This window comes from Patagioenas fasciata, chromosome 5 (genome assembly GCF_037038585.1).
Source record: "Patagioenas fasciata isolate bPatFas1 chromosome 5, bPatFas1.hap1, whole genome shotgun sequence".
NCBI classification, from domain to species: Eukaryota; Metazoa; Chordata; class Aves; order Columbiformes; family Columbidae; genus Patagioenas; species Patagioenas fasciata.
The window spans coordinates 31,220,017-31,785,684 of NC_092524.1; the positions used below are offsets into that span (position 1 = coordinate 31,220,017).

General features: G+C 39.5%; 15 protein-coding genes across 45 annotated transcripts; 7 read left to right on the top strand and 8 right to left on the bottom strand.

The window, feature by feature from the left end:
* Positions 1-6,727: 6,727 nt before the first annotated feature.
* On the bottom strand, positions 6,728-21,039 carry LOC136101745 (cytosolic phospholipase A2 epsilon-like). Its single transcript, XM_065838132.2, has 16 exons — positions 20,893-21,039; positions 20,412-20,454; positions 19,588-19,651; positions 18,842-19,008; positions 18,629-18,721; positions 18,195-18,232; positions 16,944-17,079; positions 15,383-15,519; positions 13,577-13,799; positions 12,302-12,416; positions 12,019-12,156; positions 11,406-11,513; positions 10,781-10,972; positions 10,139-10,305; positions 9,099-9,279; positions 6,728-7,998 (listed from the first exon to the last, which is right to left on the bottom strand). Exons 1-16 carry the CDS (start codon positions 20,955-20,957, stop codon positions 7,760-7,762), a joined length of 2,106 nt encoding a protein of 701 aa, XP_065694204.2. The 5' UTR covers positions 20,958-21,039; the 3' UTR covers positions 6,728-7,759.
* A 26,856-nt stretch (positions 21,040-47,895) lies between these two features.
* On the bottom strand, positions 47,896-77,151 carry PLA2G4F (phospholipase A2 group IVF). Its single transcript, XM_065839720.2, has 21 exons — positions 74,764-77,151; positions 74,494-74,636; positions 70,316-70,388; positions 68,234-68,370; positions 66,778-66,906; positions 65,332-65,372; positions 64,787-64,829; positions 63,511-63,577; positions 63,041-63,210; positions 60,791-60,904; positions 59,415-59,452; positions 58,363-58,498; positions 57,518-57,654; positions 55,509-55,731; positions 54,817-54,931; positions 53,546-53,683; positions 52,945-53,052; positions 51,875-52,069; positions 51,372-51,538; positions 50,579-50,765; positions 47,896-49,416 (listed from the first exon to the last, which is right to left on the bottom strand). The coding sequence occupies exons 1-21, from the start codon at positions 74,879-74,881 to the stop codon at positions 49,187-49,189; spliced, it is 2,709 nt and encodes a 902-aa protein (XP_065695792.2). The 5' UTR covers positions 74,882-77,151; the 3' UTR covers positions 47,896-49,186.
* A 96-nt stretch (positions 77,152-77,247) lies between these two features.
* Positions 77,248-103,427, bottom strand: VPS39 (VPS39 subunit of HOPS complex). 4 transcript variants are annotated; one of them, XM_071809215.1, is made up of 26 exons: positions 103,324-103,427; positions 101,576-101,641; positions 100,713-100,739; positions 100,188-100,252; positions 99,280-99,322; positions 98,187-98,281; positions 96,844-96,939; positions 96,071-96,163; positions 94,306-94,489; positions 93,678-93,798; positions 93,204-93,324; positions 92,260-92,389; positions 90,888-91,030; positions 89,915-90,058; positions 89,109-89,250; positions 88,738-88,824; positions 85,495-85,568; positions 84,798-84,896; positions 84,421-84,538; positions 83,813-83,941; positions 83,241-83,343; positions 82,289-82,334; positions 81,535-81,684; positions 81,261-81,395; positions 80,586-80,677; positions 77,248-79,427 (listed from the first exon to the last, which is right to left on the bottom strand). In XM_071809215.1, exons 1-26 carry the CDS (start codon positions 103,394-103,396, stop codon positions 79,352-79,354), a joined length of 2,652 nt encoding a protein of 883 aa, XP_071665316.1. In that variant the 5' UTR covers positions 103,397-103,427; the 3' UTR covers positions 77,248-79,351. The 4 variants fall into 4 exon arrangements, with proteins under 4 accessions (XP_071665316.1, XP_065695616.1, XP_065695617.1 ...); XM_065839544.2 differs by having other exon boundaries at positions 96,844-96,942; XM_065839545.2 differs by lacking the exon at positions 100,713-100,739 and having other exon boundaries at positions 96,844-96,942.
* Positions 103,428-106,227: 2,800 nt separating this feature from the next.
* TMEM87A (transmembrane protein 87A) lies at positions 106,228-130,530 on the bottom strand. Of its 2 annotated transcripts, none has more exons than XM_065838032.2 (20): positions 130,365-130,530; positions 129,245-129,302; positions 125,359-125,456; positions 124,429-124,545; positions 122,821-122,874; positions 122,677-122,730; positions 121,020-121,167; positions 120,280-120,341; positions 118,121-118,304; positions 117,188-117,287; positions 116,359-116,452; positions 115,711-115,786; positions 114,008-114,112; positions 113,333-113,391; positions 112,976-113,079; positions 112,550-112,623; positions 111,174-111,235; positions 109,888-109,943; positions 108,595-108,625; positions 106,228-108,243 (listed from the first exon to the last, which is right to left on the bottom strand). In XM_065838032.2, exons 1-20 carry the CDS (start codon positions 130,494-130,496, stop codon positions 108,202-108,204), a joined length of 1,710 nt encoding a protein of 569 aa, XP_065694104.1. In that variant the 5' UTR covers positions 130,497-130,530; the 3' UTR covers positions 106,228-108,201. The 2 variants fall into 2 exon arrangements, with proteins under 2 accessions (XP_065694104.1, XP_065694105.1); XM_065838033.2 differs by lacking the exon at positions 115,711-115,786 and adding an exon at positions 115,103-115,175 and having other exon boundaries at positions 130,365-130,529.
* Positions 130,531-130,729: 199 nt separating this feature from the next.
* GANC (glucosidase alpha, neutral C) lies at positions 130,730-159,011 on the top strand. Of its 5 annotated transcripts, none has more exons than XM_065838030.2 (24): positions 130,730-130,882; positions 132,010-132,072; positions 133,572-133,680; positions 135,223-135,350; positions 135,878-136,060; positions 136,919-136,967; positions 138,364-138,430; positions 139,815-139,911; positions 140,476-140,656; positions 141,503-141,656; positions 142,738-142,973; positions 144,626-144,752; positions 145,733-145,812; positions 146,702-146,845; positions 147,244-147,340; positions 147,713-147,814; positions 148,313-148,556; positions 150,251-150,315; positions 151,409-151,485; positions 152,698-152,772; positions 153,200-153,313; positions 153,863-153,975; positions 155,511-155,614; positions 156,505-159,011. In XM_065838030.2, the coding sequence occupies exons 1-24, from the start codon at positions 130,854-130,856 to the stop codon at positions 156,612-156,614; spliced, it is 2,748 nt and encodes a 915-aa protein (XP_065694102.1). In that variant the 5' UTR covers positions 130,730-130,853; the 3' UTR covers positions 156,615-159,011. The 5 variants fall into 5 exon arrangements, 4 of the variants coding, with proteins under 4 accessions (XP_065694102.1, XP_071665318.1, XP_071665319.1 ...); XM_071809217.1 differs by lacking the exon at positions 156,505-159,011 and adding an exon at positions 156,409-156,497; XM_071809218.1 differs by lacking the exons at positions 153,863-153,975; positions 155,511-155,614; positions 156,505-159,011 and having other exon boundaries at positions 151,409-151,517; positions 153,200-153,314.
* A 2,066-nt stretch (positions 159,012-161,077) lies between these two features.
* CAPN3 (calpain 3) lies at positions 161,078-191,301 on the top strand. 4 transcript variants are annotated; one of them, XM_071809224.1, is made up of 24 exons: positions 161,078-161,692; positions 168,607-168,676; positions 170,459-170,577; positions 171,130-171,263; positions 171,577-171,745; positions 172,381-172,521; positions 174,967-175,050; positions 175,439-175,524; positions 176,245-176,322; positions 176,759-176,919; positions 177,465-177,634; positions 178,444-178,455; positions 179,606-179,814; positions 180,521-180,557; positions 181,598-181,615; positions 182,874-182,975; positions 184,295-184,372; positions 185,074-185,131; positions 185,718-185,782; positions 186,813-186,881; positions 187,451-187,529; positions 189,095-189,211; positions 189,556-189,614; positions 190,246-191,301. In XM_071809224.1, the coding sequence occupies exons 1-24, from the start codon at positions 161,399-161,401 to the stop codon at positions 190,270-190,272; spliced, it is 2,436 nt and encodes an 811-aa protein (XP_071665325.1). In that variant the 5' UTR covers positions 161,078-161,398; the 3' UTR covers positions 190,273-191,301. The 4 variants fall into 4 exon arrangements, with proteins under 4 accessions (XP_071665325.1, XP_065694416.1, XP_071665323.1 ...); XM_065838344.2 differs by lacking the exons at positions 161,078-161,692; positions 168,607-168,676; positions 170,459-170,577; ... (6 more) ...; positions 176,759-176,919; positions 177,465-177,634 and having other exon boundaries at positions 178,444-178,526; XM_071809222.1 differs by lacking the exons at positions 161,078-161,692; positions 168,607-168,676; positions 170,459-170,577; ... (8 more) ...; positions 178,444-178,455; positions 182,874-182,975 and having other exon boundaries at positions 178,461-179,814.
* A 1,171-nt stretch (positions 191,302-192,472) lies between these two features.
* Positions 192,473-233,810, bottom strand: ZNF106 (zinc finger protein 106). 5 transcript variants are annotated; one of them, XM_071809220.1, is made up of 23 exons: positions 233,662-233,798; positions 226,471-226,707; positions 225,072-225,157; positions 222,552-222,613; positions 217,404-217,601; positions 213,439-215,514; positions 211,989-212,613; positions 211,556-211,625; positions 209,833-209,987; positions 209,678-209,738; positions 209,023-209,364; positions 206,231-207,014; positions 205,824-205,879; positions 205,222-205,367; positions 204,776-204,910; positions 203,829-203,945; positions 202,809-203,000; positions 201,898-201,960; positions 200,854-200,973; positions 200,316-200,387; positions 198,745-198,816; positions 197,975-198,121; positions 192,473-196,967 (listed from the first exon to the last, which is right to left on the bottom strand). In XM_071809220.1, the coding sequence occupies exons 3-23, from the start codon at positions 225,123-225,125 to the stop codon at positions 196,911-196,913; spliced, it is 5,604 nt and encodes a 1,867-aa protein (XP_071665321.1). In that variant the 5' UTR covers positions 225,126-225,157; positions 226,471-226,707; positions 233,662-233,798; the 3' UTR covers positions 192,473-196,910. The 5 variants fall into 5 exon arrangements, with proteins under 5 accessions (XP_071665321.1, XP_065694413.1, XP_065694411.1 ...); XM_065838341.2 differs by lacking the exon at positions 226,471-226,707 and having other exon boundaries at positions 206,231-207,011; positions 233,662-233,810; XM_065838339.2 differs by lacking the exon at positions 226,471-226,707 and having other exon boundaries at positions 233,662-233,810.
* Positions 233,811-234,869: 1,059 nt separating this feature from the next.
* Positions 234,870-255,733, top strand: SNAP23 (synaptosome associated protein 23). Its single transcript, XM_065839975.2, has 8 exons — positions 234,870-235,024; positions 244,234-244,339; positions 244,898-244,939; positions 245,748-245,796; positions 246,306-246,423; positions 249,790-249,942; positions 250,488-250,632; positions 253,040-255,733. The coding sequence occupies exons 2-8, from the start codon at positions 244,283-244,285 to the stop codon at positions 253,103-253,105; spliced, it is 630 nt and encodes a 209-aa protein (XP_065696047.1). The 5' UTR covers positions 234,870-235,024; positions 244,234-244,282; the 3' UTR covers positions 253,106-255,733.
* A 1,977-nt stretch (positions 255,734-257,710) lies between these two features.
* On the bottom strand, positions 257,711-263,364 carry LRRC57 (leucine rich repeat containing 57). The gene is made up of 6 exons (XM_065839809.2): positions 263,230-263,364; positions 262,326-262,502; positions 260,996-261,131; positions 259,842-260,110; positions 259,208-259,393; positions 257,711-258,625 (listed from the first exon to the last, which is right to left on the bottom strand). Exons 2-6 carry the CDS (start codon positions 262,407-262,409, stop codon positions 258,584-258,586), a joined length of 717 nt encoding a protein of 238 aa, XP_065695881.1. The 5' UTR covers positions 262,410-262,502; positions 263,230-263,364; the 3' UTR covers positions 257,711-258,583.
* HAUS2 (HAUS augmin like complex subunit 2) lies at positions 263,360-268,489 on the top strand. The gene is made up of 6 exons (XM_065839808.2): positions 263,360-263,647; positions 264,321-264,413; positions 266,066-266,135; positions 266,904-267,036; positions 267,703-267,811; positions 267,949-268,489. The coding sequence occupies exons 1-6, from the start codon at positions 263,444-263,446 to the stop codon at positions 268,096-268,098; spliced, it is 759 nt and encodes a 252-aa protein (XP_065695880.1). The 5' UTR covers positions 263,360-263,443; the 3' UTR covers positions 268,099-268,489.
* A 2,625-nt stretch (positions 268,490-271,114) lies between these two features.
* STARD9 (StAR related lipid transfer domain containing 9) lies at positions 271,115-380,992 on the top strand. Of its 3 annotated transcripts, none has more exons than XM_065838068.2 (34): positions 271,115-271,246; positions 286,698-286,767; positions 289,729-289,845; positions 319,908-320,024; positions 322,131-322,163; positions 322,249-322,310; positions 322,789-322,901; positions 328,431-328,500; positions 331,201-331,273; positions 332,179-332,246; positions 333,230-333,327; positions 333,549-333,749; positions 334,150-334,247; positions 336,465-336,542; positions 337,378-337,452; positions 338,138-338,317; positions 342,128-342,179; positions 343,111-343,248; positions 344,202-344,284; positions 345,296-345,399; positions 347,598-347,645; positions 354,636-354,826; positions 359,094-359,562; positions 360,430-371,619; positions 372,429-372,626; positions 373,402-373,585; positions 374,690-374,836; positions 375,383-375,491; positions 376,072-376,214; positions 376,796-376,860; positions 376,949-377,154; positions 377,496-377,575; positions 377,975-378,133; positions 378,534-380,992. In XM_065838068.2, the coding sequence occupies exons 1-34, from the start codon at positions 271,200-271,202 to the stop codon at positions 378,633-378,635; spliced, it is 15,168 nt and encodes a 5,055-aa protein (XP_065694140.1). In that variant the 5' UTR covers positions 271,115-271,199; the 3' UTR covers positions 378,636-380,992. The 3 variants fall into 3 exon arrangements, with proteins under 3 accessions (XP_065694140.1, XP_065694141.1, XP_071665327.1); XM_065838069.2 differs by having other exon boundaries at positions 375,386-375,491; XM_071809226.1 differs by lacking the exons at positions 271,115-271,246; positions 286,698-286,767; positions 289,729-289,845; ... (1 more) ...; positions 322,131-322,163; positions 322,249-322,310 and having other exon boundaries at positions 322,814-322,953.
* A 2,198-nt stretch (positions 380,993-383,190) lies between these two features.
* Positions 383,191-420,096, bottom strand: CDAN1 (codanin 1). 10 transcript variants are annotated; one of them, XM_071809227.1, is made up of 28 exons: positions 419,946-420,095; positions 416,504-417,204; positions 414,547-414,771; positions 412,961-413,154; positions 412,434-412,553; positions 411,454-411,532; positions 410,949-411,069; positions 409,793-409,902; positions 409,016-409,105; positions 407,876-407,951; positions 405,499-405,707; positions 402,727-402,841; positions 401,775-401,918; positions 400,978-401,144; positions 400,265-400,346; positions 399,483-399,572; positions 398,210-398,264; positions 397,150-397,283; positions 396,338-396,441; positions 393,372-393,521; positions 392,858-392,921; positions 392,290-392,368; positions 391,234-391,391; positions 388,657-388,833; positions 388,281-388,344; positions 386,819-387,021; positions 385,965-386,072; positions 383,191-384,943 (listed from the first exon to the last, which is right to left on the bottom strand). In XM_071809227.1, exons 1-28 carry the CDS (start codon positions 420,039-420,041, stop codon positions 384,818-384,820), a joined length of 4,041 nt encoding a protein of 1,346 aa, XP_071665328.1. In that variant the 5' UTR covers positions 420,042-420,095; the 3' UTR covers positions 383,191-384,817. The 10 variants fall into 10 exon arrangements, 4 of the variants coding, with proteins under 4 accessions (XP_071665328.1, XP_065695300.1, XP_071665330.1 ...); XM_065839228.2 differs by having other exon boundaries at positions 388,726-388,833; positions 419,946-420,058; XM_071809229.1 differs by lacking the exon at positions 416,504-417,204 and having other exon boundaries at positions 419,946-420,061.
* A 75-nt stretch (positions 420,097-420,171) lies between these two features.
* Positions 420,172-424,247, top strand: LOC136102265 (uncharacterized). The gene is made up of 2 exons (XM_065839231.2): positions 420,172-420,938; positions 421,738-424,247. Exons 1-2 carry the CDS (start codon positions 420,275-420,277, stop codon positions 422,394-422,396), a joined length of 1,323 nt encoding a protein of 440 aa, XP_065695303.1. The 5' UTR covers positions 420,172-420,274; the 3' UTR covers positions 422,397-424,247.
* Positions 424,248-426,288: 2,041 nt separating this feature from the next.
* TTBK2 (tau tubulin kinase 2) lies at positions 426,289-537,574 on the bottom strand. 5 transcript variants are annotated; one of them, XM_071809231.1, is made up of 18 exons: positions 537,434-537,574; positions 503,672-503,830; positions 499,285-499,432; positions 493,519-493,592; positions 492,335-492,475; positions 489,923-490,027; positions 488,281-488,355; positions 466,124-466,189; positions 465,446-465,538; positions 464,351-464,476; positions 460,906-461,063; positions 459,193-459,409; positions 457,816-458,027; positions 456,023-456,626; positions 450,711-450,959; positions 434,865-436,135; positions 433,382-433,867; positions 426,289-432,045 (listed from the first exon to the last, which is right to left on the bottom strand). In XM_071809231.1, exons 2-17 carry the CDS (start codon positions 503,738-503,740, stop codon positions 433,399-433,401), a joined length of 4,077 nt encoding a protein of 1,358 aa, XP_071665332.1. In that variant the 5' UTR covers positions 503,741-503,830; positions 537,434-537,574; the 3' UTR covers positions 426,289-432,045; positions 433,382-433,398. The 5 variants fall into 5 exon arrangements, with proteins under 5 accessions (XP_071665332.1, XP_071665331.1, XP_071665333.1 ...); XM_071809230.1 differs by having other exon boundaries at positions 426,289-433,867; XM_071809232.1 differs by lacking the exon at positions 450,711-450,959 and having other exon boundaries at positions 426,289-433,867.
* Positions 537,575-537,797: 223 nt separating this feature from the next.
* On the top strand, positions 537,798-560,808 carry LOC136102700 (photoreceptor outer segment membrane glycoprotein 2). Its single transcript, XM_065840002.2, has 4 exons — positions 537,798-538,801; positions 552,674-553,342; positions 557,229-557,475; positions 558,895-560,808. The coding sequence occupies exons 2-4, from the start codon at positions 552,762-552,764 to the stop codon at positions 559,159-559,161; spliced, it is 1,095 nt and encodes a 364-aa protein (XP_065696074.1). The 5' UTR covers positions 537,798-538,801; positions 552,674-552,761; the 3' UTR covers positions 559,162-560,808.
* Positions 560,809-565,668: the final 4,860 nt, after the last annotated feature.

The following is a 565,668-nucleotide window of genomic DNA, read 5'->3' on the forward strand; positions in this document are numbered from 1 at the left end:
TAGAGTTGAGCCTAGCTACTGCTGTAAAAGGTAAAAAAAAAAAGTCTCTAGAAATGCATGAGCAACAAAAGGAGGGCGAAGTAGAATCTCCATCCTCTGACGGATGCTGAGGCAAACACAGTGACAGATGATGAGGGGAAGGCTGAGGTACTAAATGCCTCCTTTGACTCAGTCTTTAACGGTAAGACCAGTTGTCCTCCAGGTTCCCAGCCCTCTGAACCAGAAGACAGGGATGGGGAGCAGAATGAAGCCCCAATAAACCAAGGGTAAATGGTGAGTGAAATGCTACACCACTTAGACATGCACAAGTCTATAGGGCCACATGGGATCAAGCCAGCGATTCTGAGGGAGCTGGCTGATCACCCTGAGTGCCATCATGCAGCACATACAGGACAACAAAGCGATCAGACCTGGTCAGCACTGATATGTGATGGCAGATCCTGCTTAACTAAACTGATCTCCTTCTGTGACAAGGTGACCCACTTAGTGGATGAGGGAAAAGTCCTGGATTTTGTGTATTTAGACTTCAGTAAAGCCTTTGGCACTGTTTCCCACAGCATTCTCCTGGAGAAGCTGGCAGCTCATGGCCTGGATGGGTGTGCTCTGTGATGGATAAAGAACTTGCTGCATGGCCATGCGCCAAGAGTTGTGGTGAATGGAGTCGAATTCAATTGGTGGCTGGTCATGAGTGGTGCTCCCCAGAGCTCAGTATTGGGGCCAGTTCTGTTTAATCAATGGTTTAGACAAGGAGTTTAAGTGCATCCTCAGTAAGTTTGCAGAATACACCAAGTTGGATGGAAACGTTGACCTGCTGCAGGGTTGGAAGGCCACACAGAGGGATCCGGACCAGCTGGATCATTGGGCTGAAGCCAGTTGTACGAGGTTCAACAAGGCAAAGTGCCAGGTCCTGCATTTGGGTCACAACAACCCCAGGCAGTGCTACAGGTTCAGGGAAGAGTGGCTGGAAAGCTGCCTGGTGGAAAAGGACCTGGGGGTGTTGATTGACGGCTAGCTGAACATGAGCCAGCAGTGTGCTCAGGTGGCCAAAAAGGGCAACAGCATCCTGGCTTGTATCAGAAATAGTGTGGCCAGCAGGACCAGGGAAGTGATCGTCCCCCTGTACTCAACACTGGTGAGACTGCACCTCGAATCCTGTATTCAGTTTTGGGCCCCTCACTACAAGAAAGACATTGAGGTGCTGGAGGAAGTTGAGAGAAGGGCAACAAAGCTGATGAAGGGTCTGGAGCACAAGTCCTGTGAGGAGCAGCTGAGGGAAGTGGGGCTGTTTAGCCTGGAGAAAAGGAGGCTGAGGGGAGATCTTATTGCTGTCTACAACCACGTGAAAGGAGGTTGTAGCATGGAGGGTGTTGGTCTCTTCTTTCAGGTTACAAGCGAAAGGACAAGAGGAAATGGCCTCAAGTTGCACCAGGGAAGGTTTAGATTGGATATTAGAAAAAATTTCTTCACTGAAAGGGTTGTCGGGCATTGGAACAGGCTGTCCAGGGAAGTGGCTGAGTCACTGTCCCATAAGGTATTTAAAAGACACATAGATTAGGTTCTTAGGAACATGGTTTAATGCCAGTGTAGGTTAATGGTTGGACTCGACCTTGATTCTATGATTCTTGTCCAAGTCACATAAGAGGGCTTTGGAATATAGTATTTGTAAAAGCTTTGTGCAAGTTGGGAATTACTCTCTCAACAGGTTTCCATTCATGCAGTAAGTTCATTATAAAAATAAGTGCATATCACCCAGAACAGTAAGTCTTTGTCATCACTAAGAAAATATTAGCTGTTGATGACTTTTTCACTGGTGTCTACAACGAGTAGACAATCTGCTTCAAAATAAATCATGATGCTGTAGTTTGTACCAGTGGCATTTTAGAGGTAGAAATACACCCCTAGGATCACTATTTCAAAAAGAGTACTACAATAAAGGTTAAGTATCTTGTTGTTTTCTTTGCAGTTTTCCTTAGTTCTTCCACCATTCAGGAAGAAATTCAAAGATAACTACCAAGCATGCAGTAAGTAAATTCATGGGTGAAGTTATCCAAAGAGCTATATATTAGCTCTTTTCAGCAATCACATTTGCAGAGTAAATATTTTTATACCAGTAGTGTACCTCATATACATGCTACTTATACTCTTTGCTTTTTGAAGACTAGAGAGACTGTTACTGATGAGGGAACACATGATAGCCTCTTTAAAGCTCTGAGCAATAACAAGGAAAGTAAGAGGAAAGACCCAGTTTTCCTCTGCTGTTCACCTACTTTGTAGTGTGCATCTACATGCACATGATTTTCTGTCTGTGTCTTAATTAAAGCAAAGTGGAGCAAATATAAATATCTTGCTGTTCAGAGGCAGCCAAAATTCATTTAAACTACCCCATTGCAAGCACTAGTTTCCCCAACATGATATTCAGATAATTGTATATCTAAGTGCCATACATTGCAGCTAGCAATAATAGCTGTATCTAATATCCCACAATTACCTTATATAGTGCTTTATCATGTTCTGATAATCTAGGACTTGAGAAATATATGACTAATGGGGGATTTCATATTATTGCAAGAGAAGAGTATCCTTGTGCCACCTTTGGGATGACAACAGGAGCTGGTCATCATTTAAACATCTTGAACATAACAAGAATTAAAAATACACAGCTTAAAAAGGGGTTAAAAAACATGCTAAAGGTGTTATAAAATGACAGTCAGACATCCTATTGGGACAGAAATACTCAGAATTAACAAATAAACCAAATTACCAAATAAATATAGTGTCAGATCTAAAGTTGAGGATTTTACCTGGCTATAGCCTTTCAGTTTCTTTGTTTTCCTTTTTCTTTAAAAAAAAAAAAAAAAATTCTATAAGCTACAAAATCTACACAGACCTCATCCTGCTGATCTAACAAGAGACCAAGCAGTCCAAGTCAAATTCCAGTTACACAATGGACCTAAGCTCAATAATCTCTGCACACAAGAAGATTTACCATGGTTGAAAAGTGTCACTTCCTTCCCCGTGGCATCAGATTTCAGTCTCTGAAAAATTCAGCTTTAGCTCAGTACTTTTTGGCCTGCCACTAATTTAAAGCAACTGTCTGGTATTAAACTAACTAACAAAACAAAACACACAACTAACTTTCACATTAACACAATTGCATTTTATTCTCATGTTTATACATACAACGTATTCAATAGACCTGTCCTTTAATACTCTACAAAATCTTTTATGTTTTACGTCACAGAAGGTCCAAAAAAAATCACATAAGATGCAAAAAAGGACTTCTTGAGAAAGCATTCTTGGAGAAGAGTGTGACAGAGCAGGTGAGGGCCACAGAAACTATGCCTTCAGTGTCCATGGTTTCCTCTTCCATCAGGTGGGAAGCCTAGGATCTGTATGCTACACTGTACACAAGTCTACAGAGATGTCTAACTGTAAAGGAGAGATGTGAAGGCTGCCATTTCACTAAAAGGAAATCAGTTGTCAGGATGACTGTGATTTTTCAGTGTCATGGGCTGAAATCTGAGTTAAAAATACATAGAATCACAAGTGTGTCTTAATGGAGGAGAGAGAAAAGCTGCACTAAATGTGTGAAAACCTTATTTTGGGGAGACATTAGCTGAAAAGAGAATTTTGCAAAGGATATAATCTTTGAGACAAACCTATTAAAAATATCAGTGACAAAATAATTTGTTCAATATCATTTCTAAAAAAATCATTTTGCATTAAAAATTGGGGGAAAAAAAATTGCAAATGTTTGACTTTTTTCCAAGTCAAAATATTTAGATCTTCTAGTACTGTGTGGCCTTTTCTTCCATCTCTAACCAAAACAGCCTGCTGAAACAAATTCACAAAAATGTTTCAAATCCTCTAAAGGTGACAAGGGGGAGGTTAGAGAAGAAAATGAAAATTTTTGTATCATCCATTTGTAAGCAGGAAAGACCTTAAGTCTGAATGTGAAATTAAATTCCTAAGAATGAAAGGTACAAAATCAATCACTGGAGAGATCACGTTAGCAGAGTGGGGCACGGTGGATTTTATTTTTGCTTAAGGCACTATTCTGATTATGACACACATGAAAGAGGGCTACTGCCTTCAAAATACTATTAGGAAACTTGATTAAAAATGATCCCACATGCCTCTGACACGTTTTGGATAGATAAAGATCTCATTCCTCCTACTCACTCACTGGAAGAAATTTGGCAGATTTGCCATCCAAAAATAATCGGTAAAATATTGGCCCAGCTGCTCCCTGTATACACAGTTCTGCCTTTGGTTTTGTTGCAACAGAATTTCCAATACTTGTTTCAAAAAAGCAGTAGCACGCAACCTTTATCGCTGACTCTCCTTGTGCTCTGTAGAGCAGAGCACCCAGCAGCATCTCTCTTCATCTTTGCAGGAACAGCCCGGGGTTGTCTGACCTTTCCAGATTCATTCAACACTTCAGAAATTGTTTACGCAGCTTTTTCCCTTTCCTAACCTCATCAGACCACAGGTGTGAGGAATACCAGCACCAGACCATGTCAGCTAATTAGCCAGTAATTCCCTGGCCATAAATGTGGCAATACACAGTCTAGGACCTTTACAGGGAAATGTACAGCCAATTTGAATCTGAACCAATTCCCAGAATATCAGGAAGTCACCTCATGTCACCAGCTAATTAAGTGGGTAACTTCATCTATAGTCAGCCTGAGACATGTTTGAGTCCTAACACAGGCTGTAAAGATTCACAACTAATTGCTTACGGGATCATGCTATTATATTTAGCAGAGCTCATGTGACAGGTCACAAATGGGTATTTCCAAAAAAAGAAATTGTCGTTGACCTACCTGGGTTTTAAATAGAACAATTACACTGATTCTGAATCACTTTGAAAAATTCAGCTGAGACATCACTGAGCATCAGCTCCTTCCTTTAAAGATAGCACCAGTAATTCTGAACTTCTGCTCCTCTTTTTATTTTTGACTCATAGCTGGCAAGCCACTTGAGAAAAAAAAAAAAAAAAAGCAAAACCAAAAACAACACCTCTCTTCTCCAGTCCTTTTACACTGCCTTTCACCATCACATCACAGAGAAGATTCTGAGGTATTGCTGCAATGCAAACAACAACATGAACCAGTTTTAAAAGGACAGGAAAAGAAGCCCTTCCTTCCCCAGACAGAAAGCAAATGAGTCCATCATAGAGAAAACTCAAAAGCCACCAAGGTAAGATCACCGAGCTTGACAAGCCCAGGGACAGCATCAGCCGCAAGGGCAATACTGGATCCTTGGAGCCAGGTTCCAACTCAAACACCAATATTTGTCTGACTTTCCTTCAAATCAAAATATTGAGCTACTTAAGATTTGGGCAGCCTGAAATTGTTCAGTGGCTTGCTCAACAGGCCCAGATTTCTTAAAATTGACTTCCTTTCCTCAGCTCATTGTAAGCCATCCTAATTTTCTGGTTCTACTGCCAAAAGCACACATCATCACCACACCTTGGGTGAGTAAAGCTCAGGGCCCAGTGCCAACTATTGCAACTACCAGAAAACAGTTGGTGAAATACATCAGGCACAAACTACGCTGCCTCTGTTACATTTTCCTGGAGGTGTAAAGATTATTCTTGAAAAAATCTTTGAAATACTTTAAAAAAGATACTTAGCAAAGAAATTTTAATCAAATTTTTAAAACCCTATTTCATTATTGTTTAAATATAAACTTATGAACAAAGTTGTACTGTCAAATTGTCATCTTCTTTCTTTGCCCCCAAAAAACTACCGCCACCTTACTGGTGAGATATAACATCAACTTATGCTAACCAAGGGCAACAAAAGATTAAAAACTGCCTTTCTGGTTAAGAGGACATAGTTGAAAATGCAAGTTTTACAAGTAACTGAGGAAGAAAAGAGTTGTATTTGACCACCTTAGATCCATGAAAAAGAGTTGCAAGTTTACTGCTAACAATTTCCTCTTATGAAGGGAGACTATATTGGTCTGACTCATATTGCAGCAAAGCTTGACAGGAGACATCTCCTAGTGTTACCTCCTGTTAATTGAATTGATGCATAGAAAAAAAAAAGTCTTAGAGGTAACAAAGTATGATGTTATCTCCTGCTTAATAAACAGAGATCTGTAAGACTGGATGACAGAGACCCATTACCTTCTGACCATGGCACATGAGAGGGAGACACAAGGTGCCACACTCCGAGGGCAATGTGGGCATACTGCCAGCATGCAGACGAATGCACTTTCTGATTTTTTTTGTACTCACACCAGTGTAATTAATGGAATGAGTGCAAAGGGGAACAGGAGAAAAAAAAAAACTGATGGAAATATAGATATACTGCTAGCCAGGTGCTGGCCAAATGCTGCGTTCTGTGTTGCTGAATAAATACCTTGGTATTTACAAGTACCAGTATTTGGACTTGTAAACCTCTTATCATCCCAGCCATCCACATCCACACAGAGTTTCCTTCCAATTTTGTTCTTCCAGTGTTGAAGTGGCAGCTTTTCTTTTATCCCTCCTCAAAAGTCATTAGCAAAGGCCACGGATGCCTCCCCTCAATATTTGATTTCTTGGTGTCAGCAGCAAGCAGCATATTTCCCCTGATCAACTTAGTAGCTTAGCTGACCTGAGTCCATACAACTTAAAAAAATAACATACTTCAATGATTGCATCTCTACGACTTTTATTTTTGTTAAGATTATACATACATACTTAATATTTGAATGGTAGCTATTACACTGTATCTATATTGATATATACAAGAGAAAACAAGATCTAAGAATGGCCAGTTCAATGTATTTTCTTGAAAAAGACATTTATCTAAAACAAGTATTAAAATCTCATGAACACTGTATTTTGAATGGCACTAGGAATAAAACTATAGCAGCAGCTACACACTGTCCATCATAATGTTGCAGAAGCCAAAGGAGTTGATGTCACAAGTTTTGTTGCCATCATGAACATCTGTGAGCTCACAGTAGATTAATAAATGAAGACATGGTTATGGCCAAAGGCTAGGCTGTTAAACTGTTTTTCCAAACACACTAAGTGTGGGATTCAAAACCTTAAGCGCTATCTTCAGCTTCAAGGTCTGCTTGGTAGGCAACAGTTCAGAGGGAAGTTCAGCAAAAATGGATGCAACCAGATGATATTTATCAGACAGCTGACAGAAAAATCAGCCTATTATATGGTGATCACTGTGGGGTGATCCATCAACAATGAAAACTCAGTGCAATGACAGCCAAACAGGTAAGTCCACTGAAGGTTAGACTTTGACCTAATAGATGAATACTGAGAAAACGGACGATGTCATGTGCAGTTCTTCAATTATTAGACTTCCTTTTCCAAGTGTAAGAATTTTTGGTGTCTGGTTGACTCCTTACTGTCATGAGCAGAGATCAGCAAACAAGGTGAGGCTTTGCTTAATCTCTGCTTTAAAGACCACATACTACCAAGATTTGCACCCAAATCTGGCATGAACATTTGTGAGGTTGAAATCTCATTCTTATATGGCTGTAAACGCAGATAGGTCCCTATAGTTCTATGACTGCCTTTCCATTCCCTAAAACAGTGGAGAGAATATTTAAAAGTAATCATGATTTGCCAATGACTTTAATGTGATAACCAGCATTAGACTTGAATAAAATACTTTTTTTTTTTTTTTTTAACCAGCTAACGTGTGTTTATTCTGTACGGATTCATGTTCTCTGAGTATCTGTTAATCCATTACCAAAACATTTGTATTTCTCCTTCTGATAAGATTTGTCAAAACATACTTTAAGAAAGTTTTGATGACTGAGGTGCTGAACAGTTTTTAAATCGTTTCCTTCGTTCCACAGCGGTTCGCAAAGCCTGAAGAATTAAATCTTTATTATTCAGGATGTTGTAGTTGCACAGGTTCAGCAACTTGTTGAAATTCTCTTCAGTATATGTAAGCAGACCAGTACCATAGGGAGCAATAGGGTTGGACACATCTACTCTTCCCTGCTTCATCTCTGTGTGACTACGCTCCACATCTGAAGTAAAAACAGCAAAGTTCAACACAGCAATGTTACTGAGGGGGAGGACTTCTACCAGATAATGTAAAATACACAATAACAGTCACAAGAAACTGAATTCCCTCAGGAAAATGGTTCAAGATTTAATTACTGTATAGATAATACACCTGCTGCACTAATAAAATCCAGTACTTTGCTGCTTGACTACAGTCACAGCTGATTCAGAATTGACTGGCAGAACACATTTTCTGTACAAAATGCTTTACCCTCTAAATTCAAGTTTTACACGAGAATATCTCGCTTTTGCAGATCTGGAATTTTGTATTTTTTAACTTTTCCATGGGGTACTGCAATCAGATCTTCTTATCTACCAACTGGTAGCAAATTACACTAAGAAGCTCCTGAATTGGGAATTCTCCCTCTCAGGTGGCTGGGATTTTAAGCACATGCAGTAGGACAGATAGGATGATGATGAACTACATGAGGTCTTTTCCAACAAGCTCATACAGTTCAGTTTTTGAGGAAGGCTTCCTAGATCCAAGAATTCCATATTAATTTAGTATGGACACCATACCAAACTGGCAACAAGAAAATTAAAGTTGGTACATGCAAAAGTATCTGTAAACTGAAACTGAATTTGACAAGTAATTTTTCTGGTGTTCTATTGCTGAACTAGAGTAAATAACCCAGCAACTTTTTGAAAATGACAGATATCAGAGCAGCTTGTTATCCCGGCAAATCCTTTCCTCATTATATGTTTTCAGCACCTTCTATTCTCAGTTTTTTTCATGTGAACGTACAAGAGGATCTGGCTTTATTAACAAAGTAAACACAGTATCTCATTACAAGACCATTAAGTGACAGTGTTAGTTACCAGTGGATGTAATTTATTAGCTGCCTCCTGTCCCAGATGCCAGATAATGGGGTTTGCCTCAAGCTACAGCTATTCATGCATTTGATTTTGACACTCTTAAATTCAATCTCTGATTAGTGGAGAATATGATGACTTAGCCAACTGAGAAGCTTGACAGCCTCTTGTTTCAGAAAAGGGATTGATTCAATATGATAAACTGGATGTGACAGCCTCAAAAAATGATTGGTTAATGCTGTTGACTTACTCGGTGCCTTGTATTTTTTGAAGGTATCACACACCAGTGGGAAATAGACCAAGACTGGTGCCTCTGAGCTGTCCTCAAACACATAGCATTCCTTCAGGTGTTCCCGGTCCTCCTGGCTCATCTCCGTGCTAGGGAATGGGATCCTCTGCTCCAAACAATACTCTGAGAACATGTCCAGTGGCTGGTTCAACAGAGGAGAGTTGCAACACAAAGATAGATTGAAATAAGGTTATCAAGCCCCATAACTGATATTTTGCTCTGCTAGGCAATCTGAGATTGATTTATATGTTTACAAATAAGGCTAACTATGGACTAGAACAAGCATACCCTCTTGATTTTAACCTATCCTGGGTAACAGAAATTTGGCTGATTTGCTGACACTGTACATTTTTAAACCAAGATTATGGTTTTCTGAATTACATGTGAAATTGAGATCATTGTTATGATTTAGTGGAAATAGTAAAGGATTTGTATAAGGAAATTTTGATTACACGTGATATCTCAGATCAATGGTTCTTGTATGTTTGCATTCACTACCTCTAACAATCAATGTCTTCATGTCCTCCTACAAATCAATTACATACATTTCAATCACATACACCCATCAATGATTCTTCAAGCACAGTAAAACGAAAACCTGACTGAAACTTATGCAAACACCAAGAGTCAAACCTAAAAGAAAAACTTCAAATTTTCATTCAAAAATAGTAAAAATATGTTTTAACTAATTACATTGTAAAAGTTAGTTAACTAACTATTGAGGAACTTGATACCACAATGACAAATCTGCACAGATACACAGAATAGGTAATCTTCTATGTGTCTGTGTGTGTCCCCAGAAAGCTACTGAAAACAGCCCTCCTGAAGACAGTGACATTATGGTCACAATGTTGAACAGTATCCATGATATGATCATTTAACTTAAAAAAACACAGACTATTTTGGGGGAGTTAGGGGGGAAGAAGAGGAGAAATGTGGAAAGAGAAGAAATTCAGCTGCTGGAATCATACAGATAAAGAATCAGTATTTCAAAACATCACCAGAGTCTGTGATCCTCCGCTGTAATTTAAATGCAAAATGACATCCACTTTCCTTTCTGGCCTCAGAATGGGTGGGCAGCTGGTATTGATGAAGAAAGCTGTATCTACCAGCTTGAGGTAATCACCTGTTTCATTCAGCTGGTTGGGAGAAGAATCAAGCACAGTGTCTGAAAGTCAAAATCATCTATTATCAATTAATTACTGTAGGAGTAAGTCCATTTTTTTCCAAATTAGCACAACAAGGATAGAAACAAAAGACAGCCCATACTGATACTTGTCTTTGACACAAAGCCCACAGTTAAATATTTGTCTTTGACAAGTATCTCAATTCTGAAATCAGTAAGATCTGCATTTTCAGCTGGTGTAAATTTGTGGCTATTTAGCTTCAGTAGGAGCTGTAAGTCATTCTTGTGTGGCATTCCTAAGAAGAGTATTCAAGCAAGTCTGCTGCGGATTCTCCAAGACAGAAACAAGACCAGCAGTAAATCATCTGGGCATCAGCAAAACCAATTCCACAGACATATTAATCAAATAGTATTAATCAAAATTTGCCTTTATGCTAAAACTTATCAAATATTTGTCCTCAGCAAGTTTCAAAGTTCAAATCACTTTCAAAGGTGCATCTAAAAAATTAACTATTACCTTTCCACATGCAAAATCTCTCATTCTCTAAATACTTGTTATGTAGCTGCAAGCCCTTGAGGAAATTATGGTAAGTTGAAACCACAGGTCGTCCAGTCATCATTTCTCGAAGAGCATTGGAAAGGAAACCTTTGGGAATGGATAAGGAAGTTGTCTGCTCATGAGGCTTCTTGGGCAGAGCAGGGTGTTCCTCTGTAGGAAAAATGAGAAGAGGGTATATGTTCGTGTTTGTTTAGAATGCTTCTCTAATACTAACAAGGAAAGAGGGACTGAGCAGCCAAACCACCATCTGTGATGGAGTACATGCACTGTCTTGCAGATGGTTCTGGGCAGAGTTGGGTTTCAGTGTCACAGCATCACCTTGTTGTTCCACATCTGGCCTCTCCCTCCCCAAAGGACTCATGGTAACCTTGTGACTAACAAAACTCCCCAGGGATATGACACCGTGAGCAGCACAATGTTATTTCTTGTTTTCCAACAAAACTATTTCTCTTCTGTTTTACCTTCATTCACAAAGGCTTGCTGTCCTCTAACCCAGAAACAAGACACAAAACCTTTATCAAATTTCACATTTCAGAGAGGTGTGAAGACGAGATGCAAGTGAAAAATAATTAAAAAAACTAACCAATGTCATTTGCAGTGTCTCGGGTCCATCTGTGCCAGAAGTCTTCTGAATGACCAGAGAGGTAGACAGCATCCATAAAACTCTGGGAAAATATATTACTCCATGTTCCTTGAAAGTTAAAAAAGAAAAAAAAAAAAATAGCATACTTAATGCTACTTTGAATTTCTAGAGCACAGCTAGGTCAACCTATTTGGATTCAATCTCCAGTCATTTAAATTTGTATTGTTTAAGTTATAAAATATTATGAATTTTAGTATGAATATCAAATCCCATGCCATTCGACATAACGTCTTGCTTATGACTAGGCAATTTTAGAAACTTGGCTGTTTAAAAAGGTCAGACTGTGATTTTAGATATTTCAAAAGATCAGTCCTAATGTGTGTGTTCTGGTTTGGTCTCACCTAAGTAGTTCAACAAATCAATTACATTTATCTCAGGAATTTGCTTCCTCTTTTGTAACTTCTGGCTGGTTCATTTGAGATTTAAATTTCATCAGATACATTATCTGTGGTACTAGCATTGCTACTGGCAGACCAGTAGTTATTAGATGTGAATTCTGTGTAGCCAACTATTTGGTTATGAAAGTGAGTTTTTTTCCAAGGTACTAAATCACCTTCCAAGAAGCAGATGCGAGACTCTGGGATCTTCTTCATCAGGTGACCCATGAAGAACTCACTTCCAAAATCCTCTGAATGAACAAAGGCTCCATATTTCAGGAAACCCACCTCATAAGGTGTGAACTCCACCCACTCTGCAAATGAGGCATCAAGAAGGACTTATTGCAGCCACCTGAACACAGCTAAAAGTAACAGCTTAGAGAATCAAAAGCTGGGCAGGAATCTCAACAGCTGAAAGAGACTGTGAGGATTTCTATGATTGTGTATAATAAACATTACCTTTAAAATCCAAAGTGCTAAAGTCATCCTTGACATTGAGGGACAGATATATGGGCAGAGGATTCTGCCCCTGATTTACTGCCAGTTGCTGATCAGAGAGTTTGTGAGTACTTTCCTATTTATAAAGAACAGAAGTCATTGTAAAAGATGAACATGATGCATGGACTAAATACAGTATCTAAGCATGGACTATCAATGAAACATCTCCTAAAGCTCAGAAGATTTTGTTCCGTGTACTTTGGTTGTTCGACCACACAAATATGTTCATGTGTTCTCTGTCATCAATCTTGACAAATTATTATCACTAACGCTTCCAGAAATTTTGGAATAGGGGATAGAACAAAAATGTGAGAAATTTGTTTGTGCAGCCACTAGGATATGACTTGCTTTAAAGAAGGATAAAGATATTCTGTGACTCTGTGACTTAGCTAACTTGAAGGTGCTGTAGATCAAAGTCAACCAAGGCCCATTTTATGCAATACAGTATCACAGAACGGTTGAGGTTGGAAGGGACCTCTGGAGATCATCTAGTCCAACCCACCTGCTTAAAGCAGGTTCACCCAGACCAGATCGCACAGACAGGTTTTGAATGTTTCTAGAGAAGGAGACTCCACAACCTCTCTGGGCAGCCTGTTCCAGTGTTCTGTTACCCTCGAAGTAAAGAAGTTTTTCCTCAAATTCAGTTGGAACCTCCTGTGCTTCAGTTTGTGCCCATTGCCCCTTATCCTATCATTGGGCACCACTGAAAAGAGTCTGGTCCCATCCTCTTGATGTCCACCCTTTAGATATTTATAAGCATTGATAAGGTGCCCTGTCTCAGCCTTCTCTTCTCCAGGCTGAACAGACACAGCTCTCTCAGCCTGTCCTCATAAGAAAGATGCTCCAGATCCCTAATCATCTTCATAGTCTGTTGCTGGACTCCCTCCAGTAGTTCCTTGACTTTCTTAATACAGCTTTTTTTGTTGCTATGGCTATATATTGCTACGCCTGACCTTAGGTCTATCAGAGCCACCTCTCCTCTGTATGTTACTAGAATGCTCATTTGATCTCAAATTAAAGACGGCAAATCAGTTTTATTAACACTTTGACTCTTTAGATGCTCAGACATTTCCCCTAGATGCTTATATTTTAGGTTTATCATGTTATTTTTCTTCTAAAAAGCCAAAACAAAGACAAATATCTCAGAAGTTTTGACAGCCTTTCCTGTATCTGAATCCAGAAATTCAGACATGAAAAGTTAGAAATTCTCTGGAATGGGAGATGGATCTGTAATACCTGTTCATGTAGCATGCTCTCAATGAAGAGTCCCCAGAAATCTGCAAAGGACAGCTTGTGCCCCTCTTCCTTCCTTTCACATAGCTCCTCCTCATAGTATTTCATACGATCCAATGAGAAACACTGCAGCTTGCTCTTGGTCACATTTCTCCTGATATCACAAATTGGGTCTCTGAGATCCTTCTGTGACCAGTTTGCATCTTCATATAACTTTGCCATGGTCCTGGTAAAAAGACACATCGTGTGGTTTGTCACTGGTACATGAAAACTCATGGGATTATATCACATATAAGCATTTTGTTTCAGGTTACACGAGGCTCTCACCCTCCAACTTTTACCTTGGACGACCAGTTCAAAGGTCTGGCAGAATTTAGACTATACAATGATATTTTTTCCTGTAGGGAAACATTCAGAATAATCCTAGTTTGTTTCTGCTCAGAATCAAGAGAGTAATAAAGGAACATCCATAACTAAAGTTTTTACTAGAATTACCCTTTGATTGTCCAGGTTCCAGCCACAGTTTCTGTTTGAGGCCAGTTCCCTCAGCTGTTTTAGAAGCTGTGAGAAGCATTAAGCAGGAGTTTAGCAGCAAACATTGCTCTGGATAAATGCAAGAGCTCCCCTCCTGGGGCATGCAGCAGACAAGTCACCTCAGACCCTTGGCACACACAGGGCCATTCTGCTTGAGATTCCAGTTTCCAGAGTTCAGGTAGATTCGAGTCATCCCTTTTCATCCCCACCCTGCTGGTTCTAGTTCTGCCTCATATCTCTTTTCAGAGCTGCCCTCCAGAAGCAAAACATTGTAAAGCCCTAGCCCCCTGCAAGTCATGCAAGAAAGTCAACATTGTGTGTGTGACACTCTGTGTTTCTCAGGGCTTTTTGTTTAAATTCTCCCTTTCGGAGCTGCATTAAGAGTTAAGTCCAACAAATGTATTACAAGATGATTTCTGAAGTGTTACTCACAATTAGATAACCCAAGAGATATACAAATGAAGAGAAAAAAATATTTCCCTACTTTCATTTCCTCATTGCTCTCAAGCATGCTTGGGAGTCAGGTCTGTGTCCTTTCAGAGATTCAGTTCCCCATGTCTCCAGCTGCATTGTTTCAGGCAGCATCTTCTCTGCCTCATGATTAACATCGGATTTGTCTACACTGGCAATCAAAAGGTTTACTTCTCCCCCCAGAAAGTAATCCCCATTTCTGACATTACCAAGAAAATGCCAGCTTTTTGGCCTATCAGGTCCTGTTTAGTCACTCATTCATAGCCATGAAGGACTTTTCATTCAAAAGGAAACACTGGAGCACCTGCATCCCCTAATTAACATAAAAATCATTTCTGCCAGGTAACTCTGGAAAAGGAAAAATGGAACCAAGTCATACAGATTTTTCATCAAAAAATACATATTTCCCCTCCGTTCTCTGTGTCAGGCACCAAGTTAATGACAGAAACAAGTCCAGCCTCCAGGGGAACTTGAAACTTATGACATGGCAGAAAGGCATATGTCTGAGTCACTGAACAGCTGCGGGTGGGTTTGTCAACTATGCTGAAGTGCAGGGAGATACTGGTAAGCCAGCCTGACTTGTGCTCTTTTCATTTCTGTGCAGTTATAGAATTTGTCTCTTATAGCTAGAGGAGATAAGGGCTACCAGACTGTGTGATGTCATGAAATGGGTGAGCAGCAAAAGGAAGCCCAAGGCTTGAGTCTCAGCACCACGCTGAGTAAAATAAGCTAGCAAGGCAATATACTTCACCAGGTTATCAGTCTGCTAACACAAACATCAAGCACAAGCCCATCTCTCCTTACCATGTTGTGGCAGATAAACCACTGATGTATGAGACACAGTCCAAAACACCTAACTCCTGGAGACCCAGAAGACTGCCAAACAGAGATGTCACAGACCGTATTCCCCCTCCTGTGGTCATGACTGCTACCACTGGCACCTGCTCAACACATAAAGGTACAGAGTTGTTCATTACCAGATGAAATAGGGAAGTGATGGGTATGCAGAAAAAGTGACAGGAACACCCTGATTCATGTAGGTTTGGACTCAATTCACTCTCATCATGGCAGTGCTTAGGTGTGTGTTTGGGTTGGATAAACTCTAGTGGAACTTAACATATGCTGAAAGCATCTTCCAGATTGGTGATGCTTTGGTAAATCAGAAGCTGTAAGCATGGCTCCTGTATGACATGATCTGTCCTCAGATTTACAAAGAGTATTTTCTGGATGTTTTTCATTATTCCTCGCTTCTTTCCCTCAAAACACACTTTAAAATCCTGAGTAAAACTGAGTTCAGAAGAGCAGAGCAAAAGCTGTCTGCATAATTCTATTTTTCTTCTAAATTTAAATACAACAATTACTGTTCTCCAGGCAGATGCTGCCAAGCTTTATAGATTCATTTTAACATTCTCTTTGTCACCTAGATTACCTCCCCCTTCCCTGACATCAACACCATATGCAATTTGGTCTTTTCTCAGGGATACAGCAATTCTGTTAGCCATCCTCCCTTTGGCCCATAGGTAGCCCTTAACAAAAATTGAGACAACATGTTTATTCAGTTTTAGGAACATATCTTGCCATTACCTTTAATCTCGTCTTCATTGCATTTTACCATCTACTTTGGGAGTTTCGTTTTTTAATTAATGGAACGCTTTATTCTCATTTAATAATAACAAGGCATATTCTACTTGTTTTTTAAGTTTATGAGAACTTTGTTGACAAATGCTGTCCTGCACACAGCATCATGAAATGGGTGTGCTGGGAGGCAAACACAGCAGTGGAGGAAATCCCATACAGGCATATTGTCCCAGTTGCAGAGGGGTGTCTCCTTGACTCTTGCTCCAAGCACCACAGCTCCATAGGATATTACTGTCCTCCAGTAACAAAACAGCTGCCTTTGAGTCCAGGGATCCCCAGGAGAGGAGAAAGCAAGAGGTAACACATTTAAAAACACACAAGACAGATGCTGTTGCACCAGTGTGCTCAGGGACAATCACAGCCTTCCCCTCTAAGCCTTGTGCAGCAGAGGAGGAGAGAGTTGTCAACTGAGGAGAAATGGTCTCTGTCCCAGCAACCAAATTTCATCAGCTTGGTTGTACAGACATCCATCTCAACTAATACATCCTTTGGGTGCCCCTGAGTGAGACTGGAGGTTGGCAGAGAATAAAGGAGCTATAAGTGACCTCCTGACAGTTCCTCTTTTATCCTCTTTGCCAAAAGTTCTTGGATATGGTTTTAGGTGCAAGTGACAGTCTGGTCTAGAAGATGTGGAAGAGCTGTATGGGTAGTCATGCAAGTACATCACATCCACTTTGTTCAAAGTGAGATAGAATACCTTAAGTTCTCAAGATGCTGTCCCACATACCTCATCCTCCTCCAGATCTTCATCTAGCTGAAGAACATTTTTCAGAGCAGCTGCAACCACCTTCTTCCTTTTACAGATGAAATCCTGCTCCTCTGCGCATAGATCAAACCCCAACCGCAAATCTAAATTCTTGCAACTAGAGCATAAGAACAGAATGAGATACGTTACCTTCAAGTAATTTCTAGAGCTACAGCTTGAGACATCAAGCGAAAACAGTAACAAGAATAAACCAGTTTAAAGAAAGGTTACTTCCTGGCACAGGAAGGTTCCTCTATGCAAATGAAAGAAGGTATATGGACATTGCAGGTCCTGAATTTCTGCCTTCATGTGGAGATTTTAGACCAGAATCATGTCCTGAACTATTTCATGCAATCATGAGGAAGTTAAAATGAATCAAATTCCCTGCTGATTAAAATCAAGAAACATAAGGGAATTCAAGCTGTTTCACACTGAGCTCTGAGATTTGGACACCTCTTCATGTTCTCTTCCTCCATGTATGTTTCCTGAATAATAGGGTGGGCCTAAGAAGTTACATAAAATTAACACACTTTAGGCAAAATGAAACCCTAACCTGATCCTAATACCTTGTAAGGCTTATCTTTGCTCAGAACTTGTGCTATAAATACTTGAATCAGAAGATGCCTCTTAAGTGGATCCCGTCATATCTGTACATTATTATGAACATCACCATGTGCATCATTAGTTCTATAACTTACATTCTCACAGGGCTACTGTTTCAGGGTTTTTTCAACCGAAAGATTATTTTGTCCCTTTTGTGACTCATATTTACTCTTCAGTAAAACCTCTGATTATCATCTCAGTCTGCAAATTAGTGCTTGCAATGTAGCTTACTATTCAGTGGGGGGTAATGTTGCCCTTTGGAAAATCACTGCAAGCAAGCTAATTACTGTCCACTTGTTTAATTGAAATACAGCCTGCAGAGGACCAATAAAATGGTAATTAACAATATAAGAAACATGTTAGAAATGTGTTACATGTTGAAAACATTGTGAATGGTTATACTTCATGACTACCTACCATTTATTCTCTGCTGAACTCCTACTAACCAGTTCAAAAGCGTGTATCATTTTATTAACTCTTTCCCATATTTTAGTCTTCTTTAACCAGTTACAACCTTTATTTCTGGTTTTGAAATTAGCTGTAACTTCCTTCCATCTTCCATCTAAAGATGATACTATGAAAGGATAAGAGATGGCCTAAATAATAATTTAAAAGAAATAAAAGATTTACCCATTTTCTTCCTTCACAGACACCTCATAAGATTCACCCTGAGAATCAAGAATGAAAATATCATAAATTTTAAATAGAACTGAAAGTTTGCAAAAGCAAGTTTATAGTATTAGCAATTATTCAGATATATAGTCTAGTGATAAATCTTTGGTCTATTCTCCAGCCTTCTGCACACACACACCACTAGATCCTGCTTTTAAAATATTTCTAAAGTAATCAGCAATTCTGCCTATACTACTTTTTCGCTGAATATCTATCTACATCTATCTATCTATCTATCTATCTATCTATCTATCTATCTATCTATCTTTACTTTCAAGCGTATGCAGACCTGAGCATGCATATACTATAACAGTAAATAGTTAATAACAGACCAGATATCACATATATATAGCTTGTTGAAATAATTCCAAATGCTGTCAAAGGTTACTCACTCTCATCACTGTCACTTCCTTTCCCAAGTCCAGAGGAGGCAGAGGCACAGCCAGGGGATTAGTTACATCCATGTTTCTACTAGTTGAGCCATGCTGAATTAAAGTGGGAAAAAAATTGTTATAACGGGTAAAATTTATTAGACAAAGGCTAATTTATCCAGCTTCTCTCAGAAGTTACTTTAGCTGTAATCACCACTCATAAGGAAAACATACACCACAGAAAAAATGCTCCTTTGGCAGACTCATGTGCAGTCTGGGTTGACTGTGCTTGATGTAGTGGAACTTGGTGGTTTTGCTGCCTCCCTGGCTGCAACAAGGATCTATGCAAACATCCTGGGTTTCTTCATAGGATCCTTTCACTGCAAACGTGAAGTCTCTTCCTAAGAACAAGGGGCAAACCACAGAGAAATGTTAACTGCATCTAGTCCTGAAAAATAACAAATAAAAATGTCTCAAATAAAATTTCAGTCTCAGTGCAGTCAACATTAATTTGGGCCACAGTGTTTTTTCTCTCCCATAATCAGTGTGAGCAAGAAACAGATGGAATGAGTAGCAAAACACCAGGGAAGCATTGCAGCTTCTCCCCTGCTGAGTGTTGGAGAGCATGTGTTGGACCAGCATTCACAGCCCCAAGTTACCACCATTGTCTTTCCACTCCTGATAGTTGTGTCTCCCCTCTTTTACTTTCTGTTCTCATCACAGGTATTTCTGTTCCATCACACTGCAGTGATGTTTCTGAGTCTCCCAGCCACCTCCACAGTTTCCCTTAAGCTACATAGTCATGCCATCTCCAGAGGATTCTCACTATTAGTAAGTAGATTATTCAGTAAATGCCTCAATCCTCAAGCAACTCTGATGCAAATGGAGGATGCTAAAATGGATCAAGTCTTTATCTAGATGCAGCTGCACCTTCTATAGCACAAAAAACTGTGACAAACTATTTAAATCAATAGCCTTACTTGTGTAAGGAGTCTTCATTTTTGTACCATCCACCTTTACTTCCAAACAGGAAACTTCACGAGACTGGAAGAGATAAGCAATAAAATACTGGTCATGGAAACAGTTCAGGATCCTCAACAAGCATCTAAGGGTCCTGTAAAGATACAGTCTTGGCCACGATATCCTGTGAATATGAGGAAATTGCAGAGACTGATTCTCAGCTTGTGTAAATCATGCAAACAATACTGTGGTCAATAGAGCTAAGATAGCTGGGCATCTGTCCCATTATATTTAAATATCATTAAATCCTCAACAGTTAACATAATAAATTTTTCTCACCATGTAAACCATGCATTAACTTTTGTCTACAGAAGAGTGAGCTGAAGGGCACCTACAACTCTGCAGAACAACTGAACACATGGGCCTGTACTTTCATACCTTTGGGATGAAGCTGAAACTTCCCAAGAGATTACTTTATAGGAGGAAGTAGCAGCACAGGGGCATCGTACGGTACTTTGGAATGGTGTGAAAAGAGCTTTCAGCTCCAAGGTAGACATTTGGTAAGAAACTCTGCACTGACGTTGGATTCACTCCCTTCCCAAGTTTCCTTGTTACTGACATTTCATTAGTGAGCAGCTCACCACCATTGTGGCAGAGCTCTGGTCCAGGTCTCTCCCAACACAGGATGTACCACAAACATGACTAAATTCAAAAAAGTACAACCACACCAGTACTTTAGCTGAAAAAGAGTAAGGTCTGTGCCTAAAGGCATAGTTCTTCCAACTACATCTCTCAGTTCTTTCCTACTGTAAGAACATAAGTATAAAAAATATAGAACAATTACCACTAGTACGCCATTAGTAATGATGTTTTCAGATACACCTGGACTGAAAAGCAAAAAGAAAAAGGCTTATTTAGGGGTTTATGAACAATAATAATTTAAATGCAAATAGATCTCTGAGCTCAGTTTTTCTAGCTTTCAAGTGCCATTAGCACTTCCATCTTTCACCAGAGTTTCACACTTGCTACCAGGCCACAGTCCCATAGATCCTAGAGATGCTCCCTGTTTCTTACCTCCTCTGATCAGCATCATCTGTCTTTAGGCTGAATTACAAAATAACACCCACCCTCAGCTATGACTAGTGAGACTGTCACTCAAGGAGGCATTTCACCAGATTCAGGAGAGAAAAGCAACCACAGGGAAGATGCTGAGATGGAATGTCTGAGCACAGGTACATGGAGCAACTTCTCCCATTTTGCATTATCACACTCTAAAATGTGAAAGTTTCTGATGAGAAATTCTGTAACATTTAGGCTTTACTCACATGTTTTCCAGTAGAAATTCCACTTCTAGTTCTTCTTGTTTCTGAAAATAAGATTTATTTCTCATTTAAGGAAAATGAACGAATAAATTTTTTACTTTGCTAGAGCTCTGATTGTTTTGTACAACCCTCCCTTGCAAGGTTTTGCTATACCCATACTCTCTGCATCATAATGTAAATGGATAGAGCCTTCTTTGGCCACCCTTTTGTTTCAAATCTCTCCACTGCTCTACTGTTTACACACCAACTGTCCGTGGAACAGGGGGTGAAGGTCCCATTAGTCATTTATTAGCAGGATAAGACATGGGTCAATGAATACTGAGGAAGGGAAGTGAATGATGTAGGAGAACATACTTGAGAATAAATGTAGCCAGGTGGTGAGTATGTCTGGGTTAAAACAAAAGAATCCACAGGGAATAGTTACTAAACATTTAAAAAAAAAAAAAAAAAGTGAGAGAAGACACTAACTTGGGAAATGAAAATTGCCAGAGTGAAGGGAAGAAGAGAGAAAAGGGAAGACTGAAGCCGTGAAGGGGAATAAGGCAAAGAGCTCATGAGGGTCAAACCAAGGTGAAAAGAAGGGGGAAAGTGTAAGAGCATGGAACAGCAATAGAAGACAAGAGTAACACACAAACAACATGAGAGGGAATGAATAACTGCATTACTTTACTGCAGCCATTTGCTGGATCAGTCTGTATGGGACACAGCCAGTCCAGGAAATACCATACAAAAACATATATCTGAGAAATCTCTTATACCACCCACAGGGAGGAAAACACTAATTAGTGGAAGATATAAATCTCTTTCTGCCAAGTGGCAATAATTTTTTGCATTCACATTGAGAAGAACTAACCTTTACTGCCAAACAACCCTTCAGTCTGACTGCACAGCATACCTTAACTTTGTGAAGAGATTGTGAAATCATGCAAACTCTGATAATATAGCTGCTGAGGTAAAATCATCACTACAGTAAAGGTGAAAAGTGTGTATTTTTCTATTTACTAGTTCTTGTCAGTAAATGAGGCATCTCAGGTGGCTTCTCTAATCTGTGGCATGCCACCCAGCAGCAGGTGGTTCTCCTTGCTTGTTTCTCCAGAGTCTCAGTTTCATGAGAATTAAGGTGGTTGCAACAGTTGTTAACAGAAGGCTGATGGATGCATTTTAGAAAGCAGTCACTGTATAGAGATGCAAGACAGACTTTTATCAAGTAGCAGATTGTGACCACGCTGTACTATCCAGACTCACTGATGGTCTGTTCCAACTTTGTCCAAAGAACAGCACAAACAATGTTTAGGAGACCCTAGCTCATAACACCTGTCTAATTGTGCCTGTCTTGAGTTCCCATCTTTCTTATGCTGCTGTACGTACACTCACACAAATTATATTTCTATTAAGTCCCACTCACATTTCTGTGGGTGAAAAACCTGGAGCAAAACAGTGGAAAGGCTTGTTAGACCACACAGTAAGGAAGAGGAACAGCAGGAAGAAACCCTAATGCTCAACATTATCCATCCAGCCTCCTCAGCCCTCTTTTGAGATACCTTGGTAGAAGAAAGAAATCATTATGGGCAGAGGTGGTAACACTGTCTATTATTAAGGTTACACAGCATGTCCCACTACTAAGTCACTTAAAAAAAAAAATAACCCTAAGTGCTGTAAAAATCCATGTGCAGACCATAACCTGTGATGCTTCATTGGTGGCCTGGGTAGGAGTCATTATTCGAATAAATACACCTTGACCAAGACATTCCTGAGACACAGCTCATCATGTCTTATCTCCCCAACTTCCACTTTGCTGAGCCAATGGATTAAGCCAACTCTGCAAATGCCTCAGGGCAAACTTATGGCTCGAATCAGAGCTCAAATGATCACAGTCATATGAGGTTTATTCTAAGGAAGGCTACAGCCATCTCGAGCAAGTATATTGAAATATTTATTAAGGATTTGCTTTCTGGAAGAGTAATTAATAAACACTCTCCAAAATGATATTAATATAAAGAACAGGCAAGAGTGTTTTCCGGACAGCCTGCCTGACACAGCGGTTTAGAAATGAACAGAGCACATGGAGTTCCTAAGAACTGTGAACTCACGCCCTCATCAGAAGTGTGAATAAGTCCTGGAGTCTCCTGCTACACAGCCTCTAAGCAGAGAAGGTGTCATATTTTGGGGGAAATAATCTGAGTACATATTTTGCTCTCTTAAAGATGATGTGATTTCTCCACCTGTTCTCTCAGCAACTTCACCCACCAAACATTTCATAAGAATCTCTTTATCCCCTCTTTAATACAACCAAACACAATATTCTTTGAGACATATGCAGTAAATAAGACTCCTGGGCCATACATGGACCTAGAAGAAAAGAGGAGATTCTCATTCAACAAGCCTTATCCATTCTATGCGGGCTCAGCCCCCCAAAAGAAATTTGTAATCCTGTAACAAAAGATCATAAACAGGCTTCCTGAGAGTTTTTAATTTAAAAAAAAAAAAAAAAAGTTGTTATTTATCAGAAAGAGAAAAAAAAAATTTAGATATTTTCATGAGAATATGTAATCATTTACCAACCATATTGCCATATTGCCTGAAAGCATAGGACAGAATCCCTGGTGAAGCTTACAGGAGGTAGCCCCTGTGAGAGCTAATGGCCAAAGGGTTGGGGCAGCTGCCAAGAAAGGGGATAAGGTTTGTTCCCATCCCAACCCTGTCAGTCCCCTACAACAGTGACAAGATGTCTAACCATCAGCTTCTTCATTTTTGACTCTTGCTCTGTTTTTTTCAAAAAACATTTTAGAGATCTCAAAAAAAAAATTCAGACTAGGAAAGCCATTTTGCAGCTAACTGCAATCACAACAGGGGGTGACTGTTTCTGGTCCCTCCTAAACACCAAGCATTTAACTTTGTGCTTTAATGAGGTCCTTTTAATGAAGTCGTTGTGTGCAAAAGCAACTCTGAAGTTTAATATAGGCAGTAACTTGGGAAAAAAAATCTAATCCAAAGTATTATTTTATGTATTCACCTAATTTCACTCATATTTTCATTTCTCACCTCTGGATTCAACTTAAAATTCAGCTGAACTTTTTCTCCTGGTTGGATTTTAGCTACATCAAAGCGAACAGTCAAAAGCTGGTCATCTGGTGTGAAAGTGTCCTCATCGCAGACTGTCAGCTCCAAGATGTTCTGAGAAGAAATGTGGAGAAGGATAAAAATGCCATATTCTGGGACTACTGAGCCCAAAAGGAAGGTCTAGCAAGAGTCAGGATACAGCCACCACATTCAATGCAGACAGATTCCTGTGATGGCATGGAGCTCAGATGTTTGCAGCAAACCTCTGCTCAGTTGCACAGTCCTTGAGGCTCAGCCTGCAAAGTCATGGACTACCCCTAGCAGAGGTAAATCATCAGATTTGGCAATGAGCAAGAGTTCATAAGAAAGGCAGCGTGACATGCGTGATGCTAATATGCACTGGACAGAGTGGAGGTTACACCTGTTGTTTATCATGAACCTTCATCTGTGGATTCAAAATTACTATCTATAGAAATTTGAGCATATCAGCAGCAAGTAACAGAGGGCAAACCCTTAGCCCTTTACAAAGGGAAGATAAAGCAGTTTAAATCTTGTTAAAAGATTTTAAGTTAAATTGCTGTGATTTCCCTTGCATTTCCTCAGGGGTCAGACCAGCCACAGCTGTGCAAGAACATGCACTACTATTAAGCCAAACAAAACTGACTCCCTGTCTACATCTTGTATCACCTGCACTTGACTTTATGCCAGATGATCCACAATCTTTTCAGTTTACACTAATTCAAACCACGGGATGGGTATGATTCTTTTATAGGTCTATAAATCAGACATGGGTTTGATTTCTTATAGCCTATTAGGCTTTCTGTTTAATGATGTAATGCTTGGTATTAAAGGCTGGGTATTTTTTCTTTCTTAAAAAAAGCATTGAATTATGGTACCTCTCATAATTTAGAATGTCATTGTTACAGTATAAAGCAGATATTACAAGCCCGTGGCAACATACAACAAAAATGCCCTCAAGGTTGCATAAGGAGGGTCTCCAGGAGTTAGGGTTAGGGTTTGTCAGCTATGCTGAAGTGCAGGAAGATACTGGTAAACCATCCTGACTTGTGCTCTTTTCATTTCTGTGCAGTCGTAGAATTTGTCTCTTATAGCTAGAGGAGATAAGGGCTACCAGACCATGTGATGTCATGAAATGGGTGAGTAGCAAAAGGAAGCCCAAGGCTTGAGTCTCAGCACCACACTGAGTAAAATAAGTCAGCAAGACAATATACTTCACCAGGTTATCAGTCTGCTAACACAAACATCAAGCACAAGCCCAACTCTCCTTACCATGTTGTGGCAGATAAACCACTGATGTATGAGACAGTCCAAAACACCTAACTCCTGGAGACCTCCTATCCAGTTCCTGGGGTTATAGTGCTTAAAAGATAACAGAGACCAATCAGGGCACCAGAGAATCTATACCCAGGCTTGTATATTTACTTTCTGGTAGGAAATGGCTCCTCTCATGCTGTCTCTGATGCTTTCTGCACCTTTCCATTGCCATCCTGTTCCTCTGCATAACTGAGTTCAAGCCTCTGTGTGAGCCTCAAGGCTCTCATAAAGAGTCTGCATGCAGCAGGTGAAGACGTCTCCTTTATAACGCATCTGCCCACTATCACAAGTACAGACCCTACCTTTACTTCACTTTGGATCACGAAGTGGAACGTTTCATTCCAGACAGGGTTTGAGCAGTTACGTACAGTTCTTGTCCGGGCTTCCTGACGTGAAGCTGTTGGCAGCCACAGCTTCACGTAGCAGTCAGTTAGGGTCACTGTGTTAAGAAAAAGATGTATGGAATTAGTACAGCTATACTTTTTTTATTATGCCTTTTGCCCAATCAGGGGAAAAAAAAATTAACTTATGAGGTGCCTTAAATATTTCATTAGACACAAAGGAAAACATTCTACATTTAGAGTTATTTAACTTTAAACCACTACTACTCTTTAGTAACAAAACCCAGAATATTCAATTTCAACAGTACTGAACTGAAACATTCTGTCTCTTCTCATTCTTTACATCTGTTTTCAAATATTTGCCAGACTCCAAGTAAATTCATACATGACTTCACTTCCTGAAACTTCCACTTTTTATTTAAAAAAATAATAATAATTTGGCTTGGGGGGATTTTTTTAATCTAGTCCTAGTTCTAATGTACAAGTCATTCACAGTGAAACAGCAATGAAGAGACAAACATAGCAGCACCCAATACAACTACTTATTTTTCCTCTATTTTTCACAAAGATGCCCCTTTCGGAAGGGAAATGGGCAACCTGTGGATAAAGAGACACTGAAGAGTTAAGAAATGAAAAATATCACAGAGCAACTAGGAAAGGGAAGGATAATTTCTTTCCCAACATACAATTTCTATTTTATTTCTTTTCTATTTTTAACTGTTTCCTAACCTATTGTAATTGAGTCTGAACAAAAACAGATACAACTTATTCAGCCAAAATACTGAGACACTACTGTAATCCTAGCAGCAGGTGTACAAGAGGATTAAATTCAGGTGACAGCGACATTTCTTGCTAACCTGTAAACACATCATCATTGATACTTACAGAGATCTGCTTTGCGGAGATTTCTCATGCTTATGATTTTTACAGTAAGCCAGCACAAATGAGGCACTTCTGACTGCAGAACAATGGGAAAAATACTTTAATTATTAGCAAATAACTCAGATAGCACTAAGACAAACTATCATATGGCATAGCAAGGAGAAGGACACCTGGAAAGTAAGTAACCATAGGCCATTCTCATATTAATGCACTGAGTATGTTTTCATTTTAATTATTTGAGACAACTTCTAAGAAGAAATTATTATGATACAATATAATGTCAGATTCCAGATTATTTTTTACTGACCAGTTGTGTTTAACACTAAGGGGTTTTTAATGATTTAGGTTTTGGAGGTTAAGTTTCAATGCAGGGAGTCGTACAAAAATACAACAAGGTATTTTTCACGAAAGAAGTCATTACATAATTTCCCTTGTAAAATCCAGCCACAAATCAAACTACAGAGTTTGCTCCTCAGATTTCAATCAGTGCAACGGCTGACAGCAGAGCACTTCCCACTGTGCCAGCTTGGAGACCACAGGATGCCCTTCCTCCAGCAGGATGGCTGCCCACCTGCCACGTAACATTACTGCAGAACAGGACAGAAGCTCTCCATCTTATAAGGCCCCAATTAAGGTGCCACTGCTAGTGGCTATTGTGGCTGTGGGATACACAACACCGTAACATCCTGCACCATACCAAAATAAATGACCCCTTAAAAAGAATGAAAAAAAAAAAAGACTAAACGAGGGAGAGAATGGTTCTAGAAGTGAAAAGCTCAGTATGAGACCCCAGAGCTATTCAGTCCTACCAGCAGGAGGAAGGCTGAAATCAAAGGCTTGGGGTCAGCATTCTAATATGTCCCCATGAGGCAGATCTAGCATTTCAGTACCAATTTGATATGATGTAAGGCAGAAGAAGCTGTGGTTTCGGGGTTTTTTTGGCTCTGTCTGAGTAAAGATAGCCTGTCATCCATAGATAGGGTCTGCATTATTTGAAATGAAACCACATTAGCACAACATACAGAACTGATGTATGTACACAAACCAGGAGCTGGATGAAGACCGTAACTGAAGAAAGCATGGATCAAAAAACTCTAAACCATGTGAGAAAATGGAAAGTTGTAAATACAAACTGAATTACATTTCTGATAGCATGAGAGTAAAATGGCCAGTGCATTAGATTATGTAGTTAAACCAAAGAAGCCAGAATAAAAGTTGTGATTGCATATGAATGCATACACACACACAAATTTGATTCAGAATACCCTAGCTTATTCAGAAATTTTGCAAGAATAAATTATTTTAATTATTATTTTAAAAATATGTCCACATGGAAGAATACTAGGCTGATCTCCTTGATTTACCAAGGAGAAGCACTGATGTATAGCAATATATTGACATCCCATAGTGTAGGTCTCTGCAGGGGAATGTCTTGAAGGCTAGACAACTCTATTTTTTATTTTCTACCTCCCCCTTCCCATCACAGCTACATCAACCCAATACTTGGTTAGAGGAAAGGCAAGACAATCTTGAAAACATCAGAAGTAAAGTACTACATACAGAAGCAATAGCTCCATTAATTAAATTGAAAGGAGCAATTCAACCTTTAAAGTATCATGATTTATGAGAAACTGCCTCCTTAGTACCTCCTGGTGTACCTCTTATTTTTTTATGCCAGTCTTCTAACAGATCAACCACCTCAAAAGCAGTAAGTCACCAGACCAGATGCTATTTAAAGCCCACTGGAAAATTCCAAACCAAATAGTTTTCTCTCAGAAAGTGTCATTTGAACAAAATCACCAGGTTGGGAAGAAACCCATCAACCTCAGCAAAATTGTTGCCAGTGGTGTTTCTGGAGCTAAAGAGAATGAAGACAGTAGATAATCCAAAGTGCTGAAAGCTCAACTTTTCACCCCAAATACAGAGGATTACATTTTCATCCTCAGCTTTAGTGGCATCCATAACCAAGAGTTCAGAGCTCGATACTCCTGTGACTAACGGTTAAAAAATATCTCCTCTCATAATTACAGTTAAGTTTAGGGAAAGATGGGAAAGGCTGATGGAAGACTGCAGGTAGCACAGCCATTGTTCATGCCCCGCAGCCCTCGCCCTGCAACCCAGAAGCTGCCCTCTAGACAGTACCTTGTCTTCAGCGCTGTGAGGTCTTTCATGATCCTTCCTCCTAATTCCAATCTTCCTGTGTGGGTTTGCTTGGATGAACTGATCCTGGGGACAAGGAGCCAAGAGAGGGACCAGCAATGAAACCTGGCAGTCAACAGCTCCTAGTTTTCAGTTTCTACTCAGAGTCATCATGGCAATAGCAAGGGGCCATACCAGTTCTCCTCTTCTTGATGGGGTGCATCTCCATCTTACCAAGACCATCTGCCTGCTGCTCTTACTAATACATTTGCCCATTACAGACCCGTTTGACATTTAAGGATTAAAATTCCCTGAGAATTTGCTTTTGATGAATCTCAACCAAGGCAGCCAAACAGATCCTCCCACCCACCAAAGATTTTTCCCTTACCAAAGGTGAGCAGGCTGATGATCCCATTAGTATCTTTGTCTCATGAAAAGCAACACTATAATGGTCTAGTCTGTATGTCTCACAGCTGGCAGGTGCTCCTAGACCATGCTGTTTTCCAACCAGCTGAGACAGGGAAGAAAAGCTCTATAGATTGACTCATAGCTCCACCTCCCACTGATTTCCAAAGCACAAATTAGGCACTTGTTCTCTGCCACATGAAGACTTTTTTTTTTTTTTCAACACAACAGTGATTTATGGAAAAGGAGGAAATGGATCAAACATTTTATTGTAGGCTAATCCCAAAACAAAATAGTTATCCACCACCATAAGTTTTGAATAACCACACACAGAGGGATATCCAGGGTTAAGCGCAACCCTCACAATCTAGAGAAGACCTACCAGAACATTGCAACTACTGATACCTACTGATACATTCCCTAGTCCTAAAATTCATGCCTGCACTTCAGCAGCATCAAGTGGAGTGATCTGAACATCTGAACAGCAGTATTCCAGTTCCCACCAGCTCCTCCAGCCAAATGTGCTACTGCAAGTAGCACCAAGTTCACTGCAAATGACAGTCACAGAGTGCAGGCTGGCTCTCATGGGCCGTGGCAAATAGTGAAAGAAAGCAGCTTGTAGCTTTGCTTCTCTCTTATTGCTGTTATATAAGGGATGTTATGGGGTAAGGAAAGCCAGCAGGAGCTTTTGTTATTGAAATGCTTTTCAGTGAAACTGTTGCTTTCAATTAAATTATGTTAGAAATGCATATAAGCTTTAACACAAATAACTCCATATTTTATTTTCCAAAATATTTAAACATCCATGTTAAAATTGTCATGTTTGTTTTATTTTTAATTTTAGAATAATTCCACATTATTTTTCTGTAATAGCACTGAATACACAATAGAAGTACCTAGCACCATTACTAAAATACTAAAGTATGACAGAAGCTAGCTATTGCATTAAACATTTTTAAAATCACTAAAACCAGCTCCTATTCAATAGCAAGAAATTATAGTTAAAATTAGTTTTTGAAAAAAATGTTTGCTTCATTTTTTAGAATACCCATGTTTCTAAGTCAGCCAAAAAAACCATTTTTGAAGCAGCAGGGGACTTCTTATGAAAAAAAAAAAAATCTGACTTTCAATCATTTCTAATGAAAGTATCTGGCTACTCAAACTGTCTTGCAGAGGAGAGCTGCCTTAGATTACGTTTCAAATGATCATTATACTTAGTCTGATCTTTCATAGACTCAGGCACTGAATATGTAATAGTTCCTGCTTTAGGCTGTACTGTCATTTATGAAAAAAAAAAAAAAAAAGAAACAAAAAAGTGATCAATTCCCAGCTACAGGTTTCTCGCTGGGTTGTTTTATTTTGTGGAGCAGTCTTATTACAATAAAGATCTATGACAATGCTCTTGAAGTAACACTTCCTGAATTGAAACAAGAGACTCAACTCATGCTGTTACAAGAGGCTGAACATGACAGCCGTCACATCACTTCGCTCAGGCTATGAAGTCATTTTCTAGCCCAGTTTGATGCTAGTACATTCTCTCCAGCTCTTCAAGAATAAAGGTTACCCATCCAGTTAGATAACATCCCATGCTCCCCACTCAACTCCCACCCTTTCCACAGTCTCCCCAATTGGGCCTTTTGTGAATTTCAAAAATTAAATTAAGCAATATCAACTGCTCAAGCAGCTATGTTGCTATACTATACATGCTTGATCTCTACATCATAAGAAGAAATCCAGCAAAACAGCTCTCCCCTGCAAAAGCAGGCATAGCCCAGCAATAGTAGGAAGTTACCTGATGACATGATAGCGTGCATCATGAACAGTGGTATAGGTGAGCCAGAAGTCAGGAAGCCACAGGCCACAAGACAGAGTAGTATTTTGCCAGTACCATTGTACCAACAGAAGCCTTCAGCATTACTAGTTGCATGCTGATAGGAGGCCTGCAGTCACCCAGCCACTTACATGAGGCCACACAACTCGCAGCACGGGTGCCGGGGCTGGCAGAGGAGCAGACCGCTTGCGGTAGCACCAGCACCGGCTCTGCAGCCTCTTGAGACACAGCCACAGGTGCTGGAGACTCCCGGTTGCCACCCAGATCAATTTTGACACAGACTCAGAGTTGCTTTCCTCTCACATAAATTTGAGACTGATAATCAGTGATATCTCCAAATTCTGACAGGTTTTCTACAGCTATTTAACATCTAAAAGAAGGCAAAGGGGGAAAAGCCCCCAGAGTGTGGCTCACAAGCCTGGCAAGGCTGTTAACTTCTGATAGAAAGGTTCTGTGACAAAGAGCCAAAAAAAGCTCTTGATCTGAGCTCTGGTACACCAGTGCAGCCACAGGGTCCAACTTTATTTCTAAATATACTAACCATTTTGTTCTTCATAACCCCCCAAAGAAAAGCTGCCAGGCACGTTCTCTGAATACCAGACATCATTTACATGACCCAAATAAAACATCACAGAACTGAATCACTCATAATAACTTTTTTACTCAGATTCTGACAAAGTCTGAAGTGATGGTGATTGAAATCTGTAAGAAATCAGGTCTTCAAGCGATTTTCAGATCATCTCTTTAAAGCATTCGGGAAAGACAAAGAACATGAGACTTTAAGCTGCACTTCTCACTTTGATAATGCAGAGACCACAGGAAACAACTTGTGGGACAATAACAAATAACCAGTTTGACTTAATTTTATCTGTTGCACGTAAGTTGCATAATTGTGTTCATATCCTGCTACAATTTAAGTTTTGTTGCAATATATGATTCAATATGACCAGAAAAAAATATTCACACCCACATTGCCTGTTTAGGATTAATTTAAAAATCAGTTGCATGGATTTTCTCAGTTTTTTCATAAGTACTTCAACACAATCTGATGTGAGTTGACACAAGTGACAATGACAACAAGTGCACAAGCTGCTTTGTGTTATTGCTGAGGAAACAGCTCCCAAAGACTGAATTACTCAACAGCACCTTCCTCTCAAACAGCACTACTAGAGTCATTCCCTCTTCTACTGCTGAGAGAATGCTAAGACACAGCACCCAGCATCCACCTGCAACTCCAGCTCAGACCAGGAGATATCATCCATTTATCACTAATGCATGAGAGATAGGGTGGTCCCACACTGGAAGCTCTCAAGTAGGATCTACAACACCAGTCAAGCGTGTGATTGTGCGTGTGGGCTAACAGCATCCAGCAATGGAATTGTCATGCTTCTAAAGCAAAAGAAGACCTCAAGACATCTTCTGTGCTTGTTCTTTATCGACACTCCCTTCCATTGTGTTTTTGATTACAGCTGTGGGCTTTTCCTACGAAGACATGGAAGGACAGAGGTAAGTATTGAGTATGCGTTTGTAGTTGCAACTGAGTCACCATTACTAGCTAATGAAAAGAAATAGGCTAAAATGTTCTCTGGTAGCACTTAAAAACTGAAGTGCTCTTTGGAAGTGCTCAACTCTCTCCACAGACTATGATTATCATTCTGCAGCACTCTGACACTTTAGTTATTTACCTATGGTTAGAAGCTTGCTTCTCTCCCTCATTTTTATTTGGAAAACATTTGTACACAGTACAGCAAAGGAAGGCAGTTGGCAGGTGTGCAGCCAAAGCATAAATGAAGTATTCAAAAAATCCCACTAACAATGACCTAACTCTTCATATACTTTATCTGGACAGTTATTTCTGCATGACTGGCAGTGTGACCAAGTGGCCAACAGCATCCTGGCTTGTATCAGGACCAGGGAAGTGATCGTCCCCCTGTAGTTGGCACTGGTGAGGGCTCACCTCGAATCCTGTGTTCATTTTTGGGCCCCTCACTACAAGAAAGACATTGAGGTGCTTGCAGAGAGTTCAGAGAAGGGCAATGAAGCTGGTGAAGGGTCTAGAGAACAAGTCCTATGAGGAGTGGCTGAGGGATCTGAAGTTGTTTAGTCTGGAGAAAAGGAGGCTGACAGGAGACCTTATTGCTGTTTACAGCTACCTGAGAGGAGGTTGTAGGATGGAGGGTGTTGGTCTCTTCTTTCGGATTACAAGTGACAGAACGAGAGGAAATGGCCTCAAGTTGCACCAGGGGAGGTTTAGATTGAATATTAGGAAAAATTCCTTCACTGAAAGGGTTATCAAGCACTGGAACAGTCTGAGAAGTCCAGTGAACTGGTTGAGTCACCATCCCTGCAGTTGTTTAAAAGATGTATAGATATGGCACTTAGCAACCTGGTTTAGTGGTAGACTTGGCAGGGTTAGGTTAACAGTTGGACTTGATGATCTTAAAGGTCTTTTTCAACCTAAATGATTCTTCGACTCTCTGGAGTAAGACTAGTTGAGATATTCTGTCAGCTGGGCTCGCAAGCAAGACTATAAATCCAGTAGCAATACTTAGGCAGGCTGATACTTAACTCCACCATGGATATAAAGGAAGTGTCAGTTTCTCAAGCAGAGGGAAATAGGGCTTGGAACATTCAGACTGTTATAGAATAACATAAAGCAAAGGATTTGTTGCTCTTATCTGACTTACAAACAAATGAAGTAAAGGGATACATCAATATAACTATAATAAACTGCAGTGGGTTGACTCCAGCCAGCACCTAAGCTGCTCGCTCACTCACTCACTCACAGCAGTAGTACAGGTGAGAGAATACAAAGCAAAATCAAGCAAAGCCTTGCTTTGAAATAAAAACAGTTTAATAAGAGAAGGAAAGAGGAAAAGAAACAACTGATGCAAAGGTAATCACTCACCATCTCCCACAGGCAGAGTGATGCCCAGCCAGCCTCAGAGCAACAGATATCTTGGAACAGTTCTCTCTCAAGCAAAGACAGACCTCAAGACTGGACAGTGCCTTAATTTGACACACTTGAAAAGTCGGATTATCCATTTGACTTCAGAACAGATGCTCCCTCGTACTGAGGATTTCTCCAGGTGACAGCAGCTAGAGTAATCTCACATCAAGTAGATTACATCTCTACATCAAGTAGATCTACATAAGGAAAAGACAACTTCTCTGAAATAATAATCACACAGAATCACAGAATCAACTAGGTTGGAAAAGACCTCAGAGATCATAAAGTCCAACCCTTGGTCCAACTCCAGTCCATTTACTAGATCATGGCACTAAGTGCCATGTCCAATCTCAGTTTAAAAACCTCCAGGGACGGTGAGTCCACCACCTCCCTGGGCAGACCATTCCAATGCCTGACTACTCTCTCTGTAAAGAATTTCTTTCTACTATCCAGCCTAAATTTCCCCTGGCAGAGTTTAAGCCCATGCCCCTTTGTCCTATTGCTAACTGCCTGGGAGAAGAGACCAGTCCCCACCTGGCTATAATTTCCCTTCAGGTAGTTATAGAGAGTGATGCGGTCACCTCTAAGCCTCCTCTTCTCCAGACTGAACAACCCCAGCACCCTCAGCCTCTCCCCATAGGTCTTGTGTTCAAGTCCCTTTACCAGTCTTGTAACTCTTCTCTGGACCTGCTCCAGCACTTCAATGTCTTTCCTGAACTGAGGGACCCAGAACTGAACACAATACTCCAGGTGTGGCCTCACCAATGCAGAGTACAGGGAAAGGATCACTTCCCTTGTCTTGCTGACCACGCTATTTTTGATACAGGACAGGATACCATTGGCCTTCCTGGCCACCTGGGCACACTGTTGGCTCATGTTGAGCTTCCTGTCAATCAGTACCCCCAGGTCCCTTTCTGCCTGACTGCTCTCCAGCCACTCTGTGCCCAACCTGTAGTGCTGCAGTGGGTTGTTGTGGCCAAAGTGCAGGACCCGACACTTGGCCTTGTTGAACTTCATTCCATTGGAATCAGCCAATTTTTCCAGTCTATCCAGATCCCTCTGCAGAGTCCTCCTGCCTCCAGCAGGTCGACACTCCCTCCCGACTTGGTGTCATCAGCAAATTTGTTGATGATGATCTCAATCCCCTCATCTAACTCATCAATAAAGATGTTAAACAGGACTGGACCCAACACTGACCCCTGTGGAACACCACTAGTGACTGGCCGCCAGCTAGATGCAGCCCCATTCACCAGCACTCTCTGGGTCCGGCCCTCCAGCCAATTCTTAACCCAGCAGAGAGTGTACTGTCCAAGCCACGGGCTACCAGCTTTTGCAGGAGTATATTATGGGAGAGAGTGTCAAAGGCTTTGCTGAAGTCTAGATAGATCACATCTACAGCTTTCCCCTCATCCACCAGGTGGGTCACCTGATCATAAAAGCAGATCAGGTTGGTCAGACAGGACCTGCCTCTCCTAAACCCATGCTGGCTGGGTCTGATCCCTTGTCCATCCTGAAGGTGCTGTGTGATCATATTCAGGATGATCTGCTCCATAACCCTGCCAGGCACCGAGGTCAGGCTGACAGGCCTGTAGTTGCCAGGGTCAGTCTTGCAGCCCTTTTTGTGAATTGGGGTAACATTTGCCGATTTTCAATCATATGGGACCTCCCCAGTGAGCCAGGACTGTTGGAAGATGATGGAGAGCAGCTTGGTGAGCTTTTCCGCTAGCTCCCTCATCACCCTAGGATGGATCCCATCAGGCCCCATAGACTTGTGAGGATCCAGATGGCTCAGTAAGTCACCAACTATTTCCTCCGAGAATACAAGGGGGCTATTTGGCTTCCTATCTTTGTCAACCACCTCCAGAGGCCAATTGTCCTGAGGGCCACCTGTCTCACTGGTAAAAACTGAGGCAAAGTAGGTATTAAGTACCTCAGCTTTCTCCTCATCTTTGTTAACTATATTTCCCTCAAAGTCCAACAGAGAATGGAGGTTTTCCTTGCCCCTCCTCTGGTTATTAATGTATTTAAAGAAGGACTTTTTTATTATCCCAAACAGAATTGGCCAAATTAACTTCAAATTGCACTTTTGTTTCCCTGATTTTTTTCCTGCATGATCCAGCTATTTTCAAAAATTCTTCATAAGTAGCCAGCCCTTTTTTCCACAGTTGGTAAACTCTCATTTTATTTCTGATTTCCTTCAGAATCTCCCTGTTTAGCCAAGCTGGTTGTCTTCCCTGCCGGTTAGCCTTTCGGCGCACTGGTATAGCCTGTTCCTGTGCACTCAAAACCTCCTGCTTGAACCATGTCCAACCCTCCTGGTTCCCCTTGTTTTCAAGCGTTGTTTCCCAGGGTATTCTCTGAGCTAGACTTCTGAATAGGCAAAAATCTGCCCTCTGGAAGTCCAGTGTAGAGGTTTTATTGATGGCTCTCCTTGCACCTCTGAGTATTGAAAATTCTACTATTTCATGGTCACTATGGCCCAGGCGGCCTCCAACCACTACACCTCCCACCAGCCCTTCTCTGTTTGTAAACAGTAGGCCTAGCATCAATAATGATTTGGGTTGATACCCAACATTAGATACCCAATGTAAAATAGAGGAGAATACAGTTTTAAATTGGAGAAGGTTTTTATTTGCATCTGAAGTGAAATGATTTATCACATCCCCCAAACCCTTCTGCTTTAGAAAGAAGAAAACACATCACTCACGAAGATTCAGGTCTTCAGTACTGATTTCAGTTGTTGCTACATTTCTTCCGTTCAGAGGTCACGCAAAAAAAAACAACCAACCAACCAAACAACCAAACAAACAAAACCTGCAGAATCTAGTCTGTTATTCTGGATATTGTTTTTACTTAAAAGAAGCAGTTTTTCAAAATCATCCTTACAGTGCATCATATCAATCTACTTATATGAAGAGCAGTAGCCAGTGAGAGGCACCACTCCTGCACACACCTGCACAACTGTGCTCCTCTCCTACAAAAAGGAGAAGAAAATAGTCCTATTAGCAAAGTTACAGACGTTCAAGTGGTTGCATAGCTGGCATCAGTCTTGACAGCTTCTCTGCTTCTGACTGTTATAGAGAGTGCTTTTTAAAAAGGCTGCTTAGTTGAAAGATACTTCAAAAAATATAACCTCAAAAGCTGTGCTCAAGGAGTCATCAAAAGGGCAAGGTGATGCTCGTGCTTCTCTCCTCTTTCAGGAGCCATGGGTGATGGGTGTTGATGAAATACACAGCATCAACAAGCCAGAGTTTGTCATCTGGTGGTGTCAGTTGATCATGGAACAGATCCAGCTGTCAGTCAGGAAAGCAGACAGTCACTTGCACAGTACTGAGAGAGTTGGACTGTACCTATCTTCGCTGTGCAAAGAAATCAAGAGATTTCAAGCTCTCCAGATATGAGGAGCCAAGGATGGTTGTCCCCATCACTGTCCCTTTACACTGTCCTAGAATAATTCCTTAGACTAAAAGAGAGGCTTTGATTTATTGGAGAAATTTAATTTTTTCCTCAGTGGAATAGGTGTCATAAAAGAAGGACTTAAAGGAGAAAAATATGACATTCAGATAAACTCAGGTGGTCCTGCAATTTTCCCTAGCAAAAAAAGCAAACACCATGGAGAATTTCCAAAGTGCCACAGAGTTTTTCCCATTATTCCCTAAGCAAGAATTAGTGTTTAGTATATTCATGAATTCCCATGGGATTATAACAGATAATAACATTTTTCCCATTCTATGTAACTTATAGAGTGGTACATTAAACTAATGAGTTCATCCAATTTCAAAAGCACCTGTTTTCTTCATTTATTAAAGGATTATCACACTTCCGCCCTCACTCAACTCAAATGCGCTCAATGAAGTCACAATGGGACATCTTACTATTTTTTTAAGAATTCTTAAGAGATGCAAACCTCCATTCTTTGATCCTCAAATACTCCAGCTTTACAGAACCAAAGGAGAACAAGAACAGCATTTGTCATCAGAGGAGCACCTGGATTAGATGCTCTGGACAAGCAGAAGTGTCAGACCTCCAGACAGAAAGCAGCATCTCTGAGGTGGTTTTGAGAGTGAAGATCAGCTTTAGAGACACAGTTGTTATCTCCTCTGAACGAGTGCCACCTAAGGGCTGTAGGAAGAGAAAGAACATACAGAAACAACAAGCATTTAGGAAGTCCTCAGGAACCCCACAGAATTACACATAAGATGAATGAAACAATCTCATGATCACTGGGCTGTTTCCTAAGGGAAACAGAGGTGACAAAATAAGGCTTCTTGGGATATTGACACAACACAGCTTGAGGATTTTGCACAGGCCTCTGAGTCAGTGTCAATAGTGCAAAGCAAGGAACAAAAATCAGGTATTAAGGTGAAAGGCAGAGAATAAGTGTACAGCTGACTGAAAAGTGCATTAAGCATGTATACTTTTGTGCCACTCAGAACAGAGCAGGATCCATAAATACTTTTGACTTCCTATGCTCTTTGTGCATATTTTTAGAAACACAGTAATGTAAGAAAGAAAAAGTAGCTATTGTTGTTTCTATTGACAGCCCAATAGTCAGTTCCCCTAGCATTTCCATGTCTTTCCAGCACCATGAAAAGTACCTTAAAAATTGCAGGATTTGCTAATAAATGCACCTTTTAAAGGATAATTGAACTTCCCAATGCTTCTGCTAAATATCAGTACTGACTTAAGCAGATACAAAAATAAAAATACCAAAGCAGTCTTCCTGTCATTGAAAATACACACCATTTGAATTCAACACATCTGTGAAAGCAAAACACAATTATGCCTCTAGAATAATTACATTTCAATCAGCAATAGATACGTGGTTCTCTGACGATTAAGTAGAGAGACAGGGGATATTGTCCCCAACACCTGACCAAACTGTGAGACAAAACCTTTAATTGGCTGCTAATCGAACGGAGCCCACTTCCATTTCCTGATGTGCCCTGTGAGCTCTACAGGACAGCGACCTCTGCATGTAACCCCAGGTACATGCCATCTGGCACAGTTCAACCAGAACACACATTTTTCTGATTTTTGTCCCCCCCTCTCATACTGCTTTAATGTTATTGACACATTTTAAATGAACCTATTGTTTAATATTTTCCTCAGAGCACCATATTCATTGTTATGCAGATTTCAGTAATGTATCCACAATTCGCACATAACGCATGATGAAACTTTCTGTGTTTCACAATAGAATAATTAATGAGGCTGTCCAGATGTTATGTTCTAGAACAGTCCATTACAAAACACAGGTTAGCTTCTGCAGACAAAGCATTCACAAAACACTTGTAAAATGTGGTCCCATCCACTCTGAAGCTACTCACTGGCCCAGCTTCTCATTTCCAGCTCTGCTTTTCAGCTTTCCTGATTTGCTACCAGCAAAAGAAAAAAAAAAAATCCCTGGTGAGTTGGGAAATAATCTTAACAGCAGGGGAGCTCCATTGCTCTACAGTTTTAGTGACTGGCTGTGTGGTGGAATGCTAAAGGAAAAATATCCCCATACCCTACATGTGTAAAACATGGATATGCCTGCAATGAGACAATTAAAACTGATGAGGGCATAACAATGCTATGGTTTACAATGGGTGCATTATAGTTCAGGTTTACATGCATATAGCTGCCTTGCAATGAGAATCCTTAGCACTGGAAGTGGAAAAGTATGTATTGCAAAGATGGGGAGACTGGTTAACCTCACAACAATATTGCAGAAGCCTACTTTAATTTGTACTTATTACAAAACAGAAGGAAATGTTTGTGATGGTCAGGATTGGCATGGCCAGTAACCAAAATTTCCATCTGTAATTTTCTGAGCAGCTTTCATTCTCCTCCGAGTTATCACAGCCAGTTAATCAAGCTCTGCAGCTCTATGTGTTTACGCTTAAGGTAAACTCAGCCTGATAATTACATCAACACCCTTGATTGAAACTACGTAAGGCATGAATCATAGTCCCTCTGGAATTCTCATCACAGTTTCTGGTTTGTAGGACATTAGAGAACTCTTAGCTGAGCTATGATGGTTAGCAACTCAATAACCAGTTGACCAAAAGCACTGCCAAGCTTAACTTCAATTGTGGATAAAAATGCAACAGTCAAAATCATGGGCATGATTGGACACCCGCAAGACTACAGCAGGGAACAGAATCATTTTGGTTGGAAGAGACCCTTAAGATCATCGAGTCCAACCATAACCTGACTCTAGCAGTAAACCACATCCCTAAGAAACTTCATCTATATGTCTTTTAAACACTTTCAGGGATGGTGACTCCACCACTTCCCTGGGCAGCCTGTTCTACTGTTTCACAACCCCAAGATGGGGTATACAACAAAGCTTGTAATTTACAAAGCTTATAGTCAGTAAAAGAATGTTTCCCAGGTCTCTCCTGTATTACTAACCCAAATTCTAACTGACATACTTTTCCCTGAAATTGTAAGATTCTTCTGTCAGATACAGTTCATTACAGAGAGGTTTGCTCAGACATTTGCAAGAAATAGGATAGTAATAGATATCATTTTATGGTATGCCCACTAAAGACAGCAGCCTACTCTTGCAACAGGCTACATGTTCCTGTAGCTCAAGGTCTTGTATTATGGTATTTTAAGATTATAATTACAGCAGATGATTCTTTGTTGAGAAGCGGGTAGAGAGTCATTGCAGTATCACGTAAGAGGGCACCATCTCCCTTTCATGCATTTGGAAAATGTGACAGGTATGAAAGAGCATACAGCTAAACCACAGACTGTACAATTCAGGACACAGTTTCATGCATCACCAACAAAACACCAGTGGTGATGGCCTTAGCGGGGGGAATCTGTGCTGTGAAAATGAAAGCTCAATAGAAGTGAGGTTTGAGAATATTGCTGTGATCTTCCCCCTACTCTTCAGTTTGATATTTGGGAAATCCACAATCAGAACCTAGTCTCATGGAGAAAAGAGTTATCAATATTTGTTCATGCAATAAAGAATGTTTTCATAGATTAGAGAAGCAATCTCACGCTTTTGTGCAAGCTTACTGAGCTCTAGTACTGTTTCACCAGGAGAGTCAGAATTGGAAGAGGAATTTTTATATATATTCTATATAAATATTAGAATATGTAAAGAGACATCTTCAAGTGCACTAATTTGCTCTGTAGGCCACAAGAACAACAATTTCTCACAGTTGTGCTTTAATTATAACATTGTGCTAAGGAGGGAGCAGCACAGGGATATGCATGATCACATTCCTTTGGACAGCAAGCAAGCTTATTAGTATCACCATGAATTACTAAAAATTAGGCCACAAAGTTCCATTCAACAGCACATGGCAGGCTCCTCACCTTTCTCTCAGGAAAGATTCCACATTCAACTGTTATATTTCTTCTCCTTTCCTTTCAGAGACATACATGGGTCACCTGAATACATAATCAACCTCAGAGACCATCCAGAATTGGATTTTCCAAACAGTAATTCCTCAAATACATCTTCACATTGGGTCTGGCCATCTGTTGGTGAAGCCGCACTTCTGACACAGATGTCATTTGATTTTCGTAATATGTCTTCTCTCCCACTATGTCTCAACTTGTTGCCATCGAGAGTATCTTAACTCCAAGAGAAGTAGAAAGGAAAGTGAAAACTATTCCTGGGTGAAAAGGCAGTATTCTGTTTTCTCAGCTTCATTCAGAACACAATATTTTCACCAAAATACACACTCAGCTGATCTGTGAAGACAGCACTTCTAAGGTTACCCTCAACCAATTTTTCACATGCAGCAGGGATTCTCTTAGGGCTCACTGTGCTGCAGGAGGACTATATACACCAAATTATCATGGTTATGATTCATAAATGGGACTAAGCTGGAGGAGACTGGAAGGAGAGCAAGTACTACCCTCAAGCTGTCAGAAAGCTTATTCACCATATCTGCAGGCAGCCAAATGAAGCAGGAGCAACAAGGTTTGTGACTGAATTCCTGTGTTACTGCACATCCAAGGTAGTGAAATAAACATCTACTTGAATTCCTGAAGAAACTCTGCAGCAAGCAAATACTTGCCCTGAAGTAAAATAGCATTATCTCTGTCAGTGTGAGGGATTCGTGTCTGAAGGCCATTATAGCTGCAAATGCCTGAGACAATGTTGAGGCTTCCATTGACTTCATTTCACAGCCCACCCCTCCCAATGGAAGCTAAAAACCCTTATACATACACTGCTGAGAGGGAACGCAACGAAAATTGGTGTGCTTCAATGTTTCATTTCCTAAAAGTACAATATTATATAGGAAGGTTTAAGAGTAGTCTGAGTAAAATCTCATTGTCCGAGTACCTGGACAAGGAGCATGGTGCCTTTTTTTGTTGTTTTGTTTTTTACAACAATAAATGTACTTTTTCCCTGAAAATTCATGTTGGGCAATTTTATGTTGTTTCAGCTACTGCAGGAGTTTTTATTTTAAGGAGAAAACAATACAGGCTCCCTTTGCTTTTATACAGTTTAGAAAGATATCAGCATTTCTCTTCCCACAGGTTGCTGAGCTCTGATCACAAACCCAGAAGATATGTTACAATGGAACACAGGTTAATAATGTTGACATACCTTTTTATAAATAGTTATATTAATTCATCAGCTTCTACCTTATATGTCCCCCAATAAGTCAGCCTAACCATTGTCAAGTCTTTCATAGATGCCACAAAACCCTGAAACACTCTTTTCATGTTCAGCCTAAGTTTATTCCTTAGCATATTTGTTCTCACACCTACGCTGGCCTTCTAGCTCTACCTCCCTTCTCTAGATTGCTTTCAGAAAGAGTAGACAGGTCCATTCTCAAGTGTTGCTGTGACAAGCAAATTAGCCCACAGTCATCTGGTATCCTCTCAAATGGCATGTTTTCCCTTTCCCATACTTCCTCATACACGCATCTGCTACAAGTTTGTGTTCCTGAAACACAGATAACCAGTCAATGCACACTGTTCTACATGAGACCTTACCAGAACTTTGTTCAACAGTATTAGTATTTCCCTCTTTCCACTGGAAATGTTTCAGCTTCCAACACCTCTGGATCTCATCACCTTTTCCAAAGCCATGTCATATCAATATCATGTTCTGATTAGAAATTGCTTCCTATTTTTGTCTTTTTCCCTTTCACAGTGTTGAGTAAAGTGTCTCATCTGGCAACTGAGCACAAATGTGTGACTAAAAGTGTGGTCTGCTGTAATATTTGCCACATCAAAAGCAATACAGATAGTACCACTTCTTAGTTTAATATTTTTCGGTGTGATTCCAGACACATTTTTCATCTACTAGAGTTAATAATACTGTAAAGATTTTGCACAGCACTATAAACAGGTAAAGTCCAATATAAATAACATCATTCGGCTTGTAAATAAATTTATTGGAAAAATGAAAAAAAAAGTCTTCAACTGTCCTGCTCCAAAATACATCATGCTTAAGAGATCGATATCTTCCCTTCCCTGCTCCAGCATTTTCCCAGGCAATGCTTGTCCACGGACACTGAACCCTTTAACACTTCCGCTCCACAGAGCTGGCACAACATCAGGCCACCAGTGGTCTGCCCTCTCTGCTACCACTTATCACCAGATTCTGCTCCCTCCTTAGCCCCAGCTCTGCTGTTTATCTGGTGCTGCCCTGAGCAATCAGATAAAGCAGCATAAATTTTAACTTCATAGTAGCATGGTGCTTGCATTTTAAGTTTCATTCCACTTTGAATCACTGCAGTTACAATAAGACCTGTGTTTGGGACGTGACTGGAGATGCAGTCAGAAGATCTGCTACCACACAGCAGTTTGACCTTGACACTAGAAAACAAACAAGCAGTTCTTTTCATATGAAGCCACTGTTTACTTAATAGCATATGATATCCTGTTAGTCATTTTATACTGTTTCTTCACTACTTCAGGCTTCAAAAATCCACAATAAAATTTGTATTATAAAAATATTTCAAAGCATTTTATTTAAAAAAATCAATTTATTGTTTACTTATACAGTAGCAGCAACACAGAGAGCAATTAATTATAAAATCTTAGTCACTAAGCACTATAGCTGAAAAGAAGGTTCAGTTATAGAAGCTTCTCGCTACTTAGAATATAACTTGGTCATTGTCTGTGGAGGAAAAGAAACCCATATTTTTGTGACTGCAAACTGGTCTTTGTCCATGACAACCCGGCAACACCACACGAGGAAAGCTACCTTATCTGTAACACCTGTTTATACAAACAGGTAGCATTGCAGGTTCAGGTAGTATATCCTTTTTTAAGGGTGATGGTAGTTGAAAGATCAAGTTGCTAGAGCTGGAAGTACCAGGTTAATTCACTAAATTCAAATCAAAACCAAAAGTTGGGGGGTTTTTAACTGTTTTTAAGTGATTCTGGTGTAGGGACAGCAAAGTGAAATTATTGCGATTTAAGTGTAAATCAATTTAATTCACTGGTACAACCTCTAATTCTTACTAAAATAATCAAAACCACGACAGTTCTTCACCTTGACAATTTTGTCACTTTCAATTTCTCATTGGGTTTTCCACATTTTTAAGGCTCTTTAGGAAGTAATTCTGGTATTATCTTGCTCATCCTCCCCTAGTAAACACCAGCTGTGAGGTTTACTTTGTTGCCTTTGTTTCACCCATGAGCTCTCAACCTATTTATCACTATTTTTCAAAGACAGCTTTGTGCAGTTAATCCATTTTTTACATGTCTAAGGACTGCATGAGTAAATTCCATGAACTAGATATACTAACCCACGAAGCTTCCAGATGGATCATCCTTTTGTTTCTTCCTTACCCTTTGGAAACTCATCACCCTGGAAACGGCTGTCCAGCCTTATTTTTCTGCAAATCATCCCACGTCATCTTCTACAGACTAAGTAGTAGTTTAATACTTCGCCCTTCTTTAAGTACTAACTTCCTGCCATATTTTGCTAGGTTTATCATGGCCTTTTACATATATTCACAAAACACTTTATTTTCTTGTTCTTTTCTTGTTCTCTGTATTTTAAAAATTATTTTATGTAGGACTACAAAAATCTATTTTACCTGCAACAGAGGAAAAAGCATTCCTGAAGAGCTGTTACTTCTTGCACATAAATTAAGCTATTTTGGTGTGTAAATCCAGGATCATTTAAATGTTTATCACTGATACCGATAATTTACTCTGAACATTTATGAAGAACTAGAATAAGCCAGGTTATCCTGCCACAGGGTAAATACAATAGTGCCATTAAAAAAAGTTACTTGGGACCCAGTTTCTCCACCTCCTTTGATGTCTTCAGTTGTTCCCAGAGTGCAGTCAGTACCCGCTCGACAACTCCATGATCATGTGAATCTTGTCTCTACCTGCTACTCCAACAACAGACTCTGTCCCACTCACACACACCTTTTGTCTGCAAACATAAGCCGTGCATGGCTCTGACCTTGTCTGCCTTGCTCAGCTGGACCTCAAGCCCACAGCACTAATATCAGCAAGTGTAGTAACCCAGGTAAATTTTAGACCATTGAATTTAGTTAGTTTTCTGTTAGGAATCCCTTGACAGCCTGGAGCTGCCCCAGCAGCTTCCAGGAACCCAAAACCAACAACCAGAAGCATCAGACAGAGCCGGGACTACACACAAAGGCTCAGTGCAAGGACAACTGCCCTGCACTTAGCCTCAAGGTGTACTAGGAGCTAGATGCAACTGAAAGTTGTAGGACTCGGATTTTTCTTGCAGTGTGGCTTAGACAGTGATTTTGAGCAACATATTTGAAAGAAATGAAAGACAGAAACGGTAGCTAAGTGAATAGCTGCTCATAGAAAGAGGGAACAGTCATGATCAGGATCCTGTGCACGTTTCTACAACAGTATTACCGTATGGATTAAAATAAATCAATTAAAATTTTAATACCATTCAGTGTTAGGATTGCTGCAGCATCAACATCAGCTATATATGGCCCTCAAGTGCTACACACCAAATTTGTTCTTTTGGACAATCTGAGACACAGAGAAGGGAAGGAGTAAGAGAAACTGAACTGAAAGTTTCTGTAGCTCTCCTGGGATAACAGTTGGTAACAGCAGTTCCAAGCCTCTGCATACTCTCACTAGAGTAGAATATGAAATATTTTTAATTATTCACTGGATTAACATGAAGATATGGTCCAAGGTCCCTTCATCAAGAACACCGAGTCAGTAAAATATTTGTTGTGGTTTTTTCCCTCCACTATCCAGTAATCTTCCAGTGCCCGTGTACACATATAAACACATTAAATTGTGGAATACATAAATTCTACTATGATAAGCTTTTAATGAAAGCCTTAATTAATAAAAAGTGTTTCAATGGACCCTGCATTATATATTAAAAAAAGACTGAAAGGGATGCATGAGTTATCAAATCCAACAGGTGCAGACAGTGACAGAATAATCAAGAAAAGTTATGTGAACTTCCCTTTCCCTGAACCACCACAAAGCAGGGCCGCAAAACATTTCCCAGAACCTCACGATAAATTTTATCTGTCGGAAAATCAAAAGCCACAATTACAACAGAGCAAAGACTACATCAAGGACACCATTTCACATTCCACTTCCTAGTAAGAGAAGGAAATTTGGCAAGTAGAATTCTGTGCTGCTCTGAAGTAGTTCATGTCCTGCAGGACACCATAGGATAGTGATAAAAAAAACTTAATGTGTTAATAAATTTCCATTTGAACACTCATATGAGTTGTTAAGCATTCTTGGCAAATAAGCAAGTATTTGATACGAGGATACTCATACCACTGTGTGAGTAGCTTGGATTATAAAGGAGAATGAATCTTGAGAAGTATATGATTAGCTGAGTGCACTCTGTTTCAGAATAATCAATTTTCACCAACCAGGCCTCCCTGGGAATAAAGCTAAGACATCAGGAAAACAGGTTATCCTGCAGGCTGGTTTTGTGCACATCTTGTTTCCAGATAAACATGCAGCCCTCATGCACACCTGTTCTTGTAAATCTAAAGAGCAAGACTTGAGCACCCATGCAAGATCTTCCTAAGAACAACAAAAAAAGCTAGCATATTTCTCACATTTTCAGAGCTCCTTTCCCACTATTTCTCCCAAATGCTCCTTTGACTTGGAATGCCAGACTGATTTCTCCTTAAAAACTGGGCTTCAACTTAGATCTCAGGAAAAAAGACACATTCCTGCTACAAGACAAGAATGATTTTAACAAGATTGAAGAACACGTGCTGTATAGTGCAAGCACAGACTTGGACAACTCTCCTGCTGTAATATGGAGTTTCAAATGAGGTGACTACTTACACACCAGTTTAGGAATTTAAAATTAACTATCAGGGTCCCATATATTCTTCCAACAAAGAAGCCCTATGACTGCAGAAGAACTCATGGAGAACCTGTGCCTTAACAGAGTCCAGTATATGCCTGGCAAATGTAAGTAGATACAGCTTTTGGAGAAAAACATTCCACTTTCCCATCTATATGCTGGTATCTGAATACCTGTATCTCCACAGTGTCCAAGCATCTCCAATTAGGAAAGGACCTCAAAAAACAAGAAAGCAGAAGTAAATCAAACCATGCAGTTTAACTCAGACTCAAATCATGGGGGAAAAAAAAATAAAAATTAAAAAAATTACAACTCGGGAGGAACAAAGGAAACTCTCATCCCACTACAAACAAATAGTCAAAGGCATGGCATGGTAACAGGCTGAAAGGCAGCTGAGACAATAATACTTAATCTTATGTGGAAAGATATACAAAAGTCACTCAGCAAATACAACAGATGCCCAGACCCTACAAGACAGATAGCTGTGTGACACCCATGAAAAAGAAAAATGATAACATTATCTTGCTGTCTCTCCTATTTAAGCTCAAATAAATAAATGCTAAGGACATAAAGGCTACATCCTTGCATATATCAAGTAAGTTTAATCACCCAGATGAAGTCAGTGTTTGAAATACATCTAAGAATTTCAGTTTTGAGCCATGCTTCCTCAAAGCAAAGTCTCACAATGAAGAAATTACTTTCTACTGCTGTGTAGCACCAGTCCAGGATGGACTTGGTAAGTCACTTTCCTACTGTCAGATATCCAAATATAACAAAAGACACCATGCAATGTAGTATTACAATGACTTTTTAACTTACTTTTTATTGGAATAAGGAAAAATATATAAAAAGTGTTCATATTGTGAAAAGCACATTAGCAAAACTAACATTTATTAAAACAAACACATTAAAAACATATCAAGAATCATACTAATTTATAAGCATTTACATCATTTCAGAACAGACAAATTTCCTGCCTCCAGCTTTCAAATACAAAATCAGTACATTCAGATCAATGTAAAAGCCACAAAAGTAAACAGTGTTTGCCATCCTTCTGCATTAGGTATTTTCCAACTGTATAATTCAATACTTTTCTTTGAGCTTTCTGCAAAGTCAGGTGACTTCCATGCCACAGCATAGCAGCATCTGACATTATTTTATTCATTCACATTCATAACGTGTGCCTACCTTGAATACTGATGTTTTTAAAAAATATAGACACACAGAAATTCCATGAACAAAGGTCTGGCTGAATTGCAAGCCCAAGTGTAAAGAAAAAAATATCTAACTCGGAGTCTTCAAAGGAGTCTTCCTTCCTCTTACACAGAAAGAGAAAGATGGGATTCATAGCATTTTTAAAGTTTCATCAGCTTGTGATGACTGAACTGTAGGAAGAAGCAACACAATCCCAGCATGTGTCTTTAACTGTTAAATACAAAAAAGGGAACTATTATTTTCTCGAAAACAAATGGTTACCGAAGAAAGGTACTGAACATCTAGGAGATTAAAAACCATTATAATTCCTGAGAAGGATAGGAAGGAAATGTCACAGAGATCTTTGAAACCATGACTGGCAAATATGGAAAACAGATAATGACGTTCAGTCTTGAAAGTACTCAAGCATCAGCCACCAGCAAGTTGAAAGCAAAAGGACACATTTCCTCTTCCAGTGCATAGTTACAACTTACTGAGCCAGATGATGTAAATTGTAAAAGTGCAGGGAGGGAGCTGTGCCCTTCACAAAAAGAGGTGCTCCACTCAGTGGAGTTTGGAAGATTATTCTCCAGATGCTTGAACTGTTTGGACAGACCTCCCTAGTCATCTGGTATCAGCCACCGTAAGATGAGATACTGGGCTAGATAATTCCTTACTCTTCCTCACATGACAAAACAACCACCACGTACTGTACATCCCTTGAGTTTTTGTAAGAGCATCTGTTGTCTGGAATAGATTTTCAGTGTCATGTGTGCTAATCCCTTCCTAAGGCGACAGTTTCCAGCTTTTAGTTTTCAGCATCCCATCTTGAACCACATGGCTTTTGTAGACTGCAGCCTGGCCATACCCTCAGCTATGGAAGCTGCTCATGTATTGGATGTATTGATGATATTCTTCAACTTTCTCCTTTGCAGAGCCAAGTTCAGGGTTTTGAAGAGAGCATCCTTGCTGTTCAGAACATTGTAGCGATTCACCTCCACTAACCTGCTGAAATCGTATGGCTCAAAGGTGAAATTTAGTGTACGGTAAGGAGAATCTTTCCCCTCAATCACAAAGTCACCGAAGGATTTATCCTCTTCTGACTCACGTTTAACTCCTGCAGCAAGGAAGAAAAAAAAAACAAACAACAACAACACCAACACCCCAAAACAAAACAAAAAACAACAAACCAAACAACCAATCAAGCAACCACAACACCAAAAAACCCAAACAAACAAAAAAACCACTACACACGGATATCACAGATAACTGTTGAACCTTAACTTTTTCCCCAAATCTCCTCCTCAGAGATTTCAGCTCTTTCAGGATCCCAAATGGTTGGAAGCTGAAGGTAAAGCATTATTAGTCTTTCTACTTCCACTAGACTCCAAAATGCATGACTAAAACACGTTTTTATTGTGATAATTTTTTAGTGCATCCATGATCATCATGCTCAAAATAGGAAATACAAAGCTCAATTCCTCATGGCAGTGCTGTTCTACACTAAAAGACATTAACACCCTGAGTTCAACTGACCTTAGGAGGTTAGTATATACTCTTCAAAATAACGGTAACTTGTGGTTTTAGCACCTTTCCATTGAATATAAATACCAATCTTGAAAGACTAAAATCAAAGTAACTTGCTAAAACCACTTTTGTTTGTTGCGATTATAAGAAATGGCAGTCCTATTCAAGCTCAATACTTCAAAACTCTTCATCAATGATGAGGAAATGCAGCCAGGGTCTGGCAACCATTATAGTGTTAATAAAGGTAACATGAATGGAATGCCTTAGATCTCCCTTGCCCCCATCAGTCCTGCACATTATTTTCTGTGTATTCCAAAGGTTTTCTTCAGGACCCTGTTTCCTCTCAGCATGGGAGAAATAGGACACTGAATTTTATCTGTCTCTTCTTAAAATATAGCTTTATGTTTCACCCTAGTGCTCTTGCTCAATAGATTTGTAGTGCCTTCTCATATACTCAGAATAATCAGAAGTAACAAAATCAGGTATCAAAGCAGACAGATTCAGAAAGAAGCAAAAATATCATCCAATTATGATTCTTCCAGCCTTCTGATTTTTATAATTTTTTTAATTGTCAGCCTCTTTTCCCACTCTCCCTTCCAAAATACTAGTGGAAGCTGATTCCACCTTAAATGAAAGTAAAAATTTAATAATTACAGGGTAATACTAAGAAGAATGAAAGGACAAACACTAAGCCCACTGAATTTTCCCCATCAACACACCCAAAGGGTTGTAAAAATAGCTCTTTAAGATACCTGGAGCTTTGTATTTCTGGAAGGTGTCATTCACCAATGGGAAATGAAGCACAATTGGAGCCTTTGGATTGTTATCATCCACAAACATGTAACACTCTTTTGGCTTCTTTTCATCTTCCTCACTCAATTTGATTTTTGGAAAAGGAATTTCCCGCTCCTCACAATATGTCTGAGTCAGCTCTAAAACCTGTTGTCAAAGAACAAAAATAATTTCAACAGAATAACAGCAACACCTCTAAGATCATCTAACCACAGTCTTGGAAGCGAGAGAGACTTTCACACACACAAAAAAAAGTGACAGAAATCCAACTTCAAATTGGCAGAAACAATTTCTCTGGTTGGTGATACAGGAGAAGAATGAAGAGCAGAACTGAGAACTGCTGCTAAACATCAATAGTATGCAGCTGAAAATTTTTATGTTTTGTTACTCTAAATATATTCACCTTCACAGTTCTGCACTTTAAAAGAAACACACATATATACAGGAAATAACTTGTTTGCATGAAGAAAGTCACTAATAGCTACCTTTCCATTAGAAGTGTACATCCAAGTAACAAGGATCATATGAGCTAAGCAAATACTCTTATTTTAGGTAATTATCTACTTCAGCTTCTGAAAAGTTTTGAATCTTATTACAGCTATCAATTTCCATGTCCTCATGATATTCACAGTAAAAAACATAGTACAACAATATTCGAAAGAGGTAAGGATTTATTTTAATGCACTCTTTCATTAGTTTGTATCGGCCATCGTGAATATGATTCTGTGCCTTTATCTCAGCCACATCTCTCACCTCAAAGGGAGACTCCCAGGAAAAATTGAATGACAAGATAACATCCACATCCCTCTCTGGCTGAAGGACCAAAGGAAAGGGAGAGTTGATAGAAAAGCCACCATCCACTAAATACAAGCTCTCTTCCATTGGGGTCAGCTGGTTGGGAAATGCATCCAGATGAGTTCCTGGAAGACATTCCAAGTAATACAAGTAACTATAATGATTCATTACACATCTCCTGGTACAAGCAACAAACAAAGCTTATGCTGGGGCTATAAGAAGAAAAAAAAAAAAAAACAAACATTCCTACATGCACATTCATCTGAGACTGACCTGTGAAGTCTGATGCTTGCTTTATATAACAGAACATAAAGAATGGATCAAATTTTTTGCTATGGTGTAAGGTATAAATTCCCTGACTTCAGTGGAATGAAGTCAAGCTCACTTATGTTCTGTAATGTTGACTGTTACAGAATATTAACACACTATTTTATATCCTAGATACATACAGACGCATTTACCTCTCCAAGCCACAAATTTCTTGATGTTAACATAATCTTTGTGAAGATATAATCCCTGCATGAAGTTGAACGTTTCTCCACACGTGACCCGGGACTTGAATATATCCTGGAAAATTTGTAACAAGGGGCCACCAGGTATAACCAAGCGAGTCTTCAGTCGTGTTGGATCTCGGAAATGGAATCTTCGGCAGTCCTCTGGAGAGGCCACAGAAGGATGCAGAACACACAGAAAATGCTTGTCCAGCTCTAACATTTCAGTCAAGCTTTTTTCTACAATACTTAACCAGTTGTCCTAAGGCTGAATTTGTCCTCTTATAAGAAAGTATTGTAATGAAATTTTAACAAGTCGCGTCTTCTATAGTTGGATAATTTACTTGCCCTGTTTATAGGGAATAGCCTTACTTATAAATAAATGTTCATATTCATTTTGAACCCCCACAAAAAAACCCTTGTTACCAAGTAACAACAATTTCTGTCTGATAAGGCAGTCATCCACACACAGTAGCATTTTTAGTTACAACAACAAAAGTGTGTAGGGAAAAACACTAGGGCTGCAAAAGCAGAGAAGGAAAAAAATACCTCCCTCCACTACTTATTATGGCTATAACTATGCACCTGAATCACTATCAGGCTTTAATACACTTCCTTTTCACTGCATAAACATACAACCAGCTTATCCAAGATTATTACAAAAATCAGGTCAAGGAGGGAACTGAAAACCAATTTTTCACCTTCTGCTTAGCAGCCTTCTTCTCACTATTAAGACCCCTGAACTGTAACATCTGCTTAAAACAGCTCCCATAACTAGCCCAAATTTCTAGTCAAAGTCAGATACACAGCATTTAAAAAAAAGGAGGAAGAGAAAATCTATGGAAAATCTGTAATTATTCGCTTCACAATATGTCATAGAAGGGAATAATAGAGTCTAAGAGAGATTTGTCCAAATCTAACCTTTATGCCAATCTTGAAAACTACAGACACACAGCACATTCATGAGTCATAAAATAATATGACTATTCCACAACTCTGAATATTTTGAAAAATCCTACTATTTTAATATATGTTCTTACCTACAACTTTGATAACATCTTTAAAATAATCTAGAAAGCCCAGTCCTATACCAACCACCTTCAGGCAAATATCATCCAAGCTTGCAGCAAAGGCACTGCCCCATATTCCTGGAGGAGAAATATGGAAGAATTTAACACTCAGAAGGTTTTTCACAGTGTAACCAAATTTCACAGTGTATAATTCAGCTGCTATACATCATAGTAGAGGGCTGTCCCTTGACCCACACAATTCTAACAGGTGATGTTTGAGCTTAAACCTTTGAGTTAATCATGTGATGGATCCTGATGTAATAATATAATACAGAAACTTCTGCAAGAAAAAAACCTCTTCTATCAGCAAGGAAAAGATGGCAAGAAAATGGCAAGGTCTAAAGCAGAAGTTTTTGACAGGCAGCTCATAATAGAATCTTCTTGCAGACTCAGGACATCAGACTGTAATACTATGAACCTACACCTAAACCTCTGGAGAAAGATTTGACTTTTTTCCCTTCTTCATATATTTTAGGAAGGGACAAAAAGGCATGGGTTTAAACTTATGAGGCCCAAAAGCAGCACAGCTTATTTCCATCTCTCTATTTAATTCATCACTGTAAGATCATACCTTGTAGAAAACAAATCCTAGGCTCTGGATGTTTCTGGATGAGCCGTCCCATGAAGAACTCACTGTCGAAGTCTTCTGTTCGGACAAACGCACCATATTTGCGAAATCCAACTTCATAGGGAGTGAACTCACACCATTCTAAGAATAAGCCAACAGAATCTTTACTAATCTCAGCATAAACACAGGTGGAAATACTTTTTTTGTTTGTTGTTCACACAAGAGACAGAAGGGAGTCTCCTTCCACTTCTTACACCATCACTATGGAATTTCCGGACACTCTTCTCAGTGAGCCCCTCTCTTACACATGATTAATAAAACTCTTGTACAGGCTTTCATTCACTAAATACAGCTTCCTGGCTTTTGGGGGAGAAGAAAAAAAAAATCCCATCTTTCTCCACATCTTAACTTCATTGCTACAGAAATAACTTGTCTATTTTAATTCTACTTCAAACCATTCTTATGCCTCCATTTTCCATCACAAACAGAAGATACTTGGCTCTTCTCAGCTTTTCTTCCCACTACTTACCCTCTCTCAGCAACTATTACAATGCTGACTTGAAAACTCAGTTGTCAGACTTCATTGCCTGTTTTTCAAAGTGTTCCCTCATGCTTGAAAGCCACAAAGAATTACAAATGAAAATCATTGTCATACACTCCTCCAGAATAAACAAACAATAAAAATGTCTCTCAGTGGTAAACAGCTGGACACAAGCATTTGCGTCCCTGTCTCACTGTATATATCCTCACTTGTTGCATCATATTTAAAGTCTCAAGTGACCTGGAATAGAACTGGCCTTCATTTTTTACTGTAGTTGTATAACCAGCAATATCCTAGGCTACTCAATACCACAGTTTTGATGATGCATGCTATAAGGTTGCCAATCCATTATTTGACATGAATCCTACAGATATTGTTTTTTCTGAGACCATGAAAGTAGGTCACCTAATTACCAAGGACTTCGGTTCTCCAATTCAGACAGACTTGTTTATTATAAGAGTCTTCCCTTTCAGCTCCTGAAAATTTCAGGCATTTTCTAGCAAAACACGGAGAGTGGCAAGGAGAGTTGAACTCATTTATCTGTTACTGTCATTATGAAAACACCTGCAATCAGGATGATAACATTCTGCAAATCAGTATTCTATTGCTTCTTGCACTACCAACTTCTGCTTGAGACACTTCTTTATGTCACCTACTCATTACCCAAAGAACTGCATAGCTGAAAGGAATTAATGGATTCTAGCAAACAAAAATAAATTTGCCATGTTCATACCTGCAAAGTCACCACTGCTAATATTGGGTCTCACATTGACAGCTGCATAGATAGGATAGGGATTCTGGGCCCATTTCACTGCTTCTTGCTGATCAGACAGCTTTGATGAATCTTCCTGGTCACAAGCAAGGAAGGAGAAGCACACTTCAGTCAGGTAAGTTCTATACCCATACTCTGATAATTTGTAGCTGTTGCTTAGCATTTTTTACTAACAATACTAATAATTCAAAGTTCATTTTCCTCCCACTGTCCATGCATATAGTTAGACTTTGACAGAACACTTCTGTAGTTGCATATTTAGAGTGTCTGGTGTTTGTTAATGAACTAGTTACCCTTCTGATTTCAAATAGCATAGCAAGTACTGTCACTTCGCAAGATCAACATCATTCTCCCAGGTTTAACACAGCCAATACAAAAGCTATTTATTTAGTAAGAGTAATTCCAAAAAAACACTCAGTTTTTCTATAGCACTGATCTATACGACTTCAAAATTCTTTACTTAAGAAGGATGCTGGGAAACCCAAAGCAGAAACACATGAGAACTCCATATGCTTATTCCACAACACCATTTGATCCAGAGCAGCTCACACAGGTAGAGTGTAATTGGTTTCTTGACATACAATGCATGGGTGGGCAAGAGCTCCCACCTGGAAGACAAACAGCAGTAGATATCCGAACGTGAACTCTTTTACCTTCTGTTGTAGGAAATATTCCACAATAAGGCCCCACAAGTCTGTAAAGGAAACATTCCGTCCGCTAATCTCCATTGCATTCAGCTCCTGGAAATAGTATTTTAGTCGTTCTGGGGAAAATGCTCCTGCTTTGCTGCTGGACACTGCACCCTGAGCTCTTCTGATTGCCTCTTGAAGGTCTTTCTGAGACCAGTCAGGGTCATGATACAATGTTGATAAACACCTGAAAATGCTTATATTAATGTTATCGGTAATAACGACCCTTGTATATACAATAATTTTAGCTATTTATAATTAGTGCTGCAGCACTGAACCAAAAGGTTGAAAAGTCTAGCTAAAAGATAAAACATTAAGAAAAGAGACCAGAATAATGGATCTCTGAACTCTAAAACATGCTAAAAACCCTGACACCTACAGGACAACTTCATCTTCATGTTTGCCAATGACACCCAGCAATGTGCTCTTGCAGCTGAGAAAGCCAGTTGTATCCTGGGCCACATCAAAAGAAGCATGACCAGCAGGTCGAGGGAGGTGATTCTCCCCCTCTACTCTGCTCTGGTGAGGCCCCACCTAGAGTACTGTGTTCAGCTCTGGGGCCCCCAACATAAGAAGGACATGGACTTGTTAGACAGAGTCCAGAGGAGGGCATGATGGACTTCTGTGAAGACAGGCTGAGAGAGTTGGGGCTGTTCAGCCTGGAGAAGACTCTGGGGAGACCTTATAGCAGCCTTCCAGTACCTGAATGGGGCCTACAGGAAAGCTGGAGAGAGAGTTTTTACAAGGGCATGTACTGGCTTTACAAGGGCATGTACTGGCAGGACAAGGAGTAATGGCCTTGAACTGAAAGAGCGTAGATTTAGATTAGATGTAGGGAAGAAACTCTTCACTATGAGGGTGGTGAGACACAGGTTGCTCAGAAAAGTTGTGGATGCCCCACCCCTGGCAGTGTCCAAGGCCAGGCTGGATGGAGCTTTGAGCAACCTGGTCTAGTGAAAGGTGTCCCTGTCCATGGGTGGTTGGCACAGGATGGTCTTTAAGGTCCCTTCCAACCCAAGTCATTCTATGATTATATGATCTTGATTGCTAACCTACCTTCCAAGGATGTTCCAAGCATCACATGCTATGACACATGAACCAGTTCATGAATCAGAGTTAGCTCCAGGCCATAACAATACTAAGAGACTGGCTCACAGCACAGGTGCTACTGCATACAAGCAATAGAAGTTCTAGCCTTCAACAGAACACTGGTCTGACTAAACAAGAAACTAGTTTGGACTATGGGCTATCCATGTGAACAGGATACCTTTGTGTGAAAGTCTTCCTCTGAATAAAAAGAGGCAGGCCAAATTACAAGTTTAGTGGAAGAATAGTAGGTACACAGGAGTTAATTTAACACGCAAAGGTCTGGAAGGGCAGCTTACACCATCAGGTTGCACAACTCTTCAGTGAAATAATTTCACAAAAACAACATGTACTTATGAGGGATGATTTCACCACAGACTCCAAGAGCTGAGTTACTGAAACATTCTAGGCATGTCTAACATTTCAGCACATTGCTCCAGTCCACCAAAGTGCAAGCCAATGCTATTCCTCTATGCAGCCACAGACACCATTTTGGAAGGCAGTGACATAGTGGTCTATGTGGACATGTTTCCAGTGACTTGTAGTTTTCTTCTTGGCAAGAGTAAGGAAATGGGGAAAGTTTTTGCAGCCAGGACTCTGGGGGAACACACAGCAGTTTTAGTCATGTAATATGCTACCATATTCAACTGCCAGACTGGTAAAAGCAGCAGATTCATAGATTTAGCCAGTAGCTGTACTGGTTAGAAGTGGTAATGGATCTACTAGACTCTCTAGGATCCCCATCAGAACTCACAGGTGAGAACTGATAAAATAATTGACTTCATTGCCTGTCTACAGATGGCACAAAGGCAGGTTTGGCCATATTTTGCTTCAGCGCTACTATATTCACCTATAAGATTCTGGAATAAACACTGCATGTAACTTACCAAGTAGAGCCAGAAATCCCACACAGATATGTTGTAGCATCCAGAAGGCCCAGCTGCTGAAGCCCAGCAAGGCTGCCATAGAACGATGTCAGAGCTCTCATCCCACCACCAGACCCCAGCACTGCTACCACTGGAACCTGCAGGCAGCAAACTCAGGAGTCAACACCAATGACTTTTGAATTGCCCATAAATTACAGAACTAATCCCATTTAAGTCTCATTCTTATGAGAATAAGAGATAATATCTCTATTTCTGTTTACATTTCAAGTAATTTCAGGTCTCATTTCACTCAATTTCTTTCTCTACTTTGTAACTGAAATACATCATTCACTATAAAACATAGCATTGTCATGTTAGGGACAGTCACTTGCTAAAATTGTTACATATATTATCACACATTTACTTGCATGCCACACAACATACACATAAGAACAAAAAAAGGCAATCATTTTTATAAAAGCAACCAGAGATCACAGAGCAAGGTATCTGGCTAAGAGTATCTTCAAATGAGCAACCAGGAAGCTGTTCCTGTGGTCTGAGCTTCAATTTAACCATTCTGAAACAGAATTTCCCATCACAATTCAGAGCTCAAAGCCCAAGATACAAGAGTTCAACTCAAAAAGTACACACATTCTGGAATTCAATTTTTTGTGTTCCAAAACACACACACACCCCTCCCTCAAAATTTTAGAAATATAACAACATGTGAGATTTCAAAACTGAAACTCACACCACGGTGAATGCAAACCATGTTTTCTGTTGATTATAGGAAAAGAATCCTACAATACCTGATCAACCGAGCACAAAGGATTATACAAATCTCACTACAGCATTGTGTTCAATACCTCATCTTTTGGAGGGGAGTCTTTTAAGTGAAGAGTCTTCGTCAGTGCCTCAGAAACTAGTTTCTTCCTTTTGTCCAAAAATTCTCTTTCCTCTTTACAGAGGTCAAAACCCAGACGTATATCAAGATCCCAAGTGCTGAAATAGAAATTAAGACAAATATACCCAAAATTTTGGATGATTTGTAAATACCAAGGAAAAGCAGTTTCTGTGAACATACAATCTAGGTGCTGATGTGAATCACTGGATCAAACACTTAAATGAAGTTTTAGTGTATGTCTATACACCAGCTATTTTGTAACAACAGCTTTGGGAATTAAAAATGAAACTTTTTTACTTTTCCCTTAATGTCTAAATACAAAGCTTGTGTCAAACAGTACTCAGATGAAGCTTCAGGAATTTCAAGAAGGAAGATTCTCAGATAATTGTATGAGGAATGACTGAGATTACTGTATTGACACAGACAGAGAAATGAGGAGGAAAGCAATTTTAAAATGGAAGTTTCTGAACTTAAGAGGCAGAAAGGAACAACTGAATATCAAGAAACTTACTATGAATTTGTAAAAGGAGAGCAGGATCTTCAGTTAATGACATATACCAAATGACTCTCTGAACTTGCTAGCCAACTGCTCCATTTTCTATGTTATTCTCTCATTATCACTCCTTTCTTGCACCCTTCCTCTATTTTATAGTTCAAATTCTTCACGCACCAAGATGTCCTTTCCTATTTGTCAGTACAGCACTGCACATTTTCTGGAAACTATTTGTACCCAACAAAGCTATTTAATATTTACACCATAAGCTATTTTACATTTAAGCACTAGGAACACAAAATTTCTTCATATTTAAGCAGGATTAACATCAATCCAATAGATATTATCTGCTAACTGAAGAGTCGCAGTCTTCAGAAGAAAAATAACATGAGATACTTTAATCTATCCCAAGAGATCAATAGAGACAACAGACCTCCCCAGAACAATGCATCACTCAGCTCCTTCACTATGAGAATAAATGCCTTTCCTCATTTTTAGAGGTCTTTGAAGTTCCCACTCACCTCTCTTCAGTTTTCAAACTCATATTCAAACTTTGTCCCTGTAAAAAGAGAACAAATCTCATAACTGATATTGATAGCAACTACATAGTCATAACCTCTAGTTAGTAGTTCTGCCATCAACAGGGTCACTGGATACTAACGAGAATAGAGAACAGCACCCTCACCCACAAAACTACAGCTCTAAACACCTTTCGCTTGCACCTGTTTCAGACATTTTCAGTAGTCTCCACAGAGAATAAAAACACAGTTACAGAGCAGGGAGAGAAAGTTATTTCTTCTCCAAGCTTCTTGCTTTTCTCTTCCTCTGATATTTTTCTTTCACAATCTAACAGACTTTTTGCTTTAGAAAGTTGTGAACTTTACACTTACTTTGCAAGACCCAACCATGAAATGTTTTTAGAAGAACTGCACTGAGTGGTATCAGTATTTCACTCTAGATATCCAAGAAAACAGCACTCTTAGAAATCATGTGCAGCTTAACTTTCCAAATGTCTATAGGCAATGGAGAAAAAAGTACACACAGAATCACAGATTGTTAGGGATTGGAAGGGACCTCAAAAGATCATCTAGTCCAATCCCCCGCCAGAGCAGGAACACCTAGATGAAGTTACACAGGAAGGCATCCAGGCGGGTTTTGAATGTCTCCAGAGAAGGAGACTCCACAACCTCCCTGGGCAGCCTGTTCCAGTGCTCTGTTACCCTCACTGAGAAGAAGTTTCTTCTCAAATTTAAGTGGAACCTCTTGTGCTCCAGTTTGAACCCATTACCCCTTGTCCTATCATTGGTTGTCACCGAGAAGAGCCTGGCTCCATCTTCGCAACACTCACCCTTAATATATTTGTAAACATTAATGAGGTCGCCCCTCAGTCTCCTCCAAGCTAAAGAGACCCAGCTCCCTCAGCCTTTCCTCATAAGGGAGATGCTCCACTCCCTTCACCATCTTTGTTGCCCTGTGCTGGACTCTCCCCAGCAGTTCCGTGTCCCTCCTGAACTGAGGGGCTCAGAACTGGACATAATATTCCAGATGTGGTCTCACCAGGGCAGAGTAGAGGTGAAGGAGAACCTCTCTCGATCTGCTAACCACCCCCTTTCTAATACACCCCAGGATGCCATTGGCCTTCCTGGCCACAAGGGCACAGTGCTGGCTCATGGTCATCCTGCTGTCCACCAGGACCCCAAGGTCCCTTTCCCCTATGCTGCTCTCTAATAGGTCATTCCCCAACTGGGAACCTGGGGTTGTTCCTACCTAGATGCAATACTCTACACTTTCCCTTGTTATATTTCATTAAATTTTTCCCCCAAAAAAAGTTATCCCAAGTATTATCCCAAAAAGTTATCCCAAATATTTCAAAACAAGTGCAAAATGATGACATTACCTCTCCCAGAGACACGTTTCTATCAACTTCTTGTCCAATAGGAAGGGAATTCACTGGTACAGTCCCCAATCCCAGAACTGTAGTATGCTTTTCAATATCAGGGTTCATACCATCCTAATAAAGAAACTAAAATTTTATTTGAGCCCTCCGAAAAAAAAAAAAAAAGTTAAAGATATTACTTTCATGTGCAAAATAACAAACAAAACTTATGATCATTATAACAAAATCTTTTCCAGAAGTCTAAGGCTTTTCAAGATCATCCTGCTCTCTGCTTGACAGGTTTTTGCTGGGATTATTTCTGTCAATCAAATAGTTTTGGGGTTTTTTGGTTTGGTTTTGCTGGGGGTTTGTTTTGTTGTTTATGTTGGTTTTTGGTTTGTTTTTTAAAGTGGCTATCTGCCACTTCACCTCCAAATATACAATTAAAAAAGAAAAACCCTCTAGCTGTCTTCTGACATATGTCAGAAAGCTCACAAGTGAACTTGCATTCTGTCTTCAAAGCAGGATTATGGAAAAGATATCAACAAGGCAACAGGGTTAGGCATACAGAAAAAATACCACAAAATAGGAAATAAGATAAAAACCTTGAGGACAAACAGGAGCATGTAATTAAAAAACGTAGCCATCTTTACAAGTGCAGTAAATTAAAGTTTGCCAGGAAATCTTTGGCTTTTCTCCTATACTGGATTAGCAAGTAGTAAGCTCTCTTAATACAGAGCTGTGTTCAGGTTCCTAAATTTAAAAAAGTGGTACTTAAAAATCCCTCATGTCACAGGGTCACACTCAAACTTACAAAGTCTACCAGGTGGGCTGGAGCCTTTACACCCACCACAGGCCTCAGCCCCCCAGGGAGGAGGCAGCACCTTAAAGAAACAAGAGGTTATCACCCTTTTCACAACAAGAACTGAGGACAGACAAGGAACTATCCATAGATTTTGCAGATGTCTTCTGACCAAAACCAACTGTCCTGAGTCAAATGCCCTCGAAGCCCACTGCCCTCCTCCTAGCAGGGCTAAATAACATGCATTTAGGTACAGGGTAAGCAACACTTCTACGTTCCTGGCACTCTCCTACCTCTGATAAGAGAGGAAAGGTCAGACAAAACAGCTCTGTGCTCTATGCCAGCTCTTGAAGGAATATGTTCTGCCAGGTACCAGCCATGGTTTGCTTGAGGTTTACCACACAGTCCAGTCTCCATGGTTGACTTCTATAGTGTTTTTGCTTGCCTGGCTCTGACTTTTGGACTACCTAAGTCCAGGTCTCTCTCTTCTGCTCATATTTGCTGCCCATCCAACCCCATTGCAAAGCTATTCTTCCATATTCTTTTTTGTGTTATCTTCTCCATAGCTGCCTCTAGTGTAGCCAAAATCATCATTCTGCATTCATGCTGCCCAACAGCAGGTGGGGATTGATAACATCACAGAAAAAATAGCTTTCTTGCTCCATTTTTGGTGTATGGTCATACAGAATACAGTCATCAGAATTAATATTCAGTCACTCCCATGGGATACACACACTCATTGGTACCTGTAGGAACTGTGAAGTGATAGGCAAAGCAAAATAAATCCTTGCAAGAGGCACGTGCTCTCCAACTTTCTAATAGAAAAGACTTGCCATTGAGTATCTCAACGGCTGAAAGATGCCCTCATGTAGCAAGCATGTGCAGACCCAGATTTTTTTAATCCCCATGTCAGAACAGATTTTCAAGTGTTAAGGACAATTTTAAGACAAGTTCACCTCTTTGCCTAATATCAAAGATCAAATGAAACATCTGCCATTTTTATTCACTTTTTAAAGTAAAAGAACAGCAATGTGTAAAAAGCAATGATAGAGAAAAACTTCTCTCTGGCCATAAAAATCCTAACATAACCACAAAAATATAACATCAATTCAAGACAGGCTTCTAGCCTAGAAAATGGTGATCTGAGCAAGCACAACACTACAGTTAAGTTTGATCAAAAAGATATATCTGGAAGTGATGAAACCTTAACAATAGATGGTCCCTGGTACCGCATGGAATACAAGAAACTTGCTTCCAAGGCAAGTTTTTTTACATCCACATGTACCCAAATAATAGACCCAAACCTGACATTCCTGAACATTTGAAGGAGTCTCTGGACTTCTCATGACCAAATTAAGAACATTCAATTCCTGCTTAAGGACATTTTCACAGACCAAATGTACTGGTTTCAGAGTGGATTTATTCAAAAGTGGGCTGTAAACTTTGGAGCAGTCAGCACAAATGCTTACCTGTAGGACAGATAAGGTTTGCTCCACCTCCACCTTCAGTTCTGGACACATTTCTTTATCCACATGAAAGACAAATGAGGTTCCACAATCCTTGCCATTGTCTTGTCTCCAAGGAATACAAAACTGCTTCTGATATGCACCTGGAACAGACAGCTTGACCTCACAGTTCCCTGTGCATTAGAATAAGGAGACATAAATAAATATTGAAAATCAGATACTTTAAGTGTAGCTGAGACTACGAAAATAAAGAAATTTTTTAAAAAGATTTAAAAAATCAAATCTCTCATGTGGTATCCAGTGGAAGTGACCCAGTATTATTTAGTATTAAAGATAAAAGCAAAATTAACTTAAAAATCTGTAGTCAGTGAATAAAAATGCACTGTATAAGCACAGAATCAAGTCCCCCCTCTCTCCCAAGGAATAAACACGCTGAAAAGTAGATCTGATTTAAACTTTGCAGGCAGCACTACCTCGCTGTTTCTCTTTTGTTTTTTCCTCTCTGTTGACAGTACCTTGCAGAGACAAACAAGGGCGAACCTACGAAAAGAAGATACCAGCTCTGGTTATGAGATTTTAGTTCACCTCTCAGTTGAAGTTTAATCCACCTACTATAGCAGGTAGAGGTTTTCAGCTGCAAGCTGTCAAAAAGCACTAAGGATTATTTTTATTTTTCAAATAAAGAGCAAGTTTTGCTTCAGTAGGACAGGATTATTTGCTTTTGTTGCAAAATCAAAACCACCCTTCCTATTCCAGTTTTGGTTTGTTTGTTTTTTTCTTGCATCCAGTACTTCAGAGTTCCATGTTCTCAACACCTGGGGTTTCTCTGTTGTTTTACCTTTCTTAATGCACATGTGAGTACCTGTTCAGATCCAAACAAGCACTTAATAAATTCTGCCATGATTTTCTGTTCTGGAGTATCCATGTCCTCATTAAATTTAGTCTCTCACACCATTCAATCATCAGCTTCCCTTCTAGGACAGAAGATGAGATACTTAATTGGCCATAACTGATCTAAAAGATAAGAAATTAGTCTGCTGCTTGAATGTAAGACTGATTTTCTAAGGGAAATCGGAACACAAAAGACTTTCTCCTGTGAAACAGTCTGCAGAACTGTGCTGTCACATGTCATCAGTTTTTCCTGAAAAAATATTAAAACTCTGCATCTCCACAATGATGACCTCTTTCCTCATTCTCTTTCTTTACTAAAAAACATCACTCCAGTCCCTTTCCTTTGAGGGGAGAAAAGAGCTAGTAACACCAGTATTTTTATTGTATAATGCACTGCATTTCTTAGACTGATTGCCCCAAGAGAATAGACAAATCCCTCAAGATAAAACTCTCAGACTCAAAAGTTATCACCCACTTATCAATGGCACCGATAAAAAGTTAGAAATAGTAGATGTTGAGATAAGGATACCTGGCCAGCATCTAGGCTAGATAGCTCAGTACAATCTGCAAAACACACTAACTTTCTAGAGACTTTTTTTGTTGTTGTTTAATATCTTTTAAAACAGCCTCACTAGGAAACAAAAATATCCTTTCTGTGGGTTGGTATCAAGTTTTAAAAATTAAGGAAGCTTTTTAAACCAGCAAATTAAAAAGAAAAAAAAAAAAGGCAGATGCTGTAGAGAATAGGAGCTATTTGGATGCAGGAGTTGAGTTCTCAACAATTGTTGTCCTCTCACTACTAAAAACCTACCTGCAGGAGTAAACCTAAACATATGTAATTGACTTCCATGTACTCACCACAAGGACTCTATTGGTCAATACCTCTGTAGGGGCATCTGAGCTGTGAAAGGAAGAAATTTAATGCAAATTAGTTTTGTTTTTAATTTGCTTCATCTTTCTTTAGAAAGCAACTGCCTGGATAAGAGGTGGAGGAGAAAGGTCCTCAGTATGATAGATTTATGCAAACTAGACTGACACCAAATATATTTCCCTTTACAGAAAAACGGGGGAAAAAATACCGAAGAAAATATTCCTCTGCAAATATAAGCATGTGCTATAACATCTCCCCCCCCAAACTCATTCATCCACAAAATGTTCATTTCCTTTGCAGTGCTGCCATTGCCACGAAGTCCAGCAAAATTTTATTTCTTTTTTGCTACCCCAAATATTTTGTTGACTGAGACTTTAAGGATATTTGTGATCAACCACTGGCAAATCAACTGAAACATGAGAGAACTGTAAGGCATGAGCCTTACGGGCAAGACTGTCCCTGCACAGAAAAAGCAACCAAGATAACATATCAACAGAGCTCAAGTTCATTCAGCTCTTCAGGTAGGACTCACCATTTCTCCAAGTAAAACTCTACATCCAGCTCTTCATTAGCCTTTGAAAACAAAAGTTGGACACAGGTGACCCTTGATCTTGAATATAATTACACGAAGTTTTTCCAAGAGATGAAGATTTCTTTCTGCTGCAAACTACAGTAACTACTTTTGTTACTTTTACAAAAGCTCCAGTTCAATTTTCAAAGTTTTAAATTTAAGCCTTTTGTTCTTGTTGTTCCTTGAACATTCCTGTCTTCCCAGGCAAATCCTATATGACCACACACTTCTATGTTCGAGGAGACAACTACACACAAGTGAGAGTTGACTTTCAGATCCATTGTTCTGCTAATGAGGAGAAAAAAAAAAAAAACCACAGTCCTCTGGCTCAAATACCACTGCAGCAACATATCTTCAAACAGCTTCTACATGAGGCTTTGTGCTTCCTCCTGTTAATTATTTCGACAGATTGCAATCTGAGCTCATTGCTGTCTTTGTCTTGTACAGACTTTGACCCAGCAGTCTTTTCCCCTGCCACAGCATACAGTAAATGCTTGACACCAAGCCTAACAAAAATTTTAAAATAACCAAGTAGAAGTCAATTTGGGTCATTCTCTTTTCCACAATTAATTATCACGATGACTTCAGCATTCAGAAAACAGGATAGAGTTGGGAACAAGGGAGTTACCAAGCCTCTTTCCGTGATTACAAATCATTTAGAGTGCCTGAGACACTGACCACACCAACAGCACTGAAGCCTGATTCATCAAGACAAGACATCATTAGCTCATCTTTAATGCAGACCTATTGTGGCAATGTGTTTGAGTCAGTTACATAAAAGATCAGATTGGTGATATGGCTTTAGCTGTGTCAAATAAACTGTCTCATTGCAAGTCCATCAACAGGCGTGCAGGAACCAAGAGCAGCTGATATGCACAAATGTCATGCACATGAAGCATAGGTTAAATGTAACTGACCATCACTCAGGGAAAATAAACTTTTCTCAGGCTTTTGACTTGTTAAATACAGAGGTAACCTTTGCAGCAATAAAATTCTTCACTGGAAACTGATGGTGATCAACTAAATAAGACCGTTTGCCATCTCAAAAATGACTGCTGAATGCAAATGCCTTTCATTTCTAAAGCCTAGTTTATGTTCCTCTATTCTTCTGAAAAATCAACTCCCTTTAAAGGTGTTTTAACATCTTCTGATAAACAGTAGTCACAACAAGTTTCAGTTAACTGGGCATCCCAAAGACTGCGGAACACACACAGCAACAAAAATCACTAGGCATTTTAGAAATATCTCAGATGTCAGTAAAAACATACATGTTGTCATCATCTGCTGATGGATTTTCCCCTTCTAGCTTTTACAAGACAGAGAGATGAACAACCATGTACTGCTGGATTTCTGCAGCAATGAGCTGCAGCTATTCAAAGGTGACCTGGGAAGAAGCCAGGGACTAACCTCAGGGTTCAACCTGAAAGTGCGCAGCAGGGGCTGACCCGGCTTCATGCCCCCTACATCAAAGACGATGGACGTGAGCTCATCACTGATGAGGACATCCTTATCATAGAGTGTCAATTCCAGAATGTTCTAGAAACAAACAGAAACAAACAGCCTCAGTTGAAGGGACAAAAAGCACTTCCACAAATGAGAGTAGCTCTATACAATAGACATTTTATGCATTAATCAATATCCTCCCCCTTTTCCCACTCAGGAAGAGAATTCACTATTTCCAGCAGGACTTACAGCATAGTTAAGCAAATCACCAGATTGACAATGTTCAGCTGCAAGATTTTCTGAGCTTCTCAACCAGAGAGGCCCCATCTGAAAGCACGTGGCAGTTCTCTCCACCAGCTTCAGGCACAGATTTGTCTAAGGAAGCATGAGCAGTTCCATTCTTTCAGCACAACTCAGCCTGAGGTCTCACAGGAACCTATCACTTCCTGCTCCACACTGCCTCAGAGCAGGTGAATCCAGTAGAAACTAATTGAAACAGACACAACTCCATATGGCACTCAAAAAAATGGCCTCGCAGCAACTGGTTTTCAAGGAGATACAACTGAACTTAGAATTGTGCTGGCAAAGCCTCACAGCAGTAACCAGATTGAGGCCTCCTGAGCCGCAGGGGAAGAAAAAGTTCACACATTCTAAATCTAAGCTTGCAATTTTCTTACCATTTAAGTCAATTACCATTCCACCTTTGTCACCAACCAGTGAGGGGGATAGTTTCTTGTTACTAAGCAGTTTATTCCAAAGCCAAAGACATTATCCAAAGCAATAGCGCCACAATAAAACTCATCTGTTAAGGTACATTTTCCTTCCCTCTAGCATTAGTGTCTACTTTGAGAATGAATGCTGACAATTTGAAGACTTTGTTTAATAGCCTACTAGGTCCTGCTCAGACAGCAGACAGATGTACACGTCTCTAAGAGTCTGAATTTCACTTTTCTCGATCATAGGAACTGATGGCAAAGCTTGACAGAATGAAGTGGCAAAGTGATTTGAAATTTAGTTGCCACTATCCTCACTCAGCCACTTGGCTGTGTAAGGCAAGTAAAGCTACATGAAGGCAACAGCTACTCTGTGAAAGCAGCAGCAATCCTCAAATAGAAACTTGCTTTGACAAGGAATTACCCTGAACTCTATCAGGTAGTGCCATAACTTGCCTTTCCTGAGTTGCATCACAAGGTCATTTATGGAAAATTCTAGCTGCAATTTACATGGGAGCGCAGTTGCAAACTGGTGTGGTTATCACTGAAGAAGCATAGTACAGCTTTTTTATCACTGAAGAAGACTGACACTTCACAAGCAACACTGGTTCATAGGGTAATAAAGATCCTGTGGTTTTGAATGAAGTATCAAAAGCCAGTACCTAAATGGAGATAGCCCAACCAGCTCCACAAAACACACTCCTTACCTTGACAGCACTATGGATTCGATACTGGAAAGTTTCATTCCATTCTGGGTTATCAGAGTTGTCAACTACCCGCGTTCGGGAGACTACGGGAGATGCAGTGGGCAGCTTTAGTTCTACGTAGCAGTCTGCCTTGGACACTAGAGCAGAGAGTGTAGAGACAGGCATGAAAACAACTTTAATCAAACATCCAATGAGCTCTTCATTTTCTAGATCTTACTGCATCACAGAAACATGCAAACTTAAGGCTGGACTTGTAAAGCAAAAGCCCTTAGTGAAGTACACATCTTTAACTAGCAGCAAATTGAATATTAGGTACTTAGATATCTTTTTTTTTTTCTGGTTCATCCAAACCATAAAGCTCTTCATGAAAGAGACTACTATTCAAAATGAGCAAGATCAACTTTTCAAAAAATATTTCTGCCAACACTGGGCCCGTTGCCTCTTGTCCTGTCACTGAGAACCACTGAAAGAGTCTGGTTCCACCTTCCATCTCTTGGCAATGTTCCTCCTAATACAGCCCAGGATACCATCAGCCTTCCTTGCAGCAAGGGCACATTGCTGGCTTATGGTCAGCTTTCTGTCCACAAGGACACACAGGTGCTTTGCTGCAAAGCTGTTTTCCAGTCTATGGGCCCCCAGCATACACTGGTGCACAGGGCTGTTCCTCCCCAGCTGCAGGCCTTCCACTTCACATTGTTGAACTCCATGAGGTTCCTGTCAGCCCACTTTTCCAGTTTGTCACTTTCCCTCTGAAGAGCAGTGTGACCCTCTGGTGTACCAGTCACTCCTCACGGTTCTCTAACATCAGCTAACTTGCTGAGGGTACACTCTGCATCATCATCCAGATCATTAATGAAGACATTGAACAATATGGGACCAAGTATTATTCCCTAGGCTACACTGCTAGCTACTGGCTTCCACCTAGACTTCGTACACTGATCACCACCCTCTCAGCTCTGCCATTCAGTCAGTTTTCAATCCAACTCTGACTGCTCATCCAGTTGATTTTTCATCAGGTTCTCTATGAGAATCTTACAGGAGACAGTTTCAAAAGCCTTACTAAAGTCCAAATAGACAATATCCACCCACTGCTATACCCTCATCTAGTTTGTCCAAGAGCTGAGCTTTCTGTGTCCATTCCCTGAAAACAATCAATTGTCTCAGGTCCTTCTTCTTCCAGTTAAGGCCCCTCTAAAAACACAAGTATATGAACCATTCTTCACTCCAGTTGAACAGAATGGCCATAAAAAGAACTTCTCCTCACAGTGTGATTCTAGCCCTCATCCTTTCAGGAGGGTTTTTGTTCCCTGGACAGTCATTTGCCATTCCAGTAGTTTGATATCGGATGCCAGGTATAAACTGTAGGTGGGCAGACAACCTTACTGTATTAAATTTGAAGGAATTAAATCTTAAATGAGATTCAAAGATCCAAATGCCCCAAACAGCCCTGAGAGATTTACTCATCACAGATGCACAAGAGGAAGGGAACATATACCATGCTATAAAAAACAGGAACAGGTAAAATGCAGTTTGTCTTAAAACCAGTCAACCACCGACCTCATTAAAAAACTTCAGTTACATGTACAAAACAGCAGACACATGAAAGAAAGAACCACTACAACTGGGAAGAATAAACATTTAGGAGCTAGAATTGAAGAGTGCTATTTCCAGGTGCAAGACAACTGCTCAGCAGCAACAAGGGTAAAATTTGCCATGACCAGGCTGAATCCAGACAAAGGAACACAAAACAGGCCACAGTAGGATGTATAAAGGAGCAGGGAAGGAAAAGGTTACCAGGCCTTATCTGTTCTTGTTCTGCAAAGTAGCAGGGTTAATCTGCAGCTTGGCCTCACATCAAGCCTTTAAAACATATACAACACTACTTACAAGAGAAGCCTTTGTGCTTGGCCTCACATCAAGCCTTTAAAACATATACAACACTACCTACAAGAGAAGCCTTTGTTCAGACATAAAGGCAATACACCATGTGCAGGTAAGAAGTTCCCATAACAATGCTACCTGTGTTACAGGTATGCACTGAACAAACCATCAGTTTTCATAATACCTTGACTAAATACTTACACAGATCTGTACCCTTGATGTTTCTGGCTCGGAGGACTTTCACTGTTAAGTTGTAGTAAGGGTGCTTCTCCCACTGAAAAGAGAGGAACAAGCTCAGCATGGACCAGCTGCAATGTCTGTTCTGTAACCACACTAGTATCAGTTCAGAGAAATGGATCAGCTTAAAATAAACTATTAATGAGTCAATTTGGGAACACACAGTGCTTTCAGTGTCCTGGAAGACTAAAGGAGTCTAGAAGAAAACTCAATTCCCTTTCAGCACAGGAATGATTGATGTCTTATAGTAACTCCTCACAGACTTCAGAAAATAGGTTCCTTATTTAGGGTTTCCTCTAATCAACCACCAACCAATTAATTGCTTCACTAATTCATTCCTACTGAAGGATAAACAGATACTGGAGCTGCTCAAATAATTTTAATCATGACTTGCCTAGTTTAATAGTACTTGTCAAGGGCACATGCATGCTTGAGCAACAGCAGACATGAATCTTAACAGCATGCTCTGAAAACCATGACTGAAGAAAGCATACACTGTTTACTATGAGGAAAAAAATACACTTTCTTGTAGGAACACATACTTCACAGCAGTTTGAGCAAGAAAAGACAAACCTGTTCATTCTGGCCTGTTACTGATACCAGCACTCTAAACCAGCATGCCACTTTACCAGTATAGATTAAAATGTAATCCTTGCTCTTGAAAGCTTCTGGGAAGCTATTTTTGTAAAGTAATATTAGTATCTAAATGCCTGGATGTGAACTGGAAAGAAAAGCCTGACTGAATCACAGAAGATCATGAAGGAGAAGTGGGGGAGGGTAGGGGAAGACAAGATAAAACAGCTTGAAGAGTATTTAGTGCAAGGACTGGACAGAAGCAGTTGTGTAAGGCTCATGAACAGAATGGCATTGTGCCTCATTTCCATCAGTTATGACAGAATCCTGGCCAGATAAAAACCTTTTCTACTCTTAAATCCCATTTCAAAGTGCTTTTCACAGGTGGTCACTACTTCATAACCATCATTTTCTGTGTGGCTGGCTTGAGACCAGAGTTTAATTTCAGATATGCTTAGTATTCATCTACAAATGAACTCAATAGGATCTTCACTTACAACAAAATGCTGCAGAGTGCCAAATATTATTTAAAATGTAGGCCTTACAATATCACTAATTAGGATCCCAAGGAAACCAATGAACCCTGAACTGTCAAACTGTTGTTGGATATCCCTTATCTGATAAATGAAACTGTGCTGCGTTTGTTAAGCAGTCACATACTTGTGGAGTTTTCCTTATTTCTTATCACTTTCAGATACTTGCCAGTTTTTGCAAAAGAGGGTTTGAACACTACAATAAATCCAAGGCACCTATAGTACACTGAACATCTTTGTACTGAGTGAATGTCATCCACCCTCACCAACAAGTGAAGGATAAAAATTGCATGCACTGTGTAAGATACCTCACATGCAGGTGCCAGATTAAATTTGTGCAAATAAACTCTAATTATACTATTATTACTCTCAATGGGCTCTTATTTACAGCATCAATATTTTGAGGATACTCTTTCTCTCATTTGTTTCTGGGAACAACACATGCCTTCACAGCAAATTTCATCGTGAGTTCTACCCTTCAAATGCTAGGTTTTCTTCCGTTTTAAGCCTTTCCTAATCAACTCTATGTTGTTCCATCACCAACACCACTTTCTCAGGCAAAGCTTGACTTCCTTTCACCTCGTCAAATTGGGGAATGGACTACAGAGAGACATTCAAGGTTGCATAGGTTATTCTCACCAACTTCCTAAATGTGCTGCAACTCTTCAGGTTGTTGAGAAATGAAGCTACATCATCACACCCCCACTGCTGTCAAAGCAATCGTCACTCACGTAGCCTGACTATTGCCTGGGATTCAGACTCGGAGGAAGCACAGAACACCCTAAAGATAGCGTATCCCTCTTTTACTGCACACCATCTGTCAACGTAATAACTACACGTCCAAAAGAAAGTCCTTTCCAAAGGTCTCTAATGACCCATGATCTGCAGTCAGTCATTACTGGGGTGTGGAAAATGTATCCTCAGCTATGTCATAATTTAAGGCCATATAATGCAACAGACATTTCCTTGTGTGCCAAACCCTGTGCTATCAACTATGCCAGAATCTTCCTGTGTGCCTTTTCTACTTACAGTGAAGGCAAAACAAGGTCATAACATGTTAGAAGGTGAGCTTGCAGAGCAATGAAGCATCAGTTTATCAGATATCCTTTATCTGAACACATCAGGGAAAAGTCAGGCAAGAAAACAATATGGGAAATGAACAACAAATAGTGACAGTTCTGCCTAAATCTGTGTATGTGACAACAAACCAATGTACATGACAGATGCAAACAGCCAATTTCTAGTTTTCAGTTTGATGATTTCTCAGAATCATCCCTTTTTCCAGAGCTCAGGAAAGTGCATCTGAAGCAAAAAAACCTTGAAATCCTTAAATGAGGGTACAAGACTGCATTGTCAAACTTTTAACCTTGCTAACAGCTCTCCATCTCTTTCATCTAAACTGAAGGTGCTGATGCAGCAGCAAGCAACTGCAAAACAGGTTATGCCAGCTACAGGACCTGGTAGTCTTTACTCTCATACTGCCCAGAACACACCTGCCTTTACACAGTAAGTGCTGGGACCCACTCCACATCTCACAGTAGACAGGGAGGCCTCACAATAAGTGTGCCAGTTTCATCACAGAAGTGTTGTCAATAGCAAATAAAAATGTAACTTCTAAGCCATATTTTGTGTTCACTGCTACCTGGTAAATCAGGTGGCTCAAAGAAACGTCCAGTTCACCAAAGAAGCACTTTCCCCATCTTGTTCCTGTTCCTGAGTAAACACTGCTGCCCATAACTCTCTTCCTCCTTATTTCAGGCACAGTGCCACAAGTTTGCTTTTAAACCCAAAAGCAAACTCCTGACTTTCCCTTCTCCTTCAGAAGCGTGCACCCACAGTCACAAAAGGAGACTTTACACCCAGCCCCAAGAACCACAGTCTTCTGGAGGGCAAGTTTTATAACCAGTCAGGTGATATGTGTAGTGCAAGCAGTTCAGTATTACAACAGCCATGGCAAACACTGAGCTCACCTCTCAGTTGTTTGTGTTTAGATGCGTGAAACAAAGGCTAAACTTTGGAAAGAGATTTGATCAGGTTGAATTCGCCTATAAAGCCAAAAGGGCGATCTGCTGTCTCTCTCCTTGCTCAATTGCTATTAACTAGTCAAGACAAAAATCTCTCCCCACCAGCCAGCATAAATTCATTAAGTAGTGTCTAATTTATTTATTTATATAGTGAACACATGAGGGGAAACAATACATCCAGTGGTTTACTGGTTAATGAAAATCACAGCATGCTAATACTAGTCCCTTCTACTTCGATTTCCCCAGTTCTAACCAACAACATAAAAAAAGTTAATAAGATAACTTTTATCACACAGCAAACAGGAGTGCAGAGAGGCATACAGGCAGCAAGCCATCTCATGACATTTAACAGCCTCCTCAGTTTTAAGCTGTAGAGTTGGGGGGGAGGGGGAGGGAGGGAAGGGGGTTGACAGGCAATCATATGACAGATCAGACCTCCTATAAAAAGGTTCCTTCAAAAACAGTTTAGTGCAATTCAAAACTGAGGGTATTGGCCAGACCACATTACAGAACGGAATGATTATAAACCATTTAAAGGACAAACACATTGAAATCACTTTATCTAATGTGGTTTTGCTACACTACAAACACCATTAATCTTTGTCTACTTTAGACTAAGTCCTGCAGGATAACGCAGAGAGCAGAAAGGGAGAGGTAAAAATCAAGGATATTTTGCAAGAAAACACACAACCACAATTTTATCTCTACTGATAAGAAGCCCAGTATGCTGGAGTCTCCCCCCAAAAGTACTTGGCACCAGTTTAATTCTGTTCCTTAAAACCTACAGAAACAGAGACATGCTCTGCATTGCCTCACACAGACTCCACATTTAGTGAAAACCTGGACGACAATGCTGATGTAGGTTTCAAAGTTTTCCCCTAACAATTAACTTTTAGTTTAATCCCTGCAGAAGAGCAGGAGTGGTTTTCCACACGTGCAGCATCAGGAGGTCAGTGCTGAACACAGCACCCGAGGAACATCGTCTCACAGACAGCCCTGCCGTTTGTCTTACCCGCCAGTGATAAAACCCCGTCTCTTTCCTCTCCTTCCTCTGGAAAAGCACGGCTGCCAGGAAAGGCAGCGCCCTGCCTGGAAACGGGCCCCGCAACACCTCACGGAACATGGGAAACACGTCCTGTCGTCTCCACAGAAAACCTGGCAGGGAAAGGCAGAAGATGAAGCGAGTCCCAGACGAGAGAGGCAGCTGCGGGATGGCGCTGGAGGTTCACGCAGGGCCGGGCTGCAATCCAGCCGGGAGAGCGGAGGTGGGGCTGGTGCTCACCAAACAACCATGTTAGAACCTCGCCGGCAGGTGTTGCAAATCCTGATAAAGGCAAGGGCAGGAAAGATGCAGCAGCGAACAGGGCAGCCTTGGGTAGGAAGCAGCACCGCTCCATCATTAAGCCACAACCTCAAAAACCCCAGCAGGGATTTTCTTTCAGAGTTCCAGCAACCTGGTCCAGACTTCAGCTGTTCAAACCCTTTCAGCATTTCAGCACGCTCTAAAAGAACATTTTAAAATAGAAAAGAGTTTCTCATCTTACCAGTCTGAAGCAAAGGTGAATTTGTGATCAACTGTTGCGGTTCCAAGAAATTTCAGGGAGGTCTGACTAGAGACATCACAATTAGATCTGCACTAGGATGTCTCAGGTAACATTAATTTACCACATCTAACCTCTAGCTGTGTGAGCAGCCGGCACAAGTCCCCCCCTCTTTATTCATGTTTCTATGTAGCCTAGTCTTGATCCTTCCACCAAAAGTTCTTGAAAAATTGTACAACAGATACAGCAGACTTTTTTGAGTCTATTGTGCTTGAAAAAATATTTAAGTAGTAAAGGAAATTGTTTACTGGAAGTGATTAGTTTGTTAACAGCTGCTGACAATTGGCTTGTCTGGAGCATTTTATTGAAGGGCTTAAACTGAAGCAGGAGACCAGAAAACAAAGTGTTTCCACAATTAGAAAGTAGCCGAGAATGTATGAAAGCCAGTAATGCAGCATGGCACCGGCTCCATACAAACATGAGAACGTGACACACTCTCAGAGAGGTCCCATTCATTAATCATTTCCTGTCATTAGTGTCAGTCACTAGATCAGAATTTAAGGAAATTAATAAAAGCTCAGGCACTGACATCTACAACACAAATAAGTCAGTACTAGTTAGTGAACTGGGGTTGGACTAGACAATCCTCAGAGGTCCCTTCCAACCCCAACCATTCTGTGATTCTGTGAATTCACAGACTTACAGTCAAGGCAGACACAAAAAGCAAACATAGGCCTGTTGCAAAACAGCCAACAACTGCTGTAAAGCCTTCATGTGGAACTAAATGGTATGAAAACAACAGACACCGGGCTTTACATTTCTACATACCATTGAACTGAAAGTGAAGGAGTGTCATATTGGGTTTTATTTATCTTACAAAAAGTGCAGAACCATAAGTGTGATTTATTTAATCTAATATAGCTCATGACCACAAATGACAAGAAAACTGTGGCAGCCTCACACAGCAAGGTAAAATGGAGAAATCACAAGTATTCTCAGCAATTTACTACAGGCAGTATATAAACCCTCTATTTTATCTTGAGAGCTCCCAATTGCATTTAAAATCAGGCTTACCTGTCTTTTCCTGAAGTTCTGTCCTCTTCCAATGAAGTATCAGCATAAACATCTCATGTTTACAGAATTTCTCTTTAATTTTTCTCTCAAGAAAAACCGAGAGTTCTTTAGAACACATGCTTCAGAATTGTTTCACAGTCAACAGATCATCCATTAGCAAAGTGTTTGTGTGCAGCTTTAGCTATCTACAGACACTTAATAGCCAAAGAGCAACTACTCACTTTTGTCATTTCCTAGCAGATTAAGAAAACAAGCAAGCAAAACGACATCAAAACAGGAGGCAACAAAAATAGCCTCACACCTGGTAACTCTACTTCTTCTTGGATCAGCATCCCCACAATCATAAAGGTAAATGTATATCTATGTTTCATTCAGTTATTTGTCAGCAAGCATGAACAAATGATACCATCATCAACTATACTATTTAGTACTTAAAATGTGCATAGATATTGCAAGGCACCCCTTTTGCACTGAGAGCTGAGATGCAGTGACTTGCAGCTGCATAATTAGAAGACGAGATTCCAAAGGACACTGTCAAGGTTTCTGTTTGGGGTTTATTTTGGTGGGTTGGTTTTCTCCAAAAACACCAATATACTCAATTGTCTGGCATGGACACATGGACTTCTTCAGTGCCAATATCTCCTATTTCTATAGAATGAGAGAACTGAAGACCTGTATTTTACTTCCAACACTAGACTAGTCTATGACCCACAATTCAAGCAACTGCAAACCTGTGAACCTAAACATTTCCTGATTTGGTCACACAGAGCTCAGCATCCTTCCCCACCTAGAAATAGCATACCACCACTCAAAAACAGATTGTCAGTAATTTTAGTGTTCTGTAATGAGTACATATTTAACAGCATAAGACTTGAAAAACATTCTTCTAAGAGAGAATACAAAAAGTGGGTTTAGTTGTGTTTTGAGAACATTCACAACCATATGATAAACCTGTAGATCTACAAACTAAAGCTGAAAAGTGATGACAGCTCTCATATGACATAGCCTTATTTGAGTTACACATACTAAAGAAGGGGTGATACTGGGAGCCCCCACATTGGGTCTGACTTCCAGAAGAAAGTGAGGACTAATACGTAAAAACATTTACAGCACCCTAGAGAAGTTTAACTGCACAATGATTGAAACACACACTGGTTCACAATATTTATTACAATCTATTGCTTTAGATAAATCTGCTGTATAGTTAGTAAACCCAAACCACATTATAAGAACCAAAGAAAAAAAAATACATTGCAAACCACGTCTGTAGAAGGTACGCAACGGAGGTGAACAGAGGCACAACCTTAACCGTGAAAGTAAGAGCACAATGAAGATCCTCATGTGTGAGTACAGCTCTCCTGGTAGCAGACAATGAAGGTAAATAAAAATCAGACTAAGAATACTAAACATAAGATAGGTAAAAATCAGAGTAACATTGTTGTATCTGTATACAAAGAATACAAGGGCCTTTTAAAATACCCTTCTTTCATTTTCAATGACCTGTAAACCCAACTCTCCCAAATAATCTTCCCTCTGTACCAGAACTAGTATATAAAGATCTATACAGAATGTGCAAATCCAATATAAGTATTTTTAGGCTTTCTTCTCCAAATAGAAGAAATACAAGGTTAAAAACATTAACACCACAGATTCCCTCTACCCAGCCCCTGCAGAAAGACCTCAGTAGCAATACTGCCCAAGGCATCAAGTACAGAAGCAGCAAAACACTGGATCAAGAAACCCGTTAAGAATGCACAGCATGCAAACAATAAATACAAATGCATGGGAAAATGAAAAAAAAAAACAGTTATCAGGAGAAACTATTAACACTGGCAAACGAAAGTGTATTAGGACTTGTCAGCCTACGGCGGATCTATTCCTAAAAAACACATAACAATGGCTTAAGTAAACCCATGATGTTAATTGGGATCCAATTAGACCTTAGGCAGACAGGCTTTATCCATCTACTTGTCCGTTAGAAGGCGATATCTGGTAGTTACAAGTCATGCTTCACACCATTTAATAATTACGTAAGTATTGCTAGACCGGGATGTTGGGAGTAAGATATCCAGCTATTGGGTTGTTTGCTACTGCTGCCTTTTCATTACCACTGCACTGATTCCTTCTGCACCAATCACACCTTCTAATATCCCTCATACAAATCTGCTATAGATTAAAGTTCGTGGAAAAATAAGTTAGACAAATATATTACAGCCTACAAGGAGTATGGTACAATCCAGTTTTTGTAGTTAAGACTTTTGGCCCAAGAGTGACTTAAGAGCAGTACCAGCCTGAGCAGAACACAGATCTAGAGCATTTAAAATAGAGAGATGCTGAAATATTCTGGATTTTACTTCAATGTTGGAAAGTAAATGAGAAACCAAAGGACTTCATATACACAAATCTAAAATGTAGCCTAGAAACTCAAGCAATAACTATCGTTCAGTCCCTTCGGAAGCTGCTTTACAGACTGTTCTCTGCTTTTTGGTATGAGTGCAGATGTGAACTTCTTAGAATAGTCTCCGAGCTTCCACTCATGCTAAGAGTGAACATATTCAGTGCAAACAATACAGAATTCAATTTACAGCTCAAACTAAAGTAAAAAGAAAAAAAATGCTCACTAGTGGTATTTACTGTTTGTCTGACTCCCTCCTGTGGAACTTCTGCTTATCAGAAGATTAGGTGATAACACTGAACATCAATAAAAAGATTCCTTTGGCCAGCATTTAAACATTCCCATTATATTTGTAGGCATAGAAATAGGCACAGAAGCCTTCTAAATGCCAAAAACCATGAACATGATTTCCATGAAACACTGATGCAGCCACAAAGACTTTAAGGAAATTTTCTCTTTTGAAGGAGCTATTTACATACAAGGCCAAATCACAATGTTGTCATTCTACAGAGGTAAGTTTTATAGTAAAACTTGACTTGTGGTGAAGGCCCAACAGTTGTCTAACAACTCATTCACAAGGTTGGAGTGCAATACAAAACTCACTATAAAAATCAGTTTCTGTTCTTCATCTGAGTACCAAGAGGTACAGTGTAGTTGCCATCTCTGTAGTAACACGGTTAAAGTAATTTTTGAGTAAATCAGTATTGCCAGACAAGTACAGTTAACAGTCCACAGTTACAATTGACTTCTACCCAGTATATGAGAACCTAGCAACAAGCCTCAAAAAAATGAAATCCCAGAGGCATCAGCCTCTTAAGTTGTCAGTTCTGAATTTCATATGAATGTTGACCAAGACAAAGTCAGGTGTCCAATGTGTTGACTTCTTTAGAGCAGAAATAATGCACAACTATTGCATTAGGGTATCGAGCAAATGCACTGTGAAGAAACAGAACATGAAAATCAACTGTCAATACAGTTTTCTCTACTGAAACAAGAACATCCAAATTGTGTCAGAATCAGAAAAAGATGCTTACATGAAAGTGACACTTTGCAGTTTAAATTACAGTTTGCATATATTCTTGAGAAAACCAGACATAAGATTTCTATGGATTTTGTAAGAGTATAATTAAAAAAAATACTAACTATTTCCATTTCTGTAGGCACACTACTTGGAAGTCACTGCTACTAAATTAAAGATGGGGTGACATACTGACATGATTGACTTTCAAAACCTTGTTGAACTTAACAGCACTAGAAAAATCCTTGACAACTAAAACAACACTACAATGCTGCATATGCAAATTTAAGTTCTGATGCTATGTTCTACACGCTAACAGCAAAAAATTGAATATGCACAGTACTAAGTATATTTAGACCAACATTCACTAAAAAGTTTGGAAAAAAGAACCATTCCCTATCATTCTGAATGCTACTGGTATCTCAGAAGGGTTCACATCAACAAGAGAGACAATGAATAAGCTAGTCATGTGGCACTTCACTAGAATTCAAAGAAGAAAAAGTAGAAATAAAATTTGCCTGCTGTACCAACCCAGAATTACCTACTGGGAATGTTAGGAGAAAAGTTACTGTTATCCAAGAATCAAGTGAATTAGTTCTACTTTTAGATGTCCTAAGATAATTAGGCTACAAAATGTATATCAGCCAGGGAACCACAAAGCCATTACACATGTGCCTTCGCTTGATATTCTCTATTTCATCCTTCTTAATTCCAGTTAAGAAGCAAGGAGTAGGTATCGTTCTTAGAAAATTTTCCAAATTCAGTATGAGAAGTTCTTTTCAGCCTTCTAGAGCTGTGAAGTAAGAAGTCTGACAAGTTTCTGAAAGGATTTGATTACTCTCCTCTCTTGAAAGCGGGATTAAATTCTTCCAATAAACTTCACTGACTAACACTTTGATGTTTTCCCAGCTACCCAGGTGAGTGACGTAATTTCCAATTCACTCTCCAAATGTCACCTCATACTGCAGTTCTCCCAAAGTATATACACATTCCAAGTTTTGCGACATTCGTAGTTTAAGTGTACAAGTTTCATGTTCAATTCAGCTTCACAAACTTTAAGGCACATGCTTTCTCACCTGTTACCTATCTTCTTTTTACATACAGTGCACACCTTCTCCTCTGTAATAATGCACTTCACTTGCTGATGCAAGATCCGCTCCTCCTGGACCTAGAGAAGATTAAAGATAAACACAAACTGGCTCAAAAAGCAATGCCACACCACAGCTCCCTCTTAGTCCAGTGAAAATGAAACCTGTAACAACATTTTTCAGTGGCTATATCTATATTAGCAAGTTGTACAACACAAAAGAAGAGGGTCTGTAGAGCAGAGCAGGTAGTATTGAACACCCAACACGCACACTATCTGAATTGCAAGATTTTACTTTCAACTAGTCTGGTCCACAGACTGAGGCACTCAAAGCCCTAATGGTGTTCCGATGAACTACCGAAGTGCATCATCTGGTGTAGTTTATTTGAAAGAAATCCAGTCCATCTCTCTGAGATCATCCTGCAATGCACACCAGAGCTCAGTGAGTCCAGACACTCACTGCAAAAGTACACACCTCATCCAAACTAAACTGCATGTACTTGCCATCTCCTGTAAGGAGACATGCAGTCTACTTGATGCACATATACTAATTCCAGGTGCACTACAGCACCATCTAGAGGACACATATTCCATATAAAAAACAGTTCATTGAACATCGGTTTTAAAACACCATTCCCATAAACGACAGGTGGTGGGTACTCACCCTCAGAAACTCAGCATGGAGAAGATTCTTGAGTACTTGATTAAATCTTTTCTTCTGGGCATTTTCTTCAAGGACTTTCTCTAAGAAGATCCGAATCTCACTAATCTGTGTATTTGCTGGGAGTAGGTTTATTGCCTGGAGCAAAATATACTTAAGTTAGAAAAAAAATTACAATGAATAGAGAACAGAATAGAAATTGACACATTTAGCTTGACACTGTTACAATCTGTTCACTTGGCTACTCCTGTACCCTCTGCCAACAAGTCCTTCTTACCTTCGTAGTATCCAGTTTGCCGTGATGTAGTTCCAAGACCTGCAGAGCAGCCTGCAGGTTGGCTTGAGGCTCCAGAACTTCCATCTTGATTGGTCCCAGGCAATGAACACTCGGTGGGGAGAGGTACATGCGGAGCAGTGACAGATAGACCTGTTGCACAAAAAAGGAAAATTCTGAAACCACTGCACATACCCACAACTGACAGTGCCTGGTGGAACCCAGCAATGGTGTTAACAAGCTGTACCCATGCTATTCAAAATTCTGAAGTGTTCATTTAAACAGCTCCCATCTTAAAACAACAAAAACTGAATAGTATCAATGATGTTCGAGGTCTCAGGACTTGCATTCTACACTAAAGTTTTTCTATAAAAGCAGTTTTAATCGCACTCCCTCATCTTGCCTAACTCATTCATCATCTTTAGAAAGCAACACTTGACTGCTTTTTAATATTAACTTTCCTGTAGAAGTATGTGGAATACACACAGAGTATTTTGTCTTCTGAATTCCATCACAACCTCAGCAACAGCATATATCCTCAACTCTAGTGATACAGTAACATTCTCAAGAACAAAAAAAAAAAAAAAAAAAAAAAAAAAATCATCTAGTAATTCCTAAATTCCAAGAGCTTATACACAGGTTCCTGTCCACATACACAAACCCTGAAAAAGTCTATACAGAGCAAAAACTTTAAAATGCCTGAATGGTATAAATAGTCTAATACATTCTTACTGAAAAGGAAGATGAAACTACTTACATCCTTGTTGCCATCTTTGTTTCTGTCATAATGTTTATGGCAGTAGCTAAAACAGAGAAGAATGAAGTGAAATGCAGGGACAGTTTTGGAACCCAGAGAATCAGTCCACAGAAATTAACATTTAGAAGCTTTGGTTAGTGAAGCCATCCAAGTTAGGTAACTGTACACCCAATTCTGATCAATTAATCAAGCTGAACAAAATTATACCATTTACTCCGCATTATGATGCTGAGAAAGAGGGAGGTTTTATGTAAGTCTCCCACTTTCAAACAAGTTGAAAAGCATTCATGCAGAAACCAAGTTTAATTCAGCTGTGTAAAAAAAGGGGGGGAAAAAATATCTAATCAACAAATCATAGCATAAAAATATGTGTGTAGATATATCTAATTACTGAATCACAAAGAAAAGGTGTTCATTAGTGTATACTGCATACCAGGGTTGAATGTCCTCTAAGAGGCATTTGCTGATACTAGCTTTAAAGGAAGCTATGTCGAACAGGCCACAGTGTTCAGATATACTTATCAGTATCAGTTAACTCTATTTTCACCTAAGTACTGCAGATTTACTCAGAGTGTTCACTGATATGATACATGAGGATCCTGCTAACTGAAGGAGCTCAACTTTCCACCTGGGCTACTGAATGTCTCAAAAGAGAAAGGACAACACAGGGAAGTTCACAAGCTGAGAACAGGTGGAAACAAAGAATGTATTGATGAGAGTCATACTGCTCTAAAGAGCAAGGATAGAAGAGCATGAAAACGCAAGCCTCGAGGGTTTGGTATCATCATTTGTGGATATCTAGAAGAGCCTAAGAGTCAAGAAAACACACAAACCAGGAAGATCCTGAAGGTTTACAGCATTCATGCTCCACATACAGCAACATTTCACAACATTTCCTATCCACAGGGCAGTGAGTAAAAAAAAAAAAATAGAAAAATAAAGAAATTCTTACTTTTCAGCCATGTTGGTGTCCTTCAAAATATGGACATAAATGAACAGAGCTTGCTCATGCTTCCCCATACGACCCAAGAGCAGAGCACGTTCTTCCAGGAGACCTAGAGAGAGCACGAAGGATTAGTCAACAGCTACACAAAGACAATATAAGCTCCATTAGTGGCAAAACTAACAGAAGGGACTGTAGTCTGAGCACAGATTAAAGTTAATCAGAGACTGTAAGTCTGCTTCACACTAGTCTCAGTAACATTTTATGAATACTTATGTAACCTTAAGATACAAAAAACTTCAGACCTGTTGAGCAATACAAGCTCATCGAGAAGTTAGGCTAAATGTTTAAGTGATGGGAGACACCACAAGGTCTTAGGTGAACAGTTATAGGAATCCTGCAGACACTGGTAAACCCAACTGCACCAGCAAAACCACAGTTAACTACACATCAGTGGCCTGCAACTACAGATCCAGCCATCTTTTCTGTTTCTAGTTACCATGATTCCATAATCAGTGAGAAGGCTTTGCGGTACAATGCCATAAGCTAGGGTTTAGTTAACCTATGGAAACTGAACTCACCATCAAAAGGGAAGTCACTAATTAGTCGGCTAGGTTCATACCAGCTAGATTTCTCCAGAAAAAGCAGAAGCTTTTTCCGGTAATCCCCCAAGTCTCCTCCTTCCTCCCCAGCAGGCACAGGAGTTTTATCTACATGGAAGAAAACAACATAGTCTACAGTAAGACAACTCTTTCACTACACTAGTACACAGAAGAAGAGAAACAAATCATTACGAGTAGGAAGCAAATGCTGATGAAACTGTCATATGGGCTGGGATTCTGGTGCACCTATCAAATTACTTCAACTGCCTAAAACACATCAAGTGACTGGTTAAACAATAGACTCAGTTATTCAAGACACTTCCCTACCCTTAATGTGTAGAATTCAGGAAGTAGTAGCTGCCATTACACTTAATCATGAACAAAGTGTCACTTGGTCCCTTAAGATCTCTCGGGAGGCAATAAACTAGACTTCTCTACAAACCCACAACTTTTGTTGTTCCAGTTCGGTCATCACTTGGGATATCACCTTCTGGATATGAACAGGGAAAGCTTAAAGCGACATACTGTGAAAGCTCCCCTGTGCTGTCCATGCCCCTGGTCCTCCCATGAGGAAAGACTAAACATACCTGCAGGGAAAGACTTGAGATATTCTTTCATTAAGCCCTGCACTTTCTCACAGTACAGCTGGATCAGACAGTTGTGAAATTCCGCACCGGTTTCTTCCCAAACATGAATTATGTGTTCCTGTAAATACACATTCAGGTTCAGTTACAGAAACTTCCTCTAGGAAGTAGTTTGTTATAAGCAAGCAACAGTTCCATGCTTGCCTTTACCAAAGCAAGAGTTGAGGATTTCATGTATTTCAATTATTTTTTCTTTGCACAACTTATAGGAAAGCTAGCATGCTCTGAGACAGCATCAGGCTCCAACACCTGGAGAACTAAAGTCTTACACAAAACATTTTGTACTGAATGTAATGCACTAGTACAGACTAAGTTCTTACCAGATAAGGAATAGTCAAGCTTTTAAAATTTTCTATCAAGAAACTGAGCACTTTGTCTCGTGGCAAAGCTTCCACTTCAGGGAGGTCTTCTGTAAATATCTGTTAAACAAAATTTTATTCAGAGAATTTAAGTGCCACAGTGCATTTTCTCTGTGGCACTGATGCCCAGCATATAATCATATATGTCCAAAGGTAAGCATAAGAAATATAAAAAAATCTGAGCATCATATTTAGGCACCCAGAAGCTATCTCACATCTGAAAGGATTAACAAATATCCCCACTTCTGCCTTAGTTAACACTTGATTTACAGCGCCCAACACTTCTGAAACATAGGAAGTCCGTTCTATATCAAAGAGGAAAGGGAAAGTAAGAAAGGCATATTAAGCATTTGACATTAAAATCTTCAATCAGGCTCTTGTGCAGAAAGCATATCAATAACATTAAATGTTCCATCAAAAGTTCCTAGCTACACGTTACAAGATAAGCTATTGCAAGAAGAGAAAAGCATGAGAAAAACTGAAAGGCTATCCTGCTCTATCCACTGCTAAACTTACCACAGTATGGAACACAGAAAATATAAACTCTATATTTAATTCAATTTAGCATTAATACCTGGTTTCTTGCATTGAGTTCTCCCAATTCCATACACTCCACTAAGAATCTCAATGGTAATGTGCCTGTTTCAACCACACTTACCTTCAATCCATCCTCAGGAAAATCTCTTAGCACCCAGACAGAGTAGGAAAATATCAAATGCAAGTTCTCTGTGCCTGGAATAGAAAAATCAGTAGTGTTCAATGTTAAAATCCTAAAGATCTTTCTACTCACAACACAAGCAGATGCTTTCAGAGCCAGCAAAGATTAATTTACAGGAAGAATTTGGTTCATTTTTTTTCCAAGTCAAACAAATCACACATTCCACACTAAAGTCACAATTTCATTACTTTGCAAATACGATTTTTAAAAGGACCAATAATTAACTCAAATATTAAATCCCACCAAATATAAACATCTCAGACCAAAACATTCCAAAAGTCTTCTCTTACTTTTTTTTAATTAGGATAGAAGACTGTAGTTTTACTTGTGTAATTTCCCTCAGTCCACTTCCAGCCTGCCAGTCTAATGACTTCTATAGCAAAGGGTCAAATGCTTCATAACAAGTAGTAAAGCACCACAGTACTGAAGTAACAGGCACAGAAGCTACATGACAGGTAATGACCTCTTAGCTTTTCAGAAAATTTAAGACCTGTCTCTTTAAAAGAATACTTTCATTTGGACAAATTTGTTCACAAAGTTTATAAACATATTAGGAAAACATGACTTTCTCCCCACCCTCTGGATCAGAGCCCACTGATGCATTCACTGCCAAAACAAAGCAACAACAACTACAGAAGAAACAGAAATCTACACCAACCCAATAAAAACGCAGCCATTGTTTGCTCTTTATCCCTTAATATCATCAGGAGTAAGTTACTTTTTAAACTTTTAAAACAAGCAGCAGCTTCACAGTAACGGTATTTTTAAAAACAGAAGATAAGCACTACAAAGTAAAACAATTAAAATAGTCCCCAGAAGAGCCAATTTCAAAGCTTCAGAAATAAAACAGTGACTTGGCAAACGGCACTAGGGTCATGGGTCTGAATTTTGCTGAACCTCAATTAACTTTCTGAATTCACAGAGAATTATATGGGAATGGGCTTGCTAGCCTCCCTAAGAAAATTTAAAGACATGAAAAATCACGGGAGTAAGTTCTCATATAGGAAAAGAGACAAAGAAAATTTAACTCCTTATAAACATGAGTGAGATGAACTACAACAGCTTCTTTCCAAAGCACTGATCAAGCTGCCTTTGCTGAAATCATGACCAAATCAAACATGAAGTTACAACCTACTCAAAATACTCAGCATGTCAGAAGGAGAAGAACAACCTATCAAGTAACTATCAAAGTTTATAGGTCAGAATACTAAAAGGCCAAGAGCGCAACACAACAGAAAACAAACCAATTGGCTCCCTCAACAGATCACAGGCAAGGATATTCTGTGCTGCTGGGATTAACACAGAGACTGAGTTTCCAAACTTTCTTAGCAACCAATCCCTAATATCAGCTATAATAGGAAGAAGTTCTGCATGCCACTACTTTAACAGATAAGGAATACTGTAATACAGAACACCACCTACCACCCAATCAAACACATCATTCTCCTGTGCCTAACTCTGCACAGATAAAGTTTATTTTTGATGGGCATGGACAGTCACAGAATTAACAATTAATATTTGCTTTGATGCAATAAACAATAAGTGCTTACTCTGTTGACGCATAACAAGTCTCAAACCCAAATCTTCAATGACTTTAAAGGCCACAGCTACAAACCTGGACAACATTTTCTATAATTACCTGAGAACCATTTAAGAAAACTTAATCAAATGCCCAAAAACCTATACACAAGAGATGACTAAGAGATAACACAGAATGTAAGTGAAAGTAAATAAAAATACATTCTGCATAATTAATTTTTTTTTTTTTTAAGTCAACCATTACCTAGATTAGAAGCTCATGACTACAGAAGCCTCACCAAAGGGAGAGCAAGGGGGAAAAAAAAATATCCATAGAAACTCCATTGCCTGAAATGCTTTTATCATCTTATTTAAGGGACTCCCAGAAGTGACACGCATCAGTCAACCAAGGCAGAACGGCTACTCCAGTTAAAACACACACACAGAGTATTACATTTCTGTGATTCACCTGGGTGCAAGTGACACTAGCGTAAAACATTCCATCTATTAGCAATAATTAACATTCTAGATTGTTTCCACTGTATTTTGTTACTTCGAAGTGAACAGACCCAAATATTCGTTATCAGTTTTAAAGAACTGAGCAAGAAGCATGCAGGAAAACTGGGTTTTGGGAGGTCCTGAAACACCAGAGAAGCTCCCAAAGACTAAAAGAATTCTAGCAAGCTGCCAACATTCTAGAAAAGTATTCTGGACAACTTGAATACTTATAGGTCTGAAACATCATAAATCTCAGGGGAAAAAGAACAGCTGACATAGGTCAATCAAGATTGATTGTTTTCTAAAGCTGTATGCTGCATATAACATACCTACGCTTCTCTAAGATGGTGAAGTCACCAAATGACGCCAATGAATAAGTATAAGACAGAGATATGGCACGAACAGGAAAGCTCCCAATGTCATTGTAAGTAATGTACTATCATTGAATAAACATGTTGCTAACAGAAGCCAGCAGGAATTCTTTAAAAAGTAATTATAGAATATCAAACTTTGCCAACACTGTAAGACTAGGAGATGAACAAAGTTATTTTTCTCATACACTACTCACTACTAAACTATTAGTGTGATACTAAAGACTTGTGCATTTAGAAAAATAGTATTATTGGATGGGAAGGGACTATTCTGAAAAACAGAAAAACCAAAAAAGGACTTGGGAGTTCACAACAAAGAGTCAACACAGTAAGTTCCTACCATGATGCTGTGACCAGCAACTACAACTCTCAGGTCATAACCTGGGTCTAACCACACACAGAAAAAAAAAACTTCATATAGGATTCTTCATCTCAAGAAAGATACTACAAGACCCAGCAACTGGAAGTTAGCCTTTCAGCTGGAAAGCTTGACACTTCTAAAGGCTAAACTTTCCTTTTGTCAGTGATTGTAAGTCAACACTGGAAGAAAATTCAAAATACTATGCCATATTTTCTACCAATGAAAGTTTTTATTGGAAACAAAGAATATTTTCCAATAAGATAGTCAAGGTTCAACAAGACATTCATGGATTAATCCTTGAAGCTTGAATTACGCAAGAAACTAGATGACAAGGATACCCTTTAATGTGATAGGTCTCTAGCAAGTTGCTGAACAGCAGAATAACCACTAAGCCCAACAAGCATAACACTTCACAAAAGCAATGCTCCCACTCACCCAAATGCTGTAGATATTGTACTGTCCTCTCATGACCCTTCAGAGGCGAGTTGGCTTTCTTTGACTGATCCACCAGTACCTGTAATGCTTTCAGAAAAACAAAGAGGTTCATTCCTTTATAATCACAAGTATCATTCCAGCTTCAAACACAAAAAGGTGCATTTTTCACATTCTGCTACCAGAGACAAAACAAAGCTTTGTTTTAAGCACACAGGGCAAAGGGGTAACAGGAATAAAAACTGATTTACTTATGAGATACACCTAGAAACAAAGTCTCTTCAGAATATTGCCCGCTCACTGAAGTTAAAACTCAACACTAAGAATACGTGCTCCTATCCCTTCTCCTCTCCCCACCTCAACCTCATACCTACCTTTCTCATGTAGACCTTTCTTCTCATACAGTATTATCAGCTCACTATATTTGTGTGCCTTCTTCAGTACATGCTCACTCTCCTCAATATGGCAGTGATTGTTCTCCAGACGTAGCAACGGTGCCACCAGTGCTACATTTGTCTGCAAGCAAAAAGGGAGTGCTTAAACATGAGCATCTCCTAAGTTTACAGCAAAAAAACATGAGTTGGAACAGTGGGGAAAATAAAAGTCTCATAGCGTAAGAAACGAGAGTTTAACACAGGGGCATCAAACTCAGTTTCACTGGGGGACACATCAGCCTTCTGGTTGCCTTGAAAGGGCCGAATGTAATTTTAGGGCTCTATAAATGTAACTGCTTAACACCTTAGATCAAGACCCATCTTCATTTCCCCGATTTGTTGGGATAGAAAAAACTCAATATATCAGACCTATTCCCCCACTTCCAGAATAGAGGTCAGCTTTGAAAGACACCATTGATAGCAAAGATCATAGTCTCCTGCATTTAACAGTACAACGCAACACAAGAAGCATTCATTAGAACTTCAAAATACACACACAAGGCCACGTTCTTTTGACAGAAGCAGAGACCACAAATGGACACATCTGCTTTACTCCACAAAACTACTTCCTGACCAGTGAGCAAACTAGCTAACACTGAAGTTTCAGAGATCATTTTTAGGCCAAAGATAGACAGATGTGTGAGAATTTCTGAAGTAGCACCTTATCCTTCTCAAAATTTTCAACCTGAAATTCCAACTGAGCTTGAATGGTAAAGGAAAGGTCTCTAGGTCAAGCAGAGACTCACATGGAGGTAACACTTTAACAGGGTGGTATCAATGATTTGTAGCAGCTTCTTTTTGGATTTGATTGTGGGTGTTCCTTCCATGAGTGGTGAAGTACTGGACTGATGGTCAGAATCATTTAGCTTCTTCACCAGCTGACTTCTTTTCTGCAGGACATCAAATGAATTTTTAACACTAAAAGGCCACGGATTTCTCTATCTCAGCAAATATAACCCACCAAGTAAAAAGACTAAATTAAATCAATTTAATAACCCATTTTAGTCATTTCCTAAATAATCTTTGTTGTTACTGACTATTCAACACATCAGTTCCTCAGTCAACACTCAGATGTATGCATTTGTTTTGCAATTTATAGCTTTGCAAGGTGTCAAGACTCTGGAGAACATAGAAGGAAACTCAGTTAACCTCAATAAAGACATTTTAGAGAAGTCAGGAGACATTTAAAACATCTGGAGAACAATTTAGGTTTTGAACTAGTAGACACAAAAATTATCTTCCTTCAGACACAAGCTTCTTTTCAGTCTAATAAGAACGGCAACAGAACAATTCAAATAAAGAGGGCAGGAAGTTACAGTACCCACTACCTCCTCTTCCACCTTGTAACACATACTTTTGATGTGTCTCCTGGATAGAGTGCCCTTCACAACAGTCACCAAACAAAAACAGAAGATCAAGATCTCAGGCTCTCTTCAAAAGGCTACTAGAAATAAAATACCAGACCCATGTTCAGATTTGGTCCATTAGTAAGTATTGCCTAGTCATCACAAGTCACACGTGATGTCTCACACACATCTTTGGGGCACCTCACATTCTCCATTTCCCCTGCTTTCTCATAGCTTCCAACCATGAAGACAGGCCATTAACGCTAGCATGACAGAGCTGGAGTAGGCGTACTGCTTCCTGCACATCAAAGTTAACCAAGAAGGTACACTAAAACTGAACAATCCTGCTCTAAAAAGATATAGAAGCACTCACTTGAGTCAGGTAGTCTATCAGAGCTAAATGTGCCTTCTCCAGCTCTGCGCCAGAGAGCCCTGGCAGGGGGTTGGGATACTGTAGCTGTTTCCTGTAATCTGTGGGCAGGAGGTCAGGATACAGACCCATCACATGAGTGGGATCTAAGCAAAAAATAACTAGTATTAGTAACCATTCATAACATTTTTTTTGCAAACCTTAAATATATGTAACCTTTGAGCAAGCTCAGCTTTCCAACAGAGCTGTTTGTAATCAACTTGTATGTCCGTGAGGTTCCAGATAACAGAATTTGCTTATCAGACAAAAGAAACTAAAACAAGGCAAAAGAAACAAGAGAAAGACTGTTTCAAAGTCTAAGCACAAGTTCTAATCTGTGTGCTTGGCACACCTGGAGAACAAGCCATTGTTATAATCCTCTTGGTGCTCTTCTTACAGAATCCCAGCATTAACAACTCTGACAGTAAGATAGGATTTCTAGGAAATATTTACTTTGCTTTTGAAACAAGAATCAAATAGCACTATCTGTAACTAATGAGCACCCATTTTCATGGAGTTTAAGCAAATCCAAAATTATTGCCTTCTAATTTAAGTTCAAAGTATTTTGAGTTCTCAGTCCTTTTCCTTAATTTTAGTTTTCCAAAGTAAATACGATGTCAAGTGTCATCAAAACAAGTAAAAGTTCTATGTTTAAATGCACACGGCATACACTGTCACCAATAAAGAAATCTGTATTATGCACCATTCTATGGTACAGTCCAGCCTCCAGGTATTCTTCCAGTAACCCCAGCATGAACCACAAGAATAGCATCAGAGACTATTTTGACTTCGAAAACCACTGAACAGTTTCCTGGCTTCAGTAGCTTGATCCATGAAACAGGGTCCTCAGTTTGGTCCAAGTCCAAGGATTTAGTAAATCTACAGCTGTCCCTTATTATTCATTTGAAGCTATAAGTAGGCTTTTGAAAGTTGCTGAAACCCTCAAGACATGTACATGCTATGTAAGCTGTAGAACAGCCTACAACACAAACGTATTCTGCACAAAGGGCAAATTCATGATTTGGCTCACCGACTGAAGTTAATTAAGTATCATAACCAGTTTCACCAAAAAAAACCACAACAACCAAAAAAAAAAAAAAAAAACAACCACAAACAACAACACACCTAAATATCCTAAATATCTGCCTGGGCTATTTGCCCTTCACAGGAGACTGGTCTGGACAAGATAACCTCCTGGTTCACATTGTTAAAAACAAACAAACAAAAACAAAGCACAAACACCAGAAACAGAAAACAAAAAACCCCAAACAACAGTCTGTCAGCTTCATTTCATTCCTCCTAACCAAAGCATCTCAATGTGAACCCAAGCATTTACCTGTACCAAGCTTGGCAAAAACTTGCATGGATTCATCAAAGCGCTTCTGGCAGAAGAGGTTGAAGGCAAAGAGGTTCTTTATGTGGTGAATTTGTTGTCGCTTCTCACTATCTGAATCATCTTTCATTTCCTGAATACGTACAAATTAACAAACATTAAGAACTCCTGGGCCTTGTAAATGAGAATGAAACACTCTACAGAAATAACAGGAGTAATATCCTCTAGAAAGAATAAAAAGAAAGTGGATAATCTTCCAAAGTGAACATCTCTGATGGTGACTCTTAGATGCTATGTTTATTGTATTACTGAGATAACCCAGAAGGTTTGAAAGCTGCCTCTTGTTACCTATATACTTGCTCTATTACAGCAACTCTCTCTTCAATCATTTGCCTATTCAAAGGTTTGTTTTGTGGTGTTTTTTTTTTCCAGTTAGCAATACAAAATGCAATGAATTCATTTTAATGTAGTTTCAAGAAAGTTCCCAGAAACCAGAAAATCCTAAAACAGTAACAGCAATATAATTAAGCATACTGCTTCAGGATATCAAAGAAATTATTACATTTCAGCAGTAACATGGAGGGCCATCACAAAAAACCCTGGTCTTTTGACAAAACAAAATACACACTTCCAAGCAACGTAGTTTACAAGTAGTCTGAAGACTATGAAGTCCAACTGACTTCCAAGTCTAAAAGACAGTAACTGATAAAACAGCTAAGAAACACCATTTTTCACATACAAGATGATATCTCAACATCTAAACCACGATAAATCAACAGAGAGAAATGGCAGCACAAAACTAAAACTGAAGTCATGAAAGGCTAGAGTTTACCAGTTTGTGCAAAGTGGACAATACGGAGGTTAAACTCTCCAGACCAGTTAGTCAAGCAGAAAGCAAACATCCTTTTGTGTACTTCTGCACAAATGTATCTGCTGCAAACACTTACTGCCAACTGCAAAGCCAATTCGAACTGCTTGTCCTGCAGAAGCTGCTGGATCTGTGTGGCTATGGACACTGGAATAAGCCGCCAAACAAAGTGATTACTTGCCACATATATAATATTTGTGCTGTAAACAAGACAAAAAAAGTCAGTTACTAAGTTCCAGCATTGAGAAAGGAGCAATACCCTATCTGAAAAAAAACAATTCTGGTTAATACAAACATGGATCAGATACAACGGCAATTTGAGCAATACTGCAAAGCAGGAGAATGGATCTCCAGTGGTCAGAAATTCCCAAACTCAATCCTATCATTCACTCCGCAAAGCAGGATGACCATGACTCTCGCCTGTTCCTGAAAAACAGTTGCAACGCTACTTCTTAAGCCAAGTGAGTTAGAAAAGCTCTTCCTGTCCCAGTTTTTCAAAGTGCTACCATACACCCAGACAGCCCAACAAAAGTAACTCAGTTATACTCGGTACCCTCCAGAGGTGATGAAGCGCGGTCTCTGCAGCTCGATACTCTGTACCAGCAGACGGGGTTCAAAAGTGCGTATCTCCACGTACCTTGGCAGAACAGCAATGATATAGGGAGGCTGGTGTTCTAGTAGTGAAACAAGTAAAAAAATATAAGTTGACTGTTCTCAAACATGCCTTGAAACAAGCTATAACTTCAAGTCTTCTCTTAAACTTATTTTCCCTTGAAAAGTGTCCCTTTTTTGCTTATTGAAAACAAATGACATCAACTTGCTAATAGACTACTATCAGGCTTTTTGCTCATCTTTCAACATACCGAATTTCTGTGGCACTCAGATGCCCAGAAGAACTACACTGCTTTAACATACTACCCTCCATTTCAAATCCTGTCCCTTTATTAAAGACACACAATAGGCCTATTTTCTGAGGAGGAGATAGGCATACAGACTAGAAGCAAAGAAGAGGAAGAAACACAAATAAACACATGAAACCTTGCACAATCAAAGTACAACTTAAAATACTTTAGAAACTGTCACACTCCAAATTCAGTCAGTTTCCAAATACTGGGAACATAATTTTGTCATATATAAAGGAGCAAAGAAGCAAATTTTAGCAAATTACTGCTAATTCTCACCCATGGCTATAGGAATATCTGTCCAATTCAAGGCACATTTCTGAGTACAGATCCCTTCTTCATTGAGCACAACTGTTAGATCATCTTGGCCAACTGCAACTTTTCCATCTGCAACAGGAGCTACCAATGGTTCCAGCTGCTTCCCTGTGGGAAACAGTTCCTTGATGGATCCTTTTCCATCCACCTAGAATAATAAAGACAATTTAAAAAATATTTTTCAAAATAACCTAAATTTCAAAGCTGCATAAGACCACAGCCAAAAACCCCTTGAGGGATTTACAACCCGGACTAATCACTAATACAACAAGTGCCATTTTAAAGAGTAGAAATAACATTTTCTGCATATTATCATTTATCTTGCTTATACATCATTTGGAAATAAAGAATTAATACTTCAGCATCTGAGATGATGTAGTCCTGTTACTATGAGAGTAGCTGAGCACACAGTTCATAGAGGTTTATAAAATGCATAGCACAGTAGCAACATCAGTTAGTGTGTTCAAAAACTTGTTGGTTTAACCAGAGGATTTCATTTAGACCAAAACTTTAACACTGTTTTATTCTGGCATGAGTGAGTGTTGACACAAAAAACAAACTAAAAGCCAAGGAACCTGCCTGGCCTTTTTCCCTGCTCTAGCTACTCACTCTTGAGGTCACGTGCTATCCAAGGAACTGAACCCACCCCGCCCAAAACAAACAAAAAAGTAACAAAAAAACCCCACCAACATACAAACAAAAAACTAATCAAACAAAAAAACCCAACAACAACGAAGAGCTGTTTCATGAGTTGATCTAACTCTCTGCTACCAAAAACGAGAATGCTTCTCCTTCCACTCCAGACACATGCTCCTGCTGCTTCCTGCATTACAGCTCAAGCATTCTTAGAAATCAACAGCTAGTCAGCAAAAAACAATAACATAAAAACATGTATATTTTTTTCTGCCTATTACTGAAATGAAGCCATTCAACAATGGGTCAGTAAATTACTAGAGTCAACCCAAAGCAGACATTTGGACTGCAAGTCCCCACCCTGCTGCTTGAGCAGCTCTACAATTAACACTAGAAGGGCAGGAATCAACATCTAGGAAGGCTATGGAGAAGCATCACTTCTTTTGTGAGCACTGTCAGTTTGAAGTGACTGTAAAAACTACTGTGCAGTTTTCCTGTTGACTACAGATCAATGTTGTCACCCATGTATGTACACAAGCGTGGTGAACCTCATCTTCTTCTCATTTTCCCATAATAAAAGCAGAAGCCAATTGTAAAGGCAGAAAAGGGAATAAAATATAGCTGTTGTATGAAGCATCAGTGGAAACTGTAATACTAAATTAACAACGGTAAGTTTAGAGACTTTCAGACTGAAATCACTACAGATCAGCAAGAGAATCAAAAAAAGATAAAATGTTCAAGTTCTACTATCTGCCAGATAAGATATTCTTGTGTTTTGGGTTTTTTTTTTCCTATTTTAGAGCTATCTCCTTTCTTAATACATTAAATAAAATGTAAACTGAGCTTACACAAACTGCTACCAAAACAAAATATATCTTTTCCAACGCCCTTCTTCTGCAAGAGCTTCAAACTAACAAAACATCAATTTCAAAGAACAGACTTGGATGTTCCTTTCCAAAATCACATACAGCAAGAGTACAAGATGCTATTTTTCATAAACGTCTGTTAGCTAAATCCCTGAGCACAGGAGCAGCCTTCATAGTGGGTACTTCTACCCAAATCATCTTAAACACTGTATTCCATACGCCAGTCTTACCCGTATCAGGTAATAGTCCCTCTTGAAGCCAACACAGATGGAGTTTTCACACCAGGCCATAGACTTGGGTACATCAGGTACACTGAAGTCCCCCTGAGGAAAACAGGTTAAAATAGCTGTTACAAGAGAAAAGCGAAAGTCTAATTTGGCAACACAGAGTGTAACAGGCAGCACTGCTGTTGACACCATATTCCCCACTACACAAGCCTGACTTCTGCTGGTCAAGGAATGGCAGTATACAACTAAACAGCCAGACGTGTGCATAATAAAGAGGCATCTCTGAGCTAGCTGGTCACTTCTTAGAAGAGCAGCCTAGTTCTCTACCCATTTCCATCAGTTTTTTTTATCATCCTAGTATTCACAAGTGCAGTTCTCTGTGCTTGTTGTCAATAACTGCCCTTTGACTTAAATGACATACCTGGAAAACTTTTGGTAGAAGTGCACCCACTTCCATTGTGTTTATTGTTAGGCAGACATTTAGAAAGGCTGCACACTAATGCATTTCACTGACTTAGAAGTGTGCTACAACCAAAATGTTAAAACACAGAAAAAAGCTGTTGATTAAATTTATGAAACCGTATGAATGTCACTAATTGTGAATTCAATCTGTATTTCACTTTCATTTGCTGCTTCGTTGTTAGATCACTGCAGAACCAACGGGAGACAATACTCTGAACATCAGCGGTGCCTCTGAGCAACAGGAACTGTGCAGTGAGCAGTAAAGAGCAACTACGCTCCCTGTTGAGGCATGACGGACTACAGAAACAACTCACCTGTAGTTCATGGAACTCTCTGTCCTTCCAAAAATAAAGTTGCAGCTTCTTCCGCACCGCCACACACATTCTCAGCACCTCTTCTCCTGTATCTGACTGCTGTGAAAACAGAGAGGCCTAACTCATGGGAACTTCTAAACTAAGAGGCAGGTAAGATAACGCAATGCCAAAAGAACCCTCAGCCTGAAGCAACACTGTCAGCTGAAAAGCAGCTTTGTTCATCCATGTCAGAAGGACATTCCCTAAACAAGGAAGCACAGACGGTGGGGGCTGGATACTTAAAAATGAGCTTTGGCAAAGATCATGACAACAAGGAAATAAAAAAAAAATAAAAGAGAAAAAACACACACAGACACAAACAGAAGATAAGGAGAGAACTATCAGCCCAGTCCTGAAGACTAAGATAAATAGCTTGAGCTCTACAGTATAGGAAAGGGGAGGATACACAACAATGCAAAGAATGTGTTATACTGACAAATAAAAACACTAATAGCTGTCTAATATTCTAACCTATTGGAAAAGTTTCCTGACACTAAATACTAGCAGAGCTAAGTGCCTGTACACACATAAAATAAGGCGCTTTGGAATTACCAGATTTAAAGGCACCGTGAAAGACATAACTAGTTTCAACACGTAGAAAGGCCTAAGTACTTATTAGAAGGTATTTAATAACAAAATAATATTTAATAACAAAATATTTAATTTGCCCCATGGGACAAAGAGAGAAAAAGCGATAAAGAGCACTAAGCCATCTCTTCTGTTTATAATTAAGGTTTCTGAATGACATGGGTAGGCTGAGAAACGCACTTGGATAGAAATGAGTCAATAAACAACAGCACAAGAAGAGAGGGTTGCTATACCTTACAGAAACATTATGGACTGAATCTGTCGAAACTGCTGTGGGACTCCTTGGGCCAATACAGTTTGACAGAAACATTGAGACGCTTGGTGAAGGGAACCACTATGAGTTAGTACCCTGGCAATTTAAGGAAAGGGAATAGCTTTTTTATTTAAGAGGACTTCTCAAAAAAGACAGTCAAGGTTACTACAGGATAAAAACGCCCTGAAGTTTTGTATCAGGAGGTTAAAGGCTACAATCACAACAGGCACAGGAAGATACCTTATGAAGCACAAGAGAAAAAAAAAAATAAAGAGACTAGATTAAAAATTGTTGCATTAAGCGAAGCTACAACATCCAGTAAATACTAATTTTAAAAAGCACTAGTACCCAAGCAACTCGCATGTAACACAAAATTAACAAACCTAATCTATACAGCAACATAAAAATGTTGAACTTATTAAAAGCAGTAAGAACACCTGTGCCATTGTGTTCCATCTCTTACCTGAAGATCACAAGTGAAGAGAGATGCACCTTTTGCCTTGGAAACCGTGGTGATTTGTTGAAATGTCAACAGGTCATGGACATAAATGTTATTTTCTGTTTTAACCAAAATTCCAATTATTATGCAATATTTAATAAATACAGAGCTCATTGCTACCTGAAATAAGTTATCATATTTTATGCTTACATAAAAAGAACAAATTGTGAAACTAAGAGCTGCAAAAAAGAAAAAGGAATGTTTTCCCAAAAGCTGAAGAGTGCTAATGCATATACAAACATAAGACAATAAATGCAAAAAAGACGACTAATACCAGTATTGGTAAAATCACATGAAGGAATCGAGAACAGACGCCAACCAAGCAGAGGAAGTGGGAGTGGAAGGGACAGCAAGCAGGCCAGAGCAGAGTGAGTTCACCATGGATGATTGTATAAACAAAGGCCATTTTGAACTGGCTCCTGAAATTAGCAGAAAGGGAACGGTTGCAAAGGGAGGATGCTGTGGTCAAGGTTTTGTACGCACGAGGACGCAGGCAGCAGAAATCTACGCATGCTGGAGTCGGAAGGGCCGGGACTAGGAGATCATAAAGAAGGGAGTAGCAACATGAGCAAAAAAAGACATAGGAAGATCATAAGGTCAAATATAGCCAGAGACAGGCAAGCTTAGATCTTCCACAAGGTGGTAAAAGATCGCAACCTGCACGTAAACTGAATCTGGTTTAATACATCAGATAAGTTTGGACAGACGTTTAAGGCCATGCCATATGGTTCACACACATATGCATGCACATACATATATATGTGTACAAAAACATGCCAATTACAGACAAAATATATACATACTCATATGTATTTTTTCTTTTTCAATCACAAAATTTAGCATTAATATGTTGTTCTCCAAGCTGACTTACAACAAACAAAGCTGTTTCTCAACCTATGCTGCATAATCCTTCCTCCGCAGAGTAAGAGTCTAAGTGCTACCCAATGACTTTTCAACAACTGGACTACTATGCAGGTGTGTGGAAGTGGTGCCACATTCAGCCAAGTAACTGCACCAAGAGGAGCTCATTAAATATTAAAACATTTTCTTCACTTACCTAATAAACTGACCAGGATTTTAAACTGAGAAACAACATGAATCTGAAAGAAAGAATTCCATTAGCGACTTCATTCACAAACTAAACTTCTGAACAAGGCTTGATTATAGCTTGTCTAAGAAAATGCATCTTAGATACTCTCAAAATAATGAAAACAGCAAGGCAGCTCTCTACGCACAACTTTCCTCCAGCTATCGCAACCCCTTTCACTTGCACGCAGTTTTTACAAGCGAGCAAATACAGCTTGCAACCTAAGCTGCTAAAAATGTTACAATAAGCGGTATGTTACTAGTACAGAAGTACTTTTAAAAATATGCAGAGCATTGCTCAAAGAGGCTGCATAACCTTTAAATGCTTATATTGATACTTGGGAAAGCAATGAGCCCAAGTTCTTAAAAAAAAAAAAAAAAAAAAAAAATCACAAAACAAACAACAACCAAAACAAGAAAACCCACACCACACCAAAGAGTATTAAGAGTGGCAGAGTGGCAGTAGATAATTGCTTGAGTTCTAAATTCCAAGCAAGGGGAATTACATTTACATTCCTATAGCATTTTATCTGAGAGTCAAATCATATATTACAGTGTGTTGGCATACTACCGCCTTTTTAAAAAATATTCTAATTCAGAGCAGCTGAAGACTTCCAGCAAACCACGGCATTTCCATAAAAGCCAAAATTAAACCTGTAAGTTCCAATTCCTTGCTTTCTGCTTTAGCAACCAAACCAAGTTTATTCCTGTTATGGGAAGAGCAGGCAAAAGCAGCAGGTTGTACCACCTCTAGAAGAATCTATAGTTTGGGGGAAACTTGTTGAGCTTAGCAGAGATTCCAGAGTACATTCAATATTTCATTTCCTGGCTGAAAACACTGGAAAACTGTTCCCACATCAAAAAGATGGTATTTCCTACCTGCTGAATTTTTTTTGAGAAGTTCTTGTTGGATTTTTCTAGTGTCACTTCAAACCTATTGCAACCTATCGAAAAGATTTGAGAGAGTATGTAAACTGAAGTTCCCCTTAAATTTATGTCTGCATACATCTTACATTAAAAAGATTACAAAGAATTATGAAGGTAAACTTGGCCACTTAACACCAGAAAAATTAGTCTTCTAACATATCTGTGTTATCTTTTACTTGATAGCTAAATGCATCAGAAGGTCTTCTGCATAGTCAGGTGAAAATTTAAATTACACTTCTTGGACCCATCCAAGGACATCATCAACAGTTACATTATTGCCTTGCTGGAATTTTACATTACAAGAACTATATTTAAGTATTATGAAACCCAGAGATACAAAGATACCCATAAAGACTTTCTGCACACCAATCAAATATCAGCAATTTAAATTGCTAGGGAGCACACCACTGCAAAGTAGACAAGGAATAAACACTACGCCACAAGGGTTTAAAAGGAGTTTTAGGGATAAAGACTTACAGACACTTTCTGATGACATAACCTCTCCTGGCATAGATGCAAAAAAGGGGGAGAAATTTACCATGTGAGATAAGACACTAGTAACTCAAGACTAGCATGTTCTGACTGGAATAGACAGCCTACACATTTCAGAAAAAGCAACCTGCATTCAGTCTCTAGAATCCAAGTAGCTACAAATGAACATCCTTCCAAGAGCTGATGAACTTGGAAACAGATGTTTGGGTTTTTCTTTCCTGTCCCACGCTACACTACATTACTGTGTTCAATAACATCAGTTTCTACATAATGGCAGATAATGCGAAATACAAATCTGTTCAATGAAAATCAATTTTAACTAAACCGAAAATAGAACAGTTCTATTTGTGGCATCTCCAAAATAGACTATGAACACTTATGACTGTCAAAGAGGCAGGGAGAAGGGTAAATACATGACAGAACTAGTCAGGAGGGATCCTTCTTCCCCATCCCTTTATGCTCACGCATCCACTGAATAAAGTTGCTTTTTCACTAATCCAGTCCTTCATTATCAGAAGGCAAACATCAAACCTCTGGCAACTAGCACACTGCACTGCTGTGCACACCATATTCACAAAAATTACACTAACTTACTATAAATTCAAACATATGGAGACCCATTATAAAACACACTTTACGGTAGAAAAAAGGCTGATACTACTTGCTATCCTCCTTGCACATCTGATAAACAGTATGTACACTTTCACCCAAGATCCCAGACAAATATTAAAATCTAAGTAGGAAAACTCAGCAGTTAAACACACTTGTGTTAACATCCCTACAACCTCTACAGCACAGAAAATAAAAATAACAATCAACTTTTTGTGTCATTCTTAAAATCAACTTACCTATGTCTTTCTTTATCCTGTAAAGAAGAAGATGCCCTTGTTTGGTACCAACAAGGAGCCATTCCTCTACAAAAAAAAAAAAAGGGAAGAAAAAGTCTAATTAGTTTCAACAAAGACTGCCCTTCACAGCTAAATTACATTTATGACAACACTTGGAAACTTGTTTCAAATTCCAAAAATGACTTTTTGTGGTGACTTTATACATATGTACTACCATCTCTCTGGTGGAAGTGTTCAGAAGTAGCTTTAATTCTCAGAAGAGGATGGCCAGAGATCAAGCAATAAAAGAGAGTACAGCCTAGACATCACATCCTACTTGTTTATACAAAGTAAAGAAGCAAACTACTGCATCTTTTGTGCAATCAAAAGCGGCAATAAACTATTCTTCAAACATTAGTATCTCTCAGAGAGGAACAGAGCTACATAACAGGAAGAAAACACAGAGCTCCGCGTGTTTTGTTGTTGTTATTTTTTTTTAATGGCCAAGTTTTCATAAGAACTCTCTGACATAGTCAGCTATGCCTGGAAGGACAGTGGCAGCTTTGCCTAAACAGCATTTGAATTGTTTGGATGACTCACTGAATATTTACAAGAGAGAATCTTTTTATACACAAACTCTGTGACAGTTTCAGACTCTTCCTATTTACAGCATTTATAGCATTCAAAAGACATAGAACCTTTATTGGGTCATGAAATATGACTGAAATTCTTACTCCTTGCTGAAGATCACATACGAAAGAAGCATACACAAATATTTCTTTCTACATTTAGCACTCCCTCATTACCAAAGATGCTGATATTTTAATAAAATCTTGTTTACTGCAAGATGATTTTTCTACCACCTGGTAGAAAAGGTGTAGAGACAGAATCACATCTCTTTTTCCCTCTTTTAATGCAACCATCCTGTCACATGCCTGTGGGCTTAGCCTTTTTTTTTCTACTTCAGAAAAATAAATGCTTTCAAAGAGATAAAAGACAAAAAGTCTCACTGCAGAAACAGACTACCTTCACATCTTGTCTACAACAGAAATCTGGCATAAACACCCATGGTTAAACGTGGCATTACTACCCAGGTTATAACGCTGTTCTTAAAACAGATTAAATGGGTCACAGTTTCACAGTGTCTGGAGTTTAATTACCAACTTTGTGCTACGGCAGAACATCTGATGAAAATGGATCAAGCAGCAGGAAAAGCTTCATCAAGCCTTAACAATACAACAGCTGGTGTAATCACCTGACCAAAACCTTGACCGTCGAGCATGCCCGAAAACATAACCTACATTTATATACCATTAACACACACATACTCTAATTCCAAGAGTGGAACACACCACTGGCTTTCCAAGATCAATTTTAGCCAAAACACATAGGACTCTTTTTAGCGAGAAACCAGCCGAGCCGCAGTTACAGCCCTGGAATCCGCAGCAGCCTCCAGCACAGCGGGGCAGCCCCCGGACGGGAGCAGGACAGCCCCGCCACCCCGGCGAGGGGCGCTTGGCCCCGGCAGTCCCCGGCTGCAGGCCTCGAAGCCACCACAACGAGCTAAACCCGGAGAAGCACTCCTGCGCTGTCCGCACGCTCAGCTGCCGGCCGTCCCAGGTACAGCGGACGGGGGCCGAGCGACGCGGTCACCCCGGCCCGCCACAGGGAACGGCGCGGTAGGCCCCAAGAACGACTGACAGGGCGTCCCGGCTGCCCGGGAGAGGAGAGCGGCCCGGGCCGGCAGCGCCGTGGTCTCCCCGACTCACCCCAGGCCGCCAGGCAGTCGATCTGCAGCGGCAGCTTCTCCAGGATCGGGACGTGCTCGAAGGCATCGTGCATGGCGACGGCTCCTCCGGGGCTGGCTGTCGCAGCGTCCGCCGACTGAGGAGAGGCAGGCGCCGCGGGAGGCTCCCCCGCGCTGCGGTGGCGGCAGAGGTTGTGGGGGGAACAGCCCCGACCCAAGCGCCGCCACACGCCGCTCCCCGCCCTTCCCGGCAGCCCCCGCGCCCGCCCTGCCGCCGCTTCCGCCAGGAGGCTCCGCCCCCAGGCCCCGGTGCGGCTCCGCCTCCTGCACTGTTCCTGCTCCTCACGCGCCCCGGATGCGGCACCGCGGTCCCCTCAGGGCCAGCGAGTGGGCGCGGCGCGGTCGGCACAGCGCACTCAGCCCCGTAGCGCAGTCCCACAGCCTGCAAAGCAACCGCTCTCGCCACCGTCAGCGAGCAGCCCGCCCCAGCCCTCGGGCACTGACGGGAGGGCGGGTCGGCCCGGGCAGCGCCAGCGGGCAGTGCCGTCCCTGTCCCTGAGGGGACGCTCTTCACCCTGACAGAGCCCTTGCGCATCTTCCAGCCGCCCGGAAAGGGGTTGGGCTGTAAGACGCTAACTTTGTCTTCCCACAGGCGCGTCACTGTCAGAGGCGGCAGGATGGCATTTGATAACAGAAACCGCAGCAGGCAGGAAAGGCACCGTCTGCAATTAGTGACCTATGTGACCGGCGAGAACAGCAAAACACCTCTTGCAAGTAAAGGTCTACTTTCAAAGGTCCTAAATTTTACTTTAATGAACTTACCCTATGAACTTGGCCAGTTAAGTTCAATCTCCAAAAGGAAATCTTTACTTATGACTTTGTCCATTCCAGAGCAGGCTGCAGTTGCATTTACATTGGCCATGGAGAAGCACAACATTCACCCCCGCTGACCTAACTGCTAAACGCCGTAAACAAACACATGGTGCTAAGCTCTCTCAGCATCTTCACCAACAGAGACCACTGGTGTAGAAAACGGGGGCTGAGCGCCCTTTGTGCTGGAAGATGGAAGCACAGGAATGGGAGAACAAGCACTGGTACTCTGGCATCCAACTTCCTTCCTGCTCAGGAATGAAACCTTGGCTGAAGCACAGAACTGTGCTCAGTCACATCCCTCTGCAGATACCAGAACTGCAAGTAGCCAAAGGAGATATGTCTCGGGCATGTATCTGGTCTCCTTAACCTAGGATCCCTACCATAGGAAAGAGGAACATAGCACCAGTTTAGTGAAATGTAAGGTTCAATAACACCAGGTAATAATTACTTCACATGCAAATGGCTGTAATTCATTTCTACCAGAGTGCAAATTAAGTGCAAGGCATTGGTCTCTTCAGGTTATAAAAAGAGAAGTAGCATACTTTTCCTGTAGCATACAACACAAAATACTGTATAAAGTGAACAGAATGATTTTTTAAAAGCTCACAAAGTCACATACCCTTACATCTGTGGAATAATAAGACCTACCCTTCCCCAGGTCTTGTGATCCTGACTCACTCTGTGCCTATCAAGCCTGTTGCATTTCTCTACCATGCCATGTGATCTCTTGCTAATCAGTCCCTCTTTTGCAGTTCTAGCAGAAACATCTTGTTACTCTAATGAAAAGCTGGTCAACAACATCATCTTCACTATTGTTTTCAGTCTTCTGCACAGCATGCACATGCTGTAACAACTGCGTCAGTAATATCACAAGTACTTATCACAAATAAAGAAATCCACACGCACAGAACTAATCAGGCATGAGGACTCTAAAAAATCCCCTCTGTAGTTGTATTCCTGAGAGGCATTTATTTTTTTCCTACAAGAAGAGCATTATCTCAATTAGGAACAGCTTGTTAAAGATATTTGAAGTCAGCAGACAAATTTCCTAAAGAAAATGCAGCTTCTACACACTATTCTAGTCACTAAAATCTTCTGCAGATCTCAAACCCAAGAATAGACATTTTCTCCCTTCTGCTCACCAAGTCTTCAGAGTAGTCTGTACAATTTGTTTTGAAATTACAATACCCATTTTGAAAGAACAGGTATAAATTTGAATTGTCATCCCTGTCTACATAATTAAAGGTAACAATGCTGCAGGATTTCTGGTTTCATGCATTTAAGCAAGCTAGCTTGCAGACAAAGCTTTCCTGACAAATCATGGAGCCCACACATCTTCAGGAGCAAAACCACAAAGCAGGAGAGGCAAAGGTCTGCTTAGCAGAACCAACGCGTTTGACCAAAGGTGCTGTCAGGGGAGGGGCCATGTTGCTGCAACTCCCTCACATGCATACTCTTGGCTCCTCACCCCCATCTCATCCGCTGCTTTTAGCCACCTCTCCCACAGCTCTGCTCGCAGCAGCACCCGTGTGTGCCATAGCCCACAAGACACTGTGGGAATCAGGCTCCAATGCAAGTTCTCCGTGGGACTACAAATGAATAAAGTTACAGCACGTGCCTGCTGCATGCTAGAAAGCTGATGCTGCCTTCCAAGGATACAGAAACTCTGCCAAACAAGTGGAAAAACATGAACATGAATCTAAGGGAGCAACAAGCCACTGCAGAATTCAGGACAACTTCAAATACTGATGGAAGTTACTACAGGGACAGGAGGGCAGAAAGCAAGGAAGACTGCTCAAAGATCACTGTAGTTAGAGGCTGAAAGCACCATACTGCTACCACATTTATTTTAGTCTTTAACTTACTAAACTGTTCAGATCTTTCACTTTTCAAATGACAGATTTCCACTGTATTGTCAAGCTTAACAACAAAAAAAGGGCCATCAGGAATGCAATGAAGTGTTAAAGAACAGTGAGGGAGCTTTGTCAAGATGTTAACACCTTCTCACACGAGAGAACAGGTAGTAAGAAAGTGGAAGGACACAATGTAAGCCTTTCTACTCTTTGCCTAACTTTTATTAAACAGTACATACAAACTTCTTTTGTGCTTCCAGGAGAGAACATTTTTCCCCTGTTTGTCTCAAAAAACCCCGAACAACCCAAAACAATAGGACTTTATTAAAGGCAAACAAACAAACAAAAAAAACCCCCATTAAATAGAGAGCTTTGTGTAGCTTTATTTCACAAAATTTCTTCTCCCCAAAAGGACATGGAGGTAACCTTTGTTTCATCTATTTCAGTTAAGCATAGCAAATTAGGAGTGTTTGCTAATTAACAATTCTACGTGTGGCCTGAAAGAGATGGCAGAAGAGCTTCAGCAACCTTGCAGAGGTAGACTGAGGTGTTACAGCCACATTTTTTTTTTCTCTGCCCATTCTCTGAGGGTTTGCTGTCCCCATAGCACAGCTAAGAGAAGATACTATGCACTTGTGCCTCAGCTACTCTACTGTAAAGTGCCACATTTCAGCATAAATTGCTGGTAAAGATGAACTAGAGCCAAGCTACCAGACCTTACAGTGGAATGAACAAAGTACAGGCACATGTTCACTTCTGCTAACATAGCTACGAGTGACAAACCAGAAAAGCTGACTCCCTGTGCCATTCCAGGAGCAGCCACATCAGCTCCCAGAAGTCCAGCTGTCCTGCTGCTTGCCTGGTAATTATCAGTTGTAAGGTTGTGAACCCGAATTAGAGCTTTTGTCATACATCCACAATGGGTTTCCATGTGTAAGTTATTGCAAGTGAAGCCTCTACAGCCAAGGACAGAATAAAACCAGAACACTGTCCAAAAGCTCTTTTTCATTTGAAAAGGAGAAACAAAAATCAATTATATAGAACAGAAATTGTCAACTTGGAAAGAAACACAGTGATCTCAGAGTACCTCTTGGCCACAGGGACCAAATGGGACAGGAAAGCCTATCATCAAATCACCTACATGGGAGGCAATTCTAAACAGACACTGGGAACAGAATTATCCCAGCATGGTATAGTCCCATTAAAGACTCCTTCAAGTAAGGTAAGCAGTGCTTGCACCCTCAGGAAAGCAATGTCATCTTCTCACAGTTCTCTGTGGAAGATGTTACATGTGCAGGGAGAAAAGTTCTGCTGAAAAGTGTGGTTAATATGTCCTAACATGAGTAGTCAAGCACCTGTGGAGCACTGCAGGAGTGGGTCTGGCAATGGTGGTTGTTAGTTTTGTTGTTTGTTGTTGTTGCTGGTTTTGGTTTTTTTTAATTAAATCATCTAACACATGGAAGGTAGGGGCAAATAATTTTTCCAGGCATCCACCACATTGCCAGCAATGAGATGTGCCACAACAGCACGTGTTAGCTCTATGTAGCTGTTACCTATAGTCAATGGCATTTAAAATAGAAAATCTTTCTTACACAGTGTTATGAATAAAATTGCACTTGATTTTGTTAAAAACTCATATCACTGTAACTTTTCTAAATATTTCCTTTCTGGCATCTTTTAATTTTCTTCATTAACAGGAGCTTCTCTAAAAACCTCTCATTCATGTTGTACACATGACATGGCATAGCCATTATCTACCAGAAAACAGGTCCATTGTTTCTTCAGTGCTTGTTTCTATCTGTCCCCACCCTCACCTCAAAAATGTACAGGCAGTTCACCTCTAATTGTCAATTGTAGCATTGAAATATAAACTCCTCAAGCAGACATTAGGAATTTTAGTTTCACAGATTAAATATTTGAAAAGTTACAGAAGGTGCTGGAATAGTACACATTTAAATTGCTTAAAAATCCAAACTTGCAGCAACTTTGTAAATTCAAATTTCCAAAAGGTTTATAATGTCCTTCTAAGCTTCTTCCACAGCAAGATGCCCTCATGACAATAAAGCATCAAACTTCCAAGGCCGAGATCAAGAAACAAATCAGCAGGATGCACTTGATCCACCAAGCAACTTTAAAAGAGGTGTCTCCACTTCCAGTAACAAAAAGCTTCTCCTTCATTCCATTTTGGACCTTTCAAAGTGTGTAATCATTCTCTCCTGGAAAATAAAATAACCGGTGTTGTCATTTTCCCCCATAGGTTTCAATTTTTGAGAAATAAGGTGGTATGCTTTATCACAACAAATGCACATACATATGCATTTTAAGTTAGGAGTCCAACTTACACGGCAGATATGCCACTTCTTTTAGAATACGTATTTAGAATGTGTTTGTACTCTAAGTAGTTGTATAATGGCTGTCCCCGCTGTCCTTCCCCACCTCACATTATTTTACTGCTGCACTGGCAAGATCAGAGAGCCCAGTTCTAATAAGCCAAGTCCTTAACAGCTGACTCATGACTCCTTTGGCATGTCAGAAGACTAATTTGAGCTGAAGATCTGTTTACTGACCTCATCTGAATCCAGAAGAGCTGGAAGAGCACTGCAGATGGAGGGGAGGAAAAAAAAAAAAGTTAAGAGAAATGGAAAACCTACTGCAAGCATACTACTGACAATCATTTTCAGCCTTATGTTGCACCTCAAGCTTTTTAGGGCACAGGAGAAAAATAATGAAGATCAACCTTTTGATTAAACAGACAAATTAGGGAAAGATACATAAAAGAGGAAGAGCCCAAGGAATATCCTCAATGACCTTCACAGTTTTTTTTTTTTTTCCTAAGCTCCTCATTACCAGCTGAACGATTTCCAAGTCGCCATGAAATAAGCTACATCATTCATAAGCAGCACTGAATGAGACTGAAGACATTTACAATTTGGGACTGTATTGTAAAAAACACATCCCAGAAATTAAACAAGTTATACTGGTACCATAGACTGTGCAGCTACAACAGACCTTCCATTTGCATATTGGGATCTGATCTCTTCACAACCCTGATCATGAGGGCATCTTTCAAGAACAGAAGACTCTGCAACAGACTACCTCAAAGTGCCCTTTCTACCTTGTACCAATCTAGTCCTTGTTTTCTAAAGGAATCCCACCTTTCTTCAAAACATAAATACCAGAACTGGGAAAAATAAATTCAATTGAGAAAAAAGCACTTCTTCATCCTCTTCAAGCTTCCCCTGGTTTCTTGTCTTTAGCTTCAAGCAGAGTTTTGTACTTAAATCCAGAGCCTCTGCCAAAATTATCTGTTCAGATTTGTGAACACAATCTATGAACTTCTGTTTTGCTAGAAAAATTTAGACACGGACACTAACATTTTTAGGATGTAAAACTTATTAAAAGCAGAATAGAGATGGACTGCCTACATAGTTGACTATATTGCCAGAAGCATAAAAATTACTCAGACATTGCAAATACTGTTGAGAAGTAAATGGAATTATTCAGTGGTTCGCATTTTGCAAGATACTCAAAGGAATTTTCAGGGCTCTAAACAGAAGGCAAGGGTTTGCTTGTTCTTTTTTTTTTTCTCTATTTATGTAGTTTTAGCTTCAGTGAAGTGCAAACAAATCAGTCCATGGTTTCACAGTCAGAGACCGTGTTCCTTAAGTCAGAATGTGTTCAAGTGGCATGAACTCTGACACATTGCATAAAGCCAAGCAGAAACACACTAAAAAGTCAGAGACCAGCTCCAGACTGAACTCAGTATCTGCTCATGTAGGTACAGCATATAAGGCATTCTAATCTATTTGTGTTCCCGTGTCCAAGGAACCTGCTTTTATTGTTACCATAGAAATACTCACACATCTGTCACTGATGAAGGAACATTCTCCTCAACCCACTTCAGGTCATCCTCCTGCTACAAGTACAGAAATAAAATGGAAAAACAGTCAGTTTTCCCAAAATGCCATCACATGCAAGCCTTTTTCTTCTCAGCCTACTTGACAAAAACCTATGTATTTATAATGTAAGTTAAAAAAAACCAAACCAAAAAACACACAATCGAACCCACACAACCAACACAAACACATCTTCAACTTGATTTCTGAATTATAGAAAACACATTCCAAGGGAAAAAAACAACAATGACAACCCAAACCACCTGTAACTTACTGTCAACTCTGATAGTCTAATGGTGACTAGGCAAAGCAGGCCCTCAGGACACTTTAGTTATTTACATAATCTAGTTTAGTCTCCCGCAAGAGAACATTATCTTTAGAATATGTTCTAGCTGAAAAATTATTATTAAAAGAGAGATTCTGCAAAGGTAAATTAAACTGTTGTCAGGATCTCTTTTCTATCTAATGAGCACTTTCTAATTCACAACACAAGCGCACTTGTTTTGAAGTTGGAGAACCGATCCTTTCTGATCTCCCATCCCCCAAAACCAAAAGTTTTATTTTCATGTTATCCTCAAATTAGTATACTCGCAACCAACTTTTGAGAAAAAACAATGTTAACAAAAAAAAAATATTACTGCTATTATCAGGAATTTCTACAGGTCCTTTCTACTTTCAAATTTATGCATGAATTCCATGAAAAGATTCCAAGACATTTTCTACCTCCTACCTGAACGTGTGACCACATCTGCTTATAAGCCACATGGAAAAAATGCAAATATATTTAAAATGTTCCACTGAAACTATTTCGGTAGGTACATAATAATATACACATCACTCAATTCAAGTAATGAATCACAAACCTCAAAATTAGAAGGCAACTAATTTATTTAAAATATGGCTCAGCCTCCCTCTCCGCCTGACAAACTTCTTAAAATAATGTATTACTCATTATCAGAGCATAACTTTATACAGTTCTCTCTATACTGGATTGTACAAACATTCCTAAAGAACTGACTGAATTCTAAAGCTTCCATTGCACTTACGGGAAATTTGATGAAAAACCTGTATTTACTTTCTTTTCAGAAGTACTGTAAACATATGATACTTTGATCCACTCCCATTCTGATGCAAACCAGGAAACTCACATTTATAGGCTCAACACTTTGCATATTTGTGAGCTACTACTGAGGAGCAACCAAACAAGAGAGATGGATCTAGATCCTTTGAGGTAGAGAGGGGATACTCACAGCTTTGTTTGCTTTTACATTTCCATTTGGTTCTTGCTTTGTACTTCTCATTTTCATTCCCTCTGAAAAGGAAAAAAAAAGATTGGTATAACTGAATTATAATTGTCCATATACTGTAAGTGAAACTAGTGAGTGTTCAGAATATGTCATCAAATCCAAAGAGACAGACAAGTTAATCATTAAGACAGTGCTTTCCATTTAAAAGGCTTGCAGTATTTTTCATAACAGCTGGAGTACCTAGTTTTTCCTGAATTTTCAGTCTTACCTAGGAAATATCAACTTCTAGTTGTGTTTTTTGGTTTTTGTGTGTTGTTGGTTGTTGTTTGTTTTTTTTTTTTTTTCCCAAGCCAGATGTAAGTGGCACAGAACCCCAAAACAAAGTTGCCCAAAAGAGGCTGTGGAATCTCCATCCTTGGAGATAACTCAGAAGCCATCTGGACACAGTCCTGGGCAGCCTGTTCTAGGTGACCCTGCTTGAGCAGGGGTTTGGACAGCATGACCTCCAGTTGGTTCCTCCAGCCTCAACTATTCTGAGACACATGGAACTCCTGTAATTTATTTTACCTACTGACTGCTGACTAGCTGCTTGGCTGACTTCAAAGCTGAAAGGCAACGTGCATCTCCCAGCCTGGCAGACAGCCAGGTACAGCTGATTTGGCAAATGCACCTAAGCAATGGCACACTCCTCAGCTCCTAACCAAGTCAAACAGCACTGATCTATACCCACAGGACTGATCTGTGGACAGACAGCAGCAGTGGATATGTCACCCAACCTTTTACGCAACAAGGGCAATAGACAGAGTAGGGAGTTAGGAGGCAGGAAAGAGAGGGTTTGATAGTAGGAGGGAAGTGAGAAGAGTGAAAGATGTAACCTAGTGTTACAGAGCAGGACTCTTGCATTCATATGTAATTTCATATTCATCCATTTGTTTACAGTGGACATTCCTGTACTAGACCCAGTATGGAAAATTAAGATGACTGCAGAGTTCAGAGAACAGATAATAAATGAAAATTCTTAAACTGGATTTTAAAAGAGAACTGCAAACTAAGACAGTGTCCAGCAACAATATCCAAGAGATCCTTGTTATCATGACTGGATCCAAACCCATGACTTGACATATCTGACATGGTAAAGCAACCACAACGTTAGGAGTGTGTTCGGAGCCATCGGAAGAGCACAGAATTAAACATGCAAGGTGAACACTAAACATAAAACCTGTGTTTCCTCTACAACTGCATAAATCAATGGCAACAGGGAGGCACCGACTCTGCTTTTACAGCAGTAATGAACTTGTTGCCACAGAACAAGAGAACTCCCTCCACAGAAGTGTCTCTTCAACACCAAAATTAGGTGGTAAGAAAACCCTGTCTCTTACCAAAGCTTTCCTTTAACATTGGCTCTTTCTGCTCATCATCATCCTCCTCTTCAGAGAGTGGTGAGAAAGCAAACCTTCAGGAGGGAAAGAATGAAAGCCATCTTAGAATATCTCTTGCCACCCAAGAGATCTATTACCCTAACATTCACATGACGTGATTATTCTGTGTAGTTCATTGTTTTTAAGACCTAAACTACGTAATCAAAAGTTTAAGTCACTTCTTTTTGAATATGTTCACCACAAAGAACAGATTTAATTTTACTTACGTGACTTCCTACACCTAGTTTTCCTCAAGCCCCTACACACACTGCTTAATATCCTTACAGATTGGTGTACAGCAACTAAAAATCACCTGCCAGTACTTCTTTGGATAAACAAGCAATCCCAAAAACCAGTATTTTTAGAAAGAGGTAAGAAAAGTTGAACCTTTGGTTGTTAGCAGATGGTCTCCACAGAATCATGATGACAAAGAGGATCATTGAAAACAATAAACGCCAGATGGCATCATCCACCCATAGCTCCTGCCAGTCCTGTCAAGGAAAACAGTAGCACAAGTAGAAAAAGTTAAGAAAGATACTCCGTGTCCTCACCTCTTTCCAGGGGTGAACTACAGGCATCCCACAAAGAGCCTCATTGTCCACAAGAATTTTAGCATATGGTATATTACTCTAGACATAATCCGCAGAAAAATCTGTTCCAGAATGCCCAATCTCACCTCTTACACTGCCAAATATAAATTTATCAAGAGACAGCAACTGCAGAAAGCATTCAATACAAACTCACCGACTGACAGTCCACCAGCCTGAACTTCATGGTAGTCCAGATGATAAATACAATAGATGCTGCAATATTAAAACAAACAAGCTGCTTATTACTACAACATATGCTAATCCAAATATACTGCTAACAGGACTGTGTTTCCCAAACAAAGGGCAAAGACCTAAATAGTGAATTCCTGGAATCCAACTTATTAGTTTTAGAAAACAAGTGACTGATTTATTGCACTGACTTTCTACAGTAATTTGGACACAGACAAGTATATTTTGCTCTTAATTCTTTAGAGACACAAGGCATAAATCAAGCATGAGATATTTAGCCAACTCCTCATCCCTACTGACTATTCTTATATTACTTTCAGCTGGCCTCCAAACCATGGTATCATGGTATCAGCTGACAAATACAGCCCACCTTGAAGTAACTGAACCATCTGTCTGCCTGAATGCCTCCTCTGTTAGAGGAGCTGCATTGAACTACCAGTCTTACTAACATCAGGACTAATAATCCACTGCCTCTGAAGTATCAACATAACACTTGGCATAGACCCACTATTAGAAATCGATCAAGTGTTAGAAATACCAGGTATTTTGACTGCATTTACAGAAAAAGCACCAAACTCAAATATCTGCTTTAGTGATCAAATCAAGTGCTCTTATTTGATTAACATAATTTTCTGCTTACCTGCTACTGCCAAGATGAGCGTATTGGTGAAGTGCCGATACAAAGACAGTTTCACAACATTCCTTCGAAGCTTTAGCAGTTTCATTGTTTGAGTTAAGCTGATGAATATGTATGGAAAGTCAAGGAAAGCCTCTGAAAGGACAAGCTGGTCACAGACTTAGGAGGACACAGATCTTATGACCAACAGCTCTCCCACTCACACAGTTAGCCCTCCAAAAACACAAACCAGACTCAGTAGAAGAAAAGTTCATCCTATGGCAAAGATGTCAAAGAGCTGGATCCATTCTTTCCATGTTATTTAGTCATCTAAACCTAGAAGTCTTGGCACACAAAGATGGTATCCAAGCACCTATTTTGGACTATGGCCTGTTCCTCCAGAAAAGTGTCACATGTGTGTCTCATAAATGGAAAATCAAGTCTGAACTAGAAGTTAAAATCCAATTAGACTATGCATACACCTCACAATAGGAGGGAATTGGGGTTGTCATGGCAGGGCAGCAAGCTATTCACATTTTAAATAGTTTTGTGACTGACTTTCACTAAAATCACTTCATAGGGATTTTGTTATACATGGCTTTGAGTTCAGCATTTGACAGCAGTTGCTGAAGTCACACAAGATTATGGTTGTTCAGATGTATTATGTTAAGAAAACAAAAAGTTAACACTGCCCCATTTTGTCACCTAACAACTTCAAGATGAATTTTAGGTTTGATGTTGCTAAGAAAGCTTCTCTCAAAAACAAACTGAGGTTGTTCACCAAATGCTACTAATATGGTATTGTTACAGTGCTGCACTAGAACAAATTAATTTCATACTGCAACAGAGACTGATGACAGATTTAACCAGTCTATGTTCAGGAGCTGCTCTAACACATCTCCTAGTTACCTAGTTTTACTTGCACTGCCTGTAGCAGAAGCTTACCTGAACACTCAATTAGATAGGTTCTATTAACTTCACCAGAAGTAGAAAGAACATACACTTTGAGAAGATTTTAAAAAGAAGTTCAGCCAAAAAGACTCCCCACCCCACCCCCCCCAAAAAAAAAAACAACCTAATTTGAAAGAAAACACACCCCACCAAGTAAAATAGTGAAGGATATCCACCAGCACAGGGCAGTATCTAGGAAAGCCAGGGGAATAAAAGCCAAGGAGGCAAGATCATTCTGGGCCTGGAGACAAAGAGAGAGCCAATAAGAACAAACTGAAAGGTACAGAAAAAGTGAGAAGGGTCAGGCTATTTTATAAGAAACCACAAATACTGCACCACAATGCTTCTGAGTTCTACTACAGAAACAGAGAATTTGAACCAAGAGTTAAAGCCAACACACAGAGGGGAACTGACAATACCATACTATCATTTCTCAGTCCTCCACCAGCATGGTGAAAAATAGTTTTGCAGATTAAGTCAACCTGGCACCATCAAAAGCAGCCTCTGCTGAGGAGAGTGCTCTGATGATGTGCTGTCACCACTTCCATCACAGAAAGCTAGCAGTCACCTTATTACAGATGTACTGATTAAATCTTTTGCACTATGCGCTAGCAACCATAACACTGACTGAAAGTGGCAAAAATTGCCTTTGTGTGTGCATCAAACACTGTCAAAGTCCTAACTGAAACAAGCAAATCACCTTTTATTCCTTCTAAGTATTAGGCAGAAATAATAAGTTGTGAATAAGCATGTAACACACTGTAGTTTATGAAAGGATATCCACAAAATAATACAGGCATCAATCATGGACAGGGCCAAGTTTGCTATCAGAGCCACAGTGTCATAGAAAAACTGAAAAAGTACCAAACAGATGTCATGTTAAATACCTTATCCCAAAATACCAAAAACAGAACAACAAATCTACAACCCAAGATGGACTTCTTAATGAACCAAGTAACAGCACCACCCACATGCATTTCCCCAGGTACAGCCTCCAAAACTGAAGTGGTGGTGGCTGGGTGTTCTTTGTTTTGGATTTGGTTGTGTTGTTGCGGTTTGGGTTTTTTGTTTTGTTTGTTTGTTTGTTTTTTGACTCATGGCCAGGTAACCCAAGCTGTATATTTGTGTCTGCAACTAGCTCCACTTAACCCAAAATACTAGCTAGACACAAGGGTCCAAGCAGAGTATAGTGTCTGAAACCAGACTAATCTGTTAGAATTATTTCAAAGTACACAGAATTACATCCAGATAAATAGAAAAGCCAAAATAATTGTCAATAATCCATATCCACAGTCTCAGAGTTGAACTACTTCACTGTCTATTTCCTTCTTCCAGCACAGTCCTGGAATTTTCCCTTAGCACATAAGTAAATAAAGCCAGGAGTATCTGTGGCATATGGGAGAATTCAAGTAGTTATTACTGACCCCTGTGACTCTAAGAACACCTTCCATGCCAGAAAATAATAGATATAAGGCTCCAGCCATAACTACTTTGTGAAGAGTAACTCCAAGGCGAGGCCTGTAGAAAAACAAAGTGGAATTTAGATTAAGTAGGGAAAAAAAAGTGATGTCACGTCAATTTGAGTCTAGCATGAAGCATGTGAATAAAAGGTGCTCATGACAAGCCACTTCTACATGCAGATATAGTTTGATTATGGTGCTCAAAGCTTACGATTCATTTTGTCTTACGGTATGATGTGACTAAAGGAAAGATGACTAACGGTCCTGTTTTCTAATTAACCTGTTTAGCTTTTTATGACCATTTCAAGAAGTTGCAGCCCACCAGTTCCCCCAGCACACCCACACTCACTAGAAGCTTCCAATACCACACATTGTTTACCATTTAATACAGCTGGGGACAGACAAATGAGAAGCAATCTTGGCAGCAGAAGCCTCCTAAAGCAGATCCCCTCCCCATCAGTGATTCTTGACCTCTTCTATTTCTACAAGCTCCTCCTTACCCAGAAGGCAGGCATATAAAGCACCCATTCTGGTCAATGGAGTATCTCAACAGCCATTAATAAACCTACCCAACAGTGGTACACAAAAGGGGGTGGGAAGAAAAGAAATCACCGTACGGAACTGTATGTCTCTGTTAATTGGTGAAGAAGTCCAGACCTTTATAGCACTCAACTAAAGCACCTACCTTTTAAGTAGCCAAGTACAGGGATATGAATACTGCACTAAGTTATTACAAAACAACAGTGAAAAGCCTTTTGACAGAACACAACAAACCTGTAACAGAATTACTCACTTGACTATGCCATATCCCAGGCTGACTATGATGACCAGAGTTCGAGCCAATGAGCGCTTCACAGCAGATAGTAGTTCTGCCAGTATTACTGCTCCTTGAACTGCCAAAAGCAAAGAGGAGGAAGCTACATTATCAAAATATAATTTTTTAACTACTGCATGCAATTGTAGTATGAGAGCAGACATCATCATTTCAGAAAGCAGGATATAAAGTCTATAATCTTTTTATTACCTACATCTGGAGTAACCTTTCTGAAAAGGTAGGTCACTTCACATAAAAAAGCTACTGAAAAATATTTACATCCCTAGAAAGTGAAGAATAAATTATCCATAAAACATTTATACATAAGATCAGCCTGGATGATCTTCCAAACAAGTCAACCCAAATCTTCTATACTTCTATACCAAAGTCATAACATAAGTTTTACTTGCAGAGTTTCATTTGAATGTATCCATCCTAAAAACTCAAAACCAAAATCCTGAAGTTTTATGTGGAGATAATCACTTAAGATGGACTGTCAGACTATGGGCTGAATACCAAGAGTCATCTGCAATGCTGTCATGTTGAGCAAGGAGTTTCAAAGTCTCTTTCCAAGGCCAATACCAATTGTCAGAAATTAATTACAAGCTACACTTCAGAAGCCCTATTTTAAACTTCAAGCCAGTACTGCAGTGAATACTCTGCAGAATGTATCATTTTATATCCCAAAGACACTACACTCAGGAGTCAGAGAAGCAACGGCATTTTAGCTTTAGGAAAGCACAGATCATCACATTTACAATATATTAAAAAAATGCGGAAATTCTGGTTCCCTGTTCTTTGTTTTCAAACAATCAAGTAATCACATACTTAATATGCATGTCACCCCAATTTAGTATAAGCCATTAGTGCTACATCCCATCAATTAAGCTTCAAGTTGCAACTGCTACCTACCAGATTCCCCTGTGTAGCGGATATTCTGGAACTCTGCATAGAAAACTGCTTTCTCGAGCATTCCCAGGAAGATAACAGCACCAATCCAGAACTGGATCCTCAGGAGATCCCGCCAGTAACATGCAGACCATGCGAGCCACAGAACCCCAAAGAATACGTACACAATACACATCACCATGAAAAACTGTTACACAAAAAGAAGAAATAGGAACCTTAGACCCAAAAAAATAATTGCCTTCTTTCTATTCCATAGCTGTAAGACAGCTCTATTTTCTCCCTGAGTACAGCAGCTTTTCAAGTTTTTATACAGAGCTGAGACTAGAAGCAAGCATTGTTTTATTTGTCTTCTCTAGATTCTTTTACAATGACAGTCTAATTTCTCACTGCCAACAAAAGAAAACAGAGTAATTGAATTTCTGAGCAATTTCTCTCTTGAAGATTCGCCTGCCAATTTAATCACAGGCAATTTTTCTATGGAAGATATCAAGTGTTACTAGCTTTCAAAAACTCAAATAAGAGTTCAAGCAAATCATTGAGTACTAGAAACCCTGCACCTTCTCACATATTATTCTATTACTAACTTCATCATACATCTACAGTACTCTGCAAATAAACTTCCAAGTCATCTTTACACACTATTCCCCAGAAGACCAGAACAGAGATAAACTGATGGTTGTAATACCTCTGTTTAAACAATTTGACAGCTCATTTCAAAAGTTTATTTCCAGCAAACTCAATTTTTGACCAAGATTTAGCTCAACCACAGATCTGGAATTTAAAAGGAAACCCAGATATTCATTTAAATATTATCATTTTGCAGGATTTTTTTTTCCAGTCTCATGTTACTTGCTTCAGAGGAACTTTCAGGGTACACATCTCCTACAGTAAACAATAAGCTTGACAACGCTAGTCAGTGCTGAATTTTCTAAATGACAGCACCATACTAGAGCAAGTTAATTTTCCACAGAGGACACTGAGATTAAGAAGAGGGATAAGGAAAGTAAGACATTAAACGAACAGCAGGAAGTACATAGCTTAAATATAGGACAGTATTAATCAAGTAGTCTCCTCTTGCAGAAGGTGGATTTTTTTTTAAACCCAGCAAGCATTGAAGTTAGCTGCACAATGCATTGAAACTTTTACAAACCGATAAGACCTTCCTTAGGAGAACAGCTTATTGATGCTTACAGATTTTCAGACCTGATTAATCCATTTAGCTCAAAGGGTAAGGACCTAGGCATGCTAGTTCACTTCAGATGCTCCATTACAGAAACATTTAGACAGAGACTTTTTTCTGGACCTGCCACATGGGAATATTCATACCCATGAGCTACATGTCAACAGAGCTGCCGGAGGTTTTTTACTTCTATCAGGCTCTCATATTTACAGGCCACTCTTGCCAATACAGTCAGGCTAGAGACCTTACTGGTTATTGATCCACAGCTGAAGTCTGCCTACACTACATAAATATTTAAGTTATTTTATCTTCTTAGCCTTCTTGACAGAGGCAACTGGCAACCAAGTCGGAAACTCCTTTGAATTAAAAGGGGATTGGCTTTTTGTAGTTCAATTATGCTTTCACTGCTGGGCAGTATTAAGAACCTCCTCATGGGTGTAAGACAGCTGGTAGAGGAGAGAATATTAAGGTGTAAAAGAACAAAGCAAGCAGTGACAAATGAAAGGCTGGCTATAAGCAAAAGCATAGAATAGCAAATTTTCCAAGATACAAGCTAAGCAGAAAAAAAGTGTCAGCAAAACTGCTCAGTTTAGAGCTAATGATAATGATAACTACTGAACTACAAACTGGCAGGCAGCAAGTCAAACAACCCAGAGAATGACAACATTAGTGGCACATGCAAACATCTGAAATCTATGTCTGGTTTCCCTACCCTGTATTTAGTAAAAAAACCCCAAACAAACAAAAAAAAAAAAACAACACACCACACACAAAAATACCCCCCCCACACAAAACAAACCAAAACCAAACACACACACACAAAATCCAACACCAAACAATGACCAAAAAACCCACAAATATCCTGCACTACATTATTTCTTCATAGACGCTGGCTTTGTGTTTCATAAAGTGTGGAAGGAGAATATTTGAGATTAAAATTAACTGACAACTTCACAGGTCAAAGACAAGCTGTTCTACTTACAATCATCAGAGGATAGTCTGCAAGTGAGAGATACTCATATGGCCCCTTCAGTTCCACTGTCACTGTCAAGACAATCCAATAACCAAATTGAGCAAGAACCAAAAGAAAGAAAAGTACTTAACTGATTTTTACTCAAGCACAAGAAATTCCACATCTTCACATAGTTTTTAAATCTCACTTGCACTTTGATTAAAGAAAGTTAAGACTCATAGCACACTCAGCTAGTAGCATGCAATTAAAATTATACGCTCCACTACTAACTCACTCATGGCAATACTTAAAAGTAATTTGTGCTGGAGATTCATGTGTAACCGGAAAGCTCAGAAACAAACACAAGTTAATTTTTAAAGGGGATTTTCAAACTTACAATAATATAATTTCAAGGTGACAATTGTGAACTTTGTATTCTACATGATTTGAACTTCGTAATATTAATTACTGTGCTGGTCTAGACATCTTTGAAACACAACACCAGGCCTCAAAATCGAACTCCCTGGGATTCTTCTTTACTTCCATCAATAAACTGACAGACCAACAGCCTTAGGATCTTCCAAGACACCAACAATCACCTGTTTTCTTATGGTAAGAGTTCTAGTAGGTAATAAATTTATGTGAAGTGAATAGTATCTTACGAAAATAAACCATACATTATGTATTAAAAGGGCCATAGAATACAGTCAGACTGGTATACATAAAAAGTGGCACTTTATTTTAGCTTGCTGCATAAACAGCTATCTTACTTGTAAAAGGCTTGTTTTGATATGAGGAAGTTGTTGTTTTCTCCATTTTTTTAACATTGTTATTAGAATCCTTCACAGTTGCAAATCCAATTTGCACAATAAATATATATGGTCCATCTCGCCAAGTTTTCATAACAGCATTCATTGCCTGAAAATAAAATGTTTACATGTAGACAGTGCATAATCAAGACAACACAGAAAAGGCAGAAGTAGATGCCATACATGAGTGATAACTTCCATGTGAAAACAAAGTTCATCTCTTCCTAAGCCTAAAACTTGTTAATAAATATTTGATAGATAAGTTTAAATCCATTTATTAGACATACTACTTAAAATTTCGTTGAATCCAGAAGAATTCTTACAGATTTGGGAGGTGATCAGGGCCTATGCGCAAATTTAGTGCTGGTTTACTGCAAGAGTAATCTCAAAGGTACTGCAAAAGCTACAAAGAATTCAGCAGAGCATCCTGTTCCTTGCTTCCATTAAGACCATCATGGAGATACTACTTTCCTCCTGAAATCAGCTATTTGGCAACAGCACAACTACATATAGCTCAGCTCCCTGCTGCAGGCTGAATTTTAAAACGTAAAATAGAACTAGCTGAGAAGTAAATTTCCATAGTAGTAAATTGCTGTGGAAACTATTACTGCCCCTGCAACAGTTCTCATGCCTGTAATACCCAAACCCTGCCAGTGAACTAACAGAGGACCTTGCCCAGATAAATATTTGCACCATAAAAGAAAGAGTTTTTTGAGTTCCAGCATGCAGAACTGTTAATTCCATGACTGAAGTAGTTCTAGCCATCTTAGAAACTGCAACATTTACCAAGAGCTTTAAGTTTAGAATTAAGACTGTCTACATGTATGTCACTCACATGACCACTGCAGAACTACCACAAAGACTTTTTTTTTTAACTGCCTCTCCAAGAAAATTTCAGTATTAAGAGCATGCATTTCTTTTAAGAAACCTCCTGACATAAAGACCTAAAGCCTACAGAATTTACTAAACAAAAAAAAAGCTGATATTGACCGAAATTAAAAGACTTAGTTAAAAACACAGTCAATTTACAAGAAAATTGGTATTTTTTTAATTTGCCAATTTTATCTTAAAATCTCTCCATCTCTTGTTGCATTGATACATTATTTCACAATTGCACACACAAGTATTTATGTTGGAGCTTTAAGGTAAATGGCCCTTTATACAGGGAGTTAAGCAGATTTTCTTTGTTGGCATCCACGCCATTCAGTTTGAAGTGGACAATCATTCCTGGTTAAGGCCTGAACATCACATGTAACAAAAATATAAAAAAAATTTGCAAATCAAAAGTGAACACTCAAATTGTTAGGTATAGTATTTTAAGAGACTGAATAGTTAAAGATTAAACCAAATGTAATCTCTAAGTATCAGTCACCACTTAGATCATATCAATGACTTCTTTCCACACAATGCTATCTAGTTTCAAGCTAAAAAAAAAAAAAAACTTGTCAAAAAACCAGAATTGCTCCATCCCCAAAAATGCTGCCAGTAATTTGTTACACAAACAAATTAAAAAAAAAATAAACACACCACACACACAAAAAAAAACCACAACACACACTCAAAAACCCCCAAATTAAGACTGTTGGATTCCAAGCCAGTTTAAATTCAATATACATACAGTTTTATCTGCTACCATTGTGTGATTGCCTCCACTCTCCTTCTCTTTTAAGCCCTTAAGAAAAACAGAAGAATAGACAAATAAGTATGCCAAAACTATCTCTTCCATGCCTACACTCACTCATTGGAAGGAAAAAAATATTACCTCTTGTTTCTCAGGTGAGAGGGGCTCTGGATGAACAAATTCTTTATATAAAATCTGCAACACATAAGAAAAGTACAACACTTCTAGACACTTCATATTAACATGACATTATCAGAGCAGCTTCCTGTAAACCTGATTATAAGGAAGGATTCTCTGAACAGCTGTATTAGAGAGCTTTCATTTTTCCAAATCAAACGACTGTTCATTTGTGGAGGGAGTCTTGAATACTTAATGTTTTGTCATTTGAAACTTGCTTTTCCTCCCTTCAGACAACAGGTGTCTCATTTTCAGAACTGGACCCACAAACACAACCATAGTGAAGTTAATCTTATTTTCCAAATATTAATCTATTGGCTATGTCCATTACAAGACAAAGCCTACAGAGTGAGAAATAGGATTTGGAGATTTCTGCCTTAGTCTATGCAAACAAAGGTCTCTAGATGAGTGGGTGCCTATTAGAGATCCAGATTTTGCAAACTTTTCTGAATTATGGTGACTTGAAATCTAGTGAAACTGCTATGCCACCAGAAAAAAAGCTGAACAATCAAAAGGAGACATTTCTGTGAAACTTCAGAAATTAACACCTGAGAATAATATATTTTGCTAAAATTTCCAAAGCCTTTCAAAGGAATTGGAGGAAAAGTCATTTAAAGACTTTTATAACCCCAGTTTCATCAACCTGAACATTCAGTTCAGAAGCCTGAACAGATTACACAGATAAACCCACAAGATCTCTTCTGTTACATAAAACAACATAAAAGTAGAACTCACACTTCTCATTATTAAACAACGATGCAACCTCAGCATACAGTTAACTTTCTTAAAAACCTTCCAAGCCATCTTTGCATATCAAAGGAATTAGAGGCATGCAGATTATAAAAGCCCTTCTCAAGATGCTACTTGCAACCCTTTGCCTAAATCAGGAATGGCTGAATACAGATGCAAGCTGCACAATTTGCCTTGAATTCTTCAGTATACCACTTAAAAATACAGCATGTTATATGGGTATTGTCATTAGTATGATTGCAGAGCTTCACCTGGTGATATACAGTTGGTGTAGAGCTTATGTTTGCACATTACTTACTTCCCTATGCTGTTTTGCATTGTCTTCTCTCTTCCATTGCACATTTTAGCACTACTTATTTTTCATTTTTAACCTGCTATCAGTGCTTAAGTAACCACTTCTCAACACTCTTATTTCCATTATTAAATAAACATTGTCTGAGCAAAAAATGCCAGTCCTTTATCAACTTAAATTTAGTGGGAGCTTCACTTATCTGCCAGAGACTCACAACCTATTCCACTAACAGTAGCATTTTGTAAGTTAAACAAATTCAGAACACAGAACCACAAACAAAAAGAAGCACTGAAGTTTACAGTGGTTTGGGTTTTTTCTTTCCCCATGGTGGACCAGATGTTGAATAGCAAAACAGAAGTAAGCAAAATTAAGAAACAATTGCTGCAGTTTGGTTGCCATAAACAAATAAAACCAAGAACCTCTCAACCTACAGTGATACTTACATAGGATGCTAACACATCTAACAACTATCACCTTCTCTGTATATTTATATCAGGGAACAGAGCAAACTGTGAAGTTTCTACCCATACCTGAGGCCTGAAGAGCTCAGAGCAATTCTGAAAGATGACAGTAGACATAGCATAGTATCCTGACCAGCCTGGATGCTCCTCAAATGTAGTCCCAAAATAGTAGTCTGCCTGTTCATCCTGCCAAGCATAGAATATAACTTCGGTTAGTATCCAATATATCAAATGATTTATCTCAGTAGACAGCTGCAAGACCTCAAGAACACTATCTGCACACACTCATGAACAGAATTTAGTAGGATAAAGGCCATTGAGACCACACAAGACTGTTCTTCTTCAAACAAACAAAAAGAAACAAAAAAACCCCACACAACCCACAACCACCACCAACATGCAGGTTTTGAGTAAGAATTAATACCCAATCTACACAAACACTACATTATTACATTAAATACCTCAGTACTGCATTAGGTTAGCAGTTACAACTGTCATAACTAATATTTTAAGGAAACATGGAAAGGGTGTTACGGAGGAAAAAGCACAATTGTGTTCTACCACATTTGATGGAAAAACTATACATTTGTATAAATTAGTAACTCTTGCAATGTACATCCACAAAGAACAGAATTTAGACTAAACAGGAAAATATTCAATTTTTTTCCATTTGTCGTCATTAAGCACTGTTGTAAATAATATTTTCATCAACCACGAATTCACATTTCAGTTTAGAGCTGATGCATTTATTTAAGCTTCTGGGTTTAGAAGAATACTGACAAACACTTCCACCTCCCCCAAAACCCAGAAAAGTCAGTAATTCTGGCAAGCTGTGGATCAGTTCCTTTCCATTCCCAATGATCCGGAAATTTGTTATCTTCCAGTGGAGGAAAGGCCCAAAGAGCGATGAGGATGCAAGTGAGACACCTCCAGTACCCTCACTCCCAGATCTGCTTACCCCTAAAAATCATAACCCATGATTTTTCACACAATTCTTACCCCAAAGTTGAAGACTTCATTGTAGCAGTCAGAATATCTTAAGTACCAAGTAACATTGTACCTTTGAGAGGGATCACAAGATTTTTCTTCCCCTTCAACTAAAAAAAAAAAACCAAAACACAACAGAGACAAGAACACGTAAGACACCCTCTACCCGTCATGCTCTTCCTCCCATTCTGTGCCAAACTACCATAATCAAATTTATTTTAAACACAAAAATGAAAGCAAAACAATAGAAAAACATTTTCCTCAAGTTATCCATTACTGTTCAGTGAAACAAACAAGCATGTGGAAAACAGAATTCAATTTTAACATTATATAACTCTATTAAAGAGCTGAAGATCATCTGGAAACTTCTTGTTGTCAAGATAATCAGCGATATTTCAGTAACTGCAAATACCAAACAAGAGGAGAACAGCAGTGACTCCCAGTGATTACAATACACAAAAAGTATTTCCCTTTTCAAGATATGTGGGATGCACAGCAGGTAGAGTTAGGAACAGGTTAATGCTAAGGGCTATTTGCACAGATAATGTAAATATACCAATACCATCACCAATTTTGCAAGTCAACATTCATCCCCACTCCCAAAAGATAAACAAACCATTCATACATTAGCTCACTCTGTCAAAGCTGCACTACTACCTAAAAGAGCAATAAGAACTTTTCGCCTTGATCTATTAAAAAACAACATGCATGAGAAGTGAAACGCAAGACTTCTTCCCCTAGAAAGACACTGTGATTTCTGTGTTTCAAATCTCATTCTGAAACTAAAGCCTGATGAAGAAAATTTGACATTAAGAAGGTAATCTTCACCCGTAAGCAAAATGAGCAGTAGTTATTCAGAGTCTTGGAAGAGCCATTCAGATGATTATGTTTGGGTTTTGCCGGTCAACAGATGGCAAAGCTCTTTTGAGTTGCCAGCATGTTTCTAGTGGTTAAGAAGTCCCCACACCTTCACAGGCAACATTCATCTCAGACCAGACAATCACAAACTTGTTACACATACAGAGCTTTTAATAACCGCAGCAGATAAAAAACGCAACAAGAAAAAGACCCTGCCATGGAGTCTTAACTGACTAATCCCACTTTAAAACACACTACTACAGTAAGTATATGCAGAGCTAAAAATTCAACAACTGAGTCTCTAACACCAAAAATTAATTTTGAAAAGAAAAAAAATATATTGGAATGTAATCACTGAAAGAGTTTCCTTATGACACCTTCTGGTAAGCAGGAAAAAAAGGCATATATTTCTCCACATATCCCTATAAGTTGGAGAAGGCACAACAAAAACTAAAAGGCAACACAAGCACTGAAGTGACATGGGTAGACAGCAAATTCTTAGAAGACAAAGGCTCTTCTGATAAAATTGATCAAATGAGGAACACCTCAAAAAAAACATGCTACCAAAAATAATTTTTAAAAAGGAGGGATTCAAAAATACCTTCTGAATACCTTTTTAGTTATTAAAAAAATAAGATTATTGAAACTACGTTGAGCAGTAACAAAAACTACAGGTAAAAAAGGACATGACTAGAACAATCTGCCAATATCTGCAAACATCAAAATTACAGGAAGAAAGTACTCTAAAAGACAGAAAAGGTATCCATGGCATTTAGTGAATTCAGCAACACGGAAATATAAGTTCCCTAGCCTTCAAACAAAACCATCAAAATTCAACTCAAATGCAGTCTTTGTACTCATTTACAGATAGCAGGATTTCTACCATGATCTTCAACAGGAAACTGGATGCCTTCTAGAATAGCACTTAAGTAATAGACAAAAGATAAATTAATTACTGACAATACTAAACACCAGTGGCAATCTTCCCAATCAGAAGTAGAAAGCATCAGATACCAATATACCATACCAAAAAAAAAAAAAAAATCAAGAAGTAGAAAGAAGAAATAGAGAAGAAGTAGGAGGTGGAAGAGGGGATGCAGGTGCTCACCAAAAACATGAATGACCCACAAGCAAACATGTTTGGCAAAAAGGGTCATATTGTCCAGATAAACACCACAGGCAGACAGAAGAGGCAAGAGACAGGAGATAAGAGAAAACAGTTTCCACAGACAAAAAAGAAACAGTATGTAAAGTTACAGCTTCCCAGTATAAGATGCAGTTCAAGTATCATCTAGGCTGAGAAATTGAAACTAAGTTCCTACCTTTGTTCCTTCCTCTTTCAGTGATTCATTACCAGACTTTATGTAAATCTTTTAATCACCCTGGTATGTAAAACAGGTGTCTTCACTAAAGAATTTTAAGGCTTAATGCCTGTTTAAAGGCTGACTGCACAGTGTAGTTCAAGTCTACATCAGGAGCCAGGAGATCAAATTCTTACTGCCAAATCTGCCACAAACTTTGTAACAAATTTTATTTTCGCCATGCCTTGGTTCCTTCCTTCTCATGCTATTTCAGCTGTGCAGCTCATGATTAGACTTATCACACACTTCACTGAGGGGACCCACAATTTAGATGGCACATTAGTATGACGACATTATTCCTATTAAACTTCAGAAAAGAAAGCCTAACACCTACTAGAGCTCCAAATGCTCTTTCAAACCCCACCTACTTTTCCTCAAGAATCAGATTGCAGACAAGTGCAGACACTTGGAATTGTCTCTCTGCAAGCCACAAAACTCAGCATTTGACCTATGCCTGAGAAGTGGGAAAAACTTAACCCTGATATGATGGACCTTCACTAATAAGTCATTGTAACACTACCCTCCTATTTCAGATTCGTGCTGGATTAATGTAGGCATTTTAAAAAATTTCATTTTAAACACTGTCCCAAGAAGGGCTGGTATCTGAAATTAAACCTGAAAAAAATCAATAAATTGTTGTGCTTTATTATGTTCTTAATATGCAATTTCGTCAAGAAGCATCAGCTAATCCTCATGATACTGTAATTTCCTCACTTAAAAAAAAGAGCACAATCACTGTAGCAATTGTCTTGAAGTGACAAAGGCACTAATCCCATCAATCATCTCTAAAGTGACTTTTATTTCCTTGTTTGACACAAGCCTATAAAGGCATTTACCAACACTGTACCTGTGTAACTATCCAATTAGCAAATGGAGATCAAACAGGTTCCCCCCCACCATAGTAAGAACTGGTGCAAACAATCCCAAAGTACATGGAAAAGATGTCAAGCCTTCTAAATCAGCTTGTCACTTCCACCAGTCACCTACATCATCTCACTTTCATCTAAATGCTGTCCTCATGTTCACAGGTAAGAGGGTATTTTACAGAAACTCTCCTTTGAGCAGTAACCTACATAACCCAGAGTCCCCGCCAGAGCAATAAACAGAAAGAACAAAAGGGAATTCTGCAAACATTTGCTCTGTAGCATATTCACACATTGTGATCAGGAGGAAACAAAAGCTCTCAGGAGAGCTCTGTCATAGCGTGCAATAACGTTCCCTTACTTCTCCCAGAAGCACACAGCTGAAAAGGAACAGGGCCTCAAAAAGCACTGCCTCCTGTCACTCTGCAATACAAATAGCCCTTGACCCAGCACCAGATCTCCCAGCTGGAGGAATTTACCGTATCTTAAACAGGGAAAGCACACCTCACAGTAGGGCTTGGCACATCCCACACCTCATCACCTCCTGTTCGAGATTAAGTGGTGTTCCTTCTGCCCATCTTGCCCTCTCCACAGAGGGCCTGAACAGTACTATTGATTTCTTCTACAGCCTAAACAGATCAAAACTGGGAAGTTTAAGGCTGCTAACACACCCAACCATATCAGAGCTATGGTTTTCATCCAGTGCTAAGAGATTAGCTGTCACTCCAACCAGCACAGTTAACGCTTCTCAGTGTTTTGAGTCCCAGATGGTGTCAAACAGCAGAGAGAACAGGTTAATCTCTTGTAACCACTTACATCTCAGGAAAATGGTGGTGTTGCTGAAAAGAATCTTCCCAAAATTAAACTTCTTCCCCTGCAAAGGTACAAAAAAGGAAAATTTATTAGTGGGCTTAATGTCACAAAGCTTCAGTAAACATAATCTTTCACTCAGACTTTTAAGCTGATACAGTAATGAAAGTGAATGCCAAATCAGGAGCCAGCCTTACTGGATTTTCCAGTCATGCTTCACCACCCCTTCAACCTACTCTTAAAGATGGCTTAAGAGCCTTGGGGATTTTGTTCTGCAAAACTGAATCAATTTCTTTGCCATTTTTTGAAATGATTAGCATTTTCATGTTGATGAGAAGGTCTGCACTACGCAACAACAACAAAAAAATATCTGCTCCAAGAATCAACAGGAATGGTCACTGTGACTCTTTAATTTTGTTCTTGAAGCTCAAGAGCCTCACAGAAAACATACATTACCCCCTTTCACAGCCTGGTAAAGGTGGTTTCATGTCAGGCAGAAGACCTTTTCTCCACACAACTTAAACCACGCACGGCACGACAGCAGTGCCGGAAATCCCTTCACCTTCCCAGAGCCCTACGTCTCTCTCAGTTCAGGGTTTCAGGGGCGCAGCTTTCCCGACGCCAGACCCCGCACGGGGGGCGCGGGACACCTCTCTCCGTACAGGCCCCACGGAGGCCGAGCCCCAGCCGGGGAGGCAGCCGCCCCAACACAGACCTGACAGGACACGCTTCCCCCACCGCTCACCGAGGCCATTTCCCGCAGAAGCCTCCCTGCTCCTGCGGCCACCGCTGACCCGCCGAAGCGGGCTCATGCCTGGCAGAAGGGCAGGCGGCGCCGCGGCCACGTACCAGCCCCGGCCGTGGTCAGGCCCCACACACGGGCGGCCCAGGAGGGGAAGGCCCCGGTCGCACCGCAGAACAGCTCGCAGAAGAGGTCGCAGTTCCCCCGCAGACCCCGCGGGCTTCCCCCGTCCTCCCCCCGTCTAGGAGGACGAGGAGAGCAGCAACAGCCTCTCACCCCCGCCACGCACCCGTTCGCTCCGACCGCCGCCACAGCCCGCTGGCCCGGCGGCTGTGGGGCAGAGAGCCCCCAGCGCGGCGCCCCAGCCACTCTCTCCGCACTCACCATAAGCACTGGGAGCCGCCATTTGGAACGCTGCCCAGCGCCCGCCGCACCCGCCAGCAGCAGCACCGCCAGCAGCCGCAGCAGGACGGCCTCAGGCCGACACCCCCCAGAACGCGGCGGCGCCGCCGCCATCCCGCCGCTTGGAGGCCGCCGCCGCGCTGGCCGCGCCTCTTCCGCTCCCTGTGGGGGGACGCGGCTGCCGTGGGCCGGCGGGAGCGGCGCGGGGGGCGGAGCCGCTCCCCGGCCGAGCCCGGGCTGTCACCGCCCCGGGTGCCAATCGCCGTCCCGGCCGCGCTCAGGGCCCGCCGGCTCCCCCGCTGACAGGGCGCTGCGCCTGGGCCGCCGGCACCTGCCGCGAGCGAGGCGAGGCCGTTACGGGAGGAGCGTCCCCGGCTGCCGCCCGTCCCTCTGGGGAGGCCTCGGGCCCCGCCGCCGCAGCCGGGCGGTCACCCCTGCTCCCCGCCGGCGGCCGCTCGGGACAGCCCCGCCATGGAGGCGGTCACGCCGGGGGAAGTCAGGTAACTGCTGTCCGGTAGCGGCTCCTTATCCGGCCCTCTCCTCGCTGCCGGGCCGGCTCCACAGCTTCCTGCGAGGAACGGCGGGGTGCGGGCCAGGCCCCGGAAAGACCCCAGAGCCCGCCGGGCGTGGCGGGGAGGCGTGTGGGGCCGTGGCGGTGCTGTCCCCGCTGCCCCTGCCCGCGGAGGGGTTGGCGGGAGCGCGGGTGACAACGCGCGGGTCCGTTCGGGCACAGGCTGCAGCGCGGGAGGTGCCGAATGTGCCAACAGTCCCACAGAGCTGGTGTGAAAACCCCGAAGTGCATGGGTGTCTTCAGGCAAAAACGGGAAGGATTAAATTGCCTAAATATATGGTTACTGTGAGGTCTCTAATAGTGATCCAGGTCTATTAATATTTAGTTCACGGAATTTGTGACCAAGTGTTTATGGCTGCTATCTGCAATAAAGATAATTAATAAGTATTTTGTGAGCATCAACTCTTTGTCTGCCAGTGCTAATACTTTATTCTATTCTACCTAACACCTTATTCTCATCTATGTGTGTCAGAACTCAGCATGTTGTGGGAAGTATTTTGATGAGAAACGCTACTGACAGTCCTTTTTTTCAGGCAAGCCAAAAAACTACTGTTATCTAATAGATATAAAAGTTATATCAAGCCTAGAGATAGCACAGAGCTGTCAGGAGAGCCTCCAGAAGCCTCACTTCCTCATCAGTCCCCCTGCAAGTAGAAGGGTGCAGGGTTTCTCCCTTTCTGCCAATCCTGCCTCTTTCTCCATTCTTATTACTGGAATGTAATATGTGACTATCAGGACCGCAGAGAGAGATCTGGCTTCAAAATGCAAAGCCCCAAGAATTTACTCATGCTGAAATTCTACTCTGTCAGTCACAGATTCAATTGTTTGCCCAATTTGTCAAAGTTTAAAAGGAAATGGTTTAGCATGCAACTAAATGTGTAAGAAATCCTTCCCATCTACAAACACAATAGTTCAAAGTCCAACACATTTTATGTTACCACAGTTGTCTGCATTCTCTTTAATCCTTGCCTCTCTTGAGGAGGACCTCCATCATCTGATCATTCAGCAGGTGTTTGGAGAACACATTTAAGCATTTTCTTTATCTGCTCTTTCTAGTGTCCAAGATGAGGCTGTGGACAAAAGCACCTTCAAGGAATGCAACCAGATTGCTTTCTACAGGTAAAGAGAAGAATTGTAGTGTCGGGTTTGGGTTTTTTTAACTAGTAAAATTAAAAGATATGGGAAGTAGTTACACATTGATTTTTAATCACAGCAAGTCTGCTGCTTTCATGATTTATCTTTCAAAGTTAGCCACTCACCTGTGAGAAAGCAATAAACAGCATATTTTAAAAGATGATATCTTACATACAAAACCTCTTCTGATAAAATTCAGAAGAGTCACTCCTCTCATCTGACAAAGCCCCAGCAATATTTTAACTGTATGTACACTCAGGCGCAGGTTGTTTTCTTGATGTGGATATTTCTCGAATATCCGTAGTTCATAACAACAGAATTCTCGATAGAAGCCATTAGTCTGTGACAATAGTATAAATTATTACAGTTCTGTTGAACAAGTACCTTGGCCAGAATTCAGCATCAAATCTAAATGCTAGGTCATTAGTCTCTTAAAGCTAATCTTAAGCTAAATGATCCTTCTCATCCTATATCTAACTGAAGTACCTCTCTAGCTTTTTTCCTCCTATCCTCCATTGTCTTCTATCCAGTGCTCCGTGGCTGAAAGGAATGATTGCCCAGAGTTACACCAATTAGCCACAGATGTACTGAGTTACAGTTCCAGATGTTCATTTCTGTTCTGCAGGAAAATACATTCAAAAAACCCCAAATAACTTATTGCTGATGCGAAAAGGAGTCCTTCCCCTTTTCACGCCAGCCCTTTCTAGCCTGTCACCATTTTAACTTAACACATCTAATTTCTCAGCAGGAGGTTGCCACACATTGGCAAGCATCAGATCCTGTCGTTGCTACGCTTTTAAAAGAAATCCTTTATCTGTTTGCTCGCATTTGTGCAATATCTGTTTGCAAGGAAACAAAGTCAGTTTACTAATGAGGAAGTTTCCCTCTAAGGTAGCCTCCAAGACACTTATCTTCAACTAGTTCCTAAAACCTGAACTCAGCAAGGAGCATTCTGCAAACAGATGAAAGAGCTTCTATTTCAGGTTCTCCATCCTAAAGTCATCATCAGGGCCAAAAGCTGTAGTCAAAACTCTGTATTCAGCAAGCCCATTGAAAAAAATTTCCTTAGTTCATATTCAGGAGGTTACAAATGACAAACATATACTGCTTTATCACCACAGAATGTAACAGCTGTTCACCTGGGGCCTGCAGACCGAGCAGGGTATATGACAGAAAATGAAAAACAGCTTATTCAGCTGAAATTTCTGAGCTCATGAAAAGAAGAACAATGTAACTGGACAACTGAGAATTTAGTTGTATACTTCAATAAAGACTTATATTGTTTAAAAAAACTCTATGGGGTGGGGATGGCTAACCAAACCCCTCTAATGTCTCATTCATAAACATGAATATGGGCTTAGAACTATATTCTTTCTTTTTCAAGACGAAATTATTAAGTAAACATTTCTAACAATATTATGTCCCTTTGTGTCATATAAACCTCAACAATTAGGGATACCAAAAACAACCTTCTCTCTTGACAGGCGTCAGAAGCTTCTACATCCTGGAAAATCCTTGTATCACGCATTGTTGGATTCAGTCACATTAAGTGATGAGAATGTCAAATTCCCAATTATTCATGAGGAGAATAAGGTGAGATCCCACCTAGCATAAGAGTGTTCTTACAGAAGAAGCAATGAATATTATCAGCAAGTCTGATAATATTTGCAGGTTTTGAGATTCTTCAGTGATAGATATGATGCAAAGTATCAGTCCAAAGATGTCGTTACTGGTCCATATTTATTTGACAATTTCAGACTGGGCAAGGACAACAGGTATTTTAAGGAACTTCAAAAAACTTTTAATGACTTTATGAAAAATCTGAACAGAACTCTTTTTATCTGAAAAAAAATGTTTTTATTTCAGAGTTTTCTCCCCTATTCCAAAATAATAAATTATTTTTCTGTAATGGCATAAGAAGACCTATGTTTGATTGCCTCCTAACCATACCTTTGTATTCCTGTGTTTGCTCAAATGCAGTTTTTTTGGGAAAAATTAGCCTTCTTTGCATTTAAGAAGACAAACAGGAAGTGGGGTGTCTTCTGTTTCTCTGATTTAACAGCACAGCAGCTAACACATTCACTCAGGGAACAGGCAACCTAACCCATCCTCAGATTATGGGAGTTTGGGACTACGGCTCTCCTCCATGCTCTAAGCATCACACACTGTAGATGCCATGCATAAATGTATTTTTTTTTGCTTCTCTTGTTGGTCCTGACCTTCTTCGCAGTCAGCACAGAAAAGGGAGTTCATTTTTGTTCAAGATTTTTAGGTAGATGAAAGACTGTGAAGCTCTGTGGCTTCCTGGACTATTTGAGCGTTTATAAAAAGACGACATAATGTCACATATTTCCCAGGAAGCAGGATCTGGAACTCCAAATGAATCTGTTTTCTCTTGTCTTCTCTTCCTCTGGTCTTATGACTCTCTCATTCTTTCATGGCTCTGAAGAGAGCAGGGCTGAGTGGCTTCCAGGCAGAGGGAGAAGATATCAGGCCAAAATTCTTCAGCCAGTTTTGTGTCTCATGGAAGGAAAGATTAAGAAAGTAAAAGAAAAACAAACAAAAAAATCTGTCTTGTGGTGTAGAGATCCTTCACAGAAGAAAAATGAGTCATTTTGTATGAGCTAGAACAGAGTGGCTTCCCAATTCCCTGAACTGTAGAACAGCAAGGTACATTGAGTAGGGCAGTATTATGCGTTTTCTGTAGGTATCTTTCTGACACAGTACATCAGTGTCAGTATCACTGTGAACACAGAGCACTGACATTTTTGCAAAAAGCCCACATCTCAATAGTATCCTGCTCTTACATTGACAGCACAATAGTGAAGTTGTCTAAACTTCAAGATTACTCTTGTTTTCCATGCTGCTTGTGGGGAGAGCTGTAAAATACTAGATATGAGAGACCTGAAGACAAAGAGTCCACTTAAAAGGAGTTGTTCCTTCAAAGGCGAGAAGTAGAGTTAGTTGTTGTAAATTCAGATGGATGATGATTGATGCTCAGCAACACTACAGAACATTAAGTCAGAAAGCAGGCATGTTTTTTTTTTTCCAGAGAGTAAGTGTTTGGTGATGTTGAGTTGAAAAGTAAGTTGCTATTTGTTATCACTACCAGTTTATCTGTTTGTTTGCTCCCAGGTTCTTCTACAAGTAGAAATTTGTGAAATAGAAGGCAGTATTTTCAGGCTTAAAATTGATGAGGCAGATCCTCTCAGAGAAAGATACAAGGTTCCTGATGTTCTTATAAAGGAACCTATCACCCGAAGGTAAGTGATGGGAAGATGATTTAGCACCTTAGTAACATATATAGCTTCACTTGCAAGAGTGTTTTCCCTTCTCCTTCGTTTGTGCTACCCTACAGTTGTCTCTCTACAGTATAAAGTTGTTACAGGAAAATAAAAATGCATGTGGTTAATTTACTTTCAAAAATTCATGTTAAATAGACTGGAGAAAGTTTTGTCATATCCATAAGAAACTTGAGGCTGTTTGACCCAATCAGAAAATAGCCTACCTGTTCTGATGCATCATTTTTACCTAAGGCATTACCTGTTAATGTGAAAGGAATGGAAATTCTGGATAGTTTTCATGGCAGTTGTGTAGCCCCCTGTTGCACTGTGCAGTGAACCGTGAACACAGCATGTATTTCTGGGGTTCTTTGTCTCAACATTAGCATTGAGCTTTTTATAATACATGCAGACGTTCTCAGCCTATCTTTTGTTTCAAATCATTATTTAGCTACAGTGGATTTCACATGCTGACTGATATAAAGCTGTTGTTGCTTTTCATTTGCCAGACTTATTATATCCCAGAAGGAGGCAGGCATTTTGGTGCTGTCAAATGTTAATGAGGACTACAAACTTCAAGTCACAGCAAACCCCTTCCAGATTGAGCTACAGTCCAAGGCCGAGACTGTTCTGAGTATGAATTCCAATGGGTTGTTATATTTTGAGCACCTACAACCACCTCCCAGTGATAGGTACTGTATCTGTCTATCACATTGTAGTATGTAGCTAAACAGTTCTGTGGAACTCCAGTTTCTGTGATAGAAGCTCTTATGTATCAAAATGTCTTCTTGTTTACTTCATACCAGTAAGTACAATGGTGAAGTTAGGAGAGAGAAATTATAGATCAATTAACTGCAGGCTGTTTTAATCCCTTGGAGAAGCCATGTGCAAAATGCTAACCTCGTTTAATGGCCAGTTCTGTAAAACACTAAGGTATCATGGTATCCCTTGTCTTTCTTGGGAATGAGTGATGGTATTGTGATAAGGTTATTAGTTTTGTCTCCTTTTATGACAGAAGTTATGCTTTTGGTAAGTTATATTCACCATATAAACTCTTGAAGTAAGTTTCATTCAACTTAAAATATGCCTGTATAGCCGCAAGATTTTATAAGTCAATCCCACTGCAAAGTGCTGAAAATGTGAGAAATGACAGTGCAGGACATATCATGACTAGGAAAAGAGCCTAGCCAGCGTCTCTCCTAGAGAGCATTATTTCAAAAATTGTAATTAACAGAGATCCCTTAACAGAGAATAACAAAGAAGTGAGAATCTTCTGGGTGTGTAAAACACTGACACAGACAGGAATAAATGTGAAAGGCCAAGGAGTCAACCTGACTCAAATAAGGAGTGGAGATTATTTTAAGACATTGAATATTAAAATTATTTGCCAGTTAAAGCTCTTGACTATGGCATCAATTTTCAGAATAGTCAAGCACCAAAACTCTTATATAATGTATAAGGCAAGGCATAATGCTATATGAATTTTCTGTTTGAAATCCTTCCTTACCTGAACAATAAACTGATTAGTTCTATGTATTTGTTTTCACTAGAAAACATACAGAAGAAAACAAGGATGAGTCATCATGTGATTCCTCTAAGGTAACTCATCCTTGCTCTAATTCCAACATTACTATTTTGTAGAAAAGATAATTAATTACAATCACATGTTCATGATTTCTTCTGGTATTATGTTTGCAAACATAGTCTAACCACTTTTCAGTGAAATTCAAAAAGGACGTGGTCTTTCATATTGAGACATTTTACAAATTCATAGTTAAATAAAAGTTTATGTGTTTTATCAGGGCTGTAAAAGATGTCAGGTAGATCTGGCTCACAATGTTTTTTTACTTGACTTTTTTATTTGGAATTTCTTTCTCTTTTGTTCTCTTGTTTGATTTGGAGTTGATGTGTAAAAGGGAGGTTTGCAGTGATATTTGGTCCTTTTCAAATTCCTTGTTCACTGCAAAGAGAGTTTCAAAAGAAAAAGAGTCTCCACATACATTCATGTTTAATACGAAAGTAAGATTCTCTCTGATAAAAGACCAGGTCCTGGCAGTGCGTAAAGGCACACAGCAGTTTCCTCAGGAGGCTGAGTTGTGTCCATGATATAATTTTAGCCTCCTGTCAAGCAGATGGCTGCTTATTCCATCATACTGTTATAAATGGCAGGAGAAATGCTGCCCTTAGCATACTTGTGTCTGGACTCTGGGTTCTGCCAGGGAGCCTGCTTGCTTTGCAGGAGTCACACAGCTGCAAGAGGCCACATCTGCTTATTTTGGGATCAATGTAGAAAACAAAACCAGGAAAGACGCTGCAAAAGGTGAAAATTCTAGGAAAATAAATATCAGGGCACAAGGCTCAAAATTTGAAGGAGGCTAAAAGTATGAGTTATACACACAGGACTCTGGGGAGTCTGAAGAGTTTTTTTGTTGCCTGACCCTTACTGTTTAGGGGAGTGGGTTGGTTTCTGTTTGTATAGGTTTTCCTGTTTGGTTCCAACTGTGCAATCTTTGCATTTTATAATCGTGTTCAACATCCAGAAGAAAGACATTTTTTACAGTGAGAACAAACATTCACTGGAACAACCTCCTAAGGGATGTGGTAGAGTACTCTTCACTGGGAGGTTTTCACAATGCAATTGGACAGGGTGCTGGATAATCTCATCTAGGCTTCCTTCCCATGAAAGGCTGGACCAAGTGATCTTTTGAGGTCCCTTCCAGCCTGGGCTATTCTGTCATTCTCTGATTCTATCCAAGACCTCAGGTATTACTTTTATGCTGTAGCAGTGCGCGTGTGTGCTCCACTAGCACATTAGTTCTTCAGTGTAAATTCCTGTAGCAGGATCTGAATTGTGTTTTGGCTTTATTTATACTAACCGTATTTGGCAAAAAACAGCGGACAATGTACAAATCTCATGTGAATACGCATATTTTTCTTGGAAATACATTGTGTGAGCAGTTGCATTTGCTAGGCTTAGCTATTTCTTTTCATCCAGGAGAAACAAGAGGATCTAGGTCTCTGGCAAGAGAAATTTGGCAGATTCTTAGACATCAAAGCTCATGGTAAGTCTCAGTCCAGTTCTGAAAACAGCTTTACTGCTTTGTTTATAGCTGCATTTGTTCATACTTCTGTTGGCTTTCTGTTTAGCTGTTTAACGTTCATCAGTGTCTCGCTCCTTCTTCTAACTTGCCTATCAGATATCAGTGATGGGTAACAAATTTGACAGAAGTGCTGGAAATATTTATTAGGTTTCTGTTGAGAAGGGAACACATTAAATGTGACCTATTTTGTCAGCACACTGTGTACCATTTCTGACATAGCACAACTCTATCTGCATTGGCTGACTGGTATGTAATGCATTATTTCCTTTTTATTTTCTTTTTTAGTATCAGCACATAACATTGATTTCATTTATGGTTTATTCTCACAATGTATCAGAAATCTAATGATTACTGATAATGAAATCTAATGATATCTAAGCATTAATAATTGTCACAGAAAAACTCTTTTTAAGTGGGGAACTACAAAAGGAAATATGAGCAGTCTTAATGGATAAGAAGGTTATAGAAACCTGTAGATCAATTTCTCAAATACAATTTAAATTATTAATTACCAAAATCTGTGACCATCTGCTGTCTGTCCAGTTCTGCATTAATTGAGTTGGTTACCTTTGTTCATGACCACTATCATGTGCACTTTTATGCCAACCAGCACTAACCAGCTGCTGCAGCAGGGCGAGAGAAATCTGGAAGAGCTTCTTTGTGGTGACAGGGACTTCTCCAGTTCACAGTCAAGACACAGACAGGATGCTGTTGCCCTTGTTGTCCGTGCTGCATGTGATGTATTAGGCCAGTGTTACGGTTTTTTCTGTTTCTGTGTGTTGGAGGAGTAAAGTCCATATGGTCAGGTCCTGATCCTGAAGCCACTGCTTGTCAGTCTACAGGATCTCTGGTCAGCTGCCAGAAGTTGCTCTGGATTCAGTAACGTGACAAGATGGTGTCACTGGCAGAGGCTCTTGTGCATGCTGCTCCCCTGGCTGAGGCTGAAGAGAAGAGCAGTAGGAAACAGGCAACTCTGACTCTAAAGTCCACTCTGCTGTACCACTGTGCTGCAAAGCTTGGCTTGTAGGTACTGGGATAGAAACAGGAGATAATTTTAAGCAGTTTCACTACAGAATAAAGAAGAGACCCACTATTGGATGTATTTTTTTTTCTGTCGAAGTGATTCATTTTATCTTCTTAAGCAATAAAATCTGTTTAAAACATTACCTGTATAGTTAATAAGTAATAATGAAAGTGAGGTTGAAAGCAAGTGTGAAAGAGCTAATTATTAAAACCTGCTTTTCGATTTTTTATTGCCTTTTAGTTAGGTCACTCTGCCCTGATGCTTTCAGCTAAGCCTGAGAATAGAACTCTGTGGTCTTCTCTTTTAATGTTATTCCCACAGGTCCTAGTTCTGTAGGTGTGGACTTCACTTTACATGGATTTGAGCATGTTTATGGACTACCGCAACATGCAGAAGCACTTCTTCTCAAAAACACCAGGTAAAAGTGGCAGATTGCTAGTAAAAGCAGTATCATTTTTATAGAGGTGAGCTATAACATTGTCTTAATATTTTAATGCAGTCAACAGCTTGAGATACTTATATTAATGTATTTTTTCATTTAATGATACAGCAAGCTGAATCATAGCCCTGTCTACGTGGAGTGAGTCGTTCTGCTTTCACTTTCCACTCAATTTCATGAATGACCTTTTCTGTTCTCTCTCATTTTTCCATGCAGAGTTTTTTTCAGAATTGCAGGATTGGTCATGTTAAACAGAACTCTTAGAAGAGCAATTCTATGGGAGGTTTCAGAATTCCTATTATACTTGAGGACATAGAGCAAATGAGCAGTAGTCTTGCTGGCAGCAAAAATATTGTTTTATTCAAATAGCTAGGACCAAAGCAAAGAAGCAGTAATCTAGGCTGTCCACATTTCAGCTCTGGATGCGAAACAAAAGATGATAGTGCAGAGTGTTCACTGAGTTTAGTGGAATGGCAATAGAGCGAAAATTTGCCTAATGCAGGATGCTCACATGTAACAAACATATCTGTTTGTTTGTCCTAGTGATGGTGATGCCTACCGGCTTTATAATTTGGATATCTTCGGCCACAAGATACATGACAAAATAGGCATTTATGGTTCAGTGCCCCTTCTCTTAGCACACAAGCCCAACAGAAGTTCGGGGATCTTCTGGCTGAACTCTTCAGAAACGCTGGTGGATATTAATACAAAGGCAGTAGCTGAGGTGAGTTGCTCACTTTCCTCAGAATTTAATAATGAAAGAAAACACTCCAGGGCAGGGCCAGCAGGAACATGACAACATTATTGGAAATTTATCTTTTGCTCCCTAATGAGGAATTGTCAGTCTCCTTCTCCTTTCCTCCCTACTGCTAAATTTGTTTTAAACCACTGAAAAGAGCAAGGAGATGACTCCTTGCAAGAGTCAAGTTATAGAACTTTTATCTTAAGAGATCTACAGGAGAAGGCAGAGAGGAAACATGTAATGTTGGAGCTGAAAAGATCTACACAGGTGGATGTAGCAGGCACAAAAAAGAGTGGACAAAAATCTTGACAGTCTCTTGGATTTGGGGAATTTTTCTGAGTTTTTAAATTATTGGAATTGCCATACATTTCTTCTTAGGCTCATTCTTCTGTGGAAGGTAACTGACCTTCAAGAGACGTAAAATGTTCAGGAAATGAACTCGCTCAACTCCTGAAACAGAAACATCAATGTTGCTCTATTCCAGCACTTCGATACATGGTTAAAATTATTGATTTTCTTTATTTCTCATGGCGTAGTTATAGATGTTACTCAAAGATCCTGCAGAAAATGCAGTCTTTAATTACAGAAAGGCTTTAATTACTTTTCCCCTCATTACCCATTTTTCCTCATTAACTATTACTCTGTATTTTTTATAAGCAGTATGCAAGGTAAAGGGTTTGTGAGGGACATATAAGAAGCGTTCATTGTGTATTCCTCATACCTGCTGGGTATGTGTTAGTGAGTTTTGTGGTTTTCCATGCTTTCTCTTTCATTGAAACAAAGTTTGATAGAGAGAGCTATTCAGTTTTACCTCGGTTTCCTTCAAAGCACATCCCATCCGGATCTGCTGCAGAGACCACCAAGCAGAGAGCCGTGCCTGTAACTGATGTGCGCTGGATGTCAGAAAGCGGCATCATTGATGTTTTCCTGCTGACGGGACCCACTGCATTTGATATCTTCAAGCAGTTTGCACATCTGACAGGTACTAACTCATGTAATTGCAGTCAGTATAGCACATTCACCTGGGAGATGCTTTGAAGAGCATGCTGTACCTGAGAGTGGGTTAATATTTACCTAGTCCATTGTGTGCTGGAGGCCAGTCATTCCCAAACTGCAGTTTGTAGAGCAAGGGCTGGTGCTTTGTGAAGCCAGGTCTCCATCCTTGTTTTCCGGGGCATCTGTAGCTGGCCAAACTCGGCCCTGAGTTACTGCTCTCTGAAACTGCTTCCTTAGATGAAGAGAGGAGGCACAGAGGGCTAGAACTACCAGTCGCCATCAAGACAGGCTGCCTTATAATGAGAAAAGACTGAAGTTATGGAATGATATATGCTGGAGAGTAGAGAAGGAAGATAAATAACTGTCCAGTGTGTCTTGTTAGGGAAGAGAGCAGAGGTAGCATGCAAATATGGGAAAGGAAAGCAGCAAGAGGCTCAGGAAGAGACTCAAAAAATGAAGGCAAGAGGACTAATGTTTTATGAAAGCAGAATTCTATATATACTAAAAAGAATTGAAAGCACAGAAACATCCCTGGTAATTCTTTAGTGTGTTAGCAATGATTATTTGCTGCACAGATGTTATGGACAGAATGTGGTTCAGCTGAACAGAAATAGGAAAGTAGCCAGATAGCTAGAGGATCTCGCCAAGTGGAAGTGCACGCTTGGGAAAGTTTCCCAGCTCCCTTTTGCCATATGGATGTATACATACGTGGTTTTTAATTTTAAAAATTCCTAACAATTGGAGTTCCATGGTTCTCTTTGTACTGCAGCAGCTGTGGGCCTGCTTACACTACTCAGGTTCAAGCAGTCACAGGAATTGCATTCTACTGATTAAAATCTATTTAATTGTTTGCATTAATTGTTTGCATTAAAGCTAATCTAGAATATTTTTGCATTAGAAAAAATTAAAGTACAAATTTATATTGGTTACATGCTCTAGACTCAACACAGGCCAGCATTCCCTAGCTCCAGACAGATACATATTAATAATGTTAACTTTTGTAGAGTCTCTAGCTAGAATCCTGAAGGGCATTAACAGTGTTATCTTCATTCATATACTCTTCCTAGGCACTCAAGCCTTGCCCCCACTTTTTTCTCTGGGCTACCATCAGTGCCGCTGGAATTACGAGGATGAGCATGATGTCAAGGCAGTAGACGCTGGTTTTGATCAACATGACATTCCTTATGATGTGATATGGCTGGACATAGAGCACACAGATGGCAAGAGGTATTTTACTTGGGACAAAAAGAAATTCCGGAACCCCAGAAAAATGCAAGAACATCTCAGGAAGAGAAAACGGAAGGTAAATAATAAAGCAGGAAGACAGAAAATATTTCTTTGTAGTGTGAAGCTACCCAATCTAGCTTTAACCAAGTGTCCTGGTCTTGGCTGGGATAGAGTTCATTTTCTTTCTAGTAGCTGGTATAGTGCAGTGGTTTGGATTTAATATGAGAAGAATGTTGATAATACACTGATGTTGTGGTTGTTGCTGGGGAGTCAAGGACTTTTTCAGCTTCCCATCCTCTCCCACATGCACTAGAAAAAGGGAGAGAGCGAAGCCAGGACAGCTGACCCAAGCTGGCCAAAGGGATGTTCCATACTGTATGATGTCATGCCCAGTATAGAACCTGGAGTTGGACAGGGGACAAATGCTGCTGCTCAAAAACAAAATTGCGGGTGGTGATTGCATTGTGCATCGCTTGTTTTGTATATTCTATTATCATTTTCTCTTCCTTTGCTGTCTTATTAAACATTTCTTATCTCAACCCACGAGTCTGGGTTTTTGTTCCCTTTTTGATTCTCTCACCCATCCCACTTGAGTGGCTACATGGTCCTAGTTGCTGGCCAGCCTTAAAGCACAATACCAAGGTACTTCAGATACTGGAAACAGTTTAAGTGCAGTAGAGTAAATTAGACTGTGTTGCAGTCTGGTGATGCTTCCAGTGCACCGGCTATCTTGTTTAATGGAGTTCTTTGTGCCATTTTATTATTTCTTAGTTCTGTACCCTGACCACCAGGCTAAGTTTGACCCATGTCAAGTTCCATCTTACAGAAGCAGCCCAGTGCCGTCCTTGATGGGCACAGTAGAAAATGTTTCTACTTAACAGAAGTTGCTATCCTCACTTCAGCTTTTCTTTGTGTTCGTAATACTTTTTATTTTCTCCTTATCCTAACTGAGATTATTCTTCATGTTGATATGATTGCTTACCATAAACTAAATGTTTTTTCCTTCTTCTGAAGTACTGGTATGATATGCAGTCTATTAGTTTAGTTAGTTGTTATTTCTGCTTTTACAGCTAAAATATTTTTCTTGGAATTATAGAGGTATTAAAATGTACACAGTCAACATGTGAAAGTTGTAGAATTGCTTAATGTTTGATCTTTGCCAAAAGTCAACGAAATAGCCGTTGAGATTTCATTCAAGTTTTCAGTCTCTTATTCAGAGCTATAGTACTTTCTCAGCTCTACAGCAAGGCAGTTAATGGCAGCAGAAAGTAACAGCAAAATACAATATGTGGATGTTTAAAACAATTAGAAACTTCTGTTGCTGTTGTGTGGTATACAAGCTAAGATATATTTACATGTCTTAAGGCAAATGATTTTAAGCAGGGACATGAACATGGAAGTCAGATATTTTCCCATTCACAGAATACAGCAGTGAATTAAACATTGTGTTTTTAGGGGTTGGGGTGCTTGCTTTTATCTGAAACAATATTTTTTTGCACTTATTTCAGAAAGGTAAGCAGAAATTAATGCTTTCTTTGTAAATTCAGATATTATACTAAAGTCTAGAACAGTATATACAAGAACTGGTGATTGCTTTCTAAAATTAGTGACACAGCTACTTTCATTACCTAAAGTGAAATCAATCTGCCTTTTATTAAAAGTAAACTCTTATTGTTTTATTCAGTACAGTTGATGCTAATGGTACATTTTATTTTCTTATCCTGGCAGCTTGTCGTCATTGTAGATCCCCACATTAAGGTTGATCCCACGTACACCCTGTATTCACAGGCAAAGGACAAAGGGTATTTTGTGAAAGACAGAAATGGGCAAGATTTTGAGGGCATCTGTTGGCCAGGTAAAAAACCACTCTGTCTCTAAATTTCAAGCTGTTTATTTTAAAAAAATTGCAGAATAGTTTAATTGGGACTCATGAAAGTGGAATTAAATTCTTAGATTCCATGCATTTTTTGTAAATATTCGCAATTTCAAATACTTTAGTACAGTCATGTTCTAATTGCCTCAGCTGTACAACTTCTGTTATGTCTGTTGGACCTGCAGGTAGTCCCAGGGCCTAGAGCTAAAAAAAGTTTGATTTGTTGGTCAAAACAGCCATCCCTCTTCCAAACTTGTCTTGGGTAACAGAAATGCAGTCTGGTCTGTTGCAGTGAGCACAGCTTTTGTAGGCTGGGTGAAAATGAGTGAAGTCTGATTTGCATTCCTGTCCGATCTCCTCTAGGTAAACCTGCTTTAGCAGGTGGGTTGTACTAGATGATCTTCAGAGGTCATTTCCAACACTGACTGTTCTGTGATTATGTAATTCTGTGCAATTCAATCATAATATAGTGATTTGACATGTTATTTTTGATTTGGACTTCTCAAAGGAGCTTGCCCCCCCATCTTTGCAGATAGAAGGCCCACAGACCTGGCAAAGGAACGAATATGGGAAAAATCAAGGATATATTACAGCTTTTAGTAGCATGGCAGGATATAGTTATTCAGCTTCTCTGCGACACTTTCCTGTTTGAGCTCAAAATACCAGGGTTGCTGTCTATCCCTGGCTTCCTGTTCACATCTGAATGTATTTCAAACTGCTAGCGGTCATCCTTAAATGGTGCTGAGCTTCAGAACTCCAGAATCTATTTTGGTCTGCAGAACATGGCGATGTGTGTACCGAGTTCCAAGTCACTGAGAATATGCTCTTGAGCTTTTGTCTCAGAAACAATAGCAACCACATTGTTGCTGCCCATTTTAGAAGACGTCCCAGCTTTAGGCCGCTGTATTTAAGGGCAAAGACAATGCCTGCATGCTCTTAAAATCAGGTTCCTCCATCCACAGGTTCCTCTTGTTACCTGGATTTCACCAACCCTGAAGTGCGAAAGTGGTATGCAGATCAATTTGCCTTCAAAACATACAAGGTGCGTATTTATTTGCTCTGATCTACATATCCCAAAAAGCCTGAAAATGGGGAAAAGAGAGAAGATAAACTACTGGCTAAGCCACTTGGTGGCTTTTTTAGCTATATGATCATAATGTAGAGGAAAATATCTTGATAATCTGAAGTACCAGGGAAGAGTTTTCTCCATGGACTTGTCTACACTAAGAAAGCTGGCATCCATATTACTCCAGTGAACCTCCTTAGTTGCGTCAGTAGAATGGACAAACTGGAGGCATTTTAGTAACCCATAGTCTAACATGGCTGCTGCAATTCCAGCTTTTACTACCATAATGGCACACAAGGAGTGATGTGGGAGTGCTCTCTCATAGCTCATGGTCACTTCACCTTCACCTTCCTTCCAGCCCTCCTGCCTAGTGCTGAAAGTGTCTGGGCAGACGCTGCTGGACACCTCCAGTTTCATCCCCACCCTGAAGTTCTACTTTGCAGTAGGGTTGTGGAAACTACTCCCCTAGTAGACATGCACAGTAGACATTTCCCAGCCTGCTTTTCCTCTCCAGTTTTTCTCTTCTGTTCTTCTCTGATTTTTTCCTCATGGCTATTTAATATTTCTCTTTTCCCTGCCTCTTTTTCCTCCTGAGAAAGCAGGAATAACAAGTACGTACTGAGTTTTGTAAGAACTGCAAAAATCAAGTGGGCTTGTAGGCTGCCACCATGATCAAAGGGCCACTAAGAGAGATGAGATGAATGACTGGCATCTTTCAAGTGACCACAGGAGTATAATTACCATATCTTGTTTTGCTATTGTGGTTTCTACTCGTACCCCAGACTGGTTTGATACCCTCTAGACATAAACACACTAAGTCACAGTAATGGCTTTGTTATGACCTAACTGCAATCCTGTGTCACAGGGATCCACTAATATCCTCTTTGTGTGGAATGACATGAATGAGCCTTCAGTCTTCAAAGGGGCAGAACTAACAATGCCGAAAGATGCTGTCCACTACAATAACTGGGAGCATCGGGAAGTACACAACCTCTACGGATTCTACCAGGTAGAGTATCTGCAGACACAAACCAATTTTTCTCATGGAGTACATGTAATGTGGTAATTTACACAGTAGTGGGTATTCTGTAAGCTCCATGAAGGACTGAAACTCTGCTGTGCTGGATATTGCTGTATGTTAAATAAACTCTGTGATTGGTCACAAGAAAATGTGACAACATTGGTACCGCTCTACCATAACAATGTAAATAACATTGGCTGTGACTACACAGTATTTTTTGTTGTTGTTCAAGTACATACTAGTAAGACAATATTGCTTTAATAATAGGCATTATTTGTGGCTACAGATTTCTAATTTTTCCTGCCTTCGAAGGGCTAAAGAGGCAGTGTAGCAAATACCCTAATAATAGAGTTTGTCTTCCTGGCTTCCATATTCATGATTTTCAGCAAATGGCAACTGCAGAAGGACTCATCAGACGTTCTTCAGGAAAAGAGAGACCATTTGTCCTCACACGATCTTTCTTTGCTGGTTCACAGAAGTATGGTAAGTAGGGACTAGCTGGATGCCTTCCATGCTGCTTTGTTCTTTTAAATTTGGTGTGTAGTAGTTAAGACTAGAGAGGGCAGAAACTTCATAATACTGACATGGTGAGCACATAAGAGTGCAAATGATTGAAAGAATCAGTAGAACCTGGCAAAGTGTGTACAAGTTAAAGGTAGAATAAGAGCCCATGTCCTGTGACAAACCACTACCTGCTTTTAGTGCATGTTTCAGGAGCATTTGTGTATGAAGAAAGAAGAGAACAGCAGTCCACCAGTAGTTCATGACCATTCTTGTCTTCTTTCCTTAACTGCAAGCATAAGCTGAAGCATACGCCCAACTTCCCTGTGTAATGCTGAAAATGGGTATTTCCAGGGGCAGTGTGGACTGGAGACAACACAGCAGAGTGGCATTACTTGAAAATATCTATTCCAATGCTTCTCACCATCAGCATGGCAGGGATTTCATTCTGTGGAGGTAAGGTGTTTAGCTGGAGTTGCTCACTATGCATAAATCACTGATGCCACCAAGTTTGTACCCCAATATGGACTTCAGCACAGATGGTAGAAAGCACAGTGGTCCAGTGCATTTCCAGTCACTTTTGCAGATGAGTCTGGTTCCAGAAGCCACTCACCTGGCTCTCACCATCCTTTCTCCACTAACTCTTATGTAGTGTTCACATTCTGTCTGGAGCAGCAGTCCTCAGGTGGTGTTCCATAGCACCACTGTGACAGTCGACTGTCACTGGGGAAGGCACTCGGCCTCCAAAAGCTCTCTTCAGATTTTTATTAGAGGATAACTTGTTATACAAGTTTTCCACTCTTATTTGGACAAGAAGCTGCCCAACAGCAGAACTGCAAGCACACTGCGAAATGCATGGATTTATACACTTGGAATGTTTGTTAGAGGAGAACTTCACATTTTTCAGAATAATTTCCAAAAATGTGTATTTTTATTTGTCTGCACAATATCTAGCTGATGTGGGAGGGTTTATTGGAGATCCAGAACCAGAATTACTTGTTCGCTGGTATCAGGCTGGAGCCTACCAGCCCTTCTTCAGAGGTCATTCTAACATGGAGAGCAAACGGCGAGAACCGTGGCTCTTTGGGGAGAAGAACACCCAGATCATCAGGGAAGCCATTAGAGAGCGCTACGTCCTCCTGCCATACTTATACACACTGTTCTATCGGGCACACACAGCGGCTGAACCGGTTATGAGGTAAGAGCGTAAGTCAGGAGGTTTAGTGGTTATCTTCAGGACGTGACATGGAGGAGGGAAGTTAAATTACCATCTCTTACTTTGCGATTACTTATTTAGATATTAAAAGGAAAAGAACCGCACAAAAATTACTGAATTCTGTTTTCATGCATTCTACAAGCTTTGGTAGGGTTCTCAGAGAAAAATTATATGTTTTGCTTTGTTTTTTCCAAATGAAACCTTGAACGCACTAATTATATAAACACTGCACAGTCTTTGAACATATTTTTAAGTACTATGGACTCCAAAATTCTCCTCATGATAAAGAACATTATGTAGTATTCCAACCCATGCTTGGAACAGTGCTTAATGGACTCTGAACTTACTGACCAGAAAACATAAAGGCCATTTTGCCCCCCATGAAAATGTTTGTTACTGCTGAATTTTTACTGTTATAAAAGCTTATTTCATGTTACTAATTTGATCATTTATCTCTGCAGTATTTTTTATAATTTTATTTGTAGTAATAATCTAGAACAGAAATAAAATTAGAAAATAAACTTTTGTTCTGCTGCACTCTGACTTCTAAGAAGGTGTCTCAGTGGAACTGAATGCACCGATCCTTTCAGCAAGAGATGAGTGTCAATCTCCCTGGTATTGTGGTGTCTTTGATGTTGCCCTAGAAGTGTCCTTTTGGACCACATTTACCTTTACTTATTGTTGTGCAAATAGAATACATCTCCTAAGTTTTAAAACCATAAAGGTCTTCTTGAAAAGGGTTGAGTGGTTTGAGTTTTGAAGATGATTTGCATTACAGATGTAGTGTGAGCATCTGTCTGCACATGTATAGGCATAATTGCCCTTGTATGCACTGACATAGGCAGTGGGGTTTTGTCTTTCTTGAAATTGAGCTTATTTTGTCACGTGCACTGCCCATAATATTAAATAAAACTTTGATTATGTTAAATTTGCTGCAGTAGGAACAGAATGAGAGAGGAATCATGGTATATTTGTCACCAAGACAAGCAGAGTGGAAACTGTGTTTCATTAGCAAGGACATGAACAGCAGGGCTGCAGTGAACAAGTGAATGCCTGTGAGTGAGCAGGTGAACCAGGTTTTTTGTGTAAAGAAACCCAGACCCCTCTCTCTGAATGAGCTGTTATTGTCATAATCTCTTAAACTCTAAATATACAACTGTTCCATACCCAGATGGCTGTTGCACTACCCTTTTTTGAGAGAGACTGAAAATGAACTTCTGGTGCAGGTTTTTCAGTTGTGACCAGGAGGAGACATGCTATAAAAGCAGCAGTGAGCTGCTGAGAACAGGAGGGACTGTGCTGCAGGGACCAGCTCATCAGGTGTCAGCATTGCTGGTACACTGGGACAGAGAGGACCATCTATCTCTCCTTTGCTAGAAGGAAGGTATATGTAGTGCAAGTTCATAAGGAAGAAACAGGAGGGAAGAAAGTGGGGCTGCCGGCAGCCAAACCATTGGTATATTGGAGTGTCTTAACCCATGTTGTACTGGAACTCTTATCAGTGATTCAAAAGGGGTATTTTAAGGCACAGAAGCAAACCTGGCCCTATCTTCAGTTCTTGATAGCTGTACCTTGTAAAGAGAGGGAGAAAATGGAGCCTGAAAATGCCAGAAGGCCCTGAACAAGATGGTAGGAGAGGAGGAACTAACTGAATCCCATTATCTCTCTTTCTACAGGCCTCTCTGGATAGAGTTTCCAGGGAAAATAGAAACTTTTGGCGTGGATAATGAGTACATGCTGGGTAAGTAGGTGTCTTCTCATTCTCTGGAATTTGAGTTAAATATTTTCAAGGTGATAGTGTCATGTGGCAAAAAGAAAACATGAAAACTCTGCCCAAGACTTCAAAAAATTATGTTGTAACTGAAAAAAGAACTTGAAACTTCTTTAAGGGAACTGGTTTTAACAACACTTGGAAAATAGGGGCCATACAAGATGCAAAAACTGAGTTCAGTCTCACTGGGCACTTTGAAAAGAAGTGGTCTGTTTTGACCCGAAACATGGAAGTTCACTGTAGCAGTAAAGACAAAAATCTGCTTCAGAAATGACAGTAGCAAACAACTGCCATCCAAAGCTGATTGGTTTTGACTCAGATACAGCTGGCTGCTAAATTATTTTTTCTGAGAAATTAAGTTTAAAAGATAAGTGTGTTTGTGTAAAGCACATTTAGCCTATATGGCAAGAGGGAATGGGAGGGGAATGTTGCATTATTTTTTGGTTACCTCTGGGCTCAGGAGTGCCTAGTAATGGCTTTCAAATGAAAGGATGTTCACTTCTCATGCAGAAATCTGACCAAGGTAGGCAGGACATGGCAGCAAAGCAAGGTGTGGTGAAGCAGAGCATTTCAGAGTACTCTGGGAGTTCAGCTTGCATCACCAGTGGGCAAGGAGGGAAGTTTATCAAGCTGTACAGTTTGTATATGGTAATGTATTTGTTTAGGACTAAAGAAGAACCATACACAGTACAATAAGCTTAAGCAGATTTTTTTATAGAACATTCCCATCTTCTGTTCTTCTGGTTAGAAAAGTGTATTATTTGTTCAACCAAAGAACAAACAGGCAATCAGCTCGTAGACTATGAGGGACCCAGCAGTCTCCAGCCTGGTGGGTATACAGTGCAGCCCAGCTGCATCCCAGTGCCGGAACAGAACCAGACCCCAGCAGCCATCAGCTCCCTACATGTGCCTTTTTCTCCAGTAGAATGTGAACCTGAGCACATGATGTGCCCAAGCAAGCCCCTAAAATGGCTATGGGAGACTGACAACCCCAAAGCATACAGTTGCTGTTTCGATGAGATGCTGCTGTGAGGACCACAGCCATGTTTATGCTTTTCTCCAGGAAATGCTTTGTTGGTGCATCCAGTCACGGAGCCAGAGGCCAAGGCAGTGAATGTTCTGCTTCCAGGGTCAGAGGAGGTGAGCATCATGAAGCTGTTCAGCCCTAGAAGGTATTTTATACAACAATCTTCTGGCTCCCCATCTCCTAACTGCTGAGCACTGCCGCTGTGCCAAGTGCTGCCTGGCCATTCTGTGCCACTCGGAACCTTCCTTCCATCTTGCTACCTCACATGCTTGGCTCACAGTGAATTTACTTTCTTGTTTTTCCAAGAGCTGCTGCACAAATCTCAGGACTCTATAATTTAAATCCCCCCTCGAGGCTTGCTGCTTCTCATGGAATGCTGAAAATGAGCTTCACTAAATTGTCAGTGCCCTTTTTCATGTATTTCTCTTTGGGTTAAACTTCTCTTTTATGTGAAACAGAAGGGATCTTCAAAGAAAGGTCACAAGGAAATCAGGGGAAGCAGTGGGGAGGGAAAATTATGGAAAGGAAATACAAGCCTCAGTAGCCTGGAACATGCACAGCAAAGACTTTGACTTGTACAGAGATCAGTTTCTCTCTTAAGTAAAGTTATTTATCCACAGGACAGCACTGTGATCCACTTCTACACAGAGTGTTTGGCTGCAGCAGCTGAGAGTTGGAGAAAGGGAAGGAATGTGAGGAAAATAGTTCCTAAGGGAAAGCCTGAGGCTCTAGTGAGGAATGGGAGGAAAGACAGCAGCAAAGGGGAGCATGTGAGACCATGCAGAGCCTTGTGACTCCACTAATGCACCTGAGAACACTCAGAATTCTTCTTAATATAAGGAGAAAAACAGACTGGGCTATCCAAACAAGTTAAAAGAAGTATTTTTATCAAGATCTCTGTGGGAATTGACTGCCTGGCACACTTAAAGCAGCTAAAACTGCCGGCAAGTGTGGTGTGTGGGAAGTTTCAGATGTAGCTATTTCTTTGTGACCTTTTGTTAGCAACTTCATTGTTAATTTTCATTTCATTATAAATTTGCTTGTTCTAGAACTAGGCATTTCTAGAAAAACAATAAAAAGCTTTTTCATTGGTTTGCACTTCCAGATGCTTTAAGACATACAAGATGTTATGCAAACTGTAGAAAAGATTGTTGCCCTAGGAATGAGAATTTATTCTGTCTATCCAAAAGGTCATTTAATTTAAAAAGTAAGTGCTATTTCTTGCACAAGAAATAGGTTGTTAGGAATAGTGACAGTAAGGTTAAGCAGAAGAGTAACTGCATCTGGAGACAGAACATGCTCATTCTTTTTTTTATTTCTCCTAGATTTGGTATGATTTCAGAAAATTTAAACGAATGGAAGATCCAGGCACTCTGAAGATCCCAGTAACGCTGGAGAATGTATGTTTGTTTTAATATACTACTTCCAGTGAGCAGAAAAAAAAAAAAAAGAAGGTAGTCTTTTGTCAACATTCAAAATCAGAAAAGTGGTATTTCAGTTTCCTTGTAGGAATGTAATATAAAATAGCTTTTGTAGAGAAGGAAAGTCCCATCTTCTTTGTTGTTAGATGGAACAGTAATATGTCCTGGTGGTAGAGAAAAGTAAGATGATGTAAGGGTGACTGCTCCAAGCAAAGATATTTCACTTGTACACATACAGGAAGATTACCACTATTCCCATTGTTAGTTGAATAGTTTTATTTTTGTACTTGTGTTAAAAGTTTATTTCTGAGTTTTGGTAAGAGCAAGCTTCAGTTATCCCTCTTCCAAGTTAAAATTGTAGTATCAGAATATAAGAACCTTTCTACCCTGGCTTTGTTTTTCACAGATTCCTGTGTTCCAGCGGGGGGGCACTGTGTTACCCCTGAAGACCACAGCTGGAAAATCCACTGAATGGATGACAGATATTTCTTATGAACTCCATGTGGCCCTGGACACAGAGGTACTCTGAGATGACATTCCCTTTACAAAGTTGTCTTTTACTCTGTCTGACCTTTTTAGGTCCTTGCTGCCTGTTCAGTCAACACAGTGGTATCTGCATCTGTATGCCCAACGGCTTTCCTCTACTCCTCCTATCTGGGGGGGGTTCCCACCTTCCTCCTAGTGTCCCCTCAAAGTGAGACTGTCTGGGTATAGTAGAGGCAGAACAGTTTTCTGACCTTTCTCAGCCCTTCTCTAGTCCCTTGGAGGAAGGAGCAGAGGATGAGCACACCACAAACTTCCTCTGGGGCACAGAGAGAGAACTTCCCACAACTGTCCTCATAAATGAGGTGACACCTGGCAGTCACATCAATTTACAGAACCAGGATGTCCAAGTCCTCAAGCACTCTGAGAGCTGGACTCCCTGAGCCTTCTAGGGCTACAAGTCACTAAAGAAAAATAAACACACACCCTTCATTATGAAGCATAACATATAGTGAGACATTTTTAGTTTAATTGCCCAGCACTGGAAGCTGCTGTTAATTTATACTCCATCTGGTGTGTATCACAGGCCTGTGCAATTGGTGAGCTCTACCTAGATGATGGGCATTCCTTTCAATATCTCCACAAGAAGCAGTTCCTGTATCGGAAATTCACTTTCCACAAGAACATTCTCTCTTCCAGGTAATGGCAATTATGGACAAAAGCCATTAACACACTGTCATTGGAAATGTCTTTTCTAGTTCATGAGGCCACCTTACAAATATAGAAATATTAGTCTCATATGTTGCTTGATGAAGTCCCAGAGCATGCAGGATCTGCCATAAAACTGCAGAGGTAAACAATGGTCTGCATAAGTCTAAGGGCAGCAACACATGAAATACTGAGTTGTCTCATATTGTTTCAGTTTACTCAAATCCACCGATTCTACAGATTTACTCAAATGAAAAGAAAGTCATCAGCAAGTGTAAAGCCTATCAGAGAGACAACAGAAGATAGACTGGGAGATTTGCATATAAGCAACACCTAGAGTGTGTATTTTCTAAGATACATTTTTGTAGGGTCTTCTTCACTGAGAGAGTGGTCAGTCACTGTAACAGGCTCCCCAGGGAAGTGGTCATGGCACCAAGACTGTCAGAGTTCAAGGAGTGTCTGAGTGATGCTTTTAATCATATGATTTAGTTTTAGGTAGTCCTGCAAAAAGCTGGGAGTTGAACTCAATGATCCTTAAGGGTGCCTTCCAACTTGAGATATTCTGTGTGGGAACCACAGACAGCATTAGTAGTCTCCAGAAGTCATCAACAAATGCACCATATATATTAGCATGGTAAAATAAACAAGAAAAGCACTTGAAAGGAGGCACAAGGGAACACAACCTGCAGAGGCTGACTGGAACAACCTAAAAGGCAAAACTATCCATAGCTACTTGTAAGGAAAGATATGTTAAATATGTCACTATGACACTTTTACTATTGAGGTATGTTGCCCATGGGGCTGTGCAGTGCATAAAAGGTGATTGTACAGGCATTTCTTTATTCCCTTGGGGTTTAGAACTATGCAGGAGGTGGTCCTGAAGCTACAAAATTTAACACAGAGCAAAACTGTAAACTAGCTTGGATAATGTAGTTAATAGTATGCTTCAAATCTCTTTATCTGGAATACGGAATCTGAAAAGCTTAAAAAAGTCAGGATGGAAAAGAAAAATGTTGCTGATTTGCTAGCAAATCTAGAAGTTGGGAAAAAGACTTTTTGATATGAGTGATATAACATTCTGTTCACTCTGGAAAGGGAAGTTTCCTTTTGATTTAATTTTTTTGAGCTTTTTAATAAAAATTAAATTAGTTACAAAATGAAAGATAATTTTGCCTCAGATTGAAACATCTTACTTGAAAAAATGTTAAAATTAACTTTAGATTTATACTTAGGAGTTTTAACTACCATTTTGCAAAAATCCAGAACCTTTCTGGTTGCCAAAGCCATGCTTTTTGCCATGAAATATCTTCTCAAACTTTTTTCTTCTAACTTTGTGAAATCTGCTATGCAGTGAAAAATTAGCTGATAATAGGAGAAAGTTTTATTTGTTTCAGAAGAAAGGTAAATAGAGGAAAAGAAACCAGTACAGGGAACTTTCAGGAGGAGACTGCAGTAGTACTTTCTCAGTATGATGTTGAACTTCTACTGGTGGATAGCAATGTGTATGAAATAACTTTCTTTTTCAGCTGCACAGATGAAAGCGGACAATACCACACTACGTGTGTGGTTGCACGAGTGATAGTTCTGGGATTTGGACAGCAACCCACTCTTGTGACAGCTTCTTCCAAGGGTAATGAACTGACTTCTGTTTTCCTAAATTTTTTTAAATAGTGTTGCTCTGCTGCAGTTCACTAGAGGTGGCAAACTGACAGCTCTATAAAGTAAGTGTTACAGCATAGGGAGCATCTTTGTTCAGTTTTATTTGCTAATTTTTGATATCAAGGACAGAATATAGTGCAAGGAGCCAGCAGCTGCTCACCACTACTATTACACGCAGAACTAAAGAACACTTGCTTTGTAAAGCAATAGATATATCAGCAAAAGTGGTTCAGAATGAACAAGTTCAGATAACTGTGTCCTGCACAGAACATGACCGGAGATAGAATTTCAAATGAAGGACCATTTGCTCAGATCTGTAAGCTGGCCTAGTCTAGAACAGGAAATTTGCAGACAAAACCAGGATTACTTTTCTCTTGCTCATTCAATATTGTGTGGAGTTTGTGACTATATGGGGATCTCTAGAAGTTGGGGGGATTCCATATGGATAGGCAGTAGCATCTACAGAAAGAGCTTATTGTTTCTGGCTGCTTTCCAAGCACATCCCTTCACTTTGGGAATCGTGTGGACATTCTGCCTCCACCTGTCAATCTCAAGGACTTTTAGGGTGCTTGGGGGAAAACCTATTCTGAAAGTAGGGTTATTTTTTTCAGAAAAATCTTTGAATAGTTCCATAGTTTAATGTACTGTAGTTTGAAAGGTCAACAAAAAAGAAATAGGTTTTCCGATTCTGCTGCATTCTGATTTGTATATTGCGCGGATTTGACTACTATTTTTTTTTTAATCAATTCTTTCCACCATTGACAGGGACAGTCTGAATTAAAAAATGGAGAAAGTCATGTGTAACTGTGTTTCAGAAGGGTTCTTCTTAAATTATGTAGTAAACTCTCTTGTCCTGTTCAGATGGAAAAGAAAAAGAAGTGGTTTTCACATATGATACGAAGACCTCCACGCTGACGCTGGAAAATTTAGCCCTGAGTGTTGATGCTGACTGGAGGATTCACATCAGCTGAAAGAAGACACAACTTCTTCAGAGAATTCATTGAGAGGTTGAAGGCAAATAAGTTGGAATGTCTTACAATGTTCCCTTGGATCCAATCAAATCAAGGAACATATTTCCCACCCACATCTCCAAACTAACTTTTCCTACAATTTTTCTTTTAAAGCACGAATTTAAACCTGGATAGCTCTTCTATTCAGCACAAGTAATGGCACTAGAATTGTATCCTTGGGTAAAAAAGGTAAATACTATCTGCTCCAAGCAAGCTTCAGTTAGGCATTAAGATTGAGTTCTGCCTTCACTTGCACCAAAAAATTATGAATTGATGGGGTGAGATTGTGGCTCACTGGCATAGGGTTTAATGTAAGTATTTGGAAATCCCACTATTCGGAGACTAGAATACTTGAGCAGATGTGGGCCAGTTTGACAAGGAGCATCAGCAGATATGCCAGAGGCAGAGGTTATCATCAGAGCTCTGCCTGCAAGCTGCCTTGTGAAAACAAACCCAAAATGAGCCACCCAGTGTGATGACAGACACTTCCCCTTTCCAGTCCATGTGAGAATGCAAAACCAGGCAGTCTGTATGGGAAACTAAACAACAGGCTGGCTGAACAGGTCAGTCACCAAAGGTGAGGTGTGCGCAGGTTGTGCCAGTCAGTCATATGACAGCAAAAGACAGAAATGTGGGAGTGCAGGAGTCCCTCCAGCAGCTGGCTTTGAAACTGGTATTTAGATTTTGAAAAGGCACGCATCTATGTAAGTGCAGTACTGGCTTAGGGTAGCAGCTAGACTCACACGGCAACATTTTCCATGTTACCCCTCCTGTCTTTCTGCAGGTACTACTTAAAAAAAAAAGTCTTTCATTAGGAAAGAATTAGCATTTTTGGATGATTGAATGTCATTGGTTAAAGTCAGCCCAGTGAAATGATTCTGCTTATGGAGAGCTCTGCTTCTCCACATCTTGCCAGCCTTGCCAAAGCTTAGCTTCCTTCACATTTTAGTAATTTCTTAGTCAGTTTTTAGTATCTCGCTGAGATTTGAGCTTGGTATTTATGAAGTGAATTTTTCATTTTAATGGGATTAATTCTGCATTTGGCCATCCCACTTCATGCTTGTTCCCCCATCCTCTTACAACTCACCCCAACGTTCCTTTGCCTCCTTTTCCCACCATCTCTGCAGATAGAACTGGTGTGTCCTGATGCTTTCAGCCCTTTCAAAACTAAGAGGCATCCTGAGTCCCACATCCCCCACATCCTGCCTCTTCCCACAGCCCTTTCCATATCAGGCATCACTTTTTGCAGCTCAAGTTGTTTGCGCTTTCCATTTGTTACACTTCTCAACTATATTATTTTAAAACCAGTCCGTCTTTGACTCAAACCTGAACATGCCATCAGTTGGGTTTTGTGGATACAAAAGGGTAAAATTTACTGAATTAATTTTAGCAAGATAACAAAATATTTTCTAAACACACCAGTAAAGTAACTCTTAGTAAACGAGAATGATGGTCATGATTTTTGCCAACTAAAGGTAACGTAACAGTCCATTTGTACGGTCCCTCCTCTTCTTACTAAGCCCTCCCTGTGCGTGGTCAGTCATTCCCACCTGCTGCTGCTTGTCCCCTGCAGGGCAGATTTCTGGGAACAGCAAGTGTGAGAGCAAACTGTGACTACTCGGCTCTCGGCTACCAAGCACAATTTGTTCCCCACCAGCCCCTTGGCTTCCTTCCTTGTTATCCTGCAGAGCTGTTTGTCGGCCCCTGCTAGCAGACAGTGTGAGCCTCCGCTCCGGGAACTGGCAGCTGGGGTACTGGTGTGCTTAACGCAGACGAGTCAATCCAGATAGAAGAGTAGAAAATAGATAGTTTACATCTGTGAGAAGAGAGAGAGACCCTATTTTTGAGATAGACCTTATTTTTCTATCAGCTTCTGAGCTTTAACTGATGATTGCTTCTTATGTTTAAGCATAGCGGTGCTTCTGACAGGGTATAAATATTGTCTGGAGCATTTTAATGAAATGTTTTAAGTGATCGGAAAGTGAAATAAAGTAACAATGAAGCAAGTTACATGCCTTATTCCTTCCAACCTTCTTCCTACTGCTGACAATCACTACTAAGTGTTCTTCCAATGGTAACTGGTTAAAGTGAATGATGAGCATTTATACTCTGGCCCTCAGTATATGTGCACTATAGTAACTACTCGTGAGTCAAGTTTTCAGTGGTATGAAGTGTCTAACTTCTATGGGTTTCCATAGGAATTAGTTGCTGAAAATCTTAGAAGTTGTGTCTTTAGATCTGAGAAAATAAAGTTCAAAGAATGTAATTTACATTGATCCTTGTAGCCACTCACATACTTTTCCACATATTTATGCCATAAATTAATAAAGAAATTTACAATATATCTTTACAAAAAAAGTAATTGAATTCAATTAGTGAAAACAACTGGAGATAAAACTTCATAAAAATAAGTAAAAAGGTTATCATCCATGCAGTTCACTTTTGCTCTGTCTAACCAGGTCAGCTATCGGGGTACTTCTGCTTGCAAGAAATTTCCAGCGCAAAAGGTAGTTTAATTCCTAATTGACAAAGGGTTTATTTTGCCCTTTGTAGCAGACAGCACCTCCATTCTTCTCTATGGTAAACTGTGTTTCTTTAAATACACCATTTGTCTTTTACTAGCAACTGCTGTTTCTCACAAAAAAAAAAAAAAAGAAGACCTACATAACTAAACCAGGAAAAAATAAGAAAGAGGAAACTGGGTTTTTTTAAAGAAAAGGTATAACCACAAAATACTCTTGAACATCAGTAAAGAGCAACATTGGGTGAGAAGTGCTGGTCCACCTGTCAGTCCCTGTGCAGGCACTGGCTGAACTGTTAGCTGTAGCAGCAGGTCATACCCTGACACCTGCTGACCTTCCCAAGAAAAAAAATATAAAGCCACTGCTAATCCCTCACTTGATCCTCCCCAGCAGCCCGTAAGGAGTTTGTCAAATATCACACCTGTGCTACTGACATTCCTCCTAGAACGGAGTTCTGTGTATGAGACATAATAGATTAGTTTTTATGTTGGGCATGAAGGCAGAGTATGAAAAAAGGACATATACGCAGGCTCCAAAATGAGTGTGTTTGCTGAAGCGGTGAAGTGAGAGGACCTTCCATCTCACTACTTGCATTGCTCTTGAAATATCCTGGAAAGAGTGACACATGGCTCTGCCAAGCTGTCCTGCAAAGTAATTTCACATGTGAGACCCATAATCCTTGCATCTAAAAGTAATGAGGAAGTCATCAGTTCTGCATCTGGACAGCCCACCCTGAAGCAATTGCATTTCTATTTCCACAAACACTTGAATTTGTCCCTTCTGGTTGCCCTGTTGGTGCAAGATAGGTTGCGTTCTTGATAAAGAAAAAAAAAAAAAGGATTTAGGCCACCATTAGAAGACTGAGGATTAATATTCCTAGAGGTTAGTCAAGCTTGCCAAGTAGATCACCTTCTTTTAAAGTTCCCCTAGTGGAGTTTTTTAAATGAGTTGTAGAGATTGTCCGTTGTACTGTTGATTTGAAATGTGTAAACCAAGCAATGGGCTGAGAAATAAAAAAGGAATCAGTCCTTCAGAAAACACCATAGTACGAGGGCAGAAGGTCAGCCATGAGCCAGAGTCCAGAGACCAGTGTCATTAGGCAAAAATAACACTGATGTCACCATGTCATTTAAGATTTCCCAATCCAAGAAAAATCAAGGTTTTAGGAGGCTTTTCTTGACACATAAATAATGTCATCTTTTAAAGAACTGGGTAATAGAGAAGAGCAACATGTGTTTAGATTTTTCTTTCAGAGAGACTGCAAATTTGTTCCTTATCCCACTGTTGTGAGACAAAATACCCATGAAAAGTCAGATGTCTGATTGGTGTGTCATAACACACACAGGATTGCTCAGTTTCCAAACTGGGGCCTTTATAAACTTTTTCTGCCCCTATATGAGAAGGTGCCTGTTACGTGGGAAGTAGCTGTCACCTGATGAGTCTTAGTGCTGGCAAGCTGCTCTTTAGAGAAGCCAATTCCCCGCTCACAGGTATTGAACTGACCTCAGTTGCATGAAATAATTAATTTTTTGCCATTAGGAGCATGTCTTCAGATAATCATCTTTATAAATACCTCTGTAAGTAAAAATATCTATATATCTTTTCTGCAGCAGAGGGCAGAAACAACAAGTTGAGTATAACAGTTCCTTCATGAGTGTCAGGACTAGTTTAGTAGCTGGCAGTACCTCTAGATACATTCCCAAACCAGCAGGAGTTCAGCTTCCAGTTACACTGAGCTGCTTGCACCAGGAGTCAGCCTGCACACCACACGGAGCGTGTCCCAGGAACATGCCTGGCCTGGGCACGACCTGCACAGCAGATGGACACCATCTCACTAACCCCCTCCCTCTCACTTTCCCTCTCTCTTTGCGTGTAGTTATTTTTAGATTTCACGGGTTAAAGCTTGGCCCTTCCGGACGCTTATACACACAGGGCAGGCACACACACGTGCTGTAGATACTGCCACTGAGGCACGGGAGTTAGCCAAGAGATTACCTTGTTCCACATCAAGGAATAAATTCCAATTTCCTATAATGAATTGCTGCCCTTCAAGATGATGCATGACGTGCTCAACCACGTGGAATTTTGTTGCTTGCAAATTTGACTGGAAGACTTTCAACGGCTAGAAAAAGCGGTTTACACAGCAACTTCCTCTTCTCTCCAATTTCCTTCCAGTTTGCAAGATCTTGCTTTCTTTCGACATTTGCTTTAAGCCTGATTCCCATGCCGTCCGCCATAAATGCAACGGTGGCTCAGCAAACAGCTGCTGGGTCAGCTCCCAGCGCTGCTACCAGCACTACAACTGAGGGTGCAGGTGGGGGCACAGGGGGGATTTATTCTGCCATTATAAGCCGCAACCAGCCCATTATCAAAGTAAAGGAGAAGACCTATGAAGAGCTTCACAAGAAGTGCCTGGAGAAAAACATTCTCTATGAAGATCCTGATTTCCCACCAAATGAGTCCTCCCTCTTCTATAGTCAGAAAATCCCCATCAAGTTTGAATGGAAAAGACCACGTGTAAGTAACGTGTTTGTTGAGTACCTTTTACTTTTTTGTAAATTAAAGTACTCACCCTGAGCTCACATTTTTTACAGAAAGTTTATGTCAAGGAAGGCGGGGGAATAAGCTGAAAGTATATTTCCTTAGAGCTCTCCTGGAAGATAACTAACTAGGGCCGTGGAAGCTCAGAGAGTGTGTATATAATGACTAAAATAAATCAAAATGAAACTAACCAATTTTAAAAAAAAAAAAAAGAGAGAGATGGAATGAAATAGATAGGAAAAGAAATACAGAATTTAATTTTCTTGCATAATTTGCTGGCGATATTCTTGACTGAAATTTCCAAGGAAAAATTCTCCTCATTCTGCAGCAAGTTATTGGGTTTGCTGAGGCTTAGTTTTTAAACACTACCGTATTTCACTTACAACTTTAATATTTAATATTTAATATTCTGCTGTTTTGCTAATCTGTGAAAAGGAAAGGTTATGGTCTGAAACATGCTTTTTTCAGTTGTTTGTTCCCAGCATTGCTTGGTCAACTTGCAAAAGTTGTTTACCATATTATCCACTTAACATGAGCATTGGTGTTTGACTCATTATGAGGACCCACTCCTGCCTACTAATCCCATTTATTTTTCCCATCTTGTGGGCATTCCCCAGCCAGCCTGCCTCTTCTTTCCCACCCTCAGTGTCTCACAGGCAGAGGACTAATTCCTGAATGACCAATTGATTCCCAGTCCCACTGCAGGAGGAGTTCTCCTTTGTCATTCCTGCTGGGTGGCTGCTCTCCTCCAGAGAAGCAGCCCGGGACGCTCCTCGGCCCCTGCCATCTCCTCTCCACAGTGAGGACATCGTTCTGGGGAGATTCTACAGCTCCCCCTCTCTCTGGCAGTCTTTGGCCGCCTTTTCTACATTTGCTGTATCCCCAACACCCAAATCTGTGCTTCAGTGGCAGAGTCAGTGGTGGTAAATAAAACAAACCACAGGAACGTTAACTAAATAGCAAAAGACCTGGAGCTCTTGTGGGAAGCTGTTGTAGACACAGGGGAAGGCCATGTGCCACTGTCACAACAACAACGTGAGCAATGTGGGGGGAGCAACATGACTGCCCCGTCTGCCATGCCCTGTGCGTGTGTGCTCCGTCATTTCTTCATCATCACCGCGGCTGCATCAGCTTTTGGAAATATGTGTGAATGAGTTAAATGCAGCCACAAGTCAATGATCTTAAAGGGATTAGTTTCCCCTATTTCTGCGGAGAAGAAAGTGATAAAGGAGTATAGTGGATGAGTGCCAGCACCCTGGGGCAGACAGACTGCAAATGTGATATGAGAAAGCATCACAATATTTTAAAAAGCACAATGTAACCTCAAACTTGTCTAATATAACAGCATGCACAGATCAAGCCTTTGTTTTTGGAAAGGTTCAGACTTCAGGGTCTCTATCCCAAATATTTTTTTCTAAGCCACTCACTAGAAATAAGTTTGGGAACTATATACTTATTACTCATGTAGGAACAACATGCTGGGGACTGTAGAAAGACTCAAAATACAACCTAAACATCAAAACCAAAGCCATCTGTGTTCTTTTTACACAAGTGTTCAAACACCTGATGTGGTTCCAGTTGCAGGCAGAGCAGAGGCAGGAGATGCAGAGAGCTGCAGTCTGCACCTGCTGAGTACTGGGGTGCCATGGGATCATGGATCCAGTTGGTCCTGAGCCCAGTAGAGATGGCTGTCCTGATGGGAACACACTGGGCCAATTTACAGAGATGGCTGTGCCTTCTGTTGCAAATGTGTTTGTTTCAAACAGGTCATTGCTGTACCCAGGAGGTCCCCAAAGAGGAGACACTCAAGTATAACGCCTTCTCCTTTTATAATGTATCCCCTACATTGTCATCCAGAACCGCAAACCGAGACTTCTCTTGGGTGCTGATGCAAAAGACCTGTATTTATTGGTGCTGATCTCAGACTGACCCAGGACTTTGCTTCGTTGTGCTTAGAGACTGTAGGTTATATGGCACTAGTAGGAGGACTTATCTGATAATATTATATACACGATTAGCCACAATAGACACAACAGAACATCATAAAGTCAAATGAATAGAAACTAGTAATACTGGTCTAAAGAGTGTTTTGCTAAGAGATTAAAGCAATCATTGAAGCACCAAATGTAAAGATCTGACTGCACAGGCCATGTTCTGTAATAGTCTGTAAAGATATGAACAACTCCTGTTCTTATTGAATTGCAATAGCATTTTCTTGGCAAAGAAAGTGACTAGCTTATAAGCTATAGTCTTATAAAGTGGTAATTCTCAATCACTTTGAAATTCAGATCAAACTTGAATTGAATCAGACTTGATAGCGTATTCCAAAAGAAAACAAAATACCAGACAGTTCAGAAGTCCTGAGATAATATCACAACACCAGCTTCACTCTAGATCATTTCCCTGATTTCTATACAATATTGTATATGCCACATACCCCTAGAAATAACAAACAAGTGATCAACGTGCTCCAAAGATCTCCTTTAAAACAGAGAGCTGGAAATAGACAACCTGTTCCTGACTGTCTCTGGCTTGCTGAGTCACCCTAGTCATGCCACCTAACCAATTCATACCCAAGCTCCTCCTACCACAGCAGATCAATGTATGAGACTATAATATACATTACATTTTGATGCTGGCTTTAAGTGAGCCTCATATGCAATGACATTAATCCACCTGGGATTGATGAGTGCAAGTTTTTTCAGAAGCTCCAAGTATAATTTGAGGAATCACAATGTTAATCTAAAGGGCACATGTTTGCCAGTTACCAAGGCTATAACCGAGCACTGATGATGGTGCCATTCCTCAGCTGAATGGTGCTTCTCCGCTGTAGCTCTCAGCACACTGTGCTGACATACAGAAAGGTTATGTGTCTGTTTTTGCACCTGCGTGCTAAAAGGACCCCACAGCAAGTCAGCCAGAGGGATGACACTCCCCTGATGCCCAGCTCTGAGTGGAGGCGTCTGCTGAGCCCAGTGTGGGCAGCTCCTCCTCCTACATGTGGGCTGCTGGAGCCTGGCATCTCCCTGCTTTCCCTGGCAATGGCCCTGCTGTGACTCAATCTTTTCCTCGAGGCCCAGCCCCAGAGCTACTCCTGGATTTCATGTCTCTGGCCCTACAGGCTTTTCTCTTTGTGGTTTGTGCTACCTGGAGGTCAGGTTCTCCCCCACCTCCTCCCAAAATGATTGGCCTCTGCTGCCGTGAGGGCAGCCAGGGCACAAGGATTGGCCTTGTGCTTTACCGTCAGAAGGATGGCTGCTATGCAGGGCAGCTGTGAGCCTTGGCATGGGGGTGGCAAGAAGGCCCCTGTAATTCTACCCAGTCAGTGACTGCCATGCCATGACATGAATGCGCAGACAAGACCTCCTGATATTCAACTTGGGCAAAAGCCAAGTGACAGCCCTGAAAGTTTCCCTGGGGAAACTTTCCCTGTAGGATTCACCTAGTGTTTTTGTTGAGAGTAGGCATGAATGTGGTTAAGGTATGTAGAGGGGAAATAAAAACCCCCTCAGTTAATGCATAATATTAAATCATTCACTCACCCATGGAAGGTAAGAGAAGCACAAAGGGCTGTTCTCACCTGCACCAGGTTATATCCAGCTCAGTAATGAGCTGTGCTCAGGTTCCTTAATGGCCTCAGCCTCCCACACCGGTGCTGCCTGCAGATGCTCCTCTCAGCTGGGAGCAGGAATGAGGTCACTGATCTTCGAGAGTTGAGACAAAAGTCTGTATTATAACACGGTGCAGAGTATTGAGAGGTCCTGCTGCAGTCTTGTTTGGATCTAATGACACTAGGACACTAATAGGAAGGTTCTGCTGTGACACTGTGCTTTCAGATACACCATTGTCATTCTCCTTGCTCACAGCATTAAGTGCCAGATTCAGTGAATTCCCTATGGTGGGCCTTTCCGTAGCCAAGAAGATGAGTAGGAGGGGCTTTCTTTTCATGATAAAAAACAAATCAAGTCAGCAGACTAATGGATTTTGCTTAGAATGAAAATGCATTAGTCAGATCATTTGCTGCACAGGTGTGAAGCTGTTTGAATTTAGTAATCGCAAAATGTGTGCCTCTGCAGGCAGTACCACAAAGACAGTGTTTAGTGCCACCAAGGCAGGACTTTCAGATGGGGATAACTCAACTCTGAAACTCTAAAACCAGCTTGATGTCTGACAATGTCAAGCTCTGCCTCAAAGTCTGCAGCACAGCCATTTAATAGCCTGGTCTAGATCATGAAAGGCCCAAGGGAGGAACACGAGGCTACAAATCATCTTAGGCTGGTCAAAGAAGGTGCTTCCTCTACTTGATAGGGTCATTTCAGGGAATTTACTTAGAATACCATAGTTTATTAACAGCAGTTTTTAAAGGAATGAATGCCTTTTGCTGCAACAGTATAAGCTGACTGAAGGATTTTTCCTGACACAGAAGAAAAGCTAATGAAAAATGTAACAAAGGTCAAGTGCCATTTTTAGTTGCATGCTGCCCTTGCATTTTCCAGTCCTTCCTTCCAACTGACCCAAAAGTAGCCTTTGCCCAGAAAGCAGCACTACTAATGTTTTTTTGCTGATTCTCTGTCTCCCTTGCTGTAACCTTGACTCTTTGTAATGAAATTACAGTCTGAACTGAATCAACCCGGTGGACACAAGGGTCCTTTGGATAGTACCAAGGCAGTCTGAGGCACTTACATCAAAAGAGACTCCTTCTAGATGAGTCGTTGCATCAGTGAAGTGCAACCTATTTGGATTCTCTGTGATAACTTGACCTAAGAGATGAATGGCAATCCCTCCCTCAGCCAGGAAGTCTGGAAGGACAGAGCTGCCACCTGCATCTTGAGCACCAGGTGATCTGACTCTGCTGGTCGAGTACTTCTCATCAGCCTTGGAAGACCTTGAAACCTTTCCCTGTAACTTTGGCTGTTCTCAGCACAACTAGCACAGCCAGAGGAAAACTAGGGTAATACAATATTAAAAGTGTATCCACAGTGTGCTAAATGCTCCTGGCCACCATCAAGAAATGCAAGAAAAGCATTTCTGTCATGGCTAAATCAGTCCATATGGCAACTGTATGATTCTTTCCTTTGCATTCCTTTACCAACCATCCTCCAAAGCAGATGAGCCCAAGATGCAATAAATTGCACTGAGGAACAATCATTGCTGTACATTGAATATTTGGAAACACTTAGGCACCATCTAACTACCTTCATCTAAAACACAGAGAGAGCATGCTGGATTTCAGAGCTTCTAACTTCAACAGGAGCAGGATCAAGCTAAAATGCAGTTAATAGAGGTTGAAAAAACACAATCCAAAACCCTGGCATCCCACAGCTAGATCTCAGGAGAGCACCACAGGAATGTGAGGAAGAATATTTTCAACAAAGCAACTGGGTGGAGAAAAGCATGAAGGCATCTCAAACAGCTGCCTTGACAGAACTGAACCCCAGGACAGCTGACCGAGGCCCAAAATAACAGGACAATCCCTCCATTCTCTCTGTCAAGGAGAGTAAGGAGACTCCTAGGGGGAGCCAGAAGCTTGTCTCTCTGTCTGGCTATATAACCAATCCAAATATTTACATCACAGCAACTCTGCCGATTACTGTGAAGGAGCAAAAAAGTGGGCTCAAGCCAAGTGAAACTACTGGACCTGAAACATGAGCCTGGGAAACTCCAGAGCTACCCTGATGCCACAGGAAAAAAAGCTGTAGATGGCAGAGGTAGCATCAGCTGCTTGTACTGCCACACAAGCAATTGTCACTTGTTTCTTCTTTCCCCTTCCCACTCCAGCCCTGCATCTTCCAGCAGATTGGGAGTTTTGACTACACTTTGTCGTCTTCCCCATTTGCAGCTGCTCAGGAAAGTGGTCCTCGGCTGCAATATCTTTCTTTCCTTACCCTCACAAGAGATGGGTCCAAACGTTAACTGTCTTCTTTCTTCTCCACACCACGTATTTGAGTATGAGAGGTGGGATAAAGGAAGATTTTTTCTTTTTCTTTTTTGTACCTACTTCTTCCCTTGGCTTTCCTATACCCCAAGGTCCTTTGTTCCATACAGAAGAGGTTCTGTGTAATCCTGCAATAGTCCCACCTCATTTGCTGGTAGTTTCTACATAGTCCTTCCCTCTCTACAGCAATTCCTTCATTATTTATGCCTGTACAGCATTTTGTGCCCATTCTGTATTAGTATAAATACTGAAAAACCAAATACATTGTGCTAAGTGCAGGACAAAAGAAGAGCTTCCTGTCCTCAGAGACAGATGATATCTGTATACATTTATGAATGCAGCATTGGCAATTAAATACTGCAACAGGGGGACAAAAATAAAATATCTTAAACAGCAGTTGATTATTCCTGAGAATTAAAATTTGTCTAGGATCAAATATTTAAGGAGGAGTATTACTGGGGTTCATTCCTGACACAACGCATTCTTCAACCCTATTAATGCCCTGACATATTAGTTACTGCAAATCGTACACGTTAAACCTGCAGTCATTTTTAAAGAATTTAATCTGATCCCCTGATGCTTTTTCTACTGACTGGCTCTCCTGCCTCCTCCAGTGTTGTTTGGTTTTTGGTTTTTTTTTTTTCATTATTGTGTAGAAAAATATTTTTCACTATTCTTCTCATTTTAATGTGTTTGACCTCCATACAGAGGGAACCCCCCAGGTTAGCTATTAGACCCCATAGATACATGGAGAAAACTCTGGCTGAAGTCTGGAGCATCCAGATTCCAAAACATTTTTGTAGTGAAACTCTGCAGTCGAAAACTCTGCAAGAGATTTTGATATCCACAAACTATCCTACAAGAAAGCATTGTCCTAAGACAGCCTTTATTTTTGTGGCAAACAGGCATAATGATGCATGTCTTTCCTGCTCATCCATCTGTTTATATTTTGCAGGAAATCTGTGAGAATCCACGGTTTATTATTGGTGGAGCCAACAGAACAGATATCTGCCAAGGAGAATTAGGTATGAAATTCTTACGTCAACTCTGCACTTTGTAAAGTCTGCATCACTTAATTTTCCTTTGCTTCCAAGGTGCTATTTGAAATCCTCTGTCTCAGCATACCACTACATATCTACTGATTCCTTCTCTCTATAGAAAATCATTGATACCTGCCTAGTAGCAATCTAAGGAAGAACTTTAATCAAAAGATGCTTTGCAAAGTGTTTTGCTTCTCATGGACTAGCATAATGAGTGTGTTAGAAAGCACCATTTGGCCTTCCTTTTGGGCTTTTGAGGAGGGACAAAATTAGTTAAGAAAAGTATAAGAGATAAAGAGAAGGAGTTACTTGACTGAGAGAAAAATCTAATCAGCTACTGTTGTCCTATTATTTCCATACAGGAGCTTTTGAAGGCCTCTAACTAAGTGTGCCTTATACTCAAAGACAACCCCTATACTGAAGACCTTAAGCTCAAATGCTCAAATACTTTGATATATAGAGCCTCTACTTAGGTACAAGTGTTGCCTCTGCACATCGTCCAGGTGACACTCACCTGGGCTGCCTTGTAAAGTCATTCCCCACTCAGCTTTCCCATGTTTTTCATGGTTTTATAACTTCTCCTATGACTTTTTTCCTGAGCTATTACATCCTAATACATGTTACTCTTTTCATTTAAGTGTTGTTCTGTACTTTTGACTGTCCTTATCATCTTACCAGTACTTTTAAAAAAATGTATTTAAAACTGCCTTTCTTTTTGAGGTGAGCAGAACTTCACAGGTGCCAAGGTGTGGATGCAAATGAATATATGTGCATAGTATGTTCTCTCTTTTGTCTTCTATTACTTCCCCAATTACTCATAGCACTGTTTACCTTTTTGACTTCTGCTGAACTTTGGATAGTTTAGAAAACTCCTGTTCACAGTGGACCTCACATCCTTCCTAAGGGGAAATAGATAACTTAGAATTTACTGCTACATGCATAGAGTTGGGTTTCAAAAATATATACCTATATGTATTTCTATATGTTTTATCACTCCACCAGTTTAATCAATTTCTTTTACAACTCTCTGCAATCATGTTTAGTTTTCACTGCCTCATATAATTTTCTCACCCCACTAATTCACACTGCTCAGGCAAGCTTACCCTGCAGCCTCTCTTACAATAGCAGATGTACTATGGGAGAAAGTCACTTTCCCAGAGCTCCCACAGAGGCAGCAAACTTGTGCAAGAGTTTGAAGGAGGAACTGAAAAGCACTGAAGGGGACAGTGCTCACAACAATGGAGACACATTTAAAATAGGAAAATGTGTCAGAGCAATGAAGCAGAAAAGAGGCCCCACAGAATGATGGCTGGAACAGTGATCTATCTTGAGAGCAGAAAATGAAAACGAGAGGCTGAACCTCGGCTGTACAGAGCTCCACATGGGAGAGAGTTATGTCTCAGCTGGTCTCTGTCCTGAGCTTGGAAGGAGAACTAATGTGGCAAGTCAGATAGACATTCACATGGGACAGGGAACTCTTAACACAGGTAACAGTGCTCATCAGATTTTAGGCTTTTTCTAAATTACAGAGAACATCATCTATTTAACAGGCATGTATCTAGCCATGAATGATGCCAATGAGCATTTCCAGAGTGCAAATAAATTAGTGCTAAAGTACTGCAGAATACATAGAGTAGGGCCCTCTCTTGAAAGGCGATGGCATGCTCTGCTGAGAATTAACAACTCACTTTGCAGGATCTCAGGTTTTCCCTTTGATTATATCTGCCCTGTCCCTTCATTTTGTCTGCTGCTTCTGCTCATTTCCAGGTGACTGCTGGTTCCTGGCTGCCATTGCTTGCCTGACACTGAATAAAAAACTCCTCTGTAGAGTCATACCTCATGACCAGTCCTTCATACAAAACTATGCCGGCATCTTTCACTTCCAGGTGAGTCCCGTCTGCTAGCAGGAAGCAGATGTAACAGTATTTACCCGTGGGAGGGCTCAGCTCCGTGCATGCTCTTCCCTCCCACATCTCCAACCTTGGAAAACATGAGTGACAGTGGGGAAGGAAGAGGGATTGAATTGCCTCACCCCAAACTCTTCCAACAGTGCAGTCACAGAAGGGCCAGCCCATACAGGCAATGAGGAGTATTAACCCACCAAGGAAGCATTTGCAGATCGCTGTGTCCTGCACGTAAGGGACAGCAACAGATGCCCTGTCCTGCCTTGCTGCTCAGATGCAGTGCTGTAGCTGGCACAGACAGGCGGGTAGCTGGCCAGAGCATCTATTTTTAGTCCCACAAGCAGCTGCTCTGTCAAAAACAAGCTATTGAAGAACCACTTATTCAGAAAATATTGTCTGCTTTCCACATTTCCCTTGGCTCTCCTACGGGACTTCTTGCTCTCCTGCACGTGTTGCCGGGGGGAAGCCCTCACTTTTTGCCACATGACCCTGCACCAAATTAACCCAGGGTTTTGTTCTGTTTGCTTTATTTAGTTCTGGCGCTATGGAGACTGGGTGGACGTTGTCATCGATGACTGCTTGCCCACGTACAACAACCAGCTGGTCTTTACGAAGTCATCCCAGCGCAATGAGTTCTGGAGCGCCCTCCTGGAAAAGGCCTATGCAAAGTAAACCAACCTGCTGGACCGTGCCAGGCTCCCCGACCAGGCTTTGGCTTTGGCTGGGGATTTGCTGCTCATTCAAAGTTCTGCATTTGATTCTCTACGTATCTTCTATTTTTTTTTTTTTTTTTTTTTTTTAGTATGTGCAGGTGCATGTTTTAAAACTTTTAACTTGTGGGATACCGAACAGATGGTTTGTGGGGTACTTTTGGACATGTGTTTACATATCTATATTTATACACACACAAGATAGATATAAATATATAGGTACATATTTTTATCTGTGTGAAAGAGTATCTTTTTCTTCTGGCTTTCCAAGACTCCATGGATCATATGAGGCTTTGAAAGGAGGCAACACCACCGAAGCCATGGAGGACTTCACTGGAGGAGTCACAGAGTTCTACGAGATAAGGGATGCCCCTAGAGATATTTATAAAATCATGAAACATGCCATTGACAGAGGATCCCTCATGGCCAGCTCCATTGATGTGAGTCCATGTGAACTTTGCAGATAAGACATAAAAAATAGCAGAGGAGAGGGACCTCTTCATCTGTAATCAAATATATCGCACCTTTTGGAACTGCTTGGTTTAGTCCACATAGCAAACGTCTAGGAGATGGAATAATCTCCTCTAGGCACCAGCAACTAGCAAATAGCAAGCACCAAAAGGGAAATGAGCAGAAGCAGAACATGGATGTGGAGAGAAGGGGTGCGATCAGGAAAACCAGCACTCCCCACCTTCAGTGTCCTTCCCCAGTGATATGAGATTAGTATGTGGGTGCTGCAACTCTTTTAAGACACAAATCTTCATGTCAAAGATCCTAAGTGTGCAAACACTTAGGAAATTAATCCTTTGATTGCCAACATGGCCTCAGATTTTCTTGATTTATTGTGGTAAATTTAGAAGTTAAAAAAAATAATTTCCATAATGATTGTGGAGCATGAAGTTGCAGTAAAGGAAGGAGAACAAACAGTGCTACCAACCAGTGTAGATAAGTATGGATGTAATGAGGAAGAAGTTATCTAGGTTATCTTTTACCACTCACCTTTATTGTATCATTTCTCTTCCCTATCTGTGCCTCATCTTTCTACATGATATTTTTCTCCCGTTCTCTGTGCCAGGATCACCTTGGCTTTTCCTATGGATCAGCTCCTCGGAGTGACATTGGGGAACTGATTGCTCGAATGGTGAAGAATCTAGAAAACGCACAGATGACTCACCCCACTGTAGATTACCAGGGAACAGATGAGAGGCCAGCCTGGGTTTGTATGTCTCCAGAAGTGGTTGACTTCACAGTGTTTTTATTTACAGACAGTTAGAGAAACATATCATTTATGTTTTTAAATCCTTATTTGGCTTCCCTGAATTATCCCAACACTAAAGACTTGTTCTTATGGATGTTATTTGACATATGTGTTAAAATACTTCAGTGCTTTCAAACACAGTGGCTGATACTTCAGGGCTTCACTGATATTGAGGCAAAGGGCTGTTGGCTTGTAGCACTGGTTTATAATTTCCAGAACAGGAAATGTCTAGTGGATTTTATGAAGTCTCTTGTTTGCAAACGATGGAGAGAACACAAAAATTTCAATACAAGAAGAGAACAAGATCCCCAAGTGTGGGGGCATGTGAAAGAAATAAAAACAAGTTCTACAGGGCTCTCACTCCAGGCACAAAAGCACTTGGTGAACTTATTTTGAGACAGAGTGCTATGAAGCTCTGCCCACTAATGGAGGGGAGATTGCTCTCAGGATGCTTTGTTCAGATTACTGCCATTAATATTCTCATTTAAAACACCTCACAAGAAAGACAAAAAACATGTTGAGTTTTACATGTGTGATGGAACACAAAATAACTCCTGCATATGTAAGTATCTAGCAAAAAAAAAAAAAAAGAGAGGGATGTTAAAACTGTTTAAGAAAAATCCCATACTGGTAAACTTCAAAGCTTTCAAATCTGTAGCGGGACATGTTGCCTTCTCCTTCTCTTCATCAGGCAGCTGTTATACCTTGTCCCTTAGGGAGCTCCATTTCCATGACAATAAAATTATGTCTCTTGCTTTACAGAGAAACAGAAAAAAAAGAAAACCAACAAATGCTCCATAATTACATCGTCTAAAACTTTTGGTTGTGCAAACTGTCTTCAGTATTTGCATCAGAAATAGCTGATTTTTTTCCTCTTTTGACATCCCTATTTAGTCTTCCTGAAAGACTGAAATGATGTAATTCTTCAGGAAAGCTCAGGATTACTATCTTGTTTTGCAAGCATGGCTGCCCAAATCACCCATGTTTTGGGGGAAACTTCCTGCCCAGTGATTATCTACTGAAAGAAGGTTGTGAAACTGTCTGTAGTTGCTGCCCCAGCAGCTGTTATGCTGCTGGTTATGACACATTCCTGAGCCATCACCAGAAAAAGAATCACAACTCTTGATGAAAGAGGCAGATAGTGCAGGCTGCAGAAGCACTTCAGAGAAGTGGCCAAGGGCACCAGCAGAAGCTAATATTCTTAAATAGGAAAGAGAGAAAGGAGTTCTGATAGGTAATTATGGTAACAATGTGGGTAGAAATGACAAAAAAAATGAAATACATATGAGGTTATAGGCATAAAAATTATGGAAACGGGAACAAAGAAAAAAAAAAAAGAAAATAAACAGGAGCAGAAGGGAAATAATGGAAAATAACTGGGACAGCCAGGAAATATTTGGATGAGATCCTCCCTGTGTAAGCTGAGAATGTATCTGTGTGACCTCACTAATTCTCCATTTCCAGCTCTGCCTTTCCCATGCCCTCCAATGTGTTGAGAAGGGATGGCAGAGTTACTGGCAGGGCCTTGCTGTCATTTCTCAGTGACAGACATAATGGAGGAGGAGAACTTTTACAGATAGTCCATGTGCACATAGCAGAGCCTTCCCTTCTCACTGATCTCAGTGATCTCACCTACAAGTACAATGGACTGTGTGTACCTGTTGTCTTGCTCTCAGTTCTTTATCTCCCAGATAAATAGCATTCTGAGACTGGCAAATAAAAATCAATCAGACACACTAACAGTTGGTTACCAAGAGAGCAAATGTATTTACACCTGGGCAACACATTGCTGAAGAAAGCTATGCCCTTCCCAAATGTCAGTTGGAAAAAAATTTCAATCATGAGGATTTTAACAATTATGGAATAAAATGTACAGTTCCACAGGATTTTTTTAAACCTATAAGTTAGTAGAAATAGTGTATTAAATAGGGTGTTTTAATGTCATGGTGATAAGATAGTAGCCATGTGTAAAGATGAAAGTATTCTAGGTCTTGATCTGCTCTGATGTTTCCAGTTAATACATAACAACTTTTTTTGAACATACTATCCCAGAAAGGGCTGAATAGCCCTACTAATAGGAAATCTAATTATTTTTATTAAGCAGGCTATACACTAGCATGTTCAAAGAGTGAAAAGCAGTAACCTACACAAAGCGAAAAAGTAAATCACAAAATGTCCTTTCCAACTGATGTTAACTTTTTCCTTTTTTAGTTCATGCCTCAGTCCTTTCTAACCAACAACATTAATTCTGTGGGCACTAAGCTTGTCCACCTTGGCAAATGCAAAGAAGCAAACAAGACAAAAAAACCTGTCACCCAAAAAGCCCTGGGTGGCAATATCTGCTTTAGAGCAGCCGGCTGAGCTTTGCATAACCCTTACAAGTTTTTACCTTGTGTCTAACAGACCATAGTGCCAATGCAGTATGAAACCCGGATGTCTTGCGGGCTCGTCAAAGGCCATGCCTACTCTGTCACGGCTGTGGAAGAGGTATGTACAGTCCCTTTCCTCCAGCTACAGGGAGCTGTGGTCTACACTGGCCTGGCACCGTGCATGTCAGCAAAGCTGTGAGGGGAAAAAAGCAAAACAAATTATGAGCAAAGCAACAAAATTTGTATTTAAATAAATGAAAGCCTTGTGGAGAAACAAACCTATCCAAGTTTTTGCTTTCTGGGGAAATGGGTATTCCACCGCTTGGGCAAAGGTGCTCACAGCCAGACACCTCCTGCCCTTCTTCACTCACCCCAAGCAAGTCAGGCTGAGCCATGGCCCAGGAAAGCACCATCACTGGAGGAGCTGTTATCAGCAATTTGGCAGACAGAACATTTCCTTTTGAACCTACTCTTAGTCTATTCTTGTTGCATTCTTTTTCAATTAGACAACGTTTAAAGGAGAAAAAATACGTCTGGTAAGGCTGAGAAACCCTTGGGGGCAGGTGGAATGGAATGGACCTTGGAGTGACAAGTGAGTAAACTGGAGCTTCATGGGATTTGAAAAAAACAACTGCAACTTTATTTGCCGTTTTGCAGCTTGTGGATGACCCTAAAATTTGATGATGAGGTATCTGAATTGTCTTTGCTGTCATTTTGACACATGCACTTTGAAGTTCATCATAGCTGAAAGCATAGCTGAAGCTGTAAAAAGGAATACCTAAAAGAGATGTTGAGAGGGGCTTAAGTCAATCGAAATGAAGAGACAGCCCAGTCTAATGGCACAGTCAATCTGATTTTACTGTCTAGCAAGTTCAGCAATGTCCCTTTTCAAAACAAGATGTGACAGTAGAAAAATCTTTTAAGTTACAAAAGAACTGGATGAAGCAAGATGTCAGTTCATGAGTGAGTTTGGATAAAGCTTCTCATTAGGTTTTACTAAAGGAATTTCAATAGTTAATCCAGCAATGAGAGTCTGAAAACACTTTTTTCTTCAAGTTAAATAAAATGAAAACATTTCAGCAGATTGCTGATAAGAGGAAGTCTGAAGAGAAGGCAATTGCTTTTTTATCTGAGCATATGGAGAGCAGGGTAGCATTGAGAACAAATGGTTGCAAGGCTCACAAAAGAAAAAATATCTGGATGTAGCAAGATGACTTTTGACTTTCTACTCTACAAGGCTTAGAGTAGAGAGTAGAAATTTAAATGACAACTGTATTGCAACTCGTAATCTAACTTGTTTATTCCTTTGAAGGTCAGAGGAGTGGAATTTCATTAACGAAGCAGAAAAAATCCGCCTACAGCACAAGATCGTGGAGGATGGGGAGTTCTGGTGAGAATATCCGTCAAAAACCTGTGCTTCTTTGGGAGACATGTAACCGTAGAAAAAAAAAAATCTGCTAAAACAATTGCAGTTATCGCTGTTCCTCTTCATATTCCAAATAAGCCCTGCTCTGCAATTTCCTCATACTCTCACCAGCGTTTACTGAATGCCACTAGCACAGTCCTTCTAATTATGCTACACTTCCACAAGCTCTCCATCATCTTTTCTGTGTGCCATCCTCTCAGCTCAGTTTCCCCCAATTTGGAGCTATACTTGTGTTAACTGACAAACCAGAAGGCCAAATGCATGAGGAAATCATGGTGCTCCCACTGCAAACTTGCCCTAATAGTGGCAGTATCGTTGGTCACCCTCCTCCACCGGGATCTTTCAGAAACTGCCCACTGTGTAATTCCATTTGGGCTCAGTTTCCACTCAATTCCTGCAGGATATCATTTGAAGATTTCATGAGGCACTTCACAAAACTTGAGATCTGTAACCTCACACCTGATACTCTGGAAGCCGATAAACTCCAGACCTGGACCGTGTCAGTCAACGAAGGGCGCTGGGTGAGAGGCTGCTCAGCTGGAGGTTGCCGCAATTATCCAGGTGAGCGATACAGCATCTCTTGAGAGATACGGCATCTTTGATGGGGACTGTATTAGAGACATGCCACAGCCTGATCAGTGGTTGGCCACAGGAAAAGCTTTGCTTCCTCAGTGGATGAGGAACATGATTTTGTAGCTGGAAATCTGTCACTGTGTGTGCCAGCACCTCATAAGCCCCAAAAGCAGGCCTGGCAAAGATAAATCATTGTTCAAATACTTCACAGTGCCCTAAGTAAGATAAAAGAGATTAATTTCACTCTAGCAGTTAGATTTCACTTGGAAAATCTACTTTCTGATAGTTTTAAGTGTTTTGGAAATTTGCCAGATGCCTGTACTTCATTTTAGGTCCTCCTTTGCTGTGCAGTTTTGGTAGACCTATCTAAAACACATAACATGTAAAAAAAAAAAATTAGATGTTTTAGCCCAATTTTACCCTTTCCCTCAGGAGCCACAGACAAGGAAATTAAAAGTTATCTTTGATCATGAGTATGGTTAGAAAAATGAAGCTTCACATGTTTGCTCTGGGTTGTTGCTGGGATTTCACAGATACATTTTGGACCAACCCCCAGTATCGTTTGAAGCTCCTGGAGGAAGATGATGATCCTGAGGATGAAGAGGTTGTCTGCAGCTTCCTTGTTGCACTGATGCAGAAAAACAGGAGGAAAGAACGCAAGCTGGGAGCCAACCTGTACACCATTGGCTTTGCCATCTACGAGGTACCAGCTTTAGACCTTGTCCTTTCACCGTGGTCACAAATCATAGAATCACAGAATCATTTTGGTTGGAAGAGACCCTCAGGATCATGGACTCCAACCATTAACCTAACTCTAGCACTAAACCATGTCCCTAAGAACTTAAGAACCTTGTCTATATGCCTTTTAAACACCTCCAGGGATGGAGACTCCACCACTTCCCTGGGCAGCCTTTTCTAATCCTGACAGTATGCATTTACCAAGAGAGTCACTGAAGCATTCAGCCTAATTACACAAACTGCAATTTTTACTTTGCAGAAACCTGAAAGAGAGGAAAGAAGTTCAAGGCTTTGTAACCGTTCAGGCCTTAGTAACCTCATGGTTTATCCCATCTATAAGTAACACACTTCTTAGGCTTTTATAGTGACTCAATGCCAGATTTTAACATATTCTTTCCCATGTATTCTTCCATCTCCCTTTCATCCTTGCTGAAACTAAATATTTCATTGGCAGAACAGTGTGAAAAAAGAAACCGACATCCAAGACACATACAATTAACCTCTGTCCCTGCTATTGATTTCATGAAGAAGTCAATTTACTCAGTCCCTTGCACAAACATATTTAGCTCAGATATTAGTGGATCTCATGTAGATCCCAAGAAATCTAGAAAGGAAAAGAGAAATTCCTTTGAATATTTATCTAACTTGGGGCAGCTTAATTACTGGCTGTGTCTCCAGAAATCTGTGTGAACACCCTTCTATTAATATATGGCCTATAAACAAGTGGACTCACCTAGCAGCTCTGACTGTTTCTTCTCTTTGTTTCTCCCTAAGGTACCTGAAGAGGTATGAGCAGAATGGAGGCAGATTGACACCTTGCTGTATGCTCACAGCTAGTGTTACTGTTGTGCCTGTCTGTAAGTCAGCAGGAAACTGTCCAGTCAAGTGTGTTTTCAGGAATGTAACAGAAGTGAAACTGCTAACCTTTATGCTTTGAGTGTTTATTAGTAACATTTTGAGAGAAATTTTTAGTTCCTTCTCACCTCCACCCCATTTTCTGTTGCACCTTTTCCTCAGTCCTTCTACTCTGTATGAGGCCTGGCTGTGGCTTGCGTGGTGGGTCCACGAGCCCGGGCTGCAGGAGTGGCATCAGTGAACACTCTGCCTTTGCTCTCCATGCGGAAACACCCTAAACCACTTCCATATCCTCCTGCAAATAATGCCAATGGCCTATATCCTGCAGCCACACCATTTTGTCAATAGCCTTAAAATTTGTTTGGAAAACCAACAATATTTTCAGCCATAGAAGAAAATGTTTTACAAGTACACAGATTACGTTTTCTTGAATCACTGGCATGACAAGTTTTGCAAACAAGCTCGTGTGAAGGCTAGGTTACCGGGAAAACATGCAGATGGCACTCTCAGTGTTGTCTCTGCTGGCTGTTTTATAGGCAGTTATTTCTGCAGAAAACAGCCTGCAAGTGTTTTTAGCCCACAATTCTTGACTTAATGTACGTATTTGAACCCATGCAACGTTTTATTACCATGTTTCTCTAGCAGATACAGAATTCATGTTTTGTGCAGGCCAGGACACATTTCCACTAAAAGTACCTTCACCTTACCACCGTGCCTGTAGACATTTGCATATACCTTTCCTTGCCATGCCACCCTTCAAGGAACGTAGCTGAATTTTGGTTACACACAACTTAGCATCCAACAAAACAGCCAGATAAAAGTGCCCACGCAGCAGTAGTCAGCCAGTGCTCTGCAGGTGGGCCCTGGAGCAGCTCTCAGAAGCCAACTAGACCCAGCTGGTAGCAACTTCAAGGTGACAGACTCTGTGTCTGTTCCCAGCTAGCGTCCCTTGTCAGCTCCCTGCTTGCTGAGCTGCTGCTTCATTTGTGTTTTCTGTCCCAACCATGTACTGCCCGCAGGACAAGCCGCAGGGGAATGGGTAAGACTTCCTTGAAGACAAATTGACTCATTTGTTCTGCAGATGCATGGTACTAAGCACCACTTGCAAAAGGATTTTTTCCTCTACAATGCCTCCAAAGCTAGAAGTAAAACTTATATAAATATGCGAGAAATCTCTGAGCGCTTCCGGTTACCTCCCAGTGAGTACGTCATCATCCCATCAACATACGAACCCCACCAGGAGGGAGAATTCATCCTGAGGGTCTTCTCAGAGAAAAGAAGTCTTTCAGAGTAAGTTTCCGATCCGTTTATCTGGCCATAAAGGTGGAGGTGAGCTTGCTAGTCTGCTATAGTCATATTCCCAGTTTGCAGCCTGGTTCTAGTTTTCTCAACCTCCTTAGTAACTCCAAGGTACAAACTCATTTCGCCGAGCTTCACTTATAGTCTAACAAGAGCCTGCTTTGAACTATCTTTGGAGAAGCTTGCTACTTGCAGGATATCCTTTGTAAACATACCATTAGCCATTTTTAGTGATTAAAATGGACCTGTTTGGTATTCATTGCTATACGCCACTGGCTGAAGTTTTGGGCTGAGAGATCATTGAACCAGATCTAATTTCAGTCATGAATGAAACACAGAAGTAGGTAGTTATTTCTTTTCCATCCTGCTCTTCAACTAGTTTCCCAGAGCTCAGAAAATTTCAGCCAGTGTCACTCTACTTAGGCCAAATAGCTTCTGTTTTGCTCCCACCTATCAAAGTTCAGTGTTATCAAGGCTCTTTAGAGGATTAGACCAGGCAGGAGCCCTCCTGGAAGTGGTACTTGGGATGCCCAGCTCAAACTGGGGAAAACTACCTCTAGAGCCTGCAGCTGTAATGGCTGGAAGCCAGCACATACCACTGGCTGTTTGGAGAATTCAAGTGGCTGCTTACAAACCAGCTACAGAAACAAGCAATGTTGGGAATAGTCTGATTTATTTACTTTCTGTTTTCTTCTAGGGAGGTTGAAAACATGATTGAGGCAGAGCGTCCATCGGTAAGTAGTGTCCTGGGCCTCTTTTGTACATGAATAGGGGTAGGGAAAGGAGGAGTAATACATCTGGAGGAACTTGCAGCAGGAAAACATTTGCAGCCACATGACAGCTTCTTTAGCATGAATTTCCACATTTTTTTTTCTCATCAAGATACTTCTGTTAACACTTGCTTTATATACACTACTTTCTGATTGGGTTATACCAAAATCTTTTGCCAGATATGAAACCAGCACCTGGCATAAAGAAGCTGGATGCTGAGCATTGCCTTTGCCTCCATCAATGGACATAATTCGCTTACCATGGGAGGCCAGTGCTCCAAGATATTTTGTTTGTGAAACTGGCATCACATCTAATAGAGAAAAAATTACCTTATTCTGGTACATGCTTTCTTGAAAGGGATTCTAATGATACTCTGATTCAAACTAACATCATGACAAGCACTAACTCTTCACCATGGAGTTTTACCCATCTTTGTGGGAATATACCAGAGCTAGCAATACAATTAATCTTGAAAAAAAAAAATCAGAATAAATGCTCTTGCACAGAACTGAGCTCCATCAAACCATGTTCAGAAGTGTTCCCCTTTTGTTTGCTGTCATGATTACAAAATATCTGTCCAGATCTGATGGATTTTAATTGCCACTTCGGACAACATTGTTCTGTGGGCACAGAAGTCCAATCTTCACTGAACTGACAGGTTAGAAAAAGAATAGTCAGAACTAAAGGTACAATAAGAGATTTTATTCCAGCAGAAAAAGTCCCAGATGAGACAGGACACTGTTTTGCTATGGCTTCTGCAATTTCTGTCCTTCAGTATGCATTTTCTTGGTGGGTGCATTTTCCCACATTTTTTTTTGATTTTAAAACTGTATTAATATAGGAAATAGGAAAAAATATGAATATAGGAATGGGGAAAATAAATGTGAGAAAGGACAAGAGAAAAAAAACAGCACTTTACCATCAGCTCTACATAATCTGGGTAAAATTTATAATTCAGTTTGAAAACTTTTTTTTTTTCCTATTTTTGTCTCTTTTTTTACAGAAGAAGAAAAAAGGCAAGGTAGGTACTTGTGCAATGTGCTGAGTGCCAGCCAGACAAAGAGCATATGCAATGCATGCAGCTGGAGCAGAGTTCCTTGGTATCGTGACTTCTCTGCATGTGGAAACCAATGTAGTAGTTAATGAAGAGCACTGGACAAGCGGCCATTTGCAGGCAACAAGGACTTTGTCTTCCTACACTAAATACTAATGGAATATCATTAGCATCATATACCCCTCTCACTCAAGGGGATAACAGAAACTTTTCAGCTTTATCAGCATGATGCTCAAACTGCCCTTCCTGCCTGCCCCTCCACAGGCACCCTGACACCTCTTTCCAGTGAACAGCAGCACACGTCTCTGGACATGTGCCCTCACATCTGCTTTCTGTTGCCTAATGCAGCTGCTCATCTTCCTGCTCACCAAAGTCCGGGATTCACCTTTTGATTCTACACAACACATTTAGGACCCTGAAAATATAATCAGACATTTTAATATCACGACAGGCACATTGCAATTAATACTCTAAGGTAACGCATTCACATCTTGTAGCAGCTTCACTTGTTTCAAATGCACTAAACCAGAATAACTGCACGTGGTTGCTTACAGCTGAACGTGTAAAGAACTAATACAGAGAAAGAACATATGCTTTGCATAACTAATGAGCTCCTACGCAAATCCTCCTTTTCTGTGTAGGGTTCAGATTCTGTTGGGTTTTCTTTTGGTGCTACTGTCCTTCATACAGAGGGGCAGACTCATCAGTTTAAGTGAGAATCAAGAATCTGCGAGGCTTATTTTTCTTAATTAAAAAAAAAAAAAGAAAAGTTTAAATGGTTACTGGCTTTCTGTAAAGGAAAGCTAGAAGCCAGAGATTCCACTATTTTGCAAATTGACTTCTGCAGCTTTTTGAGCATGAGGAGAGCAGTAACTTCTGAAATTCTTCTACCTCTTTTCCTTTTCTTTTCCTTTTCTTTTCTTTTCTTTTCTTTTCTTTTCTTTTCTTTTCTTTTCTTTTCCTTTCCTTTCCTTTCCTTTCCTTTCCTTTCCTTTCCTTTCCTTTCCTTTCCTTTCCTTTCCTTTCCTTTCCTTTCCTTTCCTTTCCTTTCCTTTTCTTTTCTTTTCTTTTCTTTCCCAGCTTTGGCTTCTCCAGTCGCTCTCCCAGGGGCAGGAGCTGTTGCTGCATGTGCTTTACCACAGAATGGTTGTCACAAAATATTTTCTCTTCCACTGTTTCTTGTGTAATTTCCATTTCTCTTTTGCTCTCTTCCTTCTTCTTCCAGCCTATCATCTTTGTTTCTGACAGAGCAAATAGCAATAAGGAACTGACAGCAGATGAAGATGCTGGCAAAGATGGTGAAAAAACCCACGTAGATGAGAAAAAGGTTTCTGCAGCAAGTGGCAAAGGGGGAAATGGAGCTTGGTCTGGGCAGAATTAAAGAGTGGCTGGGGAGAGCACAGGAGTTGAGCAAAGAAAGTCCCAGGACACTTTCCATCAAATCGTAGTGTAACTTGCATCTAGTTTATGTGGATTCAGTGAGCATGAGCGAACAGAGACTATCCCTTCGGGTTTTTAACTCCTGTGCCGGAGGATTTAGTTGCTTGTAAACATCTCCTGGTTGCTTTCTCATACCAAGATCCCAGCTGGGAGAAATCTCTCCCCCACGAGCAGTGCAGTTCAATCCACTCTTACTGTGAAGTGGTACCTGTTTTACACAGGGCACACATGCAAGTTGCCCCCAAGGGGCTTCAGGGGCTCCTGCAAGGATCACAGCCTCTCTTCATTGCAAATTACACATCCCTGTGCACATCCCTACCAGTCCCCATTGGCCAGAGGAGAAAAGGATGAGTAACTCCAGGAGCTCCTGCACCTCTCCTCTTTTCTCTCATCACCAGAGAAAACAGGGCAGCAAAATTTTAGCCTGCATCTCATGTTCCTCACCCACCTGCAACAGCCAGATCCTGCCCCCAGGCTGGTGGCATCTGGAGGTACAGCTTGAGTGTCTGCTCACCAGGAGCGTGCCGGGCTGCTGTGCCACTGCCAAGGCATGCAGGTGGCGAAGTGGGAACCAGTCTTAAATTTCCCCTGTGTTTAGACAATCAAAAATAAGAACTAAGCCATGAAATTCTCTTTACTTTGTTACACATAATTCCTGTAATTTAATATTGGGGTGGGGAGGAGAATAGGTCGTTCTTTTTTCCAATATCAGCCTCACAGTTCAGGATTACTCTTTGCATGTGTCTGACAGACAGGAAAACAACAAAAGTGAAGCTGTCTCACATGCTACTTGTCTCCAGCAAGGGACCCTCCACATTACAAAGAGTTCTCAAGCTGAGGTTCCCCTGGTCAATTCATAGCTTACAGGGTGGCTATGGAGCAGATATGCCTCTCCTGCTCCAAACTTTTCCTTTGCAATATTTTGAAACAAAAAAATCAAATATATACATCTGTCAGTGAAAGTAATCATTTAGGCTCCTTCCAAGAGAAAAGAGAGCAATGGCATTAAGTTAAATACTCAGCAATTTTGCCAAGGAACACATCTAACCAAAAAAAGGGGGAAAGGACCAGGAGGATAATTCATTCCTCCAAAGAAGTCCAGATTGAATAAGAGGCTCCTTTGCAGGAAGGCGAATGAGCCATCTAGCCCCTCAGGCCCCTTCCCTGCTGGGCTAAGCTTGTGTCTCTTTGTTTGTCTCTTTTCAGCGTCTTTCAGCAAAAGCTCGTGAGGCGAGTGAAGAGGAAAAACAGTTCAGGAATATTTTCCGACAGATTGCAGGGGATGTGAGTAGGCAAGCAATCCCTGTCTCTGCCATCAGAGCAGCCTCACCACAACAGCACCTGAATCAACTGCTTCACAGATTCAAAACACTGAATGTTAAAATTTCCTTTGAATTTCCTTCCATAAAATTTCCTTTGAGATCTGAATATAAGCAAAATCAAATCAAAATCCAACTAAGAATACAGCTATCCTCATATGTACATATAAGCTATTCCCTTTGTGTACAAGGCAGCCTTATTTACATTCAGGCTTTTACTGCTATCACTACTACATTATTACTACATATTTTATATAGCAAGTATAAACAAGTTAGAAATACAATGCCTTCCAGTATATGCTTAATGACAGAAGGGAAAAGTAAAAATAGATCAAAGAACTGCACCAGTCGAGAGACTGCAAATGAGTTACAGGGATTTTCACATTTGGCTTTTTTGCTTACACAGTGGCTTGAAATTACCAGTCGTTATTCTAGTTGTAGTTTAATAAGTGCTATTTGGTAACTTTAGACCTACCTTATACTGCAGCCTTAAAAAATGTTTGGACTGTTGTTTATATGAACTAGAGTGCACTCTAGCTTGAGACATACATATGCCATGCTGAAAAGTGACCAAAGACTTAATACTTTTACTATACCCAGGCATCAAGTGATCTTCTTAATAAGGAATGTTGTAATTAATTATATTCTCACCACATTTCCCACCAGGACATGGAGATCAATGCTGAAGAACTCAGGAATGTTCTCAACAATGTCGTAAAAAAACGTGAGTTTAAGCATGCTTTTCAGTAACCCTGGACAAAGAAATCTGTAGTATAATGTAACCCTTCACCCCTGAGTTGCACTCTTAAAATTGTTTATGATTTCAAACACCTAGTTATACTTCCATTAACCTTGCATCCAAGACTTTAAAGAGCTGAGCTTTTCACAGAGATGCTCTCCACAAGAGATCACGTACTGATAACACAGAAATGAGCAAAGGTTCATTGGAAGCACCACACAGGATAATACAGTGTTTCTAGAAGTCTGCAAATGCCCTTTAGAAAAACAGTTCGAGTGGAGAGGCAGGCCTTTCTCCCTGTTTAGCAAACTTTAGCATACAGACCCTGGGCTTGCCTAGTTACCTGGAAGTTAGAGTTTTCGAGAGGTTTCTATTGTATATAACAGGCCAACAAAAGTAATCTCTAATTCACAAGCAATAACATCAGAGTATTTTCAGATTTCTCTACTTCTCTTTTCTTACTGGATGAAGGAAGTAGGTTTGGCTTCTACTTTAAGGAGAATTACACCTGAGAGGAAGAAGCACTTGCTGACTTTCATGATCTGTTTTCACTTGGGCTCATTTATTTCAGATAAGGACCTAAAGACAGAAGGATTTGAACTGGAATCCTGCCGCAGCATGATTGCTTTAATGGATGTATCCTTTTCTGGTGAAAGAGGAGTTCTTGATACCACACTAGTCCACTTGGGTTGTATTTCCCACAACTAAACGCACAGACAATTTAGTATACCAGGGAAGCAGGACACAATATTAGAGTCTGTAGTCAGATAACACCACACTCCTGGTTTGGCACAGCTTAAGTCCGGTCATCTCAACATTAGTGTAGTTGGCAGAGGAAAATATCCCAAACCAGAAAACTACAGAGTAAGTTAGTCAGTATGATACCCTTCCTTAGGTATCAGTGACTGGCCAACTCATGTGCTAAACCATGATTTTGTACTTTTTTTTTTTAAACCAACTCAACATAACTACACTTCTTGCCAACAAACTTAGAATATTTCTCTCCAACGCTTAAATTTATAACATATTATACATTCCACTGTATGCTTAGCATGTAACGCATACAGAAATTGTCTCAGAGCAAGTAGAGCAAACTACAAGATACCATATGAGGTGACCTCTCATACGTCACTCAGTTTTCCTATTTGACATAACACATGATTTTGAGGGAACAAAAGCACACCCAAACATTACCAGAATAAAATTGCAACTACAACCCAGAGTCATTGTAGTTGGAGCCTAAACACTTTTTTGTAAACAGCTTTAGTCAACATTTTGCTTAGTTCTCAATTCACTTCAAGCAAGGCAGAAAGAACTTCATTCTAGGATAAAGCTCAGTTGTCTTAAAAATGTTAAGCTTCACATTTGGAGGTATTTGCAAGCAGCCCACTAAAACATGTACTTTACAACAGCTTCAGGAGCAAGCCTCTCTCCGTACCAGATATTTGCTTTTACACAAAGTACAAATAGTACTTCAGGCTCCTGAAACAAAATATTATGCACAATAATCAAAACATTCACAAATATTTCGCTGTGCAGCTCAGCCATCTCTTAATGCTGAGGGTATCCTGAACTCAGTTTCACATTCATCCCTTCCTCAGTAGCTGCAGACTTAATTTTCTCTTTAAAATATTGTTGCTTTTTTACCTGAATGTTTGCATCACAGACAGATGGCTCAGGGAAGATAAACTTTGATGAGTTTCGACACCTCTGGGACAAGATTAAAAGCTGGCAGGTAATGCTGGTATCTGCAGCACTGTTCTTCACAGCTTCTGCGGCACAAAAGCTTGTGTAGGAAAAACAGACCTCTCTACGTACTACAACAAAATGAAAACTTAAAAACATGTTTCAAATTAGCTTCTAAAAAGAAAAGTAATGCCTTTCCTCATCCTAGTCACAGCCTAAGCAAATAGCCTGAATCTCTGAAGCTCCAGCCCTCATGTAAGGACTTCCCCCATGAGAACAGCATGTAGGCATACAAATTGGAGGAGGAGGGTGATGGGAACTAGAATAAGGCCTTGCAAATAGCTTAATTAGGACAATCAAAAGAGTGGATTAACAATATAAACTCAAGTCAAGCAAGGAGAATCTCTAGGGCAGAGCTTTTTGCTTCTCTCAGCATAGATCTCATCTTTTTCACGTTGTGACTGAGAGGAGCTCTGTGGTAACAACCCAGGCTGCCCAGCAGCAGCAATATAAGGCAAAAGAGAAAGCCTCCAAGTGCCTGAGGCACATATCCCATACCCAGTCAGTGGGTACAGAAATGCAAGCTTTTATTTCTGTTGTGGTTTTGTTTTTTTCCAGAAAATTTTCAAGCGTTATGACACGGATCATTCGGGAACCATTAACAGCTACGAGATGCGCAATGCAGTCAAGGATGCAGGTACTTCTCCCAGTGTTCAATGCGCATCAGTCAGAGAAAACCTATTTTGGTTGAGCTGTCACAAGGATTAAATCAGGAACACAGCGCAGCCTTTTAAAGAGAGGCCCTACAGAAATTAAAAAATCCTTTTTTTCCCCACAACAGAGCTTCTCAAATATCCAAATAGCAAGTCTTGTATGTCTTGCCAACCAAATAGATCTCTTCAGCTCTTTAAACTTTCCAATGAACTACGCTCTACTGTCTTAAGGTTCTCCCACTCAGGGTCTTGCTGCTCAGGGGGACCAGGGAGCACCAAAAACATTTGCTCTCATTTAAGCTGTGGATTCTTGATGTTCATGTAAGTAACAATCAAAGAACAGCGGAAAACCTTCAACCCAAGAGTACAGGCACTGAAACTGAGGCAGAGCAGGTCAATGTCCAAGTTTGCATCAGAGGCAACTGGGTGGACATTTCTCAAGTCCTGTGCATGTTTCTTGGTGGCACTAAGCCACTGCAGGCTTAGTCTCCTCTTCTACCTGTGCAATAAGAAGGAAGTGTTTTTGCAAAAATTTCAGTTAATGACATTCATCCTAAGAGAGGCTTTTGATGTCTCTTGCTTCTTGTCTCAATCGCATTGGCATGCTTCTTTTCCTGGACAGCAGGCCTGCCCCAGCAAATGTTGTCACCAGCTCCTGTTTCTCTAAGGGAGTAAGATGGCTTCTTTAGTCAGAAAATTTGTAGCATCACTATAAAGCTAAATGTGATTATTTCAGTGACACTTCAGTAGTATTTTGAAACATCAGTTATGAGTTCATCAAGGAACAGAAACAGATGGCTACCTTGTATTATACTTTCCAAAACATCAGTGATTCAATCCTTTCCTAAGGACAAAACTCATACCTGGATTGGAACTCTTGCTGCAGTAGAAACAGAGATGATTTTTCTTTTCCAGGTTTCCATTCTCACCAGGAAGGAAACTTGTCAATGTAAAAAAAAAAAAAAATTAAATACCTCCTGCCCTGACTATAGAACCATGAACAGATTTTGCAATCAAAATGCCTCAATCTTACAGCACGTAGGCTGTGCATGACCTTGCATTTAGCCAACAACCAGCAGTACCCAAATCACAACAGACCCTTTACGAAACACGGTCACACGCTTCAGCAGTCAGTGCCCCAGTTCAGTAACACGACGCTGAGGAGTTACCTCCTTATCTATTTTTTGACCGTTGTGTGATTACGTTCATGGCAACTTCCTCCTGTGTTTCTGTTGCCCAGTTTTTGCTGCTTTGCTCTTATCAGGCCCAGCTAAGCTGCAAACCCTTTGGTGTAGACCTCTCCTCTTCATACTTACAGCATGAGGTAACTCACATGCTATAAGCCCTCCCAAATCATAACTTCAAAATGTTACTCCTGTTTTAAGAAAGCAGCTGGGACACAGGGAAGCTCCTTGTAGCTTTACTTCATTTTATTTGGTGGCTGCAGTAGCACCCTCCAGCCTGGGCCTCGGTTAGGCCTGGGAAGCACCTACCGCTGAACTGCTCCCGGAGGCCTGACCAGCTCTGCCCCCTTTCTGGTCCTCTGCAGGGTTTCGGCTGAACAACCAGCTCTACGACATCATCACCATGCGCTACGCTGACAAAAACATGAACATCGACTTCGACAGCTTCATCTGCTGCTTCGTACGCCTGGACGCCATGTTCAGTGAGTGGCTGCCCCAGTTTTCCTGCGCTGCCTCCCCTCCCTGCCCCCAAAATGTGCTGTTGTACTTGAAGCACTGCTGCCTAAATAGAGATTTAATAATTTATGTGCACAGAGAGTCTAAAATATGACAGCCATCCCATACAAACACAAAAGAACCCATTGCATTACTCCTTGTAGTAGCTAAGGGAAAACATAGCTCAAATACTTTCTGACCATGTCAGTAAATATCTGCCTGTGTAAGTTTGCACAACACAGCGTGAACACAGTTTGGTTCACTATACGGGATCATCTTTACATACACAGTAATTTAATCTACTCCATATATTTTTGTTTCCTTGCTTTAGGAGCATTCCATGCCTTTGATAAAGATGGAGACGGCATCATTAAACTCAATGTCCTGGAGGTAAATTACTTTATGCCGCTATTTCTAACACAATGTCACAATACAGAATTTTAATCATATTATTTATCGCACATGTTCTCAAGGGAGCCTATGAGAGTTGGTCCAAAATTGTCATCCAGTTGGTAAGAGGCCACAAAGCCTCCTAAAAATTTTGCTATTGATTTTCCACGGAAAACACCTGTATCCATGATCTGCCAGCAACAGCTGCTCTGTAAGACTCCAGCTGGTGCTGAAGGGCACAGTTGCAGACTCTTCATATCATCTTCAAAGTGCTTCAAAAAACTTTCAAGATTTTATGAGGCAGTTTAAATCAATCATGATGTTATGGTGTTACCTGATAATGGGATTTCAAATAGTTCTTTACCTTTTAAAAATCTTATCAAGATGGCTTAGAAAGTTTCAACTTAAAAGCATGTCTTCTGCTAAGGAGACCATGAAAAAACCCTTCACTTTTTGCAAGGAAAGGAGGAATAGGAGCAAGAAGCCTAAGACAAAATTCCCCACTGCCACTGTGCTTCATACTAAGTGTCAGCGAGCAGCTGTCTTCCAGCTAGAGATGGTGGTGTCTCAGTACAATTTGTTGGATGATGACAACAAGTCTTCCATCCATTAATTCTAACTCTTCTTTCAGTGGCTGCAGCTCACAATGTATGCGTAACACAGGAGCCAGCGGCAAACTTCATCAAGAACAGACTCAAGACTTCTGAGCTCCATTCAATCCCAAGTGCAAACAAGAGCATTTCCTAATTACGTGCCTCACTCCCTCAGATACAAAGCACATGGGAAGAAGCCATTGGAAAAAGAGACAACACATACTCCAGTAGGCAGACCAGTATGCAACTTCTGTAACTACTTTCGTAGCTCCTCAACATTGTACTTCAGGCAACAAGGATTAATTTGTCGATGACTGAATTAAGTTTTCTCGGCATGGCAAAGACATGGAGCATGCATCGCTACTCTGCTTATGCTGACAACTGAAAAAGTCTTCCCTCAATTCAGGCAAAACTGAGACTATATCTGAACTGTGAAAGTCAGAGGTGTTTGCTACCACCTTGTAATTATTTATTCACTCTTTGTCCTGCTTTAGATACTATCATTTCAGCCTCTTCATAATGCTGACTGAATATTTCACATGAGATTGTGCTAGATTACATTAATATCATGCATCCCAATCATGTTGTTACAGATATGGCTATGGAGGTTGGTTCTCTGCTACGTTTGAAATGTGGCAGTAAGGCACAACAGAGTGCAGTACCTGGGACAGCTTGGTCTAGTGCCTCAGCAAAAGTACCAGAACTGAGCAATTTGGTCTCATTTTTAGTAGTATAATATCTTAGTATCTTAATTACACAATGGACATTTTAAACAGTTGTTTTAATTGTAACGGCATTCTCTGTAACACTGAGAAAATTGTTTCCCATTTGAGGCAGAAAACCTCTTATACATGCAAATATATATATATATATACATATATATATCTGTCTCCAAATACATATATATATACACACACACACTTTCCCCCCACACTCCTAGGGTCCCATTTCATGATGGTATTGTGTATTTAAGATGTGACGTGCAGGAGAATCAGACACTATGTTAGCATGACCACTTTGGGAAGACTATTAGAATGTGTAAGTACAATTAGTTTAATTGGCCCCAAAATAAAATCACCTGGGTTTTGGCATAATCTCTAGGGTTGTTTTTTGGTTTTATTTTGAAAGAACAGAGGAGGATGAAACATTCAGTACTCTTCTACCATTCTCCTGAATATACAGTAGCTTTTGGAGTCTTATGGCAAGCATGAAGTCAGCTTAATATCTCAAAGACTTGGCAGTTCGCTCCTTGAATACAGTTAAAAAAACAGACTCCCCCCAAAAAAAAACACAAACCAAAACAAACAAAACCCAAACAAACAAAAACCCCCAAAACCAACCAAACAAAACCCCACAAATAAACAACAACAACAAAAACAGCAAAGAAAAAAAACTCAAACACTTGAGCTTGAGAGGTTCCATTCTTACCAGCTTTAAGAATGGCAGGCTTTCAGAACTGGTCAACAGCAGATCAATACAAACATGGAATGAAAAACAAAATGTGCAAAAAAAGGTGTGAAGAGGTCAGACTTTGTCAGGAGAACCTTCTACTTAGTTCTTAGTGGTGAAAGGTAGCAGAGCAATCAACTATTATGATTTGTTTTTGCAATTTTGCTTCATATCATCTACTCGAAGTTACTCTGATAAGTAGCACATTTAATCAAAAGGTGTCTGAAAAAAAACAGAAAAACTGTAAACTTCTTAATGTTGTCTTGCACTGTAACCTACGCTGAAGGAGTAAAAAAATTCTATAGTTTATCTAAAGAAGAGTTACTCTCCTTTAAATTCAACATTTGTTTCAACCCAAATCACTTTTTTAAGATAACTGGAGTAGTAGAAGCCCTGGGCTCCAGCTGTGTGTTCTTTCCACTAAGCTATTATTTTCCATACAAAAATATGGCTGAGATGCTCTTGGTGTTCAGAGAAAACCAAAATCCATCAGGCAAAAGACCAAAATCAGGATTTTTGATTGGCACTCAAAACTGTTCATTAAAGTCCTGGTGAGCGAACTACCAACAGCTCTAGAGGACTTCTCTCTGCAACGGGCCATGGAGCAAGGGAGCCCATACGTCATCTTGGCAGCATCAGCTGGGGGACAGTTTCCATTTTCCTTGCTGAGTGACAAGGTCTGAGCTTCCAAGTGGCCTGTCTGATTTTATCCAGTCCTCTTAAAAAAAGGAGAAAAATCCAGAACAAAGTAGTTTTACTGAATCCCGTGAAAGAATCATTCTATTCAAAACAAAGAAGAATCAGACTGAGAAACCATAACAATATAAAGAACTTTATTTTTTCTCTTTTTTTTTAAACTTTTTTCTTCTTTTGCTGTATAAAGTTTCATTATTATGCTGACAGCTTTGTACCAAAATGAAAGAAGAAAAACACGATCAATCTGTGCACATGTTCCACACAGCTTAAATTATTAAATCACGTTGGTTTATTCCACTTTCATTCTTCAAAAAGACTGTTTAACAATTACAGCAAAATGAAATTTGACAAGCTGGCAGGCACATAACCTACAGTTTGCTCTTTACTTTTACTATTAAATATTTCACAAACAGTAGCTGAAACCGTTTCCTTATCCTTCCTCACATTTTTCTGAAGCTCTGGACAACTTAGACTGTTTGGATGGTTGTACCATAAAAGCTTGAAAACCAAGATTCATCTGTACTGGTGTTTTAATTCAAAAGAAGGGAAAATTATTTTCTCAGTACTACATTTTTGTTTCTGGGAACCTATAGTTTATTGCGAGTTTTCAGTTATTGTTTACCTTGAGCCATCATTATCGTACAGTTTGAAAATGTGCATTAAGAACTGCACTACTTCAACACACCACACAGCCAAACTCCTGCTATTTTGCAGAAGTCAGCTCATGCGCTGATTAATGTTTAAAGTCTGAAATCCACACGCGACACCAGGCAAGCAGAAGCTGGGATATTTAATGCATCTTCGTACCAATGGATGCGGCAATTTTCTCTCCAGCCCCTGCCACATACAGAAGCAGCAGCGTTAGACCATTGCGTATTTTGCACTGCCAGTTAGCTGTTATTTTTTCCTGCAATTTGAAGGAGAAAGAAGCACTGAATACAGAAAAATACGGGTGACGCTATTGGGGCTGGGCAAGGTTAAGCTTTGCAGCACATGTGAACCTTAAGTGACCTTTTTATGACACTCACGCCCTCCTTTTGGAGGTTGGGCAGGGCTTGGTATGCCTCTGATGCAACCAGTTCTCACACTTTTAAAAAGAGAACGAGATTACTGGTTTCAGTAGCACCTGGCCCATTCTTTATTTCATGAAAGTGTACTATGCCTCTGAGCACTTGCTGTCTGCTGAGGAGGCTCATAGCTTAATAGGCACAATGTCAGTCCTGGTAAACGTGCAATCAGCCATACAGCAAGTCCAGAGCTCATTATTTAACATTTGGCTAATAAAATAAGCACACCTAACCACAAAATAAGCCCTCAGTCTTTAAACTCTTCCACCCACAACTTTTTACTTTTTACTTGCATGAAAAACAATCTGAAAACAAGAATCCTAAAACAGGCTTCAGATGTGCAATACTGCTTTTCATGAAAATATGACTCCACAAATAGTCTGCCTTCCCACTGTTATTACACTGTTTGACCAGAGGTGTATCAGGAGTCAAAACCCTAAGTCGCAAGATCAGAGGGGATCTCAATAGTGGCTAGCAAGCCAACACATTAGTTTGGCATCTCTCTTCTGTACTTGCCTCCAGAGGAAGTAAAAGGCCAATAGCTGCACCAAACTCCAGCTGAACAAACAGGAAACCCTGCCCAGAACTCCAGAGGAGCCTGGGGATTTCCACAGCTGCACAACAACTTCACAGCAAGTCCTTTTACGATATCCTGAGGACAGAGCAGCACAGTGTTTTCCTCTGAATCCAAGCAATTTTAAAAATTATTTTTAATTTATGAAGCAAAATTTTTAGAAGCACTCACACCACCCTGCTATTTTCCTGCCTCTTGCCCATTTTAAGATTCTTACAATATATCTGAAATGACCCACAAAGTAGCAAAAGACACCACTGCTAAAGCTGAAAGAGGATTTCTGAAGTCCAGAATTTTCAGGACTGTTTTCAAGGACAGATAAGGAAATACCATGGACTACAAGAAAAGGAAATCTGCTTCCCCCAATGAAAAAGATAAAACCAACAAGCAATCAGGAATGCAAATAAAGTGTAATATCAGTGTGTGTTGCAACACTTAGTGAGAAAGATCTTTACACGTTCCTGAATACAGCTGACAGAACGTGAAGAATCGCAAGGAAGAAGTAACAAAAACTACTCTCACACACCATTTTTCAGAATGCTACGATCACTCTGCATGCTCGTCCTCAGGACACACACCTCCACACCTTCACTTCAAGTACAGTCCATGAGGGACAGCTTGAGACGTTCACAATGTTTATGGCACCCTTTTACATGCTCCCTCATTGTGGTTCAAAAAAACTCTAGAAATAAACTCTTGAACATCAATATTTTGGAAATGGTTTAAGTATCATGCAGTCTTCTGCTTTTCAGTCATTAAAAAGACTAAATACTCTCAGAGGCTCTACAGCAATAAAGCCTTAATCAGAAGACATCTATACTGCTCAGAGATTTCCCTGAGCTTGGTTGTGTCTTGAATTGCTTCATCCAGAGACCACAGAGAGAAAAGAAAAAAAAAAAAACAAAACCAAACACACAAACACACTCCCCAAAAAACAAAATAAAAACACCCTCAAAACAGCATGGGGTCTGAGCCACATGCTGGGCTTTTTTCCTGTCCACAAACAGCTTAATAAAAAAACCCAAACAAATCAATACAAAAGCACTGGAAGCTCAGAGATGCCCATGTTTTTGAAGTAGTATGCTACTGCATCTCATTCCTATTTTACTCCTGTCTCACAAAAAAAATCATCAATGTCAAGTAATTACAGAGAATTTATGCTTGTCTGCTAAGACGATACAGAAATAGTTTGCTTCAGAGACAGCCCTGAAGTTCCTTGATTTTATGGCAGTGGAACACCCACGGGCTTTCCTCAGTCACTTTCTTGGCCTAAAAAGGCTGCTTTACAGTAAAAGAATGAGGCTATAAAACTTATTTGGTCTATGATTGGCATACCAAGCCTCAAAGTAGTAGTGAAAGAGATGCTCAGTAAAAACAGTACATTCAGTTTGTTTGAACAGCACTGGATTCACTTATAAGCAGCTCAGTTCTGACACTGGGCTGTCCTTACCTTCTGTCACAGTTTAAGGAAACCTCTCATTTTTTTTTTTTTTCCCCGAGTAGCAAGTTAGGCAAAAGTCAACACAAAGCTCCTTGCTAGATGAGTCTCACTGTTTAGGAAAGCTCTTTGTTAAATGAGTGTTATGGGACAGAGGATCGCAAATGCAAGAAGTACATTTTGCTGCACTTACTGGGTAAAGTTTTCCACCCCAAGGGACACCTGCAGAGGAACCCTGACAAGCAGGAACAGCCATCGCCTCTGCACTGGCTTCTCTGTGATACGTGCTGTGCATTAGTAGAAAGATGACTTTCACAGGCATAAATATGCATTTTGTATCCTCAGCTTCTGCTTGAGAACTTTAGACTTTCAAATCCTGCTCCATTCTTTCCAGTTGAGTTTTTGTGAACTTGATATAGCCCAAGCCAATTCAGCCAGTTCACAACAGAAACAAAATGCTGCCTAATTGCTGCACTTAAACAGTGCCACTGCATTTCTCCTAGTTTGCTATTCCATGAAGACGTAGGATTGCAAAGCTCACTCACTAAGATTCCAAATAAAATCAGGAATCCAACTATGGTGTTGTATCAAGATTGCAGTGGTTATGCTGGTCTTTAACTAAAATAAAAGCTGACACCACTTCTTTCCTGTACATAAGGACCTGTGTTTAAAAAGACTAAGATCAACAAGCACGTGAGTGAAGCAGCTGTTTTGCTGCTACTGGCATACATCTCAAAAATAACTGCTTTCCTCCAAATAAAGAAAATACCTCAGGAGTTGTAGTATTTAGGGCAGTGTGTCACTGTATGTATTATGCCAGTTATTGCAATTTTTACACAAGGAATAAAAAATAAGTTACAATTAACATTAAAAAAATTGGTTTATTCCAGTTCTCCATAAAATTATTTTCTTTTTATGAAGAAAGTCAAAATGTACACTGGGTATTCAGGTTACACTGTTAGAATTTGTGATATTCTGGTTTGCAGAATTTTATTAAAATCAGCTAAAAAAATGGACGCAACATAAAAACAGACATGTCTTAGACACTTACAGGCTTCCAGCTGAGTTTGCAAACACCAGCACCTATTGTAATCTAAGTTCTCAACACCCCTCTGGACTGCCTGAAGACTGTCAGACTACGCTTCTTTGAAAAACAAAACAAAACAAACCACAGGAAAACACCACAGGAAAAAACAAACAACAAAAAACCCCAAGGCAGACAAGAGGAGGGAATATTCTTATCTGGCAATGAATTAAAAACTTGCAAGAATCTTCCATTTGGGCCAAGTCTTAATTGACCAGCCTTATTTCTACAGAGTGCAACACAACCTGCAGCCTCTGTAGCAAGGCATTTCAGCCCCACTCCATTTTCGCATTCCAAGTGGGAAAAGAAAGAGGAAAGACTGGAGTAAGAAACTGATGTTGTTTGGAATAATTCTGACACATTAAATTACTTCCCAATGTGGGAGGTGAAAAGCTTCATGAGTCAATTCTGCTGTCATCCTCAGCATGTCTTTCAATATGTCCTACTGCATCCTAGAAAAAAAACAGAGAAGTCAGTTAAAATAATAATAACAACAACAACAAAATTAAAAAACTTTTTTTGCAAAAAAACTTGAAGACTTGGTGAAAGTGAAAATCTGGATAACACATATTTTTGGGCTTAAAGCTTCTAAAAAGAAAAAAATAAAAAAATAAAATGGAATGCCAAGCTATTAAATTATATATATGAAGTGTCTCACCTACCACATGATTCAAGGCAAGTAAAACCCAGCTTCCTTTCTGACTAGAAGGGCATATCAAATAAACACATTTTATCCACAGACAGTGCTTAAAGAGAAATGAAGGACTCAACTTCTCTTAGTTCCCAAAGAAACCTCCTTCCATTGCATCTTTCGAAAAGCGTGCAACAGGAAGGTAATTTATAATGCCTTGGAGTAAAATGTGGATTTTACCAGTCAGTCTATAGGTAACAAACCTCCTTACACCCAACCTCAACCTTTTCCACACCACTTAAACCAACTGGCATCCAACTCTTGTGCCTTCTTCATATTTTTCCCATTTGTGCTAACATTTATTCAGAAATTTATGCATTATATTATTTAAAAATTCTCAGCAAAACCAGTCCTGTGTGAAAAATAAACAGCATCAGCATCCAGAACAACGAAGGGGTGCAGTGATGGAAAAAAAATCTGTTTCAAGACTGATGTTTGTTCATCTTAAAAATAATTTTTTCCAACAAAAACATCTTGAGTATAGTCACCAGAATTCCTTCTAATATGTCAAGAATTGACCATTTCCATGTAATATTTTAGGATCAAACTGTTTTAAACCGACCGTATCTCAAGCTGTCATACTTAGCTGCTCTCTTCATCTGTCACAGGTTGAACCCTGTATGACTGTAACTGTACACAGCTAAGCCTGCTATGACTAGAAGAATTTGACCATTTTTAAGAGAAACAGGACCAAGTCCCACAATTGTTGTTATAGTATAGTATATACTTGATACTACCCAATGCAACCACTTTACTTCAACCACATACCTGCTTGGAACCTTTCCTGGAAGTAAAGAAAGCATCACAGTTCTTCCAACGACATTTCAGGGTCTGAAAATTTGGGTTGGTGTGGTCAGTTAGCAAGTGTTGTTTCAGATGGTCCACAACTCCAAAGATCAGTGAACAGCCATGCCACTGGTAGAGAAAACATGCCAGAATAGGCAAGGAAAAAAGAATTTTAGCTAATGCTTTTATTCTTGCAACTTAAAAATATTGTACCAAGACCGTTGACATGCATTGCTCCTCCTATAACATTTTCATCTTCTTATTCCACTTCCATTCTCAATGTTCCCTGTTCCTTTAATTACAGCTCTACAGAGATTTTTCCTGCCTCTAGCCAAGCTTAGACCATTAGCAAGAATTGCAGCAGGAAGAGAGGAACTGTAACTTTACAAGATTTAAGCTTACCTGAGACAGAGTCATTAGGAATTTAATTAATCTTATTTAGCAGAATAAATCTGATTTTGTATGTCACTTGGTTGAAGTTTTTTTGTTTTAAACAGTTAAATGTCACTATCTAAAAATTACCAGGAAAAATAAAATTAAGATACAACTACTAACTTTCTCTCAAGCATAGATATAGAGAGAACACCACGAAAAAAGGGAACAAGCGATATATACTAACATTTAAAATGTACATAAACATTAAAAAATATTATTGAATTATAATAAAGGTCAAGCTATCCAAGATTGATAAGTGACCACCCCAGAAAATGAGTCTAAAAACAAAGGAATGCTAAAAACATTTTGCTCATTACCCAGCAACGATAATTCTGCATCAGATTAAGCCTCACAGCCCTGACACTGCCGTCATAGCACCCAGTGTAGATCTGTAAAAGAAACATTTATGGATAAGCTAGCTAGGAATGATAGAAAAATAACACAAAGTCCAATTCTGAAGGAAGCTTCAGTGTAGAATATACTAGCTGAACAAGAAGATACCAACATGCAAGGCTTCCAAATTTAAAAAATTGGCCAGAGCAAATTCTTTTAAGGTTTGCATTCATAGTTTACAAAAACCTACTAATGAAATGTTTTCATAACTTCTACTGCAGATTGTATCATGTGTGTAGAAGTTAGGAAAACATTAACATATAATGTACCTCTCCACTGAAGTGAAAAAAAAAGAGGCATAAATGTTAAGTTGAATATATTTCCAGGACTTAACCACTTCTATGTATATCAAAAAGGAATGGAGAGGAAGCGTGAGGAAGAACATCAGAATATCAGAAAGAGAAGACTGATGCAGATCCTGAAAGGTAGGTGAAATCACTACTTAAAAACCACTTTTGTTAGGCAAATGCTCTACACAAAGTTGTCTTTTGGAAAGAAAAGGATGTCGGACACTTGTAATTCCATAAAGAACGCTCATTATTAAAAATTCCTCACACAATACAGAGAACTCTGCAAGCTGAAGATTTCGTTTGTTATTTTTGTTCAAGGCTTTTTGTCTCTTGGAAATTCATCACTAGGATATAACAGCCAATTTGCTCTGTGTAAGACCCTACACCTTCCTAACGACTACTACAGAAAACTATTATATCTCACTCAACATGAAGCTTCTCATTTGGACATTTCTGTGAGAATGCCCAAACCACACTATTGTTGGAGACAATTCAAGCCTCAGACTGTAAAAGCACAAAGCCTGAGTGCACGTCAGTCTCCACCTCACTCATGTAAGAAGTGAAGCTTGGGCAGTATGTGTTTCAATTAGAAGGGGATCAGTTCTGTTAGACTTGATTCTTCTATTGTTACACATTACTACACCTCTACAATCTGAAAGACAGTATGCACACAAATTCCTACATGCACAGACAAGTAAGTGCTTTTAATGACTACTTGGAGCAAGTTACTTATCCAGAAGTGCTTCTGAAACCTATCTTGCAGGGCAGATGCATGAAGAAATCTGTGCATCTAAATCAACTGCATGCCTTTGTTTGGGTTCTGTCAAAGGTTCCTAGAGGTTTGACTGCATGTTAAACTTTTCTCTAGCATCTGTGTGACTGTCTTAAATAAAAGCCAAACAGGAATGATGCTTGAAAAGAAAGAATATTTTACTATTACTAGACTCTTCATTGCAATCATCACTGTAAACAGAACGATTGTTTTAAGACTACAATAAGCAAGAAGGTCAATTTTCCCCAGATAATAATATTACATAAATACAAAGCTGTTACAGCAACTTGATTTTTCGGCTGACATTTCTAAGTTCTTCTGTCTTAGCCAGTCAGCAGGTTGATTTCATCATCTGAAAAAAATTAAACTGTCTTATATACGCTCATGGAAATTACAGCCTTCTCTCTGAGACCAGTGAAAAGAAGGAAGTTACCATGCTCTTATGGATGGTCATACACATGATCATATCTGTGTGGCCTCCATAGACTTGCAAGCGGTCGTGTGACTTGAAAGAAACAAAACCAGGCATTAATAGCATGACAGTTAATAGCTGTTTTTCACAGGCATGCAAAAGACAACACTTCCAAGAGTGGTTTCCTGGGTAGCAGCTAAACACCACTGGTGAATTCCAAACTTAGTAGTCATCACGGAAGCTCACTTTTGGTTACATTACTTCTGTGAGTCTTTTCGTCCAACTAAGCACTTGCTCTTTCAAGCAGACAAAACTAACATTTCTCCACCTTTCTCAGCTGTCATTATCTTCAGATAACCCAGGTTCTAAAAAAATGTTTTAGGTTATATTCTTTAAACCCCATATATTTTTGCTGGTAAGACAACTATATATTCCGAGTGACAGGAAACAGAGGAATGGGTCAGAGACCAGTGAGCACAAAGATGGCTTCTGTTTGACTTCAAAATGATTAATTAATACATAATAGGTAAATGCCATTAGTAACTATCTATTTTCTTACCTGTAGTTCATAAACACGAACAAATTTATCCAGGCATGCTGTCACCATCACTTTCCCAAGAATGTTCACAACTGTTACTGCATGGTTATGGCCTTTATAGATGCGCACCAGCTCTCCGGTCTGTGTGAAGAAAAAGCAAATAGGTGGGGTTTGTTTGTTTAAAACAACAAAACAATCCAGTTTTATCTAACTTACATAGGGTAGATACCTTCAATGCTCACTTCTCAAGAAACTGAAACAACCTTATTAGCCTGCCATTTCCTGTGTAGGCACTTCTAGATTGTGATCAAATACTACTTAACCTTTGCTCACGTTAAGACAGAGACATTCCAGTACAATAGAAATGTATGCCACTATGAAAAGTGTCTACTTCTCCCCTTTCCGTCACATGTTCCCACCTATCCTGCAACTAGTACTGTGCTATTAGTACAAGCAGTATTTATGTAGCCACAAGGATCAGTGAGCAAATTTAACTAAATACACAGAAATATACAGATTTTTTTGTCAATTAAAATTTACCTCTGCTAAGTTTCTTAATCCAACTTATTGCGTAGCTGCACCAATGCTTCTGCTAGCACAAGGAAAAGATGGTGTAAAAGAAGAAGAGAGTGGCAAAGCCTTCACAACAGTATAACAGCTTTTGAACTAGTTAGTTTGGAACGCTATTTGTGTTCCTCAGTTTTTTTCTGTAATAAAGAAACTCTTCCCCCACTAGAATATCTCACATGGCTTTGCTCTGAACCTTTTCCATGTTATCAACACATTCGTAGTAATATTTGCAAAAGCAAGATCCCCACATAAAAAGGCATTGCATATCATATCACAAGAACAATCATGTTCATATTTCCCAAGGTATTTTATCCTCTGCATCCTTCCTTAGTTAGCTATAATGTGTAGTCACATTAACAAAATCAGATGACTTTCTTTTCTGGAAGCTATTATGCCTCATCAGTCAGTCAAAAATTCTGGAAATACTGGCTTTATGGCACAGGAATTCACTACCTTAATAGCAAGAGTCATCCTAAATTTATATATAAGACTTACGTGAATGTTGTGGGCATGGACAGACTGATCACTGGAACCACTGAATACCAGATCATTCACAACCTTACAAAAAAAAACAACAAAAACCATCAATAGTTTTATTTTTGTAAGAGATACAGAAATGGGCAAGCAAAACATTAAGACACTGCTTAGTTTAAAGTGGTACTGTAATATTTCCTAAATTTTACAGTCTTAAAATCAATGGAGAGTATGAAAAGAAAGCACGTACTGAGTTCTTTAAGTAAGAGCTAGAAAATGTACTGTGCCATCCTAATGATGAATTTTGACACTTCACAATTGACATCAGAAGCTGTTAACTTGCAGCCCACCAGGCTGACTCACCCTAGCACAGTCCACAGAGCAAAAAAGGCTGTGCCACTGCACTGTAATATCTAAAGTGACAAATACAATTTATGGAAGTCATACACTATCTGTTACATGACAGTGGTCACAGCAAAGCAGTCAGACAAGCATATGTTCCACCTTGTAATCTCAAGAGCCAGAAACTTGTACGTAAATGATAGTGACTCTTCTATTAAGAAGAAGACTTCTCCAGAGTTAGACCTTTTTTGGCTTCCTCTGAGATTTGTACAATGGGAATATGTGAAAACTAGCTTCATCTTTTCTCTAACTTTCCCTCTGTTGGCAAACTCAGGTTTCAAGATTCCCTGAATCTTCTAACAACATGAAATATGCCTCTCACATACACACCCCCAACAGTTTTGCTGCAACCAAGAGATATGACAGCCATCTAGAGACAATTTTCCTACCAAATTACTCAGTTATCATTTAAAATAAATAAATCCTCTGTTTCCTACCACAATCTGCTCACTATTAGATAAGGAAGAAAAAGAAAAAAATGCGCCTTTTTAAGCATTCTTTGTCAAAAATGTATTTTTAGAGACACTTGCCTTCATGCAGAGTATAGTCTTGCTGTGACCTTCCAGGGTCCTGAGAAGCAGCCCATTCCGTGCATCTCGCACGCTGATGGTGCAGTCGTAGGAGCCAACAACCAACAACTTGCGTGCTCCTTCCTGAGCTGTGGCCAGACAGCTCACTGCTCTGGGGCCATGGCATTCAAAGGTATCAACCTGCTTGTTGTTCTGTTGGGGGAAGAAAAAATGGTATTTAGAATTAGAACTTTGCTGTGATGCTGACTAGACCACTGAGTCATTTTTGTGTTGTACTTACTATAGTATCTGATTTCAGTTTGGTGACATGCCATTTCAGCCGTGCTAAGAGTTGCCTCTTAACAACTAAGTTTCAAAATCATGGAAATTATTCATGTTGGGTTTCTATTTTCTGTCTTTTAAAAAATACTTAATTGTTTAGCAAAGATCCAGTAAATCCTCAATAAGAGGAACTACCGTTATGAGAAAAATGAAAAACAGATTAAATATTTAAGAATAAGTCTGAGAATTTAATGTAGCATCCCTGAAAAGAATAATCAGAAAAACATTTAAATAATAATTTTTGTTCACTTTTAAATATCATGAGAACTGCTGATTAAGCCTCTTTGCCAGAAAACCATGTCAATGAGTCTCTTCTGTAACTGCAAATGGAATAGGCAAAATCAGCAACACATTAAAGTCTGTCACGCTACTTTGATGGCAAGAAAGGAAGATTCACAAGTAATTAACTGTGTCAAAAAGCTCTCATGATACATGACTCGTGGGCCAGGCAGAACCTTAAGGAAAAACATAACAACATAACAACAGTTAAGAGAAAGGTAACCAGAGGGAAGGGGAGATGGGACAGCTTTGTGCACTGACAAAATAAAGGAGCAAAAGGGGCCAACAGTGACCATTTATACCAAAATACTTTAATTACAAATACACTTACTACTCAAGAGAAAGAGTGGAAAGAAACACAAAGTGGAGAGAAAGAGCACCACAACAGGCTTCCAGGTGCCAATATTTAAACAAACCAACCTTTAGGCTGAAAGTAACCACAGTGCCATTTGCAAGGCCTGCGTAAAGGATCCGCCATCTACTGTGTAAACAGAGCACTCGATCTTCCAATTTAAACTGTTCCATGCGCTCTCTGGTCTGGCAATGGAAAAAAGCAGAAAAAAGCCTGAAGTGAATGATGATTTTCACCTACAAGCTGCATTTTTGAACCAACAGAGCTGGAGAAAAACATCTGAAAGTCTAGTGTCACATGGCTCTTGGACACTGGTTTTAATCAGCTCACTCCCATCTCTGAGACTTGACTGTACCTCAGCAAACAGTTAAAACCCTAAAAGCTTTATTCTAGTCACAACCTCTAACGTATATAGAAGTTTAGACTACAGACTGTATGTATATGAAAAACACTGTTACATGCTTGAGTTCGAGGAATCCTCATGAAGTCCCCAAAAGGGAAGTGCCATGAATCATCAGCTGAAGAGTCAAAAAAATCCTCTGGCAGTTTGCCCATTGAAGCAGATATTTACTTTCCACCCCATCAAGCCACAGGCTGGACAAGCCTTCTTATCATTTATCCTTAAAAGTCCAACTTCAGGAAGTCTCAGGCTGTTCTTTCACCCGTGCTCAGAATAATAGATACCTGTTCTCTCTATAGCTGCTCTACAAAGAGAGCAGTGCCTTCCATGAGCAATGAAGGTTGAAATACAGCAAGACAAATACAATGCAATACAATATTAATGGCCAGACAACCATCCTCATCATGCTGTTCTAGCAAAAACTCTGCCAAGAAGTTAGCCAAAAGATTAGGGTTTGCTGTTTGGGGTTTTTCTTCTTCTCTTCCACTGTAATGAAGTATAAAGTGGGGCTCCTGTCCAGCTCATATTGGTTTAAAAGGCTTTTTTCATTTATATTGGCAAAGAAATACTCTCATAAAAAAGCAGTACATGTTAACCAACACAGACTTTGAGTACCTTGATATTGTAACAGTTGATAGTGTGGTCGCTTGAGCCAGTGTAGAGTGCAGCATTCTTCCCATTCGTCTGCGTGACCAAGAGGCAGTTCACTTTTGAAGTATGTCCTTCAAAGATGGCCACACACTTCCTGCTCTAGAAAGGAAAGCATAGGGTCTGTCAACATAAAGGCCCATAATGCCCCTCGGGATCTATACCTGACAGAGTGGGGCAGGACAGCTAACAAAAGTAGGACACATGCAGCAATTTATCTCCCCTTGCCCCTCTCAGAGGGAGAAAAGGCTGGGGAAAAGGAGAAGAGAGGTTTGAAGAAAGGAATAGAAAAAAAAATAATTAACACTTGAAAAAGCAGTTGCTTCTTTAGCTATATAGTAAGGCTCTACAAAAACAAAATTGCAATCTTGTGACTCCAATTAATGTCATACCACTCCCGCAACCTTACTTACAACTAGATTGTAGGCACAAACAGTTTTGTCTGCTGAGCAGGTATATAACAAATTCCCAAAAATCTGAATAGCATTCACTGCAGCCACGTGTCCCTCAAAGTTTCCCTCTGTAGGTTCTTCATCCTCACCTGGCTCCGAAGACACTTCTGTAGGACAGACAGATGTGGACTTTGATTATGTGAACACACTCAAGCAAACACACTACTGTTGTCTGTATTACCAAACAGCAGAACTATTTTGTGGGCTCAATACCTCGAAGTCAAATTTCATTGTGGGTCCCAGCTGGAGCCTGTAAGTGGCAGAAGGCAATTTAAAATGCCAGAAAGACCTTTATATGATGTTAAGTCCAGAAAGATTTTTAAAATAGCAAAAGGATTGTATTATTGTTTGTTGGGGTAGGGTGATGTGGAGAGGGTCAAGGCAGAAAGCAGTCAATGAGGGATGATATTAGTGAGTATGCATCACTTCCGACTTCAGTTTTTAGTGCAGGTTTTTATCTTCACAGCAAAATTCCCTTCTGGAAGCAGTTTGATCAAGACTTAACTCAATGTCCTGCAAGATACTATTCACAAAGTATCAGAAGAAAAACTTAAAAGATATACCTGATGAGTTCTTTGACCCTCTTAGTGATGATATGGAAGTCTGCATCTCAGCCACACTGTAACACAAAACAAGTAGTGACATTGGACTTTGCACGTTCATTTTCAGACAAGCCTCTGCATTTAGTAGAGAACAGGCTGTGACAGATAAGGTCAAAACAAGTTTTCTGTAGAGGGAAGCCTTGTTCTTATATTAGAGAAATTAGTAGGTAACAAGACACATTGATTTGTTGGACCAAAAAAGCAAATTCAATTTTCATTTTCCCCTCTTATTTCACTCTCAATGAAATTAAAAGTTACAGATGTTGTAAGACTTTCTGAATAAGAAGAAGAAAAAAAAAAAAGAGAGAGATGACTTTTAAGAGTATTGTTTAATACTTTTAGTTTTCAGAAATCTACAATAGTCTCACCTTCTTTTCCCGTCATCCCTATAATTTGTGCCAAGCTCACTGGTAGAGCTCACTTCATCATAACCAGAGCAAGATGCCTCTCGTGCTGCTTGATCCACAGAGCTGCATGAACCCCTCTTTGACGGACTGTCTGGTTTCTCACCTCCTGACTCTGATGAACCAACATCAACCACCTCACACTGGGGCACTGGAACTTCCACTAGTTCCAGAGAAGCATCACTGTCATTTTCATATCTGTTTCTTGCTGTTTGAGCAGTAGCTCCATCCTTCTGTCTTGGAGGAGTAGATGTAGAAACTTTTTCTCCTTTAGAAACCCTTCCACCCTTGACTTTCCGGACAGGCTTAGCGTGAATTATATCCTGTTCTGTATCACTGTTCTCCGGCACGTGGGCTGCTCTCAGAGTTTTCTTCTTCCTTAACTTTCTCCTCCTCTTGTTCCCTTTTTCTGCTGGGACTACAGTGGTTGTCATCTGTTGCTCAGATGGTTCTGCTGACAATTTGGGGGGGGGTTTAACCATTGGCATTTCTAGAAGGACTGAATGCTTTGCAAGAGAGGTGCTACACGGATCCAGTAAAAAGCTCTCGGTCACAGTATCATTTGCTTCTCTCTTGCTGAAAACAGACAGTGAATGAGGAGAAGGGCTCTCAGGAATTCCAACCTTTCCCTTGTCCACTGCAGGCTCATGAACATCCTGGTTAGTACGTTGGAAACAAGCTGCCAGCTCTGATAGGGACATGGTTCCAGAGACGACTGGACGCACTGGAGTTTTCTGGTTGGTCTCTTCTGAAGAAAACAGACTAGTGTTATACGCAATCTGTACAGCAATAAATATTTATGCAAAATTGCTCTTCCTACATTTTTTTATATTTAATTGTGCATACATCTACATGTTGAAAGCAATGTACACATGCAGATCTGCTATTTCAATCAGCTATCTGGCCCTGAAATAACATAGCTAGGGAATAAAATGTTTATCTGTGTACCTAGAAGCAAAGGAATGGGGTACATAATTCAAGATGCCGGCAGACTATATGCTTTTAAAGTTCTGACAAACAACCTCTGGTGAATCCTACATTGTTGGCTTGAGATGCTACCACCCTTCACTGTGTACACCTGTACCAACTGTCTCCACAGCTGTAGGACTAGTATTAAGCAATGCATGCCTAGTACATCTCAGCTGCTCAGTGATGTAGTTTGAAGACCTTGTGCTTAATCCATCTGCATTAGTTATTTCTACCATGATACTTGGACTTAACTCAAGGTAGATGGGTCATGTACAACCCACTCTGTGGCATTGTACCTTCTATCCTGGGAACAGCAGCACTGCAAGCCATCAGGGTAAGCTTTTTAGTTCCTCTGTGGTGGACTAAGTGATGGGGCAAACATCTCTCCCTGTCATTTTAAGTTGAAGCTAATATGAAGAAATTAATCCGGCCCCTCAACTGAGACAGAAAAAGAACACAGGCAGCATCTCACAGCTGTGTTTCCCACACCCTAAAATTCCCCTGTTGCATTTGCAATAACTGCAATCCAGAACAGAATGTTTCATGTTCACTGCATTTATTGGGTGGGATCCTTCAATGAGAATGGGAAGCTGACAGAATTCTAAACACTTCCCTGCTTCTGCCTCTTAGAAACCAGCAAATTTAACCTACATTCTTACTTGTGAATCTTTATCTCAAATTATCTAAGTTAAGAGTTCAGGTAAGTGACAGTTATGGCAGACAAACAACTGTCATTAGAGTCCCCCTGCTCAACTTCACAGGCTCTCAGGAAAGTAAAGGATGAATGAGCTTTTAATCTTCAGTTTGTATGTTCAGTCACAGTAGCAAGTTGCAGTGGAAAGTCCCAATAGCATTTAAGCCTTTGACTATAGACTACAGTACATGAGTTTTAGGGGTTTCAATCTGTCTAAATAAAGAGTTAATCATTTCAGTTACAGCCATTAAGATCTCATTTTTCTGAAGCAGTAGCTTTCACATGAGTAGTTCAGTTAATTCAGCTGTTTCTTCTCTAGACAAAAGTGAGCAGAGACCTTCATCAGTAGCCCTCTCCTACTCTCCCTCCTCGCATCGGCAAACAGTGCCAAATATCCTTCTCACAGTAAATTGTTTATTGAGATAACAAATAAGATTGCGCAAACTTTGAATGAGGTTATTAAATCTAACCAGCATTTCCAGACCAGTGGGATTTGGAGAGATGAAGAGGGGGAGAAGATGGATTGTTATTTTTAATATCCAAATTATACTCTTTGTGCTTATTCTGCAGGGCCCAGGAAGAACATGGAATACTCCTAATGTAGTTGGTCATATATTTTTAAAACAGATCTTCAGACATGCATTCTTCCTTTGCAGGTAGATTTTCAGCTACCAATGCCTATTGAATTATGCACAGTAGAAGACAAAAGACAGGGGAGGGTTTAAGGTTTGTTGTGCTTTTTTAACTTTTGCCTTTTTTTTTTTTTAATTAACTAAATTAATCTCAGAGGATGTAACCTGAAAATTCATGTTTTTTCTATTTTTAAAGTAAAACTAGAAACCTGTAGGTGCATGGCTACAATTTGCATGTGCTTAACAATTTCAAAAACATGGAATCCAGTTGGATGTGTTGTAAAGAAGGTACCAGTTTCTAGGACTATTAAGTTGACAAAGTCCTACACAAGTTAATGGGACTTCATCCCTGCATAACAGGCTGCAGATCTGAGATCCAACATGAATTCTTTAAGGAAAAAGATATTTCCTTATTTCCTTAAAGCTAGTTCACTTTAAATACAAAGAGAAGCCACACATACCATCCTTCTGCTCCACCTCTTGTGCTTGTGAAGCACCTGGAGAGCTCTGGAGTAGAGAATTCACATTTTCTTCTGAGCCTTTTGGAGACACAGGTTCTCGTTTAACTTGTACTGAGGAGTCAGGAGGAGCAGTAGGTGTGATGCCGGAAGGCTGGAATGGTGATGGCATGTTTACATGCACAGAAGCTCCCAGTGGATGTACAGAAGAAGACAAAGTGTCTAAAAGGGGCAGGAAGGAGCCTGGAGGAATTATGTCAGCTGCCGTCTGAGGTTTGCTATTTCTTCTCTCACTTAAGACACTGCAGGAAGGTTGCTCAGTTAAGTCAGAAGGTTCATATGTTTCTAGTGGCAAAAGAGGAGAGGAAAAAAAAAAAAAAACACAGAACAAAAATGTTCCCATTTTACAATAAAATTTAGGGGTGCTCATTTCTAGTGGACAGAGACAAGGAAGAGAAAAATCTGTAAAAACGCCACTAGATGGCACCAGCAAAGATGACAGATCACACTTGAACAGTAAAGACTTCAATATTGAAAGTCTGCAATTTTATTGCACTTTTACATGAGTGAATTCAAGTTAAATCAAATTTTTACAAGATGCTGAGCTCAAAGAGTGTGAGTCAGCATTCCACTGTTGTAGTTTTATGGTATTTCATACCTTGTAGCCCCTGCAAGATCTGGATTCTCTGACTTCTCAGTGTACTCATTTCCATGGTTATCTGCAAAACAGTTGTGCTTTAAATCAGTCCTACTTAAGGCAGTTTTTCAGGCTGCTAACTTCTAGTTCAGGCAGTCTCAAGAGCCCACTGTTACCTGTTGCTTTAATACAAGGAACCGTTGAACCTCAACATATGCAGCCTGCAGGGCAGCCCTAGCCTGCAGGAGACTGCTGTCCACACTGTGCAGGGACTTACTTAACTCTTCTTCCCTCAGCGAAATAGCCAACAACTGGTCTACCTGAGAACGTTCTGAAAAAGAAACAAAACGTAGAGTATAATTGTACTTGACAATATGTTAAAATACATTACACATGATATCTGAATGAATACTACCACCTCAAAATGTAAAAATCACATAAACTAGGTCAACCATCAACAGTCATAGAAGAAGCTGAGGAGTATCTATGCACAGGAATAGTCACAGCTACACGAAAGAAGAGCAAAGTCAAGTATTCCTCTTTACAGGATCTCAACCTTTACACTAGTCACTTTATTTCCATCATAGCTTTGCCAGCACTGATTTAGTTTAGTTAAACAAAGTCATTTTCTTCCACAAAGATCTGTTGTTGAAGTACACACATACAGAGAGCACAAATACACACTTTCCACTGCTGTAATCAAGAAGGCAAAGGCAACTTTAAGGTAAATGATATTTAAATTATTCAGTTAATCCAGAGACCAAGGAATGGCAGCTTAAGAGAAGAACCCAACAATAAAATATCACTTACTATCCAGGATGATTTTGGGATGTGAGACTCATGTTTGCAGTCTCTTGAGAAAGAGTCTCTGAGCACTGTACTCAGCAAAAGATTCCTTTCTAAAGTCCTCTGGCATTACAGAGATTCTCCATGCAAAATAAGTTTCAGTCAAAGCACTGCTTATGTTTCATTCAAGTTATAGTTTCCTTTAGTAATAAGGATTATACTGAAGCAAAGTAATGGGAAAGAGTGATTTTATTAAGTCAAATGTGTTACTAGTCTCCGTAATAGACACTACTTATTGATGACAGAGGCTGATAAAGAACCTCACCTTTTCAAGTAATGAAATATTAGTTCCCACAATAAGATCCATATTAATCATGCTCGGTATAAAGAACTAAAAAAAGGTAAAGGGAACATTCGAACGCTATCTTCAGATATCTCCCAGATGGTGATGCAATGATACAATTCCCAAAGAAAACATTCTCTAAATTACAGATAGTTAATTTTGATATGTGGTGATGCAGATGTGTGAGGTAAGCTTGTGAAAGACCTGTCTAATGACAGAACAAGAGTCTTCTTTGGTCAGGAGCAGGAAGGAGTGAGGCATTCCACATTCATTTCCATTAAGAACACGGTAGGAAGAGTCAAAAACTAAGAAATATTGCTGGAGATGCCAAAACCAGAACACAGCCCAAACTAGGCAGAAGACAAGTCTTCTGGTAGGACCATCTAAAATTAGAAAGGGAAAGCAGCATGGCTGAATTAGAAGGGGCGTGATGGGTGTTTCTCCCTTCGGAACTTCCATCTGAAGAGGCAGCAAACCCTTCTTCCCTGAGCAGGGGAAAGCAAAGGCCAAATCTGTGCAATCAGGAACACAAATTGTAGGCAGAAAGGAGGCACAAAGTCTTCTCTTAGAAATAACTTGTGACAAGTTAAGATGGGACTCTTTAGAGAATAATGTGTTGCAGATGTGACAGCAGTCCACCCCATGACCTTTGGTAAGAGCCCAAGAAGCACCAAAGTAACATTAAGGAATTATCATTTTAGCCAAGTCAAAATACTATTAGGTATTTATAACCCCTATACCAGATGCACATATGTATGACATTGACTCACCTTTTTTACCTTTGATTTTTCTTCTCTTATTCTTTCTTTCTAGACTAGGGATTTCAGGAGAAGATCCCTCCTGCAAATAAAATAATTTATTAACAAAAGTTACAAAAGCAACTTTGCCTAAATAGAAAAGTCAATTTTAATAGCTCTCAATTGCCAGCATAGCATGCCAATTACCAAATCAAAATTAAAGAGGATTTGCCATTCCAACTAATTTAAAAAGATTAAGCTGAAGTCCTGCACAAGGAAGGTAGAAATGTAAAAGATTCTTAAAAGAAAATTAAGCAAAACAAGAAAATTAGTTGGAGCCTATTACTGTACAAGACAATCAAATGGAGAAAGTCCTCCTTGCAGAGATCATTCCAAGGCTGAACGGCCACTGACAGGGAAAAAACCCATTTTTTTAGCACAAAGCTGGACAAAATTGCACACTTACTCCAGTTGCTCTTCTCTTCTTTCCAATTCCTTGGCTGTCATTTTGCTCAGTACCAGATGTGCAGCTACTGTCTGTAGCTGCATCTATGTTATTAGATACTGCAAGAAGTGAAGCATTATTTGAAGCTGGACGGTTTTCTTCTGAGATTTCTAGTACGTTTTGTTTTTCAAGAAGAGGTGTTCTCTTCTCTGGGCTTTCCTGGTCTTGTTTTGTAGGGCTCGTGACCTCAGAGGTGGCCAGGAGGCTGTGTCTCCTTCCACTAGCCTCAGTTCTTTCGGACATAAATGGTGACAGAGGAAGAGAACATGTCTCCCGTTTCAAGTCAACCTCAGCATCAGCGCATGCCTCATATCCAGATGTTATGTGATGTGAGTGGCTGGCTGAAATTATTTGCCTTTGCGCACTTTCTTTTGTTTTGGCTTGTTCACTGAAGAAGCTATAAGTAGAAGGATTTCTGTCTGCAATGACACTGCTTTCAGAAAAGCTACGTTTTCTGGCTAAGCCAGGCACTGCTAAGGAAATCCCTTCCCACTGGAATCCTTCCAGAGTAGACAGATCAGATTCTTCTTCGATTTCTAGACCCTCTTGCTCATTTTGAACAAGAGGCACCATTTCTATGCCAAACCTTTAACAAATAGAAAGAAAAATAAATAGGCATGTAACAAGCCAGGTAAATCCAGAAAATAGCTTCCTCCCTCCCCAAATTCACATTATTGCTTTAAGAGATCTGGCAACTCACTCCGCTGATATTCTGTACTTTCTGCCTCATCTGGCAATGGATTATCTTTTGTGTATCATGAAATGAGATTTAGTGGCTAAGAACTGACAGCATGATTTCCAAGTCAGAATCCACGTTATTATAATTATTCCAAACCAAGTTTGTAATAAGAAAATATGACATCGTTTCAAGGCGCTTCAAAAACTTCAGGTTTTAAAGAAAGTTTCAAAAGTGAAGTATTTCATAACTGCTTCCTCTAAACACAAACTTATAATTTTATAAGTATATAAAGTTAAAAGGTTAATAAACGAAGAGGCATTTATTCTGTCTGCAGCAAGGCAAGCATTTATTGTAGTCCTGAATAAATGAAGAAATAAGCAACTGCCACAGCATTGTTCCCATCCTGATCACATTTTTACATTCTTTCACCTGCTAGAACTTGCAGAGCAAGTGTATTGCTAGTGTCCATGTTCAGATATTAAGCAACAACTATGAACTGACCAGAATATTTTCTGAACAGCAGACTACTATTACTTGAGGATAGACATCCACAGCAGTAAGCAGTCATAAAAACTCAAAACTATTTGTATATGCAAAAGATCGTGGTATAGCAAGCTTCGTTCTGAAGTCTTAGTTTTAGGATCCTGGAATTCATTTCAGATTTGGAGAAACAGAACCCTCTCCCCTCAACATACACATGGACCAGCATGGTTAGATCTGAAAGCTACCAACCTTGGTAAACCTTTGCCAAGCTCCTGTTTCTTCTTGGTAACCTGCTGGATGACTTGATCCCAGTTCACATTTCGCCGGGAAGCACTAAGAATCTGCCTGAGGGTGGGTTTAAGCCCTGACTCCTTCTCAGACTCACTTCTACGATGGCCACTCACATTCCGAATGCGCCGTGCATTATTGAGATTGGGCTCTGGAAGATGTGTCCCAACTTTGCTCTTCAGACTAATATGTCGTGTCAAGTCTCTTTGCAGAGAGGCAGGGAGGCCAAGTTTGCTTAAATCAGGAAGAAGCAGGCCTAGTGACTGGCTTCCTCCTTTTTGCAGCTCATGATCTGAAGGATTTTCAAAACCTTCCATTTCAAAGTGATCATGTGACTTGGCACGCTCTTCATCCCCTTCTCCGTCCTGTGAGGAGGTTTTCAAATCCACATTCAAATGGTCCTGACTGCTTGATGGAGAAACTGCAGATTCCATCTGAAATCGTTTATCTTTCAGATCAGCAGAAGTAACACTTGAAGCAATCGGCTTTTCATCATCTTCCTTTTGAGAAGTGGCAGGTTTACCTTCTGTAGAGTCACAGGGTAAACAAGAACTAGTAGAACTCAACTTTTCAACTCTTGCTTCTGACTTCTCACTTCCCATTAAATCACCATCACTCACATCTAATGAATCTAATTTGAACTTGTTCTTTGGTGATGCTTTCCCAGTTTCTTCCTTATTCGGGTCACTTGTATCCTTGCAAGATTTTAAGGGATTTTGCAAGGAATGGCTGGACTGAACATCTTTGAGGTTTTGCTCTGCTTCACTTAGCTCATTACCAGGCTCTCCAAGCACATCGTTGTTGTCTTGTAAGTCACCAGTACATGCACCAGGCAGCTTTGATGAATAGGAGGAGAAATGGTTTGTTTCCAAGCTCAGGGCATTCAAATGACTCTGCTCTTTGCCACTAGTTGAGGTTAACAAAAGCTTGACATTTTTTAAGAGACTGTTTGTGTCTTGCTTTGAGGAAGACAACTTGATATCTGTGATATTCAGAAGAGGGGACTTCAGTGATGGCATCCTATTACTTCTGCCATCATCTTTGTCGGGCTTTTCACCACTGGAACAGTCTTTCGTTACCTTGCAAGAATCAAGGTAATCTGAGGTTACATTAGAAGGGGAAGATGCTTCCCATTTTTTAAGTTTTGAAAGGCTAACATTGGCTTCACAAGTTTTTCCTTTCATTGTTGAATCAGTAAGAGGCATAAACACAGACTCCACTTTATCTGGAGTTTTAGGAACATTATCATCAGACCGTGGTTGCTGCTCTGCAGCTTTCTGAGATGGGTAGGGACTCCAGCGATAAGTTTTATCTCTGGAAGGACTGCCACTTTTCCCACTGGCTCTTGAAGTTTTGCTTTCTGGTTGCTTCGACATACCAAAATCCAATGCCCCCTCAGAAGGAAGTTTATCACTAGTAAAATCAAGCAAGTGTCTCCTTTTTTTTCGATCTCTGTATGGCAGAACATTGTCTTTCTCCTGCCGCTGCCACGTATATCTTTCCTTACCGTATTTAATTGGCTCTAATGAATATGTATCGCCTGAGCTCCCAAAATTCCAGCCATTTGTACCATGAGGACTAGATTTCCAGTTTCCTCCGTAACTCTTGGAATTCCAGCTAGAAAAATTAACCGTTCCTTCAGAAAGCCAAGTAGGATTTCTCTCCCTGGCACTGTGATGCCAATTTGATGTTCCTCCTCCCCGCCCACTTGGACGCCAAACAGTTCCAGAATTCCCATAGTTATGGCGATTTGAAGAGCCTCCTGAAACACTCTGGTGCCATCCAGAGCGTCCCCTCGGGCCACCTGTGTGTCTGCTCATATTAAGGTTCCTCTGAGAGTGTGAAAATTTGCCTTGTCTAGGATTAATATAATCATCCTTTTCCCACTTCCAGTCCCTTTGTGATGCATTATGATGATGCCATGATGACTGATCATAAGCTTCTCTTTCTTTGTAAGTACCTCTTTCTTCTCGCCTTCTCTGTGATCTCCTATCATCACATTCTAATTCTTGGTTTGCACAGCTTTGTTCAGCTTGCCTACAAAACAATTGAGAAAAACCTAAATTCTGATGCCATTCCCCTGAAGTCAAACAGCATGCAAGCCTCATAAGAAAACTTTTTTTTTTTATAAAAAGAAACAGACCATTCAAGCTTCTGTACTGTTTGGCATTCAAAACTAACATTGTGCCTTTACTGAAATACGATATTTCAAAATTGCTCTTACAAGAGCAACTGATTTAGTGCAGATGTAGTTCAATAGGCTAATTCTTATATATTTCTGTTTAACTCAGTAAAGAATATTTCTTTCTATTTACTAGTAATTGAACTAATAATCAAACAAAAAGAAAGCTTCTTTCTGTTATATAATCTCTGCAATTTGAGTAATCTTGATAAACACAAGTCCGTTTGCAGCAAGAGAATTATTTTTTCTGAAGACTACTCTGTTGGCATTAGATGGTGTAACTAGAGCGAATCGATACAAAACAGAAGAAAAGCTAGGCTGAGAAAAGCAGTTATTCTACTTATTGGAGAAAACAATTGAGATCATGTCTCAGTGTACAAAGCTTAAGTTAAAACATAGATGCAAAACATCAACAGAAGTTGTACCTCAGATACAAAAATATTTTTTCTTGTTTTAACCAATGGACTCGAACAGTCCACAGCAGGCAATGCTGAGTCTGTCTGAGCCTTTCAGAAGCACTATCTACTGCCCTTTGGATAGCGCTTGTGCTTGGCAGCTTACTATGAACACGTGGTAAATTATCACATGTACATTTAAAGATAAATGCTACCTTAACATCGACAGCTATTCACAGGGTCAGCAGTCTAAGTGTTCTAAGTATTTATTCTACCAAATGAGGAGATTTTATTAAAAGGTTTTCCAAAAGCCAATTATAGAAATGCTTCTTTCTGACATTCTAGAAATACATTCATTCCAGATCCCTGGGCAAGCAAGACAGGAAATTTTCACACTGCTACTCAAAAAATACTGATTTGAGTAAACTCAAATTTCATATTGTACCATATGTGTTTTCAACACATTCCAGTTTTGCTAAAAGATGCACAAATAATTACTCTCTAATGGGAAATGACCTACTGCATAAGATAAAGTGAGCTCTAAGATAGTAATTCAAAGAAACAATGTCTAAGTGATACTGTAAGTTCTAGGAGCTGACTCAACTAGATTATGATCTAATGGAAACAATTTTGCTGTACTAGTAACTTAATCTGTGTACTTTCTTCTTTTTTTTTTTTTTCTCTCCAAACTGGCATCCAGCAGAGCAATTCTCTAAGATTTTAGTTGCCTCAGAATACCACCCTACTGACAGCATTACTCATTCACCATAAACCAGGAAAAGAGACATTGTTGCTACTTACATTGACCAATACAAAAACATGACCATTGTGTAGTACAGAGACACCCTAGTGTGACAGAATAGTGTCAAAACCAAATCATCTCCACAGATTTGTGCACTTGGAGACACTAATTGAAACTTCTAGCCACAGTAAGCAAGAGTGTCTTTCAAAAACGTTTTGCCTCTTCAATACCATCACCACACCATAAATCTATCCAAACAATACATTCCCAACTGGAACACCGTATCAGCAACGCACAATTGCAGAGTCACATAGAAGATAAAGGGCAATACTTAGTACTCTCTGCATAATTCTATTTCATAGCAAGCCACTAGAATTGTGTTTGGCTAATGGTAAGCAGCAAGATAAAACGGGTAAGAAATTTCACTCAAGGATTATGAGATTACAACATGACATCAAGAGAACAATCCAATTCATTTTAAAAACAGACAGATTGCAGTTTTATGACAAAACATGTTCTAAAAGGCCAGGTTCCTATAGATACCCCCACCTCAAACAATATAGCACTACTGTCACATTTATTAAGCCTTTCAGTAAGGAAAACTCACCGGTTCCGTTCCTTCCTTTGCTTGATTAGTTGAATGAGTTCTTTATCAAGGTATTCTTCTTCTGCCTCTTCTTTCTCTTCCTCTTTTCTGTCATGGGCATCAACATTGTCTTTGTGCAGCTGGCTGGAGATGTGCTTGGCGTATGCTGACAAACCCACCAGTGTCACCCTGCACACCCGGCATTCATGGTTGCTGTCCCTAGGAAGAGAGGCAGAGGGGGGACTTTCAACCCTGCCAACAGGCATGGTAGGTACCTCTGGTCTTACTTTGTTTCCTCTGAATGTGCTTGCATTCAAAGCAACTGCGTTTTGCTCAGTATATGTAAGTTACTTGAATTCTCCGGCTTTTTCTTTCAAGGACTTGTTTTTTGATGGTCAGTTTTCAGAAGATTTTTTTCCAACAATCAAGAGGTAAAAGACTTGGTAATAAAGCTGTGTTAACTGGGGGAAGGAATTCTTCTTGAATTGTTGTACTCAAAATCTTTTCAGAGGAAACATAGTGAGCGAGGAGGCAGAGTGGATGGCTTGCAGAGCTAGCAGGAGCTGCTCTGAAGCCCATCCATGGTGCCAGCTGCACTGGGCAAGCCTGGTGACAGCTTCTACATTTAATCCTTGCCTTGAGCCTTCCCCCAGTGAAATTTAGAAAAGGGAGGAGGCAGCACATGGATACAGCCAATCCTGACACAACAGAACCTAAACTGGGACAGCTGAGACTGCTGCCTGGAATCCAAAGACTCCACAGCACAGTGAGTGATGGGAGGGTATCTTCAGTTCACTGCACTTTATTTGGTTCAAGTGTGCATGAGGTCTGCTTTCTACTTTAGACAACTTATCTTAAAAAATACAGAAATTATTTCAGCTGGAGGAAGCTGACAGCTGTGTCAGACAAATGGCTTTACTTGTGTTTCAGTGACCACTGGATTAAGGTTACAACATTTTTTTAACTTCTTTTTTCTTTTTTTTTAAGAAATTCAGCTTTCTAAAATACCTTATTTGTTCTCCTGACAAATCCTTTCAATACTCCACTGTTAAGGAAATACATTGTTAATAACAAACCTAAACAAGGAAAACTGTTCACCAGTTGAAAAAGTGGGAAAAATCTTAATGAGAGCGTAGTCCACTGCAAATAGCTCAGCAGGACCAAGTTAGGACTCACTGCCTGCCTACACAGCGGCTTCTTCAATTTTGCCATTTAACTCAGAAAGGCAGATCTGCTTATCCCCATAGTGCACTTGAGACCAAAGTCTTGTAACAGCAACATTATAATACCAACACACAGCTCATGACCGGGGTCAAAAAAAATGGAATCCATTAAGGAAAAAGGCAAACCTGAATCCCTGTTCTTTAGAGAAAAGTTAACAATAAATTGAGAAAAAGATCAAAAGATGCATCTTCACTCACAATACTAAGCCAACATCCTTACTGGAATTGCTTAATGGAGTGTCAGCAGGTATGTTTTATTTATTCTAGAAAATCGTGGTTTTCCTACTAACACGTCTAAGATATTTAACCAACGCAGTCATTCAGACACAGCTAGGGGTTTCTTTTTAAATAGAGTAATTAATAAAAATTACACTCTTTACATTTCATTTTGTGGTATGTTGCAGCCTAAATAATTTCAGATGAAACATTTGGACAAATTTCATTTACAAAGCCAACAGCTCACAAATTTAGCCTGTGTTTTCCAGACAATCTGCAAATCAGAAGTCAGCTTCTAGCTGAAAAAGGTACTATTTTTACATAACATTCGACTTGAGTCATAAGGACACTTAGAGGAGAAACATAATTCAGTGGTACTAATTACATTTTAGAAAACAACTCAGATCGTTCATAAGACCAATGTTTCAAATATTTCATACAAATGTCACTCTCATCTATAGACTAACTAAATAAATACAACATTTTACCTAACTTTGGACAAAGCCAGTGAGTTCGCAGCTGACATAAGGACAAAGAATTTGTTTCTGCCATTTCTAACTTGCGAGTTACTGGTTAACAAGCTGTGGTTCTTGTACCAACTGAAAGTCTGGAAAGAAAAGACTTGAGCGGGTAATGATTAGAATTCTCTGTCTTGCTGTTAATCTCTATAAACCTAAAGAAAAAACAACACAATTTTTTTCCTGTATAAACAAATGCTTTAATTGAAAATGAATTGGCTGGGAGTTCAGATAGGGAATTTTGATTTCCTTCACTTCTTTCCTTCCCCTTTTCCCATTAATATCAGCTAGAACTGGGCATGCTCCAGGACACATGTTGATCATGTCTACACATTTCCTCACCATACAGAAACACCACACAATCTAAGTTGTTTAACAAGAAGGCCAAAAGCAGTTCGAAATAAAAAGGACAAAAGTATTTCCAGTGTGAAAACATCCAAGCGCTTTATTTACTGGATGCGTATGTCAGATGTTCCTTGACAAGAGCAGTATTTCACTTTCAAGTACAACAAAAACAAAAACACTAAAGCTTGACTCATTATACATCACATGGAATAAGACCTCAAGAAAAGGAGAAGAGCCTTAAAATGTTTCAGAAAATGATTATATCCCTTGAGATTACTAAGTTAACTTAAAAAAGTGTAGTGTGAACCAATGTGTGTATTTCCTTTACCTCTTCCCTACAGGAAGTCTAAGAAGTGACTTCTAATTGCATGTCAAATTTGAAGGTAAGATGCTGATACTACAGTTTAATGGTATTATCCTTTGTTACACAATTCGACCACACTCACAAGGCTGTTGCTTGTGCTTCACAAGGCTGTGAGACGCCTAACGGACTTTGACTAAACTTAAATGGGATGGAGGAGGAAAAGCATGGGGGAAAAGAACAAGGCTGCTGCTGCACTGTGAAAACGAAGTTCATTATTCATTTTGAGAAAAAACAACTTCCATGCATTCATCTGGAACAAATAATGAAGACAGTTACATTAATAATAGAAAATGTAATGCTGGTGAAACAAATTTAATTCCAGTCTTATAGAAATGGAAAACCAAGAACTGTCAGATCCCTTGCAAGCCACTATGTACACAATATATAACTTCTAGAAGTTACTGTTACCTTCAGGAGTTATTAACTAAAAACCCAATAACTTACAAGGCGAGAAATAAGAGGCCAAAATATGTGAAATTTTAAGCTGTAATCCTCACCACTTTCTGTGACGAGGATCTCAGAACCATTGTCAGAAGAGAGTCCAGAACAGAAATGCTCTACAAGTCAGCTGACCAGAATCCCTAAATCAGTGTCTAGTGTTGAGGACGTTCTGGTTCCTGAGCAACCCCTCCCAGCTGTTCAGTAACAGAGCAAACCCTTTCACACCCAACAGGATGGATATTGAATAACATGATGCGCTTGATTCCAGACACATTATCAGATTGTTGTAGCTCCTAAGACCCAGTTGGGTAGGGCACTGCAGAGAAGAAAACAAAATCATCTGCGTTTTGTTTTGTGTTCTCTTCTTTAAAGTAAGTAGCTGATTTGGAACAACAACAATAAACATCCCAAAAAGCACGGGGCTGAGCAAAAGATGGCAATGACAGGGGAAAAAAGAGAAAGTGGGGAATGTGAGGACTTTATCATTTTTATGTCTTTCACCTTTACTGCAAAGCTGTTTTTATTTGAAAAACTGAAATAGCTTCCAAGAAGCTGCTTTTGTCCATTTTCTCAATGTGACACAATAACAACTTGGTTATTCTGGACAAATTGAAGATTTCCTGAATCCCACTAAAACAAACATAGTTTAACACACTGATAGTCCAGATAGCCCCTGCCTGACGACAGGCTGATGATGGAGATTCTGAAGATGGAAGTTCTTTTCCCATTTACTAACCTGTTGTGAAGCCCCAGATAAATTAATTTAATATTAAATGGAAGTACAAACCAGACAACAGAGGTTATTTACTGAGAGTTAATACATACTTTGAGGTAAGCAGTATCTTTATACTTATTGTCCTGCAATAAGGGTTATTTTCTATTTTAGAGAGACAATTTGAAATGTTAGCAGATATAAGTGGGCATACACATATGCCACAGATTTTCTGGAAGCCTTAACCTAAAAGCATATTAGGTTGCTCATTTAGATTAACTACAGTGATACTTAGCAATTATACACAACAGTAGTACAAAATATCGTACAGCTGACTCAAACAAATGTCTTCAGCTGTGGCACACATGTAATACAATCTTGTACTCCAAATGTGGACACTTTTCTGCAGCTGTATGTATGCTTTACTGAAGAGAAATGAATTGAAAACTTCCTGTAGCTTTGAAGCATCATAAACCAAAACAGTTTAACAGTTTTACTAGAATTCAAGCTGGCACAACTTAACTATATTGACATTAGTATTCCACACCTCAAAGACCTGAAAGAGGATCACTTCTTAGTCCTTTAAAAGGTGTTTAAAAGAGATATGGCATTTCCATATAAAGTTTGTGCTGTAAGATCATTAAAAATTAGTCTGTAGGTCAAATACTTAAGTGCAGACTATCTGATTTCTCTGGCTACCTCAAAACCCATACACCCGAAAGCACTTTGAAGTGCACTCTGGTTACACCATGGTTCCATATTATCAGCATGATATTTGAATACCCCTTAACTCCCTCCTGCTTTCCAAAGGTTGTAAATAACACAAAGGAAACCAGAAGGAAAACACCATCCATCATGGTTAGGTCCCTTAACCAAACAACTGGACCAGGGTGGCAGAGGACAAGGCAGTCACTCAAGCAGATGCAGACTTCACATCCAAGATACCAGTCTTCTCACAGTGGTTTAAAAGATCAATAATGGTTTCTACATGACTACAAACATTTTAAAAACATTTTTAAAATGAAAATAACAGTGTTTATAATTCTGCCAAAGGCAGAATTCTAGTGCTTCCGAGAAACCAAGCATGAAACTGCCAAGACCTAAAAATCATGGGTTTTAATTTTATTTCACTGCCATCAAAGAAATACAGGAAAGCTTTCTTCCACATCACTGTTTGCCTCCTGAGCTTCCATGTTAAGAGAACATGGTCAGCTTTATCACAAGACACCTAACTAAATGATGCATAAATATAAATGTGCATTCAGCTTGTATGAGAAATAGGACATGAGATCTTCCAGTGAGTGACATATAAACTGCACAGAAAGGAAGGATGCAAGATTGTTCTCATACCTTCCCTTCAGGTTTTCAAGTCCTCTGTGGTGAAGCATGCTTCTCATGTGTTCTTCCATCTCCTTCAATATGGGGAAAAAAGTAAAATTGGTCAAAACAGAACAAAATGGTGTATATTTGAAAAGCTCACTTCTGAGAACTCTCCTGTGTCGCAGGGAGGCGTATTCAACTCCTGCAGTACTGCAGTAGTTGGCATTCCTGTTTCTATGACCGTGAAAGCACAAGTAGTCATACTCTCAGGAAGTCATATAGTGTTACGTTTTTCCTGAGGAAGGACACACAGGAGTCATTACGATTCATCAGAAGAGGATGAGAATTCCAGGAGGAAGACAAATAGGACTGCATGCAGCAAAGCTTAATAGATGGATTTTTGACAAACAGCTGTCAATCATAATTTTTATTCAAAGTGTCATTGATACCACACTGCAAAATCATAGTACTTAAAACACTGTTTTCCTGTGCAATCTCAGCAGTCCCTCTGTATTTGTATTACGACACAGCTGTTACTTCAACATCACATACTATTCTACTCTGCTAGATGCACTTCAGAAACTGAGATGTACATAACATGTTGGTTTGTTGTTTACAGCAACTTTGACCCATGCAGCAGTAGTATAATTAATTGCTAATGAAAGAGAGCTGCTGGAAGAGAAAGAATGCTAACAATTCAGCAAAAAGAAGCAGTTCAGGATATTTAATTTTCTATTTGTGCTTGAGCCAAAGTGTTTGGAAAGCTTCAAAGAACTCATCAAAATCCCATCAGCAAAGGGCAAGCAACTTCTTCAACCTTGAAGAGTTGTATGAATTAATACATTGGTATTTGCAAGATAACCCTGTCCTATGTGGCTAAGCAACAGCAAAAGATTCATTACGAAACACTCGGTTTCAGTGCAGGCTTTGTATGATAAACAGCACACAGAAGATACACACCAAATTGACCTGATCTCCTTCTATGACAAGGTGACCTGCTCAGTGGATGAGGGAAAGGCTGTGGATGTTGTGCACCTGGACTTCAGTAAAGCCTTTGACACTGTTTCTCACAGTGTCTCCTGGAAAAACTGGCAGTTCATGGCCTGGATGGGTGTACTTGTTATGGGGTAAAGAACTGACTGGAGGGCCAGACCCAAAGAGTTGTGGTGAATGGAGCCAAATCCAGTTGGCAGCCAGTCACGTGTGGTGTTCCCCAGGGCTCAGTATTGGGGCCAGTTCTGTTTAATCTTGTTATCAATTATCTGGATGAGGGGATCGAGTGCAATCTCAGTAAGTCTGCAGAATACACCGAGTTGGATGGGAGTGTTGATCTGCTGCAGGGTAGGAAGGCCATACAGAGGGATCTGGACCAGCTGGATCGTTGGGCTGAGGCCAACTGTACAAGTTTCAACAAGGCCAAGTGTCGGACCCTGCACTTGGGTCACAACAACCCCAGGCAGCGCTACAGGCTCAAGGAAGAGTGGCTGGAAAGCTGCCTGGTGGAAAAGGACCTGGGGATATTGATTTACAGCCAGCTGAACATGAGCCAGCAGTGTGCCCAGGTGGCCAAAAGGCCAACAACATCCTTGGAGGTCGCTAGGGAAGTGACCGTCCCACTGTGGTTGGCACTGGTGAGGTCACACCTCGAATCCTGTGTTCAGTTTGGGGCCTCTCACCACAGGAAAGACACTGAGGTGCTGGAGAGAGTCCAGAGAAGGGCAACAAAGCTATTGAGGGGTCTGAAGCACAAGTCTGATGAGGAGCAGCTGAGGGAACTGGGTTTGTTTAGCCTGGAGAAAAGGAGGCTGAGGGGAGACTTTATTTCTGTCTACAACTACCTGAAAGGAGGTTGTAGCATGGAGGGTGTTGGTCTCCCAAGTAGCAAGTGACAGGATGAGAGGAAATGGCCTCAAGTTGCCCCAGGGGAGGTTCACATTGGATATTAGGAAAAATTTCTTCATGGAAAGGGTTGTCAGGCACTGGAACAGGCTGCTCAGGGAAGTGGTTGAGTCACCATCCCTGAAGGTACTTAAAAGTCACATAGATGAGGTTCTTAGGAACATGGTTTAGAGGTGACCGTGACAGTGTTAGGTTAATGGTTGGACTCAGTGATTTTTAAGGTCCTTTCCAACCAAAAAACTATGATTAATGAAACCACATGCTATGCTGCATAATTCTACATTCTCCTTCCATACAGAAACACAGATCTCCCAAAAGGAATTTAAAAAATTGTGTATTACAGTACTATTAACATAGCACAAATTATAGCCAAATGAATTTGAGTACTTTTCACTTTTCACAACAGTATAAAAAATTCAAAGGCCTCAATATTTTTAATATTCAGAATCAAACATACTGCACAGTTCAAGAAATATACTCTAAAGCACATGCAAATACATATTTGATTTGTGAGATACCTAGATTAATAATATTCCTGATAGAGGGAAAAGCCCTCATACGATTTTAAAATGGAAGCATTTCTTACACGCATTTTAGAGTAGTATCTTTATATTAGTATCTACTGACAGATGCAAAGCACTAATTATTTACCTTTTTTGAGTTGTAGACAATGTGACATAATATGCATTTTCGTTCTCGAACCATGCTTATTACTTCGGAAAGTTCTTACCCCATACCTGCAAATAAAAATAATTTAATAAGAACCAACATTGAGGATTACTTTTTTTTCATTAATCTGTTTTAGCAAGAAAAGTAAAAATAAGTTACTATTCCTGAAAAAATGTGTGCTGCATTTTTTTAAGAGAATACATACCTCTTATGCATTATCAGTATTTTTCAAAAAAAGATAAGGTAGTTCTGAATAGTCATCAAAAATGCCATAATAAAAAGTTAACTTCCCTTTCTTCCATTTTGTTCCTTGTCCTCCAAGACATGGCACTCATTCTACAAGCAAACAGAAATCTGTAGCAATCCTTTCAGCTACTCAAATCAGATTAACAAAACACTTTTCAACTAGGATGATGAGATGAAGATAAGGAATTGGGGAAATCAACCAGGGCAAACTCAGACCTTTACTTTAGTACACAGGGCAACCCAAGGAAGAGATTTGTAAGGCCCTAGGGAAAAAAAAAAAAACTAAAGGCATTCTTGACATTAAAGACCACCAGACTTCAAGGTTTATCAGTCCATTTATACAGCATAAAATAAAGTCTAAAGTGATTTAAATTCAGTATTTTTCTTATTAACCTCTGTAAGAACTACGCATATCCAGGTACTGAAACACTCAACTTAGACAATATTAAGATACATTCTCTAATTGAATTATTAATAAAAGCTATTGATTTTCATTAATTATTCCCAACAGTACAATATTATTCAAAACTTTACATCAGAATATTAAACATCTTAACACTAATCTATTTAAGACTTGTATATACGCAAATGAAAGCAGCAGTAGGTCAAATTAAATGCCATATGTGTTTTACAACGACGTTTAATCCATAAGGAGAGTAATTCAATTAGAGAGGTACATAACAGTCTAGGCTATAATACAAAGGTGGACATGTCTGCATAAGTAACAGGGTACAATCTTTTCCTTCTTCTTTCTCTTAAAAGACGCTAAAATGCAGAATGATCAGGTATCATAGTAATTTTTTATCAGCTTGGCAGAGGTATTTCCTCACCCTAAAGTGGAAATGCCTGGTTTACTACTACGCATTTTTATATCTCTGAACAAAAAGACAAATCCTTCCAAGCTTTGCTATCTTACATTAGTCAACTTCAGAGATAACTTAGGTAATACCATCAAACTTAACCTACAAGAGACTTCTTCAACAACTCATCTCCACAGCTTATCCTACAAAGTTAATTCTAATTATTTACCATCAACTTTCTGTATTAGGGGCATCAAACCCTCCAAATCTGGTACTGACTACAAGGTGCAAGCAAAGGGCAAGAACTGGATTTTTACCAAACCCAGATTACCTACTGGTAAAGCAGCTCTGACATTCAGTGGTATTGTCCAACTGTCAACAACAAAATAAGCAAAAACCACTCCCACTCTCTTTCCAAAACGTAGTTCTTCGAAAAATAACTCTTTTCTTCCAGATCTGCATGTCCATTTACAGTTAACTTATGCACCAGCATCTGTCCAGCCCAAAGTGGAATGACCTGAAAGTTGCAATAGTCCTTTCACCTTTAGACAACAGAGAAAACAGTTTTTTCCCTAAAAAAAAAAAAAATCCACATCATAATACCAAAACAAACACACTTAAAACACAACAGGAGATTCAATCATCTTCTAATGTTCTCCATCCAGCATTCCTAAGGTGCCATTCTTGATCTCACTGAAATACCTGAGAGTGTTTAAATATGCATTCTCTAGCCTTTTCACATACGTACCTGATGTACTTGAATCATTAGTAAGAGCTATTTACTTTAACAAATCACCCTCAACAAAGACACAATATCATTCAGAACTTTGCACCAGCCTAGGTCATATAGATCATGCATATAAATCCATATGATATCTGCAATGTGCACGCAAAAGCACCCACCTTCATGGAAGGTCAGAACACAGAAGTTTTGGAACAAAATATTTTGCAATCATCTGAAGCCATATATAAAGAGTATAACTTGTTTCTAAACATATTTAAACTGATACAGTAGCTAAGGAAAATTTAAGCTAAAATTAGTAGAGATAGAAAACAAGTTATTTCAGCTTCATGTTTTTCCAGTAGGTTATTAGGTGAGTATAGGAGCACATCGTCAACATACTGTTTATACACAGATCTGTGCAGCTGCAGCTCAAACAGATCTAAGAGAATTATTTATGGTTACACACAAGTGACAAAGGTTTACACGCCTCCCCAACACAGGAGAGCTGTTTTAATGTGATTAATATGAAGTTACTCCTGAAAAGCAACGGTGCTAATCCTTGCACCAATTTCAGGTATTTCCTTCTGCATTAAATTATTATCTACTCCCCCAACATTCTTCACTAGCACTACTTTGTAGTTTAGCAGTATAATTCCCTACATGTGTTCAGGATCTTGTTCAAGATTACTCAAGTATTTACAGAATTCATTCTGCACAAGGGTGAAACAGCAGCATGGGACTTAAACCAGGAAAAGCAGGCCAGTAAAGTGTGGTGACTTACTGACACCAATTAGCTCATCACATTGAAGAGCCTTCACAAGTAAAGTTAACATTACACCTGTTTTAGCTAATTAAAATATATAGCAACTATACACGATTACAGGAAGAGTTTTAGGCTAACTGCCCAATCAACTGGGCATTACTTATGACAGAGTACTAAAAATACTAATGGAATTCAAATGCTATTGGATGTTACTATGAAAAGTAAAACTTTCACCTCCACATAGAGAAGCCCTTAAAGGCAAGGCCTCAGAAGTATAGAGGTTTAGTAGGTGCTACAGGGGCTGGGAGAAGACAGACCCACATTCTATTTCCAGAACACTTCTTGAATTACTGTCTACCATAAAAATAAAAAAACAAACCACGCTTCCCTTTATCCTTTGCTTTCTCCTAAATCCTTCTATGAAACCCAAGGCTCCCTTTAATGAAGTACTCCAATTTCACTGTAATAGAACTTTCACGAACTACTTTGAAAAACATTATAAATTCAAGGTATTCCCTCGTTCACCATGCAACAGTGACAAGAACCAGACGGCTTTTGAGCCATGTAGTCAGTAATGGCATTTCATCTCCTTATACACTGGTTTGTTCAATCACAAAATTTTCATACCGAGAAATGTCAGAAACAGAGCTTTCTCTACATAAATGTGGGCATATTTGAAATCTTAACAAAAAAACCCCCATACTTTAAACATTCAAGCTTTTATCAGATTTGACAGTTTGTGGTTTTGAAGTCACCAACCTACTGCATAGCATACGAAATTACTTCTTATGGGATGGTAATAAGAAAATGCACTGCTCTAAAAAATTAGCGAACTGCAAGCAAAGATAAGATTTTGCCAAAAAGACCTCACCACCATATAAAAGTGAAACATATGTCAATAGCAAAATGCAAAGCCTTCAAAACAAATGAGATGTTATAACAACTTTCTGTTTTGAGGGAATGTAACTGTTCAGTGGGTGATTTTTTGTTTGTTTTAAAGTGAAGAGATGCATTTTACAACTATGTGAAGTAAATACAACTTGCCTATAGCCTGCACCTGCCTAGAGCTTGGAAACACCACAGTTTTAATTAACTTAAGCAAGTCTGCTATAGAGATTTTGGAGAACACTTCTCACAAGTAAAAATAGTCTACAAAGAAAATGAGGCATTAGACTACTTCCTGCTGCAACATCCATTTGTCCACAGTTATTCAGCCTTACCGGATAACATACATTAAAAATGTATGTCAAGGTTAAATCTGTTACAGACCAGTGGCTGAACACTCTGACTATATAAAGCCACAAGTGCCATGGAGTGGGGCAGACAGCCTAGCATTCCAGCTGCCTGGAAATCCTCAGGAGGCCTCATAGAGATCAGTAGTGCTGGCCCATCTAAAGGCCTGCCTAAATGCTGTGTGTCCCTGCAGTGAGCAGTGGAAACTCTACACTTGACAAGAACAGGAGTCTAGAAGTTCACAGTGGCAGAATGCTCTGCAGCAACACACTCCTGAGCAACTCACAGGGATGTCGTTCCTATTGCTTTAGTGACTTCTCTCCTGCAGCAACCAACAGCACACGTCCTGTTGGGCTGGAAAACAGTCATACAGCTGTCACAGACACAGGAGAGAAGAAAGAAGCAACTCACCACAAAGTGCCTTCATTAAAACTTTAGTTGGCTAATGGAAGGATACAAGGTCAGTTTGACTTGGAGAAAAGCCTATTGCTCAGAAGAATTAGGAATGGAAGTGTATTTAGGCCCTGGAAAGCATTTAAACAACCACTTCTAGGCTAGACCATATGTAGTTTGATTATTAGAATAAATTATTTTGCTAATCTGCCCACAAGTCTGGTCTCTTTGCCGGAAAACTTGAAGAACCCCATACAGGCCTTTGAAAGTTGTATCCAACCACCTATTGTGGTAAACGAATGCTACAAAGCAGTAACAATTGCTAATCTAACCAAATAATGTTTTGTTAAAGCCTAGCAATAGACAGATTTTCTTAGGGAAAATTTTTATGACTGTAAAACCATCAAAACCCAGTATCACTCTGAGAATGCTGTACAAAACCAAGTAATTCACCAAAACAACACAGAGGCCTATGCTCAAATTTCAATACCTCAGGCAGAATTTACATGGATTAAGGCACTGACATACCAAGACTAACTTTCCTTCCGAGATTCACTGCCCTTGAGGCATCTAAATTCACTATGCATTGCCTTGCTAGACTATAACTTTACCAGTTACTCTAACAGACTTCTGGGCATATGCAGGAGGCACTTCAGCCTTCCTACTGAGACACTGACCTGTGCAACTCAACCTGATCAACAGCCAGGAACTTAAGGAGTTTCTGAAGTTAAGTCACAACTAATAGCATTATTCTCCTCTAGCACACTGCTATGCACTGTGCAAACTACTTTGTGGTTACAGGGGCATTTTTCAACATGGCAAAGGAGATAACTGTATTACAGGCCAATATTTAAAATATTTGCACGAAAAGCAAGACTTCTAAGGTAAATTCCTCCCTCCTTTCCAAGATCTAACTTTATCTCCATGATAGACTGAGGGTACTCTAGACCCCTCAGCATTGAAAGAGCACCACTGCACAACAAATGTTATATTTGGGTGGCTGAGCGCTCTACTATTTTAAAATTGAGCCAAAAGGAAAGAAGAGTTATTTCACAGATCAAAGAGCTTTAAGTTCCTGTTAAAAACAGCAAAATTGAAACAATTAACCACCCTAAAAGACATCCAGCAGAAACTGTTTGCATGCTATCCCACAGTGTACGGCTGCCTTTTTATAACACAATATACAGGAAAGGTATACTGGAGATAAGGAGATTGTAGAGAAATACCTTACACAAACAGACCAGTGCAGGCACAGTAACATCTGGCATGAACACAGAGTTTTCAATGATATCCATCTTTACTTCAGGTAAATATAAGGATGGGGTACAGACCAGAAGAATATATATGCCTTAAGTCATAATCAAACTGCATCTTTTAATTCCCTATATATAAGCAATGCTAATAAATTCCTAATAGACAAACTAAGTTTTCCTTGGTGTAATCTGAGATATTAAATCCTCTCTAGTGGAAATACATACCTTATTGTTGCCTTATTTGTGATAGCTTTTTATCCAGAAGATCCAGAGATATACACTGTCTTCATTGGAATGGAGAACTGCTCAGCATCATTGCTGTATGCTGTCATTCTGGACATCTAAAATTCATAAACCTAGAAAGCTCCTGTTTTCCCCTATACTCCCAGTTTGATTTTAGACATATGCAAACCCTTTTTCTTCAGATGTTTTCCTCAAACACCACATTTCCTGTGCCTATTAAAATTCCTGTTCCTCTTTCCAAACTGTCCACAACACTCTTAAAGAAATGTCCAAAACTGCACACAGTACTCCAACTAAGACCCCTATCAGCACCCTCTAGAGATGGGCATTGTCTTTGTACCCCTACTACCATTACAGCCTCAAACATAATTGCTAATGATTGAGACAAAGTCTTACTAAGAATGACCCGCAGTATGTGGGACAAATGATCTACCCAATTTAAATATTTCTGTGACTTACAAAAGAACTCATATCAGCTTATTCTGATAACCTTGTGTCACTTCATAAAAGGTCTTCCACAAACAGAAATACCTGCCACTTAATTTTAAATTTATTTCCATAACATTTGGCTGTATCTTCTTTTCCTTTCCTAGGGTATTTAAGCTTGTAATACACCTCACAGGTATGCATACTATGTCTCTTTTGCCGATTGGAAGTTAAGAACTCAGAAAATGAATCAAAACAGACTACTCTGTACATCCCATCTATTGCAGTCCCAAGAAGTGGGTACCTGGCCTTGGCAAAATGACGCAGACTCCCTTAAGAAGGATCTACATAGATGCAAGAGAGGGCATGTAGGAGAGCATTCAGTCAGTCATCAGGCTGCCTCTACTGATGCAGTCACTATGGAGTATTGAGAACCACTGGAGAGTGATTTGAAGCACTCAAATCAAGGTAGTCAGGCCACACAGTGTATGGAGCTTCGGTGCCAACTAAAGTTAAGGATTCCAAACAGTAAGACAGCAGTCACTAATGACCTGTCAATAGAAATACAGGGGCCTGTCTGAATTCTTACACCTACATAAGACAGACAGATTGTCCCAGCTGAATATTAGGGGCTCTGCCAACTTGAGATTAAAACGTAAAATAGTCTAGGACTAGATGAGAAAATTCCCTTACACTACAAACACAAAAAGCATTTTTATAGAAACAAGTTATTTGTAATGCATAGTATCCTCTTATTTTCCTATAATCACCTTAAGTCAGACAACATCTCAAATATCATAACACCATCTGGTGGCGGGGTTCACAGAAGATGATTATCAGATGTTAAAAAGAATTATATCAATTTAAATTTTATTCCGATCAAATTTCAATTTTATTCCAGATACCTTATTGATTTTATCTTTATAAGGTAAAGTGGAAAAATATCTCAATTTTACCCAGATTAGGTTAACTACAGGTCTTAGCATCCCTGTACACAATTTGGATATGTATTTATAGAACAGGGGCTGCTGTTATTCTTTGTACTGGATATCAGCACCCTGCATGAATTAAGACGCATTTAGTTGACATCTCTTCAAATAAGTGACATTTATGGACACCTACGCTAGAAGTTACCTGAAGTCTAGGCACAGTGACTCAGGTAACAGACTAACATAGTTTGGCTAAAACCAATTATTTGTTCTGAATTGAAAACATCGAACCTATTTAACAAACTTTACATTAAAAAAAATAGTATCAGTCAATAGTGAAACATATGTGGTGATGCAAATGCAGCTGCCTTTTACTGCTAGTTCAACTGAAATAAAATAAGGACAAACAAACAAACAAAAAAAAGACACAGTTGCCTTTAACAGAAGAGACTTCATGACAGGAATTTATTTTCCAAGGTAAGAAGTTACAAAGCCACATTGCATTGGTCTGTAAAACCTACAAACCCAAACACTGCAGTCCTAATGGGGCGATAATTCCAAAGTTCATCAAAGTTATTAACCAAATTTTTTTAAGTCTTAGGTTTTTTTAGACTTGGACTTTTCAGTTCAGCAAAACAGTCAGTTCAATATAGTAATTGAGGCTTGACTGAAAGAAGTAGCAAATGACAAAAGCACAGAAACAATCAGCAGAGATATAGGAAAAGCAGCTCCAGGAACTCATGCTGAAAACAAAGTCCATCAAACCTGAATCCTCTCTCAGGTCACTCTTGGGAAGTCATGTGTTCTACAAACCTCTTTAAAGCTGCACTTCAGAAGGGGTAGGATGGAAGGCAAAAAGGAAAATTTCTTACTTGCATGAAACAATTGCTACCAAACCCCTATCAATAAAGTGCTTTGAAGTAAAAATTTTAATCATCAATGTCACTTCTATTCATTGTTCATATACTTTTCCAAGTTGAAGCTCATAAGGACCTCTGAACAGTTCTTAATATAATTTATGTTTGCATGTGAACTACCCTGCTTGCAATGATGCTTACTTGCAAATACCTCATATTTCATTGTGCTTGTTCCACACTATCAGTCTCACTCTTTTTAGGTTACCAACCATTTGTCACCACATTCATCCATGCTTTCACTAGGACACATGTTTTAGCTGTATGTTATGAGGAAGGTAACTAAGCTACTCTGTACCCAACCCCACACTTCAACACCGGGAACACTTCTGGCAGGCATGCAGAGACAGCACGAGAGCTGCAAACCTCCAACAGAGAACCTGGTCCGACAGAGAACCTGGTCCGACAGAGCCTGGATTTGACTGGATAACAAAGTTCAGGGATCACTACAGCAATAAGGGACGATCACAACGCAAAGCAAAACGCACGCCTGCCCCAAAGCAAGACGCCGGCTACAGGCCCCCTAGGCCGGGCCTGCCCCGCTCCCCTGCCTAGGCCGTCCCCCCACACCAGAACCAGAGCAACCCTCCATCACCCCCAATGCCGCCACGGAGCTCTCCCGGCCCCCCCCCCGCCCCCAATACTCACACACTGCACCCCTCGCCAGGGCAGCGGCCCGGAAACCCATCCCCCCACCGGGACCGAGCAGGCCCGGCCACCTCCTGCCGCGGAGCCCGCCGCCGGCACAGCACCAGCGCCGTGGCCGACCCCGCCGAGACCCGCGGCGCACGGCGGGGCGGAACAACCGCTCAGCGCAGCCAATGCGTTCGCAGGAAGGCGGCCGCGCTGCACGCCGGGAGGCTCACCTGAGCTTCCGCGATGCCTGCCGGGAAATGTAGTCCAGGGGGCCCCACACCTAGGGCCAAGGGGCACCTGGGGCAGGGGCGCACGGGCGAACTTCATGGAGAGGGCAGCGGCGCCTGCCTGCGAGTTGGAGGCATTTACCCACCGATAACGGTAACAGACATTAGTATTATTTGCGAGTATAGCACTGTAAACACACACAGTGCCACATGCTACCGCTCTAAGAAAAGGGCACTGAAGACCACAGGTACCTCAGCAGCAAGAAGCCACCGATGCCGTGCTGGGCCACCCTGGCCAGGGCAGCTGCATCTGGAAACCTGCTTCAGGAGTGATTCAAAAGAGAGAAGGACAATTGTGTGTGCTCGTGCCAGGGATGTGCATTCCTAACCCACCGAGACTTTCTAAGAACACCAAGGGGACTCCAAGCATCCAGAGAGAGAAAGCAGCGGAGCCTAGGTCCGGTTCTGAGATCACAGCAGGTGTGACTGGCTGAGGGACCTGGCACAGGCTCAAAGGTGAGGTTCCACAGGCCTTGGTGTTGTGAGAGCTCCCAGCAGCGCTCCAGCTTTGCAGCCTTACAGCAGGTACGGAACCCAACAGCAGCCAGAACATGGAAGAACTTATCCACAGCCGAGGAGAAACACACCTCGGGAGAGGCCACACGGTCCAGCTACAAAAGACGAGGTCTGTGGTTACGAACGGCAGCTTTCCCTTCCTGCACTCATTCTCTCCTCTAGTTACGGAGCAGGCTGACACGCTTCCTCCTAACAGAGCGTAACTTACCCGGGAAAAAGCCCCGCCGATATAAACAAGGTTATTTCCGTACTGCGTTATTAGCCCACCCACAGCCATCGTAGCCTGATCCCGGGCGCATGCGCACAAACTCTCGCCTGGCGCCATATTGGGTGTACACAGGCTGCACGCAGCTTGTGTGGCTGTGTGGAGGGCGTCTGCTTTTTCCCGCCATGTCGGGTGTGGCGCGCGGCACCGCCTCCAAGGGACAGTGCTAGTTCCCGCTTCCGGGGGTGGGGGGTGACGCGCTCGCGGGTCGGCAGTCGGCAGGACATGGGCTCTTGAGGAGGCGGTGGCTTGGCGCGGCTGGGCGGCGGGGTGTGAGGAAGCGACGGCAGCGGTAGCGGTGGTACTGGTAAGTGTACGGCGGCCCGGGCTTGCCGGCTCTTCTCGCCTGGGGCGGGGCAGCTGACAGTGGGATCCGGTCCGTGGCTGCCTCCCTGCCGCGTAGCGCACCATGCGGGGCGGTCCCGGCTCCGCTCCGCTGGGGCGGTGGGGGCCTCCGCGGGATGGGGCGGTCCCGGCCGCGCTGGCCTGACGGGTTCTGCCCTTCTCGGTTGCCGCCCGCCAGTCAGCGCGGGGTAACGGGGCGGCCGGAACGCAGCCTGGCGCGGGTCCGGAGGATCCTCCGAGCCCCCGCCTGGGCCGCGCTCGGCCCCTCCTGTGCGGGGAGTGGCGTCGGTGCTGCTTCCAGGGATTTTTTACTTGCTCGGTGAGAGCCCTTGAATTGTGCCGTTAGTAGTGCACAGGAGAAAACCCTCTTGCTACACCTTCCTGAACTTGCCTTGTGTCTTGTTGCCTTTAGACTAATGGGTAAGATACTGTTGTGGTATGTAGTGAACAGTAGACATCGAAGGTAACCTGTGCTTTTGTGCTTTTTGAAAGTGTGTATCTGAGGCCCTTGGCTCTTCTGGGAAGCTAATAAAGTCAGCTTTATTTTTCACTTGTTTTTGGTTTTGTTTTTTTTTTTCCCCGTTTTCACCTTTCTGCTTTGCCCATTGAAGATTATCAAATCATCACATATGATTTGACAATCTAAGCAAACGAGCTAGAAAAACAGTGGAAATTTTTTTTACACAACTTTTCTAGCCATTTACCTTCCTCTTTTTCACTCTTTTACAAAGGGCGGTAGATGGCTGATGTTCAGAACTAAGCAGCTGGTTGTTGCTTTACTTCTCCTTCATAAACAAACTTGATTCTGTGCTGCAGAGAGAATAGCTATGTAGGAAGCTGTTTAGGAACAAATGAAAAGCTTCCTATAATGTCAATTGCTTGGTCCATTGACTTGAGCTATTAACTGCTTACTGACAGTCTAGTAAGCAATCTGTATGCCTGACCTCCCCTGCTCTACAGTTTTTGAAGTAGCTTATTATGTAGCTTAGTTTGTGTCATTAGAAGAAATAGAATCTGTTGCTGTCTGTATGTGGATCTAGGATTGATTGTCAATTTATGTTGGCTAGTAACTAGTTCAGAGGAGGTATCATGTGGCTTTTCCAGGGACAAAAATGGATTGTTGAGACAAGTGTAGAACTGAACAGGCTGCACAGAGGAGGTGGCATTAGTAGTGTCTGCTGTTTGTGCTATCGCCTCTGCACAGTGTGTGTCAGGAAGCTGATAAGAGAAAGCAGGAAGCGTGCAGAGTAGTGTCTTGTTCTTGGGTCCTGGTCTCTTCCCTCAGGGCCACAGATGCTTTGTTCATTTACCTTGTAGGCATAATCACATAGAGGAATGCACTCTGGTGCTGATACCTTGCACCACCCTGCATTAGCTGGGCTGAATTTCAGCTGACTAACAAGCAGGTTAACTGTGTTAAAGAAGGATTTAAAAAAACATAAGTTCCTTCCACATTAGTGATATGAAGGAAAAAAAAAACCCTTCATAAAAAGCTGTCTAATTTTTAACTATCTTTTGATCTTTCAATAGTGCACCAAAATTTTATAATTAATGTTCACATTTTTCTAAGAATACTGTTTAATTTTTCCATCTTTTGGGGAAGGCAACAGCTCACTTTACAAGAGAAAGGAACTGAGAGATCATCTGTGATCACTTGAGGCTGTACCAATTTGCTGATGGCTAGAAAAATAGCTCATGAGATACTGTCTTTCAGTAAGTTGCTGCAACAGCAGGGTTGTGTCATCTAGTTCCTACCTTTGTGGTAAGATTACCCAAAAGGACACATAGGCTGCATTTCTCAATCATAGATTTGTTGGTTAGTAGCTATTATTTAAAATTTTTTCAGTGGTCTCTCTCTCTTTCTCTCTCTCTCTCTCTCTCTCTATATATATATATATATATATACACAGATGAAACATTCAAGGAAAGAACTAGTGGATTGGGAATTATAGGATTTTAAGGTTTGGTGCTTTGGTATTCTCACTAGTGGATTGTGTTAAAGGAATAAGTACAAGTATTACTTTCTGATTTATCTGAAATGAAGAAGTAGTCAAATATAGTTATAAATAAAACCAGTAGGATTCTTTTGTATCATGACCTCATAAAAATAAGTAACTCGGACATAAATGTAGTAGTTTTGTGCTTAACTTTATTACATTTAGTTTGTGACTGCTGAAAACTTTCACTAGATTTTTGAAGAGGAAAATGACGTGAGGACATAAGCATGGAGTCTTGCTCAAACACTTTGTAGGAGTTATGTGGGTTTCATTCGCAGCTTGGAAATAGCTCTTTTGAGAGAAAAAAATTATTCTAGAAGGCAAACTTAATAAATCTTATGGTTTTGGCATTAAAGGTGTAATCTTACACTGAGTTTCAGCTCTCACAGCTATTGTCTTCTATGGCCAAAAGCGTTACGCTGGTTTCTTCTCTCACTTCCTGCTCACAATAAAATTGTGGATCTCTTACTTATTCTCTCTGTTTATGGAACAAGGCATGAAGGCACAGCCTACTTTGTCTTATTGATGTTATCAAAATATCTTTAACAGGAGAGAAAAAAAGAAATGTTTGTGCCTAACTTCTAGTTTAGAGTTGCCAGTGAAGAGGACAGAAAAGTTTGTCATATTGATTAGAAGCATTACTTGATAGAGAAGGGTCTGGGTTTGAATAGAGCACCTCCAGATGGTAAGGAATTAATGTATGATATTTAGAAAATGTGATGGATGTGTGACGAATTACTGAAAGGCATTCAGTCTGTCAGAAAAAAAAACCTGCTGCATGCCAGCCAGAGATGCAGGACAAAAACTTATGATCACTCAAGGTGGGTTTGTAAAAGTGCAAGCAATCAGAACAGTTTATTGGTCTGGTGCAAGTAGACCTGTCTGGTTTAAGAAAACGTGTCACTTTTGACAGCCTCTCCCTGCCTAGAGTCCTTTCCAGATGTCGACTGTGTAGTTGCAGTTGAGCAAGCAGTTTATTAAGCCTTTTGGTGCCCTGCAGTTGGTTTAAATTTGCAAAGATCAGTAAGACAAAATATTCTTATGGGTTTTGAGTAGTTTGGATAGCACAGCCTGAATATGCTATGGCTCATAAAACAAGGAAGTAAATTCTCTTTTTTTTTTCTCTAGAGCTTATAAGCCTTAGAACTGCTTCTCAGTACTGAAGAAAAGCATTGAACAGCATGTAAATTGTCTGCTATAGCTTCCATTACCTGGGAAGTGTTTTATAAACTTCAGAAGATTATTGGGATTGAAAAGCTCTTGAACAGACGATGTTACCTCACTGTTGTGGTGGCTTTTGAAATTTGTTTACATTGGAAACTGAGTGTTGGCGTAAATAGCTGGCATCCAGTTTACAAGTAATTCTGAATGAAAAATAAGACTTGTAAGAAAAACCCTTTGGTTTTTCTTAGACCAAAGACAGAGACGCTGAAGAAAGACTTCTCATTAATTTTTTGCTGTGTGCTCTGGGAAGATGACATGCAAAGTTGTCTTGTTGCTGGCTGCATAAAACAGTAGTTTGATCTTGAGGCTCTGTCAATTCAAATGCTTTATTTTTTTCCATGAAATTTTTAATGTGCCTATTGTCAGGGAATCCCCACCAGAAAGCTACTGTTGGACAAAATTATGTTGTCTTATCTTTCTGATCACAAGCAGATAATTTAAACTTGGAGATTTATACATGCAGACAGCAAGTCACTGTGGGTGTTACTAACTGAATTTGCTTCTATTGCACTCAGTTTTATGGAAGTTATGGCTTGGCAGGTGTTATCTCTCAATTCGGTAGCTGGGGTTGGGGCAGAACTCGGATTAAATACTTGTGACTGATCCACCTGGAATGTGGTGATGTGAGCAGCACTTTCCCCAAATGAAAAACTTGCACAGTACTCTCACAGGATCACCCTACTGCTAATATGGGGACAACCATAGCTCACATCAGTCTGCGTCACCTTCCAGTTTTTCCAAGTTAGACAAAGAAGCTACTAAAATGCTTCAGCTGCTATGTGGAGTTAATTAATTTAGTTAATTAACTTAATTAAGGTCTCTAAGCCAATGATGCTTTGAATGGGTCTGGCACCATGCTAAAATCAGCCCCAAAGTGCCTGTTGTCCCTCATTCTTCTGCAGGAAATACCTTGGGGTTTTAAACAGTTCTGTGAAGTCACCTTTGCAATGTCTTTTTCTGAGCCTTCTCAAACCTGACGACTTCGCATAGGAGAGTGAATTCACAGTTTTTCAGGGTTTTTGGAGCCATGACTAAATGCATAGTAAGTGGGGGAGAAAAAAAATAATCTGTGCAGACATAGATTTATTTCCGTTACCTCATTGTTTCTCTTGTCCAAGGGATAAAAGTAACTTAAGTGTAATCCACCCCCAAGTGGCTTGGACCATAATATCGTAATTTTAATATGCATTGTAATAGCGAGCTTATAGGATGGCTTAGCACAATATGAGTAGTCTTGTGAAGAGAACATCTTATCTGAATTCTGTAGTCAGAATTGAAATTTCAAAGAACTTTTCTGCCATGTTTTATTTTTGAGATTGTGGGGGCAGAAAAAGACAGATTCTTATGAATTACAGGCCCTGCGTTTATTTCTGTACTGCTCTTGTTTCTCAATGAATCTTTCTTTGTGTAAGACAGTGATAGTTAACATGATGAATGCGTTGTCTTCTAAGCTTCCTGGTAGAATACTTTTGTGAGGCACATTACTTCAAGAAAATGTGTTTTTGTAGCAAACTTAGTTTTGTGTAGTCTGTAGGTGCCAGGTTTTCCTATGTGAAGGGTAGAGGGGGAGTTGCGCTGAAATGTGTTTAATCTTTCTAGTCTGGTAACTGAATAAATACGGCAGAGTACTTTTTGATAACAAAAAGTAAATACAGCTGATGTTACATCCTTTTTTAAAGGAGTCCTACTTTGTATTTAGTCACATTAGTTTCTTGTTTAAAACTTACTGTTCTAGCAAAAAAATAAACTAAAATAGCAGAATGATTGTTGTAATATAACTATGAAGTCTCTTTGTAAGCTGTCTTTTTTTCTTTGGTTGCTTTGTGGCTAGTGTTTTTAAAGTGGTAAGAGAGGGAAAGCAAAGCAACTAGGCATTGAGCATTGCTAAGGCAAGCATTTATTTTAATATCAAATATTACATTATAATGAAAATGCATGCCAGGAAAACTTTAGCTGTACCAAGTGTTTTCTCCCTTAATATTTTGTCTTTTTTGAGAAATATTGATGTCTTGGATAGAAAATATTTTTGTTGTTTACTGTTAATTTAAGAGCTGGATACCTTAATGGGTGCTTTATGATTCCTAGGCAGAAAGATGGGGGAATGAATATCTTTTATATATGTATACTGTGTTCTGTTGGAATAGATGAACTATTATTTCAATACAAATGGCCTCATCTTGGGTGTTCTAATTTCTTCTTTAGAGATATCTTGTAATAAAGCACCTGCTGTGTTCCAGCTATTCCAATTAGACATGCAACTATCAAGTGTGTATCTACATCTTTGGAAAATTTTCTTTTTTTTAGAAATGTTTGGTTTCTTCTCAGTTACTCCTGTGTGCCTTTTCTGGATGTTATAAACTGCAGTGTGGAGAGAGGTCTTTTTGTTACTGCCCAGGGAATGTCTCTATTCTGTCTGATGGGCACTGGCTTTCTCTGCAGAGCTACTGCGCAGGTTGTGTTTGTTTCTAAAAGCAATGCTGGCCAGCTCAGTTGAACAAACTGACAGAAATAAAACTATGGCTTTTTGGAGTCTGGATATTTAGCTTTAAATAGACATTATAAACAAACCTTCTCAAACCTGTCTTAAGGGAATGCTGTCTTGTTTTACATGGCTCTAATGGCAATGGCTGAAAATTGAAGGTAGGTAAGCTTGCTGGGAAGTCTTGCAAAATAAAGGTTCTGTCACTGTTTTCAGAGACATAAGACATCAAAAAATGATCAGAAAAGATCAGCAAGTACCTGTACCCTATCATCTGTGATAAAAGATTGTCAGAACATTTGTCTCTTAACAAAGTGTTCTGAGTGGTTTTATCTAGCTTCCTCCCACATGGGTCAGTTAGCCGAGCCATTGTAAATTAAGGCTATGAACTTTGTTATGTTTTCATCTCACAAGAGGCAGGTGTCCAAATATGAGCATCAGAAGATAAGCATGTACATATCTCAGCTTTCGGGAATCCCAGAAGTAACTATTTTGCTATGTATAATGGGCGTCAGCTGTGCAGAAGGGTTTTTTCCTTCATGACTTGCAGCTGAATTTCTTCGTTGTTGCGTTAAGTCACAAACAGCTTCAAGACTCAACACCATCAATTTAGGGAGAAGTGGGAAGGGTGCTGTGGGTTTCCTCCAGCCTGTCAGTGGAGTTGTTTTGGAAGCTGTGAGCAACCGAGGGGAGTGTGAAGCTTGTCTGTCAGCTGATAAACTGGTAGATTCAGGGCCAAGGGCTTCTGTTTTCAAGCCATTGTCTGGTGTCCGATGCGGCTTCAGACACTTTTGGGTTTAATGTGTTACTGTAACTTATTTGTGTTAAATAATAGATTGCTAGTTCCTTAGTGGGCTAGCATAAATAGAAGGAAGTTGAGGGGGAATAATTTGGTAGCTAATAGTATGTGAAGTAGCCCTCCATGTAATTTCTGTGTCTCTTTTTGTAATTACTATCAGATTTCAACATGACATTAGCTTTCATACAACTCTAACATTGTGGTTGTGACTTTAGTATAGTGTACATGAACTTCAGTCCTGAAGTTAATTCGTGACTGTCAACTTCCAGTAATATGTTACATTCTGAACTGTACCACCAAAAATTACTAGCTTGGGAGTTGAAAGTGCTGTCTGTTGTCTCCTTCAGTGTCTTTTTTTAAGTCTCATTGCTGGTTTGTTTTTCAGTCGCTTCTCCTTCTGGCAGTATTGGATAAAACACAAAATTTGGTATTTGGCCTGATAAAATATACAGTCTGTCTTCAGATTTTGGGTGCTTTCTTGACATGAAGGTAGTATTAGTAGTATAAAGTATTTATCAGAGTCTTATTACTCATTAAAGCCTTATTTTATAAACATTCTTCTTATGCATGTTTGAGAATATTATTGTCATGCCCTTGCCTCAAAAGCAAAGAAACTATTATTGTATTGCTGGCTGCAATATGGCTCTTGGGTAACTCAAATCCAGCTTCTGAGCTTGGGTTCCAGCATCTGGACAGCAGTTGTGTTTATGCTGGTATGCAAACTCCTGGGCAGCCTGAACCCACAGCTGCAGAGGGAAGCAGGACCCCAGGGGCTGCTGAAAAAGAAATCTCCAGATTGCTCTGGGAATACAGCTGCATTTCTGGCCCTGTTCTGCAATTACAATGGGATTCTTGGGTAGCTGCTACATTCACAGGGTGGGGATGTGATATCCCTTTCGCTGTCCAAGATAGGCATGCACTTTTATGTCTCCAGAAATACCTGACTATGTTGTACCCGAAGTAGTGAAAGGCTGGCCAAGCCTGCAGCAATTACAGTAACCCAGATATTGCTTGTTCAGTGCAACTGTGTAATTGAAATTGCATCATGTTTCTGAATTTTAAGTACCTGTGAGATCTTCACCCAAAGAACCAGCTTAATGTAATTTCCTGTGCCTAATCTAAATCAGTGGAAATAGGTAATTTCTTCCATGTCCCTGCTTTACTGGTCCTTCGCTGCGCAAACCAGCTTGAAGGACATTTCCAAATTCAAAGTTGGGACTGAGCTGCCCTAAATAAACCTCATGAAAGGAGCCTAAGCCTGTGAATTAAGAGATAAGTCACTGATTATGTTGTCAAATTGGACTACTCCAAGCAGAGCTATTAGAGGCCTTGTGTGAGAATGTCTCATTTTTAAAAAGATGGCAAAAACTAACTTGTGTGGACAGCTGCTTAGAAAAACTTCCTAGAGCCAATCTTAGGCTGAAGAGGTATGTTATGTGCTAAAGACCAGACCTACTAAAGTATTCTCTGAATCCTGAAGTACTTCAGCTGTAAGGGATAAGGTGTTCTGATTTCAATTCATTCTGAGGTATGCATGCTTCCTGCAAAGAGCTGTGAACAGCATCCATTCTCCTGCAGGCAGCTGGGTGTGGGAATTTGCCCTTCTAGGAGCAGTTAATAATGCTGTGTCTTCTAAAAATATTGATTTGTAGGGGAAAAGTGGAATGTAGTTGTGTTAGTTGAGCAAGATGTTTGGAGTGATCTCAATAGATAACATGAGCTTAATTGGAAGCTACTTATATGAAAGAGCAAGTATTAATACTCTAAGGGAAAAATTCATTTTAAAAATCTTCTTGTTGCACAGCTGATGTGCTATCTCACTAAATTCCTGTATAACCTGGGAGATCTGTTTTCCTATTGTTAGGAGTGCTGGCTTTATTAGCTTTCTTCTGACAAAAATGCAGATTCTTGGCTCTGAAAAACCTAGCCCTGATAAGAATACAACTATTGATGAGTTTACTTTTTCCTCTTGTCTCTTCAGGCAAAAATATATCTCCTGCTTATAGCAAAATTTAAAACATGGTGTGTTGGGAGTTCAGCTATGAAAATCTTGATCCTATCTTTATTATGAGAATGGTGGATTTGAAAACCTTCGCTAGAGTTGCAGACATACAGTTTAACACTTTTCCAGATCCTCTTGTGTTTGGGGGATTCGCCATGCCATCAGAACAACTTTTTCTAGCATGTTACTGGAATCATTTTAGGTGGTGCTTGGCCTGTGAAAGTGTTTCCCCTTCTTTTGTTGGTCTGAAATACCTCAAAGGGAAGGGGAAGAACACTTAAACTTTATGCTAGTAACTTAAATGCCTTAATGAATTTATTTCTGGATTACTGGGTAAACAAATGTGCTTTTCCAACATGGAGAAGCTTTTTATTTTAAGACATTTCCTGATTTTTACCTTAAACTAACAATAGATAAAATTTCCCAAAAACGTTTAGGAAGCGAAGTCTTGGAAAGGAAACTATTTCCCATACTGATTGTTCCTGCATTTCTCTTAGCAACTCAGTTGGGTGATATCAGCTGAATAATTCTTTCAGTGCCTTCTAGGTCTAACTAGGTGTTGTACTGTGCAGAATGAAGTGTGTAGGCTTTCAGTCTTTGAACTGTTTTCTAGTTTTAGCTCAAAATGCTGATGAAAGGATAATTCTGACACTGGTATCTCTTATTACAGGGAGAAGATTCTCTTTAACGTGATTAGTTACAAGTAATAGTTCCTCATAATGGCTGAACTATCACCTGAAGAAATTCAGCTGAGGGCCAACCAGGTCACTGATGAGGTAAGTATTATAGGGAACCATCTGGGATTACTGTATTTATCTGCTCAGATTACATTATCTTTTAAAATAAAGGCAATCTAGGGTGGTGATTCTGCAAGGTTATAGCTGAATGTTTCAAACTCTCACTTTACTTGGTAAATACTAGAGCAAAGACTACTCCTAAAAGTAAGAACTAATTTCAACTTCTGAACTGTAAAGCCATCTACCTGACTGAGTGCTGACCACCCAGTCCTGATTACTGAGAGAGTGCAGGCTGGGTATCTTAGCTATTAGTCATGTTTATATTTTGTGACTTTTTTTCATCTAACTAAAATTAATTTAAATATATTTTATAATGACTTTCCAATAGGGTAAACAAAGTACTAGAAAGTACTAAAAACCAAAGGTTTACTAGCAACTGAATAAACTCTAGTATGCTGCCACCATGACTGTGTTGTAGCGTGTATTACTTGTAGACAGTCTGATGAACCTTTGTGTACTAGTTGCCTTACTGCAAAGAACACTTGTAGACACTGATATATATTGTTAACACTCTCTGTTTCAAAATTCTCTTTCTAGTCTTTGGAAAGCACAAGGAGGATTCTTGGCTTGGCCATTGAGGTAAGGAAAATATTTTGAATTCCCTGGACTTTGATTCTTTTAAGTATAAGAAGCAGCATCTTAACTATCACAAAGTGATCTTAGTCACTTTTTGTCTCAAACTTTTTTGAGAGACACTTCATTATTAGAGGTTGCTGCTTTAATTCAGTAGTAGCATTAGGATGCCTTAAACCTAATGTTTTTCATATTATGTAAAGTCAGATCACAGAAGGATCAATATTCTTTTTACCTGTTTTCATCTTTAGCAAGATGTCCTAAACTCTAAACGCTACAGATGAGTTATAGAAAGTCTTCTATGATGGTCAGTTACGGCTTTTGCTTCGTTCTCAATCTAGCAATAGGCTTTTCCCTTCCTGAACTCTTCTGCTGGACTCTCAAGTTTGGTTTTGGAGGCTTTGTTTTCATTTTTTTCATTCTGGCTTCCAGGATGAAGGGCCTTTTCAGCCATATTGAAGGGTGTAGGGCTAAAGAAGGAACTAAATGCTACTTTCCAAAACAAGGCACAGCTAGGTTTACTTTTTTAGCTTGATATTGTCATAGTTCAATGCGAGTATTACAATCAATGTTATGATCTTGTCATGTAAAAAGAAAGCTCACCAAAAAACCCCACTAGTTGAGATAGTGTAACAGGTGAGATTATTATCAGCCTAATTAGAAATTTAACATGGCTTTACTAAGGAAGATACTCCTAGCACACTGGTTTATTATCCACTTGGTTGACTTATCAAATTTACTATGGAGACTTTCTAATTTTGCACTGCTGTATTGAAATCTGGTTTTATATCTGCAAATAAATTTCTTTCTGCAGTCCCAGGATGTTGGCATCAAAACTATCACCATGCTGGATGAACAGGGAGGTGAGTTCTTTTGTCTTCCTCTCTAACGCTAAAAATCAATTTTATGGCTGTAAGAGAAAGGATTATCATTCAGAGGATGTTGCTGAAACTAAAGGCTTATTAAGGACTGTTTATATGAAAATGAGAAAATAGCTAAATGGCTATTCCTGTGTGTTTGTATTATTTAAAAGAGGTTTTAAAGTTAAAAGACTATGTTAGTTATAATGTAATACAGGCTTTGCTACAGAAGCTGTTCCTTTCCACCATAGCATGAATGCAACTGCGTTTATTCTAAAAGTGGCAACAGAAGTGTGGCTCTAAATATAGGAAACATTTTACTATAGTAAACTTATCACTTAATACCTTTCTTAAAAATTTTAAAAAACCCAGAGAGTAGGAAAGAAGAAAAGCATTGGTCTTGGTATAAAGATAGAACTAAAACTTTTAAGTTCCTGCTTGAAAGAAATGTTAGTATCCCACCCCACCTTTCCTCAGTCTGTGTTTATTCAACTTACTTGTTTTTCTTCTAGAACAACTAAATCGTATAGAAGAAGGGATGGACCAGATAAATAAGGATATGAGAGAAGCTGAGAAAACACTGACAGAGCTCAACAAATGTTGTGGTCTCTGTGTGTGTCCTTGTAACAGGTCAGTTAAATTGGTACTTGGGTCTGAAGTTCTAGAATATTCTCAACAGCTACTGTATTGGGAGATAGTCTGTAATAAAAGAGCTAATTAGAAAATGCTGATAACTATTTTGGTTTGTAGAGGTGCACCCTTTTAAAATTGTATGAGAGCAGCTAAAGCTTACTTGCATCTAACCATATATTGTGCCCCTTTCACTGTAAATAGAGCTGTTGTATAACATCCTGCACAGTTGCGCTCTAATCTCTTTATTTAGTAGAATACCATGAATGTCCAAAGATCTAAGTGCCTGTCTGTTTGAAATTAGACTCAATTACTACTTTTTTTCCCACAGAAGTTAAGAAAACTTCTGTTTTTAGAGAAGGGAATTAATATTGTCTTTCTAAGCATCTGAAAATGTTCATGCTTTAGGGAGGAAGAGAGTGGGAAAACAGACATTGATATTAAAGCTTTAATCTTTCACCAGTGACTACATAAACTCTTGCAGACCTGCTTCACCGTACCTTTATAACATCAGTGTTATGGCTACCATATCCAAGTCAGTTAAGAGTAACCTAATCTTTTGTATGGCACTTGATTTGTACTTCCAAACACTTAAACAGACTAAACAATGATCAGAAATCAGTATTATAAGGAAAACAAGATTTATTTATTGAAGGTGTTATAGCTTAATCTTTAAGCAGCAAAGTATCAAATTGATTTCTGTTTACTGGGTGTGATCATTGTTTTTCCAACTGAAGGAGAAATAAGTTATTTCAAGAGTTTGACCACTGAAGTGAATGGCGTGTGTGTTTGTTAATTTTTAGCTCTTAACCATGAGTAAAAATGCCTTATTCAACTGAGAGCTAACAGAAATTTAGGTAAAAATTCCTTGGAGTTGCTGAGTCTGCTTTTCCAACAGACTAATACTTTCAGAATCATTTAGGATAGATATGAGTGTAGCTTCCAAGGCTGAAAGTCTTAGAGCTTTAGTGTCTTGAAAAGGCAGATAGTTCTGTCCTGACATAGGATAGGTGTGCTTACTGGTTTATATTGGTTTTATCAAACTGATGGGCTTTGAGGATTTTAACAGTCAGCCTTTGTTTTCTGTAGTTGACAGTCTTATTTCACCAAGCTAAGCAGCTTATTAACACTAACCAAGCTCAGAATTTGTAAACTCTTGTAGCATTCCAAATACACAGATAACAATAAAAGAAATAATGAGTTCTGTATGAAAATGGGCAGTAATGTGTAGAAAAATCTATTACATAAGTAGAGGGCAATGAAGAAGAAACTGTCAATTTCTTTCATATATCTACTGGTATATATTTTTTTCTGTCAGTTATCTCCAAGGCTTTCAATTTTTTTTCATAAAGCATAAAGCTGAATCAGAACACTTGCTGAAATAAATATTAACTTTCTGCTCGTAGGCTTAGATGATTTATAAAAGCTTTGTGAAAACATGGAAACACTGGCAGTACTCTAAAATAATCTATGTACTAATAACAATTTACCTGTTTGCTGGTCTTTACTATTCTTTCTTCTCCATTCTCTCCTAACACTGATGCTTGCTTTCTAAAAATGAAGACTAGGATAAGAAGCTGTGTTCACTTAACTGGTGAAAGCGGATTTTAGGACAAGGTCAGTCTTCTTAGTGCAGATGTACTTTTAACCAGCTGTCTGAAGTGATGCTTCTGTTGGATTTGTGCTTGCACGTGCATGATGTCTGCATGCAGGTCTCCTTGTGACTGTGGTGTGTTGTAATACTGATATAAATAGAAAATGTCAATTTCCACAGTTAATACACTCTGTAGTAATGTTGAACAACTACTGAGCCCTTGCTGGTTTGACAGGTTTTATAGGTTGACTTACCCTTACAGAAATGACACATGAGTAAAGTTAATATATAGCAATTTGAAAAACAGCTCTTAAAAAAAGATCAGGTGGTAAAAGCTTTGTTCTTAACTGTGCTTAATTTGAGCAACAGTTCTGTTTCTAGCTGACTATTTCAGATGTGCAAGTAGTTTTCAGGCCACTTGGTTGTTTTGCTTTTCTTTCAATCAATCCTTCACAGTTACCTTTGACGCTTACGACTTTGCCAATCCAGAAGCCAAGCATGCGAAGCTCTCCTGCTGTTGCAGCTTTAGTATAATGAGATTAAATATAATGCTCTATCTAGTTGCAGGAAACCTAGAGACATCTTTAAGCCTGTGTATGCACAAGGAGCTGGAATTGACCAGTTTCTTTAGAGTTCTGCTGGGGTAAATAGTTCCATTATGAATGAAAAATTATTCCTTTTCTTGATATATTCATACTAGATTCCTTTTCATAGGATCTGACCTAGAAAATAGAATATCCCATTTCGATTACATAAGTGCCAGAAGAATGAGGGAACTATTTCTTCATGACATCTAATTTCACACTCCTTCTGGGCTGCTGAAAGGCACTATAGATAAAAGAATTGGTTATCTGTAATTGTAAAGTTAAATGTACTGAAAGACACTACAGGCTTCCTTTCAGAGACGTTTAAGGAAGCAGGAAAGTGGCTGTGGAGTCTGGATTATCTAGTTTAAATTTTAAAATGCCAGAATACAAGATGAACATGAGAATATTCTTCTCAAAGTGTACTTTAGGGTTCATGAGAACTGACTTCGATTTAGACCAGTTATTTTTCTGTTCTATTTTCGTGCTCCTGCTTTTGTAGGTATGTGATTCTTTAGATTACTTCATGTCAGTGTGCTTTATTTTTTTTCCTCTCCTGAATTTTGTGGTAAAAGTGAAATGGTAAGCTGTTTTCTTGCTCTAATGGAGTTAATACAACTAAATTGCAGAATGAAGGAGCTAGTTGAATGTGATTACTGTTATTTCGTAATCAAGATTAAACTGAGAAATATTAGCTTTAAAAATAAAGACTTGGCAACAGAAAAGTTTTGACAAAAAAAAAGAGATTAATGGTTTTCTTGCATAGTGTAGCTATTTGTATGTAATGGAATTTTTTTACCTCATCCTCCTTTCTTCTCTGAAATGTAACTAAACCTGACTAGGCCAACTCCTGTTGTAAATGCAGCTTTATCTTATGACAGGGTAAGCTTTTGTGTTACTGTCATAAGCTTCCCCTGTTCTGGTAAAGTATATTACTCCAAGGAAACTACTGTGCTTGTATGAAAACTTAAGACCAAATTAATCAGCTGTCCCTAGAGTAATTCAGTTATGTTTGTACTATCCCAATATAAGAAATTATATTGTGTAAACAAGACTTTGTCTATAAAAAATCTGATCTCTTTCAGGCACAAGACAAATGTTTCTGAAAACCCTAGATTAATACAGAACTTCAGTCAGTAAGCCATATTTCTGATGTAGCAGTTCAAATTCCTTATTTTTATGGAGCAGGACGAAGAATTTTGAGGCTAGCAAGGCGTACAGAGCCACTTGGGGAGATGGAACAGAGAACTCAGCGGATCATGTGATATCCATGCAACCAAGAAGTATAAATCATCAGCAGCCTCAGACTTCTGGAGGACCAAGTGGTGGATATATTACTAGGTTTGCTGCTTCCTGTTTCTCAATCTCAAATGCAGAAATCCTAATTTACCAGTTTTTGGCTTCCTTCAGGTCATTTTAGATGAAGTTGCTAAATAGTGTTTTACTACTGTTTGGAGAGGAGATGGCAGACACCTATGCTCTCAGTATTGTAGTGTTCATCTTACACTGTCATTCTTTTCATAGCAGTGGTATTTGTCTGTTTCTGGATGTGAGGAGTATAGTGTTTAGTGCTTAGTTATTGAGGGACTGTTAAAAATATCAATGACTTTTATTGTCAGAAAGTGTAGATTTGAGACAAACGGGTCTCAAACTTCCTATGTTAGCTGTTATTTTAAAGCCTAAGGTTAATTTTGTAATAGCAGCTAGCTTAGCACCCTTTTTGGTAGGCTGCTTGCTTGAAATACATGAGATTTTAAAAGGGGAAAAAACTTGAATACGTTGCCTGTCAGATGACTGTGCAACAAACAATTTCTTTTAAAGTAAATTTAGGGTAGGGAAAGGCAAGTTCTCGATGCTTGGAAACATTGTCTTAATTATTTGAACAGGATAACAAACGATGCCAGGGAAGATGAAATGGATGAAAATCTTGCTCAAGTGGGAAACATTCTTGGAAACTTGAAGAACATGGCTTTGGACATGGGCAATGAGATTGATGCCCAGAATAAACAAATAGACCGGATAAATGTAAAGGTAAGTGTCAAAGGTGTTCTCTGCCTTCAGCTTAGAGGTTGTTACTGAGGAGATACAAGAAATGGGCTCACTGTCATGTCTACCTGTATTTACAGTAAATATGTATTAAGATGATACTATCTTCTGGGTTGCAGTGATTTGAACAAGGGTTATATCTTGGTGTTTGGGTATGTAGCTGAAAATTCAAGTGCTTCAGAGTATCAGGAAACCTAAAAATACAGGGCAGGTCACTGCTTACTCTGAAAACAGCTAAACTATATTGGATCGGGAGGGCAAACTTTTACTGGAGGTGTAAATGGGGGATTGTTCTCACAGGGAATCTTGTATGTGGTAGGGAACGGGTATTTTTAACAAAAATAAGATTCTGCTAGAGTTCCTAAAAAGTCACTATAATCATTGAACATAAAATAAAACACAGGTAATTCATTATCCTACTTCTTGTAGACAAGTTAACATTGGGGCTGGCGAGACTATGGAATAATAGATTTTGAAAGTGCACAGGGGCATGGGTCTGCCCTCATCTGCACATGAAATCAGTCATAGCCAGTAACTTTTTTAGAAATATTTTATTGCTTTAAAGATTAATTATCCAAAGCAGCTTAATCATATATAAATATGTTCGGGGGGTTTCTTTCATAGGGCGCCTTATTAGGAAGTTATTAGTATTTTAGAAATCCCCATGTTCTGAAATGAATAGAAGTTCTTTTACAGGCATCTTGTCTAAGAAAGGAGATGGAATCTTTAATGAATAGTGTATGTTAAGAGATTTTAAAAAAGCAGAAGTGAACAGCAGTTGCTATAAAATTATGGAATTAAGACAAAACAAAAAGTTAAATGCCCAGTAGAGTTAAAAGCAAGAGGAATGGAATTTTCTCAAATATACAGAGCTGGTCTGATGTAAGTGCTGGTTCTACCGATGTCAGCCTCTCAATTTTGTCTAGTAATTCAGGGGTTGTGGTATTAATAAGGCAAATCAACATCATCTTAGGGAAGATGCTTTGTTTTTCACTGTTCCCTGAAACTGCAGATCTGAGGTGATTATCAAGTAAAAGAATGCAAACACTAGAAAATTTAATTTGATTTAAAATGAGGTGTGAAATTGTTACAGCTTACAAAGTGAACTGAAAATTACTTGGTCAAATTAACTGCGAGTGGGCATTACTGGTTTTAGGGGTAGTGTTTCTGGTAGTTTCAAGCACCTGTTTTGGCCTGATGACCTTTCACTTTAGTGGTCTGAATAAATCTTGCTGATCAAGTCTTACTAGCTATTAAAGTATGATGTAAACAAGTTAGAATTGCTTTACAAAACAGCAATAAAAATGAAAGTGCAGTTCCTGGCTTTGAGACTGGTAGCCTGTCTCAGGGTATTTAAAGGGATCCTTTTCTGCTGGTAACTGTTTTTAAATGTAGTGAACAGTGTGGAAACCAACTCAAATTATTGAGGATAAATCTCAAAAGGACAGTATCACCTAAGGAATCAAAGAGCATTATTAAGCCTAGCTTCAGAATACAATTGCTACTTTTATTTTTAGTTAAAAAAATCCAGCTCACCTGGGAAATATATAGGCTTGACTGAGTGACATTTGGTAGCTTGCTCCTAGTCTGAGTAAAGCCCTAATAAAAACTTATGCTACTGGCTTTTTCTTAGAAGATTTAGTAGCTAGTTCAGTGTGCTTCCAAAGTGGTGTTAACAGGTTAGATTCTCACTTTCCTATAGTAGATTCCTGCCCCTTCTCAACCCTTGACCTGAAGGGCAGGAGAGAAAGAACAGGAGGGAAGGGTTTGAGCTGGCAGTGTCCTCTTCCCAGCTCATTGCAGTTTGATGGTGCAGGTCAGAGCTTGGCATGGTGAGAGCAGGGGCTGGTTTTGTGCTTCTGACCTCTCCTGCTCATTCCCCACTGGAGGCTGGATAGGGAAATATTCTGAAGCTCCTTATCATACCTTTCAGTAAAACGGTATTTTTTGACATTATGACACTAGGACACTGGAGGGTGTGTGGATGAAAGCCAGCCATTTGCACTAAGGAAAATAATTCTGATTTTATGCCCATAGGTCACTTTCAGTTTTGAGTATCACTTCTAGTCCATAGCAACAAAGCTGCTCAGTAGAGGTGCTTAACATGTCTAAATGCTTGAAGAGAGGGAATTTTTATCCCCTTGTTCTGTTAATATTCTTCCTGACATGCTGAAGCAAGTAGCTGGATATTTTGAGGGTCAAGTGAAGACAAAAACACTCCTGATTCTGCCAAAATTGACAGCATATGCTGGCTGAGGGGGTTGAAATTACTTCCATCTTATAAAAGTTGCTCTCAATGATAACACCCTGCGATTCAGAAGTAGTGTCAGTTTGAACTGTTAAATTGTTTTGCATGAAGCCTGCAAATGACCTACAAATCTCTCTCTTTCAGGCCGATACAAACAGGGAACGCATTGAGCAAGCCAACATCAGAGCTAAGAAACTGATTGAGAATTAAAGCCTGCTGTCATTGTTCAATGACACTGTCTCTCCAGCTGCAAGCCAACATACTCATGGATCTGTGAAACTTTTTCTATTCTGAAATAAGAGAGGCCAGGAAAAATGAAGCATTACCCTTTCTATAGGGATTTTTTTGTTTGTTTGTTTTTAATTGCTTCATGTAAATGTGGCCTTGACTCCAGGAAAGCAGCCAGCGTAACTTCTTCCTACTCATCTGCCTTCACTTTCTTTCCATTGCTCAGGGCTAAAAGTGTTATTTATGGCTTTGAGAATCTTCTGGCATGTTTTATTCCCCCTCCCAATCCTTTTTTTTTTTTTTCCCTGCACCCAAAATACAGTCCTTTATTGAAGTTGAACAAGCAGGGTAACCTGAATTAACAGTTGTGGAAAGTTGGAGAGGGCACTTTGCACTGTTTGAAATACCTCATTAATTGAGCGTCTTCACTAAAATAGGGACTTGGTGAATATTGTCTGACTTGTGTCTCTAGCAGGTTAACCATAGTTTTGCAATCCAAAGCACATGATTGGTTTGGGGTTGTTCGTGGATTACTGAATTGAAGAGGCTCACTACTTGTGGATTGAGGGCTTTAAAACACTTCCTGAACTTTAATGTAAAGGTAACTGGAGGGGTATACAGGTTTCCATTTATTTACTGTAAGTTGGCATTGGTTGGGAGGTCGTGACTAGGAAATCATGCTGCATTGTTCTGATAATATTTCTTGTGTGTATATATACCTGACCTAAACCCCATGCATGTGAGAAGAAAATAAAATCTCCCTAAAGTATTTATTTGATGGAAAATTTTATGCACCTCATCTAAAAGTGAGCTTTTAAACATTTGATACATCTTAACTGGAAGAAAGTAAGTAGAAAAGCATGCAGGTTTCTCACATCCTGTATCGGAGGCTATTTTGGCCGGTTTTCACTGAAGTTCAGTTTATATCTTTTTCCAGTAATGACTGAGATGTGGTGTAGTTTGTTTTCAGCAGTGACTTTGTAGGAGCTTCTTAAACCTACTGAAGCAAAGAAGCTTATTATGAAACTTCTTTGTCACAAGTCTGTAGGAAGCAGTACCTATGACTGTATGCTAGTTCTAAATAGATTCCTGACTGGTTTATTGCAGATTTTGGGACTGGCAATTGGAAATATTACATATTCAAGTTGCTTGCAACTAAAATGTTCCTGTTCTGTTGCAGAATAGAGGAGTTTCAGACCAGATGAGGTAGAGCTCTCTTCCTATGAAGAAAACTGTTTTGGTTTTGCTATAAACGTAATCAGATATATTCCCAGGATTTTCTTGAATCTCTTTTTTCTGGCAAGTAAATTGTGCATGACCTGTATAATTTTACTACCCAGCAATATATTATGCCTGTTTTAAAGGTGGAAATGATGTTTTGGACTAACCTGTGATACACAATGTTGAATTGCAGAAATCTTCAAATCAATCAAATATCTAATAATTAAATAATTATTGAATAATTAAACCTAATAGCATTATGGGGTGTTTTTTTGGAAGGACAGTCCACAAGTATCCTGTAGCCAGCCATTAATAGTGAATCCCAGGGCTAGAAAGATGACACTAATCTGCTGAAATGTAAGACAAACAGTGTTCAGTCTTCTGCTTTCTTTTTAGTAGAAATACAGTCAGCATTACTGGTACATTCTGAGTTCACTCCCAGGACAACTTGATATTTAAAGAAAAAAAAAGGAGAGGAGAAAAACAAACAAACTGATCAAAGGATGGAGCCTGCTGAATGTGATGAATAGGCCAGTGGTAGACTGTCTTGTGTGAATAAGGTAAAGTTATTTTTAGGGGACTGAATGCTTCAGTAGTATGTGATGGCTTCTGTCTGGCTTCCAGTAATCATTGGAAAGCCAATGAATTTTTATTAGCTCATTATTTATACCACTAGTAATGAAGATTATGTGCTTAAAAACACAAGTAGCAAAGAAGTACTTTTAAGAACATTGCATGGTAAATTTTTAACCACCCACTTGTATGGGAAAGCATGGGATTTGTATGCTTGCTTTTTTTTTTTTCCCTTTTTAAAAACTTCGGGTCAGCTGAAGGAATAATTGCTGCTGGTTGTGAAAGCAAAGCATGTGTTATTTAATTATGGTTGTCTCCTGGAACAGAAGACTGAAGTGGTTACCTTATTCTGCTTACAACAGTGCAAACCTGATCTGTAGCACTAGGATGTTTTCCTCCCTTGTCATTTCAAGTCCACATTTTTGACTTCCATGAGCTCTAACAACAAACTGGCACATTGGCTGAGAGAATGCTGTGATTGGTGTATCAGAATCATAACATTGCAATGATTACTACACAAGGAAATAGTTTCTGAGACTCTAAGCTTGAGTATTAGCAGAATATCAATACTATTTTCTGATGCAGCAAGAGCCAAATCCATGAGGGAGTTTTATGTTATGCCTTTATGTTAGTGAACAACGCAGTCTGCTTCTTGGATTGTCTTACTGTTGTCTGTAATTTCCATATCTATGGGATGGAATCAGTACTTGTACATCTTTGTATCTCTGAATGCTATTAAGAACGAAGGTTTACAGTTTCTGCTTTTGATTGTTAAACTGTATATTGTGCACAAAAATACACACTTTTATAACTGAATGTGGTTTTAAACTATTTTCTTAGAAATGTCTTTTTGTTTCCTGTCCTTGAAAAACTTGGCAGAACTAGTTGCTACTATTCAGGTGGGAAGTTTCCCTTCTATTTTTATTTCACAGAAATCTTGATGCTAACAAAGGAATAGGTGTGGTTGGAAAGAAAGGAATATTGCTGTCTTTTTTTTTTAACACTTGGCAGCGTAATTATCCCAGCATAATCAATGTGGCCTAACCTCAGACTATGAAATGTGTCCATCTCTTCTTTGAAAGACAGCAGTTTGGCATAGGACTATACTTCAGGATGATAAAAGAACTAATTAAAATAACCTGGTCTTTCCAGTCAAGTACTGGCAACAGATGGTAAGCAAATAAATTCGTAGTCCAGTAGGTGGAATCTACTGATTTAACCTACTGCCAATGCAGTTTAACTTGTGAGGTACTTCAAACTGTATTTTCTCTGACACTAGACCCTCAGATTCCCAGAAAGCTCATAGAGAGGGCAACACAGACTTGCAGCAGCAATGCACTTTCTAAATGTTGGTTGAACAGATGGATGAAATGTGTCTTACTGCAATGGAAAACTGGAGAATGAGTGATACAGGTCTGAAATAAATTACATGGATAGTTTATATTGTTAACTAGGGTAACACTTTCTACCTCAACTCCAGAACTAAAAAGCTGCATGGAAATGAAATCGTTTTATAGTGTCACTTGTTGTAGAGTGGGGGCGGTTAGAAGGGAAAACTGAGAAACTCCCAACATAAAACTACTACTAGATTACATGTAGTGCTGAAATGTACAGAACAGTGTTCTAAGTGACTTAGTCACAGTTATTTATTGCTGTGAGCTAACATGTGTGAGGGTATCAGCCAGCTTTTTTCTTGAAACAGAAATATCCACTGTTCTGGAACAAATTTGGTTAATCCAGGACTAACTTGACACCATTCAGTATTTTGCATGGTGTTTTCTCCCTTTTGCTTTACAAAATTTTTGACAGCTGTCCTAACTCCAAGGTAGCAAAGAAGCCTAACAATGAGTAATTGCTAAGTTTCTAAATGTAGTAGTGATCACTTAAGAGAAACATTGACTGACTTCCTCATATAAGTAAGATTTTTTTTTTATAGCAATGCTAACTGCATCATTGTTAACTGTTCTGATTTACCATCTCTTCTTACACATTTGTTCAATAGACAAAATAATCCTGATAAACAAATGTTAAATGATAGAAGCAGCATGTCTGAACATATACTTCCAGTAAAACAAAACATAAAAACAAAACAAACAAAAAAATAAAACAACAAACAAAAAAACACACAAACACCAAAAAGCCACTCCTTTGTGGTTGTCGGAGCTGGTGGGTGAGTGCAAAGTGGGGAATCTGCTGAGGGACTTTCTGTGGATGTCTCATGCATGGCAAATCTCTAGGAAAAAACCTAAATCCCATTTTGAGTAGTGGGTTATCAAGTGGAAGATAAAATTTAAAACAAGCCTGTGGTTTTAAGCTATTCACTGCTGGATTTGCATGTCAATCTGTGAAGTCTATTGGTATGAAGCTGAAAAGATTTCTGACTATAATGGGGCCTTGTAACATAAAGGTTGTGTTCTCCACATTTAATGATCTAACCAGCAACTTTAAGGAGTCTGCTGTCCAAATGCCTTTCTTGTCTCATGTAGGAAAGCGTAGGTATGGAACAGTAGTTAATGAAGACAGTCTCATTAAGAATAGATGCGTCCGTGCTTATCTTGCAAAGAGGCGTACTTAGTATGGCTCTCACTCCACTGTTTTCAGTATGCAGTACGTATCAACTGATTTGCTACCGAAGTGTTGACATACTGACAACCTCTGCATTCTCAAAGCAGCTGAAGCACAACTGTTAGCACCAACTGATGGAGCTAGCCACTTAAGTGATGGCCCCCAGTGATAGCTTAGTACTACTTGTTAAAGTGACAACAGCAGCAGTTACACCAAGTAAACTTGAACTGAGTTTTTGAAAATTATTTACTAAAATAAACAAGTACATTTTCCTTTTTAGTATAAGTTACATAATTGCATATATTTTTAGCTCTTTCTAGGTGCTTTTGGTAATAAGGCAGCAGCTGTAGGCTGACAACTAAAACTTTGGGCATTGCTCTGTACAGAGGGGGTCAGTGCAAGGATATTATATCTTCCAGCAATATACATTTTTATGGAATACACTGAAGAGGAACCTAATTTTTATTTGATACAGCTCAAGCAGAAGTGGACTGTAGTGCAATTCTTGCTTGTGGGAAAAGAAAGCCTGTACAGTAAAACATGAATGAAGGATGCTCAAACCATGATTTGTTTACCAGAAGCAGTTAATAAAACACTGAACTTGGCCAGAACTAGTTGCTTCATAAAAAACCTTATACAGATTATCAACTAAAACCTCATCTGTAAAAGTTGTTCACTGTAGAATACTGCTTACTGCAAGACATACAATGTTTCATATCTGCTTTGGTGGTAGAACTTCCATGTGTTATCATAGAAAAACATTTCCAGAAGAAATATTCCTCTTCCAAATCAACAGCCAGCTTCCTGCCATAAGGGAATGGGCAACTTCGAAAAGCTCATTCCATTTCTCTGTGAAAGAACGAGCCCTGATAACAGAGATCAGGTATTGTGTTAAAAGCTCACAAAACTCAAAACTGGCCCCTGGGCAGCTTCTTCAGTTCAAACCCATGGTCTCTAGTTCAAGTTTATTCAACATGGCCTTATCAGACTACTAGAGTAGGAATATTCTGGTCATCTCTATCAGTCTTGGGTTAAGTCAGTGAAGCAGGTGCTTCGGTCACTAACTCTTCTTAACAGGAATACACAGGGTCAGAATAATGATCATGCAAACTTCTTCTTTGTAGCTGTAAATCGTTCCATGTACTATAAAGAAAACAAAAAACAATCATTCAGAAATTAACACAAGGTTCATGATTATTGAAAGCAGATAGGTATCTGCTCTCAGACTCAAAAGCATTCTGCATCTAAAATATATTTTCATTTTCCAGACATAACCACTAGAGCTTTAATTTCAAGCAAACAAAAAAAAAAAAAACATTTTTTGCCATTTGCTGTAATTCCAATTGAAGTTCTAGAAAGAAAGTCCTCACAGTATTGAAGAGTCAGATCTCAAGTGTTAAACATGAAGTAACATTAAACAGTTAATAATGCTGCATAATAAGAAGCATCCATTACTTTTTGTCCCATCAGTGAAAAGACACACCTGCCATCCTTAGCTACCCTTCAAAAGATGCTGATGAAAGAACATTGATCCTGAATCCTATGAGAAAAGTAAGTGTAGAAGAACTCTTGAAATTCTTTTCAGAGGTAAATTAAGAATCCAGTACTAGTGACAATACCAACAGACAGGGTTTTTATTCACCAGCATAAAAGCTCAGTTTTCTGAGGATCTACTAGATAAGGACTTCACCAGAAGCTTCTTTAAAAAAAAAAAAAGACACAAACCTTGTCATAACCTTCCAGTTCTCTGAGTTTCTTGATTTCAAAGAGATTGCCTTCTACTGCAAGCAGTGAGATCTGGGAATCACTGAGGATACTTTGAGGAAGCATGCTGAGTTCTAGACAGTTTTCTTCTAAACGCAAGACTTTGAGGCGCGGACAGTGGGAGATCTGCACTGATATCTGGGAAATCTGGTAGAAATTAAAAAAAAAAAAAATTATTAAAATGTTAGTGATCCAAGATTACTTAAAGTGATTTGTTTCAGCCTAATATGGAACAATAATCCTGTTGTAAATATAAACTACATATACAAAAGCAACTTGACAACAATGCATAGGCAACAATAATGATCAAAAATCCAACAAACTTATTTTTCTTCCATGATCTGTTTATCAGATTCCTACTCAAGAACTATCCAAATAGTCTTCTGTATGACTAAATTCAGGATTTGTTAATCAAATCAGGCAGTTGGATGTATCAGTACAGAAATTTTGGTTATGATCCCTCATTTCTGTTGTGTCCAGGAGATGTCTTTTAGCTATACATTTTAATGGTCTCAACTTAAGTTCTGTGGATGTACTAAGTCCAAGATAAACCATGTCCTAAATCTACATGCCCACAATATCTCAGTTACCAGACCTGATTCTGATTCAAATTGAGTTCAATAGCCTGCAATTCTCCCACGGTGTCGGGCACATTTTGGATCTGGTTTCTGGAAAGATCTACCACATCCAAGTGGCGAAGACCACAGAGTTGTGTAGGCACAGTCCGAAGCTGGTTTCCAGAAAGACTCAGTGTTTTGAGAGCTGCAAGTTGTCCAAATGCAGCTGGTAGCTGCCTCAAGTGATTGCCATTCAAATGGAGTGTTTCCAGTTTTTTCAGCTTACACAGGTCCTCAGGTAAAGCAGCTAGAAATAAATGACAGAACAAAGAGATGAGCTAAACAAAGAGCATTAAACATTCATACCCATTTAATTCAAATAAGCTACTGCATCGAACATGGTGCCACATTACAGTAATTTCTCACAGGCTTCCTCCCCATTTTCCAATGAAGGTCCAGATCCCTGCATAGAAAGTTAAGCCCACTGACAACACATGCTTTTTAAACATCTTCTATAAATATCTTTAAAAATAATCTGCAGACAAGGCAGGCCTTCAAATCACAGGCTGAAAACACTACTCTGAGAGGATTTTAGCCTATCAGCTCTGCTGATGTTCATTTATGCCTCATTCTACCTACACATGGGTATCACCTGCAGGACTCCTGAGTTGTACTACAGAGTCAAAGAGGTCTGTAAGTTACATTTGTTTTTCAAAAAGGCAGATAATACACAAATAACACATCAAAAGTTAGTTTCCTCACCTCATCTTGATTTTTCCATAAAGCTGGACATTTGTCCAACAGAAACAACAACTACTGAATGTCCAGCAACATTTTCTACAGATCATCTTCATTACCTCTTCTCTATGCAAGTACTAAACCATCTGACACTGTTAAACCTTTAGATCAGACAAGTCACAGCACAGAAACATTACAGTTTTAAGTACTTACATGTCTTTGTATACTAAAACTGGTAACACAACTAAGTTGGCAATTAGTTTTGAAGAATGTATGGGTTGGTGGTTTGTTTTGTTCTTTTTTTTTTTTCCTGTACATGAATTCCAAAGATTTCAGTTTAGGTGACTAAACTCCCCATTTACATGCTGTGAGAGTTAAATCATTAATTTAGTTTCTGATCAGAGAAATCAGGCTATTATTGCAAAAATTTGGAGAAATTAATTAGCAGACATACTCAGTTTGTTGTTGTTTAGAACGAGGCTCTTCAAAAAGGAAAATTTTCCAATGAGTGGTGGCAAGAGGTCTATTTTGTTGTTCGACAAGTCTATTGTCCTTAAGTTGCTTGTTAGCTTCTGAAGATCTTCAGGAAACTATGGGGGAGAAAAAAGGTACAGCATTTAAATAGTTGATATAATTTCATATGTTCAAGTTACACTGCTTAAAATTTAATTGAAATTTGTACTGATATTACATACTGTCATATGTAATGTCCAATCATCACAGTGTACAACTAAGTTGGCAAATTTGCTTAATACCTTTTTTTAATTTTTTTTTTCATCTGAGGAAGGAAAAAGGGACATAAAAGAGACAGTCTGACACCTAGGAAGTGCAGTTTTTAATCCAAATAATTTAAATTTTAAAAGGAGAAGTAAGTATACCATGATATGAGCTTGTTTATGTTTTAGTCCTCTTGTGTGTTTCTCTTAAACATGCCTGTCTTTTAAAAATATTCTACAGCTACATATCAACTCTATATTTTAGCAGAATAGGATTTGGAAATTTTTCTCTTGCTTTCCTTTTTAAATAATTATGGAAACCATTTTCCTTATTCTTATTTATATCCTGTATCACTTTAATCTGCACTTGGCAGAGAGCTGAAAAAAAGAAAAACCTGACAATCACCATCAGTGAGTGCTGGTCAACAGGGCAGTGGTTTTGATTCTCCTTTGGCTTGGCAGAGGAAAAGTGAAGACAGAAGGTAGGATAGGGGAAGAAGATATTATACTTCAGAAAAACCTTGGAATATTACTGCACTAGATATTTAGTTTGGCTATCCTGTGAATTGTTACTTGACTTATGGTTCCAGGACGTTCTGTGTTTTTCTGCAATTGGGTCAAGACAATTTCCGATATAACAAACTTCAAGATGCTTGCAGCCCAGTGAACTGCCAGTACAGACTGTTCATATGACCACAATTAAATACAGCGTAAGTATCTAAATGTGATAAATTTTGGACTATCTTTCTAGGTAACAATACGGTTATAAAATTTACACTTTTTCCCTCAAGTTTACAGCCCTTTTTTAAAAAGCACAACATCACAACCAGCACATCTTGAACATACATGCAATCTAAAGCATAAGCTTGTAAGCATACAAGTGCCCCGAGAGATAAATCCTCAATCAGAAGACAGTGCAAGCAAAGATCTGCTTCGCAAAAAGGAAAAAAAAAAAAAAAAAAAAGGTTCTTGAAACAATATTATGCATCACTATTTATGAGAAATATATATATGCAAAAGTGTCAGTCAGGCACACAAACAGTCACATTTTCCCTACAGGTACGTTACCTCTGTAAGTCCCTTTCCCGTTAGCTGAAACACACCCGTTTTCTGTGCTGTCTCCAGGTGGGCTTTTAGCGCGCTGTTTCCCATCCTTACAGTTCTCTGTCATGCATACAGAATTGAAGCGATAGTCTCTGCCAGTTTCTCCCAGTTATTCTACACTAGAGAACTGTAATCCCAAGTCTGTGATAAAGCAAATGTAAAAAGTCATTTTATGTGTGCTGTCTTCAACACTACAAGCATTTCAAGATACTGAACTGTTTCACTACTGGGTTTTCATGTCCCTCATGAGACTGAGAACTTCAAAGATGAAGGTGCCTTCATTATAGCAGTTTTAATACTGAAATGATGCAACAAATATAGTTAAAACTAAGTGGAAAAACTGCATACTTTCCACATTTCACCTCTTTCAGGGCTCAGCAGTATAAGGAGATTCTCTATGCAGACTGTTCATGATTTAGTGGCATCTACCAGCACTGACCCGCTGTCAATACCAGTTTTATTTGCTTTTTTTTCGGAAACACTCACTTGTTTCATTTAGAGACTGGGCTCCTCTGCTGTGACTCTAGAAGCAGACACACGCCACCCGCCTCCTGTAAATCCAGCAGGGTTTAATCCCCAGGACAAGCCAGGCCAGGTTACAAGATTAGGTGAGGATTGCGGCCGGGAGATGGGGAGCAAAGCCCGATGCAGCGCGTCACCAGCCGGGACGAGATGCCCAGGAGGGGCCCTCCCTGCCGCCACGGTCAGGAGCGCCCTCAGCAAGGGGCGAAGCCCACAAAGATCCGCGGCAGGACCTGGGCCCCCCGCCTCCATCCCGCCGTGGCTGTTCTGGCCACACGGGAGCCGCCTGGCCCGGCCTCCGGCGGGGGCAGGTCAGCTCAGCACAGCCCAGCCGAACCCAACCCACCTGTAGGGACGCCGCATGTCCATGCTCCGCAGCGGCGGAGCCCCCTTCCCCCGCGCTGCTCCGCTGCCGCCCTTCGAGAACTGACGCCTCAAAAGCCCATACCGGCTGCTCCGGAACCGGACGCGTGTCATCCTCGTTTCCTATCACACCCAACATGGCGGCCACCCGCCGATCATAGGTGCTGCGGTGCACCCGGGCTTCCGGGACAGCCAACATGGCGGAGTGTCGTCCCAGTGCTCCCGCGTCGCTGGCGGCCAGTCCTGTGCGCAGGGCGCTGGAGCTCGGGCGGCGGCAGGACGCTAAGGACGGTGAGAAGGGGAGTGGCGCCGCGGCCGCCAGCCGCTGCTGGGAGGAGGGGCAACCCACGGCGGCGGCCACCCTGCTGGAGCGGTGCGTGGCCGCGGGCGTCGTGAAGCAGGTAACGGCACAGAGGGGAAGATAACGGCCTGACAAAACCCCCCTATGGGGAAGGTTTGAAGAAGCCGCGGTGCAGGTGCTGTGTCGCGGTTCTCCGCTCCCCTCGGTGCCCGTCCCTCGGGTACCGGTGTCCCGGCCGAGGCTGCCAGGGCCTCACGTTCAGCCTTCGGGTTGACAAACCTGTGCTTTGGTGACTGAAGTTTAGTGCTTTATCTGCTGCCGTGCCGGCTGTGTGTCTTGAAACATGATGGAAGAGCTAAACCGTCTTACTGTTTGTGTAGATGCTTGTTGATTTTTTTTTTTTTTTTCTCCTTTAATTATGGATCTCTTGCATTTTTGGCTGATGGCAGCTTTCTTTACCAGGAATAACCGTACCTTCTGGTGTGTGTGTGTGTTTTTCTGGAATGGAGCATTTAGGTTTTGGTATCTTTTAGTGCATTCCAGCAGCATGCAAGCCAGTGTTATTGAGAGTGCTTTCATAGTACCTTTTATGAAATTTGATTTTCACTCATGTTCGTTTTCCCCAAATAGTGCATGTATTTTATGATTTGTTCAGCTGAGGCTTACTGTGTTGCATAGCACAAGAGATTAACAATAAGTTTAGATTATTAAAAGCCAATCTTGCAAATTTGCCTGACACGTTCTTGCTGTTGACTACTGTTTTCCTTTCACAGGACACATTGGATTTTACCTGTAGAAAAGCCCCATGCTTTGTGACATTCTCAGAGATGGAAAAATTAGTGAACATTCAAGCTGAAATCAATGAGGTATAGCCTTTACTGGTGTCAGTGTACAGTCGACACTTAAATACTTAATATGTATCACCCAATGAGGTATCAGTCTGCAATGTGCTATTGTTTCATGTTTTGGTTGGTTTTGTTTTGTTTTAAACAGTTGAGCTGCTTAACACTTGGTAGGTTTTTCTCAGTGGACTGAGTTGTCACAAGGAAAAGAACAAAATTATTAAATCAAAGTTTTCAGTATAACTGGAAGGACACAGCAGCTGGCCTCTTTTGCTGAGGTGTAACCTGATGTTTTCTAAAGAACAAAAAAGAATTTGTAGTTGATGTACACTTAAAAAAATGTTTCTTCATAGGCAGCTCAAACATTTTCTTGGTTAGCAAGAGATAACATCAGTTGTTTCTTATTGCCTGAACTAGCTGTTGGCTTGTATTTTATAATGATGTTTCCTGAGCTTTTGCTCACTGGTACAAAAACTCTACTTATTAAATTATACAATGTGGACTCCAGCAGCTACAAAGCCTTGCTGCAAAGCAGTGTAACAAATTATTTACTTTTTTGGAGAATGAGTTAAGCAGCTGGCATCATCCTGTATTGAGCAGCAGAAGCAACAGTTTCCATTTCCCAGTAAGGTTTCTGCTTAGTCTCCTTTGCTTGAAGGTTTAATATACAAAGTACTCTTTCTGACAAGTGTTTGATATGCTGTGAGTGAAGCAGGTTTATTTTTATCCTCAGTGATTCAGTGATTAAGCAAAGCAACATTTTTCTGTGTCTCCTGAGAGACTGTCATCCTCTTCTATACTTTCCTCAGTCTGCTCTTGTCTAGCCAAAACCACTACAACTCTTTCAGCTACAGGAAGGTATCTGCTGCTCTTGTGCTGGTTTGTCACTGGAAAGAATTAACACTAGGAAGTGCTTCTCTCACATCTGAGGGGGTGAGGGGAGAAGAAAAAGGGAAAAAAAAAAACAACCAAGCCCAACAACAACCACCAAAAAACCAACCACATACACACACATACACACACACACACCCCCCCCACCAAAAAACCCCCAAGCACCACCAACCAGTCTTTTCCAGAAGGAGGAGACTTGGGCTGTGAGAGGTTCTGTAGTAGAGTGCAGACTGTGAAACTGCTTTTGAGGAGATTTAAGTTTCTGTGGCTTGGTAATGAATTATAGGATCTGTCTCTTCCAGCATAAATTCCCAATAAATTACCAGATTGCTTGGGGTTTTTAAAACAGTCTTTTCCTTTTGATCAAAAAAGCCCTCCCCCCCCCAGTAGTACCCTGTTTCCCCGAAAATAAGACCTACCCCAAAAATAAGCCCTAGCATGATTTTCCAGGATTTTTGAGGATGCTCAAAATATAAGCCCTGCTCCAAAAGTAAGCCCTAATTACAGTTCATAAAAAAGTCAATTTAAATAGTGTCCAGGCAGCTATATATAAAAAATAATAAGTTTTGGAGCAAAACGTAATATAACACCTTGTCTTATTTTTGGAGAAACAGGGTAGCAACACTTGAGAGGGGCATGGTAACAAGCTCTCACACAAATGGTTGGTCTTTCACACATGCACTCTCCCACTTTGTCTCTTTCTACTTCCTCTTCCCCCAAAGAGAGTCAACAACATCTGGATAAGTATGTTAAAAATCCATTTTAATTTGATGTTATTATTGTAGAAGAAACTGAGAACTGAAATTCTGCGGTTGGAGAAGGAGACAGCAGACATTGCTCACCCTTTTTACTTAGGTAAGTGCAGTTGTGTCTTAGAAAAAAACAAGAACGTTAAAATGACTTAATCAACAGATTAATGTTTCACCTGAGTATGTCACGCTTCTGGAAGTTATTGCAGCTGTCTCCACTGGATAGCTTGTTAGAGGTGGCAGGTGTTTTATTAGCCCCTCAAGAATGCTTCCATGCTACTTGAACTTGTATCTTCTGCTGTCTCAGTAGAAGATCTGTGTGTAACTCGTTCTCAAAAAAAAAGGGGTGGTGAGGTGTGCATGTTTTTGTGTGTTGTCAGTGGAGCATCAGGAGTTCTGATTCCCTTGGCCTGTGTGCTGCTTTGCTGCTCAGTGTATTTCTCCTGCACTTGTATGCCCCTAAAATTACTTGGTTTTTCATTTTAGTGTTTTGGGAGCATATATATTAATGTCTTTATTTTGCACTTTTCGCACTACAATTTTATGGATGCTTATGGACATGCTAGCTTGCTACTACTGTGTTAGGCTAGTGGAGTATATTGTTGGTTTCATCTCAAAGACAGTTTACTTAAAACCATAAATACTATAAAACAATGAACAAAGCTACATCTCTAAAAAGTGCATATTATGACTTTGTGTGCTGATATTAAGTCCTATGCACTCCAACAAGAGTAATTCTGATCAATGATATCTATCTGGAGTGTAAACTGTCCAGTGCAATGGATTGAGCTTTTTCTTTCTGTCTTTCTCCAGAAGAAACTTTTGTTTTTGTTTTAGCAGACAATAGTTTCAGCTTTGCAATTTTATTTTATAGGCAAAAAATGTGAGATTTTGCAAGATATGAACAGACACTTGGAAGCTGTACTGAAAGAGAAGAGGACCCTTAGGAAGATGTTGATAAAGCCCAGGTGTCAAGAGAACCTGCCTATTGAAGCTACTTTCCACAAGTAGGCATATAGAAAATAGTTGTTCTTTGTTTGCATGAGTCCAAATTTATTTTAACTAATAGGCAGTAAAAATTGTTTGCTTTTATTCACTTTTCCATTGAGAAGAAGATAAATAAAAAATGGTAACAGAACCTTAGCTAAAAGCTAGTAGTTTACTCATTGCTAAATTCATAGAAATGTAGTGATACATATTTTTATGAATATTTACTTAGGTTATTGGTCTTGTCTTCGGAAGATTACACAACAATTTGTCATGTATTGTTTTGAACAAATGTTAAATCCTTGATTCATTATGCTTCTCCATAGGTAGGAATTGTTACTTCAGCATTTGCTGTCTTCCTTGCACTGTGACTTTCTCAGAATAAACGTGTGAATGATTCCCAGACATGCATAGTGCCTGTTTTTAAAAAAATAATTCTTCTCATGATCTAAAAATCTAGTCCAGTTTCTGAAGAAGTATATATCAGCTTCTGTAATTTCCTGCCATACTTGTTGCTGAGAGTCATAAAAGAAGTGTAACTGTGGAAAAATTAATTAGATGGTTAGGAACTTCCATAAAATGGGAGGACTAAGAAAACCCACAGGGCAAAGAAATAAGAGCTTGGAAGTGTTAACTCTTCTTTGTTTTGCACAGCTTCTGAGTAGGGGGCTCATTCTCGGTTACAGGTACATAGTAGAGTTGTTGACTGAGGCTGTGACCTTCATTGATAAGCTTGAAAGCCATTTGCAGACTGTAAGAATCCTCCCTCACATACCAAACATCATGGAGAATATGGTGAGTAGCAAAAGAACTGAGCCTTCTGTCTCCTTCAGCATTAAGAATTCAGTGCTGTTTGGTTGTCTAGGTTATTTTTATGTCCTGCTAGATTGACAGGACTTGTAGAGATGAAATCTAACTCTCTTCTTCTTCAGGACACTGCTTTGACGAAAATGGAGCTGCTTGTGATAGAGCTGGAGGAGCTGGCAGAGCAAATATTGAAATGGAGAGACCTGCAAAAAGAAGTATATTCTGACAGCATCTGCAATACTGCTGAACTGGACTTTGGCTTATCTTTCACCTAACAAATTACTTTCCTCAAATAGGATGGCTATTGAAAAATCCACCTTTTTATGGTCTCAGGTGAAAACTACAACATAGTTGTGCTTTAATCCAGCAGGGACTTGGTAGGTAGTCATATTTCTGTTCTTATGTAACAGTTCTCCAATCATAAAACAAAACCGGGACAATGAGCAGTAGCTCACAGGAAGACAGGCTACTGAGGCTGTCAAGGAGTGCCTTTTTGAAATAGTTGGACAGGAGTTTCTCCTGAAGCCTGTATCATCAATGCAAATTTGTTTTGATATTTCTTATGCACTTGTTTTAGTGTCTCTATTCATTTTTATAAGCATCTTGATAACACACTGTATTTTGTATGTCACTATAAAACTTTCATTAAAGCACTAGATTTCAGGAGTTCAGTTTCATGGTTTTTATTTTGTTATTAAAACCCTGTAATTAAAAGAACAATGCAAAGTCTTAGGTCCCAGCTCATGTTTCTGTACGAGTTCCAATGAAGAAATTAAACTAGATTTAACTTGGAGTTTATTATGGTGTGGTTGTGTGTGAAAGCAGGGAATGGACCCAGTGATATATGGGAGGTCTACTGATTTGCAAACCACATTTTTATGATAGAAATAAATATATTCTTCAGTCTCTCCTTTTCTGTTGCTTGCCCTAACTTCAGTGCCCCACTTAGAATATAACTCTTATTTCAAGGGTCTGACTGACACTTTAGCAAAAGCATGGGTTGTTCAGTTTGCAACCGCAGTGACTTATGAAAAGACTTTTCAGTAAAATATCACAGGCAGGACATCTACAAACCGGGAAGGTTGGTTGTGTTTGGAGGATGTTCAGTTCTGTATTCAGGATATGGAGTGAACTGGAAGTGGTGCAGCTGTATTCCTTTTTACTGTTGTATCGTTTCTATTATCTGAATTCTTCATACATCCAACCTGTTGATTTCTATTTCTGAAAATAAGAACCCTTATTTTTTGAAGGTAACCACTAGGTGGCTCCATACCACACAAGTGTTGCTAGTTTATTGGACTATTGCATAAAAACTTAAGTAGAATTAAGAAAGAAATCTTTGGTTCTTTGTTGAGCACACTCCGATCTGGCTTGTAATTGGTCTACTCTGTATTTGAAATTTTCTGAGAATTCCATTTTAGTCTTTGTAGACTGCATTGTTCTGCTGGGCATGATGTCAAGGAGCGCAGCTTAAAAATTCTGAAGTGTACTATGTAGGTGTAGCTTGTGTTCCCCTCTGCTGTTGTTAAGAAAAGTTAGAGGATAGAAACAATTTAGATTAAGTCAAGCAGAATGTCAATAAATAGTATCTCGGATTATAAACTGGCATTTGAGTCCCATAAATGAATGGGATCTTTGTGTAAGAACTTGCTGTATGTCATTGCAGGATTTGAGTCAAAAGTCCCGCATCACTGTCATTTCAGATGTGGAAATGAAGGTCTTCCACACAATTGCAGAGGAGGAGCTGGCATTTCTAACTGAAAATGCTTTGCACAGTCTGTGAGATGGGAAGAAACAAAATCCAGACCTTTGGAATCACTGTCCTGTGCATGTAGCACAGGCTTAACCTCTCTCCTGTTGTCTTACAGTGATGATTAAAGCTGTTGTGATTTAATGCTTTCAGAAATAGGATTAAAACACTTCTAGTTAATTTGCTCATTATAATTCCTTGAAATTAAAACAAATATATGGTTTTTGCCATAATCCAAAGAGTTGAGCATATATTCTTATTTTACTGGATCCATTATTGGAGAGTCGACTGTGGAGATAGTAGAGTTTAGCTAATACCATTTGCCATTGACATAGCAATTCATTCTGTAGTATGATTAAACGGATAAATCTATTGAAAGAAACAGTGATTCACAGCTTGTAGGTATTAATTTTATCATCTCTATGGTGGGTCATAAATTGGGAAAAGCACTGGTCGAAAGGATCCATCTCATACTTTACTCTGGAATGTTTCTGTATTGTATCTTTTTCATTCAAATTTAAGGTTTCTGGAGCTTAAGTTGTCTCATGAGGAGACCTATACTTAAAGTACAAATAAATACTACAGTTAAAAGGCAACTTAAACAGAAGATGTTTAAATGGACTGTAAAACACACCTATGTGATATTTAGATATAGTTCAGGATTTCTTGTATTTTTTAAATGGAAAACCAGAAAGCATCCAGTTAAAAATGAGCTATGGCAAAAAAAAACAAAAAACAACCAAATAGGAATTGCCAATTGAGCCTGGCATCTTGTTCATACATACAGGTAACGCTGCCTGCTCCCACATTTTCACCATGGTGGTAGCTGACAGAGACAACACTGTAAAAGCAATTTCTGTTAAACTTTTGGTGTTTTTACTCTAGGTGGGAAACGTTTACCAGTGGAACAGTTTGACATTGAGTTCAATCATGATTCTTTGAAAGCTTCAAAATTTTATCTTGCAAAATAGATTCAACCCACTTAAAGATTGGAGGTTTTCAAAGGAATTTAAAACACTTGAGAGCTTTCATTTAGCACTAGTAAGGAAATGATGCTTACCTTCGTTAAATTACTGACAAATTAATTAAATGTGGAGTGCTCTGCACTTGAAATAGTGCTGGTTTTCTGAGTGCCTGCACGTTACTAGGGAAAGAAATGTGATCGAACGTATGCAGGGTAAGGCTGGCAGTTTTTTACTTCTGAAACAAATTGATTTCTCGGGGGTAGTCCCTGGTGAGAATGGCAGCACGCGTCTAACAGGACCATCGACACGCAGCTCTGAAGTAAAAGCCGGGTTGTTATGTTGCCGTAAGTGTGACTTTGGTGGTGCTGCTGCCGGGGGAGCAGGAGTACCCCTGGCTATTTTAAACCTCTTGCTCTGGAGGTCCCGGTCTATTGGGGGTAAAAAGCCCGGTTTGGGTGCTGGAGAGGCTGCCGCGTGGGGGGGTCTCCCGAAACCCCTCCCCTCCGCCCGGGAGGTTTCCCTTCCCCCAGCGGGAGGGGCCTGGGCCGGGCCGGGCCCTCCTTCCGCGGCGGGGCGGGCGGCTCCGCTCCTCCCCGGGCGCCGGGGCCGTGATGCGGGGCTGGGGCGCGGGCGGCCGCGGCTGCAGGGAGTGAGCCGAGCCATGGCTAACGTCAAGGTGGCCGTGCGGGTCCGACCTCTGAGCAAAAGGTGCGAAGGGGGACGGAGGGAGGCCGTGGTCGCCGCGGCAGTGGGGCAGATGCGGGGTGGCTGGAAGGGGTGATCAGGCGCCTCTTGTCCTGTCGCCGCTGTGGGGTGGTTCAGCTGGGGCTGAGGGAGGGACAGCAGGCGCTGGGGAGCTTTAACGGTAAAGTACAAGGAGTGGCAAAACTCTTTTCTCCGGGTCACTAAAATAGCTTGGAAAGTTTTCTTGCAAAAGTCCCCCAACTGGAGCTGTTGGGCTGACTTCCCTCATCCTGCGCTCCCCGAAATAGGATCATTGTCATCCAGTGTAAGGGAATCTTCTCTTCCCCTTCTGCTGTTGCTGTTCTTTCCAGCGGGAGGCAGAGCCGGATATTCCCATTGTCGCTCAGCTGCGCTGCCTCCCCGGCTTGTTGGGTCCAGTGGAAATCCCATAAAGCTAAATGACAACTCCCACAAACAAGAAGATGCCGTAGCACAATGCTCCAGTGTTGTTTCGATATAATGCATAATTAAAACCTTGCAGACTTTGGAAATTCGGGGAGGAAAATAAAGAACAAACGCAAGCAGCCCAAATTTGAGTAGCTAGTAATTTACTCTTCCTGTAAGAGAAGTGCTATAGCACTTCAGGCAGAAATGGTTTGAAAAGGGGTATGAGGTCTGAGGGCCAATCTTTGATTTGATGCTGCCTTTCTTTTTAGCAGGAGACCCTCACATTGTCGTCTGTCTGCATGGAGTTCTGTGATAACTCTTTCATGTAGTAGAGAAAATGATTCTTCAACAATTTCCCAGCCAGAAAACTAGTCTAGTAATTCAGCCAGCCACACACTAGCATATTTTGGACTCTTCTGTTCTTATTTGGGGGGGAGGGTGTTTTTTTTGTTTTGTTTGTTTTGGTTTGGTTTTTTTTGTTTGTTTGTTTGTTTGTTTCAAGAAAATATACCAGGAAGTGTTGAATAACATAAAAACCTACCCAAAACAAACCTGCTAGTGTTAATAGAAAAGGGAAAGGTGGAAAGTAATTTACATGTTTGCAATATATTTTACGTTTAACTCAAAGCTTTTTAAAAAATCCTGTGTTAAGCATTAACATTAAATGACAATTTGGTAATGACACTAAGTTATCCAGACTGTAGGAGCCTTTTGGTTCAGTCTTGCAGAGTTTAGTGGAGACTGCAAGTATTTAGAAGTCTGACTTGGTGAAATATTTTGTTGTGCAATCAGTGATATATTTGTTTCTCCCACAGTAGCATTTGGCTGCCTATTTACAATTATGTAGTGGACTTAGTAGGGCCTCCTGTAGACATAAGTTAAAATGAGTGTTTCTTAGCAGCTGGGGAAGATAGGCCAAAGGCCAAATTGGCAGGGGTGTGATCTTCCCTCTCACTAGATCCTTTTTGGTGAGGAACTTTGTACCACATCTGGTTTATTTTTTTTTTCTCCCCCATGGGTAGCATTAAATAGTGCATAACAGTGCATATATCATTATAGCATTAAACAACACCTGTAACTGTCAGATAAGGTGTGATAAACAGGGAAACCTTTGATATAGTCAGTGTGGACCAGCTGTTTGATAGAGAGTGTTTTTTGGAGAAGAGATTAGGATCAGAAAGGTGGACAATCTCCTGCACATGGGAGAAGCTGATCTGGTGCTGAAACAGAAATGTTTGTGTGAAGGTGAGAGTGGAAACCCAGGGGGTGATGTGAGAAGAGGCTGTTCAGTAATTAAAATCATAGAATCATATTGGTTGCAAGAGACCCTCAAGATCATCGAGTCCTCCAACCATAACCTAACTCTAGCATTAAACCATGTCCCTAAGAACCTCATCTATACATCTTTTAAACACCTCCAGGGATGGTGACTCTACCACTTCCCTAGGCAGCCTGTTACAGTGCCTGACAACCCTTTCCATGAAGAAATTTTTCCTAATAACCAATCTAAACCTCCCCTGGGGCAACTTGAGGCCATTTCCTCTTGTCCTATCACTTGCTACTTGAGAGAAGAGACCAACACCCTCCATGCTACAACCTCCTTTCAGGTAGTTGTAGACAGCGATAAGGTCTCCCCTCAGTCTCCTTTTCTCCAGGCCAAACAGCCCCAGTTCCCTCAGCTGCTTCTCATCAGAGTTGTGCTCCAGACACCTCACCAGCTTTGTTGCCCTTCTCTCAACTTGCTCCAGCACCTCAATGTCTTTCTTGTAGTGATGGCCCCAAAACTGAACACAGGATTTGAGTTCTGACCTCACCAGTGCTGAGTGCAATGGGACGATCACTTTCCTAGTCCTGCTGCCCACACTATTCCTGATACAAGCCAGGATGCTGTTGGCCTTTTTGGCCACCTGGGCACACTGCTGACCCGGATTCAGCCGGCTGTCAGTCAACAACCCCACATCCCAGATTCCAGTCACTCTTCTCCGAGCCTGTAGAGCTGCCTGGGGTTGTTGTGACCCAAGTGCAGGGTCCGGCACTTGGCCTTGTTGAACCTTGTACGATTTGCCTCAGCCCAATGATCCAGCTGGTCCAGATCCCTCTGTATGGCCTTCCTACCCTGCAGCAGATCAATGCTCCCATCCAACTTGGTATATTCTGCAAACTTACTGAGGGTGCACTCGATCCCCTCATCCAGATCACTGATAAAGAGATTAAACAGAACTGGCCCCAGTACTGAGCCCCGGGGAACACCACTCGTGACCAACTGGATTTGACTCCTTTCATCACAACTCTTTGGACCTGGCCATCTGGCCAGTTCTTTATCCAGTAAAGAGTATGGTCATCCAGGGCATGAACTGCCAGTTTCTCCAGGAGACGCTGTGGAAAACAGTATCAAAAGCTTTACTGAAGTCCAGGCACACAACATCCACAGCCTTTCCCTCATCCACTGAACGGGTCACCTTGTCATAGAAGGAGATCAGGTTTGTCAAGCAGGACCTGCCTTTCATAAACCCATGCTGACTAATTCCACCTACTCAGCCTGTGGCAGTGTAACAGATGGGATGGGGAGGCAGAGACCACGAGTCTTGTGGTATATGACCCCAAAGGCAGTAGCCCATTTGTTCCTTGTGCTGTGTTGCCATAGCTGAGGTCAACAAAAACATTTAAAAATGGATTTTATACTTTATGTACAGGAAAGGGAAGGGATTGGATATTCCCCATGAAGGCTCTGACATGAGAATTTGCTTTCTAGCATTTACCAAAATTTTCCAAATATAATGACTTTGAGACAAATACTAAATATATGAAGGCTTAAAGTAACCTTGATGGACTTTGAAAGGACTAAAGCTCGCAGTGAGGATACAGGCCTGCTCTTTCTATTCCAGTTTCTTGTATCACTTCCATATTGTGGTCACACAAACCTCTCACCCTCTCCTTTCACACACACACACACACACGATTGCTTCTAACAGGTACCCATGTTACTAGAGCTCCTAGGGTCTCTCAGGTGCTTTAAAAAGAAAAACCATCCTGAAGAAAAATTTCAGCTCAAATGGATTGAAGTACTGTAATGTTTGCAATAGCAGTTCCAGGCAAAAATATTAAACTTTGCTTCTTAAGAGTACCAAAAACTGAAAAGCTTAGAGGAAAGGCTAGGCTAGAGCTAGAGGGTTAGTTGGTTGTTTCTAGACTATTATACAAACTTTACTTGCTCATTGCTACTCTCTATTTAATTTACAACGGCAGATGAACATTGGGTTTGCATCTTAAAATTTACAGAATATTCACATTATAAGATGTTAGTACAGGACTTTTTAAAACTCTACTTTCTGTTTAAAATTTCCGTTTTTTATAAACCATATTAATCACATCTGCAACTTGTTATTTAACATAAGGCAAAGACTGGTCTTTTTGTTCTGTGCCTGTATGGTGCCCATCACAATGCATTCTTTGACAGAGAGTTCCTATGCACAAATATTCCTCATGGATTATATCACTAGTTATAAAGCGAGTACAGTTATACAGAATGCAGAAGTTTTTCCTCTGCCTAAACTTTAAATAGCTTGTAGCCAATGTTCTTCATAAAGTCATCATTCTGTAACAGGCTAAATGATTTTTTAAATCACCAAAATGTTGTCCTGGAAGTAAATTCCCTCAAATATGTTCCCTGGAGTGACATTACTTTAAAAAAACTTTATTACACATTTACTATTCTAGATACTAAAAAAGATTTGTTATTTTGTGGTTACATGGATACTTGTTTTGTGTAAATACATTGTCTCCCTCAGAATGAAATATGGAAGCTTGAATGGGTGCTATAAATTGACTATGGTAATAATAATCAGGTATTAAATAGGCATTGGGAACTGATGAAATCCCTTTATGGTTTATTTCCGGACATCTTAATGCTTGGTCTATTAAATACTAGACTTTTGTAAGGAGAGCGTAATGTTATTTTTGGCTGTCAGTCAGAAGCTGTTGATGGAAACACTTTCAATGCTAGCAAGTAACTATGTCAACTAGGAATGTTGTTTCTTTTTGTGTCTTGATTTCTGTTGTGAAGTATGCCAAGACCATGCTCTGTGGTGTCGTGCTGTGATATCAGATCTGATCCTCCCGTTCTGGATATAGTGTGACTGGCTGAGAAAGAGGGTACATTACCCCTCAAGTATTTCGGTACGGTGTCTAGGGCTCTCCTTGTGCCTGGGTGGCTCTCTTAAAGCTGTGTTGGATCTTCATATGCTGCAGAAACACCTGCAGCGTTTGACATGGCCTTTTACTATTTATGCAGGCCAGCAGAAACCAGTGCTAGTTTTTATATGCTGCTAGTTTTGAAAATGTTTGTCCCTGTGGTATCCCATCACAATTCTAATGCGTAGTTGTGGCTGCTGATTCTCTTATGGCAGACCTCAGCCCTGTGTTGTGTGAGAGGAGGAAGGGAGGGCCATGTTTTTGCACGGGAGGCCCTCTGGGAGGGGAGCAGTCCGTGTGTCTAGGACAGTATGGTTGGGACCAGGATGGAGCACAGCTGCCTCATGCCTTTTCCTCCACGATCCGCTTCCACTGCATCTGCTGCTCTGCATCCAGCTGGTCTCCATTCACTTGTGCATACCCAGGATGCATTCCCTTGTCATGGTGCAGTTTGAGAGCTGCTACCTAAGCAGTCTTAAAGACAGGAAAGAAGGATTTTAAGAAACAGTGCTCCATACCACAATGAAAAGCCTCATGCTTTACTGTAGGATTCTCTTTTTAGCATGCCCCAGTGACTAGAATACATTGCATTTTTTCATGGATTGTGGATTGAGACCTGGGTAAAACCATTCACAGCAAGTTTGTTTAATTAAATTGTAAAATTATAGTGGTATTAGTTAAAAATTTTATGCTAGGGTGTGCAAGTTACCCTGTGACACTTTTTGAGAGTTTAAAGTACTTAAAAGTCTGGCACCTACTTGTGCAGAGCCCAACAAAACAGAAGATGTATTCTGCTGTTGAAAATATCTTCTGTACTTTTCAGGTGCCTCTGTGGCCTGGAAAAGGAGAGACTGGCAAGGAGCTCTTATTTGAAAGGGTCTTTCCTGAAGTCTTTAATTACTCACAAATAAACTCTCCCATCCTCTACAAGCCTCATAGACATATCACCTGAAAGAGCTGCTAAACAGATTAATGAACCCAAAAGCTGCCCTTTGCCTTTTTCTGCTTTGCATTGTTTCCAAGCTGTAACTTGGAGCCTCTTGGCCAGCTGTTTATTTCCCAGTCTCCTCAGGAGTTCCTGAGCTTGTCCTCTGCACTGGCAGATGAGAGCATCAAAGAAGTGCATGGTCAGTTCGAAGTAGCAAAGCTGAACTGCACTTCCAGCTGTGCAGGTGTTTACTTTCACAATCTGAGCTGCAGCAGCTGTTTTCCTCATTACTGCTGCTCTGTATGACATAGTCTTCTAATTGCCTTCCTGGGATGCAGCAGGTAATGAAGCCTGAGGATGGGATAGGGGTGGAAGAGCTAAGTTTGAGGTCCTAAGAACTCACGTGATGGGTGTGAGCAAGCCCAAGGCTGGCAGGGAATAGTAGGGAAAGTTTCTCTCTTACAGTTTCCAGAAACGTGCTGGGCTGACCCAGGCAGCACCCTGAGCACAGCTGCAGTGAATGGGCGAGAGAGGAGCTCAGCTGACAGGTGCATTATGGTGTGAATGTCTAAAATTTATTTCTATTCAAAAGGAAAGTTATGTAGAAAAAATTACTTTAAAAAATCATGGTGGAAAGGATGTAAAGTAAATCACTGTTTTTTGCGGGGTTTGCCTTGATTAATCTGCTGCAGGGTCAGCCTGGTTAACTAGTCTCTCTGCTGTAGTCTGCCTCCTTTTTTCTTTGTAATCACGTTGTGGTAAGTAAAAGGAAGGATTATTTTGTAAGCAAGACTTGTTGCTGTTTTACAGACTGTGGTATTAGCTATTTTACACGCTCACGTATGACCACAAGAACTTAAATACCGCAATATGACCTACTGCTGATGAGAGTGATAACTTGTAGCAAAGTTTGTAGAAAACATTCCTTGAATCTTATGCATAACAGATGTTAAATGCTGTATCAAAACAGAATTAAAGCAACAGCAGATTGGAGATTATTGTTGTTCTCTCTCTTACCCCCACCAAAAAAATTATTGAAGCATATTACTTTAAAAATGTTTATTCTTCACCAGTTGCTCACTGCTGCCCTTTTTAAGCACTTTCAGGTTGTATCTCTGTCTTAAAACTTCATCATGCCACTGTTAAGAGGAATGCATTCTGAGGAATGATGTTTAGGTTAAAATTTCAGGAGCTTTTCAATTACAGTAAAAAAACTTATTTAATGACACGAGATATTGGCATCATTATTATTCATACAGTTTATTTTTGTTTACAACTTCAACTTCTGCTTGTTAGCTTTTCTGTGCTTTTGGATAGAGTTTAAAAAGTGTTTGTATTCCACTTTCTTGAAAAAAAATAAGTGTTTGCAAGGAGAGAACATTTACTTTCCTTTGTATTTCGAAAGGTAAATATGAGGATTTTTTTTCTTCTTTTTGGTACGTGAGCTGACTTAAACTTTTCTCTGAAACTCAAATGTGTGTGGGATAAATTAGCGCTCTGTTAATGGAATGTTGCTATCATCTCCATTAACTGCTTTACTGGATGTAATTGGAAATAACTTTCTTAGGAACCTGTATATATTTTACATTAGCATTCTCTGGAAAATGGATGTAGTATAATTTGATTTTATAGATATTCAACATATGTTCCATATGGATGTAATTTTCAAATACAGAAGAAAATGCTACTTTCTTTGAAGAAAATTACAAAATTGGCTTCTATTTCAAAGGGACCAGAATGTCACTGTGGAAAGAAGAGGCATAAATATAGGAAAAACAGTTAATAGGCAAGAGCAGAAAAGGCTTTTTATCGTACTTAAGACTGTTACATATTTCTCATGCTATTCCAAAGTTTAGACTAATTGGCCATTGAATACAGAATAGTGAGGTGTCTTCTACCCTGACCTTATTGCTTTACCCTTCTCAGTTGTATTATTTTAGTATATATATTCCTAGCTACCTTGCTGCTGTCATTCTCTCACACCTAGAGAAATGTCAGGCTTTTACCTGCTTTTTTCTACTGTGATAGCTGAGTGAGTGTTGTCCTCTATTACATGACAGTCCCTTTCTTCAGGTGGTGGTGGTTGAACTCTATCTCAAAAGCCATGGGGTTTAGGGGTTGGTACCTGATGGTGGGAAAGAGCTGTCTTGGGCCTCCCAGAGCTGCTGTCTGAAAATCTGTACAAACTGCATTGGTTATGCATTGCTCATGATTTCAAGCTGGTTTTCCACAGAAGAACTGGGATTATTTTAAAGAAAAGTTGAGATTCTAATATTCTATTTATAAAGGAGTTACCTGTCCCAAACGTATTTTGACATTTGTGTATCCTGTTTTGTAACGTAGCCTATTGTTAAGGTTCTCTTGACATCTTTTCCCCTCTGTCTGAAATTAGTTATTTTCCTTTGCCTAGTCTATTATTTAAAGTTTCATGTAATCTATTATTGAGGTGGCTGCTCTTTTCTCTTAGTATCCCTGCTTGATATTAGCAGGTGGTTTTGATCAGACACATCTGTGTTTTTAAGAGGGTACTACATCAGCAGCCTTTCCCAGATGTGTTCTTCAGGCAGTTGCATGAAGCAAGTTTTCTAATTTTGGTAAATGGCAGACTTTCTAGCCCTTTACAAGGGCAGGACTCTGCATGTCCTGAGTGGCCACCACTGTCTGTTCCTCAGAAGATGATGCTTCTGCTGATGTTATGTGACAATGCTGTGCCTGTACTCATTTAAGCCAGTATGAAGTGGTAACTGCTGGTGGTTTATTTCCCAGAGCAAGAGGCTGACTGTCTCTTTTCTCACTTCCCTTGTTGCCTGTGCAAAAGCAGCTACAACAATGTCCTAAAACAACAACAGCAAAACCACCTTACGGAAGTCTTCTGACTCATACTTTGCATTTTCATAGAACACTTTTCCTCCCAAGTCCTAAGAAGACTTTATGAGTGTCAGAATGTTTTGGAGCAGGGATCAGATTTTTTTTGTATGCAGCAAAGAAAAATGGGGCACAGTGTCATTAAATAATCTGGCCAGGGTCAGGTCTTCTTGGGCAGTTTCTTTCCCTTAGACCACATACTCCGAGAGAAGTTACAGTCATGCAAGATGATGCAACTGCATGCACGCAGGTAGCTGCGCATCGCCCCTGGGGAATGGTGCAGTGGTTGCATGCCGGTCTTGTGGGACCTTTGTGCAGTACATGGTGAGACAGCACCACTGTGCACAGATAATTTATGTGAGTTTGGGGTAGGATTTGCCCAGTTTCGTTTTCTTTAGTCCAATGCTTTATGCAAACATTAAAAAGCAGTGCACTTTAAAATATTCCTGCCATCTTCCTATCTGTAGTGTAGGTTTTAAACAAAATAATGGAGTTTTGCGCCTCTGTTTTTAGAATTTAAGGGTTTACTTTAGCGGCAGGTTTTGAAACAATGAAAGAGATACCTAAGCAAGAGGGATGAGACAGTGCATCGCAGTATTCAGTGTCACAGTCATTTATTTAACTATAATCGCAGATTGAAGTTCTGTCCTGGTTGAATGAAAACTGACCACTGTAGCCAAATTCTGGTTTGCATGGAAATTGTGGCATTTGCACAGAATTTCTTTGATGCAAAATTCCATGAATTATACTATCTCACTAGTCAGTAAATGGTTGGGAAATCAAGGGTGGATGAAATGGGACTGACTGGTCTATAGCTTTGTTTTAAATCCTCCTTATTTCATGCTTCTTTAAATGCTGGTAGTATGACAGATTAAAACACTTTTTCCTTTCCTCTTCCCTCCTTCTCTCAATGCCTCTACATAAAAGAGAAGGCATCATTATTCCACAACTGTTCAAAGCACTGATGGATCTTCAGGAGTATTTCTGACTTGGATTGCTCAAGCAAGGTGCCTGACACTCTTGTTCAGGCAGTACGAGACTTCAGAGACAGTGCAGACAGGAATACTCTTCTTGTACTGTGCCATGGCATGGGCAGGATTGCAGAACTTACTGCGGAGGAGGCCATCCTGTGCTTCCTCTCCTAGCTTATGGATATATAATATATATCCAATGTCTGGTAAGGTTAAGCAAAGACTTTAAGTGTTTCGGCATGTCTGTATCTGAAAGGAGCACTGACAATGCCTCATGTTTATCTCTGCACTAAATATTCCAACTTTTGTTGCTATATAATATTTGCAAAGAAGAATAGGGGGAAACCACACAAGGACAATGCTAATCACTAGGAATGGTGATTTTTGACTGCCAGGTTGTGTTAGCCATTATCAGAGCAAATGAAAGCTCAATGCAGCTGGGAGTAGCCTTGAAAGATAACTTGTCCAGCATGTCTAGTATAGCAGCATGCTGTCTTGGTGAACTCTGCGTACTTGGCTTCAATATATAGTTTTAAATCATTTATAAACATCTGTTCTGAATTTGGTAGGAGGATTACTGAGTGGGTGTGCACTCCTCTCTTGCAAGACACAGTAAAACAATTATGACTTAAAGAGAAATATCCAAAATGGTACGGGGTAGTACTCAATAAGGAAAACCACAGAAATCAAAATTAGGTAAATTTACTGATTATTGATACTTGTTTAAAAACAAAATCTGAATTAGCCAAAGGGAGGATGTTCATACTGTTAGCAGCTCTTGACTTCCACAGGTTACAGCAGTAGGGATAAGGATACAGATTTATGCCGATGTCGTGAATGGATGCTGTGTTTGAGGAGAGTTATGGTTGTAAGTACCCTAACTTGTCAGTAGGGTGCAGAAGCTCTAATGGCTCTACAGTTTCTGATGGACCAGCCTGGGGTCTTAGTGCTCTTCTCGTTGCACCCTTGGTCTCTTGACAGATGTGTCCTCAACCCATTTTGTCAGGTTTAGTGTTCTCTAAAGACTAGCAAAACTTGGAATATATGCTATGTCTTTGTTCCTCTGGCCGAGGTCAGTCACTCCAGAGATGCAAAGATGGCAGCTTCCTAAGGAGACCACTGCCAAGGCCACCAATAAACAAGAGGCAGGGACACTATGATATACTGTTAATGGGAAGGGAGAGATAAATCTGAATACTCCCAGAACTTTTCCCCATAAAACCTTTAGACTTTATGACCAAGAAAAACCATGGGTTAGATTTGCCTCCAGATTATACTTCAGCTGCTGGCAAGGTGATTGCATAGGGGTGCCATTAGATGGCACAAAGCGTCCCAGGTACAATTGGAGGTAGTTTGGTAAGTGTTGTATAGGCTGTCATAGTTATGGGTCACATCCTGGGAGGTGACATTGTCCCAGAGACAGCAGCAGTGACTGCCGGCACGCATCCTGCCACCTTTGCTACAGGTGTGCTTTTGGTCGTATTTGTAAGCATAGTGTGAAAATGCTTTCCATCACAGTGAGACGCAGAGGGCTACTTTTTTCTAGAAAAATCTAGGAAAACAAAAAGGTTAATTGTTCCCAAAAAAACCCAGAACCTACACAATTGCCCAGATTAACAAAAAAATCTCTGCAAGAGGGGAGGGATTGGTTCTGTTTCTGTACTTCTTTTGAGGTCTTCTGTCTCAGTACAGGTTGAGATTATGTTCGGAGTTAACGTGGGTGATGGGAATTGGTAGGAAAGCATAAGTACTTGCAACAATTACCTTTCAGGGTTATTTTTAAAGTTTATATGAGTAGACACATGTCCATTTTTTTCAAAAATTATTTAAGATTTCTCATGTACTTGAGTGGTATATATTTGCTTTGGTATGTTTGATTACTTTGGTGAGTATTTGGTGATCAATATTTGTAGAAGCTGTTTTGTTGCGTGACATGACTACTGCTAATAACTCCAGTATTTTTGCTTTATTGCATGTACATGTTTTTAAAATAAACAGGCAACTTTTGATAAATCATCTCCTTTGTTCTCTAAGTGCCTGACTGTTATTTGAGAGGGTGGAGGAGAAGTGGGGCAAATTTTTTAAAGTCTAAAATAAACAACCGCCCCCTTTCTTTCCACCCACTGCTTCCTCCAGCATTGTATACCTCCTTGCACTTCTGTACTTTGTGGCTGAACTCGTCTCACTGAGATCCAGCAAGTTGTGGAAATGTCCCTCTTGGGGATGTTGATCCTCCTGTGATCTTTTTCCACTGGCTCATTCTTTTAAATCTTGCAGGGTGTCTGTTGTCCCTCTGGAGTTGCATTAGCTTTATGGTTGGCTGCAGAAACAATTTGTCATAGGAACAGCAAATGGTATGAGGAGATTTCCTTTGGGCTGTCCTTGTTTCTTGGACTGCCGCAGCAGCTTTGCTTTCGTCAGGTCTCTTCTTGTAGCTCCCATTACAGCCCTGCCACTGCATTCTGTACTTGAGTCGCTGTTCTGTTGCTGGATCTGCACTTCTCTAAAACTTCCTGTGTCTGAGAAGATCCAGGTCTGTCCTGGGACATGCACTGTTAGATGGTCTTTCTACAGCTCTGTCTTCGTACAGATAATTTGTTTTCATGCAAAGTAATTTAGAAAACAGGCATTTCCCAATTACAGTATGAATTTTTCAAAAAGTGGGGAAGAAGAGAGGATGGGGAAACTAAGTATTAGGATCACTATGACTTCTGAGGAGCGAAGTCAAATGTGTTACTAGAGAAGTGTACTTTGGAGTTTATTTTCTTGGTACAAGGAACACAGATTTTCATATGTGTGGAGCAGAGCACCCATTTCTAAGGATGAAGGATTGTTTTATCAGTCAAATGCAAACTGTGGTGCACACATGTGTAAGACAGTATTGACAAACACAGGTTTTGGTGTGAGAGCTTTTTTAGTGTTTGTGATCTGGAGTTAAGTTCAGAACATCTACAACAACTGTGAGGCTGCTTTGCCTCCTGGGCTTTAAATACTAAACTGTGCTTTCTTTCCCAAAGTTTTCTGGTTTATACGTAAATGAAGCATGATATAAACACATGTTTATAAGGAGGCTGGATATAAGGTTTGTAGAGCTGGGGATGGCTGCAGGTCTGGTTTGGTTTGTGCTCAATGCTGTCTGAAAGCTAGTGCAGAAGTGGGGGGTCTCCATTCCCACCACAGCTCATTCCTGCCCTTTCTCTTGATTTGGCTTAGCAACTGTGTGACTGCTGTGCTCAGCGTTCTGGAAGGGCTCACTGCTCTGGTGGCACCTTCATTATTTATTTGGTGTGTTTTGTTTTCTGATCACAGCTGATCTGAGTCATTGCATGGGTGTGTGATTGCTACATCAGATGCAAGGAGAGAAGTGGGAACACATGTGTGAGGTTGGAGCAGCAAAAAGAAATTGCTTCTTGCAGCAACAGCCTCCAGTTAAGACAAAAGTCTGAGCGCTGTGAATCTCCACCCAGAGCATGGGGAGGCTTTAGTTGTATCTCTGCTGGTGGCTTTCTTGTGTGAGGCTTGAACAACACTGTTTCACTGCTGCATAGAGCTTTTTGTCTGCATAGTGAGGAATCCTTGTTACCCTGTGGTAATTTTGTGTTGTCAAGAAGAGTAAGATTGTGAACCTTTGGATCAGCCTAAAACCAGCTACAATGGGGTAGAAGGAGATGAGACCTGCAGAGTAGTTGAAGAGACTAAAATTGACTGTGGGCACACGGACAAGATGTCAGAGAACAGATCATGGGTACCTGTACAGGATGATGTGTGTGCATAGGGGGAGGAGGACAGGAACTTTGTGAACTGTAACTCAGGTGATAAGACTAGAGGGTTAACAGTAGCACTGAAAAATAGGGAATGCTCATGGGATTGGGAAGCAGGATAGGGCCAAGATCATACTGGGGCAGTGGAGAAAAGAATATGTGTACATGAAGCAAACTCACTCCTAAGGCATCCCTCTGGTTTTGTCTGTCTTCTGTTGTTGTTAAATTCTTGTGAAATCTTCTGTCAAAGGGTCCAATTAGATCTTAGATCTGGTCTGCTGTATAGGGTAACAGTCGGCTCTGTCCACTAGCTCACCTGGCAGACGTTTGTAGTGGATGTGCAAGTCTCAAAATTTACTTGTGTTGTAAAACCCCTGTTTTTCAAACATCAGTGAAGTTGCACATGTACAGATGAAATGAATCAGTTGCAGATTTCTACCTTGGATACTCGCAGATGGTATCCTTAGGCACTTGTCCTTCTTCATTTGTTTTTTAGGGAGCCTTATGAGGCCTCTGTTCAGTACTGTGCCATACATCATGCAACATTTGGTACCCAGCTGTACATAATGCAAATTCCTCTTTTGTGAGTTTTTCTCTTGAGATCTAACTCAGGGCTCTGGTGGCTGCTGTGTTGAGATGCTGAACACTCATAGCTTAAGTAAAACCTCTGGGAGCTGTAGTTGCTATGTGAAGTGCCACATATGAGTATGTATTATAGAAAGTATGAATTTCAGTCTGTCTCAAGGCACATGCTCAAATTAGTAATGTGGAGCACAGAGACTTTGAGGTAAAGCATTATTTCTATATGCAAATCCAGGACAGTATATGTTCAAAAATGTGTTTAAAACTTCTTGGTGCTTGTAAAGCTCAAACGCTACAGTGATTGTCTCTGTGGAAGACTTAAGTGTCCTAAGACATTAAAACCTGTTTTGGTACAGAAAGTGTAGGGTAAAAACTGAGAACTGGAGAGACCCCAGAGGCAGGGCATGTTGTGCTGTGTGCTGCTTGGAAGTTAGAGCTGTCAGTGGAAGGAGATTGTAATGGGAGAAAGAGTAAATACTTCTGTACACATGTAAGGAAATCTTGTAAAAGATGAATCTAGGTCCATGAATGAATAGTGGTCAGCTGGGTTTGAGTTTTCTAACTCTTGTTTTATTTCATCTAGTTTTTAACTGACCTGATTATACTGATCCAGCTGATTATCAGGGAATATATGACAGTGCTTGTGCCTTCTGCACTATGGACAAAATTGATTTTCTCTCTAAACCAACTTATTCCAGCTTTACAAAGGCATTCAGCTTCATCAAAATAAAGCTTTCTGGTAAAGGTGAAGCTTACAAGCTCTGTCAGTATCAGAGTGCAAAGCAAAATATAGAAGAAAAGTAAAAGATAAAAAATCTTTCTCCTGTTCTTAGCTTCTCATTAACAAAGCATTTGTTTATTTTTCTGCTGGTCTCTTCTTCCTCATTTCTATCTTGCTATGTATAAAAAAATCCATTATAGTTATTGAGAAGGATGTGAATCAACACATCTATAAATAAGAACATGCTTCAAGTAGCTGTCCTGCTGTCAGCTCAGAAATAAGTTGGTTGTGGGTTGTTTTTTTGTTGTTGTGGTGCTTTGTTGGTTTGGGTTTTTTTTTTCCTTCCCTTAGGTCACATCCTTTTTTCCATTATTTTCTTATATGACTCATTTTGAAGTGGAAGTTGGCTGTTGTAGCCAGTCGTAGCTGTGTTCAGTGGGAATTTTAGATAGTATACTTGAGTGCATGGTCCTTTGCACTTGGGACACGAACCTGTCCATTTACAATTCAGTGCAGTTTTGTTTTACTGAGGAGTATGTTTTGAGGACTGCAACAAAAGTTTGGATTATGTGGTAAAAATCAGGCAGTGCAACTAGACAACACTGGTGGCTCACAAGTCTATGACGTGGATCTGTACTCCACAAAGCATTGCCAGTCTACCAGTGCTCCACTCTACTTCCTTGTAAATGTAATTTAAAACAGCAACTCTTAATTAGAAATAAAATCCTAACAAAGGATTTGGTAAATGCACTTTGAAAGCATTTAATCACCACAGTCCTGTTTTTTTGGTTTTTTCCCCTCTCACTATTGAGATACCTGGCTGCAGATCTTCAAATGCTACTTCATGTCTTATAAGCAAAGCATGTCTTATAAGCAAAAGTATGTGTTATATAGCTCTGATTTGTGGTTTGTTAAAGTAAACACAAATTTCTGGGGTTTACAAATTTATCATTCACCTTTCTGTGTCTTCATATTTTAAATGGATTTTTTTTGTGTGTTCTGTTTCCAGAGAGAGTGCAGAAGGAGGAAGAGTAATTGTAGAAGTTGATGACAAAGTGGCAAAAGTCAGAAATATAAAGGTATGCTTTTTGTCTTCTTTCTCATATGAAAATCCTGATGCTTTTCTACGTTTGCTTGGCTATTAGATCATTCTAATAGAAATATTAAGGGAGAAGTTTAAGCCAACACAGCTCTAGAATGATTGCAGCAAAAGTATGGGGAGGATTGTTTTGGTTTCGGGTTGGTTTGTGGGGTTTTGTTGTTTGGCGTGGGTTTTGTTGTTGGTTTTTTGTTTTGGTTTGGTTTTTTTGTGGTTTGTGTTTTGGGTTGGGGTTTTTTGTGGTGGTGTTTTTTTGTTGTTTTTGTTTTTTACAGAGGATGTAACATGTAGCTGTGTTTTCTGTATTTTATATTTGTCAGAGCTTTTGCAATCTGGCTGCATGCCATTATTCAAAGCTGTTAGTAAATTGTTTAGGATTTTGTGCTTATCTTACTGTCACTAAAAACTGGATTATTTCTTTCTCTGCCTCTCCTCTCATATTTGCACTTGGAGTGCAACTGACTTGCGTGAAATGGAACAAAATGTGTTCAGCTACACTTCAGGTCTTGGTAAGAGACCAAGAGCTATAAGAATAAACTGAATGTAGCTGTCGTCCTCTGTGAGAGCTCTGGACTCGACGTGCATGGGAACCAGCCCTCTGGTTTAGACTCTTGAACTACTTAAAGCTGCCACGGTCCTTCACTAAATTAACAGAATGGGAGCAAAGCAATTCTGTGTTGTCAAACATGTTTCTGCTCGAAAGGCAAATAAATGAACCATGAGATGACTGTGGGGATCCTAGAAGATGAATGCATTTTGTATTTCTTGTCTCCTTTTTCTTTACATCTGCAAGCAACCCAGTTATTCTAGACTGCTGGTTCAAGAGTAATATGTTTGATTTCAAAGAGAAACCGTGGCAAAAATTGAATGAAAGGATTTGAACTATTTACCTTTTTCTGTTATAATTATTTTTGTATTGACTACAGGTGCTTGTTTTGGAGAAAGAAGATGGAAAAATATTAGTGGTATGAGAGGCCTCATGGGTGCTTGCTTTCTGTATATTTCCTTTTCCAAGGCTGTATTTGCAGTCTGAGACTCTCACTACTTTCTGAAGTAACTTTCCCCAGTTCTTTGTATGTGTGACAAAGCTTTCAAAGACACACTTTTCCTGCAGGCATGATGCTCTCTGTCGCTGGTGCCTGCCCTCGAGGGGCTTTGGGCCACACAACGGGGCTGTGAGGATTTGGGGCTCCGAGGCCGCCCCCCAACTGGGGGAGACATCCCTTGGCAGGTGAAGGCCTCAGTCATGCAGATGCATAACTGGGTCCAGCTGAGCTTTGTTAGACCTAGAGGGGTTTTTTATTTTATTTGTTTAAAGGAGCTGTGAGCTGCCTTGACACACTGGGGAACCCACAGCAGTGTGGGGAACAGCCATAGCAGGCCAAGAAGGGTTATTTGAAGATGCGAGGGCTGGCTTGTGGATGTTTTCTTTCTTGAGGTTTCATAATTGGTAAGTTTTGTACAGGGAGTGAGTTTGCTTTATACATAAACTAAATTTAGACAGCCTTTGATGAATCTAAGTAAGCGTAGAAATTATTATACACTAATTTTCACGTTGTTGTGTCTGGGGTAGATGAGCTTTGTAGTTCAAAACAAACCCTTTCTCACCAGAAGGGTCATCACTTCTGCAATCAGGGGCTGCTTTTCCTGAGGTGGAGGGGTAGTTTTTAAAATTTTTTTGTGTTTTTACGCATTGCAGTAGGAAGGCTGTCTTCTGCTTATTGCTGCAGAAAAACCTAAGTAAATAAAAAGTAATTGCGTAAAATCTCTGAACCACAACATGTTGAAAGTGTCATTATAGAAGATGATAAATAGGCTTGTTAAGATGTCAATTCTGACTAATGGAAACCTGAGTTGTATTTAATTCAGTGTGACAATTTGAGAATCAAGAAGGGTTTAAAATACATGAAACCCATTCAAAGATAATTTAAAATTATTTCTGTCATCTCTCACTTCGCTCTTTCTTGGTTTAAAGCAAAACAAAACAAAACCTCCACAAACCTGTCAGATGAGCCTGTAAATTAATTTTCCCTGTAAACCTCACAGCTGGTAGCAGAGTTCAGTGCTTACAAGGCCTTTCACCCAGTAACCTGGCAGACAACACTGTCACCCCTGGAGTTTGAGGCCATTAGTGAAGCTGTTTGTTTAGCTACCAAATTCTAACAAACCTTTTTCTGCTTATGTTATTGCAAATGCCAAGGTTACAATAAAGTTAGGTCAAAATTACATGTGAATTGTGTTAATTCTGTGTTATATTTGGACTCATTACTCTCCTTAAGTGTAACAACAATGTATAATTCTTTGTTCATAAGCTTAACTTTATTACTAGTCACTTGAGCAAGATTGTACAGAAAGACTTACACATACGATTCCCTCAACTTCAGCCGCCATTTCTGACTTTTATGCTAGAAAGGCTTCACTGTTGTTACTACTAACCTGAAAAGGTTAGGTTTGTAGTGGGCAGTCCCAATACAGAAGCATTAGCTTGCATCCATGACAAAGCAAGGGGGAAATGGGGGAAGAGACCTGCATTTTCAGCTGTGCAGTGAGAAAACTGGTTTTGTTTTTTCACTTGGGGCCTCATTTCTGTGGTGTGGTTCTCAGTGAAACAGAAGAATGGCAGAGAAATATCAAAAGGGTTATAGAGCTTAACTGCCAATATGTATATGATGTGAAGATTGACTAAATTATATTTATTGTTAGCACCCTGGAAAACCTTAGCTGTAGTAAATGAAACCCTCAGCAAAAATGCTTCAGCAGGTCTGTCATGGATGTCTCCACCTCAGTCTGAGCATGAAAGAAAACTGAAGAGAGGATAAACTATATGCCATTTGTTTTTCACAATAAAGATCCTAGATAAACTTCCTGTTAGTTTTAAAATGCTTACTTTTTGGTCAGCTTCAAAGTGAATTGGTCTTTCTCCTTTTCCTTCTGTTGTCAGGTTGACAGTAGGCTTGATAGCACTTGGGACTCGAGAGAAAAGACCGTGGCCTTCAGCTTTGATTATTGCTACTGGTCAGTTGATCCTGAAGATCCAAAGTATGCATCTCAGGAAATGGTAAGTGATGCTGGTCTTCATGTCTCTGTGCCTATCTTGTTTTGTCCTTTCTAATCACACCTACAGGAGGAGATGGAGATGTAGGATACATGAAATTTTCTTTTCTACCTCCATATTTTCTTATTTTGTTTGTTCTGCCACAGTACTCAGTCCTTTTGTCTTAAACAGGCTCAGTAGGACTGCAGTGTCCTTGTTTGTCAACTAATGCAAGCTTTCATTACATATGTTAACTTTGGTAGCGATAATTAATTTTGATGATCTGAGGACTCTGGCTTAAGAATGAGATTTTTTTTTTCGGAGGGGGGGATGGATCAGATTCTAGAGGGAGAAAGCTCTGAAGTCAAAGGAAGAGTGTTGAGGTGATTCTGCTGAGAGGATCAGAAGTGAAGAAATCACATCTTCAAATAATAGTAGTAAATTTTACTTATACTGTATTGTTCTGAGTACTTTTCCTTGATAAAGCATCAGAAATCTCTTATAACTAATGGAGACTCCTCCTAGCTTGAAAATCCAATGTTTGATTGATAAAGAGAGAAGGTTGAAGGAATCAGTATTAAAACAGGATATGCTTACAAATTTTGATTAATAAACAAAGAATTATTAGATCTACTAGAAATACATACAATGCACAGCAAAGCTATCCAAAGATTTCTCTATGCATGCAGACAGACGGTCACATGTGTCAGCATTAAAACAAGTTTTTATGGCTATTTTGTCATCAGAATTGTATCATTTCACTTTTGTCTGTTGTCAGTACAATTGTTCCTAAAATTTCAAGCTGTGTAGTTGTGCTGTTTTTCACAGAAAGTATCACTTAAGACTGAGGGAGTCCTGTGAACTTTGTATTTCTGGTAGTGATGAGCACAGGTTTGTTTTACTTTTGGTAGTAAATATTTGAAAAATTATCAAATTTGGCAATTGCCAGAATTATAGGTGGAATTATTGACTCTGCTCTATTTCCTTCTTGGTGCAGTAGTGTGGAAGAGGTTTTGGAAACTTGGGAAGTGTATTTAGTGTTTAAAAAAGGAAATTGTCTTTCTTAAGTAGTTGGCACTAGATAAACTTCCATTTTAGGGATTACAAATAACAAATCTTTAAGTATTGAATTGTTGGTGTCCCTCCTGCCTCCCTCCTTACAGTGTCGTACTTTCTTATTTTGATTTTTTTTCTTTGTGAGTTTCTCTCATAATGCACTTAGAAACATGCTTCTTAGAACTGTTGACAGCACAGTTGGCTTTCTATTATAGCTGAAATGGTTTAGCAGATTAAATGTTGATAAATACAGTCTGCCAAGTCAGCTTTATCTCTACTCAGTATGAAAAATTATCAGAACTGCCAAATGGAAAATATAAATATTGGCTACAAAGTGTAAATTTTTGTACTTGTTGTTATTAAATACAAGTGCAATTGAAAAAGAATGTAAAATGCAATATAAACAGTGCGGCTTCCTTGCTGGGGCTGAGTAGGTGTTTCAGACACTGCTGAGAGCCTTGTGTTATCATACAATACAGTTTTATCCAGTAAAAACACTGAGGGGTAAACATGAACTCCCTGGCCATAGAAAATGAAGTAATGGGCCATAGTTTCCTTACTCATGCTTAATGGTGGCTGAAAGGACATCCAGTGCTGCTTCATGTAACCATTGGCTTACTGAGCCTTAGACAGCTGTCTTTCATGAGCTAAGAAATGTTTAAAGATGGACTGGTGCTTTGAAAGGCCTAGAGCATAAGTGAATTTCTTAAGCTTTTTACCTTTCTTGGTGGTTGTAGAATCAGTAAACTGACTTTAAATGTCCTTGAGGGCTGCTGGGATACTGCAATCTTGCCATGCTTTTGTGTTTGTCTGCCCCCTTCTACTGTATGAATGAAGTTTATTGTACTAATTCTATGTTTTGAATCATTATTTCAGTGCTGAGCTTGAAGCTTCTAAGCTTCCTTACAGCAATGATGATATCGGCGGCCAGAGGAGGCTCAGTAGCTCTGTCATCCAGTAAAAGCTTTCTTTCATGAGCTGACCTTGGATTACTTTTTCATGAAGATGTCCTGCCAACTGTTATCACACGTGATTGGTGTATTGGTTGAGGATGAAAAGGAGATTAAAGTATCTGCCTTCAGGTTCATTTTTATAGCATGCTGTCTTTTTTGTCCTCTGGATGGATGCATAAAAATGAGGTCCTAACAGTTTTTTCTGTTGTTAAGGATTTTGTGACAATAAAACAATAGTGGGAGGGCTGCAAGTCATGGTGTTTAGATAAAAATACGATTTTAAAGGTACAAATCTCTGCCGTGTTGCTGCAGAATTAGTTTAGTCTCACAGAGGTAGAATGCTTAGTATCTGGACCTGGGCTTTACCATTCGCATACAGTGAAATAGTTTCACCATATCTCCCTGCATTCTTGTATTAAGGTTGTTTTTGAGAGGTGAATTTTGCACTACACAAAACCTTCTTTAGTAAAGGGGGACATTTTGTGTAAAAGCATCTATTGCTTCCTTCTCCCCCGCCTTCTTCCTCCACAGATGTCTTCAGGAAGCTGTGTGTAGTCCAGGATTGTTTTCCAAAGACAATGTTGGAAATCCATCAGTCTTTGGCCATTATGTAACTGTGGGATTATCTTTTAATAGATGTTAATGGCATATTTCCATTTTGCAGTAAAAATACGGTAATAATCATATTTGTAATGATATTTAGGTTTATAATTTTTCTTATTCCACTGTTTGAATATGCTCGTTAATATGTAGGTGCTTTGAGACCTCCGTAGTTGTCCTGCAGACAAACATATAAATTTAAACTAATTTAAATTTTCATCTGACACAGAACAGTCTGTTTCAATCTTTTGCAATTTCCTTGTAAGACTTAAAATAGCTCTTAATGAATCTTTCCTCAAGTCTGTTTCAGCTTCACCAAGGGAAGGAATATTTTTAAAACATTTACAAAACTTAAGTAAATGCCCATTTAAATCCTACTGACAAAAATATTTCAGCTTGCTCTAGTGCAAGCTGAATTAAACAAAATCTTAAGGGTATTCTGCACAAGAGGATCTTTAAGGCTACAGGAACACATGCAAGCATTAAGTATTCTTGTAGCTGGTTGTTACAGCTTCAGTCCTCGGCTTCCTCCACAGCCATCCTACCCATCCGGTTATTGTGCACTCACAGAAGCCACGGTGGGCAGACTGACCCACAGGATGTACAAGCAGGTGTTCACACCCAGCAGTTGCCATACATAGCTGATGTGTAGCATTATGGTCCTTTTGATAAGAGGAATACACCCCATGACTAATAGACTTTCAGTGGTAGAGAGAGTGAAATCCAGGAAAGTGTTTAAGTGCTGAATTTACACTGGTTTCAGTGAGATTTTATATGACTTCTGGATATGAAAAGTAGTTGGGCAAAGGGGCAGATGGTTTTCTTACCTCCCTGTCAGAGTGCAGCTGAAAAGCAAATAGAAGAAGAAATAGGTATGTTTCTTCTATTATACAAGATTTTCAATATGGCACTAGGTTTTTTGTTTGTTTGGTTGGTTGGTTTTTTGTTTGTTTTGAGGAGTTTGTTTTACATGTTAATTGAAAAAGTTTAGAAAAGTTACACAACAGTATTGTTTGAAAGCATGATATTGCAACATGCTTTTCAACCCTTCAGCAAACTAAGTCATAGTACTTGCTCCTTTTTTTATTTTTTTAATAAAAATGTAGTCATGCTTCTAAAGAAGTTTAACTAAGAGACCTTTCCCTTTTAAGCTGAGTTTGTGACACTTCCATGCCTCCATACATTTCCTGTGGGGTTCAAGTTCTTAATTGTCTTGTGAATTCCCAAGACAAATTCAAAATCTATTATCTGGCATATGCGCTTAATTCTAAAAATTATAACATAAGAAAGCTCTAATTTCAATATATCGAAAAAACCTTCAATTTGTTTTCTGTCTCTCTCTTCCCCTCCCCACCCGCCTTGTTTTGCTGTAAAAGGAGGGCGAAAGAGGAGGAGGCAGTGACTGTGGGTGTAAATGGCATTTTTGCATGAAATATTTGAAAAGCAGTAAGCATTCCATGCGCAACATTTTTTTTTTTCTCCAACCCAGAGTGAGACAGAAGTGAAAAGGAGAGCGTACTATAAGAAAGAGGGGTTTTGTGCAATGATTGGATCAGTATATAGTGGATTATGATGGAGGGAGAGAATTCACCATAAGTGCATGCTATATATCTTCTGCCAGCAACACAGCTGCTGTGTTCAGTTTGTGATCGAATAAGGTCATTCTTTCTGCTTAGACCAAGATTTCTTTGCAGAAAACTCCTCTGGGAATTACTACAATCTTCAAAGCAGGCTTTATTGGAAGGTAAAGAATCAAGTTGACTTTCAGTTTACCATGTAAAACATTAAACACATTGTATTAGAGGAGACAAAAATTAGTTTTAAATAACTGAGGCATTCAGTTAATTGATAGAAATAACTGTATAATCATATACATTCATATGTAATTATAATCTAATGCAGATACATTTCAAATATAAAGCCTAAACAAGAGTACACAAGAAAGGATTAAGCTGAATATTGCTAACAAGTCAAGGGGAATTAAAAAACTGTTTCACAAACAATGAAATGAAATGAAATAATGAAATGTTTTCTGGCTGTTCAATCTGCTACTGCTCATACACACTCATTCTGTTTCCCTGACAGGCACTGACTCTTGATACACAGAACATATTCTTTACAACAGGCAGGCACTAGACTGGCTAAATAGTAAAGAAAGGATGTGCAAGTGCATTTAGCAACTTAGAAGAGAATAACAAGTTCTTTGGGTTGCCAGTTGTACATGTTGCAGTAAACCTGCACATTTGCAATCTGCACTGCTTCTATAAACCTTGTGATTTTTGCATGCCCTACAAGTAAAAACAAAAACTTGGTACTGGTAACCTGCAAACTTTCTGAAATAACTTGACAGCATATGGTTATTTGGAAGGATGATTTGTTTCTTTTTTTTTAATTAACTTCTGGCGACCGAGGTGTACTTAAAATCTGTTACGCAGGTAACCTGTATGCAGATGTTGATTTTTCTTTCCTGCTTGCAGATGAACATTCACAGTTTGAATTCCTCTGTGTAATCACCCCACAGTCTTTCCTCCATGCTCATGAAGTAGTGATTTTTTTTTTTTCTTCTTTTAATCTAAAAGGAGTACCATTCCCTACTCTTTCTGCTTTGCAGACGGGTTCCCTTGTTCATCTGCAAGTATTTCCACAGCATGGCTGGAAGCAGAAGGTCATATTAATGGTGCTTCCAAGGAGCAGATTGATCCGAGATGAGTTTTTAACCTGGAGTGGTTTTTCTCCAGGTTTAGCCATGTATTTTATGAATAACTTCAGCTAGACTGGTCTTTTGGGAACTGAAATGACTGAAAAAATGGTCTGAACTTCAACTAAGTCTCAAAGATCATATTGGTCTGTGAGTTCTGTAGTCACTGAATGGAAGGATGCTGATAGACTTTTACTGGGAGACTGGACCAGGTTTGGGGGATTTATTTTTGGGGTTTGAGTTTGTTGTTTTGTTTTGGCAGGCAGCTGGCTTGTGAAAGATTTTGTTGGGCAGGACTGTGGTAGCATTGAATATGAGATATGTTTATTGTAGCGGCTGTGATCAAGTTCAACACAGCCATTTTGTTTATTTCTGAAAATGTGCCATGTTTCTGACATGTTGCAGTCATGAGCTTGGACTTGCATGCATAAGTAGCTAAAGCCTGAAAAACCTAAATAATATGCATGTGTTCTGTATGATTGTTTATTAAAGTGGTATGAACACCAATTGTTCCTTTATATTATAGCAAAAAAACAGCCCTTGCTTTTTTTATAGATCTGTGCTTGCTTTCTTGCTTTTTTTATCTTCACTGGTAGCTAACTTTTCTATTTTTCTGTTAGCTAAGATGAAATGCCTCAGAGAGATGTGTGTGTGGCCTTGAACACAAACTGAATGAATCATCCTTTAGGCTGGATCTGAGCACCTGCATGTTGACTCCCAATTCTGGTTTGTTTTTAATCAACAAAATGTCTGCCCTTGAGAGCTCATGTAAAAAGCAAAATTAACGTCTCTGTTCAGTTGTGGCTTTTCTGCTGAAGTAGATTCTGTTGGCAGTGCTGCTCAAGTGTATAAGAAAGAGTGAAGATGAACAAAATTAATTCAGTCTGGAAACATTTAGTGTAGCCTCAGCACATCAAAATTCTGAGTGTCAGTTTAGGGTTCCTTACCCCTATATGTACACACTATTATGGGTAGGTTTTCGCTCTTCGTAACTTCAGCGTTACAATCTCAGGACATTCTCAGCTGAAGCAGGGGAGATGATGTTCTGTATCTCAGATTGGCACATATATTTTGAAGTATGTCGTACCAGACTTTATCACTGTCCCCTGAAATAGTTGGTTAATAAGTTTTGGAATGGACCGTTTGAATCCATCCTTGCTGGAAAGGTTGTATTCCTAAGATGCTGAATGACAATTAAAGTTTTTCTGGACTTTTTATTTTGTGTCAGGAAGGACTGATTTGTTATCAAATCAGTTAACTATAAGATAGGCCTCTGTTACTGCAAGTGTTTTCCATTCTGAATTTTCAGACATCCCTCTCCTGCACACATATACATCTTTAGGAGTGTATACAGGGAATGTATCATCACTACTGTGTGCCTTTACAGCATTGTTGGCAGATCGTCTTATGAAAAAAAGTCAGTCTCTATAGAGTATGTGCCTCATCCCATGTGTCAGACCTACATATAAAACATCACTTCTGAAAAATGAATCTAAGGAACTGAGAGCATCCAGCCCAAAATTAATTATATTGGCCTACCTTATTTTCTTTATACTTTTTATACTTTTTAAAAAATTTTACCATTATTTTGTAGACAGAAGTGAGTAGCTTTAGATCAGTGAGTAAGGAAAGCGTTCTCTAGTTAGCATTGGAGAAGCAGAGATAGAAAATTGAAGGGAGTTATTTATTCGATTTAAAGTAGGCATACTTTCAGGGAGATTACGTTTGTACTTCATATGTGGTTTTGAAAAAGAATGGTCCACCTCTCCAGGATTTTGTTTCATTTGGAATAGGACTAAAGAGAAGAGGAGCTCAAATTACTGATGAGAGACTGGTTTATACCTTTTGTTTTGGTAGTTTCAGTTTTCCAAGACCATAAATGTTTTGCCAGATTTGCCCAGATCTGTTAATTTTAGTAAAATATCTTTCAAAGTATGTTTAATTTGATCTTCAGCAAAGCAACACCCAGGAAACAACTGATTGTTTTGAAAGAGAACAGACTAGAAGGAGACATGTCTTATCTTGTGTTAGGTTTTGCCGAGTGTGTTCTGTTATGATAGCAGAAAATGAATTTGAGTAACTGCTCATAGGCTTAGGAATGGATAAACTTTTTTTTTTTTTGGCTAGAACAAAAATGCTGAAAAGTTCATGGGTAGTACTTTTTGTTATCTTCATCATGGGAGAATGAGGTTTCCTGATCAATTTTAAATGCCAAAAATCTCTTAGAGCAGTGATTCCCAGTCTTTTGAAGCAAACCCTGTTGGAGCTGTCTATACCTTCACAGTAAAGACCACAATAATAATTTTGCCACATACCCTGTAAGTGTCACCTGAGCTAGAAAAAACATGGTTTTGATTAGGAGTGAATTTCTCATAGCTTCTTTGAAGTAGGAGAAAAAGGTGGAATCATGTTACAGACCTAGAGAGAGAACTGATACAGATTTCTTATGAGTTTTTCCTCATATTCCAGCACTTCTAAATTTCTATCAAATGAAAGGGTTTTATGGAGATAGTTAGCATTTTAAAGCCAAAAATTATCTCACTTCTGCAACAACTGGGAAATGTCCTAGTCCACAATCTGAGGCTGCTACTTGTTCCTTTTTAACAGCTAACACTGTTATATCTTCTAGTTGTTTTTAGTATGTCTTATAACTCTAAACCAAGAAATTGACACTGAATTTTCAGTTCATGTTCAGAAAATGAACAATCTTCTTGATTCCCATATATGGAGAATGAGATAACTTAAAGCCTGGGCTTAAATAGCTTTTGATATTCTTAATTTAACAGCTTTTGATATTCTTAACTTAAACACAGTTTCAGCAGAAACTCGAAAGAGCTGTCGATGCCTTAAAGATACATTTAGTCTGAAAACAAGGATTTCAGAGGATTGTAGAAGTTTTCTTCCAGCTCCTCACATTGTCCTTCTTTATGTTATTTCCATGTGTTTGACTCTGCCTGGTACAGCACAGTGCTTTTATTGTCTCGCATCCTACTGCATGTCATTTGCATAAATTTATTGCTTATTACAGTATATGGAATGTAATATTTTCTATTCCATTTATTATGAATGTAAGTAGCTTTCTACAGCTGAATGTCATTGGCATGTTGGGTTGAAAGAGAGGACAAAAGAGATTAGTAGGGCTTTTTTTGCTCCTCATTTTTTTCAACCTGGAGTTGATGCTTTTTTTTCTTTGTGGCACACTGGCAAACTCTGTCTGTACAAGCAAATAAAATGTCCCCATTTAATGCCAGGGAATATTCTCTGAGCACTGTAGCTTGGTTGTCTATGCTACTGAATTGTTAAGAGTTGTTCCTGGTGCTGTTTGGACTGGAATGGCTGGTACCTCTCCTACCAGTTTCTAGGCATGGTTCAGGAACTGGCAGAAACCGTGGCCGTTTCTGAGTGGTAGTTTGTATGTGGCCACCCTGCTTTGGAGGCTCAGAGCGCTTCGTAGGCTGAACATAGTCTGGTCTGTGCTGTGTTAAATTGCTGGTGCTGCAGCTCTAATTGTGTGGTCCTGTCAGAGGTGCCTATAGCACCATTTTGGAAGTGAGACTGAAGTACTTTTGGAAGTGACTTGAAGGGATCACTTGGAAAAGGGAGAATGTTCTATTCACACGTATGGCCCTGGCTCTATCTTTCCAGCTTCAGGGAGTGGGGTGGTGGGGTGGTTTGGATTCACCTTTTATGCTGGTGTTTTAAGTGACTACATCTTTGTGGGGTAGAAGAAAGCCTGGAGTGAGTAACCAGCAGTGGACCTAAAGTTCGGATGGGAGCTGGCTGAAGAGTTCTGCTCCCAACAGAGGGATTAGGAGTGGAGAGTTAATTACAGGGGCTGAAATTTGTTGCACACAGTTTAGCACCTTTGTTTTAATGGCTGTGCTTCATACTAAGCATCAAGAACTTTTTTTTTTTTTTTTTTTTTTTAATATGCTGTTCACAAGAAGACTAGCGGCACACATTCTGTAATGTTCTGGGGGCTGAGACAGTTGGGAAGGAAACTGGAGGCCCTCTTACTGCTGAACTCTGTATAAATCCTTTTTCCATGTCTGTAGGCCAGCCTGTGAGAGTCCCTGCACCTTTTTTTTTTTAAAGGTGGATTTACCATTAGGGCTGGTCCTGCTCAGCATGCCTTCTGCGCTGTGCTGTTTTGTACTTTCGTTCACTGATCCAGGCACCTGGTGTGTGGTGGATCCTTCATCACATCCCAGAACATGAGGACATGTTCTTTAGCATGTCTATGCAAGGTAAGAGGTCCCTAAAAATTTCTAGTGCTTTCTCCAGTCTTTCTGTATTGCTCTATTCTTCTGATTATTGTCTTTAGTACTGTTACTTATACTGAAGTATTTCTCAGACTGTGTCGTTTTTGCCTCGAGAAAACGGGGATAGGAAGTGGGAGGAGAAATAAATCAAAAATAGGATGTAATTAACACATTTGAGGTAGCAAATGGCTTCTATTTAAAATAAAAATGTTTGTTTAGGAAACATTAATAAGAATTAAAAGGCTATGCAGGGCATAGAGACAATTTGTCACTTGAAGGAAAGAGAATATTCTGTAGCTCCTTTTTTGTTCTTCTGAGACCTACCTGTTAGAAAATGTTACATATACTCACTCTGCAAGGTAAGTCCTTGCAACCATTTCCATTATGGGCACAGCTTGCAGGTGATCTACATAACCTTCTTTGAGAACACAGAAAATGCTGGAGTAGTTCTGTGTAGAATTGACCCCTCCCCCCATTTTTCATTCCAAAAGGAATGAGTTGGAAGTTGCTTGTAACACAAAAAAGTATTCTTACTATCAAAAGATTTTTGCACATCATAAATTTATTACAGTCAGCAGTGTAAGCACTGATAGTTTTATCTACAAGGCATCAGCAAAATACACTTCCAATTTGCAATGCAGTTAGCAGCTGTATGATGTTTGTAATGAGGCAACATGAGGTGTACACCTTTATTTTGCGAAATAAGCCATGCAGGGGGTGGAGGATGCTTTCAGTAGAATTGGCTGAAATATTTTCATGTCAAGTGTTTTGTTGTTGGGTTTAAAATGGTATAAACTTGGTTAACACTTGTGGCATACAAAAAATTACCTATGCTACACTTCCTAAACAGCACTCCAATAGCTATGCAGTTCATGTATCTTGCTTAAAAAAATAGGTTTTGTGGGCTTAAGAGTGGGAAGACCTGTATTATTGATTTACTAGAATTGTGTATGCAATATACTCAAAATGAAGATGGCAATTAGTGAGAAAGGAAGCATCTTGAAGTAATGAACTTAGTGTCATTTAAAATAATGGCATGAAATAATGTTATCTAAAAATATTTTGCCATAATCTTAACTATTTTTATTGTTGTTGTTACGTACCTTAGAATAAAAGCATGCTTGACAGAAGATAATTTCTAAAAATTAAGAAAAGGATCCAGGAAGGGAAATTATTTGATAATGGAAATCTGGAGGAAACCATGATATACATAGAATAATATTAAAAAAAAAAAAAAAGGCTTTAAAAATGTTTTTCAAGTCAGGCTTTGACTTCTTAAAAATACTTCTAAAAAATGAAGTGTTAGAAGTGAAATGCTCTAATTTGTGGAGAGCACTGTGCTACTTTGACCTGTTTGTGCAGCTTTGATCAAAGCTGGCAGCAATTGTTTAAACCAAAGAATTTGCAGATGCTGGTGCCTTTTTCTTTTCTTTTGAGAAGATCAGACTATACAGATGTTGAATGTAAGAAACACCCTATGTTTCTGCTGTAAGTCATTACACTGGAAAGAGAGATGCCTGAATTCCCTTGGAGTTGGATGGTTGTCTGAAACAGCACAGTTGTCTGCAAATCACCCAGCAACTTTGACATGTGGTTATTATATTTGATACTCTTTTGAAACAGAAACAATATTGTCTAATAACTGACTTTCTGGTTAGGTCAATGGTGCAACTGTTCTCTATCTAAAATGGAAAATAGTGGAAGTAGAAACATAGATTATTAGGTTGTCATATTCCAGTACACCCTCAGGTTGTGTGTGTGAACCTGTCTTTTTCCGAAGCAGTTTATTGTAGTAAAACAGAGTTGTCTTAAAAAAGAGGTAAGGGACGTGTATTTAAAATGTATTAATTTAACATATATTCAATATAATAAACTTATTTTAGGACAGAATTGGCAATGTAAGTTGCAAACTATAAGTGATGAAATGTATACCTCATCATAAAGTATTGGAAAGTTTATGCAAAAGGCTGGATAGTTACATTTCAATCCTTTTAAAATCACTTATTTTGAACCTCCAGTTCTCTGCCCATTGCTTGCTCATTTCTTTAACATTTTAATGTGCTGCACTGCATGACATTTTAAACTGTAAAGAAATAAAATTTAATATATCTTCAACTTGGAAAAACTTCAAATGCTGATGGAATTTCTTCCTGCTGTCTCATTTTAAAAGGAGAAAAACAAAAAACCCAACAACAAGGAAAAAAGAACAAACTACCACTTCGCCATGTCATGTATTTTATTAGTCATGAGTAAAATTATGCTGTTTTTCTTAGACAATCAAATGATCAGTTTTGTTCATCTGAATGTTTGGGGCTTTTTTAAATTTTTTTTGTTTGTCCCAGAAGGCGTGTTGTCCGAGAGGGAAACTCCAGTATTATCTTCACAGGAAATGTCATAATATTATGAAGAAGCTTTTTTGGAAGTTTGCCAAAGGGTCTTTATTCATCTTCGTTTATTACTGGACTTGTAATGACACAGAAATAAGTGACCTTAATTGGAACATAGGAATTCCCTGGTTCTGATGCCTCTGATCTTTAGCAGATCCATTTTTCTTCTAGAAAATGTGTGGTGTTATTTTTTGCATTATGGAGGTATTGAGATGGTTGATTTCTTACATATTTTACAACTACTCTTTAGATATTTTACAGGTGCTGTGAACCAGCTTGCTTTTTGCTTTCTGTCTACTTTAGCAACGTATAGTATGAAGCACTGAGGTATCTTCCTGGTTTTCCTTGCCTGGTTTTGAGGTTGATGTGGTGTGAAGCAAGTAGGGAAGAGCAGGATGGCATGAAGAAGTATTTATGTCCAGCCTAAGTATCTTCTGTCACTAGGGGAGATAAAATAGAAGAAACTGATAGTCCCTACAGCCTTTTTAACGTCACATTTCTAATTAGGTGAACTGTGACTGTTCATCGCACCTTTGACTGCTGATGTGCTGCCCCATAGTGCTTGTAAGCTGGAAACGAGAAGAGGCTGCTGACAGGGCAAAACAGCAGAATTAACAATTTACTCAACCACTAGTCCTGGCAAACTTTATTGTTAATATAATGTTGAGAATGAGATGCCAAGAGCTCTCTCCCTCTGAACTCATATGTGACCTTAAATTACCTCCTGTTGTTTGGATTCTTCCAGAAACTACCAAGACTGTATAAATTTAGAAAGGGTGTTTTTTTCCCCTGAGGATCTTGTACACCTCGAAACCATTTTTTTGTGTGTGTGTTTGGTTGGTTTCTTCTTTTTTTTTTTAATATGAGACATACTGTAGGCAGCATTCTTATGCAATAAGAAAACCCCATGAAACTTTAATGCTGCGAGAATCTTTGAAAAGCTGAACAAAAGTCAAGAAACTTTCCTCAGTCTTCTCAATAAACATTGAAGCGATCTCTGAATTCATACAAATGTGCAGATATTTTTCCTTTGCATCCTTTTCACGGAAGTCAGGTGCACAGTTGGTACACTGAGCAGCTGGGTGGGTGTTTCAAGACCTAGCTGTAGAAATAGTCCCATTGGTGAGACAGCCGTTGCACCGGAATGAGACAAGGTGGTGAGCTTCTCCTTTCTTTGCCTAACTACTGCTGGTGGCTGCATGCAAAATATAGATTCTTTAATCCCAGCCTTGGCAGGTTGGACTACATTTATTTCTACACTTAAAGGGAAACAAGTTATTGCAACAAATCTGGAGCCCCCTTTTACATATGCTGCTAATAATACAATTGAGTATGAAGTGGAAAATGTTACAGTCATTGTTTTTTATTTGATTTTTAATGTTCTGAGCTCAGACCATGAAAAATCAGTTTAAAAATGAAACTATGTTCAAGAAACTTTACTTGCTGCATTCTTGTGCTTTTTCAAGTCTTTTAACGCTTAAAGGGTTTCTTTTTTTTATGTGTCAGTTTTCAGTGGAACTCTTAAAATCAGTACTTTTGGGATTTTGGTTTTTCAAGAAGATTTGGCTTTTTATTAGCTTATAGTATTTATATAGATGAAACTTAAGACACACTTCATTGAAACAGTTGCTGTATATCTTTCCAACAGCTCTCATAATTTTAATTGTCGAAAACTGGGATCTGAGATGCAGTTGAGTCCAGGCACTGGTGAATTCCATGAGCACTTGCAAGGTTCACCCAGATCAAACAATGTCAAATAGAGGAAATTTACTTTAAGCAGCACAAAGTGAAGTCTGTCAGTTTTGGGTACTGTTGAAATGCAGTTGTTGCTGGTAGTTCTACAAATAGAATCTGCATTGTAGAATTTCTGCTGGTATTTTAAAGGAATCATTTGTATAAATCAGTAATTTCAATGTCTTGTCACCTCTTGCATAATTTTTACTTCCTTCTGGCAATGCTATCTCTTGTATGAAGGTGGAGAAATGATCTTATTGCTAGGAAAGTATATTTTATATGCTTAAGAATAGTTTTCCTGTGTAGTAATTTTAAGAGATAATGATTAATAGCAGAAGTATCAACTTGAATTAGCTGATACATATAAAGAGAATACCCATTTCCAGCTGAAGGGAAAAAAGCAGAAATATAATCTTGATAATGGCATTGTGCTGTTGTCTGAGACAATTGTTAGCCCTTACTGAATTACTGAAAAATTTGGATCACTACGTTTTCCTGCCAGCCTCTTATAATAAAGTCACAGAAGAATTTTTTCCATCTCTGTCTTCTCACAGAATTGATGGGCAGTTATTTTCAGAGACACAGCTGAGAATTGATATTTGTCCCTGCTGCCTTGAACAATAAAACTTACTAATTTTATGTTGTTGTTCTTTCCTTTCACATGGAATCACAGACATCCGCTAATGACCTGGGATCCTAGCCAAGTGCTAGCAGTGGTGGGAGAAAATGCAGGATATTTATAACTTCATTATAATCCCTTATTTATTCCTTGCACTTTTCATTGCAGGAGAGATATAATTCAGTATTAAACAAACAAAAAAAATCCAACCAAAACACAAACCACAACCAAAACGTAACAACTCTCTCAGTATTTATTTTGCTCATTTTAAGAGGATATCAGTAAAATCGCCCTGCTTTCTTTGTTGTTGATTTGTTTTGCTTTTTTCTTTTGGTAGACATTCAGGCACAGAAAATGATGGTATCACAACATTTAAAGTGACAAATTACATTATTTTCTGGCATGAAGTAATATCTGGGCCAGGGGAGTGGGGTGTGTAAAACGTGTTCTGGTCGTGGCAGATTAAAACAGTGTATGACTGTAGGGAACATTGTGCTGCTTCTTCCAGCTGTGACATTACCCTTTGCTAGACCTTTAGAAAAGCTGAAGTTTTTAATTTTCCCTGTGGTTCCATTCTTGCATGGTCTGCCCCAGAATTCACTCAGGGAAAAAATCTTCCTTTGCTCTATTGCTGGCACTAGCGTAAGTCAGCGTTGTTACTGTTCTGCTGGTGAAGATGCACAGCACAGAAATTAAATCTGTTCCTCTGGCATCCAGACCAGCAAACAAACACCCACATGGATTGAGCAGCACTCAAACCTGCAATGCCAGGTTCCTAGAACAGAGAAACAAAACCATTTAGTTGCTCATATGGTTTGTAGAAATCATGTGGCAGATTGTGCGTCCCTAGCTATTTATTTCCCCGGGGGTGTTTGCTGAAGTTATTGTCTAGTTTTAAAGAGCTGTATAATACAGTGATGCTATAGAGTAGTCTTTCATTGCCTTCTGCAGAAGTCATTCACTCTTTTGCAGGAGGTGGGCATAATCAGAAAATCACTGTATTTTTTGAGCATGTCTAAGGTTTTGGTATGTAATTTTTTCTTAACATGTTTGACTTCCTGACCCCCTCTCCCCCCACTGTCTGTTATTGCAATTGTACCATGGCAGAAGTTCTGATACCAAGGGAAGAATTGCTCAGAATCAGACAAGGAGTGTTCTTTAGCTAGTAAGCAAGCAGGATGTGTTTCTGAAGCCCAGGCAGGAGATCCAGAATTATACAACTGCTCAGAATTTTCCTTTGATGTGCATGAGATGTGCATCCAAGTAACTACATCTGTAAGGACGATTTTACATACATTGAATGAAGTTCTTTGAAAAACAGAGCACCTGTGCCAATTCTGTTCTACAGAATTTCTGTGCAGAAAGAGGATTCAAGTCTGAAGTTGGACTTCTGCCAGGTCATCCACAGGTTTAGATCAGAAAAAGAAACATCTCCCCCATGCAAATAGTCATTTTCCTGCAGTTCCTCTTAAATAGTGACAGTTTGTAACCATTAGCTTTGGAGGAACACTGGAGGATGTTTTAACTGTGTCTCTAACTAATACTTGCTGTTCTCCTGGAGAGAATTACCAAGCTTAACATCTACTTCACAATTTACTGAACGAAAGGGTTTTCATTCAGTCCTTAATGGATAGGATTTGTCTATGTTGATTTGATGAGTAGATGAAACTCAAAATATAATGTGTAATCTTAAGCATTCATTAATAAAGCCAAAATTATGTCAATATTTGCTGTGGTGGTGGTTTTTGCTTTATTGTTGTTGTTTTTTGTTTGGTTTTGTGGCTCTTTGGGGTTTTGTTTGTTTGGTTTGGTTTGGTTTTTTTTCTGTATATAAAGCTTTATTATGACAAGTATGACTGGATTGAGCTAAGTCAGATACTGATACAGTGTCAAATACTGTGAGATTTGAATTGTATGGCTGTTACATTCAAATTGCTCTTTTATAATTCAGTGGTAACACAATAGGAAGCCCTGTCGGGCAGGAAAAGATGGATCTGAGAACAATGTGGTTTTGTAGAGATGAGAACACCAGGTGATGTATTTGCCGTGGGTATCTGATCTATCAGGTTGATGTTTACAGTAGAATACCAGCAATTTAATAAAAAAGAAAATGAAAGAAAAAAATAAAAAGAGAGTGGAGTGCATTTTAGTACTTTTAAAAGTTCAAGGTTTCTATCAGAACACTGATAAATTAGACTGATATGATAAGCACAGAGGTTTTTTCCCTTTTTCAAAAATGAGATAGATATTTGATGAATGGGTAAGGTGTATTTTCATTATTGTATAATTCAGTGATAAAATGACAGGAGTAAAAAGCTACCACTCAGCCTAGTCAGTATTTCCCATACTCTCCCTCCCATCCCCCAAAGGAACTGTATATATTTGTCATATGTTATCTGTGGCTTTTTCTAGTATTTTAGAATTCCACTCATATACCTTAATCAAGATTGACCTTTCGTGCTGTTAAATATAGCGTGTGTATGTACTTTATCACACAGAGCAGACAGCTTTTCCACTGGAAAAAACATACTACAGCTGATAAGATGAACAAAGAAATCATTGTTGTCTCTCACAGGGAGAACTAAAGCACAACGAGATTTAAGGACGCTCAGGAAGGCTGTTGGCAGTGCCAAGAGCTGAACTGTCTGTCTCCTCAGTTCTGGTGCAGATGCCACTGCCAGGGCCAGGCTGCTGGAGCTGGAGAGGAGCCGCCGACCCTTTCACCCCCGGCTTCCGGCTGGACTGGGAAAAGAACCTGAAAAGGCTGGATAGAGAGAAGGAAAAGCAGTAATCCCGGCTGTGAAGCTGTGGCCTCTTAACAAGGGAGAAGAAAAGTTCCCAAACTAACCAACCAATGCCTTTTTTTTTTTTCCTCTTTATCCCATTCAAAGCAAAAAGTAATGTTGCTGAAGTAATCCTAATGTCACAGGAAAGGGTTCTGTGAAGCTGAGCAGCATAATGCGCTTCCCTTTGCTTGTGCTTTCTCTGGCTGCGCACAGAAAGCCCTTCAACTGACATTTCTTTAATAATCTGTAAAAGACAACACATGTGGAAAAAACCCTTGTGTTATTGGGGAAAAAAAACCAAAACAAACAAACAACAACTAGATTTGTTTTCAGATGTTCCTTCTTTGCATCCTCTTGCGTCTTCCTTGCAGAAGCCTTTTTAATTCAAATTAATCTTTGGGGGTTTGTGAAGGTTTTGGAACTAAGGCTTTAATTATTTTGGCAGGAAGTGTTTAGTTCTCTAATTCTATTTTGCAAAATAATTTTTCACCTTAAATGGAAGTCTTGGATGCTATATTTGAGATGTAGCAGCAATTTAATTAAACAGAATTTAGTCATAACCAAAACACTAACAGCTTGACAGGGACAAGGTTCTGTAAGGAAAAAACACCAAATACGACGTGTTATATGTTTGTCGTTCATAGTGGAGATGGTGGCACACAGATACTGCAGGACTGAGCCTGTTACGTTTTATGCAGTTGGGTAAACTATCCTGACCTATTGGTTGAGAACAATTTTGTTTGTATAGTGAATAACAGCACGTTTTTTAATAGTTGATTTTGTACCTGGATCTGCTGCAATTGTTGTGGCACTCTGAAGATTTCTATCTACTGATAAGGAAGATTGCTGTTCTCTTGTTTGTGTGGCAGATCTTTAATGGAAACTGAGCTGCTGAGTTTCTTCAGCATTTAGAAAGTTGGTTCCATGGTGAAAAGCAGCTATTGGCCTGATGTCTTACTTAAGTTCAGCTTTTTTCATTAAATCAGTGGTATTTAATGGCTATTTTTAAACTGTGCTGTGCAAAAGGATAAATTTATTCTGGTTTTGGTCCCAGTTATTAACCTGTGGGAGTTTGTCTTAGTATTCTAACTTTAGCCTAATGTTTTACAGTACAAGTAGTGTGTTTTTAGTGTATTTTTTGTTGATATTGATGCTTGTGGACTATACCTGTAACAAGTAGCAATTTTATTTATTCGAAACTTTTAAAAAATTGCCGTAAGTTTTTATAGTCTGTTTTTTCTTTTTTCTTTTTCTTTTCTTTTTTCTTTTTTTTTCTTTTTTCTTTTTTTTCTCTTTTTCTTTCTTTTTTCTTCTCTCCCCCCCCCCCCCCCGCCTTGGTCAAATAAATTCCCTTGAACTTTCTGAAGTTTCCAAGAGTAGTTTTGTTTTCTAATGCTGATATTAAATATTGACCAATCTGGCCACTTGCAAATAAGAAAACAATTACCCTACAAATAAGACTTAGTAACCTATCCTATTAGCTTGTTACTCTGAATAGTTGTGGCTCCCTCTCCCACTATTTCTGCTTTTTCCTCCCTTCATCTCTGGTCCAGTCAGAGTTGGCCTGAGCCTGGTCTTTGCAGTCTAAGAAAAATGCAAATATTATTTACCAGGAAATATTCAGGGCTAACAAAAAACCAAAAAACTTTATTTATCAATATTGTTCACTTAAATTTGCAAACTGGGCATTACACGTTGATCCTTGGAAGTTTGCTGGATTTTTTTCCCTGTGTTACTCTGAGACTTGGCTTCAGTAACTTGCAAAAACTTTCAGTTTTCCAAATTATTAAACAGCAAAGCATAACAGACAGTTTACTGTAGTCTAAAACAACTGCTGTTTGTTTCCTTCTGCAATTCAGATTGTGATTGGATTAAGAAAATGAAGTTTTATACTTTTGAAATCCATATGGCCAAAACTTCATTTCTGATAGAATGCCCCCATTATCTAAAAATTAAAGCATTTATTACTACAAGAGGGACATAATCACAGACTAAAGAGAGCCCATTGCAGTTACATTGTAAAATATATATTTGCTGTCATCAGCTGTCCTAGTTGCATATCCATTCAATACATAGTAATTCGATGAAAAGTCAAAGATACTGATATTAACTGAGCCTTGTATTACAGTAGTCAATAGCATTAGTTTGAATAATATGCATGAAAGAAGAGTTTAATTATCTCAAAGTTTTTGTTAGGATCAAAAGAAAAACTGACAGCAAACACATTTCTGTCTGTCTTTGAGTGTGACACATCGAAAGGTTATAGATTACAGGGGTTATCCACAGGCCATTGGTTTGATAATAACTAGGAGGTCAAGGAATATAAAAGAAAAAAAGGCTTGAAAATAAGAGTTTAAAAATAAAAAGCACACTTTCAATATCCAAGCAAATATTTCAGTGTAGAATAACGAAGTCCCAAACCATCACTGTTCATAATAAATGTCTGTCATGTTTGATGTCTGACTGGTTGTGCTCCATGCCATATTTTATTTCTTCTTGGCACTAGCACAAAAAACATGAGTTTTAATTCCAGAAAAATATACAGTTATCTGCTATGTGTTTCTATACACATGCGTGTAGGTCTAATGTAAGAAAACATGATACAATTGCAGGCTGATAAATAGGGTATTTTTCAATATCTTGAAAACTCATTATTTAAGAATAGATACAGGAAAACTGCTATAAATTTTGATGTTTAAGCCAGCAAAGGAGAGAGCTGAGACGTTTAGCTTCAGAAAATTTCTGTTTCTACTGTCCAAATGGGAAAGGATTAGAACAGAACATTGCTTCCCTGTTAGAAATCCTCTGGTAGTATAAACGTTTGGTTCACTTACTACCCACAAATCTATTTGCAAAGATACTCACAATTTCTAAAAGAGGATAATTTTACTATTTTAGTGTTGTGAAACTTTTTTTATAAGGGTTCATTCAAGAGGAAGAAAAAATGTCTTCCATCACTTAGTTATCGCTATTGCCTTGGACAGATGATACGCTTTCATTGAAATCTCTTAGACTCCTTCAATTTTTGTATCTTTTTAGTAATGAAAGGTATGTTCCTGTTTAATATTATTCCTATGTCATTTTAAAAGTGGTCTGTATGGAAAGGTTAGAATTTTCAAGTATTCCTGAAAAAGCAACTCAAAAACCTGTCTTAGTGTGTTCTGGTTTATTAATTTTCATTTTCTTTTGAAATGAGAAGTAAATCCAGACCTATCAAGGGTGACCTGATACAAACTGCAAGGTTTTGGTGTGTTTTTACTTTGTGTTCCAAGCTGCAGTTTGCACTTCATGACTTTCACTTCCAATAGATTTTCAGAGCTGTTTGTAGAGTGGCACAATCATTTGACCTCTAATATGTCATTTGAATTCCAAAGAAAACATATAGTCAATCTTTCTAGCTTTCAGTTTTAAATCAGATTAACTCAATAGTGATAATTAGGCTGCAATGAATGGCTACTTTTTTTTTTTTTTTAGTTGTTCTACGTAACAGTAATTAGAACCTGATTTTGTCCTCATTTTATTGTTTCGCTTATATACCATATGAAAATTCTTTTGTCTTTGATATATTTATTTGGTTATATGAAACTGAATTGTTAGGATTTAGGTGGCCACAGAATCTGTCATTCACATAAATATTTGGAAAGCATACACTGTGGTGAGGCTTCATCTGAGGTACTTACTCTTTGTATTTTCAAAATTCTACAATCCAGGTCTAAACAGCATGTACCAGAACTGACTGAAAATATACAGTTGATGCTTGCAGGTAATGCATAGTGACCAAGTTAAAAGAGCTGGTATGCAAATCAGAGTAGAAAAAGGAAAGCAGCATAAATTGATGAGAAGTAGACACACTTAGCCCACATAGAAGCATTCGCTTTGGCATGATTGCCAATGCTAAGTTTGACCTTGTAATTCTAGACTTAAGGTGCTGGATGCATAAAAGCTTTTAAGAGTGACTTTTTTTCCTTGTCTTTAAAAGAACTTTGAGAATAGAATCCTAAAATGATTTTTTAAACTTCTTTTAATTTGAAAAATTAATATATTTGAAGAGGGAGGCAAGGAATTTAACTTCTGTGATTAAAGAGTCTGCCATCTAATAGACACTGCAAAGACATTTGTCAGGGCTGTTAATACCAACCCCACGCTGATGCAGCATTTGAATGTATTATTCTTTTCTTGAACAGCAGTTTTCCTTGGATGATGTGGAATTTTGTAAGGTGACAGGATTTTGCCCTGGAGGTTTGTCAAAACAACTTATCTGATGAGAACTGATCTTAATTGAGGGAGGGGGAGAGACGGAAGGAGGAGGAAGATGTTGAGCAAGTCACCGGCTCTCCAGTGTGCTGGCTGTGCATTTAGGAAATCATTTTTCTGCTTCAGAAAGATGCTGTAACAGTTCAAGTTGTTGATGATCACAAGGTCCTGCTGCACCACTGGACCAGGATCTTCTCAGTTTCCTGCATTAACTGTTGCAGCTTCTGTTTGTAGTGCTCAAGGCTTTGAGCTTCGCCTGAGCAGCAACTGCATATCTGATGTGCCCAAGTGTGATTTATATTTCAGTCTGGTAGTATAACCAAAGAGGATTGAAAAAGTTTATGCATATTTGAAGGGTATAAGCATATGGATTGTACAAACGGCTTCAAAAAATCATCCAGAAAACAGGTATGATCAAACTGAATATAATTGTATTTTTAACTGAATTATAGTAGAAGTAGCCTCCCTGGCACATGAATATGTAAACCTTAAATTGTTTTTAAAATGCACATTTCAGTTAAAATGATCTCGTCTTCTAGTATGGACAAGAGCATATTACTAATATTGTAGGTTTCAGAAAGTAAATTCTGTGATTCTTTATCTGAGGTAGGACTGAGTCATAAAACTTAGGCTGCTGCTTGAAAGTTGGTAAGCATCCTCGATATATACTTAAGGCTTCTTTTCCACTGTGGTTTCTTAAGGGCAGGATTCCTGTTGCCATCTTTCTATGTGCTTCTAACACACACTTACACAACTGTGCAACCTCTTATGTAAGATTTCACAGTGAGCAGCTTAACTTACCTGTTCTCCAAATATTAAGACTCTCTGAACTATTTCTTGTATCTTCTAATGGAGCTTTGAAATGGGTTTTGAAATCTTTGAGTGAGCTGTTGTTGTACTTGAAGCAGATGATTCTTATCTAGTATAGAACAAATACATTCATATTGCAACAACTTGGGCAACAGTTTGGTATGCCTGAGCTGCACAATTAGGACATTTGCACTACATTTTAGACTAAATCTTCCTCTTTCTCCCATCTGTACTGAAAGTCCTGTAATGAGGGCTAACTTGTATGATTCAGTATTTGCTGGATTTCAACTGGGGCCTGGCCACTTTGTAGTGAGCATGCCAGCAAAGTACCTTGAATGATAACATTTGTCTTAATGCCCTCTCATGACTTGTTCAGAAAGGCATGTTTTTTCCACTACTAGGACAGCTGACAGATAATAAATTGTAACGTTTCACAGATCACCATGGGATATGGACCAGATACAGCTGGGCAAGTGCAGCAGTGAGGCATAGCAAAGCCAGTTAAGGCTTTGTTGGAAGGAGCCTTCTTGTGTGGAACACAAGGAGCAGTGCCAACCACGTAGAGCAGCCACGCAGGGAAGACAGAGTCATCTTGGCCAAATGGCATGTTCTCTGCAGGAAGCCATATCCAACTCATGTTGTTTGAAAAACCTCATCTTCCTGCAGTTTCATTTTGAAAGTACGACTTGGAAGAATCCCAGAAGAATTTTTTTCTTTCCCCTCCTCTTTTTCTACTCCTCCCCCTCTCATGATCAACAACAACCACGATTTAATCCATTATATTATGAAATATGTTAGTACATATGTCTAGACTGATTAATTGTAGTGCTTTTTGTGTAATCTGCAGCTGTTGATGCTGATGGGTATTTGGACTAATACCTCTGATATTAGCACAGAAAAAGCTTTGATTTCAATTACTCTCCTTTATTTTTAAACAAGCCATAAATTCGTTGCTTTGCTTCACTTCTCCATTTTTTCTGCAGCACACTAAAACAAAGAGGCTTTTCTGACTAAGTTCAATTAAATGAATTATAAATTATCTTTATAAAAAGAGAATAATTTACCAGAAAGAACCAATGCAAAATGGTGTAAATCAACTTTTAATAGCATTTCAGTAAATAGTTTTTGAAATTCTCATTCATTATCATCATAGGGTTAATGGCAATGTTTTCACAGTAATCCAATTTTGTTTGTAATAATACATCTCCTCTCAAGGGCTAATTAAAAAACAACTGATTTGAAACATATTTGAAGTGAACCATCTAAGTAGCTGTGTGTACTTCATAGAGAGTGCACGTAATAGATTTTTACTTAGCTGGTACTTAGGAATTAGGTGTTCTTCTTTCAGAGAGTCCAATGTATGTGGAGAGAGCACACAATAATTTGCACAGTTGGCTTAAATTGCTATGAATATTCTAAGATCACAATGATTTTTATGAATACTAGTGAGAATATCCCACAATTTTCACCTAATGGATAGCATTATTCCTACTTTATCTGTAGGAAAACAGAACCATTAAAATGTTAAATGACTTGAACAATGTCATACAAAATTTTCAACAACAGAGCTAGAAGTAAGACGCAGTTCTTCTGAAATTCCAACTTCCGTGTCCAGATGGCATTGCTAGTATTGCTATCCTGAAGGTTTGTCACCTTGTGAAGATTTTCTTTAATCATACTTAACTCAATTAATAACTCAAAGATCCATTGTGAACCTTCAGAAAGGAAGACAGCTCTTAATGAGGAATCTGTCATCGAATCAAAATACTTCTCTAGGCTGCATTTATCCCTGTTGTAAGAGGTTCTGTCATGTGAAGCACAGGTTTCTAAATCGATATGGAGAACATGAGCTGGTTTTAGGCCACTTCTGTGTACAAAATTCCTGAATTTATTCAATGTTGATACTCTGAAGGGAAGTGGGCACAGGCTCAGCTTACTCCTATTACTTCAAGATAATGAAGCCTGTATTTCTTGGTCCTAGTCTTTATACTGCTTGGCTCCAGCGCCATTCAGTTTGCCCCGGAATCCTACCCCCCGGACTCTAGATCTACAAACATCTACCTTTTACGTTTGTCCTTGTTCCTTGCCCTCTGTATCAGCCCAACCCAATGATTTCCTGCATTTTGGCTTCCAGATTTGTTACTCACAGTGGATACTAGTCCCACTTTTTCTTCCATAACTCCATCCAGTTTGGCTCCATCACCTTTTTCTCCTTATTCAGAACCTCTTATTGGTCCCACTCTCTTTTCATTCCTTCCCTTCAGTATTACTGGTTCTCAGTGTTTTTTTATTTTACCCAGGTGTTCCCCAGGTGCTCCCCAGTGTCAATATTCAAATCTGGCTCTTACCATCTTGAATTTAGATCAGATTCTTTCCTCCTTCCTATTTTCACATTCCCAGCTACTGAAAATTATTGAGCCACTCACACAGGAGGAACTTTCTCTTGCTCTGAATTTCAGTGTCCTGGCCCACAGCAGTCCAGTTTGGAGTCTGGGTGAAATTCCTTCTCACCTCAGGAACTGGAACATGTCCAAAGCAGGCAGAATCTACAGAAAAATTAGTTGCTGAAATCTTAGTCTCTACTAAATGGGTAATAACTGCAATCTCTTATATTCATTTTCTGAAGAAATGCAATTTTACACTGACTGGCTGGTTTTGGCCCACATTTCCCAAAAATTCTTGAATAAACTGGCTAGATTGAACTAAATTTGAAAGAAGAGTGGAGATTTCTGATATTGGGTTCCTGCAAGTTTTATGTGCAAACCAAGTAGGAAAGAGATCCTGATGGTGCTTCCACTGAGGGGAAGTTCAGTGTTCATTGGAGCATTCCCATGGGAGCACAACCTTAGGACGAAGGCTGAATTCTGGAAGTCAGAGGGCAGAGCGTGGGCAAAGTGAGTGGAAGGAAGGCAATGACTGTTTGCTAACACAAAAGACATTTGGAAGAGGGTGCCATTCTTCTGTCTTTTAAAAGGCTGCATGGCATGCAGTTCATGACACAGATTTGAATTACAGGGAATTTCTTCGTGGCCTCCCAGGGCTGAGAATCCATCTATGGCATTTGGTGCAAGGTTTATATGCATCTCCATGGCTCTTGGCAGCTGCTGGAGCAGTTGCCAGTGTCCCGTGTTCTGCCTGGTCAGTCACAGCCTCTTCCCCAAAGCAGGGCACCTTGTGTCCCAGCTCTGGACCAAGGGCAGCTGAGAGTGGCTGTGAAGATACACAAGACAAATGCAGGAAGCAGTGGAGGGGTGGTGGGTGCTGGCATATCCATGAGAGAACAGCAGGAGACCAAAGGGGGTGGGAATTGTATATAAAGCCACTAGCTACAGTTTGATGTAACTAGTGGTTATTGGCCTGCATGCTCATTTGAGTTGTGAGCCTCTTGGCTTGTCCTTGGTCAGAATACAGATTTGCTGTAAGGGATGAGTTAAACAGATTTCTGACCTCATGAGACTCATCTATGGACTGTACAACATCAAGGAACTTGACTTATATCCTGCATTGGTTGATGACTTCTACCAAGAATTGGTTACAGTGATTTGCATTGCTGCTATTAATGCTCAGATGCTTTCCCAAATATCTTTATTGAAGAAAAACACACTAAAGTGTTATAGTGATATTGTAAATATGGGGCAGACCTCTTCACTGAGTCGAGAGAGAGTGCATCAGTATTACTGGAAGGAGAAACTTCAGAATAATCACGTTTAGTGTGTAGCTTGCTCTGTGTTTCTCACTATGCTCTAAAGCTGTGGTGTGTTTGGCAGCAGGAACTATGCTAGGACAGTGTAGGGATATGTTGCATACTGTCTACATGTGGCCAAATGCAATCAGGTTACTAAATTCCTGGTAAATCAAGATCAATTGAAGATTTGGAACATGTTGTAAAAGTGAATTCAGAAACAAATGCAGGACCCATTCCTGCAGACCTTCATGTAAGAAGTCCCATTACAGTCAGACATACTGAATCCCACTGACGAAGTAAATTAAAAGCAACAGGGCTATTTGCAGAGTTTGATACCTCTATTCAATTACTATTTTTAAGGGGACCTCCTATAGACGAAGTGGTACACTATAAGTAAAAACAGGTGGTGAATCACTGACTGCTACAAGCAACCTCCAAGAAAACCCAACCCCCATCCTGATCACTGCAGTTACATTTTCCCACAACTTGGAAAGCAAGTCTCATGGACAAAGTGCTGCCTATAATGTTGTTTTACAGTTTCCAGTATGTACTTGTTTTATAAGGAACTAAATTCTCTCTGTTCTGGTGGTGGAATTGGGAAACATTTGTATCTGAAGTGGGTAACAGAAGCACTACTTTTGTAGTGACTCTGAGGGAGGTTTCTAGTGGTAACCCCATTCTGCTGCTGGAAGGAAGGAACTTCCTTTTCCCCTTACCATATCAAATGCAACTTTTACTCCTTGTCTGCAAGGTTCAGAAACTGCTTTGTAATTGTTGCTCCGTTGTTTTTCCATTGTTGTTTTGCTTGGTGCTTTGAATGTATAGCTTCCTTAGCTGTCTTTCCGTCTTTTTTGCCTATCCCTTTTTTAAGCTCACTTTGATGCTAACAGTCTATTAAAATCCTTGAGGGTAAACTTCCCTTTTCTCTTAAACTGTGCGCTTTCCTTCAATAATGTCACCTTTAAATTGACATTTCCAAGTGCTTCTCAGTAGCTTTGTTCTCTCCCATTCATTTAAGGCCATTCTCCGTCTTTTTGTGCGCTTCTGGTTTCTTTGTATAGATTCTAAACCTTTGTGATGGCAAATTATGTGTACCTGTGTCTCTGTATATAGTGATGTTTGTAAAAGTAGTGTGATTTTTTTTTTTTTTTTTTTTTTTTAATTTGGACAATGTTTGTTTATAAGGAGAAAGTGGTAGATTGACCTCTTCAGTGTTACTTTTAACCATCATGCTAATAGGTCAGTTATTTGTTCACTCATTCATCAACTATGTGCCATTGGTTTATTTTGCTAATATGTATATATTTATTTTTTTATTATTTTCTGTCAATCAAAAGTTGACCTTTTTATGATATATTGTTCTTGGTGAGGAATTACTAGCCAGATGTACTGCAAATGAACTACTAGTTCTCAGTGTATATTCTGGACTTTTGGCTTTGATCTAATTATTCAAGATAGTAGATAAGTTGTTCCAAGTAATAAACTTGCTATGGTTGTGGGATGTATAATGCCACTGCCTCCCGTGGACTGCAGGACCTGGGAATTCTTCTTGCCCAGCCCCTGGAGTCAAGACCTGTGTGCCTGGATGCCTGGAGGTCTCTCCATCCCACATTAAGGAACAGAGCAGCCGCTTTCATCTTTGCGAGTTCAACCAGTAGTAAGTCCCAGTGTGCCAAAAACACAAACACTGACAAGGACGGAGGATGCAGGGCACTGATGCAGCCACCTACACAGATGGCCCCAGAAGGCACTGCCTTCAGTGGCACCCACATATAGCATTTCTTTCAACAACACCCACACAGAACACTGCCAGCACACACATGAAACATAAGCATAGACAGCCATGTCTCCTTCTCCTATCCAACTGATCAGGATTGAACCTTCCGCTCACTGGCTCATGCATTTTGAAGTTTGTCACCAAGTTACACACCCCCACACTGATGTATGTCAGCCTTCCAGCCCCCTCTCTGCCTCTGCTCTCCATGCCAGTAGTTGGTACACAGGCCTGGTGGGCTGCACTTCCTGCTCCAGGTGCTGATGGTGAGACCCTCATTTGCTTCACCTCAGCCACCCTGGTAGCGGTTCCTGGAACACAGGGTTTGGAACCTGTGGACCCCTCTCCAGCTGCTGACAGAGACCTTCACACTGCTCCAGTCCCCCTAGCAGCTGGGACACAGACCCTGTGACACACAGTCCCACTCTTGTTGCTGGCACTTAAGACTCCTACTTGTTTCAGTTGCTGGCACTGTCGATGTGGGGGACATATTACCTTAGGTTGACTTCAGTTGCTGACATGAATTTACTCCACCCCAGTCTCCCCAGTAGCTGGTACCCTGGACCCACGCTCCTTAGGTCCATGGCCATGTCAGCTACCAACACCGAGACTCTCACTGATTTAATTTGCTGGCACCACTGATGTCATGGCCCTATCTCCTGAGGTCTTCTGATTCCATTGCTGGCCCCAAATTCACACCAGTGTCTCCAGCTGTTGGCATTTACACTTTACAGCAGTTACACATGGGGTAGAGAGTGTTGTTACATGGAAAGATCATCAAGAAAGTATTTAATAAGAAAATAGGACAGACTGTGGTGAACAGACATAGGGCTCAGTCAGGCAAATGTACTGATCTACTGCTGCTTATGTGGGACTTGTCACCTTTATACCCCGCTCTCCTTCCTGACCCCCTCACCTTAAACATTCCTTAATGTTTAGCCTGCAGGTCCCCCTCAAATATCCCAAATCCACCAATTCCTCTTGTTTTCCCCAGCTTGTTGGTTACGAAGTCCAGGTTGACCGTCTCCAGAGCTCGTGCTTTATTTTCTTGATGGCCTGTCTAGTAGTGACTGGAGAGTTTGTCACTGTCTTTGTTATCTCGTCTGGTACATTTGTGTCCATATGTTTTGTTTATGACTTTTTCTGTTACTCTTTGGAAGGAAAAGTTCCTTGATCTGCTAATACTAATGGAGCGGATGCCCTGATATGCTACATATAGTTACAAATATGGGCAGGGGTAGCCAAATTCAGCTGAATGAGAATGTTATTGATTCTTCAGATAAAAACTAGCATCTTGTCTCTGTTTGAGTTGAAATATGATCTAAAAATAAAAGTCTCAGGAGAGGATTTTTAATCTTTCTTCTGGGCAGTTTAGGTAAAGTAGAGATATATATGAAATATGTTTTACCATTCATTTTTATATCAGGTTTAGTACATTGATCTGTCCATTGGAGAAGCAAATGACCTGGCAGTGGATGAGATTTCACAGCTGTGAAACATTGAAATTATATGCATCTCTTTGTATATACTAGCTAGTTTCCTATGTAAATAGCGAACCCGTTAACACTTGTAACATTTCTTTTGAAAGGCCAAAGCTAAGGGGTTGGCAGCCTGCCTACTGGAACTTTTTGATCCACCATGCACTTCCTAGCAAACATTGCCAGGTGTCCTTTCAGCTGGTCTGTGGCAAGGCTTTGATGTGCTGAGAACATGGTCACACTGTGGGGCAGCTGTGGCTCCAAAAGAGGAACAGGGAAAGTGGAAGGAATGACTGTCCAAATCTTGCTGTCTGGATAGTCTGGCAGTCATGGTCCAACTTTTGCAGCCTCGATGGGAGCAGTGCAAGCTTTCGAAGCCCCTAGAGGCAGACACTGATTTGGTGGTAACAGTTCCTGGCCCTGTGTTATGATGAGTAGAAGTGACATCACTGGGCATGTGGCATGAACGGAAAATAAAATATTTAGCCTTTACTTGTATCGCTTACTGGCCAGGGGGATCAGATATAAGTATTACTTGTGTGAGGTCTGCTTGCAGGCTGTGGGTTAGACTTTGCTTTGATTTTCACCTGTAATTCTGATACCTAATCCTCCTATTAAAGTCATTGCATCGAAGAGTATTGATCATGCCTTTCTGTCAGATTTATGCTGAGGACTGTACAAACTGGGGGTGGGGAAGCTCCTCAAGATTTCCTACAGTCCAAGCATAAAATGAGAGAGAGCAGGCAGGGAAGCACAATTAAACGCTGTTGCTCGGTGTCAGCACTGTGCTTGCCACACCGACTTCTGAAGGAAGATCTAACAAGTGAATGCTGGACACTTAACATTATGTCATACAAATTAAAAAGGCAAATACTGTGGAGATCCTTATTCCCATTGAGTTATTAAAGCTGGAAGAGCCAGAAGTAATGCAGAGTGTTTATGGGGAGCTATATTATTAACAGACTGTTTTGTTTCTTTTGTTTTTTTCAGGTGTTCCAGGACCTTGGCACTTCTGTGTTGTCAGGTGCATTTAAAGGATACAACATCTGCCTCTTTGCATATGGACAGACAGGTTCAGGAAAAACTTACACAATGATGGGAACACCTGTGAGTTACACCATTTGACAGTTATGGTTGAGGGCAGGATGTCCAGCAGAAACATCACTTTATTTTTAAACTGTGATTATGGTGCTTGTTGAGCATAATGCTTATACATGGTTTATTTGGTATTTATATGTATAAAATGAGAGTTAAGTCTTTACATTTAGGCAAATAATCTAGAATCAGCAAAAAATCCTAGAAAATACAGTGTAGTTTAAATATTTATTTTAGATAACCTTATTATCTTATTACGTATGAATCTTATCTCCATATTAGAGAACAAAAAAAAAATCTATACCCCTGAATAGTTCTGGTTTTTAAAAACTTACAGCTCAAGATAGTATGAAGTCTTCCTTCTCATAGAATTTTTGAACAGTCTGAGCTATGCTGAAATTAAATTACTTTCACAAATAAAACTGGACACAGTTCAAAGGAATACTTTTGTAACAGGCTTCGTTATCTACTTGAGACATTTATCTGTTGCAGAAATTATCCTTTGGTGTGTGGAAACTAATACTTATGTCACTTCCAGATTTGAGATGTATTTGAATGGTGTTTGCAGAAGCCGTTACAATTTAGGAGTCCTGTCTACCAGGAACCACTTAAAGTGCACTTTAATCCTGGTACTCAGACCAATGGAGTTAGTTGAGGTTTTCCTGCATTCTGCAACAATACAAGGCAATTTGGTCTGTATCCATAAATGTTTTTGGCTGTTGGTGAAGCATGCCCCTAAAAAAGAAAAAAGATATTTAACATTTTCCATGAGTGGACCACTATTTCCTACACCCATGGAATTCAATTTTTAATGTGAAGTAAATGTAGAATTTGTTAGAACTCTAAAGATGAGAAAAAACTCTTCTGGCATGGTTGTGCTTTGGAAAAATTTGGATTTTTAAAATTTTACTTTCCCCACAGACATCAGCAATAGGATTTTGTAACGTCATGGTCTGATTTTGTATTAATTTTATTCTAAACAAAGGTTAACTCTATAAAAGCCTGAAGAACTGTTAAAATTTGACTTAATGGGTGACGAACTAGGATATTTGTATTGTATTATTTTGAAAATATCTTAACAATTCCAAATAGCCACATTTTGAAATTATCATAATTTATTTCCAAGGAAATTCCCAGGTGTAGTGTTTCTAAGATATTTCTGTCTTATAAAGCGATTTCTTTCTCCAGTGGAATCCTGCTTTGATCTGATGTTTAATAACATATATTCACTGTGAAATGATGTTCAAAACTAGGAAGAAGCAAGTGTTTGGTATAAACTGGACTTTTGTTTGTGGTGGTCCACTTGATGAACCTGGACTTTCTACCCCAACAACTTTTCAAGTGTGCCTTCTAAAAGCCCTTCAGGGTGTTCAGCAAGCAGATTCCGCCTAAGCCTGCGAGTCTTTCTCAGGATATGTTGGCATTGCCATCACTAAAGCTTGAGCAATCATGTCAGAAGAACAGTTCATCACACAAAAACACACCGTTACTTCAGTGCTGCATAGAGTGTTCGGGCAAAGTTTAAATCGCTGGTTTGGGTATTGTTAGCAGCCCATACCCTGCCCTCTTCAGGAGACCAGATTTATAAATTTAGACCATAAAGCGTTCCAAGCTCTGTGATGAAATAGCATAAAGAAATAAAGGTAGAATAAGGACTAAACAAAATATTAGTGACCAATCAAACTAGTTTCAGTGTTGGCCTGGCTTCATCTAGACTGCAACACTTCTGAAATAGGCATGTCCAGTATCTTTGCATCAAACAGCTCTTAGATTTAACCCAAACCTCTAAACTTCTCATTGATGGTGTATAAGTTGCTCTGAAGTGATTTTTGCTATAAATGGCATTTGCACTGAGGCTAAGACAGCTGACATTACGCAGCATGTGCGTCCCTACAATGTTTCATATGCAAGATGCTTCAGCTGGAGTAGCAGAGCATTGCCATGCTGTTCTGAACTACTGTACAGAGTGGTTTGTGTTGTAATCTGCCATACAGTCATTACTTTAATGCTGCACTATGATTCTGTCCTTTTCTTATAACTTGGCATTTATTTTAAAAAGAGGTTTGAAAGAGTGGTAGCAAGTATATAGTTTAATGTTTTTTTGCTTCTTATTTGAAGGCATCCATTGGGCTCACGCCTCGTATATGTGAGGTAATTATTCTTTATTTCTCTTGCATTTGTGTGGTTAGATTTTCTTGATGGATTTTAAATTCACATAAACTTCTGGTTTGTGCAGGGCCTCTTTTCAAGGAAGGATGATTACTCAGACCAGATAGCATCTTGCAGAGTAAAGGTCAGGTAAGTGTGTCACTGTTTTGGGCAATGCTATGAATGCTTTCAACAACATATTCCTGTAAGAAAACAAAGCAAGTGCATTAAAAATTTACTTCCTGTTTCTTTAATTCTTACATTTGACTCATAATCCTACATTTCATTCTTACTCATTGTTCCCATTGATCTGATGAAACATGATGTTTGGAAATCCGGGGATTTGAACTCACTGCTATTTAAAAGCATATTTAATGAATTTTAAATAAATACTGAGTGCCTTTTGCTTTTTGGAAATTTGCTACTATGAGTTCTTTCTATGTGCACTGCTTGGGAAGGGACAGTAAGAGAGATAACAAATTCATTAACTTTGCTATGAAAGATATATGTAAGATTCAGGTAGCTAAATTGTCTAAATACATGCTTTCTCTCTCTGTTTTTGTTTTGTTTTGTTTTGTTTTGTTTTAATTATGTGCATTTTAAAATCCTTATTTCTTTTTCTTTTCAGTTTTCTTGAAATCTATAATGAGCGTGTCCGAGATTTGTTAAAGCAATCAGACCAAAAGAAACCTTACACACTTCGAGTCCGAGAACACCCTGAAACAGGACCATATGTCCAAGGTGAGAGCAGGCTTCACAACTAGCATCAGAATTTCAAGTAAATGTGTACCAGGTCAGTATGTATGTTTGCATATGTTCCTGGCATGACCCTAATTGCTTCTACTCTTCAAGAATTACTTTCATCAAATATTTTGCTTATTAATTTGAACATGGGTAATATACTGAAATCTTTCCCTCTGTTATCCCACTGATTGGATATCCTGCACTATTCTATTTGCCTTTCCAAACATAGGTTGTGTGTGAGCCATAGGGGTTTGCTTTCTTTTGTTTTAAAAAAAATCTTAACTTGATCAAGAAATCCACCAATATGAGCTCTAAGTGGGTTGTATAGGTCAACCTGAGGTCCCTCCATACCTGTTTCAGTCCTTGGCATTAGTATATTTACAAAATAATGATAATAATAAAGTAGATAAACTCAGCTGTTTGGTGTTGCAGGACAGGCTATGAGAAGCAATTAAAATCATATTACCCAGGTGAGAACCTAATAAGCTTAATTTTCCTTCATTAAACTGATGAAGCACAGGATGGGTAATGTTGGTGCATTATATGATAAAAATGTCACACACTTTTTAATTCATGCGTGCAAGAGCAGCCCCTTTGGTGGCTTTGTGTTTTCTAGTGAATCATAGCTTTCAAATCAGGTGATACAGAATGAGGAAAAAAAATAACACATGCTTGCATTTTTTCCATTTCAATTGTCTTTCCTATTTTAGTTCTTCTCTCTCATTGTTTTTTTGTACTTCCAGTTAATGTCCACTTTTGATTGGTGCTGTCATTTCAGGGTCTTGGATAGCTTTAAATTGGACTTTGACTGTGGTTGTTTTTAAATTGATTAGCTCGCAATGGACAGTTTACCTGCTATCTTGCCATTTATCTGACCAACAACTGACGAAAGACATGTCCCTCAAAATCAGTGCACCAGTGCAAAATCATACAGAGCAGCTTTACAGTGGAGATCAGAAGAGAGAGTCTTTTCCAAACAGGTGCAAGTTTCAAAAATTAGTGAGTTTGTTTAGAAAGTAACTGTGTATGTTTCCTTCTGGGTGTGCCTTCTATCTAGTGGGCAGAATTCCAAAGTTGCCTCTGGTATCGCTGCCTCTGCAACTGCTTGGCTGACCACCAAATGGGTAGTAACACCTGGGAGGTGCAGAATACATATCACAACCAAATTTTATTGGTCCTGTCACATCAGATCAAATGCTGATTTATTCTGGCTTTTAAATCAGAGTTACTTCTGTTCTCCCTGGTTCGCTTTTCTCTGTCTCTTTGTCACAGCATCACACACCAGATTGTTATCTGCATTTCAGAGATTAAGGCAAGACACGAAAACAGTTAGGGTGACTCGACCTTGTGATTGAATGGAGCCTGGAATTCCCAGCTCTCATTCCCTGGACACCTGCAGTATTAGTCACAGTACATCTAAAATCCGATGGTTGTTACCAATTCCTCCTCTCAAAATCTGAAATAAGCACTTAGGAAGTGTTTCACTTGCATGGCCCTATGCACGAGGGACTATCTGGCATTCTGGTTATTTCAGCTGTGCTTTCCCAGCACATCAGCATCCTGTTTAAAGAAAGTTGGAAAACAGATGAATTAATGGTCTCATTAGTATGGCAAGCTTATCATTCTTTGAAAAGCGGATTCATAGACATTTGGCTTTTACTGAGGTCTTTCCAAGATTCTCTTTCTACCTGCTTGTTATCAGAGAACTTCATTGTTGGTGGAGTACAGATACTAATTATTTTCTTTCAGCAGCTGCTCTTTCACCACACAAGAAAAGGTCTTTAAACTGCTTCCTTCCTTGGCAATTTCCATCTCTTTTCTCAGGCCTTATATCTCCAGTGATTCCTTGGCTGCAAATAGTGGAGTTGCCTTGTTTTAAAAGAAAATGAAGTTATAGCTTCTGCCAATGGGCTGACTTGCCTTTTGTCACTAGTTTGTCTTCATATGGAACCTTCCAGGCCAAATCTGTCACTTTTTTTCCAGTTCTGGTTTTTGTGGGGTTTTGTTTTGTGGTTTGTTTGAAGGGTTTTTGTGGGATTTTTTTTTTTTTTTCTGTGGTGTGGGGGATTTTATGGTGTTTTGTTTTGTTTGGGTTTTATTTTAATTATTATTATTTAATTTTACCCCTTTTGAGTAAGGATTTCATACTTAGACACAACTAAAATTTTAAGTAGAACAATTTTATGTTAAAGTTCTGAAATACTCGATAAAATTTTCCAGTTGTTTAGATTTTGTAAAATAAGAGGAAAGAATGATGGAAAAAGGTAAACCTCAATAATATTTGGCAGCTTTGGCCACGTTCGTAAATTCAGTACCTACACTTTATTTTAGAAGATTCTCTTCCTCTGTATTTTATGACAGGCTCCAAAAATCATTGTCTTAATGGATATTAAAAAAAATTAATTGTAATGATAAATGTGCTTTATGTTGTTAGAAAAAAAATGGTAGCATGCACGAAAAATGAAGTAATTTCTCTACTCAAGGCATCTTGGGGTGTAATTAGATGCTGTTGTGAGAGCATGTGAACAGAAGTGATTTCAAGCTGGTGAGTCAGTGGCTTAGGGCAACAATCTTTTTTTAGATGTATCTACAGAAGTATATATTAATAAAGAAATATGTGTATGTAAAATTTACACAATTAAGAATTGCAATAGTATGCTTTACTTGATGCAGCCCTGGTGATTAGTCCCTGGGGAGCGGGACTAATAAAGGTGTGATTACACAGCTCCTTTTGCAACTGCACTCATTAGCTCGCATCAAAAATAAGCAGCAGTGTGAAAGTCCAGAGGTCTTTTGCATGTGGGTGATGAGTACAGTCAGCTTGATTTTAATAACATCAAATTCAAGAACATAAAGTGGTTCACAACACTGGTACAAAATGCCCTTCTCAGCTTCAGTAATATATTGTTGCAGTCAACAGTTGCTGATTTCTCAGCCTTCTACGTGCTGAAATAGTCCTTGGCAGTTTTATGTGTAGTCTCTCAGTGCAGGATCAGAGCACAAGAATGTTGTTTCCAATAGCTAGATGGCCAGGATCAGAATTATCAGCAAGCTTACTAGAAGGGGAGCTTGTTTTGTATTCCCCTTCCAGACAATTTGCTGTAAGGGAGAAATAAAAATGGTGAACATCAGCAAAGCTCAGAAATTTTCCATTATTTCCCATAGATGCAGTATGTCAAGGACTGTCATCTGTATTTGCATCGTAACTCTTGTAAGCCATTGGCAATTTTAAGGTTTGCTGACTTGATCAGGAGGTTCCCAGTGTACTGTTAGTTTGTGAATTGTGTGGTTGGTGTCAATGATATGCAGAGTACAGCAAGCATTGGATGAAGACCGGATAGAGAGGAAAATCAGAAAACTTAACCCCTTAGAGGATGCTCAGATGCTCTGCGCAATGCATTTTCCATTTACAAGTCCAGTCAGGACGTCCCAGTTCTGAACACTAAGTATTTGGAATAGTTTCCAGCCCATCATTTTTCCATGTAAAGGCTGTAAGATTGTAGCCTTTAAAATGCTGAAATTGATTCAGTGCTTTGAGTTGGAATTGTTTCAAGCTTCTCCCTCACAGATGGTTGCACTGTTAAGGAATCGGCCTCTCTTAAATCAGGAAATGATGCAATCTATTTTGTTACTCTGAGACAGATTTCTGGGAGAGATCCTTTCTTATTCCAAGGCAGATTTCTAGATGAGCAAGTGGTTTTGATATTTCTGTTTCTTGAAAATGACCTTTTTTTTTTTTTTCATAGTAGCCAACACAACACTTTGTCATTTCTTTTCAAACAACATTTACAATATTTCATTTACCTTAAACAAAAACTAAAATTTTTTTACCTCTGGTCTAGATTCACTACTGCAGTACTTATAGAAATGTAGCTAGGTAGAATTTCGTCCATGTTTCCATTTTAAAACTGGATTCTTATTCAGTTAAATAAGATCCTGAAAAATAGTCTGGGAAAACAATATGTGATAGTTTCCATATTCTGAGTTTTGAAGATCCCAGCGCTGCTGGAAAAATAATGGGCCTCTTTCTTGAATGGAAAATGTGATGACTTCTGGAATTAATGTATTGTAAAGGGACACGAGAGAGCAGAAGAAATGCCTTTGTTTGAAAATCATACTTCGTGTGTGCGTGAGTGTGCATGCATGCACACTACAGTTAAGGTTTTTTTAAACTGTGTGTGATCCAAATATTTTTCTTTATGTATGTCAGTTGTTAAGAGACTAAAATAAATTCCCATCTTTGGCTTAGATTTTGCTTTCACTTAAAGTTAAGCAAGCTGTTATCGTGTGAAGATAGATTCTCTCAAACAATGTCAGAACTACTTATTTCAGTCTTGTAGAATTTTATGTTTATCTTGACGTACATTCTAGCAGTAGATAAATTATTTGATGCAAATAAATCACTTTTTTCAGTACTATGCCTCCATCCACCCTTTTGTGGCCTGCAATACAACTACCCAAACCTGAATCAATGCAGGGAAAGGAAATAGCTCTGGAGTCCGTCTCTGAGATATAACATTTCACCAAGGAGTGTTTTACTAGGTATTGTATGACAAAGACTTGCTTCATAACTTAGGTGATTTTTTAGGAGTCACTGCAGTACTAATGATAACTAATCATCACCATGAAATGCAAATGAGGCATATTAAACTGGGTTTCTGTAAAATACAAGCCTGTTGAGGTTAATTTTGTGTCTGCTGGCATCTGCATTTTGCAGGGGCTGGCAGAGGCGGCTCAGCGCAGCAGCACACTGCCCTCCGCTGGGAGGGACCTGTTCGTCACAACCACCGCTCCGACACAGCATGCTCTGCAATGCAGTGTTTCTGTCATTTTGTTTTCAGTGGGCTTTTTATCCCTTACCAATAAAATCAGATTTAAAAAAAACCAAACCCAACCACACCCCACCCCCCCCCGAAAAACAAAACAAAAGAAAAAAGAAACAAAACACTACACACAAAAAAATCCCACAAAAAACCAAAAAACAAACAAAACCAAAAACCAACCAACAAACAAACAAACAAAAACCTGAAAGCAAAAGATATGAAAAAGACAGATGTTTCGTATAATTATTTGGCTGGAATACTGATCAAGTAAATGGTAAATATTCAAATGGGTTGGTTCCTAATTCTGTTGCATGAGCAGAGCAACAATCCAGAGGCAATGGCAAAAAGCTTCTTTACAGGTTCTGTACCCGATTTGTGGCAGTGACATAGCAGTGACTCCTATGGAGTTTCAGTTATATTGTTTTAAAAATACCATTATTCTGCAGACAAATTGGAAAAAGGTCTGTAGTTTGAAGGTACAAGGCATTTTTTATACTGATGTCACTGCATCTGGAGGATGGACTGGAATTTTTTTATTTTCTTTTTTAAAAATAAAATAGTTATTCTAGTTGAGAGGCTACTCGTAGAACAGACTGGCAGCCAGCAAAACATCCTTATGTTACTGATGTTGGGTAAATTGTTGGGTAAACTGACTGAAACTTCCTGAGAAAAATGTACATTTAACTCTTTAAATCTTTGGCAGGATTGACTCAACATTTAGTTACAGACTACAAGCAAGTTGTAGAACTTCTAGAAGAAGGAATAGCTAAAAGGTATTTTATAAAACAACCCAGCTCCATCTTTATTTAGCTCTTCTTTCACCATGTGTTTTTTCCATTGATATTTATTTTACTGACAGTGTTGCCAGTGCTTTGTCATGACAGGATGTCAGATTTGCTGATCTTGCACGTGATGTACAGATAAGATGTGATGTACCTTCATATTATCCATAGCTGCAAGCACTTGCTTGTGGCATGTTAGACTCTATAGCTTTCATCTCACTTGTTAGTTATAGAATAGAATCATAATAGTTTGGGTTGGAAGGGACCTTTAAAGTTCATCTAGTCCAACCCCCTGCAATGAGCAGGGGCACCTTCAACTAGATCAGGTTGCTCAACTTAGTGATTTAAAACTACTGAAAATATAGTATGTTTTTATTTATTTTCTAGAAGCATTTAGTTTATAATTATTTAAGTTTTATAAATATTTTTTAGAATATAATCCAGATCATGCACATTTGCTGTGAGAGAACTGTGGGAATCGGCAGAAAAATGAAGCCAATTATTTCAGCTCTCATTAGTCAAGACTTTTTTTAACTTTTTTGACAGAGAGCCTTGGATATCAATACAACTGCCATTACAGTGATGGGAAAGGTTTATATTTGAAAGAATCCTCCAAATATAAATCACAGTTCCAAAATTGATATTAATTCTTATGAGAGACATCGAGATTTTAGAATATCGGTGACACTGGGAAGTAAATAAAAACTAAGCTGCATTTGTGCATATGCACAAAAACATAGAATATACAGCAGGATTAAGTTTTGCTGTTTCTGCATGTAGCAATCAATAGGTGCAACTCTATGGTCAGAAGAGACTTTTTCAGAACAACAAAATTCCTTTCTGTCTGCTAGTGTAATCCTACAGTTGTCTCATTGCTAAGGAAATAGAAGATGTAGAGAAAACTAAATCAGAAGTTCAATATCTTGTGTGTAACTTTTTGTGATGCTGAAGTTTTGAACTTTTTTACTTGCATGAAGCCAAGTAACTTTTCAAAAACTTATTTGGAATATACTGTTTACCTATAGCCTTTATTTTTATGAAATATTCTGCAGAGTATTTATTGGCACATTATAAATGCAAACATACTAATTTAAAGCATCTGCAGTCTGGGAAATTATGCCAAATGGACATCAGGAAGATCTTAGGGATAAAGAAGGTGGGGAACAGGCTGCAATTACCCCATGTGGCTGGAGGCAGGAGAGGAGCAGGTGGGTCATGATGGCTCTAGGTCAGACTACACAGGAAAGACAGGAGGGGAAGCTTCTGTACTATAATAACAAGTGGAGTTTTCTGAAGGCATTTTTTCTACCAGCTGATTTTATCAGGCCATCTCCAGCCCTGCTTTGGCTGTACCTATTATAAAATAAACAAACACAACAAATTCAACATGCAATAATTTTTGGAGGTTTTTTTAACTCGCAGTGATATTTTTTTTTCTCTCAACACTCCATCTCAAATGCTGAAGAATAGAATTTTTAAAAAGCAAGGAATACAAATTTCCAAATTTCCAAAAGCAGAGCCCTGGTTCTGTGTAAAGCAAAACAACAAAAAAATCTAAATAATATTATTAGAATAGTTTAAAATATTAAAATGTACACCACATGCAACAATGAAATTAAAGATATGAAAAAACTGACACATATGTTCTCCCATAAAAATGCCTGTGGCTTTGGGCAGTGCCCGCTCCTGCGGCTGTGGGGCTGCAAGAGCCAGAGAGCGATGGAGAGGGAGGAGAGCCCTGGCTGGGGCTCATGCTCAGGGTGGTTCATGCAACTGCATCTCTGCTCTCTCCTGCCACTGCTCTCTGCATTGCTCTCACAGCTGAGCTCTGACAAAATGCTGGTTCCACAGTCCTTGTCTCCGCTACTCAAATTGCCCGCTGTTGCTGAGGGTGAGCTTGGCAACGCTGATGCTGAAGGCTCCACATGGAGCTGATATTGAAGGCAAGCTACAAAAGTGACAAAGGAAAAGACCTGTGCCCTAGGCAAAACCCTGCTTTCTTTGGGTTTGTCTAAGCAAAACAACACCAAAGCAAGCAAAATATCCAGAAGTTTCTGCTGCAGACAGTTGGAGATTGCCACTGCTCCTCCTCCTGTGCCTGGTACCTGCTTGCCAGATGGAGCCAAAGCAGATGACCGGTCTGTCCATGGGGTAAAGCCAAGCAAGTGGCACACAAGTGAATTACAGTATTCATTTGATACTCATATTCCTCTCACAGCGTAAAATTACTGCATCAGCCCTGTGACAGAATGGAGCCCCAGAAAATGGTGTATGAAGCTTTTCATACCCTTTAAAGTGTCAAGTAATAAAAATGCGAACAATACGGAGAAAATGTACTGGGCTAGTACATTCAGTGGTGTTGGGGGTGAGCTGTATGATGGTGTTGCTGGCTGTACTTCTCTGCTGTGTTCTACACTTGCACAACACCTTCCACCTGTGCTGTAAGGCTGTTTGAAGATACTTCCTGAGAGTGCTGCTGGTGGACACAAACCCCTCTAACTGACCTATGGTTTCCACCTTCCTGGGTCTTCTGCCAAACACTCTGCGATCAGATCCAAGAATACAGCCTACCATATTCACCAAGTTTCGCATTCCTTCGTCTTAATTTATCTTCTGTATTTGTTATTTTTGCTTTCCCTGAATACAGGGGAAATAAGTCTTTGTAACTGAATGGTTTGTTCTTCTTTCTAGAATCACAGCAGCTACACATATTCACAATGCCAGCAGCAGATCCCATGCTATCTTCACCATCCACTACACTCAGGTTAGCTAAAAATAACACAACTTCCTCTTCACTCTCAAAAAGCATTGTTCAATGTGTTGTGCATTGTTTACTTGTCACTGATTTGTGCTATTTGTAATAATCTCGGTGGAAGCTGTTACTTACTTCCTTTGGATCCCACTGCAGATGTGTTACGCTTCCTGCACCCCGATGTGTTGAGTGTTTACTGAAGTATTCTTGTTCTTTTATGCAAGCGTATAGTCAGAAGTGATGCCAAAGACTCACTGTACAAGGACATGTTTAAAGTTTTAATCAACCTTTTGAAATGCAATACTTCTAGGATGCTGTGAAGTTTTACATGCAAATATGTTTGAAGTTATGTTTTGTCACACTTGTTTAGGATCCTTAATTGAAGTACAGCATTAGTTTAACACTTAACAAAATTTTGTATCTGTCCAACATTTCGGATGTGCTCATCTCTTTAGAATTTGGCATCCAGTACTCACCCAGAGACAATGCACCCTTTCTCCAGAGGAATTATATCCTTCCCTGGCAGGGAAGTCGTTCAGTGATCCAATAGACCTTTTCTATCTCACACTTCTAACATCCTGTAATCACAGAACATTTTGGGATATTTTTCAGTAGTTTCACAAAAGACTTTTGGAATACATTAGTGGAAAATAACCCTGCAAGATCTACAAGAAAGCCTTTCACAGTCGCTAGGCAGTAAAGGTTTTTTTCAAGAGGAAATCGGCGTAAGAGGGTAGTTTCTCTGTCCACTGAGAAAGCTGTTAATTGTTTGAACATAGCCAGTGGGTCAAGGTCACAAAGAAAGGCAGTGCGACAGTCATATGTACAACTCAGTTTCAAATGAAAGAGCACATCTATTTTATTTTCATTCATTAATTAATAGGAATAATCTTCCTTATTTATATTTTTCTCTTCAGGCTATATTGGAGAACAATCTCCCCTCTGAAATTGCAAGCAAGATCAACTTAGTCGACCTTGCAGGCAGGTAATAATAAACTGGCGGGCAAAAAGATAATTTTCTTTGAAGATGCTGGTAATACTGCCTTAAAACATGAAATTTAATATATTAAAACTTCATTAAACTAACAGTAAGACTGACTTTTATATACAGTAACAAGGAAAACTGAGCTAATATTGTTTGTGTCATCTGTTATTTTGTATTGAGTATTGGATTTCATTGGAGAGCGGAATTCCATGGTCCTCAGATCCAATACTGTGCTGTTGCATACATTTAGCGTAACTTCATTCAACCCTGTATTCCTATAAAGTGGCTTTTCCAGTAGCTGTTGGTGTAATTACCAAATCTGAGCTTGACAAGAGGGAAAAAAAGGAATGTATTCTTCATAGCTGCCTAGCATGGACAAGATAAATTGTCATATCTTAGTGCTTGTGTTGTTCATGTTCCAAAAGTTCCTAAGTCTCTGATCTTAGCTATACATTTCAGTGAGGAATATGTGGTTATGCTGGATGTAACAGAGAACAGAAATATGGAAGTTGTGCTGAGGAGTTATAGAACAGTTGGAGAGCAGGGCATTTTTATTTCTCAAGAACATAAATAGCCATGCATGTCTGAGCAGAGGAAGTAGTATTGAGGGGATATATAGACTTTGTTGTTGGGGGTGGTGGTTGGTTGGCTGGTGGGTTTGTGCGGTTTTCTTTGTTTGGTTTTGGTTTTGTTTTTAATTCAGAACCACTATGATTTGGTTTTCCAGTTCAGGCTTGAATTTATGTTTTGATGGGTCTTTAACAATAGTTTGCACCAATGGCCTTTGCTCATGGCTTCTTGGGCTTTTTAAACCAGAGAGCAATGTAAAGTATTCAAAGCATATGATTTTTTAATTCCAAAGCTTGCAATTTCTGTTTTCTGATATGTCAGGAAAATACATAATGTTTTCATATTGCTTGTATGTTAATAATTAAGTATTTTTGTTTGGTTTGCATTATCTTTTCCATGCTTGTGTGCTATAGTGAAAGAGCTGATCCCAGTTACTGTAAGGATCGTATTACAGAAGGTGCCAATATTAACAAGTCATTAGTCACACTTGGAATTGTTATCTCCACTTTAGGTAAGCACAATATTTATTTCTTTATATTGAAAGGAAGTGATAAAAGCATAGGACTCGCTCACCTTGTGCTGTGTCTTAATGTTTATCTATATTTACAACAAAAAGCTGAACAGAACAGCTGTATGACATCTTCATAAACTATAATGACATCTAAGAAAATTAACTAGCCATGACAGAAAAAATTAACCGCTTTCCTGAGCTCTGTGGTGTTTCTCCTTCAGCACAAAATTCACAGATGTTCAGCAGCTGCCAGAGCATAAACACCATAACAAGCGAAGGGGAGAGCAGTCATGTGGACAGTCCTGCCACGGGCGGTGTCAGTGGGACCAGGCGACCAGCTTACATCCCGTACCGTGACTCCATCCTCACCTGGCTTCTCAAGGACAGTCTGGGGGGCAACTCCAAGACCATTATGATTGCCAGTGAGTTTGGTTTCTGTTCATTGTTAACATTTTGCGCTACATTACCCCCTGAAAAGACATCTCTACTGCAGTAAGAAATGTATCACTTAAGATCTGTCCTTGTAAAGATTTCCTTAACTACTTTGTAGGATACTCAAGGAAATGAAAAGACATGCTGATTGTGCATGAAGCTTAAGACTCTTTCCACCATCACAGCTTTCATTTAAAGTGATTTATTCAGTTATAAATACAGTCTTGAGAAGACATTCTCTGTGAGCTTGATGAAATATCCATAAGGATATTTTGGGGTTTTGTTTTTTAAAGAAGCAAGACTAAAAAAATCCACCTTTTTGAAAAGTCATGGGTTCAACTCATTAATTTTTAAAATAGTGTTTCTTTTCTCTTTGTTTTCTGTCTGTAGCTATCTCTCCTGCCAGCTCCAGCTACAACGAGACCATGAGTACCTTGAGATATGCTTCAAATGCCAAAAATATTATTAACAAGCCCAGAGTGAATGAGGTAAGGCCTTGAGTTCTGCTTCTCATTCTTGTTCTGTTTTGTTGTATGTGTTAAGGTTTATTTAGTATATCTGCTCTCTGAATAAAATTCATACCTCTTTTTCCAATGTTATCAAGAGCTAAATAGGAGCCTGGATATTGCAGAATCATTTCCTTGATCCACTGCATCTTAAACCATTTAGAACTTCACATCTATTTTACATTCATCTCTGTCCACTGAGTTTCGGTCCTTTTCTTTGAATTGTTATGATATGTATGTATGTATGTCTTTATCCTAAATATTGGGAGAGTTACATATCTGTTAGGCTTATTTGTTACTATTTAACTTGTTACCTCTAAAAGCATAACCCTTGCAACCCTTCTTCTTGACACGTTGAATGAACCCTATTCAGGTTGCAAAGTCAAGAACTGAAAAGTTAAAATATCAGGCCTAAGGTAGCCTGTGTAGTCTCAATTTGTCTGCTTTTCAGTACACAAAATGATGCAGGCTTTAAGTACATGGGAACAATTTATGCCACAGAACCACAGCTTCATTCATTGCACAAAATAGGCCTGTTCCAGGTATGAACTCTGACTTGTGTGGCAGATTCATCTGTTCGATTGTGCAGGGGCACTTCACAGGCTGCACAACCTGAGAGGTGGCAGGGTATTAAAGGAGAGTCTGATGCTGCCTTGGAGAACTGGATTCTGTGGCTGCCCCTCCTACAGCATTCTGGGTGCTTAAAGCAATCTTTCTGTGTGCAGTTTCCTCATTTTCTACCCTTACCTCCAGTCCACATTTATCAAATGGGAAAAACATAAACTCTGCCAGTCACAGACATGCTGTTAGAACAGACCAATTAGCAACTGTGGAGGTTTTAGACACTATAGTGATGAAAATCAACATAAAAAAATCCATGGGGAAATGCATAATTCTGTCTATATTCACAGCAAAATTCAAATAGCACATAATAATCAAGATTAAATATCACATATGCTAGAAATATAAAACTCTTGAATTGCTGCTCTTCAACTGAGCATTCTTTACCTGGCATTCTGCATGAGTCTGCTGTCCTACAGTGATCATGTAATTTAAGGACTGAATCACAGCGTATCCATTTAAGGGACTGAATTAAGGTTTCAAAAAAGTCTTGATTCCAGCATTTCCTGATCTTCGAGCAGTTGACTTTACAACTTTACTAGTGTTCTTTCGTGATTTGGTCTGGGTGTATTGAGATTTTTTCTGTAGATAAAAGGATAGAATCTTAGAGATGTGCTTCATTTATTTGCTTTCCTAATGATACTCTGTTAAACATTGGGTAGAAGGAAACATATTTAATCCAAGGTTCCCCAAGTGTAATTTGCATCCATATTGCCAGTGCCTATAACTAGATTTTAGACGTCACTAATGGCAGCAATAGTGTGTTTGGTTTTGGCAGCAGCAGTTCTCAGTTCTGTGACAGGCCACAGGCAAGTAAACACAGTCCTCCTGGGTTAGCCTCTGGTTTCATACAGACTCTCAGCACCCAACTTGTGTGCCCCTTATTTTCTTTCACAGCCCATGCTAAACCCTTAACTCCATCCCTTCAGCTAGCTACTCTCTTCATCTAGCTACTCTCCTCACTGCAAATTGACTTGGGCTAGTGTCACTGGCAGCCCAGAGAAATTTGACTCTTGACTCAAGAGTTTCCCTGAACTGCCTGCAAAAAGCTGATTTCTAGAAACTGCCTGTCCAGAGATGCTCACTCTGAAATGGAGATAAATGCCTCCACACAGTAGGCAGGAAATGTTTTGTGTATCAACTGCAAGGGCTTTTAATCCCATGGTTGGTGACATTCTGACTTAGTCTCCTTTAGCCTGATTTTTCTCCTCTGCATGACAGAAATAGCAGCATTTTTCTGATGTGATGGGACTATTTTGAAGGTAAATCCATGAAAGTATCCAGCTATAGTCATGATAGAAACGAAATACTTCTCTGTTCAGAAAAGAAATGGAACAAAGTTTATGGGAAAAGAGAACCCATCAAAGATGGGAACCACCTGCCCCTAGGTGGGGGGGCCTGGCAGAGTGGGTCACTGAGTGCTGCTGTGAGTGTGCCTGCTCTCCTCTCTCCTCTCTCCTCTCTCCTCTCTCCTCTCTCCTCTCTCCTCCTGGCTCTTGGAACAGTTCTGCATTGATTTGTGCGGCTAGAATTATTTTGAAGAATGATTTTTCCAACATCTGTGTCTCAATGTTTCAGGATGCAAATGTAAAACTGATCAGAGAACTGCGAGAAGAAATTGATAGGTTGAAAACTATGCTGATGAGCTTTGAACTGGTACGTAGGAACACTTCCCAGCTGCAGCTCTAATGGTGCTTTAGGTAGCTACGATAGCTTACTTGTGTCTTATCTGTTTATCTTTCCGTATTTATTGTAACTGGAGGTAAGTTAAACTGTTCTCTGAGTGATTTCACAATCAACTAACTGCATTTGTGTCATTTCTCCTTTTTCTGGCATTATATTGATAATTCTGAAGTAAAACCAGTTGTGTAATGATTAGAAAGGATTTCCTTGCATCTCTTTCATGGAGTCAGATGGTTTTCTTGTCCAGAAAAACCATGAAATAGAGATATTTTCTTTGTAGCAATATGGAATCACCAAGAGAGTACAAAATATTAATCATTGATGTAATTTCCCTGCCAGACTTGCTACAACCCTCTTTCCCAAAAAAGTCAACTAGTAGACCTCAAGAGTATTTTAGAGGTTTCACCCTGCCTTTGTACTCTGTCCCCCAAAGGAAGCTGTGAACATCCATGAGCCCTCACGATACAGCGGACACTCTTTGTATTTTTCTCCTTTGGAATAATAATAGCATCTTGGTTTTCCATGCCATGGAGAGCATGTTTTGCTGCGGGAGACTGGAACTACAGTCCAGGATTTATTTACACAGAAGTATCTCTCTGTTAATGCTCCTTCAGCCATTCTTCACAAAAACTTGCATGCAATAGCTAGAGAGGTGTACTCTAGATGCTAGAAGGCAGCATCAAATGTCTGTTTTGTCTTTCCTTCTTCTGAGTTCATCTCCGTGAAATTCTGGTGAGTGAAAGAATGTGCCTGTTAATTGTGACTAAGGAAACTAACATGTAGATCTTGGTGGCTGTTGTTTGTACAGAGGAATTCCAGTCCTTCTTGGAGTGATGACAGGGACAGCAATCTGACTGAACTGGTGCTTCAGAATGAAATGAAGGTGTGTACAATCTGTGACTCTGTCCTGTTTCACTGGACCAGGGAGATAGCATTGCCACAGTTCTGAAACCACAGTGAAAATGGTTTTGTCCTATTCCTTTCCTCCTTGCTCTCAATATGCTGGAAACTGCCATCCTTAGTGTTGCTGGGTGCTCCCTACCAGTTTGTGATGAAAGTCTTATGTCCTTAACAGGATATGTCCATTGTGTGTCACTAAGTCTGCACAAGCTACTCCTTGTTTGAAAGATGTCTCAATGTATCACAGTAATTAATTACACAGAGGCTCTCTCTTCTAAGATTAAACTCCTTTGATTTATTAAAAGAAAATTATTGTGCAGTCACAAAATTACAAAGAAGATTTGATGACTGGTGACCTGGAAAGGTTTTGGAGATCTTAATTTGAAGCTTTGCTTAAAGACAGACTAGTTAGCGTGATCATAAGTCATTTTGGGAATGCGTCTTCATTGAATTAAACCTGCTTCACTAAGTGGTAGTACAGTTTTTACCTGATTTTTTTGTTGCCACAGAAATCTACTGTGATTAGAAATATACCTGCACTGCAACTGGTGAAAGAATTCTGCATCCAATAATTGGAAAAAAAAATGCTGTTCTTTCTCAATAAATTTATGTATGCGAAAGATTAACCTGCTTAGTAGGTGAAACCATTTCCTCTCCTGTTCTTTAAGATTGAGCAGTTGACCAAAGACTGGACAAGTAAGTGGACAGACAGGAAAGCCATCATGGAAGAATACAGTGTGGACATCAACAAAGAAAAAGCTGGAGTAAAAATAGCTTCTAGTTTTCCTCATCTGATGGCCATGGATGATGATATTCTCAGCACAGGAGTGGTGCTGTATCATCTCAGGGTGAGATATTGTCACTTGTCTTATTTTTCCCTTGAATTTGAGAACACTTGTTTTCTTTGGAAACGGAGAGTGGTTAAGGTGGCATTACAATGACAGCTATCGAAAAGGATAGGCCACAAGACACAGGTAACAGGGCAAAAAAAAGCAGGAAAGGATACATGAAAATGAGGAGAAGAATTAGAATGTGGGATAATAATTTGATCTCTTATGAATGCATGTGCAAACTGTTTGATAATGTATCATAAGCAAAGCATTAGTAGCTTGTCCATAAAGCATGAGGACAGATGTGTGTACATGTGTATATAAATGTAAAGGATGGTCCTTAAAGTATACTAGGCATTCTGGTCTAGACTTTGCTAGGTACTTGTATACTTGATACTGGAATACTTGTGTATGTGTAGATCAAAGATAAAAGTCAGCTTTAACAAGCACAAGCTCACTTTGTCAAGGACTTCTGTATATTGCTCTTCTAACCCTACCAGGCCTGCCAAGTAGAGGCAGGTGTGTAGCTTGCATGCTGATTACTTGCGATCTCACTTGAGTGGCTGCTTTCCAGGGTCAAGTGGAAATCCTGGCCTCATAGATATTGTTTTGCTGTGTAGCTGCTCATTTAGGGAAAGATTTTCACCAAGAAACTTTCATAATGTTGTATGTGTATTACTCCACATTGCAGATTATGATGTGCATAGCTAGGTCAAATAGTTTTATGCACTTTTTCTTTCTAATAAGTCAGTGCTAAGCTGGACTTTAAATTTTTAATGTTGTTTAAATGAATGGAAATTACTGAAATATTGATGCTGTTTAATGTGAGATGCACTCATTAGCAAAAAATATAGCTGAAAAATCATAAACCTGTCTACTAATGAAATATCTTAAGCCAAACCTAGGTTTTATGCTAATTGATGTGGTTTAGAGACACAGGATTTTATTTCCCTCTTGAAAAGTTGCAACAAATACTTGAAACAGAAATCATGTTGTTCTTTATCATTATATTGAAAGAGAAACTTTACAATTTTTCTCATGCCAGCACAGAGAAACTGTACCAGATAATAATTAGGGACCAAATAATAATGCTCAGTACTGATCAACATGCAACTTGAACTACTCAAACCTACATTAATATTAAATATTTATTAAAAGTAATTGCTACTACGTCAATGTTTTTCCATTATGGGCTATTTTGGAAACAGCAAATATTTTCACACACTATATTTTAACAACACCTAAAATAATTTAACGTTAGTCATTTTAATGGAGAAACCTAGTTTGAAGGGTCACTTTCTGAAGTCATTAGTGTCTCTCTGTCACACTAACATCTTTGTCGCCTCTTTCTTTGCTCCTAGATGCTGCCTTTTCTTTTCTTTGTGCTTTGCATCTCTTAGACTCTGGTGTCTATTACCTTCATCTGAACAGCAAGAAGGTAAAACATTAGCAGTTCCTTACATATTAGGTCTTCAACATATAACAGCACTTTACATTGTACTTCTAGATAGAGGTCTTGGCAGCAGTTTTCAGATTGTCTAGAATGAACATCATGTTACTGTTTAGTCTCTTCATATTCCATAGAGTTAATTGCACTAATCAATGCTGTGGCTATGCTTAAAGAACCTTTCTTTCTTAGGTTCTGTTCTCTTTTTTTCTGGCTTTCATTAACAAAATATATATGTTTTCCCTATAATTTAACTGACCTTTTTGCATAGTTTAAGAATACAGTATTTGTTTATTTTCTTTTAGAAAAATATGTACTTCACAAGCTTTTATGAAAGTTGGAACACTTCCAAAACTGAAAGTTTAAAGCAGTCTTACTTTTTATGGTTCTATAATGTGAATTCTGCCCTTAGTCAGGAAACAGTGCCAGAAAAGGGTAACAATGTAAACACACTTCAACAGATATGAAGATGTACCTTGATATTTTAAGGTGAAGTTGTGCTATCACTTCTTCTGAATCATCTGTCTTTCACTTTTTCCGGTAGAATATTCCATATTAAATTAGAAAAGAGTATAAATAGTTGAATTATTAGCTCAGTAATAACATTTGAAGAAATGAAATCAGCATAGGCCTGAGTTCAGGCTTAGTTTTGTTTTCTTCAAGTTGAGTTTGTTTGTTTGTATCTGTACCCTTGCTCTCAGCTGCAATTTTTAATTGTACTTAAACTCACCCAGAATCACTCCACTAAATGGGATGCTATTGTGAATTTCATGAGCCAATACTGCTGTAATATACTTTTCTGAATTGAACTGTGTTACCAGAGAGTTATTTCAGCACATTGGAAAAAAAGGTTTCTTTTGGAATGGCAATAATGATTTCTTTGTTTAGTCAATAAGATAATTGATAGAAGTCTTTAAGAAGTTGGTTTACTTCTCTTTGTATAAAATACATGTTGTTAACTCACTTGATTGTGTGAGGCAAGTCAAAGGCCATATGGATCATAAGTTTTCTACAAGTTGTGGTCAAGCCAGGTGGATACTTTGTGGTTGAGTCCACTGAGCATTAAGCTGAAATGTAACTTGCTAATTACTCCAAAGCAGGGGCACTGGGCACAATTCAGCTTTCAACCTCTCCAGTGAGAGAATCTCAGCAACACTTGCAGCAGAGGGCTCTCTTAGTTGGTTCAGACAGCAGAGCTTTGGGAGGAACTGAATTGTAATCATTCCCTTTCCCCAATGCACAAAACCACTGTGGTTTACCCATAATTACCCATAACTGCATCACTTTACAGTAATGCACAGCTTCCCCTTTCCCCGTCTTCAGGCTTCCAGTTACTACGTCTTGCTTCATATTTAAATCTAGGTTATAATATGCTTGGAGCAGAAGCCAAATTCTATTTATTCTAATTAGAATACAAAAGTCAAGTAGTTTAATGACCATAATTAATTTTAATAGGAATGAAAGAGTTGCCACTAAAGTTGTTTTAGAGCACATTCATGAATCAGTTTACAGTAATAATGTATAGTGTCTCTTCAGAGTGGGGAAATGATCTTGCTTTGTTTTCCTAAGGAAAAAGAAGTGGTAATGGAACATACTAGACAGGTGGTAAATTCATTGGTTTCTTTGTTATTTTATTTCTCATAGTAGTGATTAAATGACTCTGTTTTATTGATGTTTGCACAGTACCATAAGAATACTGTCTCTCTTCCATGATTGCCCATAACATGATTTAAGTCTAATTGTTCTGGAGACTTTTCTTCCTAAGAAGTTCTCTTCTTTGAAGTTACTGGATCTTGAATTTGGGAAGTTGCCCCTATAGGATAACCACCAAGAACACTTTTTATAATTTAAGTTTTGGGGAAAAAAAGTTCTCCTTTAGTAGTTAGTTTAAAGAATTCATAATCTATGACAAAGTTCCCTTACAAAATAAGAATTCTATTATTTTTCTGTCTGAAAAGCCTAGTTAACTGAATAATCATTTTGCAGCTTCTTTTTTCCTGCATGGTTATTTATGAAAAGAATTATCTCATTCCTGCAAACAAGTCTGACAGTAATACTTGAAAGCATCAGAATGTGTGTTCATATGCAAAATATTTGTCTCAAGCACAGTCCAAAAATCATCCACTGAGGGTTACTTCATCTGCTGGAGTCGTAATAGGAGAAGCTGTCATAGCTGCAGGATAAAAAGTAATTGCATCACTATGGGGGGCAGCAGGCTGAAGTATTACAAAGTAGTAGATAGAATTTGCTCTAAACAGTTCAGTCATTCAGAGGTGATTTATTTCAGGTATTTGCTAAGATGCTGTCCCAAAGCTTTTTAAATTATTATATATAGTCCACTTTCTGTTACTGATTTTAAATTAGTTCTTTTCTTGTTTTAGGAAGGAACAACCAAAATCGGAAGAAGTGACTCAGACCAAGATCAAGATATTGGTAAGAGAATGATATTACAAATTATTTTATTATATAGTCTAGTCAAACCAAGAGGTTTATGTTTGTCATGTGTAATAACGAGGTAATGTTTGTGTTTGTCAACTTTCTTTATAGAAGTTGGTAAGCAAGAAGAGAGTATTGTTTAAGTTGGCTAAAATCTTTCAGTTATTTTTTGTTTTTGTTCAAGAGGTCAAAAAGTCAGTGGTCTTGACCTAATTGAGATCTCTTCAGAATATTTTTCCCACTTGTGAAATGCTACACTAGAGTTTAAAAATATCTTTCTTCAACATCCAAATCTCGGTATATTTTATCCTAAACTGATGGCACAAATGATCATGAGACATTGAAAATACTTTTCAACTCTACTTGGGCAGAATATTTGAGATATAAAATCCAAATGATTCAGTATTTTTTTTATTTAATTTGATTTCTGCTCTTAATTTTAATGGTCAATCTCAAGAGCTACAAATTGTCATAGAGAGTTGAAACTTTATACTGAAATTGGAAACTTTGTGGAATCTCAGCTTTGGTTAGTTCTGCTATAATAAGTTTGGTTAGGTTTGATTATTTTCTACCAGTAGGTTAGTAAAATATAAACAATAAATGCCATGATAGCGGTGAGAAAATGCAGTACTAGAGAAAAATTGGCACATCAGTTCACAGATCAGTAAGCAGTGTATAGTTTTCCAGAACCAGAAATACTTTAAAAGAGCAATCTCACTGTTTTCAGTCAAGCAAGATTTTTCTGCGATTGGGTACATGGCTAGCAATCAATGAAGACAATTTAATTTCTTGTTCTGCACATAACAGTTCTCTGAGTTATGAAGTATGCAGTCATAGTGTCCAACAGTGCATGGCACCTCATTCTGAGGAAACTAGTACAAACTCAACCCCTTTGACAGGTGAGATAAAGCAAATCTATACACTGTAGTTTTGCAGGGATGGGGGATTGAAAGGGATCATTGCATGATAGACAACAACGGTGGGATTGTGACACTGCGACCAGTTCCGGGTGCACGCTGCGCTGTGAATGGATGTGAAGTCACTGGATCATGTCGTCTGTCACAAGGTAAGGCTTGCTTTTTCTGTGAATGCCACATTATAATCAACTTACCTCTGGAGTTTAGAGACAAGGATTTATGGAACTTACGCAGATCTAAGAAATATATCTCTCAGTTTCCTGCTGCTGCCTAGCACCACAAGGTTTAATCCATGGCTAGAGCTTCCAGACTGGGACAAATAAATTAAGTACCCCACAGAAAGTAAAATGAAGACCTGGGTGATGATATTAAGACCTCTTTTGGCAGCAGTAATCTGTAGCCTTCTGAAATGGAAATACCTGTAGTCAGAGCTGGACCGGCTCTCGCAAGAGGTACTGTTGTGGAAAGCAGTAGAGACTGGCTCTAAGCCAGCTGACCACTGGTGGGTTTTTTTGGCAATTGTGTTAATGGTTGAAATGACAATCAACTTTTTAACAGTATGTTTGGGTGGAGGATACTGAGTCATCTGGTGAGCTCATTGACCCTATGGCTATGGTGAAGGAACTCAAATGAAACAAACAGATCAGGCTCCCATATTTTCAGGTTGTTTAAAATAAAAAAAAAAATAATCAAATCTAGTTTTTGGGAACTTGCAGTGATCTGGATTCTTAAAAAGACAGTATAAAAACAAGTTTCCAGCAGTGGATTGCTTATGGTTTTTATATGGAGTCATACTGGTCTTGATTATGAACAGGGAATTAACTGTTGAGTTTGCAGGGATCTCCAGGATTAGTTTGCTTGGATGCTGTCATTACAAAATAACTCTGCTGCTCCATAGTGGCAAATTCTAAAAATATATCTCTGCTTTGTGACTGTCAGAAAGCTGTTGGTTAGAATGTTGGGGGGTTTTAAACATACTATTCTGTAGTAATTTGTATATGCTGTAGTCTGTATACTGCAGTTAATAAACTGCTGTCATTCTAGAGACCAACTGTTTGATTAATTATGTCTCTGTAGATTCCTAATTAATTTTTGTTCATAGGGGCCCTTGTTGTCCTTGGCAAGTCTCATAAGTTTAGATTCAATCACCCAGCAGAAGCTGCTATCTTAAGACAAAGAAGATCAGTAAGTTCTAAAACTGTATTTTTCTCTCCTAATTCTTCATTGATTTTCCTAATTATTTTCCCTCTTAAAAGCAAGCCTGATATAGATAGTATTTCTTCTCATCATCGTATTTGCTTGCTTAATTTCCTCCATCTAATGGCTTGTAATGACACTAAACCTTTTGTGGAAGGACACTAGCATTTCTTTCAGATGTGCTTAGCAAAAGATGATCCAGATCCTTTGAATAATTTAGTGTTTCCTATTTCTAGTCATGACTAGAGTAGGATTGGAACAAAAAGGCAGAATGCCGCAGTGAAAAGATCAGTTAATCTTTCCGCATCTGATAATTTTCTGAATTATCTTCTTTCTCTGTCATTTCACCATCCTGAATGAGGTATACTAGAAGAAATAGAAAATGTATGGGATTAAGTGTTTGAGTATTACTGGCTCTGAAAGCACTTAATTGTTACATATATCAGAGATAGATAAAATATTTTGTGGTATGTTAATCTCAGGAACTAACTACTGCAGCTAGTTGAATAATGTTTAGAAAAATAGATAATTCTTTAAATGACTGGCATATGTAGCTAAAAAAACTAACTTAAAGAATATAAATTTTCTGGTTTAGGACATAACCATGTTATCAACTGATATTGGCAAGAATCTACCTTTTAAAATGGATTTTCATATATTAATGTTTTATACTTGCCACTCAACTGTTGTTTTGTACTCATTTCTGTAGCTGAGATAAGGAGCTTAACTTGCATTTGTTTTCATTCTTAATTTCTTGATTAATGAAACATGCAGTACATTAAAACAAGGCTATAACAAGTAGTGTACTCAGTAACAAATACTTAATTTTGCAAATTATCAGAGACTAAGCAGAAGTGTAAGTGAGATTATAAACTCACATGGGATGTATTATGCAGCGTTGCATACAGTAGTTGGCAACAGCAGTATTAATGATAACTTGGAAGTTCCTGGCTTGCTGTAGTATTTTTTCTTCCTGTTCTCATGTTGTGCGTTTTGTAGATTAATGAAACCTCACCCATTCCCAGTTGTGGAGCTTTGGACTGGCTCAAGCTGGATGGCAGTTGCACCCATTGTCCTCACTATATCCTTTCTTCTCTTGAAAAGTAAGTTTAAAAGCAAACAAACAAACAGTTTCTCATATGGGATGATGTCTGAAACCAGGACTTGGTTCAGATAAAATTAAGTTATATGTAAAATCGGTACCATCAAGTTTTCAAGTGACCAAATAAAAGAGTTTGAGAAATGCATTAGCGAACTAATATACAGTGTTATGATATCTGAGCAACAAATCTGAAAATTTGTTTATTAATGCACGATGAATAATTAAGGCATTTTCTTGATTGTGCATCAATAAGTTCACTTGCAAATCTGCATTATAGATGTTTCAATTTATAAACTAATCTATAGTTATTACAATATTCTTACTTCAGTGCACATAATGGACTTTTCTATATATGATTTAGCCAAGGTAATTATTACCAATTCAGCTTCCCCATTAATTTGTTGTGGAAATCATAAAGTTGGTTTGTTCATAAATTTCCTTTTGTTTTCTCCTCATTGAGTCCTTCATCTCTGAAAGCCACTGTGATTCTCTCTTTTTTTCAAAGCTGAGCAGTAAATAGGGCATAGAATGCTTCCAAAATGCTGAAGAGCTGCTCAGAGTGACAGTATCTAGTGTATGCTCCTCATGGCAGAGCCTTCCTAAAAGGGAAAGCATTGGTGTGATGAAGACAGTGATTAAGATGTATCAGGAAAATGAATTGTTATCTCCTGTGTTTCAGTTCATAACATTGAAAACAGAATATCACAGAATTAAATGTAATTGGGTTTTTTCTCTTTTTTAATTCCTCTCAGCCTGGCACATTCAATTGACCTGTTAAAGGCAAGAAACAGCCTTCTTCTCATTTATATCTGTTGGTAGTTCTGCTTCTTGCTAGAGTGTTTTTGGTGTGGTAACATACTGGGAATCTTTTATCTCCTTCTAGAGGAAGTATTTCATCTTGTTTTTATAAGCGTAAGATGTTATCTCTGTTTTGAACATCTCTTCATACTTCTAGTTAAGTGGCTTGCTTTCCACCATGGATAGTGTGTTTCTATGTGTTCTCTTTAATATAGCTGATCTCTTAATTTGCTTTTCGTTTGCTGCAGTGATACCTTTCTATACAAAATGGTGTTTCATTTTGTTTCTTTACTGAGGTACATTTTACACATCACTGTTGTGATTTTATTCATAAAAATTAGAAAGAATTTAAAATAAGGGTTTGTCTAATGACCTTCAAAAGTAGATACCAAGTTGCTCTTTACATGGGTATAAACATGGGCCTTTGTCACGGACATGTGTTGATGGTCCTAGAAAATCCTGCAGAAACCCCAAAGCATTGTGAACAGTTTAGCACAGAATTGCACTTGGTTTTCCTGTTTTTAACCTGACAAAACTGAAGAACATTTCTGATTTATTTTTTTCTGACGATGTTCAGATAGCAGATTTGTTTGTGTTGATCAATATTTTAACCACTTGGACAGGACTATGCGCATGTGACATTGCTTAACGTTACCCTCATGCTTTCCTAGGGTTTTTCAAATGGTTACTTCAGTGAAAATGAAAAGCATTACAGTATTGCATTTGCCTGATTTTTTTGAATGCCCATCTCTTACAGGAATAAGCTACAAATTATGTCTAATATTAGTTGTCTTTCACCTTATATAGCCCCGTGGTCTTTTTTTCTTCTTGAATAGTTTTTTGTCGAAGGTAAATGGAACTGATTCACTCAACCTTCCTTTACAGTAACTAGTAAGCCTGTGTTTCTGTCCAGACAAGTAGTTTTGGTTATGCTAGGGGTTATGATTGAGACATCTAGCCTAAGGTCTGTAATATGAAAATAAAATGAGATTTATCTGGTCTCTCAAAAGTCCAGCTTTCATGAAGAAAAGTCAATGTCAAGCACTAAAAGGTATGTCTGAGGTACTTTGCAGTCAGTAATATGGGACTAAGTGGACTACAGGGAGTGCTTATTTGGTCATCAGTAAAAAGTCTGCTTGGTGCAGGGTCTTGTCTCTGTCAGAAAGAGATGCTTAGAAGAAAATATACGAACAGGACAAGCTATATGTATGTGTGTGTGTGTGTGTGAGTGTGTTTCCCTCTTTCTCCCCATCTCACTTGGTAGTTCTTGATGTTCTCCCAGCTGCTAGCAATCTGCACCTTAGAAAATTGCCATAACATCTCTGTGTACAATAGGCTTCAGTGAAGTTTTCTTGCGTTCTTTTTGAACATCTTTATGATTTCCTATTTTTATTTTTACAGTCAGAAGTGTAGAAACTGTAAAGAAAATGAATTTTCTCTTGAACTAAGGTAAGAATATTAACCTGTTTAAGTCATGCTGAGTTTTTTTTCCCCCTCTAGCTTTTTCTTTCTCTTGTGCTACACTGATTTCCTGCAGAAGAGAAGCAAACTAAGCTTCAAGCATCAATTTGATTTTATCATATTGAAACAAGAATCTGTACATGCAGCTGGATTACAAGCAAGTCTCCACAACCATTGTCTTTCTCTATACTCAACCCTGAGCAAATGGTTTGCACCTTTGTTGCATGTGTAGCCAGTATATTAAAGCCATTACTAGGGTGGAGTTTATGCTGAACCTACCACCAATTTACAGTATAGAAGAACCATAAAAATATATTAAATTTCATGTCAGTAATAGGTACTGTGAATACTCATTAATATATATAAAATACCTTGGACAAATTGGGCTCTCTTCTGGTGACAAGAAAATGACTTTGTGGAAGAGTTAAAAAAAAGAAGCCCTAGCATGGAACATGGTTCATTCTTGCAAAGAAGCACAGCAGCTGCACACAAAAATAATTTATAACTTGTTGGGCTTCCATGGGTTTAAGTACTTTTTAATCGGGAACTGATGCTACTTTGCTTTCTTCTGGATTTTTTATTTCGGAACATATGAACATATGTATTATGATAGTGATTACTTACAATCTCATCTCCCATGATATCAGTGTGATGACATTTTTCTCATCTGCTTTTTATGGCTTGTAATTCAAGTTCAGCCTCTAATTGTAAGTTAAAATATTTTGAGAAATGAGAGAGAAAATAATTTCTACCATTGCACCGCAATATTAAAACTTTGGACATTAAACTTTTCTTGAAAAGTGATGTGATTCCCTCTACTCTTACTTGGCTGCTTGCTTGTACACCCTACTTAGCAGGGCTGCAGCACTTCAAAATTCTGATGTTTGTCGTCAGCCAGCAAACACACACAGAAGTCTTGTGACTGGCATCAGTCATCATATGACAGCACCATGACAAATAAGTAGATAATCAAGTTCTTGCCCCTGTCATTGCCGTAATACCATACTGCGTATAAATATAAACCCAGATTTTCTTCTCTTGCTGGTTTGGAAAAAAAAAAACAGGAGTTGTTCCATTAGAGTCCAGTGGTATAGCAGTATGCTGAATTAATTTAAGCTGCTTGCAGCACGTTTAAGCTCTCTTTCCTTGAAAATACCCACGTTGTTAGACCAGAAAAAAAAAAAAAGAATCATCATATAAGAATGTGTGAAATTCTGCTGAACTGGAAAGGCAATAGTGCCCCTAAACATGGCATCTGATGCTGGAAAACACGATAAATGATTATTCTAATGTGGTATGGTCAACTAATATTTGTAAAAATAGTACTCCGAGTTCTTACTAAAAGCTTTCATTTGAGAATTTCAAAGCATTCTACAAATACAAGTTAAATAAATATATTTTTTCATCTCTTAGAAGATCCTTCAAATATTTCATTTCACAGAGAAGTGTACTGTGTCAATTACAGCAACTGTACAACTTACTGGAGAATCACATGTAGTGAGCTAGCAGGGGAACTAACTGGTTCTCTATGTAACTGAAATAATAAGGGGGAAACCCGTGATAGACTGTAGTTCCAGCTGAACTGGAATTTAGCAAGGCAGCAGTGACCTTTACTGGAGTGTGTGGCTGAGTCTTATGCCTGTGACTCCTTGCCAAAAAGAGGTCCAGTTTAGAAGTGTATTTAAAGGGCTGCCTTAAATAAATCGTTGCCTTACTGTAAGTAAACCAACTCATCAGAAATCCTAATCATCTTTCACCTGATAGCAACTCCTATGAAGGGCATTACCCTCTGTGTACATTTCCAAAGGTCCCTTATTTCTAAAGGTTTATGACTCTGCTGGCTATTTTGACTGATTTCTGGTTCCCACCTCCTGCCCACCAGCCCCCAGCTTTTGCTTTGTATTTTGTGAGTGGCGTTGCTTCAGGTGGCCGGAGGAGATGGTATTACAAGGTCTTCATGTCTCCTTCATCCTTTCTCCCTTTGCTTTGAGGAGGAGAAGGGAGAGGTTTGAGCCTCTGTGCAAGGCAGAAGCAGATGTACGATCCCACGTGTGGTGCCTGCTGCGGTGTGATGCTCTGGGGCCCTGTGGGAAGGACCTCAGATTGGAGGGGGAGGATGGAGTGGGGATGGATGTGTATCAGTGCATTGGCTGTAGCCCTGCCTCCTGATTGCTCTCAATGCTGGGATTTGCAAGGGAGCAAAACGCCTTGCCAACATCTTTTTTTTTTTTTCTGCTTTATTATTAACTCCTCTTGCCCTGGAAAAAATCATTTGTAAAAGAAAAATGGGACTTGAAGACTGCTAACTTGCCTGAATTTTTCTTTGGGAAAAATGACAAATTTCAGATTTTAGCAAAAGGGGTTATTTATACTGGAGCTTTCCCTGTTTGAGCCTTAAGATTTTGTTGCAGAAGGCATTCAGCCTCACCACAGAGCTATTGCTGCCATAGTTACTGAAAACTGCATTATGCTGTAGCAGCCGCCAGCCTCTGCATCAGCAGCAGAAGTGTTTGGGGAAGAGGGGAGGAGAATTGCACAATAGGATCCCGGAGAGCTGATGACAAAACAGATTGGAAAAGATGTGGATTTACAGATGGCTCATTTAGCATGCATCATGCAAACTTTGTGGAGAGAAAAATGAGGGGGAAGAACAATCCAGCAGTGGTGGTATAATATGAACATTTTCTCAGTAATTTAAGGTTGGTGTCTTTCTGTTGTTTTAATTTTACTTGCTGTTTTTAAAGATTTTCTTGGAGGAGGGGTAACTGTTGCCACTTCTTGCTGCATTTGGTGCACCTAGAAATCTGCATGCTTTTATGAAATTCTATACTGGATTGGTTTTTTTTAATATGCTGTATGCCAGAGTACGCTGATCCTGTGAAACCAGCATTTTATGTATGTCTTCTTACCTATAGAAATGAAGCTGTTTGTCTTATGTTTGTCCAGGGGTTATATTATTTCCTGCTAGAGCTATATTGAGAGTAGATTGCTTACGCGGGAAAGCAGGAATACAAGCTATAGCAGAAAGTTGTTTGTGGTTGAATCCTGTATCTCATAGTATTCCTGTATTTCAAGTCTAAATTTAACAGTACATCTGATTTAAGATATTTTAGATGGAAGAAATGAGCGATCTCATCTACTTATTCTGGAATATGGCTAAATTCTTATGTTAACTGGATTGATATTTGGTTTTAGTTTAATCAACCATCTATTAGACAAACTGATTGTTCTTTAAATTGTCTCTTGGGTGATTTAGCTGTGAAATGTGTGTGATCCTGTTATTTTCTTTCTAGGCCATTGTCACCTTCTTTTTTAGTTTATTTCATTGTATGATTTCCACAAACCAGCAAAAGTGTGTTGACATGATGTAGCATGTTCAAAGGTAGAAAGGGAGCATTCTTACTTCTCGCTCTTGGTTTCAGCAGTTTCTGTATCCAAAACCAGCAAGTCATTTTGCTCTCACAGTCAGAGGAAAAACATCTTCTGGCACACTGGTATTATGTAAGAGGCTCTACATGAATTTTCATTATATTTTTTGTTCCACTTGAGAAAGACATCTTTAAGAAGCAACTTCATAAAAAAGTGTTTCATGCACGATCTCTGTATTCAGACCTGACTTCACTACCCTGCCTGGCTTTTGTTTTTTACTATTAAAAATTAGGGGATGAAGCAAAGAGGCACTGGAATATCAGCACGACTGCAATTCATATATATACCTTCAACAAAACAGTATTTTGTTACAGAAACTTTAACCTTAAAGGGAGAGAAATGTCCCAACAACAGCAGAACAAAATCAGTAATATTACTGTAATGGTTGCTGGGCATGTTTGTTTTTTCAAGGTTTAAAGTGAAGTATGGGTCTGCCCCATGTACTCTCCCTTTTTGGGGTGTAGTCGTAGTATGGAGCTGTGATTAATAACATCAGTTTGGCCTCCATCATGTTCTGCTCTGTGTGCAAACACACATGCCTGTTGGAAAGGCTCTTACAGTTTCATGTTAGTTCAGCAAAAAGGCGTTTCCGTGCACATGAGGGGATACAGTAATGCTGCTGAGAACAGCAAACAACACACTTCCATGTGCATTGTTTGCATTGCTTGTTCTCTGATACTTTATAATATATATGGGGCGTGGATGTGGTTTAAGCATTGTTGGAAAGTATGGGAAGAGCCTGGGAGCCTCTCCAAGCTGTAAACAGATGTTATCTAAACCACCTCTACGAGAACTGTGAGGTTTTGGGATTGAAATAAAACACCGAGTTGTTTCATATACTTGTATGTTCTGGGTTTCAATTTATAAAGAGTTTGAACTGTGATAGGTTGATTTCATGAAAAGGGTAGCTGAGAGCTGAAAGTCATGCTTAGGAAGAATATGAGACATTTTATAAGAGGAATTTTATCTGGTTTTAGTAAACAGTTGCAAAACAAGAATTCTGTGTCTACTGTTTTGCTATCATGCTCCACTATTCAGCCTCAGTTTCCTGAGTAAGCACCATCAAAATGGTGCTAATAATGATAAATGAATATAAATCAGTTCTTCTGATACTTGACTTTCTCATATTTTATAATGTTAATTGATCCTCATCACTCTATTGGATGAATGTGCTTTGCTTCTTTCACACATCTCAGACTAAGTGACTTGCCCAAGGTCATGCAGTTGTCTGGTAACACAGTTTTCAACTTTCATACTACTATGGGAATCAGAGCTTTTATATGTCTGTTAGCAAAACAGGTTAAAGACTACCCCATCATCAAAATATGCGCATTTGCAATTGCTATTAAGGTTTGTTAGTTTTAACATATAAGCAAGGAGAGGCTTTAGCTGACATCCAGGCTCTGTTAGTTTTAGTGCACAGGAATCCAGAGGCAGTCCTCACCCTGAAGATGTTGCAGCCTAAGTACGTGAAAACACAGTGGTGATATAACTGCTCCAAAATCAGAGAGGTTTTGTCTCAGATCAGTACTTTAACCTCCAGATCATATGGCTGCTCCATTACATTTCCCTTGGAAAATGTGGAAGATAACCTGGAAGCAGCATGCAGGGAAAGCCTCCCTCAGAGTTATCATTAAAACCACAGGAGCTTTTCCTAAAGGAGATACTTCAGGTTTAATACTGTGTTCTAAAAGTGATTCTTCTTTAGTTAGCCGGTCTAGCTTTAACCTCTGAGTTTGTCCCCCAGTAGCTGGTGGGATTAGAAGTACCCGAACAGCTGAGGATTTGTAATGGCCATACAAGTGTTTCAGTGCTGCAGGGAAGTGTCAGTTCAAACCTACTACAGCTGAATGAGAAATGAGGCACCTCACTCCTATTTCCTGGGGATCAATTAAACTTTATCCAAGGGGAAAAAATTACAAATCACAGGTTGTTGGCATTTTTGTAGTCAAGTCAAGGATAAACAGATCTTGGAGCTGCCTATTCTTATCATATGTTCCTATGGGTCCCAAAGAGACACAAACCATTTAGCAGATGACAGTAGCAAAGTTTGTACTCTGACTGTTTGCACCATGCCAGACAACTGAACAGATGATGTTCCTTTTCAGTTATTCTCACCAGCATTATATTTACATAAACATTAAAACAAACTGAATTCTGTTTTCCTCGGGTAAGCAAAAGAGGGTCACACTAATACTGTAAATTACTGAGAAACTTCAAGTTTTGGTGTAGTGAGGCTTTCCCACTGCTTGTTAAGCAAGTGAAATGTGTGTTCCATGGGAAAGTACTCAAGAAGATTTGTAGACTTTGGCCGCTTAATTGTTTCTTCTAATTTGTCTGCTAATCTAGTTCACAGAATCACAGTTGTTGCTGTAGAAATGATTGCTTTGAACACATGCTTACAGTTCTAAATAGAGATGTCAAATTAATTCCTGTGTAGCAAACATCAAATGTTCTTTTCATACAGGTGTATTGGTAATGACTTTATAAACAACATGATGTTTCCAAAGCGTTCCCTTGAAATTATATTTTTATTTTGACCTTCAAGGACTTTTTAGAGTTTTGATACTTTTGCTCTCTTAAGTATAATAAATACATCATTATAATAAATATATCATTTACTTCATTAGTAAAATATATTAAAATATTTTACAAGACTTAAAGATATAATTTTCTGAGGTTACATATAATAATGTGGTGTTTGGAAATGAAACAAGGGGAAGAGATCACATATCACCTTTATATATATTATAACTTTAGGAATTTCTGATTATAATATGTGAACAGGGAGAATATATATTCCTTTCTGAGGGATAAAGTATTTTGAATATTCTTATGGGTCATGCTAAGGATAGATACTATTTTGATTGTTACTCTGTGTGCATGTAAAATTTTGGCACTCAGTCAGGAACCAAACATCTTGGAGGGGACTGTAAGACAGTTTTTCACAGGTCTCTTTTCTGATCACAATTCTACTCCAAACATAGAAGCAGTAACCTAATACAGTTGTTGCATCCAACAGAGAATTGGGTGATCAGGTTCTTGGTATTGCCAACAACTGTCAGTGTAATCTCAATAATGCCTGTAACCTTTTCTATGTTGGAAATTTTTTATCTGAGAACAGAGAAGAATGTTTGTCTGTTCTGTAAAGCACTTTGAAGTACTTAGATGACAAATATCCTATATAGTGGTTGTAAAATTTCATCACATATAAACAACCCTCCCTCCCCATTTTTGAAAGATTTACAGCAAAATGAGAAGTGACAATATATTTATAGTTCTTTTTGCTGTTATCTTTCTAGTTATTAAATTTTCTGCTTCACCACGAGACCTTTCATGTTTGCTGGCATTTGTGATACAGGACTATAGCCTGCTGTGACATGCATATAGACAGCTACTTTACCATCACAAATTTTTGTCCTTAGGCACCCTTATTGAGCAAAACAATATCCTGAATACTGTCTGTCTTTCTTTAGTAAGAAGACTTGTTTTATTACAAATGTTTGGTATTTGTTTCTAGTTTAAATTCACTGTCAATATTTCTAACAGCAGAGAGATAGATGCTGTGCATGAAGAGTACAAGCAGAAACTGAGGGACCAGGAGGCTTTCCACAGAAAACAAATTCAGCGGCAGCAGCTCTATGTTGAGGATTTAAAGCAGCAGATCCTGAGAGGACAGATCAAAGCGGAGCGGGAACTAGAAAATGACCAAGCGCTAATCAACCAGCAGATCCAAGAAAGTGGGTACCTGCCTCATCCCTTCTCTCACTTTCATCCTTTTGGTGTTTCTGGCCTAGTTATGCTTCACGTTATGGATGCAACTTTTATTATGGCTCATTACTAGTTCTTTCTTATATTGCCTTTCCCTTAAGAACAGTTATTAAGCTTTGATGAACAGAACTAAAGGGCTTCCTTCACAGCGCATCAACAGCAGCGTTTCATTAGCCCTGCAGGTGGCTGCTGGGGAGAGCGGGCACTGAGCCTCCTGACTCCCAAGCGGCCCCCGTCCGGCCTCCCTCCCTGCAGCTTTGCTCTGCTCACATCCGTGGTGCAACTCTGCTGCTTTGCAATGTAGAGCGAGCCTGCTGTTGTGATTTTCTTGTGATGTACCCCTGTTTCATCCAGTGGGTTGTTCTGGAAGACTGAAACTGAGATGGTTGTGGTAGTTCCTACCATAGGCTTTCAGGAGAAATTGCTCTAACAACAAGATGTGACAAACACCAAGAAGTGACGTGTGTCAGTTGAGGTACTCTCTTGATATATTTCATTGATGATGTTGTCACCTGTGACAATATAGACCATTTTCATGTGGTTTTAATGAATTTCACTTCTTAGGAAAAACAGGGCCATGGCATAAGATGATGGGTCAAACTGAATTTTCTATGGTTGCTATGTGAGTTCTGAACAAGGAAAGCAAAGAAAACACATCTGAGAAGTAGGTGCAACACTGAAGTTCAGAGCTAAAATCCCAGCCCCAGTTAAGGGAGAGTTTCACTGGCTTTAATAGAGCAAATATTTCCACACTCCCCTGTCCTTTTATAATATAAAGAAAATGTATGAAGATATTCTGTGGTAGAAACTGAAGTGTAACAAATGAAGATTAAAAATAAAATGCAGGTTTGATTTACCCTAAAGATGATTGATTAGTGGTATTGCCTTCTCCCCTACTGATTTTGTTTTAAATGAAAACTGGATTAAAAAAAGAAACGCATGCTTTGGTTCAAATAGGAGTTATTTCTAGGATGTTCTACAGTGTTGTGTCAGAGTTCTAAAGGCAAGATCAGTGATCAGATTTTGAATGGCAAATAGCTGTGTCAGAAGGTGGAGCCACAGCGTATTTGGAAAGCTATTTTTTAGTGTCAGTGGCTCCTGGCTCCCAGAGGTGCTGCTGTGCCTGTAGGCAGACATATTCAGCAAGATGTCTTGGTGGGTTTGGGCTACCGCTTAATGTGTTTACAGACTGATCTGGGAACATTTTAAACCGTGACATGTTTTTGACCACTGAAATTGGGTGGTTACAGTATTCTCTAGTTTGTGTTCTAAAGAATTGTTTGGTCTGGGTTTCTTGATAAGCAAAGTATGCCTATTAGAGAGGCACTGTGCCCAATTGGCAAAACCTGCTATTGGTTCCTGGAAGAAGAAAACTGAACTTTTGGCAGCTTCTCAGACCCAAACTTATGCAGTCTGCTATCTTTCAATTACACCAGCCATGATGACGAGATTAAAAGGAAATTATGATGATGAGATGCAGCAGAAATAGGCTTAGGATATGTAGATAGTACAGAGAACCAGGAGAGTTCCCCAAAATATCTTTGTTTCATAGCTCTGCAGACTTGTTCTCTGCTTCCATCTAGTTCTTCTGTTTTTGCTGTGTTCACACAAAGCTTAGTCAGGCAGGTAGTTTTTGCTAGCCAAATACAATTCTTCACTTGGCAGCCCACCAAAGTTCTCCACCTTTGCTGCGCCCTCTGTCTCAGCTGCTGACAGAAGCAAGTTTGTGAGCAGGGATTAATTAGGATCTTAGCACTTGCTGCTCTGTTGCAGGGAAACTCTCATCTGCCAAACGTTCTCCTTGCTAGTAACATGCTAAGGAGGACAGATCTGGAAATAAAGAGATGAGAAAAAAGCTTTACCTGTGAAAATTTAAAATGATTTTAAGAAAAAATAACTAAAAGAATTACTAAAATTATTTGCTTTTATCTGTAGAGTAACCATAAGAGTTAGAATTCCTAGTTCTGTGCATGTACTGTGTGCTGCCAACATGGACAGGAGACTCTCTGTGGTCAGGATCACTAATGAAGTATGTTTAACAAGATCAGTAGTCACCAACCAAGTGATGCTGACAGTGCCTATGTACTAATAATTTCTTACATCACGGAAACTTCCACAGCCCCAAATTTCTCTCTTGCAGCTCAGCTGTGCAGGGCTGTGGGTAGCCTCATTCATCATACCAGACTTAAATACCTAACCTCTTAATTCCTAACCCCCTGAATAAGCAGCAAAATGTTGCTTATTCAGTAAAGGACTGCAAATCAAAGGTAAGCCCAGGCAAAAGAATGTTGCTGCTAGTTAGACAGAAGTCCTTTAAAAAGCTTTGGTCATTTGAGAAATGCTCTACTCGTCAAGGAACCGTGCCTGTGATTTGTAGACTGCTTTTTCAGCTAAGGATATTTTTTTTGTTTGCTTTGTGCAGCTCAATATGTATGTTTGTATAGCAGCATAAAAATGAACAAACTCTGCTTCATTAAGAGAATATGCCCAAGCCATCAGAGACAATCTGGCAGTGGTCATCTCAATAATCACTTATTTTGATTGTTGCAGTTCATGATATCACAGGCTGAAGCCAGTGCGCTCTGAAAATCCTCCAAGCATATCCCCTGCAAGGAATAAAGTAGTCTTGTATCCAGGGTTAAAAAATCAACCTAGTGTTCTGTGTTCTCTACTGCTTCCCCATTGACTGCAAAGATCAGGTTCCCAATATACTGTGTAAGCAGGGGTAACATATTTTATTATCAAAATAGGTTAATCAGTTGGTTTGTGAGCGTATTTAGCATTTATGAAGTAAATGGGGTTACATTAGCAAAAGCAAAGAAGAAGGGTGGTGATTTAATGAGAAATATGCATTGACTGGTGGAATGAGCTTGTCTTGTTGGAATTATGTTCATCCTGATAGCTAAGGGTTGTGTTGGCTTCACCTGTGTCCTTGCCATGAGAATATTTGATTTTTTTCAAGTACCTGACATGCTAAAGTGCTCAAGTGCAAGGTATGTGGGCTCCCATCAGGCTGTTTTGGCAAGTGTTTGTTGGAGCAGCGGTAGTTGCCACAGGTAGTAAATTTGTGGTTGTTGCTCTACCTCATCAGGTGCCACATAAGGTCCATGTTGCTTGAGAAGCTGCCATCTGATGAGTTTAGAGAGGCTGGCAGAACCGTGCAGCAGGTACCTATATGGTGGGTTCCTTGTAGCATTGTCTTAAACCCACTTGGAAGGTTGCGTGCCCATCCACAGGACTGGTAGCTGCCCCCACAAATGAGGCACATCTCAGGTGGGACATGGAGAGGTCAAGCCTTCAGGCATACTGAACTTGCTACCATTAAGGGTTAGCACAAAAATCGCCCTTTCCTCTGCTAAACAAAGTTCTTTAGCATGACTCTGGGCTCCCTCATTGTTAGCGTACCTAGGCAGGTGAGAGAAAATAGTTTGCACGTGTTTTTTGTTGGTTCATTCAAGTTAAGGAGGAAAGGAGAGGAGCGAAAGGCACAAAGAGAAATGTTTGGTTTAGAATAGTTGTAAACCACTGAAATGCTGTGATGAGAAGTCAGTAACATTTCAAGATTACACAAGTGCTTATTTTTTCACTCAAAATGTGGGAATTTATTAGCCAAATGTTCATTACTGTGTGTCTGAAATTCCATCTGCTGCATTAACATGGCTCTGTTTAGCTCTGTACAACTGCCTCTTCTAGTGCTCTCAGTACTCTCAGTGCACAGACTTTCATTCCCTGAGTAACAAAGTTTGACAAGTTTCTTCAGAATAAGTAAAACAGAAATAACATATTTCACAGTAAAAAGCTAATGAACTCATACTTCACTGCTGTGAATATATACCCTCTGTCTGAAAAGTGCACAGAATTAAACTCAGGCCTTTTAATGCTTCCACTGCATTTTAACAATAAAATTGAGGTGACATTGGAGTGTAATCCTTGAGAAATTGAAATGTGTTCTACTTTTTGCTTACAAGCAAGGTCTTATCTACCAGTGTCCTTAGCTGTATCAGCCAAGGCCCTGCTTATATCTAGCAGATGTTACCCAAAGCATTATCCCAATTGAGAGGCTTTCAGTGATCAATAAAGTGCAGCAATGATACATTTTTCTCTAAATAGTTTGTCAAGACTCCAATCTGTATGTATAGAAATTATGTTCTTCAATGAGCTCTCAAGGCTGATTAAATAAAGAATGAAGACAGTAACAAAAAGTGTTTTTCCTTTCAATCATTGTTGTGTTTACAGACCAGCAGTGGCTTATAAATGAGAATAAACGCCTGGCTGCCCTTCAGCAGCAGCAGAGGGAGTTTGCAGTGCAAACAGAGTCTGCACTCTACGTGGAGGCTGAGGTGCAGAGCTCCATTGGGCTGGAAATCTGCCCTTCCCTGCTACAGCAGAACAAGAAGAGACTGGTGCAGCTGGAGCTCTTGCGAAGACACTCCTTAAAAAAGGCAGAAAGAAACATAAGACGGAAAAAGGTCAAATTCCAGCTGGAAAGGATAGTCAAGAAGCAGAAGTTATTGGAAGCCAAGCAAAACTTAGAGCAGCTGGAAGCTAGCTGCTGGTTCCATGAAGAGTGTGTGAAACAATCCCAAGTCTTAAATGAAAATAACACTGTACAGTCCTCTTTGGATCACCATTTGCAAAAGAGAAGGAGGTCACTGCAGCACAGGCAGCGTTCTTGTGGTAACCCACGAGTGCCCCAGGTACCCAGGTGAGTTAATGTCTGCCAGTTCCTCTGCACTTTTAAAAGTAATTTAAATTCAAGGTATTTTCAGTGGCCACCTGTAATCCAGAATCTCTTTCAATGTATTGAAACAGTCCCAAAACTTGCAGTGTCCGTGAACTTACTATGTTGTTTGTCACACCGGAGCTATTAGTCCTTTTTCCTTAGGTTGGTACAGCACATTCCGTGCTTAGCTCTTTGACATGGTCTTTCTTGCTGTTTTGTACATTCCTCTCAAGCCTTTCTACACTTTTTACCTCTTTGTGAATGCTTTCCAGAACTGGCTTAACTCTTGTTCCTACTTTGTTCAAACTCTTGGTAAATACTTATGTCTGCATCATTTTCTCTTGATTAGTGTCAAACTCTTCCTTCAGAATATTTGCATCATTTGAGTGACTCTGGTTTGGTCTTTTACGTTGGCCAACCTTTCTCAGGCTAAATAAACATCTCTACACAATGCCAAACAGTTGGGGTGCTCGGGTGTCTATCACAGCATGGTCCTGGGGAAAGGAAATAGCTAAAGTCTGCTGAGTGGATTTCTGTGACTTATAATCGTCCTTTATTTTTAACTAATGTTCGCAGCTTCTTGAGCCTACTGAGACTAAATACCAAGCTGTACGACATAGCATCAACCTGTTGCTTTGTGATGCAGAACATATTGCAGGATGTGTAGGGGATTGTATGGTTACTGACAGAATTTTTAATTATTCTCTGCTAGAATTTGCTTTAGAAAAACATTAATAATTTTGCTTCACGCATTGTTACTCTTAACTACAAGACATCACTGATGTGGAAGCATTGTTAGGTATTTTATTCAAGCAAGGTTTGGGCTTTATTTCTTTTTTATTTCCGCAGCTATTTGTTGAAGAGGGAGACTGTCTCAAAGTTATCTACCTCACCAAATATTGGTCAATGTTGTGAAAGCAATACAACAGGGAGGCTGTCATCTGTAGAATATCTTTACAGAAGAGGTAAAGCCGTTTCTGGGAATGATGACCTTAATGATGAAGAAGTCCAGAGGCAGCTAACTGAAAAACAAAAACCATCTTCATCTGGAAATAAAAGAGGAGGAGAAGAATATTCTAATGATTTGGGTATTATGGCTTATATCAATAAAAATGATCAAAAAATTGCAAAGTTGGATGACAACCCAGGGGAAGCTGGATCTCAAAACCAGACCTCTAAAGGCTCCTCTCCTGATCTTTTTAAGGAGAAGGATGAGCCTGAAACTTTTATTACAGGGACAAGAATGAAAAAAACAAAGGTGCTAGGAGATTTAAATCAGCCTGCAACTAGCAATCTAGAACAAAATAGAGCTCAGGTATCCAATGAAAAGACTAGAATGGATATCAATGGAAAAGGCCACAGGTCTTCTCTAGAAAACTTTCCTAAAGAAATTAAGAAAACAGTGTATGGAAACCCACGATCAGCAAATCTAAACCAAACAGCCAAGAACTGGAAGAGAGAGCTGAACTCCACCTTGCCAAGTCATGAGAAATCATCAGTGGAACAGCAAGAATTTCTGATGGTGGCAACATCAGTAGGAAATCTCACTAAGATGAACACACAGGCACCACTCTATTACGCTGAGAAAAGGTGGCACAGTGCTGAGATGCTGAGTGCTGGAGTGTCCAAAACAGCCACAGATGTACTGGGGAACTGGCAAGAGGATGAGGAAAATGAGATTTCTGATACTGACAGTTCCTATTCTGTAGATTCTCTCTCCTGTGCTTATGCAAAAACTTTCACAGAGAAACTGAAACAAGAAGATTTTGACAGAAATAAATGCCTTGCCAACCCAGAAGATTCTGAGAGTGATGACAGTCAAATGTCACAGGACTCTCTGGTAGAAAAAGAAAATAAAACCAAAAAGCAGAATAAAAGCCAATTTCACAGATCAAAGGCTAAACAAGAGCCAGCTAAACTTTACAAAAGCAGAACTGATCACCGTATTTCATCTTTGGTGACATCATATGCAGCTCATAGGAGACTGGGAAAGTCTGAAAGAAGTTTTTCTCTGGACAGCTTAGCTGATGGAGAAGAGATGCCAGCTGAAGATCTGGTAGAAGAGTCAAAATCTGATTCATCTGATGAAGTGCCAGCAGAGATCTATTGGAAGTTACAAACTCCTAGATTGCCAGCTATACAGACTGATGAAGACCATGAGTCCAAGGCCTGCGACAGAGATATGGAAGGGACAAATTATGATCTGAAGCTGAGCAGTTCCTTTTATTTGGACACTGAACTGAAGCCTGCTTGCAAGCAGTTGCTGGAGGGGACAAAAGTCTCCTTGGTAGAACAAGAAAGGTCTCTTGATAGAAGACTGTATTACACAGGTAGAAATCCTTTGTTTTCTACTGGTGCTTGGTCCTCCTGTGACTCAAAGGTTGACATCAGCAGCTCCAGAATAACAGCACCTTCTTTCCATGAAAATTTGGAAGTTCAAGAAGCTCATCTGTGCTCCTTGAGCAAACCAGAGTTTTGGCTGAAGAAAGATGATCTAAAGCAATCAGCTGCTGAAGTTTCTTTTGTTTCTGGCTCTAAGCAGATACACAGCATTACTCATTTATCACATCGTATAAATGAAATAAACACCGTTTTCTCCTCTGACACATCAGAATTACCTTTACCTGAAACAATAACAACTGCAAGCAGAGTTTCTGAGAATGGATCATTAAATAAGATTCTTAAGGGATGGACAAACTCTAATGAAAATTCTTCCTTGGACTCTCAAGATGTCATGTCCTCATTTGTTAGCTCAGTAGGACTAAGCTCCTCTTTTGTTCCTATTTCAGCAAAGCATGATTATTATCAACGTTCAAGGTCAAATCATCCTGAACAAGAACAATTGAATGAATTCTCTGCTTACAGGTCCGCCACTGAATGCACACAAACATTCAGCTCTTTGGAAAGCACCTCCACCGCAGACTGCTTGTCGCTGGTATCTAGGAGAGAGGAGGATTCTCTCCCCACAACTCATCCAGAGCTGCCAAAAGACCACAGTCTGAAAAAGAAACCTTTTATTTCTGTGGTGCCCATGAACATTTTTGAACAGAGAAATGGCTGTGTGGATGCAGATTTAGAAGATGATTTCTTCCGAGCTTCTGAAAAAGATGACCTCAGTGATGACTACAATAACTTGATGACAAAATCAAGTATGACAGATTCAGGCAGCAGAAGTGCATCCGTCAGTGCACCTGCTGCTGAATCTTCTACAGGACTTGCTCGTAGTATGACCTCAACACAGACATCTGCAGTAAAACAAGCCCACTTTGGAAACCATGGGCAGCTTTTTCCAAGAAAGAAAATACCAACATGTTGTGATGAAGGTTTCTTTCTCCGTGACTTAACAAATAAGAGCTGCTCTCTAGTAAGCAGTTACAAGCTTCAGACGTTAGCAGGACAAGGAGCAGAATCAGCTGTTACAGTGGGTCTCCTCAGATCTGGGGAGAGTAATTTGGAAGCAATGCAAGAAATGGATTATGAACAAATATCTGCAGAAGAAATAACAACAGAGACAGATTTTTCCTCACAGAAGACAACGTATCGATGTAACCCTTTAGTTGTTGCTCACAGTGCAAGTTACAACCAATCTGCAACACCAGTAGAGGTGTCTGAAGAAGAGATTATCTGTATGGAAACAAGCACAGATAGCTTGGCAGAGATTGTGCCAGAGGTGCCTTCATGCAAAGATAATGAAGAATATGAACCAAAGGATGAAGACCTGTCTTCACTGAATCATTATGAATACAAAAACAAACCTGTTTCAAAACATTATTCCCATGAATGTGCTCTAGCAGATAGTCAGTTAAGTTGCTTATCCCAACAGCTTTCAGAAAATTCTACATTATGCATTGATAATATAAGAGAAGAAAGCAGTGAAAGCAAAGAGCACAATGTCTTGAATTCTCAGGCTGTAGTTCAGAAAGAATTTTCATCCGAATATGAAAACTTAGGGGTAAATGAAGTAAGTTATCTCAGAGTAAACGTAAATGGGAAAGACACCGAGACCTTCCCTGCTGCTATTTGTGAGAGTACAAACGATTTTCTCCCAGAATCCAATTCAAGCCTATTTTACAAAGCTTCAACAAAAGCTAATCTTTTTCAAAGTGCATCTGAGACTGAAAACTCTGATAAACTATTGGAGCGTGTCACAATAGTGAAAGGAGTTTGCGATGCTACATCTAATCTTACCATGGAAGTCAGTGCCACAGAAAGTTATTCTGATGTACCCTCTGGCGGCTTTTGCACGACATGCTCTTCAAAATCAACAGGGCAGAAAAACAGTATGCATAAGATGACCGACGTTTCTGTGGACTTCGATGCAACCATTCTCTTGGAAACAGAACCACAGAACAAATCTTTACTTGAAGCAACAGAAGAGAAAGAAGCCTTTCTTGAAAGTGATTGCCCAGAGAATATCTTGCTTGCTGAAGATGATGTAAACTCAGAATCAGGAAGAGTATTTGAATACAACACAAATACATCAGCTACTGTTTCTCGAGAGGAGAGTCCATATATAAATAAAGAATCCAACTTCTTAAGAAGCCCAGAAACTGATCCAGAAGAAACTATGGTTCCTTATCAGAACACAAAAGCAAACACTGATGAAGAAATAACAAAATTAATAAATAGTACCATCAACTTAGAAAAAAATGCATTGGAAGTTAAATCCAGACAGACTGAAAGTTTACCTGACTACGCAGTAGTCAAAGTGCAAAGTATAACTGAAGACAGGAGAGGCGAGGATTTTAAAGGCATTAGTCTATCTCAGAATCCAAAGAAACCTATTGATACTGTAGCTTCTGAAGGTCAGTGTGAGTTTTATACTAATCTGTGCCTGACACATGAAGAGGCAGAGAAAGATGACTTGCAGGTAGGCAGCACTGGAGGAGGACACACTCAGGAATCAAAAGTGCTCGTACGTTCTGGCAGCCGACTTGAAACAAGCAGCTTGTACCAAAAAGAAAGCAAGGAAATAGAAATAGGTATTTATTCACCAGAGTTTTCTGTTGCTCCCCAAAACACTCCTTCAGCTGTGTGTGCCCACACAACAAAAGTTACTCGGAATACTTCAGACTTCCTTGATACTTGTGAGGGACTTTTACAGATAAACAGAAGAACAGAAAATGTGCTTAATACAGCACCTGCAACAGTACTAATCACAAGTAGGCAAGGAAATGTTTTAGCAAAACCCGAAAACGAAGGACAGGTACATTCTAGTAATTTAACTGAACAGTGCGTACCAAACTGTTTGCCCCAGGAAGAGAAGGTTAATGAATGTGAAGTGACTGGGAGTGACGAACAAATTATGGCGACAAACACTGAAGGGCTGATTATTACAAAGCAAGAAGTCATACGCACAGATGAAAATGTTTTATTTACTGAAGAGTCACCAGCTCTACATCAGGTGTATTGTGACAGAGATGACAATGAGGAAATTTTAAATCGGTTTAAGATCCCTGAAAGATACCTGACAGCTTCAGGACTGTTAGAAAATGATTCAAGATGCCATGATCCTACTGAAATGAGTGAAGATGGTGTCTCAGTGGACTCTGTTACAGATACGAGAAATGCAGTCATGGAAGATATTGATGCAGGTGAATATTCAGTTGGTGATAGTACCAGTACTGACCAATATAGAACTGAACAAGAACTTAAAAGTCTCCCCATTAAAGATGACAGCCGTATGTATATGAGTTGCTCTGTGCAATATCCTGAGCGTGGCACTTCAGAAAACTTGAATATAAGTATTGTTAGAAAAAGACCTGATATTTGTGAATTGGATCCAGTAGGCTCCAGACTTGAGGAGGAGAAAGTGCATTTCGTGAATCTTGTACAAATGACCGAAATAGACAAAGAAAAGCAGATATTTGTAGAAAACACAGAGGAGGTAGAACTGATAATTTCGCAAAACCTGAATGAACTGTTCCCTGAAAACAAAGGCAGCTGCCAAATGACACATGATGACAGCAGATTAAATGAAGTCTTAAGAGAAAGCCAGTGGGTGTCTACTAGCTTTTCTAGAAATAATGAAGATATCAGCAAGGAACAAAACCCACCAGCAACACTGAAGTCTACTGAAAAAAAACAAGAAGGTTCGCTTAAAGACTCCCCATGCCAGTCTGTAAATCACCTTTTATATCTTGGAGTAAGTGATGATTTCCATCTTGTTCAAAGTGTTCCAACTGCATTGAAAGGACACACAAAGCCATCTGACAGCAGTGTTGAAACTGGAGCTGTTCTGCCTTACTACGAAACCTTACTGGAGAGTGAGATCTGTGCTGGTACGCCTGTCCCAGCCAACAAAACAAGAGAGGACAAATATCTTCCTGATAAAATGCAAAGCAAGAATGTAGCTTTTCTGCAAACCAGGACCACACAGGACTGGCAGGAGGAAGAATCCTTTATATTTAAAAATGCAACTGATTATGCCGTGTCTGGCCAACCCATCAAAGAGAACAGCTCTTCCACTCGTGACAGCACAGATGATCCTGAGTCTGAAACTGTTGTACTTCAGGAAGGGGCCAAAGGGAACTCATTTTGCTTGGAAAAATTAGATTCTTCTGAAGGTGTAACTCAGGATGCTAACAACACTCATGAAGAACACAGCGTGGATTTGATGTTTAATAAACTATCAAAAGACTGCCTTAATTCCATAGAAGATACAGCTCAAGAGAAGAAGGGTACCATTGTGCCTGATTCACTGCTCTTGGATAATTCAAACCTGCTTTCATCTTCAGAGAAAGAAGTGGTGAGAGAGACAGAGGGGGAAGAAATGCATTCTTTTCTAGAAATGTCTTTGCAAAAAATGTCTCCCAGTATTAATACAACTCAGAAAGTACTTCACTCAGGGAGTTTATTGCATGATGAGAAGGCAAAATTTTTAAGCACAAGCTGTACTACAACAAACAGTAAAAATGAAAGTGCAAAGTTTCCTGGTGTAGCTGAGTATCTGTGTGAGCCCAGAGAAAATGAGGGACATGGGACTTCTGAAGAGGGCTGCACAGACCAGCCAGGCAGCACTGTTTCTGAGGATGCTTCAACCCTTTCAGAAGGCCTGAACAAGTCTCCATGGGAAAATCCACACTGTAGTAAAGAGTTTATGAATTACAATAGGAACTCGGACACTTCTGAATGTTCTCCTGGTCTCCTGAATTGTTCAGCATCATCTGCAGCTGTTTTGATTGCAAGCAATGGAGACAAAGGTAAAAAGGATGCTGTTGTCTCTGAAGAAACAAAATACTTTGAAAGTGAATCAACTGATTTGAGTGTATCTGTAACTTTTCCTGATGTTTCTCAAAAAGGAGATGAAAAGAAAAGTAATTCTACAATTAAAGAGACCACATATGCTCAGGATAATAAACTCCCTGAAAAAGGTGCAACAACAGATCAAAAGGAGAAAATAATTCAAGGTTCTTTCAAGAACTGCAATGACATAAAAGAAAATAAAATTAATAAGTGCTTAGAACACTTCAATAACACTTCTAGTGTGACTGTACTGGAATCAGGCTCGCTTACTCTTCAGAGCCAAGAACAGACTGGTGGTAAAGAATCAAAGTCTCTTCCATCCTGCTTTGCAGAAGATCCTCCAACTTGTGCACCATTTCAAAGCTCCAAGAATTTCAGTGCTTTTGACACTTGTTTACTTGATGACTCAAAATCTCAGATATTTAGTGAGTTTGAGGACTCACTTCAAGATACTTTTTTGACTGAGCAAGTGTCCTCCAGTTCTGCAGATGTGTGCTCTGTAAAGGAAGGAGATTTTCCCCAAGTATTTTCAAGTGTCAATCACCCATCCTTAACACCATTTTCAGAATCTTCTTTACCTGCAGATACAGGCCATGGTGAAACTGGCACATACAATATTTCACATACAAGTATATTGAAAGATTCTTCACTTGCTGTTTTGCAAATACAAGACACTCAGTCTGATAAGGCTGTGGTATTTGATGAGCCAATACGTGCTTCAGGGAGTATTTTACTTTCTCTTGCAAAAGAAAACAGGCATTTTCCGGTATCAGACACAGACTCTACTTCATATAAAAAATCAACCGTAGATGGGGAACCTGTATATGGAAGTAATCGTAGAAAAATTGACAATGATGTGGAAGTTGATCAGCACCACTGGGGTAAAGTTCCACCACAAGAAGCTTGCACAGAACACATAGAGAAAGTACTAAGTGATAATTCCCTTTTATTACCATCATTACCTTTTTGGGATACTGGAAGGGCAATTCTTGTTAAAGAGGGACAAATGAGAAAAATACTTAACAGAATGGAGGAGGAATTGCATTCAAATACTGAACATTTTGCAGAAAAAACACAGCAGAGAAAAACATCAAGTAGAGAACCTGCTGAAAAGCAAACTAATATATCCTCAAATTCTACGAATGAATTAATACACTCAGAAGTGACAATGTTGGAAAATCTGCATCCCGGAGATGTTGATGTGGATCCTGGTCACACCTGCAATTCATTTAGTCCAACATATCCCACATACAGCAGAAGCACTGATCCCAGACGACTGTATCATGCTGTCTTGGGTTTTGAAAAAAACCCTGCAGATCTGCAAGACACTTGTCAGTATGTGCCTGCAGGTGAACAGATAGAACAGGTGCCAGACAGAACAAATACAGATGGTAGAAAAGAGATTTTACTTTGCAAAAATAACACAGGTTCAAGCATTGATTGCCCTGCTGATGATGCTGATTGTTCAACAACAGAAGACACTGTAATGGGGAATGAGACTCTGAAATCAGAAAGACTGAAGTTTTCCCTAATGAATAATGAAAGTACCTCTGTAAAGTTTTTACCAGAAAACCATTATTTGCCTCCTCAAGAGTACAAATCGGTGCAATTCAGGAGCAAAAGATCATATTCTGCTACACGGAATACAAAGAACTATAAACAAAGTCAACAGAGGCCTTATTTACAAAGTCACAGACTATCAGCCCCAGCTATTGCTATCTCCTCTGATACAGAATATACTCTGGAAGCTTCATCTGAGGCAGATCCTTTGTTGTATTCTGCATCTAAATCACTACAAGATTTGAATATGAGTGTAGAGCCTCCATCACCAACTGAAGATGATCTTTATGGAGTTGAAAGATTTTCAAAGCAGGAATCGAAGAACTTTCTACAGGTTAAATCTAAACCCAGATTTCAGCAAAGAACGGCGCAAACTAAGAAACTTGCAAACTCTGATCCCAACAATTTACAAAATTTTGCAGCAAGAACCCAAAGCAGCCAGGCTTCAAAAGACTGTGCTACTCAATCTCCATCATCCTTACTGCACACTGCTCACAGTTCTGCGGGTACAGAAGCAAATGTCAATTCGAAGAGTAGCTCTGTAGCTCAGTGTAGTGAAGGGAAAGCTGAAGAAGCTGGATATCAGCCAGAAGCAGGTTTATTTTTGCAAGACAATAAAGATACAATGCATTTTAGTTCAAGTGATATCAACCCGTATATTCATCCATGGCAACAAGATGGATCGTGCAAAATTGGCTGGAAACAGTATGTTTTTGGAAGTGCAAGTGATGTCTCTTGCAATCAAATGCCTTTAAATCTGGAAAATCGCAAAGTTATGAGATGTTCCAGTGTAGACAATGGATTGAATTCTCAAAATTCTCCTTTTCATTCGCATCTCAGTTCATACGCTACAGCAAAAGTTTTATCAAGCACTTTAAGCAGCATTGAAGGTCTTCAAGGATGGGACGGTGTCAGACAAGACTTTCAATCTGCATACTCAAGTGACAGTACCAAGCAGTACAGCAACATATCCAGTGAAACACTGGAAACTAATCCAGAAAATAACACTGCTGAATTTGGGAATCCTTCTGCACAGCCTGGTAACTCTTCAGTGCAGGTTGATGAAATTGTGCTGTTATATCCTTCTGAATCCGAAAGGTCTTCCAGAAAACTACCAGGGATTACCTGTGAACAGGGAACACAAACAGCGACTACAGGACGGTACAAAAGGCAGAGGAGGCATCAGAGAAGTTATACAGATGTTTCTGCAAGAAGGCAGGAAACAAACAGAGGTTTATTTCACCAACCTTCTTCTTGGACAAGTGTGCAGAACCTGTCCGTGCATCTGTCACAGCTTCTTCAGAACACTTCTGAGCTGTTGGGAAATCTCTCCCATCAGAGTATCATAGATAATGAGCAGAATGCCAAAATCAAGCGAAGAGGAATGGAAGAGGCTGTAAAGGTTACTAGAGCAGATAGCGGCACTCAGACTACAGCAGATGTAGGCACTCAAACTGAGATTTTGGAAGAACCTCAAAGGAAACATGAAGAAAAACAAGTGGAGCCAAAAGTGGAAAAAGAATTGAGGGAAGCTCAGGCAGTAAATGTTGTTTGGAAAGGAATAGATGCAGATGCAGTAGGTAAGATTCCCCAAAGGAAAGAGGAAACACTCTCTCTTGAAGGAAGAACACAAGAACAAACAGGGATGAGAGATCTGGGCAATCCTGATTTCCACTACAGTCTCGACAGCATTTTGGAAGACTCCTTTATGCGTCTGCCTCTCTTACCCAGAACCTCCACTCCTATGTTAGATTTTCAGAAAACATCATTAAATGCACACCAGAATGTTGCTTTTGCTGGTACCAGAGTTTCATCTGTCACATCATCTTTGCTGAGTTCAGGGCAAGACAGTTCTTCATGCACTGTAGTTAGCAGCCCTACTAATAGCACCTCTCAGTCTCCATCATCTTACGCTCAGGATAAAAAAAGTGTCAATGAACTAGAGGTTCCAGCAGAAAGAAAATCTTGTTACAAAAACACCCTGCTAGTTGATAGGGCCTCTTCCCCTATTCTTACTCTTAGTGCTAGTCCCAGCAGCCAGGCTGCTTTCGGCAAGTCTGTCTGCCCTGTTAAGGAACTCCTTGGGTATTCCAGTGGTGCCTCAAGTCCCCTTCACAACCAGAGAAAGCAGAGGGCAGGTCCACAGTCCAGCACACAACCTCACGTGGACAATTTTTCACAGACAGAAACAGACAGTGAATCCAGCACTTCTAGAGAACATAAAGGCATAAGAAAGAAATCTGGAAGTTTCTCAGATAAGAAAGCAGACAAAGAACTTTTAGGGCAGGATGTTTCAAAAGACTTGGAACAGCGGCACAGACTCATGGTTGACACCCACACTACCGTCTGTGCAAAACGACTGTATCACTCCAGCAGTATGTTGGAGGTGTCGGGCCACAGAGAAGTTTTAACAGGTGACCTTGGAGACCGCAGCCCACTGACACGTTCGCTTCGCTGTATGTATGTCACGAGGAGGGGAAAAGGTTCTTCATCTGGAATTGGACATGAAAAATATGTTGGTAATTCTGATACTGCTTTGATCCATAACTACTCACCTCCAAATGCTGACTTACTTTTTAATAAAAAAATTAATGCCACTTATTCAAGCAAGACAGATGCTGGCACATCCTCAGAACCTCTGGTAGAAGCGTCTTCTCTGCAATTTCACAATTTCTTCTGGAAAAAAGAGAGCAGCTGCCCTCCCCCGCTCTCTGATGTGAGCGATGTGCAAACTTCCTTCCAAGATGACAATACGGATTATGTCACCGAAAGTGACTGTGACACTGAAATTCTTCTCAACAAAAATACTACTTTTACAAAGCCTTACAGGCCTCGGAGCTACAGTCTCCGTGACTTGCCTATACACAATAAATTTAGCAACTGGTGTGGTGTTAAGGGCAGCCCTTCGCCTTCGTCACTCAGCTTGAGCAGCAGCGTGACTGATTTACAAAGTCAGGCAGAAAAGAAACCTGGAATCACACGAGCAACAGAAATGGAAGGGAAGTACCAGCTTGGTGATAGCAGGAGCAGAGAGATCGAGCGACTTCAGAGGGAGCGTGCCCGGATCATGTCCGGCCTCCACCTGGACCTGCACCAGCAGCCGCTCACCGTGGAACTGGCTGAGGCCAAGCTCAGCTATGGCATCGGGGAGACGGATGCCCTGCTGAGGGTCCTGCAGAGCGGGACCGCCGATGAGCTGGTGGCCGTTCCAGTGAAGCAGCAACTTTATGAAAGGTAAATTACCTAAAGTAGCGTTGTATTGAGTGTTTTGAATACGCTTCATGCAGCATAAGTAACGTTTAGTAATGAGCACTTAATCGCTTAGTCACAGTGAGCGAGCTATTTGTGAAGAGATACAGTATTAAGCTTATTTTACACACAGTTAAGTAATGCATGTAAGACAAAATTTTGGGGTTGCTTCAAGAAAATAGGGAAAACATAAGATTCGGTGTAATTCAAATCTAGTGTCACCCCACTCTTAAAATTTCTAGCAGCTATGGGGATGATCATGTCTACCTGGTGATCATGGGAAGATATTTCATTGATTTATTGCAATGTAAAATAATTGATACACTGTGTTTATGGGAAGATCTCATTCATGCTTCTGTGAAGAAATGCTGCTGTGTGAATATACAAATGAATTTTTAAAACCCTATAAATATACAAAATAAATTATGTAAAAATCAAGATCCTGGATTCTTGCAATTGGATTATAGAACTCAGTTTAGGAAGCTGTTGTAACTAAAAAAATTCTAGGAGTAGCTACATTAGTCTCTGTCCTTGATTTGCCTCTCGGCCACTGCAAGCAGTAACCAAGACCCTCTTATGCATTCCCTGCTCTTATAAAAGCAGTGGGCCTGTAGAATCTCTGCCTCATCTGTTGGTATGTGGCCAAAGGGGTATTTGCAAGGGGAGTGTATGGTGTTAGATTCCCATGAATTTTACATTAGAAAGCTATGTAATATTTAAGTGCTTTTCAAAAAAACCAGAAAATTTAACTTTGCAGGATGCATTTTATCACTCTAATGATGTTTCCCTGACAGACACATGAGGACTATTGAAACTCTGAGGAAGGAGAGAGAAAAGAGGCTTCAAAGATACCAAAGAAGCCGAAGTCTGAGTCCTCAAAAGCATTTGAGTCTGTTGCAGACGTTGGATGCAAGTCGGAGGGATCCAGATCTCCCCAGCAGGCGCCGGGAATATCTACAACAGCTGAGGAGAGATGTGGTGGAAAATACCAGGTGAGGCATCAGAAACCTTGCTTTTGGCCTGATGTGCATTAACAGTGGTAACCATGGATGCACATTAATGGTTCTTATTGTCACCTGAGCCTTCTGAGGCAGAATTCTTAATCCCAATGCAGAAGTGTTGAAATTTGGGATAGAAACTGCTTTCAGGAAAAATGTGTGCCTGGTTTTAGAAAAGATTAATTAAAACCTTCTGTCTAGTTTGTTTGACTTCATAACACGTGCCTAATTTATTTTATATGCATGGTTTAGGGGGAGAGCCAAGTCTTGACTCATTATAGACCAGTCTGCCATTTTACTCCTTTGCTAACTTAACTATTTTACATGTCTTTTAAGTTTCATTCTAAATATCAAACATGTTCTGCAACCCTTCACCATTTAGAACTTGAGTTTCTCATCCTCCACCACATCCCCTAAATGACTTTTGCTTGCTCTGTGGAAGGGCAGGAGACGGTTATTTTCCCAACACAATTATTTTGCATGTGATATGCCCAAGTGCTAACCACAGATCATATGGAGAGCTGACTTAGAAACCAGTGCAGTCGCTGGAGTAATCTCAGTGGTGAACCAGTCTGAATAATTTTCCAAGGTTAATGTCTGTGGAGCCTTTAACGAGCAAAGAGAAACTTTTAGCGTGGTGAGTTTTACTTGCTTTTGTGGCAAATTTTCCTGTTCCATGTTGAAAGATGATTTTCTCATGGTATTGTGTCAGGTGACCTGATTTTCAGTAATTCCGTGTGTGTTTTCCTGAACTTACCTGCTCTTACAGAGTTCAAGAACCAAAAAGAAGAAGCATTCAGCACCCTTCAGACATTGAACTGTTGCTCCGAGACTACCAGAGGGCACGAGAGGAAACCAAATCTGAAATTGCACGAGCTAGAGACAAGCTTCGGGAGAGAGCTCAGCAAGAAAAAAAGCGTATACGGGAGCAAATATTTTCTCAGTTACAGAAGGTGAGCATTGCAGAGTAAACTCTCACGCATTATTCACATGAATGTATTTTTTTTAAAAGGAACTCTTCCACATTTAAATCATTTTCCTGTTTGATACACATCGGTCTAGAAAAAACAAAGAATTACATGCCCAGTCTATGGAGGAGTTTTGCTAAGGAAAACCGAGTTTATTTCTGTATGTACTTTAACACAAAGGCTTTATTATTTTCTTTTTTTTCTGTTTTCCTTTAGATTGCCCTCCATATGTTTATTTGTCCTGTGTTTGGTTTATTTCCCCGCTTTGATACCCATCTTGCACAAGTCCAAGTGTGTGTATTTTTCTCCAGATGCAAGGACAGTACCTTGTTAGGATGTGTCTGTTCTGCCCAGTTTTCTACTACACTTTTATGCAGTAACCTTTGCCACTGCATACATATGTGGTGCAAAATGTGGGGAACACTTGTTTTATTGGTCTGCACCCTTTAAGGCACCTGGAATTCCGGCACCTCCACCGGATGACTGGATCTTACCACATCTGCTGTTGTATTTTTCTTGTGAAATGTAGATGTACTTTACCCGAGTTGGAAAATCAAACTTAAAACTGCCCTTGAAAGTATAAATACTCTTGAAGTTCTCAGTATTTATTATGTAATTTTCAGTTCATCCTCTGGGCTGGCATTGAGTAGTTGCACTGGTTAAAGTAAAATCTTCAGTCTTTAACAACTACATTTGACCAGCAAGTCGAGTCAGGGGATACTCAAGAAGGCAAGCAGGACTGAAGAGAGATCCTTTTTAAAACTTCTTTTTTCCCCTTAAAAACATTGTATTGGTTTGATAGCCTGGACTCTCATATATGAAGACTAACAACAGCAGAAGCTACATTTTCCCGAACTGCCAGGTTTTACAGGGTGATTTGTTCTATGGCTTATATGATCTTAGTCTTTCAAAGGAGCCTGCTTATTTAATACTTTCTGTATGGCAACAGCTTCTGTCCTGTCAACACTCCTGGAAAGAAACTGGGACTTCTTTAGTTTATTGCTCTTTGATCTTTCAGTGGTTATTGATTTGACCTGTTGTGCATGGTAAATTTTATGTGGCGTTTTTATTTGTAATACTCCATTACAGGAAGAAGCAAGGCTGAAGACTCTTGCAAGTACAAGCACTTTGTGCACAGACTCCAGCCTCAGCCTCTCCTCTGGCCCAACATCTGGTTACAACAGCAGCAATACTGCTACGTACACTGCAAGTAACCTCAGCAGCCAGGACCAGCAGGTGAGAAACAAGTGGACTGTGAGACCGGTGTCTCCTGACACTTGAACAATAACAGACATATTGCAGGAACAGAAACCTTTTTGAGAAGGTTTGTATTCAGTCACAATTACCAAGCAGGACAAGTCTGTGTTGTTTTGTTTTGCCTTTTTTTTTTTTTTGAACAACTCATAGATAAAAAGCAGATAAGTCTTACTATGGCCAGTAATGCCACTATCATGTTTTATAAACCAGCCTTTTCTTGTGATAAAGCAGAATCTGATATTCTCAGTGTGCCTCCCTCAATGATGTATATTGGCTTAAGAGTTTGTGTATGTGAACATGAACTTTCCTGAAGTTACTTTTTGGAGTACATACCTGTGTTAGCTCCTCACACTTGATTTGCTAAATTTCCAGAGTCAGGTTAGCATTTCATAGCCACAGAAAAGTCAAAGGAGTTGCCTTATGATAGAGAAGCTTCCAACCCCGTAAAGCAGGTTTGCTACAAATGTTCTACTTGCTATTTTTCACAGTTCAACCAAAAACTCCCACTTCTCCTCCTTCTTAAAGCAGGTTTCTTCTGGAAATGCTTCACTTTCAAAAGATTCACGAGGTCGGTCAGCTGTCAGAAATAGTCAGCTTTATGTATTGGAGCAACTACAGAAGGATTCAACATTTGGTAAGTAAACATACGTCTACTTATGTTTGAGTTGTATCCCAAGCCAAATGAGATTTGTCATTTATGCAAATCAAAATCATATTTGATTCTAGGTATTTACATTACATGATTTCAGAAAAGCCAGAGCTTGCTTAGAATTTCTTGAAAAAATCAATGGTGATTTGGTTCCTCTGAAGTTGATATTTTGATGTAATAACATTAAAGTACAATGTTCTGAGGGGTTGAGGATAATGCTTCTAATGAACCAAGGAAGCAGGGGTAGGATGGTACCTTGGGGGGCCAGTGCCTAAGGCTGCAACGAGTATAGGCTTGTATATGCAAGTTCCTATTTTTATCTTCAAGACTGATGTTGCCTATTCTTTACTTATATGTGGTAATAACTGTTAAACTTGAGTAATGGGAGATGTAACTGCAGTGTAATTGCCAATATACAGATTGTCTAGACAAGGGATGTTACCAGTCCTTCCTCAGGATCAGGTGGATTGGGTGCTCCAATGGAGGGTTTAAGTGCCCACAACTGCACAACATTGGTGGTATTTTTTTTTTTTTAATTCCCCTACTGCTTTTTTGTTTCCTGCAGAAGCCGTCAGAACTCAGCCACCACTTCCTTCTAGTAGCATCAGCTGTAGGTTCACTCATGGATTAACTATTTCCGTCAGCTCCTCTTCAACAAAAGGATACCAAGATTTATCCAAACATATCTTGGCTAATGCTACCACTGAGGTACATAAATAAGCAGAGTTAGTTTTCACTTACTTCTATACCTTCTACTGGAAGTTGTAGCAAAAACCTGTGGGATGAACCTTGTTGTTCCACACTGCCAACAGTCACCCATTCAGCAGTTACAGAGACACAGTGAGCAATTATGAATGGTGGGGGAAGTGAGCCAGGCTGCACCTGTGGGGTTCCAAGAGCCTCTCACTTGTTAGCTGAAATGTCTGAGTGAAGCTGGTGGTCTAGCGTCCAAGGATTCCTATAGTGTATGGCAAGATATAAGTGTGTAGTTAGAAGGAAAACATACCAGCTTCATGTTTCCTGTCAGGGAGAATCACTTCAGCATCATTTGGAGATACGTGCTCCCCCCATCTCCCGTTTTCTCACAAAAGTCTAAGCTAGTATACAGGCTTAGGCTTATATATATATATATATATATCTCCTTCTTCAGCACAAGCCAGTAAGGATTACTAGCACTGTAAAACTATTTGCAGTAAAGACAGCTTAGTAGTTTGAGTAGAAGACAGTGTAGCTGCATGTCAAAGCTGAACACAATTTACAGTTTTCACAACTTTCTCCAACCTGTACAGGTAATGGCTGCATGCTCTCACAACCTGAGGAATCTCTACACATGCCAAGCAGCAGCTGGTTGGAAGTAAGTTTATGGCAGGTCTTTATAATGGGAGGCCTTTTTATGTACTTGGCCCTCTGGTCTGCAAATACCTTTTGTTTGTCTTTGACAGATATCAATGTACAGAAAAAGAGGTGCTGGTTTACTACAAAGTCTTCCCTTCAGCAACAAGGCATGGGTTTCTGGGAGCAGGAGTGATAGAAAGACCTCTACCCTGTGTGTGGGGACTCGTGAGAGATCCTGGCAAAAGGCATCTATACGACAGAACTATCAACACAGCTCGAATACACAAGAAGGTGACCAGCCATATTCAGCTGGGTGAGTATCAACACAAACAGCTGGACACCACTATCACAAGGTACTTTCTCAGCCAGTTTGGCAAGACTTTTCCAAAGTAAGGATAATATTAAACACATCTCACTGCAGAAGTACAGCTAGAGAGAGTGGTTTCAAAGTCAAAATAAATCTGAAGTGGCTTGAAGAAGCTTCTTAAAGACAGATTACAGCGTATTTACTAGAGCTCTGCTCTTAGGCAACAAGAAGTCCAAATAAAATAGGCATGTGCATTTAAGGGGTGGGTGAAAACTGTGACACATTGAAGTTCTCAAAGTCTAATTCCCCCCCCACTTTTTTTTTTTTTTGGGTGTTTTTTTTCACAGTATATTTAGTGACCGATACCTCCCTATGTTACCTGAAGCAACCCCGGGATTTCTGCTGCATTACTGTAGAAGCCAAAGAGGTAAAGTGAACATTCTCCCTGAAGCAGAGGAGTAATTCTTCTGAGCTCATGGTTCAAGGACAAAGGAGAGAGGAAGGGAAGGTCCTGCTCATATCTCCAGCAGTGACAGTGTAACAGGAAGAGAAGCCAGGCTGACATGACACAAGTGACTTATGTATAGAACCCTCTTGTGAATGACAATCATCAACCAAAGCCCCATTAGGCAGTAACACAAGTGTTAACACAGTATATTCTGGTTACAAACATGGCAGATGATGACAAAAAATATAAATAATAAATAAAATGAAAAATATTGCTTCTTATTAAAAAAGCTCTTTTAAGTAATATGAGATATATGCCTCATGGCAAACAAAGAAAACATTACTATATTCATTGTTCTCTTTCCATTGTCATACGCAGGAGAACTTGTCTGTCTTGGCTGTTCAGTCTGTCTACGATGCATCCATGCCTCACCCTTGCAAAGAAGTGGTGAGAGGGGAGATTTTGCCAAGTGCTTGGATACTTGAACCTGATGTAGTGAATGGAAGAGATATCACCAGAGTTATTTACATGGCACAGGTAAGATTTTGCTGTGTGTCCAACTGTGAATACAAACAGCCATTACATTTATCAGAACACTTAAGAGCTGCTCCATGAAGTTTATGAAGTGACATTACAAGACAAGTCCACTTCATGCTGTTACCTGGCATGATGTAGAGTAATGCAGAGAGAATCTGATCAGGCTTGTGCTTGAGCAGGTCACAGCTGCTGAAAGTAACATCAAATAGCAAAGCTTTGAAAGCCTGCAGAGAACTGGGAAAGGAAAAGATACAAATGACACAGTAATGACAGCACTTGGCTGTAAACAACTTCTGCGCGTAACTTATACTTGCGATATCGCAGTTATTCCAGGCTGGGGAAGTGTTTTGTTCAAAACCAGGTACAAATGCCAATGTGGCCTTTCTTCTAACTCCTGCAGGTGGATCTTGGTGCTCCAGCTATCCCTGCAAGGCTCCTGAGTTCCATGGCAAAGCGACAGCCTCTGGTGATCGCTCGCCTGGCGCACTTCCTTGCTAGTTAGTGTTTGGTACAAACCTGGACGCTTAACAGCAGCTGAACGTTTGCAAAGAGCCACGAGCATCTGTAAGGGTAATGTAAATGCCAGCTCATGAGACAGCCACAATCAAGTCTCATTTGTGGAGCCAAACTGCTAACATTGGGCTATAAAGAAGTATAGTTAGAAAAAGGATAATTTATTTTAACCAACATTGCTCAGAAGAAATGCAGCAAGTTTTATGGGGAACTTGTCCTCCTGGAGACAGCTGTGTAGATGAATCACATAATTTAGCTAGCTGGCTGTACTTCCCCTTGAGAAGGGAAGGTAAAACAGCATGACATCCACTAGTGCTCCTACACCTTGGATAGATTTTTCTCACGTAATTGGCTGACTGTATGCAGCCAGCATACGGTGTTTCAGATCGCCACTAGACTATGCAGCATCAGTGGAAACCACCACACCTCAGGACACAGTTTTACTGCACTGCAGAACTAGGTGCTTTGAAATAAAGAAACCAAACTGACAGCTGTAAACAGCAACATCATCAATAGGGAGTAGTACTGAGTAATCAGCTTGTTTCTAGAATTTAAATCCTGCAAGTAAGAGTAGCTCCAGCATTTTTCCACAAAGGCTTTTTTCCGTCAGCCCTTCTACACTTTTACCAAAATGTATTGAGGGTTGAAAATAGAGCCTCGTCCTCATCTTATTGCACTTGCTAGTAACGTGACCAGCTGCCTCACCACAGTGAATACAGACTCTTCCCATTCAATTACCTCATGGTATTTCTGCTGAGCTTAGTCCAACAATCCTGCTGTCAGGCTTTACATGTTTGTCCAACACACTGCCTAGTTTGATCACATACTCCTAAAATAAAGCAAAATGACAAGCAACTCTGATATCTGAATAACTTCATTTAGTCTTCAGCACAAGAGTAAAGAATCACCTTAAGTATCTTATATCAGCAATAAAAGCTGCTATGATATGCTTTCTTTAGCTCAAAAAAGCCCACGTTCAAGAAGCTGTTGCACTTTAAATCTGTCAAGTGATTACCAGTGTCAGCATCTGCTACTTTAACACAGTTCCTTTCAGTAAAAGATGCATATCCCCAGCACACAGTGACCTTAGCTGCACTTCTTACCTTTGAGTTCAAGAGCCAAGATCTACTTTTACTATATCTTTGCACAGGTGTAATTTTGGCTCTCGGCTTCTATGTTACTACTTCCTGTTATTAATATATTGTTATAAAAGTTAACAGCTATTTTAAATTGATATTTAAGAAAATAGCAGTTTTGAGACATACCAGCCCAAGGCTTTCCCCCCGCCCCCCAAACTATACCAGGTAGACTAACAAAAAACATTTCACTTACTTACAAATTTGCTTTGTTTTATCTTTAGATGGTCATGGTTACAATCTTAACACCAATATGTGGCTGTTGTCTTTTGGTGAAGCTCAGCCTTTTCTTAAGCGCCTGCCAAACTGAGTCATGGCATGGTTCACTTCAAGTGTCATGCATCATCCATAACCCCTCCAGGGGGGGGAAAAAAAAAAAGGCAACCCCTCACAAAGTTTTCTACAACTGAGTGAAAAGACAGATTTCCAGATTTGCAACCTTTCATACAATCCCCGCCTTTCTGTGGAAACCAAGAAAGGAAGAGCGAAGGCAGCAGTACAGAAAAGCCCTAGAAAAAATTAGCAGAACCGGCAGAACGGTGCATTGGCTCTGTCCCCAGAGCTGCTTCCATGGGTTGCCAGAGGAGGCAGGGGAGATCTTCATAAAATCCACAAGGGAATTGCTCAGTGCTTTGCTTTTCTTTCCCTTTTATTTTGGACATGGCACTAGTGGTAAAGCAGTTTTTGTAGGAAGAACATCTAGGGGGACTCCTATTGATCAATGATTCCAGTGCCTATGAAGGATAATGTCTTATTGTACAGTGCATCAGATGTTTATTTTTATATATACATAAGATTTTTTTCTATGTTTACAAATTAAGTTATTTATATATGCTTGTTTTGAAGCGTTTTTATATGCTATCAAAGCTAAGTTTTATTTTTATTGGTATTGAATTAATGTAATTTTTTTTTAATACAACCTTCAATTGATACTAAAAAGCCTATTTATATGAATGTTTTCGTTTGCAAATATAACATTTTATGGTACCTGTTAATGTATGGCATTGGTTTGCTTGGAAGGAAGAAATCAAAACCCAGCTGATACCTAATTTGTTAATCTACAATGGGCAAAATCCAAGTTCCTGTAAGTTACTGCTGAGCAGTAGATGTTCAAACCAATTGTATTGTACCACCTACTGTCGCATCTCTGCTCTTAGTCAAGATTGCTATTTTCATATCCACAATAAATGGTATTTTCTACACAGGAAAATATGCTCCACATTATTTTGCTCCAGCCAAGATACCCATCTATGGAACTGTGTTGGATGGAGAAATAACATAAAGGCTAGTATGTGATAAAAGTCTCCTGCTGAACCTGCTGAGGAATGTGCATGGAATATGAATTTGTGGCACAAGAGTCAAGAAGCAGGTCACTGCTTAAATTTGTTTTCTGTGACACAGTGCCTTATCCGAGCAAAGGGGTTTTTCTTTGGTTGGTTTTGAAACGAGGCACTAGCTGAGGCTGCTTCCCGAGTCCAGCCATTTTTCCTCATTTTCTTATGTGAATTGTGAGTTTGCAGAAGGAAAGACTGCTAGAAGGAAGGTCACAAACTCTGACCTAGCTTGCTGTGAGCTCTCTACTCCCCACTGCTCTCCTCCTCACAGAACCTCTGGAACCACACAGGGACCAGGTCCAACACCTGAAGCACTCACAGAATCACAGAATGTTAGGGACTGGAAGGGACCTCAAAAGATCATCTAGTCCAATCTCCCTGCCGGAGCAGGAACACCTAGATGAGGCTACACAGGAAGGCGTCCAGGCGGGTTTTGAATGTCTCCAGAGAAGGAGACTCCACAACCCCCCAGGGCAGCCTGTTCCAGTGTTCTGTTGCCCTCACTGAGAAGAAGTTTCTTCTCATATGTAAAGTGAAACCTCTTCTGTTCCAGTTTGAGCCCAATATCCCTTATCTTACCATTAGTTGTCACCAAGAAGAGCCTGGCTCCACGCACGTGACATTTACCCTTTATATATTTATAAAGATTAATAAGGTCACCAACCCCTCAGTCTCCTTTTCTCCAAGCTAAAGAGCCCCAGCTCCCTCAGCCTTTCCCCATAAGGGAGATGCTCCACTCCCTTCATCATCTTTGTTGCCCTGTGCTGGACTCTCTCCAGCAGTTCCCTGTCCTTCTTGAACTGAGGGGCCCAGAACTGGACACAATATACCAGGTGTGGTCTCACCAGGGCAGAGTAGAGGGGAAGGGGAACCTCTCTTGACCTACGAACCACCCTCCTTCTAATACACCCCAGGATGCCATCGGCCTTCCTGGCCACAAGGGCACAGTGCTGGCTCATGGTCATCCTGCTGTCCACCGGGACCCCCAGAGCCCTTTCCCCTACACTGCTCTCTAACAGCTCGTTCCGCAACTTATACTGGAACCTGGGGTTGTTCTTACCCAGATACAAGACTCTACACTTGCCCTTGTTATATTTCATTAAATTTTTCCCTGCCCAACTCTCCAGCCTGTCCAGGTCTCGCTGGATGGCAGCACAGCCTTCTGGTGTGTCAGCCACTCCTCCCAGCTTGGTGTCATCAGCAAACTTGCTGACAGTGCACTCTGTTCCCTCATCCAAGTCATTGATGAATACATTGAATAGTACTGGTCCCAGTAGCGACCCTTGAGGCACTCCACTAGATACAGGCCTCTATCTAGACTCTGCCCCATTGACCACAACTCTCTGACTTCCTTCCTGCAGCCAGTTCACAGTCCACGTCACTAACCGATTGTTCAGACCGCACTCCGTCAAGTTTAGCTATGAGGATGCTGTGGGAGACTTATATCCAGAGGAGCTCAGTGGGACTACAGAGTTACACGCCCTCACGAGAGTGGTCCCACTGCCAAGTCTCCCTAGGCAGAACAACCTTTGCAGAGCAACCAAGGCTGAGTACCATGTGATGCCCAAAAACTAGAGTAACTGCATTAAGACATAAGAACACAGAAACAGAGGTGTTTCTTACCTGCTGGTTCCCACTGAAGAAATCCCTTCTGCCCAAGAGGGCACACCTATGCTCTCTGGAAGTAGTAAACTGCTCCTGGGGCTTGATGACCTTTTAAATAAAAATTTCCAAGCGTGTTGTGTTAGAGGAGGATAATTCAGGTATGCAGATGTCATGAAAACAGCTGTGGCCACAGGATCTATGCAAACAGTTTTACAATATCAAAATGAAGTAACTTCCAGAGCTGGGATGACCTTTTTTAAAATTATGGATTCCAGCTTCTTCCCCCTTCCACCAATAGCACCTCTCTTATTTAACAAAATTATGTTATATTTCAGTACAAGCAGAGAAGCATTAGGCTGAACAGGAGAGGTTACTATGTTTTCTCTGTCACATGCTTTGTGGCAAGGCACCTTTTTTGTACTTTGGCACAGTACAAAGAGGTTATATAACAGCTTGAACACAGAACAGGTAATTTAATCATATTTATTGTGACAAACAACAACTTTGAATGAGATCTGCAGCAAATTGCCGTGTAATACTCAGCCTCAGGGAGCAGGTATGTTATAATATGGTGTACTTGCTATTTCAGTTTGTATTACCATGTCCTTGCTGCATACCCAGCATGGCTGCTTCTAGGGACCCTCTGCTACAAGCACATCAGAAAACGCCTCAAATAAGGCATGCATGTGGAACATGCCCAATCTTTCAATGCAGTGCCTAGTAACCAACAAAAAGCTCAGTACAGTTCAGACACGGATGCACATCTATGGTTTCACTCTCTGTAGCCAGTACATTTTAACAGAAGCCACAGTTCTACCTAATTAGGTCTGTTCGTGGTTTTTCTTAAATCACTGACTCCAAGGTGTTACCTTTTTCACCTTCTTATACAAGGAAGAGCTAAGTTAATGAGCAAGCTGAAAAGCCCTGGCCTTCACATGTTTTTCGTACATAACATAAAATTTGATATCTGAAAACAAAAACCTGCACTAATAGGACAGTCCTAGACAAAAGGAAATCATATCCTCACTGCCACAGGGGGGGAGAAAAAAAATCCCATAAGACACCTATAATGAGCACCTAGTTATATTGTGCCAGCCAGCAATCCCTACCACAAACCCCAGTTCAGGGAAATACTTGGGGTGGGTGAAGAGGAGGTCACCCCCTTGGTGATGAGCTACCTGCAGGGACAGGAAACAGCCCCTGTTCTCCACAAGAAGGATTCCTTTCCACACCCGCTCACTGGGACTGGCACAGAGATTTTTCACAACTTTGGTGTCTGCTCTTCCAAGGCTGTAGTTTTCTCACTGCAGCACTTCCTGTCTGATAAAACCCAAACTCAAGGCAAGAAGGTTTATAAAAAAGTTAATATCAGCCAGATGCCATTTATGTTCACATAGTATAACAGTGTCTTAAAAATACTTTCTTCAATAAAAAATATAAACAGATATTTTCTCCCTTATTTCTATTTAAATCCCCAGGAAATTACAAGTTGCATTTCCAACAAGAGATGGAAAAACACTTAAGCGTGTACATCATTTAAGAATAATGCCATCAATGTTCTGGGGTATATATTTATTATGGTTTAACTTTTAAAGTGAGTCTCAAAAAAATTAAAATCAAACCTTCAAAATTGAGCTTACAATGAAAAATAAATACAGGTTCATCTCTATGTCATACAGGTTCACCTTTTCCCTTCTCTGACAGGATGAGAAGCCACATTAAGTGGCGACAGCGACCAGGAGACCACCTCTCTGATCACAAAGTAACTTGTCCACTTGAATCGATTCCTGGGTTAAGTCACAGCCTGGTGCTGTGCAAATACAAAAAAGTGTCCGAGTGTATAAAATGGCTGCTCTGAGCCACAATCAAGGTGCTTAAAGTACTTTTGACCTGGAGATGCACTGGCTGATGTAAATCCTTCAGCAGAGTAAGCACAGCAAAATGTCCGTGAACAGCAAGACCAGTGCAGGTTTGGCACAGTGTGACCTGTTACCTGCAGTACGCTCCCAGCAAAGAGCTCCCAATGCACTCAGAAACACCAGAAATGTCATTTGCATCTTCATTTGTAATTTTTGTCCACAGAAACTCCGCCTCCACTAACTCTGTGCTGTCACGGTACCTAGAGATTGTCTGGTCAGCTCACAGGGGTTAGTCCTGAGCTCTTCTTTATGATGTTCTGATATAAATATTCTGGACAGTGCTTCCAGTTCTTTTAAGAAGTCCTGCAACAGATACAAACCAGAGAAGCCTTATTAACAAATGTCAACCAAGAGGCTTAATTTTTCTAATAAAGAATTCTACAAGGTTAAACATGTTGTTAGTTATTTTCCAAGTGTGTAAGCCTGGTCAAGCTACAAAATTGATTGCAAAGATTAATCAACGTTCAGTTTCCCCTCTAATCCTCACACCCTTCTCAGAAATGATCACTGCCCCAATTTAAAATGCTTAAACATCTCTGATACGCAAGCGCTCACCAGCCTTAAAATACTGCCCATTTCTAGCAAGGAATCACAGAATGTTAGGGATTGGAAGGGACCCCAAAAGTCCAGTCCCCCTTGTCAGAGCAGGAACACCTAGATGAGGCTACACAGGAAGGTGTCCAGGTGGGTTTTTAATGTCTCCAGAGTAGGAGACTCCACAATCTCCTTGGGCAGCCTGTTCCAGTGGTCTGTCACCATCACTGAGAAGAAGTTCCTTCTCATATTTAAGTGGAACCTCTTGTGTTCAGCTTGTACCGACTGCCCCTTGTCCTGTCATTGGTTGTCACTGAGAAGAGCCTGGCTCCATCCTTGTGACCCTCATGTTGGCTGGTTTCCTACATTTTGACTCTGACTAGAACAGTCTGACTCGTCTCACATGCTGGGGGTAGCAGGCAAAGAGGTTTAAATGCAAGTCTGGTCAGTTAAGACCCTTCCCACCATGTCATTGTCAGCTGCAGCACAGCAAACACATTCAGGGTAGAACTGGTAACTTGGTCAGCTGGTCTCCAAAATGGTTTACAATTTTATTGGAAAAGTTTCCACTGTGTGGGCAATGCTGGGTTTCACACAAGTACACATTTCTGCCACATGCTAGTAACAGTAAACAAGCTTTTTGGAAGCCAGTCCTGCTGCTGCATTAAGTGGGAACTATACATAGAGAAGGTTATGGGCTTCATCTACATAAAAGAGAATACAAGGATTGACTGTTAATGTAGATTTACGTTTTACTTCACTTATTTTTCATGCACATCCAATTACTTACTGAGGGCCAAGGGAGCTCTTCGAGGCTATGCAAGCAACTCTCTATTTCGCTTGTTCTCATTAGTTCATGTTCTACAAGACCATGAAGCATGAAAAGGAACAAATCCCACTGCAGAATAGAAAAAAAATATCAACAACTCAAAGAAATGGGGTTTTAGTTTTTTTTTTTGGTTGGTGTTTTTTTATCTCTATACAATTTGTTTTTCTTGGATCAGAATGTAGAGAAAAGGAGCAAAAGGAGAAAGCACATTATCTATCTGGGTGTGGCAATGAAGGACACCAAAGAGCAACATCCAAAATGAGTGAACAAAATTCCTTTAATTCATAAATTGTATCCTACCACAAAGTCTCAAAATGTCTAATTCTCAGTTTTTCATACACACCAAGTATTTAATTCCTGGATGTTCAAGAACAGCTTGAAAAATTATTTTCCTACCTTCTGAAATAAGCTCGGTTTAGCCTACAACTAAACAGGGTGATTTTCAGCTTCATAGCTGGGGATCTTATAACACAAATATGCATGCAAAAATGAAAGGTGATAAAAGACACGGATGCAACCAATTACAAAGTCATGTGTGTTAAAGTCTTCATAAGCTCCCAAGCCAAATGGGCTATTTTGCTGTTTGTTCCTAAATGTAACTGTGTGCGCCAGACAGGTATCAAACACAGACCAGTGCTACACGGGTCTCTCTTTCTCCAGCCCTGCAGAAACAAGGCCGGCTAACAGCAGACCAAACCCTGCTGGCCCCCTTAACAGGAGCAATCAGCGAACACCACGGGCAGGCAGAGCTCTTACATCCATATCTCATATCAGGCAGGATAACTGGCAGCTCCACAGATGGGAATAAACTTTACCTCTCTCTGCTTAGCTTCTGCAAGATAACCAACGTTCTTCTTGCTGAACATCAGCTGCACAGGAACGGGTGTCCCAAAGTCCTCCTTCCAGACAGAAAGCAGCACTTTTAAAAGGCCATAGGTGGGACTGTTCTTTACACGCAGCCTCTCAAAGCCCTTCTCTGGGGACGTGATCTCCAGACTCAAAGGAACATGATCTGAAACTGTAAGAAAAGGAAGAAACGTAAAATTCTACAGCTACATTATTTTCCTTTTATAGTCATCATCTTGGTCCCACAGCACATTTTGCATAACTGGTACCTAAACAACCACTGAAGTAAAAACACTTAGTGAGTGTAAACCAGTGAACTCAAGAGGGCTGGAGTTTAAAAACATGCAAAATTATGAGCTTTAAAACAATATAAACAAGTATTATATAGGAAGAGATTTATACTACTCAGATAAAGAATAGCATTTGGTTGGCATATAGCCCCAAGTCTTAACAGATGCCTCACTAAACGAAAGTCAGCCTAATGTTTAATAAAAGAGGACCTAAGTGTTACTCCAAAGGAGAGTAACACAGTAGAACAACATTTAAATCTATAAACAGATTAAATAGCTGTTCATAGTTTCGACTATAGGAAGAGTTGCATAACTTCATATATGAGAAAGTAAAACTGAACAGTGTTTAACTGCAGATAAACATACATGGGGAAGAGATCCAGATCTTCCTTGGGACAGGCTAACGGAGTGGGGCGGATTTACACTGCTGCCCTCCAAAATGAAATTTCACAATATTCAGATGTGAACTGCTTTCCGAAAGAATGAACCATGTATAAAGCTTCTTAAGAAGGTTCTAAACCCAAGAAACTAGAAGGTTGCCCAGGGAGAAAACAGCTGCATTCAGATCCCTAGCTCCAGCTGAGAAAAACATGGTATTTTACACAGAGCAAGTAAGAAACAAAACAAACCAAAACACAAAGCCCACACACATGAAACACACACAAAAAAAAAAGAAAAACAAACAAAAAAAGAAAATCACCACACCAAAAGTGAAAACACTCGCAAGAGTGAGGACATGAAAAGGAGACATAATATAATTTAAGGGAACAGGCCCTTTCTCTTAGAGAAAAAAAAAAAAACCAAACACCACAACAAAACTCAGCCACAACTTTTCAGAGGCAGAAATACTGGAAAACATATCACGTATTTAAATAAAGGTACCAATAAATAAAAAGCAATGGAGATGTGAATGAGAACAACAGATCTGAAGGATGGTTGTTCACAGTTTAAGGCTGTTTCGCAGAAGGTGGAAGGGAATAATAGCAACTACCAAAACTGACAGAAAAACCCTACAGACTCAATGACACTGGAGAAAATCAAACATCCATGAGCTCTACAAGCTAAAGTCTCTGACCCCAAGGATTTAAGAGAACTGTAATAACAGATTCCAGTCTTAAATAGCTTATAATCACTGACTTACCCAGCAAAGAGGCCAACTCAACTGTGCACTTTGCCAGCTGCTGTTCTGATGTGGGACACAAGAACTGGAAAACACAAACGAAGTTGTATCTCTGTCCCCATACTGCACGCTGAACAAAACAGTGCTTCACAAGGGATAAAAATATCAGAGAGGAGCAGGCAATTTACAGCAAGAAGCACAGAGCTGTGATCAGGTCACCATTAAAGACTGCAATACAAGAAAAGATCATTTATGAAAAGGGAATCAACAAAGGTTAATTTTAAGGAACAATTAGATCTGCACAGTATAAAAAAAGACCCACAGTGCAACCTTGTCACATTTGAGCTCAGAAAAAACCCATTTAATTGAACTCAGATGTGAGGCAAGGCAAGCTTACAAGTTTACAGGAATGAAGACAGCTCAAAGTGGTCCACGGGGTTTTTTGTTGCTTTTTTGCTTCTTCTACCTTTCTGCATCGAAGTGTCTGACTCAATCTTCCCAGCAAGCTCTCCAGCCAGATGCAGTCAATCACTTCGGTCTCATCCCGGGGGCCCACGGCAATACAAAGCACATCCTTGATGGAAAAAAAGACAGCAGTAATTCACCTCTTAGTGTCCTGCACTTCCACAAACAGATCTTTGAACCCATGCCAGAGCAGTTAATAGATAGTCCTCAGGTCCTCATCAAAAAAAAAAAAAAAAGTAGTATCTTCCTCATTTCATAAGACAGATTAAAGCTGAATTTTTTCACAACCTTACCTAGGGTCTGATTTTCTACCATAGTTCTCACTAGTGTTATCAAGTCGAGGTCAATGAGGGCAACCAGTTCATCCTCCTTAAAAGTAACTAGCTCTGAAAGCTCTAGATAAATCTGACAGCACCGCAAGCAAGCTCAGGGTAGAAGTACTACAGAAATCCAGAGTCCTCTGATACTGTCAAGGCAGCTTCAGTGTCAACATAAAGCTGTGTATGAAGAGTGCTAAAAGATTTATGGTATAAAAACTGGTTTAGCCAATTTTACATGTGGTAGCACTTTCCATCACCAACAATTTACCAGCCAGTATCAGAAACTCAAGATGAAAATAAAAATAAAGTTATATCTCAATAAATCATTTAAAAATATCTTCAAAAAGCAACAGTTTACAGAAAAAGCCCCTGGTTTCCTCACATACCTTACCTTTGTCTTATTATTTTAGCTCAAGCAAGAAAACGTTAAAGGATGCGTACTCATTCTTGTACAATTGCTGGGAATGCAATAACAGTGAGATCCAGTATTACGGCTCAAACAGACAAGAAGCAGCAAAAATAATAAGAAGAATGCATAACAGTAAAAAAGTGAGGCTTTTAGAATTCTTCTTTTCCTCATGGGTTACTCACACAGGTTATATAATTGCATGATTTTTACAAGTGCAGTGACCTTGTAAAAGCCTAGGAAAAAAAGACCAAAATGTAATTTGAACCAGCTTGAACAGAAAATTGCTTGGATCTAAGGCTGAAATTAACTCCATACCACCACCTTCTTTTTAAGATATTCTGGTTCACCCTAATTGTAGCTGAATGAAGGTGCACATGTAGACTGGCAAAAATCTTTCAACAGGTTTGTGCAGATTCATCTCACAGTTCAATATAGAATTCTTGGTGTATAGGATCACAGTATCACAGTATGTTTGGGATTGGAAGGGACCTCGAAAGATCATCTAGTCCAATCCCCCTGCTGGAGCAGGAACGCCTAGGTGAGGTCAGACAGGAACATGTCCAGGCGGACTTTGAACGTCTCCAGGGAAGGACACTCCACAACCTCCCTGGGCAGCCTGTTCCAGTGCTCTGTTACCCTCACTGAGAAGAAGTTCTTTCTCAAATTTAAGTGGAACCTCTTGTGTTCCAGCTTGATCCCATTGCCCCTTGTCCTATCATTGTTTGCCACTGAGAAGAGCCTGACTCCATCCTCGTGGCACTCACCCTTTATATATTTATAAACATTAATAAGGTCACCCCTCAGTCTCCTCTTCTCCAAACGAAAGAGACCCAGCTCCCTCAGCCTTTCTTCATATGGGAGGTGCTCCACTCCCTTAATCATCTTTGTTGCCCTGTGCTGGACCCTCTCCAGCAGTTCCCTGTCCTTCTGAAACTGAGGGGCCCAGAACTGGACACAATATTCCAGATGGGGTCTCACCAGGGCGGAGTAGAGGGGAAGGAGGACCTCTCTCAATCTACTGACCACCCCCCTTGTAATACACCCAAGGATGCCATTAGCCTTCCTGGCCACAAGGGCACAGTGCTGGCTCATGGTCATCCTGTTGTCCACCAGGACCCCCAGGTCCCTTTCCCCTACACTGCTCTCTAATAGGTCATTCCCCCACCTATACTGGAACCTGGGGTTGTTCCTGCCCAGATGCAGGACTCTACACTTTCCCTTGTTAAATTCCATCAGGTTATCCCCCACCCAACTCTCCAGCCTGTCCAGGATGGAATAGTCTACCAAGTACTACAGAACTGAAAGGACCAACAGGAAATACTTACTTAAAATGGAGACCAGGAGACTCTCCGTAAAAAGAGCAGCTCTACAAAAAAGTAGCTATTTTATTATACTGGCTCTCCAGCATACAATTGTACACAACGTTCACCACACTATGGTTTCTATGCGACTCGTATCAAGAAGGTCACTGCAATGTTACCAGAAATGCTGTATTTAAGACACTACTCCTGACCAGAGAACTGTGATCTACACACAGACAGCAAGCAGGGGGATGAAAAAAAACATAAGATCTTCTCATCATGCTTCCTTAACACTCCTCACAGCCAGCTCCTTAGAACCAGAACATCCCCTTGAAAAAAACAAACACACACACACCACACAACATGAAACATAACCAAACCAAAACCCAATAACCAACCAAACCTCAAAGTACACAAAAAAATCCAAGATGAAAAATACAAAGGGTGTTAGGGCAAGCCAGAAGGTGAACACTATGTACCTTAATCTCATTGATGATTTGGGAGGGAAAGGGAGCGCGGTGCTGACAGCCTGGAGGGCAGTCCCTTCTCAACTCTAGAGCTTCCTCGCCAGGCAGGGGAAGTCCTGGGACTCTGAGCATTCTGTTGAAGGTTGCCTTCACTTCTCTTTTGATGAGGGCTACAAAGAACAGAGAACAAATCCTGTTTACTTCAGCTGAGGCAGACAACTGTTTCCAAACACTACCTGTATTAGCCTCTCACTCTGAGGGCCATGGCGAATGAGGACGGGTTACACTCTGAAACCCTTCTCATTCTGAGCTCCTACTTTATTTAACAGGCAGAGGCACAGGTGTAGAGCGTGTTAAGCCACAGCTCTACAAGGCAGCCACCCGTTACCACCAGGTACCACTGGCAACTCATTTTTCCTCAAGATATTTCAGTGGATTTAATGAACACAGTAGCTAAGCCAGGAAGCAATGCCAATGTAGAAAGCTGAATCAGCATGATCATACCAGTTCAAGCACTGTGCCCATGAAAGCCATATGTTTTCTACTAAAATAAGTTTTGACCGGCATCCAAAACACTGAACTCCTGCTGCTGCAAATGGTGCTGGATATTCCTCCCCAGATTCTTGGCACAACCTCCTGAAACATTAGGTTTCCAGAGATTCTGAAGTGTTGCCAAAGCACTATTACAGAGTTTTTCAGAAGCACTCTGTACACAAGGACCATTAGGTGGCTTGAGAGAGTAGCTGTCTGTATCGTACATTTCATGTGCTAAGACAACTTCAGCCTAGACGACATTCTCAGAAGCAGCTTTCCACAGCACTCATGCTCACCATCCTACAAGCCTCCATAACTAAAAATCACTAAAAATCCCTGAAGAAGGTTCCTGGAGCTAGAAATCATTCCTCTTATTCCTGAACAAGGAGAGACAGAGCAACTGCATGCTTCCCACTAAAAGAAAAATGAGTAGGACCAAGTACTTTAAACACTGGAATAAATTCTATTCCTTGATCTCAGAAAAAGAGTACAAGACACACATTAGAAGCCCTAGTTCAAGGTAAGGAGACTCACCTGCAATGTTGGCAGAAAGCCAGCCACAGGCTTTCTCAGTAGCCAGTTCCACTGCAATGTCTTCTGCACTACTTAAAACCTTCACAGGGAGGATAAACAAGTGATAGCAGATTTACTAACAGTCACAGCACTGTAGTCAGTGAGATGTCAGAAGGAAGTCTAGAGGAAAGAAGCTTTATTTTGGCATCCAACATTTAAACAGAGCACCACCACCTCTGGGGGAACTGCTAATCTGAGCAATAGGACTGACGCATTTTTATTTCTCAAACCTCATAAACCCCATACAAACATCATAAACTCTTGGGGAAGTTGACGCTAAAGGCATTATCTTTGCAAGATGAATGCAATTTCTATATCATTCTAGTCTCAATTGTTAGTTCTGGCTAGGGTATCACTTTAGCCAGAATATCCACGGCAGTCTGGCAGAGGTGACTCTCCTTTGCTATTAGTCCTCACAAGAGGGCATCAACAGATCCCGTTTTCCTAAGCTATTAAGGGATAAGCGAAGAAGCAATGGAAAAGTGATAACAGTCCAGACTTAAGGTCAAGTTTTTGTGAAAATACGTACTGCTGCAGATGTCTCTTCCGGCAATAACACCCTTACCGCCTCAGGACCTTTCTTTTTGCAAAATCTGCAAGAAAAGAAAGAAAATGCGCCACAAGATTAGTCAAATTTCTTGGTCAACAATCGGACATTCATTACTGTAGCAACTTCCACATGCTCTTACAGTCAAAAACAGTTGAAAGACTGCAGTGAATGAAGTCAGAACAAAAGAACCAAATAGGAAAAAACAATTACAAGCCACCAAGCTGCAATACTCAGTTTTCCAAAGAGGGGAAATACAAAGGTTGAAGTGCATGTCCGCTTGGAGCTGGATGCAGAAGGACAGACAGCACCTTTGTTCCTTCCTACAAACATGGCATTAACTGGCTGGAGGCGCAGCAGTCATCCTAAGAAGAGCAGAGGTCAGGGTTTACAATCACCAGAACCTGAGCATGTCAGGCCAAGCCAAATTAGGCTTATAGATTCTGCAGTAAGAAGAGAAGGGAAGGCACAAGTTTAAATAACTTTTCCTCCTTACTCTCTGCCTTTGATGAGTGCCTGGGCCCCTTCCTCATACAGGTGAGCGCACACCTCTTCAAGCAGCTTGTCATGATTAGCATCCTCCTCCTTCACTTTATCCTGCAACATGACTTCAGCCCTTTGAACCAATTCTGCTACCAGTGTTGCCCTGGTACAAGAACAAAAACAAGAACAATCATACAGACTGAAATCAACACAAGAAATGGTGCACACTAATTGCAACCTGCTGTTCTCCCAGTTAGAAGGATACTCATCTCAAATGCAATAAACCACTCTGCTAAAAAAGAATTAATCACACTGCATTTAGTACTGTACCATCTCCTTGTTGTTTTTGTGAGGAAGGCAGCAGCAAAATAGCATTAAGACCCAAAAGTCAAAAGCCTTTAGGTTTTAATAGAAATATATATGGCTGCAGGTATCTTTTCTGGCAGCAATATCCTTTGACTCCCAATATATAGTGGTCAGATGTTCAAAAGTGTCAACAGCAGTGCACTATGGCCAGCACTCCTTGTGGGATGATACCATCTAATGTCTTCAACAAGTTCGCCAATGGGACAGTGCAAACTCTCAGCAGGCTCATGAGTGACATGTTGGAAGGCAGGGCTGCCATCCAGGACTATGACAAGGTAGAAAAATGGGCTGACTATGTACGGGGTGGTGACTGCACAGCTATACAGGCTGGGGTGTGCTGGCGAGGGAGCAGCTCTGCAGAAAAGGATCTGGGGTTTCCAGCAGACAAGCTGAATGAGTTAGCAGTGTCCAAAGAAGGCTAACCTTATACTGGGCTGACATTAGCAACAGTGTAGGCAGCAAGTCAAGTGAAATTACTGCTTCCCTCACCACTGTGAGGCTGCACCTGGAGTACTGTGTCCAGCTTTGGGACCCTAGCACAAGAAAGCCACTGACAATTCGAGAGACTGCAGGAAAAAAGAAAAAACAAAAATTAAAAAAAAATAATCAAGAGAGCTGGGATGCTGGAGCACATGACATACTAGGAGACTGGGGGGGCTGGTTTCACTTAGCCTGGAGAAGAGGAGAAGGTGAAGGGAGAGGGAAGGGTTATAGAAAAGAGAGAACAAGACACTTCCAGGAAGTGGGCAGGTAACAGTTGACAGGCAACATGCCCAAGCTGGAACAAGGGAAATTCTCATAGTATATAAGGAAACAATTTTCACAAAGCCTGCAAAAATGAAGCACTGGAATATGATATTTAGAGGCTGCTGAATCCCCATGCTTAGGGACTTTCACAACTCAGCTGGAAAAGGTGTCAAGCAACCTGATCGAACTTGAAAGCTTGCCTCACTTTGAGCAGGAGTTTGGATCAGATGACCTCCAGAGGTCTATTCTGACCTCTGAGATTTTCCTATCTATAGCAAGAACATTCTGAAAGGGATATAAACTCTCAAAATGCTGCACTATGTTCACATTCCAAGTGTCCCACAGTCATACAACTCTAATCTCTGCATCCCTTCATAAATTCCCCTCTAAGATGGCAATCAGATATTCAGATGTCCATAGAACAGACAGGGTTGGAAGGGATCTCCAAAAGCCATCTAGTCCAACCCCACTCCAATGAGCAGGGACATCTTCAACTACATCAGGTTGCTCCAAGTCCCATCCAGCCTGGCCTGGAATGTCTGCAGGGATGGGGCAAACTGAAAGCAGCTAGTTCTTCACGTGAATGATTACTGTTGGTGGTAGCACACTATGGGCATGAGAAAATCCATAATGCTTTCAAACAGATTCTGACAATTCCAAGGAAAGGATTTGGATTTCAAGTTTGAAAATGAAATTTTATGTGTACAGTACTTTTAATCCTGCTGAAACTAGAATTTGTATTAAAACGAGACTGACATGGTTTCATCAGTTCTTTTGGTATATGTGGTTTATCCATCATAGAATAGTTTGGGTAGGAAGGGACATTCAAAGCTCATCTAGTCCAACCTCCCTGCAATCAGCAGGGACATCTTCAACTAGATCAAGTTGCTCAGAGCCTCATCCAGCCTGACCTTGACCAACCTAACCAACCTGACCTTGAATGTCTCCAGGGATGGGGCATCCACCACCTCCGTGGGCAACCCATGCCCGTGTTTCATCACCCTCACTGTAAAATATTTATTCCTCATATCCAGTCTGAACCTCCCTTCCTTTAGTTTAAAACCATTACCCCTTGTCCTATTGCTACAGCCCCTGCTAAAAATTCTGTCTCCATCTTTCTTACAGGCCCCTTTTAAGTACTGAAAGGTGACAATAAGGTCTCCCTGGAACCTTCTCTTCTCCAGGCTGAACAACCCCAACTCTCAGCCTGTCTTCACAGCAGAGCTGTTCCAGCCCTCTGATCATTTCTGTGGCATCCTCTGGCCCCTCTCCAACAGGTCTATGTCTTTCCTGTGCTGAGGCCTCCAGAGCTGGACACAGGACTCCAGGTGGGGTCTCACCAGAGCAGAGCAGAGGGGCAGAATCACCTCCCTCCCTCCACCTGCTGGCCACGTTCCTTTTGATGCAGCCCAAGATACGATTTGCCTTCTGGGCTGCAAGTGCACATTGCTGCCTCATGTCCAGTCTTTCATTCACCAGTAACCCCAAGTCCTTCTTGGCAGGACTGCTCTCAATCCCTTCATCCCCCCGCCTGTACTGACACCAGGGTTTGCCCCGACCCAGGTGCAGCCCCTTGCACTTGGTCTTCTTGAACCTCATAAGGTTCACATGGGCCAATTCGAGCTTGTCCAGGTCCCTCTGGATGGCATCCTATCCCTTAGTCATGTCAACTCCATCACTCAGCTTGGTGTCATCCATACGTTGCTGAACCCCATTGTCATAGCCTTATATAGCTTTCGTGTTCTGCTATACAGCATGCTCTGAGGGAAGCTTTCCTTCTCCCATACACACAATTATAAAGGATCAACTCTACCTCAATGGTGTAAAGTTACTTCTTAAGGCACAGAACAGATCACCAGCACTTACTTGATGTGCTTAACACAGTTGGATCCCACCCTCTCCGCCACAAATTCAACTGTTCTCCGTAGGGAGGGAGGCTGGTTGTGGAAGAAGGCCTGTTCCAACTCTACCTGTTCAACAGAAAAGTGCTACAGTTCGTTAGAGCACTCCACCCAGATCCTCCTCAACACAGGAATGGACAAAACTACCATCTGGAATTGTGCTAAAAGGCACTAAGTTTGCCTACACTGGAATTTCTGCTATTGGAGCATTCAGCACCCTTGTAAAATACTTGTTTCCTATTTCATTCTAACCGTTTAACTCAAAGCTCATTATTAGGGTTTATGAAGCTACATAAGCAAATGTCCAGTAAAAGGAAGAATGGTAAAGTTCTGAGAGCACCTACTAGTAGTTAGTTACCACATAGGGTTTGACTTTGGAAAGAAAGGATCCTCTCTTAATTACAGGCTGGTAATTCTGTAGGCTCTGACAGAGTTTCTTCTTTTGGTGGAAAACATTGCTACAACCTAACCAAAATGGAGTATGAGAAACATACCAACATTTTATATTAAAGAAGTGACAGAGAGAGAAATAGGCTCGTTGTTGCAACTACAGGAATGCTTACTGAAGTTATCTGAATTTCACCACTCCCATGGTATCCCAGCCACATAACTATAGCAGAAGTGAAGAGTAAGGATACCCAACTGTTAAACACCATGTCCCCTGCCGCCTAGGCCTGTGCTTTGCTTTCCCTGGCATTGGGCTGCCACTGTGTACCCTACCACCACACAAGCGATTTCTCCTGCCCTGCTTCCCTTGTGACTCCCTGATTTTATTACCTGCAGTTTCCGCTGTGTGACAGAAGGCTTGGGTACCAAGGACTCTGCAGCTGTGGGAGTGATTTTCCTTATAAATCCACCATTTTTTGCTCCACTACCAGCCACAAAAGAGGCAAGTAGTTTCCGCAGCTCACCTGTACAGAAACACATGCAAAAGCAGTCATTGTCCCCATGAGCAAGGGAAAAAAATCAAAACTCAAGGGAGAGATTTTGACATTGTCAGTCCTGTTTCCAGAGTAGATTCTTTCAGCTTCTGAAACTTCTCAAAGCTGAAGTTTCAGAAAAGCAGAGAGGCATCCCGCTCACTTAACTGGCAAGGGTATGGCAAGGATCCAAAGAGCAGATAAAAGAGCAGGCTTCCAAAAAGCTCCCTGGCACATAGGACTTCTTCAGAAGGCTCAGGGAGCTGTAATTTCTATGCATCCATTTTTAGCATGGTAAGCAGCAACTGTAAAGTCTACAAGGCCAACAAGCCAAGCAAAGTTACACAAAATTCCGACAGTCAGGAGAAAACACCAGGGGAAAAGCTTGAAGACATGTTCAACCTCTAGAAGCTTTCGTGATGCAGGTTTAACATGGTTTTCCTAGCAGCTAAGTACCAAGAAGGGGAGCACCATCCCACCATCTGGGACTCTATTGTCTACAGAGAGAGATTTCACTGATGGCAGACAGATCCTAGGAAGATCTCTCAGACAACTGCCTGATAATGCATCGGGGCACAAAAAGGTTCTTCCCCTCTGCCTGGTAGCAGAAATATGTTCAAAGGAGATCCCCTGTCCCTCTGTATTCAAGCTCTGTAGATCCATTACCCTGACCATGTAGCCTCCCTCCCTCAGCTTCACCAGATAATATTCACAGCTGTCTGAGCTTCTGCAATACAGCTTTTTATTAAGGTTGACTCATACACAACTGAAACCGCAAGTAGTGAGGAGGTATAAGAAAGAAAATTTGAGGACTCACAGTACCAAAGGACAAACATAAAGAGAATTTTGAAATTTAAATAAAAATAAATATATACTAATATATTTATTTATATAGTAAATATAAATAAAATACTCACCAAGATAGGGACAGCAGGTATAAAGTAACTGCTGATCCACCAGGGGCACACAGTCCTGGTGAGAAAAGGAAGGAAATGCTGAAAGGACACAGCAGGAAATAAACAGTTTTCAGCAAGTCAGAAATGCCATATATGTTGTCATGGGCAGGTTTCAGAACTGCCTTTCCAGGAAAGCAATAAAAATAACTGAATTCCAAACCCACAGTAAAAGTACGAACTTTGCAGCCTAAGTGCTCAGTCCAGCACTGTAACACAATGAGCTGCTTTACATATAGTGTAGCTCAGCCTTTGTTTCTGATCACTGTCAAAGGCCAGCTTAAATCTGATGGTTACAGAAGGGAACCAGGACTGTTGTCACAGCTGCTGCTCATAAAAGAAAAACCTACCCATGGAGGAGAATAAATGAGGCACATCTGTCAGCAATACACCTCTACAGGTGTCTTCACCCAGACTCACTGGAACACCACACTGGGGAGTAATGCCACCCCAGTATTAGCACAGCCAGAGGCATAGGAGGAAAAGCAACTTCAGATCCCATCCATGCAGGCAGTGCATACTGCACTCATTTTGGGGAAGAAAAAGCAAAACCAAAACCACAAACAGCTGATCTCTGCATTTTGTCTCCGTGATTGAAAAGACAGTGCAAAGCAGAACTTTCTAATCAGAACAAAATACATATATCTCTTTGCAAACATATTTATTTTTTTCAAGGAATACTATGTATTGTCTTGCATGTCTGTGAGTTATGTGAAACATCACACATGCAATTAATTCTGCTCTTTTTCTGCTTGCTAATACTGTTTTCAATTCAGCTACCCTTTATCATGCAACTGGAAAACAGGTGACTCCAAAGACAGCAACCTCACTCTTAGAGTCCCATCTTACTATTTCTGTTGAGTTCACCATTGCTAGTATTTATTCCTGAGAAGAGCTACCGTTCTACCAGCCCACCGTGTACTGCAGTGATCAGAAAGCAGGAAAACAGTATCTCATCCTTCAGCATAACCTGGCACCTATTCTGTACACCACTGCAGCAGGTGAGACAGCTCCTGCCTGACAAAAGCCCCAGAGCTGCAACACACACAAAACAGACAATCCAGGATGCAACGCATTTGAGGCACTTGGACAAACTGGGGCATTGTGTCCATCTGCCTGCATATGCTCAGTGCAGCTGCACTGAAGCCCAGTTCCTGATAAAATCTTAAACTCTTGAGGCTGTGGTAAGTCCGCCCTCATCCACAGATTCAGAGGACACGCTACTACACTAACTCACCAAAGCCTGAGCAGGTGTCACAGTATCCATCATCAATCCCTCCTGCCTCACATCAGTGGTAAAAAACAACTCCTCAGGGACTGACGGAACCTGAAACAGAAACCCGAGCAGTTACAACCCAAACAGTAGTCAGTAACTCACACCATTTCTAATAAAGAAAACAGTAAAAACTCACCAACCTGCCACTCACAAAAAAAAAAAAAGAAGCACTAAGGATCCTCTCTGCCCTAAGGAGATCCTTTCCACAAAATTAAAGATTTAATTTGATCACAACAACAGGAAGCACCTTCCTTACCCTCCCCATGCAGTATCTTTCAGCTTTCCAACAAGTTCCTGCTAAGCAGTTACTCCGCTTCCAAATGGAAGCACAAAAGGATTTTGACAGTTCATCATAGACACCATCCCTTTATCAGAGAAAAAATTCCCCCCAAATCCAAGGCTGCCAGCTAGCTCTCCATCTTTGTGACAAGAGCTTCCAGTTCTAACAGGAACCAGCTGTCAATTTGCTTACAAGGATGCAGATTTATAAGCAGAAAATTAAGCTATTAAAACTCCTCTTGGAAAACCAATGTTGCTTCACACAATTCCACTAAAGGAAAATAATTCTCATTAGAACACAGAGAATTCTTTAAAGCCCACACCAGTTTAAAAAAAACCCACCAACAACAAAACAACAAACTACTGTTCTGTAGTGTTTTAACTCATTTCAATACTATTTTGTATTGAGTTCCGTGCCTCACTTTTTCTTCAGGGAACAGTTGTGTGCACACAGGACACTCTACCTGAAAAAGCCAACCAAGAACTGCAAGGATCAGCAGCTTGTTCAGGAAACTCATCTCCTTATCTTCAGAAAGTACCATTAACCTGCCATGCACCAAAAACAGCAAGAGAGAGTGTTAGATTTCAGTAACTCAGTTTTCATTAAGGTAAAAAAAAAAAAAATTCAAATCACTCACTTTCTAATTATACTACTTGTCACCACATACACGTTCCTTACTTGTCTGCCTAACGACAAGTAGAGCAAGCTCTACTTTTTTGTATGTGTGCATCTGAATAACATGCTGTTTTAAGTTTACACTGCAAAAGCTAGTGTTACGTAACTCTCTAGAACATGCTCCAAATTTCCTCATGTATATAGGAAAGAAAACTAGAGCATTATTTTGGCATGGGAGACCTTGTGGGTTTAACGTTCAAATTCAAGGTTTAAAATTCACAGCTGCAGATGTAGAATGAGAGAGGATTTAAAGAATTTTCTTTACTTCAGGAAAAAACACACATTAAAATATTAATCTCTGGGTTTTGGAAGTGCTCCCTTTGCAACTTTATGTAAGATAAGAGGTGCTCATGATTTGCACACACACACACACACACAAAAGTACTTTTATAAGAATCTCCAACTAGGGCCAACATGCATTTTGAAACACCAGGCACCTCAACTAAGCAAGCAAACCTTCACAGAAAAGTTCTCAACAAATATCCTTTCTCAAGCTCTTACCTGTATACTTGCAGCAAGAGACAGAATACTTTCCTGTAGTAATCAAGGAAAGGAGCAATATGATCCATAAGGGAAAGGTACTCCACAATCCAAGGAATAGTGAGGATGGAACGTTGATCCTGAATAGATTGTCTCAGAAGCTTCAAGACATCCAGTACAGGCAGGGTCTTAATAGACAACAGAAATTAAAAGCAGCAGCTTGATATGACCTTTTGATATTTAAAGAAAAACCTTCACAATATCTTGACTTTTTTTTCTAGGAATTAATCATCTGTACATATAAGAGGTGACTTTCTGGCTAATTAAACCATTTCATTGCCCATGAGCAGAGGTAAAAGCCACACTATGACAGCAAACAGAGCTCCCACTGGGACTCTGAAAAGTGAGGCTATAAGCCTGACAACGTACAAGTGGATTTAAGGTCTAAGCCCTTCCTCCTCACATTCAGTACAACACACCACTAGAAGATGGGTGCAAAACTAACAGAAACATTCCTGGGAGCTTGATTTTACACTATAAATACAAGTGTTCTTAGCTAGGTCAGAGTTCTGGTAAGACAGCCCCAGACTAGCAGAAACAACAGGAGACTGAGTACCTCAGCATCAGTGCATTGCTCCCTCTTTTCTAGCTTACACAAACTCCTCTTTCCTTTGTTCCCAACCCCAGAATATGCAGGAGGGGCACAGAACAGTGCAACATCATCCTAGGAACCACCAGCTCACTGTGAAACAGCATAACTATTCATAACCCTGTCAAGCAAAAGGCCAAGTGAGATTTCTTAGAGTGTCATTTCTTACTTGGTTTCTTAATGCTATTGCAGAGTCTTGCAAGTCTCTAGTTGGTTGCTCCACAGTGCGATATGGCAAGAAAACAAGAAACCCCAGGAACTTGGCAAGGAGTCGTAGGCTTAAGAGGACCACAGTGAAACGCTTCTTTTCATCCTGAAATGAAGAAAAGCAAGATGGATCAACGCTAGCCTAAACTGGCAAAGCAACTACTTACACTAAACTTCACTCCCTTCATGTAAAAGGACCACATAGCTTCACCACTGCTCTTAATAGAGTTAATTTTCCAAAATACATACTTATCAAGCATTTTAAATTGCTTCTGCCTCCACTGCTTCACTTATAGCAAGAAGAATTTAATTCAAGAGCTTTCTAAAATAAGCAGCTGCTCAATAACATGTTCATATTAACTTTGGAGTCAATGAGAGGACAGAGAGTTGATCTCCTTTATATCATTACTGCTCTGCAAGTCTTCATAAACCTTTGGCTGCTACTTTGCTAACAGCCTATAAACTGTGACAACTCTGATAGGTATGGATGAGTGAAGAAACATCTGAACAGGTACGAACAGGCATGACTACAGATTCATTCTAACTAAAATCTTTCTACATGGAAAAGCAACAAGGAGCTATTGCACCTAAGTGCAACAATTGGACTCAGTTACTTAGTTGATCTCATGCAGGGTACTAACAACCTAAAAAGAGGCTTTGACTTTTCAAACTATTGTGCATCATCTCTTATGATACAGTTCTATGCAGCAGCCCTGAGGCATGGAAGTAAATGGCAAGGGGCTCACACACCCATAACCAAGTTGCTGAGTTATGACAAAACCAAATGAAGAAGCTCTTGTCCTGCAAATAGTGGTGGAAGCTCCAGGCAATTCACAATCAAGCCAATCATTCTTTGCGTACTGGAAGAGCTCTGGGAAACTCCTGACAGATGTGCTTGCAAAAGACGAGCTCACCTGTTCATCCATGTCTGCTTCCCCATCATTGTGCTCATGCTCCACCAGAGTAAGGCCATTCAGTTCCAGTATCTTCAGGCACAGACTATCCATCAGGTGCTGATTGAACTGGTAACTTCAGCAAAAGATGATGGTGAGTCAGATTGGGCTGGAAACAGCAGTAAAACCTCAACTAATGCACTGCAAAATGTCAAGCTTTTGAGCTGTATCAAGCATCAGCAGACATTCAGTGTAACAGACTGACAGACAAGAAAACAAGGGACAAGACCAGTACTGTCAGAGGGTGTAGGGAGGCAACTAGGAAAGCTAAAGCCTCCTTAGAATTAAACCTGGTGAGAGGGGTCAAGGACAACAGGAAGAGTTTTCAAATATGTGGCAGATAAAACTAACACCGGAGGCAATGTAGGCCCACTGATGAACGAGGTGGGTGCCCTGGTGACAGAAGATACAGAGAAGGCAGAGTTACTGAACACCGCCTTTGTCTCTGTCTACTCTGACAGAGGCTGTCCTGAGGAGCCCTGTACCCCTGAGGCCCCAGAGGAAGTCAGGACAATGGAGGAGTTTGCCTCGGTTGATGAGGACTGGGTTAGGGAGCAATTAGGCAATCTGGACATCCATAAATCCATGAGTCTGGATGGGATGCACCCACAGGTGCTGAGCAAGCTGGCTGAGGTCGTTGCTGGACCACTCTCCATCATCTTTGCCAAGTCTTGGGAAACGGGAGAGGTACCTGAGGACTGGAGGAAAGCAAATGTCACTCCAGTCTTCAAAAAGGGCAAGAAGGAGGAGCTAGGTAACTGTAGACCGGTCAGCCTCACCTCCATCCCTGGGAAACTGATGGAACGACTTATCCTTGGTGCCATCTCAAGGCATATCAGGGATAAGAGGGTCATTAGGGGCAGTCAACATGGCTTCACCAAGGGGAAGTCGTGCTTGACCAACCTCATCGACTTTTATGAGGACATAACAAGATGGATGGATGATGGCAGAGCAATGGATGTGGTCTACCTTGACTTCAGTAAGGCATTTGACATAGTCTCCCACAGCATCCTTACAGCTAAACTGAGAGAGTGCGGTCTGGATGATCGGGTAGTGAGGTGGACTGCGAACTGGCTGAAGTGAAGAAGCTAGAGAGTCGTGGTCAATGGGGCAGAGTCTAGTTGGAGGCCTGTATCTAGTGGAGTGCCTCAAGAGTCAGTACTGGGGTCTATATTATTCAATATATTCATCAACATTTTGGACGAGGGAATAGAGTGCACTATCAGCAAGTTTGCTGATGACACCAAGCTGGGAGGAGTGGCTGACAGACCAGGAGGCTGTGCTGCCATCCAGCAGGATCTGAACAGTCTGGAGAGTTGGGCAGGGAAAAATTTAATGAAATATAACAAGGGCAAGTGTAGAGTCTTGCATCTGGGCAGGAACAACCCCAGGTTGCAGCATAAGTTGGGGAATGACCTGTAAGAGAGCAGTGTAGGGGAAAGGGCCCTGGGGGTCCCAGTGGACAGCAGGATGACCATGAGCCAGCACTGTGCCCTCGTGGCCAGGAAGGCCGATGGCATTCTGGGGTGTATTAGAAGGGGGATGTTTAGTAGGTCAAGAGAGGTTCCCCTTCCCCTCTACTCTGCCCTGGTGAGACAACACCTGGAATACTGTGTCCAGCTCTGGGCCCCTCAGTTCAAGAAGGACAGGGAACTGCTGGAGAGAGTCCAGTGCAGGGCAACAAAGATGATGAAGGGAGTGGAGCACCTCCCTTATGAGAAAAGGCTGAGGAAGCTGGGTCTCTTTAGCTTGGAGAAAAGGAGACTGAGGAGTGGGTGACCTTATTAATGTTTACAAATATATAGAGGGTGAGTGTCATGAGGATGGAGCCAGGCTCTTCTCGGTGACAACCAATGATAGGACAAGGGGTAATGGGTTCAAACTGGAACACAAATGGTTCCACTTAAATTTGAGAAGAAACTTCTTCTCAGTGAGGATAACAGAACACTGGAACAGGCTGCCCTGAGGGGTTGTGGAGTCTCCTGCTCTGGAGACATTCAAAACGCACCTGGACGCATATCTGTGTAACCTCATCTAGGTGTTCCTGCTCCGGCAGGCGGATTGGACTAGATGATCTTTCGAGGTCCCTTCCAATCCCTAACATTCTGTGATTCTGTGGCTGATCTCTTCTTTTCCCCTCATATTTTGTACTTTTTCAACAGATGCTATTTAGCAAGTCCCAATATAAGGGTAATAATATGCATCTGTCAAAGCAGGAAGCTGTAAAATAACTGAACTTAAGATTCAAATCTCCCATACATCACAGCTCCTCTATGCTGTGGATTGTGAAAAATTCATTAAAGAAAACCATGGGCTTCATCCTGAAACTCCTTAGCTTCATGTGTTACCACATAAGAAACACTTGGCCAGTCCAGTGTCCTAGCTAGGCAGCACTGCACACCTTGTCATTGGGAAATGCTGATGGCCTGTAACAAGATATTATGTTCTTGTAGAAGGAAAATTATTACCATATAGTCCAGTCTAATGTAGCACACACACACAAACACTTTCTACGCTCCAGACAGAACCTGCTTATTAACATGTTCATCAGGCATGCTGGCCAAGAACACTAAGTGTGGTATTAGTCATCTTAAAAACATTTCTGATATGCTCTGCCTGGGTTACACCATGCTCCAAGCTCTCCGGACAACTCCCCACTGCAAGAGCAACGTGTTGGTGTTCCCCACTCACCCACACATTTCCCCAAGGAAACAGCAACCACAGGCAGCTAACCTTCCTGCGCTGAGGATGAAGTCCCTGAAGAACTGCTGGCACCCTGGGAACGAAGGGGGTGGACAAGGTCCCCTGATGCTCTGAGGAACAACAAATCTTTCCTGCAGCCTCTTCAGACGACTCAGATTATCAGAACCCAGCATATTAAGGACATCCTGGTCTGGGGTGTCTCCCCAGCTTGCGCCACCACCAATAGGGCCTTTACACATCTGCAGGAGACAGAAAGAGTAGTAAGGTGGAAAATTTGTAATAAGGCATCATTTCACTCAGTTTCTCACCCCACATATTCTGCCTCCCTCACAAGATTTTGTTTTAGAAGTAATAAAAGCATAGCCTTTCCAGGCAGCCCATGTACAGGAGATCTCTTTTCCTCATGCCGAATGCGCAACCCACCTTGCCCATAAACAGCCTAGAGATCCTGAGAGATGGAATTCCAACCCTATACATCTAACTCAGGCACATCCAGCAGGCTAGATGTAGATATGTGGAGGAAACATCACTCGTATGGTTCTCATGAACCACCCAGTAGGATCTTTAGCCCAGTATCCAAGGACTGTGATCCTGCACCGTGCATTCCCAAACCAGGTTTTCCTGGAGTTTCCACAGAGTTAAATAAAGTTAAAAAATTAATGCCCTCCTCCCTCAAACACACAGACACTACTGAGGACTCGAAGAATCACAGAACTGTTGAGGCTGGAAGGGACCTCTTGGATTATCTAATCCAACCTCCTTGCTCAGTCAGCTACAGCAGGTTGTCCAGGACCATGTCCAACTGGGTTTTGAATATCTCCACAGACTGGGACTTCACAACCCCTCTGAGCAACTTGTTTCCATGTTTGACCACCCTCACAGTAAAGTGTTGTCTTGTGTTCGGATGGAATTTCCTCTTTCTCAGTTTGTGTCCACTGCCTCATGCCCTGTCACTGAACATTACTGAGAAGAATCTGGCTCCCTCTTCTTCATTACCTCCCATCAGGTACTTATACAGAGTGCTAAGATAACCTGGAGCCTTCTCTTCTCCGAGCTGAACGGTCTCAGCTCTCTCAGCTTCTCCTCATACAAAAAATGCTCTAGTCCCTTAATCATTTATGTGGCCCTGTGCTGGACTCACTCTAGTAAGTCTATATTTTTCTTGTACTGCCCAGAACTGGACACAGTACTCCAGATGTAACCTAACCAACACAGAGGAAAGGGAAAAGATGACTGCATACTCCTACATTAAGTCAGGGCAGTTTTAATGAGAGAGATCATACTTAAAAGCAACATTTAACTAGATATAAGAAGCAAACAATTACTAGGTCCGTTTATTCCAAACCGCACATTCTCCCCTCCTGAAAGAACATCTTGTTACACTTCTTGACTTTTAAATTATCAGGCCTCCACACAAATCCTCAGCCTAGGTTCTCTTCTGCATGAGTACCATAAAATACACAAGATTCCACAAATCACTTTCTAGTCAGATACATCAGATCCATTGAAGACTCCTAGTTATCAGTTTAAGTCTTTGGTTACTCTTGTGAAACCCTGCAGTCTTCATTAACAAGGCACAGGTATAAAGGAGAAGTACAACACCTAGGACCAATTAAATTCTGTTTATACAACTAAGTCCATCTCACCTCTTTCCCAAAATCTCCCTGAACACACAGACATCATCAGACAGGACACTAAAGGAATTTTCAGCATTCCAACAGCTCACAACTTCTTGGCAATGTGTGTGGGCTAATATTCAAGGTGGAGTTTTGTGTCTGATTTGCTATCCAAAAGGAATCTACCAATAAGCCAGCCACTTATAGAGAAAACAGTGAATATCTACACTCCAATCAGAAGCATCTTTTCTTTCTTCACTCCTTCAGTTACAGTAAAGTCAGATGATGCTTGAAAGTGGCCAAAAACCCCCTGTAAACTACAACAGGAATACTATATCAAAAAGACTCTGTTGCAGTGTTACACAGAAGAACCAGAGACTCTTCACAGGTAGTACACTCACATTATTAATGAACTTAACTGGGAACCTCTGCATTCGATACATGTCAAAACACATCCTTAAAATATCTAAAAATTATAACTGTTCTAAAATTAGAAGGTCAAAGTAAATAACCAAGAAGAATGAATTTTTACAGCTCATTAGGTGTTCGGTGTGCCTTATCCCTGATTTACACAGAGTTCAGTGATTTATCACTGATTTGTATTTCTGGTAAAGGAAGGAAATTCCCATTCTGAAAACTTGGCTCTCCCAAAAAAGTTTCAATAGGAAAATTTCAAATTTGCAAGACACCGTTGGTTTTCTCAGGCCGAGAAAAGATCATATCAGCTTTGATGTATATCTTCATAAAAAAAAAAAAAAAACCAACAACAACAAAAAAACCAAGTCATTTACCTGCATAAGCTGTTTCTGAAAGAGCCTTGCAAAATGGCTGTGGTTGCAGGTTGCCGACAGGTGAGCCATCATGGCCCTGTGAAGGAAAACATCACAAAATGATGACTGGATCTCTGTGGTACAAAAAAAGTGTTCTAATCTCAAACTATACCAAAAGCACAAAATAACTGCTTCTAAGAAAGCAATCTCCAAAAGGCCACTGGGAAAAGCAACATCTTTATAACCATGTTCCCCAAGCACTGAGTCCCATCTGTTGACCACAGAAACAAAAATTCTCCCTGAACACCTGCAGAGCAAACACAGCTCTGGAGATAAACACTCTCTTCCTTTCCTGCAATACTGTTGTTTTTTTAGGAAGAAAATTAACTCATTCATTTCCCACTCTCCCCTGTGCAGAGCAGTGAGATGAGAGTTCACACATATGCAAGTAAGAAAACAGCAATAGCAGTACTTCTGATGCCCAAAGAGAAGGAAAATTTCTCAGTTTAAATCTGTCTTGTTTTGCTCCTGTGGTAAAGAGTCATCTTCATACATGCAACTTGAGTAGCCTGGTGGTTAAGACTAACACAGAAACCCACAAGGCAACTGCTTTCAAAACCATAATAGTTTCTTTATATATAATCTATTTTGATAAAGCAATAAATGAATAAAACACAGTTCACGTTCAATAGAAATGACCACAGTTGTCTTCTTTCCCCAGCCACATACTCTAGAACTTCCTGAAATAATTAGAATATCTAAGAGTTTTTGAACATATGACACACATCTCCATGCTTAAGATGAGTGAGGCACTGGAAACATAAAATGCACACACATATATACAATGACAATGTTCAGAACACAACATACTGGTTGTGAGAGTAGCTCTTTCTGTGATCAGGAAAAGGGAAAGAGCTTCCCCAAGACTGATAAAATTAAGCCCTTGCCACCTATGGCTTGTTTCCTTAAGGTAACAGTTGATACTCTTAAACATAGAAGCAAGTTTACATGAACAGCATCTTCCAAGAAGCACAGCTCCCCCTACAGATTAGTGCAGAAGACCATTAAGGAGAACATGAAATTTAGGACACCGAGCCTAGTGTGCTGCACCAGCAATTCAGGTACACTGCAGATCAAGCTGAAGTTGTATAGGACTCCCACCTGATCTTGTTGCCCAGAACTCTTTCAAAGTCCCAGCCAGTTTTTTCATGGTTATCCTCCCATTCACGCAGCAGTTCATAAAATATATCCCTGTGAATCAAGATATTTAACAGTGTGAATTCTCACCCTTCAAAATTTGAAGTATTAACTGTATATTCAATCATTCCTAAGTTCCCCAGCAAGAATGCACCTCAGATTAAATAACTCAAGCCTCTAAGCATTCAGATACCTTTGCAAAACTCATTAATGTTAGTGGTACTTCAGCGAGTTTCCATTTTCCGTGTCTTTGACAGCAAGCACTTAAGCTTGTTATGCCCAAGCTCTGATGGAATGACCAAAACACCCACTACCAGACATACTGAAGACTGAGAGGCAGGAAAGAATAAGCCACATGAAATAATACCTATGAGGAGAGAAAAAAGGACCAAGACAACTTGCCATTCTCCCCTCACCCTGTTGCTGCAAGCATGGAGGGAGGTGGCAGGAAGAATAAAAGCGTACCAGATTCATATGCAGAAGCAATCCGGTAGGGTGACACACTGCACTGGCATTTACCAGAAGCCTCAATAACTCCTGAAACATTAGGCTGTTCTTCTCTAAAGACATTAAGCATTTAGCTCCTGCAGTCAATATGGACAAAGACTTTTTTTTTTAATTAGAGTGAAAAATGTCAAGAATTTTCTACAGCATGTAGCATACATGAGATATTCTTAATACCCTTTGTTCATGGTAAGATTATACCCTGTGAGCCATATACTAACAGCATAAGAAACTTACCTTTGTTTCTTAAATATGTGAAATGCTCTGTCACTGGGGAAGTTAGAGCGATTGTCTGTTTCTGGCTGGAAAGAAACAGACTGAATGGAGCATGGCAGCAGGAGAGACACCTGGTAAAGATATAAAGGCAGACATTATGCTAATACAAGTCTCTAATTTATCCAACAGTGTGAGACCTAGAAAAAGCAGGGAAGAGGTCATGGCGAAACAAAGTATCACTAGTTGAGTTGTTCAGACACTAGCCATTTATTAAACCAATTGCTAACTGCTAGTAAACACCAACAGTCTTACAACCTACATGACACTACAGAGCTAGAAACACTCGGCATTATGAATGGAAGCATCTCTGTTCTCTCAGAAATCTCTGCACAACAGAATGCAACCAGTACTGATACAGTGTGGAAAGAACGATCTGCAGTCAAAGTGTACCTTCTATATAAGGCTCCAGAGAATGCAGGATAGTGGCTGGCTACTCCTATATTATTCTTCTTTCTCCTATTCAAAAAGCCTATGTCTTCAAGTAACAAGAGATCTTTATTTACAGTTTTAACTAAAAAGTTCAGCTGTTGACATGCCCTCGTCTCAGAAAGTACATGGTACTTTCTTTGCTAAGAGTAATTATTTTTTTTTTTAAAGAGAGATGAGACAAGATATAAAATACATTAAGGAAGGTATTCCTATCATCCAGCTTTAGTCCTCTAACTCAGATGATTAGATCAGGAAACCAGTTTTCACAAGCTGCACCGAAGCTCCATTTGCCTCAAAGGAGTCTGTAGCTATGAAACAAATTCACTTGTTCCAAACTACATTCTGATATTGCATCTAACCAATCACTCTTCTTGGATGAATGTTTATTAGATGAGAATCTCAAAAGCAAAATCTGACCCTGTCAAAGTCACTGCTTCAGGTCAGGGCCATGAGCTCAGCACAAGGCTGGCCAGCAGTGATTCACAGCTAACAGTCACTGGCCATAGCAATTCACTCAGCCACTGACAAAAAAAAACCCCACAAAAGTAGCTTTCAGACACCTGCCAAAGACAACATTACAAGATACTCAAAGGAGAAGGAGTGAGATTTAACATCAAAGCCATCGCAAATAAAAGAGAAACACCACAATGGTTTGAAGCAACATCATTTGAGGTCTGCCAGTTCTTACCTTGGCTGTGCTGTTTTCATAAGCCTGCCTGAGCCTCTCATGCAAGGCCGGAGAAAAGGATGCAATCCGTTCATTTTCAGCCAAAAGCTTCAGCATCCCCTTTTCTAAACGGGAAATTATTCTGCCAAGACAACACGGATAAAACACAGACAGACAGACATAAACAACACATGATCAGACCTAAAGAAATGCTTATGCTCCTTCTTTATGAGGCTACCAAGCAAAGAGTTCTAAGCCCCAGGTACCTAGTTGTGAACTCCTACCAGTATCTCTAGGGCCACTTTTTATGACTTTTGCATTCTTGCATAATTACACTGCAGTTCAGTAGACAGATCCATACAAGGAAAACTCACAGACACCCAAATCAAGGTCAAGTTGTGTGTTTCTGAGGCAAAACTTAACAACTCCATGCCTGTAAGCAGTAAAGCTCTAAAATCCAAGCACAATTCCTTAATTTCACACAAATCTCCAGACATAAGCAGAAGAAAAAAAATATTCAACTCACTCATACTGATAATCCAAGACTTGAACAGCAAAATAAACACAATTGTGAACACTTCGGAAATGCTGCCTCCCTGATGCATCTAAGGTAAAAAAAAAAACGTGAGACAACAGCATGTATCCACCATTTATAAACTAGAAGATCAACAATTAACTCTCAAGGAAAGCAGGAACTGCCATATCCAAAAAACAGTCTTCCAGACTGGTATCCAATTTCCAGAAGTTCCCACTCCCTGCCACCTGAACAGACAAATCCTCCCATTCCTATTCTTCCTATTCTAATGGCAACTGAATTGTTCAGTGCTGTATGGGAAAGAAAAAATTCCTTCTCAACATTCTGGCCAACAGTAAGCAGATCCAGGAGAAAAGGCAGACCAACTGCAATCAGTTGTCATTTGCTGTTCCCATAGCTGGAGACTGTGTTCCTAATCTCAGCCCTAAGAATCACTGAGCAGCAAAACAAAGGTCAGTCAAATTGAGGCATTTAGGGAGAGGTGAGGCAAGTCTCATCTTAAAGCCACTCTTCTGGGTTTTTTTAATCTATGTCAAAGTACTAACCGCACCAAGCTGAAGTATGAATATGCTAATAACAAATAGAACAATTACACCTCTATGTAGGCACTCACAACCCAACCTTAAATTTAAGAAACACATAACTGATCAACAACAATTTCAAGTTGCAAGGACCAATGGAGGAGAGACTTTAGCGTATGTCTCCTTCCCTCTGAAAGTCAGCGTTGGCAAGTAGCTACAGCAAATCCCACACAATAGCAGAAAACTAGATTCCAACACTATCTAGCAACTCCACTCTATCATATTGTGCACACATGCATAATTTTTCTCAGCATCTCAGTTGAGTCCCACAGTGGTAATAAGGCACTTCTATGGACATAAAGACTAACTGTCAAAGCTAAAGGCAATTCCTCTATATCACATTATCATCCCATGGAAGTAGCGGTCTTTCCGCTTAGTACCATTGCTTACCTTCACTTCTTTCATTGACTTCAAGGTCACTATCCCCGTCTTCTGCAGAAGAAGTGCCTTTAGATGTCAACAGCTGTAGAACAAAAAAGAGCTCCAGAAAAATATTCGGCACCAGGTTTTCTGGAAGACAGGAAATTAGATACTGATAGTGGATATTCAGTATTGACCTGCTTTAATAAACAAAGGCAAAAAGACAAATAGCCGTTCTGTGGCACAGTCAAAGAACTCCCTCCCCACATACAGCCACAGTGTAAATCAGCATGGGAATTACAGGAAAAATTTGCTAGGGAAGAGTCTGGTTTCAGACAGGGCTACACAGCTTCAGCCTGCTGCAGCTCTAAGCACTGCACCAGGTTCACCTCCTCTCTAAATTCTAATAACTGTGTTTGCTTAGTTTATTTTTGTAGAAATTGTTTGTACACAGTAATTGCCCCACAACTTTCACTTCTCATCTACCTCCCCCTCGCAACACACATGCAAGTTCAAAGCTCAAAGAAACGCCAGCATCGCGTCTCCTGGGTCTTCACCTGCTATACACGATGAATAGATCTGTGCCAGACACTCCAAATGTTTCTTGCAGGAAACTTTAGCAGGATTTGCGCAGGTCACCAGATGGCTTTCAGCAGGAAGGCTGGCACTGCGAGCATAGCTAGGCTTAGTAGGAGTACCAGGATCAGGGGATATCCCTGCAGGAGAAGATGCCTGGTGCAGCAATTTGCATCTGAAATTCAAGAGCAGCAACATACCATGTGACTGAAGATGATACACAGCAGCCATGTGGCCAGAAGAGGTCTTTCTCTTATAGTCCAGCATGAAGGAATTCCTGTAACAGCTAACCATGTCATTTACACTGTCCAGAGCTGCTTTTAGCATAACAGTAATTTAACTCATCTTTCCATTAATGAGAAATGGTCTTGCAACTAGCAACCAAAAGATGCAAAAGAATCACATTCAAATTAGAACTGTGCTAAAATAGCGTGGCACTTTGACCAAATTATCTAAGTAACATTATTGCTTCTCATTTAAATCAATGTTTGTTGGGAACATGGAATCTGTTAGAGACTACATCCTAAAATAAAATTTGCATATACAATTTCTGACAGCTAGACACGAAATCTGTGAAAATAAGGTTCTCATAAGGCTCAGATATATTTGTAAGTTAACGACGCCCTGAGAAGATCCAATACCACGAAGTGGAAAGGCAATGCAACAACTGATGAAACCCCGTACTGACAAGTTAAATGACAGAAGGAACAAGCTACTTCAATTGCTGGATTATAAATCAATAATGATTACTCCCATACAAAGATATTGTAAAAAATATATACCTACAGAAGTCACCAAAATGCAGCAGCAGAGTGGTGTGTGTAAGACACAATAGAAGCAGGTAAAAAGCCAGTAACAGCAATATCAAATGATTGTTAAAGATCCTAAAGGAACATCCACGCTTGGAACATCATACCACGTCTTACCACATTGTCTCAAAAGTAAAATCTTTACAAATCACTTTACAGGCTGTGAGGAAGGCAGAAATGTTTCTAACTGCAAAGAACTTTTTCTATTGTCCTATTGCTAATAGAACTGCTGTGACGAAGAACCAATTAGTCCCAAAATGGGAGCAGAAAGGTTATTAAATAACATCTCCCTTTCAAAATCATTAACACTTCCTCTACATTTGCATCATTAACTCATTTCCTTTAAACCAGACTATGCTTTCCATCACAGGCGCAATCTTCAAACACAGCCTAATTACACCAGCCCAAACCCACTTGCTTCACATGTGCAATCTCAGGAAAGCTGCACTGGTGATAGCTACACTTGCAAGCCCATGAAGAGGCAATCTTATGAAAGCAGTGAGGACTGACTAAACTTCTGAAGATGAAGAGAGGGTCATTGTTCCAGAGTCAGCATACCTCTAGAATCATGATCTAGCTGCATTAATATCATAGTCTGATACCAGAATCATGTTTGGTTTTAGGCAAATTATAGTTAAAGGTCACCGATATCTGTTTCAGACATTTTTCTTGTCATTTCCACTCTGATATTGGCACCACCTTAACACAAGAGAATTAAGAATGAATACAAGCTTATCATCACCCTCCTCAGACTGTACCGTTCTTTCTTCAGCATCTCCCTTTCCTCTTGAAGGCTGTTGCTCATCACAGACATAAGGTTTCCTTCCTGGACAGCAGTAAAGGCCTCAAGGCTTGACCCAGATGAAAACCGAGCAGCTGGAGACTGGCTGACAGGTGTAGAAGTGAAGCACATCTTTGGTTTTGAGAGAGGGCGCTCAGCACTTACAGGAGTTGGGTTGATTCGCCTTGATGGTTTGCTTTTGCTGAAAGAGTGAGAAGCAATTCCACTGAAATCAAGCTAAACAACAAAAAAGGTTAGGTTTCATGACAGATATGCATGCAACTCTTCCAGAAGAATCTAATGCTAAAATAAAACAGATATGGAGTTAGGATATTGAATTTCTAAACTGTACATATAATTGCTAACTTTATTCTGGTCACTGAATAAAAAGTCACAGAGCTACAGACTGCTAAAATCAGCCTGCTGACCCTTGCTGCAAAATTAATTATCTATAATCGATGCACAGAATACATAACACAGTGCCACATAACTCTTTCAAGCACTTATAATTCAAGAGGACAGGATATGCCTCACTTTACTAAGAAACTAATTCACCAGCAGTTTCTAACACAACCAGGAGAGTAAAAAAAAATAAAATAAAAAATTGCCATTGTCTATCAATAAAAGTCCAGGCTCCCAATTACCATAGGCCTTTTTACTTTATGGAAAGCCATCCTTCCTGCATAAACTACCTAGATTTGTCCTTCAGGAAGAGTCTCAATAATGCGGTAACAGACATACTGGAAATGTCATCCAGGAACATAAAGCATCACACTTCTGCAGAAAATGACGGTTGCTACATATAAATTGCTATGGTGTTCTCAAAAATCGCTATAGCACTGGCTTCCAAACACTTCATGACCTCCTTCCTTACTCTTTTTCCTAGCTGGGTGTAATGCAATCAAGGAAGAGATATTTACTGTCTATGCTGGAAACACACCTTATCTCCCTTGATCAAAGCATCATCTAAAGCAGGGGTGACAAACTCTTTCACTGGGGGCCACATGAGCCTCACGGTTGCCTTCACAGGGCCAAATGTAATTTTAGGACTGTATAAATGTAACTACTCCTACATTTAGAGTCCTAAAATTACATTCAGCCCTTTGAAGGCAACCATGAGGCTGATGTGGCCCCCTGGGAAAATGAGTTTGATACCCCTGATCTAGAGCATCATCTAGACCCAGCGCCTGGATCTGCTGCACAGACCCACAGAGTTATCAGTTTTCAGAGACCAGTGCCTGATATATGGAGCAAACAGGCTGACATGAAAGCCTTTTATTTGGTAATGTGGATTTTAAAGAGTAAAATCTGAAAGAGGACTGAAGCAACAACAACACAAACAGCTGCCCAGATTCTAAGCCAAAGTCACCAGGGAGACCAGGCCTTGCTGCAGACCAAGGAGAATACAGGCAACAGCTAGCTATTTTGTCTGTGATCACACAGCAAAAAGGAGGCTGCATGCTAACATCTGTTACCAGAAGCCACAGAACGTCAATCCAAAAGCTTTTTTTGCTAGCATCGGTAAAGCTGAAGAGCCTTCCAGGACTGCTATTCATTAGCAATTGCTATTGTGTTAAATGAGAAATGTTAAGAGGCAAGATAATGCTGACTTGTTAGAACACGCAAGGACAAAGATGTGCTTTGTATCATCTGGTCTGCGCATCAGTAAGCTGCAGGCAGCATCATGAGTGAGAAACTAAAGAGGCATCTTCGGTGAGTTCATGGAGTAGAAACCTGAGTACCCGTTGAATCAATATTCCCCTACATGGCACCCGTAACAAAGCAGTTCTGACCAAAAAGTCCAGACGCCAGCCCTCAGGTGTTGTTTATTACAGCATCTTCTATATCTGGACACACACAACAGGATGAGCTAGTCAAGGAACAGTAACCAACAGCACAATCCAAATGAGACAATGAGGCAGACTTGCTCTTACTTTACCCAGCCGGAGGCAGCACCCACGGGTGGAAATTCCTCCAAGTTGTTAAGATTTAGCTGGCTGGGTGGGGATCTGGCAGAAACAAGTGGCACTTCACTCCGCTTCCTCCTCCCTCCGCTCCACAATACACTGTCATTCCTTCCATCTTCCTCTTCAGCAAGGGAACGTCCCAGATCCCGAGCTACCTGCCGGCCAGAAGCACCAACAAAGCTGTTGCCTTTCCTCCGGCCTCGTCTCGCTGGCAGGGCTTCAGGCGTGGCTGTGAGGAAGCTCCCCAAGCTGGCCTTCTGAGATGACCGTTTCTCACCATGGTTAAGCACAGGGCTGTACCCAAAGCTCACGCTGCTACTGGACACCGTGCTAGGGAAGTCACCACAAGGGCTAGACAGGCTTGACCCAGAAAAGGAAGATGAGTTGCTGGATGCCACAGGGGGAGAAAAGCTGATATCCGTGGTGCAGGTGGTCACTGAAGTCCTTTGGGAAAAGAGCTGCACTCGGCTGCTGGTTGCGTGGCCTGCCCTCCTTTCTGATCCTGTCCTCTGGCTCCCATGGGCCTTGGAATTAGGAGTTTTAGCAGGAGTAGAAGGCCCATTAGTCAGGATCTGGCTGGTCTGCTCCCTTAAAAAATTTAGCAGAAAAGGCACAAAGTCTTTCTGAAGCAAACTAAGAGATACCAGCTTGTCATGGATGTGGTTCTCCTACAAGGAAAGAGGACAAAGCATTAAAGATGCTACCTGATTCTTTCTTTCCATGTGCTCAGACTCATTTCAGTAGCAACGGTGGGATGGCAATATACAGTAAAAACCAACGTGACTTGTCAAAGCAGATCACTGACACTCACATGACCTTAGCCCTGGTCATAGATCTGAAATTCAGCCTGCACACAAGCAGGAGTCATTCACTTTGGTCTCCAACTGGGAAACAGTGGAACTGTTCCATGGAAACACCAGTAATACTCACTGCAGCGACGACCAGAGAGAACCTGAAGCAACTGTCACCCTTAAGTCCAACATTTCAAAGACATCAATACTGAAGCAGCTAGTCCTAACAGAAAAATCTAAAACCTGCCATTTCTCCATCCCCTATTTGTCTCTGAATGCCACCTGCTTCCACAAAGGGGTGCTACAACAACTGCTGAAGCACTTTGGAGTCCTGCAGTGCCAAATACAAGACCAAAGTTGCTCTTCTATTTCAATTAAATAATTTTGTTCCCTTGAGACCTCACAGAGATCTAAACAGAGACTGTGCAACTTTAAGGTCCATGAAGTTTATACTTAAGAAACAAACCCACCACAGACTCAACACATTTAAAATCTAAACAAGTGGTGATCTTACAAGGGTGAATCTATACAAAAAAAGAGCTCATATTACACACACAATTCAAAGATTTTTATGCTGGGTAAAATTTCTTTTGTTCCTAACCCTGCACCAGGCTTCTGCTTCCTCTCAGTAAGATCCAGCAACAACATCACAAGAAGCTCTCACAGGCAGCAACTTATTCCTTACTAATATTAAAATCATTGCACATATATTCCCACTCACTTATATCCACACATCTGCTAGACAAAAAGTCAAGAGAGTAAATGCTATTTCTGAAGGACTTTTTTATATGAAAGGAGTCAGCGAAAGCACAGCCATGACTGGACTTCTACAGTCCCGAACACCTATGCTGAAATTCCCATTTAAAAATCTGAGATCAGCTCAGCTTCCTGGAGAAGCATGAGACTCCAACACAGCCTGGATAACAAGCCGAGCAGCCAAGGCTCAGTGCTTTAGCACTCCAACACTCAGTGAAAAATCACAGGTCAGAACACAAACCCCACGAGGTGTCAAAAGACCCAACTTCTTACCAGCTCCAGTCTAAAACTGCCAAGGAATACAGAGCAAGACATCACGTATCATTTCCTTAGGTGCTCTCCCAGGTTTAGCATAGAGGCACAAAGACAATTAGAGTCTGTGCTATGCACAAGGTCAGATAGTTTTTTCAGCTTTTCAGAGCACAACCTGCTTTCACTCATCTTTCTTTGTGCAAGTTACCAGAGGTTTGGTTCCTCCAAGGCCAGATAACAGCAGCCTGTCAACAGCCACCAGCTGCCAGTCTCCCAGTTACTTTCTCATGCTGAAGCAACTGAGCTGCTCCCAGCAGCGAAAGGCACTTGGCAATTCCCTTGCAAGGGCAAAGTTTTTGTCCTCCGCACCCCTCACTCCTGCAGTGCTGGCTGAGCTGCCAGCATCTCAAACTTCATAACCTCCACAGGTCTGCTTCTGCAAGTCACAGTTCAGGAAACACTGGATGACATAAAATACTGGTCTCTTCTTCCCACAAGTTTAGGATGACAGCAACGCATGACTAACTCTTGTGAGTGACAGCAGTGAGTTTTGATTTTTATTAATACTAGGTAATACGCTGTGAGGGACTTGGGCAGAAAATGCTTTAAATAAAAATTGCTTATCTTTGTTATTAGTGAAATACAAGCACTGATGGCCCATCTACAGTTACAAATTCTTCTGTTACCACAGGAACCCAAACTATCCATCCATATCCCATTACAAAACTAACCCTACTCAAACACAGCAAGAACTAGCTCCGAGCCCTGAAACATGCTCCTCAACGTACAGGCAGGACGTGCAACCAGGCGGAGGATGCAGTCGTGTTTGCACAGAGCCACGTACGGAGCCCCTCGACGCAGCCGTGCCTCGGAGCCCCAGCCCCAGGGCTGCTGACAGCTAAGACCACCTCTCATCGTTACCTTTCCCGCCAGAGACGAGGGAAGCGGCAACCCCCGTGTCACCGCGTTTCCCCAGGACACCAGCTGCCCTCCCGTCCTCTTCCTCCGGTCGCCGCTGGCACACGACAGCCAGGGGATGCGGGCACCGCCTTCGCGCCACGCTTCCCGCGACAGTCACCGCCGAACTAGCCCGCCGCCTCAGCCCCCGGAGCCGCGCGGCGCCACGGGATGCGGTGGCCGTCCGGCCCAGGCGGCGCCAAGCTCCCGGCAGGCTCAGCCTCCGGGGTTTTAGTGGTGTTCACACCGCCGCCAGCGCCGCTGCCGCACGGCGCTACTCCCGCCGGGCAGCTCCCGGTCGCGGCTCCCCGCCGGCGGCCTCACCTTCCCGCCGCTATGCTAAGAGCCCGCCCGCGGCGGGGGCGGGGCCGCCGGCTGCTGGAGGGAGCTCGGCTCCAGTTCCCGGCGCAAACGGGCCTCTGACTGGGGCCACGGTTTGACCTGCACGGGTTTCGCCCCTCACAGCGGTGCGGAGCGGCCGGCCCCAGCGCCGGGGTCCACAAAGTTTCCCGTACGGCCCCGGCCCGCAGCGGCAACTGAGGAGGCGGCACGGCAACAGGCCCTGCCCCGCCAGAGCTAGGGTGCCGCGGGAGGGAGGAAGGGAGAGAGAAAGAGAGAGAGGAAGGGTGAGCGCGCGACCCGCCGCGCGTTACCTCAGCTGGGCGGTGGTTGGGGCCATGCCGGAGCCACCACACCACGGCGCCGACCGCCACCTCCTCCCGCAGCAGCAGCTCCAAAACCGCCGCCATTCCGGTCCTGCCGCCGCCGAGCACGCGCACACCCGGGGGCGGGGCGGGGCGGAGCGGGGCCAGCTGTGGGTGGGCGAGCGAGCGTGCCAGGCGCAGCCGGGCTGGCCCGGCCCGGCCCCGCCTGCCCCCGCGAGGGGCGGGGCGACGTGGGGATTCCCGCCGGGGAGGCGGGGCCGGCGCGGGCCGGGCCCGGGGCCGGGCCCGGGCCCCCTCCCCATGTCAACACGCGGGGCATGGGGCGCCTGCGCCGGCCTGTGCGCGTCTTTTCCTCTCATGCGCGGTATTTGCTTCCCCAGCAGGGCCCGGGGCCCGGCCTAGCGGCGGCGGCGCCCGCGGGCCGGGGCGGGGGAAGGGGCAGCGGCGCCCCCCGCGGCTCCGCGCCCGCCCGCCCGCCGGCGCTGGGCGGGGGCCGCCCCGGCCCCCCGCGGCGGAGGATGGCCGAGGACTCGCCGAAGCGGCGCAAGGCGAATTTCAACGAGGCGGAGACGGAGGTGCTGATCGAGCAGGTGCTGAAGCACGAGCAGCTGCTGTTCGCGGCGGGGCCGGGCCGCGCGTCCCCGGGCCAGAAGCGGAAGGTGTGGGAGCTGATCCGGCACAAGGTGAACCCGGTGGCCGCCTGTCCCCGGGATGTGGAGGACCTGAAGAAGCGCTGGCGGGACCTGAAGCGCCGCGACCGCAGCAAGCTCTGCCGTCTCTCGCAGGGCTGCGGGCCGCCGGGCCCCCCCGCCGCCCTCGGCCTCCTCCTGGCCCCCGAGGACGTGCCGCCGGCCGCCGCGCCGCCCGGCCGCCGCCACCTCCACCACCGCAGCTACGGCTCCCTGCTGCCCGCCGAGGCCGTGCCCATCGTGGGCGGCATCGACACGCTGGAGCTGCCCGGCGCCGTCGTGGGGGAGATGGGTGAGTGCCGGACCGACCCCCGGGCGCTGCCCTGGCCCCTCTGCCCGGCGTCTCCCCGCCGCGGGAGCCCCGGCGCCGCTGCCCCGGCCCCGCTCCGTGCGCGCAGGGGAACGTCCGGTTGGGATAACCGCCTGCGCTCCTGGGGAATGCGAAATAGATATATACGTATACACACAGGCCTGGCAGATTTCGTGTTGCAGGTCAAAAATGCGTCAAAACAGCAAACAGTAAACGCGATCTCCCAGTAGGTGCATGTCTGTGAGGTGTTAGACCCAACCGCCTGTGTTCACACCTGTAGCACTCATTCCTGCAAATGCAAAAAGCCATGCCAGTGTGCAGCTCTAGGCAGTACGAAGTGCTGCGAGTACCTAACTTTGTGCGTATCGGAGAAACATTGCATTAGTGTGCTGAAACGATCAACACCAAGGGATTTCTTGCAATCACAGTGTTTAAGCAATGCTGTTACTGGTTACCTCGTGCATAGTAGCGCATTAAATGAGCTTGCAACGAACTTTGTCTCTTGGAACCCAAAACTCAGCTTCTGTGGTGGGGCCAGCAAGGGATCAGTGGTATGCAAATAAACAGTTAACTGGTTAATGCATCTTTATGGTTTTCTTCCCACTTACAGAGGTAATATATATTTTGAAGGCATCAAACGTAGTGCAGTGCAAGTTGTAGAGTCTTGGTTCAAGGGCTTATCTTAGTGCTTAGTGGATGAGAACACATCTCACTGACCACCAAGGTCATGAAGTTTCTTACTGATTCTCCTTTGCTTTTACTCTCGTGCCATCTCCTCTAGGGTTTAATGATGATCCTGGCCCATCTCATCAATCCCGTCTTGAGAAGATGAACCTCAAAGAAGAAATAGTAGTGAAGGTGGTAGAGCCAGAAGAAAGTTCTGAGGACATGGCGGTGGTTCCACCTAGCCAAGAACAACTGCCTTTTCTGGGGACATCGGGTGTTGGTTCCTCTGGGAAGGTAAAAGCCAAGACAAAAGGCAGGTTCCAGGCAGACCAAAATGAAATAACTGAAGAGGACCTATTGCAGATTCAGCAGGCCCAGATGCAGGTGATCCAGTCTGGCTTTGACACCGTCAACCACAATCTTCGGCTGCTGCAGCAAGGCATGCAAGATCTGAGTAACAGCCTCAGCATCATGGCACACACACTTGTTGCTATCAAAAATGTCTATGTGAAAAACAACACTGGCCCGACCACATATGCCACTGCCTCTACTCAGACCACAGCTGGGTACCTGAGCCCAGGTTCCCCCCAGGTCTCCCTCACTGAGGACAGAGGTAGAGCACAGGTGGCTGGAAGCAGCAGCAGAAGCAGTAGCTGCAGCTCCAGCTCCATGTCACAAGAGCCGGGTCCTTCCGAGTTTCCTAGGCCCCCGCTGAGAACCATTAAGAAAGAACATCCAAATGGCTGCTACTACTTCTGCTTTGCAGATGTGTAAAAACTTGAATATATGTAAAGTGACTGTGTTGTTAGGTGCTGTCGTATGTTCTGCTCCAGCCTGTGACTTCAAAGGAGCAAAGTGGACTTGCCTCCCGTGTTTTTCCCAGTGGGAAACATTTCACTGGAGGTGGCATTAAACACTAATTACCAGTCTACTGTTTGTTAATAATTTTCTTCTGTTCTCTTTGTCCTCTTACTCCCTTAAAAAAAAAAGGCAAACAGATTTATTTTGATTAAGACTCTTGTCTGTATCATCCTTAGTTTAATGTGACCTTTTGAAAAATGAAAGGCATGAGAGTAGGAGGAAAAAGTAATATGGATACTGACCAGCAGGAGCTGTCCTACACAAGTTGCTTAGTTTTTTTGATCAAATATCAGAAGTAGTTAGTTTTTTAAGTACTTGCTTTTTCTAACAATTATAATGTCAGGGGTGTTTGCATGGTTGTTGTTTGGGTGGTATATTTTGGTTTTTTTAAGTCTGAGCTACGCAAGGCATTGCAGGAAAAGTTTGACATTCCTGTTTAACTGTAGGAATGGTTTAGGACTGAGCTGTTGATTCATGGATGTACTCCTCTAAATTCATACAGCATTGCTCCACCTGGCTGTTGTTCATTTCCACCTTGTCAAATGCACCTTTACTCAGAGGCGTTTCATTTTACTGCACTAGCAGGGTAGGCTCTTTCTTGTCACATCATTAAAATAGAGAAATACAGCAAAAAATAGTAATTGATGAGCAATGCTTGGTTTTGACATAGAATAATTTTTCACCATGTGGTTTATAAGCAGGCTGTATCTTCAACAGATTTTGCAAGCCTTCTGGAATCAATACCTCAACATTTGAAATACAGAGAGCAAAAAACTTTCTGTATTGTTTTACATGAAAGGGAGGTTATTTGCTGTTAAACAAAAGGCAAGAGGGAGGGGCTGACTTCAGACAGAACAAATGCTCCTGTATAGTTTATGAAGGTTTCATTTTCACCTATCAGAGAGATTAATAAAACCTTCCATTCTCTTAACTACATATCCAAGGAAGAAGAAAGAGAAGGGAGAAACTATTGTCACTGGCACTGTACTTAAGATATGTTTAAGGCTGGTATGTTTAAGGCTTACATATTCGACTTGCTCTACTTCACACAATTTAAAATTAGCAGAGGTGCTGTGTTCCTATGTCCAATGTCCATACTAGAGGGGAAACAAAACCCCTCTGACCTGCAATTTTATCCGATGACTCAAAAAGTCATGTGGGTCCTTTTCTTAAGCATTTGTCTACAAGCATATTAAGCATATTGTTCTACAGATAAATTCAACCTATAGCAGTGACTAGCTGCATTTAGTTTTCCAGCCACTTTGCACAAGCTCTCCTGCCACAAAAATTTAAGCAAATACATGACATAGGGAATGGCAACCCAATTGTCCCTCTTCCAGCAGCAAAAGAACATGTAATCATAGGGTAAGAAATGTCATTTTTGCAGTCAGCTTTGATAGAGCACTATACCATATGAAAACATACTTTCAAGTATTTTATTTCTACCCATGTACCGTCATGGTGTACTGATCAGACACATATGCCTCAAAAACCAACAATGGCTGCCTAATGAAACCTGACCACAGAGCAGTCACATTGTTAGCTGATGTTTCACTTTAGATGGAATAAAATATGCAAATATCTCACAGAATTAACATATACACTGTACAGCACATTGTTAATTAGGATTAATGCATCGAAGAGGAGGAAGTTCTTGTTTTCATGTTTAGCTTCACAAAAGGAGGTGGTGTGTATGACAGGTACCACTATCATATTTATAAATCACTGGTCTTTAAAATGGGAAAAAACTAATCCTGAATGTGATTTTTGAGTCTATGTTGTTAAAAGCTTTCCATGCTAACCTCTTGGAAGCATTTGTATTTCTAATCTTTAGTACAGGTAGGCTCAGGAACAGTGTTTTCTGTAACTGAAGAAGGTACCCTTCATTTGTATTTTGTTCTCATGGACAAAGCCGCCAATGAATGCTACCATGACATTCCAGGTAGATGAGCAAAATGTTATCTACAATTTACCTTGTCCTGCTGGGCAGAAGTGTGAGCTTGCCCAGGTTGCAATGGCCAGTTCTGAACTGTCTGACATTTTTTCAATGTTTCAGTTCTTTCTCCAACTGTTAATTCTTTAATTTCACTTACTACAGCATTTCTAGGGAGAGCTGGTTTGTGTGCACTACATAGCTGTCTCATGTTCAAGTACAAACTTAGGTGAGAGGCATCTACAATCCAAGTGCAGAGAAGCACAGAAAGACCCTGAGAGCCAAGTGGGTGGACTTGATCTACTGTAGGAATGAAGATGACAACCCAGGCAATGGTAAAAGACTCTTTCGAGGTCAGACAACTACCAGACCTCAACATTGATCTGCCACAGTGTCTTTGTTCCAATTTTGCTTCTTTCCCACAGTCTGCCACTTGGATCACTCATGTATACTGAAGCCAGATCAAACCCTTTCATCTATTTCCACTATGATCCAAATTTACATAATACTTTAAACAAGGAAAAATACTGAACTACCCCTTTCCAGTACAGAGTGTGCAAATTTGTTATTTACATCTTCAAATTAATACAGGTGGGTTGCTATTTCTTATGCACCCTTTCTATGATCAAATTGTGGTTCTACTGGGAGCACCAAAAGCACACACCTTCCAGCAGCATGCCATTGAATTCCTGGCTGCTCTTAACAGAAGATGAAACATAATTTTCTTGGAATGTTACTGAGTAAATTAATTCCCAATTTGTTTCCTGTCATCTGAAGCAATTGGAGCTGTTTATGCAAATAACAAGGGCTAACAACCTGGTCATGAAGTTTAATGAAAATACCACCAATGATTTGAACAGTGGTAGCACTGGCTTTTAATTTGCCTTACATACAAGGCATAATGGTGGCAATGCTGACAAAGAGTCCAGGGAATTTTCTCCAGTTCTTTGGGACCTCCCTAAAAACCTTGTTGTGCTGCACAGAGAGCAGGCAGTATTTTCCACAGCATACAAGGATGTGCAGGCACATAAACCACAAATACAGATCATGATGATACCATAGTCTACGTCTACCTAGTTTCACTAGGAATGAAAGGATCTTGGAGGAAACAAGAGCAACTAGTAGTTTAACACTGCATTTTCACATAGCACAAACTGCTAAGATGCAGTAAGAGCTTCCATTTTTCTGCTACCTGTACAGAGGATGAGACAGGTCTCCTCAAGAGGTTGTAAGAGCTCAGTGACTGCATCCAGACAGCTGAGCATCTCCAAATAAATCAATTATGGTGGCCTCTGGCTAAATAAGAAATTACAGTTTTGAATGGGAAAAAAAAAAAAAAAAGAAGGAAAAGAGGGAGGGAGGGAAAGAAAGAAGAAAAAAGAAGAGAGAGGAGAGAAAAGAGAGGAGAGAAAAGAGAGGAGAGAAAAGAGAGAGTTAGCTTTTCAGAACAAGGCTGGAGTCCACCATATTGTTACTAAAATTTATTTGATCTGGCTGTGGCAATCAGTTATTATTTGGCTGAATATAGCCAGTATGGATGAAAGCAAGAGGAAACAAAAAGGAAGGTTTCTGAGGAGGCCAGCTGAATTTTTCTATTCTTACTAATATACAACACATAAACCTACTAAATCAGTAAAACTTACATTGATCCAACCATTCAGACTTGCAATATGACTCATGTTGCAGCAGTACCAACAGACACTTGTTTTTTGCTTTCTTGTAACTGGAGGAAAAAAATAAAATCACTGTCAAAGCACTTTCTCCACCTTCAAGTACAGGGCTACAATAGCCAAAAATATTGAAAAGGAATACCCAAACAGCTGAAGCTTTAGAAATAATGAAATCATTACACAAACACAATCAAGAACTAAGTTTTGCATGCTGAATGAATATTTTATTTAGAACCAGTTTATAAAAATAAAATACAAAATAATTTGAAAACAAAACTTAAAACATTGTACAAAGCCTTGATATGATACAAATGAGAAAATAAATAATTACAACTTTATGTACAAATGACCATTACAAGGGCATTAACTCTTTATGTTCTTGGGTGCCTGAGCAAACTTAAAAGGAAAAGAATGGCTTAGAAGATTTCCAAGGAGGGGAAGGGAACTGCAGTTACTGAGCAAGAGAGTTTGAAGGGCTGAACATTCATCTTCCTCAATGGTAACAATCAATCTCGGAACTACTTTCCACTTAATTTAATCATGCTGCAGGTTTTGAGCACTTAGTTTCCTATGGGGTCACAACATTGTGTTTTTAGTTAATAGACATTCTTTGTGGTATTGCACAGAGATTTTAGATTAGCAGCCATTGGCTGGCATCTTCAAAAAGTCCATATTTGTCTGAAGGCATTGCTGGTGATTTCCTTAATTTACTAGTTTCGGTATCAATAGGAAAGCATTTGAGAATTGACATCTGTTAGCGCAAACGCTGCATCTTGTCTCTGGGCTGACTCTATAGAACGGAAGTTAGAAGTTGGGGAAGAATTTCAAGCCTTGCCTTCTGTCCAAGGAAAGCAAAGAGGATGCAGAGAAGGCTGCTGGGCAACCAACCCAGATCTTCAGTCAGAGGAAAAAGATGTGAAATAGCCAAGAAAATCCCACCTCACCTTGTGTCAAACCTTTTTAACTTTGCCTGCCACGCAGCTGATAACGGGTTTAAAATGATCAGAAGCCAGGCAGATCAAACTAATTATACTCTCTATCTTTTGGAGCAAGCTGGTCTGCCGTTATTATAGGTCTTTTATATAAAAGTTAGGTCAAAGATCAAGTGATCTCAAAAGGAAACAAACATCTGTAACTCAAATCAATTCCAGCTGAATTCCCACAGACAGTTGTGGATGATCAGGTCCTCATACGAGCAGCCCACAACTGGTATTGTTTTAGAAGAAACCACTTTGTACTCTTGGCCAAGGCTGGCTCTCAGCAGTAATTCTTACAGTAAAGAAGAGATCAAAAGGCATGTCATAACAAAAAATAAGCATTTTCCAATTTAAAATATAGCAGCTGCAGATATGATATTTATAGAGTTTATATCTTCAGTCCCTAAACAAAAAACCTCAACAAAACAAGCCCCTGTGCTGATTTTAATAAGTTTCACCTGCACAGGAACAACAAGAATTCCCAAGGATCCAACCTCTTCACATAGATGAAAAACGGAAGTAAACTACAGAACTGACATATGCTAACATTCGGGTTTGTCACCATTACCGTGAAGAGAGAATGTGTTACCAACAATTTAGAGTAAAATCAGCCTACATGTTCAAACCTGGATGACTCAGCTAATTCCTAAGTTAACACATTAGACTTCAAAACAATATGCATTCTTCCCAAAAAAAAACCAAACCAAACCAACCAACCAAACAAAAACAAACCACAAGAGCAACAAAAGCCCCAAAGGTTAATATTTAAAAGCCTGATTATTTAAACCACAGGCAAATGAGTGTTTAAACTTTTCAGGCTTTGACAGTATCTTAAGATAATTCCAGACAATTTTTACACAATCCAGACTGACTTTTATATATTTTTTCTTTTACAAGTGTTATATGTAGGGAAAAGGAAGACTGGCTTCAAGCAGACAGCTGAGGTATTCTTGTGTGAGGTGTGATTTATGCAACTTGCATGTATTAGCTAAGAAATGTCTGACCTATGCCTATGTATTGCACATAGTCAAAACTCTGAACTTTGCTTCCTTTTACCAGCATTACCGGTTACTGAGAATTGCAGGAAATGCAACCAATGACATCTGAGCCAAAAGCAAAACAACAAACAAAAGCCACCAGCTCACTGCCTACTGGATTGGCTAAAAGAACTAGAATAAAGATATGCAGTGTCCCATGAGTTCCAGAAGTAGGAATGAGCATCTGAAGCTTTTACCAGTTGAAGAAAGGAATCATGGATAATCATCAAGACTTTTATGACAGTTCTCTGACCACTCCTTATCCTGGAGAAGTATACAGAGAATGTGCCATAGGGAACCATGGGGTTAAGCTAAGACACCTCAGCAGCCCTTTGCTCGCTGGCACTGACACCAGGCACAGCTCTCCCCACCTCACAGCAGCAGCCCTGCATAAAAAAATTAAATCAACATATTATAGGCCCACAATGAGAAACCAATTTGACTTTGAGCTCTCCTATTTCTTTTCAGAAGATTCCTCTCTCATTTAACATGTACATATATATTCATAAATTGGACGCATGTATCTCTAGTTTGTCATTAGACTCTTTTAAGAAATTGGAATAATCACTTTCTTCTTACCAGAATTTATGCCTCTTAGTGTTCCACAGAAATGTCCAATTAATAATGGAAAAATTCTGTTTGCAGGAAAAAGTCTGTATTGTAAGTCTGGCCTTGTCTACAATCTCATCAAAGAGAAAAAGAAAATTTTTTTAGAAGCATTACAGTCAACCATTGCACAAATGTTACTGCAACAAGAAGGACTTAGAGGAGTTTTACCCAAGTAGGACTATAGGATCAGGCCTTGTAATATAGAAAAGACATAGAATCAGAATTAGGGCGTAGCAGAATTACAGTAGATGAAGAAATCAGAGCAAATCAAAGCAAGACAGGCCTCGGCTGTAAACAGGATGCAATAGCTGAGACTGTTCCTATCTGTGTGTGTATATATGTATATATATACACACATATGTATGTATATAAGTTTCTCTAGAATACACAGTATCTATATAAGTGTATATATAGATACGCTTACATACAAATGCATATTTATATATATGACATCAAAATTGTGTATTTTCCCAGCTGTATTTAATACCATAATACTACAAATTGTACTTGACAGAGGTCTTGCAAGTCTTTTTCAGATGAAAAATATTTCAAGCTATTTTTAAATATAAAGGACCAGATCCTCCCCTTTACATCAAGACTGTTTAGTGAGGTATGCGAGAAAGCTCCATCTCAAACACACAGACTTCAAGGTAAGAGTATGTCCAGATTTCCCAGGACAGGATGTGGCTGGTGGCTACAAGGAATGCCCTGTGTCACCCTCCAGGGCTTTGCCTCCTGAATAATTGTATATAACTACCAGTTAAGACCTCATATTGCTCCTGCCTTTGAGCAGTGAAATTTCCTATGCTTACTAATCCTGCTCAAGTAGTAGATAGGTGCCTAGCATCATGCAGCTTGCCAGTGTTGCTCTACTGTATCATACCTCCTATTACTTTAACAGGGTTTTACTTGAGTAGTAATTGGCATTTGTAATTAATAATGAGTTTTATTAATATTAATATAGACTTTTGAGGTTGCAACTTAGATTGATTATACCATGCACAAAAGTTGGTATTAAGTGTTCAGTCTTCTTAAGTTGTATTTTAGTTTAAAGGCTTCATATCTCAGTTTCTCTAAAAAATGCTCCAAAGTGCTGGCCACAACACAGCAAACACCATGAAGAGGAAATGCGTGCACAGCTTCTGCATCTGCTATGTGTTGTGGCTCCATTGCACTGCCCTCCAAAGAAATAGTGCCTTGAAGAGGACAAAGCAAAAGTCCTTGAATCATATTGTTTCCCAGCTAAAATCCCTGTGTAAGCTGCTGCGTGCTATGCAGAATAACTGTAAGTGTTTTATAAAATGGAGAAAAAATCTTCCCCGACCCTGAAAATCTGTGACAGGCAACTGCCCAGAAATCACTCAATCACACTCTGCAGAAGGGCCATACACATGGATATTGGTGTTTTTATGCAGAATCAGTTGCATATTCAAATACTGAAGCTTACAGAGTTCTTGATGATTATACAGTCCCTCTAGAAATATTAAGCTAATATTTAAGTATGAGTTGATCAGCTAACCATTACCTAACTACATTAACTGATTGCTACATTAGACTATAGTAAGCAGGTCTGTAAGCTTTTAGAGGGAGGGTATCAAGCAATAAAAAAACTCCAGAAGAGCGGATAGTTCAAGATAAATTATTCAAAATCACTCTTCCCTTCATATCTTCATTATTTTCTTACTAGATCCTGTTGAATCCACAGCAAAAAGCAACTGGGGATATACAGTACTTTTACCTTTTTCTGCACTGAAAGAAGCCTTAGTCATCAATCACAATCAATATCTCATGCTCCCTTTTGGCATAGTTTCCTATTTTTTCATTGGCAAGTAGTTCAAGTACAAATTAATTTCTACAGCATTGATTTATTTTACATAGTAATGTGCAACAGTGGGCAAGTCTGTACTTTGAAGACAGCATAAAGAAATCCCTAGGTGTTATATTCTTTCTCACCTGTAAAGCCATTACCTGTTTCTGGATCCTGATACAGTGGAGAGAAAATATAAACACCTCAACTTCAGCATTTCAGGCAAGGATGCATAAAGTTGGTACCTATTAAAACTGACCATGTTAATGCAGGAATAAGCTTACAAGAGCATAATAAATGCTTTTCAGAAATAAGGAAAAGGGGAGGGAAAATCATCATAGGCTGCCACATGATCTTAACAAATAATTCCAGCAGTGCCCAGGACAAAAATATCACAATGGGCCCAAATTCTCTTCATGGTTTACTATAAGGAAACATGAGGAAAACAGGAAGGAAAAGATAGAATTAGTTGTTTTCACATTTATCTGTTAGGTATTCATTGACTGCCACTGCTCCTATATAACGAGTGTTCACAACAACCAAGAACTCAGATTATGAAATAAAAATGAGTAACCACAAGCCCTATTTGTAGTAAAAAATAAAAATATCCTTGAGTCTCTGTTCTTGTTCCATATGCAAACGCACACACACAAAACTATAGAGAAAAAAAGCAAGCTGCAAGACAAAACATTGGCTGGTTGAGAAATCAGCAGTCCTTCAATCTTGTACCAAGGTATAAAGGCTACTAGAATTTGTGCATTCCGGATTTTTTTGGGGGGGAAATAGAAGATGTAATGCCAAAAGTATTCAGGAACTAACAGAAAGGGAACTGTATTATTTGTAGTCTGTAAATCACAAATGAAAAATGACAAAGAATGAGTTTATATAAGCATATACATATATGTATATATAAATATTTATATTATATAATTTACCATGAGGACATGCAATTATTGGTATAGCACCTACTATACAATATAATACAAAGGAATAGGACTTTCCAATGATACAGTTTCTTCAGAAAAAGCAGGTATACCCTACCTATTGCATTCATCTGTAGTGCTTGAAACCTAAATGAAATTAAGGCTCCACACTGTGCTACATTACATACGGGAAACAACATACATATTCATAATAAGAATTTAAAAAAACCAAAACAAAAACAAAGAAAAAAAACATCAACATAGTCTGACAAAGCAAGTGAAATTCAGTGCAGCTCCAGGGCAGCTTTAATGCAGCATTAGAATGTGTTAGCTCAGAGACAAAATATTCCCTTTTTAATCCAAAGGTATTCATTTGGCAGAGGTTAAATAAAAAAGCACAGATGCTGGCTGGAGAGGCATATGACTACAGCAAGCAGATCAGTAACTGAAAGGTCTCCTACGCATCCAGTGTCCCCACGACAGGAATCATTAGGGAGAGCTGGCTGCATCTTTTCCAGGCTTGCACTCTTGTGTTACTCTTCTGACTCACTATTCTCTTCTGAACATAGCAAAAGGTGCTGTACGCTTACGTTCCCTACAGAGATCCTGTAGAGCACAAGATATTATTAAGCAACTACCAAACAAGGTTGGAGGAATTAGACAGCATGGACTTTACTGACAGACAATGAAGCTTGGCTATCAAAAACACATTTAGGCAAAAGAATAGAAGAATCTAACATAAAAAATATCCAGGATTGCTTTCTGTATATTTTCCTTTGATGACCAATATTCTTACCCAGATTTTGTAAGAGTGCTAAAAGTATTTTTGTCACGTATAACCTACCAAGTTCATGAAGTAGACAACCTCCTCATCTCTCTCCATCTTTCATGGTACCAAAACACAAATTGTGGTTGGTAATCATTTCTGCACAGTAAGATCAGTGGTTTAAGAGATCCAAAACTAATGGAAAAACAAAAGCCAGCAATAACGAGGGTTCTTTTTGTGGTTAAGTGAAAAAAGGTACTTCTCTTTTCTAATGTACATTGCAATTTATCGTAAATCTGCAACATTCAGTGAAGTGCAGACATCTCCTCCTTTCTCTCATTTCCTGGACAGGAATGTTTTTCCAAATTCTAAAAAGAAGCAGTTTGTAGAACCCTGCTATGATTCCCAAAGAAGTTTATGATAGAGAACTGAGAATTAGCTTCTTGGATCCTAATTAGTACTAAATAAATTTCTAAAGAATATAGCTATAAAAACATCTTGGCAAATGTTAATTTTTATAATAAAATGTCATCAGTTTCAAGAAGGGGCAAGGTATATGATACTTCCTTAGGTAAAAAAAAAATCTGTGCCATGGTAGACAGAGGACAAGATGAGCACTGAGTGACACAGAGAGGTGTGCAGCTCAAAACGGAAAGGACTTAAAAGGTAGAAATAGTGTTGTCTTCCAAATGGTGTGCTTTTTAAAAACTGCAAATACATGCTTAAGCAGTACTTGTCTCCCAAGTGGTGACATAATTTTGGGAATAACTGTTTCAGGTTTTCTTACATACTCCTTGAGTATGTAAGGCCTTAAATAATTAGGCCAACTCTTCTAGCTAGGTAAACTAAAACCATAGAAATAAATACCTTTTTAAAACACTCACCTTAGAGATATTTTTTAGTCTAAATACATTGCACCTCTTTGACTACCTAGTCATTCTTATTCTGGCCTTTACTTCCCCTCTTGTGGATCTGCTTGCTGCCTGCTCTTATGCAATGCCTGGCCACTTATTTACACAGTATGCTTTTTCATTAATAGTTTACGATGCTTACTTCCTTTAAAAAGCGCAGATTCAACACCGTTTTTTTTTTTTTTAATATACACTTTTGACTATTTTTTTAAATACACAGTACACAGACAACAACATGCATCAGATTTAGGAGGGGGCTTTATACCTGTCAAGGCCCAGTTCCTATCTGCTAAGCTTAGTGTTTGATTTGCTCTTTCCTGTGGGAGTCTTAGTGTTTGGGGAATGGTGGCAGGAACTGCCAGATCCTTTCAGACCATTCTTGCTTGGTTTGTTGCAGCAGTGCTCTTGTTGGCAGGATCTCCTAGAAGATGAGGAGCCTGAATGGCTAGGAGGTGATTTACTCCTCCCAAGATGGGGGGATGAACTCCTCTGATCATGATGAGGTCTCCCAGACCGGGACGGAGAAGAACTGGCAGTACGGGGTAAAGAAGAGCTCCTAGGGGAGGCACTGGGACTGCGTCGGGGGATGACAGGGCTTTTGGGTGGTGTTTTTGGACTGTGTGGAGATCCTGGACTCTTACACTGGGTAGAATTCCTTGGTCTTTGAGATCCATTCTGTAGGATTTGAGCCAGACGAGAGATAAGATCTGAGTCCGAGCTGCTACTCCCTAGGACTCTGTATCTGCGTAACCTTAAGAAGAAATGAAGAAAGATTATTTCTGTTCACTGAAGTTCATAGAGAAACATAGTATCACTAGAAACTGGGGATGAGTTTACACTGCAGAATAGACATCTGGAGCTGAGCTTTCCTATAAGGTAGAGGTGTTTGGATCTACATCAGGGTGTCAAACTCATTTTCCCGGGGGGCCACATCAGCCTCGCGGTTGCCTTCAAAGGGCCAAATGTAATTTTAGGACTGTATAAATTTGGACTCCTACATTTTTAAAATCCTAAAATTACATTTGGCCCTTTGAAGGCAACCGTGAGGCTGATGTGTCCCCCTGCGAAAATGAGTTTGACACCCCTGATCTAGCCTTTGGCTTCTGTGTTGTTCAAATCAACATAGTATCTATATTTGCATCAACTCACAGAAAGAGCCTAAGTGTTTACAGGACAACTGAAACTTTCTGGTGGTGCTGGAAGAAACACACTCACGAGCAGTGCTTATTGACTCTGTTTTGAAGGGGTACATCCATTCCCACACACCATCAATACACTGCTATACACAATTTTAAGGGATGAAAAGGCACACCACAACTTCCTTCAGAGGACTTTGCACTACTGTACCAAAATTCTCCTTATCCTGGTAATGTAGGCACTGAAGAAATAGATTGTGGTTGTCTGTATATAGAACTGGCAAAGGGAGGCTTCTAGAATCCACTCTGCCCTCCTTCCATTAGTTGGTTTTACTTAGCCATGATCTGAGCATAGCTAACTGACTCATTACTGATGGCTGGAATCTCCAAACCTGAATTCTTAAAATGTCTAGAAAAAGAACAGTTTAATTTTCAAAGGGACTGGATATGACAGATCCTGTTGATTTCTCTGGTTTGTGAATAATCAACAGTTCCAGAAAAGTGACTCCACTTCAAAAAAAACAGTGTAAAGATCACATACTACAGAGTAACTGCAGTCAGGCTCAAATCTCTTTTCAACCTGAAAACCTATTTCTATTTTCTCTGCATTACCTAGCTTCTACCCCAGGTCTAGTAGGCGGTTTTCCTGGTGGTGGCCGAGGAAAGAATGGAGTTGAACTTGAACTGGTGACTTGATCAGCGGTTGCCCAGGACACTGGCCTTGGAATTTTGCTTTTTCTGGACTGAGGGCTGCTTGGAGATAAAGAACTATCTTCTGTCTGCTTGCTGAAATGAGAGTCCAGTGTCAATCTAGAAAAAGAGGATAAGACATCATTCTCAGAAAACGGGACTGGAGCAGCAGCCATTTTTTCCTCCAGTGACTTATCAGAGGCACTTGAGAGGTCACCAAGGAAAGATTTGAGCTGCCTCTTTTCCATAAGCAGTCTGACCAAGTCTGTCTGATGGGCCTTTTTTAGAAGTAGCTTTTCCTTTGCTGAAACAGGAGAAGATGAGTCAGATGTGGAGTCTATCTCTTGTGCCAAAACTGGGATTCGACTCTGCCTAAATACAAAAGGAGATTTAACTAAGTCCTTCTTAGATCGATGAGAACTCTCATTTTCTGAAATGCAGTGGATTAACTCTCCATTTCTGGGAGCATTTTTCTCTTTTTTGTCCTCCTGGTGCAAAAAAGTAGTAAGGGCCACTTGGTGGCATTTCAAGTCTTGGATATGGACTTCTTCCTTATTAGAATGAAAACCATTTTCCTGAACTGGTGCTATCTTGCTTGCCTGTCTATTAACATGTGGGCTGGTAAGTCTTGAGAGAGAAAATTCTGATGCTTTAGGTGCTATGGACTTCAGAACCTCATCTTGATTTGGCACCAAACAGACGGGCCTTGGCTTTGATTCCTCAGTAGCTTCAGTATTCATTAGAGGTTCTTCCTCTACAGATTTTGAGATTCCTGGCAAAGAATTTTGTTCTTTGCTTAACATTTCAACTGCGTCTTCAGAAACCACCAGATGCCTTTCTTCCTCAGCTGCCTCTACAGGAATATTTTCAAATTCTTTCTCTTCCTGTATCCCACCATGTTGTTCAGGTAGGTCTTTCTGGCCACAGTCCAGCACGCTTACAGATTCTTTGACACGTCCTTCTCTGTCAAGCGCCTCCTGGCTGACATTAAGTACCAAATCTGGTCTGCCGACACTAGCTGGAAGTGCGTCTTCTGTCACAACCAAACCTGGCAAACTTTCCTTTGGACAGGAAAGTTCCACAGTGTGTTCCACAGACTGAGCATCCAGCTCTCTTTTCTCTAGCTGGTGGCCATAATGAAAGCTCTCCGAAGCAGACTGTGTAGATGCCACTGAAGGTCTGGGTATTGTTACCTGCATTGGAAAATTCAAGAAGGAAAAGGTGAGAAACTCAGAAATGTTATACAGATAACATTCTTTAAATAGCATTTTTGATTACATGTCTTCGAGATACATTATATAAGAATTCCTATGAATCACAATGTTCAAATAATAACTAACCTCATAATTTACATCTAGTTAATAAAAAAAAAAAAAAAATACTCCCAAGACAGAAATGTGTAACAGGTAAAAACAATCTCAATTGAAAATGTTGCAGTTACCAAGTAATCCTCCCAGAAATGAGATCCAGCCTAACAGGAAGACTTTATTTATTTCACGTTAGTTTGAATACCCTTAGATTAAGTTGTATATAAACATAAAATCTTTAACAAGTACACAACAATATTTTTAGACAAGTACAGAATACATTGAACACAGTGAGGTCCAGATTCAGGAATTGACTTAAATTTCAATTTAGGCAGAATTTAGACACTTTGTTAACAAAACAATTAATAAAAAAAACTTCATTTACCTAATTAACTAAATTCATACCCATAATACCTACATTTTTGTCCAGAAAAACTTTCCTGAGAACCTAAACTTTAGCTATTACCTTCCCTATTGAATCTTATGCCTTGTTTTAACTAAGCAGTCTGGTTACGACATCTCCTTACCTAAGGTCATTAAGAGATTCACAAACTAAATATTCACACATCTAAATCCCCTAATGGGTCTAATCCAATAGATATGCTTAAAGCACTCCTAAAACCCATATACAGTTTTGAGTCAGAGTCCCTTTGAAAAACTGTTGGTTATGATGAGTGCTGCCTCTAGTACAGAGCTTAATTGTTAGAGCATGTGGTCAGGAAATGGGAAACCAGTACTCATGTCCCTCCCCACCTGAGGAACTTAAGCCCATTTCCCCCAGTTCCCATCAAATTCAGACAAAACAAGAATGGAGTTGCTTCTCACCTCACCCTTTGATGTCAGGCCACTGCACAGACAGAAACACAAGAGTCGTGAGGTGAGAGAGCACACATGAAAGTGAGAGGAGTTTTATCTCCATCACCAAGGGAGGAATGTACCCCACGTAAAGAGGAGTCCTAGATTCTGGTTTATATGTATTGGATTGAGTCTTCTGGTATGAACAGCAAAAAGTCAAGGGGCTACCTTTAATGTCTTCCTCTACATGGACAAAGAGTTCAGCTCCTTTTTTCCTTATATTCTTTAGCCTCATTAATCTGACACTGTTTGAGTTTGCCATACTGAACAGAAAGTGGAAGACTGAAGCCTGGGTTTGGATATAAAGACCTTCTTCATGGTAGAACAGGTAACTGGTGGTGGCCTATTTCCAGTGTTGCCAGGATTCTGCTGTTTTGCAAGACAGATTTCACTCAACCTGACTGCAGAAATCATACATGTTGCTGAGCTTAATGGGCTTTTGCCAGAGCTAGCACGTCAGTGCTACTGCATGGTAGAAACCAAGCTCATCTGGAACCCCAACAATTTATACTGTGTAATCAAACATCACAAATACAGAACAACTCTTCAAAAGAAGAAGTAGGAACCATCAGTGAAGGAGATAAACTCAGATTTCACATAAGACTATAACAGCTTCATTGAAATTCTTGCTGATTTTTTTTTTTGCATTTTCTTCATACACCTGTATAACAAAATTTCCATCATTATGGGTGCACATTTACCTCCATGAAACACAAACATTCAACTGATATTATGAACAATCCACATGAAACACAAATCACAGGCATAAAGCTGAATTAAAGAGAGGACAACTGTTTATGGTAAAGAAATTTTTCTATACTATAAAATGTATTCTGAACCTCTCTAATTTACCTAATGCAGTTTTTGGACCTCAGCCTATAAATGTGAAAGCATATTTTTGAGAAATTTGGAGAAAAAATATGTTCTTAGTTTGATGAGTAGGATTAGCTATTTAGCTACAGAAAGTGGTATTTTTTCACCACAGGGGAGAGCAAACGTCTAAGATAATTTAACTCTTGTTTTTCCAAGTAGACCTAAGCTGTTTGTAGCACCTTCCCCAAGTTGACATTTATTGAAATAGGTAAAAAAACCCCAACCAATGAACCAACAAAAACAAAACACTGCAACCTGCAGCAAGAGACTATTTTTTGTCTCCCTGATAATTTGTTTTCAAGTTTGGGCCAGCATAGTCCTTTCCTGTTTTCTGAATTAAAATGGTGCATTGGGAAACAAACAAGTTATTTCATTTTGGCAAAACAGTCCTCCTCATCTCCTCCTACTTTCAGTCTTACTTTCAGGTTACTTTCACTACTTCTTTTTTGAGTTAGAGAAGTCTTTCTTACTTAAAAGCCTTCTTGTGAGAGAAACCAAGCACATCAGTTCAGCTACAGAATAAACAGAGGAAGTAGAATTTCTTTAAAAAGCACCTTGCCATTATTATGACAATTAGTGCCTAAATATTGAGTATCAAACAATAATAGTTTAGAAAAAATTCTGTACAGAATGGAGAAGGCATACCATGGGAGAAAAAAAAAAAAAAAAAAAAAAAGTCTAGGAAATAGGGCAGCTATTCCATAGGTTTCCATACATTCCTAGGAATTGCTCTGAGGTAACACATCTCCAGGTACCACACACTGAAGGATTTGCTTTCATATAAGAGAGGAACATATTTTAACCTGTCACCAAAAAAAAAAAAAATCATCATATCTCTTAGAAATTCTGAACTACATGATGGGTGAAAGCGGGTTCAGGCAATTTTAATGCAATATTGTTCTTGGAATAGCAGGTTCAGATTTTTGAGACATCACTTGGGCATTTGCTGTTCACTCAGCTCTGTCTCCAGCCTGTTTCAATACCTTGTTCTCCAGGGCTGCACACAACACCTCCAAACTAAAGAAATCGGGTAAAATATTTCCTTTTCTAAGCTTTTCAGTTGATGAGTTAGTCTGGTTGCCAATTCAAATAACCCAGGAATCAAAAAACCAGAATTGTCTTCCACAAACCTGAAGAAGGATGCCTTCCCTTAGAACAGAACAGTTCTCATGTCCTCTTAACTTTCAGAGGTAAGACAACCTTAGTTATTTGCTTGTAGGAGGATATTTAACTTCTTGGTACATTTCAAGAAGGGTTGCAATTACATTTAAGTTCTCCTTTGCTCAAATATGTTTACTTGGAAACTCTCTTTTCCTTGTGACTTCTCCCTCATTTGTCAATTCTTTGTTAGGTGAAACCATCTCTGATCTGAAATTTATTTACATTTTTCAACAGACTTCATATCCTTTGCCACATCTGGAGAGAGCATTTCCTCGTCTTTCAGGCCTAGGTTGCCCAACCCAGATTTAACCCTCACACCTAAGAAACAGAAGAGTAAGTTTGTTGAACAACCTACAAGAGAACAGGCAGGAGCAATTTTTTAAATAAAAACATTGAACAAGTGGAAGAAAGAAAAGGATACTGGATAAATATGTATCATCAAAGACTCAGTACTACTGAGCAGTTCACAGTTTCAGAAATGGGTTTTTGAACACATACATCACTTTCTTGATCTGTGTTCACTAACACAAACAAAAGTTTTCTCAGATGGTCAAGAAACCTCTTGTTACTCTTCTTAAAGCACAAGAATGAAATTATATCCCCATTGGGCTTGACATTTCACCTATATATGCAAGAAATTTAAATTAGCAATCATGCAGAAGTGGCATTCCTTCAAGAGTTGTTACAACTCCAAGTGCAGTTTTAAGAGGGAAACAAAAAAGCAAGGCCAATTTTAAAAAGTCCTGCAATGTATATGATGAAACAAAACTTGTATGGAACCAAACCCTACTAAATCATAGAATCATAGAATGGTTTGGGTTGGAAGGGACCTTAAGGATCATCTAGTTCCAGCCCCACTTCCATGGGCAGCGATACAAGTGCTTTCATGTGGAAGAACTTGGATGTAATAGTGAATTCCTGAAGAAATGGAAGAAGCTTGTAGACAATCCTCATAAGGCTCCATGTAAGATTTCTTCGGGTAAAGCATCAGCTTCTCTACAAGGCTGGGCTCTACAGATAACTTCATGATTCACACTATGCAGGATTCTAAGTAAAAAGACTAGAGAAAGTTTTGAATCCCTTAAGCCAATTTAAATAAATAAATAAATAAACAACTAACTAGCTAAATAAATAAATAAATAAACAACTAACTAACTAACTAACTAACTAACTAACTAAAATATAATCCTGTAGCCTTAATTATCCCATAAACAGTCTCCTTACTCTCTTACTTGGGAAACCTTGCAAGACCGTAATCAAGGAGTCTGAGGAGGGATGATCCTGAGACATGCAAAACACACCAATTATCACTTAGTCTAATAAAGGGAGACAGAAATCTCAAGGTTGTTCAATGCATATCTAGTTGTAAAATGAATAATACATGGCCTAATGTGTAAAATTAAGAAAGCCTGTCGTAGTCATAAATAATCTTCATATTTTCTTTTCTTCTGCCACAAATTAAAACCATATCCTGTGAGACTTCTATGGCTAATCATGTCAATTTTGTGAAACACTGAACCTGAGGAACAAAGATTACAATGTGATCTGAGTAATTAATCTAAGAAAAATACGGGGAATAGAATTTTAAATGCTGCCTCTTAGCTCACTATGATAATCAGTTTATAACACTATCTACTTGATTATGTCAACTCCCATACAGAAGTTATGTGATACAACAGATTACTGAAAATGGCTGAGACAATATGTGGAACAATTAATTGGAGGTTCTGCTTTCATTCCAAATACTTGAATGAAATTATTACCACCATTGTCTTGAATTCTTTGGCCTTCCCTAAATAATTTCTTAATTCCTTTCTGATTTTTCAAATTAGCAGCTGACCGAGATGAGAAATTAGACTGTATTTTCTTCAAGAAACTTTACAAGATGGTGAATGGGATGTTAAGAAGGAAAAAGAACAAAACAACAAAAACAAAAACATTTCTTGGACTGGACATCCTTTATGACATCTGACAAACTCTCCTCCCTTTGACAGTCTGCAATAGCAAGTGATATGCTTGGATGAAATGCTCTGGGAACATATACAGCAAATTGCAGATGAGTGAAATATTGAGTTTTGGTGCAAAGCTGCTAAGTCTGAAAGACCTAAAGGTGTGAATGTGGATTATTGTACAATACCAGCAGGTAAATATTTGACCTCTCAGCAGTAGCTTCTTCCCTCTACTCATACTGAATGTTAGTTTTACAAGCGCTGTCAAAACTTCAGGCTTCTTAGAAACACAGTGTACAGATCTGTTATTCAGCTAATCCTGTCATTATTTGTAACTTCTCACATTAATAATCCATTACCATATTACTTGGCATTCTGAAGACACTTGACCTAATCAGTTTACTCTTCAGAACTTCTTTCCTAAGTGAAGCTTGTGTATCTATGAGAACAAACCTCATGTATCTTTTCTCTTTTCCCTGCTTCTTAGCTCGACCGCCTACCATGAATATGAGCAATGTCAGTACAAGTCTGCAACTTCTGCAATACCAAACAACCTCCATGAATCTTTCAAGCTCACCGGCTTCCTCTTACTTCATGAGTTTTTCTTCACGTATGTCACTTAATTTCTATTTCCTTGCACAACTATATGCATCTGCAAAGAAATCTGAGCTGCAGTTTGTATGAAAGCATAAAGCGCATGTTTGCACACTGTCCTGTAATTTATTGGTACCATCATTCTCATGTGAATAAACCACTATTATGCCTGACATCTCTGTAGAGAACTCACCTAGCTTCCTGTTCACAACAGCCTTCCTACTCTTCAAAATCCTCTCTACCTACTACTTTCATTCTTAGTGACTTTTTAGAGTCTAATGCTTTGTATCCCTTACATTACCTTTCCAGATTAAATCCACAGCAGGCAGGAAATTAAATATAATTAATTATAGATTTACTAAATTACACTGGCTATTTCTACAAATCAACTAATATGGGCATAAGCAGAAGAAATACATGGCTGTAATTCACGGTGTTCTGGAACATACAACCAGAGATGATTGTAGGTTTCCATACTGAGTCCCCTTCAGCAGTCCCAAATATATGGTGCTGCATGCATTGCAGGCATTTGTAGGAACTGGTGGTCTCCAGAATACTACATCCTGTTGTTAAAAATTCACACAACAGGCCCCAATCCTAGACTAAAGAGAAGTAATATCTGAAGATTTACTTATTTCTGTCTGAAAAGAGGAGCACAGCTCTTCAGATATATTCTTTCCACTATTCTATAATGCTAATTTTTGCATTGATTTATATGGAGGATGCAATAAATGGGAAGAGGAGGGAATACAGATGCAGAGCTGTGGATGTGCAAGACAACTGTATTTCCACATTCTCTAATGTAATAGCTATCTCTGTGAGTGAAGAACATATACATCTCTGTGTACAGTCTTTCTTTAAGGCTTATTAATCATGGCTTAATTTCAGTATTCTTTAAATATCTTCCGTATTCAGCTATTCATATGTCACTTTCCAAGCAAGGGAAGATTTTTTTTTTTGTTCTAACATAAACCCTTAAACATCTAATAGACTAAACACTGACTGCTCTAAAAGCAGTAAGTTTAATTGATTTTAGAGAATAACTGTCATTGTAATAAGTGGCTAATTAGCTTGGTAACATGACTAAAACAAGTACTCGTTTAATTTGAAACAACTTCTATACAGCACATAAACCAATTGAAGAATACTCGTGAAATTATATTGTTGGAGAAGTAGGAAACAGCAGCACTCAGACTATCACTTCATAACACTCACATAATACTCCTGTCATATACTGCTATGAAAAATACGCCGGTATTGTAATATTTTCCTTGAGATCCATGGTCTTTTTCTAACAAAAAAAGTATTAATTTGCCTAAATGCATAGTTCAGAGATGTATAAAGATGGCAACTGAAGCCTGTTTGATCTTCCCATCTCATGCTACTATTTCTTTCTTTACAGGAACTGAATTCCTACCTCACCATGGCTATTTTCTCAAGTCTCAGAAGATCCAGAAATTAAGAGCTATTGTCAGAACCTTGACCACCTGGAGATTTTCTCCTCTGGAAAGCTGGAAACTACTGATTCCATGAGGATTGTGGGTTCATATCACACTTTAACTAGTACAATATATTCAGCATTTCTAAGTCTACATTTTATTAAATATCTAACAGTTCTCAACAGGATGTCAATTAGTTCTCCATGAAAGGTTATGTTCAAGTATACTGTGATGCTCAAGTATACTTCAGTACTCAGTTAAGAAGCAAAACAAAACACTACAAATTAGAAGGTTCCTCCTCTAACAGAGGACACAATAATTACAAAGTGACTTTTTTTTTTTTTTAAATTTATGCTGCAATCACTTTTGGTATATAAAATGTAGTTAAAATATCTTCACAGGTATTATTATACTGATGTAAGCATCTCTGAGCAAACCTTTGTTTCAGCAGCCATCTATGATATATATCAGCATATATTTTTCTTACTTTAGAAACAATTTTTCCCACTTTTGAATGATCTTTTTGAAGCTAAGCTCTATATTAATATTTGTCCCTACAGAGAGAATACCTGCAATTATCAGAAACGATAAAAACTCAGGCTAATACTTTCTTAGGAAAACCCTGACCTCTCATTTTCAAAGCCATATTATACCTTGTTACTAAGGACAAGTACTTTTTTTTTTTTTAAACATAGTATCTTCTTTGAAAAATTCACCTGAAATGCTTTATTCTAAGCCCAGATTCAATCCAAGTAAGTAGTCTTTCTTTGTCATGAAAAAAAGATATACGTACAGACTTTGATTCATATAAAAACTGTTTTTATGGATAATAGCAGTGGGGTCTGGCAACTACTATTTAGATTGATTCTGAATATTCCTCTCCAATATATCACTTCCAAGAAAGGGTCATGATGGAGTATCAGGTAATTCAAACATAAGATCTACTTTAATACTGATGTGAAGATTTCAAACGCTGATTTTTTTTCTGTTTGCATCCGATTCCTGTGAGCCACTGTCAAATTCAAGGTTACTGCTGTGCTGTACTTATGCTTTCGTTTTGTTGTTTATACTTTTTTTTTTTTTTTGGTGAAAGGTAAAAGAGTGTTCCTGTTTGAATATAAAAGATTATAAAAAAAGACCCAAAAACCTATTAAAAAAAAAAAACACCAAACAAGTTCCTGACTTCTGATCCTCCAGTCAGACAGTGAATCCACACATTTGTATGTTGCAATAAATTAAATACAGGTCTATGCAGTTATAAGACTGGCACTATATTTGCACATGTTGCCCACAGCTGTGTTACGCTCACAAGGGAGAAAATCCATGAACACTAAAATTTTGATGTACCAGTACTATTTAATATCTTCATCAATGACACAGACAGTGGGATCGAGTGCACTCTCAACCAGTTTGTGGATGACATCAATCTGAGTGGTGCAGTTGTCATGCCTGAGAGGTCAGAGGCCATCCAGAGGGACCTGGATAAGCTTGAATGATGTTCAACAGGGCCAAGTGCAAAGGGGCTGCACCTGGGTCGAGGCAACGCCAAGTCTCAATACAGGCTGGGGGATGAAGGGATTGAGAGCAGCCCTGTGGAGAAGGACCTGGGGGTACTGGTGGATGAAAGACTGGACATGAGCCAGCAGTGTGCACTTGCAGCCCAGAAGGCCAATCGTATCTTGGGCTGCATCAAAAGGAGCGTGACCAGCAGGTGGAGGGAGGTGATTCTGCCCCTCTGCTCTGCTCTGGTGAGACCCCACCTGGAGTCCTGTGTCCAGCTCTGGAGCCCTCAGCACAGGAAAGATATGGACCTGTTGGAGAGGGGCCAGAGGAGGCCACAGAAATGATCAGAGGGCTGGAACAGCTCTGCTGTGAGGACAGGCTGAGAGAGTTGGGTTTTTTTTGGCCTGGAGAAGAGAAGGCTCAAGAGAGACCTTATTGTGATCTTCCAGTTCTTAAAAGGGGCCTATAAAAAAGATGGGGACAGACTTCCAGAGTTTTCAGCAGGGCCTGTTGTGACAGAACAAGGGGTAATGGTTTTAAACTAAAGGAAAAGAGATTCAGGCTAGATGTAAGGAAGAAATTTTTTTACAATAAGAGTGGTGAAACATTACAAGTTTGTCCAGAGAGGTGGTAGGTGCCCCATCCCTGGAAACATTCCAGGCCAGGCTGGACAGGGCTCTGAGAAACCTGATCTAGTTGAAGATGTCCCTCCTCATTGCAGGGGGTTGGAGCAGATGGTATTTGAAGGTCCCTTCCAATCCAAACTATTCTATGATAATATTTATTATATTAATTAGATCTATTATAGCTTAATTATGTGAGAAATAATCACTAGTCCTGGGACATTATGCTCTGAATTTTAACCAACTATTTATTTCAAGATTATCATATGAACTGTCATAATGGAAACAATTGTTGACAGAAGAGTTGATCAGCTCTCCATGGCAAATTCCACAGATCATTTAGGTTTCCTGAAACATCTTTACTTATTCTTTGCTAATAAATTATGATGCTAGAAAAATGTCCTACATCAGGTATGTTTGGGATAAGATTAGCATTAAAAAAAAATAAATCACCACTTCAAGGACAGACGGAATAGATGAACCACATGGTTATGGATTTTTGGAATCTTAAAAGTATTGTGGATTCCAGAAAACATTAAAAACAATTACCTCTTTATAAGGTTTTTTCCTACACTATCACTGTATGTGGACGCTATTACCAATGCTAATTTATTGTCCTGACCTTCACTAGGACTTTCTGCTGCTTCTGAGAGAGAAACCTCCAGGAGAATGGCCAACAGGGTTCTCTCACTACAAATGGATGTGTTCTTTACAGGCAAGACACTATCTGAAAAAAAATTAAGAAGTTCATACCAAATGCTTGTCCTCAACTGTTAATTCCTTAATTTAGAACTTTGAAAGTTTCCATGGAAAGCACAGCTAACCTAACATGCTGTAATTTTTAATTCTTCTTTAAACTAAAGGCAGATGTGAAAAAAGCACACCTGAAGAATTTCTCTCCTTCAGACAGAACAGTAAGCCTTGGAGGCAGCATTTAGATTTCTGTGTATTATGCAATTACCTCTGCTACTTGAATAAAAGCAACAAATGAAACTTTTTACTTGTTTGCATTAGGGAGTGTGTAGTTGAAGGTTGTTCAAGAAACATCATTATCAATACAAGACCCAGTTGCTTAGAAGACTGGGAGTAACCCATGAGCTTATGTGTGTCTTTCAGACATCCTCTTTTTTTCTTCTAAAATAATATCCCATCCAATGTGTTTTTGTATGAAAAACCAACATATTCCAGAGAAACTTATTAACGAACAAAATAATGACACTGTAGCAGTGATCATGTGTCAATTGCCCTTCAAGAACTTAACCTTAACACCTGAAAACAATAAGAATTCTGAATCTGAGTTTGCCTTTGGTCATAAGCATTATCAAACACTTTCACTGATGATGAGTGAAAGCTGTAACATCACAGCAACTTAATTTTCAGGTTAAAACTTATTGAAAAATTAACAGTTACTAACAGTTACCCTGTCATGAATGAGACGGTGTAACTTCTGCATGTTTTCCCTACTTAAAAAAACGAAATCTATTTGTGTAGGAAAGAGTTCCAGTAGCTGTGAGCTGGACTCACTCCTTGAAATTTCTACTTTTATTAAATTCCATGTTGCAAACAGTATTAGCAATCTCTTGGGAAAAACCTAACTTAAGCCTCAATATAGTTTCCATCAGGATAGGGAAGAGGGGGCATAACAATTCTGTAAACCCTGAAATCAGAACCCTTTTTGCTGCAGCCAACTTTAACTGTGGCAGCAGTAAAAAAAAAAGCCAGACTCGCTGAACAGAGAAAAGCTTTTCCCTCCTTTGCTTCCAGGACACATCCATTTGATAAAGCACCATGCCTTGAACAAATTCTGAAGAGGATTACGGACAAATATATCCATTCCTGATATTTTTAATGGATAGTGTCACGCTCCATCTTCAGACCGACCCTTACAGCTAGGTACAATGCTAAACTAGAGTTTAAACTAGCTGAGTTCTAAGGCAATCCTAATGCACATGACAATTTCAAGTTAATGCCACTGACAAATTAAAAAGAATTTTAAAAGGACACTGCAACAACATATGAGCATCTTTGGGGTTTTGCTTGTACATTTGTCATTATAAAAGGCATTGTTAAGTGTGAAAACCAATGTAAATGTTCATCTCTTGCTATTGCAGACTAGTGAAACCTGCCAAAATTAGTCCATAAAAAATGGCAAAATTTACAACATTTATGTGCACTCCTGGCTCATAAACCTAAACCAACCAAAATAAAATGACAATTATAAGGGATATGCATTATTTCTCTAAATGCCCCTTGAACATGTCAAGAAGTCTTGCCTTATTCTCCCATAGATCTCTGAATTCCAGTGAGATGCTTAAAAATTAAGGTAAATTTTTCAACTCAGATCAGTATAGTATTTCTCATCTTGGATATTAATATGCATGTGATGTTTTGCATTTCCATAGCATCTTGTGTAGGAAGATTTCAGAGCATTTTGTAACTAATAATCTTAACTGTATAACTATAAAATAATTTTTTAAATGTTGTAGAAATGTAGATCAAGAAAATGAAGATAAAAGATAAAATATTTGTGCCAACTAATTATGATTGCTTAACATAAGAGTCGCAGATTATCCTTCCACAATGAATAACCAGAAAATCATTAAATTAAAATTATTCCCCTTGTACATGTCTCACATCAAAAAATGAAAATATGCCAGAATGACACACAAAACTGGAATCCACCTTTGTACAGGGCTGAATCTTATTGTACAGCAGCCAGTTTATTCTGGATAGCTGCCATGGAAGAAGTGTTCACTGTCTTACTGAAGAACTAGAGCTGAGAAACCATAGAGATCATAATCTGAGGTCACTGATTTTGATTGTTTCTCAAGACACAGTTACACATTTAGCACGTTGTCTACCTAAGCAATGTCTTCATACACAGCCCTGCCCAGTAGCTGCTGCACTCACATCATCTCTTTCACTGACCTCACCCAACACTCTATGCAGTCCTCTAACAGGCAGAGTTCAGAGAACTTATCTGGCTGAAAAATTCACAGAAAGAAAGAAAAAGGTTATGATTCAAGGGCATTTGCGGTACAATTTGACCATGTTATAGAGGAAAAGTATGCAAATAGCACTCTGGCCTCACTCTTTAGATTCAAGTACAGTCAAATAACTCATTCTGATTTTTGTCAGCTCTAGTGCTGCCAGACTCTTTCTTCATGCTGCATGTTGAATAACTAAGGATAGTTGAAGCAAAATACTCCCATTCTCTTCCATAATATATGTATGGCAAGACAGAAGTTCTCTTTATCAAACAAATAAAGGTAGATCTACATCCTATATCCTCTCTGCATTAGTAAGCAAAGAATATACAGAAATTTCATGACATCTTCTATCTGATGTCAAACTAGAGGAAGCTGGGTTACAGTTCCTGAACTCCCACTCATCAACAATCAAGAAAGAAAATCTCTTTGCTTGATTTCTGGGATAAATGTATCATTTTTTATTTTTTAGTATGTGAAAATCAACAGCACAGATCCTTGACCTCTGCAGTTCACTAGTTAACGAATGCTGAACCAAACCACAAACAGCAGGAAAGACACAAAAATATATTCCATACCAAATATTTCTATAGAATAATATAGAATGACATTAAAATATATATTTTTTTAATATTTAACTGGATAAAAGCTTTAGGTTATCAACATGCACATTCATCTTTCATGCTTCTGGAACTTCTAGCTTGCTAAGTACCTAGCATCACTGCACTGTAGAAAAGAGAAGGACTTGCAAAAGTAGTTCAGTTCTTCAGTGAGCCATAAAGTACACAAGGTCTTCACTGTTGGAATGAACTAAAGAATCATGTGCTCATGGTTTCCATAGCAAATGAAAAACTGGAAGTTAAATTCCCAGAGTCAGGATTTTCAAAATTACAGCTTGAAAAGGATCATAGCAGTCATGGACTTACCAGGCAAAAGAAAGGAGAGGCTGAGAAGGCTACATATAATCCTTACTCCACTCAGGAGCAGCACCTGGCACAATTCTTTTTCACATGACAAGAAAGGATATCACTTCATAGCCCCTACAAATATTGCAGCTGTGTTCATTTGTTGGGTATTAAGGAAGCCAGAGAAGACCCTCTGTGCCAACCTACTTTCTTTGAGTATTGTAAGCAGTTTGCTAATTATACCTGAAATACATTCTGATATAGAGACAAAAAACATTAGGTCATTTTGCATTCTGGGATACAAACTAATCCTGAAAAATACTGAAACTTACCAACATATCATATTAATATTCATTAAAAGTTATTTCATTAAGTTCACAATAGCAACCAGCTGGGAGCTACTGTTCATCCATTTCTATAGACCGAGGGCAGAATTATTTTTTTTTAATATATTTGGATAAAAAGCAGCCAGAAATTGCAGGAAAAAAAAAGCACTGTGTTCTGAGTTAACAGACAAAATGCTGATGTAAGTAGACTAACTACTTTGTTTGCTTTGTTATCACTTACCAGTGATACTATGGAAGTTTGAAAGAAGCTTATGTTTATGGATTACTTTTACTCCCATGCATGCTTTACTAAAAAGAAAAAAAAAATCTTTCACATAGAAATATTCACACTGAAAAATACATTGGAAATAAAGGCAACACAAAATATAATCCAAATGAAATATTAATGGTGAAATGATGATGATGTGTGATGGTCTTGTGCATTAATGCTATGTCATGCTGCTTTACCAGTCAACACAAGCTCACATTGCTTAGCAAATCTCAGTATTTTTATGACTCATACACAAATTATGGTTAACTTCAATTATGATTCTGAGTCTTCATCTTTTTCATATTGAAAAGAAAAGGGGAATACAAAACTATGAAAAGTCCTTTTTCTCTAGTGATATTTTTCCATTAGCTATGACTGCTGATGATTCTCATCTTTGCTCTGTATGCTGCAAGTAGTGTAACAATTCATTGTTCATTCCCAGTGTAGCAATTTGACTACCTCTAGATCCCTTTTTCTCACATTAAAATAATTTAAGGTAGTTCATTTTAATGTGTGTTCCCAATTAAAAATCTACATGGTACTGATTATAGGAGCACATAAAAAATTATTTAATCTTAGTTTTGAAAGAAGTCAAAATATATTTTCTAGATTTTATAATCCTACATTTTTTCAAGAGACAATCCATCTGAGGAAGTGAATCTATCTTCCAGAACATCCAGAGAGGCTTGGTGCTCCAGATCATAACCTGAGTAAGAGCTCTTTAAATATTCTTCTCTCAATTTAGCTCTTCTAAGTGGGACAATGTATCTTCCTCACAGAGTGTTCCTGACTAATCCTGAACAAAATCCATTCTTATTCCCTAACTTGATCTTCCAAAGTATTTTTTAGGATGTTGTGTATAGCAGTATGACTAGCACATGCCCACTACCAGACTGTGCAGAGCAACTGGAAACGTTAAACTTTGCAGATGACTGCTACAGTGCAGTCCCTGCTATGAAGACAAGGCTTATTCACCTGCTGAAGTTGTGCTTTTGAGATGCGAATGACAGGGGGGACCTTGTTGCCACAGGGAATGACAGGAAGCTGCCTGTGACCAGTTGAGCGGGAGGAAGAGGAGTGGCTCTCAGCTGACTGACTCCTTGGTAAACCAGCCTCTCTCAGAGGGTCCGAGTGGATGGATAGATAGGCTATAGGGCTCATGGTGCGGAGGATGGGGCTTGAAATTCTTGGAGTGGAGAAATGCAGCAAATGAGATGAGTTGAGCTGTGAGAACAACATGGCAAGGAAGAAAATAAGGTTTAAAAATCAGTAGTTTAATAATTCTTATTTATGTCTTGCCAATACGCATTTTCTTGGAAGACTACAATTGACAATTCCCTCATGGGCTAAAAGCTGGTAATTTAAGAGGTATCTTAAACCTAATCTTCACATTTTCCCATCGATTTTTAAACAGCCAGTATCAAAATAAAAAGTAAGCATCCAGTCTTTAGCTGGCTCCTACCTTCATTCATTCAGCCAGTAACAATCTAGGGTAATTTTAAGAAACTAACACAGTCTGTTCCAAGGACATCCTGTACATAAAGCAGGTGATGACTGCTCCTTGCAAACGCTTAACACACCTGTGCAACAATGTTGCTTTCTGAGATGACTACATTTTTAGCATATACAACCACTGCAGACTTGACAAATGTGACTGTACAACTACGGCTGTTAAGAAATATAACTGACAGATTAATCAGTGAGATTAGTACTAAAAAGTTTTGTTGAAATTCCCTAAACATAGGATTGAACTATAAGGATATACTGGCCTGGAAAATCCATGAACAATTGCTTCATCTTGAACTACATCCCTCAGACATTTAGAAAAGAACAGAAAGAAAAAAAAGAAAAGGAACTGTAAAGTCAAAGTGTTCCAAACCAATAATTTTAGAGAAAGTACATTTTCCAATTGGTTATTGATGATTCTAATAAACGTATAACTTTGACGTACAGCTCTGAAATCAACTGATTCTTTACAAGACCTTTTAAGGTGTTGAATAGATATCTGATGGTGACATATCTAAATACCTGTAAATGAGACTGCTATATACAGTTTGCAAATCTTTCTTCCAAGTATATTTAGATAAAACCATGAAAGCAAAGATATAGAAACCTTTTGCAAGCTTGATGAAGGTGATTTTCTGTTTCCTAACATGGTATTTGCAATTCTAATCTGTATTCCTTGGAATCAGAGAGCACCTAGCAAGCATTTCAGTTTCCAAGGAAAAGGTATTTTGAATTGTGTCAATCCTGAAGCTTCAGCTCCCACAATGCATAGCTGTCTCTCAACTGGAAAAATAAGTATTTCCAGTGTCTCATGAAAGCAGCAACAGAGGATGGAAAGTACAAGAAAATTAAACAACTTAGAAATTGGAAATAAATGGGCACTTAAGAGCAGGTTTTTGCTAAAATATAATAGTACCTCAATGTACAAAATGCTTATTTCAACAATACCTCTAAATAATGAAAATAAGTAGATTCACACAGTCAAACTTCTTCTATAACCATGCAATATATATACATATATATACATGATATTAGGTTGTCAACCAAGTGTGACCAGAGCAAACTGTTGTTTAATTTAAACTGACAATGAAAATGGAATTAGCTGTTACATATTGGATTACTTCAGCTCCATTATTACTTCTTTGTTGAAATATCTGCTTGATAAATATATGTTGCAAAGTTTTGTACATGCACTGTATGGAGTTTGCTGCAATTCAATACAAACATAGTAAATCAATGAGGCCATGGCTCAACAACATAGCAAGTCCAGCTTTAGGCTCTTTGTACTAGGTCAAGAAAAACAGAGCTGCATGATGCAAAGTGTTGCCCCAGTAAATTCACCATTAATCTGGCTCAGTTCAAATTCTTTTAACAGATTAACTTCGTACCAGCAGATATTACAGCGAATCAGGTACGATCTGTCCTCCTGCAGCCAAAGTCAACATAAAGCCATTCTGAGAGCATCAGGTAAGCATACATACAGAAATGTGACCATGTGCCCATCACTGAGTCAGATCAAACTGGTATTTGCTGGTAGTACACATAATCTGTATTTCAACTGGAAAACCATGACTGATAACATGAAAAGTCATTCTCCTACCGATAAGGTTTTTTTCATAACAGCATAATTTGCTGTAATTTTTTATGCCTGAAACTTGCTCATCCCAAAGCAAATAACTTACACATTTTTCTCTCTTATTTTTTGAGTTCAAGTTTCCTTCCTGAACTGCTACAACTTTACATTCCTATTAGAATGCTGATGTTGTGTGAAACAGGTAAGAAATCATATTATCATCAATTACAGGAAATCCACATACACACACAATTTCAGGAAGAACATCTGTCTACAAATGGAGGGGCTGCAGACCAGTGATTTCTCTCCTTTAGGAGCAAAGAAAATTATGGATGAGTATATGAACCTTTAGTTTCTCACACAGAAATATCCTTGCTACTAATTACTGCTTAAATAGTGAGCAGTAAAGCCCTGAAAGAAATAAAGAATAAAAAGAATCAGCAAATTAAAAAAATAAAATAAAATGAAAAACTATTTTATTCATTCACCACTGAAGTAATTGCTTGCATATTTAACGAATCCACCAGAATAAGATAAAGGAACATAATTCATCATACTTTTGCCTACATGATATTGGAAGAGGTCACTAGAATTCCATATGGGAGGTGTATTCATAAGCACGATGACCATGAATGCCAACATGTCCTATTGTTTTAAGCTGTTTGAAATGAGTAACTGTTCAGAAATTATATTAAGCTATTATACTACTAAATTTTCAATCTCTATTCTTAGCCCCTTTTAATAACACTTTAGTCATTTGATTTATGGTCCTAAACTTACGTTCTTGGATCCAAGCCTGCTCTAGGTAGCAGGTGCAATATAATTAAATCAGCAAAAAAGTAAAATCTGACCCTTTGCTCTTTATTTGTATTGTCAGGAAGAAGCTAACATTAATAACATTAATAAAGAACAAACACATTTGATCCACAAATAAGGATTGCATTCAAAGAACAGTTTCAGGTGGGTAAATGCTTTGAGGAAGAAGGAAAAGGACTCTACCAAACAGCTCCCTGAGGTCAACAAGACTCTGGAACCGAGAACTACTGTATGAAGAGGTATATATATATATATATGTGTGTGTATGTACACACACACTCCCTGTGAAACAACTAAGACACTCACAACAGCTAAGTTCCAGTACCCACCTCAAGGAATATTTAAGTATATTATTTTATTATCAACAAAGGACAGAAAGAACAACTCACCCCTAAATATCCTCCTGGGCTTTGTTTGGCTTTCAAGGGCTAATGAAGTCGATGGAAGACTACCAGAAATTGCCATCACAGTCGGAACAGACACACTGCATAGACATACTGTTCCCAGTTTCTAAATCAGCCAAATAATTTCTATTTTTTTAACTCCCAGTTCAGTCTATATTTTCAGTTCCACATAATTGACCTCTAAAACAGCAAGCTTCTTCCTGCCATTGATCTTGCCCTCTCAGCACTACTTGTCCTTTCAGGAAAATATAAACCATATTAATTTCCCCCATTTTTGAGGTAGGTCATAACAAATATCCTTTACCTGCTTGCAAAACCAAACTAAAATATAATCTCACTCATATCTACTTCAACCAGCATCGCTTCCAAGACATATTATAATTAATTTACCTTGTTTATAATTATTTCTGCTCCCCTGCTCAGAAGCTTCTTCCTTTCTAGATAAAGATATTGCCCATGACTTGCACTGTCCAACATGATACTTGTATCACCTCTACTTTCAGTTTTAAGTAAAATAGCTGTTTCCCCAAAAACTCAAGATTGTATAAAATGGAATAGTGCATTTGCATACAAAATTACAAGCTGTTTTTTAATGGCTTTTGAAATAAAAACAACTGATACTTAGTATTTTGTACAGGACTAAATGTTGCTCTTTCCTATATCTTTTACTAAAACTAATATTAAAACATAAAAATTGAACAACTGAAAACAACCAAGCAATTGAAATTATTCTTTCACCTTTACAAGTTTCTAACCCATCAAAACTCTTTTCATGCAACTAATATTTCAACTTAAATCTCAAAAATCTTCCATTTAACAGAGATCTCCATTTTGGATCATGGAAAATGAATCTTGTGTAAACTACATAATTCACAAAGTATGACATCTAAATATAACCTTGTGTGAAAGATAAAATCTTCTGTATTTGAAATTTTACTGTTCAGCTACAGTTAATTACATTGAGTAGCTCATTTTCACCATAACGAGTATTTTCACCAACCACTCATTTATTATAAGGTGTGGAAGTTTCTTTTTCTAATGAGCTGCCTGTGACTTTCATAAGAAGTAGTGATAAGTGAGGTAGAAGTATAGCCAGGTTTCTTGGCTGAAAGGAGCTTGAAAGAATTGTCCTTTATATCACAGATGATGCAATACCGAGAAAAGGGGAGAAATAAACCCAGGAGCTGATTCCCAATCATTTAACCATTAGTCTCACTTCCTCCTGAAGTAAAGCCAAAGAAGTCTTTGTTTACAGTCAGTGACAGAGGAGAAAAAAGGTAAATGTTCAAAACCTATACAAATGAGAATTCTTTAGAAAAGACAGAGAAACACAAAAAGAAGAGAATGCAATGGAAGCAAAGTCATCTGTCTTAGTGAAAAGAAAACTCCGGGAGCAAAACAGTAGTTGCAACATTATCTTGGAAGTGAGAAGTAGCAACAATTTATAAAATCCAACCAATTGTTTGTATAAGAACCATTAAAAATTTCAGAAGAAACAAAAGGGAATTTCAAAAGAAAAGACTACATCAATGATGGTGAGAGAAAATAACTCCCTGTCTTTAATTTCAGTTAGCCTTTTCCTGAAATAAAAGGAACATTGTAACACAGTACTTTACAGACTCATTGTAATTTTATGTTTATGTACTGCAAATATCAAAACCATATATTTGCATGTGTATCTCACTGATTAGGAATCACTGCATAAGGAGCTTCTTTATAGATACAAGTATATATAAGTTTGCTTGTCTTTAAATGAGGCCAGTTCTGTGGATCATAATTGCAGAACTTACAGTCATGTCCACGGAAGCGTGTAAACACTCATATAACAGACTATGGAAGATCTCTCCTCAGGAATCAAGTCCAAGCCCTGATGAAACTAGGAATTTCTGCTACATTATTTTATTTTAGACACTGCCTTTTCCCTTGCTATCTTCTCATATAATTCTGAATAAAGAAAGGTTCAATAAAACAGCGACCATTTCTCTTACCGGAGTGAGTGCTCCTTCTGCTTGAGCTTCCATAGGACTTGTAGGTGTGGCTGCAAGAAGCTGTCCAGCAGCTCCGGACAGAAGTTCCAATTTATCTGTAAGCTGTTCAGAAGCAGTAGGATGACACTCCACGGCTAGAGCAAACTCCACGCCTGAAGTTTGGTTCTTGGCATGGACACTGTGTCCTACCTGACCACCCTGTCTGGGCTGCTCTTCTGGAGGAGTCTCCTCTAGAACGTGTAGTACCTCTGGCTCTTCATCTGAGGGACTTCCAGTTGTTTTGTGCCTTAAAGCCTCATTTGTCCTGAAGTCCTGCAAGTCCCGTTCCTTATCTATTATCACCCATTCCTTAGAATCAACCTCCTGCCTGCAGGAGCTTAAGTTGACAGCTACAAATCCATTGCTAACAACACCATCAACATGTTCCGGAGAACTAGCTGACACAGGTTTTGAAGCATCTGGAAGATATTCTTCATCATAGTGCCAAACATGGTCTGTGCGGGCAGCCACAGGAGCAGGAATGGGCATTTTCTGAGAAAGGGGAGGAACAGCAGCAACAGGAGTCTCTGTCGCAGCATTCAAGTTTTTCTGCACCTTCTCCAAACTGAAGAAAAGAAGGTAACATCTGAATTAGTTAAGAACTAACTAAATAATGTAAGCTACATTTGAGTTTTTTCAGTGGAGGAAAACTAGATTTACATAAAATTTTCTTGTACTATTTTAGAACAAACCACAATAGTTGGAGATCCACAATTTGAGACATATAACTGTGATGTCAAGTAAAAATGGGCATATGGTCTTACAAATTTGCATATATCCTAAATGTAATTGTAATGTATCATGTCGTATTGTAAATGTAATTACCAGAAAGGAGAATAGTGAGTGGATACCAATTCAGCGGTGAGGCTACCACCACATATCCACTGTACCTAATCTGTGCTACAATGCAGAGACTCAAAGCAGAACAGAAGAAAGAGATGTCTCTAGCAGCAGTTAGTAAATGCTTTCAAGAAGAACGTTATTGTTTTGATTGATTCCTTATTTATGCTTTGCATAACTTTCTTCACCAAATTCGAATTCCTAAGCTCTCTATGATGCATTTCAAAGGATTTTGCCATTGCCATAATCTCAGCTGTCTTCTCCTGTTCCCACTCTGTCTCTGCCTTTCAGTCAGATTTCACTGTGCCCTTCTCCTATTATTCTTTCTATACATAGGTAAATTGACTGAATCTGTTCTCATACATCTGTCTCTTCTCTACTTTCAAATTCCACTTTAAGACCTCTGCCTTCTATTAAGATTTTTTTTATGTTCATGCAACACCTTTGGGCATAACTAAAACTGCAGGTAGATTTCTAACTTTACTTCATAACTCCACTTCTTCTAAACTATCCTTCTCATGCCATTTAATCTAATCTCATGTTGCATCTATTGAGAAGCCGATGTCATTGTTCTTATTTAGGATGAGTTGTATTGACTGTCAAGAGCGTCCCACTGAAGAAAAAAGTAATACACATCAATGTTATACCACTAAGTCTTGAAATCAAAAATTCTCAAGTGTGGAAGTCTGACTTTAACTGTAGAGTAGCACTAATTTTTTTTTTTAAAGAAGCTGTCAAGTGGTGAAATGCATTACTTGAGCAATATTATTAACATAGCAAATACTTCGATGTAGCTTGCACAAGAATAACTCAGCAACTCCATTCCTGGTTTTCACACAGTAGAGGAAAGATGATAGCATCTTAGCTACATACCCTGAAGAGATCTAAGCATAAAAATAAAATAATTTCTTTACCAGGTCTCAAGAAATTTATCAGTGTCTGGCTTTGACTCCAACGTCAGGCGCTTCTCCAGTTCAAAGCTGTGAATTGAACGCAGCTTTCGCACCAGTGGAACATCTCTGTCTACCTGGGTGGTCTCTGAGCGGACACGAATCGGAGAACCAAGACTTGGTGCATTAAGCATTCCATTCACTGGCCCATGGCTGTTTTCTTCCTCTGTGGCAGCCTGTGCAAAAAGTCACATAAAAACGTCACTCACTAGGAGCAGCAAAACAGAGTAAGACAAGGCAGTATACAGTAAATACCATCCAGGTTTTCAGCCAGTATTAAGCCAATCTGTATTTGAGACTGTCCTTAAATTCATGCCATAGTTAAGGTAGTTTAGATACGCTCTTCAGCACACACCTACAACAGATAAAATACTAGTAATATACTAGTTCTGGGATGGTCTGAGAATAAGAGTCTCAAAAACCCTGTAATACACTTAAATTCGCTGTGATATTTCACACCCATCTCTGAAATTTTCTTTAAGAGTAGTCTGAAACCTGGCACTTGGTAGCATCTTCAGTCTGCTTTACAGTCAAGTGTTCTTATTAAAGAATAGTTTCCAAGCTGTCTTTATGATTCTCTGGAGCATTTAACAGTGGTATACACTAAACCTACTAGATATTTCCGTGACTTAGAACTACGTTTTAGTCCAACCGCATTCCATCTTGCATACTAACTGAACAGGATTTAGAGCTGGGAAATCATGATCATCCTTAGTTTCAATGGGTAAAATTAGTATAAATTGCCTTTGTTTAAATCAGAGCAATTATCCTTTTTCCCTGTTTGGTTAAAAAGGAAAAAAACCCACAACAACAACAACCCAAACAAACAAATAAGCACATTTGAGAAGAGGCCCCACGCCTTATTCTTTCCCACAATACACTTTTCTAGTAAAAAAAGTAACAGCCTCAAAACGAGATAGCTCTCCTAGCTAAAGAACGTTTCAGTAGTAGATCCCTCTTCATGTCTAACTATCTAACTATTCACTATCTAACTTCTACATGTGCAAGATGCAGGAAATTTGCTTTGGCTTCATTCAGCAAGCAAGAATCAAAATCATGTCTGAAGAACACAAATATGAATAAATTCCAAAGAATGTCAATCAGCAATCTACTACTCATCATAAAGACCTAATAAGGCATCACAAGGCCCAAAAACTTATCCACTTGTTCCAATATATAAATCACTCTAATAAAATGTGTTAGGTCTACCAAAAATCTTGTTTTCTTAGACTATTCTGGTTAATAAATGCAGGAAGACTGCATTATAAATTATATCTTATGTGCACTATAAGGACAGGAAAATGTTCAAAGATGATCTTCACAATGAAGATTTGTAAGTACCTTACAGATCCCTAGTTTTATTTTGTTTCTGTTTGCATCCATTTCTTCCCAAACATCTTTTTCCTGAGGACGCTGATGCCCAGGGGATCCAGGTAGTTTCTCTGGTGAGACAGCAACTGGAATACCATTCTCTCCATCACTGAGCTGTTCATCAGGAAAGACTTCATCTGTGTTTTCTCGCAGCAAATCTCCTGGGATAGGAGTTGCATTGGCAATTCTACAAAAGTAGTTAAAAAAAAAAAAACAGAAAGGTAAAAATTTGGGGACTCTAATGTGTTTCTTGAAATTATTTTCTACTCTAAATTATTTTCTGTTTTTAAAAGAAAGAAAGAAAACATGACAAGCAAAAGCACGCTTCTGTAGAAAACGAAGTCTTGTAAATTATTTAATATTAAAAAACCCACTTCTTGGCTTTCACAATTTATGTCTCTTTAATTTAGGCACATAACAAAAGGCAGAAATAAAAAGAAAAAAAAAAAAAAGAAATAAAAATCAAATCACTTAGAAACTGTTTTTTTAAAATATTTTCGAAGCAACTTCTGAGAAAATTTGTTAGACATCATGTCCAGGCTCAGTTTCACTCCTAACTCTTCTATACATGTTTTTCTATTAAAAAACATTAATTGCAACTTTCATAATATAGTTTCCTTTTCCGAAAAATTTGGTAGAATAACAAAACATACTGTGTGAGGAAGAGAGATCACTCAGCAAACTAAATGCAGTTTTAATCACTATCCTTATCAAAGTGCTGTTTTGGTCCAATTGTTGATAATCAAAACATAACTTACTGCTAACAAGTCATTACATTTTAATTAAAGTCCTGTAGTTCCAAAATTGTTAACTGCAGCCAAGACTATCAATAACTCCAGTGTGATGCTCAGTGTGATAATGGGACAGAATCATATGCAGAATCATTGTCAACTTCAGTGTGTTTGGTGTTGCACGCTGTACACCCATGTAATATTAACACCAGTTAATGTCTCCACTGACATTTATTTTAGCACTTTTTTTTTTTAATTACCTTGAACTACTGGGAATTTAACACATTCTACATGAAATTCTGGCATTTTTCAGCCACACTACAGTGTCAAAACTCCTACATCACAACCTTCATGAATCTTAGATAAAAAGTTGATCTACTTAAGGCCTAGAACAGGCACAAAATCTTCCTCTTCACCTATAAACACCTCTTAAATTCTCCAGCTCCCTGAGATGAGTATGGGTATTATTAAACATTGCACTTTATCCAATTTAATTACAGAAGGTCTCAAAGACCACGTTTAATGTTATTTTAAACATGACCAAAATCTATTTCCAAGTTTCCTATAAAGATCCATTCATTTTTCAAAGTTGTAAGGAAATTGCAGCTTGTAGTTTATTCAAAGCTTACAGAAGACAACAGATTTATTTCCAGGCAGTTAAAATCAGGACACATAATTTGGTTTCACAAAATATGATCTAGCTAAGGATGGACTAGCAAATTTACATGCTATTTCCTGAGCTACTATTTTTTATTGCTATAAATTTAGGACTGCAGTGCTGATCTGTCAGGATAATATAAACAGGAACCCTAAAAAGGGAAATATTTCAAATACTCCCAAACCTCCATTCCTCTATTTATTCAACATCCTGCAGAAAAAAATAAATTATGGAGATAATTTCCCTTTGGTACTCTGCAGCTGCTTTTTAAGGGATCACAGCGCGCACACATACCCAATTGCAGCCGGAGTAAGACGAGTGTGTAACTGAGGTGTGGTTGAAGTTGTTGTTGTTGTCAGAGAGCCATCAGTTCCACTCTTCTCCCAGTCAAATGGGTCACTTTCAATAACCCCAAATGTTTTCATGCTGTTGTCAAACACTGACATGAGAAGCTAAAAATTAAGAAAAAAGTTAATAAGCTTCATTTTTGTCTAAGAGACCAAGCAATTAAGAAGTATCCTCCTTTAATACTTCAACATGTCTCTTCTTTAAGATTTTCACTAACAATTTTCCGAAAAACCTGGAAGAGTTCTTTATACTAATTTCTTATTTTCCAACATTTCTAAGTTAAGATATGCAAAATTCTGTTTTATTAAAAAGAAAAAAAAGCCACAACCACAAAAACACAAAATAAAACACATTTGTGTTTTTATGAGTAAAGAGAGGCAAAGATACATCATAGTCTTCCATAAAAAGACAGAAAGACACACACTCACGCACACACATGAAGGTACAACTACATTGCTGCAGAATAGCATCCAATGGTTCTCCAGCAGCAGAAGATAAAAGAATATATTTGGCAATGCCATTAGAAACCAAGGAAATTAATAACGAGTACATAGGGAAGGATACTGATCTGCTAATTCTTACATTTCTGTCATTTTAAACCATGTATTACTTACTTTATCCAATACTGACATTCATCCCACAGAAACGACACACCGAAAGTTTTCTATCCTCACTTTATGCTATGAAAAAGCATCTAGAACAATTTGTGTCCATGACAGAGAAGGAAAAAACTTTGTCTCATTCTAGTCACTGGTGAGGAGGTTGTATCCATATCACATCATCTATCTCTCTACAACATTTCTAAAATTAATCAGGGTTTGTTTGTTTGTTTGTTTGTATGTGGGGTTTTTTTGTTGTTTTGTTTTGTTTGGGTTTTTGTTTTTGTTTTTTTGTGTTTTGGTTTGGTTTTTTGCTTGTTTTTTGTTGTTGTTGTTGTTGTTGTTTTTTTTCCTTGCCCTAAAACTCTAGTTTTCATTCTTTCTTCCAACCAAGGATGCCAAAAATTTTTCTCTGGCCTCTTCTAAAAATATGTACCCTGTGGCAACTTAAAATAGATGGGAAGTTCGGATCGTTTTATTTGTATAAAGTGGTCATATCAATTTTATCCTTACTCTCAAGAACCTTTGGTGTGTGATCTATCCCAGTCAGTTTGGAAACCCTACTGAAGTGCACAAAGCCATAGTTCACTCTCTGTCCCATACGTACTTTTCTTTATTCTCCACTTCCTGTAAACCTTAAGCAGTCTCTCTGAAGTCATTTTTAAGGTTATTCTCCTTTAAATCTTTCCTACAATTTCTGCTATAATGCAAATACAAACTCAATTGCTTAATGAGGTCAGGAAGCTGAGGCAATATGTGCCTAAATACCTGAATAAAATAAACATATGCGATATTGCCAAACCAAATGTGGATTCTGGGCCTATATCGTTAACTTTTTAGACTGTAAACACTTCAAAGAAGGGATCTTGACCATGTACATCATTGTTCCATGCCTAACCATAAATACGAGCAAAGAACAATACATATTTAAGATATGAATAACATTGCTAGAACAAACACTAGTTAAGAGTCCTGGTATCATGTTAACCCCTGAGTGCATCTGCTATGCTAGATACAGGCAGACCACGGGAAAAGGTTTTGCAAAAATCTGCAAAATGTCCAGTACATAAAGGGGACCTAGAAGAAAGCTGGAGAGGGACTTTTTACAAGGGCATACGGTGATAGGACAAGGTGTAATGGCTCAAAACTGAAAGAGGGTAAGTTTATACTAGATATAAGGAAAAGTTATTCACCATGGGGGTGGTGAGGCACTGGAACAGGCTGCCCAGAGAAGCTGTGGATGCCCCATCCCTGGAAGCGTTTAAGGCCAGGCTGGACAGGGCTTTGAGTGACCTGGTCTAGTGGAAGGTGTCCCTGCCCACGGCAGAGTGGCTGGAAATGGATGATCTTTAAGGTCCCTTACAACCCAAACCATTCTATGATTCTGTGATTCCATGCCTATGTACATGTTTTATCATTCAGGGTATATCATGTAAATAAAACATATTTACCAGCCTACAATCAAGGCTTTTCTGTGCAACATTAAAATTTCTGCAATCAGTAATTTTTTTACCACAGAAGAAAAAAAATCTGATTCATCTTTATAACTAGGCACACAAAACACTAAAAACTTTCTTCATCATTTACCTCATTTAATTGCAAACTATAGGATAAATTCTATGGAAATTTGTAATAAAAAGGGGGAAAAAAATCAAGATATTTATTTTTCAGGAACGCTGAACATTCTCTATATTTTACTAAGATATTTTTTACATTCAAATTTTTGCAAGAAAATAGTTGTTTTGGTTTTTTCAAATGTGCAGAACATACCGGTACTTTTAGAGAAATTCCCTTGCTAACAGGAAATTAGTTATCCCTTGAGATTTACAGTTCTTATTTTGAATCTTATGTATCTTGATTTCCCTGTTAATCTTACCAAGTAAAGCACAGAAATCACTTTTATCGAAGTTACAATTCCAGAATTAGTCAGAATGATTTATTTATTCAGCTGAACCAATTCCTTCTGGTTTTGCTGAATTAGTGAGTTGAACAGATGCCCAGTGGCAGACAGGCAGTGCAAGCGGGAAGCTGACAGGAGGATGTGAGCCAGAGGGAAGGCACACAGGGACAATTTGTCATGGTGTAACCTTAGATCAGTTTGGGAGACTGAAAAAACTCTCAGTCTCTCTTTCCCTGTTTTTCCTGACCTCTCCTCTGCTGATTTCCACATACTGGTATAGAACAATTTTCTATCTTTGAGTTTTATTTTTAAATCATGGGTCAACACAGAATAAGACACATATTCTACAGCATGTCCTCTCAGCATCTATCACGTTATCACTGAGCTGAGGCTATCTATTTCAGCAGGCAATACTCTCTTAAACAAAGAAAAATGACTAGTTTTCTGGTGACCTCTGTAGGCAGTGTCAGTCTTCAAACCTCACCACGTCTGCATGTTGCACTCTAGCTGTATATTTTGTAGGTGCTGAGCTCCAGATTTTGTAAAACTGACAGAACAGCTATCACTGAGAGAACAGTCTGATCAATTTAACTTAAGAAGCATGCCCTAGAGCCTACAGTCGTAGGATAACTCCTCATCCTAACAGAATACTGACTGCAAAGCAACTGCCAGTTGTTTTCAGAAACTTAACTGCCTTAACTCTTCCCAAATGGAAAAGAATTAAATCTTTGAACCACAAAGTATCTGCAGATGGTCCTTAAAATAACTTCGTGGTGACACAATCCATAATCACTACCAAGACTGCACAATGAAATCAAAAGAAACTGAAGATGAAACAGCATAAAATTCTGCTACTTAAAAATCAGAAAGACAAAGTAGTAAAAATGTTTACCTGGTAATCAGGCTTTGTAAAGTAATCTAAATTAGAAATGTGATCCAGAAAGACGTTAAATTCTTGAGGAAGATGTTTCAACATAAGCCTGTGCTCGTACCTTTCTTTAATGGAGCCCACTTGCTCCTAGGAGTAAATAACACAACAAACATAAACATGCCTTCACTTTGCTACAACACATTCACATTGTATCTTACAGCCATTCAATACACTACCCATCAGAAAGATGTGTAAGTACATGACAATGAATAAGACTGAGGAAGACCATTCTACATCAGATAGCAAGAGATTCTGTCCTTGCCCTCAGTACACAGGCAAAATAGTGCGCAAGCTTCAACTTCAGTATAAAAAACCATTTAATTTTCTTCTGTGTTTGAATGCTGCCTGATATCAAGGACTGTCATTAGACACTCCAATCCTTCTAAAAAGCATGTTTTAAAAATTTAAATATCTTTTTGCATCATCTGAAGTTCAGTCACTTCTTGGTGTAGATAGGGTCATCACAGTATACTGCGTAATGTTAGTAAACCTTGTTTAGTATAAGATGAGTAAAACAAAACCAAAAAAAGAGATGCTACTTTTATACCACATTGTCATCTACCAACGCAAAAACCACATCAGAGTAACCCTGTTTCAATTTAATTTCAAAATAAATTGAAAGAAGTAATAATAGACTAATTAGATGTTGCACTATTGCATATTGACTGATTCACTTTCATTAACCAACAAATAAGAAATGCCAATTTCAAAAATAATAAAAATATATAAGAAATTCTAAACGTGTGATAGGTGAAATCAAAAAGTATTCAAGTGAAAACAGGAAAATTAAGTAAGTGGCATATATACACTTACTATTGCTTTTTAAAACATTTGCAAACTAGAAGCACAAGACAATTTCTGCCTAGAACAGTTCATAAAACTTGATTGCTTTTTACACCATGACACCAGCAATGAGAACTAACACTAGGAAACACTAGAAAATATACTGTTAAAATTAATGAACCAGTGATTCTTAGTGGAATCATTATCATAGCATTCACTTGAAATCCAGTATTAAATCTCCCTCATGCTCTTTGGTTTTACTTCTAGGTTTACCTTATCTTTTATTTTTCTCCAAGGCAGTTGCCCAACCACAAATTCCACTAGCATGTAGAACAGGGACCAGAGGTCATCGTGCCGACCCATTTCCTGTGAAAAAGAAATATTATTCTAATGCATCTTTTAAATACCTATAAACCAAAAGGGAAGATAGATTCTTTGGTGCCCTGGGGACTTAAATTATTATACATAAAAATTACTATGATCAACACTGCAAAACAAGTTCATATAATTAAATCCAGCAACTATTTTAAGCAGAAACATATGTGTGAATTTCCATAGAAGATACAGAGAAACAAAACATAAGCTGAAGTGTGTTAACATTGCAAATTGCTATACTGGAAGAGGTTTTTATTCAGATTTCTTTAGTGTATAAGGTTAAGATGACATACCAGACATTACATATTTTATAAAACTCAGTAACTTCACCTTTTTAATTTATTAACTTACAATACAATTGAACACCAAAGGTAACTATTAAAACCTCTCTTATTTCTACAAGAAGACCTTTTTTACCCTTGACTACCATATATTATCCTTTCTTAAAATTTAGAAGTATGAGTTTGTACATAATAAATACACATATAAGAAAATAAAAAAGGAAATCAATAGCAACAGCATTACCGCCTGCTTTCAGCTACATGAGATTGCTATGACAGAGATTCAGATACTCACTCTGTTCCTATGGGCGTTGATGGATGCGTATCGCACTGTTCCTCGAAAACCAGCGACAGCTCGTGGCTGCCAAGGAATAGAAAAAGAAAAAGATTCTGATTGTCAGAAGTAAACCCTCTGACTAATGAACGGGGCATCTACAAAGTGAGTATGGAGCCACAACAAATATCATTTGAGACTTTTTGTTTTCTTTCAGTTCACTGTCTTTTTACAAGTTCTCAGCAGAAATCAAGTAGGCACCACAAACTGATATCAATGTCTTAGTTTTTTAAACCATTTATTTATGTCAGTTTTCATTCTTCACAGGTATCAAGTCCTGTTTACGTCATCCCTCAAAAAAGCTATATGGCAGAACTATTCCTCTTTTTTCTCCAATAATGAAATTATTTCTTGATTTTAACTATTTTGAGTTTTTAAATTCTGAGAGGATCTAAACAATAGCTATTGCTTCCACTTTGCTAAAATACAGCAATATTATAACAACCAGCCATTTGTTGAAATGTGCTAGCAACCTTTCCACGAATTATCTTCTGACAGCAAACCTTTTTTTTTTTTAAATGTTTTTATAATTCCAAAAGCAGGGAAAGCCACAGGTAAGTCTCAAAGCTGTGGCTGAGCAATAAATAGCAAGGGCTGCACTAAAGGCACCAATCTAAAATACTTCTTTATTTTCAAACTTCTGAATACCAGTTTTTCTTCCCTGACACTCCAGATATTGTATGATCATAGGTCAATTGGTGGTTTATAATCACAGAATATATTTTTCCATCCTTCTTTCCTTTGAGTATAATGTTACAAAAAGAATTATATAATTGATAATATTCATACAATTTAAAAAAAATCAAATAATGGCGTTATTACTTTGCCTAATACAGATATCCAATCTATTCTACCCCCTTCATTAATTATTCTATATAGCAAGAACTGCCAGAACTGCTAAATTGGGTTTCTTTTACACAGTCTTATCTTCTCAATCAATAATTCTTTTTGCTTCCTCTAACAGTGAATTTGAGCAACTTGAATTATCTTCCTCACCTTTGACTCGTACTTAAAGGGATATCGGTGATCTGCCTGCCTGCCCCAGACTCACAACAATTCTTCAGATTTTTTAAAATTTTGCACAATACATTGAAAAGTCTGGTTTGATATATACACAAAGATAACCACGATACAGAATGACTACCCTATTAAGATAAAACACTTCAGTCTTTCTCCACAATATACGTATAATTTCTTCTTACCCACCAAGAGATGCTAGACTGAGAGATATCATTTCGGTATGTCAGGAGTTGCCATTACTGTCAGTAACCCTATTGATTAAATCCAGCAGGATTATGCAGCAAGATCTTTAAAAAGGATTCAACAGCCCATATAATCAATGTCTGTTAGAGTGGTACGATGAGATCTGAACCAGTGTTAGCTAAGGTGCAGAACATTTTCTAGGATGTTCTTATCAGGAACAGGTTCTCAGGCGCAATTCCATAAATGTTAGGTTTGGCACATTATCATAAAGTTTAAATGGTGATTGGAACATATTTGATGTTCAGGCAGGACAGACAATTGAGTTACTATCTTAAATCTTGACAGTATGTCATATTCCATACAGAACACTACCCTGAAATGAAGCATAATACAGTAGTTGCAGAAATTTCACAGTACCATGCAATTATAAAAACAATAGCCCAAAATGCTTTGGAACTGCTAAATTTCAGGAGAAACTGATTTATTTTATTTTTTTTTTTAAAAAAAAGGAGTTCAGTCTCATTCTCAGTAATTCTGAAGATTGGCAAACCATCCAAGCAAGAATAATATAGCACCGCTGCCAAGACAAAATACAGGTAAATTTCCAAAAAGATGCAGTTTGATGAATAACACTTCTTCAGAAGGGCACTGAGAACTTAACTTTAAAACACCTGGAAATAACTCAGGAAATCCCAAGAATATAAAGTTTGAGGAGATGAAGCCAAATGCTTACTATCATCAGCCTCTGGGCTAAATGTTAAAAAGGAAGGACTATATTCTATTTCACTAAGTTAAATGTTTCCATTTTTCTGAGAATAATGAAAAACATGAAAACTAGGATGAAATGAGGCTTTATTCTTAGGGTAACAACTTCAGTTTCTACTTGATAACTAACAAAAAAACCCATTCCAGTTGCTTGACAGGGAAATAAAGAGTAAGAAATGGAATATGGAATCTAAATTATCCCGTCCAGCTTACAAAAACTAACAATCTGACCTACTGCAGTTCTGTCCTGGGGGAGAAAAGCCCATATGAGGAATTTCATTAAGTACCAATTCAATTGCTCTTGAATGTTAAAGTCACTGCCATCCCTAGACATTCCTGTGAAATTATTTGCCCTAAGTTGATTTCAATTATCTGAGAATCACCTGGCTGGAAAACAAACCAAACCAAACCAAACCACATGAATGTTGTTTCTATATACTAGCTTATCATGAAATGAATTCTAAGTTCTTTACCCCAGAAAGGACATCTAAATCTTTTTACAATCTCTTGTGCTAAAGTGTAGTTTGTATAAATCTGACTTAAGAGTATATGTATCTCTACTAGATTTTAAGACACAATGAAATACCTTTTAGTAACGCAGCTGGTCACTATTTCATAGTGGTATGAGAATGACACACAACAATAAATTAATTCTGTTGTGTCACTAACAACATGAATTATGGCTCTAGTAGCTCAAATCAGATTTGCCCAATTGAGACTAAAATTTATAGACTTCTGAGCATTTGCAAAACTTCTGAAACTGTTTCAGAGCTCTTATTTCACAATGGCTCATGTAGTAAAAGAGAAATATTACAGGCAATAATAGCAACTTCTTGAATGTTTCACCGTATTTTTTCAAGTAAAATCCCCCTCTGCTATTACTGATCATGTTAATTTGTTTTTAGACATCTCCATTTTTTTTTTCCTCACCTGCTGTCAATTGGTGTGTGGGGGGGGAAGTAGTGCCTTGTGGAAACATTGCTTATAGTATTGTCTTCCAGATGGCTTATCAAAGAAAGCTGCTGCCACAGCAATTGAGCTTCCATAAAGCAAACTAGATTTCCTTGTTAAGAAAAAAAAGCTTAAAAAGTCCAATTTTTTTTGGTCATTAAGGATGACCTGTTAAGACAACCAAGAGACTCTACAGCATTTTTGGAGTATATATCTGTAAAGGGCACTTGTACTAAAGAGATGGTGAATCTTAGATTCAAACACTCCTGTGAATTCCACTGACACCCCTGATTAAAATGGATCATGTCTATGTTCCTTTCCTTGACAAATGTCATAATCAACATTCTTTTTTTTTTTTCCCCTTTAAGTTTAGTGGGCTTTTTTTCTTCTCATCAGTCACAGACTGGAAGCAATTGTCACATCCGGGTGCAATCTTGATTCCAGGGTTCCATTAACAGTTCACTCAGCAGTGGATTCCATTCTTCAGCTCTTCCACATTTAAAAACTTACTTAGCTTGCATTCATTCTATTTATTTATGGCAACTATTGTTCCCATGTTTTTCCTTCAGATAGAGCAAGAAAGCTTTTGACATAGACAACTCTCGAACTGGCATGGAAACAAATAGGAAACTAAAGAAGAGTTCTTATATTCTGGAGTTGTACTCTCTGCAGAAAAAAAAAGAATTCCTAGAAAAATTTGCATTAAATCCCAGATATTAAACTACTAGTAATAGCCATATAGATTCCATTATTTAGTTCCTTTATTAGAATAAGGGATATAATTTCTAAGAAGGATAGAGTTCTTCCACACTGACATCTGACACACGACATCTCAAAAGCAACGCTGAGATATTTACAAATCTTTTACAAAACTGTAACTTGTTTGGATCAGTTTACGTAAGTTTTTTCCAATATATTAGCTCAAGCAGCAAGCTGGAAGTCAGAGTTGTCTCAGATTTGATTACTATAACTAAATTCTTCAAATGCAAGTTAAATTATTTTGAAGATGCATGCATACGAAGTTAACCTTTTTACTGCAGTCATAGAAACTAGATAAATATGAAGAAAAAACAGCAATAATGGTCCTTTACATTATATCTGACACATCCATGGTTCTTCCTATCAGTCAGGCAGAGAATTCTTAAGTGTCTTTAGGTTTTGGATCAAGAAACCAGCTCAAGCAGTGAAGGTGACCTTCTCGGTGCTGCCTCTAAAGCTGAGTTCCAAAGCGCATAAGGGGGTGGGTTGAGAAGCAGCCACCTACATCACCTCTGTTTCCCTTTGTTAAAGGCAGAATCCTCCTTTCTTATGTTTTCCACTTTAAAAAAGTCACTTTCCTAGTTATTTTACCCAACAGGAGTATGGTTCCAGGGTTGGAACCATAGACAGTTCCAATTCTTTGGAACCTTTTTTCATACCACATGGCTTCAACAATTCACATTCCCATCCCCCCTTTTTTGTGGATATAGGCTTTGCAATTTCATTTACTGCCTAGCATGTGTTAGCACCAGTTTGAAGTAAATAAAAAATTCAGGGATCACCTGGGTAAAGAAATATCAAGCAGTTGAAATATAATTGTCATTACAATATAATATACATCTCAATTAGTTGTCACCCACACTTCTAGCTCTATATAAAAACCACATCAGATACTAATAAGAGTACTTGCAACTTAAGACTCTTTATTGACCCATCTCCTACCAATTGTCAGTAGGATACATTATTTGGACTCAGATCTACATAAACAGAAGTTGGGATTTCCAAAAATCGATTGCAGCTGTCTGATGCTATGCTACCCAGTTTCAGCAGAAGCTGGGTAACAAGCCGAGTTAACATCTAACAGTAAAATTCGACTTTGCTATTGTGAGTTCTAACAGACGTGATGACAAATGAAAATTTAACGCCAACTGCCTGTGCTATAAAGAGCATCACAGTCTCCAAGACAGCAATATTTGATACACGAGCCAGCTCCCAAGCTACTCAGCTTCCAATCTGGAGTATTTACTTAGTCAAAGTGATGCACCAGCTGAAAACAGCAATCGCTCCAAAGCTAATTCACAAGCAGACAAAAAGTCTGGTGGGCTGGAAGTGGTAACAACCTGCTGAGTATCTCTCACAAACCTGAACTTACTGCAGTGAAAAATCACACGGGACAAATCTGCCATGTGCATGTTTGCTTTGCCCTGTGCAATTTTTCTTCTTTCTCTGACACCAGGAGCTGAAGCAGAGATTACTGTTAAGAGGAAGAAGCTAACGCTCTGATAGAGAATTTTCCCAGGCAGCAGGAATATTGTTTCACTTATCTCTGTAAGTAAAATTTTACAGTTGTTCTGCACTATGGGAATGCCTGTGCCCTTAGCAGACTGGAGAACAGAGACCTTCATTTTTAATTGTTTTGTACATATCGTATTTAGCATTTATGATGATAATGCCATATATTAAAGAGTTGCATCAATCTAGTAGTAGACTTATTTTCAACTAAGGATGGAAGCAAAAGGGCTCAAGCAAGCTAATGTACATAAAACAACAGACTTTCCTTGTTTTCTTTTAAACTATTCAAAATCATTTTTCATAACTCAGAGAATTTAGTCCATAGCTCAGAAAGATTAAGAAAACAGTGTTTCTGTTTTGATTTCCATTTGCTTCTATTTTTGCCGCAAAACAAATTTTACTGGACCAAACCATCTGTCTTTGCATTACAACAGATTTTCACTGCAAACAAACAGAACATCTCTCAAAGACTTTCAGTCCCTGCAAGTTTAATGAAAATTGATGATTGAAGACAGAACCCCAAATAGTACCTTGACACAGGTTAAATTAAAATGGCTCACATTAACAGACACCAATCAGCTGGTCAATCAGCATGCACTTCAGATGGCAAGTAAGCACAGGCCTAGTGCTGAAATGACAACTTTTCGTTATCATGACCCTGGTCAAAAGGTAGGGTGGAGTATGAAGCTGAAAATACTAAGAAATCTGGAGGGCATAACGGAAGTAGTACACAAAACCAAAGGAAATCTGTAAGTTTCACCATTCATAGAATCTTTTTTTTTTCCAAATATAACCTCATGTCTCAGTGGGAAAATGATTGTTTTTTGTTTTTTGGTTTTTTTTGTTTTTTTTTTTTTAAAGGACTGTTATAGTCCATTTCCCTGAGCATCTATCTGTTCTATAGAAAATAAAGGAACTGCTATATCAGAATACAGAACAGCTAGACAGTAGGCCAGAATTTCTAAATTAAATTGTTCAATGATTGTCTGGATACAACATCGGTGCTCTACACACCACAGGAAAGGAGGCAAAACCCAATATGCCCCACCAATTACAAAGTATTGTGTTATGAGAATTACATTTTTTCCTTATCTGAACTATTTATCAACCTGTTCCTTTAGGCATGATATTAATAGATTGCATATTCTTTTTATTTTTGACCCCAAGCCCCAAGTCACAAAGAATCTTTCTCTCAAAGAAATAATCATACATCATTTTTAAAGTTTTAAATTTCATTTAATTACTGCAAGAATGCTTCATAGAGATCTTACAAAATAATATCACACAACATGAAATTAATATATCCATTCTAGTTGCGTCACCTTCTAGGTCAATTCATAATGTTCTTTTTTCATCTTTTACATTAACTCACTGCCTCCCTTTTTCACTTTGTGCTATCACACAGGAGACACCAGCTGTCTGTCTCTATAAGACAGATTTCCTTCATTTCTTCTTTGTCAGTAATACAATCACACATGCGAGGATCCTGTTCGCTGGATGCTGAAAATGCTACATATATACATCATAAGATTGTGCCTGGTATAATCTCCCTCTGTGTCCTTGAAGGAGGTTATAGCAGACAAATACAATACCTACACTGGTAGGTATAAAACAGCTATATCGTTATAGCTGCGTAAGTATATCACTGGTAGGTATATCACAGTTATGCATTACTTCAAAAACTTTTGAAATCTAACAATTTCATAGTTATTTCAATTTCTTTATTCAAAAATAATGCCTCAACAAACCTCTCCAAAACAACTACCTTGCCTTCCCTATAAAGTTATCACTAACTCAGAAATGGAGTTTCAAATGACAAATGTCGTAATTCCTCCAACACATGCAGATTTCTGCTGATAAAACAAATAAAACAAAGGGCTCTAAGCTTAAGTCTCTCCAGCAAATAACCATTTTCATATAGGACATTTTGACATAGAAATCTAAACCTTCTTCAGTTTCTCCTGGGATTTAAGAAAAAAATAAAGATGAATCAGGCTTCAGTCTTTTTTGACTTAGATGAAATGAGGGAAAGAATTCATGAGTATGTACAGATTATTTAAGAATGAGGCTATAAGTTTATGTGTTGCATTGAATGGCTCTGATAACACATAATAATTCCTTTGCTACAGAAGTAAAAGCTATAAAGAAAATAGAAAGCTGTAATAATTCATTTTAGACTCTTCAACAGAACTCAATTTTCTGAAACAAAGCTTTGTTTTCTTTAAAGTAGTTCATTTTTAACAAGCTATCAATTACCAAACGCTTGGCTCAGAATTTAAAAGGAAATCTTGCAAACCTCATCTATTTCCAAAAATATATGTAATGTATTCTGACTGATGCAGATTTAGTGAAGAAAAGCTGAAAGCATATTTTTAAAATATTTGTTCTTCAGACATGTTTTGTTCTAAAGTAGCAAAATGTACAACATTTAATTTTACAGACATGGAAAGGCAGAAGTAGGCAATAGCAGCAAGAGATAGGTTTTCAAAAAAATCACCCTAGTGCTCTCTTCCAACACTACTTTTGAATCATTATTTATTAATAAAAACATTTATTTTAGAAACTAAGAACATACAGTCAATAGTTTCCAACCCTGTTTGCAGAAGCCTACTGCATTCTATTTGGCAGTTGAACTATATCACAGACATATCTATTGCTATCTATATGCTTATTTTCATTTTTTTATTTTATTTATTTGCTGAACTAATTTTGCTGATTGCTGTAAAACACATGAGGAATGCAACAACCTTATTCAGATAGATTAAGATTTACATGCTAAAGATTTAAAATATTATTTTGTTTATAATTTCTTGTTCACCATGCTGCTGATTTATAGAGCTCGGTACAAAACTACTACTTATTTTTAATGTTTTACAGTCACAGCTCTTGAATCTTCCCTTGCAACTTTAAGTGACAATACATGTTAAATACGAGACAGGCAGTATAGCTGAGGAAGACAAGAAAATTTTGAGGGGAAAAATAAACACTATTTTACTTGTTTAGGTGTAAACATGCAACTCTTGACTAATCACATCCTCATGTAATGTATTGTTAGGGGTTTAGAGAGAACATCATTGAGAAAAGGTAACATAAGGTAAATACTAGCAATAAAATACTTCTTGACAGGATGATACAACCACTGGCCAGCACATTTAGCAAAATGACATGGACCATTACCCTGCAGCATCTTGCTTTCAACAGTTTTAGTCAGGTTTGGAAGAGAGGTCTTTTTAGACCAGTTAAGACATCTTAGCCAATTATTTATTATATGCTTAATATGGAGCACTATCAGTTGAAACAGCTCCCTGGAACTTTTTTATTATTTAATTATTTTTCATGTAATCCACTGCCATTTAATACTGTAGTCATAAAACATGTCCTAGCTGTCCATGGATTTTGCTTTAATCCGTGTTACGCAAAGCAGAGAATGCATCAAGGAACTGCTGAAGATACAGTGTATCTGCTCTTTAAATAAAACCCAAACCTGACAAATTACACAATTTTCTGGAGTTGACCAAAGTGCTCCAAATCATTTAAATGTAATAGGCAGTCTCAATTTAAGCTGAATTTTGATCCACATGCAATGTTTAGTAACTATTCTCGAAAAACTTCCAGTTTCTAGATTCTTATTTATAAAAAATACATGTCATCAAGGTAGTAGTTACTAACAAAAAATTTATATCAGTGGGACTGAGGTAAAGAAATAAAACTGCACCAGTTTTAGTTTGTAGTATCTGTGGACCACTTTCAAGACTTTTTTCTTAATGTAATATCAATGTTTACAGATCACGTTATAATAGCATTTACTTGAAGAGGAGACTGAGAAGCATATATGAGCCATGCACCTTTAAGCAGTCTGTGGGTCCAAATTGCCATCAGACAGGACAAAACATTTGCAGTCATCTTTTTTCTTACAACAGTGTGGTTTCACCAATACTCCTTTAGCCCTTAAAATAATCCCATTTTTTTGACCACCATAGAAAGCATTTAAAAGCTATAGGTTCCACTCTTTCAGTACCATAAAAACCATGTTATCCTCCAACCACAGAACTAAACCATTTGCAGTTCTTCTGCCAAGATGACAAGGAGGTAAGGTAGAATAAGATGGAAGTATTCTCTAGTCTTCGTCAGCAACTAAGGTAATTCAGGATACTAAAGGAAACACCATGCAACTCAAATGCACAACCATTCCCAAATTTCAGGATATTAAAAAACAAAATTAAAGAATGAATATATAGGAAATATATACCTTCTATCCCTGTATTTAACTGAAGTACAAGAGATTTCAAAATATTTCAAAATGTATTTCATACTCCACTTTGATATTTACCAACACATCTATGTGCAGGGTGGGGTTTTTTTGGTTTGGTTTTGGTTGCTGGGGGGGAGGGGGAGGGTTGAGGAGGGGTGTTTTATTTTGGGGTTTTTGTTGGGATTTTTATTTTTTAAGAATCCAACTTCTTAAAGTATATTTCCAGGACACCATCTGCCATCTTAAATTTAAAGAAATACAAAAAACTCATCCACTGGAAAATCCTCAGAACCTGAGGGCACCAAAGAAAAGCAAGTAGCAGTTATCTGATTTTGTACATAAACACCTGAATAGAATAACATGTTCATTGTTCAATGTGAACAGGTTTGTAATTGCTTCCCTAGACAATAAAAAGATCTAAATATTTGTATCCACAATTGCTTTCACTGCATTTTTCTAAGGTTTAGACCGTACAGCAGCTGGTGTATCCTCTGCTTCAGCAGAAGTCAGAGACAATTTTGTTACTGTCAGGTCACCAGCAAAGAGCACAGGTAACTCCTCAGAAAATTTGGTGGATACTCTCTCTCCTTTGGATTTGAACACTTTTGTTAACGTTCAGAGTAAGAATTTTGTGACTCCCTTAATGCAAAGCATATCAGAAAAACATTGCTACATTTCCATGTTGTTCTAAATCAGGACTACCCAGCTTGCTAATTTTAAGATTTCAAATTACCAGGTTAAAAAAAAAAATCTAGCAGTTAGATCCAAAATACTGTAAAGATCCTTAACGTATAAGAATGTAATTTTGATTTTTTTACTTATTTCAAATAAATATAGGGAAGTTTAGACACCTGAAACTGATGTCATGTTAAACTAACCTATGAGGGTGAGATTTCTGTTAAAGTTCTTCATTGTGTTTAAATAGGAACTGAGGAGTGACCCAAAATCTAGTCACTGGGAAGGGTAGAAGAAAGAGGGGGAGACAGGGGAAAGCAGTCATAGGGTAACACTCCCTTCGGCCTAAAAAGACTTGTTTATCAAAATACAACTGCTCTATGGGCCAGACAGTCTCCTCACAATACCTTGTAACCCCCTCGTTAGGATACTCGCAAAGAGAAAACTCATGTTCCAAACTGAGCATCAAACCGGGCAAAATAAGTTCTCCATCTCTGCTGAGCCCAAATCACCAGATTCAGGGGACTGGCTGTTAATCTGAATAATTCTTTATGCTGCCAGTCAGTGAGACCTGTATACTGAGTAGAAAAACACAGACATTTTAGATAAAATGCTTTTATCTACACACTACTTTCTTATGGATAGTTTTTCACTGTATTTTTCCCTAGCTCTGTCAGCTCTGCTTGCACATATTATACTATCTTCTTTCTAAAACAAATAAAATACAGCTATTTGTAACTTGAAGTTGACACAAATAAAAGACCACAAAACTCATGATAGTTGAATTTAAGGACTTTTAAAGAATTATGACCTCAAAATAATTTTTAAGGTTAATCTGTTTAAAAGCAAAGACTAGAAGCTTCTTTTTTATTTTCCTTTCTTTGTATTAAACTTAATAGTACCCTAAAGAACAGTTGTGGTTAACATTCACTTTAAAACAGGAGTGATGACAACTGCCCAAGAGCTAGCTGTAGCACTGGTGATATTAAGAATACAAATGTCCTTCGGATTTTGTCCTTCAAGGTTTTCTGTTTCTGAACCGCAGCTGACATCTTCACTTTCCATTATCACCATGTAATAGAGACATGTAAACTGAAGGCTGTATGAAGTTACATTTATACTGAAAGAGGAGAATTTATTCTTTGTCTCAAGAAAACATGGATGGTAGTACAACTTACTGCAGCTGTCACTAGGATGATGGGAAACAAAATGGCAGGTAAAATAACCCTTCGACAACACTCTCAAAAAGCAATAAGCAGTAGACTACGAATCTCATAAATATACTAAATTTACATCCTGCTAAATGGATTTGCCTGATGATTAGAGAGAGTCTCCCCAAAATTAAATTCTAGTTACCCTTCTTTGCAGTAATCAATTCTTATCTATACCATTAATTCAATTATTGGCTTCCTCTCTCCAACAGTTTATTCCCCTTCTGCTATTTACTCCTTCCTTCTTGTAATAGGCTCCATCATCCCCAGCAGTTTCTGTTCTCTTTCCCATACACATTTTTCTCTCTTCCAATCTTTTCCATCGCCAGATAAAGCTCCTTCCACCAATGTTTCCTCACCAATTTATATTCAAGAATTTAATTTTAACACTATCCCTAATACCTGCATCCCAGTACTGTCCCCAACATGTAAAATCTAGTTTCAGAAGCCTATACATATACATTACTGCCCAAGTTTCCATATTTTTCATCCCATTCCCAGCTATACACATATTTATATGGTTCCCAAAAGTGTATGTGGTCAAAATATACTTTGAGATTGATATTTTACTACTTACGTACTGCATTTGGGTGTTCAGAACAATTTCATTCTAATAAAATAGTATTAAATCTCCAATGCACATAAATCCATGCACAGGTGGAAAAAAAATCTAAACTATATACTGTAAATAGTGAATTATACATTAGAGTGACAATATTTCCAAAGACCTTAACCGCACAAGTTATACCATTTCCTATTACTCTTAGAGTTAATATACAATACATAGAGTAAGTGGCAGAATAGCTACACTTCATCTGTATTCTAAGGCACACAATGCTATAATAGTATTACCTACATCAAGAATATTACATTTGCATTCAAGATATCACCTGAAAAATTTTAAGTTTTTTTCATGACATGTTTAAGTCAGACTTCAAGTTGTTTAGCTAATAAAACAAAGTTAACTAAGTTGGACAGAAAATATAAAATAACATTACATAAGCTCTCATTTTTCAACAAGTATGAATTACTCTATACCTTTCCAAGCACACTACAATACACATTTGTCATTACTTCCTTTCTTACATCCTTCACAATCCTACAAGCTGCAAGGAACGTTTCTGACTTTTAAGTTCTAACCAGGTAATAGTGTCAGGTCATAAAACTTAATGAACCGCAGCCCTTCACTACTCTCTTCAACACATTCGTATGTTTTACAAATATCTTATTACTGAGATACAAGGGACATATCCCTCTGTCTTCGAAGTCAATTCCTCACAAACAGGCATTCAGACAGCTACAAGACAGGGCATCTTTGTTAAAATGAACCTATTTCAAAATCAGGACTTTTAAAATACAGTAATTCTTCTGATTGATAACTATTTGTACCATGAAGAAGTTTGCAAAGCATTTTTATTGCTTTATATTTTTATGTTAATCTATTTTTCTTTCTGTTCTGAACACCTAGCAATTGAAGCAGACCACTGTAGTAAAATGACACTATAATAAGAAAACTGCAACTACAACTATTTCATTTTAAGACTAACACCTTGAACAAGTGGGACACTGTGTCTGCTAACTGAACAACCCTGGGTCCTTAAGATGAGCAATAAAGGTATTTCCTTTTGCCAGTATGTTCTGACACTGGGGCAGACTAACAAAGGTTTAACACAAACATTTTCATTACATAAAATCACCTCTCAAAATACTCCCCATGATTTCCTGAAATGACCTCTTACTCCTCTTTATACAAAACAGTGACATTTTCCCACAAGGAAAATGCTGAATTTAATGTTACAGTCCAGATAATGATTATGGACTACCAGAAAAAAGTAGTCCTTCTCTAACAGTTGTATTACATTTATAATCAAGTCTATCTCTTTTTACCAACTTTACAACATTTTACTACCTACACAGTTGATACGTAAAGCTAAGACTCAGAAACCCCACATTCACTTCATAGGGAAGGGAATAAGGAGAGCTACAACTAAAATATTTTGGAAATACACTGGAGATGTACTATTTCATTGTTTTGTGAAAAAGAGTTCTGATATCATTAGAGGAAGAAATCATACAGTTCTGCAGAAAGAATTAGAGGAAAAAGGTCATTTCAGCTGCAATATGGGAAAAGCAGCTTATGTAAAAAAGAAACAAAGGTGATGACAGAAGGACAAGGGAAACCAGGAAGAATAAGGAAGGAATTTGATACTAGATCATACAAACAAAACCCATATGCTTCTATGCTTATAGCAATTTATTCCCAATTTTTAGAACTGGTGGAACTCCTCTACTCTTAACTCTGTGCCATCCTTCGTACTGTAAGCTTGGGCCAGACCGAATGGATGACCCAAACAACATGTAACTGGCTAGATCCCTCAGTTCATAAATGAGGAAAACCTAACTGATATTGAAGAAGAGAAACAGATACTTCATGCGAATCATTTGTGTCCTTCAGACACGTTAAAATCAGTCCATGCCATAGCAGTGGTTCATATGAAAACTGCTGTTTACTGACTTCAAAAGCTTAAGCTTTGTGACTGTTGTGCACTTTTCTTGAAAGATGGGGTTTGATAGATACAAAATGTAAGAATAAAGAAGACATTAACACCTACAGAAGCAATTCTTGGGGGATAAACTACAATATATCTCCTTCAAGTCTTATTTTTTTACTTCCAAAATCAGTCATAATGTCATCTGGCTGCTGCAAATGAAGGTCATTTTAGATAATCTAATCCAAGAGTGAAAAATCACGCTCTTGTAAATCCCATTGGGAAAAAAAACAACAACAAAACAGTGAAATGGGCTGAAAACTGCTTGCTCCCTGTTCTGTAAACATGTGACACTCTGAAATGCAATGAAAAATACAGTAAGCACTACAAGTGTTGAACAACTTAATTGCTCACTTGGGACTACCCACTGCTGATCTTCCAGACAGATGGGAAGGAAGCTGCATCCCGCAGTCTGACAGGAATGAAAAAAGATTTCCAGGCCTTGGGATGGATGGTAAAAGGGTCTGGGGCTCAAGTGATTTTCTCTGCCCTCCTTCCAGTTTTGGGTGATGATAGGTGAGGGAATAGAAAAATTCAGTCTGTAAACAATTGGTTACAGGACTGGTGTTACAGGCAGGGCTTTGGGTTCTTTGATAACGGCTGGTTTTACAAAACACCAGTCCAACCAGTGATACGTGGGAAAAGTTTATCTCACAGGGGCAAAAGGATGCTGGGACAGGAATTAGCAGGGCTCATTTGGAGAGCTTTAAACTAGACTCGAAGTGGGATGGGGATGTAGCTGGGCTTGCATCAGTAGGGCATCACTCTAGAGTTCATGAAGGCTAGGAGGCCTCCCATATCCCTGGGGTGAAATTGGTGTGCTCAGCTCGCTCTCTGAAATGCCTGTACACCAACGCGTGCAGCATGGGGAATAAGCAGGAGGAGTTAGAAACCTGTGTTAGGGCAAGAGATTATGACCTAGTCGCAATGACGGAGACACGGTTGGACAGCACACATGACTGGAATGTGGTGATGGATAGCTACATCCTTTTCAGGAAAGACAGGCTACCCCGGCGTGGTGGTGGAGTTGCTCTTTATGTGAGAGAGCAACTACAATGTATTGAGTATTGTCCAGGCACGGATGAGGAGTTGAGAGTCTACTGGTGAAAATCAAGGGGCAGGCTGGCATGGGTGATACTATTGTGGGCATCTATTATAGGCCATCAGATCAGGGTGAGGAAGTTGATGAGGCCTTCTACAGACAGCTGAGAGCAGCCTCACAGTCACAGGCCCTGGTTGTGGTGAGGGATTTTAACTACCCTGATGTTTGTTGGAAGGACTACTCAGCCGGCCAGCCACAGTCTAGGAGGTTCCTCCAGTGCCTTGATGATAACTTTCTGATGCAAAGGGTGGAGGAGCCGACTGGAAGAGGTGCACTGCTGGACCTCATCCTCACTAACAAGGAGGGTCTGGTTAAAGCAGTAAAGGTTGAGGGCTGCCTTGGTTGCAGTGACCATGAGATGGTGGAGTTCAGGATCTCATGTGGCAGGAACAGAATACCAAGCAGAATTGCAACCCTGGATTTCAGCAAGGCAACCTTTGGCCTTTTGAGGCAATTGCTGGGGGAAATCCCATGGGCAAGGCTGCTTGAAGGTAAAGTGGCCCAGGATAGCTGGTTAGTGTTAAGGGACTGCTTCTACCAGGCAAAAGATCAGAGCATCCCAACATGTAGGAAGTCAAGGAAGGGAGCCAGGAGACCTGCGTGGTTAAACAGGGAACTGCTGGGTAAGCTCAAGTGGAAGAGGAGAGTTTATAGACTGTGGAAGGAGGGGTTGGCCACTTCGGAAGAATATAAGGCTGTTGTCAGAGGGTGTAGGGAGGCAACTAGGAAAGCTAAGGCCTCCTTAGAATTAAACCTGGTGAGAGGGGTCAAGGACAACAGGAAGAGTTTTTTCCAATATGTGGCAGATAAAACTAACACCACAGGCAATGTAGGCCCACTGATGAACGAGGTGGGTGCCCTGGTGACAGAAGATACAGAGAAGGCAGAGTTACTGAATGCTGCCTTTGTCTCTGTCTACTCTGACAGAGGCTGTCCTGAAGAGCCCCAAAGGAAGGCAGGACAATGGAAGAGTTTGACTCGGTTGATGAGGACTGGGTTAGGGAGCAATTAGGCAATCCAGACATCCATAAATCCGTGGGTCCGGATGGGATGCACCCGCGGGTGCTGAGCGAGCTGGCTGAGGTCGTTGCTGGACCACTCTCCATCATCTTTGCCAAGTCTTGGGAAACAGGAGAAGTGCCTGAGAACTGGAGGAAAGCAAATGTCACTCCAGTCTTCAAAAAGGGCAAGAAGGAGGACCCGGGTAACTATAGACCGGTCAGCCTCACCTCCATCCCTGAGAAACTGATGGAACGACTTATCCTTGGTGCCATCTCAAGGCATATCAGGGATAAGAGGGTCATTAGGGGCAGTCAACATGGCTTCACCAAGGAGAAGTCGTGCTTGACCAACCTCATTGACTGTTATAAGGACATAACAAGATGGATGGATGATGGCAGAGCAGTGGATGTGGTCTACCTTGACTTCAGTAAGGCATTTGACATAGTCTCCCACAGCATCCTTACAGCTAAACTGAGGGAGTGCGGTCTGGATGATCGGGTAGTGAGGTGGACTGCGAACTGGCTGAAGGGAAGAAGCCAGAGAGTCATGGTCAATGGGGCAGAGTCTAGTTGGAGGCCTGTACCTAGTGAGTGCCTCAAGGGTCAGTACTGGTACCAGTATATATTCATTAACGACTTGGATGAGGGACTAGAGTGCACTGTCAGCAAGTTTGCTGATGACACCAAGCTGGGAGGAGTGGCTGACAGACCAGGAAGCTGTGCTGCCATCCAGCAAGACCTGAACGGGCTGGAGAGTCGGGCAGGAAAAATGTAATGAAATATAACAAGGGCAAGTGTAGAGTCTTGTATCTGGGCAGGAACAACCCCAGGTTCCAGTATAAGTTGGGGAATGACCTGTTAGAGAGCAGTGTAGGGGAAAGGGTCCTGGGGGTCCCGGTGGACAGCAGGATGACCATGAGTCAGCACTGTGCCCTTGTGGCCAGGAAGGCTGATGGCATCCTGGGGTGTATTAGAAGGGGGTTGGTTCGTAGGTTCAGAGAGGTTCTCCTTCCCCTCTACCCTGCCCTGGTGAGACCACATCTGGAATATTGTGTCCAGTTCTGGGCCCCTCAGTTCAAGAAGGACAGGGAACTGCTGGAGAGAGTCCAGTGCAGAGCCAGGAAGATGATGAAGGGAGTGGAGCATCTCCCTTATGAGGAAAGGCTGAGGGAGCTGGGGCTCTTTAGCTTGGAGAAGACGAGACTGAGGGTGACATCATTCATGTCTACAGATATATAAAGGGTGGGTGTCACGAGGATGAAGCCAGGCTCTTCTTGGTGACAACCAATGACAGGACAAGGGGTAATGGGTTCAAACTGGAACACAAAAGGTTCCACTTAAATTTGAGAAGAAAATTCTTCTCAGTAAGGGTAACAGAACACTGGAACAGGCTGCCCAGGGAGGTTGTGGAGTCTCCTACTCTGGAGACATTCAAAACCTGCCTGGACACCTTCCTGTGTAACCTCATCTAGGTGTTCCTGCTCCCGCAGGGGTATTGGACTAGATGATCTTTCGAGGTCCCTTCCAATCCCAAACATTCTGTGATTCTGTGACTCCTCTTCTTGTTTATTATTTTCTGAGAAGCTCTTTTACTGAAAATGCAGGTTTAATACAAAGTATTTAGATAAGAGCAGCTACAGCTGACGGACTCCTCAGTGGCACAGTTTTAATGGTGCTAAATCACCACAGAGTCTGACATAAAGATGGGTAGTGCGAAGATGAACAACATCTCTGAAAATGACACTGAGATATCTTAAGATCTGACAAGCACAACAGCAAAACTCTGAGTATCCTTTAGCACAGAAGTATAGCTTGAACTCTTCAAGGAATTAGTCTGGATGATCTTCAAGAAAGGCCTCCTCATTTTAAGCTCTTTCAGGTAAAAAGTCTAAAGAGACCCCACAACTTCTCAGAAAGAAAATAACAAACTGACAACAAAAAATTCTCCCAGCAAACCTGTCTGTAAGAAACGAAGTAACAGCCAAAGTAACGCAATGTCAAAACTACTTTCTTCAGTAATTCAAAACAAGAAGTCAGCAATATGTACACAGCACATGCATAAATGACTTCCTATCATTCATGTGTGGTTTCTTTTATTAGAAGATAATCTTTTCCACATGCAGTTTTGCCTCAATCTTTGCATAAATCTATGCAGACTGGCACTAAATTCTGCTTCTTGCTTTTAAGCATGCCTTCCATTTAAATCTTAAACAATAGTTACAGTCATAACAGGATGTATTTGAAGGTTTAAGGGTCAAACAAAGATTATTTTCAGCTCCTACAGAAAATGACACTTCTCCAGTTTTGTTTCCAAACAGAGATTAAAGAGAAAAGAGTGAAGTTTTGGGTGATTACAGAAATCTCCGTTCCAACATAAGGAACAGTCTGAAATAAAGAATAAAGTTCCTTTATTTAAAAATCCAGAAGTAGGTAATGGAGGCAGGGGTCATCATCTGTACTGTTCCTTACCCTCACTGTGAATGAAAGACAATACGCTGTGCAGGCAGAAATCTTCAAAAGCCTTAAAAATGAAAATAAGTAGCTTCTTTCATGGACTTTGGAAGGGTAACATAACCAAAACAAATCTCGTAGATTGGGTCTGTAGTAACACCCTGAATTTTAGTGTTTCTCAAGGCAAAAACCTTGTATTCATCCAACTAGAAAAACGATACTCTAACAGTCAGGTCAGGGGACAGCGAGTCTACACAAGAACTTCAGCTTCATGGGGAAAGAAAAAAATAAAAAGAATACATACACATATGAATATATGTGCACATTATACAGAAAAAACCATCCGGATATATACACAGACCTGATGTAAAGACATACTGCCAGTAAACAAGACTTGGTGACAGGAGGACAGTACTGCATGTGGGATTAGGAACAGAAGTAGTGCCGAGTGGTTGGAACAGGAGAAAGGTGACTAAGAGCACATTGAGTTTGAGCTCATCATAACATATTCACCAAGATACCAGAGAGAGATGACATGGTTTTAGTTTGCACAAAAGGAAACTGCATTGGAACAGGGACATCATGAACATGAAACCTGTGCCTAGACACTAAAAAAAATGAAGTATTTTTGAATGAAGCTATCTGAAGATAAACAGGAAAAGGAGGGAACATAAAACTTGAGAGCGATACGCTGAAGAAAGAAGACTTGAAAATAAATCATGAAAGAAGCTGGAGCCATAGGAGAGTCAGATACAGGAAGACTGTCACCAAAGATAAAGAGGCAGAAAATATGTGGATGCAGGTTTAAGACCTGTATGAATGGAAAATTGGGAAAACTGAGAAAACGAGAAAAAGCTGGCAACAATCACATAAGACAAAAGCCAGTAATGTTGAGAAGAAAAACCAGCACAAAAAAAGAAGACATCAATAGGTGAGATGATGTTTATTACATGGGCATGCGAGAAGCTATAAATAAGTTCTGATGGCATAATTACAGAAATTCTAACATTCTGGATGCTAGCATCTCTTAGTAAAGACAAGCTAAACACTTTCTTTCAATTGTAGACTAATCTACCTATACAATTTTATTTGCAAGTTTGATTATATTGCGATCCCTAGACAAAAATATTTAGTAATTAACAAATAAAATAATTTCAACTTACTAATATATGAGCCACCATTAATTTCAAGGCAGACTGAACCACAGGTCCTTTATTTGTTGTGAACTTTGTAAAAAACAACAACAGAAGAAACTAAATCGTGAGATATACCCTTTTTTATTTGATAGTAAATCATAAAATACATTCTTATTCTAGTTGATGTGTCAAATGTCTCATTTTAAAACTTCTCTGGAACAATAAACAACAATCAATGAGAATTCAAGAAATCAATGCTCCTGCAAAGGAGAAAAAGATGGATTACACTCAAGTTGAACTGAAACGAGCAGTACTTAAACACAGGCTTTGTCTGCCTATAGTACACAAAAATCCTGGGAGCAATTTGTGCTGTAATAACATGCGTTTACTCTAGAGAATAATTTAATTTATCATGGAAGATAGAGCTGCTTTTAACTTAATTGTGCAGCCATTTCATGAAGGTGGAAAAGCACGGCAGCAAGATGAGAGAGCGGACTGCAATGAACACAAATAGACCCAATGCTACTGTGAAATTTGCCCAAGAATCTGCGATAACTCATTAAAACCTTCCTATTAAATTAACAGGATGCATGGAAGACTTAGTTTGGTAGGCTATAACCTGCTGTATCATAGGCAGGCAAGTGCATATGAAGAAACTGATGTTCAAAACGGGTCTTTACACCAGAGAAAAAAATGTGGGAGAACCAAGTGCATGCTAGGGAAGTGTTCATGTCATCAATGCATTTTCTGTAATGAAAACAGGTATGTTTGGTAACTGCTGTAATAACAATGTAAAACAAAAAAGCAATTACTACAAATAGTACCAAAAAATATTTAAGTTCTCTAACCTGAATGAATCTCTATTTCTACTTCAAAGCATAAACTTTTTCTATTGGAATACTGCTGGAACTTCATCAAAATTTCCCCAGATTCATTAGCACTGCTGCCTGTTCGTGAACTTCACTGCTAACATGTCATATATGGCACTTGTAGTAAAATCTATACTTAAACATTGGCCACCACTTTCCATATAAGATCCTGCATCCAGCCACTTGAAACTTTCGCATATCACCAACTTAAGCTGAAACACTTCATGTTAGATGACTTTTTTTTTTTTTGCAGCTGCTTGCTTTTATTTCAGCAAATAATTTCAAACTGTTCTTGAATGCAGCTGAAACAAATAATTTGTTTCGTTTATTAATCCCCACAATAATTTGTAGGAACCTTATATGCCCATTGTGCCTTGGAATGCAGACAGACAAGGAAGGATTTGAGAGTGTACCATAATAATGCCAAGGAATATTCTACTTGCCATCCAAAACTGATTATGCCTGAACTTTTTCAAAACTAAATTTCACACAAACTCAGTACAGCCTTGTTTGAATTAGGCATCTAAATTCTTCAAATGTTCTATCTGTCAGGAGACATAATTCAATCCAAAGCTGCAACACCCTGAATTCCTCTTCTCTCACTTCTTCAAAACACTTTTAGGTTTCATTGGGGTGAAAAGAAAAGAAACTGAAAGCAAAGAAAATCTCAGTTGCATTGTACTACTTCAGTGGGCACTGAAACTGCAAGAAGTTAGTCTAACTGGAAATGAAGCACTACGAGGTGGATCCAGAAAGGACACCAGCGAGGAAAGACAAAAGAAAAGATTCAGAGTAGAATAAGTATAGGTTTAACAGAAACACAAAAGGGTCCGAACAGGTGGTTCAACATACTGGTAGCCACCAGCACATACTTCAGTGAAATGCTGGAATAAAACCATGGATTCCCAAGTTTTATAATTCCTCCTTTTATAAGAGATCCAAAACAAGAGCATCTTATCACACTGAAGTCGTATGAAACTCCAACGCATTCCTCTGTCTTGGTACAATATACTGGGACTGACTAAGACTCTAATGTTGGGTAGCTTCATGGTTTGATAAAATTCTCATTTCCTCTTTATTTCTTGACCTGAGTTCACAAAATAAAGCAGTCCTCCTCACCATAAGGACCTCTTTTCAACTTCTTGTCTGAACTTCAGTCAAATGAATACTACGTATATTTACAAGATGATTTATGCTATCAAACTGATGATAATTTATTCTTGCAATTGCCTTTTAGTTTCAACTCCCTTGCCAGTCTAAGTTGCATTTTGTCAAAGAACTACAAAACACCTTTCTTCTCAACCAGTCTTGAAGCTACCTTGATTTGGAATGCATATGCTAGCCAGTGGTGCTGGCCAATGAGTTCTGAAGGGAAATACAGTCCCACCATAAACTTTGCTGCTTTCAACAGTATCCATAGAAGTCTCTTTCAACTTCTTGAGTTGAACAAACAGATTTATGGCCACCAAAAATTCCGTAATGTTGGGGAAAATACAAAGCTGCCAAAGGACTAAAACCTGAGGCTAGAATTTGAAAAGCTTGTCTTCTGATTCTTTTAGAACACATTGTGGAAATTCAAGGACTTGGGGATCATATGCAAAATCTCAGTGAGACTGGATACAGAAAATTAGGCTTATAATAAAAATCTAATAAACAACCTTAACTAAGGAACAGGTTCTTACCAATAGAGTACTATGTTTTTTGCAGAACATGCTTTTACACTGTTCCAGGTTATTTGCAGTATCTGCTGAAGAAATCTAATGAAGTTTAGAAGAAGAATAGTTTTAAGGAGAAGCACATAGCACATTTAATGAAAATATTAATAAATTTTATTAGTAAGCAAAGCCAACAGTATGGTTGCTATCTATACAACAGCCATTTCTGATTATTAAGTACAAATACAACTACTCTTTTTTTTCCCCTTACTGCCACTTACTAATATGGATTACACCATCAGAAAATTCTAAACAGATTAAATAGAAGAATTACTTCAGTTACATTGTAGGGCACTGCAATGAAAAACAAAAGGCAGGAGCTGAGTTGTTACAAAAGAAAGAAAGAATAGCAGAAATATTAAATTTTCTGTTGTTATCACCTATTTTTTCTAAAAATACTACCATTGGGGTATGTGTGTGTATATACATAAATTACAGAATCTGAGGAATTGTTTTCTCTTTGAAATTACATGTCAGGCAGAAAAACATTATAAGCAGCCAAACATACAGAACACAACAAGAACATTAGAAATTAAAAAAAAATTAAAACTACTTAAAATGTTTTGCTCACCTTTCCAACAGCAGCAACCACTCTGTTGGCCTCCCCTGCTCTTTGCTTTCATTGCAGTGTCCAGCATAATGGCTGAAGGAATAGAGTACAGCAGAACCCCGCTAATTTACCTTACTAATTCACACACCTCACAATATGCACACAAAAATTGGCCACTTTCCCAGTTCTTAGGCAAAATAAAATTGAAAATCCTGTTGAGATAGCTTCTACCACTCAAATTGCATCACGTTAATAAATATGCTACATAATGTTGACTAGTACATTATTCAGTATTACCATCAAAATGAAAACTAAACTAAACTAGTTTAACAAAGAAAATATGTTTCTTTAAAACATCACCATGTACCGTGGCACTGACTTGCTCATTTTCAAAGTTTGAACTTAACGGAAGGACTGCCCATCAGTGAATGAGGGAGGCTTTACTGTACTTAAAATTGTAATGTCCTCATTGATATGTTTTAATCTATAATATTCTTCAGACTGCATCACATAGGAATACAGCAAGTACACTTAACTATGTCAAGTTATATATTATAGTTAGTGTCCTATCACTGTTTTAATTATTCAGACTTTCTCTTTCAGAAGGTTATATATTCAGTTTAGTGTTTGACGTTTTTGTCCTACATAGATTGTTTTAAAATGCAATGTATAAAACCATGTGAAATGCAGCTCTGCTGTATTACTCTGATATTTAATAAAAAACTACTTGTCGCTTGATTTTCCAAACCAAAAAATTGATCATCCAAAAAAAAAAAAACCAAAAAAAATACACCACCAAACACCACAACACAAAACCAAACACCCAAACAAACAAAGAACCCCATCACAGAACAGACCTCTGCCTCAGGCCAAAAATGAGGAACCTGATTCATTACAACTGCCAATCTTTTAATATAATCAATATATCACATGACATTTCTGATCCAGGATTATGTTCATCAAGTTACCTCAATGCAACTCCCATACGTCTCCAGAAAAACAAAAGACAGCATACTACCACATTCAATTTATCAAATTGACAACTGAAAAGAATCTTACTGGTCTGACATCCCCACATGAGTTGGTAAATTGCCGCGCCAAGCCAAAATCCAGCATAAAACACTTCCTACAGGTGCTAGGAAAACGTCCCATTGCGAAGTTAGACTAGGAAGAAAAACAAATACAGACAGATATATAGATCTAGATACACACACACATTTCCATATGCGCACATATTAATGCAGTAGGACAATAACAGAAAATCCACTTTCTACTTCTCTATCATTCCTTCTGCATTTTCAGTTCTACTAAACTCCCATTAAATTTGAAGAAAAAGTTGTTAGGAAAAATCAGACATCCAACTTAACATATCTGAATAGTAGCCTACATGGTCCAAAGGGATTGTCATCTTACTTCATCACTCAGAATATATTAACTTTTACCAAGAATTTTCCAATCATGTCACCCACTCACATATTTTGGTAGTTTTTTGAAATGTCCAAATCAATCTAGGGGCTAACAAATTCATCTAAACAAATACATTGACGTCACAAATGCAGAATACAGAACAAAAGATGCAAATTGCCTTTACCTTTTAATGGGAGGGGGAAGAACCAGACTTTAAAACAAACAAAAAGAGTTGAAAAGTCAGTGAAGACTTATGGAGGTAATTCATTCTGAAAAGCTGCAGTAAATTTTCTTATTTGCCTCCATGGTTTAACATTCCATGTTATTGCTTTAAAGAAAAATTCTTCAACACTGGTAGTTTATGTTTGAACATGTTGGCTGAATCAGTTCAAGTCTCTCACCATCAAATCCCCTTAAAATGGATTATGTGATATAAAAAAGACAAAGCTGAAAACAACTTACATGAAATGGAATTGGAACTACACAGCCAAGCAAGCTGGATGCTTAGCGCAATTAACTCCAGAAAAACTACTTTTCCATTTTTCCATTAAATTGAATGGCAGTACTGTTCTAAACAAATCCAAAATTCACAGCTGCTTCACTGTCAAAGGTTGAGGGTAAAAACCAATCGAAATCATGAACTGAGTGTGATCAGCATTATTTTGAAATGGAACAAAACTTCAGCATCGCCTAATTCATCATGAGGCAACTAATCAACCAATGATTACAAGATTTCAGCTCAGCACAAAGCCTGCTTTTAGTATAATCTATCTAGAAGATACACAATAAAAGATAAAAAGGACTTATATTTTCAAGCCAGGAAAACCGCATGCTAGAAAGCAATCGTGCCTTCTTCTGAATGTGTAAGTCACAACCTAACTCCTAAAGGGGATGAAAAATTTATTTTTGTTAATCTAACACATCGTCTCACACTGCTGTTTATACTGGCTCAACATTTAATTTTCTGAGCTTTTTCCATCCCCTAAAAGCATTCTCCGTTTCAATCCTATTTGAGCCCATAGACTCTGAGACACAGTTAGATAACAAAGTGTCCCAAATCCATTCTGCCAACCATAAAGGAACACATCTGCCATTCCAAACTTGTGTTGTTTTCATCATTAAAATGTTGTGCTCCAGCTAACTCCTTCTCACCTATTTCACTTGACATGCACTGCTTTCGTGTCCTTTCCCTATTATATGAAGTCTTGGGGATGGGTCATGGAAAATACAAGTTTTATAAAATCTTGCAAGACAGAAAAGATGAAAATGAAAATTCCCTAAGGCACAGAAACTTATCAGAAGTTTTATGTATCTTTCAGCTTACAGGAATTTTAGCTGTATGTCAGACATAACCAGACATATTTGCATCTCTTAGAAAACAAAAGATTTACCTTTTTTCCCTCATTTTAGAATTTTGAAAGTTCAGAGCTCTAATTATATTTTTAATATAGAGTAATATCAAAAATAGCCGATGCAATCTCAGGAATAAATTCAAAGAAAAACAGAAAAAATAATAACAAAAGCATGATGCTATCAGGAAGGCACTGTCCTCATGACACTTTGACAACACTTATTTTATTAGAATTGCACAACAAAATAATTGAATAGTTTCCTCTTATGGTCTGTCTTCTCTTGTTTGCTGTAAATATATTGAACACCAAAAAATTGCTATTGAAGAGCTTATAAATACAGCCTACAGTCTGTATCTTTTCTCTTAGATTTATTATGTGAAGATTAATCGCCATTAGCCAAACTCATTGTATCATATCTCATGGCAAATACTTTTGACTGCATGATGCTACACATAAGAGTTGGAAGTTTTAACTACAGACAATTGCAAGGAGGCCTAAGTAACTGGAGACAATACTGACAAAGATCAAAGTTATTGGTACTACTATTCAACATTACTTAATAGAAAAAATCTGCCCTGTCTGATGAACATTCAGTTTTCTGTCCCTTCTCCTTCTTCCATTTTTAACATCTGGTATAGAACCTATTCTTACTTATGCAGCCATCTAGTGAGCACATATTACTTGCCTGTTTTGATTTAATGGGCATACTTACTGGTTTTATGTCCCTGTGCAAGAATCCCACAGAATGAATACTTTCAATAGATTCCAAAATCTGCTTCCCAAGCCGCAGAGTGGTACTAATGGTGAATGTTCCTCGAGACTGGCTTCGACGCAGGTCTGCCAAATTTCGACCCTGATCAAATTAAAAGGACGTTTTCATAAAAAATAGTAATACCAAGATTGACAGATAGCATACTCTTCCTAGATCTTCTTTCATCGTTCATGGTTAACCACAGATACTCTCATTACCTATTAATATTTTTGTATTCAAAGATAACACTTCTCACCTAAACATAGTAAGTATATGTCTCCAAGTATCTCTAGCATCAAATTTAGAATCTATTTTTGAAAATATGAATCTCAGTATCTTTCAATTCCTAAATAACATGGACCAAACTAATGTCTATCAGAACACTAGCACATATGCTATTAATGTTGTACCTGTGTATCTGAAAAAAGGCCACTGAGAAAGCGCTCTATGACTTCTTTACATTCACCCCTTTAATGAAATGCATGAAATTTATTTAATTACATAGCATATCTTAGATGACTTAACCAAAGATATGAAAAAATATATCATGCAGGAGACACACCCCCATTACATCACAGAACTGTTGGTCTATCAAAATAACAGACGACCAACAGTATGAACTAGAACACACTTCTTTTTCCAGTATTCATAGCCACCAAGATGATAAGGGACAATAATCCCACTATTTTAGGTGGTAATCACCCATTTTATCCTTTTTCACAGGTACAAATCTCTAACTGAAGGGAATTAAGTGTCGTCTTCTGCTTGCAAAGGGTATTTTTCCACTTCCATCAAAAAAGCCAACAAATGCACAGACTAATGTATTATATTTTAAATTATCTTCAAGTGAAAACTCCAAGGGAATGTGAATTATCTCAGACGACACCACAGTTCACTCTTTCAATAGTCAGGTCTTTGGGAGGATGCAAACTTGCCCCTTTCTGAGAGAATTACGGAAAGGGTATCAATGGATAAGGATATAACGGATATGCTCATTTCAGGTTTATTCACTACCATGTGTTTGTGATCTTTGTTTTTTTTTTTTTAATTTATCATCCTCTAAAATTTTACTGTTATTTTCATAAATGCTTGGCTAATCAACCAAAACACACAAGCAAACTCGGAGCTCTGTTTGATACACTGACCTGCAACTGCATGACCACATAGTTAAATCTGTCATTCCTTCCACATCCAATGAATCTACAGACATGATCTTTTCCTGGGAGAAAAAGAAACAAATTAGCCAATATTAATGAAATTCTGTGGTTTATTCCTTTAAATATCTAGCAAATTACTGAAAGAGATAGTTATATTTCTTTAGAGATCTTCCATAAACTAAGCCTCCCACCCCCACAGCTCAACAGCTGTAAAATCAACATCAGTTCTACACCCGATCAAATAAAAGTTTTCTCCCACAAAATACGCTGCCCTACCATAGCTATCACTTTTCTCCATAAGAACACATTAATGACAACATGCTTAAATGTCCACAAATTTGAGCCATTTTGGATTGGGAAAAGGTTATTTTCGTGCAAAGCTGATGGCTTGTTATAGACAATATTCCTACCTACCATTCCTCTTTTTCTAGAAACTGTAGTGATGAAAGAAAACAGTACTAGTTACATGCAGGTCATGCTTTGTATCAAAAAATTGTAGAAAATCTAATTCAACTAATCCAATGTGTGGACATCTTTTTCTAGAATATGATCTTTGCTGTTTAGCTACAAAAGACAAATTCAGCTCAAGCACACTGAAGTAGAGATAAAAGAATTGTGGTAGTTAAAAAAAAAAATAAAAGAAAAGAAAAAATCCCACACCAAAACCAACCAAATCACAGTTAGGTTTAGGTCAATTTTCTTTAAAGCCTCCTCTTGTTCTAGGAGAAAACTGGAAAAGAAGAGGGCTGGTTCAAAATAAACTCCTTTCTATCCTGCAGTTGTAAGTCAAAACATAAGATTCCCCAGGTAAACAGAGAAAAAGGCAAGCCAAAGACTGCAGTAAGGAAACAGAAGGAGAATGCAACCTCATTGTTAGTTTGGAGTCTGTGTTCATCGACATGGAGAGATGCTGGGACCCCTTGTGACCCTACTCTACAACAGAAGAGGGAACTGTATGGTTTAAGTCCCTAAGGCTATGTACCTTCATTCTGACACCACGGAAACTACAGCCAAGAGGAAACTAATGGTCGCAAGTGGCCTCCAAAGCTGTGGAAAATTTGTGTCACCTAAGCTTTCTTTTGTGAATTCCTTTACCATTAGGATTACCAGAATGTCATAAATACAAAAGGACTTTCTGTTACTGCTGCACTTATAGCTCCATCAAAATCCTAAAACTTGGCCCTACAGCTTCTGAATAGTCTCACTTCACTTGACAGAGAGTAGTTGCCTGTTTATTGCTTCCTCAGGAAGCTCCCTACCACGTATAATTAAAACAGATAAGCCCATTTAAACAAAGAAAATGGTACAGAAATCATCATAATAATTTATTTTAAAAAGAAATCTCTACAACTTCTGTGAACACGTAAATGCTAAGCAGTGGGTACCACTGTTTTTCCTCCATTTTTCCTTCCACCCATTTGTTTAAGAAAGACAGGCTACATTACAGACAGTATAATTTTATGAAGAAAAAGGATTTGCAGCAAATTTGTCAAGATGAAATTTTGTATATTCATTGCTGCAGTTTCCGGTTAATGAAGTCTCATCTCAAATATTTATTATTCATTTTACAGGCCCTGTGGGTATGCTGAAGGAACATCTTCAGAGAACAATATATTAGTCAGATTTCATCTGACAAATTCAGTAAATGTCCAAAACTCAGTTTGGTCAGAGAAACTTCGTTTCAACTGCAGCAGCAACTCCAGTTCTGTGGTAAATTCTCTGTAAACCAGCTTTCACGAAAATCTGAAGAAATGGGAAAGGACAGAAGTAGTACCTGTACAACTTACTCAAATTAGCATGATCCTCAACCACTCCAGTGTGGCTGTATGTATCTACTACACCCTTGCAGACACTTTCAGTTCCTTTACCTCAGCGAGAAAACAGAATTTTCTCATACCCATGAGCCACATGGCTCAGGAGCAGGGGGAGAAGACGACTGTAATAGGCTGCAGTGAACAACGATGCCCTTGAAAAGCTTCCTGGGGAGGACACAAAGCCTACATGCCATTCCCCAGGCTGCAGTGTATCACTACAGCTCGCTTTTCAGCCTACACCAGACACCACGCATTCCTAAATTACACGACAGAGCTGTAAATGATGAGGGAGAAGACTGTAAGGTTGTGTGAGACAGAAACCAACCGAGTGAGTCTCACTGAGTGAGATGTGATAAATCTGTCTTATCTCATCTAACTGTGGGAGCAGATGGCTTAACAACATGATTAAACAAAACCACCATCTGTTGCAGCAGATGTTTTTTTTTTTTTAAACAGAGCTTAAAGAGTTAAACAGTATTCTGACAACAATAATTAGGAGATAGTATCATTGGCAGGGGAAAAAAAAAGAAATCAAAGATGCAATTGATGACTAAGCTGTAATAAATGGCTGTACCAGCGAACATATTCCTTCATAATTAAGAGAGAAATCATACAGCTACTCACATATTTAAGCATGTTTTGATAGATCAGACACTTAAAAGAGCTTCTTCAAAGATTTTAATTGTTCACTGTACTGCGTACCTACAAAGTTATGACTCATTTAACCCCCCCAACAAATGATCACACTGCTTTAACTTCAAGTTTCTGAAAGCAAAAATAATAAAAACCAGTACATCCCTGCACTTCTGCCAACAGCTGTTCTCATTTCAGTTTCATGGTTTCTGTGAAATAAGAGTCTAATATGATTCTAATTCAGAAACACTCAAAAGCATGCTTATAACCTTAAGAATGTGCCTAGCCCTAGTAAAGACTGGAAAAGTTGTTTTGCTGGATAGAGACAGGTTGCACATTTATTTAATTCTTTCCTAAGCGTTTTCTTCATAATTTTCCCAGAAGTTACACATGACTATAAACATTTTTTTAATCACATCCACACATCAATCAAATTCTGAATGACACTGTCAGTTCACTGTCTTTAATTTCATACTATTCATAGATCAAACTTTCCAAATATTTGCAAGAAAAGGAATTTTCATTATGGTTACATTCCTTCCTCTGATTTATGTCCAAAGTAACTAGAACACCTTGAAAGTAAGAGAACATAAGCCCTTTGAGAAAAGGATAGTAATTATACACATACAGATATATATACACACACACGTGCCAAGAAGGGATAGAAGAACAAGACGAAAGTTGGTCTCGGAGGATGTGTGATATTAGAAGGCTGTTACAAAAACATCCTGAAAAAAACTGTTTACAATTTTGCCTGCTCTGCACCAAAAAAAAAAAAACAAAAACAAAAACAAACCTTCTACATGGTAAATGAAGCATTTAATAAAACATATTATTCAAGAAGCAATGATATATTTGTTTTCTACTCCCCATTTTTGTCCATTTTTCTTGATTTTCTCTGTTTCAAATTTTTAGCTCTTGCATGCTGGAAACTTGCAAAGGTAGAAAAATTATTGGAAATGAATCCTAGGAGGCAAGATTTTATGTAAAAGATAAAACGGTCTTTACCATAATCTTACTTCATAAAGGTCCTTTAAGTATAGGTAAAAAAATATGCATGTAAAAATAAAGTTACGTATATGCGCAAACTATAAATCTCAATATATGCAAAAGGTTCACCCTTGATCCATCTCTTACTGCAGTCAGCTTCCTGATCATAGAATCACAGACCAGTCTGGGTTGGAATGGACCTTTAAAGGTCATCTAGTCCATCCCCCTTGCAATGAGCAACTACAATGTTCCCTGTCTAAAACCAGAGTAATTACACTGTAATGTGGAACCTGCACAGCAATGACTAAAGGTCACCTCTAGTGTTACAATCATGGAATCACTGACTTTTTTTTTTTTTTTTAACTATGCAGGAAAACAAAAAGAGATTAAAAATTAAGGAATAATATTTAGACCGTTTTCTCACATGAAAAGTTGTCAAAAGAGCTCCTCCTAAGGATCAAAATCAGGGTTTCAGTGATACAAAAACTTCTATTTATTATTTTCTCAGAGAAAGAATATTGCAAAAATAAATAACTGAAAGATCCTTATTTGCTTTATATATTATTCGGATTATTTGCCCTCAGTGCATCTGTTGTTCAGGTGTTTCACTATTTTGTTCTTTTAATCTAGACAGCATTCCCACGATTCAGTACAACCAAGGACTTTTCTGCAGGAAGACTTAGGTTGTTAAAGGAACTGAACTCCCAAAGGAAAACTGATAAGAAAATTATAACTTCTGTATGGCTCTACAGCAATTAGTCACAAATCCATTTCTTATTATTTCAGCAAACATTTTTAGTTTTCAAAAATATTTTTAAAGGTAAAAAAATTTTTATTAAGAAAAAAAGCATTTCTGTAACAACACAAAATTCCCTATACTTAAAGCCACAGTGGAAAGTTATAAAGCACTTCAGTTATGCAGTCATATACGAAGCTACGTTTTTACAAATACATTTGTATTGCAGTGCTACCAAATTCCAATATTTTGTTTCAGTTATTATTTTCCTTACTACTTCAGCTACACCATTTATAGACTCTGGTTTTTGTTAAAAATAGAATCTAGCTCAAGTGTGCAGAAAAAAAAAAAAAAACAAACAACAACTTGAAAAATTAATTCTAAAAATGCAGGAGTTACACAAGATCATTTCTTTCAAGAACCATGACAAATGGTTTCTAAATTTATGATTGGTAACACTGAAATTTACTATTCCTCTCTGGACTAGAACCTCTAAAATTCAAAGAAAGCTAATATGCAGATCCTGAATCTCCTTGCTCAACTGCATAGCATCATACTAGATGTTTTTGTGAAATTCTTTAAAAAGACATAAACACAGGAACAGTTTGTTAACACTCTAACATGTGACACATAGCCCTCTTAAATCTATAGAGGCTGTCAATTTCCACTGCAATGTGACCTTTACAACAGATTAGGCAGTGCCGTATGTTATGCAGATTTTGTTGTATTCAAACTAAGAGTTTGGAAAAAATTGGGCTGCTGACAGGGACGAACGAATTAGTCAGAAATTTTTAGATTCAAAATAATTTCTTTTTAAAGAAAAAGGTCACCTTTTAAACCTTCTTTTTGTAATTGTATGTTGTGAAAAACAATGAAGATAAGCCACTGGATATGTCTGTACTGATAGCTTTAGACGTTAAAGTATTTGTAAGCACAATCAAAAGTTACTATTCAAAGTTGTGATTCTAAACGGTCAAGGACCCAAACCCTAGAAGTATTTCATGACTCTACATGCCAATAAATTTTTTTCCACAAGTTACAGTACTTTAAAGTTGGTTGCGTGGAGTTTTTTGAAATCTACTTCCACTTCAACATTAGAATTGTTCTTGTCAATAGTTGTAAAGGCAAAGAAATATAATTATTCTTATCCTGGATGCTATGTGAAGCACTTCAAAATACCCAATGTGAGATAGTACAGAAAAAAAAAAAAAAAAAAGAGACCATCTTAGAAGTGGAAATCAAAAGCTAACAACAACAACAACAACAACAACAACAAAGTCTAGAGAAAAAACAGTAAGGAGAAGATACCGATTGGGAATAAACTACAGTTGAACATAGATTTTGCAGCAATTTAATTTTTTTGTTGTTCTTTTTATTTTCATGACACTCTATTTCAAAGAAAAGGTTCATTGTAGCAAAACTTTCAGAAGATGAAAGAGCCTCTACTCCACTTTAATAACCTTTCAGCAATAAGCTGCAGAATATGGGAAACATTTATTCTCTATTCTTAAGTAGAGATTATAATTATTTTTGAAGAAGATACACTGACATTCTTCTGGCATATCCGCGCTACAGTCCTACCTTGTAATTTCTTCAACACAGCTACTTCCATTTTCAGTACTTGCTTTGGCTGCTGAGCTGATTCGACCTTCAGTGCAACATTTTCCCGAGTAAGCAAGTCCAGTGCATCGTAAATTTCTCCAAATCCTCCACCTCCTATTTTCCTCAGCTATATTGTGAAAAAAGAAAGACCAAAAACAGATTTAAAATATGGGAGAAGAAAGGAAATGAAATGACAGTTACTCTGTGTTCTGTCTGCTGTACCGTCTGCCATACTGCAAACGCTGTTGCATTACTAATAGATTTTTAAATAACAAAATCATATCCTTCGGTACGTACAAGAGCTACTGAATAATCTACAAAGGTAAAAACAATTTGGAAGAAAATCCCAGGAAAACGTTAATACATTTGATCTTCACCTGCACTAAACTTCTTGCATTTAATCCAACAGGAGAGTGCAGTAGCATTCCCAATATGAATCTGATCAGTCAGCATGCTGAATAAAGTCTTTCCTCAAATAGCCACATACTAACCAGAGACCTTCAAATACCAATGCACAGTGACATATTTAAAAATGCTATCTTTCTATCATTCATTTTTGCAGAAATACACACACTGAATAGTAAAGATACAAAAGTTCTTGGACTTACTGAAAAGCAACAGCATTTTCTATTATATGAAGTGACTTAGAAATGGCTAAAATTATCTTTGAATACATATTTTAAATATGTCTGGTTTTCAGCATCAAAAATGTCAATGTTCTTTCATGTAATGCTTTTATATGGTGATCTCCCCTGCAGCTACCACTCTGAAGTTGATAAAAGAAAAAAGGAGACAAAAAACTTAGCCTAAGAAACACACAATATCGTATTTTTACTATATTTTACCATGGTTTTCTAAATGTCATTTGAAAACATACAGTTGTTATGGTTATATGACTACACTGTATTAAATGCCATCTAAACATTCTGGTGATCTAGAGCTCAGCAATATGCTGACCTACCTTCAGATTCTGAAAATAAATCTAATGTCTCCTAATTCAGACAATCAGCCATCTGACTGAGAAGGAAAAAACAATTTTAAAAATAGCCTCAGCCCCTAAGAATAAGGAAGAAGGCAACAGATAAAATCCTTATATATTTTTTACTTGCATTTTTCAAGTCATATCACATGAAATTTTTGCTCTGTATGATTACAACAATAGTCAGTATTTCATTATGCATGTTTTGTCCTGAAGACCTTATAGTATTGCAAGCAACAGCTACTTCAATATTCTTAAAACAAGGAAAACATCTACATTGCTCACTTCTGGCTAATTCATTGCCAGTTTTAAAAACGTGCATAGAATAGACAGCACAGCACTATTTCAGACCTACAGAAATAACTCACCATTTTATCATATAACTTCATTTACCAGTTTTGAGAAATAGCCAGACTGAGAGAGACTGCCTCTAAAAGGTTTCTTTTCCTGCTTGTGTGCTTAAAAAAATAGTTAAAATCAACCCAAAAGCAACAACAAAAAGATCACCACACTAATAAAATAAACCAATCAATTTCCATTGTCAGATAAAGTACACCAGAATCATTAACATACATCCAAAATGACACCAGTCAGTAATTCCAGGTGCAGATGAAGCTCTCTTTGAGAGCTGGGTCACTTCACTGGGTCACGCACCACATTCAGTGAAGAGCCCATGTTTTCCTCGCTTTTCTATTTGCTGTCAATGTCCCTGTAGAAGCCTTTCTCATTGCTTTCCACATCCTTCACCAGTTTCAACTGCCAGCTGAGCTCTGGCTTTCCTATCTATACATCCCACCACACAGAGGCAACATCTTCATATTAACCTTGGGCAGCCCATCCCTGCTTCCACCTCCCGTTCGCTTGTGGTTTGCTTTTGAGTTCGGACAGGAGTTGCCTGTTCAACCACACTGGCCTCCTGCCACATCTGCTCAACATCTATTACCTTGACAAGGACCACATCTCCCTTTGTTACACCTGCACCACATACTCCCATTTTGCACATTACTTTTAAGCTTCTCTTCTTTGCCTTCAGCATCTCACACCCCAAACTCATTCTTCCCCTTCTTTGTTCCAGTCCTATCTCTTTGTATACTTGAACGCTAAAGTATACAATTTCCAACAGGTTTTATCTTGGTACTTTCATTTACACTGCATGTTGAATGATGTTCTCAAACATCCCTAAAGACAATTATCATTACAAACACATCTCTCCAAGTCAGGATTGTAATAAATGTTTCAAAGGCAGAAAAAGAAGAACAAGAAAAGGTATGAACAGATGATGAAAGAAAATGCTAATAGATACAGAGACCAGTAGAGAGGGAGGGTGTCACTAAGGAAAAGATATTTTATAACAGCTTGTCTATGCTTACTTTTCAAAATAGAATCACCCTAAAGAACATCTAGGTTAAAACTAAATTCAGTTGAGCATAGTTTTTAAAAATGTTTGTGTTCATAAATTCTAGATATCTTTTCATTATTACAAAGACTGAGGTCCTGAGCAGCCAAAATTCTGAAAACTGCATTTAAGCTGCAAATCTTCACTAACTTCCAGAATGTATACTTTTTTTTCCTTAAACCGGTTACAACAAAATAATCTCACGCAATCACACTTCAGAGCTGCCATTCTCCAATGTAGGGAAAAAAAGCAGGATATTGGGAGAGTTTCACAAGGAACAATCCGCAGTACTACTCATAATTAGGGACAGTACTCATCGTCATCAAAACTTGAAAGTCCACTAGTTTGTATCATTTCATCTTTCTACACGTGGAATTCTTAAGTACAATATTGCTTCAAGAACACTAACTGATATCTTTCATACTTCTAACCTAACAGGATGGTATCAATTATGTCAATATGCATGCATCAAGCACTAAGGATTTTCTAAAATTTATGTGCTATTTTCTTCCCCTAGAAGAATGTCCTATGAAATCCTGAATTCATAAAGAAGTGTATCACCTTAGATGCCATCAAGAAAGAATGTTTGCTACAGAAATTAAGAAATTGAAGAGTTACCCACAGACAATATTTGGCTTTCATCTATCTGCAATACTTGATTTGGAGAGCATACAAGTTAAAATGTATAATCACATGAGACGAACAACAGCCTACTCTCAAACTTTTCCAAAAGACACCAATCTGATCACCATTATTTGTTACATAGGAAAGAAAATAAACCTGAAGAAAACAGAACTATTTTTGTACAAATCAGACAACTGACCGTGATATATCAGTATAGTGTTATCTATTTATAATTCCATTTTATTCTGCTTGATCCAGTTTCAGACTACGCTTTCAGTTTTTACTTCACTGCACTATTGAGATGCAATACAAGAAAGTATTTTACAAATACTGACACTCCAAAGAGAGCTGTTTAGTTTCTGTTTACACAAAAGGAAATAGAAATGTTTCCTACACAAAGCTAGTATCAACCTCCTGCATTTTTAAATGAAAGACAGGGCACAAGATAGCTGAAATTATTTTCTTTATGACTTTGAAATGAATGATGAATCTGTATCTTCTATGTTCAGTTTCATGATTTTAAATAAAATACTGAAATAAGAGAGTAATATAAAGCAAAGACAGTGCAAAAAAATAGTGATTCAGTACCCACTCACAGCCTACTAATCACACAGAGATACCCAAAATGTTCTATTACGAAGTGGCCACTGCCTTCTTTTTTTTTTTTTTTTTTTTAAATCTCAAGAAATCCACAAGCAGAAAAAAAAAATCTGAAGTAATCAGGGGAATGGAGAAGAAACTAAGAGAACTCAGCCTGTTTTGCCCAGCAAAATAGTTTCAAATAGATAGTATTTTCCTCTAGATTTAAATCAAGGATATGAACACCAAAAGGGAACAGAGCTATTTATAGTAAAGCAAATACTGGCACACAATCACATGGATATAAATCAGCCAGGAATACATCTATGCTACAAAATATAACAAACAAAAATCATTTCTAATTGGAAGAGCAGGAAGGTCCTGAAAGACCTTCCCATGAGAAGTAACAAATCTCACTGTCTGACTAGTTTCTAGAGGGTATCTGAGTTGCAAAATGGACTGACATAGTCACCAAGGGATTGGATTCAATACACTAACAGGACTCTTCCAGTTATGCTCTGAACAGGCACTAAGTAATGATTTAAAAGCTTTCCTAGGGTCCTACCAGAAAAAAAAAAAAAAAAAAAAACCCAAAAAACAAAACACCTTAAATCCATATAACTTTTTTTTTCACGAAGGATAAGAGGTATAAGCAGTTTCAAAGTTCTTTTGCCATTCAACATAAGTATTAAGCAAAACAGACCTTTCAAGGATTTTGAAACAGACCTCATAGCACGAACTACTTCTTTTTAATAACGCATTTTAAAGAAGATGCGCTGCATACTTACCACCTTCCATCTTTCTTTAACCAAGATTCCCACACTGAGGATGTCAGGCTGCTCCCCTCCTCCACTCATTGCAACCTCCAGATGGGATGAGCTGCTATGCCAAGTCTATGTCAGTAGAAACCATCCAGATCCCAGGAGTGGCTTCCATTGAACCAGGGTCTGCAGAAACAAAGCAGAGCATGGGATCCCAATGATTAACAGAATAACATGACATACAGAAAAAGTTGCGTTTCTCACCTACCACCTTGTTTTTGTATCCCATAGTGACTTACATTGGAATTTTAGCCAAACAACTTCCAGTACAGAAATTCAAGTATATTCTTCCTTATTTTTTTTAGCCAGCTGTCTCTCAAACCTCCAAGTCCAATCTCAAAATAGCACTAATATAAACATTTTCAGAGTTATACTCTGTGGGAAGTTTCAAATTTCTGTAAATTCGAGCCAGACAAGACAGCCCTTCACCAATGGCAAGTCCTGCCTGACCAACCTAGTGGCCTTCTACAATGAAGTAACTACATCAGTGGACAAAGGAATGGCTATGGATGTCGTCTATCTGGACTTCTGTAAAGCCTTTGACACGGTCCACCACAACATTCTTCTCTTTAAACTGGAGAGATATCAATTTGATGTTCAGTAGATGAGGAATTGGCTGGAGGGCCACACCCAGAAAGTAGCGGTCAATGGCACAATGTCTGGATGGACACCAGTAACAAGTGGTGTGTATCAGAGGTCTGCACGGGGACCAGTACTGTTTAACATCTTCATCAATGACACAGACAACAGGATCAAGTGAACCCTCAACCAGTTTGTGGACGAGACCAAGCTGAGGGTGCAGGTGACACAACTGAGGGATGGGATGCCATCCAGAGGGACCTGGACAGGCTCAAGAAGTGCATCCATGTGAACCTCATGAGGTTCAGCAAGGCCAAGTGCAAGATCCTGCACCTGGGTCAGGGCAAACCCTGGTATCAGTACAGGCTGGGGGATGAAGGGATTGAGAGCAGTCCTGCCAAGAAGGACTTGGGGTTACTGGTGGATGAAAGACTGGACATGAGGCAGCAATGTGCACTTGCAGCCCAGAAGGCCAATCATATCTTGGGTTGCATCAAAAGAAGTGTGGCCAGTAGGTGAAGGAAGGTGGTTCTGGCCCTCTGCTCTGCTCTGGTGAGACCCCACCTGGAGTCCTGTGTCCAGCTCTGGAGGCCTCAGCACAGGAAAGACATGGACCTGTTGGAGAGGGACCAGAGGACGCCACAGAAATGATCAGAGGAGTGGAACAGCTCTGCTGTGAGGACAGGCTGAGAGAGTTGGGTTTGTTCAGCCTGGAGTTCCAGTTCTTAAAGGGGGCCTATAAGAAAGATGGGGACAGACTTTTTCAGGTTTTTCAGCAGGGCCTGTTGTGACAGGACAAGGGGTAATGGTTTTAAACTAAAGGAGGGGAGATTCAGGCTAGATGTAAGGAAGAAATTTTTTACAATGAGGGTGGTAAAATACTGGCCCAGGTTGCCCAGAAAGGTGGTAGATGCCCCATCCCTGGAGACATTCCAGGCCAGGCTGGATGGGGCTCTGAGCAACCTGATCTAGTTGAAGATGTCCTGGCTCATTGCAGGGGGGTTGAACCAGATGACCTTTGAAGGTCCCTTCCAACCCAAAATATTCTGTGATTCTATATCATAACTAATTTAAAATCAATTTTAATAACAACTTTAAAATCTATTCAATCATTTACTAAAAAATTGGTTGAATAATTGTAATATATAATAAGAAGATTAAAGTAATATTAACCAAAATTTCCAAAATTAAACATAGATACTTAAATTGGAATTATAATTTAATTTATTGTACTGCACACAGACTATTCCATATTTCACAATATGTTTCACATAGCTAGAATTACTTGCAGTTAAATATGTCTAAAGTACAATTTTGTTGGTTTACTTCAGTGTAAAAATAGCTAAAAAAAACCCCAAAACCTGGTCTTGGGTAATTCTGTCAGTTTAACTTTTTAATTTTCTGGCTTTAGGCAACAGTCTCTAAATCACATTTTATATAGCTATATAAAAATTTGTCTTTTGGAGATTAATCCATCCATAATGGCTCCCATGAACAACCACTACAACCAGTTAGAAGCTTAATTTAATTCTTTTAAGCTTTTCTAGAATTGTGCTTATTTGTTACACTGTTATAAAAGATACAAGTGCAACTCTTTGTACAAATTCTCCTATCCAACGATAAAACTCCTCAAAAGTGAATTAGCTTTGAGTTTATTTCTATTGCTTCCAAAACTGCACAAACTAGAAGAGAAAAACTCTTCTCACTGAATCAACACAGAAATGGTATGTAACACTGGCACAACCACTCTGATTTAAATTAACACCCTGTCCTTCCACGTGCATAAATGCCAAGTTTACTACTGGGGCTAAATTATGCTTCTTAAAAACAACCTGCTGCTTAAATGACCTGGCTTTTAAAACAGACATTTGTTCAACATGACAGAAACTGTGAGGGTTTTTTAAATTTTCTTTCATATTTATTTTTTGTATTTCATTTGTGCTTTTCTTGCTTCAATCATAAATTCTGACATCTAAACCAACTCCAAACAAAACAGACCTCTCTGGAGAAAAATTAGTCTGGATTAGTTGAAAATCTAAAATGATACCAAATTAGAGTGGATTACATCCCTGTAAAAGAGTGCTCATTCAGAATATGTAGCTTGAATTCATTTAATTCAAACAAACAAAGGGAAACCAAATTAAGATTGCATATTCTGAGTAACATCATCCACCCTGCAATTTAATCAAGTTGAACTAAACCAATTTAAATTCTACTGGTAAATTCTCTGCTGCAGATAAGGTCAAAATTCTGAAGACGACTATAGTCATTTATGTGAACAGCCTTAACATTACTAACCACCGACCATAACTACTGGCCTCTCTAACGAAATTATAACACAGTTGGGAACTAAGTCAAAGAGAAAATGAAACAGCACTAATGAAGGGGAAAAGGTCCATTTCCAAAATTACATGCTTACAGCACATACAGTGACTTTTCCATTTACTCAAATATTTGCTTCCACCACACCCCTGTTACATAAAAGTAGGTGGTGGTCTTCACTAAATAATATGTTTACTCCTGCACTGGGACTTCAAGGGGTTTGTTAGATGGTTGTGGTTTTGTTTTGCTTTTGTTTGTTTGTTTGCTTCCTGATATCCTGCTTAAAAAGAGTAACGGAGAAAGTGTGGGACTACAGTGGGTCCATGGATTCCCTGACAGAGAGCATGGGAACAGAAATTAGCCTTGAAGATATGAAGGCCTACCCGTGAGAAAGATGGGAGTAAATGAATATCCAGAGATGTTAAGGATGCACCCGTGTGAGAGAAGGGAGTAAAAGAGTAACATTGATGATAGCAAAAATAGCCAATGAGATGCTGCTGCTGTAACTTGTAACCAATAGTGAAGAGACACATGAATTGGTAAAACTGTATAAAAATGCACTTGTGGCAATAAATGGCATCTACTACTTTCATCCTGGAAGAACTTGGTCTATGTCTTTTGTCCATCTCAACCACAACAAGAAAGCACTCATCTCACTGGAGCAAAATCTAAAACTGGCAAGTATGAATTTTACTAAAGCATTCAAATGAGCAAAATTCGTTCACCTGAAAAGCAGATGCTTTGTTAAAGCAAAGATACAACAACAGTAGTTTTAAAGTTTTTTATTAACACTGCTATCAGCCTTGACCTGATACCTGATTTGATGCTTTTTTTTAAACTACATTTCAAATCACAATTTAGTCTCAGCTCTGACACACATTTCTGAGAGCTATTAACTCATGGATTCCTGAGCATACTAAGAGTAACTAGCCCAGAATGTAATGGTACAATACATATATGTACAGAACCATCCCATACCTCAAGAATTATCATACAAGTGCCATATTACTGCAGATAACATCTGCATGGCCAGGATAACAAAATCTTCTTCATTTATATACAATTTCTCAATCCTATTCCAATACACGAATTCCTTGTTATATCTCTTGTCATCCTATATTATTACAAAGCAATAAGATCTATTCTATATCATCAGATGCCAGTACTGAAAACACCAAAACCCCAGGACCCACTAAAATGTCACACACAGGAGTCAACAGTTCCCTCCTGAGCCCCTGAAGGCAAGGTGCTAAAAATGACCTGAAGCACGATAATCAACTGCAAGCACCACTTAACTTGAAAAATACAAGTTTCACAAACATGTTGACGTTAATTTGAGGAATCCTGTTTTCTTCGAGACCCCAAATAAAGTAGCAGGAGGATGCAGACACAAATTACAAGGCCAGAAAGCTTGTAATCAGTCCAAACTTTTACCTGATCAGGCCACATAAACTTACCCTGAGTAAGAGTCCAAATGATGAAGAGTCCTCTGTCCTTACTGGTAACATGTTCCAGTATGTCCCTTCCCTCACAGTGAGCACCATTTGGTTTGTTTCAAGCTTTTATCTGTCTACTTTGTTACAGTTTTGGCAACTAAATTCCATTCCCAGTAATTTCACCTCATTTAAGTATCTCAACACATTTTTTAACCTACTCTAAACTAATAAATTAAGCTTTAAGCCTTCCTTCCTATTCCATGGGTCTTTTATGTGGTCCTCCTTTGAAAATCCTCTCCTTGCTCCATCCACACTCTTCTTGTGGTATGGGCAGCACCAACACTGGATTACACTCAATCATACCAATACTTCGTATCAAGAAAACTTTCTTTTTTAATATTTGGGAAAGTAGTCTTATTTCCCTAATTTAAGTCTAAAGATGCTTTATACTTTTCCTAAAAAATGACTGTATCAGATGTCTATACACCTCCATGCTTACACTTAGGCAATGCTGCAAGAATATTGTTTCTTTAAAGCCTTTATTCACAATCTGATCTAGACTGGGTTTCATTGCTCTGATGTGCTCTCTAATAACCTTAAAACCGTATAACTGAAAATCTGTTGGTTATGAATGTACTGCAGTGGATAAGTATTTTTATATTATTTACCTAGTAACCAAAAACACATATTCTGGAAGGTGCAATTTAGGTTACAATTGCCTTCTCTGAATTCATGTGGGGGAAAAAAAGGACATTAGTGGAGAGGACTACATTTAAAGGACTTTTGGACAGACATAAATATGCATTCTTTGGAGGTGGTGCCAAGAACAAAACTGAAAGTGAAACTTCTCTGAATTTTGAAGGACTTGAATTCAGACTGTTTGGCCCATTCTAAATTCCACAGATGAATAAAAGACTCATAGAAGTACATACTATCACATTCGTATTACTGAAATACAGCCATATGTTGCATTCAACATAGCTGTTTAGCAGCCTACAATGCTGTGAAACAATTAAAGATAGCTCCAGCATGTTCTGTATCCCACTGAAGACGATGAATATTTAATTACATGCAGCTAAGGTGCAAGCTTTCCCTTATTCAACAGATAAATCCTGTAGCAGTGCAGTTCTCTAGGTATCAGTACATTTATTTTCTGCACAACAAATGTTTCTTTATAATTATTCTAAAAAAATAACATACCCCATAAAATTCTATATTAACTCATCAGTTTCCTTATCAGACCAGTTTATCAGATGAGAGGAAATGTGTAAGATAACAGAATTATCACAATTAAAGGCAGTTGGCCTTTTGTCAAATTTATTGCCAAGTGACATGTCATGGAATAACTAGGACAACACAATGAGTACAGGTTTGTTCCATAGCATAAGCTTTTGCCTGGGAACTGACCACAGTATAATATAACAACAGGTAAAGGATTAGTGCTTATATCTAGAATTTTATATTGTACAAACAGCATTATTTAAAACTCTTCAACCCACTTAGCTGTTTTTAACTATATATCACCCCCCCAAAAGATTTCTTTAATTTACCCCAATCAAGTATACTAAGCGATGATAAGCTACTAGAAAACAACAGTGCAAAATTTCCAGAAAAAAAGTCAATTTTGTAAAAGCTGATTCTAGCTCACCAAGCAAAGACAAACATTTTACATAATTTGTGTGTGTATATATAATTTATTTAGAGATGGCCCCAAACCGAAGCCAATCTCTGCTTACCAGCCTTTATAGATGTTTAAATCCAGATCTAAGGTTGAGAAAGTAGCACAGACAGTTTTGGCTGAATGGAGGTACTCTAGGTTTCAGGGCAAAGCAAGTAAGGGCAGAAGATAACTTCCGTTCCACAAAAAGGAAAAATATATGTCCTGTTGCCTCCTCCATGGAATAATATCAAATTTGCGATTAGGAACTCTATGTGCTTATTAGGAGCTCTAACTGCCTGCTTTCAGTTCACTTAAGAAACTAGTAAATTAACTGGAGTTTACTGAAGTTGCTTTCCACTTCCGTACTTTCTACTTTTGTGCAGAAGAACTTAAAAGAACAAATAAAAGATTAATATGTCAGCATAAAGAGAAAATCGGGGCAGGAAATGTTCAAAGATCTTAATTTCACCGTATTTCTGGTAAAGTCCACTCCCTTAGATGGGCTAAGAAGCATGTTCAAATTGCAGATTCTAAGGCCAGAAATGTTTTAAGTGTGTCTTATTTGAACATCCAAACTAGAAAGGTATCCCACACTAAGTCTGAATATTTTCTAAATGCATTCATTAGAATCTGGGATCCTGAAAATAATCATTCAGCATGCCAATGAGAAAACTAAAATTAAGATCTTGACCTAAATTTCCAACTGTACTGGCTATAAAGAAAATATTTTTAAAAATTCTACATAACCAATGCCATTTTACTTCTTCCTATCTCAGGCTCTTGGGTGCCAAAATACTCATCACCACTTGCAGATTCCAGGTGTGAAAAGCTCCCAACTGTCTTCTGTGCTATTGCCAAAGAGTCTAGATTTCCTTCTGGCAACTTCTGCACTTACAGCTATGTTGTCATTACAGAAGTAGCAATATTTTCTCAGTTTGAAGACAGAGTTAAAAATATAACATTTAGTTTCAAGATAACAGCCTTATTTTAAAAACACATATATTTCAAGCTACAACACTATTTCCAGTTTGCAAGAGAATTCAGCACCAAAATGTTACAAAAATCCAAGGCATAGTTTATGGAAGGAGTAAATTATCTCTTACTAAACCAACTGATACAGGTGGCAAAACCATACACACTTTAGGCACACAAACCCTTATTTAAGTCCAATATAGAGTGAGAAACTTTAAAATTAAACCAAACTTGAAAGCAATTGCACCAAAGTAAACTTCAATATTTTTGCTTGATTAGACCAAATGAGATAAAAGGTACTTGATACCCTGTCAGACAGAAGGGAAGCACCTGGGGAGGTGCGTGACAGGGTTGTGATTCCTATGAGAAACACAGCATATAATTTATTACCTACAGGAAATTTTGGTCAGGGAAAATTAGAATGAGCCATAAACCAAAAACTCTGTTTAATCCATGATATTTTTGTCATGGAATTTTTCAGCCGAGTGAGTTAATTTCCTAATTTGATCTGTCACACAATTGCACACGGATTTATGTCACAACAAGAATGGAAATTAGCTGTGGGAGACAGGGAAAGGCTGGACTGCTGTGGTGCTTTCAACTCCATCCAGTTGTTGAGCTACAGCCTCAGGTACAGAGCCTTTCATACTCATGTGGAAATCTAACTCTTTGGAGAGGTTAACTTCATTCCAAATAACACTGTATTATTCTCAGTTTTCTTCTACAACTCAGTGAGTTCCAAATCAAAAACAGGCTTGTGAAACCTTATTAATTAGTCCAAAAATATTTTTTAAACCCTAAGAGTGTCATTTTTTTTGTTCTTGTTTTTGTAAAGCTGTATTTCTGTGTCTTAGATTCACTACAACTGCTGTGGTGTTTACAACAAACCTCAACCGAACTAGAAGAGGGGAGTTTTTTGCTGTTATAAGAATCTGTTTTACCTGTCATAATAGCCTTCTTCAAAGAAACTATTTCTCTCATCACTTAAATGAAGTGAAAAATATTTTTAAACATGCAAATGGAAAGTCAGTTCTGCAGCTACTTAAATTATACAGCATTACAATAATTATTTTGCTAGATCTTTGTAAAATTTCCATTGCAGAAGAGTTAAGTGGTTGCAAAGTATGGTTTTGAAAACTGATACAAAGACAGCTTGAAGTAAAACAACAAAGATAGTTCTACATTATATTACTATGTCACTATTGAAAGTATTTCTCCTTTGGAATTATCAGCCAAATAAAAATTGTTGTTTCCAGATCTCTGAATTGTTGTAATAGTCAGTTACCTTCTTCGGATACATTTAGAATATTAATAGATTAGTATCAATGTCAGTAACTTTATACACCAAGGAATAACATAAATTGGTCCTGAAGTATTTCCCTTTCTGCTAGTACTATCTACTTCTATTATTTCATAAAACAATTTTGTCAGTGAGGAAAAACATAAAGGCCCAACCCAGGCATACACTACAACACTTCAGAAGGCAAGAAGGCAAACAGTACACTGCTCTGAAGAATTTCTTCCAAAACCTACACAACTTTTGGCAGTAATTATACAGTGATTTTTAGAGGAGAAAAGCTGCTGCTAAGGACCGTGCAAGAATAATTCAAGAACATATTTATAACTAAATGCTATTAACTTCTGAATGCTTATACCAGATGAGTAAAGTTTGGGCCAAATACTAAACACAGATGGGAATAACACTAAACTTTTTTGAAAGTTAAAAAAAAAAAAAAAAGGAAAAAAAATCAGCAGAGGAGATCTAGATACAACTTTAGGAGTAATTAGATACATGACATGTGAATAGCAAAATGCTGTCTGTACTGATAAGTGTTCAAATGATCAACAACGCTGCCAGTAGCAGACAAGCAGCCCTGCTGGCAGACCACAAGACCATCCTCACTGTACGGTGCCCTGCCTACAGCACCATGCATGAAGCAATCTGGACCTCACTAAAGAAAGCTAAGACTTACCTTGATATGTCAGTTGATAAAGCACATTACAAAAACATGGTGAATAAGGCCTGACAGTTAACTAAGCAAAACAGGAGAAAAACAGAGAAATCGTATTTTTTTAATCTGTAATGTCTAATCTCTTAGAATCCTTAAGGGCATGTAACTCTAAATCTGCAGCAGTACTGTGATAAAGAGCGGGCACTGGCCATGCACGCATGGGTATTCCATCTCCTTAAATACCTGGAGACGGTAGCTCTCCTTTTTGCCAAAGTGTGAAACAAGGGCAGTAACTGCTACACTAAGCAAGAAGACTCCAAAAGAGCCTAGCTGACAGGATGACCGAACCTGAGTGAGCCCACGCAGTGCAGGAGGTCTACCAAACTCTGACAGGCTTTGGTCTCCTCCATGAGGGGACTGCACAGTCATCCTGTCACACAATGCAGCAATCCCTGAAAGAGTTAAGACGCACCATCACATTATGGTTTATGCAGGAGACACCTCAGTATATTCAAGGAATATTGTACTTTCCAGCAGTAGATAACAGTGCTAGAGAAGTCAGGCACAAAGAGAAGACGAAAAACCACAGAGACCCTGTGCTGACCCTCATGTCAAGACCAACTCAGCACTGATGTCAACATCCCTAGCATCAGTGTGTAGGAGACAGCCATGTTAATTGGGCTCTTATGAACTGCCAGATGACACAAGAGTTGGGAAATGGCTTGGTGCTTGGCTATGCTGAAGGAAGGTGTCACTAAGGCAGCTAAAATAAACATGCAACAAGCTACTGCCAGCAGAACAGCACAAGCTGTTAGTTTATCCTCAGTCTGAGCTGGCTTCAGAGATGGTCTCCACAGGGTCATGGAGTCTCACCTCTTCACAGGATATTCCACAGTGATCACATGGGCTCAGGTGATACTGAATCTAGAAGCACAACCCACAAAAACAAAGGAGATAGGTAGCTCATCTGGGACTGTCTGACCAGTCTGCCCCTAAAACAAAAAAAAGATTGTGCTGGGAACTTCCAACATACCAGGCTTAGAGTCAACAACATGACTTGGCCAGAGTGTGCACTTGCTTTGTAGCCATCGTTGAAGGCAGCTTCAAGCAACAGTGGCTGAAACTTGAGCTCCTAATTGGAGTTCCTTCAAGGTTTGAAATGAGAGACAGGTACTAAAAAAAAAAAAAAAAAAAAAAAACACACCAAAATGGAACTTCGGAAAAGGCATTTAAAGTTGGGACAAATCCAAAAATATCAACTTAATTTGCAGTAGAAAAAAATTAGGTTAGACAGTAGAAAAAGAGATAGCACAGACAGCTAATGACAAGAGCAGACAGACTGTGTTAGATCAAAGATCCACCAAGCCACATCTCCTGTCTCTGACTGTTGCCAACAGCAGACATCTATGGAAGAATACAAGGATACAGAAAGCATATAATCATGCTTTCCCAGAATATTTTCTGAGAATATAGACAGCTGGGACACAAAACACTTCCTGAGCCAAAGGAGGTATTTAAGATTTTTCGCCTCTGAGTTCATCAGATCTTTTCTGAACTCATGAAAGCTTTTAGCATCCATAACACTGTACTGCAAGTAAATAGTAACTTAATCCCATGGTGTGGGAAGAAGCACAGCTTCATTTCCAATTTATCTTCTGTTAGTTACATTTGAGGTTCACTAATCCTTGCACTGGAAGGCAGACTTTACAGTTGCTCCCTGTTCATCTCTTAATCCCACATCAGGAATACACTGCTACCATATGGCCCATTCTTTATCTCTTCACCTATTTAGTGTTTCACTGATTTTTATCACCATCTGTGTGCTTTTTCCAGTTCTACTACATCCCCTCTGAGATGTGGAGACCAGCATTCTTATTGGGCACTGACTTGCTACTTTCAGAGAATCTGCAAGACCTTATTTAGAATAAGTAAGCTCATCACTGTGTAAATTTTAAAATTATTTTTCCCTAAGTGAACTACTTTATGATAATTTTCATATGCCATATACCTCAGAGTTGTGAAGTCTTTCTCCAGCTCTTACCTGTCCATCTTCATCTTTACTAATTTTAATACCCTTGACTTTGTAACTTCAATATTTGCTTATTTTCTAGATCATCTGTGAATACACACTACAGCACAGTGTGCTATACTTTCTAAGCTGATAAGCTATCATTTATGAAGCTCGACATTTTTAATTCAGGTTCCACTACAAAAATATTTTCGCACAAATTATTCACATATAAAAAAACCTTACTCATGATATTCCATCTGGATCATTAATGACTCTGCTTTCAAATTCAGAACGGGTTCCTTGGATCACAATCCTCCTTCAAAAGATCATTATTCAGCATGCAACATAATTCATTATGACATTTTTTCTAAATACTGCTTGACCCATTTCTGCTTTATTTTGGTCTTGCAAACCAAGCAGCCTCTCTAACATAGACCAAGTAGGAAGCAAAGTATAAAACATCAATTAAGACAGACTTGAAAAAGGTCAGAAGAAATCCAATGTGAATGAACAGCAGGTATGGGCAATTTCTAAGTAGAAAAAAGCAAATAATAAAATAAATTGTAAATTACAGCAATGGCAAATTACAGGGACAAAGCAAAATAGACTGAGAAAGAAAAATAAAATACAGTAAAACTAATAATAAGTCCTTCTACAGACAGTAGGAATAGAAAGCTTGCCAAAGAATATATAGGACCAACAAACAGTCAGGGTATAAGAGGGGTATTAGAAAAAAGGTAAGACTGCAAGAAAGAAGCTCAATTATTTTTTTGTGTCTGTGTTGACAGAGAAAAAAAAAAAAACACAAAAAGAGAAAATACCCAGAAACACCTCTTTTTGCAACACATCAGAACATTTTTCTTAAATTGAAGTGATTGAAGAAAGCAACAGGAAATAAGTAAAACAAAATTAAAAGTAACGTCACCAGTCAGACGCTATTTAGCTAGGTTTAAAAGAAACTCAATAATTAAATAAGTAATATATTTAATATGGTACTTAACCTCTCATTTATACTTGCACTGGCACATAAGGATCAGAGGGTGTCAAATATATTGCCAACTTTAAAAAAGCATTACATTGGACATCCAATAAACTTCGGGCTGGGAAATCCAATATTTGTACCCAACAAATTACTAGAAGCTGTAATGATTAACAGCATTACTGCACACTTGAATAAAAGTTGTATAGTTGAGAAATTTCAGAGTTCTCAAAACAGGTAGAAATCACGTGGGTAAGACAGGGCAAGTGGTAAGAAAGGAGGGGAGATTCAGGGTAGACATAAGGAAAAAACTCTTTACTATCAGGGTGGTGAAACACTGGCACAGGTTGCCCAGAGAGGTGGTAGATGCCCCATCCCTGGAGACATTCAAGGCCAGGCTGGACAGGGCTCTGAGCAACCTGATCTGGTTGAAGGTATCATTGCTGGGTGGAGGGGAGGGGAGCTTGGACTTGATGAACTTCAGAGGTCCCTTCCACCCCAAACCATTCTACGATTCAAATAAAGTCTATTTGGATTCCTAAACGGTACTTGACAAAGTCTGTTCAGAGAAAATAAACAGACATGGCACAAGAGGACAAGTCCTTTATACAAAAAAATAGCCAGTTAAAAAGTAGAAAACAGGGGACTAAACAGCCATTTCACACACTTTAAAGAGGCTACAAGTAGAGTTCTGCAAGGAGCAGGACATGATCTCTGCAGTTCAAGGTTTTAATAGTTAACCTGGAAACAGGGTGAAAACTAAGGTAACAAAAATTGGCTGGCAATAATATGTGACCTGGTTTTCATAAACAGAAATAGAGAAAAGATGAAGGACAACTGTGAGGAACTGCTGGGTGACTTCATGGTACTGAATAACCAGGTAGTAAAATGGTAGGAACCAGGCTCAGAACAAACGTGAGAAAGGAGTTCTTCATGGACTAGTAGCTAACCTGTGAAACTTCTTGTCAACAGATACTGTGAGTGATAAACATTTACAATGGTTCAAGAGGACATTAGACAACTACTCCATGGAAAATTATTATAGGTTACCGAAAATACATATTAAGCATATTCATAGAATAATATAATAGTTTGGGTTAGAAGCAACTGTCCTGGTTTCGCCTGGGATAGTTAATTCTCTTCCCAGTAGCTGGTATAGTGCTGTACTTTGGATTTAGAATGAGAGAAAAAAAAAATACAAACCCTTGTATGCAAGAAACACTCAAGATCTCCAAGTACAAACTGTTCCATTATTTCAACTTCTATTTTTTACTGTAGCTTCCGACAGGATCTCACCCATTCATTTTCTGAATAAGCCGACAGCTGCTCTTCTCAAGCCCAGCCTCCCTATTCTACCTCTCACTTTCTTCACTTCCCTTTGGTCTTAACCCACTGCCTCACAATGCTGCAGTCGCAGCTGTGATCAGTCCTCATGTGTGACCAGTTCTCCTTTATTACAGAATAACAGGTCCAGAACTTCTCCCAGGAAATTAATCCAGTACATCAAAAACTTGTCCTTAACACTCCGGACTATACCTCAACTAAGGAACATATCTCTGATAATACTGGCTCTTCAGAAAAATTTCCTTTTAAGCTAGCTCAGTTCCCCGATCTGAATCAGCACGTGGCAATACGCATCCTTCCACCAGGACAGCGGGTGAATGGGTAGAATTGCTTTCAAGGTAGCAATGATAGTTTAAAGTATCTTTATGTATATGTGAAGTCAAGCATAGCTGGCATTAGCTTAGCTGGATATTACCACTGTCAATAGTATATTTTTCTCCCCTCCAGCCTAGCTAAAAGCCTTGCTTTATGCAATGCACTCTAATAAAATTTTTGTCCCAGAGACTGAAATTATGCCAAAATACTGTTAATTCAATTATTTAGAACCATCTGAACAACAAGAAAACCTTATGGAATCTGCAAAAGAATTTAAATTCAAAAATACACTAAAAACACACAGGCTTAGTCCTCTGTTAAATCATAATCACATCACAATCAAGGTTTTTTTTGTTTGTTTGTTTGTTTGTTTTAAATGTCTGACCTACTTCTCACCCACCCAATTATTTTTCTCAATAGGACTAAACACTCCTCAGTCAACAGGAAGTCTTATGCATGCACAGAATTCAGCTAGTAGAATTTTAAAGCATGGTGTGACTCAATAGCGGTGATCATGGACAGATGAACCTCCAGAGCTGTCAGGATCATGGGTGACTTCCACATATTGGTCAGGTAGGAACGAAAATTTGTCTTAGCCATGAGTTTGTACATTGCTTATAATTTTTCCATTACTTTACCATACAGATGCCAAATAAATGATGCCAAGTGCATTCATGCCAATCCTAAAAAGACAGTTCCATTATCTCTGTTGTTATCATGTGACTTTGTTACACAAGTTCAACATGATAAAAATCACACTATGGCTGATTGATCAAAGACATTGATTAGACAAGGCATGGTTTTTCCTCCCTGTATCTGGCTTCAGAAAAGACTTGGAATTGCCTCTGATCATTACACTCAAATAAATCTATAGCTTGGATGCAGAGAACCAACACATTAATACACATCTCCTAACCTCAAGGATATCTTTTCTTCATAAAGCTGGTGCAGGCATTCGGGGTCAGATTTTTAAGAATGAAAATTCACAGTATGCCTTTGAACTCACTGAGAGTCAGGTCCAGCAACATTACCATCTGAATATGAAGAAAACTTTCATGTACAAACTGGTTATTACCTCTGGCAGCAGCTACACCTGACAGTGATTTTTATCTAGGTGACAGGACAAAAATTTTAGGCTGCAAAGGATGTGGGCATCAATAGAAGCAAGGGTATAAAAGAGCCACAATAATTATGATTTTCATACCTACTTTCGATTACTCCAGTGAACTTTCAATATACAAACAAACAAAAAAAAAAAAACCTTCTTTCATGAACAGCCACAAACATTTTCTGTAAAACAACTGAGAAGACATACGACTGTCCTTCCACAAGTAAGTTACAACGTAAAACTCAAAAACGAGGACAAGAATTCCTATAATTTTGTTGCCACTTGATACAATATCCACAACTCTCAATGTTATTTCCACTTTTCTAAATGGTTTTGGTTGGATATTCCTTAATACAATTTCATAATTAATTTCTGAATTTTAGCTAAATTCTAATTTTTGTTACCCTTCCCACAAGAAACATATTAGAGAGGCAAATCCTGATTAAATGCATTACCATGCAGGGTCCTTTGTTCAGTTCTTATCACTGGAGTAAGACTTTTTGTTTTCCTAATTATATTCGGCACATACACACCTATTTTTGGTCTGGTGCTACCTGCATACAAGAAGGAATGATATAGAGATATCTACATCCTTTGCTAGAGAAGTGATCACACACTTTTACTGACATAGAACTTCCTCTCCCAGAAGGACTAGGCTTTTACCACATTATTAAATATTTAGAATTCAACAAGACCCTACAGCGTAGGGGGAAAAAAAAAAAAAGTTAGAAGTAAGTTTTTTAATCCATATATTGGTCACTATCAGCTGTCAAGTCTAACAAAGGTACAACCTGTCCCTGGAAAGTCTATTGAGCTGAGGTACCTGGTAATGGGAACAAGAAGTGAAGAGATTAAAGTCTGAGGTGCATTTTCAGAAGTTTTACTGAAGTGTAGAGGACTACATTATTGAAGTGTAAAAAGTGTTTTCAATTTGCTTCAGCCCAGTACCTTTGCTTCAGTCTGGTAGCTAGTAATAGGAGTTCAATAACCACGAACAATTGTTTGGTAACCATTTTAAAGCTGAGAAATAAAAAAAAAAAAAGTATGAGAGAGGCTTGCATCTTACTTCTAAGGGAAAAAAAAAGCACCTATGGATAGAGCAATAGCCATGCTCTCAAAAAGGGAAAATAGTTCAATCAACTAACTAGAGATTACTTTTTTGTGTGTGAAATAAAATTGCCATGCATATGGTGATATATAAGAAATGAAACAAACTTATCAAAGCATGGCATGGATTTAAAACAAAACAATTCACATTAATAATTTTCCATAGCCATGTTAGGGATTACATAAGCCAATTCATATACACAAAGCCTAAATAAATAAAAATAATCTAATCCTCTATTTTTTTGCCTCTTTTCAAAATACGCCTATGTGGGGGACTACGATGGGTCCGTGGATTCCCTGACGGAGGGCATGGGAACAGAAATTAGCCTTGAAGATATGAAGGCCTACCCATGAGAAAGATGGGAGTAAAGGAGTATCCGGAGATATTAAGGATGTACCCGTGAGAGAGACGGGGGTAGAAGAGTAACACTGATGATACCAAAATTAGCCAAAGAGATGTTACTGCTGTAACTTGTAACCAATAGTGAAGAGACACATGAATTGGTAAAACTGTATAAAAATGCACTTGTGGCAATAAATGGCATCTACTACTTTCATCCTGGAAGAACTTGGTCCATGTCGTTTGTCCGTCTCAACCACGACATATGGTGACCCCGACGTGATCCTGCCTGAAGAGGATCTCGCATGAAGAAGGGGACAGCGTGAAGCTGTGACAGCCAAGGGAGAGCTGTGGAGACGGAGCCCGGTACAGCTGATAGAGCAACCGAGGAGAGCTGCCGAAGATCTGGATCGTTGAAAAGACACCTCGCTAAGGAGTAGGTGAGCTACCGGGAACAGGAGGGGGTGGAACTTATCTAAAGAAGAGGGTATTATATTATCTACGTGAAAGTTGCTTCTGAAGAAGCAGGGTATTAGCCCTCTGGAACTGACTTTACGAAGGAAGGACTGTGTTACTATGGTGCAAAGCACTAGTGAAAGATGCAAAGAAACAACTGAACTGTTAACAACATGTCACTTTTTGCTAGAGACTTTGAGAGGATTAAAAGAGCAACGGGAACATGCAGAGACAGCGGGGAGGGATGGTCTTCCTGGCTCTCCTGGGCCAGATTCAGAGGAAAAGGCGAGATTAAGTACTACTCCGACCCGCCCTGTTACTAAAGGTTCGTCAACACTGCCCAAGTCCATATTATCTGATATGGATAAGGATCCGCGACACTTTCTTGGAAAGTTAAAAGGAATAGAGGAGGAGCGTACGTATGTGTGGCCCCGAGATCAGATAAAAATTATGAAAGAGTCGTATACATATGTGTGGCCCCGAGATCAGATAAAAGCTATGAAAGACTCACATGAAAAAACAGCGTTGGGTTATATACGATCTCGGGAGGGGCCCCCGGAGCACCGGTCGGAGCAGTGCGTTCAACCGATTGCTCCGCTGTCATCAATCACGGCTCAAACGTCTGCTCCACCATCATCAGTCGTGGTTCCACCGTCTGCGTCACCACCATTGATCACAGTTTGGCCTTCTGTCCCGCCGCTGTCAGTCACAGAAGGAAAAAGTGGACATTTTTTTTTCCTATCCCCCCTTGCCTGGAGATTTAGGTGGGGAAGATCCTCCCGTGGTGAGCCAGACTGAGCCAAATAACGTAATTCCTATAAATTTAGGTCCCCCCAGCCTGCCCCCGCCCCCCTCCCACGCTGCTGCAGAGCAAATTCCTAAGGGTGAGGGTAGAGTTTCAGAGCGTAAACCAAACTTACCAAAAAGCTGGGATTTACCCCCTAACTCTTGGAAGAGACACTAATTGACATACCACAATTATAGGCATGATAAATTCCTGAAATCCTGAGGCAGTCAAGAGACCTCGCATATCAAGCTATGATAAAGGTGCCTGAAACCGACAAAGCAGTCAAATCATTTGCAACTACCCGGGTCCCAATGAGAATTCATTGCAATTTTATTGACCATCTTCAAGAGGCCATCAATAAGCAAATTGAAAACTTAGAAGCTAAGGAAGCACTAGTGTTGAAATTCGCAGTAGAGAATGCTAATGTTTGCTATCAACATGTTATCCGCGAGTTTTACAGTACATATTATATGTTTCTGTGTATTGACTCTCTGAAAATCAAGCAGCTTGTCAGGACTGAGAGTTAATTGTTTCACTGGTTGTTGTTAGAAGTGTTTCTTTGTGGTATAAGTGCGCCGTAAAACCTTCTCCCCACTTTTCCCACTTGGGCTGCAAGCAGCCCTGTGCTTTCCCCCCCTCCCTCCCTCTTTTCGTAGTTTCTACTTACGAGATGGGGTCAGGAATGACTGTTTTCGGTTGTGTTCATAAGACATCGGTATTGGGAGGTGTTTTAGAACATAGGAAAGCGCTTGGAAATATGAGGAAGGAAGATCTTGTGAAATATTGTAATTAATGGTGGCTGCTGTGTAAGTTTGATGATTGGGAAAAGTGTCTGGAGAATAGAACCTTGAAGTATAACTCTTTGTTGTTTCTAAAGTGAGAAGAGCAGGACAAAAATACAACTCTACAAGAGATCATTGAATCATTTCAGACAGTTTTACAGCTGGAACGGTTTGAACTTCAACAAGCTGAGAGAGAGTTAACTGATAACACACAGGTCACAGTAAACTTGCTGAAGTCTACAAGATGCTTTCCTCATTAACCTGTTTTCTTTGTCGGTATCTGTTTAAGCATGTTGCAGTTTTAGTAGGCCCTTTGTTGTGTGGTCCAGTGATTTCACAGACTGTTAAATAATGAGAATGAGACTCAAAATATGCGTTTTGTGATAATACAGAAGAACATGAGTAGTTTAGTTCTTTACTGTGTGAATGTGATGGTAAAATTTTGTGTGTAGTAGCTGTTATTTTTCTTTCTAGCATGCTAGCTTTATTCTGGCATTCAGACTTGCACAACTCTGTGATGGGCTGTGTTTCATCACTGTGTACTAAATTTGGTTCTTGTGTATGCACACCAATTAAAGAACCCTGGTTTTGGGATAACAGCTGTAGTAGCCCAGATGAGACACTATTAAAAGCCTTGCCTGGTCCAGCTTGCTGCTGCGGCAGGGGGGCACGTGCCGATGGGGCTCCAGCGCGCACTGACCTGTTTTGTCAGGGAGACCCAGCAGCACCGCTACCTGGCTGAGCAGTAAGTGGTTCAAAGGTGCAATGCTAAAATCAAGATATTGTCTTGAATAAGTGTAACTCTGATCTATCTGCATATTTGAACTTGGTATTTGGTTTTCATATCTGAGCTCAGTATTTTAATTTGCATATTTCTATTTCTATTTTGTTTGGGGAGATAATTACAAAACGGGAACCGGTTCCACTGCTAAAATTCCACCTTGCTCCCCCTTAGGATGCATCCTTCCGCATTAGAGTAATTGCTTATATTGTTATCTAGTAATTTTGAGACCAGAAAAGAATTTAAATTGTTAAACTCTGCTTTGCACTGAAAAAAAAAAAAAAAAAAAAAAAAGACAAGTACTTAAATGGTATGATGGATGTGAACTTGATATTGTATGAAGATGTATTTAAAAGTTGCTACAATATGAACTGATTTGGATCTAGGAAAATGGAATAATGGATTGATGTTTAATATGCTGGTTTTTGACATCTGTAAAGTGTGAAAGGTAAATGGGGCTGAGGAATGTAACAACTGTTGAGCTAACTGGAATTGTTTATAAAACTAGCTCATTCAACCGAGGAGTTTGCCAGAGCCTCCTACTTCATACCAGCGATTACGCCAGCTGCGTGGCCTTGGTACATCTGAACTGCAGCAAGACAAGAAAATAAAAAAAGAAAAAAAGGAAAAACCTGTTTTCCTGCTGCTAAGCGGAGAAAGAGGGGCTTTACTCCCCCCGCTCTGTCTTTTATTTTCCCTGGAGTATTGTCACCCATCCTTGTTGTGGCACTGTGTTGCTTCTCGGCTTTGAATCAGGGGTTGTTGGTGTTGTTTCTTTTTGCTTCTGTCTTATTTCTTAGGTTTTGGCACATCTGAGGAAAGAGCTCATCATTTTACCTCCTTGCTGAAGTCAGTCTTTTCACACTGGTCAGCTTTTGGGGGTCAGAGCGCTCAGTGCTTCTCTGGGTCAGACTGGTACTGATTTGGGTGTGGAGTGGAGCCAGGCTGGTTTGATGTGGAGTTCAAACTGATTTGTTTTCATGCTGAGCTGGACGTCTTGCCATCTCAGATGGGGGTGAGAGGGAGGTTTTATTCCCCCTCGCGCCCCTCCCCTAAGCAATGTTACTGCTAGAGACCTGTAATACTGCATGAAGGAGTCTGAGGGTAAAATTTAAAGGCATCACCAGTGGATCCATAGTTCTAGTGAAGCTGGGAAATTAAACAGAAATATTATATATATTTATATATATATAGACTTATTCTGTGGTAACTGGTTGTAAGAGACTTCTTAGTAAATTCACTGTGCTAGTTTTTGAGGTCATGGAAGAAAATGAAAGAAAAACTGGTTTTTGAGACTAATAGAATGCCAAATTTGGAACAAAGTTTTAATACATGAATTCTTGTATTTGCCAGAAAGCCCTATACCTCTCTTGGGTCAAGATTTGTTAAGTAAATTGTAAGCTGAAATAATGTTTTCTGAGAATTCTGTTTAGTTGCATGTCCTACAAGAAGCTGCTTAGATGGTGCAGATCTACTTGTGCAAGTGAAAAATCTCCAAGGAAATTTTGAATGCTGTATTTCCACTAATATTAAGAGCCAATGTTTCGATAAAGCAAACACTGCACTGATAGATCTGAAACAGGACTTCGATCCAGTAAGGGAAAACAATATCCAATAAATACAACAGCCAAAATGGAGTTAGAGATTTTGAGGAATAAATTTATGACAACCTTACAGGCTGACTGCATTCGATTGGACTTGCAGATTTGTCTGTTTATAGCTACAACATAGAAAAAACCTGTGGCTCTTGTGGGACAGTATGATAAGATTGCTAACAGACTGATATATTGATTGTTACTCTGATAAAGAAAAGCAGGGAATGAATTTAAGTTTCAATAGGCCATGATCCTTTTGTCATACATGTACCATCTGTGAAGTTTAATTTTGATTTTTTTTTATTTGCAGTCTATGTCTTTATAAATCGCACTAACTGGTTTTCGTAACAGCACAGCTTTTGGCACGCATAAACGTAAAATGTAAATTGCTGCAGAACTTGCAATTCTTTAACATCAGGTCATAGGCCATACTTGTATCTGGTCTGATCCTACATACTTGCACAGTTTTTTGTTGATGGTTCTGGGAAGTCTCATAAAGCTGTAGTGGTTTGGTGTGAAGATAACAATTGGCATCATTCTGTAAAAATTATTGAAGGTTCAACCCAATTAGTAGAACTTGGCACAGCTTTACATTACTTAGAGTTTTTTAAGGAGGAACCTCTAAATTTGATTTGTGATTCTGAGTATGTAGTCAAGGTCCAACGTACGTATCTGATTCTGAACTGTGTTTTTGTTTTTGTTTTTTTCTTTTTTTAAACAAAAAGGGGGGAGAAGTAGGGAAAACACCACAAAACCAATTGTCAAAAGCATTGTATGTGATGAAACACTTTGCAAGTATGACCCAAAAAACATGCTAAATCAGAAAGAACCTACATTAGTTGTGGTCAAATCACTAGTTAATGGCCAATGGAAAAGGCCACATCAATTGATAACCTGGGGGAGAGGCTATGCTTGTGTCCTTACAGATCAAGGGCCGCAATGGTTGCCAGCATGAAATGTGAAATCCGTGTTATCTTCCTGACAATGATTGCTGCATCTGCTGCGCTTTGGATGCCTGCACAGACAAAGACTAACGTGGATTACTTTAGCCAACATGACTGGCCAGGACTCTACATGCCTAGCTACGGCATCTCCGGAAAACCTGTTCCACACATGCTTGGTTGTCATCCCCCTTGATAACTACAGCAGCATCACATGACTGTTTCAAAATAGTGGTCGGTGCAGAGGCATTGCAACGAACTGTAATAATACCAGCATGGCACTTTGGATTAATTGCCTCCTGGAAGCAGATACTGAACCACAGGAACTGGAACTGCTGGCATCTATGTCCATGGACGCTTGTATCAACCTGGTTTGTGAAAAGTGTCAGAACAATATACGAGAACATGAATGGATAAGACTGCAAAATGTTAATGCTACCCTTGGTGACTACAGAAATGAAACTCGTTGGTGCAATGCCTCGCAGAAGAATCCAAGGGGTGTCATTGATAATGTGGGACAGCGACCCCAAAAACCTCCTGTATGGTGTATTCTTGATCTGTGGAGATAGAGCCTGACCAGGAATTCCTTCTAATGCTGTTGGAGGACCATGTAGTTTGGGACTATTAACTCTCTTAACGCCCAATGTATCTATGATAACAGATCACAGAAGAGCGAGACGAGAAAAATACTTTTTGCATGTATATGAGTCAAATGTGATGATAATGTAGACTTTTGGGGATCAGGGTTAAGGGTTTTAGAACCTCATGTATCTGGTGTTGGCACAGCTAAAGCTTTAGATACTTTAGAAAAATTAGGATGCTGGTTAGTTAAGCAAACTAACAGAACTTCTAAGGCTTTAAGTGGACTTTTGTTAGATGTAGATTCTGTAAGACATGCCACATGGCAGAGTAGAGCTGCGATAGACTTCTTGTTATTAGCATTGCTTAGTGGTTGGGGGTTTTTAGGATGGTTGCTATCAGTAGTGAAAACGGGACTGACTGTTTTGATGATTGTTGCGGTTGTGTTACTAATGTTGCCACGTATGATTTCTCTGCTGCAAAGGGCCCTGCAGTGGACAATGAAGGCAATTTTTTTAGCACAAAAACAAAAAGGGGGAATTGTGGGGGACTACGGTGGGTCCGTGGATTCCCTGACGGAGGGCATGGGAACAGAAATTAGCCTTGAAGATATGAAGGCCTACCCATGAGAAAGATGGGAGTAAAGGAGTATCCGGAGATATTAAGGATGTACCCGTGAGAGAGAAGGGGGTAGAAGAGTAACACTGATGATACTAAAATTAGCCAATGAGATGTTACTGCTGTAACTTGTAACCAATAGTGAAGAGACACATGAATTGGTAAAACTGTATAAAAATGCACTTGTGGCAATAAATGGCATCTACTACTTTCATCCTGGAAGAACTTGGTCCATGTCGTTTGTCCGTCTCAACCACGACACACCTACAGCTGCCTTCTCAGGTTCCCTCACTTATTAATTGTGATTATTTGCTCTAGCCTGTGCACCATTGCTTGGCACCACATGGAACAGCAGTCATCACAAGAAATTCAGGCTCTTTCCTGAGAGCCATGGAGTCCTCACAGCAGAAAGGCATCCAAACCTCTCACCAAGAAAGGCCTGAGGAAAAGGAATTAGATGGGAAAAGTGGAAAAGAAGGAAGATGCCAGATATTCAAAACACCTAGTGCAGCAGCTCTCCTCTGTCTTGCTTCTCTCCCAGTTCTTGTTACTGCTTCCTCATAATTGCTAATGAGGCCAAAGCTTAGTAGCTTCTGTTCTGCACCAAAACAAAAATTAATGCAGGAATCAGAAATGTAGTATTCTTCATAACAGTGCTATACTAACATACTTTGTAATAAAGAATATTACATAACATACTTTTAAAATAAACATGTACACATATCACACGTGTGATATGTGCACATACATTTATATTTACATATGTATTATGTGTACATTACATATATACCATAATATATTTTATGGCAATACAGAACTTTGTAATTTCATCAATGAACATTCATGTCTTTAACCATAACTACTTACATAAATTCACAGCAAATTTAGTAATGCAGCTACATGTAGATGCAAATGAATATGACCTAATGCTTACTAAATGGGGTAAGGTATTTGTAACACAAATTACTAAAATAAGGGGGTTTACACTTAATGATGAAAAATGGTGCTATCACTAACCATATTTAAACTATATAAGAAAGAAAAGAGTCTTGCAGGGAAGAAGACAGAACACAGGAATTAGTGGGGCATGGAGGAAAAAAGAAAGCTAATATCACTAACAAGCTGAAAGTTGTTTATAGATGTTAGCGTTATTTTCCAGGTTCATCTTTGGAGGCTGTTTTATAGGGTTCTCTTGAGGCCAGAATTGAGATCACAGAACAGGTGTTTTGTGAGTATTGTTACGCTACAGGCAGATTAACGTCTTTGCCCTTTCTTCTCTGTCTGAGAGTTCACTGTGACACACAGTAATTGCTTAAGTTTCACTTTACAGTGAAACTTTACAAAGTGCATTGGAAAAATGTATATCTCTTGTCTGAGGATGGTATAGATACATTTGGCGTATTTTGGACAATAAGGAATCTGCTTCTGATGACAAATTTAGCATGGTTGGGCTGCTAAAAAGCCAGGAGCAGTGGTTCTGGGAAGACTTCTTTCACAGTAGTTTTATTCCAGTATAGATAGCAACTGCATAAAGATTTTCTGTGCAAGCCCCAGGATATAATGATATGTGAACACGAGCTGCTACACGCAGTGGTAGCCGCCTTTTTGTAAGGAGGCACTGAACTCCCTGCCTCTCCCAGGCTCACGGGCACTCTGCGCCTCTCGCCCTCCAGGCCAGGGCGCCGAGGCCGGCAAGAGCTGCCGGACCGGGTCAGGACCCTGGACAGCTCCACACAGCCGGCGCGCCCCGCGGCCCCACTCCCTCGGGAAAGGTGGGCGGGCAGGAAGTGCCGGGGCGGCACCGAAGGAGCAGAGACACACAGCACCGCCGTGATGCATCTTCTGCTCCCACGAGAACTGTTACTCAGATGCTACTAAGTTCGACAGGCTGAGAAGAAAGCATTTGAATACGGTTTAACAGGAATTTTCAAGGGGATTTCTGAGTTATCACTGCAGATTCAAGGAGACCCCTGAAAGGTAGAAAACTCCAGAAGACAGCTACTGTTAATGTTTGAAAAAGGATAAATAAAATTACTTTGGTAGCTACAGGTCACCAGCTTTATATCAGTTCCAAGGAAACAGAGAACTTGAGTATTAAAGAATTAAAAGACAATATAATTACTGCCATCCAACTGAAATTTCACTTCTTGTCAAACTAACTTTTTTACGACAACATTACAAGTTCGGAATATAAAGATAATACTATTATGACACACTTCTGCAAGACATCTAAGTTTGTACCACACAGCACAGTCTGTTTTTAAGAAACTAAAGTGGCAGAAAAATCACCAGATCACACATTAAATAATAGGTCCTAAAATATAACTGTAACAAATATTTCCTCAATTAGTGCCATAAGAATCAGTTCCTGAATTTATACCGAAACATTTTTTAGGGAAAAAAAAAAAAAGAAATCATAACGTTTGTAGGATACTGAGGTCAGGAAGTGGTACAGAACAAACTGAAGCAATTGTTTAATGGACTGCAATCAAACACACATGCTCCAACTCAGGTAAAAGTGGACCTTATACATCAAGGAGTAAAGAAAAAAATGGAAACATCACCTAACGCAACACAGAATCAGTCACTCTCGACAAATGCATCTGCTGCAGCATTAAGGCTATGACAAGTATGGATAAGCTGGCAAAAAAATACTAAGGGAGATCATAATACCTCTCTACCCACTCACTGTAGGATTGCTGCTGGAATATCATATCTAGTTCTGGCGATCACATTTCAAGAAAAATCTTTTAAAACAAAAACATGTATAAAATCAAATTATTAAAATACTGGAGAATATGTATTGTCAAAATTATGAAGCTCGATTCTTTCTGATTATCTAATAAAAATTGCTTTACTCTAAGAATTACAAGAGATTTTCATTCTGACGTACAAAATAATACAAGTGAAAGATTAAACCTTTAGATTATTTACAAACATAAAAAGATCTCTAAGGTCTTTCATTCTGTAAACAAAGATATTCTACCATTAGAATACTTCATTAATTATTTCAGTGGATTCCTCATTACTGAAAATTCTTAAAATACAACAGAATGGTTTTCTAAATTATACACTCCTGTTAGCACATGTAATTCAGAGAAGTCTTAGGGAAGCGGGTCTTCTGCATGAAGTTAGCCTCAATAACCACAACACTTCCCTTGCTCTTAAAGCGGTCAGGCCAAGATATAAGTTTTTTAGCTTTGAAAATTAACTATAAAAGTATATTTTATTACAAAAATACTATTATCTGAGGTAAATTTAGTATGCTGAGACTGTCCTAAGCCCACAAAAGTATATTTCAACAGTCCAGGCATCAGCTGAAAAAATAAAGCATGGAAGAACGATAAGTTTACGTATTTTAAACATGGGGATGAAGAAATTCTCAAAGTTATATGTATTTCTTACACCTCAGAAGAACTAACAGTGTTAAGCTTAAATTTTATCTGTCAAACAAACACAAAACTATTCCTAAGAACACAGCAGCAAAGTTTAAAAAGAAGACAGAATCACAGAATGTTAGGGACTGGAAGGGACCTCGAAAGATCATCTAGTCCAATCCCCCTGCGGGAGCAGGAACACCTAGATGAGGTTACACAGAAATGTGTCCAGGCAGGTTTTGAACGTCTCCAAAGACGACTCCACAATCTCCCTGAGCAGCCTGTTCCAGTGTTCTGTCACCCTCACTGAGAAGTTTCTTCTCATATTTAAGTGGAACTTCCTGTGTTCCAGTTTGTATCCATTGCCCCTTGTCCTGTCATTGGTTGTCACTGAGAAGAGCCTGGCTCCATCCTCGTGACACTCTCCCTTTACATATTTATAAACATTAAGGAGGTCACCCCTCAGTCTCCTCTTCAAGCTAAAGAGACCCAGCTCCCTCAGCCTTTCCTCATAAGGGAGATGCTCCACTCCCTTAATCATCTTCCTGGTTCTGCACTGGACTCTCTCCAGCAGTTCCCTGTCCTTCTTGAACTGAGGGGGCCAGAACTGGACACATTACAGTCTTCCCTTTCATCCTTACTTAAATAACAAGAAGTATCACATACTGGTATCACTTGTTTTAAGACATATTTGCTGTGTGTAAATAAAGACGCTCAACACCAAATCTCTCAGAATTAAAGTTTGGGCTTTAAAAACAATCCTGCTTGTACTGCTGACTTACAGTCTCCCTTATTTGTATATTCTGAATGTCTGAACACTTTATAGAAAAAAAAAAGTCTAAACACTTTATCTATACAAATAGAATGTGTAAAACTATAAGTTTTACTTCAGAGTGATTGAGCGCAGATTTAATTTTGTAGATATGAGAACAGTAACCCATGACACCATAACGGCAAAAGTATAAAAATGCTAAAATAATACCAGTATTCTATAGGTTCTTGAATTTACTTGTAAGAAATAAAATTCTATCAACACAAATTAGAAGTTTGGCTTTGTTTTTTGTTTGTTGTGTGGTTGGTTGTTGTTGCTGTTGCTTTTTAAATATACCAACAGTCATGAAATTTGCTTTAAGAATATTCAATTATAAACAGTGGTGAGATACTTCTTCATTTTCAAATTATTATTTAAACAAAAATGAATTTCTACTCTAAGAGAACACAGTGGATCTGCAATCATATGGCAAGCAGAGTTACAAGATTTCTACTGAGAAACAGGAAACATACAATGAGTGAAATCCGTGTACATTTTTTTAATCAATGCTATGAACTATAAGAGCAATAATACAGATAATAAATAATAATATAGTTATTAATACTCTTGAGACCAGGATTCCAGCTTTCACCTCTTTCAGAGCAAGAGATATAAGAGCACATTATAATATATCAACACTAAACATGAGCAGGACTTCCTGTACAGCAGGCCCTGGTCCTGATTCAGTCCATTACTCAATTCTGCCCAAACCTTTACTCCAGGAAAAAAAATATTTCAGGGAGCCATTACATGCCAGTGCAGACCCTCGCAATAGAACTGATGTATTACCTACCATCTCCACCAAGCCAGCCAAAGTACAGCTGCTCCCTGATAGCTGAGGGAAGTCAAGGAAAAATTGACTCAAAGAAAAGTTAGACCAGTCTTTGGAGATACATACAGAAGCACAGCCACATGACTGTAAGAATAATGTGGAAAACAGGGAGAAATGTCCACCCTGAATTCAGCATCTATCCCAAATTTCCTTCTAATCAACAGGAAAGGGAATGCAACATCACCCCAAAACAGCCTTTAGGATAAAACCTTCCTGTTTCTCTTGCCTCCTTCCCAAGCTGACAATAGAAAGGAAAACCTATCATCTGAGCACCCAGGCTACAGTAATAGGAAGACTCTGGTTAGGACTACTATCTCACCTAGACATTCAAGGTGAAGCTTCACATAACACCATGACCTAGCAAGAGTTATAATCCTATCTCAGGGAAAAAAAAAAAAAAAAAAGAAAGCAGTATAACAATCCCCTTGTTACAATCACTCTGTCAAGTTAGCACGTTGAATCAGTGCAGCTCAGAGATCAACAGGCACTAGAAAAGGCACAGACAGAGGACACCAGCTTACAAACAGCAGCCAGCTGTCAGACTGGTTCAACACAAATGTGCAATTTCATCTACAGGAGCTAACACATGAAAAATACGATAATATGTATATATACCTATAAATAAATGACAACCAACACCAGACAGTTAAAAACAGAGCTTCTTTCCTGCATGCATCTGCTTTACTGTGGGAGGCTCATGGTCACTCCTCAGCTTCAACACCAATTTCTTATTCCTTTCCTAGTCAAGATAAGAACTGTCTGGCTTAGCTAGCACATTTCTCCCACAAGACCAATAAATACTTTCTTCATACTGATCTGTCTTGTTATTCTTTCATGAGTTTTCTCCATCCAGATAAACCATTCAACATGTTTCCTCACTGGAAACACCATCTTGCTCAAAACTGTAAAACTATAATTTCATTCAAATCATCACAATCATCACAACAATCTCTAGAGTTTGGTAAAACAGCAAGTAAACTTTATGCAGAAAAGTAATTGTGATCCCATATCAATTCCCCTCCTTCAGCTTTCACAGTATGACACGCCAATTTCTTCTAGGCTGATCCTTCTTATGGAATTATACTTTGATTTTATAGATTACTAGAAACAGAAAATCAAAGTATTGCATAGGAAGGCAGGGCATTCAATGAAACTCCAGGAGTTGCACAGTCATTCCTTGTTTAATAAAATTTCAATCAGTTATTAATACCCATTCTGGATCTATTTACCTCAGGATGCTGACAAATGGAAAGACAGGAAGATAATTAATTATTTCAAAACAGTAACTAATCATAACATTATTTAAAACAAAGTAACGATACAAAAACATTCTAGAGTTGCCAGTTTGATGCTGAAAAGAAGTATGCTCTACTTATAGATCATCCCCCCTTCCTTTTTTTTTTTTTTTTTTTTTAATACTTGAGCACTGTGAAGCTAAACAGACATACTTAATTTGCTCAGAAGCTGTATGGCTCATCAAGAGCAGTGTTTGAAGTATTACTATAGCAGTAAACCTAACAGCTGCAACAAGACGCATCCTGCTGATACACAACACAACAAAGCAATCTCATTCTTACTACACTGCTGAAGAACATTCTATCAAATAAGTGTTGCTAAAACTCTCACAAAACATTAATACGCCACAAGATTGCATGACAGAAGCAACAGACATCATCTGAGAATAATCTAGGAAGTGACAGAGAGCAGAACGAACCACCTCTTTCAGAATCAATAAGCAGTTGTTAACTGGAGACAACTCCCAAAGTACTAAAAAGATACAAACTCTACGAGGCAAGATCTTTCCTAACTATGGGTGAGTCCAGTTCATTAAGAAAGTTATTTCATCAATCAGTTCATTAACAAAGGATAAAATTTTAGTGTAATTTCAGCTGTTAAGAGAAGTGCATCAGAAACTTAATAAAATTATTACCATTTAAACAGATTGGAAGGACACCAACCTCAATCATTTCAGTTTTTCCCCAAGTTAGCTCCAGTAGTAACTTGCCCGTGCAACAAGTAACAAATTCTTTTGCAAGGTCCAGAAATTAAAAAATGGCCTCATGTTAAAAAGACTTCACATCTTTCACAAGCTCTCAAAGCAAGTTCAGCATATTTTACCCTTTCTCTACACAGCAGACAGCTCTGTATTGAAAAAAAAATTACTTTCCTCATCAATATCATCAGTGAGCTGGTTAACTTCGTCCATGAAAACCCAGTCAAACTTCAACTCCTTCAACTATTCAGAACCTTCTCCTGCACTCAAACACAAGACTAAGCAACATACACACATTTCTGTGAAAGGAAGAATTACCAGATGGAGTTCCTCATCAGTGCACATAACCTAATCCTCAATAATTGATTAATCTCTTCAAAGACAAAGCAACAGCATGAAATAACATTTGACCAATGCTTTTCACCACAGAATTGTTCTCAACTGTGCAGTACAAGAACCACAGAAAAACATGCCTGAACATAACAATGAATACATTTTTTAATTCTTAACAATATACACTTCTGCTAAAAATGCTAAAGACTACTTCAGTTTCCTGGTTTGCTTTCCTTTTCCTCCCTGCTCTCATATTCAACTTTCCCCTCCTCAAAAAATTCCTCCAGGTTTTCAAAGACTTGTCTCCATTAATTGAAAAAAAAAGTTTCACAAATAAGTTACTGAAAGTTATGACTTGCACGACGTCTCAAAAATAGGAAAACGACAATCAGCCACATCAAGAGGTGAAGTGTCTAAAGGTCAGATTTTATTGTTTGAATTTTCTACTACTTAGGTTTCAAGATTAATGATGTATAAGCTAATACAGGGGAAAAAAAAAAAAAAACAAACAAAAAACCAAACAAACAAACAAACAAAAAAAAAACACCACAAGCCAAAAACCAGACTATAAAGTTAAACAGCTGAGAATGGCACCTCAGTTTCATATGCAGTTTAAAAAAAATTTACCAGATTCCCTCAAAAGCATACTACTCAACATCTAGCATTGAAAGGGGAGGGAGTGTGGGGATGAAGAAAGAATCCAACTCTAAAATCATAATAAACACAATAAAGTTGTAAAGGATCAGTGAAAGATTGGATTATATTTTCAAAGAAGTATTTTGAAAGAATATACAAGATACAGTTACTAAAAGCCAAGTTATACAGTATTCAATGTTTCCAATAAAGAGATAGAATTTAACTTTTATTCTACCTCTGTATGACACAGAACACAGTACAACTAAAGCACTCTATCAGTGCATGGAAAGCAGAAAAATGAAACTGCTCCATTTAGTTGTACTCTATCCTGAAATAATTTTTATTACCTCTTGTTAAAGTTAATGTGTTTGATTCCCATGTAAGTAGCCTAGGTACTAAAATGATAAACAAATGAAAAACAAAAGATTAAGCATTTGAACAAGTTTCCTTCATCCCAATCATGGACAAGAAATAAAGTTGATACTAAATACTTTTTAAACACATGATCTGTAGCTCTTGGATTCTTTAATGTACAACCTGCATTTAGTCAGTTTTGAATATTTTAATTCTTGCCCACCTATACTTTAACAACTGGTCCATTAGACCAATTTGCCAGACCTGTGGTGCAAGATGCTGCTCTATGAGATCAATGCAAAGCAGCTCAGGTTTCTCTGAGGAGAGAGCGCTTCAGCAGTTGGAATGAGGGAGGAAGGGCAGTGGCTGGTCCACGTACAACAACGCATCCCTGTGAGACCACTACAAATCCTGGTGTCTTGTACTGAAAAGGCAGCTGTTTCTCCTCCCCTCTAGGCAAACACAAAGGCTTTGTGCAGCGCTTTCCCAGAGCAGGAGAAAGAGACAACACAACACACAGGAACACACAGAAACTGTCAGTCTCCTGTTGTACAGCATCAATTCATTCCCGCTAGATAAACAAGTCTTAGCTAACACAGAAAAAGCTGTAGTACATTAATACACCATATAGGGCAACTCCACATGCTAAGCAAACCTTTAATCTCCTGTACACATATATCTAGAACCAGCAGAAGCTGATCGCTTAGAAATAATTTTCCAACAGGGAAAACACCACTCATATCTGTCTTTAGTCAACTCAAAAACCTTTCTTGATCAGCCACACTGGAAAAACCTCACTGGAATTTGTGGTGTTAGAGGTAACAGAGCCTGCAGCACACAGCAGCAGCAGTGACTGCACTAAACCCAACCAACACCACAATACTCTAGTCACTCAGTCTGCTCTTCCCATTCTAACCCCATCATTTCCAAAATTAGAAATTTTAAAAGACGCTGAACTTCAAGAGCATAATGGTACATCAGAAGTATATCACAGAAGAACAAAGTATTTGTCAGAGATAACTGATTCCATCTTTACATTTTTTAAACTATGATATCTCGATGCACTACTTTCAAAATAACTTTTGACCAATGAATATACATCCTACTGTTGTCAAACTTTCCCATATAAGATTTTTTTGACAAGCCAAACAAACTTTAATAAGCATACCTCTGGTTTACTAAGTTAAGAAAGTTTTAATACTTCATTAAATCTAATTTGCACTATAAAACAAAGGAATCACCACCAATAAAGTATTCTGTGCAATTTAACACAGAATAAAAATGCTAGATATCTTTGGACCGCAAGCCCCCCCCCAAAATTTTTCAAAATTAAACAAGAGCAACAAAATGAGCTCTAATCTTTTGTCTTCTCAGATACAACAGCTAAAGTGAACTAACCTAAAAGCACAGCATGTGTTCAACAGAGGCATGGCATTAGCTATGCAGAATATATAAAACAATCTCATTTTTTCCAGGACCACAACATGGAAACTAATCACTCACTTTTAAACATAACATGATTTTAAATTAAATAGCAAATGTTTTATTTTAGGGCTCTCAGCTTTCCTGTCAACATAGCTTAATTATTCTGAATGTCTGAGCTGAAATTGAACTGGTTCTGCACAGTCTAACTAAAAAGAAAGACATTACAATGTATTTTATAACTCATTTTCTATAGTCCTTTCCAGTTTAACTATAAATGTGGCAGAAGGTTCTTAAAAGGCGGTGCTATAGTTAGGTGCCTTTCCTTTGTGTCCATCTCCCCCCAGGTCCACCCTCTGCATAACACACTAGTATTATTAAAATTTGCAAATCCATCCCCATCAACACTAGCAGCTATTCCCAACTGCTCTCACTCACATCAGAGGTTAGAAATCTTGTACCAATCTTGGTTCTCTCATTGCTTGTGCTCTACAGTGACAACAGAAGCACAAGGATGCAGTTGCACCCCAGAGATCATCTTTAGACTTAAGAACAAGGTATTCCCCCTTCTTTTTTTTTTTTTTTTTAAGCTAAAAGTATATTTTTAAAATTTATTCCACATGCAGTTTATACGTTTACTATTATCACCGTAGTGAGTGCATCTGCGGCCTAGCCAGGCATATCTGTATTCATATATTGATGCAACTGCTGCTCATGGCTCCAGCACTTAAAGCGCCAGACGACAGACTGACTGATCCCCCATCCAGTCTTGCCCACATAAGCATCCGTTACACACATGCCACAATTAAGAACTGGAAAGAGAGATGTGGTTATTTAAAAACTGGAATGTTTTGCCATCACAGCACGTAAATATCGGTACCGTTTGCCTTCTTGCAGCAAGTGGGAGGGACAAAAAAAGATCTCGTGCCTATAAATTTGAGTTCTGCGTAGAGGCCGAGGCGGCGATGACTGCTGCTGCGGGCGCCGCCGGACCCGCCGACCCCAACTCTACAGCCAGGATCGCCCCGGCTGCCTGCGCACCCCCTCGGGGCGGGCCGTGGCCCCCGGAGCTCCCTCACCCGGCGAACTCCCTCTCCCGCGGGATGAGAAACGGCGACGCGGCTCCCACACAGCAACCGCTGCGGTCGGGCCGGCGCTGGGGACTCGGCCGTCGGAGCCCGAGGGCCGCGCCCCGCTGAGGCGGCCTGAGCGCCCCCCGGGAAAACCCCTGCCCGGCTGCCGGGGCTGGCGCCCTGGGCGCGCAGGGGTAACCGCGACCGCCGCCGCGCAGCGCCGCGTCTCCTCACCTGGAACGGGGCCGAGGCGGCCACTCCTCGGGGCGGCGCGCGGCCCGGCGAGACCCTCCGGGGCCCCGCGCCTCCGGCGGCGGCGGGGGATGGTCTGCGCGGCGCGGGGGGGCGGCTAGAGCGGCACCCCCCGGCCCAGCCTCCGCCCCATGGCGTGCGGCGCGGTCTCTATGGCGACTGCAGTGCCGGGACGGCGCCGGCCCGCCCGCGGGGAGGGGTAACGGCTGTGCGCAGCGCAGAAGGGCGCTCAGGCGGTTATGGAGAGGCCTGCTACCCTCCCTAAAGCGGTTAACCCCCTCACAGCCGCCGCCGCCGCCATCCCTGCGGCAGTCTCGACCGCGCTCGCCCGCGCCGCCGCCGCCCCCTCTCTCGCTCTTCCTCACCCGCGGAGCCACCGAACCCGCTGGCCTCGAGGGCACCGCCCGCATCCCTTTTTCTGCAACGGTGATTGGGCAGCCGCGGAGATTCCTTCCGGGCGATTGGTTGTCAGCGTGATCAATTAGGCTACCGGAGGCGGGCGCACCTGGAAAGGGCGCTGTGTGCGGGGTTGGTTGAGGGCCGGTGAGCCTCGCTTCCAGCCACAGTCGCCTCCGCGCAGCCGAGTGGCCTAAGGCCTTGGTGGGCACTGTAATCCCCGGGCGCGCTAGCGGCGGGACAGTGGGGCCCGTCACAGCCGCCACCAGCCACTTTCCGCCGAGGTTCTGAGGGAACAGCAGGCAGCGCCTGTGACGGGGATCGAGGCTGGCCTACGGCGCTCGCCGCTGCAGGGCCGCTCCCCGCTGCAGCACCCGCTCTGGTCCTGGGGGGAGCTGTGTCCTCTCTGCGGTACCGGTCTCCTCAGCAGCCGGGGCTCGGCCATCCCCGGGTCTCATCGACGAAGCTCCCCGCATCGGAACGGGGCTGCCCGGGGCCTGCCAGGGCGCAGGCCGCTGCCGTGCCTCCCCCGCGGGGCCAGAGAGCTGAGGAGAGAATGGCCTGGGCCGGGAAGGCTGGTCCCTCGCGTCGCCTCAGGGACTTGTGTCGCCTGCGCGGGGCTAACGCTGCCCTTATGACACAGCAGGGCTGCCACCCCTGGGTGGCACCGGGAAGCAGTTGGTGTATCCCATGCATAGGCCAGTATGGCCTTGGAAGAGAAGCTTGGGCTCTCACGGGTGATTCCTTACTGCAGGCGAGACTCCCCAGCCTGGTGAGATGATGGAGCGGGTGCTATGCGGTGGGTGCCAGTGTGCCATCGCACAACAGCTGACGGGATGCCTGTGTAGGCCTTGGTGTCAACCCAGAGGCTGAATCCATCTGGCAGACCTGCAGCTAGGAGAGACCCGTTCATGGGAAGGACAGAATGGCTGTCCTTGCAGCAGCTCCTATGAAGTGAGTAAACACACTGCAGTCCTCCCCTCATATGAAGTTTCCTTAAAAATAAAAATAGCTTATATTTCCCTACAGTCAGGCAGATAAGATGATGATAGTGTGAGTAATTTATGCCCTTTCTTCATTTGTTGCTAGGAGATCATAGTCAAAGAGTAAGGTTAGTAAACAGTATCTCCTACTGCTTCTTTGAGTGGGAAGATGTTAGTGCTTGTAATTTACAAATGAGCTCCCAGTAGTGGGAGCTGTGAACCTAATCTAAGTGAGTCCGAACAGTTTGGACTTGCTCAGTGTCAGCTTCAGCCAGGTGCTTCTTCATTCACGAAGTGAATTACCTCAAGCAGTGGGCACCAGTTGTAGTGGTGGGTGCACTGGTGAAATGCATATATTCTTCTATATATTGAGGATCTTTGTGTCTAGTGTGTCCTGACTAACAGTTGAAGCAGTTAATAAGAAAGCTGATATTATGAAAAAATAATAGTTTTGTGAATGGAAATGAACGAACTTTGACTGAAATAGGTGGGGAGGGTTGCTCCTTTTTTTTTTTTTATTTTCTCCCTTTTTCTTTTTTCTCTTTTTCAATAGTACTTCTTTTCCCCAATTGGCATCATGAGTTTTGCTTACATTTGATAGACATTCACAAATTTTCAGGTGGAAAATATTCTACCAGAGCCATGTATTCTTCCAAACTTGTCTTAAAGGCATTGTAAAGGTGACAGTTATTCCAGGATAGGCCTGTGCCTTATAGCTACTCCTCTTATATGCTAAACAAATTATTTTTTCACATTCTCTCTAAACAGTACTTTTCCTCCCAAATTGTAATTGAGGGTAGATGAATACCCTATCTATTTATAGCCCTGGTTTTAAGTAGTGCCAACAAAACTTGGGGAGCTCATGAATATGAATCCACTTGTGAAGAGTACTTATTGTTCCCCAAAGAATTACATATATCCTAAGGTGTAGAATTTTTCAGGAAAATTTTCCAATTTGGTTAAAGAGAGTGGAAAGGCTTAACAAACTTGTTTATCTGGTTTGTCTGTTTACCTGTTTATCATTGCTAATCCAAAGGGCATAGTTTCTCTCATCACTTTGTAACTTCAGAAGTTAATTTATGATGTATTATAACCACGTTGTTATGCACAGTATCATGGAAATTGCATCATTAACGTCGTCTTAGCATACTGAAAGTCAGCCTTTCATCATCAAAGTTAGTGATGTGTTAGTTTTTCAACTCACCATGGACTCTTTATAAGTAGACAAAACCTGAGTGGTTCAAATACAAGTCAAGCAGGGAAGAGAAAAAACCAAAACCACAACAGCAACAACAAAAACTGAGTCTTCTCAAAAGGAAAATCTATTTCCACCTAAGTGCAGGAGATCTTTACAAAAAAGATCTAATCTTTTTAAATTCATTGCTCCAGAAATATACCAAGAGGTTCTTCATGACTTTCTGTTGTACTATTTTTGGTTCAAAGATGATAATAAATATAGCAGACACCAGCGTTTCCTCTGTCTGTGCAAACTTACAGAATATCCTCACCACCAAAATAAAAAAAGATATCTCTATGTAAATATGGACTCAAGCTACTCTAGCTTTTTTGTAGCAGTACAGGTAGTTAAGCTTAGATGCATAGTGTTCATTTGGCCTGGAAAAAGTTACCTTGAGCCAAAAACTTGTCTGATGCTCTTTATTTAGGTTTTACATTGTTAGTTCTAATTGGCTATCTCAATGTAAAAAATGTGCCTCTTTTTGCAGTGTAACTATAACCTTATTCTTATATTTTAACTAATTGTATTTTGTTGCTGTATCTGGCTTTGTGTGGTAATTATCTGATATTCCATAACATCCCATTAGCACCAGTTTTGGATGCAGAGGGAGTAAAAGGGAGATTAACTATAAAAGGTGCATCTGACCCTGTAGGGTATTTTGTATATTCTGATGTAACTGTAATTTTTGTATGGGAGCTTATCATGTAGCCATTGAACCAATCTATGAAAAACATGTGAGTGAAGAACCACCTCTGAATCTTCACGGAATAATGTGTATCCTAGACCCTCCTGTAAAACTAGAAATCTCTTGCAAGCATATTCAAGTGCAGTACCCCAGCACAGATAATAAACGTTGAGCTCTGATGTGACTGTGAATTAATCTAGTCATTTTAGTTTACTAGACCTCATGTAGAAAGAAGAGTAGCTTCTAACTCCAATCTATTGCAGGTTCTCTGAGTTTGTTTCTACTATGAATGGTCTCTGGAAGGTGACTTCTCGTATGTACATTCTACCTGTCTATGCATGTAAACAGTATACCTAAGTATTTCTTCTTAAAACTATTACATTGCTTTCATGATTCCTGAGAAACACACTGAAATTAACATTTGAATCATAAATTATACCAAAAATGTTAATTTTATAAATAAATTATCTAAAATGACAGGAAGGGGAAAATCATTATTTGCGTCAACAAAAGCTCAAGTCTTGCCAAGAATTGAATTCCACTTTGGCATGGAGAAGAACAAGTACTGGAAACCATTGTCTGCTGGTTTACCTTTTCTGAAGTCAGAATTATTGTATTAGCAGGAACTTTAGTCTGTGACTTCCAAAATAGAGTGGGAAATGAAGTTACTTAGTAAAGTTACTCAACAGCTGTAAACCACTGCAAATGGACACCTCTGCATTTGTTCTGAAGATTTTTAGATATCTGAAGGGGTGCAAAGTAAATCAGTAAGTAAAGTAAGTAAGTAAAGCCAACTGTTTTGTCTTAGCTCAATCCTAAATGTCTAACTTTGCTGTAGACTGCAAGGAAACAAAAGAAAAGTTCTGCAGACCAGAAATTTGAAGTTGGAGGGCAGGAGGATTACTGTCAGAATTTACTCCAAATATCAAGGCTTACCTGAGCAAACTTTATTGTAACTAAGTAGTTGCTATGGAAAGCTGTAAACAAAAAAAAAAAAAAAAAAAAAAAGAGAGAGAGAGAAAAATCTTAGTTGTGCTGGTGTGTGCCTGGCAGTACAATTCGCGGATCGGTTTTACTGTATGAAAAATAATTCTGAGTCCTGTAAATATGTTCTTACATGTCTAATATAGCTTCAATATTTAATAATAAGTATTAAAATATCTAATAAGTGTTTTTTGTCTGAAAGGAATGATCTAACGTTTCTTTAAGGAATCTTTAAAAATTTAAAACCATACCTATACACAAACATACTCATATGTCTGCTGATGAAGAAGGGTGACATGATTAACAATGTGTAAGACCTTCTGACCTTTGCTGTTATTTTCTTCAATTAAATGTGTATGGGAGTAAATGATTCATCCTGTGAAGTACAGACTCCTTGGTTTCAGATACTTCCATTGGAACTTCTTTGCCTAGACATCAGGGTGTTTGGGTTATTTATTTATTTCTGTATGAGTCAGAAGTTCTGAATAATGTTTCTGCTTATCTGACCACAGAAGTAGGAGACAAAGCTCCAGAAATTTTCTGAGAGAGTCAGAAATCAAATGATTGTCAGAAAAGATAAGAGAGAAAAAGAAAAAAGATAGAAGTGGGGGATAGATAGCAAGATGCACAGACTCCGTAAGTATTCATTCTCAAGAGATGGAAAATTCATAGGTTTGGTTAGTCAGCAAATGAACATCCACCAAATGCCAGAATTTGTTGAAAATTGTAACTATAAATGAATATATACATGGAGGTGGAAAGAATGTTCTCATTGAGGAGTAGAAAGGTGAACATGTTTTATAAGCTCACGTTTCAGGCAGAAGTCAATGGAGCAAAAGAAGTTTTGACCAAAGATGGGGAAGCACGTATAAAGTTTTGTAGGTGTTTAAACAGGTATCCAGTTCATAGCAAATGGAAAATCAGAGACCTTGAGACATCTAGTTCAGCCTTTTTTCCAAGGAAGGACCAACCATCCCTACAACATTCCTGGCCAGTATTTGTCAACCTTTTCTAAATGTACTCTGTTGATGGAAATCAAGCTTCTTTCATAGGTTGTTCCACTATTCTCACTAGAAGATAGATTTCACACATTATTTCTCCTATCACCAAAGGAATTTATTCCCTTCCTCTGTGCAACTACCTTAAAATTACTTGGATGCTATTCTCACCTCACCATTGGTCTTCTCTACACTAAGAAAGTCAAGTCCCATCAGTCTTTTTTCATAGATCATGATTTCTAGACACAGAGCATGAAGTCACCTCTGAAGCGACAGAGGGATCGTGGATCTTTTTTGGAAGAGCTCTAAGAGGACCATGTCTAAGTGCTGGTTTTTGTCTATTTGACAGCTTCAGAAACTTTGTGAGTATTTTTTTTGGTGACTGTCTTCTTTTTAAAAGAATGTCAGATTCCTTACAAGATGTCCTGAATAATGTTGTTCAGTTCAAATGGTGTCTAGAGAGTGAAACCAGCACCAACATCACGTTTATAATATGGTGAGAATGGGGAGACTTCCTGATTAGAATAGGAGGTCTGTAGGCGGTCTCTTCAAGGAGAAATGTGAGTATATGTCTGACTACTGTGCTAGGGAAAGAAGGGTCAATTGTCAGCACAGTGCACCAAAGTATTGATGATTTGAGATATGGAATAGAAAAAGGAAATTTTACCTCATTATGTAAGGGAAATTGCATTGGGAGCCTTCATAATTTGAGTGTAATTTCATTCTGCAAAAAGCTTCCTGATGACCAGCTTGTGATGATATGATCCATAATGAATAAGGTATGAAGGTGAAAAGCAAGATGGTTGCATAGTCCAATTATGAGAAAGGTTGTAAAAATGGAGTCTTCAGAAAAAATTACAGTGAAGAAAGAAGTTTTAGGTTACCAACCAATTTAAAATAGAGGTTCACTTTCCAGCTTTACCATAGGCTGCTGGTCTGATTTTAAGGTGAATACACTATTGCTGTGCCTTAGTTTTCCCTTGATAATGACTCACCATGAGTCAGGAGTGGATGACTCAGAGGGTATGGACAGTGCAGCTCCTATGGATTGAAATCAGAGCCAGTACCTGTATGGTGTTTCCCGGAATATACAGGAGCCCTGAGGACTAGCAGTACATGTGCAGTGCAGTGCATGCAAGTCTGCTATAATTTCCTTTTTGCCTGAGACTTGCTGCAGCATCTGTATTGTTATAACCTTTAAACATCTGAAAAATGAAAATTATAATACTTCTTTTTCAGATTTGTTTAATCTATTATGTTCTTTGGGCAATTAAATGAGCTACAATTACAGTATTTTGCATGGAGCATAGCATTGTGGGTTTTTTGGTATAACTGTAGTACAGTGTCTCCTGGTTTTGGCTGTGATAGAGTTAATTTTCTACCTAGTAGCCAATATAGTGCTTTATTTTGGATTTAGAATGACAATAATGTTGATAATACAGGGATGTTTTAGTTGTTGCTAAGCAGTCAAGGACTTTTCAGCTTCCCAGGCTGTGCCAGGTGCACAAGAAGCTGGGAGGGGGCACAGCCAGGACAGCTGACAGAAACTGACCAAAGGGATATCCCATACCATGAGGTCACACTCAGTATATAAAGCTAGGGGAAGAAGAAAGAAGTGAGGGACATTTGGAGTGATGGCATTTGTCTTCCCATGTAACTGTTACGCATGGTGGAGCCCGACTTTCCTGGAGGTAGCTGAATGCCTGCCTGCCCATGAGAAGTGGTGAATGAATTCCTTGTTTTGCTTTGGCTGCATGCATGGCTTTTGCTTTACTTTTTAAACTGTCTTTATCTCAACCCTCGAGTTTTCTTACTTTTACTTTTCTGATTCTCTCCCACATCCAGCCAGAAGAGAGTGAGCAAGCGGCTGCATGGTGCTTAATTGCCGGCTGGGGCTTTGTGGCATTCTAATGTATAAACTGGGCTCTCTTAAATTACTGCCTATCCCCATTTTTTCTTGTCTTTGAGTTTTGACATTACCTCTGCCAACGCTGCAATTCTGTAAGAATTTCGGATGTTGGGATTTAAATTAGGTATCTTCATCTAACTGCAACAACCATAATCGTCTAGATACCACTATGCTTCCTTCCTAAAAGTTCAAAAGTGTAATTGAGAGGCGCAGTTGCTTCTGTTTGCCTAATAACTTATGCTTCTCAGCATCTACCATGTAGTTCACAACTTTACAAAAGCCAAAAAAGGCATATTGTTTGAATTCCCCTTTTCATACCATCTCCCCACATATCAGTGACAATCTCTCCCTGAATAGGGACTCTCCCTCTGAAGCACTGACATGTTAAAGATTGTATAGTACATGCTTGTATCAGACTTACTGAGCTCCTCCAGTTTTAGTCCGTTACTCCGAAATCTCTTATCATTAGTTATTGTTTGCATCAAATATAAGATGAAATACAAAGCAATCCAAATATAAAACCAGAACATTAATTTTTGGAAACTAGATGTGAAATTAAATTTTGCGGCATGCATGAACCCAACTAGCTGTTTAATTAGGCCAATTCATAACACATCTCTCCTTGCTTCTGGACCTATATATGAATGGTACTAAACAGATAAGTAATTGGCCAAACATTTACTAAATTTACCTCTTTCAGATCCAAAGCAACAGCACACCTATCTCCACGGTTTGGAGGAAAGTGTATGTTTTCTTTCCATGCCTCTGGGGGATAGATGGCAGACCCACGCATGCAGCCACTCCTGCCGAGTTACAAAATGCTGCTCTGTCGTTATGGTCTTGGTGTCCAGGCTTCCAGCAGGTCTATAAGAAAACACATCATGGTTAGTTATAGATTGCCAAAAACCAAAACTCATTTCTGAATAGCTCAACTTTTAATATTAACTTTGCAGCTGAAATAATTTCCTGGTATGAGACAGAACAAAAACTACAGGTAGCGTCAACCTATAATTGCATTAAGATTGCATTAAAGTTATTTCTTACAATGATGCATTCCTGAGCTTTCACTAGCTGTGTGAGTGACCTCTCATCTCTCCAACACATATAAAAGAAAGCTTCTTTCTTTGCTTTGTAGAAAAAATCTATGTACAGCAGCACTGCCATCTTCTGCTTGCTTTCTTTCATGCATGCAAGTACTGGGTTTATATTGCAAAGCAAAAGTAGGGAAGGTGCACTTTTCTGTTAGTAGGTATTTGAGGCAATTACATTTTCTAATACTCAGGGGTAACGAATGTTTGTGGGTGGTTTTCACACATGAACTTTTTCTGGGTGTAGAAAGGGACTTCAGGACTTCAGGGACTTAGTCCAGGATTTCTAACACATCACATGCCAGGCAAGCAATAGCTCAAAAATCCTAGGCAAATATGTACATTTGTGTACTCGTGCTGTCCACAAGGAGAGTATTATACCTGTTGAATATGCTCCATAGAGTTGATTTGTACACAAATGTATGCATTGGAACAGATCTAACATATTCCTTGTGGTCTGCACAAGTACAGCAAGTCCAAAGCATGAACAATCCATGTGCACAGGACTAATTCAGTGCAGTTGGGGTGTATTTGATCATATGCAAGCATTTGTGTGGTCCATATGCAGTAGGTCCAACAGGTCCCAGATGTATCACATATGCTCTTGATCTGAAGTTTCCTGGATGTGTTGTACATCAGCACATAAGCAAGATAGAAAACTGGAAGCCCTACTTCAGATATTTTCTTTAAAAAGGTGAAGGTATGGTGAATTACATTTTTCTGAATTGAAGTTGCCAGCAAAAGCCTCATTGAGCCTGTGTGTGGCTCAGAGGACCCCCCCATACATCAAGGAAGCAGCTCTGTATAAGTTTGCCGTACGGTATTGAATGATGCGTTGTTGGATGGGGCTTTCAGAACGAATGCTGTGAGTTTGATTGTATCAGAAAAACTGAAGAGGGATGGAATTTCACTGTAAGACTTTATCCTGTCAGAATATGTCCTTGGGATTTTTCACCCCATGGAGGCAATTATGAGTCTCCGTCTTCCACACAGTAATGTATGAAATTACTTCTGACAAATTAGCAAGTCTTAATTGTTTTTTCTTCTTAGAATATTGTAGTCAGATATTCCAGTCTCTGCTTTTCTGAAGACTTTGGCAGACTGACTTGCACTGATAACTAATCTTTCACCTTTCCCTGATAGAGAGTGTGATAATACCGATGCATGCAGAGGGGTGTCTGTCTTTATGAAAGCATGAGACCATAAATGAGGTGAGGAGGCGTATTGCCACAGTGCACAGTTTGAATCACAGTAATAGCATGGTATGGGTTTACTGCTCATCATTAACTGGGCAAAGACAGTTTATGCTGCTGAGAATATTCATACACGTTACAGTCCCTGGTGCAGGGTCCCTTGCAGTCAGTCGTGTGTGCTCACTGAGCTCTCTCTGCTCTGCTGATGTGCTGTGGGCCTTGTAGTCCAAACCTAGCCCTGCTTAGTGATTCAGTTCTGGTACTAACATCACCACATCTCGATCAGGCATTGCTACAGACTCAGCCTGTTGCCACTACTGTTGCCAGTTCAACCCAGCCGTGTCCATCCCACAAATCACTACATGCTGGGCTCAGAAATGCCAAAATGCTTTTGCTTCTGGCTTGGGATAAAGCTTTAAAGAGTCTCGGACATAGGTTTCTACTAGATTGTTCCTGAACCTGGAAAGCTTCCAGAAGCAGAATCTACCATGAGTCATACAGGATGATCCAACAGTTCTTGGTTACTTGAATTTCTTTCTTAGACACAGTCACAGCCAATACACAAAGGACAGAGAATTCCATCCAAAGCAACAAAATATGGAATGATGGGTAAGGCACACAATAGTGAATGTAAATTATGGTTGCCCAAGACAGATTTTCCCTTCCCACAGAAGCTCAAAGTTTCATTATTCTCATCCTTTTCTCTCTTGGACCTATATTTATTATTAAGAACAAATTAAGAACTGATGAAGACTTTAAAGAGTACTGAAGAACAGTCTCTTTTGCTTACCAGCCCAAACGTCTGGGGGATAAAAAGGTGAAAGAAATTACTATGAATCCATTTTGTCAGTGAGATCTCACTTCACTCTCAGTTAGTTGGCCTGTTTTGTGGTATTTAAGCTGGTGGCATAAGACCCTTGAAATAAATCTCTTAGCTACGATTAGAGATGAGGGAGAGATTAGCACAGGCAGAAGAGTTGAAGACATTTTCTCTATCTCCGTGGGTGAGGCAGTGTAAAGACAGAAGAACTACACAGACATGAGGAAATCAGTACTTCACTCCTCCTCAGGATGACCGATCGAGGCATTTTCTCCCTTGTACTCAGCAAGTTACCAGTTTTGAGATCTTGTTCAGTTCTCTGAAGCAGGTTAGTGGTTTCTTTTACAGTAAGTTACAGATAGGAATGTGTGCTTAGTTAAAATTATGGATTTTAGTGAAACTGGTAAGAGAAATGTGGCTGGTTTATGACAAAATTGCAAGCCAAATTTATTTGGACAATTTGTGCTTAATAGGTAAATTTTATAAACAAATAAATGGCTGTGCTGTGTCTTGTTCTATGTAGTTGGGAGTTTGATAGCAGAGGAAGAGGTAAATGGCATATTGAAAACAAAAAGCTACAGTGTGTGGATGGAAGACGTATTTGAAGTGAGTAAGACAAGGAAAGCTTGAGAACAGTATCAGTAATATGGGAGAGATTTCCACATTTTTTTGGCATCTTCTGTTGAAATAAATATTTCTCCCTTTACAGAACAAAATCCAGCTTGCTCTCCCATAGCTGGGGAAAAAATGTCTGTGTCTGTATGCTTCAGAACCCCTGAGTGGCTCGTGTGCAATGGTGAGGTGTTTCTAAGAACTTCAATAGAGGTGTTTGTTCTACCGAACTACTAGGAGCGTTTGTGGTTTTACAGGAGCCCACTGGCACATTTAATTTGGAGAAGAAAAAATACATATTGCAGAACAAGACAAAGACACTTTTAGCTCGTATCTGAACACTTCAGTTCTTTCAGCTGGAAGAACTTTTTTCATGATGCTCAAAAAATGCTACTATATGGCAGCATGCATGTTGCAATACATCTTATGCTAATAAATATATTAAATACTTCATTGAACAGTTAGGGAAAGTATAAGATGATGGTGTATTGATAGAAAGAGAATCTTCTCATTATCTAAAATAAATTCAGTAAACTGTTAGCATAGGAAAAAAATTATCCCAAGAGAAATATCCGTGCAGAAGCTGGGAATACTAGACCATTTCTGCTTGGTGTTTCCGATAGACTAATTCGTCAGGAACAGAATAGGTAAGTCATTCCTCTGTCCCAGGCTTGATGCACTCAAAGTTTCAGGAGAAGTGCAGTTGTTGCAAAGATCCTTTGTGCAATCTCCGGTATTTCAGTGACAGCCGGGGTCAGTCAATGAGTGGTCACTGCCCTGCACCAGCCACTCATTCCCCCCTTTCCCTGGCAGTGTGGCTCATGTGAAATAGCAGATCTTGTACCGCTGGAGGACTGCGGTGTGGGCACCTGTGGCAGCTGGGTGTGAATATTCCATGAAATCTGGTCTTATAACAATATTAGAATTGCACCAAGGAAGCTGGCAATCTCATAGGAGATTCCTGGGAGCAGGAACAAACTTGGAGCATTGCTCTTGCACATACTTTTTTCGGGTTTTTTTAACTTTAGGTGTCTGAAAATGGGGGATGGAGCTATATCAGAACAGCCACACAAGATTGAATGTTTTCCTGCTCATGAAATCCAGCTTTGAATTTCTTTATGGCTTTAATATGACAGAAACTCTCAAATTTATGTCTTCCAAAATCAACAATGCCTCTTGAGTAGATGAATTGCAAATAAAGGTAGAACTGTTTACAACTTTGTTTCAAATGTTAAAGCAAAAGATGTTTGGTGGGTAGTGTGTTCTCAGTGACATTGTAACTATATGTGTGCCTAACACTACAGATGCATTTTGCAAATACATACATGTATTTCATATAAATGAAGAGTGTGTGATGCATTCTAGTACACTGGCCTTTGAATGTGAACTGCGTTTCAGCAGGGAGGAAATTTCACAACAGATTCTCTCTGTCGCGAGATCCAAGACCTGAGTATCAGGGGCAAATGAAGCTATTTGCAGCAGCTGTCTGCAGCTATTTAAGTTCAAGTCATGAACTGCTTAACTGGTGAAGCAATCAAAGATGCCGTCTCCAGGCTTAGCAGACGGGCTGTCAGCTGAATTCATATGGAGGTTTAATTCTGTGCCAGCAGCACATGATCCTTTTAAATGAGGTCTCAAGGATACCAGAGAAGAATGGGGTGAATAAAGTGTTGTCATTTTATAAGTGACTGTTCTCTGGACTTGTTTGTACAGAGGTGCCTATCAATAATCAGTATTTCATCATGATCATCGATATGATCATCGATATGATCACAATCAATATTCAACTATAACTGATAATCAGCTTTAATGTTAATTAAAATTAGGACCCTGTTTTTAAAGTCAGAAAGCTGCTGGCCTCAACACCTTTGGAAATAAGAGTGGTAAGGAAAAAAAATATATTTTTTTGCACACTATTCTGTGTATTGTACAAAAGATACACAGACTTGAATAGTTTCCTTTCTAAATGCAGGAGAAAACAAATGCAATAGGAATTAAATCTCACAGACATTAAAATGTTTAAATATTCAAATGCATGAAGATATCTGACTGTATCCTAATATGACTGTCCTTCCGACATACACAGATGAGGATCTTGGGATCCCGTTACCTTTTTGAACTCTACAACAATCTGCTTACCCCACGTTAAGCTTCCTTGCAGCCGTGGATCCTTCAGGGGGTGGGTGAAGCCCCACTTCTGTACGGCCTGTCTACACATGGTTTTCATGCCGTTTTAGCTGATACCAGTTTTACTCAGATGAAGTTAAGTAGCAGAGCCCTCTAGCTTAAAAATAATTATACGTTAATAAAGCTGCTTATACTTCTCCATTTCACCCAATTTACAGGATTGTGTTTTACTGTTTACAAATGCAATTGTATTAGTGGAATTAGATGACTGTATAACCATATAAATACAGAGTTGTATAATATAAAGATCATTCCAATGAAAATTACTGGATTCGTACAAGACCATGCTGAGAACAGGTTTTTTGGGGAGGAAAGAAAGAAGAGCTCAAAATATCTTGTATGTATTGAAGAAAGGTGATCACAAAGCATTGGAAGCACTGAAGAAGGGTGAAAGTTCATGGTTTGATGCTGAGGTACTGTGGCATCATTCTGCGTCCACATCACGTACCCTGAAAACACATTGTCTCCAACTCTAACAAGTTTTAGATCTTGGATGTTATTAGCTGCTTTCTGCCCGTGACTGTGACAGAACTGGAGAGGTGCAAAGGAGAAGTGAGTAGTGTTGCAGAGTAGGAAGGTTAAAAGTGCTGGGAAAGCTGGTGTCTTTTCTTAGATCCACTAATAGCTGGGGAGAAGACAGACCTTGAAACACCGAAGTCCTCCTTCAGCTGTGAATCTCTGAAATAGAAGTCTCTCTGAATATATTTTATGCCCATCATTCTGATCTTTGGAGAGAAAAACAAAAGAACCTGTAGATCACATGGGAAGTTATTAAAGGTCTTTTAATAACACAGGAGCAGGTGTATCAAAAACAAGCTAATAAAATACACAAGATATAAATTACTAAATATGTGAGTAGTTTCCTGTCATTTTTCAAATGGTTCTCCTTCAAAAAAATATTGTGGTGTCCCTTGGGCTGCAGAGTCTTCTTCAGCCAGGAGAGTGGAAGCAGTTCCAATGGGCAGTGAAGAAGTCAAGGTTGTTGCAGAAAGTGTAACCAGGAATGAAGTTTAGGATTCTGACCGGAATATTGAGGACTCGGAAAGAAAACCAGTCTCTACAGGTGGCAGGAGGGTTGGAATGAGACGTGATTGTCACCATTGTCAGGACAAGGAGAAAGAACAAACAACTTCAGCTGCAGGAGCAGAGGTTAAGCCAGTAACAGTGAGTCCCTAAGGATTAAACATGCCTCATTTAATACATCATTCTATTCCAAAACCTTTTTTTTTTTAATAAGAACTTTCAGAAAGGAAGGAAGGGCAATCATGTAGAGAAAGAAGGAGAGCATCTTAAACTGCTGATTAAGTTGTGAGGATGTTCTGCTTTTTTTGGTAGAGTGATATGCTACTTCACATAAAAATGGTGGTGCTTTTATAGCAGATCAAGTGGGAAAATGCAGTGGGGGATGCTTTGTTCACCAGTAATATAGCACTTAAAAGTTAAGAAAATGTTGATAATATTGTTTAGAAAACCAACACAGTCATTGACGGTTTAACAAGCTGTTGAACATCTTGTGTGTGTGGATAAGCACAGTCAATTTTTGCAAGATTGATGACATCCTAGTAGGTTAAGTGTAGGATTAAAATCCTGTGTTTCTGGTGCTATTTTCATGGGAGTTTTTTCTTGTGGAAAAAGACTGATGTGATTATGCTGTATGTATCTGCTGGCTTGTCCTGCTTGTTCAACTTTTGAACTCAAATCTAACCATGGCACAGTAATCTAAGAACTATAAATTCCTGGAATCATCAAGAAAATACAGGCAACAAGTAGAAGGGAAAGGCACAGTGTCTAGAGGGAAAGAGAGCACATCAGCTCACTTCTAGTCATCAGAAAATCTGCTCAGAAGATTGCTCTTGGCAAAAATCTATAGGAATTTAGAGCTTATTGGTTCTACTGTTCACTTAATTGCTCTAGTCAGTCCTTAGAATATATATATATGTATGTATATATGCATATATATACACATTTATTTTTTTAAGCAATTCACACTGTAAAAGAGTAAGCAATGAATTTCACAGGGGCACTCTCTTGTCAGGTCTCAGAGCGTGTGAGGCTGTACAGGGAGTTTTCTGTAGTCTCTATAAATACCAAGTCAAACAGACAGTAATCTCTCCCCCGTCTCTTCTCCAGACTTGTGCTGCATGCCTTGGATACATGCTCCTAATCGGCTTACGAGCTTCCCTTGACCTACGCTTCTCTTCCTAACACTGATCGGACTATGGCTGTCCTCAAAGTAAAATTCACCAAAACTAGAAGGGACAAACTGGCTCAGATCTTATGGATCCTCAACTGGGTTTCTGTTGTGAGTGGGATCATTCTCTTCAGTCTCGGCCTCTTTCTGAAAATAGAGATCAAGAAGCGCAATGAAGTGATGGCAAAAGGGGACATCAGCTCTCTCCCCAACATGCTGATCTCTGTCGGGGTCATAGCGTGCATCATCAACTTTCTGGGTGGCAAGATCTGCTATGACTGCTCAGATGCCAACAAGTTCTCTCGATGGAAACTAGTTATGCTGCCATACATCGTATGTACCTTCTGTTTTACCTTCTGCATCCTGGTGGGTGCTCTGATGTGCTACACCATGAGGAACGAGCTGGAGGAGTCTCTCTATCTGGGACTAAGGGATGCTATTAAGTTCTATAAGGACACGGACATACCTGGACGATGTTTCTTAAAGAAAACAGTGGATATGTTACAAATTGGATTCCAGTGCTGTGGAAACAATGGCTTTAGAGACTGGTTTGAAATTCAGTGGGTGTCTGCTCGTTATCTGAATATGGCTTCCAAGGAAGTTGTGGAGTAAGTATTAACTAGTCATAAAAAAAATTCTAGGAGAAAAACTCATTCAAGAATGCAAAGTAGATACTAATTTTTACTAGACCTTTTTTTCTTAATCAAAAAACTGTAGAATAACCATGTAACTCACAAAATATGCTGACTACATGCACAATCAAAAGTTGTCTTTTGTTAGCTTTTTAGGGATGCTAAGCAAAACAAAGATGTATCTTTCCTTTCTTAAGGTGATGAATTAGCTGCCTGAAAATTTCAATGTATGAGCTGATAACGGAAAGAAAAAAGGGTTGTACAGTCAATACACTGTACAGTCAGTCCTAAACACTGAAAGTTCTTTCTCCTTCAAGATATTAGGCTTTGCAAACCCAGGTTCAAATCTATGTGTTCACATGTGAGAAACTGCCAACACGAGGTACACTGCATTAAAAAGGAGGATAAAAACCCTTGAAAAAAATTCAGTTTGGTGCTTCACATGATTTAGCAGTTGTGAAGTTGTACGCTCAAAAAGAAGAATCTGGTAATTCTTACAGACAATAGAAGAGCTAACTATTAAAAAAAAAAAAGAAAAGTAGACACTCTGCTATGTAGCAATTCTTGTGAAGCTGAAAAAGAGTCTTCACTGATCTGAGCAACGTAGCTCTGTGCTCCTCCTGGGAAAGACAAACACAGAAAGGTTGACTGACATTTGTCAAGTGTTCTGTTTTGTTGAGCTTAAAAATCAGTGACAACAAAGCCAGATTAAGGGAGACCAAAGACCTTACTGTCACAGAAATTGCAATGTGAAGCTGCCATGACAGCAAAGCAAATGTACAGAGCTGCAAATATAGCAGAGGACAGGACCTGGGAGAATACAGACAAGAGGGCATCGGCACGTGTGAAGCAGTTGGCTGTGGAAAAAATGAAGCTTTAGAACAAGTGTTCTCAAGAGAGAAGGTGGAAAGCAGCGGTGGCACAGAGCAGGCTGACCTAAGAGGTGCTTTAAATCCTGGTTCTGCACTGAAAAGTGACAAGACAACAAAGATGGTCCAGAAGAGCTTAAGAATAGCATCTTCTTGCGAGGACAAAAGTAAAACACATATTTCTGTGAGACATGCAGAAACAGTATTGTTTCACCCAGAGTCTTAGCTAAACTCTCTTTTCTTCTGCAGGGTCACTTGTGCTCTGCCATTACTTTGAAAATAGTTTTTGTTATAGTCAGTTTTTGCTCCGCATAGACAGAAGATGCCAGTAAAATGTGTGTGAGGGAAGTAATTACACAGCAAAATTTCTTTTACCATATATAACCTGGATAATTCTATCTTGATTACTAGAATCCCAAGTTGATGCTATATAACCAAATTATCCTATGATCTCCAAAAATCTGGTAATGACACATTTGATATTAAATAGTTAGAAGCGAAGCCCAGCTGGTGGTGTTCAGAAGGGATGGAGAAGGAACCAAATATTTTTCTTAGTTTCATCTTGTACTGTATGTCAGTCAGTTCTTGGTTCATTAAGAGGCAAAGCAGTTGAGAAAGGACATACTCACATGTAACCTTTACAAAACTGAACTTTTCAACTTTCTTCACAATCCTCTTTCCTCTCCTCACTTTGATATCTGTGTTGCCAGCACCACAATGTGAGAAGAAATGAGAGAATCAACGGGAACGGTGAGAGGACAGGGCAGGTTACAGCAGTACTATTATATTATTGCTTGGGTTGGGTAAAAATAATCTTTTTATAGTCTCAAAAGCAAGTTTTGCTATACAATACCATAACAACTTTGATTTACAACAACAAATAGCAGTGAATGTCTCACTCCCTGAGCTCTGTACTGAGGACTTATAACAGTACTGAGATTACACCATTATTTAGTTTGCCGATAGCAGAGGAAAGGCGATAGTGGGGGGACATAACCCATGTCTGGAAACTGTTCTTGTTGGCAGTAGAAGGAAGATTCCTCCTTATAACATGTGGCAGGAAGAAAAAAAAAAAGTTAAATGGATGCTTGGGATCAAAAGAAAAGCTTAAGGACCTAGTTTAAGAGATTGTATTTTAGCCATTTTGTACTATACTTGGGTATGTCACTGAAATACACAGGGCATTTTGCTGGCCCAGGTCAAAGCTTCCCTTTCCCAAGGTGCCAGCCATCTTCTTCTCCCTTGGGGAGGTTTCTCTTCTCCTCCCACATTCGATCCTTCCCTGTTGTTCCTCTCTGGCTCCCTTCTCGTTCTCCTCACAGCGAGTGGTTTTGCCTGTGCCCGTTACCCTGCTGGCTCACTCCAGTCTGATTATTTGGGTTCTTTTGCATTGGTTTTGTCCTGTTGTCATTACCAGGACAATGGCCACAAAGGGAAGAGCTAGACTTCAAAATGGAGAGGAGTCCACGCCTAACCCGCTGCTAGGTGGGAAAAGGCAGATGAACTTCCTGACGTGTTGGGCAAAATCTTTGAGAGAGATATTTTTGACAGAATGTTGAACAAAACAAAATGCATCACCACCACTCCACCCCCTGCCAAAGGGGGGAAAAAAAAGGCAGGTTGTATTTAGCAGGCTCACAGCAATAAAATGGAAGCAATTATTTTGCCATCCCAGCACAGCCACAAATACTGAGGAGCTTCCCAGCAGCTTATGTTTACTCTGAAGGATACATTTAGTCCCAAAAGAACATTGAACAGCAGAGTTTCTGCTGCTTCTCTTCACCTGAGGAGCTTCTTGTGATGACTCCCTTTAATTTAGATCATCTGTGGTGGAACAGGAAAATATGATTTGTAAAAGTTAATAAATTAGGATTAGCTTTGGAAAATATTAAAAATTTTACTATTAGCAAATGGTGAAAGCTGGATATCTAAAAGAAAGTCGTCTTTCATGTATTCTGGCTCCCTAACAAAGGCTACAGGGCTTGGGCTTCATTAAAACAGGCCACAGTTCTCACCTGTGGGGCTCTCTCAAGAAATAAGCTTTTTGCAATGAGCGTGAAAATAGATACGTGCTTAGAGGCTACTGCCCCAGAGTGCGAGAGCATCTCTCATCACATTATATACTCTCCAGTTTCTGAAAAATCTATTTCACTGAAGAGCATACTTGGAAGCAGAAGTCCTCCCAAGAATGGACTAGCTAAAGAGCAGGTAATACAAGGAATATGGATGTGAAGGATTCATTTAACTGTTCCAGAAACTCATGGTTAATCTGAGGCTGTGTGCTCTTTCCATCCTATTATTTTTTTCTCCCTCCTATTTCTTTATCTTTCTTCTTTTCCTACTTGTTTTTCTCCTGATTTTATAGGGTAAGGAAAGGAATACCTTTTAACAATTAATACAAGTCATTTCAAAAGTTACAAAAAGTGTAGTTACAAGAAGTAGAAACTCCCTTATGAATTCATCTCAAAACCTGTGCTGTCCCAGCCAGTGCACGTGGGTGTGATGATGGAACGCCAGGGGACCATTTCCAGTGGTTCCTGCAGCGTGCAAAGCTGTTCCTGTGTCAGGTTCTCTCTTAAGGAATGCTTGTGTTGAAAATCAGTCCAGAAGTAGTGAAGCACTCTAGAGCCATAGGTTCCATAAGAATTCCACCAAGATAAACAAGATCAGAAATTGTCTTCAGTATTTTTAGCACAAAGATACCTAGAAAGGCAACATCTCTGTGAACAATGAATCCACATCTTGCACGCACAGCACTGCGAACCATGTGAGATAATGTACTGATACCGCACTTAATACAGCAGATTAAAAACTTGGGTTTCCTGTAGTGAGCCAATTTTCTAGTTGGAAATAGGTATATTCCCATTTTCCCTTCGTTAATAGGAGAGGCCAAGTTGCAGCAGACTTCCATTATAATCCTTTTATAACAATCACAGCCACCGTCTGCTGCCTGTGCCAGATACCTCGTGCCCAAACTTTCTGTCCTGTTGCAGCCGTCTGAAGAGCAACGTTGACGGGAAGTTCCTGGTGGACGGGGTGCCCTTCAGCTGCTGCAACCCGAGCTCCCCCCGGCCCTGCATCCAGTACCAGCTCACGAACAACAGCGCTCACTACAACTACGATTTTCTGACCGAGGAGCTCAACGTCTGGGTGAAGGGGTGCAGAGAGGCCCTGCTGGATTACTACACTGCTATCATGAGATCCATTGGCATTACAGCGTTGCTTATCTGGTTGTTTGAGGTATGTCTCATAAAAACGGTCTGTGTCAAGTTCATCAGAGACTTCCTGCTCTCTAGGATGGGAAACAACCACGGTGTGACATATGGGAGGTGCCTCAGTATCTGCTGTAAGTCCACGGGCACTTCAACAAAGTCTTCCTTTAGTCCAGACAACTTTCTCAAAGTCCCCAGTGTGGAAGCAAATGTAGTTGACAATGAGAACTATTAGAAATGAGGTATATAATTCTGCACACTTACAGAGCTTTTTCAGCAGACTATGGGATATTGCCTTCCCTGAAGCATTTGTGGGATCAGATGCAGGGTGATCCACGCAGTGACACAACTGCAAGGAAATAAGGTGATTGCTTTAAGTCGATTTTAACGCAGAATATACAAAATGTGAGCAGACCTTAGGCTGAATACAATTATTGGTAGTAAAAATCAAGTGTAAGTTTTAATATCTCAAAGCCTCCTTTTTACATGACATAGCTTCACCACAGAGACAGTACTTGCAAACATGACATACCTTGTTAGATGTAGATTAGACTGCTTGTTATGCAATTAAAATAGCATATCACAGGTGAGTACATACATCAGCAAAGATGCCATGTTTTGGTGGTGCCTGTAAAGAAAGTTGCGTGGATATTGTCATCCACAGGTGAAGGACCTCCCAAAGGCATAGGCTAAAATACAGTTTTCTTCCCTTTTTAATAAGTTTTATTTTTCTGATTATTGCTCTATTGCATAAATATTAGAACTATAATTAAAATAGTTCACAACAGTCCTCAAGCAGTGCTAGATGGGGTGGCAGTGCCAGAAACAAGAGGCCTTTGTCAGCACATGAAAAATCCATGAGCCTGCTGCTGTCGGAGCTCCTTTAAACGTTGACAATCTGCTAACGCTCATTTCCTACAGAACTATGGAAGCGGGGCTTTTCCCAAACTTACACTTGAGCTACTACTTAATTTGAATGCATTGGCATGTAGGACACATGTGGATGACACATGAATGATTAAACTCCTTGAAAGAAATTCGAACTTAATCGGTGTCAGTGGAAAAAAAAAATCTACAGAAACTAACAGACTAGTGACTTTTCCTAGTGACTGATGGTTCTATTAATTGATCATCCATTCTACATCAATTGGTTGTAGTCTCTGAGGCTGCACTGTTCCTGAATAATTCTAGATATTTACATGCTAATAATATGCAAGTGGGAATGCTACCTGAAGAATGGAAAGAGACTCAATCAGTCTCTCCCTAGTATTATTCTTTCTAAAAAATGTAATTGGAAGAGTGGTTGGATGTATCGCTGGGATAAAGAATTTGTCTGCTTTACTCAATATTAATTATTAGCCCTGTAAACACACGAGTCAGAATGCTCATTTAGTGGTAGGATTGAGGCTGTAGTTTAAACTGTTTAACCATTAACTGTTTCTTACAGCTCTCTGTCCTTATTGGTGTCCGGTACCTACAAACAGCCATGAGGAACGTCCTGCTGCTGGGAGACCTGGAGGGTGAATCAGACGGTTGGTTACTAGAAAACAGCTTTGTGGAAACTGCCAAATACAACATCAATATCATTAAGAACCTAGGCAAAGCCAACCAGATTTCCACTGTCTCAGGCATGAACGACCCCAACATTGATGTTCAAAACACAAACTGTGGCAAATCCAATGTTACGACAAAATGTATTCCGGCAGCTAGCTAGGCACGGCTTCAAATAAATGACATCACAAGTGTAGGAGTTCTCTGCTCAAGAAAACAAATTGACAGCTCCTGCTGGAGTATTGAAATTCTGAGTAACATCTGATAGCGCAAGTTTAAAAACAAGCAAATACTTACCCTAAAACAAATACTGATGATCCTTGATGTTAAAAAGCTCCTAATTTCAGAAGTATTTACACAGATCCAGGGGCTGAAATATCAGGGATGATTTGGAATGAATGAAGACAAAGATCGGTTGACAGCTCTTCCATCACATTCCAAGAACTTTGTCAGTGCCCAGAGTGAAAGGCACCTACAGCCCAGGCGCTTGTAGCTACAGGACGCCCTATGACTGTAATGCATTGTTAATAGTAATATTGCAAGCAGGAAAAAACATACAGATACAGAATAGGTGATAAAACACCAAACAAAATATTTCTTACTGTTGTGAATAATACGTTGTTCAAATATATCTTTGGGGAGCTTGTGTGTTCTTTGTATATAATCAGGTAAAAGAAGTTATCAGTGTGATACTCAAAGCAGAACTATTCTTGCTTCTGAAGTTGTACAAAAGCAACAGTAAAAAATCCTCTTCCTGTCCAAAAAATATTTTCTTTTATGATACCAGAATAAGCAAGAATTATACCAAAATAATATATTGTAAATAAAGTGTGTGATATAAAAATCTATGCTGTAATTTAGGCGGGCTTACATGCATGATTGTCATTTCAAATGCAATTGCTTCACTGCTTGAAATTTTAGGCCTATACTTAAGTATCTTAAAAATAAAAAAGGACTGGGCAGGGTGTGGGGAGCAGGGTGTCTGTCTGCAGGAGCAGACGCTTTGCAAAAGGCTTATGAGAAGCAAGACCATTGGAAAATAGTTGTTCCTGTGACAAAGCCTCCTCACTTCCAGGAACTTGGTGGGTACAGAGGGGTTTTGTATCACAGGGTTTCAATAAATCTCAGTGGACTTTTTTTTTCCCTGTGAATTTGCATAGTATTTTTTACAACCAATTCATGGTTTTGACATCCAAACCATTTACAGCAATGAGCTTCAAAGTTTAATTTCTCACGAGTCAATTCTGCGTTGTTTGAAAAACTGTTTCTCTTCACTCGTTGACTTCCTGACAGCTTAATGGGGTATCCCATAATTCATGGTAAAGGGTATAGCTGATGGATATTCCTGGTTTGTTCTCTCTATGCCATTTCTGATGTTACACCCCTTTCTGAGTTAGAAGCAGCTGCTATTTAATCTTCTACAGAAGCTGCTTCGCATCTTTGATAATTGTTGTCACTCTCCTCCATTTATTATTTTTAAATGAACAGCACTGCATGTGCAGAGCTGAAGCCATCATGAACCAAACAGATCTTCTGTCCCTTTCTGAAGAGTTCCTATCATCGCTTACCCTTTTGACTGTTTCTGAGCATTCAGAAACATATTTAAAGATCTATAAATATACCAAGAATTGATACGAATATAAAACCGTAGTGTGAGATGTTAGTTTTTGTGCAGGTATATTCATTTGCATTTATCCAAACTGAAACTTGTTATGATCCAACCACTAAGTTTCAGAACAGCCTCCTGTAAATATTCAAAATAAGCTTTTTAATTTAATATCCTTGTATCATTGGCAGAATTTGTCACTTTGTAATTCCCCTTTTCAGATCACTTCTGAAAATGTGGAACAGAAAAAAAGTATGCAGATTTCTGTGGAATTCAATTTTTAAGCTTCTTCCATTGTGAAAATATACCATTTAATCTTCTATTTTGCTACTGGACTGGATCTTCCTTTTAATCTCATGACAGCTGCTTCTAATTCTAGGAGTTAGCTGGAGGACCATATTCAAAATTTTCTCAATTCAACATTATACTGACTGGCTCAACATCTGATTGCTTCAAACAATTATATTAGATTTGTAAGCTGAAACTTCCCTTCCTAAGATCTATGTTAGCTCTTCCCTTTGCACTGCATTTACCTGCCTGCCTGCATCTAGTCCTCATTTCACTCACTTTGTCCCGTGTGAAATTAAACTTAACCAGTGCGTAGTTCTTTCAAACATTTCTGAGAGCCAAAAATATTATTTCCACCTCACAGCCTGTGGTGGTGGTGTTACTGCAGAGCACTGAACACAACAGTGTCCTGAGCCTTACCAAAAGCACTAACATTAGTTGATAGGCATTGGAAAAGAACATAAAAAGTTTTAGCACCTTGAGAGATGAAGAAGAAAGACAATTATCTACTACAAATTAATCAGACTTTGCAACAGAATGTGATTTTTTTTAAATGCAATTTTTTTTTTCAGATGAGTACACGAAGTGCCATGTGCGTCAGGCAATAGCGATCCCTTCCTCAAAACAATTTTAGTCCGTCTACTTTTGGAAAAACAGTTCTAGATTGCTCAATTACCAGAAAGTACGAGATAATCAGAAACAGCTAAGAGAAGAAAACCACAGATTTTTTCTATAGGATATTTGTTTCATAAGGAAAAAAAGAATCAAGAGGACTAAGTAAGAATACACAAATTTTATAAAATGCTTTAAAAAAATCAGGTGAGGAATGGTTCAGCTTGATGAAAATGGTTATAAAACAGGAAATAAGAGCAAAAAGATAAAAAGAGGGGGGGTGAGGGGGAAGAAGGAAATCTTACCCAGTATTTTAGGAAATATTTCCTAATTGCAAAACACACTTAACTACAGAGGTAGATAAAACCTGACAGCTCACATCATTTTAAAAAAATCTCTCCAGGTAATCTATTTCGCATGCAGAATTATGATAGACGTGATCTTACTCCTGTCATAACTCCCTAGTGGAGGTCCCTGTGTGACGGATTTGTCAAGAGTCTGCTCTGAAAGACAGATTTGTGAGGAGGAGCAAATTAAAAGGATCATCCAGCCTGAGCATCTCTGGAAAGACACAGAAACTCCACGCAGTAGTTGCTGTAACACATCAGCACGAAGAGCAGAGGTAGAACTGTCCAGCCACGCGTTTTCCACAGTCCCCACACAGCACGTTGACTTTTCTATGAAGAGGACACATTTTGCCATGAAAGAATAATCGATATGTAGCAAGTCAACCTTTGTGTCTCAGCCAAGGGCCAAAACCTGCAGCAGTGGCAGCGTCATCCCTTGTGCCATTAACTGAGTATCAGCACACACGCCATCATTACTTGGTCATCAGATTGTTCATTTCTGTCCTGTACAGGCAGAGTCCCCATCGACACAGATCTTATGAAAAGACAACAGCTCATTTCACAGTACTCGAGGTAAATTTTACTTTAGTAAATACACGCTTTCTTCTTTGCTTTGTCTGGATTATTTTCCTCAGACAGCGGCAGCACACCCTGCGTGTCGAGCTTGCCCTGCAGCCCCTGTCCCCAGAGTCTGCGCTTCCTGCAGTGTTAAACATCACAGCCACTGATCAATGACACAAACACGGGTGGCAGCCCTGACTCTGTCTTTAATTCTCCGTAATTTATAAAGACACAGATGGCATTAGCAAGTCAAGCCTTTAAGCTGGAGCATCTGCTCAGACACAGAAATAAATACGATTTGGGGGGATGCTTCTTATCCTATTTGTTATTAATGGTTAATCCGGTCAGAATTAATAACAATACATTTGTGCAACAGCAACTTCCAGAGCATGGAACACGCCTATGCATAAACCTCACCTATGCATAAAACTATATTCTTTATTAAGTTCGTTATTAAAAACAAAACAAAAAACACCACATACACAAAAAACAAACAACCCAAAACCAAACAAAACCCAAAACTAAACAAAACAAAAACAAACAAAAAAACCCCACAAAACCAAACAAAACCACACAAAACTCACAAACAAACAAAGCAAACCATAAAACAAACCCCACATTTTAATGTTCAGCTTCTGGTGAAGGCACTATAACAGTGCAGTTATGATGCTCTTCCCTTAAAGCTTTCTGATTACCACTGAAAACACTTGCTCTAGATTGATCATGAAGAAAAAAGAAACAAACAAATATGGCACATTTAGAGTTTCATTTGTATTTTTAAAAATGAGCACAGCACATTTCTTCAGAAGCTGGAAACCCCTCTTCTGGAAACTTTTTTGTTGTTGTTTTTTAATTACATACCATCATGCAGTTCTCTACAACACAAGACTCACAATATTTAAAATCTTACAAATCATCTGGTACACATTTGCTTTGGATCAGTTTCCCACTACAGGAACAGTTCAGGCTCTGCTGAACTACAGGGCATCGTACACAAAGTACCACAGAAGCGTGAAACTCGTGCACCACGGGTGAGTCCTTACTTAGGAGGAGACCATCACTTAGAGGGATGATCGTGTCCTGCTCCTGCATGTCGGTGAGCAGAGGCAGACTGACTGGAGCACGTACATCACACTGAGCAACGAAGTTCTGTAGATGCCTGAATTGGGACAATAAATATTCCTAGATCACCTGCAGTATCATGAGATTGAGATAACATTGGCTTTGCCACTTTCTGTAAAAGTCTGCATGCTATATGAAAGAAAACGGAAGAAGATAGGAGGCTTTTATCATCTAGAGTGGATTATTCCTCAGGCTGCCTTCAAGCAGGAGCTCTGGAGCACTGGGACAACCTCTCTCAAGCAATACGCTGCATCTCAAGACTTGTACGCAAAGAGATTAATATTACATGCCAGGCACTATGAGGAGGCAGGAGACACAAGGTTCTGCAGTCTGCTGAAAAAGACCAACCACAGACCTTCACAAATATAGCAAGGACTTGATCTTCAGATCCACAGTCCCCACTACCTGCTCCACAACATTTTGTGGAGGCTCATTCGCTCAAGCATGAAGCCTGGAAACCTCCTAAATGAAGTCTGATGGATTCTAAGTTGTTTAACAACATGTAATTAAACGCCACAACCTCTAGTCCTTTTTCTTGACATGGATCTCATTAACAATAGTCACACAGAAATAAAAAGAAAACTCAGGTCCAGCTTTCATGTTTCAGGTTCAACTTCATACCTGGTCCCTGTTACTCAGCATTGCAAAATAATGTATATAATCCCTTGGTATTTCAGCTTGCTCTCCTTCAGTGCGCATGTCCTCTGCAGTGCTTCTCTTTCATCTACATTTTCAACCATACTAAATAGAAGTTTAGAGAAACAGACCGGTCAGCCTCACCTCTGTCCCTGGGAAAGTAATGGAATGGCTTGTCCTTGGTGCCATCTCAAGGCATATCAAGGATGAGAGGGTTATTAGGGGCAGCCAGCATGGCTTTACCAAGGGTAGGTCATGCTTGACCAACCTCATAGCCTTTTATGAGAACGTAACAAGGTGGATGGATGATGGCAGGGCAGTGGATGTGGTCTACCTTGACTTCAGCAAAGCGTTTGACACAGTCTCCCATAGCATCCTAGTTGCTAAGTTGAGGAGGTGTGGTCTGGACAATAGAGTAGTGAGGTGGGTTGCAAACTGGTTTACAGAGAGAGGCCAGAGAGTGGTGGTCAATGGTGCGGAGTCTAATTGGAGGCCTGTATCTAGTGGAGTGCCTCAGGGGTCAGTACTGGGGCCAATATTATTCAATATATTCATTAACGATTTAGACGAGGGAATTGAGTGCACTATCAGCAAGTTTGCTGATGACACCAAGCTGGGAGGAGTGGCTGACACGCCAGAAGGCTGTGCTGCCATCCAGCGGGACCTGGACAGGCTGGAGAGTTGGGAGGGAATAACCTGATGAAATTTAACAAGGGCAAGTGTAGAGTCCTGCATCTGGGCAGGAACAACCCCAGGTTCCAGTATAGGCTGGGGAATGACCTATTAGAAAGCAGTATAGGGAAAGGGATCTGGGGGTCTCAGTGAACAACAGGATGACCATGAGCCAGCACTGTACCCTTGTGGCCAGGAAGGGCAATGGCATCCTCGGGTGTATTAGAAGGTGGGGGGTTGGTAGACGAGAGAGGTTCTCCTTCCCCTCTACTCCGCCCTGGTGAGACCACATCTGGAATATTGTGGCCAGTTCTGGGCCCCTCAGTTCCAGAAGGACAGGGAACTGCTGGAGAGAGTCCAGCACAGGGCAACAAAGATGATGAAGGGAGTGGAGCATCTCCCTTATGAGGAAAGGCTGAGGAAGCTGGGTCTCTTTAGTTTGGAGGAGACTAAGGGGGGACCTTATTAATGTCTATAAGTATATAAAGGGTGAGTGCCATGAGGATGGAGCCAGGCTCTTCTCGGTGGCAAACAATGATAGGACGAGGGGTAATGGGATCAAGCTGGAACACAAGAGGTTCCACTTAGATTTGAGAAGAAACTTCTTCTCAGTGAGGGTGACAGAGCACTGGAACAGGCTGCCCAGGGAGGTTGTGGAGTCTCCTTCCCTGGAGACATTCAAAACCCGCCTGGACGCCTTCCTGTGTAACCTCATCTAGGTGTTCCTGCTCTGGCAGGGGGATTGGACTAGATGATCTTTTGAGGTCCCTTCCAATCCCAAACATACTGTGATACTGTGATAACTGGGTTTGAGAGACTTGTATAG

Bases quoted from the DNA above. Each gene is read 5' to 3' on its own strand.
- LOC136101745 (XM_065838132.2), bottom strand. From the start codon at position 20,957: ATGAGAAATAAATCTTATTTTCAGAAACAAGAAGAACTAGAAGTGGAA. The intron at 15,520-16,943 runs GTATGTGGGACA...TGTGTTGAGCAG, and splicing joins AAGATCTGGAGGAGGATGAG to GTGCCAGTGGTAGCAGTCAT. The intron at 9,280-10,138 runs GTGATGTTTTGA...CTGTTGAACCAG, and splicing joins GCGGAGGATCACAGACTCTG to CCACTGGACATGTTCTCAGA.
- PLA2G4F (XM_065839720.2), bottom strand. From the start codon at position 74,881: ATGATGGAGCGGTGCTGCTTCCTACCCAAGGCTGCCCTGTTCGCTGCT. The intron at 65,373-66,777 runs GTTAGTCCCTGG...TTGTTTTCAAAG, and splicing joins CTTTCAGGTTGAACCCTGAG to GCTAATGAAGAGCTGGATGT. The intron at 60,905-63,040 runs GTAAGCATTTGT...TTTCTTTATTAG, and splicing joins AAACCTTATCTGTCCTACAG to GATGGTATGAACCCTGATAT.
- VPS39 (XM_065839544.2), bottom strand. From the start codon at position 103,396: ATGCACGATGCCTTCGAGCACGTCCCGATCCTGGAGAAGCTGCCGCTG. The intron at 81,396-81,534 runs GTAAGAAGGACT...ATTTTGCTCCAG, and splicing joins GCAAACTGGATACTACGAAG to GCAATAAACCTACTCCCAGC. The intron at 80,678-81,260 runs GTGAGTACCCAC...AATCTTCTCTAG, and splicing joins TCCATGCTGAGTTTCTGAGG to GTCCAGGAGGAGCGGATCTT.
- TMEM87A (XM_065838032.2), bottom strand. From the start codon at position 130,496: ATGGCGGCGGCGCCGCCGCGTTCTGGGGGGTGTCGGCCTGAGGCCGTC. The intron at 113,080-113,332 runs GTGAGTTTGTAT...TTTCCTTGACAG, and splicing joins GGCTGGTGGACTGTCAGTCG to GACTGGCAGGAGCTATGGGT. The intron at 108,244-108,594 runs GTCAGTAAACAG...TTTATTTTCCAG, and splicing joins CTCTTCTGGATTCAGATGAG to GAGAGAATGATTACACACTT.
- GANC (XM_065838030.2), top strand. From the start codon at position 130,854: ATGGAGGCGGTCACGCCGGGGGAAGTCAG. The intron at 142,974-144,625 runs GTAAATAATAAA...TTATCCTGGCAG, and splicing joins TCAGGAAGAGAAAACGGAAG to CTTGTCGTCATTGTAGATCC. The intron at 152,773-153,199 runs GTATGTTTGTTT...TGTTTTTCACAG, and splicing joins TCCCAGTAACGCTGGAGAAT to ATTCCTGTGTTCCAGCGGGG.
- CAPN3 (XM_071809224.1), top strand. From the start codon at position 161,399: ATGCCGTCCGCCATAAATGCAACGGTGGCTCAGCAAACAGCTGCTGGG. The intron at 175,051-175,438 runs GTATGTACAGTC...TTTTTCAATTAG, and splicing joins CTGTCACGGCTGTGGAAGAG to ACAACGTTTAAAGGAGAAAA. The intron at 189,212-189,555 runs GTGAGTGGCTGC...TCCTTGCTTTAG, and splicing joins ACGCCTGGACGCCATGTTCA to GAGCATTCCATGCCTTTGAT.
- ZNF106 (XM_065838339.2), bottom strand. From the start codon at position 225,125: ATGGTTCGAGAACGAAAATGCATATTATGTCACATTGTCTACAACTCA. The intron at 212,614-213,438 runs GTTGGTAGCTTT...TATTTGTTAAAG, and splicing joins CTTGGCAAAGGTTTACCAAG to GTTTGGCATAGAAATGGTGC. The intron at 211,626-211,988 runs GTAAGTGTGCAA...TTTTATTTGCAG, and splicing joins AGAAGAGAAGAGCAACTGGA to GAGGGATCTTCTCCTGAAAT.
- SNAP23 (XM_065839975.2), top strand. From the start codon at position 244,283: ATGGCTGAACTATCACCTGAAGAAATTCAGCTGAGGGCCAACCAGGTC. The intron at 249,943-250,487 runs GTTTGCTGCTTC...TTATTTGAACAG, and splicing joins AGTGGTGGATATATTACTAG to GATAACAAACGATGCCAGGG. The intron at 250,633-253,039 runs GTAAGTGTCAAA...TCTCTCTTTCAG, and splicing joins TAGACCGGATAAATGTAAAG to GCCGATACAAACAGGGAACG.
- LRRC57 (XM_065839809.2), bottom strand. From the start codon at position 262,409: ATGGGAAACAGCGCGCTAAAAGCCCACCTGGAGACAGCACAGAAAACG. The intron at 259,394-259,841 runs GTCTGGTAACTG...AATTTCTACCAG, and splicing joins TCAATTTGAATCAGAATCAG to ATTTCCCAGATATCAGTGCA. The intron at 258,626-259,207 runs GTTTGTGTCTTT...TTTTCTTTATAG, and splicing joins AACTGGAAGGTTATGACAAG to TACATGGAACGATTTACAGC.
- HAUS2 (XM_065839808.2), top strand. From the start codon at position 263,444: ATGGCGGAGTGTCGTCCCAGTGCTCCCGCGTCGCTGGCGGCCAGTCCT. The intron at 263,648-264,320 runs GTAACGGCACAG...TTCCTTTCACAG, and splicing joins CCGCGGGCGTCGTGAAGCAG to GACACATTGGATTTTACCTG. The intron at 267,037-267,702 runs GTAGGCATATAG...TCTCGGTTACAG, and splicing joins ATTGAAGCTACTTTCCACAA to GTACATAGTAGAGTTGTTGA.
- STARD9 (XM_065838068.2), top strand. From the start codon at position 271,200: ATGGCTAACGTCAAGGTGGCCGTGCGGGTCCGACCTCTGAGCAAAAG. The intron at 320,025-322,130 runs GTGAGTTACACC...TCTTATTTGAAG, and splicing joins ACACAATGATGGGAACACCT to GCATCCATTGGGCTCACGCC. The intron at 373,586-374,689 runs GTGAGCATTGCA...ACTCCATTACAG, and splicing joins TATTTTCTCAGTTACAGAAG to GAAGAAGCAAGGCTGAAGAC.
- CDAN1 (XM_071809227.1), bottom strand. From the start codon at position 420,041: ATGGCGGCGGTTTTGGAGCTGCTGCTGCGGGAGGAGGTGGCGGTCGGC. The intron at 409,903-410,948 runs GTAAGAACTGGC...TATCTTTACCAG, and splicing joins ATGAAAACAGCACAGCCAAG to GTGTCTCTCCTGCTGCCATG. The intron at 388,834-391,233 runs GTACATAGTGTT...TTTTCCATCAAG, and splicing joins AAATCATCAATGAGATTAAG to GATGTGCTTTGTATTGCCGT.
- LOC136102265 (XM_065839231.2), top strand. From the start codon at position 420,275: ATGGGGCGCCTGCGCCGGCCTGTGCGCGTCTTTTCCTCTCATGCGCGG. The intron at 420,939-421,737 runs GTGAGTGCCGGA...CATCTCCTCTAG, and splicing joins CGCCGTCGTGGGGGAGATGG to GGTTTAATGATGATCCTGGC.
- TTBK2 (XM_071809231.1), bottom strand. From the start codon at position 503,740: ATGAGTGGAGGAGGGGAGCAGCCTGACATCCTCAGTGTGGGAATCTTG. The intron at 493,593-499,284 runs GTAGGACTGTAG...TTTTTCTCCCAG, and splicing joins TGTGTTGAAGAAATTACAAG to GAAAAGATCATGTCTGTAGA. The intron at 433,868-434,864 runs GTAATGCAGAGA...TTTCTTCTTAAG, and splicing joins AGACCTGGGGTAGAAGCTAG to GTTACGCAGATACAGAGTCC.
- LOC136102700 (XM_065840002.2), top strand. From the start codon at position 552,762: ATGGCTGTCCTCAAAGTAAAATTCACCAAAACTAGAAGGGACAAACTG. The intron at 553,343-557,228 runs GTAAGTATTAAC...GTCCTGTTGCAG, and splicing joins GCTTCCAAGGAAGTTGTGGA to CCGTCTGAAGAGCAACGTTG. The intron at 557,476-558,894 runs GTATGTCTCATA...TGTTTCTTACAG, and splicing joins TGCTTATCTGGTTGTTTGAG to CTCTCTGTCCTTATTGGTGT.